General features: G+C 35.0%; 1 protein-coding gene and 1 long non-coding RNA gene across 2 annotated transcripts; one reads left to right on the top strand and one right to left on the bottom strand.

Moving 5' to 3' along the window:
- Positions 1-126,442: 126,442 nt before the first annotated feature.
- Positions 126,443-521,155, bottom strand: BRINP3 (BMP/retinoic acid inducible neural specific 3). Its single transcript, XM_087424242.1, has 8 exons — positions 520,832-521,155; positions 500,614-500,899; positions 321,591-321,781; positions 306,762-306,952; positions 258,599-258,704; positions 251,987-252,223; positions 201,343-201,565; positions 126,443-127,891 (listed from the first exon to the last, which is right to left on the bottom strand). Exons 2-8 carry the CDS (start codon positions 500,847-500,849, stop codon positions 126,775-126,777), a joined length of 2,301 nt encoding a protein of 766 aa, XP_087280368.1. The 5' UTR covers positions 500,850-500,899; positions 520,832-521,155; the 3' UTR covers positions 126,443-126,774.
- Positions 521,156-524,741: 3,586 nt separating this feature from the next.
- Positions 524,742-527,086, top strand: LOC147912346 (uncharacterized). The gene is made up of 3 exons (XR_015550002.1): positions 524,742-525,029; positions 525,428-525,525; positions 526,732-527,086. It is a non-coding gene; the product is annotated as an uncharacterized LOC147912346 (long non-coding RNA).
- Positions 527,087-576,716: the final 49,630 nt, after the last annotated feature.

The raw sequence follows: 576,716 nt of genomic DNA, 5'->3' as shown, positions 1-576,716 counted from the left end.
GCTTTGGGGAAAAAAAGCAGGAGGATTGGCAATAGATGTTAGCTCAGAGCCGGTCTTCCTCAGCAAAAAGAGGAGGATTAGCATGGATGTTAGCTCAGGGCTGATCTTCCTCACACACACAAAAAAAATCATATAATTTAAAAACAAAATTAGATGTGTTAGTATGCATTCGTAACATGTCGTTTTCTTTTTAAAAAATATGTTTTCTTTGTCTCTATCCTCCAAAAACAAGGACCACCTCAGAATCCATGGATAACTATACCATCAAAACTGTGATCTTTAAATACTATTTCCCATTAAAAGGAACTGGAGCTCTTTAAGGAATATGGCTTGTTCCAGGTCTGGGAACACATGGGTAAGATGAGACTGACAAATCTGGACATAGCAGAAAGAAAGAAAGTTATCAAGGACTATGGACATGTCGATGAACTCAGGAGCTAACTTGAAGAGACTCTCACTAAAAAAAAAAAGACTTTGAGCATTAATAAGATTAGTAATTGTGATGAATCAAAAAAGCACATATGATTAAATCCACAGGATTATAATGACACTTAAAAACAGGAACAACCTCTTGGTCGCCTTTGTGATGTTGTAGGAAGCTACGTTAGTTTTCTATTACTGCAGTTACCACAAACTTAGTGGCTTCAAACAACACACATTATTATCCTACAGTTTCTGTGAGTCAGGAGTCTGAACCCAGCTTAGATGGGTCCTCTGCTCAGGGAACAGTTGTACAAATCTCTAATGAAACTCTCTGCTAGGTGGTGTTCCCATCTGGTGGTTCAATTGGGGAAGAATTTTTTTCCAAACTCATTTAGATTGTTTGCAGAATTCAATGTGACTACAGAACTTCATTCCTGCGGCTATGGGACTCAGGTCCCTTGCTTTTTGCTGGCTATGAGCTGGAGGCCACCTTCAGATTCTAGAAGTTGCCCACAGTTCCTCGCCATGTGGACTTCTCCAATGTGGCTGCTTACTTCATCAAGCTTGCAAGGAGAATCTAGTTCCTGTCTGCTCAGATGAAGTCTTACATGACATAACATGAGCTCAGCAGTGACATCTCTCTCCTTTGCCACATTCTTTCCACTGGAAGCAAATCACAGGTCTAACTCTCACTCTAGGTGAAAGGATAATCCAAAGGAATGAAAACCAGGAGAGGAGGAATCGTTGGGTGTGGTCATCTTAGATTCTGTTTGCCATAGAAACCAACTCAATATTTTGAAAATTGATAAATAAAGGGAAAAAAGCATTTATCTCACCTTTGTCATATGAACAATAGCCCAGAGTAGAAAAATAGTTGATGAATGAAAAACTTATCTTTATAAAGACCATAATAAAGAAGAAATATTGGATTTAGAATAGTACCATTTTGCAATCGCTCATAAACTAATAATCAAGGCAATGAGCACCTATGGCTGCTAATGTTAGGACATTATTTGCCTTTTGATGAAATATACACCACACATAGGAAGTCTTTTTTTCCTAGAACAGCATGTAAATGTGATGAAATTTTTATGTTTAACTACAAATTTATTGGAAAAACAAAGGATAGTTCCAGACAGTGAAATTCTCCAAAGAAAAGTATATATTTTTAAACAAATAACAGAGAGAAAATAAAGAGGAAAGAAATATATAAATAAAGAGACAACAGATACGTAAACAATTTTTAATGCATGGATTTTATTTGATTCCTCATTAAAACACAATAACTAAAAAAAAAATATGAGACAATCATGAAAATTTGATCACTTTTTGATTATATAATGATATTAAGGAATTATTAAGTATTTTTAGTTGTGAAAATGTTATTGCTGTTAATTTTTAGCAAATTTTCTCTTTAAAGAAACATACTAAATATTTATTAATTAAATAGCATATCCTTAAATTTGCATCAAAATAGTTGGATTAAGGTATAGATAAATAATAATATGTCATTGGTTAACAATTGGTAAATAATTGTTGAGAAGCATATGATGATTTATTTTGCTATTTTCTCTACTTTCATATATGTTTAAAATTTTCCATAATAAAGTATTTTGAAATGAATCAAGAGACTAAACATCATAGTAATGTAATACTCACCATTATCCATGTGCAAAATGAACAAAAGAAAAATTGACTTGCAAAAATATTTGATGCCCAGCCATTGGAGTTATTCATTTTCCTGAGGTATGGAAAGTTTGCTAAATACATTTTATCTAGATTTATAAAATGACTGTTAATTATATCCTTTATAACTTAGAGTCACCTTATTTAAAATGATATATTTAGAAAAAGTTGGAAAATTTAAGTACTTTTTAATTACATTTCATCCTTTTATTATACTATATATTTTTTTTTTCCAGGAAGATCAGCTAACTGATCTGATGAACTAACATCTGATGCCAATCCTCCTCTTTTTTGCTGAGGAAGATTGGCCCTGGGCTAACATCCATGCCCATCTTCCTCTACTTTATATGGGACACCACCACAGCATGGCTTGACAGGCAGTGCGCTGGTGCCCGCCCTGGATCCCAACCTGCGATCCCCAGGCCGCCGAAACAGAGCTCGCGCAATTAACCGATGTGCCGCCAGGCTGGCCTCAATTCTACTATATTTTTACTGAAGTATATTTTGCATATGAGATGCACAAATCATAACCATACAGCTCTATAAATTTTGACAAGAGAATACAACCATGTCACCTGTACCAATATCACGATTTAGAACATTTTCATCACCTGAACAAGCTTGTTTGCACACACTCCTAGTTAACCCCCTCCCTACTTCCCAAATTAACTACTTCCTCTCAAATTCTGCTCTCATGGATATCTTTGGAGAATCTAAACTAAGACAACAGTGACCTTTACTAGACTAGAGATAACAGCAAAGCCTATCTCCAAAAATAGTTAATTTGAGAAGTAAACTAAATTATATGCCTAGCAGGAATAAAAAACAATCCATAGAAAAATTGAAAGTTTGAATTTACAGTCAGTTGGCTCAGAAAAAAAAATTCAAATTGTCTTTGAAAATATAGAAAATATGTGGTTATGTTGAATAATTAGAAAAATACATATTTTCCAAAAAATATTTCTTATGTGTATTTAATTATTAGATTTAGTATTTCACCTGTAAGTGAATATACCTGGTTCTAAGTAACTGCAATACTGTATTGTTATTTCATGTCATAGAGAGACAATGTTATTGGTATTTTATCCAATCTTCCAATGTGCTAAAATTCAAAGTAATATAGATTCACTAGTTCAGAAACCTCTATTATTAAATCAATGCCTCCATGTCAAAATGCATAGGATCTATTTTATAGTCAATTGTAAATAAAATAATTCAATTTGAAGTGAAATTCTTTGAAAGAGATCATTGTTGTTCTATAGATAATAAACATATAGAGAAAAATGTCTTGTAAAAATTTTCCAAACCAACCCATAGTGTTGGAAACGTTTTTAGAAGCAGAGCAGATATGGTGTTAAAATTGATTTATTAAAAGGATAATGAAGTAAACTGAGAGAGAGACAGAGGCAACATTTTCCCACTTCAAAGTTTGCCACACACATACTACATTTTATTTATTTTTTTAATTGTACTCTACCCTATATTTGACGGATACTTTCTAAAATAGTCAAGTGTGAAAGGGAAAATACAGAATGTCCCAATTTTGCATTTTTTTCCCGAAAGAGCCCCAAGCAAGGCTATCTTGAAGTCACCCCTGGATATTGTGTTCTTTGGATTTCCAGCTATATCTGACTCTAGCCTTCACTTTTTTTCCGCTAAGTTTACCGCTTAACTAGAACCATGGCTCAATTAATTCCTAACAGGCTGATCCAGATGCTAAAATATCTACAGTTATATATTTTTAAATGTAGTTATCAGAAATGGACTTTCAGGAGAAAACTGGAAAGAGGTATGCCTCACCATTCGTGTTTGCTTGGATTCCATACACATGCAAACTCTCTGACACAGCCAGCTAATGTGGGCAGGGATTACAGTCCTCTGAGTTTCTAAGGTGCCAGCACCTCAGTCAGTACAATCCATATGCAAGTCACGTATAATATTTTCAGAAACAATCTTACTCTGTTACTGAGCCCTAAGGGACCAGTACCTGCAAGTCGGTTGTTTTGCTCAGAGCCACTCATGCCAATAAATGAGACAGGGCTCGGAAAAGCAAAGCAGAAACTTTATTCCTTGATTGATTAAAGGAGGATGCAGAACTCGTGCTCTAAAACACCTTCTCCTGGAAGGGAAGGTGAGCACGGTTCTTATGGGATGTAAAGGGAGAGGGGTCTCTGCATCATCGCTCGAGGCCGGGGCATTTGAGGTATGTGCAGATCTTCCGTTCTTGCACAGGGCACCTTTTGCACACGTTTCCTTTTGCTCAGGGCACCCCATTGCCATCTTGGACCTTTCTGGTTTGGACCGGTTCTGCAGTTTGGCCATCTGGCGGTGTTCTGCCTTGGTTCCTATAAGCAAGTACAACTTAAAAACAAAGCATTAGAGGGGTCGGCCCAGTGGCTGTAGTGGTTAAGTTCACGTGCTCAGCTTCAGCAGCCCGAGGTCGCATGTTCAGATCCTGGGCACAGACCGACGCACCACTTATCAAACCATGCTGTGGCAGGCGTCTCACATATAAAGTGGAGGAAGATGGGCACACATGTTAGCCCAGGGCCACTCTTCCTCTGCAAAAAGAGGAGGATTGGCAATGGATGTTAGCTCAGGGCCAATCTTCTCTCACACACTCAGAAAGCATTAGACGTGGAAAATGTTTTAGAGACTTCCCTGGGTGACAACCCCACCTATGCTTGTAACTTCAACCCATATATGTAGCTTTCTTTTCAGTTTTCTAAAAACAATATTCTCTTTCTACATTTGCAACCTTGGTCATTCATTTTGGTATAATAAGTAGGAAATACAATTAAGATTTTTTCTCCTCTCAATTTTTTTTCTAATAATACAAAAACATCCTTATTTATTGGATCTGTTGCCTTAAAGACTTTTTTAATCATGAAATTTTGATATAACAAAATGGTATGTAAATTATAAAACAAAATGTTAAAAAAAAAATGAACCCACCATCCTTAAGACTGCCCAAATTATGAAGTATTTTGTAACCCCTATGTCCCACTCAAAAGTAAGCACCCTGCCATAAACCTACCTCTACCACTCCAGTGGCTTTATCTGGAATATTGTATTTACAGTTTCTTGAATATATTTATAATTTTATCATTAAACCACATATTATAAAGTTTTGCTTGTTTTTGAATTTTGCCCCTTCAGGTTCACATATCTGAGATTAAAAATATTGATCATTCATTTTAGTATAAGTAGGGAATAGAATTGAGATTTTTTTCCTTCTGTCTGATGATTAAAAATATTGCATGCAGTGGTAGATGATTTATTTTTTCTGCTATACATTAATACATAAATATACCACTGTTTATTTTCCATTCATCTCTCCATGAATATTTGGAGAATCTTCATTTTTTCTATAATAAATTATATTACTATAAACACTCTTGAAAATATCTGTTGGAGTACATGTCTATATAGTATAATACCATTTATATAAATTTCAAACCAAGTAACATTAGATATCTTTACTGTATAATGCCAAATTAATTTCTAAAATATTCTGCTAATGTAAACTCTGACTTGGTAGTGTAAAGGAGGGAGAACTATTCCTCTACTCTCTAGGTCCTTCTGGCTGGTCTAAGAATTAAGTTGACTTGAGACAGAATAACAGGAGAAAATCAGACAAAGTTTAACAGGTATACATGGGAGAAACCTAGGAAAACTGAGTAACTCACCAAAATGACCAAAGCCACCATCTTAAATACTATTTTCAGCTAAAAATAAAGGAGGATGTTGGGGGTAGTAGTTTGGGACTTCAAAGAAGAGGAAGGCAATTCACATGGAGATGGAAAAGCAAATGTTTGATAAACAAATGTTTGCTGGGCCATCTGTAGACAATGTGACTTGAGGGAGAGAACTTTGATAAAAATGGGCTTAGCGAGGATCCTCCCAGTCTACCCATACCCAGAGTTATATATGATGATGGCCTGCCCTGGGGACAGGTCTTCTATCTTAAATTCTTTTAGACAGTTAGGAGGAGGTCAAAGGTTCTTTCAGAGTCTTTTGTTCTTAAAAATACTCAAGCCAAAGAGACACATTTTGAGGTGGCCAATTCTGATCCCCCACAGTAGTTTCCAATTTAATTTTTTAATCTGATGTGTGGAAAATGTATAGCATATTGGTTTTAGTTTATATTTCCCTGATTCTCTACTTCTGTGAGTAACAGATATTATTTTAAAATCCAGTTTAATATTCTTCGTTAACTGCTTAACTAGACTTTGCTCATCACATTGATCATCATTGAACTTTTTTACCTGGTGTAAGCAAACTGCAACTAACTTACCTGAGTGATTCATAGCACAGTTGTCCTCTGCCTTACACTTGCTCCTGCTTTCAGTTAATAATGGCTTTTCCTTCTGTTTGTGGGTCAGGGAAACTTAAAGCATCATTTCCCTTTATCTTCCCCACTGAACAGTTTCCTGCCGTGCCTTACCCCTGTGTCTGTAATACGAAAAACATCCGTCCTACCTAAATTACCATTCAAGTGTAGTACCTTTTTTACTTAACCCTGAGTGCATGACTGCTCCCTTTAATCCTACTCAATCTACCCTGAACAGGGAAATACCTAAAGGAGAATTTATGGTCCCAAGCTTCAAATGTTATTTCTCGGTGTACTCGGAAATGGTTTCAAATTGATGTTCACTGAAGTTTTAGATCAAAAATTGAGCATAGATAAAGCCAAGGTCATGATTAGTCAGCTCACAATTATTTCTATAAAAGCTTACCTAGGGAGAGTAACCCTGCTGTGCTTTGTATCTCAAATGATGAATTAACATGAGAAGCCAAATTAAAGCATTACTGAATATGGGCCCATGATCTGGCCAAAAAAGTATTCAGGCACGACCTCACTAATTAAGTCACTGAAGTGATATGACAGACAGGTCAGACAGGTTTAAAGAGTGTCTAGAACTCAAATAGTAACTGGGCTCAGGGGAGCAGGCACAGAGCAAAGTGACAGATTAGAGCAATCATTTAGGTATTTTCAAATAAAAAGTCAAAACTGTTTGCAGGGGTTCTCTAGAAAGTTCTCAGCAATTATGCTCCCTAACACTAGAATATTTTCTTTTTTTATAGACATTTGATAAGCTTTTAATACTCATTTGCCTCCCACCTCCACGATTTCCAGTGCTTGCAAAGCAGATGCAGTAATATATTAATTTATATTATCTGTGGTTGGAGAGGGGCTGTTATTTGCTGACCCCTTGTCTAATATGTAAAAAAACCAACAATCACGAGACCTTACGTTTTCTGTATATAGTATATTTCTTGAGTTTTAACAAACTTACATTGATGTCTATATAAACACACATGCAAAGCCCAAATTTATCCCAAAATTCTAATGAGATGACAAAGAATCGTATGTCCCAAGATTTCAAATAAATATAATCTGTGGAAATAGGAAAGGGAAATTAAGATACCAGTATACAATTACTTTTTAATTATGACATTATTTCATATTCAACATCACTACTACAGAGAACAAAATCATTTATTTTTTAAAAATATCACATCCTCTTTGTTTTTTTAATTCTGCACCATATTTTTTCCTCAGAGCATATCTGACAGCTTCCTAAGATGTGTGTTCTTTGACTCATCGTGAAAACTTATCCAGCACGTATTTGTCTGACCCATGAACTGTGAAAAATCATTTTTGACTTTTTTAACCCAGGTTTAAGATATGGATCAAGCAGGGACAAGACATGGGGAAGCACATAAATATAGCAGTGCAGAGCACGGGGAACAGAACCAAAATGAGAAAATGATCAAATCAAAGCTGTCTAACTCTCATTTTGTTCTCCTACATCAAATGTACTCACTTGAAAGTGAGGGAAAATATGAATGTAAGACACTAACAGGGCCAGTGTAAGGATGATGTTATTGAAGTTAAGTTAATTACCTAGCAGGATGTACTAATCATGTTCTGGACTGTTGAAAAAATAATATCACTTTGCAATTTTTTTTATAAACCCACCCTTTTCCTCATTCAGTAGAAATAAATATGTTAGAAAGGCTGATTCTAGCCCTCACATTACATGAGTCTATAAATGAGGTGGTAAGCATAGAGCCACTTTTAACAGTGTAAAATGACTACAAAATATTTACCAGTTTTCAGTTGTTTCTTCCACGGCAGAATAAATACATTAGCCGATATAACAACACTTTAATGAGTTAACCATGACTTTTCTGAAAATGTGAATGTAATCAAGGTCTTTTCCACTCCAGAATGCCTCCACTCAGAGACCCCCACTGCTTGTAGAATGCCTGCTAGACTCTCCAGCACGTTGACCAATATCCTTGATGAATGATCCTGGTGCATCTTTTCAGCCTCATGGCTTACCACCCTGCAACTGTTTTAGACTGTATCTCCTACCCTTTTGAGCTATTTATATTGCTAGAAGATGCTCGAATATCTCAGTGCCTTTGAGAAATGTCTCTAGTCATATCATGAGTATGCTCAGCTCCCACACTTCCTCCTTGATGAAACTTTCCTAATCACGCAGACAGCATTTACTTTTTCCTCACTTTTTCCCTCCATACATATTATTGCATTAAAAATATGATATTTTAGCCTGGAATTATTGCTATATTTGCTTTCCACTAGGCTAAGCCCTTAAGAAGAGAATGTTTCAGAAGGTTTTCTATTCCCAATCTCCATGGCAGCCCCTGACCGAAAAATGTTTATGGAGTGGACTGAATGTATATCACCATAAGTAGTGCTCTTTCCTTACATAAAATAACATTATGCCTACTCTTCGATGTAGTATATAGAAGAGAAAGTCACTATGTAAATAAAACTTACTTGAAAAATAAATAAAAATGCTCTGTTGGAATAAAATGAAAATTTAGAGCGCCTGATACCTACAAGAAACTTTGCTAAAGAATAAAGTGATGTTCACGTACACTGTGACGTCAATGGGCTTAAAATCTAGCAAATTAGATAACTATGCAATTCTCTATAAACCAAAACAAAATAATCCATCATGCATGAAGCTCATTGGAAGTGAATGATAATGAGAATATTATCAGTTTAGAGGCTTCAGATTAAAATTATTTTCCTCCTTGACATTCAAGATGAAATTTAAGGACTAAACTGATTTTTGGTGCATACAATACATTTAATGGGATATATTGGGAATGTAGCTTGGACCATCTCCTATAAGATTTCAAATGCCATAGTAGTTTTTTGTACTTATTTTACTAGGTAGTGTCAAAATAGTGAAATTTTAGAACTAGAAGAATCAGATGATTCAGAATACATATTTTAGAACAATTAAAACAGGTTGCTACAGAGGATTGAAAACAATGTCAGGAGGCAAGGTGAGGATAAATACACAAAGACAACAATACTGAACTATGACTAGAAACAAAGTAGCGAATATATTGGGAAATGAGAAAGATACCACAGTTAACGTGGATGGATGTAGATTTAAAAGATTTGTCAGCCAACTCATTCATCAAGAGCTAGGGAGGAATTAAAAATGAATCTGAGAATTTGAGCCTGGATAACTGGAAGAATTTTGGGCAAATAACAGACATAAGAAATTAGTGAGAAAGATGATTTGAAAGAAAATGATGTGAACATAGTAACTAGTCAAAGAATTATTATTGCATCAAGTATGCTACGGTAAGAACAACAACCATAGAGCTTCTCTTTACACTATGTAATTTTTATTGTAATACTGGAATAAAAAGTATTACTCAGTTGAAGCTCAAAGATCTATGTAATATTAAAAGTCACACCACCGTTATACGGCAGTCAGAATTCAAATCCATGAACTTATAAACTTTCTATAAACTTTTTTTTTTAATCCGCACATGTCCTGTTAATTTACTTATTTAACTGGCGGCAAACTTACAAAAGTGTTGGGCAGGTGCCATTTGCAATAGACCAATAATTAAAACACTAATTCTCCTCAAACTGTAAGCTTGCTTTTAAATTACATAACAAACAAACCCATTATTACAGCATTTTTTGGTCAGAGGACCAATTGAAACAAACAAAAAGGAGAATGTTTGTCTTTCTGTTCACTTTCACAGACATAAATAGGAATAAGATTTTCACTAGATTTGATGGGTAGCATAGAGCCACTTTCATGAGAAATAAAAGTATTAAAACTAGAAAATTTGTCATCCCACTCACTACTTTATTTTGTCTATAGAACATCAACCAACTTAATAGAATTTTTGCACGAAATTGACTGAGTTGATTATTATCCTGTAACTGAAAAGATTACTCAAATGATTACTTCTGTTAAAGTTTTATCCCTGCTTTGATGTTGCTTGACGTCAGACAGGTAAGGAATAAGTAGAAATAGAAAACTGGTCTGCATATATTTCTTGCTTATTTTCTATTTAAGAAAAAAAATCGATGATGGAATACTGGATATGTTAGAGAAGAAAAGAAATTTGTTTTGGAAAAAATATCACTGTGTCTGAGAGAGTTCCTAAAAGTAATTTTTCTTTCATGAGAAAAACATTTTTCTAGGTGATTCATTTAATAACCTAAATAATGATTCTTTCAGTCAAGACATAGCTAATACAGATCTAAATTGTCATTTCACCTATGTGTTTAGGTGACTTGGTAAAAAGATTCATGGTGTCACAAAGTCTTCATTGAATAATAATAAAAATTTAATTTTTGATTATCATAATTTCTGATTATTTTCTCTGGATGATGCTAATGTTAAACCAAACAAATATACTTGGCATTCATTTATACTATACAAAATTACATGACTCATAAATGTTTTTACGCATGTATTTGGTAGTTTAGAATACATGAATAGTTTTATAATGCTAAATTGTAGACACAAAAATGGTAAATATTCATTATATCAAACATGTATTTGTGGCCTTTTGGCCTATGTTATAATGCACTATTCTGCACAATGGGACTATTTTGACTGACAACATTTATCGTTAGCAATTTCACAACTGCACTTGTGTCGAGACCTTCTGGATCTGCAGCCTAAAAACACTTCCTCCCCTTCCTTTACTTAGCCATTCAACATTAAGCATGTATTTATTGAATATTTATTCAATGTCAAATGCTATTCTTGGAAGAGATATATACAGCCATGAATAAAACAATAAAAATCTCTGCCTTTACCATGCCTGACCTCACTTGTCATCAAACACCTATTTTAGCTACACTCAAGGCCCTAGAATTATAAGTGGCATCATCCAGAGAAACTTAAAGAACTCTAACATGGGCCCACTCTCTGACATTTAGTAGTAACCCACCAGTATTAACCCACATTTAGTATTCTTGTCTGAATCTAAACGTGTACAATAATTCCACTAGCTGAGCTCTTGCCATAAGGCTATTATTGCCTTATACCTGGATCAAATCCCTAACAGGTAGCCAACTTTTCATAACTAGCTCACACTAGTAGCCTCTGCTTCTGAATCCTGGTTGGGGCAAAATATCAGCTGCTCAAATACTAAAGTTGTTCTTTTCCATCATCTTCTTAGAAATGGATATCCTTTCTCTAATCACGCAGTAGAGATTAGGGTTAAGCTACCTACAGATAGACACAGCCAACATCTGCCTACTTGCCTTAATAGAGCAGCAGATTTTACCTGCCACTAGATTATCTTCTGTGTAATCCCCTGTAGGAACACCTATTACTTCCTGACGTAACTGCTTTTTACTTTTGCCAAGTCCAATGAATGCCTACAAGCCTTCATGTCATACTGCTCCTGGCCATGCTCCAACTTAAAAGTCAATACTCCTTCCAGAGTATTATCCTTCTCATTCAACCCTTTATGCAGTGAACTAAGTCGTCCATATCTCTGTCCCAATCTGTAACAGTTTAGCACAGACTATGGAAGACATCAACCAAGACACTATGTTAGGCAAGGGAAAAGCTGCTAGAACAAACACAGAAATTTAAGCACAACTTTCCCGTTTGTTGACAACGTTGCAAAACTATGAGTTCAGAAATTAGACCTAAGATTTGATATCAGTTGAATAGGAGTAGAATAGATGAGATGTAATTAGCTACTCAAGTTTTATAAAGAGTTTCAAAATTTAAGGCATTTTCTCTAAGCAGATTTGGCGAGTTATTACAGGGTCAATCAGGCAAACATACACATCAAAGATGCCCAGTTGCAGCTTTTTCTGATGTTGAGTTTGTAGAAGCCCAACTGGATCTGAAGTATAGCTAAGCTGAGTGTGAAAACCTAGCCTCAAATTACTGGAATCAATGTGAAAGGAACCTAGGAGCAAGATATAATCAGTATAGAACTGATAACTTCCTAGCATCCATCCAGCAGGCCGCTTATGTGTGATAGGCATGCGCTAATAGACACAGGGCTTGGGGGGTTATGGGGACACTCAGATATATCATTATAAGCACAATGGCATTTTTGTGGGTGGAAATTTTTAGAAAACCCAGAGATTATCCAGTCCTACAATAAAATAAATATTTAAAGTAAATTGTTAGTAAAAATAAAACTTGAACATATACATGCATGGATACCACAGGAAAGAAATTATGCCTGGGTAAAGTGCTATTGACATGTTTTATTAAAAATCAAGCTTTCACACTTTTTTTTTTTTAGGAATATTAGCCCTGAGCTAACATCTGTTGCCAATCCTCCTCTTTTTTGCTGAGGAAGATTGGCCCTGGGCTAACATCCAGGCCCATCTTCCTCTACTTTATATGGGACGCCGCCACAGCATGGCTTGATAGGCGGTGTGTAGGTCCTCCCCAGGATCCGAACTCCCGAACCCTGGGCCGCCAAAGCAGAGAGCACAAACTTAACTGCTATGCCACCAGGCTGGCCCCAAGCTTTTACACTTTTTAATGAGTTTCATATTTTCTTTTGCATCTAGTTATTTCTATTAATGTTCACATCTGTGTAGAAATAAGGAAAGCTCTTTTGCCTCTCTAATAAGTACCCATTTATCCAAGCTACATCTGGACAAATAAAGCTATATATTTAACTGATTTTGAGGTGTCACTCATTAGACTGTCCATATCTTCTAAGAGCACGCTGTGCCTTTGAGACAACCACGCAAGGGTAACAGGTAAGGCCACAGAGAGATCACAGTGACATGACCAAGAATACATTAATCACATCAAAACTTGTGTAATTTGGTGATATCCTTCTAAAAAGCAGAGCAAGCAAGCAAGCTCAAATTCTTATAGTGATACATTTCAAAACAATCTAATATTTCTCCTGCAATTTCTCATACCAGCGAGAATTTCTCAATTGGCAGGTAAAGAAATTAGTTCCATATTCCCAAGATCACTGTATCTCATATGACAAATGCAGAAAATTTGAAGTACAGCTACTCGAGCTGGAGATGAAGAATTTCTATCTTTAGACAAATTCTGGAAACTTCTTTTAAAGAAGGGAGGTATACAGGTTTGTTTTCTTCTTTCTTCCGTCCGTCTCTTTCTCTCTTACTTCTTCCCTCCAGTTCTTCTGGCCTCCTCCCCATTATTCTTTCTTTTTTGACTTCAGGAATGTTTAAGAGAGTTCATCTTGCTTCTCAGTGCAAGGCACATCATCGTCAACAGTTTTGCAAAGTCTTTGTTTCATTTAAATCAATTTTGTTTTTTACAATCATCCTTACTCCTCATTTACAGTCGCTAGCTCCCCTCATGGTTATATATATATATGTATGTATCTAAATTAAGGAATGTTTTTGTTTTTGTGGTCATACCTGTTTTTTTACGTTAAATGGCATTGTGTTGTAAGGCTTACACTCTTTAACACTTTAAAAAATTTTCCAGAGCCAGCCCCATGGCCTAGTGGTTAAGTGTGGTACACTCCACTTTGGCTACCAGGGTTCACTGGTTTGAATCCCAGGCATGGACTTACACCACTCATCAGCCATGCTGTGGCAATGACCCACATACAAAGTAGAGCAAGACTGGCACAGATGTTAGCTCAGGGTAAATCTTCCTCAGCAAAAAAAAAAAAAGTTTTCAGATGTGAGGGCAATCTGGCTGTGACTTCTGTCACCCCATTGATTGCCAGGGTTGGTTTGGCTGATCTGGCTTTCTAGGAAGGTTTCCCCTTTCTCCCTCACCATTACATGAGTGTCCCTTGGGAAGCTGTGTGGTTCAGTTGAAGAGGATGACCTTTCCCAATAAAGGAGAAGCATTCTTCCATCAACGATATATGAATAGCTGGGATCCTTTGCCAGAACCTCCAAACAAGCTCTCATAGGAACTTGGAAGCTTGGAGTCAAGCTTCCAAGACTCCAGACACATCCAAATGAGGCACTCCATGTGGCAATCTGCCTTTCTTTAAAAAAAAATCAGTTGTGTATGAACATGTATTTTTCTGTTTCAGGATGTTCTATAATATTGCATTGCAGGATTCCTCCACATTTTATTGCACATTTCCTACAGATAGACATCTAAATTGCCTTCATGTAAGTGCTAGCAAAAATGTTGCTGCAAAGAACATTTCTGTACATGTTCCTCCTGGAACTGTACAGCCTTTCTGGGGCATATTCAGGATTTGGATTGCAGGTCACAAGGTATACTCATGTTTAATGTCACTAAGTACTTCCAGATTTATCTGAGGAGTGCCTGTACTGATTATACTACCTCCAGCGCTGAATAAGTGTTTTCATTTCCCTACATTCTACCAAAGAATTCATACAACCCAACTTATAAATTTTGCCAATCATATAAGTATAAAATGATGTACTGTTTAAATTTCTATTTTTACCTCTACTAGTGAAATTGCCATCACTCACACGTCCCCTGTGTAAGCTGCATATTTATACCATTTGCCCATTTTTTTTCTATTGGATTTTGTGTCCTTCATTTTACAGAGTTGCAGGAACTTTTTTCCCATGGATTAATCTCATATTTGTTTAAATTATTTTGACTATGTTCTCACAGTCAATCACCTAGTAACTTATTTGTAGATATCCTGTGTTGACAATAATTGCTATTTTAATGTAATCAAGTAAAAGGTGTTTTTTTTCTTTCTAATTTTTTGTTCTTTTGGATACTGGTTTCAGAAAACATTTCAGGGATCAACTTTCTATTCTTTGTGTTTTTTACTTAGCATACATCTGACTTTACTTTGTATATACTGTGAGTCAGCTATTCTTTCTAGTTCTCCATTTAATGAACTTATTTATCAACAGCATCTACTAAACAATCCAGCTTTTCCCCATTGATATCTGGTTTCATCTATACAATACCAATACTGGTCTGTTTCATTTCTCTGAGGATGGAGCAACACAGTGTTTATTACTATAATGTAGTTGCATTTCTTAAAATCTGGCATGATGAGCCCTCCTTTATTTAAAATAAATTTACTTAGATATTTGACCTATCTTCCATAAAATTTTTATTCTTTGAATAACCTTCCTGAAATTTGCATTGTTAATGTAAATCTGTGCAGTGATTTTATAGATCATTTGGGTAGAATGATATTTTAACATGGACAAATTTCATCTGCACATTTGTTCTTCTTTTGTTTATTTTAGTTTAGATTTTTATTCGTTTGCGCTTTGGATAGGTAATTTCCTTGATACATTATGGTTTGTGTTGCTTTCAGTCTTATTTCCTATTATGGTTTTTAATTGATAAATGCTGTTATAGAGAGACATTGTTAATTGCATAAGTATATATCATACTTGATCACACCGTCCTGAATTCTTATATTAGTTCTAATGTTGCCTAAGAGTTTTCCCTCTCGGTTTTCTAATAGATGTGCTATAGCTACATCAGTCCTAAATTCCTACACTGAATTGACCCTCTGGAATATTGAATCGAATCTTTTTTTTTTTTTGGTGAGGAAATCAGCCCTGTGCTAACATCTGCCAATCCTCCTCTTTTTTTTTTTTTTTTTTTTTGCTGAGGAAGACTGGCCCTGGGCTAACATCCATGCCCACCTTCCTCCACTTTATATGGGACACCACCACAGCATGGCCCGCCAAGCAGTGCGTCTTTGTGCGCCCAGGATCCGAAGCGGCGAACCCCGGGCCACCTCATTGGAGCATGCACACTTAACTGCTTGTGCCACCGGGCCAGCCCCTGAATCAAATTTTTAGTGAAGACCATGAAAAAGAATTGGTAGCTTACATGAGCAACACAAACTCAGCAAATGCTAACTTCCTCTTGTGTCTTCCAATTGCATTCCAAATTTTCCCCTGTCATATTGTATTTAACATAGGCCTAATTTTCTATGCTTCAAGATGGGATCCTTAGGACGTGGTAAAGTGAAATTAAACATCATAGTTTCACTACTTCAGGGCTGGAATTTCCCCCAGCTCGCCGTCCTGTGCCCATCATTGAGCCTCTCTCTGTCTACATTTATCCAATGGACAGCTCTTCACCCTGGTCCGTGACTCATTGACTTGTTAGCTCTGAGAAAATGACGATCTTTAATTAATCAAGATCTACAACCTACCTTTTCCTTTGATTATGATTAAAAAACACAAACATTTTTGAATTCTTACTATGTACCATGCATTTTGCTCAGTATACTAAAAGCACTGTTTCAATTTACCTTATAAAATGCTTAAAACTTGCTGATTCCTGCTTAAAAAGCAAATAATCAAACTACATTTTTAGCCTTTAATAGGCTTGAAGTGGTACCCTTCTATTTCCCTACTTCAGAGAATTTGTATCCATCACCAAATTGAAGTTTTTTATTCTCTCTTTCTAGCTTGCTTTACTCTAATTGAGATATTTTTCTCAGAAAGTCTTCTTTTAGTATCAATGGTCAGAAGTTTTCCTTGTATGGTAATAAACACACAATTATTTTCAAATTATTCAGCTTTTAGAAATGCACTGGGTTGTTCAGCCATGCATTGGGCATATCAAATGAATGAACTCATTAAGATTAAGAGGAAAGAAATCTCACTCACTGAATAGTCTTTAGAGCAGAATGTTACCATTTGATTAAATTTCAAGATATGAGTTTGCTTATTATTTTATTTTATCCGCACTCTTAAATCTAGTTGGAACATGAAAAAATGAATCAATTCATTAAGTTGGAAAGAGAAAGTGCACAAATATTCCTGAGGAAGCTTATGCTTGCAAGGCATTCCTAAGCTTTCTGATGGGAAAGGACGTAAGGCTATAGCTACAGGAGGAAAGGAAAGGTAAAGTGTCAAAAAAAAGACTAGCATTACCAACTAAATACCAACATGAATTATGATATGGCTATCTAGATTACTGATTCATTGTACAGCTATAGTCTTACAATAAATCAGTCATATTGTGATCAAGTTGATATTTTTTGAAGGAAGATAAATAATAAACTTGAATGGTATAACCAAAAAAATTTATGTAATTTTCCTTCGGGTTTTCATTACTACTGTCCTAGTACCTTATTCACAATATTCATTTTTAATGAAGAGATCAGTGATTTAAGTATTGTATAGATCCAGTCTCTATCAAAACTGTTGGTTAGATTCTTGATGTTTAAGAGTCTTGTGAGCATGGAGAGGGATATTTACTATTAATTACACATTCTGTTTCTTTCTTATAAATCTGTTAATGAACAGCTTTTTATATATTTAAACACTATTTATGCAACATTGGATTAAAAATTGATAAAATTAAATATAATTTTTAAAAAATAATCATTATTGACTAAAAATAATCAAAAGCCATCCAAAGTTTTGATCTATCATTATCAATTTAACATGGCTGTTTTTTAGAACATTTCAAATATCTTAAATAGCAGATGAAGCTAAAAAAATAAAGTATGGGGCCAGCCTGGTGGTGTAGTGGTTAAGTTCGCACACTCCGCTTTGGCAGCCAGGGGTTCAAGGGTTCGGATCCTGGGCACAGACCTACACACCACTCATCAAGCCGTGCTGTGGCAGGCGTCCTGCATATAAAGTAGAGGAAGATGGACACGGATGTTAGCCCAGGACCAATCTTCCTCAGCAAAAAGAGGAGGATTGGCAACAGATGTTAGCTCAGAGCTAATCTTCCTCATATACACACACACACAAAAAGTACCAGAATACTCATTAAACACATTTATATGAAAATAGTATCAAGAATTTAATTTCTTCATTATCTCCATATGTTCAAATAGCCTCTCAGAATTAGGTACATCAACACATACTTGTTTCCATATTTTCTGGGTTATGTTAACCTTATCAGACTTGAGTAAAAAAGACTACTATTTCATCTAAGCCAAGGGTTTAAGTTATCGGTTACTAAATAATTGATTCTTGGAGAAGACATGGAACTTACTAGCAAACCTTGCTATAGTCAAACTCTGTGTTTATGCCAATGGGTTTTTTCAAGCTCATAGATTTTACAAAAGTGTAATTCTCTTGAAAGCTTGTTCTTTTTCCTCGTCTCTTTTTAGCTTTGCTTTTAAGACATTACCTGGTCAATTGGCCTGTCATTTTTTCATATTGACCTGGTAATTAGTCCTATTGAAAAACTGTGCCTGTTTTCTTAAGTAGCTCATTCTAATTAACAGCATAATTGTGAAGTTTTAGCTCCTACATCACAACGTATTATGTCTAGAGACAGCTTTCCTATTTAGAACATTTTGTTAATCCATAATCTTTGGAAAACACAGTTTGATACTTTTTCTTGCCACCCGATTGATAATGCACAAATTTTAAAAATATGTCCACAGTTTACTACCTTCCTCTTTAACAAGTGGACCCTAATTCTCCTCCTCTTAATGTAGCAGGACTTAATGACTTGCCTCTAACAATTAGAATAAAGTGGAAGTGATGGTGTGCAAATTCAGAGACTGGGTTATAAATAGGCACTGTAGCGTCCATCTTGATGAGCTATCTCTTGCCCTTTGTTGGAGAAATTTTACTTTGGGGAAAGCCAAGAACTGGAAGCAACTGAGAAGGCCTTCAGTCTGACAATTCTCGGGAACTATGGACTGCCTACAACCATGTGAGTGAGCTTAGTAGCAGACTTTGAACTATAGTCCAGCCTTGAGATGACTACAGCCCGACCATGAACCAGAACTACTCTGATAAGTTCTGAGTTCACTCCTAGATTCCTGCTCCTTTGAAACTGAAATAATAAATGTCCATTGTTTTGAGCTACTAAGTTTTGGGATAATTTTTACACAGCAATAGATAATTAATACAATGACATTGGTGTTCATGAACACTTGAAGTGATTTTTATGACTACTGATATAGTTACTAATTCCCCCCCGTTTTGGGTCTATTTCCTACTTTTGCCAGAATTCACTTTTGGGTTTTTTTTGTTTGTTTTCTTGTGAAGAAGATCAGCTCTGAGCTAACATCTGATGCCAATCCTCCTCTTTTTTTTCTTCCTGAGGAAGATTGGCCCTGTGCTAACATCCATGCCTATCTTCCTCTGCTTTGCACGGGATGCTGCCACAGCATGGCTTGACAAGCAGTGTGTCCATGTGCGCCCGGGATCCGAACCTGCAAACCCTGGGCCCCTGAAGCAGAGCATGTGCACTTAACCACTATGCCACCAGGCTGACCCCCCAGAATTCACTTTTAAAAGAAAATATACAGTATATTATATATCACATACTTTAGTTCATTTATGTGATAATACATAATTATTATATATTATATACTTTTAATATATTATATATTACATTTTATATATTATAAATTATATTGACTTTTTTTTTTTTTTTTTATAATTTTATTTATTTATTTTTTCCCCCAAAGCCCCAGTAGATAGTTGTAGGTCATAGCTGCACATCCTTCTAGTTGCTGTATGTGGGACGCGGCCTCAGCATGGCTGGAGAAGCGGTGCGTTGGTGCGCGCCCGGGATCCGAACCCGGGCCGCCAGCAGTGGAGCACGCACACTTAACCGCTAAGCCACAGGGCCGGCCCTATATTGACTTTTTCATGTATTTGTATTATGAGGTATTTATGCCTTTTGATAGACTCCACATATTCTATAACCTAAAATTATAGTTTTCTTTTTGATGCCCAAATTGTCACAACTTGGCCAAGAAGAAGCTGTCACTTTTGGCCTTTTAGCAATAACCAGGTATCTGTAACAGTTTCATTCCTCTGACTTGAAATCACTAAAACTTTCTAGCAACAGAATGCTTCCAACACATCCTTTTTTTTTTTTTCTTTTTTTAGGAGAGGCATATGTATGATGATATATAAGCCTCAAAGCTGTATTGCTTATTTCTTCTCAGCTCTTAGTTCAGATATCTACCTGTCTCCCTTCTCTGCAGTCAAGTCTGCATAATTCGGCCTCTGCAGAAAAATTCCCTGGCTCTCTCATCTAGAAGGGACCCCTCCACCAGCACTTTCTATTTTCTTACGGTGTCTATCCATATGTGAGATTATATTGTATAAATTACTTGTAACTTTTTGTATTTTGGATTATGAGCATATATCTTTTTAAAATTTTGATCTATGGGAGTGTATTAGCTTTTTTTCCCCAAAATAAGAAAATAAATTTAAACTGTGAAGTGATTGTTTCCTACTCTCTCTCTAAAGTTGTCCAACAACAAAGTAGATGATTATTCCACACCTGACAATAGGTGTAATTTTAACTTTTATGATTTAAAAAGTCAAGACAATTCCCTAAATCATTTCCTAACTCCCTAGCCTAAGTTGAAAATGACAATAGCTAAGATTTATTGAAAACCAATGATTTGCCCTGCTCATTGCTATGCACTTTATGTGTCATCTCATTTAATCCTTGAGATGACTCTATGCTGTTGCTACCAGCATTATCCTTATATTAGACTGAAGAAACTAAGTCAGAGGGAGATTTAGCAACTGGCCCCAGGTCACAGAGTCAGGACAGAGTCAGAACTTGAAGTCAAACAGTTTGAATTCTCCAACCCATAACTTTGACCATAATGTTATATTAGTAGACTACCACTAAAGCCAGGTGCCTGATGGCTACTATAAATATTTAATAAGAACATGATTACCCTTTGACCTTGTTCCCAACAGACACATATGAAAGAAGTTAATCTTGTTAATTTGCTGTTTTCTTGTTTAACCTGAGAGATGACTCATGGGTAACAAGGATTTATGAACTTTTTTTTTGCAGAAGGAAAAGAATGCCTCCAAGGAAGTTATGATCACCAGATAACAAGCCCCAAGTTACCTTTGACACTCAGATGTCAGATTGCCCAAGGGCCTATCTGGAGTGAAAAGAACACAGATTTCTCCTTTATTTCTCTGAAACTCCTCCACCCAAGCCCCTTAGCTCTATAAAACCCCCTGCTTCCTTCTTTTTTTAAGGCAGATTTGAGAGAACCTATCCTCTGCCTTCTCGTTTTGACCTATTCAAATAAACTTTTCTCCATCTCCAGGCACCGGTGTCTCAGTGATTATTGTGATTATTGCACATGGGGCACACAAACTTTAGATTAAGAGGTTTGGTATCACCACCAGATTTTCTGGAAAAATCTATTTCACAAATGCAACATAAAATTTGCAGACACATTTTAAATTTATTATTTGTACAGAAAGCTAATTCATCTAAAAATAAAGCACTTACAGAAATTTCAAGTAAAGAGAAAGTTTTTGCATTCAACTGTGCAGGAAAAAACCTCAAACTTGGACTATTTTTAGAAATACCTAAATGCTGACAATGGAAAAATTAATATTTTTCCCAGTAGTAGAATAATGCTGGGGGAGAGGTTCCAATCAGCTGGCTACTTTTTATTACATTTTTCTTGTATTAACACGAAAAAAATGGGAGATTTTTATTTTTATTTCTATTCATAGTTTCTTAAAAGTAAACTTATCTGTTTTCCTTGCTCATTTTTCATGTTTTATGAAAATCAGCAACTGCAGGATATAAAGTGTATGTGTGTGATATATGTAATACGTTCCAAATTGTAATTATCAATATTACAGCCCAAAAAATACAAATTAGCTTAATGGAAAGATCACAGGTGATTTGAATATAGGCTTGTAAAAAGCACATTGTAGCCATAGGCCCTCTGTGGGCCTCTGGCTACAGGTCCTCTGTAGCCACAGGACCAGTTTAACTGACCTCATCTTATCAAGAGAGTAATTAAGAATGGTTTTTCAGGAACCAAGACCCCTTGTTCAATTCAGGCCGGTTGTGACCACCAACCCATCAAGTGGGCCTGTGAAAATGCCCAGTAAGTGCCTTTTTTTTTTTTTTTTTTGTAATATTTGGTTCTAATTTTATTAAATTTTTCTCAAATATCCTAGTAAGTGACTTTTTATACATCAAAGGGCTAAAGCCTCCACTCTCAGATCATGCTAACACCACCATTTTATGAACATTCATCCTATGAAGAGCCATGAAGCTTGACTATGCTGCCACAAATCATCAATTACTTCACTTCTCCTTACCTCCAGTCATCTATGTCCACACTTCACACTGCCCTGCCCTTCATCCCATAAGTTTTGCTCCAAGCCCTGGATCCAGGAGACAGATCTGAGAGTATATACTCCTGTCTTGCAAATTGATCTAGCAATAAAGCTGATTTCTTTTCCCAAAAGCTGATGGTGTAATAATTGGCTTTCTTATGTGCATTGGGCAAGAGAGCCTCAATTTTGTGCAGTAACACAATCTTGATTCAAATTTTGGAATTACCTATTTCTTGGCTGATACTTTTTTTACCCACATGAAAAGATTACACTAACCTTGAAAGCACAAGAGATTTTGTTCTCACACAAGATCATTCTAAATTTGATACAGTTTATAAACTGTTTTCCTTTCCATTTTATTAATTTTAAGATTTGACAAAGCTGGATTACAACTGTTAAAGTAGATTTTTCCTTTTTAATTAACCTCTTTGTTTATCTTATCTTTCTGTCTTTTTACTTTTTCTTGAACTAAAAAGAGCATTTATTGGGAGTTTGATAGCAAGAATATAGGATTCAATATATTTAAATTTTACCTGTGAAATGCAAAACATAAAGATAAAAATGCATAATTCAGTGAATCATCTACATGCCTTGAAGACATCTAGTTGTTTACATTTTCTTGGCCTTAGTTTACTCATTCACTAGCAACTTTCAGAAAAGAAGCACAAAAAAGGAAAAAACAATTTCTTTCTTTTCTCTCTCGCTCCCACTCTTCCCTCCTTCCATATACTTTCTCTCTCTCTTACTGTCATTTCCTTTTTCTCCCTCCTTTAGTTTGGTAAAGAGGTTGCCTTCAACAAATGTAAGAAGCTGATAATGTCTTTTTGACTACTTGAATCAAAAGGGACTTGTTTAACAGGGAAATAAAAGAACTGTTGGACAAAGTCCCACTTTATTTGCATATTTTTTAAGTTTTATTATAAACTGTTTGAAATATTATGTTAGATTTTCAAAACCTACAATTCTTTCATCTTGAAAAACCAGTCAAAGAATCCAGAGACAAAGGCCTCTTGGATATTGACTATTTTCTAAATTGTGTTGTTCATGGACATCGTATCGTGTTTTAATAAATTGAAACAAATTTTGGATTGATCCCAAAGTTATATTAGAAATGATTAATCAGGACTTTTTTAGTTTGAATTTATAAAAACCACACAAGGCAAAGAGAACTCATCATCTACAGGCTCAGCACAGCAAGAGGAAGTGCTTAAAAACACTTCATTGCAAATCTGCTACATCCCACCCCTGCCACAAATCTCAGCTCGCCTGTGCTGTGCTGAATTAATTCTCAGTCAGGTCTATCTGCATGAGATGTTCTGATGATACCTGTGGTTTGAGAAAGCTCCATCCTCCTGGTGGATGTGGCTGGGTTTTCCCCCAACACCTACCCACCTTCACGTTGAGAATTCCTTAGAGGTATCTATCTTACATTTTTCTCATTCTTCATCAATCCTAGTGTAATGTGATTTGAAAGTTTCTTCTATCAAAATAAGCCAAAACTTATTAATATGCAAAAAAGTGTATCAGCTGATTTTTAAATAAAAATGTGAATTATTTTATGTATTATATCCATATCTATGACAACTTAGTCATTAGAAATAAATATTTTAACAAAGACAATTATTTCTAGAATCTGGTCCCCTACTGTTCATTTCTGTTGTAAACTCCTAGTTCAGATTTGTTTTTTCTTGCCTGAATTATCATAAAAAACTCTTTAGCTGTTTTCCATATTGCCTATACTTCCTTAGTGCAATGCCTAGTAAACTTCTTGAAACTCAACTCAAATAACAGCATTGTTCTACTATACTCTAGAAGGAGATAAAACTCTGGCGCAATAACTGGTTCCTAATATTTGCCCACAGCTGATATAATTAGATCCTTGCTAGTTATATCAGGCCAAACTAAGTTGCCTGATAGTCTCTCGTTATGCTCCATGATTGCTTTTGCCAACATGCCTTTACTTATGCTTTTCTCCAAAGCATTCGTTGGTCCCACATTTATCCATCTGCCCAACTCCACTTTTTCAAATCCAACATACCCTAAAACCGAAATGACACATCTCCTCTATGATTTTTCTCACTAACTAACCAGAATTACTGTCTTCATCTATGCTCTGACGGCACTTAATTTATAGCTCCCTAAAGGCTGTAATCACTTTCTACTATCCTTGAGTTTTTGTGTTTGTGTTTTACTTCTCTCAATAGACCATACTTGAGAGCCAGAATCACTTCTTATCTGTGATTGAATCACCCACAGAGCAGAGTGCAATATCTTGCACAGAGTAGGAACTCCATAATCTTTTTTTGGAAGGAGGAGGTGGAATTAATAAATTATGCTAAATATGTAGCCCAAGCTAAGAGAATTAGAGACCCAATATATTTTGAAAACCCATAAAAACAGTTGCAAAGCAAGTGCATATGTTTCACCATCTAATCTCTTACAGGCAGTAAAAATATCTGATTCATAGATTCCTTGATTTCAGAATTTTGAAGTAATTTTGAGCTTTGAAAAACAACTCTAGGATAAAGTTCATGGAATAGTTTAATAAGTGTATATAAGTATTTGGAGAGAACATTTTTTTTTTCCATTTTAATTTTTATTTATCACTACTCTCACCCCTCAAAGTCAAAAGAACCAAAATTAATAGAATATGCAAAGTTTTCTTTTTCATATGAATTTAATGAATTGTTCTTTCATTGTCAAAATAAACTTATACTTAGCAACTATTATGTACGAGGCAATGTAAATTAATTTTGTCTCTAAATCTAATTAAACATAGAGAAGAAATTCTAAGTTTCAGTCAAGTTGTTAAGAGGTTTAGGAGACTAAATTTAATGTTGTTTTGTGCAATTAAGCTCTTTCAACTTAAGTATGTATTTTTTTCCTAAACCCATTAGAAACTGGGAGTAGGAATATAGATTAAAATCCATTCTTACAAAATTCCCAAATATACTTCTTAGTATAATACCAGTCCCTTGCTTGAAGAACCATTTTACGTTCTCCTTCAATTACTTCACATTATCAGAGTACTTAATTAATGATCATTGATTAATAAAAAATATTTTCATGTCTCAGTTTTCAAAGTAAAGTGAAGAAACTCTAGGACTAAAAATTTCAACTTTTTTTTTTATTATTTGTGTGTGTGTGTGTGTGTGTGAGGAAGATCAGCCCTGAGCTAACATCAGATGCCAATCATCCTCCTTTTTCCCCCTGAGGAAGACTGGCCCTGGGCCAACATCTGTGCCCATCTTCCTCTACATTATATGGGATGCCACCACAGCATGGCTTGACAAGTGGTGCCGTTAGTGCCCGCCCGGGACCCGAACCTGGGAACCCCAGGCCACTGAAGCAGAGTATGCGCACTTAACTGCTGCACCACCAGGCAGCCCCTCAACTTTTTTTGGTTAAATTCAAAAGCAGATTTTTACCTGAATTATATAGTTTGTAAATATCTAGTCTAAATCATAAGGACAAACATAAAACAGGAAAAAACAAATCTTCTGGTCTATTTTTCTTTTTCTTCTACTTTCATGGATTTATTTAAGAGCAAACTTTTTCTGCCATTGTATTAGCTATCTAAAATGCAACAAGTCATGGAGGCCCGGCCCGGTGGCGCAAGTGGTGACGTGTGCGCGCTCCGTTGTGTTGGCCCCGGGTTCGCAGGTTCGGATGCCGGCGCACACCAACGCACAACTTGGCAAGCCGTGCTGTGGTGGCGTCCCATATAAAGTGGAGGAAGATGGGCATAGATTAGCCCAGGGCCAATCTTCCTCAGCAAAAAGAGGAGGATTGGCAGATGTTAGCTCAGGGCAGATCTTCCTCACAAAATTAAAATAAAATAAAATAATAAAATAAAATAAAATAAAATAAAATAAAATAAAATAAAATAAAATAAAATATAAAATGCAACAAGTCACTCCAAAATCTAAGTGTCTTAAAAAAAATCTTTCATATCTTTTACAATTTTTCCTCCACCATAATCTGTTGTTCACAGAGGCCAGCCCTGATTCAATGTGGAAGGAGTCTACACAACAGCAAGAATGCCAGGAGGTGAGACTCATTCAGAGCCATCTTGGAGATTGGTACTATCAACTTTAATAAGTTTAATTAACATATCCAAACTTCAGTTTCCTTTTCTGTAAACTGAGTTGCATGAACTAGATTAGGAATTGGTAAACCTTTTCTGTAAAAGGCTAGATAGTAAATATTTTAAGATTAGCGGGCCATATGGTACCCGTTGCAACCACTCAACTCTATTGTAGCACAAAAGCGGTTGTAAAGACACCCCAAAAAATGGGCATGCTGTGTTGCAATAAAAATTTATTTACCAAATAAACTTGGATTTGGGTCACATGGACCCTGGACTAGATGATTGCTGATATTTCTTTCCTTTTAGAGATTCTAACTCTATATTATTTATATAGGATATAGGATTTCCATTCCATATACAGTCATGTGCTGCATAATGACATTTTGATCAACAACAGACTGCATATACGACAGTGGTCCTAGAAGATCAGCACTATGTAGCCTAGGTGTGTAGTAGGCTGCACCATCTAGTTTTGTATAAGTACACTCTATGATGTTTTCACAACAACACAATTCCCTAATGATGCATTTCTCAGAACATCTCTGTTGTTAAGCAGCACGTGACTGTAATTTTAAGAGAGATAACACATTGTATAACAAAAGAATCTTGAAAAATATCAACAATGTACCCTTGTCATGGACTGAATTGATCCCCCCCAAATTCATTTGTTGAAGCCCTAACCCCTACTCTGACTGTATTTGGAGATAGGGCCTTTAAGGAAGTAATTAAGGTTAAATAAGATATTAGGATGAAAACTCAATCCAGTACAACTGGTGTCCTTATAAGAAGAGGTAGAGACAACAGAGGCCTCTCTCTCCATGTGTACACAAAGAAAACGCCATGTGAGGACACAGCAAGGAGGCATCCACCTGCAAGTCAGGAAGAAGGGTCTTACCAAAAACCAACCCTGACCCCACCTTGATCTTGGACTTCCAGACTCCAGAACTGTGAGAAAATAAATTTCTATTGTTTAAGCCACCCAATCTGTGTTATTCTGTTACAGCAGCCTGAGAAGACTAATACAACCTCCAATATTTTTTTATGTAAAATAACATACGATCTTTTTACGCTATCCCCTTTCGTAAAATCATCCCTTCTCTTGATCTTACATTATTTTAGCCTCCATCCTTTTTCGTTGCTCCTCTTTATAGCAAGAACAACCCCAAAAGTTGTCTTTATTCATTGTCTCCACCTCCTAAGATGACCTTCCAATCATGCTTTCTTCCCCATCCCTGCACTGGAACAACCCTTATCAAAGTCATCATATCCATGGTCAATTCTTAGTACTCATATTACAGTCTTCTCATTTTTTGTTTGATGCAGTTGCTCACTTCCTCCTTTTAAGACACTTTGTTTGCTCATCTTCCTGCTGGTATTCCTCTTTCCTCAATCACTATTCCTTCCCAGTCATCTTTAAAGGATGTTCCTCCTCCTTCTAGTGGAGTACTCCAGAATTTAGACCATGGGCCTCTTTTCACCTCTATAATCTTTTTATTTGTGATTTTATCTGCACTGATGGTTCTAAATACCAGCTACCTGCTGATTTATCCCAAATTTATCTCTAGTCCAGATCTCCTGCTGAATTCCAAATTCATACAGCTAATTGTAAATGAGAAGCAACGTCTAATAGACAATTGTAACCAAAATGTCCTAAATAAATTCTTGATACCACTGCCACTTCACCATCTTAAGAAATGATGCCACCGTATGTGGAGTTGCTCAAGTCAGGATGTGATGGACATGACCAGTACAGATTCACGAGAAATTATTTTGGAGGGAATTTTGTGAGCCAAGTTTCAAAAGAAGATATTATTAAATAATGTAGAATCAAACCATGTTCCAATATCAGCAACTATACAAGAAGCTGTAATGACAGCATGATTGCAATCAGTACTGCAGCTGATAGACGTTTCAGCTTAATGACTATAAGTAGTTTGTGGGTGAGAAATTAACAGTAGATCACATTTCAGATTTAATGACAATTCATTTATTAGAAAAAGAGTGAATTGTGATGCAACTCCATTTGTCAAAGCATGGTTGAATTGCAATCATAGGTTGCCTACAGATACAAGGTTATGGAAAGAAAAATCAACCCAAGCATCCTGGTTGATTAATTGATTATATGAAATTTACAATAAAAAGTATTTTATATCTTATTATTATTTGGAAATTACATACTACAAATACTTTGTGTCACAAAATTTATGACAAATTTACACATATGTATTTATATATATACATTTATGCGTACACACACATATATTTTTGGAGAACAATTACACGTTTATTTATGCATACTGTTGCTTAGATTCATCTTTGACTCCTCTCCTTGTCTTATACTCTGTATCCAATTCATCAACAAATCCTGTTAGTTCTATGATCAAAATAGATCTTAAATCCATACATTTATAACCACCTTGACTGCTACTATTTTAGTTGAAGCTGTAATCAACTTTTTCCTAGGATACTGCAGTAATTTCTTAACCAAGCACTCTGTGAGTTTCTCTTCCTTAGTTATATTCTATTTTCAGCATAGGAATCTGGGTGATCCTTTTAAAGCATCTATCCAATCCCATCTTTACCCTGCTCAAAATTCTCCAATGACCTTTCAACACAACTAGGATAAAAAGTCTTTAATGTGGTCTTCCTGGAATTACCTACTCCTACATCATCTTTGTCCCTATCTCCTCTTTTATTCCCTTTAGCCTCTTGAACTTCTTGCTGTTCTCCAAAAATACCAAATTTGTTTCTCTTCAGCTGTCTAATTAGTTAATTAGCTGATTAGGAAGGTTTTCCTTAATCATGCTCACCTTCCTTTCATTCAAGTCTTCATATAAACATTTGATCTTCAGTGAGATCTTCGCTGACCAGCCTAATTAAAACGATATTCCTAATGTCCCTCACCACGCTTTCTTTTGTTTTCAATTACTTATGTATTAACATATATTATTTGTCTTCTCTAGAAGAAGATAAGCTCCATTAGGTCAGGAGGGTTTTTTTTGGTTTGTTGTTTGCTTGTTTGCTGCCATATCTCCAGGTTCTAGAATTGTATCTAAATAGTAGATAATCTAAAAATTAGCTCATTTGTTCACTTTCTATTCTAATAAAAATGTAAGTTCCTTTAGACATTGGAAACTTTGTATTTTGTTTATCCCTATTCCCACAGCACCCAAAACAATCACTGGAACTTAACAGGTAAGCCATAAATACTTGTTGAGTGAATATATTATTTTTTTGTCCATAGTCACATGGAAAATGTCATGTGCCAACAGACTCTATTTACCTACTGTATGAGGCTTATTATTAAACATAATATTAATTATTAAATATTCCTCCATATAGTAAGGAATTTAACCTTATTCAAAAAGAGGTCTGGCCTTTGGCTTTGGCTTATGGGACTTGAATTCTAAGCCTTTGGAATCTCATGCCTGATAAGAGTAACCTTGTTTGTCTGGGATCTTTGGCCAACCAGACAATAATAATGTGATTTGGGGGGGACCTTGGGCCATACCAACAGTGTGATTTAGGTTGGAGGTTTGGGTCATGTAGCATCAGTTCGACCTCCTGAGAGGCCGGAGACTGAGATTGTCCGTGTGGACAGTCAATCATGCCTGCATGATGGAGCCCCAGTAAAGATTCAAGGTTTGTGTAAGCTTCCCTAGTTGGCAATACTCCCTGTGTATTGTCACACATCAACTATAGGAAGGTAACATTGTTCACAACTCCACGGGGAAAGGACAACAGAAGCTCCATGGTTGGTGCATTTCCTGGACTCTGATCTTTGTGCTCCTTCCCCTGGCAGGTTTAACCACTAACCTTTTCCTGCAATAAACTATAACCATGGATATAAGAGATTTCAGTGAGTTCTGTGAGTCCTTCTAGGAAATTATCAAATCTGAGGGGGATTGGAGAAGTCTCCAAACTTGAAAATGGTGCCAGAAGTGATGGTCTTGTGTGTATTGTGTGCCCTCTAACTTTTCATCCCACCTTTAGTAGATATACATGTTATTCTTTAACAATTACTTATAAGATATGAAGATTCTACAGTAGACATGTTTTTCTCTCTCTTATTTAATCTCCAGTGGATTCTGTGGTGCACCATCCAGATTCCACTTCATAAACAAGGCATTTTTTTTTCTTCCCAGCTGTCAGGAGTGTGGCCAGTTGAATCCATTACAATTAGAAAGCTAGAAAACGAGCAACATTTAATGAAACATATACACGACGTGCACATTGGAACTCCACAACATTGTTGAAAGAAATTAAGACTTAAATAAATGGAGTGATATAACAAATTCATAAATTGGAAGACATTATTTTTTAAGATATCAGTCCTCCCCAAATTGATTTATAGATTCAACACATTCATAACCAGATCTCAGTCAGCTTTTTATAGAAACTTAAAAGTTTATTTTAAAATTTACATGGAAATGCAAATAACTTAGAACAGGAATGGCAAAGCATGGCCCATGAGTAAAGTCTAGATGATTATCTGCTATTTAAATAAAGTTTTTTTGGAACATAATCATATCTGTGAATTTATATCTTGCACTACTTCCGCAGAGTTGAGTAGTCACAACAGAAATCATATGTCCCACAAACATTAACTCTCTGGCCTTTTACAGAAGTTTTCCAAAGTCTGATCCAAATAACAAATGCAAATTGGAAATGATAGAAGATGGAAGACATATATTGTCTGATTCCAAGATTTATTATAAAGCAGAGATTAGGAAGTTTGAGGCCAGAAAATTCTTTGTTGTGAGGGACTGACCTGTGCATTTTAGGATGGTTTGCAGCATCCCTGGCCTCTACCCACTAGACTCCCTACCCCAACCCACCCCTGAATTGTGACAACCAAAAACGTCTCCAAACCTTGCCAAAAGATCCCCAGTGAGAAAATTTGCTCTCAGTTGAGAAACAATACTATTAGTCTACAGTAAGAAAGACAACGTTGGGCCGTCCCCATGGCGTAGCGGTTAAGTGCACATGCTCCGCTACTGGTGGCCTGGGTTCAGATCCAGGGCGCGCACCAATGCACCACTTCTCCGGCCATGCTGAGGCCGCGTCCCACATACAGCAACTAGAAGGATGTGCAACTATGACATACAGCTATCTACTGGGGCTTTAGGGGAAAAAAAGGAAGAAGATTGGCAATAGATGTTAGCTCAGAGCTGGTCTTCCTCAGAAAAAGAGAAGGATTAGCACGCATGTTAGCTCAGGTCTGATCTTCCTCACAAACAAAACAAAACAAAACAAACAAAACGAAAAAAAAGACAATGTTGTATTGGTCTAATGATAGACATATAGATAAAGGGAACACTCTTCAGTGACCCACTTTTCTATGGTCAATTGATCTTTGACAAAAATACAAAGGTAATTCAATGGAGGAAATGATAGTTTTGTAAAAAATGTGGCTGGAACTATTGGCTATTCATATGGTGCAAATAAACCTCAATCCTCAGTTCAAGCCATACAAGTTAACAAAAGTTAACTTGAAATGTAAGAGATAAAACCACTACACTTCTGTAATCAAAGATACAAAAAAAATTTTTTGTGACCCTATGATAGGCAAAGATTTCCTACACAGGACAAAAAGCATGACCCTAAAGGAAGAAGAAATGATAAAGAAAACATCATCAACATTTAAACATCTGGTTGTTTGAAGGAAACCATTATGCAAATGAAAAAGTGAAATATAGCACACAAGAAAATTTTGCAAACATGTATCTGACAAAGTACCAAATACAAAATTTATAATTATAAAGCTCAGTAATAAGAAGACAAATGAGCCAATACAAATGAGAGAGTTTTGATTAAACAAATTCAAAACATTAATTGGCAATAAACACATTAAATGTTTCTCACTAAGAATAGTCACCAGGAATTCAAAATTAATACACATTCAGATACCACTCACATCTGTGAAAATGGCTACAATTTTAAATGATTGATGATACAAAGTGATATTAAGGTTGTGGAATAATTGAAACTGTTGCAACTACGTGTGAAAATAGCTTGATAGTTTCTTACAAATTAAACATACACTTTCCATATGACCCAGCTATTCTACTCCTAGGTAATTATTGATAAAAAGTTGAAACATACGTCCACAAGAGAAATTGTATGCAAATGATCACAGTTGCCTTAGTCATAATTGCCAAAAATTTGAAATAATTCATCGTTTGTTAAATATAGAAAACTAAATGAAGTCTATCAAAGGAAACATAGTCAGCTATAATCACGCTAAATGAAAGAAACCAGACACAAAACACTACCTACTACATAACTCCATTTACACAAAATTCTAGAAAGATCAAAAGTACAGTGACAGCAGATCAACGACTACCTGGTACCAGGACTACAGAGAGGGTATTAAAAGCAAAGGATCACAAAGAAACCTTCTTTTGGAGTGATGGAAATGTTCTATATCTCGTGTGTTGTGGTGGTTATATGACTTCATGTACTTATTGAAGCTCATCGAACTATACACTTTAAAGTGGGTGATTATATTATGTGTAAATTGTCTTACTAATGCTGTTTATAATGAATGAAATTAAAGAATTAGAAGAAAAGAGACATTAATATTAAATGCTAATGATATGATCATATTCATGTAAAATCTAATATAAACAACAAAAAATTGATATAATTCAACAAGGTAGCAGAATACAAAATTAACTTACAAAATTACCAGCATTTTTTTCACTAGAATAATCAACTTAAATGTTAACAAAATAAGATAATATTTACCATGTAAGAGATAAAGAAAAAGTTGAAAATGAAGAAAGATGCCTTTGTGGACTTGGACTAGAGAAAGTGTTCTCAAACCAACATTTAGGTGTATAGAAGCAACGGTGAAAAGGTGATGGATTTGACATCAGAGTTAAAGATTTTTGTTCAAAAAAGATTTCATAAATCATAAGATAGGACATAGCCTACAAAAAAATTTTGCATGATCTCCTACTGCCATAAAATAGAATATATAAGATAATTTGCAAACCAATGAGAAAAAGAAAAAAAAGATAAAATGTGCAAAAGATTCACAGAATGTGAGAACTGAATGGCTAATGTGTGAAAATACTTATAAACTTATTTATATAAAAATTTTGTCTGGATGACGCAATCAAGCATACTTGCATCTTAAGTTACATTAAAGACTATGGACTTTATCCTAAAAATATTGGAAATCTTTTGTAGTATTTTAAGCTTAGTTAACCCTGATTTACACATAAAATTGTGCTCTGGTTATATTGCTATAACATGGGGAAAAGGGTAAAAACATTTGGAGCAGGAAGACCAACTCTTCTACAACAATCAAGATGAGAACTGGCAGAGACCATGCTTAGACTTGGTCATGGACATGGAGAAAAGTTTATGGATACAAAAGATATTTGAGAAATAATGTCAAGAGAGAAAGGTAATTTATTGGATTTGGGTAGACAGAAGGAAGTAAATGATGAGTCCAAGTTTTCTGGCTTGAGCAATCTATCATATAATACTGCCTTTTTTCCCAGAAGAAAAGCACAGAAAGAAATTCCTGGCTGAAGATAGAGATGACTCACTCATTTCTGGACTTAAACTGAGTAGTGATCCAAACTTAGAGATCAAGTAGGCAGACAGATACATGGATCTAAAGTTCAGAGAACTAATCTGGGCTCTAGATATGGATTTGGGAATCTTCAGCATACAGACCATGACAACTAAGCCAGAAGAAATATGAAGAATGAGAAAAAGACAGAGAACTGAACCGTTAGAGATATATACATTTAAATAAACCACAAAACCCCCAAAATATAGGAGCCTGTAACAGAGGCTAAAAAGATGTGGTAAGAGGTGGAGGAAAACCAGGAGAGAGTGATCTTATGAAAGCCAAGGAGAAAATGTGCTTTAAGAAAGTGTTTGAAAGCCAGCCCTGATGGCGTAGTGGTTAAAGGTCAGTGCACTCCACTTCTGCAGCCCAGGTTCGGTTCCCAGGCACAGAATCACACCACTCGTCTGTCAGTAGCTCTGTTGTAGCAGTAGCTCACATAAAAGAACCCTCAACTATACACAACTGTCTACTGGGGTTTTGGGAGGGGGCAGAAAAAAGGAGGAAGATTGGCTCAGATGTTAGCATAAGGCTAATTTTCCCCTGCAAAAAAAAAAGAAAAATAAGTGTTCCGCATTATCAAGAATAGCTGAAGCGCCATGTAAGACAACAACTGATGAATATTCCTTTCATTTAGCAATTTTTGATTGTGTGATTAAGCTGGGAGCCTGATTACAGTGGATTGAACATAAGAAGGGCTAACATTTATTGAGAACTTACTGTACATCATAAACTTTCCTGAACTTTAATTAGATTAACATTAATTAGATTAATAATTCTCAATATGAGAATGTGAGATTGAGATGATTATTTTTACCCCATTTTTTTGATGAATAAAGTGAGTCACAGTGAAGTAGAATAATTCACCCAAGCTTATATAACTATTATGAGGAGGAGTCAAATCCAAGCATATTTTCAGGGTCCAGAGCCTGCCCTTATAGGTAATGCAGTCAATGCCTGCCTGAGAGAAAAAGATCTTATCCCACAACAACTGTACATGATAAAGATAACAGTTAAGTTGTACTGAGAAATTATAACAATAACTGTTCATAATATCACATAAAATCAAATTTTAAGTAAAGTTGCAGGAAAATATAAAAACTAAAAATTCATAAATAAAGCAATAACATAGACCATGAGCCATATTTGGTGATAAATGAATTAGAGAGGAAAATTTCTAAAAACACATATAAAACAGTTCTTGGAGAATCTATGTGTTTGCTTATGTTGTTGCCTAAAGACAAAAATTGAAACCTAAACAGACTTTTCTCAGTTCACTTCCACACCTGGGAGATAGGTCTCTGTCTTGGGAAAACGGAAAGTGACCTTAATTTCATGATGAGACTGGGTTTGGGCACTCCAAATAGTCAGAAGTAATTTTACTTCATGAGATCAAATTCTTTTACAAAGAAAGTGATTTTTTTACCTCCACACATAAAAAAACAAAACAAAGCAAACAAACAAAAACTTGTGTCTTAGTCCGCTCAGGCTATAACTAAAATATTATAGACTGAGTGGCTTAAACAATCTATTTCTCACAGTTCTGGAGGCTGGGAAGTCCGAGATCCAGGCACCTGCAGATTTGGTGTCTGGTGATGAACTTCTTGGTTCATAGACAGCAGTCTTCTCGATGCATACTTACATGGTGGAATGGGAGAGAGAGCTCTCTGGGGTCTCTTTTATAAGGGCACTAGTCCCATTTATGAGGGCTCCACCCTCATGACCTAATCACCTCCCAAAGGTTACACCTCCTAATACCATCATCTTGGGAGTTAGGATTCAATGAATCCTATGAATTTGGGGGGCACAAAAACATCAGTTCATAACAATTTGCAAAACAAATCTCTGCGTTTATCTGCTATCAACCTCACTGAACATTGATAGATAAAGAAAATAAAGGGAAATACAACCTGTCTCAAGAAAATTCTTGGAACCATTTAAAATATTTCTGAAAATGTATCTACTTAGAGGTATCCATCCAAACTGCTCATTCCCAATGGGTTATTGTTACTATGCGTTCTCTCTGTAGGAAGATATTGAGGTGTGAATGAGTATGTGGTTCTATGATAAACAAATCTACTGAAGATTATATGGGAAGCAATCTGCACTGGGTGTAGGCAATAAGAGGGATGAGACTTTCTGTGTAGAAAATTTTAAAATAATAATAAATTGGCTAAAAATCAGTCTACTTTTTTTTCATCATTACCATGCACTGGAAATAATGTCAATAACACAATATTTCTCTGCAAAAATGTTCTTTTTTGGTTTAAAAGCAAGACTATTCCTGCAGTTAACATTGAATTCTAACGTTATGATAAAAATGCAAACTGCAAATTAGCACATTTTTATTTCTCCCTTTAATAATCTTTGCATTCTACATAGAAGTTAATTCTGAAAACGTTCACTGATTTAGTCAAACTCTACTCAGGCAGGTCAGCTACACAAATTTGTTTCAAGAGTTAAGTTTGTTGTGGTTTAGAATCAATCTAACTAATGTTGGGGTGCCAGTCTTGTCTACAACCACCATATAATCACATTTTCCTATGTTTAACAGTAGGTTTAAAATAAACCATGAGAGCACAGTGATTGTAAATAGGCAGAAACAAAATTTAAGTTACATCTACTGTCACTATGTGTGCAAATTATTCTCTAAACTTGGCAGAATTTCTATTGGGAGCATTTCCTCTGGTGTATTTTCCTTTCTTTCAAAAAATGCATTAATGCAAAAGACACATCTGATAAAGGACTGCTATCCAAAGTATACAAAGAATTCTTAAAACTCAACAAGAAACAAACAACCCAATTAAAAAATGGCCCAAAGACCTTAACAGACAGCTCACCAAAGGAGATATACAGATGGAAAATAAGAATATTAAAAGATATTCCACATCATATGTCATAAGGGAAATGCAAATTAAAACACCAGTGAGATACCACTATACACCCATTAGAATGGCCAAAATCCAGAATACTGACAACACCAAATGCTGGTGAGTATGTATAACAACAGGAATTCTTATTCATTGCTGATGGGAATGCAAAATGGTACAGACACTTTGAAAGACAGTTTGGCAGTTTCTTACAAAACTAAACATACCCTTACCATATGATTCAGCAATCGTGCTCCTTGGTATTTACCCAAAGTAGTTGAAAACTTATGTCAACACAAAAACCCCTACAAGGATGCTTATAACAGCTTTATTCATAATTGCCCAAACTTGGAAGCAACCAAGATGTACTTTAGTAAGTGAATGGACAAAGTGTGGTTCATCAGACAACAGACTATTATTCGGGGCTAAAAAGAAATGAACTATCAAGTCACGAAAAGACCTGGAAGAAAACTAATGCATACACAAAGCGAAAGAAGCCAGTCTGGAAAAGCTACATAGTACATAATTCCAGCTCTATGACATTCTGGAAAAGGCAAAACTGTGGAGACAATAAAAAGATCAGTGGTTACCGAGGATGAGGGGAGGCAGAGAGATAAGTAGGCTAAGCAGAGAAGATTTTTAGGGCAGTGAAAATACTCTGTACGATATTGTGATGATGAACATTGTGTTTTGTGTGGGTGCCAGCAAAACACTCATCAGTAGTGATGCTATTGGCTAGGAATGCTTGAGGTACTCACTGGGGTATACTACTTGTGGTGAACAGACACTTCCCTGTCTGGAGCAAACATTGTGGCTGGACCAGCCCTTGTGGCTCTAGTATGATTGCAAGATGGACCTCAGCAACAACCATCAGGGAACTTGGAAAAGACAAGGTATCTATTATTCACAGGTGCTGGAGGGTACATGGTACCCCTGGAATTGCACTGTGATGTCACAAGAAGAGAGCCTGAGAGGACCTAGAGTTCTACCTTTATTGGGGTAGGGGGTAGGGTGCCTAGGGTTTCTCAGGTTCACTGCTTATTGGTGAATTTAAAACATAAGAGTGAGAATTAAAGCACAGAAAGGGAAAAGCAGAGTCACTCAGTGGTCAGTTATCTAGATCACCCAGGGCTTTCCAAAAGGGGAACTTCATGGGTGGGATGACTTGGCTGTTTATCTAGTTGTGTAGCTGACAGAATGCTTATTTGAGATGGATGTCTTTGAAATGGATGCCTTGGCTCTCAAAAGATTAACGTCAGGCACTTACATTAGAATCAAAAATCTAATTGTCAGGCACCTACACTACAACTTGTCATTATAAATCTGTCCAAACCCACAGAGTGTGCAACACCAAGAGTGAACCCTAAGGTAAAGTATGGACTTTGGGTGATGATGACGATATGTCAATGCAGGTTCATCAGTTGGAACAAATGTATCAGTCCAGTGTGAAACGTTGATAGTCAGGGAGGCTGAGAGTTTTGGAAGCAGGGCATTTGAGATCTCTCTGGACTTTCCGTTCAATTGTGCTGTGAACTTTAAACTGCTCTAAAAAATACACTCTATTTAAAAGGAAAAGTGCAAATACATTCATGTAATTAAAAAAATATTAGCCTATTACTTTTGTGTTTTTTTATTGTAGTGTATTTCAATGATTTGTTTACATATATAAATTTTAATAAAAGAAAATTTTCACTATGTGAATATCTTTTGTAGCCATTATTAATATATTTTTTATTTCATGAATAATAAATTTCAAAATAATCTTGCAGTTTAGCAAAGGGCATACTAAAAAATGATCTGTTCCAGGTGGTAAATTTTATATTAGAATATATAACCATTGGTGTCTTGCCCCAAGCCTTCCTTCTTAAAAGGTATCCTTCCTCTCAAAAGCTAACTCATTGCTTTGAATCAAATGAGTAGGCCTGAAATTAATGTCCATTTAAGATCATTTTTTTTTGCTGTTCCCACTAGTCCTCCAGAAATATCTATGTTACTTTGAAGAAATTTTAGAGGTTGCTTCTTGAATTTCTTTTAAGAAATGGTTTAGGAAGGGCAATCTAGTGAATTTGCACATGAAGACATTTTTCTCTTAGATTTTCAGTTTTTCGGGGCTACTTGAAGGTGTTGATGCAGATTGTAATTGTATAGGTGCTCCCCAAAGCTGTTCTCTGGCATCCTGCTAAAGTTTAAGCTCTTTATCGCAATGTCCCCAAATATTTGGCTTTCTCGCTACAACTAAAAAGAGAAATATATGAAAATAGTTTAGCTCATCACAAGGGTAATAACATAACAGCATTTATTTTTGATAAGGAGCTTTTTGATCCCAATTATTTGTGTAATCTGATTTTATGGTATCAAGACAACTGTATTCTCTTCTAAATGCATAGAACAAAACTGAAATATGCAGCCATCCATCTGCAGAGTTGTGTAGAGGCAATGAGCCCAAAGGTGCATAGGCCATTTATTAATGAATCTGAAAAGGGAATAAGAGAGGTAAGAAATTTAAATAACTTTTATCTGATTTCATGCTCTCTATATTTTATATTTACACTTTTTCACTTCTCATTTTTGATGGTGATTTTGTGTTTATGTATTTCTGCTGATGAGTGTCCATAAAAACAAAACATTTTATTTATCTACAGAAAGGATTCAGTATCCACATCAAGTTTTTGTTACATGTCCCTTACAGGGACTCATTAAGGATTAAAAACTTGGTCCAAGTTGTATTCAATCTTTCCTTTCTTAGGTATGATTTATAGATAAAATTTCAGCTACTATTTATTGTAGACATTTAGCCTTATCCCTAATTTCCATTTTGATTGATGTATAAAATGTCTAAAATTATTTTAATTGATTATAAGAATAAATATGTTTAAATATCAATGAGGAGATAGATATCCCAAAATACTGAATATATTTGCAAATGTACTCTTCTAAATATATTGCTAGATTCCAAGAATAAGACGGAAATATGGATTATATTTACTACTAAAATAAAATCAATATTTTATTTGTTTTTGTTATTGTTAAATTTGGTTAGTTTTTTACTTCCTAATGTTTATAATGGTTTTCTCACCACTGAGACTGTGAATGTATAGACTATTCTACAAGAGGTGTTAATTACTATGTTTATCAAACAGAGAAGAGTGGAATTCTTTCTCACTGGTATTCTTTGCAACTCAACTCAGAATTTAACACCTCTGTTATGTGAGTACAGAATTTTCTCTCTGTCTAATTAAAAATACCTGATTATCATCCACCCACAATAAAAGTATAATTTTCTTAGGCTTTATTTGCCATCATTTTTATTTATATGGTCTGCATTAGTTCTAAACTCACCATTACAAAATAGCTGAAATGGAATGACTTTTTAGAAAACAAAAATGGAAATGAAAATCTTAGAATAATAAATTATGAAAGACAGGATTGGGATATTCTGGATATGAACATAGTAACTTATCTTTGAAACATTGAATTGATATTTAATTACCTTTTGGGAATTGAGAGATACAATGTTACATATTAACATATTGTATAGATTCGGACTTTCACTTAGAACTGTATTAGTTACTTATTAGCATTGAAAGAAGAAAATACTGTAAGGGAGGAAGATAATTCCTCCACCCTCTAGGTCCTTCTGGCTGGGCTAAGAATTAAATTGACATGAGACAGAATAACAGGAGAAAATAAAACAAAGCTTTATAACATGTATACATGGGAGAAACCCAGGAAAACTGAGTAACTCAGCCAGAATGGCCGAAGCTGCCACCTTAAATATCATGTTCAGCTAAAGACAAAGGAGGATGTTGGGGGTAGTGATTTGGGGCTTCAAAGGGGAAGAAGTAAATTCACATGGAAATGGAAAAGCAAATGTTTGGTAGACAGAACTTTGATAAGAATGGGCTTATCAAGTATAAATAACCAACATTAACTAAATTATCCTCACTATAGATAAGATTGCCTTTTGCATATGTAAATAAATAAAAAAATTCTGATCATATTTTCAACAATCAACAATTTCTAACCATTCTTTAGTTAATAGGTTTCTTCCATTTAAACAGCAAATTTTAAATTGTTTTTTATCTTGGTATTATTGTCGGAATAATTGGTACTTTGTCATACTTATTTTATTCGTAATACTTAGAAACACATACCTATTTATAATGTTCTCACGGAAAAGGAGGAAATGTGTTTTCAAATTGCCAATTTAAATTTTTTAATACTTTTCTGAAAAGATTTTTTTTAATAGTACACATGTAGATCTACTTCTGTGAAAAATGGTTTAGAAATACATAGTATGCTTTTTAGATATTGTCTATTTTGAGGATAAAACAAGTTTAGTCCTTTAGAAATAATAACTGTAATATCTAACATTTATAATAATAAAAAAAACTCTAAAATCACTTTCATGTTTAGAATTCAATGTCAGCTTATACTTAATTCACCAATAAGTGTAGAAAAATTCTTTCATACAAGAGTCAATATTCCATAATTACATAAGCACCACCATTGCAGTTTATGCATTCTGCCAGTATTCACCATGTTTTTGACTAACCTTTGGAAAGTTAATTATTCATTTCTGCTCTCAAATGTTTGGAAACACACCTGGAATATTTCACACATTTGAATAATATTTTATGGAGATTTGAGAGTATTGAGAACATTTTAGAGTTCTTCCATCTCCTCACTAAATAGAGTTACAAAAAAATCCAAGTATGCGGCTGGTAGCATTATGAAAATCATGTCTCTATTTCTTAAAATTGTTGAAACTCCATCAAGTTTTCAAGCTGGCCACACATCATAGTTGAATAAACTGATTTTCTACAACATGCAAGTTAGTCATATTCATCTCAACATTTATGAAACACAGGAATATCTCTTTAAATAAAATGGCTGTTAATGTTTTGTGTAGGTATCTTGAAAAATGGCATCAACAGAAGTTCAGTCTATTATTTCAATGAATTTTACATAAATTCACATAATTTTTATAAATAAGTCTTAAAATCAAAAGTAAACTTTGGTTTCTCCTATGTCTTTCACCGCTCTGAATTCTAACTCTCTAAAATATTGCCTTTTTAGATTTTTTAATAATGGCAGGCTGGTTAAAGTATTCATTCAACATAGAGTTTTGGAACACTGACTGTGTGTAGACAGGCATCACAGTACTAGGGTTATAGCAAGAAAAAAAAAAAAACAGACAAGAACCCTACCTTCCTACAGATTAAAATCTACTAAAGTGACAATCAGTTGTAAGATTAACAAGTTAAATTTATAGCAACGGTCTTCACAGTTTTTAGCACATATGTTTGGATATTGATCTAAACATTTCATCATAATTATAAATAATTGCAAGGGGTATAGATTATTATAAATATTCTTGTCAAGAACAAGGGTCTAAAATTTTACCCTACTTGCAAGCTGACAAGTTAGCATGGCAAAGTTTTATAGATGCTGGCAGAGGACATGAGACTCTTGAGTCAGAGACATGTATTTTTATTATTCTTGGCTGAGCAGAAAGCAGAAGCTTCAAGTTTCTAAACTGGGGGCAATGCAGGGGCGGGTTCTGGTGGATGCTATACACACAGCTGAGAAACCATGACCTAGGAAACCCCCAGGGCTATAAGAGTGGGCTTGCCAACTGCCCAACCTTGGCTCTGGAGGGACATATTATATTTGTTATACTGCTCAGGACACCAATGTGAACTCTGTCCCAGAGAGAGATGCTATCTCTATCTTCCAAGGCTATTTGCTAGGCAGATGAATTTGGAAAGAGAGTCTAAGACAAATGTTGTTATAAAAGGTATGGAATTATCTTACTATAATATAGAGAATCATTTTACTATAACATTACTATAAATTGTTGCAATACTTTTGGAATCTAAAAGCTGTTATGATTGTACGGCCATCATCATGTCTCCTTTTTCCGTTGGACTCAAATTTATAATTATGCATTCATCAGTATATTATTCACCTTCTATTATATTTTGTGCAAAAAAGTATCTAAGTTGAAATTTATTTTTTCCATTGTACATAAGACTCCAATTTTTTCTGCATTCAGTTATCTTGTAATTATTAGTAGCATGCAATTGATCAAAATAACAAATTGGTTATAAACAAAATATAAATATATTATGTAATAATAAACATGTTATAAATTTAGATAAATTATTATTTAATAAAAAGTATAATTTGATTAAAATTTTTCTCTTGGTGAGATGGATACTCTCTCCCCCAATATATCCACTAATGGATACTACATATGACAGAATGAATTGAGTTTTAGCAGCAATTAAGTTTCTTTTTAAACAATAATTAATTTTAAGTGTTAAAAATATTATTCCTATAAGTAAATAGATGAGGATATATTAGTTTTGTTATAGAAAAGTCACTGAGTTATTTGGATTTCATTTGAATTGTATGCAAAAGTTATATAGTGATTAATAAATAAGTTTACTTTTATGAGATGTTAGCTGATAGTTAAATAAGATTCTCCTTCCATTTGTTGAAAGCAAAGATTAGAAAATCAACAGATTGGAAAAAAAATATTATTAGTTTTCCAACAGAATCATTCATGCTCCAATTTCTGGGAAGTACACCAAAAATAATCTACCAAGTATTACCAACTGACTATTAATTACATCTGTTATTTTTTTCACCTAGACACATGTTATTTAATCTTAGGTACTCAGAAAGGGTTATGAAAATTGGAATACTTTTCATTCTAATTTACATTTTCTAATGCAATATTTGTTAACAATGATTTGATCCCCTCACATAACCCAATTAAGAAAGCCAGCGTTCATTGTTAAACTAATTAAGCAAATCATGGTTTGTGTCAGAATAATACCTGCCTTCATTGTATAGTTCAAATACATATGTTAACCCAAAGTTCAACATATATTATGAAAACCACTGAGAAAACTAATTGATGAGTAGCAAGAATATCATTGTACTATTTGTTAACAAGAGAGAGAAAATATTGAACAGTTTATAAAATATTATTTACCCTTTGGAATAAACTAAGACTTCCTGTAGAGTCTAATATGAATATACTATGTGTACTTAGAAAGTGTTTGCTCAGTGTGTTGAATGAGTTGCTTGCTTTAGCCAGTCCAGGCTGCTGTAACAGAATACCATAGACTGGGTGCTTTACAACGAACATTTATTTCTCACAGTTCTGGAGGCTAAAAAGTTCAAGATCAAGGCGCTGGAGGATTTGGTGGGAGCCTGGTGACAGCCCTCTTCCTGGTTTCCAGGTCTTCTCTCTGCATCCTCATATGACAGAAAGACAGCAAGAGAACTCTCTGGGGTGTCTTTTATAAAGGTGACAATCCCGTTCATGAGGACTCCACTCTCATGATCTAATTACCTCCTAAAAGCCCCATCTTCTAACACCATCACATTGGGATTAGAATTTCAGTATATGAATTTGGGGAGGACACAAACATTCAGTCCATAAAGGTGGTCCTTCCACATTTGCTGATTGAGTACATTAATTACATTTCTCAGATCTTCAATGGCTCTGTTTATTTATTTATTTATTTTTGGTCTACTTCATTTATAAACCTTTGCATTAAGTATCACATTTTATTACATTGTCCAGCTATTATTGATATTTACCTATTTCTCCTTTTGAGTTTCTCAGTTAATATTTGATAATCACTTTAGTTTGCATTGTTTGGTGGGTACAAGTTTAGGGTAGATATATCATCTTGTTATATTGTTCCATTTACCAGTATATAATCTCCTTCTTGGGCTCTTACTGTACGTTTTTGTCTTATATTTTCATTTTTCATATCTTAATATTGATAATCCAACTTTTTTGTCATTTATATTTAACATATATCTTCCCACTTTTGATTGTTCAAAACTTCTATGTTTTTCTCTCTCTTTTTTAAAAAATTCATTCATCAATTCTGACACCTCAATTTGAATAAGAGTTATAATCGATGTTGTACCCTAGTGTAACTAATAAGCTTATTTTTTTATTTCTTAGTAACACAAAAAACAATAGTTTTAGTTATAGGTTAATGGCATCTTGGAGTCAATGATGTATGTGTGTATATTTAATCTCTGACTTTTAATTAGGGATTTTAACAATTTATGTCAATTTTAATTACTGCTAAATTAAAAATTAGCTTTGCAATTATACCCAATTTTTCCACTTACTTACATGTGTTTCTTCCTTTTTTTCATCCTTTCCTCTTTTCCATTGTAAAGACTGTGATTCTTTGCACTGCTTTAAGTGTTATACATTCTACTTGTACTACTACTCTTTCTTGGCTTACAATTTTTTTATTTCTTTCTCCACTCTTTCTGCTGCCTTCTGGTAGAATTTTCAATCTGTTCTTTTGACTCATATTTTTCAGTTCTATCTATTGTAAGGGCAAAACAAATAAAAGATAAGAAGTTGAATTCTCCCTGTTGAAAATCAGAGAAGAGATTTCTCTCCCTCCCTTTTTCTTAGAGCATTTACCTTAGAAAACTGTTTAGTACTTTCTCCTCTTTTCAAAAATGCATAGAAATTGTTTTGAAAACTAGCGGGATTTTTTGTCAGCTTTATGAGCCAGATATGTCTTCTCTAGGATCTGGAAACCATCTCTTTGAAATTTAAACTTCAAGAGAGTTGGTACCCATATCTCTCATTTTCTGTGGGAGGGTAGGAGCCTAATTTGGGTGGCCTCTTGCTCCAATTTGCAAAACTATCTCCTGTCATAAAGATGTGAGAATGTTGTTTCTCCTTCAGATAAAGCCAATTAGCTAGGACAAATGGTCACTTCAATTACCAGGTAAACTTAGGGTAAAATATGTGTGACAAATGGTGCTGTCAAGTCCTCTTACTCGAGGACTAGCTATTGTTTATCTTGAAAACATGTATGTAATGGGTTCTATCTGCTTGGTTATATCAGGATGAGATTTCTTTCTGTCTTTGCAATCTCTTAGGGGGTTGCCTGTGATGCACATCCTGTTCTGGTTTAATGCTTATTCAATAATAAAAGCATTGTCTTTTTTACTACACTGTGGAGAGGATTTATGGGTTGGGAGAAGTTTTCGTTTTCAGTTATATTTCCCCAACACTATCATACTATTTATCCCATCTGTTGTACTAGTTTTGATGTAAATTTGTATATATATGTACATATATGTGTGTATATATATATGAATTAATATATACGTTGAAATTTCTACTTGGTTCTTTTTTTTAAGACATTTTTTAGAGTAGTTTAAGGTTTACAACAAAATAGAAAGCGAGGTACAGAGATTTCCCATATACTTCCTGCCCCTACACGTGCATAGCCTCCCCCATTATCAACATCACCCACTAAAATGATGGTACAATTTTTACCAAGCAAGAACCTACATTGGTACATAAGAACCATCCAAATTTCACAGTTTACCTTAGGGTTCACTCTTTGTGTTATACTTTCTATGGGTTAGCACAAATGTATGTAGGCATCATTATAATATCATACAAAGAATTTTCACTGCCCTAAAAATCCTCTGTGCTCTGCCTATTTATCTCTCTCCTTACCAAACTCCTGGCAGTTACTAATCTTTTTACTGTCTCCACAATTTTGCCTTTTCCAAAATGTCAGATAGTTGGAATCATATAGTGTATAGCTTTTTCACGTTGGCTTCTTTCACTTAGTAACATGCATTTAAGGTTCCTTCATGTCTTTTCATGGCTTGATAGCTCATTTCTTTTTAGCACTGGATAATATTCCATTGGCTGGATGTACCACAGTTGATTTTTCCGTTCATCTACTGAAGGGCATCTTGCCTGCAAGATGTTTTGCAAGTTTGGGCAATTATGAATAAAGCTGTTATAAGCATCTTTGTGCAGGTTTTTGTATGGATATAAGTTTTCAACTCCTTGTGGTAAAAATGAAGGAGAACGATTGTACAGTACAAGTATGTTTAGTTTTCTAAAGAAACCACCAAACTGTCTTTCAAAGTGGTTACACCATTTTTCACTCCCATCAGCAATGAATGAGAGTTTCTCTTGGTCTACATCCTTCTCAACATTGGATGTTGTCAGTGTTCCGGATTTTGGCCATTCTAATAAGCAGGTAATAGCATCCCATTATTTTAATTTGCATTTCCGGAGGGCGTCTTTTCATATTCTTATTTGACATCTGTATACCTTTTTTGATTAGATGACTAATAATGTTTTTAGACTATTTCTTAATCGGGTTGTCATGTTCAGTTTTACGAGTTCTTTGTGTATCTTGGATGAGTCCTTTATCAGATGATAAGTCCAGATTATCAATTATTTCTTCATGGATCATGTCTTTGATGATATATTTAAAAGGCATCACCATACCAACGTCATCCAGGTTTTCTTCCATGTTAACTTCTAGGAGTTTTATAGCTTTGTGTTTTATATTAAGGCCTGTGATCCATTTTGATTTAATTTTTGTGAAGGGTATAAGGTCTGTGTCTAGATTCATCTTTTTGCATGTGGATGTGCAGTTGTTCCAGTGACATTTGTTGAAGAGACTCTCTTTGCCCCATTATATAGCCTTTGTTTATTTGTCAAAGATGAGTTGACTATATTTATGGGGGTCGATTTCTGGGCTCCCTATTATGTTCCATTAATATATTTGACTATTCTTTCACCAATACCACACTGTCTTGATTATTGTTGCTTTATAGTAAGTCTTGAAGTCAGAGAACACCATTCCTCAGACTTTGTTCACCTTCTTCAATATTGTGTTGGCTGTTCCGTGTCTTTTGCCTCTCCATATAAACTTTAGAATCAGTTTGTCGATAAAAATAAAATAAAAATAACTTGGTGGGATTTTGATTGGGATTGCATTGAGTCTATAGATCAAGCTGGGAATAACTGACATCTTGACATCCATGAACATGGGATATATTTCCATTTGTTTAGTTGTTCTTAGATTTCATTCATCAGAGTTTTGTAGTTTTCCTCATATAGATCTTACACAAATCTCGTTAGATTTATATCTAAGTATTTTATTTTTGTGTGCTAATATAAATAGTATCATTTTTAATTTCAAATTCTACTTGTTCATTATTGGAATATAGGAAAGCAACAGAATATTGTGTGTTAACCTCGTATCCTGAAACCTTGCTGTAATCACTTACAAGTTTCAGGATTTTTTTTGTCAATTTTTTTGGATTTTCTACATAGATGATCAGGTAATCTATGAACAAAGACAGTTTTATGTCTTCCTTCCCAATCTATATACCTTTTATTTCCTTTTCTTGCCTTATTTCATTAGCAAGGATTTCCAGTATGACGCAGAAAAGTATAGATGAGAGAGGACATCGTTGCTTGTACTTGATCTTAATGTAAAGCTTCAATTTTTTCACATTTAAGTATGATGTTAGCTGTAGGTTTTTTGCAAATATTCCTTATCATGTTGAAGAAGTCCCCCTCTATTCTTAGTTTACCGAGATTTTTCATAATGAATGGGAGTTGGGTTTTGTCAAATGCTTTTTTTGTATTTATTGATATGATCGTTTGATTTTTCTTTTCTAGTCTGTTGATGCGGTAGATTACATTAATTGACTTCCAAATGTTGCAGCAGCCTTGCATACCTGGGATAAAGCCCAGTTCATCATCGTGTATAATTCTTTTTATACCTTGTTGATTCAATTTGCTAACATTTTGTTGAAGATTTTTGCTCTATATTCATGAGAGATATTGAACTGTAGCTTTTTTTATTGTAATGTCTGTGTTTGGTTTTGGTATTAGTATAATTCTGGCCTCATAGAATGACTTAGGAAGCATTGTCTCTGCTTCTATCCTCTGAAAGAGAGAGTAGAGATTCTCTTAATTTCTTCCTTAAATGTTTAGTAGCACTCACCAGTAAACCCATCTGGGTCTGGCGTTTTCTGTTTTGGAAGGTTTTTAATTATTGATTTCATTTTTAATAGGTATAGGCCTATTCAGATCATCTTTTTCTTCTTATGTCAGTTTTGAAGATTGTATTTTTCAAGGAATTTGTCTATTTTCTAGGTTATCAAATTTTTGGACATAGATTTGTTCATAATATTCCTTTATGATCCTTTAATTTCCATGGTATCTGTAGTTATGTTCTGGTTTTCCTTTCTGATATTGGTAATTTGTATCTTCTTTCTTTTTTTCTTAGTTAGCCTGGCAAAAGGCTAATCAATTTTACTGATCTTTTCAAAGAACCAGCTTTTGCTACTTACTGATATAGTTGCTCATATAATTTCTTCAGGTTTGATTTCGCATGAGAACACCCACCTTCCATGCTATGTGTCTTCCTGAGAGTAACTAGTAGTCTCATTTCCTGAACTCTCAGTATTTTTTTACTATAACCCAGACTTTTATTAACACAATTTTTTTAAAATGACAATTACTGACAAAGAAATCCTTAGATGTGGCAAAATTAGTAAATGAATGGAATGTAATAAGAAATGCATGTAGTAAAGGAGGCAGGGCTAAACAAGTTTTGAAATGAATAAAGATGTTTTCAAGGCAGAATGCCAGTTTCAGGCAGACAAGACACTGGTAAAGTAGAGAAATCTCAGTGAAGGGTTAAGGCCAAATAAATATCAAAAAAAGTGTTGATAAATGTTCTTTATTGCATTTAACACATTGATTAAAATGTACAACTTTTACTTACCCCAAATAGAAATATGAGTTAAGATTCACGAGTTACAAATTTGATAATCCTTTGCTGTTACCAATATTTATAAGAGAATTTTTAATCTCCTTATCTGAGAAACTATTTTCAAAATACAATTTATCTTTTACTTTGACTGATAGAAAGTTCAGCTTTAAAAACGTTGTGTCTAGAGCTAACCCTGATGGCCTAGTAGTTAAATTTCGGCACTCTCACCGCTTCAGTGTCCTGGGTCTGTTTCCCAGTTGTGGAACCATACCACCCTCTGTCAGTTGCCATGTTGTGGTGGCTCACATAGAAGAACTAGAAGGGCTTACAACTAGGATATACAACCATGCATTGGGGCTTTGGGGGGGAAAGTAAGTAAATAAATAAAAAAGGGAAGATCAGCAACAGATGTTAACTCAGGGTGAATCTTTCCCTGAAAAAAAAAAAATTGTGTCTATTTCCATTTTAATGTTCTATATACAAGCTGATGCATATATTTTTTGAAGCAGGTATACTTTTCTGATAAATAAAACATTCACAAAATGCACATGGTTCTTTTACTGAGCAATACATTCAGTGCTAAATGTGTTCAAGTTCCATTTTGACAGTAAGTTGTTGGATTCCCATAGCAGTTTGCAGGGGTAAAATTAGTTCTATTTTATACTATGGTGAAGCTTTGCCTGTCTACTGATCTGCTTGATAAATTATTTCAGAGAATGGAAAATATTTGTAGTTTTCCTAATGAAAATTCCAGGAATTAAATTTAAATAATAATGCTAAATTGACTTAAAAGTTACAACTCTGAGGTAATTGTGGAAATTGTGTTTTCTCAGCCATCTGCTCTCTTTACAATACCTCAATTGGGCATCTTCCCCAGTCTATACTTCGTCCTCCACATAGCACTTAGCACATACACTGCATCTAAATTGTCACCTAATTGGAGAATTACCCTGAGATTGCTTAGTATGAATCAATTGCTTCTTCCCTTGAAGATGCTGCTGCTCTTGGAACTGAAAGCATAGATCCCGAGGCATGTCCTAGGTTTTTGGCAGTGATTCCAGAGAAACCTATGTGGCTTTCAGTTAGCTATTACAGTTGTAGATCTTTCAGCTTCAAAAGATGCATCAGATTTAATTTATGGAAGGGGTAGTTTGGAGTATAGAAATTTACATGCAATGGAAAAGATCACACTCCAGTTGAGAAAAAATCTATCATACAACATTGACCTCTGAATCACAAGTATGGATTTCTATAATCTTTGTGTATCCAGGGACACCTGTAGCTGATGTGGCTTTACATCCATGTTTTAAATTTCATATAATCATTTCTATAGTTTCTTTAGAAAATTGGCTTTTAAAATATGGATTTTAAAAAATTCTTTGGGAAGCTTTGGATTTTCTTTCCTAAAACTTGTTGAAATTTACAATTGTCCATAACAAAATAAACATGTACTATATAAACTCCAGAAGAACACCCCATATATTGACCTCTTCAATCTTAACCTCTTCAGTCTAATTTGTCTTGTAACATGTAGCACTAACCAACAGTAAAATCTCTCTATGGAAATCCACCTCCTCAAGCTACAGTGGTTGGTTGACTTGTCGCCGAGTCTATGTGGGTTAATTCACAATTGAACCTTACTTTTCTGACTTTTTGTATGTGGCCACCTGGGAAGAATATTTATGGTTTCTACCTCTTACAAAAGAACAACCCAGTAAGAGCAGTAGGTGTAATCTTGAGTTGAACTTTCCCTACTTCCAAGTAGTGGCAGAGCTGTGAGGGACTTGTTGAGGCTGACACTTGGTGGAGAAACTGACCTTGAAATGATGGTGAACTGTGAGGACTTATTGAGGCTCAGGAACAATGAAAATCATTGACACAATTTTATCAGTTCAATGAATATTTAAAAATATTTTTATTATTTTCTGAAAATTCTGCAACTTACTGTTATATGTTAAAATTGTTCAGCAATTCATGAATGCCCACAGAACTTTGGTTTTCTTAAACAAACGTTATAAATTTTGTCTGACTTGCTCTTCTGCAGGCATTCTTTCTGAGATCCCATAGGTGTTTAAATATAATCTGTCATTGTGGTTTCAAAGACAAGTTAGTGTTGGAATATTTAAGCATTGACTAGAGACTTGAAAATATTTTGCCCAGAGATTTAACAATAACTATTGTCTTAGTCAATTTTTGGGCTGTTATAATAAAATACCAAGAACTTGCTGCATTATAAACAGAACCAGGGTTCCAGCACAGTCGGGTTCTGGTGAGAGCCCTCTTCCGGCTTGTAGATGGCCATCTTATTGTACCCTCACATGGTGGAGAGCAGAGCGGAGGAAACAAGCTCTACCATGAATCTTGTAAGGGAAATAATCCCATTCATGAGAGTTCCATCGTTATGAACTTATCTAATTCTAATTACCTCCCAAAGGCCCCACATCCTAATACCATCACATTGGGGGATAAGGTTTCAATACATAATTTGAGGGGACACAAATATTCATTCCATAACAACTGTATGTTAAAACAATGATCTGTTTAGGAAGACTGTGTGTTTAGTTCTTAATATCTATGTTTATTAATATTATCCTGAATGCAAATACATGGTTTCTGGAGCAAAGCAGACTTATTTACGTACATGCTGGTTCTCCAATCCCCAACTTCCCCTTCCACGGCAATATGATGAGAACAAGTTGAGAGATCACCCACATGCACACACAGAGTTTGTGCTGTAGGCAAGAAACCTTGACAATATGAATCTAGTGGATTATTTAAGAGTGGGTCAGCTGTCCCTTCCTCTCTACCTTAAAGTTGGCAGGAAACCTTTTGCTCCTAACATAAACAATTATCTTGGGATTTCAAAAGGGAAGGATCTTGAGTTCTTATCCTTTGGAATATAAATTTATTTTACTAGGAAGAAGATCAAACTAATGCCTCCAAGTTTTAGAACCCCTGAGATATTTCAATGGTCTTTTGTCTTATCCTCCTTGAAATGTAAATTCATATACCTCTAGAGGTAAATCTCTAACTAGAATTCTCTATCTAGTCAGTCATAATTTAATTTTCAAGGCTTATCTTTGAGTCCAGGTCCCAAGTTTCAGCAAACTTTGCACAGAAAGCCCTAACTATGTGGAAAGTTAAAAACACTTTCTCTACAGTTCCATACTGTCTTTAGCTAATACAAATAGCACAATAGTATTGAAGAGACAATGCATGCTTTGTGATTTTCCTCACAAAAGTGGCAAAAATTTGATATAACAAAATGGAAAACCCTTAACAAAATAAAAACATATCAACCCCCCCCACATCCTTAAATTACTGTAAAATGACTTAAAACCCATTGCAGAGAGTTGCACAAATAAAAGATAATCCAATTAGTTGTTTCCTTTTGTTTCATTTATAGAATAGGGAACTCTTCTTCTAATAAAATACAATTACCAAAATTATTTTCAGAATTATGTTAAGTATTTTATGATTTGATGTATAATCTTAAACAGAAATACAGTCTCATAATGGTTAGGGAGGTTTATAGTTTTGTTTTTTAGTATATTCATTAATGGACAAAATATCTTGTGATTCAAAAAGATAATATCCCCAAGGGACAATAGAGTCATCAGGTAATCACTCTTTGGAGATCTTAAGTAGATAAAGGTCACAACATATATATCCTTGCGTTGCAAGGTGGTCTCCATATTCCACATGAATATAGTACAGTTATGTATGGCTTAACAAAGGGGATATGCTCGGAGAAATGCATTGTTAGGCGATTTCATCGATGTGCAAACATCATAGAGTGTACTTACACAAATCTAGATGGTATAGCCTACTCCACACCCAGGCTATATGGTACTAATCTTATGGGACCACCGTCGTATATGTGATCTGTCGCTGACCGAAATGTCATTATGCAGCACATGACTGTACTGACAATCCTCACCAAAGAAAGAGTCTTTGAAAAATAAATTTTCAAAAGTTTAAAAAATATCTTTTTAAAGACAAATTTCAAAAATTTAAATAATACACTGAAGCAAAAAGTGAAAAAAACACTTAGTTTGTATAGCATTAATGCATTTTTTTGTGTTTGTATCTGACATTATCCTAATAATTTAAATATATTGTTGTCCTCAGGCATCTCATTAGATGCTTATTTTGCATAATATCCAACTTTCAGGCAATGGAGCCATCACAATGGGATAAAAGAAAACAATGAATTGCATTTTTATTCTTCCAAGAAAAGTATTAGAATAAATTTCATAAGGAGAGACAATAATTTTTAAAACATTTCTTCTGTAAGTCTAGTAAAGAATTTATATACAAATGTACAAGAGGGAAAAAATGAATTTTATACAGTATTGCTTAGGACAAGTAACCAAACTTCAAATAGCTTTATGTAATTGCATTTATATTAGAGCTGGGATTGATTGACAGTTTTATTTTGCTAAAATAAAAATTACACCAATGGGTAGATACAGATAAACATTACACCCTGTGAACAATGCAGGTAAAATACACTAGAAATGGTGATACATGTGGTTAAGTAGAAAAAACTACCTTTCTTCTGACTATAATTAAAATTCTTTTTATTAATTGTAACAAAGTATGTGCTGTGAGGACCCCAATCTCTACACCTTGCTCTTGTTGAATGTGTGAATTTCAGTATTCACATATTCCTTGTCAGACTGTACATTAGCATACTGAGGAGTCAGCTTCTCACTCTCCTGAATAGAGTGTTGCTGTAAGTGTTAGTAAGCTAACTTGATTGCCTTTTTATGTTTTTAATAGGTTAGCTTGAATAGCTTCATAATGTCAATAGTCATTTAGAAAATGATGTTATTTGGAGAGAATGGCGATCTCTCTTCCCTACTGGTGTTTTGGGCCAGACTTCCACAGCCAAAGCGATGAGGAGCTATGAGGCAATTAAACAATAAACGTGAAGTCAGCCTCCTCACTTTTACTCCGAATTGGACTAACTCCACGAAACAGATTGGGCAAACACTCACTAAAGCCAAAACCAGAGGCAATGATTCTGAAGAAAAGAGCGTTGAAAAATTCTGTGCATGTGCTCTAGGCCACAGGCCGAAGGGAGAATTTTCTAATGGTTTATGTGAAGGTACCACCATCTTTTATGCCTAACACAGAAGTGATTGCCTCAGTTGGCCCCTCGTTTCATCTGTTCACAGAAAGAAAAGGTATACACTTTTCTGCTTTTGTCAACTGGTGATTCAAATCCAAGCTAAATGCAATGTTCCACATAATAAACCAGAAGCATATAGGTAGGGAATGTAAAGATCACTTCCTAATGATCTATGCTTTCTCTAGTCCTATTGTGTATAAATGCTACTATTCTATCTTCAAAAGCTGGAATTTCTGTGCAATCTCTGAGAAATCTCAGTTTCACTGTCTTTAATCCGTCAGAGCTAACCAATATCTTATATATTATCACTCTTACATTTGTAGGCAAAAATTTGTGCTTCAATGGAAATGTGTGCATTGTCTATTGTACATCCTCCCAGGTTACTTGATTCTGATTTTATGGGAACTATTTTATAGCTTTGTAAGTTGTAGATAACTAATAGCAATGCAAAGTAATTTTTTTTCTATGTGCAAATGATTTCTGTCCTGTGGAAGGACACCTGTGGAAAAAAAACTTCACCTTATTATTTTTTTTTTAAATAATAAAAACTATAAAGTGTGTTCCTTTTTATATTTGTATGAGAATCATGATTTTATCCTTTGTTTTAAAAATATATATGTATCTTTCTGTTTATATTGGTTCTATCATGGCTGGATATCTCTCATGGTTGGATAACCTCTGCCCAGTGGTCTTCATGTTATGTAGCTAAGTTCCCCAGTACAGTCACAGGTAGAATGAAAGGACATTTAGTATCCCATCCAAATGTCATTACCCTATGTGGTCTTCAACACTTTTATGTAAGACTGGACATCATTATATAGTTTTGTTACAGCCAGGTTATTGAGGTAGTGAGGGAAAAAAAATAGGCTGATATCCTATAACCCTCAAGATAAAGAGAATGACAGAACAAATCCAAGGTCAGAATGCACAGAGTAACAAAAGGTATGTGAAATTAACAGGAATTCTGACTAAATAACTAAGAGAACCAGGCAAAGCAAAATGTGAGAAAAATCCCAGGAAAATGTTTTGAGGAGGAAGACAGGATCATGTTTTCTAGTTGTACTCAATACTTTGTCTTACAAATTCCCATTATCTTTTTGTACTTTTTTTTAAAGAAAACAATGGTTTTTTTTTTTGTATTTTTTTGGTAGGGAAGGATTTGCCCTGAGCTAACATCTGTTGCCAATCTTCCTCTTTCTTTTTTCTTTCCCTAAAGCCACAGGGCATGCTTGTATATTCTAGTTGTAAGTCCTTCTAGTTCTTCTACGTGAGCCGCTGCCACAGCATGGCAACTGACAGACAGGTGGCGTGGTTCTGCGACTGGGAACTGAGCCTGGGCCACTGAAGCAGTGAGACTGCCAAATCTTAACCACTAGACCATCAGGGCTGGCTCTTACTTTTGTATTGAATGATAGAAATAGTGGGTAACTTTAGTTTCTTTATACTTTTAAAAATACTGTAATTAAATTAATTAGCCAAGGAGCTGATACACTATGTATGCTTTAGGCTTTTCAGATTTTCTATTAGCTGTAGCATTACAACTAAATATATGCATGTTTAATTAATATACAAAATACATTATCCAATAATTTTGAAAATATTTGGTTAGAAGAATCATGCACAAATAGCTAATTATTTCAATGTACATTGAATAATGTATATTTTCTACATTTTTTCTCATTAATTTCTTGAGTAATAATTATTCTCCATGTTATTGTCCTTCAGTAGCATATATTTCTGAATTTTCCTAACTCTGTAATACCTGTAATATATAGTGACTCTACAGTGTGGCACAACAATGTTTGTAAAATTCTGCTCTCAGAAATGACAAATGAAAATACTCACAACAGTATAGACTTCACCATACTGTGGTGAGCACTTTCTCTCTCTCTCTCTTTTTCTTTTTGTCTCTCTATTTAACGGCCTCTGCCCCAGGGATACTGCTCAGAGAAGGAGCAGCCAAAATTGCTTGTTCTTCCTTCGGCTCAAATGTCTTGAAAAAATTGAGACCCCCACAGAGCACAAAGGAAGAGTACCCATAGAGTTGTGCAATTTTCTCATTTTTAGTTTTCTTTTCCTTTGTTATGGACCTTTAAAGACTTTAAAGATTTGTTGTAGGCTTTAAGTTTAAGGAGAAAGAATTTCAAAGAAAAGCAAAACATTCATGAAATTTTAAATGTTATGTTTATATCTTGTTAGTGAGCTTCTTGAAAGTGCTAATGGCTTTGAGGTAGAGTAAAGAATATTGGGTAAATAATATTCCCTGCAGAGTGAAAGTTGTGCATAGAGAGAAATCACGCAGAGAAACTTGGAAAGCCTACATCACAAGAAATGCTTTTCAGCAGGGAAGTCTTCCTCTGAACTTACACACAGGTCAGAATGACATAAAATGCTTTTTTTATTGATAATGACAGAAGTTTAAATAACTTTCAGGTGATGTCTATACAAAAACTATAAATTGAATCATAACTCAAAGTTTCAATTCGATCCAGTAATCCTACTTTCAGAACAGAGAACGCTTCTGATGTGATAAATCAAAATGGAATATAGGATTGAAACAGTTTTCTGGCGAAATATTGGATTTTTCTCAGAGTACTACTGTGTATAAATAGGTAAAAATAAAATCAAACTGAATTTGACAAAAACTATTTATTCAACAGATAAGTGTTACATACCTATTATGTATGGGCATGATTCTAGGTGCTGGAAATACAATAAGAATGAATATAATATCTGGTTTTATTGAGTTTCATTCTATTGGAAAACACAGGTTATAAATATATAAACGATGTATACATAATACATTTTAAAAGAGTGATAAGTGTGATGAAGAAAATGAGATGGGGTAGTTATAGGGAAGGAATGACTAGAAAAATTGACCAGTGGGGGCTACTTTGGATAGGATTTCCAGAATAGTCTGACAGAATGGATGAAATTTGAACAGAGATCTGGATGATGAGAAGGATCTAGGTAGGTATAGATCTTGGGCAGGAGCATTCAAGCACAGGGGATAAGATACACACAGATTTTGAAGTTACAATGAATTTATATATTTTGGAGAGGGAAAAAAGTCCATGGTGGCCTGAACATCATGAATATTAAGATGAATATTAAGGAAGGGAGAAGTAGAAATGAGGCAGAGTTGGCTTTCTCAGGTAAAGGTCTAAACTGCCAAACATCCAAATAAAATTAAGGAAGTAGGTCAAAAATATGGAATTTGGCTAAAAAAAATCTTCCACCTCCTCCAAAAATCATACCTAATCCAAACTAGGAGACAGAGGCCTTCAAAATTTGCTATACCTATATGTGATGGTTAATTTTATGTGTCACTAATGTGAGTAGGCATCATCCAATTGGATGCCTAATGGAGTAGGCATCCAATCCATTGAGGGCCTGAACAAAACAAAAAGGCAGAAGGGCCAATTCTCTCTCTCTCTCTCTCTCTCTCTCTCTCTCTTCTTGAGCTTGGACACCCATCTTCTCCTGCTCTCTGTCATTGGAGTTCCTGGTTCTTGAAACTTTGGACTCTGGGACATACACCAGCAGCTCCCTAGTTCTCAAGTCTTCACACTTGGACTGAGTTATATCACCAGCTTTCCTCATTCTTCAGCTTGCAGAGAGCAGATCATGGTATATCTCAGCCTGCATAATTATAATTATGTGGGCCAGTTCCCATAATAAATCTCTCTCTCTCTCTCTCTCTCTCTCTCTCTATATATATATATATATATTTATGTTATTTGTTCTGTTTCTCTGGAGAACCCTGATTGTTACAATATATGTAAATAATATTTGAAAACAACAGAGCCTGCTCTGAATTCCTCATCACTACATAAAGACAAGTAAAACTTAAGTGAAAATAAGGATAATACAGCAGAATCTTAATGGTGGGTAAACGAGTAGTATCACTTGCAGAAGCAGAAGTTTTGACCCTGAAAGAGGAAATATTGAGAAATGGTCTAAGAACCAGTGGATCAGAGCACTGACCACTGGGGACCCTAAAGGCACAGTCTGGTAAGTGTGTTCACAGTCACAATAGTTCAGAAGACACTAGTTTTGAGGAAGAAGAAACTTGGAAGAAGAAGACACCATTGAGAGGCTTGATGGTGAAGAAAAATAACAAATCAGAGGATGAAAAGTAAGGGTCTAATCACAAAATCAGAAGATTCACCAAAACTTCTCAGTCGAAAAAAGGTGCCATGGGGTCTGGCCCAATGGCATAGTGGTTAAGTTCATGCGTTCCACTTTAGTTGCCTGGGGTTGGGGGGTTCGGATCCGGATCCTGAGTGCCGACCTATGCATCACTTATCAAGCCATGCTGTGGCAGGCATCCCATGTATAAAGTAGAGGCAGATGGGCACAGATGTTAGACCAGTGTGCCATTCTTGCTCAGCTAAAAGAGGAGGATTGGCAACAGATGTTAGCTCAGGGCTAATCTTCCTCACCAAAAAAAAAAAAAGGTGCCATGTATTTAACAAATTGCATTCAACTTCCAACTGGAAATGGCACCTAGAATGTCAAATTCTCTTTAGAAATACTTGTAATTGTTGGCCCAGAAAAAAATTAGCACAAATTAAAATGAATGGGAAAAGGCAGGCACTATCCATAAAAAGAAACAATAAGAGTAAAACAGGAGATAATCAATACTAATTAGCTAATAAAAACACTACCCAAAAATCCAACCACAAAAAGGAGAACATTTATAACACAATATTTCAAAATTAATTAAAATTAAATAAGAAGTGAAAGATAGGACAGGATACCACAAGCCAGAAATTCAAAACTTAGAGTAGAAATACACAAAAAAAACAAGAATTGTGAAATGAGTTGATAGTACTTAGGAAAAAAATTAAATAAGAAAACAAAATTATCTCTACGAGGAAAACTAAATCATGATATACTAAAGGGATCATCTTATTGAGGCGCAGGGAAACATTTTGCGGTGATGGAAATCTCAATTGCAGTGATGGTTCCAGGACTATAAAGAATTGTGAAAACTTTTCCAAGTGTATACTTAAATTGAGTGAATTTTATTACATGTAAATATATTTCAATAAAGAAAAATAAAAACTTTCATTTTCAGGTAGCATGTGGTAGATTGTAAGATTCCAACACCCACAAAAAAATTAATAAGGAAAGTTACATGAACTGCACAATTACGTGTTTCACCATATATGAAATCTGTGGAGGAAAGAGTCCTTCCCAGGTGATAGTTGGTCTTTTTCTCCCCTAAGATGTATTTGCTGATTCTGAGCAGAAGCTGAGATTCCAATTTGCCCACAGCGGAGGGACTGAAACTGTGGGAGAGAGAAACCAGCAGCGCTTCATGGTCACGCAGGACTGTTGGAGTGGATTGAAAACTGAAGAAACCTCAAATGCAACTGTAGTTTTCCTCATATTCTGTCTGATTTCTGGGGCAGACTGGTCTGGTAACTCAGTACAAAATCTCTTTAGTCTCATAGCGCTTGGGAGTCAAATGTACTCAAAGGAGGTGGCTACCTCAAACACGTTACCAGGCAGCCCCTCGAGACATTTGCCAAATTTTTAAGCTGCAGTTGCAAAGGGTAAGAAATTAATTTAGAAATTACTCAAAGATATATCTGTACTTTGCAGTCTCTCAGGGACATGGAGAGTGAGATCTGTCTTGTGCTCAATCAAAAACCCAAGAGGGCCACATTCAAGGAAAGGAAAGAAAACAGATGTGGCGTAAATCCTACCAAAATTGAAGCCCAGCCCTGCCTCAGCTCCATTCCTCATAGATTAAGGCAATCAACCATCCCCCAATGGGGAAAAGGTATCATTTGAAGGAGCCTCTATGATGTTCTAACACAAATGTCAAGCAAACACTAAAAAAGAATGAGAAAAATTATTAGACATGCAAAAAGTCAGGAAAATATGGCCAATATTAAGACAAAAAATAAATAATAGAAACTGGTCGATAGATGATTCAGATTTTTTAGTTAGCAAAGACTTTAAAATACTATATTTTTTTCTAAAAAGACGGAAAATTGATTACAAATGATGGAACCAGAAAGAGAAGCCCCTTCCCCACTGTCTTTTAGTGTCCGCCTCGTGCCATCTACTGGCAAAGTCAACACTGTGCCAGCTTGCAAAGGAGAAACGGTGACAGAGTCTACTTCAAGCACTGCAAAGCAGGGAAAAGAAAAGTGAATTTGGAGCCAAAAGGCAATAAATTGATAACTGGCAGAGTAAGTGATGCTGAACATGACATGCAGTATTGATAATTGTTTTTGTGAAAAGAATAATGAGTCTATGTGCATAGATGTAGGGTAAAAGTTTTCTTTATTTTATTTTATTGCTGTGGTCTAATTGATAATTTTCTAAAAAGGCACAAATATTTCTAATGTACCTGTCTTCAAGCAACAGAAACATAATTTAAAATAGCTCAAGCAAAATGAAAGAATTAATGAATAAATAAAAATTATTTTGTGGACTCACATAACTAAATCTCAGGAAAAACAAGGGTGAAATCTGTCAAAGGGATGATCGTCATAGAAATCTATACGCCTCATCTATTATTCTCTTTTCTTTATATATTTTTTTTATTTTCTCAGATAAACTTTGTCAAATGGCATGAGACCTGGATGCTGGCAGTAACAGGTATGCATATATCCTTAGATCCTCTTCTCTCAAGATGCAACTAAAAATATTCTAAAGATTTTGGTGGGTTGGCCTGGTGGCATAGTGACTAAGTTCTCACGCTCTGCTTCGACAGCCCAGGGTTCACAGGTTCAGCTCCTGGGTGTGGGCCTATGCATCACTCGTCAAGCCATGCTGTGGTGGCTTTCCACATACAAAAATAAAGAAAGATTGGCACAGATGTTAACTCAGGAGCAATCTTCCTCAAGCAAAAAGAGGAAGATTGATGACAGATATTAGCTCAGGGCCAATCTTCCTCACTGGGGGAAAAAAAAAAAGAAGACTCTAGTTTGAAATATGTCAAATTACCTAGTAAGATCTAACACTGTGGCCAAAGGAAGAGAATATTATGACTGACCCAGGTTAGGTCACAGGAATACCTATTTTTTTATTTTGTGAGGAAGATCAGCCCTGAGCTAACATCCATGCCAATCCTCCTCTTTTTGTTGAGGAAGACTGACTCTGAGCTAACATCTATTGCCAATCCTCCTCCTTTTTTTCCCCAAAGCCCCAGCAGATAAGTCTATGTCATAGTTGCACATCCTTCTAGTTGCTGTATGTGGGACACAGCCTCAGCATGGCCGGAGAAGCGGTGCGTTGGTGCGCACCCGGGATCCAAACCTGGGCTGCCAGTATCGGAGTGCTCGCACTTAACCACTAAGCCACGGAGCCGGCCCCAGGAATGCCCTTTTTATCAAATTATAATTGAAGATAATATCACACTTCCTATAGCAATCAAATTAGAAAGTCCTTAAAAATAAACTTGGAAAGATATGTGCAGAATATATATATGTAGGAAATTTTAATCTTTTCTAAGAAATAGAGCAAAACGATGAGTGTAGATTTCTCTTTGATAGTAGACACAATCTATACATTCTTTGGAATGGCAAACACACGCACACATACATACAAAACAAAATATTGTTTTAAATATTGTTTATAACTTGACCAAATGATATCAAGGTATTAAAGTTCATTCAAAGAAATGAAATGTTTGTTTCTATGATAGAGAGCACTACTTGAACAGAAAAACTCCTCTGAGTATTGACACTTCCAATGTTAACTAAAACATTAATTAAAAAATCATTTTTGAGAACCTGGTTGACAGAAAATTTAGAGACCAATAATGATGTGAAGGCTAAATATTATGCAATTGATGAAGTCAGTGTTTACTTCAAGGGAATGTGACAATCTCTAAGGGCCTGTAACCTGAGTTTAGATATACTGTAAGTGGCATAAAGAGGAACAGAGACTGAGAAGTGATTATGAAAGGAGGTTAGAAAAGAGACCTCACATAAATCTAGAATTATTAAAGAGTGATTCTGTCAGTATGTGAATTAGGAAAAAGCCTAACTGATGTTTTTATTTCTCCATCTCCAAGCACAGTTGACTCAGTGATTGGCTTACTGCATGCCGGTGACATGAACCGGAGATTAAGTTCCGTATCAATTATGGCAAGCCAACCAGGAGTCTTGCACTCTTGGCTGGATGGCCCCAGTGAGGGCTTGGATGCTTGGTGATCCCCAGTAGACTGACCGGGTGAATTGCCCAGGGGACTTCCACTGCCACTCCCCACTTCCCCCCAGCATCAGCTGCCCTCAGCGTAACACTCACTTGGAGTGGAGAAATGCATTGGACCTTGGTCTACTTTCTGTTTTGCGTTTGGTGAGAGTTGGATTTTGTCCTTGTATGGATGTGTTTGTTTTGTGTGTGAGTACTTTTGGTCTTGCTTTTGCCAGGTGAGTCACCATGACATGTGCGGTCATGAACTCCCTGTCTCTCCATTTGCATTTTGTGTGATTGAAAGGAGGGACCCTCCTTTGGGAGAGATCTAGGAGACTGTTGGACTTCATCTTTTGTTTTTGTCCTGCAGGAGTTGGATTTTTTCTTTTTGTGGGTGCACTTGTTTTGTGTGTGAGTCAGCTATGGGGAACACTAATTCAATCCCCATGTGTAGCCCTTTAGGCTACAGTCTCCAAAGTGGGTGACTTTTAGCACTAAGCCCGTGAAAAAGGAAAAAGATATTTTTTTATAACACCACGTGGCCACAATATTCTTTAGATGCCAGAGAAAATGGCCAGATGATGGATCCTTAAATTGGAAAATTTTCTAAATTGGAAAAATTTTTAGGAAAAATCTTGTCACAATTGCTTTATTGGTACCTATGAAAAGACCAAATAAAGTAGGAAATATGAAAAAATAATGACCAGCCTTAAGACTCTGACTCAGGCTACAATTAAATTGAAAAAATATAAAAATATCAGTGTTGGTAAGGTTAGAAAGATTGGAATGTTTGAGCTAATTTTATATAAAGAGGTTATATCAACTTTGCATTCGTGTGTTTTGAAAATGGATGTTATGTCTGGCTGGGAATGCTTCCCCTACTCAATATTATAAGACTGAGACTTGCTGATGAAGTCCTAATGAAAGTTACATCAGAGGTATAAGTGTTGATGGAACTAAGTGATTACATCTCTTTTGCATGATTATATTACAAATTTTATTATGGGGATAGACATTGTGTCTCACTGGGGGAAATGTTCCCCCAGTATTGATATTGTAAAACAGTATATAAGTCTGCCCTTCAGACAATGTTAAACATGCTAAAAGAAGTCAATAGGGTTGCCTGAGCTCATACAATGTGAGATATTTTTCTACCTCTAGATGGTAGGACCAAAATTAAGAGCTCTGTTTAATTGGTCTAAAGCGCTTATAAGTTATTTCTAAAGGTAACAGAAACTAACCCAAATGTCTCTCAAGTTAACATGATATGAAATGATCTTTGGTAAATGAAAGCTTGCTTAAGTTTGTTGATTTGATTAAAATAGGCATGTCCTCAGAGTTATCAGAAAGTAAGATGTATGTTTTCAGTATAGAAGGGATAAATAATGGAAATACTTTTGTTTGTTTTGTTAAGAAAGATAAACTTGTCCTAAAGTACTAGGGGAAAAAAGGCATGGAACAAATTCTGAATGTAAAAAAAAAAAGTTATAGAAGGTTTGTGGAAAAGGAACCCCGAGGAAAGAATTTTATGCATGGTCAAGGTGGCTAAGATTAAAATGAATTCACTTAAATAAATGTTTTAATATAAAAAGTAAGCTGGTGCAAAAATTAGCAATTAATTTTTTCCCCTCTCTTAAAAGGATAATTTTCTTAAACTTTTAGTCTGCTCTTGATAAAGAGATTATGAAAAATTTTTCTTTGAGTAGTCTACCAAAAGTGTACAGATTTTATGTTTTATCTAACTATGGCTTAGAGCAGTTTGGTAAACTATACCTTTGTAAGCAGAATTGAAACATTTATCTTTTTCTCCATACTTTATCCCTCCAGAATTTAGAAACTCTTAGTGAGTGAATATTCTTATTTTCGTGGCAATATAGTTGTTTGCATAAGTTCAATAAGAATTTGTACTCCTTATAATGGGACACAATTGGAAACATTGGTTATATTACCAAAGCATTCAGTGGAAGGTCATATTCGAGGGAAATATGCAGACTCAGATATGACCAGATGGCTAAGGAACAAAGATTGACTTTGTGAAATAAAGCCACTTGGAAATATTTCTTGGTACCTTGGTTGCAGGGTTCCCAGCAACCTTAACAGGTGAATAAAAAGGTCACTTCCCCTGGCAGGTGCAAAGAACATCAGGATAGTTTGAAGAACCTCAAGAGAAGAGAGGAATTCACCCAAATCTTTAGGCATTCCAGGTGGATTCTGATGACAAGTCCTCAGCTTGGCCTAGCCTCAAGAGCCCTTTACAGTTCAATCTGAGATTCCTTATAAAATGTTCCAGCAAAGCAGACTTTAAAAAGCCTCTATGATCAATTGCTATTCTTGCTGTACTTATGTAAATAATTGGGCCAAGCCAAGCAATTAGTCTTAATTTGGCTATCTTTGGTAAAAATGAGGATGATTTTAGAGAGAAGAATTATGTTTCAGTAGAAATTATAATACATACCTGTGGATATTAGATTCTAGTTCTGTAAACTGTCTCTGAGGTTTGTGTTTTCTATCTGTAAATTGGCTGTTATGTTTCCTTATTGACTTTGACCCCCAAGCCTGGAAGGACAATTGGATTATTAGAATTTCTCAGACATTGGCAAAGGCAAATAATCTTTCTAGGGGTTGGATATGTCATCCCAAATCTCATTGAGTGCATGACCATGAAGACCCCTTTAATTCTAGTTTATAACATCTAGATTGGCTTGCAGGACTGTTCTCTTGGATTCTGCAAGAGATTAGATCTATTATTCAGGGACTATTAAAACTTGGGTTGTCTATACTTCTTATCCTTTTGGCAGGCTATTTGATGATAAAATGTGCTTTAGATGTTGCACTAAAAATGTTGAACCAGTTGCAAAATTCTAATAATGCAAAATGAAAACTATAAACCCAATAACCAAAAGTATTTTCAATCTCAGATTGAAAAATTTCATTCCTTAGTTTCCCCATATTTGCCCCCTTTCAGCAGGAAATAGCCAGAACAATTGACACCCTGCTTCCTACAAGAATGGGGAAGAGAAGAAAGACAGTGGGGATTGAAGCTGTGTACCTGAGGGTTACTGTAAATATTCAATAAGATTACCTTTTGATCTTGTTCCCAACACAGACATAGATGAAAAGAAATTAATCTTGTCAATTTGCTGTTTTCTTATTTAACCCGAGGGGTGAATAAAGGATGATAAGGATTTATGAGCTTGTTTTACAGAACAAAGAGAATGACTTCAAGGATCACCAGATAACCAGCCCCAGATGCCTTTGATGCCCAGAAGTCAGATTGCCCAAGGGCTTATCTGGAGTGAAAGAAATATGGATTACCCCTTGGTTTCTCTGAAACTCCTCCTGCCAAGCCCCTTAGCTCTATGAAACCCCCTGCTTTCTTCTCTTATTAAGGCAGATTTGAGAGAACCTATCCTCTTGCCTTCTTGTTTTGGCCAATTCAAATAAACCTTACTCCATCTCCAAGCACCAGGTGTCTCAGTGATTGGCTTACTGTGCACCAGGCACATGAACTTGAGATTAAGAGGTTAGGTATCAATATTAGCATGTAACAACAACAATAAAAAAAGACAAACATTAATTTAAAGTAATGGAGACTCCTCTCTGGAGAAAAAAAAACACATGAAATCTGAGGCACAAAGAATTCTTATTAATATGTTCCAAGGATCATAAAGTTACACATCAAATAAAATAAAATAAAAACTAAGGAAAAAATAAACATTGAAAAGAGTCATTAGGAGGGGAAAAAAAAAAACACTGAGCATTCAGACCTGCAAAGGTGAGAGATCTGGAATTAACAGACACAGAATGAAAAATATGTAAGTTAAATATTTTAAAGGAAAAAAGTATATTTAAAGTATAAGAAAAACATTAGAAATCATCACAAATGACTAGGCAGATTTTGAAAAAGAACCAAATAATGATTGTAAAAATGAAAAATACAGGGCCACCCCAGTGACGTAGCAGTTAAGTTTGCACATTTCACTTTGGCGGCCCAGGGTTCACTGGTTCAGATCCTGGGTGTGGACCTACTCACCGCTCCTCAAGCCATGCTGAGGCAGTGTCCCACATAGAAGAGTTACAGCTCTACAACTATGACGCACAACTATGTACTGGGGCTTTGGGGAGGAAAAAAAAAAAGAGGAAGATTGGCAACAGATATTAGAGCAGGGCCAATCTTACTCAAAAAATTAAAATACAGTAATTGATAATAGAAATGTCAGAGGGGCAGATTTAAAGAGAGGAATAGAAAATTAGTGAACTGGAAGATAAAGTTGAAGAGATTATCTGCATAGCAGTATAGAACAATGAGTTGGAGAATATTTTAACAAGGAAACAGTAAGAGCCACAAAATGTATAGGAGACTATCATATATATATACACCCGGAATTCCAGAAGGAGAGTGAATAGATAGAATGGTAGGAGGGCAAGTTTGGAATTGTAATGAGTGCAAAATTTCCAGAATGCAAGAAAGATTTAGCAAACAAATGAATCCCAGGCATCACACATTTAAACAAACAAAAAGTAAACAAAAACAAGAAATCTACACTTAAACAACTTATTGTGAAACTGCAGAACAACAAAGACAAAGAAACACCAGTAGAACAGCCCAAGAGAAAAGACAGATTATCTGCAATGGAATAACGGGTGGTTTAGCTAGTATGGAATTCTGGCCTGGCAGTTATCTTCTTTCAAAATACTTAAGGTGTTATTCACTCACTCTCACTTCTGTTGCAGCTCTTGGGACATCCACTATCAGTCTGTTGGTCATTTTTAAACTTTTCTGCTCTCTTCTGTGGCTATTTGTAAGATTTTCTCTATTGTTTATAAAGCTATAACTTCTCTATAGAAACCGTATATGCATAGGTGTGAATTTCTATTCTATTTTTCTTGCTTGAGATTTATTGAACTCTTCAAATTTGTGGATTGATATCTTTTACCAGTTTTGGAAAAATCACAGCTCTTATTTTTTCCAAATAGTACCTCTGCTGTATTCTGTATCTCCTTTCTTTGGACTCCAACTAAATGTATGTTAGATCTTTCCTGCATCTTTCAAGTTTATTAAATTCTCTTGTGTATTTACAATTCTTTTGTGTCCTGCATTTCATTCTGGATGTTTTCTTCTAACCTATCTTCCAATATAATAATCTTTATTAAATCATATCTAATCTACTCTTAAACCACTGAATTCTAATTTCACTCACTGAAATATTAACATTAAAATTTCTACTAGGGATCTTTAAAAAATCTACCAGGTGACCACTTTCTACAGTTTCCAGGTCCTTGCTGAAGTTTGAAAGTTTAGCTTTTATTTCCATGAACATATCAACTCTATTTGCTTTATAGTCTGTGTATATTAATCTATTGAAGCACAAGTCCACTTCTTCTGCTGTTTGTTATTCATCTTGTCTTTTATCCTCTGTGCCTAAATATCTTTGATCGTGTGGTAGACATTAAGTTTGAAAAATAAAATACTTACCAAATTAAATTGAGGGTAAAACTTATGTAATTTTTTTTCAGACAGCATTTGAATTTATTTTTGAAAGGCACTTGGCAGAACACCATCATCTTAATCCAATTTCAGATCTTGAGATTTTCTAAGCATGGACGATGACCTCAAGCAGGACTGAAATACTTCTCAGGGCAAATTTATGTCTGATTTGCACCTAACTGCTTTCAAGCTCCCTCTGATTCATTCCTTCAGCCCTGTAAGGCTGCCAAAAGGCCTCTTCTATCTCAGCCACCTCTAAGATTCCCAGATGCCTCCTTTGTTAAAAGATGACTCCATTACTGGGTTTACTTCTTGAAAAATTCTGTCATCTTCTCTATTGTGGCCAGTAATTTTTCACTATGTTGTTAGCTATGTGATACTTAAGAAGATTTTTTTAAAATATTTTTGTCTAGCTGTTTTTTCAGTTGTTTTCAGGAGAGCATTTTCCTAAAATTACTAAATTTACACTTCCCAGAAATCAAAGATCTCTCCTGGTACCAGTATTTTTTTAAGTGCATCTAATTATTTGAAGCTTCGTCTTCACTTTTTAGTATGAACTTATCCTTTCACAAGCAAAGAGGTTGAGTTGATTAGCTTAAAAAGCTGGCAAGGGGGGCTGGCCAGGTGTCATAGTGGTTAAGTTCGCACATTCCGCTCCGGTGGCCCAGGGTTCGCAGGTTCGAATTCCAGGCACTGACCGATGCACCACTCATCAAGCCATTCTGTAGAGGCCTCCCATATACAAAATAGAGAAAGACAGGCACAGATGTTAGTTCAAGGCCAATCTTCCTCAGCAAAAGAAGAAGATTGGTAACAGATGTTAGCTCAGGGCTAAGCTTCCTCACCAAAAAAAAGTGAGAAAAAATTGGCAAGGGATGCATGAGTCTTTACTAAACACAGAGTTTAATAATAAGACACAATTAAAGAAAAATGTAGCAATAAAAACTGGTGAATACAAAAGAACACAAAACATCATTTACTGGCATGTAAAACAAAAGCAACGCAAATAATTATTATAAAGTAATAACATTATTACAGTTAAAGTTTAAGTCAAGCAATATACAAATATGATCTTCACAAGATAATGTAAGTTTTGTTTTCATCTTTGAAAAGCGCTTGGAATACTATGAGAGTTCAGGATTTTATTCAATGGATTTTTGGTTTGTTTACCTCTGCTCTGTTATAAATGAACTCAATTAAAGGAGACTATTAATTGCTACACTTGTGCCATTTCATTTACAAGGAATTACCAAAGCCAGTATAACACTGAAGAGAAGACATTTTTTTTTTTCTCAAAGCAGCTGGTCATAGAGAAGGATTGTTCCCTTAAGAACCATAAAACTCTTCCATTGACAGCCCAGCAGAAAAGGTGAGAACAAAATAAACAGCACTGCTAACAGGAGCTGTCACCATGATGAATGCTGATGAGCAGTAATTAATGCGGATTCTTTGAAGCAAAACCCAGAGGTCTTAGCTGATGCCCACTCACTTAGAGATGGGGAGGCAGGAAAAAGGACCAAGAGTGAAGAAACCAGAGGACATATTGCTTTTTTAAAAATGCGAAGGAAGACTATTAGAGCTATGTAAATGTCTGACCCTCCTGCATGTTTTCAGCTCTTGAATACTATTCAGTTCTAGAACCAGTGTTTAATAAATATTACTTATAATATGTATGATTACTGTGCCTATATTCATTTACTTGTTCACTGTTTGTCTTGTTCATACATTGTCTGACTTGATCGTAAAGTGATATACAATTTTAAAAAATTAATATTTTATTGTTCTTTTTTTATACAATATAGTTTATCATGTGAAAGTGCTATTTTCAAGTTTACATTAAACTATTTCAGTAAAATTCTGAAGGAAAAATAGTCACGTTAAAAAAAGAATGGTTATTATTGTTATGTTAGTATGTTAGTATATTGGTATTTCATCAATGTTTTTATCTTCACATCATTCAATGCCAGAGCCTAGAAATAAACTCTAGTTTGCTTCTTGAGACATTATCAAGGCATTTAATTTCTTCAGTAGGTCATTCACTGGTAAAGAAACAAGTTCTATAAATTATCCATCCCTAGGCTTAGATTTAGGTCTTAGATTACTAGCATAATCTTCATTAATCATTACTGTACAGGTATGTGTGATACATGTAACAGTCAGGGTCCACATAAAAAGCAGGATAGCATTTTCCAATATTATTTTCCAGCCATTTTTCATCAGCTCCTTAAGAACAGCAATTTGTGTGCTTTTCTTATAATCTATGAGACACCTGCAAGGAATTCTCAAAAATTATCTTTTTTAGGGGCTGGAAATGTTATAGCAGAAAAACACACTTATGATGAAGTGTTCTTTTCAGCACTGAGGCAACCTCCAGACACCATCATCAGACAATCCTTTTCTGGAAGCGTTAAGTCACGGTTTTCCAAGTTCTGGTTTTCATCAGTGGAATTCATATAATTTATGATTTCAAGCTTAAACTTTTTTTTTTCTTAAATTAATTCTTCTCTAAAACAAGACCGGGTGGTTATTTTAGAAGAATGGTTTGATTCTCCTCCAAAGATTCCTCTTTTGTAAGCTAGTTAGTTACTCTTTATAGTTGTCCTTTGCTAAGACGTTCATTTTCAAAATGGAAGGAAAAAAAGCTTATCTCTGCAAGGAAGAAGAAGGAGAAAGGGATGAGACATCTGAGTCAGCAGTAACAGAGATGCCAATGCCATCGGTCGAGGCACAGCCTCTTCTGGGAACGGCTGAGACAATTCTCTGTGAGCGTTCTCCTGATTCCGTAAATTCCCCTCCCATCTAGCCTTGGCAGAATCCCTGTTGGATCACAGCAAGTCTAAAAAAGAAAGCTGAGCCATAAACCCTTTAAAATAATTGCCTTATCCTCTCTGAGAGCCATTTTCCTAGATCTCTTTTACGTGCATGAGCACACATCTGTGTGTGTGTGTGTGTGTGTGTGCGCGCGCGTAAGCGCGCGCAAAGTGATGCAGAGATTTTTTTTTTCATATGTGTATATGCCTTTTTTATTCTTTTTTCTTCTGAAATGTCTAACATCCTTTGATTAATTTTTTCTCCTTTTGGTGGTGGTTATTTTTCCTGTTATTCATTAAAAAAATATTGTCTTGGGCCGATAATGTGCAAGGCAATATTTTAGGAACGAAGGACGAAAAGAACAAATTTTCTGCTCCTGTGGTATTTCTATTTTTTAGGAATGCTACATTTATTTCTTTTCCAGTTTGACATTTGACATTCAAATATTGTCAACTCTAGTTTTTGAGAAAAAATTTTAATACTTATATAGTCAAATAAAAACTTTTTGGATTGCAAATTCTTGTCATAGGGAAAATTAATTTCTTCACCATGAATAGAATTTATCTATGTATATATTTTTATGTTTTATGTATTTATATGTTCTTTTAAAATATTTAGTTAATTTAAAACATATTTGGATATATGGTAAAAAGAGATCTAATTTTTTTCATTGTTAAGCAGCACTATGTACTTATCATTATCATTTCCATTTCTCAGGTAATTGAAATGAGATAATCAGTAGATCTACATAAACATATGTATTTGTGTTATATACTTTTTCTTTGCCCTTGTATGTTTATATATATGTATACTTTTTTCTTAGTCTTTGGATTCAATTCATTTTTTTTTATTTTAGCGGTTTTTAATGATGTAATGAATACCTGCATGCATTCTCTTTGTACACATGCAAGGTTTACAAATAAAGCAGAAATCCTCCTTGACTACTGTTCCTGGTTTCATTCCCTTGTTATCAGTTCACTTTGTAAACTTTCAGACATTTCTTTCATGCATTTTCTCTCTACATATGTATATAATCATACACAGTGTGGTTTGCTGTGTTTACATTTTTATGTAACTGATATCAGCTCTACATGCTGTATAAATTTCTCTGAAACAATTTGTTTCAATTTGTTTCTCACTCAACAATTTGTCCTAGAGATTTTTCCATAACAGCATACATTGATTTACACAATCATTTTAACTGTTACCGAGTATTCCATAGCATAATATATCTTTTTTTTTCAGCTTTATTGAGGTATAATTGATGAATAAAATTGAAATATATTTAAAGTGCACAACGCGTTGTTTTGATATATATACACATTGTGAAAGGATTCCCTTCATCAAGTTAATTAACACATCCATCACCTCATATATTTAACTATTTTTTTGGGGGGGGGAGAACACTTAAGTTCTACTTTCTTAGCAAATTTCAAGTATACAATACAGTATAATCAAGGAGAGTCACCATGCTGTGCAATAGATCCTCAGACTTTATTCATCTTGTAATTGAAAGTTTGTACACTCTGACCGACATCTCCTCATTTCCCCCACCTCTCAGGCCCTGGCAACCACCACTCTGCTCTCTGTTTCTATGACTTCGATGTTTTTACATTCCATATACAAGTGAGATCATACAATATTTGTCTTTCTCATTCCGTAGGTTGCTTTTTCATTTTGTTTATTGGACAACATCAAACTAAAAAAGTCTGCACAGCAAAATAATCAACAAAATAAAAAGGCAATTTATAGAATGGGAAAAAATATTTTCAAACCACATATCCAATGAGGGGTTAATGTCCAAAATATGCAAGGACCTCATAAAACTCAATAGCAAGAAAACCAAATAACCCAATTAAAATATTGGCAAAGGACATTTAACCAAAGAAGATATTCGAATGGCCAACAGGTACGTGAAAAGGTGCTCAGCATGACTAACCAATGGGCAAAGGAAAATCAAAACCACAATGAGATATCACCTCTTACCTGTTAGAATGGCTATCATCAAAAATATGAGAGATAAGAAATGTTGGCAAGGAAATGGAGAAAAGGGAACCCTTATGCACTGTTGGTGGGAATGTAAATGGGTATAATGACTAAGGAAAATAGCATGGAGGCTTCTCAAAAAATTAAAAATAGAACTACTATATGATTCCACTTCTGGGTATACATCTGAAGGAAATAAATCATTATTTCAAAAAGATATCTGCACTCCCATGTTCATTGCAGCATTATTTACGATGGTCAAAACATGGAAACAACCGAAGTTTCTATCAACGGATGATTGGGTAAAGATGATGTGATACACACTCACACACACACATCTGAATATTATTTAGCTATAAAAACAAGGAAATCCTACCATTTGAGACAGCATGGATAGACTTTGAGGGCATTATGCTAAGTGAAATAAATCAGAAGGGAAAGACAAATACTATATGATCTCACTTATGTGTGGAATCTTAAAAAAGCAAACTCATAGAAACAAGGAACAGATTTGTGGTTGCCAGATTTGTGGTTGTACTTTTGACCAACTTCACTTGTTTGACCAACAAGTGAAGTTGGTCAAAAGTACAAACTTGCAGTTATAAGATAAATAAATGCTAAGAATGTAAAGTACAGCATGATGGTTATAGTTAACAACACTGTATTATATATTTGAAAGTTGTTAAGAGAGTAGATCTTAAAAGTTCTCATCACAAGGAAAAAAAATTGTAACTATGTGAAAGTTAACTAAACTTATTGTGGTGATCATTTCACAATATATCGAAAAATCAAATCATTATGTTATAAACCTTAAAAGTATATAATGTTATATGTCAATTACATCTCAATCAAATTGGAAAAAAATTTAAAAAAGAACATAAGCAAAAAAAATTTTTGAGTAAAAATATTTTAGAGTAAAATAATGTTAGAGTAAAAGTATATTTTCATGATAAAGTTATCAAGTTCAGTGACAGTAAGCTTTCAAAATGAACATAATATAATTGTTATAGAAACTGAAATTGCCAAATTGCAAATATTTGTGGCTGAAACATCACAAAAGTAACAGTGAAGTGGCTTCCAAAATTTCCAAAATGAAAGAAATGAATATCTTAATATAATGAATCAATGTAATGAATCATATCAGATACAGAAAAATCAACTTGTAAGTGATAAATGGCTCCAAACATTGAAATACGTTTGTAAAAAAATTTCCACGGCCAGCCCTGGTGGCCTAGTAGTTAAGTTCAGTGCACTCGCTTTGGTGGCCTCGGTTCACTTTCTGGGATCGGACCTAACACCACTATCTGTCAGTGGCCATGCTGTGGCAGTGGCTCACATACAAAATAGAGGAAGATTGGTAACAGATGTTAGCTCAGGGTGAATCTTCCTCAGCCAAAAAGGGGAAGATTGGCAACAGATGTTAACTCAGTATGAATCTTCCTCAACAACAACAACAAAAAATTTCCAAATCAAGATAATTGTCATATAGCAGGGGTCTAAGTTTAAGTATTATTCATGTTTCCCCTAGACTTCAGAAACGTTCAGAGAGTTCTTGGCGCCAGCCCACTATCACTACATGTAGCACAGAGCAACCTCAGGTGAAAGAGACAGGACAGAGAGATTTAAGGTACACAATTAACTTTTAGGAGTCTGGGAGATTAAAAGTATGGAATAGTGTTCTCTGGATGGTGCTCCTAAGCCTGCAGAGTTTGTGTTCCAGTTGTGGGTGGAAAAATAGCAACAAAAACAAGTAATCACATACACAAACACAAGAAATAGTTAAATATGGGCCAGCCCTGTGGAGTAGTGGTTAAGTTCAGCCTGCTTCACTTCCACAGCCCAGGTTCACCGGTTCAGATCCCGGGCACAGAACTATGCAGCTTGTCAGCCATGTTGTGGCTATGCCTCATATACAAAATAGATGGAGACTGGTGTAGAGTTAGCTCAGGGCCAGTCTTCCTCAGCAAAAAAAAAAAAGAAAGAAAGAAAGAAAGAAAATAAATAGTTAAATATATTGAATTAAAAACTAAGAAATATTAAAAAGAAAGGTCATTAATAATATTGGTGCATGCAGTCTTTAATATCCTTTGTATTCAGGCATAGCAAGCCTGAAGTAAATATTGACAGGAGCAGGATCAATGGCATACGGTAGTTTGGTGGGCAAGGATATCGAGAATTGATAGTTTCACTATAACATGATATCCTGGACATTATATAATAGTCACCTCAACTCACATACCAGCGAGCATTAAAAACAGTAATATCTCAGTTGTATATTCAGTACAGCTATTATTTTTGGCATTGGGAGCAATTGAAACACACACGTACACGAGAAGCAGAGCAACAAAGGAGGAAAACGATAGATACCATGGCAAAGCCAAGACGACCAATTTAAGGAGCACAGAGGAAACATTCCCAGGTACTCTAAAAATGACGAAATCTGAGGAGGATCAGCATGCAGAGCTGGAGAAATAGTGTTTTACCGCTATGGGAAACAGTTTTTTTTTTTGGTGATTCTTGTGAGACTTTTGAAATACGTTTTGTTTCTTAAAAAAAAGGAACATATTGGCAGTCAGCATTCTAAATGGTGCTGGGCAAGATCCTGCCTCAAGGGCTGAACTGCTTTTAGAAGCAAATCCATGTGGTAGAGATATTCATTGGGCTCTAATAGCTCATTGTTATTAAAGCTTAAAGTGTATAACTTATTTTTTCCAATGGTACACTATAATTCTCCTGAAATTCTGTAGTATAATAGCTTATTAATTTGAAACATCTGTGAAAGTAAAGAAATTGTGTATCTTTTTTTAATATTTTATGCCCAGTACATGCCATACAGTGGGTACTGAATAGGTATTTTGAGAATATCTTTTTCAACGAATAAAGTGCTTGCCAACTGACACAAATCCCTTGAAAATTACATTTTTCCTTTTAGATTGGTCTACTGGTTTATCTATAATTCAATCAGTTTAGTTCTAAGTAAATTTTGTTGAGTCTGATCAATCCAAAGCTCTCACAAGATCAATTTTCTAAACCCATGACACTGACTCTAGACTCTAGACAATGCTCAAATCAACAATTCTATTCTGGGATACCTCTTAATAGCCATCTTCGCTTCCCACGGTAATATATTGCTTCTCGAAAAGTCTTCTTTCAAATAGTTTTAAATTTTTAATATCCAATTTTAAGAAAGGATAATTGTGTGTTCGACAAGTGTTCGAAAGTTTTTTATAAGCTATTTCTACTAGCAGCTCCTGGATTGAGTAGTGACCTTGATTAGTATATCATTTTATTCAATCAGTCTATTCATTAAAAGATCTAATCTATCCTTATGGGAAGAAAACAAGAAGATAGAAAATTAAAGTGGTACTAGAACTTATCAAAGGAGTTGGTCATGTACAGAAAATGAATGAAAACTCTCTCCTGATTTTACTTTCCATAAAACAGATTCAATGAGCAATTTAGTCAAGCACACATTTAGTAACAGGTTAATGACTAGCAAATCCCATCAGAACAGTTAAACTGATTTGCATATATAGACGCCATCAATAGTTGAATGTCTTTAGATTTTTAAAATAAATTGAACTAAAGTCATCTGAATAAACAGAGTTGACATTATATGCATTCAACAGGATTTACACAACTATTAAGAGAAAACTCTCATTAGCAGTTTCATTAAGAAACGAAGAAACCAAAAACCACTTTGAAAAGTTTGCTTTAAAGAAGACCTTAAGAGAAACTAGGAAAACTTAACTGGGCAGTTACAACTATTCCATATCAGGTTCAGGAAATAATATTGCAAGGATTTTTTTCTACCCTAATTAAGTAAAGGTGTTGTTACACACACATGAATTTTATATGGCATAGTAAAGAGAGTTGGATATACGAGTAATTTGGCACCAATGATGAACATATAGCATGCTTAGTTTTTGAAACAGAGAATGCCAAATAATACTTCACTCCACTAAGTGATTTTCTTTTTTTTTTGATGAGGAAGATTAGCCCTGGGCTAACATCTGCGCCCATTTTTCTCTACTTTATATGTGGGATACCTGCCACAGCATGCCTTGATGAACGGTGTGTAGGTCCACGCCCAGGATCCGAACCTGTGAACCCCAGGACACCTAAGCAGAGCACATGAACTTAACCACTACGCCACCGGGCCAGCCCCCACCAAGTGATATTTGATTGCTGTTATGTACTCTCTGGAGAACCTCTTCATTTTGCGTGTTTACCTGAATATCTAGATACAACAGTTTTAGCTCTCATACAACAGTTTTAGCTCTCGTACTTTCTATTTACAATTCTCTACAGGTAGCGCTATCCTGAGTTTGTTTCATTTGAAATAATTTTCTGCTTGGAAAAATACGCAGCAGAAAGTAGCTAGAAAAAACTATAACTACCATTGGCGCTACAGTGGTTGCTTTATACAAGCTATAATACAAAGAGGAATAAAAAAAATTAAAGAGTTGGTGTTTCAGGAATTTTTCTTGGGAAATAATTAGGTAAATATCTGAAAGATCTAGGTAGATCTAATACAAATGTTATATATTAAGAACCAAAGTCTTATTAAACATATGTCTCGGTAAATGCCTATGAGGTATTTGATTTTAAATACCACTTAGAAAAGTCGGATTCAACTTTTCCACCTATCACTGACGAAGATGAGTGACATAAATATGATAGATATTTATATATCTATAAATTTGTATAAAATTGATAGATATTGTATATACATATTAAACAAACATTAAATAATTCAGAATCAATTGAGTACCAGTACTGCTCGAATCATTTTACAAATATTAGCTTATGTAACATTCATAGATGTCTTTATAACCTTCATGAGGTAGGTACAATTACTAACCTGATTTTACGGAAAAGGATCTTGTGGTAGAAAGAAGTAAAATAACTTATTCAAGGTCATACTGCTAGAAAGTGGCACAGTTTTTAATGCAAACCAAGGCTATCTGGTTCAAAGTCTACACTGCACCAGTTTGCCAGGGGCTAGTGTATTTACGGGCAGCCTGGGGAAAACAGTAGAACAAGAAAGATGAACTGGACTATAGTAGATTATTTCATTGTGCTCACCCCAATTCCTTTACATCTCTGTATCTTACGGATAGTCAACTTCCTCAACCCTCCTGCGTCCCTCTCCTCCATGATATATACTAAGAGTTATTTATTTAGAGTAGCCGGAACAATTACATACTCTCATTCCCCAGTCAGTAACTTCCTAGGAAATCAATTCCCAGCAATAAAGCCAGAGTTTATGTAGGAAGACAAGTCACTTCCTACGTGGAATGTCACAGGCTGGAACTGAATCAATTTTAGTAACAATATACTCTGGGATTTATAGTTTTCATTTACTTTTTTAAATCAAGAGACACAACACAAAACTGCAGACTGTATTATTCAGAAATGAAATTCAATCCTGAACATTTCTAGTAGAAGAAGAAATAGATCCTTCTTTAGGGGAGCTGATCCATATACTAAACAGACATGTACAAAAATACCAGCGAGTTTGCGGTGTATATTTACCAGCCTACAATATATTGTCAGGAAGGAGGATTCTTAAAGCAGACACATGTTTAGGAAGTGAGAGTAAGATAATCCATAGGCCTATTTCCAGAAAACAGCAGGCCTGAATAGTTCTCTCATCATTCACAGATGGATAAACAGGGAAAATGAAAAAAAAAAAAAATCAGAGTGGGTATTATGCTATGATCCTACAACATAAAAAAAGGAAAATGTAACTTTCACATTTTCAATACACAACTATTGTATTTGAAATAGATTTAATATTGAACACAATAAATATTAGAAAGCATCTGCTTTTCACGTTATTAAATTTGAGACAGAATAGATTGTATGAGACAAGAGAGGAAAAGACATAATTAACAAACAGTTAAATTAGAAGGGAAATTGATTGGGACTCAGGAAAAGAACTAAAAACAAATCAAGTTAAGGACATATTTTTTAAAAAACTAAAAATACTTTCTGAATAAATATTAGTATTAGTAGAAGTTTAGATCAGAAACAATGCAACAGTAAAAATAATTGTGATGTAAAAGAGACAATCAACACCCAGAATTTAGAGAAAAAAGCAAATAGATTAAAAAACAATCAGTGAGAAGATGACAGAAAAATGTGTCAGCAATGGAGATGCAATAAACCATCATTTATATAATTGATTACAAAAAAGAAGACCAAGGAACGTGAAATTGAAGTTTAAATACAATAGAAAAAGAACCCTGAGCTGAAGAAATATCACATTGCGTGAATTTAAATTGTCGTCCATCAAGAAAAATCAAGAAATAGTCCAACACATACACACACACACACACAGAACCAAAGGACTCTGTAGCATAAGCCCTGACAATTGGGTTTCCTTTTTTGTAATGCAAGTGCCTGACTTAAGCTTTGATTGCTGAGCCATCCACTTCAATGATGGCTGTCTCATATAAACACATTGCCAGCCACAGGACTAGCTAGAGAGCAAGCCCCCATCCCCCTAGAGGATGCTCCTTTGTTGATTTGGGTAACTATTTGCACTGCTTATTTTTTTCTCTCCCTCCCCCCCTTTTAATTCCCACTCTTATGTTTTAAATTCACCAATCAAGTGTGAGCCCTTGGAACCCTAGGCCCTCACCCTCAACCCCAATAGAAGCAGAACCCCAGGCTCATGCCCTCTCTCTCTCTCCCTCTCTCCCCATGACCCCACTGTGTGTCCCCAGGTGTGCCACGTAATTTCCAGGACTTGTAAGTAATAAATCTTGTTTCTTTCAAAGTTTCTGATGGTTATGGCTAATGGCATCTTGCAATTATAATAAGAACCACAAGGGCCAGTCCAGCCATAACACTGGTTATCGACAGGCTGAGGCCAGCACAAAACAGACATTTTTATATTTTGTTCATAGCCCTGCCTAGGCCACAAATATCAGATTTACTCTAAAACTAAACATTTGTTCAGTGTGGAACAGCCCAGGATGGCGAAATTTGAGGATCACGTGTTGGCTAGTAAGGATATATGCATAGCTGCAAAATTCATCTTTTATGTCTCTTTTCGCTCCCCCAAGCTAATTTAGTAAAATGGTTAATGATGCCAGGCTCTTATCTAAAAATGACAGTTTTCTCATAGAAGTGGTAGCACATATACTTGTCCCAAATAAATTGGGAAATAAGGAATCAGTTCACATTTGAGAAGAAAGAAAGATACAAAGTCATGCACAATTATGGAAAACAGTGAACTGGGAAGCAGGAGAATTTTAGATCCAAGACACAAAATGTCCTTTAAAATTGGACACTGGTGGAAAGAAACAAATGACTCTGAAACAGAAAACATAGATAAGGCTCTAAAGACAGAGAAAATCCTGTGATTACGCATTAAGGGTCAATGTGAAAGATCATTATTACAATTATTGTGTTGTTTATTCTAAAGTTATATATAAGAAAATAATTATGACATTCATTGAAAGCCAATGGTTTCATTGAAAATTTTCTGGAATTGTCATTAGCAATTATTGATGATCAAAACAAATATCCACTGTACGTATACAGCCCCCTCACATTTTAGGTTATTGATGTTACTTGGTCTCTGTGATCCAGCAGAGTACTTCAGCCTCACCTCTGTGTTCTAGAATTTTCACAATTGTCTCTTCTAATGGACAGTTGCTAGTTGGTCTTCTTGTGAGGGGCACTGAAGTCAGGATCAATCTATGTTGCCATCTTAAAGATGTCACCCTCTAAAAGATAATGTACTCTAAAAATTTATTTTTACTCTAAAGGTATTTTAGTACAGGCAATAAACAACATTGGCCAGAGCAGAGTAAGTGGAAATAATAATACAGGTCCTCAGTAATAAGACGAGGCTTCATGACCAAGTTTACCATTTACTAATGGTGAGGGCCTTGGGAAAGCCATTTAATTCTCTGAGCTCAGTTGTTTTCCTGCGTAAGTGAGGATGATAAGTGCTGGCCTCTCTATAGCCCACTGCTGTTCTGCTGATGGTGACAATAATGGATATCAAAGTAGTCTGAGAGAATATAAAGACTATTCAGTTTTGTAATGATTATATTGACCAATAAAAACATTTGCTGAAACTTGCTTGTATTGCTTTTATATAATCCAAAAATAATATATTAATTAATTGGGGATGGTAAGGTAGGAGAATGAGAGGGATGTAATCTATTTTATTAGCATTGAGAAGGTACACTTTTATGGCCTCCTAAAAAATATGAATAAATAGGTCATTAGGGGGTCAGTCTGTTCAGGTATAAATTTTACCTTTCTTTACTCGAGCCTTTACTGACTTCAGATTAAGTATGCAAATGAAGAACAGACAATAAATAATTAATAAGCATTTATAAATAAGCATTTATTCATTAATGTATTCATAGATGAATAAGCATTTAATGCCTATGTAGAAAACATATAAGATGGTGCTCTCTTCACTATAAAGCGATATTCTAAAGCTAGCTATATTTTATCCATACATTTTTCCATTTGTTCTATGATATATTTATTCAATTATTAAAAAAGAAATATTGAGTGTCTATAAGTTGACAGGCTGTGAGATATGAGAGACACTGTCACCATCTTCCTCACTTTCTAAGTGGGCAAATTTTGCATATGAGACTATCAGAACCAACCCAACACCCACAGAAAAGACTTAACTACACAGAACTCTATCAAAGCTGCTTTTCAGTATCTATCTATATGGATGTTTAAAGAAAAGTATTTTTAGAACCTAACAAACACTCAGTAAGTTTTTGATGAATGAATTTATAAATACATGAATAAGTGAATGAATACATGAATAAAGGAAGAAAGGAAAGAAAAGATTCTATGTAATATTCTTTCATCTTCAGATGGGCATTTTTTTTTTTTTAATTTAAGGCAGTAAATGATACTAGCTAATCTTAAGTACTAAAGTGTTTTATTTACTCATTTCTGCTCTCTTAACAAAACGTGCTTAAATTCTGGTTAGTAACTGACGGATTGGGAATTGACTTAGGGATTTAGACATAGCAATGATGAAATAGTTAAAATAATACATCTATCTTGGAATGGCCATAATCAGTGAGAGCATTTAGTTATTTTTATAAGCAATGCATTAAAAACACCATTATATTTTTTATCTCCAAAATGTAGGCCTTTGAGCACACACACAATGTGCATGTGTTTTACTCAATGGCATTAGCTATAATAGTCATTTATCCTGTGGAGAAATAGCGCTCGTGTTGTGTGCAATATAAAATATGGAGCAGCTGCTTCAACAGATCTCTTACTTGTCAAATATGGCAGTCCCTGTGCAGAAAAGCTATATTCCAACAGAAAGCACAGGCCAAAACATAAGCTGAAAATATAGAATTCAATTAGCTACAAGAAGGACTCTTTAGCTGGGAATGCCAACTACACAACGTACATACTTCTCTCAGTAAATATATGCAGATACACAATATTTTAACTTGTTTCCTTTCAGTATATAACTTCTTTGAAGTCTTTAAGGCTGTTTCTATAATAAGATGCATATGTAATACTATTCTGCATAATTTGTAAATTGCTGTTTAAATTGGTATTCTATATTTAAATGTTGTCTTCCTCATTCTCAAATCTCAGCAAATATATACAGATTGGCAAATCCATTGTATGTGAATTTGAAGCTACAGTTAATCCTGACTCCTGTGTAATTTACTAGTATGTAATATTAGGTGATTAAGCCAGTTTACTTTGGGATTCTCCTTAAACAATGAGTACTTGAAAAGAAAATTATCAGGTTTAGCAAAATTTCACACTGCTTCTTAAGGCTCTAAAAGTAGCTCTTTTACTATATGTATAAAAGATTGATTAATTGCATAGAACTATAACAATTGTGCCTTTTATTTGGTGCAAATGGTAGGCTTAGAAAGTCTAGCATATAGAACAAACCTTTTTCTCTAACTATTGGATCCCAGTCATGTTGTCAAGACTTTGAAGCGTCTAAGATTTTGTTCTTGCAAGCTAACCAGTTAGCCTATCTTCCAAGGCTGATTGCTATATAAACATCCTTGGAAATCTAGTCTGGAACAAAAGCTATGGGTGCATCAGCTCACAAGATGTACAAAAATGTTAGACCCAGGAAGAATTATCTCCCAACACACAGCCTTCAGCTTCTATATGTTAAAGTTTAATTCACTTATGAATTTAAGACATTTGGACTAGTTATTTGTATCCATCAGCTATTGTTGCAGTGATAGGGAATAATAATCATTTTAAAACTTAATGTCTTTAAAAATATCAAGCACTTACTTCTTGCCGCTGTGTCCGCTGCTGCTCTTGGCTGATCTAGGCTGGCTTGGCTGCATGGCTCTGCCTCAGGCTGTGAGTCATCTGAGCTTGCCCCAGGTTTTTGTTGGGTTAAGTTCTGTTCCAGTGTTTCAGTCTGAGTCTCAGATTGAAGTAGCAGCAACTGCCAGAAGGATGTTTGTCTCATAACTAATAGCCAGAACCCCAAAGCTAGCCAAATCACTGAAGTGGACTTTGACTCTTCGCTCATATCACGTTCTCTCTCATTCTATTATCCACAGGAAGTCACATGGCCAAGCCCAGAGTCTCTTGGGCAGGAAAATACACTCTTTCTCCAAAAGAAGAGGAGAAGTTGCGAGGCTATTTGTTGAGGAATGCTCCAATCAATCCTAACGTTTTTAAAAGTTCTTTCTAATTCTCAATGACTATGGTTTGACTTTTCATCTGCTAAATATCCCTGACAAAAATAGAAAGAAATACTGGCCAGCCAGTGGCTTAGTGGTTGGGTTCACGCACTCCGCTTCGGCAGCCTGGAGTTCACAGGCTTGGATTCCTGGCATGGACATACAACACTGCTCATCAAGCCATGCTGTGGTGGCATCCCATATACAAAATTGGCACAGATGTTAGCTCAGGGACAGTCTTCCTCACCAAAAGAAAAAAAAAAAAGAAAGAAAAATATTCAGACAAAGGTTGATAACACTTGCTGACAGCCTGAATTAAGGGCCAATCATGCTCAGAGTAGTTTACAAAAAGACAGTACAGTAATATTTCAGTCTCTTTCTGTTCATAAAGAGACAATATGTTCACAAAACCAATACATAAAACACATTTATAATTGCTCCATAATGTCTTCAAAGGCATCACATATGTTTTGTTACTATCCAGAACCGGGGGAAAAGAATAATAACAAGAATAGTGACTAAATGGCATACATGATTTTGCAGTTTTAAAATATTTTCTGTATATAATTTCAAGGGATGCCCCAAACAACAACGTAGATGGGAAAAATAACATTAACAGTCCTCGTTTTTCTAACAAGGATGCTAAGTGTTGAGAGGTTATTTACTATGACCATACAGTACAAACCTGGGGCTCAACCACTCATCTTCAGAACCATGCTGAGTAATTAACATTAAAAATTTAGCAGCATGTCATTAATTAGAACTTTTGTCTTGGGGCCAGACTGGTGGTGAAGTGATTAAGTTCTCATGCTCCGCTTCGGTGGCCCAGGGTTTTCAGGTTTGGATCCCAGGCACGGACCTACACACTACTCATCAAGCCATGCCATGGCGGCATTCCACATACAAAATAGAGGAGGACTGGCAACAGGTGTTAGTTCAGGGCCAGTCTTCCTCACCAAAAAAAAAAAAAAAAAGAACTTTCGTCTTATATTAAAACAATATATTTAACTCTAAGACATTTTGTTAATCTGATTTGTTGCATTTAGAACTAGCATTCCTTTTTAAAAATCTGTAATGCACAATATATTGTAGTCTTTTACTGACCTTACACTGATTTATTAGTGTTTTATATGAGTCAAATGACTTTAGGGCACATTTTATCTTAATTTAGTTTTCATTGTCACTATTCACTGTATTTATTTTTTTAGTATGGCATTAAATCTCTTTGTAAATTAAATCTAACAGCAATGCTTTCACAAAGAGAGATTGTGTGGAAATGTGAACATCAGAAAAGTTCATGCAATTGGATTTTAAACTCTGTAATAATGTCAATTACTTTTAGCTTAGCCTTGCCTTCTACAATATCCTGGAATTCCTAACATCCCGCCATGCATAAACATCTTAGACTTCAACTCTCTTTTTGGTCCTAACACATTACAAAACAATAATTTATTCAGTGTAGTTTTGTGCAGCAGAGTTTTTAAATGTGCACAGCATTGTAAAATACAACATAAATGCATATTTATTTATCTGTGTACATATAATTCAAATTATATTACAGAATAGCTTTCTCTTAATTAAGAAGGGAAAACACTACATATTTTGTCAAGTGAACTTCAATTTTCTTCTAAATGTTCGTTGTGATAGATTTATGCTCTATCCATATCCTGTATCCCAAGAATTTCTCTTTTTTTGGTCTATAGCTGTGGCCCAATCTTTAATTTCCTTTGTTTTGCATTCTAAAGGGCTTCATTAGGTTTGAAGATTTTTCATTAAGTTTTATTAAACTCATTAAGCTTAGAGAGTAAGTGCCACTTTACACACATACAAAAATACAAGAGACAGAAGCACTTCACTGGGAAACCAAAAACCTATGATCATTGCAGTCCGTGTAATAGTTTTAGATTTTGTTTTATAGTGAAACAGAAATTAAAATCATATATGCAGAGTGTACTAAATAACTTGTTAAAATGTTTTATTTGATCAGTTTGGCCAAGTATATTCATACTGGAATGTTTCCACAGGTGAACAAGTTGGACCCCTTCTGCACATGCCTTTATATATTTTTTTAGGATGTGCCATTGAGACATTTAAAAATAATTTTCAATGTTTTTTTTTTGTGGCTTTGAACATAACAGTTTTCCCAGCTATCAAAAACTTTAGATATTGAAATAGAGTCAATTTTCTAATCTTTGTATAGTAGAGGTGAGAAAGAAATTTACATCCTAGCTTACACAAGTGGTCCTCTTTTGATATGTGTGATTTGGTTCTATGCATCTCTTTGAAGGTTTATATAGATCCTTATGAGCTAAAGTATCATATTATGTAATATAGTATAACTTTTACATTGGAGAACACATACTAGGATTATTTTTAAAAATATAAAAAAAGTGGTTGGCCTCTAACTTTTTATGAATCCACATGTAAACTGCTAAACTGAGATAATATAATTTAAGTTTTACAGGAACACTTTGATAGACAAGATGAAATCCTATATCAGAATGTCTAATTCTCTGGGGGAAGTCACAAAAGAGCATACTCTTGCAGAATTCCTTACACTAAAAGTTTCTTAAAGATATAGGATACTTAATTGATTAAATTTGACAATGGAAATATTGAAGCTACAAGCAAGAACCTATGAGAATGAGGTGCAAATTTTATAAACTGGGGTAGAAAGACGAGAAGCCAGGAATGATCAGGTCAGGCACTCACTTTTATCTATAACTCAAGAGATCAGGCCTCAGTTGGAATTCAATCAGCATTTGGCAATTAATAAATTAATGACACAAATATAGAGAAACTCCAGATGTGTTGATGTTTCTTGGTCTTTGTTTTATTTGACTTAATGCAGTAAAACATGTAAATTCATAAGAAATATATTTTATAATCGTTGAGGTAGTAAGGGCAAGTAAATACTTAACCTCTTCTAAATAACCAACCATTTTTCATGCTATTTGTGACTTAAGTCGAGAGATTACTTGCTGAAATATACGCAATCGCTTGTGGAAAAAAATAGCCTAGCAAGTTGCAAGAAAATATTAATCAAATACTCACTGAGCATTTTTTGTAACTGGAATTCTGCTGTAAGTAATATGAAGGTATGAAATACATGTAAGATGAACTAGTTCCAGTTCTTAGTAAATTTAAAATTTATTTGGGGAAAACAAACATTCGATGATACTTTTTCTTCTGTACTACTGTCATTTTCCTGTACTCATTATGATATTTCTCTAAATTCTCCAGATAATTACAATTGATATGTATGTATGTGTATATATATTCACGGTTGATTCTACTTCTGTTTATCCTAGCCCCTTTCAGTGGAGTCAGTTGTGCTTGGAAGCAGCGAGGTGGAAGTTAATCAAGGCAGAAAGTTCCCAAATTTGTGAAACAACCAGGTTTACTACCAGAAGCCACCACATCAATGAAATGAGATCTGTTGTCTGTCTCCCCAACCTGAATTACCTCCCATTCCACCAGATAGAACAGCTAAGTAACCGAGGAAGCATGTCTTTCTAACACTACACACACACAACACACACACACACACACACACACACACAGACACACACACACACCCCTTAGTTTTATTTATTCAAGATCTTCACTTTGTGATCTTATTCTTTGAACACTATGCAAATACCACCTAGACTCCTCTACAGACGTTTCCCCAACAAGATGTGCTGCATTTTTAACTATTAGTTGGTACATTTGAATGTTTTTTTTTTTAATTATGTTTTGTGGGGTCTGCCCAATGGCGTAGTGGTTAAGTTTGCGTGCTCTGCCTCAGCGGCCCAGGGTTCGCAGGTTCAGATCCCAGGCATGGACCTACACACCACTCATCAAGCCATCCTATGGTGGCATCCCACGTACAAAGTAGAGAAAGATTGGCATAGATGTTGGCTCAGTGACAGATTGTTAATAAAGAATTTATGGACCAGCTAATTGAACAAATGCAGGAAGTCCCACCTCTCTCTCCAAATATATAGAAATGCTAGATACAATCACTAAATATACTGTTGAAAGTTTTAATGCAAGAAAGGAAATTTTCTGGATATCAAAAATGAATAGCTAGGCCACAGAGTGATTATCAATTGTCACAATTTCTCTGCTGGCCACAAAGATCAGATGTGCTCTTTGATGACTGTGGGGAAAATGCCATCATGGAAACTGCAGTCGAGGTCACTGGACTGGAGCTGAGGTCAAGCACTCGGGTAGGAGCCAGAAGGCATCCACTACACCCATGAAAGAGTACCTGAAAACAGCTGCCCGTTGTCTCAGCATCGTTGCTGGAGGTGAGTCTGTACGTAGAGGTTGAATTACCTGTGAGAAATTACCATCCCAGCCTCTGTCTCAAAAAGTTGAGGCACAGGAGAAAGTTAATATGATCACAGACATGCAAAAGGACGAGAAGAATGGACAATCAAAGAAAGAGAGATAATAAGGTGAAATAAAAGATACAAACAATGCTTACATCTAAAATATTTCATCAGGTTAAAAAAAATAGATCACAAAATAAAAAATGAAAATGCAGAATAGATATTGGTGACTGTTTAGATGATCAATATAGAATAGAAGAGAAAATATTATTGAAATTTTGAAAAATATATTGTGAAAACTTAAGGAAAGGTAGGTAAATCAGAGGGTAAAAATTGTGTAAACATTCAAATATTTAGCTTTATTTAAAACTATTATTTGACTTATATTCATTGATGTACTAATTCACCTATCATTCATTTATTCTTCTATATATACAATACGTATATTTACATAATTATGAACAGTTTTGGCTAGCATTAACAAACTATAGTTTTTTCTGATTGAAATATAAAAACCTTAAAATATAAAAACTTAAAAATATAAAAACTAGGCTATGGTATAAAATATAGTACATATTACATGTCTCTTTTAACATTGTTTTCCAAAAATCTATTTTTCCTTATATTTAAATATATTATCAATTTGAATTATGTATTTTCATTTAATGTGAAGAAGTCAAATTTTGTTTTATTCCAAGTGGATAGCTAATTATAACATCACCATTTAAAAAAAAAAAGAAACAAACATAGTTTTCTCATTGAAATATAGAGAAAACTTTTGTTATATATCAAACTCAAAATATACTCAGAAACCTAGGAATGGTGCTGTAAGAACAATAGGAAATTCAGAATATAGAGTAAAATATAGAAATATTTGAATTTATATATTTTTAAACTATGTGGAATGAAAACAATGCAAATAAAAATGATTCAGATACTATTTAGAACATGAATTAAAGATAAAGAGTTCTTCTATAATATATAGAAATTACTTGTACCAATTGTTAAGGAAAGATAATATTGCCAAAAGGAAAGTGGACCAAAGAGATTTGATGAAACAATTAGCAAAAGAAGCATGGCAATACACACGTTTAAAGATGCTGCTTGTCAGGAAATTTCAATATATATTAACAACAGAAGTCATATATAAAAAAGCCAAACAATTTTAATTCTGGAGCTTTATATAAAAAAATAAAATATTCCAGGGCCAGCCCTGATTGTCTAGTGGTTAAAGTTCCATGCTCTCCACCTTGGCAGCCCAGGTTCATTTCCCAGTCATGGAACCACACCACCCATCTGTCAGTTGCCACGCTGTGGCAGGGGTTCACATAGAAGAACCAGAAGGACTTACAACTAGGATACATAACCATGCGCTGAGGCTTTGGGGAGAAGAAAACAAAAAAGAAGATTGACAACAGACGTTAGCTCAGGGCAAATCCTTCCCTGCCAAAAAAAGTAAATAAATAAAAATAAAATAAAACATGCCGCTACCACAATTCGAAGAAGATGTGTAGAAGATTTAGACAAAGAACAATACACCTATTAAAAAGAGTAAGATGGGGGGCCAGCCCGATGGCCGCATGGTTAAAGTTCTGCATGCTCCACTTTGGTGGCCCAGGTTCGCGGGTTCAGATCTCGGGTACAGACATATTCCACTCATCAGCCATGCTATGGAGGCATCCCACATACAAAATAGAGGAAGACTCACACCAGATGTTAGCTCAGGGATAATCTTCCTTAAGAAAAAAAAGATGAAGATTGCCAATGGATGTTAGCTCAGGGGGAATCTTCCTCCCCACCCCCTAAAAAAAAAGAATGAGACAGATCTTTGTCTAGTAAATGGTAAGAATTTTCATGTTACATTGTTTATGGAGAAAAATTAAGTTCTGTATGGGATGATTCAATATTTGTAAAATATAAAAGGAAACAATCCCTTATTTGTGCGTGTGTGCACACATGCATGTGTACGTGTGCTTTTGAGCATGAAGGGTACACTACTTCAGAGTGACAGAAGATGGAAAGGAAGAAAATTGACAAAGGAGAACAAGAAAAAACAGATTGTAGCTAATGTGAGTGAAACTGTATTAATTTAAACTGAAAACAATATCAAAATATTTTTAAGAACATAAATATGTGCATGGCCAGGGATTACAAGCTGAGATGGCTAAAAACATTTGGTAAGATAGATAAAAATGTTTGATTCAGGTCTGGGAGTGTAGAGAAAGCTAGGACTTTCATCATCTTAATATAGTGTCTATGATAAACTATTACTTTTTTAAAGAAAGAGAATCATATTACTTCTTATCTAATGCACACAGCACATATTCAAACATCTCATTAAATAATTACATATGTTAAATATAGTCATAAAAGTTTTCTAACAGGATTTATTAGTCTTTCAAGTACAGCCCAATCCCAACTATTAGTCACTTTGGGAAAAATAGTTCCATTGTTTTCTCAGCTTGATAAAGACATTCATTCAAGTTGTCAGCTAGGATAGATATCATAAGAAATCAATTTTAGCTGAGAAAATGCAGTTACATCGTGGCAGTGGTCTAGGATATCACTTATTTCATTTGTAATTCTAAGATATCTGCAAGATATCACTTGACATTTGAAATGCTATAAAAAATTATATCAAGGAAATACTAGAACTTAGAGTTTATCAGAAAACCTAGATTTCTGATGTGTTTGTTACCTCGGTAACATGTAACTACTCATTTCCATTAACTGGTTTTGAGCCCCATCACCACCTCAACAAAATTAGGTGATCACATTAAATTATTAAGTTAGCTTTTAGCTCTATAAAGTTATGATTGTTATAACATTTATGCTTTTATTGAATTTCAATTTTTCAATTATAAAAGAACAACTAATATTTTAAAAGTTTTTGTATAAATTTCAGTGGGTTAGAAAAATAAACTGATACTGTATTTCCGGAGGCCAATTTTTTCCATATATCTGAAAAGTCATTAATATACTTGTGCCTTTTGATCTAGCAATTTTATTACCAGAAATTTATTTTAAGGAAATAATTAGAAATGCATAGAAAGTTTCCTCAACAGGAATTTTTACCATATGTTATTTGCTGTAATAGAAAAGGAGAGATTAATATAAGGCCTTTAACTGATAGTATAGCATATGCAGCCACTTTACAGGATGTTCTTAAGTCTAGAAACATAGAATAAACATGTTTAAAAACAATGTCAGTTAAAAACAAATGATACACTATTTTCTTTTTCTTTTCAGATGAAATACCTCTAAATTCAAAGCAATGAATCTAATTGATAATTTGAAATTAGTATAATAAATATACTAAGAAAAATGAAAGCAAAAGAAAAATAGGAGAAAAACAAAACGAGAGAAATAAGATAAAATATGAAATATGCTATCTGGGAGGAATAATATTAAAATAGTTACCCCATGAACCATTTAGCAACTGTTTTATCAAATTTATTTTTCAGGGCCGGCCCCGTGGCTTGGCGGTTAAGTGTGCGCACTGTGCTGCCGGCGGCCCGGGTTCGGATCCCGGGCGCGCACCGACGCACCGCGCCTCTGGCCATGCTGGGGCCGCGTCCCACATACAGCAACTAGAAGGATGTGCAGCTATGACATACAACTATCTACTGGGGCTTTGGGGGAAAAATAAATAAATAAAAAAATCTTTAAAAAAAAAAAATTTATTTTTCAACAATGCCTTCCTCATTATGCCACTATTTATTTTCATGACCTAATTCCCAGGTAACATACCACATGTGTTTCTACCTGCTGTCTACACTCATTTGGCCTTTGCAATGCCAACCTCCTAACCTAACAAGCTCCTTTAGATGCTTTCATGCTGGGAAATTCCACAGCATTGCACGTTAGGCACACAGGTTCTGTTATCCACTCAAAGGCTGTTATATATAATGCTCATTATTTTAATGTGAAATTTAAGAAAATCATAGAGACAGAGATTTTAACTGCTATAAACAGTGACTTTACCCCCAGATCCCAGACCCATTCTGTTCCACAAACGTCTATCTTCATTACATTAGAGATATATAAGGGCAATATTGTCAGTAATCAACCCCTTCCCACTTCTACCGCAAATTAATTCCTCCCGGTTACCAGTTAAAGCAATTTACAAATGAAATTGATGAAAGAGAGAGAAAGAAAGAGGAAGAAATCAGAGGGGAAGACATTATCAACTAAAAAAGAAGTAAATTCCCAACGCTGAGTGTCATGCATGTGAATATCTGAATATTGTAAAAGTTTTCCTAGTGCACAGCTCAACAAGGCAGAAAAATTGCTATGAAATTTCAGAACACTGGAGATAAAGACTTACAAGCTTGAGAAAATATTCCTTGGGTTCTAAGCTTATAGGAACCCCATAAAGCCTGCATAATCAAGCGTCATGATAAAAGCATACAATTTGTTGATAGAAATTTCCTCAAAAAAAATTTGAGCTTTGATCAAATATGTGCAGATGTAGAGATAGAATTCTTCACATCTGATATAAACTGACCAGATAGAAGTCATTCCTGATCAAACAGGCATGGAGCACAAAACAGAGGATCAGCAAAACCTACACCTATAAAGCAGAACATCTAGACACAATTACTAGAAAAATATGATTTAAAATGATTAATAGAACTACATGGTGCAGTAACTGAGTTTTGGGGGTATGTGTGGGAGTGTACTTGTGTGTCCATATATACACTTAATTGTTTTCAAACCAATATCATCATTATTTGGAAATATGATTTCATTAATTCTTATTAAATCCTTTAGTGATCTTTACAAAGTCCCATGTTGCACAACTCTTTCAGAGATCATCAAATGTAGAGTAAAACCTGAGAAAATTTACTATTTGGTGTCAAGGTAAGTTTTTAAAAATATTTGTTCTGCATTAATTTATTGGAGGTGGTATCTACTCAAGCAAGCAGCATTTCTGGTTTATTTAAATAATTAATTAGTTTTGAATTCTAGGTGAAGTCTTTGTCTAAGTATGTGAGAGTAAGACTAAATTTGTTTTATTCCGACAATGTAGGAAATACTATGTGGAGGCCTTGGTTATTCTCTACTATGTTTTATATTTAGTTCACTGATGTGTCCGTGCCCTAAATTCATTGCTAACTTAGATAAGTGTAGATCATCTTGACTGGGCTTTGAGTGTTAGGTGGTATAATTGGAGGTCTGTTCTCTTGGGACAAGACATTCACGGTGGTTGCTTAACCATCTTACCTTGCTGATGAGGTTTCCCATCTCAGTTCTAGCTGGTGCTGCTGAACTTCAAAAGCACATCTGAGTTCTCCATCTGCACAACGTCCTCACCTCATGCCACAGAGAACCCTAGCAGGCACGTGAAGTTTACTCCTCAGCTACCACTGCTCTTTCTCAAAGGGTTATTTGAGAGTTAATGTATCTTTTTAAACTGATATATATCATAGCTAACAAGAAGGATACTAGGTTAAATCTTATCTCTGCCTCATACATAACATAGTTGTTTCTAACTTAATCTGGCTAGACCCATATTGACCTAGGGCTTCTCTGAGAAACATGTAACCTCCGAAGTCTATGTTAAAATATGAAAGAATAGGTCTTGTATTATTTTGCTAGGGCTAGCATAAAAAAATACTACAGACTGAGGGGCTTAAAAAACAGAAATTGAATTTTTCACAGTTCTAGAGGCTGAAAGTCCAAAATGAAACTGTCAGCAGGCTTAGTTTCTCCCCAATCATTTGTCTTAGATTGCAAATGGCCACCTTCTTGCTGTGTTCTCAAATGTTCTTTTCTCTGTGAGCATGTATTGTGAGTGCCTTTCCTCTTCTTATAAGGGCACCGTCATATTAGATTACTGCCCTATCCTTATGACCTTATTCAATGGTATTTACCTCTTTAAAGGCCCTATCTCCAAATACAGTCATATTGGGTGTTAGGACTTAAACATGAATTTGGGAAGGGTCATTCTGTCCCAGTGTTCTCAAGTATTCGAACTGATTCAGATAGTTTGAAAACTCAGATCAGTGCAGCCAGCGACCTGTCTCATGCATTCCTTAATGAATAGCCACTTCTGTAAGTCCTCTGAAAACTCCAAATGCTCCAGCTGTCCAATCCCTTCTCCAGAGTTACCTGGCCACTCCATACTTTAGTAAATAAAACTTCAATCTTGACTGCTGGGGGCCTCCTTGACCCTCTTCCAGTTCTATGCTGAGCTTTAGGCATGGTTGGTTAGGATTGATCATATTGTCCCTTTTCTCTGTGTGAGGATTTTAACAATAGATTTATATGGATGATCCATACTACCTAAGATGACAAAATATTTAGAGGCACTAAATTATGAGTAGAATAAATATAAAAGGTGGTGGAAGATAACCAAGGCTTATTGGTCCTCCTATTGCTTATCTAGTCAAAGACTGAAATTAGAATTCAAAATTAAGTAATTAGTTATTTAACACACTAGAAATATATAGAGTGGCTGAATGGATTAAAAACAAGATCTAACAATGTGCTGCTTACAAGAGACTAACTTTAGCTTTAAGAACCCACATAGTCTGAAAGTGAAGTAGTCAAAAAGATATTTCATGCAAATAGTACCCAAAAGAGAGCAGGGGTGGCTATACTAATATCATAGACAATAAACTTTAAGTGAAAACTGTCACAAGGGACTACAGAAGGCTGTTAGATAATGAGAAAGGGTCAATTTATCAAGAGGATATAACAATTATAAATATATATGCACCTAACTTTGAAGCATCTAAATATATAAATCAAATATTAACAGAACTGAAGGAGAAAATAGAACAATACAATAACTGTGGTGACTTGAATATCCCACTCTCAACAATGGATGGATCATCTCAATATCAAATCAATAAGAAAACAGCAGACTTGAATAACACTTTGACCAAGTGGACGTAACAGACGTGTACAGAAAATTTCCTCCAACAACGGCAGAATATACATTCTTCTCAAGTGCACACAGAACATTCTCCAAGATACATGAGATATTAGGCCACAAAACAAGTTGGAACAAGCTTAAGATTGAAATCATCTCAGGTATCTTTTTTGATCACAAGGGTAAGAAACTAGAAATCAATAACAGAAGGAAAATTGGAAAATTCACAAACGTGTTGAAATTAAACAACACACTACTGAACAACCAATGAGTCAAATGGGAAATCAAAAAATATCTTGAGCCAAAAATAAACAAAAAGACAACATACCAAAACTTGTGAGATGCAGGAAAGCAATTAAAAGAGGGAATTTCATGATGATAAACACTTACATTAAGTAAAAGAAATCTCAAGCCAGCCCTCGTGGCCTAGAGGTTAAAGTTCAGCCTGCTCCGCTTCAGCGGCTTGGGTTGAGTTCGGTTCCTGGCTGCAGAACCACACCACTCATCTGTCGGTAGCCATGCAGTAGCAGCGGCTCACACAGAAGAACCAGAAGGACTTATAACTAGAATATACAAGTATGTACTGGGGCTTTGGGGAGGAAAATAAAAGAGAGGAAGATTGGCAACAGATGTTAGCTCAGGGTGACTCTTTCCCAGCCAAAAAAATAAATAAGAAAGAAAAAAGTCTCAAGTAAACAACTTCACTTTATACCTCATGGAACTAGATAAAGAAGAACTATCTTAAGCCCAAAGTTAGCAGAAGGAAGAATACAATAAAGATTAGAGCATAAATAATAAAATAGAGACTAGAAAGAATAAACAAAATTAACTAAACAGAAAAAGAGAGAGCACTCAAATACAATTTTAAATGAAAGAGTATTTGCAACTGATACCACAGAAATACAAAGGATCATAAGAGACAACTATGAAAATTAGATACCAACAAATTGGATAACCTAGAAGAAATGGACAAATTCCTAGAAGCATTCAACTTACCAAACTGAATCATGAAAAAAGAAAAATAGTAACAGACCAATAATGAATAAGGAGATTAAAGCAGTAATCAAAAACCTCCCAACAAAAAAAATGTTGAGTGCCAGATGGCTTCACGGGTGAATTCTACCAAACATTTACAGATGAATTAATGCCAATCCTTCTCAGACTCTTCCAAAAAATTGAAAAGGTGAGAATAGTTCCAAACATATTTTGTGAGTTCATCATTACACTGATACTAAAACTAGAGAAGAATACTACAAGAAAATTACAAGCCAATATCTCTGATGATCATAGAGGCAAAATTCCTCAACAAAATACTAGAATACCAAATTCAACCTCACATTAAAAGAATCATACACTATGATCAGTTGAGTTTTATCCCTGGGATGCGAGGATGTTTTAACATACACAAATAAATAATTGTGATACACCACATTAATAGAATGAAGGATAAAAATCATATAATTATCTCAATAGATGCAGAAAAAGTATAAGACAAAATTCAACATCCTTTCATGGTAAAAAACTCAAATTGTCTCTGATTGCAGATGAAATGATATTATATATAGAAAATCCTAAAGACTCCACCAAAAAACTGTTAGAACTAATAATCAAAGTCAGCAAAGTTGCAGGACACAAAATCAACATACAAAAATCAGTTGCATTTCTATACATTACCAATGAACTGTCCAAAAATAAATCGTAAAACAATTTCACTTACGATAGCATGAAAAAGAATAAAATACTTAGGAACAAATTTAACCAAAGACATGAAAGAAATCTTTACACTAAAAACTATAAGACTTTGTTGAAAGAAATTGAAGAAGACAAGTAAATGGAAAGACATTCCATGTTCATGACTTGGAAGAATCAATACTGTTAAAATATCCATACTATCCAAAGTGATCTACAGATTCAATGCAATTCCTATCAAAATTCCAATGGCATTTTTCACGGACATAAAAAAAAAATCCTAAATTTCATATGAAACCAGAGAAGACCCTGAATAGCCAAAGCAATCTTGAGAAAGAAGAACAAAGAGGCGTAACACTTTATGTTTTCAAAATATATTACAAAGGTATAGTTATCAAATATAGTACTGGCATAAAAACAGACATATAATACAATACAATAAACCAACTGAACAGAATAGAGACCCTAGAAATAAATGTACATATTTATGTTCAACTAAATCTACATATTTATGTTCAACTGGTCTTAAACAAGAGTGCCAAGAACACTAAATGGGGAAGATAGTCTCTTCAATAATGGCGTTGGGAAAACTGGGTATACAGATGCAGAAGAATGAAATTGGACCCTTATCTCACACCATATACAAAAATCAACTCAAAATGGATGAAAGACTTAAACATCAGACCTGAAACTGTCTGAACTACTAGAAGAAACTACTAGAAGAAAACAAAGGGATAAAGCCCCTCGATATTTGTCTTGGAAAGGATTTTTTGGATCTGATACCAAAAGTACAAGCAACAAAAACAAAAATAAACAAGTGAGACTACCTCAAACTAAAAAGCTTCTGCACAGCAAAGGAAACAATCAACATAGTGAAGACACAACGTGTGGAATGGGAGAAAAAATTTGTAAACCATATATCCGATAAGAGGCTAATATCCAAAATATATAAAGAACTCAAACTCAACAGCGAAAAATCAAATAACCCAATTAAAAAATGGGCCAGGGACCTGAACAGAAGTTTCTCAAAAGAAGACGTACATACAAATGGCCAAGAAGTATATGAAAATGAGTTCATCACTAATCATCAGACAAATGTAAATCAAAACCACAATGAAATATCACTTCACACCTGTTGGAATGGTTATTATCAAAAAGACAAAAGTTAACAAATGTTGGCAAAAAGGGAACCCTGGTACACTGTTGATGGGAATGTAAACTGGTACAGTCACTATGGAAAACAGTATGGAGTTTCCTCAAAATATTAAAAATAGAACTACCATGTGATCCAGTAATCCCACTTCAGGGTAATATCCAAAAGAAATGAAATCAACATCTTGAAGAGATATCTGCCCTCTTATGTTCGTTGCAACATTATTCATAATATCCAAGGTATGGAAACAACCTATGTGTCCATTGATGGATGAATAGATAAAGAAAATGTGGTATACATATATATATAAATATATACAATGGAACATTATTCAGCCTTTAAAAAGGAGATCTTGCCATTTGTGACAACATGTATGAATCTGTAGGACATTTAGTTAAGTAAAATAAGCCTGACACAGAAAGGCCAGTACTGCATGATCTCAGTTATATGTGGAATCTAAAAAATTAGGACTCATAAAAGCAGAGTAAAATGGTAGTTGCCAGGGGCTGGGAGGTGGGGTAAAACAACACATGTTGGTCAGAGGGTAAAAAGTTTCAGTTATGCAGAATGAACAAACTCTGGAGATATAATGTACTGCATGGTGATTATTGTTTGTAATACTGGACTGTATACTTGAAATTTGCTGAGCGTAGATCTTAAGTGTTCTTACCACAAAAAAAAGCAACTGAGGTGATGGATATGTTAATTAGCTTGATTGTGGTAATCATTTCACGATGTATGTGTGTATCAAACTTCATGTTCTACACCCTAAATATATACAATTTCCATTTCTCAATTATACCTCAATAAATCTTGGGAAAAAAAGACAGTCCTTAAGTCCACACTAGCACTCTAATTTCTATGTAAGGCAGAAAGTTATTTAAAACAGCTTGTGTTTATTTCTCTGTTACTTGTATCTAAGATGATACTAATAGATGCAGCAGGGCAATATAATTTCCAGGAATTAAAAATGACTTTAATATTTCAAAAATATTATCCCAGTTATAATTATTGAGTTGTATACGAGGGTTAACACAAATAAACCTGGGCACTAAAATAATCTTTCAGGTTTTTGTCAAAACATAATCTTCCAGACCAAAAAGAGTTACATTTAATAGCACGAATTTATGGGACAAGTACCTGGGTTGCAATCCAGGTTCACTTTTTTTTTTCTGTTGGTTCTGTTCTTCTATGGGTATTCTGAGGATTAAATGAAATAATATTTGTAAAGTGCTTAGAACATTACCTGCCATGTAGAATGTACTCAATAAATTTTAGCTATTTTTGTCTTTATTAAGATTGAGAGTATGTTCATTTTTAAGATTATCATTAAAAAGAAAGATAATTATTAAAACCTATTTATATAAAGAAATTATGTATCTTCAAGTATAGTTCCATAAACCCACCATAAATTTGTACAAATCCTAATTTGAGAAACACTAACATAGAAAATTTGTTCCAGAAATAGCTGTCCAGAGAGACCAGTGCTCTCTTTTCTACTGTGTAGAGTTGTTGCTGGGAATAGGCCGTTCAGCCAAGGACTCCACATTCCGACAGCCTTATGTTTAGATGGTATTTTGTGATTAATTCTCAGTAAAGAAACATTAATAGAAGCGATGTTACTATGTAGTAGAGAAATTAACCTTGCTCAGAGAAAGGTCTAGTCTTTACATTTGGTGCCTGGGAGATGATCTTTAAACCTTTGGAATGCCCTGCCTTATAAACATGCCTTTGTTTATGTGGGGCCTTTGGGCCACATCAGATAGTCTAACCATGCAATTTGGGGTTGGGTCTTTGGGTCACACTGTATGAGCTTTGACCTCTGGAGGAGGGAAGTGGGGTAGGGACTGAGGTCAGCCAAGCAGGCAGCCAACCAGGTCTATGTGATAAGCCCCCAAAAAACTCTAGACACTAAGGCTTGGATGAGCTACCCTGGTGGCTAAATACTCCATGCATATCATGACACATCCTTGCTGAGAAAGTTGGCACTGTCCATGACTCCACTGGAAGAGAACAAGAGGAAACCCCACACATAGAACTTTCCTAGACCCTGCTTCATAGTGTCTTCCCTTGACTATTTAATCTGTATCTATCTTTTCTCTGTAATAAGCCATAACTGTGAATATGGAAGCTTTCAGTGAGTTCTATGACTCCTTCTATGGAGCTATTGAAACTACTGGTGATCTGGGGGCCTCCAAACTCTTCAAGTGTTGTCAGAAGTGAGGGTGGTGCAATGGACTATTCCTGAACTATTCCTTAACTTCACAGTTTCTGGCTAAGGAGTTTAAGAAGTGTGTGCCTTCTCCAAGCTTAGAGCCTGTGCACAAACAAGATCCAAAGCATTTCAAGCCCCTTGGGGCTGACGGACCCTCAAAATGGAAAGAGTCTGCTCCACGAACTGGGCTGTGGGCAAATTGTGGGCATGCTATTGTCGGGGGAAGAGGGAGAATCCCTCTCTGCCCTTTTCTTTAAGGTTCTTCTGGCTGGCCAAATAATCAACAAGACAGGTTAGCAGGAGAAAATAATACCAAGTTTAATAACATGTATACATGGGAGAAGCTCAGAAATGAGCAACTCGTCCCTCTGTCTAAGCTGCTTGCTTCAGTATTGCAGCTAAAGGTGAGGAGCGTGTTGGGGGTGGGTAGTGGCCTGGGACTTCAGAGGGCAGGAGGACAATTCTTTTTGGGGTCATCTATAGATAATGTGGTCAAGGAGAGACAGAGTTTTTTGATAAAAGAGGCTTGGTGTCTTTGCTATTGTAACCTCTATCCTACATTATCTTTATAGCCATCATGATAGAAGATCTGTTCCAGGAAGGAGCCACCATGTCAAATTCTTTAGGCAGTTAGTGGGGGAGGTCAAATGTCCTTCAGAGAAAACAATCAAGGTAAAGAGATATATTTCAGGGTGGCCAAATCTTGATCTCCCACACTGTCCACTGACCAGGAACATCCACATGGAATTGTTTCATGAGCAAAAAGTAAACTTCCATTTATTTAAGTAATTGAAATTATTGCCGATATTATAGCAGTGTCACCATAACTAATATATTCCTTATCAAAGTTTTAATCTCTCTTTGATTGAGGTACATTCTTTGAAAAAACGACTTGTAAGTTTAAACAAAAAATAAACATTCCTGTTGCAGATATCAAATAGTGTCTGTCTCTATGATATGTTGAATTTTTAATCCATATTTTCCAGACTCTTTATGTCTGCAGTTTTGATAGATGCTATTGGGTATTTTGAGTTACAAAAATATTTTACTAGCATTGACTATTCTCACTCAAGTAAAAACTATACCCTTCTTATCACTAATTTTTTTCAATTATAAATATGCCTACACATTAAATTATGTGAATGAGCAAAAGTTATCATCTCTACATCCTCTACAAATTATTTTTAAAGAACGTAATATTTTGAAATTTATTTAAAGAAACCAAATCATCCATCTACAATTTAGAATTTAGTTCTACTTAATTGTTTTGTTATTTCAACCAGTATCAATTGCCATTTAATTTACCCTAACTCTATTTTCCTCATATTCCTATTAATTCTAATAGGAAACTTTGAAGTTTCCTGGCCATTGAAATGCAGCCCCAGGTTTTGGAGTCTCTGTAGCCAATAGTGATTTAAAAGTCAATACTACAGGCTGTGAAACATCACAGTTTCATTAGCTTGAAAAAGGTGATTTATTTAGCTTGCTTTCTAGCAACTTGAAACATTCAATACTTCCTAAAAATCCACAAATAAAATAATAGCACTCTCCACGCTGATTCTTTAAATATTTTTTAACTGAATATGGTCAAAAAGTAGCTCCCTTACACATATTTCAAGCTTTTATAGGAAGTATTGGCTATTACAAGATTATAAAAAAGATAACAAGAGGAATTCTTTTTTATCTGTAGTTAGAGTTATGAATATGTTTTGGTCCTATGATTTTATGTAAAAATCAATTTAAAGTTGTCAATAAATGCCCCTCTATTTGATGGTATAACATTTTGCTTGGCTTAAAAAATAATAATCAATATGTATCAAATGAAAATAGGCAGTCTACTGTCTGTCATTCCTTTTTACAGAGTTATTTAGTAGGAATTTAGAAACAGGTAAACTTGGAAACAGAAACTTCCTAAGCAAGCAATATAAAAATATTTTTCATTTCCACGTCTTATTTGAAGATGACATACAATCCTATTGGGGAATTTGGAGTTTTCACTAGATTTTGTGAAGACAGAGACATATGTATAATGCCTCTGGGAAAACAAATTCAATCTTTTTGGCCCCAGATGGAATCCTTTTGAAAATATACTGTCATGAAAATTTTATTCATTTAGAAATTCTTGGATATCCTGATATTGTACCAAATTATTGATGTATATCATATCAAAATTTGACTAGGAACAAATATGATTCAAGCCCTTCTTAATTCTTTTTGTGTCTTTAAAACTTTTCTCTCTTACACGCAGTCTGTTCATTTCAATGGAAAAGAATTTTGTTAGGATGGCCTGAAGCTTGTTACATTCATAACTAAATCAAGAATCACCAAAAATACTTTAGTAATAATAAAATGATTCTCCCAAATCCAACCTGCCTTTTAACAACATTGATTGTGGATCAAAACTTTTGTCCTTCTCAGGATCATTCAGGATATTTCCATATATGTCCACTTATATTTTTAGATGATTTTCTTGAGACTCCTAATTTTATTATTTTTCGTTTCAAAATCTTGTTGCTGTCTGTAATTAAATTGGCAATGTTTATGTTTACAGTCTCACCTCCACCAATCTCTCCAGTTCCTTTTTCTTCTTCATGTACCCTCATTCCTTTTACTAGTTCCTTATTTCAGCGTTAAGTACACGACCGGGGCTTTCCAGGCTAAAGTATAACTTTACAATAGCAATTTTATCCTGATCCCACTTCTGCATATGGGGTCCACCCCACTCCCTCCTAAGGCGTCCTTAAGAGCTAAACTTTCCTCTTTGTACTCTATTTTCAGTGTTTTCCCAAAAGGCTGAGAGGCAGGGAGGCTGCGGCAGGGAAGCCTAAGACCAGGAAAGGCATTAACATTGGCGCAAAGTGGAGATAGCAGTAATATGAGTTGACTTATACTGGAAGACGTGCAGACACTCATAGATGCTTTATTCTATGTCCTGCTCTAGTCTGTACTCCTCAGGAATGTATTTCAAAGCATCTGCAGACTGCATTGGGCATCTCTGACAGCCCATGTGAAGATACTAGAAGGCAATTATAGACAGACTTCTAGCCCAGAGAACATAGCCAAGCTTCTTAGAGAGATATTATGCATTCTAACCTTTACTATCTCATCTTCTATCCTCTCCTTAAATAAGTAAGAGCACCCTTCCATCAGATTATACTATGGAATTTCGATAGCTAAGGTCATTAAGTATGACAATCTTTGTCCTAGCTGCTATCCATGGCCTACGACTCTATGAGTATCTTCTCCTTTTATCTATTAGTTTGTAGGAAGAAACCAGGTTTTTCCATTTTTCAAATTATTTGTTACCACTTCTTTCTTCCCTCTCCCAGCCTCTCTTCTTGTATGCATTTGTTCAGAGGTCCATCTGTGATACATTTCTGATGATGCACACTCATTCTGTAATATTTTGTCCATCCCTTTGGCTCTTTTACTACTCACATAAAGATGACATCGATCACGTATTTCCAACCCAGGCTGAACTAAAGATCTATTCATCAAGATGCCCCCTAGATAATTTCACTTGCAAATTTCCCAGGAATTTTAACTTCAATATGCCTAAAAATAAACTCCTTATCCTTTTGCCAAACTTACTCCTACTGCCATATTTCCTGTACTGTTGATGATATATATCACTTTTGATCAGATAGTCCAATATAGAAACTTAGAATTAAATCTAAAGTCTCTATTCCTCATCATTAACTTAGAATAAATTACCCAATCCCATCAACTCTTATCTTTTTAACCTCTCCTCTGCTTCCCTTCTTGATCTTTCTAAATCTAATATCTTCCCTATTGTCTATTCTTCTTGACTAATAAAAGATGAGTTTAATTATTTTATTTCTCTGCTTAAAACTAGACCACATTTATGTATTCAGACTAATTTCACTACACTTGCCCACATGAATTACTTTTTTAGAATGTCAAATGTAACTTGATGCCTATGTTCCTTTTCATATGCTGTTTCCTGTTCTCTTTACCACTCATACAACTAGAAAATTTCTGAGCATTCAAGACACATGTCAGGTATTTTCTTTTCTATGAGGCCCTTATTATTAAACTCTACATTTTTCATTTATAATGCCACTATTTATCAAATCTATGCATCTGTCATTGCAGGGATTAAACTGTGTTACAGGTTGAGTTTATATCCATTTCTTTTACTAGTTTTTAGGCTACTTGAGGGCTATAATTATGTCACTTCACCCTTGTGTCACCAAATTTAATTACAACCTGATATGTATAGACTTAAAAAAATTGGGGTAATGACATGAGCATGGTGGAATAAGAGCCCCACATCCTCCCTCCCCATGGAGAATACTACTTAACACCCATACGTGGAACAATTGACTTAAGAGAAATCCAGAAACCAGTTAAGAGGTTCTTGCACCCCAAGTGAGGCATAACCGAGATGATTGGCATTGAATTTAGTAGGAAAATTTATGCCATTTACTGGCAAAGCACCTACCCCTTGCACAGTGCAGTGCAATCAGGAGAAAATTCCCAATTCCCAACTTCCTCCTGGGGAAAGAAAGAGAGAAGTGGAATATACATCTAATGTTCTATTTATTTGGGAGGCTGCATGAGAGCTGGTTTCTGTCTTGCCTCAATTTAAATGCTGACAGAAAAGGGCACCAGCTTGGAGGCCACTGAGAACAAAGGACTTCACCACGGTTTAGTCCAGCACCAGAGTGTTTGCAGTACTACAGACAGGACACTCAGGGAAGCTCTAGGACCGTGGCTCCTTACAGTACCAGAGAGGCTGCGTACCATAGACGTACACCTGAGCAGAAAGAGACAAACCTCTTCAACTATGAGATTACATGCACAAGCCCAGAGAAGATGCATCCTCAGAAAAGGCTTGAGAGGTCTCCAGAAATTTTAGCCAGGGTGATTGGTGAAGGTCCACCCTGTACCAAACTAGACCATAAAGACTGCAAGAAGTGGCTGTTTTTTTTTTTTCTTTTAAATTCCCACGTCTCAACAACAGATTACAAAGCATACAAACAAATGGGGAAACATAGCACAATAAAAAGAGCAAATTAAATCTCCAGAAACCAATCCTAAAGAAACAGAGATATATGAATAACTAGACAAAGAATTCAAAATAACCATCATAAGGAAGCTCCATGAACTACAAGCACAGACATACATCTAAAACAAATCAGGAAAACAATGCACGGACAAAATAAAAATACCAACAAAGATAGAAACTATGAAGAAGAATCAACAGAAATTCCAGTGCTGAACAATAAAATAATTGGATTGAAATATTCACTGGAGGGTTCAAGGGCAAAATTGACTGAGCAGAAGAAATAATAAGTGAACTCAAAGACAGGACATGTGAAATTATTGAGTCAGAGGAGTGAAAATCAGGAATGAAGAAAAGTAAAGAACACCGGAGGGACCTATGAGACACCATCAAAGGGAATAGCATACATATTATTAGAGTCTCAGAAGAAGAAAGACACAAAAGGGCAGAGAGCCTATTTAAAGAAATAATGGTCCAAAAGTTCCCAAACCTTAGAAAGGAAATGGACACACAAAGTCAAGAAGCTCAATGAAATCCAACAAGGATAAACTCAAAGAGATCTACACTGAGACACATCATAATCAATCTGTCCAAAGTCACAAAGAGAGAATCTTGAAAACGGCAGGAGGGAAATCATCACCACTAGACCCGCTCTACAGAAACTGCTACAGAGAATCCTTCAAGATGAAACAAAATAAAATATGGCATATACAGGCAATAGAATATTATGCAGCCTTAAAAAAGGAAAGAAATCCCGTTACACGCTACATGAATGAACCTCAAGGACATTATGCTAAGTGAAATGTCAGTTACAGAAGGACAAATACTGCATAATTCCACTCATATGAAGAATCTATAGTAGTTAAAATTATAGAAACAGAAAGGGCTGGAGGTAGCGGGGAAGAGAAATTGGTGTTTAATAGGTATAGAGTTCTACCTTGGCAAGGTGAAAAAGTTCCAGAGATCTGTTGCACAACAATGTGTATACTTAACACTATTGAACTGTACACTTAAAAATAGTTAAGCGGGTAAATTTAATGTTACGTGTTTTTTTACCACAATAAAAAAAAGTTGATTGAATAAATGAATAACTGGATAATTTAGAATTAAATGATTAAAAATAGAAGTCACTCACATTCACATATATATTTTATCTGTCTAGACATTTAAAAATTAGTCTAGCAGCCATAATCCTAACCTTATTTGAATACTGTAATTTTGGATATGTGTAAGAGACGCTTAGGCATTAAACTTATGTTCATAGAACCTCCTTTCAGTTTATGAGAAAACCACGAATTAATTCTCTAGCAACTTCCTCTATGTTATTACAGTAGGTTAAATAAAAGCTTACAAAGATGTCAACTCTCAACTCCTATAAATGTTACTTTACTTTGAAAATGGGATTTTAAAGATGTAATTAAATTAAGAATTTTGAGAGGATGAGATTATCCTAGCTCATCCTGGTGAGAATAAATGGAATCATGTGTGTCCTTCTCAGAGAGGAGCAGAGGGAGATCTGACTGCACACACAGAGGAGAAGACAATGTGAAGTCAGAGTCAGATATTGGAGTGAGGTTTCCAGGAGCTAAAAATGCCAGCAGCCACCAAAACCTGGAAGTGACAAGGAATGAATTCTCTCCAAGAGCTTCTGCAGGGAGTATGGCCCTGCAGGCACCTTGGTTTCAGCCCAGGAATACTGATTACTTACTTCTACCCTCCAGAAATGTGAGAAAATAAATTTAAATTGTTTTAAGCCACTCAGTTTGGGGTAATTTGTTACAACAGCCACAGGAAAATAATGCAGTTACTAACTTCATATGAATATGGGTTGTGCTTTGAATGCAAACAGACAAATAAAAGCCATCGAATGAATGATTCTGACTGAGTAAAAAAGAGCTGGGAGACAAAGAAATTAAGGACCCAAGGGATATGGTTAGTATCTGAGCAAGAAATTTTGTTATGCTATTAAGTATGCAGTAATTTGCATACGGCTAAAGGAAAATTAATTTCCAGGGTTTTCAACTACCATGTATAAATACTCAATTATCATTTTAAAAAACACAACTTCAACAAATGAAGTAATTGAAGTGAATGGATAATTAATACACTTTAAAAATTCACTAAAGAGCCAGCTCTGATGGCCTAGTGGTTAAAGTTCAGTGTGCTCTGATCGGCAGCCTGGGTTCAGTTCCCAGGCATGGAACCACACCACTTCTCTGTCAGTAGCCATGCTGTGGCGGCGGTTCACAGAGAAGAACTAGAAGGACTTACTACTAGAACATATACAACTATATACCAGGGCTTTGGGGAGGAAACACATAAAATAAAATAATAAATTAAAAAAAGAGAGAGAGGAAGACTGACTACAGATATTAGCTCAGGCCAAATCTTTTCCAGCAAAAAAAAAAAATCACTAAAATTATTACAACATGAGGCATTTGTGGTCTCTAAGGTTTTCTTGAAATACGGAGAGACCATGAATGAGGTTACTAAAAAGAATATGTATAAATGCTTATGACAATATCATATTGCAATTTTTTAAAGAAATTAAAAGTATAGTTCTTAAAACCATAGAGTCTGGAACTAAAATGCTTCCATTTAAATCCTGGTTCTATTATTTATCAGTTGTGTAACCTTGGGAAATTATTTCACCTTTCTGTGCCTTGGCATATTCAATCTGTAAAGCAGTGATAAAAATAGACTTCACTGGGTTGCTCTGTGAATTAAATGGGTTGATATTTGTATAATACTTACAACTGTGTCAGGCACTTAGTTCTTTAAAATGTTTGTTAATAAATAAGCAAGAGGCACTAAAGTACTCCATATTCAGGCATAAGCTAAATTTATGATTTTTAAGACACCAGTGATTTTAAGAAGTTTTACCAAGTTTATAAATGTCTTCGTCCGTTCAGATTGTTATAACAAAAATACCACAGACTGGGTGGATTAAACAAGAAACATTTATTTCTTACAGATCTGGAGGCTGGGAAGTCCAAGATCAAGGTGTAGGCAGACTCAGTGTCTAATGAGAGTCTGCACACTAGTGCATAGAAGATTGTCTTCTCCTGTGTCCTCACATGGTACAAGGCATGAGGGTGCTCTCTAGGTCCTCTCTTATAAGGGCATTAATCCCATTCATGAACGTTCCACCCTCATGACCTAATCACCTTCCAAGGGTCACACCTCCAAATACCATCACATTGGATATTAGGTTTCAACATATGAGTTTGGGAGGACATGAACATTCAGTCTATAGCAATAAAAAACTGCTAGTTTTGGAAAACTAAAAGAGAAATAAGTATTACCATGTTAATGCTGCCTATTGAGAGTGACACGCTTCAGAAGTTTTAACATAGAAAACAAATATTTAAAACAGGAAATAGACTGATCAAGGCATGCATGCCTCTGGATAGTATTGGAGAACTATAAATGAATTACTATTCATGGGCTCCCCTTTGTTTAGAATCCATACAGGCAACCTAACTTTGTTGAGACATTCTTCCTTTTGTAAATGGCAATGCAACTGACAAAGTTACAGCCTTCTTTTATAGTTGTGTGCCGCATAACGACGTTTCGGTCAATGACAGAACGCATACAGGACACTGGTCCCTTGAGATTAGTACCATATAACCTAGGTGTGTAGTAGGCCATACCATCCAGGTTTGTGTAAGCACACTCTACGATGTTCACACAACACGAAATCACCTAATGTTGTATTCCTCAGGACATATTTCTGCTGTTAAGCGATGCGTGACTGTACATTGATCTATTTTGATAAACTTTTTTTAAAAGCAAAATTCTGAATAGACAGTTGAATCTGTCATGCGTTGACTTTAATGATTCGTCTTTTTTAAAGATATCTCATCTCTGAATTTTAGATATACTTTGCTGGAATCCCTGTAGTCAACATGACTGACACAAATTTTCAGGCATTTAATTTATTGTACAAAGAGACTTAACCTAATAAATCATTCATTGTGTTTTCTTTCTACTCCATCTCATCCTTCAGTCATCATGGGATAATAGACATCATGGTTTTAACAACTGCTCTGTTGGAATTGTGGCTGTGTTACCGCAAATGCCAAATATATCTGACTGTGTACAGGAATCCTTGCCAATGGAAAGCGGCATTAATTTTTAAATCTCTCTGAACAACTGAGTAAATCGCTGTGTTTAGCAATGTTTAAAAAAATGTTTACTCTTCCAGAATCAAAGTGTTTGGATCAAAAGTGAAAATTAAACTTTCAAGCAATGATAAACACATATATTCCTTGTTACCGGGACATGCATTCGAATTCTCAAATTATACGTCATTTGCTTTACCTGGAATGTCCTCTCATACTCTCTTAATTTATTAAGGTCTTACTCACATTTCAGGTCTCAGCTAACAGCTATCATCCCCGTTGATATTTTCCAATGTCTCTCACCCAAAGAGAGTTCTATTTTGTACATGAAGTCATAGAAATTTTAAAATTGAAAGAGAATTTATAGCACAAGTAGATGTAACTTTATATGTGAGGAACCCAGGTCCCAGAGGAGTTAAGTGAATTTCCCATTGCAACAAAATGCTTGGCACAAAAAAATTAGAGTTCCTGACTTGGATGTATTATTAAAATAATAGTTTTTATGCTGTATGTTTACATTCTTAAGAGTTCACAGAAATCAGTCTGATGCCATCAAAGAGGTCATTGGTGCTGTTGAAGGACCGGGACATAGCTTCCCACATGATATTTCAATCTGATTTCAACCAGAACATAGAGATCAATTTAATTCGTATTCTTTGGATAATTTGTACTTGTATTGTAATTTGTACATAGGTTTCAGTTAGAAGAAAGGATCTTATTCTTAAAAAATATACTACTACATTAAAACTTTGCTCTTTTCCATATATTTTTACACTGTATTGCTATCCATTTATCCACCTATCTATCATCTATATATCCATCCACATATCTATATGAGTAGATAAGAAAGAATGTATGTTCTCTGTCACACAATTTTGATTTTACCATTCTTAAAGGGGATGACAATGCCTTATGTTACCCCCATGCACCTAGTTTATTCACAATTGCCTAGAATAAACTGTGTATTCAGTATAACTTCTGATATTGATGATAATGAGAGTAATGAAGTCAGCTCAAGTGGAAACATTATGTAAATTTTATATGTATCAACAGTTTGACATAACTGACATCAACATTAATTAATAAAATTAATGATTCATTAAATGAAATCAAATATCAAAGAAACATGTCTTTATAAAGCAGGGTACAATGAGCATATGCTCAACTATATTAAAGGCAATTTAGGATGACTTAAATAAATAACTTTCTACCAGTTTACCAATTCAACTTTAATTTATATCTCTAGAAATTTAACATAATGGTAATGAAAATTCAATTGTGTGGGTATTGAAATAACATAGAATCAAATTCACAAGGTTGCCTTTTGAAAATGTGTGTATGTAACTTTGGCATTTGGCATTGTGCTATAGTGAAAAGACTAAAAATTCTAATAGCTTACATAAGATTTCTATTTCGATCTCACATAATAATGAAGAAATAGGTAGTTAGTCCAGGGATAATGGGTAGCTGTTTCAATCTCATCACAGGGCTTTTATCTTGGATCCATGACTCTTCCAGATCCTGACATAATTTTTGTATTTCAGAAGCAAGGAAGGGATAAAAGTACAAGCACTATTCAACCATGTTCCTATTAAGAGCTTGCAGGGTCTGCTTCACAGATGTGCCACCTACGCAGATTCCAAGGACCCGGCACTTAGAAGGGCTCCATGCTTGGTTTAATGCTCTCCTGTGACCACCTTGAAATTCTTAATAATTTTTAACAAAGTCCTTGTTTTTTATTTTGCATTGAACCTTGCAAATTATGCAGCTGGCCCTGAGAGAATAACCACAACACACATTCCTTCTTTTCACCTCTTATTTGCCAGAATTTGGCCATATGATCACAACTTGTCGCAAGAAATGCTAAGGAATATAACATCTTGCTGGTAACCAGTGCCAGCTAAAACACAGGAATCCTAATATTAAAAGAAGGAAACGGGCCGGCCCGGTGGCACAAGTGGTTAAGTGTGCACGCTCCGCTGCGGCGGCCTAGGGTTAGCTGGTTTGGATCCTGGGCGTGCACCGTCACACGGCTTGGCAAGCCATGCTGTAGCAGCGTCCCATATAAAGTAGAGGAAGATGGGCACGCATGTTAGCCCAGGGCCAGTCTTCCTCTGCAAAAAAAGAGGAGGATTGGCAGATGTTAGCACAGGGCTGATCGACTCACCAAAAAAAAAAAAAAAAAAAAAGGAAACAATAGATATTACCTGTATCTAATAACTCAACCACTGTGTCCACATTCTCCATTGTTTTGTTCCCCAGACGTAGCAATACAACAGGCACATGGTCGGTGCTTGGTATCTTTTTTGTTGGATAAATGAATATGTGTTTCAATAACTGAATCAACAGAACAAAAACAAACTTAAATCCTTGAATTTTAGGTAGATGCATGTCGTCATGGCCATTAAGAAAATGAGACTGGCCCAATCTAGAAATATTTAATATTAGTTAAATATTTCCAAAGATTAGAAATTTCTTCCAAAATCCTTGGTTCACAATAGGCAAAAGTAGATTAGTAGTAGTCCTCTGGGGTTCTAATTTCATATGTATAAATCATATCTAATCAAACCACATGTTACAGAGGTACAAAATCTCATGTTTTCTAGTCACTGAGTGCATCGAATTACTCCTGGAAAAAGTACTCTTAATTCAGACACATTTTGGTGTCATAACTTCCTTTCTGTAACCACCTTAACCAAGAGTAACGCATTTTTTAAAAAGAGTGTTAGAACAATTACATGTGATGCTAGGTACCCAGATGATAGGCTGATGCTTGTGAAAGTGACATAAACACAAAAATTATGGCAATACAGAGTCATTTAGTATAGAGCAATACAAGCGTATGTGCCAAAATAATCACTATGTTTTATGTTATTACAACAGCATAAGGTAACTGATGGTCATTTTGAGTACTTAGTATGCTTGTATAAGAAATTTAGAAAAATCTCCATCAAAAGAATTACAGTAAAACAGTTTGAGGCCATAAAGGGGTATAAGTTTTGCATTTCTGGAGAATATTCTTATAAAATACTGTTTAGTTCCTACTAAATTACTGAATAAATGAAGCATTTCTATAGTTTGTAAATTGTAAATTTTGTGCCCATACTATAAAAATATATTAGTGTAGTTAGACATTCAACTGGAGGATGCATTGGAGACAAAGTAATGCAGAGGATACATTACTATATTAGAAAGAAAGCTGAAAAAAATTTTAAAAAGACCTAAAATGGAAAGTCTCAGAAAAGAGATAAATTTACTTCTCTCTTATGTAATGTGTAGGATAGGTATGTAGTATCTGCTCAGAGTATTCATTTCAGAAACAGTTAGGGGCTCTGCCATCCTTGAAATGTGATTTTCTGTGTAGTTCCGTTCATGGCCCTTCACAGGCAGAGAGGAAAGTAAGAGTGAGCCCAGGTCAAGTTTCTTTTAAGCAGGTGAGACGGGAGTTGCTGATATGATTTCCATTCACACTTCATTAATGAGAATTTAGACACAGAGCCACACTTACCTACAAGTGAGGCAAGGAAGTAGTCTACTGGGAAGCTTTGCACCTAGGCAAAAGGAGAAGAGGCATTTGAGGGAATGAACAAGTATTGTAATAATACGTCCCAGGATATGTTATTTAAGAGTTGAGAAATATTTAAGAGTTTGAAACTGATTTGTAATTATGAAATTTCTAGTAATACACTGAATGTCATACAGGATTATGATTTCTAAAACAGCTTTTATTTAGAACATATTTAGATTTACAGAAAAATTATGAAGATAGGACCGTGTTCCCCTATACCCCACTCCCAATTTCCCCTATTATTAACATCTTATATTAGCATGGTACCTTTGTTATAATTAATAAATATTGTAACATTATTATTAACTAAAGTCTATACTTTACTCCTATTTCTTTAGTTTTTACCTAAAGACTTTTTTTTATTGCTGGTACGTAAAAAAGAATTGACTTTTTAATATTAACCATGTATCTTTACTCTGTTAGTTGCTAGGGCCTAGCAGCAATGACAACTCCGTGGCAATGAGCACACCTAGTGCCCGGATTTTGATTTCTTAATACCATTCTCCAATAAGAGGAACAAGATCTCCTTGGAGAAATGGCTGATTCTAGGACTCGATTAAGAAATATGCGTGAGTTGGAAGCATCTGGTAGTGACAGAGAGTAAGGAAGTGATCAAAAAACAAAAACAAAACCACCATGATAGTGATATGTCAAAGGGACTTGGGAGTCAACTTGAGAAGCTTTCATTAGGAAAAGCTGGAAAATTTGAGCACAAAATAAGTAAAGTAGTGTCAGGTAATAACCCGAAGTATAAAATAAATATCCATAATTCCCTACTGATGTAAATAAATGTGGGAGAAAAGTCATATCTCCCATGCAGAAATTGCAATTCATTTTTGTAGCTCTTATGCTTTCAAGGAGGTAGAGTATAATCACCCATTCTTTTAGTGTGGGGTGAACACAGTGACTTTCTTCCAAAGAGTACAATATGGCGAGATGAAAAAATAGTATGTTTACAGTGCAGAACTCTGAGAAACACAATTTAAGCTAGGTCATCAAGGCCAACATCAACAGTGATAACTCATGTGGATAGTATATACCCTTTATATATGATAAATGACACTCTGTGGTCTTTTCCCAAAGACACATAGACCCAATCTAATTATGATAAGAATATGTATTCCACTGTTGTTGGATGGAGTATTCTATAAATGTTGATAGAACAACTTGATTGATAGTTCTGCTCAGGTCAACTATATCTTTACTAATTTTCTGTCTGCTTGATCTATTAATTACTGAAAGAGGGGTGTTGACTTCTCAAACTATAATAGTGGATTGGTCTATTTATTCTTTCAGCTCTATCAATATTTGCCCTGCATATTTTGATGCTCTGTTGTTAAGTGCATACATATTAAGGTTTGCTACATCTTCTTGGAGAACTGACCACTTTTTCATTATGTAGTGCTCATCTTTATCTCTGATAGTTTTCCTTGTTCTGAAACCTGTTTTATCAGCAATTAATATAGGTACTCTAGCTTTCTTTTAATTAGTGTTAGATGGAATATCTTTTTCCATTCCTTTACTTTTAAGCTATCTGAACTTTTATATTTAAAATGGTTTCTTACAGATAAGTTGTCTTTTATTTATCATGACAATCTGACTTTTAATTGGTGTATTTAGACCATTTGCATTTAAATTGATTGTTGATATCCTTGGATTAACATCTACTATATTTCTAATCATTTTATATTCATTGCACTTTTCTTTGTTTCTGTTTTTTTTTCTCCATTTCTGTCTTATCTGGTTTTAATTGAGAATTTTTATTTTGCTCTTTTATCTCCTTTTTTTAAGGTATCAGTTATACCGTTTTCAAAGCATATTTTTTAGAGGTTGTTCTAGAGTTTGTAATATACATTTTTAACTATCTTAATTCCAACTTTAAATAAACTGTACAACATTATGTTAGTTCAGGTACCTTGTAACAGAGTATCCCAATATCTTCCTCTCATCTCTCATGACGTTGTTGTCATTTACTTCATTTATACATATGCTATAATTACCTATCATATTGTTGCTCTTAATACTTTAAAGTTATCTTTTAGATTAATTAACAATAAGAAAAATAAATTATTTTACCTTCATTTATTCCTTTGTCAATGCTCTTCCTTTCTTCGCATAGAGTTTCTGACCCATATAATTTTCCTTCTCTTTGAAGAACTTTTTAAAAAATTTTTTGTAGGGCAAATTTGCTGGTAATGAATTCTCTCTTTTTTGTTTTGTTTTGTTTTGTTTGCTTTTTGTCTGAGAATGATTTTTTCCCTCCTAAACTTTTGAGGGATAGTTTAACTGGATGTAAAATTCTGAGCTGTTTTCTTCTCTTTCAAAACTTTATACAAGTTACTCCTCTTTCTTCTTGCTTGCATGGCTGCAGACTAGAAGTCTGATTAATTCTTATCCTTACTCCTCCTTAATTAAGGTTTTTATCCCATCTGTCTGCATTCAAGATTTTCTCTTTGTCTTTGGTTTTTTGCAGCTCAAATATGATATGTCTAGGTGCAGAATTTTTGATATTTATCTTATTTGGTGTTCTCTGAGATTCCTGGGTCAGTGGTTTGGTGTCTGTCATTGATTTTGATGAGTTCTTTGTCTTTATTACTTCAAATATTTCTTTTGTTCTCTTTTGTGTTTTTGTGATTATCTATATGTCATAGCTTTTCAAATTGTTTGGTACTTATATTAGCTTGATAAGGCTGCCATAATAAAGTATTACAGACTGGGTGCCTTAAAGAACAGAAACTTATTTTCTCATAATTCTGGAGGCTAGAACTCTGAGATCAAGGTAACCGTAGGATTGACTACTTCTGAGGCCTCTCTCCTTGGCTAGTAGATGGCTGTCTTCTCCACATGTCTCCACATAGTCTTTACTCTGTGTCTGTGTCCTAACCTAGACACCAGTTATATTGGGCTAGGCACCACACTAACAATCTTTATAACTTAATTACCTCTTTAAAGACTCTATCTCCAAATACAGTCACATTCTCAGGTACTGGTGGTTAGGATATAAATGTATAAATTTTGGAGGTAAATTTTGGAGGTACACAATTCAGCCCATAACAACAGTTCTTGGATATTCTGTTGCATTTTTATTTCTTTTTTTTTTTCCCCTTTGCTTTTCAGTTTGAAAAATATCTATTGACTTGCCTTTAAGTCCATGGATTCTTTGATTCTTTCCTCAACCAGGTACAATAGACCGATAAACTCATCAATGATGTTTTTCATTTCCATTAAGGTGTTTTTGTTTTCAACCATTTCCCTTTTATATTTTATTAGAATTTCTATCTCTCTGCTTATGTTACCAATACATTCTTGCACGTGGTCTACTTTTTCAATTAGAGCCTTCAACATATTAATCATAGTTATTTCAAATTCCCTGTCAAAAAACTCCAATATCTTTTTTTTTCTTTTTTCTCTTTGGCACGCCTTGTAATTTTTTGTTGAAATGTAGACATGTTGTATTAAATAATAGAAACTGAGGGAAATATGCCTTAGTGAGATTGGCAATGTTAATGTGGCTGGTAGTTGGGCTAAGTTTAATGTTTTCTGTGGCTGTAGATGCCAGAGGCTTCAAATTCCTCTAGTTTCCTTGTTTTTGTCTCCCCTGTTCACTTTGTTACCCTAGTATTCCGTCTCAGAAAGAGTCTGCAAGTTGCAGCTGTTTCAGCTTGATCCACTGTTATTATATTGGAGCCTTGTTGATGTGGTGATAAGGTATGGGGGAAGGAGGGGAAGTATTCTATTCTATAATCTTTTTATTAAAAAATAGTCTTTTAGCAGATCTTCAGCTTTGGCTGTGACCAAGTGTTTATCTCTAGTAGTACAGTTTCCCTGCCACCCCTTCCATAAGACAAGAATGCTAGTGGGGACTAGAATAAGTAGAATCCCCTTCCACCCAGTGGGATAAGCATTGGTAAAGGATTTTCCCCCAGAGAGTAATCCTTTATTATAGAGAAACCTCTAGGCATACTTCACAATGATTCCTCTTCCTCTCCCTCTGTCAGACCTATTGGTCATTCTTTCTGATCTTCCTCATGATAACCTGTTGAGGTTCTTAAAGGTAAAATCCACAAAAGTTGGCGGGGGAGGCTAGAATGCCCCCAGGAGATTCTCAACATTGTGCTGGACCAAACTCAGCATCCAGTATTTCATCAAAATAACCATTTAGTTGTTCCCGTCAGTGTATGGCTCCAGTAGCTTCTGCTCCAGATAAGTATATCTTGGTTTTTATTCTCTAAATTCACCTGTTTCTCCAGATTTTGGGGTTGTGGTTTGATATGCAAACTCAGTTCTATAAGAGCTTCAAAAAAAGTCATCGATTTTCAGTTAGTGCAATTTTTTCTTAATGCATGGAGAGGATGATGACTTTGAAGTCAAATTGTGATGTTTTATTTTGTATATTTAGCACATTATTTCATTGCATATTATTTTCCTATTAATTTGACACACAAAATTTAATTACATCATATTTGATTGAGAGGATATTGCATGATTTTATTTTTAAGGAGTTTAGCAGTTTCCATCAGCTTTCTCCATGAAATTAGATGATTGTTATAGCCAGTGTTGAATTGTGTAAAGTAAAGGATGGAAGCAAAGCATAGAAAATAAATTTTCTAAATTCTGGTTAAATTTTATTAGTATAATTCTACTAACTCTTTCATTACAGATACAACAGTAAAAGAATAAAAGCCTTTTTCTTAATTTTTTTTTACCATACTGAGATCCTTAAGAGCAGTGATCACATTAAAAATCCTTTATATGCTCAGCATCTGGCCCAGTCTCAGACACAAATTAGCAAATTCGTTTATTTGATAAATGAATAAATGATTGACTAAATATTGATAGAAATGGAATGACTTAAATGCAAGAAAAAATAAATAGTAAGCAATTATCTGGAACGTGATACTCATTAGGGCCTTGATGCTCTATATTAAGCTAAATTAATTTTTAAAAAATGAATTAAATTTTGAGTAAAGAAGACATGTTAGAATTTTTTAAATTAAAAGCAAGTGAGTATTTTATAATTTCAAACTAAATTTATGCTATTAAAATTTATAACAGAAACTTCCAGAAAAAAATCACAGATGATACTGAGGCAAACTGAATACTAGAAACTTGTTGTATGTTTATTCCCCTATCTTTCTTTTTTTAAAACCCAATCCAATATAAAATAATAACAACAAAACAATATTTGAATTCATTCAGTGAGGCATCACTCTATAATCCACTTCTCGCTATTCTTCTGCCTCATATATTTTCATTTCCTAGTGAAACTGAATGTATTTGTGATTAGTACACCTGATCTAGGTTTTCGCTATTTCAAAAGAAAATAATGATTACGTACAATGTAAATTAATGAGAACATTTTTATTAGAAAGAAGCATTTATTAAACTGTTTGTAATTTTAGCATAGACGATAACTGACTGGCAAAGTTGTTTGTGTGGATCAGAGAACATAAAAATGAATTTTTATGTAATGCACATGACATAATGTATATGTATTTTATAAATTATCTTATTACTATAAGTTATCTTATTACTTATCAGAATTTTTCTGACCAAATGAAACAAGGCAATATAATACACTAGAGGGTAGAGTTCTTCAAATCAGGAAGATCATATAGACTTTTCATAAGTATAATTGAAACAATACATGTAACACATCCAATACCTCTTCATAAGTAATAAGTAGAACACTTTTTAAGTATTTTAATGTATCTCACATATCTTACAACTATAATCTTCTACATTTAAATGACAAGTATATTTTTTCATTAACGTTTAAAAAGTTTTCTTTTAAAGGAGGATATGTTTTTATATTTGTCGAAGCTATGTATAATTATTATATAAATATTAGAGAGCCTGAAAATCCAGAAAATTATTTGGCATGGCTAAATATTATTTAAAAAAAATACAAAAGTGCTATTATGTTTTTTTTAAGTATTGATGCTATAGCCTGTCTTTTACTTTAGTAGCCTTAAGTGGAGAAGGATTGTCCACCAGGAGAAATGGCAAATACCAAACACCTACTTTAAAAGATCTATAAAATAATACTTAATCATAAAACAACTATTATGGTAATTGTGGTTTTCCACCAAAAATATTTTATTTAAAAAATTAAATGTATTAGATCTGTTGTATGAAATTTAAGGACGTGAATTCCTTGAGAGAGTTACTCATTTTCCATCCTCCTCCCTTTTGTGTTGGGTAGTATAGATGGCTCTTAAAGGAAGGACATCTAAATTTATATTTGGAATAGATGTTCAAATCACCATCTTTTATTAAATATTAAAAGATGAAGTGTCTCAGGTGAATAATACCAAGCTCTTGTGGTAGAATCAGCCATATGTTGCTGATATAATGACCAGTGAATACTATTTAGAGGATTGAATGATGATGTTTAAATTTAGAAGAAGAAAAAGAATATTCCATTTTATAGTGTTGACTCTTAGCTGTGGTGATTTCAAATTTACTATTATATATATATTATATATATTTATTTATAATATACATTATAAATAACAAGGTTAAACTAGTTACAAATAGGAAATATTTTTATAGAATCCACCAGTTATTGGACTTATAAAGTATACTAGGTACTGGAACCCTTGACTTCAGGCTTGTCAATAACTCTATATATTAAAGGTTTAAAAAGAGAATATGGGGCTGGCCTGGTGGTGTAGTGGTTAAGTTTGTGCACGCCACTTCAGCAGCCCAGGGTTCACTGGTTCGGATCCCAGGCGCGGACCTGCATACTGCTCATCAAGCCATGCTGTGGTGGTGTCCCATATACAAAGTAGAGGAAGACTGGTACAGATGTTAGCTCTGGGACAGTCTTCCTCAAGCAAAAAAAAAGAGGAAGATTGGCAACAGATGCTAGCTCAGGGCCAATCTTTCGCACCAAAAAAAAAAAAGTATAAGTATGTATGGTTTCTGCCTTCTAGGAATCTACAATCTAATAGATCTATAAAAAATTAAGTACAGTAAGGGGCCAGCCCCATGGCCTAGTGGTTAAGTTTGGCATGCTCTGCTTCAGCAGCCTGGGTTCAGTTCTCAGGCGCGGACCTACAACATTCATTGGCAGCCATGCTGTGGCGGAGACCCACATAAAAAATAGAGGAAGATTGGCACAGATGTTAGCTCAGGGTGAATCTTTCTCAGAAAAGAAAATTAAGTACAGTAAAATATCATTTTTACCTTGAGGTGATTAGGATGATAAAGGGTATGGTCCATTTTACTAATGAGAAGATGACGAATAAATTCAAACATGAGATAATCTTTCATCTGACTCATGAATGAGAATCACTATTATTTTCTTTTTTAGAAGGCAATCAAGGATGGAGGATGGAAGCATGTTGCAGGTAGAAGGCAGGCTGCTGCATAAGAAAAAGTCTGGAGGCGTGAAAGGGCATGCCACCTTGGCACTGAAAGCACTTTTATGTAGGTAGATTATAGTTTGGTGTGAAATAAAGACTTTAGAAGAGGAGGATAGGGAAATAGCCAAGGGCTGTATTAAGAAAGGAATTACATGCCAACTAAAGAGTTAGATTCCTATTCTGTAGAGAGATGTATAACATTTCCATTTTAAAAGGTTTATAATTTAAAAACTCACTCTGGTGACCGGGTGGAGGATAGATTGGAAAAATATCAAGAAGAATTAGAGGAAGAAGGTAAATCATGGACTTCCATCAATACAGCGGACTCAGCAATTTGAAAGAAAAAAGCTCCCTCAGACACACTTAAAACTGACAAGTTAAACAACTATTCAACTCTCCTTCTAAGCAGAGCTAACAAGTAAGAAAGCAAGAGAAATCATCAGAGCCCCCAAATTAAGCAGAAATTGAAAAGCAGAGGCTGTTATCAACCTTGGGATAATGGAGGAAGTGTGGGTAGGATGATGACGGAGGTGGATGAGCAGTTGGAGTCTTCCTAACCAATTAGTTCAGATCTTAACCACTGCGTAAGAACATCAGGAGAGGCCTTAAAAATATTTAAACAGATAATAAAGATAATGAACATGCATAAACAAAAACTTACAAAATTCAGATAACGCGGTTGAATCAAGATGGCGGGATAGTCTCCCACCTAGAAAAAGTCACTTCATAGGTGAGGCTGCTCAGATGAAACAAGAAGAGTCAAAGAGTCACACTCTAGAGCCACATTGTCAAAACTATCCATTGGCTACGGGTGACGACCGAGCCCTGGCAGTGTGGCTAGTCTAAACCGACATGGGAGTAAATGTAAGGTATATAGTAGATTTCCAAGACTTGGTACCAAAAAATAATATGTTGACATTATATTTAATAATGTTTCATATTCATTGATAATGTTTCATATTCATTACATTTAAATTATAATATCTTAGATATATTGGTTTAATTAAAATATGTTAAAATATATTTCTCCTTTTTTCTTCTACTTTAAAAAAAATATAGCTACAAGAGAATTTGAAATTACATCGTGGACTCACATTCGTGGCTTCAATTATCTTTCTATTGGACAGCTCTGTCCTAGGGAATAACCTTCTAACATGAGGGAGCGAACAACTATATTGTTGTTTGTTGATAGTGTTAACTCCCTAAGCCACTACAATTTAATTTGTTCTTTGCTTTTGCTTTAAGATATAAATTTGATTATTGAATCCCCTATTCCAAATAGAAAGTCAAATACCCCAGTCTGTATGAACGACTTTCCCCTTAACCATTTAAAATGACAATTTTATCATAAATGCCATTTTCACACCTACTACATTATGTTTTTGGATATTACATTTTTTCCACCATTTTATACATTTTAATGTCTGTTGATGGAAGACCACTAATTGGTCTTATTTGCAAACTGATTTGTTTGTTCACAACCATTGTTTCTCCAAACACATTTTTAAATTATCCTTTTATGTTTATAACAACGAAAGATTCCATTAAGATCTTGTTTAATTCGAAGTAAACTTAAAAATTACTTTGGGATAGAGTTTACATCTTCTACATTGTTAAGCTAATCTTCTGAAAGCATTACATGTATTTTCCAAACTATCAGTTTAGTTTTGAATTTTTCTTTGTAATAATTTTATTAAATTTATTTCCTATATTCATCTAGTTAAGCTTCTGCCCTTTATATTACACTTTCTTCTTTTGCATTGAGAATTTCCAACAAATGGTGAGAGAAATATCCAACTCTATTAGAACTAATGATCTAATAGCATATTTTTTGCTGTAAAAATTAAAGGCCTCTCTGCTGCATTACAAACTCATCACTGGTGGTTTATTTAGAAGCATTTTATACATTTATTATTCTTTTATAATAGCTTTTATGTTAATTATCCTAGATGTGTTAAACACTAGATATATAATCTACATAAATGTAGAGTATATTCACTCTATAGAGGAGCTTTTACTTATTTTTTCCATTTTAATGATTTGGAATGGGTACATTTTAAAGAATCTGCCCAAGTTACTATAAAAGGGAAAACAAAACTGTATTTCAAAATCAAGCAGGTAGGAGAAACCTCTTTAAACACTTCTGTGTAAAATGATGGCATTGATTTCAATTTTCTGCAGTATATAATTAATTTTTTAAATGTATTACTGTTGACATTTTGAGTGTTATGTTCTGTATTATTGCTATAAAACTTTTATGGACTCATTTTTTCTTATTTATTCATTCTTGCACTTTTGAAGACCATTTCAGGACTGTTTTATGCCCATAAGAATGCTGGCTGGAGAAGAGATGAGTTAGAAACCTGTGGTAAGGTCATTATCTTACCTTGAAATCCTTGTATTCTATATACCTTCAGAACAGTGCTTTACTCATGGTAAGTACTGTATAGATATTTAATTAATCAAGTAATATGTAGTACAGTTGTTATACTGTAGTTATACTGTAGTTATACTGTATAATCACAGAATGAAATAGTACTTCCCATTAAATGATTAGTCTGATTGCCAGCAAATGAGGTAATTTCAAGTGTGAATTTTTGCTTTGGATTGAATTTGATTTATATGTACTAACTTACCACCCTTGGCTGCATGATCTCGATATCAAGTGATTTGACATGGATATTCGGATTCATCACCCCTTCATAGTTCATTAAAATAGCTAATGTTGCCTTCACGTAAATGAAATGCAGATATTGTAAAAATTTCCAGCTAAGATGAATTTACCAAATATGGTACATTATGGGGTGATTGAATTATAATTTATATTTCTACCTCTAGGAAAGCCTGGAGATAGAAATATAAATCTGATCATGTAGAAGGAAGAGGAAAGTGGAGTGTCAATAGCAGTTAAATAGTACTACAGCTAATGGACATGGCAAAATGTGAACGCTCAGGGTTTAATAATTCAGCTGGTTGCACTATTATTGCCTAAGGATACCACCAGCTTAACATCTGTGACTCTGTGGCTTCAAATTATAAATACCGTACTTAATGACCACAGGGAAAATGCAACTTTGCTAAAGGATTATTATTCTAATTAAATGATCCAGGCACCAAATCAGAATGAGATTCTGATCATAGTTTCTCTAAGCTTGATTTATTTAATATGTTCTTTTCAATTGTCACATTGATTTGGGAGAACTATATGTAGTTTCTTAAAATCTTAAGCCAAGTTTATCATTTAAAAGTTGTATTTTCTACCAGGTTTCTAAAACTTTCAACTTTCCTTCCAGTTAAATTTCTGTTTCCCATTTTAGCCAATATATAGTTTTATTTTGCTCTCAAATTGTTGCAAATGGTTTATTTTCTTCAAATGAATAAATTTTAGGTCCGTTCAAACTGAAGAGATCTTCAATATGCTTCATAACAAAAGAAAGAGGCTCATTTACAAAAAAGGGACACACATGATTAGAGGGTAGTGCATGGTCCTGGTTACTTCCAAAATATTTCTTTATATTTTGACAAGAATCATAAAAAACAGAAAGAGAATTAATAGAGAAGACCATCATCTATTGCAGCAATTTTTTTTTTTTTGAGCTAACAGTGATCATTCGAATGCTGATTTAACTTGTTAAAAATCAACTTGAGATTCCAGGGATAAGAAGGCAGGTTAAAGGAATTAAAATAGCTGAAGTAGTAAGAGATGTTCCTGGAGAGAATGTATTCTCCATAAATTTTTGATTTTCAGAATTTCAAGTTTCATTGAATTTATCAAAATCAATAATTCCTAATTTAGAGACCTGAATTAGGAATATCAAAAAAGAAATCAAAAGCCCTGTCTTTTAAATATGATTTTAAATATGATTTTACATACACATCTCTCAACCTTTTGCTCTAAATAAGATTTGACAGTAATGTTATTTTTATTAAAAATTCTCAAATTCCTAAAGCAATAATGAGCAAAAATGTTTGCATATTGGCCATCTCAGGAAAAATGAAATGTTTATGGGCTACATTTTTTCCCATACATTGGCAAACACATGTTGTATTAAACTAGATTTTATTGTCTATTGCTCATTAGACACTACTTAACAGCTGGTAAAAACGAGGACCAGAAATATAAAATGTGTGCTGATCATTTAGTCTTTAGATCTGTATAGCACTTTAGAAATTGTTTCATATGTTTATTTATATTGGATTATGTTATCTTAGACACAACATTCAGAAAAAGGCATGAACTTCTCCACTTTCAGAGGGAAAGCAAATTCAGAGATGTAAAAGACTCAGACGGTGATAGTAAGACAATTGGAAATAAGATAATTTGATCCTATCCAATGGGGCTTTTATGCCAACATATGCCAGGCACAAGAGGTCCCAGGATAAAAGCCTAGTTATGTACTTCCTTACCTGTGGCTGTAGGATCTTCTCTCTCATAAGCCAGCCAGGACAGAGCCAGCAGAGCAATAAAAGCAGCAACATTGCTGACACCTTCCTTAAGTTCCAGGGAATGACTGGTGTCCAGAGTCCATTGGTCACCATATGTGTTGCTGAGGTCATTTCTGGGCCTCAGAGGCTCTAGACTCCTGGGGCTCCAAGACTCTTCTGGAAAAAGTCCTAGTGGCAATTCTGACTTTTGCAGCAAATGTATTGTCTATATTTGATAAGCTTGGTAATTCTGTGGATGATTGATTTTAGATGATAAATTCTGGTTTTATTTAATTGTGTAGGTATACTATGAAGGTATATGTTTCATAATGATTTAGACCTTAATTTCATAAGTGATTCTGGTTTCACAAGCCTTTGCATGTAATGAGATTAAACACAGAAATAGGATGTTCATTTACAGCTCGGTGTCGTAAAAAGAGGACAGATTCATTTCAGAAAAGTCTGTGTTGGAATCAGTCTTTCAACTTCTTGGTTTATAATCTTAGGGAATTTGAAAAACCACCCTGAGCCTCCTTTTTTTTTTTTTTTACCGAGAAAATGGGAATAATAATCCATAACCTAGTATTGTTGTCAGAATTAAATAAAGTAAACATCTGCTATGATACCAGAAAGATGGTGTTTAATAATTGTATATATTTTCTATTGAATTACTTACAAGAGCAGAAAGGAAAAAAAATATCAGGTGAATAAAAGAAGAAAATCAGCTACTCAGATACTGGGTGGAAAAACAATGCCTTGCTTATGGTAAATTGAATACGTATTTGTTGTCTGAACTGTCTACTTGTTCTTAAAATGCTTTGGAATGGAAAACAAACAGCTCAAGAATCCAGAATGTCTGTGTAATGTTTTTGTCATCAGTCTTATTCTTTACATTTATGTCATGAGTTCCTTTCTCTGTGTCCTGAGAAATGACTTCATGACCTCAACAGGAAACCCGGGCTGGACAATGCATTTGTTTAAACTACAAGAAATGTTTATGAAATATTTAAATAAGAGCTGAGTGATAAATATCATAACCACATTTACAGATGCATCCACTTAAATTCATAGAAAAAAAGGACTAATTATATATCTAGAATTACACCATGGGTAATACGGGAACTCAAATTTCAAACCAAAAATGTGAACTAAAATTAGTTTTATACTGAAACAGTTTGCTCTTCAAAACATGTTTTAGTGATACGAGTTTCTCTGAGAGAAAAAAAATGTCTATTTACATTTGAATTAGTTATTTCATCATTTCTTTTATACCAACACATTACAATTTGTGAATTCTAGAAATGCTATTTTATTGACATTGGTAACGTGCTGGAATAACTAGGTTTTCTGTACTTGAAAAGAAAATGATTGTGCAGAGTATGCTGATTATTGGTTATTAGAATGTAGAAAGAGACTGACAAAGCGAGTTGCTAAGGAAATTAAGGGTTTTCTTTCTCCAAAATGTGCTTATAATCACATTGGCTTTTCTGTATGTTTGCTGAAATGGTCTGGTATTTAGTTGGGAAATAGTTTATCTGTTTATTTTGATAATGATAGTGTCTCTAGGAATGGTTTATAAGTACAGATGATAATAATATACCAATGCCATTTTGCTGTTAACCATAAAAATACAACTGAATACCAAGCATTCAACCTAGTTGAGTTTTCCTTAAAGACTATTGAAAGGGACCTTCAAATGTTTCCATTTAAAACATCTTAGTGAATTTTCCCCAGGTTCTAACAAGCTATATCAAAATAGAACTCATTTCATGGAAAAAAGGAATCCCACAGCACTTCTTTTTAATAACTGTTCAGCTACAAAATTTTATTGGTATCTTCTTATGTTCCCTCTAGAGGATGTAATGCACAAAAGCATTGCCACGGAACATATAAAATTACAAATGAAATTTATTGTAAAAAGTAGAATGTCTTCTAGACTGGTGTCAGTATTTATTTCATTCATAAACCAAAACCGCAGTATAATATATTCATTGTCAGCAAGTTCACGTGTGTAAATTGCCATCCAATGTTATTGACTGATATAAGACAGATATTGAAAAGACAATTTAAATGTACTCTTCCAAACATAGACTGTTCCACAAAAGCACTGTAAAAACTCCTTCAAGATTTTGGGTTGTGCTTGACATTTACGGTTAACTACATAATTTGGTCGTGTCATAATCCACTGTGTTTGGCAATTTGGCATTAAATGCCTGCAGGGCAGACTGGATCCTCACCACCTCACTAGTAGACAGCTTGAGTCTATGACGAAGCAAGCAAGAGAAAAGATCTAGACGACGCTGACCAGGTGGGGAGAGTTTATTTACACGGTCTCTTATCTCTAGAAGTTGCAAAAGTGCTGAGTCCTGGGATCCCTGAGTATAGGGGTAGTCCAGCTGCAAAATCAGGTCCCGAATTGCTTCGGGGTCAAAGTGCATGCTGTAGCCAAACACTTGAATGTTATTGATTTTCATATAGCCCAGGTTCCGGGAAGGGTCAATAAATTCCAGAGGTTCGTAGTAAATGCTCTCATTGCCATTGGGGCCACTGGACTTGATGCGACTCCTCAGGTAGATGTGGACGGTCTCGAAAAACGTCTTCCATTTGTTGCCCAGAGTCAGCGACCAGTTGTAACACTGCAGGGGGAGGTCCAGCTTAGTCCGCTCCCAGTCTGGAAAGCTGTTTTCATTCACAGGCATAAACCAGCTCTCAGAGTGGCTGCCTCCGAAGGGATTGACATAAACAGCCAGCACTGGCTCCAAGGTGCTGTTTTTAGTTAAGCAAATCTGTAAAGAGAGCCCCAAGATCATGTGGACTAGACTTGACTTGTACTTGTTGCTCTTCAAGGTGAGGAGCATGCGCTTCCGCCAGGAGGGGTCAAACCAGCTGTTGAGGCGCATGTCGTTGCTGATAAAAATGGCATGGACTTCGAGTCGTCGGTCTGTTTTCTGCAGCAGGTATTTCATCTCGAGGTCTTGCAGGTCGGTCTCAAAGCCGATGTAGTGATCCGTGGCCTCGGCGACCTCAGGCTTGCAGAGCCCCTGGCTGAGCATGTAGCCGGTGTTGCAGGCGCCGCAGCGGGTGCGGTTGTCCGGGGCGCAGGTCAGGCAGGCCGAGGCGTCGCCCACCGTGCAGGGCAGGAAGGCCGTGCAGACCACCTGGTCGTTGGGGCACGTGCACGAGTGCGTCTCTTCCGAAAAGCTGCCCAGGAGGCCGTTCTCGTTGCAGTAGAGAAAAGACTGGATGCGAGTGAGCCAGTAGGTTGAGGTTCTAGAAATACGAAAGAAAACGAATCTGTGTAAATACAAATTCATTGTGTCCTGCAGTAAAGTTCATCTTAGCTCTGAAAGCCGCACTATCATTTTTTTCAGGTCATCTCCAGCCAGGTATTTAACTGAGATGATCCATGTAGTTCATAATTGAAAAAAATTTATAAATATTTATGTATTTATTATAATAAATATATTTACATTTTTAAATATGAATACATATTTATTTATATAACTATTATAAATATGTATTATGTATTTTAGTGATGTATTTTATGTATGAAATTTATATATTTTATTGATATATTTTATATATAAAATAAATGCTTTATATATTATATAAATATATAAATATTTAAATATATTTATAACATACACATAAATATAATATAACATAAATATATTATTTAAAATATTAAAATATAAAATAGTAAAATTTATATATTAAATATGTAAATATATTTATATAATATTCATATATTTATATTATATGTATTTTGTTCATCACTGCACAAGATTAGATATAGAGAGATATATTTGACTTGAACTGGAATACCGCATGGAATACCTTCTGAAGAAATTGCATGCCATCTGACTAGTATACTTGGAAGCTGATTGTGAATGTAATTGGTTTGGCTATTGTTTTGAAACGATGTCCAACAACAGGAAATAAAAGTGGTTTATCATAAAATATCTAGAGTAGAATTAGAGCGTACAAATGACAATTGTTCATTCATTCACTCTTAGCTTCATAGAGCACTAAAGTTGCAGGCAACTGAAATAGAAAGTAAATAAAAATGAAAGAAAAATAAACAACTCTAAATTGTCAATCAGTATTTAAATCCTAGGGTTTTATCAACATTGAAGAACACGTACCCACTGAGAGGGAAAATATTATTAAAACATGTTTGATTTTATTTTCCCAGGCTGCTCAAGAAAATTGTTGAAAGTATCTCATTAAAACCAACTAGGAGTTCTTTTAATAAGGGTTAAGTGTGTTAGTTTAATGTGTTTGATTTGAGTCATTAACCTTTTTTCTTATTTATACCCAGAAATCAGGCTAATCATGATGCAAATCTAAGATCTTACTTTTCCTGTTTTTGCACATTATTCAAACTCTTTTCGTGTGTTTAAAATCTCAGTAAAATAATGACGGAAAAGTGAGTAGCCGTGTAATCAGATAATTCTTTGATTTTATAGTGCAGCTTTCTCATACTAGCTGTATGATCATGGAAAAGTTGAACAGTTTCTATAACCCACAGTTCTCTCATGTGAAAAATGGGAATAGCAATATCTTCCATAGTGAGTTCTTGGGAGAAATAGGCTCAGACTGTATGCATGTGGTTAAAGTATTGCAAGTGTATGTGTCATAGTAGACACTCAAAAATTGCATCTCTTTTTGGTATTCTTATGCCTTTTAGGTTTTCATTATTTAGTACATATGAGATTTTCTTTAAAATGTGTCTATTGTACTCAATCCTTTAGACTTACTACACTGCTGCCATTTTAAAGAATTCGTATATACTGAATACTGGTAAAATACAGGTATTAATCTGTGTAAATAATCAATAAAAACAATTTATTAAGATCTTCAGAGCAATATTTGAGCTATTTGTATTATACATTCATTTTTGGTCCCTGCCTGTCCTCCTCTTGCAACATAACACTTTTTGTTTTAAGTAAGCTCTTTCCTGTTTTCTCAAATAAATTAACTAACTCCTTTATTCCCTCTCATAATGTTTATTTTTCTTCATAGTGCCTTTTTTCACTTAAAACTTCATATTATTGTGCACTTACTTGTTTATACTCCATTTTTCCCATTAAATATAATATTCGGCTTGCCAGAACCCTGTATGATCAGTTTATAACTATATGTCCAGTGCCTAGTAGAATGCCAGCAGATTACAGCCCTTTAATATTTACTGAAGATTGAATCAAAAGCAACGATGAATTAAAGGAATATTTTCTTAATAAGTATATTTTCAAGTGAAATATACTAAATTGCATATTTAATACAGTTGTGAAGACCTTGCTCTCAAGTGGCAGGAAGTGGAGTTATACAACATACACTTTGACATTTGCACAATTAAATACATAAAAATCGTTTCTTTTCCAGCTTTCCTTAAATCTGTTTTCTATAGATCCAGAAGAAAAAGAAAAGCCAAACCAAACCCAATCAAAACATAAAACATTTTCCTCTTATTTCTCTCATTGAAAAACACTGACTGGAAACCTAAAGCTATTAAACTCATTTCTAACTTTCTCTAGATACTTTAAAAGTTCTCAGAAAAATTCTCCCAGAAGTGTGCCCAAGAGTTGTGAAATAGCAATGATATGAGGCTCTTCAGCACTTCGTGAGCCTTCCATCTATATATGAGTCTCTCTCCTCCTTTCTGGTCCCTTGTTATCTCGTCACAGAATAAATGTGCAAAAAGCTTCCTTTTTTTGGTTTATAGAATAGCTTGATCGATTATTTCAGTATTCAGTTCCAGAATATAGAAATTATTACTGATTCGTTATCTGCAGTTACTGATATATTATTCCATCAGTTCTCTCTTTCTCAGTCTCTCTCCAATTCTTTCTCTCTCTCTTTCTTTCTTTCCTACCTTCCTCTTTCCCTCCCACCCCCCTTTCTCTCTCTTTCTGTAGTTCCATTTATGTCTAATATAAAGAATATAAAATATATTTCTTATCTGGATTGAAAATTATATTTCCTTCTCTGAAACCAAAGCACAAATTCCCTGAGCCAATTCATCTCTCACTGTAAGCTCTAATCATGCTTCCAAATCATAAGGACAAACAAAAAATGAAATAAATAGACCTAAGGCGAAAGGCAGTAAACTAGGGCACTGTAGAAAGAATCATTTGGAAACTTTAGAAAAGCAATGGCTTTTCCAGCTTCCAGTCTTTTCCAATCCTTCTCACATCCCTGCAGATGCATTACTGACGGAATGTGTTTCAGCTTTGTAGGTTTCAGCTTGTCATGTATGAATATTGATAACCCGGCACATTGTCAAAGCTCCCGAGCCCTGGGACAGAGGAGCCGGCATGTGGATTTGCTTTCTTGCTGCTTCTCATCCTTTGTCCCCCATCCCCTACCTTTTGACTATTTTACTGTATTTCACAAGTCGGGAATAGATTTTTAAAGGAAAAAGTTCATCAGTCTTTTCTTTACTCCTTGTAAAATCTTGGTGAAGGCAGCGGTCAAAAATAGAGAACAGAGCCAATTTCAGCATTGTAAATGGATTTTTCACTTACCCAAAAGATCACATAGCTTTCATTTTTTCCAACTAAGTAAAATTGAACTGTTTTTTATTTACTTTAAAACTTAAAATTTTCTTTTGAAGACAAATGTCTTCAAAATCAAAATTAGGCTGTATCAAGTTTTTTTAACTCTATTTCCTTTTATACCTAAATATTAAAACAAAGATAATACCACATTTTTTGTTCTTATATGTAATTTTTATTCACACAAACTATTTAGGGTCTATGAGGGCTAAGGATAGAGGATGTGATGTTGAAAGATGAACTACCAGCAGGCAAATCTTTTCTGCTTTTTATCAAACATGTGGCATTGTTCCTGACATCTACTTAATAGTGCTGCAAATAAATATTTACTAAATAAAAGAAGTTAAAAAGCAAGGGAGAAAGGAGGGAGACAATGAATAAGGAGGGAGAGAGAGAGAAAGAAATTAAAGCAAAGGAACTATGGATTATGAAAGAAAAGAAGAAAGAAACCAGGGAAAGACAGAATATTAAAAAAGCTATTGACGTGATAATTACACTGATATTGAGTAGTTCAAGGAGTATTGGAACTCCTTATCTATCAGGAAGAGAGTTAGCATTTTGAAAATAATTTCTAAAAAAGCTTTTAGGGGATAGTCTTACAAAGAAGAAAATACCTTCCAGAGTTAAGTTAAAATTATTTGGAAAAAATATAATTAGCTAAAAACCCTGTAATATGTTTATATTTGAGAAATCAGGTGGAATACTAATTTGATAAGTTTAGGTGACTATCTAGTCCAGTTGTCTCTGTTCAACCTGTAATATTCCCCATGTAGTTAAGATCTCTTTTCCACAGGACACATGTTATATGAGGATTAAAGAGCACTAGACCTAGAGTATGAATACTTGATTTCTAGGCCAGACTTTACCCTGTGACCTGGACAAGTCACTTAGCCTCTTAACCTGGAACAGAAACTTTTTTTTTTTTTTTGCTCAAAGAAACATTGGTTCAGATTTTGATTCTGCATGACCTTGAGGAATTTATATACCTTTCCAAACCTTCATGTGTGCATCTGTGACTTCATTTGCTGATCTACTGTCAGGATGAAATGATGTAACATATAAATCCCATCATCACAGAGTCTCATGTGGTAGCTGCTCATAGTGAAACAACAGAAATGAAGTGCTTACCTCTAAAATTTCGCTGTTATTAATATCAACTAAGATATGGTCTTATCCCTGTAGTTTTGAATGATGTGAAGTGTAATTGGTGAAACAGACTCTTGGGCCCCACTCCAGACATATTATAAGAATTTCTAGGAGTCGGGTCCAGGAATATCTCTAAAATATGCAGTCCCAGAGGGCTGTTATGTACACAGAGGCTGCAAGGTTCCCATGTATGAAAATTAACAACCAAAATAGCTATTAGGGGCTCTTTAAATAACAGTTAGCTGTCAACATGTAAGAATATGTCCAGAAGAAAGTAGTTAAAATTTCTGTAGAGAAGAGGGCTACGGCAGATGGCTTTGAATTAAAATGCATTTGGGGTTCTGTGACCACCATGTACGTTAAAATTTGTAAACCCTGCACAGAAATTTTTGGCATACACATACACAGAAGAATAAACCAAACATTAAACTCTACTTATTAATAGATGAATTCTTCTATGGTACAGAAATATTAATTAACTATTCAGTGAATAACTCTCATGTCATGGGTCAGCCACTTTGTATTCATTATTTTTAACTCTTCACTGTAGCTTATAAAGGTTAACCCCATTTTAAAATTTGAAAAATACTAAGGCTCATAGTTTTAATGACTTTCTCAGTTATGTATCTATTAAGTGTTACAGTGAAGACAAACTCAGAGAAGTAAATAAAAATATGATTTTTTTAAAATGTGTGTCGAAAGTGTTGTTCCATGGGATAGTGAGGAAAAGTGCATAACAAATGACTTTAGGAAAATATCTGTTTATTGTCATAGCTGGACAACATAGATAAAATAACTCTTAATTATGATATAAAGTTTAGATTCTTGAGTGACTGTTCACTATACTGGCTTCCATCGATTTTTGGGAGCCAAACTATCAACTTAGAATCTTGTTTCACTTACCTCATATGTAAAATGGGAATAAAATATAGGTTGTTGTAAGAATGAACGCACAATTGCAGGGAAAACACTTAAAAGAGTGCCTCTGCACAGAATAAAGGGAAATAAATATAAAAGCTTATTATTATTTTGTTGTTGTTGTTAGGAAGATCAGCCCTGAGCTAACATCTGATGCCAATCTTCCTCTTTTTGCTGAGGAAGATTGGCCCTGGGCTAACATCCGGGCCCATCTTCCTCTACTTTATATGTGGGACGCCTGCCACAGCATGGCTTGACAAGCGGGGCATCAGTCCATGCCAGGGATCCTAACTGGCGAAGGGGCCAGCCTCTGTAAATGCTTATTCTTACTATCACTTACTACTACTGTTATCTTTTAAATAAATATCATTGTATGCTGTTTCTTTATTACAAATGCTTTTTTCCTCCAGAAAATGAAAATTTTCATTTTATCTTCAACAATTCATGCATTACACGCATAATATTGCACTGTATCTCTGCATTTCACCTTTATCAAATAGACGAGGTTATTGATAACACGATCAAGACTATATTTAAAAGTACATGTATTGCCTCTTTGTGATAGTTTTGAAACTCTCAAAAATCTGCAAAAACAATATTGCTCAAATTCAGGACATATATTCTCATGGGTAACAGTTTGCACTGATGTATTAGAACATATGTTGATACAAAAACAATCATGTCCTCTCATGGTTAAATCCTCTCTGAGCACTAATAATCTTATTTCAAAGGTCTCTTATTCCAACCTTCTAATCTTTTGTTTCTATGCAAATATGTGTGATGTGTATCTGAACTTTAAAACCTAAACAATATAACTTCAGCATCTTTTTGAAGTTAAATATTATTCTTTTGGGTAGGGCATTTCATTTCAGCCTTCGTAGATTGCTCTTCTCGGACTCTAATACTTTAAACTTAATATGAATCTGGGATTAAGCAGCCTTAGCCTTTTAAAAAATCATAAACTGATTATTAGCTCAGTCACAGACAAATAATACCAAATAATATTCTGTCACTCACCCTCTCCCAACTCTGCTGCTCTGTCCATCTCAGTCTTGGCAGTGTGGCTGGGGGTCATGTTGACACTCCCAACACACAATAGTCTCACCCCTAAAAATAATTTTACACGCTGAGGGAAAGAATGTCATTGTCAAAGGTCCCTCAGCAATGAGTCTCCCAAGGAAGTGTATATATATCACATATGTATATAGATAGACATCTATAGACCTATAGACATGTATGTAAACATACACACACATTTTAATTTATGAACCAAAATTCAAATATCTACTAATAATTTTGGCTTGCCAGGAGGACAATGAAAAAGTGAGTGAAGCAGTTGAAGATATAGGTTATATTTTAAGGATAATATTAGCTCATGATAACATTCATTGATGTTTTATCAGGTGCACAGTACTTTTACAGACAGTATCCCTTTTAATCCTCACAATTCTCACTACTCCCTAAAGTGAGGCTGCTTGCTACCCCAATTGATAGATAAGGACAAGAGTTGTAAAAGCTTAAATAAATAGAATTTGCCAAAGGTTAAACAGCTAGTAAGTGATAGAACTGAAAGTGTATCCCTGGTCTTTATTACTTCCAACAATTTTTTAGATAGGACACCAAAAGTGCAAGCAACAAAAGCAAAAATTAATAAGTGGGACTACATCAAAGCAAAAAGCTTCAGTCCAATGAATTTGTAGTTCATTTGACTGGTTGAGTGGTGCATGCAGAAAAATCTGCCTACATCTTAGAGAGCTGCTGGAACATTTTGTCCACATCTATGCTGCATTTGATACTATGGTTCAACAAAACAATCGACAGATATGTCTTTCTTCTACTTATGACATGAGATATGAAAAGAAACAGGTCAATATCCAAGGGTGTGAAACTTGAGGCACACAAAGATGAACACAATTACCATAAGTAAAGAAAAGACATTAACAAAACAAAAAAATTCCCAGTTAGAGTCCACATTTAATTTTCCTCCAAAGATTAACAAAAATTGAAATATTTTGCCCATGAAATCACATTAGATATTAAGTTAAAAAGGCTTAAAAAATATTTATTATGTGAAGTTCAAGCTATTAAGTGGTTAGTGTAATTGAGGGATATTGACACAAATGCAATTATTTTGCAAATATAGGTAAATCAGGCCTCTCCTACATGCTTTCATAACATGCTGATGTTCTCCCACCATAATATTCATTACACCAAGTCATTATTACCCAATCATCTGTATCTCTCATTACATGATACACGTTGTGAGGGAAAAAGATGTATTTGTTTACTTCACCATTTTATTTCATAACACACCTAGATCAGTTCGCAGTGTTTATGATTAAATTCCCTTATCACAACCTTTTAAACTTTTATTGATCTTAAAATCTGTACATTATGGTTCCAAATTTGAAAATCTAAACAATATAATTTATGATCTTAAAAAAAAAAGATTTGAGACCATTTCATTTCATCCTTCACAGATCTGTTCATCTCTGACTCTAATATTTCAAACTAAATATAAATTCGACATGAATAAATAAATTAATAAACAAGAAAAGGAAGAAGCTGAAAAAGCAAATTTAAGACCAAATTGGAAATGTCCTTGGTTGTGTTTTCTTTTTAGTATTTCACATGATTTTCTTGATATCCAATGAGTGATAAACTTTTGGAAAAAATTGTCTTATTTTCATACTATCTGTTTTTTAAAGTATGTTTTATGACCAACTTCTCATCAATTTAGAGAAAACCAATAAAATGTTCTTGTTGGACATTGAAAACAAACCAAACTGCAGCATTTAAATATTTTAATCAAATTTTAATGTGTTTCTAAAAGTGATACTATTTATATTTAAAGCACATTTTAATTAAATTAACAAAATTTAATTTGCCCAAATCTGATGTCCATCTATTCGTATAACCATGAGCACAATTATGGTATGAACTGTCTATGATATGCCAGGCACACATGCGATGTCTGCCTCCAACCGGAATGTCTCTGAATTTATCATTTTCCTCCCTCTTCATACAACCAGCATTCTTGTCCACAATGGTGGCTATCAATTCATACCTTTGTGCCTCAACTAAAGCAAGAACATGGTTTCTGGAGGCCCTGCACCTGCTCTTTTTGCATTTTATCACATTTATGTACTGCCAAGCTACTCTTCTTAAAATTGATCTGTTCCTAATTGCATGACACCCCAATATCTTTCATAGAAAATATAAGTTTTGCCTGACTTTTGAAGCCCTTTATAATCTGACAACACCTTGCTTTCAGTACTCAATAAAATATATTCTCCATTTCGGTTGCCCCTGTTCCCTTCCCTAACTGTGTCATGCTCAATTTCAACTACACTGAATTTTCTTGTCACAGAATTGGATGTCCTTTTTCCTCTGCCTAGCCAATTCAAGATGCAAATTGAATCATTTCTACTCTAAACAACCTTTCTCAACAATACAACTTACAACAACTTAATTCTTTGAATGAGTGTATCAGTTATCTCTATTACTATATTTGTATTTAAGCCATGTATAACCATATACTGTTGTTTAATAGATTCTTATCTCTTTATTTCAACTAAAATATATCATTCATGGTAACATCTGTAATTTTCTACATGTTAGTTTTCTTAATTGGAATATAAGCTCCTCAGAAAGAAGAAAATGAGTGTAGTTTCACTGGAATCCCTAGAGATCAGCAAAGTACTTTACCACCCAGACCCTCCAAACAAAATTGCTAAATCAAAATTGAATTATGGATTTATGTTTGTGGAAAACTGTCAGAGGGATTACTCTTAAAAACTATTCAACACAAAATGCCAAATAATTCTGGCAATAAAATTGCTTAAAATGCATTTATGATCTGGAAAAAAAAGATGGAGTAAACTTTGGAGGTTGAAATTGAAGTCAAAGAACAAATATGAAGGAAGATGTCGGTATACCTGATCTAGAGGTTTTGGTGGCCATCTTGGGTATAGGAGACAAAGTCTAGGATACTTGAAAGGCAAAAAGTTGAACTGGGGATCCACTATATAAAGCTGGGCAGACAGACGCTATGTACTTAAAGAGTCAGCTTAAAATCAAAACAAAACAAAACAAACTTCTAACAAAGGAAGAGAGCAAAATGAGTGCCTGTGTCACTGACTGACTGCCCAAAGTAACTCAAAGGAGGTTTCAGAAGCAGTTAACTGTTTCTCAAAGTTGTTTTTTCGTTATGTTAAGAGATGCAATCACCAACCGCCCTGAACCAGTGCCCTGAACCACAAGAGAGACACCTGCACAGACGGGCCCAGAAGTGACCAAAAGTTACATTTGCTTCATTTTAATGTTAAGATCTCCATCCTAGGAGGAGCTTAAGCCTTATTAGCATAACATGCTATAAGCATGTTATAAGCATGTGAAAGCAGGTTTTTAAACTACACCTGTGGGAGCTTATACCCACTTCCACATGTGATGACAAAACGTCCCTTTTGTATATTCATTCCCCATCTGAAATGAAAGACCCCTGCTTTCCCTTGCTTGGGGAGCCATGGTTTGGGAAGTAATTCCGCATGATCTCCTTTATTTGCTGCAAATAAATATTTCTTTGTGTGACAACTACTTCTGGTGAAGGCTTTGATTTCAACGTACCAAGAAGAGAACCCACATTGGTTTGGTAACACCTACCTTGACCTCATAGTTAGTAGAAGGGAAAATACATAATCTATAAATTCAAAAAATACATAATCTAAAAATTCAAAAACACAAATTAAAATAATAATCTATTTTAAAGTGCTCCAAAATTGCTGTATTGTGGCAAAATTAAACATACGTATATATATTCTAGAGGAATACACATTTTGTAAAGAACTTGAAGAGCCAATATAGATAAAATTATTTTGATCATGAGCTCACAATCACAAATTAAAAAACACATAAGGAACCAAGGTACCAAGAGTAAAAATAAACAAAAAGCAGAATCATAAAAGCATAGGCTACAGAAATTGGAACTGATGTTAAAGTTAATTATCAGCAATATGTTTAAATAATTTCAAAGGAATGTAAAATATGAGAAAGGCACCAGGAACTATCAAAACAAATTTGAAAATGAAAGAAATAACATCTATAAGATAATGATGATGATTTCAATTTAAACTTCATTAGAAGGTAAAATAGCAGATTAGCAAAACTGAGCTGAAAATTGGTGAATTAAAGAGAAATTAAAAATGATACTAAGAATATATACCATAGAGAGGAAAAGAGATTGACTATATAAAACATATAGAGAGGATAATATGAGAAAACTAACAAATATCTAATCAGAGTTCCAGAGGCAGAGAGTAGAGAAAATGGGGGAGATTCTATATTAAAATGATAATAAATGAGAATTATCCAAAATTGATGAAATATATGAATCTTGAAATTCCCAAAGCACAAGAAATTCCAAGAAGTATAAGTAAATAAAAATGTACACCTATTCACATCATATTTAACATGCAGTTCATATTATATACAACAAAGTTTTGTTATAAGTAACAAAAAATTATAGGTAACAAAATATAAAAATATAAAAAATTAAAGGACATTAAGGCATAACTAAATCAATACATTTATATGTAATATTCACAGATATAAAGACTCATTCAGAAAGATATCAATTCTCCACAAATGTATTTCTATATTTAATGCAACTCCAATAAAAATTCCTACAATTTTTCTTTTTTTTTTTAATTGAAAATCTGGGGGCTGGCCCCGTGGCTTAGCGGTTAAGTGAGCGCTCTCCAATGCTGGCGACCCGGGTTCGGATCCCAGGCCCGGATCCCGGGCCCGCACCGACACACCGCTTCTCCGGCCATGCTGAGGCCGCGTCCCACATACAGCAACTAGAAGGATGTGCAGCTATGACATACAACTATCTACTGGGGCTTTGGGGGGAAAAAAATAAATAAATAAAATCTTTAAAAAAAAAAAAGAAAATCTGGGTAATACCAGAGTACTTGTCTTGGATCAACCCTCCCAATAATAATAATTATAAAATTTGAACAAAATAGATAGAACAACTAGATGAAGAGCTATAGAAGGCCCAAAAGAGCCAAAAGCTAAATGAGTTTTTAACCTTAAAGAAGGGAACCACACCAATTGAGAGACTGAGATTTGCCCTAAGGGCACTCCCCAATCTGGGCATCAAGGGGAAGATGAATTTAAATCAGAAACTACACTCTTAATGGCTTGATGTGTGAAGGATGGATATGGGGAGCTGCCAGAGAAGCTGTAAATGGAGGGAAAGAATTCTGAAAGAAGAAAACAAAGAAGAGGGAGAACTTGGAATAAATTCCCCTCAAATCCATGACTGACAGACTTTGAGGAGTCAATCAGCATGTGAAAGCTGAAAGACCGGAAACGCTTAATAGAGATTTTATTTCTTGCCTATCACAAAGAAGACAGTGTTTGCAGTTTAGATATCTCCAAGGTAGACTGGCTTGATAAACACCTCTGGCTTTACCTTCAAATCCCAGAAAAGCAATGTCTTTGTAGTAAAGATTGTCACAAGACTAAAGATTAGCCCTAAACTCAGTGTTAAACTGAAACAAATTCACTGTAATAAAATGTTAAACAAAATATCTACAAAGACACTGTGGCCAAGAAATTATCAAGCTATCTGCCAAATTAAAAATCAACTTTATCCCAATAAAAATAACATAATTCAGAGTCAATATATAATATCATCTATAATACCCAACATAAAATACATAATTATGAGAATTGTGAATAAGCAAGTAAATGTCATTCACAGGAAAGAGACAAAGCTATTAATAAAAACAGATTGAAAGACAGGGTATATTACTAATATTTACTTAAAAGCATATTAATGATTTTCAGATTAAAAAAAAACTCAGAGAATTTGTCACAAGAAGACCTAAACTAGAAGAAACAATAAAGAAATTCTGCACACCGAAGAAAAATGGAAATTGGATCAAGACGAAGGAATAAGGAGCACAGAAAATGAAAACTATATAAATAAATAGGAAGAACTATACATATTTTTCTTCTCTTAATTTCTGTAAAAGATAATTTAATGTTTAGTGCAAAAATTAGAAAAATTGTATTCTGAGGTTTAACATACCTAGATACAGAATACATGATAACCATAGAAAAAAACAAGTGGGTGAATGGAATTATATTGATGGAAAGTTCTGTGAAGGATCAGAATTTGCCACCCTGAAATGTGTCTTTTTGGCTTGATTGTTTTTAAGAACAAAAGATTCAGCAAGAGGGGCCAGCCTGAGGTTCACAAGTTAGGATCCCAGGCACGGACCGATGCACTGCTTTTCAAGCCGTGCTGTGGCAGGCGTCCCATATAAAGTAGAGGAAAATGGGCACAGATGTTAGCCCAGGGCCAATCTTCCTCAGCAAAAAGAGGAGGATTGGCAACAGATGTTAGCTCAGGGCTAATCTTCCTTACAAAAAAAAATAAAAATTCTTGGTATATAATCCCAGTTCTCTACTTAGTAATAAGGATACCCATATACTACCAAAAGCAATAACTGACATTAGGATCATTCTCTCTTTATCTTTTTGTCCATCATTCTTCCTGCTCTCATTTTCGGTGACTTCAATATCCAGTCAGAAATTCCATCTAACAACTTGGTCTCTCAGCTCCCTGACATTCTCATATTCAACAATTTTGAATAACTTCAACATCTGCCACTCACTTATGTTTTTATTTTCACCATTCCCTATGTTGGATTCCATGTCCTATAATCATAATAATACTTTTGCACATATTTTCAACTCCCTGCTTTCACTTGGCAAGACCCTAACACTGATTAAACCCAAATCTTGGCTTACTCCGTGGCTACATCACAACAGCTATAGACACAACCATCTTGACTGATCTTACTTTAAATTGATAATCACAAATCTCAAGAGATGCTCTAGGGCTACGTTTTAATCCCAGTCCACTACCCCAGTTGTTTTGGTCTCCCTCCTTACAGGATGAGTATTTTGCACACAATTGTTTGTTTTTACGTGGACTCACTTTCTCACTCCCATAGGTTGGCTTTACTTCTGATTTAACAATCAGAAGAGAATTTCTTTATTGTTCTACCAGTAAAACTACCAATCTACCTGCTTCTAAATCCACATGTATATTCTAACTTCTCACTGATTGCAATGGCACAGTTGCCTATACCCTTCTTGAAATGCTCTCTTCACTTGGCTTCTTGGACACTCTACTCTTGGTATCTCTCCCATCTCCCCATCTCACTGGCAGCTCTTATTTAGTCTCCTTTCTTAGAGTGTCTTCCACTTTCCAATTTCTAAAGGTTTGAGTTCCTGAGGGTCAAGTTCTCTAATATTTCTACTTTGAGCTACATGCATTACCCAAATGATTGGATCCACGCTCATTATTTAGTTATTGAATACTAATACAGGTTGATGATGCTCGAATATGTATCGTCAGAGCAGATCTAGTTCCTACATTCAAAACTAATACATTCTGCTGCCTATTTAGTTTCTCCATTTGGTATTATATGTCTGAAAACGAACCCCTCTTTCTCTCCCACTCACACAAACATGTGCCAATATTCCCCATCTTAGTGGAAGCACTCACAGGCTTCTTCCAGTTGTTGTTGCCCACTGTCTTGATCTCTCTCCTTCTCTCATATTCAACAGTCAATCTGCAGAGAGTAGATTGAAGAGTAGTCTAGAGTAGATGAAGCCAGACCAAAAGGGAGGTTATTACCGTGGTTCTTGTGAGAGATGAGAGTGACTTGGATTAGAGTAGTAGCTTTGAGTTAAAGCCAGACAGAGGTGATGAGAGGGAAAAAATAAGCAATATTATTTATCAATCAGAGTTTATTCTCCCATCTCTATCTTCATTCACAAAACCACTCTGGCCACAAATTTGGAAGAAGCATAATTTCCACTCTCCATCCTAATCCCAAACTGAATATTTGCAAATGTCATTTCATGCAAATGTCAAACAGTACCTCCAAGGATAAAATGTAGATATTGCAGGTATATATTTCACATCTGAATGAACAAAAGTGATCCCATTACTAACACAGACAATTTTCCACTTGCTTCTTTATCTATAGAAAGCAAATTCCTCGTATTTTAGAATAGTTCCTTCCTTTAACTCCTTCGCTTTCCACCACCAATATTCAGAAATATTGAGATTCAGTCTCTGAGCACTTGATTACACTATCAATATAATAGCCGATAAAATATTTTTTTCTAAATTTTCCTATTTTCCCTGGCATAGAGATAAAATACTAGACTCTGTTTCAATATTGGATGAACAGCCACTCTGGGCTGGCTATATGTGTCTAAAAATGTTGTGATGCCAATGAACCTATTTGTTCATGTGTAAAGTCTAGATAATTTTATCTTACCTTTTTCACATTGTTACTGTGAAAATAAAATTACAGAACATATAAAAATTCCAATGAAATCTATTATCAAATAATTTCTGCCTTCCAAATTTTTCAATATCTACTCCATTTATTCCCACTTGAGAAACAGTGGAATGGAACAGAATGGAACTATTTTTAACAGTTCAAATATTTCATCTAGAATTGAAGTTTTAGTTGTTAAGACAGAACTTTTCTGCACTGATACAATAAGTACAATAAAAATGTATGACAATATTTTCATCCTCATCCTTGAGCCATTTCTTCCTATGAGTTCTTATCAGTTTACTTCCTTTACTGGTTATTAATCTAAAGAGTTTTTCTGGATTCAATCCACATCCCTCAACTTTTCCTCCCTTATCACACATTCTCAGCATGATCATATGTATCCCCACAACTTTAATTACCATTTCCTTAGTCATGATTCCCAAATGTATAGGCCTAGCTTAAATGTTGATCTGAGTTTTAAACCCATATATGTAACTACCCTTTAGACATTCCCATTTAGAGTAAGGTCCCATAGCCAATACTAAAATTAAAGCAAGATGCCAAAAAATGAGTGCATCACATCCCCTCCAAACCCTTGCGTCTCACCTACTCCTCCCTAGTAACTCAAACTCGTTCTCATATTTTACATCTTGTTTAAATTAATTACCCCACCAAGCACACCACTGCCCAAGCTAAAAATCTGAGAATCACAAACCGTCCTTGATTCTACACCTCTCTTCAAGAACTCAAAACCTCCCTCAATACCTTCAGCCATTGAAAATCAATTACCAACTACAAGTAGATTAGAATCTTTATCCACATCTTGAAGATGGGCTGTTTGCTCACCAGCCACCATCTTTTTACATTAGCCTCCTAACTTATCTCTCTGGTTTCGCCTTGTTTGCCCCTCCCCCACAACCCAGTCTCCACCTAGCACTCAGAGATAATTTTTTGAATATGATTCTCATCAAGGCATTCTCTTACCTACAATAAGTCAGTGGCCCCATTGTCTCAGGTAACAACCAATACGTACATCTCAGGCATAGAATACAAGGTCCTTTGTGATACGGTCACCATCTACCTCTCCAGTCTACTCTCTCATTACTCTCTAAGTACTCTCTACTCCGTTGTTCATCTTACTTGAATCCTAAGACATTTGGGACATATTCCTGAGGGACCTTTTTGTTGTTTAAAACAGTACATACAATATTCCAGTTTAAGAGACCCCGGTAGTCTCTCAGATAAGACTGAACATGCTCCAGTCCTCTCTGGGACATTTCATTGAAATCTCTCCCCACTATAATTAAAGACCCCTCATCCTTTAGGACTTAACTAGGAAATCATTTCTCAAAAAAGCTTCATATGCATCCTCAAAAATTGATCAAACTTTCCTCCTATGTGCTCCCATAGTACCCTGTACTTACTCTTCCCTCTGAATTTAACATAATTTATTGTAATTCTCTGAATACCTTGTGCTTTCGTTCAGAAAGAGTTGCTTCAAGACAAGATTTGTGCCTGGGACAGTGTTTGGCACAGGGTAGATATCAAAAAAAAATTGTCTTGATAATAAATGACAAGAAACTTGTAAAATCATGCTTTTATATACCACACAAGAAAATCTGCAAATCTGCAAAGCATTATAGTTATAACTTATAAGGCTTCAGTGTTATGTATATTATTTATATCCTTCATATTATTGAACAACTATGGGTAGTGCAGAAATGATGTTTATTCTATAATATGAATACCATTGTTGTACTATAATCACAAAATTGCAAAGGTTTCATTGAACTTTCTGTGGGTTATCCGGGTGATAGTGCACAGGAGCACTTTCAGAGTGCTGATGTAATCACCAGTCTTTACTATATAGATAAAGTAAATGTGAAGTAATGTTGAAAATAATAGAATATCTTCTAATTCAGAAATTGGAACAAAAGAATGTAATTCAGACTGATCAATGGTATTAACATATGTTTAAAACTATTTATCTAAATAAAGGGGATGGAAACATGAGAACAAAGAAAAGTGGGGATTCAGGGTAGTGATATTTGGCAAGGTTTATCTAGCATCATCAGGGCACGGGGTTGCTCTTACAAAGTCATGAAGGGGCTCAGATCTCTTGGCAAGTTAATATTTGTGTCCATGAATGTATCCAGGTATCAAAATGTAATCCTATTAGTAAAAAAAGCCAATCAATTAAAACTCTCTTGCTCTTATTCCATGATCACTAACAAATTTTATGATAATAATTTGGGTTCTTATATAAGTTTCCTACAGGAAAAAATCTAACTGATACACAAGTTTCATAAGTCATGTGACAGCTAGGTCACCAAATAACAATATAGCATTCTAGACTATAAATTATTCTTTAGGAATTTGATTGACTAGATTGTAATCCCTAAATTGGTCATCTTTAAGGTGCTAATGGAGATGGAGATCCTGGACCTTCATAATTGTCAGAAACTGGACCATTGAAAAAAACACCAAGGAAATGTGACCTTCTAGTGATCCTACTTAGGTGACTTTTATCCATCAAAAATGTCTCAAAAGTCAGATGCTCAATGCAATGGATTTAAATGAACATTGCCTAGTGTTGAGGATAAAAGTCCCATACTCTGAATCATAAATGTAGTTAATGATTGAACCACAAAATCACTAGAAAAGAATAGGTGCTCATGGCCCTTAAAAATGTCACCTTTTATGAGAATAAGCAAATTTTGTGGTTTGTGTGTGTATGTGTCAAATGTTGCTAAATTTATACAATGATTAAAGGAATGACAATTCACACTCTACAAGTTGGCCAGGGTGGCATGCTAAAACAGCAATAATCTGTGGCCCTATTCCACACGATTTTGTTCATCAGGAAGAAAAAGTTCATAGGTCTTGCAGTGGACTGAATGTTTGCTTCCACTCAAATTCATATGCCAAAATCCTATTTTCCAATCTGATAGTATTAGGAGTTAGGGCCTTTGGGAGGTAATTAGGTAATGAGGGCAGAGCCATCATATATGGGATTTGTGCCCTTATAAAAGAGACCCTTGAGAACTGTCTCACCCTCTTTCCACCATGTGGGGACACAGTAAGAAGATGACCATCTATGAATCAGGAAGTGAGCCCATACCAGTCCTTAGAACTGTGAGAAATAAATGTTTGTTGTTGAAGCCACACAGTCTGTGGTATTTTTGTTATAGCAGCCTGAGTTGATTAACACAGGTATTAACATCTAATTTTTCTACCAATTTAATATTACATTTAAGTCTGTGGAAATTAAAATCAGAATGTATCAAATGACTATTTAGAAAACAGAAGCAATCCAATATGTCTAGCCTTCTTTGGCTTCATTTTCCAGACAAGACTACAGATAATGATGAATTAGTTTAAATGACCATTCCACATCTCTTCAGAAAACAAATAGCGCAGCAAGCCCTTTAATCACTGGGTTCTCAGACGGACATATAATGTAGAACATCTCTCTTTCCTCAGCGCACAAGTCGTTCCATTAACAAAAATATCATCTGATTGGGAAAAAAATGAGTCATTCTGGATGATATCAGCAGTGATACAAATCAAATGGGTATTCAAAATGGACTGTTCTCTTTTACTTGCAGGGTAAACCAAAACAATACAAATGGGAGCCCCTTATCAATTGGCAGAAAGGTAGAGAGAAACTCATGTCACTTCAAGAGCTTAATCTGTGCTATTGGCAGGAAGGAAAAAATCCATAAGTTTATTCCTTAGTGTTGTCAATTTAGCCTTAATTTAATTTTTGAGCAGTAAATCCACTTACAAATCATTTGAGAATTAAGTACCATTAATTTTTTGGCTTACAAACTTATCTTAAATTATCTTTGTTTTTCTATTCATTTATTATCTTTGTCTTTTGTTGTCTTTTGAGAATAAAATGATTCCTTGGAGAAAAAGAGGAAAAAGATATATTATATGCAAATAACTGCTGAAGCCATGATGTGAAAAGATTAGACGATTCATTTCTTTCACGTGTTTACATATGATACATGGAGTAAGTACCTATTCTAATAAAAATAGTTTGACCTTATAAAATCACATGTAACTTGCAAACCAAAGGATAACAAAGGCCATTCCAGAGAGAGTTCATCAGATCCACGGAATGTATATACTAGAGGTCAAAACCACATTTTCTCCAGTCCACAGAGCCGCCAAAGTAATCACACACTCCTCATGTGCACTGTTAAGTAATAACCATAAATACATAAAGAGCACTTCCTATGTGCCAGAGACTAGTTATTTCACATATATTAACACTTACTTAGTCCTTGCAACAACTAGATGAGGTGAGTACTATCATTATCCACATTGATGAATGAGGGAGCTAAGGTACACAGGGTGCCCCTTAAGGGACAGCACAGATTGTCCATAAAAATGAGCCAGAGCTCATGCTCTTCACCACTCCACTATACTATCTATGATGTTCCTGGCCAAAAAAAGATATAAAGTGAAAAAAAGTTGCGATATGATATTTTTCTAGACAGTTATTAAGGTGATGGTTGTCTGAAATGTTTTGGCAGCCCAGATAAGCTTTGGAAAAACGTGAACGACTATACCCTTTCTGGATTAACCAACAAAGTCAGATGAGGATGTAACTCATACTGGCATCTTAATACCATCATGGTACTTAATAATCTCTCTACAGTTTAGCCAAGGGCACTCTACTAAAACTCATCTTTCATAGATTACACCAAAATCAGGTGACAGTGACAGTCATGTGGTATAAATGAGATTCTGAAGTGACTTGGATCATGATGTTCCAGAGCCATTCTATCTGCTCAAGTGAAGAAAGAGCGGACCCACCTCAGTTTCTCTTCGGAACCGTAATGAATAGATTTTTAGGTCGCACGTATCTTCCATGAAAGAAAAACAGTAATAACAACAATTAAGTGGACATATGGCTAAAACCAACTTGTCTTTGATTCTGGAAGTTAAATTATTGTTATGAAAACACTTAATCATGTTTCCTGATTCTTCTAGCATAGGATAAGCCTGTTGGAAAACAACCATGTCAGAATCATAATCACTTTCTCATTAAATGTTTAACCGAGGGAAGGGAATTAGTTTGGGCTTTATGATAATCGCATCCTTATCTAAATACAGTAGTTTATTCAAGACTTTTTCCCATTCTATTTTTACTTATGACATCATCTTAATATATAGCAGAGTGTTTAGTATCTGGTTGTGTGGGAGGCAAAGGAAAGCTGAGGATGTAAGTGGGAAATAACAATATGATATGTAAATTGAGAATGGGTGTCTCATTTGCTGTTCATTGTCTATCCAATATCCACAGGTCCCTTCTTCCTACACCGAATCTTGATTTTGTTCAACGCAATGTGCAAAAATAAAACTACTTTCCCAGTTTCCTCTGAAGTTAGAGGTGGCTGTGTGACACAGCTCTGATACAAGCAGAAGTCTAATATGGATTGCCAATAGTTACTTTTTACAGAATTCCTGTTACTTGAAAAAGAAAAATTTTTATGTTTTCAGGCTTCAGTTAATAAGTTTTCTGTTACTTGTAGTAGAATATTGATGGCTAGGAACAAGATGAAAAGTTTCCGAGAAGCATTCAAACTTAGAAACTAAATAGTCCCTTGATCCTGCTCCTGAGACATCAAGAAACCTGCCTTGCTTGGAGAATGAGGGACGTCTCAGCGGGGAGCAACTTGAGGGAATTTGCACGCTAACTGGGAAAAGGGTTTAAAAGGAAATACCTCAAAAAGTGACTTGGAATTTTAGCAACTCTAAAATGAAAGCCAAGCAGGCCAAATTCTTGGAACTTTTGTGGAATTAAAATACATAAAGACTGACAATCTGAAACAGAAAATTGAGTCTATTGGCTCAACGAACAGGTGATTTTATGTCACTGAACAAACAGTCAAAACAACCCAACAATCAAGGAAAGTATTAACAATGCGGGAAAGAATGTGTATTCTTCAAGCATTATTGGATATGCCTGAAAGCTTTTCAATGTTTGTTTAAAATAAAACCTGGAGGCATGTAAAAAAAAAAAAAAGCCTTTTAAAAAATTAAGTATGTGTTTTTAGCCTCCATTAGCCATAGCCCTATAATGCAATGTTTTTGAAACAATGTCAAATTAATGGTATACTGACCAACAAATACATACTAAACTTTTTAATCCAGTGTATGTTTTTCCTCTTCCAGTGAATCAAAAGTCTCTTTTTAGTGTCTTCCTAACAGTATTTGGACTCTTATAAAAAATGTTTTATTTCTCATTTCAGTTTACTCCCACGTATATCACTCCTGTAAGTGATCTGAGGTACAACCTCGTCCTAGTCCCCTAAATTGAAAGAAACATGTCACCGTATATCAATGCCTTAAGTTGTTTTGGTGAGAATTGTGCTGAAGCTTTACATTCCCCGGGAAAGAACCTAGGATTAAATCAAACCTACAACTTTCATTTCAGTATTCAAAGCACAGTTTTTCATGTTAAAAGAAAATAACATAATATATTTTCTTCAAAAAAGTATTAAAAACAGTGGTGCCAAATCCTTCAATTTCCTCTCCCCCTCTACTCATCCTTTCATCCCTCCTTCTTCTTTTTCTTAAACTATCTTTGAACACTTGTGCAAAGTGCTTTAGATTATATTATTTTTATCTAGAGAGCATATAGGTTGAAGTGGCACAGACTGTGCCTATAACATAAAGTTCCAAAACAATGATCGATTCTTTTGTCAAAAAGAAATAGACGAGGAAAAGAAGGAACATAAACCAAATCTCTTTCATAGAATTGTGCTAATTAATAAAATCAAATATTTATTTTTAAGGATACATACTTTGTAATACAGTTTTTATACATCAATGCACTATCAGACACTTGGAATTCCAGAAAAACAGAGTTGGGTAAGAATCAATCAGAAATAACATCACCAGTTTCCTACAATCCCCCATCGATTAGTGACAAAACTAAAACCAGGGAGCATATTCTTATTATATTGCCAATACAATAGAACAACAATGGCTGAATTTGAAATGTGGAATGGGACCTACCCAGGCCTGGGTTTGGGGACTTTCAAGCTGTGTGATTTGAGAACATCGTTAACCTCTCTGGGAATCAGTTTTCTCATTTATGACACAAACTAGGTTGTAATAGACTATCTTTAAGTTTCTTTCCAGCTTGAACACTCTAGTTCTCCAGGTTCCACCTGAAGACTCAATAATTCCATGTTTTTTCACTAACAATACTTACATAATATCCCTAAAAAAAAAAATTAGTACATATGAATCAGGTTATAGTAACTATTAAAAGTCTGTTAATGAGGGGCTGGCTCGGTGGCATAATGGTTAAGTTCAGTGCACTTCGCTTCAGCTGCTCAGGGTTTGCAGGTTCGGATCCTGGGTGCAGACCTACACGTCTCATCAAGCCGTGCTGTGGTGGTGATCCACATACAAAAATAGAAGATGAGCAGGGCTCAGGGCCACTCTTCCTCAAGCAAAAAGAGGAAGATTGGCAGCAGATGTTAGCTCAGGGACAATCTTCCTCACCAGAAAAAAAAAAAAAAAAAAAAAAGCCTGTTAATGAGAACTTAATGATGCTATCCAAATGGAAATAACCAACTGTTGTTCTACTCAAATATTTTAGAAACAATTTGTGTGTGTGTGTATGTATTTACACTTACATTAGTCTCTTCTGTATACATTGTGATTCTATTAATACCTAATAGGATCACATCCTCAGATCAAAACCTTCCAATCGCCTCATTTAGCATAAAAGTGGAAATCCTCAGAGCGACCTCTAAGACTCTGCATAACCATGCCCCTCTACTGCTCTCTACTCTCACCAGGATTTCTTTCCCCTCTCTGACTCCACACTAGCTTCGCTGCCCTCCTCACATTTTCCTGAACACCACTCCTTTTCTCCTGCCTCTGAGCGTTTATATTTGTTGTTTCCCATTCCTGGAACTTCCTTGCCCACACATCTGTATTTTATCCTTCTTCATCCCCCTCAGATGTTTAAACTTATATTTTCTCAGTGGAGGCTTTCTGTAGATATCCTATTAAAAATTGTTGGCCACTCCAGCACTCCCTATCGCCCTTCATTTCTTTATTTTTCCTGTAGTACTAATTTTTCCTTTCATTTTAAATTTCTCTCCTCCCAAGTTAGCCACAATGAAGGTAGGAATTTTTATCTCACTTGTTAACGGTTATATTTCCAGCAAGACTATCTGGCTCATAGTATGCACTCAGTAAATTACGTTGAAGAATGGGTGAATTAATTCACTTAGAAACTTTATAAAGTGAGAGACACATTAAGTGGACACAAAAAAGTATAGTCTGTTCAATTTGCTTATGTTTGATTTACAGAAAGTTCTCTTAGATATAGTACAAACACTTCTCAGCAAAGTAAAACACTTTTACTTGAAAATTACTACTCATTTCTTTTTTTTTTTTTTAAGATTTTATTTATTTATTTATTTTCCCCCCCAAAGCCCCAGTAGACAGTTGTATGTCATAGCTGCACATCCTTCTAGTTGCTGTATGTGGGATGCGGCCTCAGCATGGCCGGAGAAGCGGTGCGTCGGTGCACGCCCGGGATCCGAACCCAGGCCGCCAGCGGCGGAGCGCGTGCGCTTAACTGCTAAGCCACGGGGCCGGCCCTACTACTCATTTCTTCGCCCTTTTGCTCCTAACTCTACATTTTTTACTTCAACTATTAAAACTCCACTCCGTTCCATATTCTTTTATCAAGCACTGGGATATTCGGCATAAAAATTCCACTTGGCAGAAGTTTTAGAATAAGGCAAAATTGAAGAGCAAAGAGAAGGGTCAATCCTTGAAGATATTTCTCACCTATGAATTGACAAATATTTCTAGTTTCCAGCTTCTTATAACATGCTCTGGATAGCATCCATCTGCCTTTCCGTTGAAAAGTAAATGTTTCCCCAACCAATACTGAAAAATCTCTTGTTTTGTCATCAATATCTGAGTTTACTATTTTCCAAAGTTTCTTAAAGAAAAGAAGTTGGGAAAAAAACTTTAATGCTTTTACACAATATCAGCAATAGAAATCAAAGCTAAACAATTAAGACAACAAAAACTTAGGAATCCCCACTCCTCATGCCCAGTGCTTTCTAGACAGAGAGATGTGGAGAAGCTCTGAGACTAAGAGAGAGCCTTGAAGGGTCACGGTCAATGAGAGATGCAGAAAAGCGAAGGTGACAGAGAAATTCTTATTGTAGTTTTACTATTTGATTTGAGAATATTTTGTTTAATGGCTCTGATTACACATAAAACGTGGTGAAGTTGATTTTCTGAACACATTCTATGTAGCTTTCTTTTCGGTTTTCTTACACATTAACAGGAAAATGAGATTTGAAGTAAATGTATATGTTTCTCTGAGGAATTCTCTGAGAAAGAAAGCCACTATATTACCTCAAAAAGCTGACAGCCACTGGGGGGAGTTTTGTGGTACATCTTAGCTTGCTAATCCATTCACTCTATTCGTATTTTTTCCACTCCAGACCACTAAGGGTAATCACCATTCATTATCCCTGGATAGAGTAAAATCGGAGGACACATCAAGTTGTTCCCTAAAGCTGTGTACAGTATTGCTTATCCTTGAGAATTTTTATCTACATGATGCTATGTGACAATAGATTCTGGCAGCCTTAAACTTCTCCTCAGAATAAATGTCATGTTGCTCCTGAAAAATACTAATTGGAAGAATCTGCCTTTCACAAATGTAGTTAAAAGCTCCCATTAATAGCTAAAAATTGACTGAAGTAGACAACATCTGCTTTTAGAACCAACAAATAATGTGTTATCCTGGCAAGGGGGAATACACACATTTCAGATATGCTATGGCATGTCACACATACAAGAAAATTAGCTTTCAAAGTGATGTGTCAACATTAATTTTCATAGTTTTGTAATATCGCTAATCATAACCAACAGAGTTAGACAAAAACACCTGCTATCCTTTCTGTTGTTTGTCTGACAAACTAAATTCAAAGTAGCATGACTATCGTATAACTGGATACCCACCCTGGGGTGAGTGTACTCAAGTGTTCTTGCGGTGTCTGTGGTTGGCATAAACATAGCATTCTAAAGGGACTAAACACAATTTCACATGAACACATTTCCATTACCTTTCTTAATAGATTTTCTGATTCAGGAATTGAGTGAGATAATAAGAGTTTTTATTTATGGAGTAGTTACCTGAAGAGAAATTGAAGAGACGAGTTGAAGCTATGACAGTATTTGGCTATTTGCATATGAAATACTTTTGATTCTATCATGTTCTTTTTTTCTTCAATGAATTTGTGTTTCTTGAAATTTCTGTACACAAAAACAGATTCTTGTTTTTCTACATGACTGTAGAAAACAGTGCTTAGGGGAGCCGGCCCCATGGTGTAGTGGTTAAAGTTTGGCACGCTCCACTTCGGCAGCCAGGGTTCACGGGTTCAGATCCCAGGCATGGACCTATGCCACTTGTCAGCCATGCTGTGGCAGTGACCCACATACAAAATAGAGGAAGGCTATCACAGATGTTAGCTCAGGGCTAATCTTCCTCAAGCAAAAAAAGAGGAAGATGGGCAACAGATGTTAGCTCAGGGCCAGTCTTCCTCAGGGAAAAGAAAAAAAACAATGCTTTGGGTGTAGGGACATCATAATCCTCACAGTTATTCTCCAACTTAAAAAGATTATTGCTTCTTTAAATCAAGTTATAGGTGGAGAAAAAGCAGCAATTACCACTACTTTTGGTATTTAAACTCCTACTCTATGCAAAATATACTTGACCTTCTCAACATAATGCCTTTGCAGAATATGGAACCAAAAGGTCTAAATGCTTTCATAATCCAATTGTTCCATGTTAGAGCTAACTGTCTCATTGTTATTTCAGGGTAAATTAATCAAGGAAGAAACATCTTGTTAAAGGTTTTATAGTTGTAGTATCAATGTGTAAACATTTATGTTTAACAAATTTCTACAAAAATCTTGTGTTAGTACAAACCAAAATGTGCACATAATAATACATGTAATTTAATAAAATTTATTAAGTTCCTACTCTATGAATAATTATTTAAAGCCGGAGAAGACATAATAGCTAATCTTAAGAACTTATAGTCAGTTCTTATTAATTTTTGACAACTTTTTAGTATAAAATTTTCAAACTCACAGAGTCAAGATTCCACTTGAGGTTCCAGGTAATCATCAGCCTCAACCACTACCAATATTTTATTTAAATGTTTTATCTACCTCCTCTCCCTTTTTTAAGGGGTTGGAGATGGGTGGTTTAGAAGATTTTAAAGCAAATCTCAGACCTCATGTTATTTCAACTCATAAATATTCTGTGTGCAATTCCATATGCATCTCAAAAATTAAATGTTAGAAGAATATTAACTTACATAATCACAATTGCCATTATCAATAACAAAATTAATCATAATTTATTGACAGTGACTAATATTCAGACCATATTTAAATTTCCCTGGAAGTCTAAAAATAATTCTTTTTAATTCTTGAAAATTAGGATCCAAAGAGGTGCTACTCATTTCATTAATAGTTATGTCCCTTAAGTCTTTTTAAGTCTTTCCTTCTTTTTTTCTCCCCACGCCATTGAGTTTTTTGAGGAAATGAGATCAATTTTGTAAAATATCCCACTCTCTGGATTTGACTGATGGATTCCTTATGGTGCCATTTAATTTTCTCCCCTCTCCCTAATTACCTGTAGACTAGAAGTTGGCATCAAAGGTGTGATTAGATCCAAGTGCATTGTGTTTTAGGGCAGAGGATACAAAGAAATCTCATAAGCAATGCTCAATATCTACTATTTTTTATATTTAAATTAATATTTTGCCTTCAAATCATAAACACACACAAACACACAGTATAAACAACTCAGATTACAAACCAAGCTCTGTGAGTGTCTAAAAAATTTTTATAAAGAAATAGCCTGTGCAGTGTAATTAAGCTAAAAACCAGGTCATTCTGTCTAACCCTAGATTTCTATTATGCAAATAAGAAATAAAATACATGGTGAGAAATACAACTGGAACTAAACCTAGTTCCAATAGGTTTGCTATAGACCCACCTCTTCACAAAGGGCTTTTACATGTGCTCTGAGAGAGAAGAGACAAGTATGTAACATTTTTTAAGCAGCTATTTTGGGCACTTTACCTAACTCCTTCATATAATTCTCACTACTTGGAGGTAAATATTATTAACACGTTTTTTTACAGAGCAGATTACTGAGACTTAGAGAGATTGAGTAATTTTCCTAAGGTCATATAGGTAATGAGTAAGTGGCAAATTAGGGATTTGAGCAAAGGCCTTCATACTCCCTTGCACAACCTTAGAATTAGATTGATGAGTACAATTAAAGGAGGAACCCCTGCCCAAAATAGACTGCTCTACTGCTTGTAATTCTTTCATTATAAATATATGCCCTTGCATCCAGGAAAGAAAGAAAGACAGAAAGAACCTGTAATTCAAATGAAGTAATTATGAAAACATAGTACCAAGACTGTCTATTATAATAGAAAGTACTGGTTATATTCCCAGCTTAACTACAAACTAATGCGAAGTTTCCCTTTAATTTTAGCCTTCAAATAATGACTTTGTGTATCAACAAGAATATTGATTTATTAACTGGTGTTTACAATTTAATTTTATAGTAGATAAGTATTTTGATAAGAATTTAATCTTACCATAGTGGCTAATATTGACTACCCACTATGTTCCAGGTACTTTTCTAAACACCTTACCTTTATTAACTCATTTAAGACTCAACATGAACCTGAGATAGGTACTAATATATTCTCCATTTTGCTGATGAGGAAAGTGAATTACAGTGCAAAGTGAAGTAATTTTGAACATGATCACTGAAATGGCCGAGCTGGGATTTAAACAGGCAATATGATACTCTTATGCAGTACTTAATCCTGCATTTCCATAAAACCAGCTTCTTTTTAAAGGCACAATAAAATGTAATGGTATTTCCTTCAGGTAATTAAAACATCAATCAATTCTAAAGGACCCTTCTATACATGCAAATGGTAAGACTGTGTGCCAGCACAGATGAAGAAGAGATGGAGAGGAAAATTATTTAATAGAGAGATAGAGAAAACCTAAATTATCCATTCACTTGTTTGTTCACTCAAGAAACACTTACTAAGCTAAGGTCTTTTTATTTCTGGCATATTCATCAATTCAAAGCTACTTCCAGTAGGTCATATCATGTCCGTTCTGGTTTGCTTACTGATGAGAAAGGCTATGTTTCTATAATAATAACAGTTAAAATCTGAACTTTTAAAATCTGTTGAAATAGTATTTGAGATAAGAAAAGAAACAAAGGATAATTGCTGTTTACACTTTTCTGATTTTCTCGTTGTAGTTAAACAAACAACAAAAAATTCAATTAGATTCATTTCCGTGCTCCCATTATCAGAATTAATATAAATGTTCATATCTTTTGTGGCCGACTAATTGCCCCAAGGAACTCAAGAGAGGTTTCGGAAGCATTTAACCTTTTCTCCAAATTGTTTTGTTGTTGTTGTTGTTATGTTAAGAGATGCAATCCCCAACCACCCTGAACCAGACTGAGCCCCACAGCAATAGCAGCGCCTATGCAGGTGAGCCCGAGACGACCTAAAGTCGCCCTTTGCTTCTTTTTAACACTAAAATCTCTGCCCCAGGAGGAACCTAAGCCTTATTACCATAACATGCGATGTGTGTGGAAGCATGTTTTCCAACTGAGCCTGTGCAAGTGAATACCCACCTCTCCCTATTGAATAGTCATTCCTCATCAGAAATAAAAGACCCCTGCTATGCAAAGTGAAATAGGTCAGAGGGAGAAGGTCAAATACCATATGATCTCACTCATTAAGTAGTAGATAATAACAACAACAAACAAACACATAGAGACAGAGATTGGGTTGGTGGTTACCACTGGGGACGGGGGGAGGAAATTGGGGGAAAGGGATAATTAGGCACACGTGTGTGGTGATGGATTGTAATTAGTATTTGGGTGGTGAACATGAGAACATGATGTAATCTGTGCAGAAATAGAAGTACAATGATGTACACCTGAAATTTACACAATGTTATAAACCAATGTTACCACAATAAACCAAAAAAAAAAAAAAAAAAAAGACCCCTGCTTTCCTGTGCTTGGGGAGCCACAGCTTTGGGAAATAATTCCCCGTGATCTCCTTATTTGCAGCAAACAAACTTTACTTTGTGTGACAACTACTTCTGGTGAAGGCTCTGATTTCAACTCACCAAGTGGACCCACTTTGGTTCAGTAACACTTTTACCTATCAATACTTCTTGATAGTGTCTAAATTTTTAAGCCATTGCATTAAACATTTTTTATCTTCCCCCTACCTTTTTTTTTTTTTTTTTACCATTTAATATCCACAAAGTTCACTAATACTGAATGCAGATGTCTATATTTCAGGAAACTTTCTTGTGCTTTGTTAAGGCATGTTACTGGGCAAAATTGTGTGAGGGACAAGGAGAGTGGCATTGACAAGATTTAGTTGTAGTTTATTTTGGTTGATTAACGCCTTACCTATACCTTTTTGTGTTATAAAATCTTCTAGATGGAAGCACCGGGATCTGAAATTAGTACCATTCAAGATGGAGAACTGTTGGGCTTCCCAAGTACCATTCAACTGGGGGCTCCCCGTGGGCCACTCCTCAGTATTGGTGTGGTCAGGACCAGAGCCACAATATTTGTCTCTACTGATCCTCAGAGAGCAGCTGTTCGTTTGTTGTACCATTTTGCAATAAACTAATGAGTCCATCAAATCTAGCAAGTAAATAGCTCATTGCTGCATTTCTCTGTCTTTTTCCTTCAAGCTGCTAGATCAGCGTGATTTTTATTTTTTAATTTATTTTATCTTTTGTGGGAGAGGAGGTTAACTGCTTTCTCTGGCCATTATGGAAGGTATATTTGAAAAAACCCAAAGGCTAGTGATCCTAAATTTTAACAATACAGAATTCTGAAAAGCTCAGTTCTTCCTCATCCCTCTTTGGTATTAACTCTCCTCCACTGCAACCTGATGTCATTGTAGTCGACGCACAATGAAATACTTGATACCATAAAAAATGGTATCAGGTATATTTACTTGATACCAAATTTTACCATTCCATGAAAAGGGACTAGAAAATAATTTGTTCTATGGGATATATGTATTAGAAAATACAATATACAAAATAAAAAAACAGTAGATTCTTCAATTAAGACATGTAAATATTGTCATTATAATTAATACTTACTTATAACGGCAAGCGTTTAAATACAATTTTACAAGCTTAGTTTTTATTAAGTGCAGAATTGCCTAAAACTGGTTGTTTACAAAAGATACTACCTTTTAAAAATAACATTTGAATTGAGTACACACAGTGCCCACAAATAACACGTCTCTAGGTCTGCAGGCCCCCCAAAAAAGCATTAAATTAAACTATGACATATCATACAGAATTGCAATTAAACTAGGGAAAATGCAAGCAAGAGACCATGTAGTATAGCACAACATGTTGTCAACCAAGATGAAAATACCACGAAATGAAATTAAATATGGAATGATGAATAGATCATGTGAATTTGCAAATCTGAAAAAAAGTCTTCAAAGATAACCCCCTTCTGAATCTGACGCACGATGTGCTGGGCTGGAACTGTAGTTTGCTTTGTTAATGGCAGACTGTTATTAGTACAACTTCCAAGAACATAATAAAATGTGTTTCATTATTTGGGGATATGAAGATAATGAGAATGGTACATTAATATTAGAGACAGAGCACAAATGTTAAAAATCAAAGCTCGATGAATATCAAATGCTGCTTAAAACCACTTTGCACAGAAAATGCTATTGAAATGGGTCTTTACATACATTTATTTATGAAAGGAAATAATATTTCTATAAATAAATGCTAAAATTTTATTACCTTGTTCCTCTATTTTGAAATATGTTAAAATGCACACAGAATCTGAACTAGTTTACTTATGGAAAACTCGCATAAGCATAAATATGAAAGTTTAGTCAGTAAGTAGTTATTAAGTCCTAATTATATGTCTAGCACCATTTTAGATAATAATATGCGAGGAAAGAAGGAATTAAAAAATAAATAGATTTTTCTTTGTGAATTCCAAGTGCCTATTACACTAGAAATGCATAACCATATGTAATAAATATATATTATAAATAAAAAGCCAATTATAGGGTATGCTAATAAGTATAGGAGGAGTTATAAGAATATAAACCATGTGGATGGAAAAAAACAAGAAAGAGGTAGTACATGAACTGAGGCTTGCAGAATAAATATAATATGGGTAAGTGGAGGGGAACACTAGGGTGATATTGTGGAGAATAAGATGTTACATGTCATAGTAAGCAGTGGACTGACAACATTCATGTTTTCTCCAACCGCCTGTGGGTCCTCTCCACCATGAGTCCCATTATCAACTTAAATTCAGTATGTCTAATATTGAATTCTCCAGTTTTTTATTGTTTTTCTGCCATTGGATCCATTGTTCATCCAATTACATGGTCATTCATTTGTTCATTCAGATAGACACTGAGTACATATACATATAGATGTTATACTAGGTTGAATAGCGGCCCCCCAAAATTCATGTCCATCTGGAACCTCAGAATATGAACTTCTTTGGAAATAGGGTCTTTGCAATGTTATTAGTTAAGCTTAGATGAGTTCATGCCGGATTAGAGTAGGCTCCAAATCCAAATACTGGTGTCACTATAAGAAGAGGCGATGACTCAGAGACACAGACACATAGAGGGAAGAAGGCCATGCGACAATGAAGGCAGAGATTGGAGTGATGCAACTCCAAGCCAACGAATGCCAATAATTGTTGGCAGCCTCCAGAAGCTAGCAAGAGGCAAGGAAGTCTCCTTCCCTAGATTCTTCAGGGGGAGCGTGGCCCTGTCGACACTTTGATTTCAGATTTCTAGCCTACAGAATGTTGAAAGAATAAATGTCTGCTTTTTTCATCCACTCAGTTTATGCTAATTTGTTGCAGCAACCCTAGGAAACTAATACAGATATAGGTATAGATATAGATAGATAAATAAACAGTTCTTAGTCTGTGCCAGCCACTGAGATTTTAAAGATGAGTAAGTCTGAGGCCATGCTCTGCAGAAGCTAAAAGTCTAGTTTAGGAAATCTGGGAATCAATTTTGAATGCTGCTTCTTTCGGAACAGAGTCACCATAGCCCTGAGCTTCGCAGCACATTCTTGCTGAGTGTGCAAGACCGCAAGCCTTACCTGTCTCCCGATACTGCAGTTTCTGTAGCTGGCCACATAGGCAGCTCAGTAGCGCAACGCAACCATGCCTGATGATGACTACTGTATAACTGTTCACCCCCCAGGGGGAGGAGGATTAGCTTGTTTACTGATTACTCTAATGCTTGGTTTTTGCTTAAAATGTGTTGGACCCTTGGTGCTGGGTTTCTCAGCTGTGATGAAATCCCACCACATGTAAAGCATCCATCTGGATCCATCCTGTCATCCTTGTGTGAAATGGAGGCAAGGGGAACAGATGCAAAATGTGCTGGTGATTACACTGCTTTGCTGGGCCACGAGTAATAACATCCTTTGTCTCTGACGAAGGAGTCTTGTGTCTTTTGCCAACATCCATTAACAGTAACAGGTTAACAGATTAGCATGGAAATAGAGTAAAATCTCAGCATCCTTCACATTTCTTGACCCTTCCTTCCTATCCAGTTATTTATTAAATTTTTATTGTTTCATCATTTTCAATGTCTTTTAGCCCTACTCATAATGCCACCAAATCTATGAATTGGATTATTAGAAAAACTTTTTAAAAATTATTTTCTAAATGAACATCCACCTAACTCAGAAGAAAGGGAAAAAAACATATTGAGTTCCCACTGTAAAGCTCCCATTGCAGCATTCCAGCTCCTTACAATCTGATTTCAAGTAGTGCTTGAAACATGTATTTTACTATCCTTAAGCACTCCTTTCAAATTGCTAGCTAAATATGCTCACTCCCACGTCTTTGTTTAAATTATTTCCCTTGTTTAGATAGCTGCATCAAACGTTGCTTAAAGTCCTGCACTCGTATTTATGGACAAACCTGGTAGAGACTCTCCCAGTTGTCTTCAGCTCCCGTACCCCTAGATGATTCTGAAGTCATTTAAAGTTTATCTATACTTAGATATAATATATGCCCTTACTAAGCCCTTAAGTGGTGCTAAGCTTTTGAGGGATGGTGGCAATATCTTACGGTTTTTTTCTTGGAGTCCAGCAAAATGTACCACATGTAGAAGCTGCTCAATAAATACTTATTTACGATGAAAATATCAATATGATACATGATGGTGTTTAAAGACATCATTCCAATTTAAACAGTTTAAAAACTGTTTTAGAAGGCTCATTTGTTTATGCTATATATTTAAGAAATAGTTATAAACACAAAGCATTGCACGTAAAACTGTGGGTATAAAAATTAATTGGACACCATTTCTAGCTTATCAGAAGAGGCAGAGATGTGCAAAATTGATGTAGAAAGAAGAAGAAAGAAGGGAGGGTTGTTGCCCCACGAAATTAGTGTACATTATCATAAATTCAACTCTCTGCCTTTCAGGAAAGCCAAAATTAGTGTTTATATATAACTGAAATCTTTACAGATATACGAAGCAACCTCTTGAACATCATGAGAAAATATATTCCATTGAGTGTCCTGAAGGTGACTAAGAAAATTAATTAGATCAGAATTCACAATGTACCATGAGTCAGAGAATCATGGAAATTAGAGCAGAATAGGACCTTGGAGATCACCTTGTCCAGCACCTTCATTTGGCAGATGAGGAAATTGAAACTAGATTGGTAAGGATAATTTCCCAAGGTCGCACAGATAATTAGTAGCAGAACAAGGCCTCGAACATAAGTATTCAAATTCTTTACTAGGGTCCTTTCAGCTGAATAAAGGTCGTGCCTTTCCAAAGCATTAAAAAATAAAATAGACTAAAGAGTTCTACCATCAAGCACATTCAAAAGAATTAAAAGTGGACATATATATATATATATATACACACACATACACATATATATGTTGTAGAAAGATGTGTAGATTTGCACATATATCTTTGTTCTCTTTTAAAAATTCTTTAAAATATACCTTTGTTTTTCTTAAAGAATACGTTGTACATATCTTTTTAACAATTATTAGCATGAGGCCTTTGTTGATGATGAAGGTATATGCAGTGGGAATGAGATAGCTGTTCAGAATATGCAACTGATTTTCTGCACAGTTCATTTGATGATATCTTAAGGAATTTGCTACATTTCCAGAAATGAATCTAACACTTGAAAATTAAAATCACAATGGGATGGTATTGTGGAGACTACAACTTGTTTCTTAATATTCATTTTTCCTTTCTTTGCATAATAAGAAACGTTTAGCTGGCACATGGCCACTCAGCCAAAGGCCGCCTTTTCTAACCTTTCTTGCAGCTGAAATGAGCTAAGAATAAGTTCTGGTCCCTGGGTCGTAATTTGTGTCATGCTGTCAAAGGAAAGAAGTATGTTCTCTTTTCCATTTGTCCCTCACTGCTGCCAGAATGGAGTCACTGTAGTGATAGTTGAAATAGTCATTTTGTACCTTAAGATTAAAGCTGTGTGTGGAAGATGGCAGAGAAACCACTAGAAGGGACCCAGCTACCTAACATTGTGAAGCCCTCATACCAGCCCTAATGATCTTTCGCAGTTATTTACATAAGAGAGAGATACTTCTAGACTGTGTAAACTATCATGTGAGTCTTTCTCTTCATAGCAGCTTATCAGGTATCTTACCTAATACAAATGGGATTGATTTGACTGGAGAATTTAAAAGTTCACATTAATAGACAATTTTATATGCAGAATATTAGACAAAATTGAACTAAAAACAGGCCTTTGCCTGACTTCATGCTGATAGCAATTCTTCCAAACTAAGAATTTGACAATATAATCATACATTTAATGATTAACTGCATAAAAACATTGATTTTTTAAGACACTAATAATTTTATTAAATTATATTTCTGCACTTTCCATATGTTTGCCTTGAATTTCGAGGACTAGCTGCTACATTGCAGAGAAGTCAATTCCACACTCCTACTTCTACCATAGTCCCCCGTGACTGCCTTTCCCCTATGCTTTTCTGGATATCCCAGAGGTATATCCTGTTGATATACCTCTAGCATAGGATTTATTATCTAGTATTATAATTGTTTGCTTACTTTTCTTTACTTTCCATTCAAGGCAGGAGGCCTCAGTATTAGATCTCTTAATTCCCAGCCTACAGGCAATGCTCAGTATCTTTGCATTTGCTATTTCCTTTTCCCATGTCTACATGGCCAGCTCTTATTCAGCCTTGATGCCTTCGCTCAAATCTTACCTTCAGAGACACTCTCCTTTACCAAATGTCACTCTCTTCTCCAGTCAATCATTATCACATCCACTGTTTATTTCCTTCATAGATTTTAATCTTATGTGAAATTATCTTATTTGTTTTTATTCGTTCATTGTTTATTGCCTGTCATTTCCTTGCAGTCTTCTAGAAGGTACATTACATAAGAGAAGGGGTGCTGGGATTCAGCAAACATGGAAACAGTTTCTACCTTCATTGGATTTAGAGGATGGTGGAGAAAGCAAACATCTAACAAATAATTACTAAGGTAATCATTAAAGGGATGATGTGGCTCTTAGAAAAACAAAGTATTTAATTTGATCAGAAACAGCACTCATTTATGTCTTAAAAGTATGAATTGAGCTCACTGAATCTCAGCATTGCACACAGTACGGAATAAAACCACAAATGTGCATGAATCAGTAACTTGCAGTGTATGAGTCTTTTCTAACAAACTATAATCTAAATTGATACATTTTCTACCTTTTATAGAATTTATTTTTGCTTCTGAACTAAAGGAGTAATAATGTATTTGAATAGCTATTCCAAATTTTGTTTTCGAAACTGAAATAACATTAATTCAGTCTATGTTTACCTGCCTAAGTAAAGAAGACCTAATGAAAATCATATGGTCAATAACTTAATTTGAAATGGTAAAGTATTTCAAAATATTTTTAGTTATTCATGCATATAAAATGCAAAAGAGTAGGCCATTTAAAACATTTTGTAAAATAAAAAATCAGTCTTTTTCTAAGATATATAATCAAATATCAGTTCCACTAACATGCATTTGGTTTCATCCCGTTTTCTTTTCTTTTTACAACTCTAAACACACAGATGCTCTAAAAATTATACAATTTTGTTTTTATTTCTTCCACAGTTGTTTCATTGAATAAGTAGATACTATAGTACTAAAGCCAAGCTGACACATAAAACTAACCATCACAGTGACCAAGGGAATTTTCTTACTAGTGAAATAACAATAAAAGTGATGTATGTCAATTCTGGAAGGAAGACCTAAAAATGAGTGCACAATCCAGTGTTGTATTTCCTGCCTCAGCAATCATGGAAGCATGTGTAAATGAACTATCCATCAACCTGGGTACCTGAGTAACCACAATGAGCAGAGCCACTGCCAACTCTTTTTGTACACGTAGGATGAGTGAGAAACAATTTTTTGTTGTGCTACATCACTGACATTTAGAGTTGTATGTTACAGAGGCATAACCTAGTCCATTGTTTCAACATGAGGCTTCCACTATCAACAGAGTGGGGGAAGAAAAGCTGGAGGGTCCTTCACTGACTTTTAAATTCTGTGGTTGTCCCACATGCCGCAACTAGAAGGGTGCGCAGCTATAACATGCAGCTATCTACTGGGGCTTTGGGGGAAAAAATAAATAAATAAAATTAAAAAAAAAAAAAAAAGAATTTATTAAATTCTGTGGTCTGGAAGTGACATACACCGTTGTTGCTCTCAATCCATTGGTTTAAACTAGTCTCATGGCCCCACGTAACTACAGTGGAGTTAGAAAAATTAGGGAGGGGGTACATGGATACTTAGTGGTCAGGAAATGTATCTATCTCAGGCTTTATACTCAATAGTCATGTGAATTTCCTAAATTACTTCTTTGAATTTTGTTTCTTTTACTAGATAAATGGAGAAATAAATAACCACATCGTGTGGTTGTGGTAAGGATTAGATTAGATGATATATGTAAAAGATAATCATACAGTAAGTCCCCAGAAAGTAATTAGTTGCTTTCCTAGACCTTAAAATGGCTTTTAACCACATTATTTTGTAATTTAATAACTTAATTGGTTTATTCTACAAATATTTATCAAATGACTAGTATGTGTTACATAACTGACAATTCAATTTTATCTGCCACAGACTGTTTTTGGAAGCTTCTAATTGATAAATTGATTTGTCTAGTTTAAATGGACGCGAGTTGGTTAATGGATAAAGGCTATCTTTGTTTATTGATTTCACAGAACTGAAATATCAACTTGGTCCAGATATAAATTTCTTAGAGGAGAAACCTGCCCAATATCTGCCAAAACAGGACACAGTGCCACACTCAACATAGGTTATTTGTTAATAAAATAGGTTCCAAGAATTAACCATCACTTGATATTTGCATTGGCTTATGAGTTTAACAAATGAACATTGGACTGACTTTACCTATGCCTGAAGCAGTAGATAATCAGGAGAAAGGCTGAACTACATAAACCAATTTTCTGACATCTGTGGAGCAGAGGGATATTAATAAAATATTTACATATATCTAGTGTTTGGCAAATCCTTGCTGAATCCATTTATTTATCAAAGCTCGACTTACAGTAGATCAAAGAAGGCCTTTATGTCAATTCCAATTCTACAATAGAAAGCACAAAATGCAAAATAATTTTTGAACCTTTTAAGTGTGTCTGATAATCGTTTCATATGCATTAGCACTTGAAAGTTCTGATTTGATTGGGTAAGTCTATTATGTTTATACAGGGCAGTCAGAATAGAATTTTCCGTAGGCTTCATTTACATATAGCTCAATTTCTGTCAAAACATAAATAAATCAGATTCAATTTTATATGATGATCTCATTTACACAAAACCACTCTATTATTGTCCTTTAGGTAAGGATCAAGATAAGGGACAGAAGTCCGAGAAGGTTAATAACAAACAAACCCTACTCCTTTTTTCTTTTCATTCCTACTGATAGCTTCTTCTATATAAACCAATTCTAAAATTTATCCAGCTCAGCCAATAATTAAAAACAGAAGTATCTTCTTTTTGAAGTGAAACAATAGTAATTTTATTGTCTACTAAATGAAGAGTGCATGGAGAGACATATTTTTGGCCGTCTACATGCAAATAAGCATTGGACTATAATTTTAGTTTGTAGTGCTATATTATTTACCAGTTCTGGGGATACTTGTAATTCATGCAGTAGATAATTACAGCATTATGTTCTTTTAAATAGTGCTAAAAAAGAACAGGTGCTGTTTCTGAACACTGAGGACAATAAGCCAATCTCTGTTCGGAGCGGCATGCCTCATGTGAAGAATGAGGATGCTATTGACATGACGAAGACTTTTAAACTGTGGATGATGTCAGCAAATACAAGGTTGTTTTTAGATGCCTAGTTAGCAGTCTTTCTTATTCCTTTAGGATTTTCTTCCAAAAGTCACAGAGGATTTATAGAGAAATGGTTAAATTAATTCCATATACCTGTAATGAATAACACAGAGAATGCTATTTGCACGTTATACTCTAAAATCAAAATAGAATAAGAGGTAAATAATGCTGTTAAGCATGTAAATAAGAGAGCCTCAGTCCTAATTTTAAAACAATATGGTGCACAAAATTCCATTCTGTAAAGAAAAATCCTTTAAGAATTACATATCTCTTTTGGAGGCATGAATTTATCTTCTGAATTTCTGAATACAAATCTCAATGGGGTGATACTCACAGATAGGAGTTGCCAAGCAAGGAAAAATGGTGCAGTAGGAAAGAATACCTTCAAGAAAGAATTGTGGAAGCATGTCCAGATATCAATTCTGCTTCTGTCATAAAGATTTCTGTCTGATTTTAGGCATGCTACTTTATCTCTCTAGTCTGTACAACTGACTGAGCAAATAAAAGAGTTGACTTAGATCTTGGAGCTGTTTGACTGCCTGTATGACTTTCTCCTTAAAAACAATAAAAAAAAAAAAATTCTGTCTTCAATCTTTCGCAGCCTTGCTGCCTGAGTCTTCCTGCCACACTTTGAGCAAACATCAGTCTACACTGGCCAAACTCTTTGCTCTCTTTTTGGTTTGTTGGTTTGTGCTACTTAACTTAGGTCTTTCATCAAGACATTTTTGACTCCCTCTTGTAAAGTAATTAGTTAATTAACTGGATTTAGTGGCTTCAAACCTTTTTAGCGGCTTTCATTTACCCTAAACATTATTTTAACCATCTCAAGAGAAGAAAAACATGTTAACTAGGAAGGTCACGAGCAAAGCAGGAAAAGGAACCTTGCTGCCCACAGTACTTGCCTTCAACCTAATATTTGTTGAGCACTTACCATATTTGAGACACTATTCTAACGGCACCACATGTATTATCTGAATTTTCTCAACAACTCTCAAGAGTTGGCATGGCTAACGCTTTTGAAGTATCACCAGGTAGTGGCTGTACAGCCAGAGATTATATTTCCCAGTCAACTTTGCATCCAGGTATGGCCATGTGACAAATTCTTCACATGAAGTAGGAATGGAAGAGATAACTACTGATCTGGGCCATTTACAAGCAGATGGTGTTTCTTCACACACTCCTGCCCCTTTGGCTGGCTGGATGTTGATGTCCCAGCTAACCTTGGAAGCCACCCACTGAAATGCAAAGCATCCTTTAATAGAGATCCCTGAATGACTGTGTGGAGCACAGGCACAAATTCGTACACCAGTATAAACCTGCTCCCCATCCCCTATGAACCTGGAATCGTTTTGGGTTCTTTTTTTCTTTTATACAATCCCCCTTATTTTTGCTGAAGAAAATTCTCCCTGAGCTAACATCCGTTGCCAATCTTCCTCTTTTTTTGCTTGAGGAAGATTCGCCCTGAGCTAACATCTGTGTCAATCTTCCTCTTTTTTGCTTGAGGAAGATTTTCCCTGAGCTAACATCTGTGCCAATCTTCCTCTATTTTGTATGTGGGTCACCACCACAGCATGGCTGCTGATGAATGATGTGGTTCCGTTCCCGGGAACCAAACCCAGGCTGCGGAAGTGGAGCATGCTGAACTTAACCACTAGGCCACGTGGCCAGTTCCCATCTTGGGTTCTTTTAGCGAGGAAGAACAAATCCCTATTATGCTTGTTCATTATAAATTATGGGTCTATTTGTTCTATTAGTTAGCCTGCCCTAACTGATATAGATTCAGGGCATTATTGGATTTAATATTCTGTATTGGTCATTTGCAACTGACCTAGGAGATGTATGGTGTGTTAGTCATTTGTAATAGATATAATAGTACCTACAACATAGAGTTGTTGGGATGACTAAGAAAATGTATGCAAAACATTCAGCAGAGGTTCGAACTGCTCATCCTGGCTAAAGTGTAGAAGCAAATTGCTTACCTAAAAGAAAGCCTGTCAACTGTCCATGTCAATTGGTGGTATTCTTTAATGTGAAATTCATGAAGTACTCAGGACCTACATGTCAAATTTGCTAAGGGCTTATACTCATAGATTTCTGAACACACTTGCAATGTTCATGCTTCTATACATTTGCATATGATGCTTTTTCTGCCTAGAACCTACTAAAGATGGGTGATTTATATGGCAAGTGCCTAATCAATCATTCTTTAAATCTTAACACCAATTATAACTTCATTGTGAAACTTGTAGCTTACTATTTAGGTTAATTTCACCTATGTTAACAGTACCCTCATGTTATGACATCAAGTTTTGTAATGTATTATACTGTGTCATGTAGGACAGTGTTACCTAAGATATTTGTATTATATTATATTGGGTTGTAGTGGAATGTGTTTCAATATATCTGCATTGGATTGTATTTGGAGTTGCTTGCAACATATTTTCTTTTATCCAATTATAAATTCCTTCACAGCATAAATCCTGACTGTTCATTTTACTCTTCCCATTAGCAAAATGTTTAGCACAAAGTAGATATTTAATGTTTATTTACTGAATCAGAAGCAGAACATAATAAACGTGTATTTATTCAGAGCTTATGAGATGTAGCATTCCATGGTAACCTGTGGGTTTTGTGGTGATTTTGAAATATATCCACAAGTTCTTTGACATTCTTTTCTTCAAGAAGTGGAACTTAATTCTCTTCTTCTTGAGTATGGGCTGGATTTGTATCTCGCAGAAAATTATGAAAATGACTGTAGCTTCTAAGAAATAAGTCATAAAAAGTTTTGTGCTTCCTTCTATCTCTCTCGGATCACTAACTCTGAGGGAAGCAAGCGAACATATCAGGACTCTCAATGAGCACTTTCACAGGTTCACCATTCAAGGAACTGAGAATTCCTTCCCAAGGTCATGTGAGTGAGCCATCTTGGAAGTACATCCTCCAGCCCCATTCAAGCCTTCAGATGACTGCAGCCTACTCTTCAGTTGACTTAATGAGAGACTCTGAGAAAAAAAAAAAACACCCACCCTATGCTATTCTCAAAATCCTAACTCACGGAAATTATGATATAACAAGTATTTATTATTTTAAGCTTCTAAATTTTAGAGTAACTTGTTATGCAGCCACAGATAACTAATATTTTACGGTTCATAGTAAGACTGAACTTATTCTCCAAGAACTTGTGATATATTGTGTGTATGGGGGGATTTATATTTATCCATATGATAAAAATATAATGTAAGATAATTTATTACATAGTACTAAAATAATTAATTCTACAAATATTTACTAAACAACTACTATGTCTTATTGAAAATATGCATATGAATTATGGCTCAGCAATCCCACTTGTTAGCATACATCACAGAGAAATTCTCCACAGATCAGATACAAAACATGGAGCAGCATGGTCACTGTGGCATAATGCATGGTGAAGGTTAGAGATAGTTTAGGTGCAAATCATTACAGAATGAATGGAAAGTATGGTGGATGCAAATTATTAAATGCTATGCAACAGTTAGAAGCCACAAAATATAGTTACAGAAAAATGCATGGATCTTACAAACATGTTTTATGGGAAAAAAAGTAACAAACAAAATGAATAATACAATAAAGACAAATTAAATATGCATACTTGAAAATCATCACTACCTATTTTACAAAGACATACCTACATTTAAAGACATATCCAAGCCCAATGGAGTGGGTACCCATTAGAATGGAAATGCAGGTAAAGAATAAAGAAAGGTAAAATACGGGGCTGGCCTGGTGGTGCAAGCAGATAAGTGCGCGAGCTCCACTTCAGCGGCCCGGGGTGCACGGGTTCGGATCCCGGGGGCGCACTAATGCACCGCTTGTCAAGCCATGCTGTGGCGGTGTCCCATATAAAGTAGAGGAAGATGGGCACAGATGTTACCTCAGGGCCAGTCTTCCTCAGCAAAAAGAGGAGGATTGGCATCAGATGTAACTCAGGGCTGATCTTCCTCACACACACACACAAAAAGGTAAAATATATACATACATAAAATGAGACAAGGTCTTAGCATAGAGAGAAAATTATAAATATAAACTGTATGTATGATTAACTCAAATCTCTGTACCCAAGTTCCATAAAAACCAAACCAAACAGATAAAACAAAAACAAACAAAACTACCTACTCTGTTTCTTGTATATGGAAGATAAACACATAGATAAGGAGAACAGATTAGTGATTGCCAGAGGGGAAGGGGGTGAGGGGAGGATGAAAGGGGTAAAGGGATACATATGTATGGTGACGGATAAAAACTAGACTATTGGTGGTGAACACGATGTAGTCTATACAGACGCTGAAATATAATAATGCATACCTGAAATTTATACAATGTTGTAAGCCAATATGACATCAATAAAATAAAAAAAGAATGTCATAATAGTGAAAAAGAGACACGGTCCCATTGGTGATTTAATTCTCAATAAATAAGCAAAACAATAAACAAACAGGAAAATATTAAATAAGCAAGGGCAGTATGAAAAGATGGAGTGTAACATGACGGAGAATAATGCACGAGAGCTACCATGGGAAGGAGTCTTAAGAAAGACTGTCTGGAGAGGTGATATTCGAACTGAGAGCTGAATGATTAGAATTCACCATCTTTGCAAAGCCGAGCAAAGGCTATGTATTCCAGGCAGCGTGCAGATGCTTTGGCTTAGCATGAAAGGGAAATAAAGATCAGTGTGGCTGTGGCATCACGAGTTAGTGGAGAATGATAAAACAGGTGCCAGATCAAGCAGGATTATGCTAGTCATAGGGAGCAGATGTGAATTACACCCTTAGAGTGAAATAGAAAGCAAAGAAGAAAAAAACTGTGTTTCACCAAAGTAAAAAGCATCCTGACTGCTGCGTGGAGAATGAATTTCAGGGGAGAGGAGGGCAGAAATGGAATGAGTAGAGAGGGAATGATGCCACAGCTCTAGCTATAATTTCAGGAAGATGTGAAGGTAGCTTAGGCAATGGTGGAGGCACACGGGCAAGAAAGACCTAGGTAAATGGATTCTAGATATTTAGAAGTAAAGCTAACAGGACTTGCTGCTGGATGACATAGGTGCTACAAAGGAGGGAGAGGAAACAAGGATGACTCCTACACTTTCTATTTGAGCACTATTGGATGGGGACATTGCAGTAGGAATAGGTAATATGATGTAAAAATAAGTTTAAAATAATCTTTTGAATATTCAATCACATCTTAAATTAGACACTGAAGCATGGACATAATTGAGAGTTAAGCGTAAAAAAGAAAAAAATGAATATAACTTATAGTTTCTTCTGTTAACTGAATAGAGTTCTGAGTAAATTTATAATAGCTAGGTATCTCCTCAACCCCTTCCCAGAGTTAGAATATGTAGAGTTTGAGATCATAAGCTTGGATGCACAAACAAGTCTTAGTTTCTCATCAGCTCTGCCTCTTACTAGTTCTTGGATATTGAATGACACTTAACCTCTCTTTGATTCAACTTCCTCACCTGTCAATGGAGATAAAAACAGTACATAATCCATGAGGATTACACAAGCTAAGGCATGAAAAGAACTTTGCAAAGTGCTTGGTACATAGAAATCCCTCAATAGTGTGCCTATAAAACCCAAATAAGATTATATTCCCTTTCCCAAAAGGTATAATTTCCTCAGTGAAATTGGTATAATGTGCATCTTCTCTGTTCCAGAAAGCATGCTAAACTTTGGGGCCAAAATATTGGACCAAATAACAAATGGTCCTTGCTATTTAGAGATTACCATCTAACAGTGGATAAAGATGTTAGCCAAATAATGACATAAATCAATATAAAATTATCTTTGTAAAAGGTACAAAAAGTACAGGTAGATTGTGCTATAGGAGTGGGGGTGCAGGGGTTGGATGAATGTACTAGGTCTAAGGAACAGCATGTGCAAAGACTTGGTGTCGTGCAGGCGCATCCAAAGAAGGCTGGGGCTAGTGTGGGGCTGCAACAGTGTGGGCAGGAGTCTCCAGACACAGGTAGGGGTCATAAAAACCAAGTGGGCTAGATGAAGGACTGCAATTTTATCCCAGAACAAATGAGTGGGAATGGAATTATATGATCTGATTTATAAAATCATAGCCTATATTTTAGTCCATGCTTGTTGGGAGGGGTATTTAGTTTGCATAATGCTCACAGATTAAATATGTGAGTAATGATGTAGTGCCGACATTTAGGATAACCATTCCTGGAGAGCTAGAGCATAAGCCTCTAGGGCAAGGCAACAATCCTCTGGAGGATACTGGGAAAAAATCAGACCTGGGTGTGTCCCGGGATCTCTTTACTACAAGTCTGGTGACACAGATCACATGTTTTAATCCACATGGAATTCAAGGAAGATTTGAAATCCAGAGTAGGAAATGTATATACTTCATTTAGCATCAAAAGTGGTTGTCCGGGTCTGGCCGGGTGGCGTAATGGTTAAGTTCGACCGCTCTGCTTTGGCGACCCGGGGTTCACAGGTTCGGATCCCGGGTGCAGACTGACGCACCATGTGTCAAGCCATGCTATGGCAGCGTCCCATATAAAGTAGAAGAAGATGGGCACAGATGTCAGCCCAGGGCCAACTTTCCTCAGCAAAAAGAGGAGGATTGGTAACAGATGTTAGCTCAGGGCGAATCTTCCTCACACACACACACACACACACACACACACACACTCACAAAGTGGTTGTCAACGTCTAGCTTGATAAGACTCTGGTCTTGCTTAAAATTAAATCTTTTTAAGAAGCAGAGATGGGCTCTCTTGAATGGATCTCCACAAGGCATTATAGCATTTGACATTTGACGTTAGAAATGGGAATTAATCCTTTAGAACTGCTGTGAAAAATTCTCAATTTAAACCAAGAATTGGTAATACTGCCATTCTAGAATTTTTAAATAAAATGTTTTTAATGGTATTACATTTTGTTAAAAGCGCTCGTAAAACACTTTTATGGAAACGCTTCTGGGAATGTTCCCTGTTTCAGCTATGCTCTGATGTTTGTTTCATTTGTTGGTATAATTTGGAGTTCACTAGTTTTAGTACTGTGAAGATGACACTTTGTTTCCAAAGTTTTCAGAAATTTGTTTTTTTTAATGTGGTGGTTGTACTTAATTGTAGTGTGTATGCATATGAATGGGCATCAGAAATCACTTTGGGAAATTAAGGTAATATCATAGGAGTAACCAGAAATCATAATTTTGTATACTTCATGTTCCATAGAGCAATTACCATGCCAATTACAAATATGTTTGCATTTAGTAAAATGACTATTGATATTTGCATCTGACACTTTGATTTTAGATTATAGCCCCAGGATAAACAAGGGCATCAATGTATTCATGTCAAATCATGATTTTGGAAAGGTGTAGATTATAAATTATAAATAAATGCATAATTGTTTCTGCCTTAGTTTATATTCTTCATTTGATTGAATATTTTAGAACGTTTACAATATATTATACGTGTGTAGGATACAATGCAGTATATGCCACTATATACTATTTTGTTACAATGTCTGTGTATTTCTCTATTATCTCTACACCAATATGCAAATATATAAAACAATACATACATTACTATAGAAGCTAACTTCTTGCAGAACAAAATTACCATGAAATGTACTAAAAATTTAGTTTAGAAATAATAACACAATTAAGACAAACATGTATGTATGTGTGTGTGTGTATAGTGGAGATTCACTCAATTACATTAAGAGGCGAATGCCAGAGGTTCTTGTCTTTTAATGACGAAAAAATATTCTAAGACAGAGATTCTAGTGTAGTGCAATCATATTAAAATAGTATTATTATCCAAAATCTCCAGACAATTATATTAGTATCATTTTTTTCATTTTTCTTAGGTTTTGTTAAATGAAAAACACTACTCAATTTATTTGACTTAAAGAGAGTTTTGAAAAAGTTCGCTTAATTAGCAATGTTCTCCAAGGTTTGACAAGCGTTGTTTCACAAAATCACCATCTTTTGGATATGTATTCATCCACCACAACTTGTCAACTCAGTTCGTCACATGAATTCCTTCTTTTCTACTCCCATTGCCAACGCATTAGTTGCAGTCTTTAACACTTTACTGGAATACATTTCTAATATTTACCCCTGCCTTCCCTCTTTGAATAATCTCGTTCATCAAAGTATTTAACACCATAAAATAATGCTTAAATCATTATTGTTATCATTAAAATTTTAATTAACATGAACTTACAATTTCAACATGTTCACTCATTTTTCTCTATTCCATCATCTAATTCATTTTCTTTATATGCATAGACATTTTTCATATAATCTGCATGAATCCTATAATTTGGGGAGAATCATTATTATCTCAATTTTTATTGATAAATAAATTTAAAAAAACACTTGTCCAAAGCACTAGTAGGAAGCAAATTTAGGAATAGAAAAATCATGAAAGAAGTGTGTATAGGATAATCATGGTCATCAATTATTGAGAACTTACTATACCTCGGGCATTTATTTGACACTTTAAATTCAGAAAATCATTTCGTTAAATAGACTCCAAATAAATTAAATACATATTTATATAAAAATGCTTATAAAATGGCTGAGATATAAAAATACTCTATAAAATTAATCAATTATAAATCCTCACAATACCTAGATGAGCAGGTATTACTTTTCTCCAATGTATAGATAAATCAACTGAGCTATAGGGTAGCTTTGTCTCATCCACCATGTACAATGAAAAATGACAGACACATGACTTGTACACGGTTCTTTTCTGAACAAAAGCTTCTGTTTTTAATTTCAGACTCCACTGAAGGAGGTTTGGGGAAAAAAGGCAGGAGGGAGATTGTGAAAGCCCATAGCAATATGAGTTTTTTAATAAGCAATGAGGAATTACAGATGAGAAGAGAGTAAATAAGGATGTCACGTAATCAGGTTTTCATTTTGAAAAAAATATTACTCCGATTGTGAAGGACAAGTTGCAGTGATCTGAGGCTGGAGACAGGGAGATATAACTAGACTACTGGATATTCTCTCAGGTGAGAACTCTAGAGTTGGAACCAACGGAAAATGAAGGCCTGAAATGCATCTAGACTGCGAAAAAAAAAAAAAAAAGGAAAGCTATAACGCAAGAATTGTCTAGAATGAAACTAGAGTGATCAAAAAAGCAAGAAGAGGGGCCGGCCCCATGGCTTAGCAGTTGGGTGCGCGCGCTCTGCTACTGGGGGCCCAGGTTCGGATCGACGCACCACTTTTCTGGCCATGCTGAGGCCACGTCCCACATACAGCAACTAGAAGGATGTGCAACTACGACGCACAACTATCTACTGGCGCTTTGGGGAAAAAAAGGACGAGGATTGGCAATAGATGTTAGCTCAGAGCCAGTCTTCCTCAGCAAAAAGAGGAGGATTGGCATGGATGTTATCTCAGGGCTGATCTTCCTCACCAAAAAAAAAAAAAAAAAAAAAAACAAGAAGAATATTAGGGGGATCTGAGATCACAGAAATTGAGCGGAGAGAGTTTCAAAAAAGAACAGAAGCCACCAGTTGTTTAAATGACTATTTCCAGGTTGACAAGGACTGACAAGCCATTTGATCTGGCACTTAGCTGGTCATTAATTAAAGATGAAGAAAGAAGACAGAAATATGGAGTGAAAACCATTTTATAATGTCTCCAAGACTGGATGACAGGTAAGGAAATGAAAACTACTCTAAAGGAGGGGAAAGAAAGGAAGTGAATATTTATTTACTTTATTTATTCTGTATATCCTAATACTGATCTATTACTAGGTACTTTGTATATGCTGTTTCTTACAACCTTCACAATTCTCTTGTCATTTTCCATTCTATAGATGATGCAAATCAGCTTTATAGAAATTATGACTATACTTCACAGTTATTGAATGGTAGATCCTCACCAACCTCAGACTAATTTCTTTATTAGTATTCTGAGATCTCTTCTCTCAGTGAAGACAGTTAACCATAGTAATGAGTAATAAGAAACGAGGAAGTTACTGCATAAGTTAAGAACCAAAACGCTTCATTATTGAATCCTCAGTTCAAAAGTAAATCAAGAAATATCAAGACGTAGGTGTGAGTCAGAAAACAATTTGGTGGCCCATTCCAGAGAAGTGAATTGGAGGGAAACCCAGAGAGCTCAAATGTTGGCCAGTTTTCGTGCTTTGTCCCATGTTGAGACTGAATATAGATGGCATTTGGTGGGGGGCCTGCAATGAAATCCATGTTAAGGTTAGGAATCAGTGCAAAGGGGGCCGTCAGCCTACCTGCACACTTGCAAAAGTCTGGCTCTGTGTAGCCTTGCAGAGATAGCAGCAACAGAGAGAAAGATGGGCCTCCAAAAGACTGGCAAACAGCCAGTTCCTTCCTTGGGTGAAGAGGGTTGAAGGAAAGAGAAAAGATCTGAACAACCTGAATATAAAGACATGGAAGATGCAGAGGGGACTGTGTAGATTGGTCAACCAGAGCCTAACTCTGAATCATATACACATCGAAGGGAGCAAGGGGGACTAGCAAACAAAGCTGGAGTTCCATAAAAAGGCCATTCACATCTAAGTAGGGCTTAGCAAACCCAGGTTAGGTTTAGACTAAACCCCAGGGTGAAGGAGAGAAAAGACTCAAGAGAGGACTTTACAACTAAATGCAATGAAAATACAGACCAGAGTTGACTGATAGATTTAGAAAGAATATACCCCTAACCTGCTTATATTAAATTTATGCATTAGATAAAATAGATGACTCAATGTCAAAAAATTGCATCCTATGGTAACCAGACTTTTGGTGGTGAACACAATGTGGTCTATACAGAAGTCAAAATATGATGTACACCTGAAATTTATATAATGTTATAAACCAATGTGACCTGAATTAAGGAAAAAAAAGATTGCATCATGGAAAATAAATGATACCTTTTTTTTCACATCTGAGGACATGACTACCAAAATCACGCTATGTCTTATTTTATTCATATTTTAAGTGTGAAGCAAATCATACCAAATCGTCTGATAGTAAACAGCGTTAGAAGGAAAGGTGGTTGGGTGACTTGAGGAAGACAGTAAATATTTTCAAGTCTCTGTAGAAACTGAGAGACAATACTACTTGATTGCTGAGTGACATAGAGTTCAGCCAAGCCAGGTTTGCAGCCTATATGGCTGCACATGAAATAAGTCCACACAACTAAGGTTTTCTGCAGGCAACGTGTAATGTTATCTATCTCTTTTATATACTCAATATTATACCTACTGTAAATTTGTATTTGATGTTCATTATGTTCAACAGAAGGACTACACAATGAGCAAAACACAATCTTTGTCTCCAAGGGGTTCACCATCTATTGGAAAAGACAGACACACAAGCAAATAAATGTAACAAAAATGTCATAAGTTTTAACTGAGAAATGTAGAGCACAGAAAGGTAATTCCTAATTTGCTGGAGAGAAAGGTGGTTAAGAATAGTTTTCAGGAATGGAGTTAACATTTCAACTGAGTCTTTAAAGATGTATGGAAATTTATGAAGCCAATAAGGAGAGAAAACAGGGTAAAGATATATTAGCAAAAGAACATTCAAGCTAGGCTAACTTGAGTATTTTTTACTTTGTTCTACATGGCCATAAGCATTTCTCTACTTAAACTTTCTTTCTTTCAAATGTTGTTTGTATTGGTGTAATCCTATATAAACATTTTCCACTAATGTTCAAAACCATATTGGTTTGTACTTGAAAATGTACTTACATTGTATTAATCTAAAATAAAGATTCTTATATAGATAAAAAGATACAAAATCTACTCTTATATGTGATACTGTCATCAATATTATATGCTTATTATTGGCAAATGGGTTCATCTGTCATGGAAAAGTAATTTATCTCGGATGTCTGTTTACTTGATCACATTGTACAAAAATGTGCCAGACACAGGACTGTATTTATGCATATAAACCTATTATTAACTATTGATCTTATCGCAAAAATAATTTTAGATTAAACAAGGGTTAATTTTATCTACTAGAACCAGAAATCTTAAGGCCAGACATAACTTAATTTTGATATTTTCTCAACATTGCAATAAACCTTTAACAAAATAAAATGCTGAAGTTAAAGCTGAAGGATATGTTTTCAAACTTGGTGAGACGAAGCGAACTGTATTTTAAAACAACACTTAAACGTGGAGTTAGTCACACAATTCGAGGATAACTAAATTAGCATTCCATGGATTCATTCATCAGAAAGTACTGGTCGCCTCTTCACCCACATACTGTAAAGCTATTCATACCAGCAGCTTAAGACACTCAAGTTTGCCAAGTTTCCCAGGTGTCTCCTGCAGAGAATGCCCCATAGTCTGCCACTCCTCTCTCGCGAAAGACAAATCTCTATTCACAAGAGAGAAAAACTTACAGAGAGGCTATTTTTCAAAATCTTTGAAGCCAATTCAATTTGGAACTTGAGCAGTTGTACCTCCTCTTAACAACAGGTGCAGAATGATACACTGGCTCTCTTATAAATATTCTTGAAAGGATCCCTTCGCTTTGGCATTTTAATGCCATGTCTCTTTAAATGAGGCCTGCTTTTCATAGGTCTCCTAATTTAAATGCGTGCACTCTCCATATTGTACTTAATTTATTTTACTAATGAAAATATCAAATGTCGATTGGTTTGTGTCTCTTGTGCAAATTTTGCCATGAAGATATTGATATATTTTATAGATTTGATGCTTCTCACATAAAAAAAAGTCCCATTTTTTAACCTGTACTAAATTGCTATATCTGTTGGCTATTTTCCAGTAATGAAGATGATTTTATGCCTGGGATTTAAACCCACACTCTCTAGATTGAGACTCTGGTATTTGGAGATGTTTGTTTGCGGTGTAGAGAAAATTGCACTAGACTAGAGCTCTTCTAGACTAATCACCACCATTTTCTAACTGCATAATCTTTTGAATATCACCTAATATTTTAATCTTCATTTTCCCTATCTGTAAAACAGAATAATAAAGCCTGCCTTGTAGATCTCAAGGAGTTAATCAGAGTTAATCAGAGAATATATCGGTTATGAAAAATATATATATGTAAAAAAAAAGTAAGAAATAAATATAAAAAGCAAAAATCAAATATAAAGACTCTTTTCCCAGAAGAAAACATTGGAGAAAATCTCCATCTTTTGAGTGGCACAGATTTCTCACGACTCAAAAGTGCTAACTACAGAAGAAAATAATAGATAAATTAGATTTCAACACAATTTTAAAAACCTGCTCTTCAAAGGACACCATTAAGAAAATGAAATGGCAAGACACATGCTAGGTCACTATATTTGCAATTCATATATCTGAGAAAACGCTTGTATCAGAATATACAAATAGCTATTACAATTCAATAATAAGAAAACAAACAGTTCAATAAAAACGAACAACATATTTGAACGACATTTCACGAACAGGGTATGTGAAGAGTCAATAAGCATCTGAAGTAGTACTTAACATGATTAGCCATGGGGGAAAAATTCTCAGTAGCATTCTAGTCAGAAAACAGAAAAATAAGAATTTAGATATAGCTGGAGCTAAGAACAGAACTAAGAAATATTTTAATTTTTATTAAATTTTTAATTTATTAAAATAATTAAATAATTTAAATAATTTAAATTAAATAAAAAATAAAATAATTAAATTAAATTAAATTAAATATTAAATTTTATTTGACCTACTTGGCTTTGGGAAAAAATGATAGAATTCATACTATTGTTTTTCTTAGAAACTCTATTTTAACACATACATGTTGATCTTTGTTTACACAGAAGATGCCATCTGAAAAAGTGCAGTGACTTGTATGCTAATTTGAGTGGGTTTTGGTTTTTGTTTTAATAGTGTTTCACAGTTTAATAGTTTCTGAGGGCAGCCTCTCAAAAATATATTTATACTTAGGAAAATATAACTTTCAAATGGAAATTTTAAAACATGGAGTTGAAGTACTCTTGAGACTATTTAATCTAACTATCAAAATGCTCGCTTTTTGTTTCAGGAAAAAATTTTATTAGAAACGAAAAAAGAAAGATCTTGCTTTACTAAAGAGACCTGAGATAAAAGGAAAGACTGGAAATATGCCTGGATAACTGTTATCAAAAAAGCTTTCTTCAAAGGCTGGAAGTAATTTTATTTTTCCTTTTGGGACTTTAGAATTTTGGCTTGAGAGATCCATGGTTTCTGAGCAAAGAATATAAGAGAAGACAGGCTAGGTATCCATTAAGGTGATTTGCAAGAAATTTTCAATAAAAAATTGAAAACATTTTCAAGTCTGTGTAAAATCTCATGGAATTATATGTCAGCATGGAGTGGAAAGAGATACAAGACTGGGATCCTATACGTTAGTCTGGTTATCTTGATAAAGATTTTTGGCTCTTGGAGCACAGCAAGACTCAGCCCCATGTCAGATTACCTCTAGCACCCTGGGATTGCTGTCCTCCCAGACCATATGTCCACTTAGTTCAATTTAATTATGCCACGACAGATAATAAGACAGCGAGAAGGACAGACAAAACCAGATAAAGAAAATATGTTGCTCCTCAACATCTGAACAAAAGGGAAACTGGCTCACCAATAGACTACTCAAAAGTTAAGTCTTTCAGATGCCACTCAAAGATGGGGCCCCCAAATCACCTAGGTCTGAAAGGCAATAGGGCTTGCTTCACGGGTTCCAAAGGATTGTAGCAAAGAAGCAGTTGTTAATGGATGTGCAAGTACTCACTGCAGCTATGCCCCCAGGGCTCAGTGCAGAGGGAGCAGGCAAAAATGCCCATCTCCAGTCTTCTTCCGGAAGGGGCATGACTGCATATTTTACAGCTGCTGCCTGAGGGTCTGGCTTCTAATTTACATGTATCTAAGTTCCGATAGTTATCTTCCTCTTTGGGAGGATATTCCTGTGACGCAAGGATGGTTCAACACACACAAATCCATCAACGTGATATACCACACTAATAAAATGAATGGTAAAAATCACGTGCTCATTCCAATAGGTGCAGAAAAAGCATTTGACAAAATTCAACATCCTTATATGATAAAAACTCTCAATAAATTGGATATAGAAGGAGCTTACCTCAATATGATAAAAACTATATGACAAGCCCATAGCTAGCATCACACTTAATGGTGAAAAGATGACAGCTTTTCCTCTAAGATCAGGAACAAATCAAGAATCTCCACTCTTGCCCCTTTTATTCAACATAGTACTGGAAGTCCTAGCCAGAGCAATTAGGTAAGAAAAAGAAATAAAAGACATTCAAATTGGAAAGGAAGAAGTAAAACGGTGTCTGTTTGCAGATGACATGATATTATATATTGAAAAATTAAAGACTCCACCTAAAAAACTGTTAGAACTAATAAATGAATTCCATACAGCTGCAGATTACAAAATCAATATAGAAAAATCAATTGCATTTCTATACGCTAACAACAAACTATTGGAAAGGGATATTAAGAAAACAATCTCATTTACAATAGTATCAAAAAGAATAAAATACTTAGGACTAAATTTCACTAAGGAGGTGAAAGATCAGTATGCTAAAAATTATAAAACATTGATGAACGAAATTGGAGACACAAATAAATGTAAATATATTCCATGGTCATGGATCAGAAGAATTAATATTGTTAAAATGTCTTTACTACCCAAAGTGATCTAGAAATTCAATGCAGTCCCCATTAAAATTTCAGTGGGGGGCCGGCCCCGTGGTCTAGTGGTTAAGTTCATGCACCCCACTTCGGCAGCCTGAGTTCGCGGGTTCGGATCCCAGGTGCAGACCTACACCACTCGTCAGCCATGCTGTGGTGGTGACCCACATACAAAATAGAGGAAGATTGACACAGATGTTAGCTCAGGGTGAATCTTCCTCAAGCAAAAAGAGGAAGATTGGCAACACATGTTAGTTAGCTCAGGGTGAATCTTCCTCAGCAAAACTAACTAAATAAATAAATTTCAGTGGCATTTTCACAGAAATAGAGGAAAAAAATCCTAAAATTTGTGTGGAACCACAAAAGACTTGAATAGCCAAAACAATCTTGAGAAAGAAGAACAAAGCTGGAGGCATTACACTTCCTGATTTCAAACTATATTACAAAGCTATAGTAATCAAAACAGTGTGATACTGGCATAAAAGCAGACACATAGCCCAATGGAACAGAATAGAAAGCTCAGAAATAAATCTACTCATCTACATTCAACTAATCTTTGACAAGTGTGCCAAGAACACCTAATCGAGAAAGATAGTTTCGTCAATGAATGGTGGTGGGCAAACTGGATATCCACATGCAAAAGAATAAAACCAGACCCCTTCTTATACCACTCACATAAATTAATTCAGGATGGGTTAAAGATTTGATTGTAAGACTTGAAACCATAAAATTCCTAGAAGAAAACACAGGGAGTAAGCTGCTTGACATTGGTCTTGGCAATGATTTTTTGGATTTGACACCAAAAGCAAATGGAATAAAACAAAAATAAATAAGTGTTGACTATATTGAAGGAAAAAGCTTCATCACACTGCACACTTGAAATATATTACAATTTTATTTGTCATTTATACCTCAATAAAAAAGGAAGGAAAGAAGAAATGAAGGAGGGAGAGAAGGAAGGAAGGAAAGAGGAAAGAAAGGAAGAAAGATGTCAAGCCTTCCAGCTGAAAATAAGGAACCAGCTGAACCTTTCCCAAGGTAGCTTGAGGGAGTGTTCTTGACTACTCACCTCTGTAGGACCGGTAGCCCTTTGTGGTATGGAAAGGACAGTAGAATATCCTGAGAGTGGTGTTTCAGCAAGTGACCTCCCTAACACTGAGACAGTTCTCTACCTGACCAATGCACACTTTTATGAATGTACTAGGACTAAATCTGAAATATTTAACAAAGTGCATTGTATGGATAACAACCAATCGGAATGAACACCCAACAAGCAAGAATGGACATCAGTCACTGTGCCACGGTGTTCTGGCTCTAGGTGAATATCAATACTGAGGTATACTTGTGACTATTTTAAGTCTTTGTAGTCAAAAGTCAAGCTGGTAGCTAAGGAATATCCCTTTAACAAGTGGTAACTAGGCTACAAAATTTAGAATTACTAGTCCCTAAACACATAGGTTACCATGAGCAGTTAAATTCCTGAGAATCACATAGGTGTGACCATTTATAACTTTACCAAAGGATATTATGACTGAATCAACAGCTTTATAGCCTCACAAGCTCAGGTAAGAAGAATGATGCCTGGTTGGCCTGTTTGGGTATTAATGTCCGTGAAAATGAATAGGAGAGTTTTGGAGGGAAAAACACCTTCACTATCTGTTGTATGGAATTTTATAAGTGATACCAGGGAAATATTGATTAATTTACCAGGAAAATACATCAAATTTATTCCAGGAAATTTCAATATAAATCAATACCTTTTTGAAACACAAAATCTTTCTTCCCGCTCTGTCGCTCAAGTGGCTCATAGCTAGTGTCTGCTCCCAGTGTTCACATAAAAGAATACAGCGGCATCCATAGCACCCACATTTCAATCTTCACTGTTAATCTACTCTAAAACAAAGTGAGAGTCCTTAGAGACTAGCTGATTCCAAGTTTGTGGCATGAATATTCAGGATAGGCCTGGAATATTGTGAACGGATAATGTCGTCATCAACTATGACGCCATCGGAGACATTGGTGCCCTAAGGAAATTGCAATGCAGCATTACATAGCCTTTCTTCTAAGTGGTCACTTTACTTTCAGTAAGATATTGTATCTTCCGATAATTAAATTAGACATTTAAGTGTAGTCATCTGTAGTTTCCATTTTTGTATTACTTTTTTCAGATTAAAGTTGCATTGGCTTTATAAAATGAATTGCCTTCCATAGTTTCCTATAGCCTGGAAAAACTAAACATAACATTTCTAACCTTTAAAGGTTGGAGAAAACATGCCTGTGAACGTACCTCATCTTGATAGTTGTAAAATTTCCAAAATACTGGATATTTTGTCACCTTTTCCTAATATCTGCCAGCCCACCCCATTACTTGTGACCACATTTCCTTTACTATCTCCTGGCTCACTCCATTCTAGCCGCAGCAGCTCCTTACTTCCTTAAGTGCTACAGGCAGAATTGCGCCTCAGGGTTCTGTGCTCGCCATCACCTCTGCCTATAATTTTCTCCCCCAGATACACATATGGCTTCTTGTTCTCTCACCTTCATCAAGTCTTTGCTGACAACTCCATTTAAAAGTGTACACATGCACACACTTGATTTTTCCAGATAAATTTTGATTAATGTTGCATTAATTGCATAATATGCATTTGAGGGAAAAATAATATCATTATAATTTTTTCCATTCAGAAACATGACTAAGCTCTCCATTTATTTAAAATTTCCCTTAATATCCTAATGGGTTTTGTTTTAGCTTTTCTTAGTTATATATTTTGACATTCTTGTGAATGTAGTCTTTTCTACTATATTTTCTATATTACATTATATTTTCTTTTCTATTATACGTTTGTGCTCATTTATTAACAGGCTCTTGATTTTTTATTTAATTATTTTGTAACTAGCAACTTCACTCATTTGTTTAAATATATTGCTTAGGTTTGGTTTTGTTTTCTACTCGAGCTGATTGTCTGGAAACTTCCCTATAAATAAGCATGCCATCTACAACTAATAATTGTATCTTCTTTTAAATATTAATGTCTCTATAATATATTATATTATAATATATAAAATTTATATTATATTATAATTCCATATTCAAGTTTTATTTTACTAGCAAAAGTTCCTAAGCAAGAGTAACAATAAAAGCTATAGCAGATATTATTTTCTTGGTCCTTAATCTGATAAGAATAATGTTTTATTTTATTTCAGGCAAAAGTTTATATACCTTCTTAAATTGATTATTCTATTAATCTCTTGACTTAATAAGTAATATTTTCAGAAGGAATATTTGGAGATAATAATATCTGAGGTACAGCATATGCAAGAATGTTCTTTTGTTTTCCTCTTTATATAGGAAATCACTTGACTAAGCATAAAATTCTCGAGTCACTATTTTTCCTCTCAGAACACCATTGATTGATTTGTTATACTTTAGCATTTAATGTTGTATATTAAAAAGTTTTTTTGTGTGTTCACTTGGTTACATTTTCAGTGAAGAAAAAAAACAAAAACTCTTTTGCCATCACAGTCTTGGAAAGAAAGACAAACTAGGAGTCGGCTTCTTTCTCGGTTACAGATTGGACTGCCGTATTTGGCTTTACGCTCAGGCACTACACGGTTTCCTGACGAACCGCTCTGTCCTCTGGTTCTGTCTAGGGCGAGAAAGATAGGAATTCAAGAAACCGAAGTGTGACTCAGAGAGAGCCACTAGCTGTGTCTGCCTTCAGTTACCCCCATCCAGAGAGGAAGAAGCCTGCGTCTAGGATAGACAAACGCCATAGTTGTTGACTTTGGAGCCAGGCATATGAGACGAAGATGCTAGAACGCAAACTTTTTGTCTTTTCTTTTGTGTCCATGTACACAATAAATTGCCTTTTAAAACGTGCCAGATCTTTAAACGCCTTGATGAACTGGGAAAAACTGAAATGGACTAGCTAAAAATGATTGACATTAACTCAGAAATCACTACACAACACAATCCTTTATAAGTTTGGCTTGGTACTCTGTCTTTTTTTCATCCGAATTTAAGTCTTGCAAGGAAAGCACTCTCTCTCTCTCTCATTGCTTCTTCTCAAATAGACATCAGTTTTCTTCTTACAGAAATTCTATTATGCATGCTCCATGCCCTTCACACACCTTTCTTTTTTTTTCTCCATAAATTACAAGTCCTCATTCTTTATTTATAGTGCTGGATTAGTTTCTTAAGATTTTGTTCTAATAAGCCAACTCGGTTTTCTGTAACAGTCCACTGCCTTTATTTTAGTTTTAAATTTAATGATCATATTTTTTAATCCTCCAAAACCTTTCTTGTTTTCTGATTATTCCATTTCATGACTTCACGCTTTTGCATGGATTCAATATCCTCTCAAATTCCTTAGCAATGGGGGATTAGCAGGAGCTGGGAGCCCTATTCTAATAAACATGGCAAACCTGGGAAACACGGTGGTGTAGTGATTAAGAACCCAAACTCTGTAGCCAGACTGCCTGAGATTGGATCCTAGCTTTGCCATTACTAGTTGAGTAATCTTGTTGCAACTTGTTTAGATAATCTAAATTTCAGTTTCCTGAATTGTAATTTTAGGATAATAACACTAACTACCTCGTTACATTGTATTAAAAGAGCAAAAATAGGGAACGAACTTAGAAGAGTTTGACTCAGAATTTGTACTTAAAACATGTTAGCTAATAGCTAGCTAATTATGACAGTTCTCATTAGCAAGTCAACCCCAGAATTATCACCTTTAACATGATATGTCTGTGGCTCTGCATTCAAGGACATTGATGGGTTCACTGCGTATCCCCTCTATCTGCTACTTAGGTGGCTATTTCACGTGGACGTGGTTAATTGTAAATGGATCAGCTTTGCCCTCATTCCTGTTTGTTTCCTGCAGTGTATCTTTCAAAAATCTCTCTAAATCCCTACATACAGATTGAATGATTCCATAACTTCAGGAAGTGATATAATTTTGTTCATTTCAATGGGAATTTAGATGAGGTTATGAAACCAAAACCACATATTTAGATCATAAGCATGTATTGTCCTCCTTATGTTTTAAATATACAATTGAGGAAGGTGTGTGTGTGTGTGTGGTTAGGATAATGTTGAGGATAATATGAGGATATATATACACACACATATCCCTTAAGATTTGTAGGCTTTCCTTGTATTCTTAGTATTTTGTGTTTAGATTTGTTTATACCTAACTTTCTTGCTTGTATGAAATAATTTTGTTTCAACTCAATGAAAGGTATTACCTCAGCCTTGATCTTTTTTGTTTCCTTTAAGAAACCTACATGAAGTCTTCCTGCTGGGTTTAATAGAACAACCACAACAAACAGACCTTCTTTTCTCCTGTGTGTTTTGTCACATCAGTGTTCTTTTGTGCTTTTCTATTTGTTGCTGTCTGAGTGCATCTGGATTGTGAGATAGGGGATTTTAATTTCAATTGGCATTGATTTTTGAAATTTATTCACCCACTTCATAACTTCTAGCGGCTGCCTCAAATGAAATGCTTCAAAGTCTGTTTATTTCGTTTTTTTTTCAGTGTTAGGGATTTAAGCTGGTATATATCTTGGCAATATTTAGTTTTCCCCTTCTTGATGCATAAAGCCATTGGCTTTCAGAAAAGAATATCTTATTTTAATGCTCAAGGAAAAGAACTCTGGGTTTTAGTCAAATATTTTAATGACTTGGTATATACGTACATATACACACACACATACATATACATGTGAGGAATACATGTAATGAAATAATAATGATGAAAGGAGGCAAGGAAGGCTATTTTTGTTTTTTTTTTTGTCCTCGCCATGAAGATTATAAAACATATTATGAAGATTAAAAATTGCACACTGCCTCTACAGTGTTACCAAATTAAGCATTGGTTTAATTTATCATTAAAACAACCCAAATGAGATTTCCCCCACTGAACTGATCAAGTTTGATTGGGAAAAGGCAATATTTGTAAGATATACCTGATTTTTATTCTTTAGTTCAACATCAAATTATTTTTTATTAGGGCCATCATTTGGAATGTGACAGAGTTTAGGACAAAGACTCTCTTATCTATATATTTACCAATGACAGTTTTGACACAATAAATTTTATTTTCACACATTGACGCCTCTAATATCATTTGTATGAAAGCTGACATAATAAGCGACTTTCATATAATATGAGAAAACACTTTGAGTTAATCCTCTTTTATGTATATACTATTATATATTTTTTTTATAAATAAGAGATTTGAAAATCTTATCTACTCTGTCAGATTACTCCCACATCATGGTGTTTATCTCTGGTGACAACATTTTAATGGGGGAGTATTCAAGAGCAAAGGTTCATGGATAACATAACAATTGTGATTTATAAGATGAGCGTCTGATTTGAGATAATAAAACCACCACACCATCCCAGTAGTGTATGATATACAGCTTCCTATTTATTCTGGCAAGTAAACATATATCTATTTCTTCTATAATATAAGTGAAACTGTTTAGAAGTGATTCAAATAGAAATGAGACTCATTCTCAGCCCTGATTTAAATACACTTAAAAATTGAAAGTGCATCCATTCTAAGAGTTTTACTGTCAATGACACTACAAGATTTGGAGAAACATAGGTGTCCTGAAATCTATATTGATTCTCACTTTGTGGTCCATATACAAAGCATTGATGCTTAATGTGATAACAAAACATAATCAGTTTATTCTCTTGTACTCCATAACATTTATCTCTCTGAGATATAACTTCATATGCCAATTAACCATCATAGGAAGGGTTGCATTTAATGCAACCTTCCATCTCGTACAAAATCTTGGGATGAAAATCTCAGAGCCCAAGGTTACAAAAAAGAAATGTGACAAATGTGTTTTAGTAAACAAATTAGCATGTAATTTGTAGGACTATATCAAGTAATACATTTACAGAGATGAGGTAGTGTAATTTCCAAGTCTTTCTGAGAAGGTAATTAAAAGAGTTATTTGCCAAAGATTGGTACCTAGCACTCAGAAAGCATTTAAGAAGTTAAGAAAATTTAACTTTTCAGCTTAAGGTAATTATCAAATATTTTATGGAGATTGAGTTGACTATATTCCAACTGAGGACAATTCTAGAATCTATAAAATTGGATTAAAAATGATAGCACAGTGTTTTCCAAGTGTGTACTTTGAGAAGTTAACAGGTGTCTTAGGAAGTAAAAATTTTTGTTCTGGAAAATCCTTGTTTAAACAAATCTATTTTTTTTTTCTAATTTTAGAACATTCTAGAGAATTTGGCATGCATATATACATTGTAGATTTCCAAGTGAAGTTTATAGTGATTACAGTCTCCAAATTTGCTTAACCATGGCTCCTTTAAAAAAATGTACTTATGTATTTATTTTAGAAAATAAACATTAATATCTTACAAGATGTGATTATTTAGTGGAACACAATGAAGGATTATCATCCACTCCAAGGTGAGGAGAAAATGAGGACTGATGCAGAGCCCTCTGGCTACACTCTGTTGCATAAACCTGTGATCAGCGTCAAATAAGCAACTGATTCTGATTGTTTAAACAAAGTGGTATTCCGAACAGTGCTGGGAAAGGGGGGTTCTTAGCCTTGAATATTATACACTTTATTTCCAAGATTTTATGAAGAGGACTTTTGTTTTTCTTTCCAATTAATTAGCTTAAGTGTTAAGGTAGTTCTCGGGAGCTCTCTGTATTGTTATTGTTCTCATATCTGATTATTTCAGCCAGCAACTCCATTGAATTGCTGGTGGAAAAAAGTGTTTGGGAGTGAACTCTGGATCTTTCTTAGAAGACTGTTTAAATGTCATGGAGATGTAGCAGGAGGCACTGAAATGACATTTGCATAGTTAATCACATGAAAAAAAAGGAACAAATCCCTCTTATTTGGAATATGGGTTATACTCAAACCTATTCCCCTTGGCTCTTGGCTGCCTTTTGCTCAGAAAAGAAAATAAACAAATTTAAAGGAAAGATAAGACAACACAATAAGACTTTTACTTAAAACATAAAATGAACTGATGACCTGTCATTTTGCACTATTCTCACACACATACAAATACATACATACAAATAAACATACAAGTCCACAGAATTTCCAGAAGGAGCAAGGCTCTTTGGTTCTATTAACATTATCAAAAGCAGCTATCTAAAAACAGTGTCTCTATAGTTTGAATTTGGACCTCTTTCCCATATAGACTGTGGGCTGTAGGCAGAGTTCTCTTAACAAAATTTCAAGGTGGCAAGCTCTTTGATTGTTCCACGTGATCTTTTATCCATGACGGAAAAACAAAGAAAAGCAAGCATAACACAATATCCTGTAGATTTTTATTTTAACATCATTTTTTTTTTACTCTGCCTAAAATGCCTCAAATTGAAGACCACTGTGGCTAGCAAATAATTTAAAAAGCACAAATAACTTTTTATCTGTAAGTACAAATATGTTTTAAAAGAATTATTTTCATTTAACAAGTATGAAAATCTAAAAAATTGTTGGGGGCTGGCCCCATGGCGTAGTAGTTAAGTTTGGCATGCTCTGCTTTGGCGGCCCTGGTTCACAGGTTCAGATCCTGAGCAGGACTTACACCACTCATCAGCCATGCTATGGCAGCGACCTGCACACAAAACAGAGGAAGACTGGCACAGCTGGTAGCTCAGGGCGAATTTTCCTCAAGCAAAAAGAGGAGGATTGGCAACAGATTTCACTCAGGGCCAATCTTTCTCACCAAAAAAAAAAAAAAAAGGATGTAACAAATTGAAAGATCATGAAATGATTTCTGAGCTGAGTGAAAGTCAAAGTAGGAATGTTATAAAGAAAAGATAAGGACATTTTAGAGCCATGAGCACGGACACATAGGCTACTCCAAGAGTTAGGTGAAAGGAAGTGGCATGAGGGAAAGGAAAACTTTGCCTACTTTGAAATTTGTTTAGAAGTAGTCCTGTACCAAGAAGGGTACGACACACTCACTATTTTTTTTCTTTTTCTTCTCTCCTTGAAAACTTATCTCCCTGGTTCCCTTGAAGCAGAATCTAGTCTACTATGAGTTACTTTATACAAGCAACAATATGTTTCTTATAGCATTTATGCCATTATGTTTACGACCAATTTTATTTTGACTATGAGACACATGAAAGCACATTTTTCAGAAAATTCATTAATATATTAGAAATGACCTATACATAAGAAATGGTGTTTTCTGTTTTGGAAATGTTAAATAATAATTATTTCAGTACCTTGTGATGGTGCTCAGGGCAAGCTACCCCAGGAGGCACCACTCTGGTATGCGGATTATTTCGAGCTGAAGACAATAAGGACTCAGAGAACTCAAGGAGAATATTTGAGTTTCCCCTCCCAAACTGCCTAAAGAATTTAAAACAAAAGATCTGTTTCAGGAAGGAGTTATTATCATGACGGCTATAAAGATAATGTAAGATAGAGGTTACAATAGAAAAGGCACCAACAAGCCCATCTTATCGGAAGTTCTGTCTCTCCGGCCACATTCTCTAGATGGCCCTGCGAGGAGTTGCCAGACAATCATTTACAAGGGAAGTCTCCATTTGTAAAGGTATCTCCCTCTCTGTATTGGGAAGAGGGGGGATGACCTCATTTCTAGAAACTTATCAATGTGGAAGGTGAGGCCTTAAAACTGCATAATAAACCTTACTCTTGTTTACAGTGCTTTAGTGATAATCTCCTGTAACTGACACCCCCACCCTCAACATCCTCCTTGTCTTTGGTTAAACATGGTATTTAAGACGAGAATTTCTGCTATTGTGTTGAGAAACACAGTGTCCCTGCTTTCTCCCATGTATACATGTTATTAAACTTAGCATTATTTTCTCCTGTTATCCTGTCTTGTTAAAATAATTAACAAATTATTTGGCCAGCCATAAAAACCTTAAGGAAAAGGGCAGAGGGAGATTCCCCCTCTTCCCCCGACACTTGCATGGGCTATATCTTTTACGCTTCTCAATAACACATGGAAGATATCTAAATATTAAACGCTTTAAATTTACTGCTGCATTATTACTTAGCATGTGCTTGTGAGTCATCACCAAGTGGCTGATACACAAAAAATAATAAAAAGTTCTTTCGTCACATAGAAATGTAAGGAAAATTAATATCCTGACTGTTCCCAACTGTTTCATATAAAATTGCTCTCAGCAAAAGTCCCTTGTATTAATATATAAATGTCATTTTTAATTAAATCGCAGATTCTGCAATATTAAAGGATTTGGAGGCCATTCAGTAAGGTCCTTTTACTAGTTGGGATGCAAGTTTGGCTGCAGTAACATAAGCCAAATAATATTGGCTTAGAAAAAAATGCAATTTATTCTTCTCTCAAATAACAGTACAAACAGGAACAATCCAGGACTGATTTAGTAGCTTCAAAGAGATCAGGCTTTACCACTCTTAACAAGTTTCTTCATGTTATGAATTTTAGTTCTAGCCATCATGTTTGCATTTTAGCCAGGGGGAAGAAGAGAAGGTAGATGGCATATATTTCTCTTCCTTTAAGGACCCAATTCAGAAGTTTCATGCATTTCTTCCACTTACATGCATTTGGCCAGAATTAGTCATGTATCCATCCTGGGTTCAAGGGAAGCTGAGAGGTGTGGTGCAGCATAAACCAGGGGTTGCATTAGTAAAGACAGAGAAGTAAAGGAGAAGGTATGTAACCTCTTATTATAGCCCTCAATTTGTCTTCTAGGTTTATTACATCCTTGTGAGGAGCTGAAATTATCCTAGAGCAAAGTTCTCAAAGAGTCGTCCACATAACTCTTGGCGTGGGTGAATGGGCAGTGGGGAAGGGGAGCAACATCCTACCAGGGGGTGCACAGAGTAAAAACTATTTCATAGAAATATCAAGACATTATTTTTCTTTTGCATCATGTTGACTTTTGCATCGACGTTGCCAAAAACAATGGTGGGTAAACTATTGCTGGAAACTTAGCACAAATCTAGGCAGTGGAACCAAGCTGCTGTACTAGTAAATACATATTATTTTCTGGCACATACTTGTAGAACAAAAAGAATGTATGTTTTATTTAAAAATGCTCTTGGTGATGCAGTAAAAAAAAAAGTTTATTGTGTCTCAATTTTCAGTACAAATCCATATGTCAGAACAAAATGGGCACGTGAATAAGGCACTTGTGCTGCACACTGAAATATAGTGGTTGCTTTGAGGCAAAGCACTTATGCAATTGCTTTGGTTGCAAGCTGAAGTCAGCACTTTTTTCATGACAAACCCTCTTTACCTGAAAGAATGATTGACAGACAAACTGGTTATTCTGACTTGGATATTTGGAAGGGCTGTTATCAAAACTGAAAGAAATCAACCTATCACCTCAAGACAAACAACTGACATATTTATTATCAATGTTAAAATTCTAGCTTTCAAGGGAAAATTAGAAATTTGGAAAACTTGTATCTGTCATTATGAGATTGACAGCTTCCCAATATGTAAAGGCTTTTCTCGTGAATCCAATGGTGATATTAAGGAACGAGATTTTTTGTTATTACATAATGATACGCATCAACATTTGGGAGATCTTCATAACTAAGTGAATGAATATTTTCCAAATGACCAGCACATGATTTTGTATGCATGGGTAGAAGATTCATTTAAAGTTCAAGATAGACCAAAGAATTTAATGTAACAGATTTTAAAATGTTAATCATATGGTTTCAGATTCCATATTACAACTGACTTTTAAGAATTTACCACTTATTGAATTTTGGTATAGTATCAATGAATAATATCCACAATTATCTGACAAGGCTATTACAATATTCACTCCTCCCATAAATCTGTGTCAGGCTACAGAACTATAATTTGCAAAAGACTGCACACAGAGGCAGCTATGAGAATTTAACTATCTTCCCTTAAGGCAAATATTAAGAAAATCTGCAAAAATCATTGAAGTTTAAATGTTATATATGTTAATATGTAATGAACTTACTCGTTCTTTTTAATTGTATTAATAAATACATATAAGTTCTAAGTTTTAATTTTTACTGAGGTAAATATAGATATCCATATATATACATACATACATAGATTTATATCTCCCATACACAAAAGCTCTTTGGATCTTTGTATTTCTCAATAATTTTTGAGTATAAAGGGGTCCTGAGACCAAAAAGTTTGGTATCTGCTGGTCACAGTCATTATAGAAGATTTGTCACTATAGGGGACCAGAATTTGTGTCTCTTTGGCTTGATTATTTTTAAGAACAAAAGATTCAGGAAGAAACTTTGACCTTCCCTCTAACTACCTGAAAGAATTTAAAATAGAAGTTCCTCCAGAAGGAGCTATCACCATACATAACTATGGTATAATATGAACTAGGTGTGGTAGACAGGGAGGAGCCTAACAAGGCCCATTCAATCAAAGTCCCCATGTCCCACTGTCTTTGCAAGGCATGGCAAGCATTTGTTTACCAAACATTTGCTTTTCCATCTCTATGTGAATTGCCATCCTCCCCTTTGAAGTCCCAAACCACTACCCCCAGCATCCTCTTTTGTCCTTAACTGAAGATGGCATCTAAGGTGGTGGCTTCAGCCATTTTGGTGAGTTACTCAGTTTTCTTGGGTTTCTCCCATGTTATTAAATTTGTTTGATTTTCTCCTGTTATTCTGTCTCATGTCAATTTAATTCTTAGACCAGCCAGAAGAACCTAGAAAGGTAGAGGAATATTTCTTCCTTCCCTTTACCACTAAGATAACAGAAAAACTACACTGATGACATATAAAGCAGCAGAATGTTTTGTGCACAGGTCATCTGAATCTCATACCTGGCACTAGGAAGTAGGAACATTTTGTCACAAAGTTTTGCTTTTCTTCTGTTGAGGTTACAGGGGGAACAATGACAGGATAAAACATGTAAATAAAAGTGAAAGTTGCCCTAGGAAAATTGTAAAGTTCTTTTAATTCTGATTTTTCCCCTATTTTAAGCATTGTTGATTAATATACTGTGAATAATGTCATTAAAATGATGAATTTGGACAAAATGTGTTTTTCCCCTATTTTAAGCATTCTTAATTAATATACCATGAATAATGTCAATAAAATGATGAATTTGGTCAAAATGTGTTTTTTATATCATTGTTGCTCTCTTTCTCCAAAGGCCAATGCAAAGATAGAAAGCACCTGGGACATTTCTCCTGACATACTAGCCATAAATCATGATCTCAGGAAGCAGTGTGTGGCTAAAGTTGGTATCTTTTAATTTTTGCAAAGATATGGTTCATGTTCATATTGCCACAATTTTGTAGATAGTCAAAAATGAACTACAAGAAATTGACCAACTTGAGTATTTACATTACAGATCCATTACTTAAATATTGCAAAATTCATTGATCCTTTGACACCAAATAATTCTTTAAATTCCACAGCACCATTACCAATGCTTAATTTAAAATCATAGTTTTCATTATATAGTTGAGGCCACCAAGATAACCCTTAAATCTATACATTTACAAGAACTTTGTTCAAATTGATTATGGTATATGATAACAAAATAGCCAAAGAGTTATTGGTTACGACATAGATTTTAAAATAAATGTTATCCAGAACAGTAATTATTGGATTAAATAAAATTATTTTAAAATAGAATTATTAGTCTACTATAAAGTAATTAAATCTTAATTTTCTGTAAAAATAGACTTTGGGGAATAAATGTTCAAACTGTTGTGTTTATGGCACGAGTAAAACAAACCACATATCGGGTTATCAGCTAGGGAGTGGGGACTGAGGATAGGGAGTAAGTGTATGGCTGGAATTTGAGCTCAAACAGCCACAGAAGTGGAGTGAGTCAGGGAAGGTAAATGGGAAAGTCTTGAATTGTCAATTCTGCCTCTCCCAAACAACAGAGAGGATTTCCTTAACTCACTGTGCAGTGTGACTCTTAAAAACTGAAACTGAAGATCTTTAAAACGGGCTAATTGAAATACACCCCCACCCCAAACATTCCTTTTTTGGTCAGGCTATAGTACATATAATCCTATAATTATTCTTGCCCGAGCTGGTAGTAGTCTAAAAGATGCTTCTTATGTATAAATACATGTTTAATCTATACTTTCTAGGAATAAATACTGTAATATCATCTATGAATTATTTTATTTAACCAAAGTTTGTTCATTATTAAAGAAGCTACAAAAATAAATTTTTTGCTTGCCAAGATTATATATTTTATTAATACAAGATAAGAATTATAATCCCTGATTGCTTTTACTGAATACATGAAAAGTACTTATAAAAATGTCCTGATAATAACTTAAAATTCTATTCATTTCTATATTTCTATTGTTTATAAATTAGAAAACTACAGTTCATATTCACAGATTTCCATTTTGTTAATGTGTCAAGCAAAATGTAATTTTTTCCCAATGTTTAATAGCTATATTTACCTTATATTGTAGCTTTTAATGTTGTGCATTCACATTTCTTGATTAGTTTATATAATGCACCATTAAGGCTTGGCAACAACTTTTGCCTTTTCATTGTCCCCATCCCCAGGCCAATAGTCTCCCAAACGGCCTTTCTCAACACTGTACAATAATGGTGCATTGGATCATTATCTGTACTCGAATAATACACAGGTTTTGTCAAAATAAACTATTGAAACAAACAAACAAGGGGCTGGCCTAGTGGTTAAGGGGTTAAACCTAGTGGTTAAATTTGGCATGCTCTGATTCAGTGGCACTGGTTTGGTTCCCAGACTCGGACCTACACCATTCGTCGGTGGCCATGTTGTGGCAGCAACCCACATACAGAATAGAGGAAGACTGGCACAGATGTTACCTCAGGGCAAATCTTCCTCAGCAAAAAACACCAAACCAAACCAAACAAAACAAAACAACACACAAAACAGCAAACATATTTATTGTATTAGACTCTGAGGGTCCTCCTCTACCTCAAATAAGCTTTATGCCAGATAGAGGATATTTATTACCACAGGCAAATCACATATTTATACTTCATTTTTACTGCTTCCAGGATATACTCAAAATGGATCTAGATTTTTACTAAATTTTATATCTACTAATGTTTTTAAAAACAGAGTGCATATTATATTAGAGTAAGGGTTGGCAAAATTTTTCTGTGAGAAGCCAGATAGCAAATTTTGTAGAGTTTCAGGACCACACAGTCTCTCTCTGTGGCAACTATCTAGCTTTTCATTATTGTGTGAAGTAGCCATAGACAATATGTAAACATATGGGCATGGCTTCTTTATTTGTGGACATTGAAATGGGAATTTCACACAAGTTTCACCAATCAAAAAATATTATTCTCCTTTTGATTTTTATCAACAATTTAAAATGTAAAAACCAGTCTTACCTCACAAGCTGATACAAAAACGGATGGAGGGCCAATTTGTCCCATGCACCAGTTTGCTAACCCCTCTTGTAGAGTACATATAGGATGTGCACGACACAGCTCTTAGGTAAAGAATAGCATAGACCTCAACTCATACTTCTCTGTGACTTTAGAGAAGTGATCTCATCATATCTCACTTCCCACTTGTTAAGGAAGAAGAGATAACTTCATAAAAATATTTTAGTCAATTTTTAGTGGTTTGCTACAGCCTGCTTGTACTGGTGAAGAAGAGCCAATTGTGCACATGTATTCACAACTCCATGTTCAGTGACACCACATTGGTAATATGAAATTGACCCCGGGGGAAATATTTATACCACAAAAATTGGCAAATGCTATAAATCAGAGGGTTTTTCCTCCTAGGAGTTGGTTATTAAACTGTCACCAACACATCATTAAGTGTAATTTTTCTATGGACCCTTGGCTACTCTGTGAATAAGACATGACAGCACAACATAGTTTAGTTGAGTTATTTTTTAGGAATTATACGTGAATACTTATTCCCATAATTATCCTCCATTAATGAAATGACCATGTCATTGTTATTTATCTCAAAAGTTTTAGAATAGCAGCAAAAGTTGACTACCCCAAGAAAACTAGATTACCACAGGCTTCAGAATTTATTCAAGTTAAGAAAGAGGATTTTGAGGCCATGTGAATTTGTGAGAGGAGTAGTGGCAGCAGTGCAAACTTGATGAGACTAATCTGAGTGTCATGCTTTATCAAGGAAGAAATTACCCTCTACATTATAGAGAAAAACGACAACCGACCTGCTATTATATAGAAAGTGTCAAGAAATCATCTTATTAGTGGAGGTACATTTTGTGGGTCTCTGTTCTTTTTTGTTTATTTTTTCATATTTTAGAATAACAGATATTAAAAGCAATTCTTAGGGTGGGATGAATTCAAGAACACAATGGATAAAAATTCCATAAACACAGGACAAAAAATAGAATTTCTAATGGAGGTGAGTCACGGGCATTACTTTTCCACTTCCTCTTTCAAAAGTTTCTGAAAAAATACCCCACAAATATCCTACCACTTTTCTTCCCACTATATCCCACTAACAGACAATAGCACGTATATTGTTTTCTAATGTCATTTTATATTATTCTGTTAAAATGCGAAAAATAAAAGCAAAACAGAAACAAAATATTACATCCCTAGGAAAAGAAAAATGGTGATGAGAAAAAATTCAAATTCAGTAAAATCTTTCATCTAGCAAGTAGTCTGCAGTGTGTGTGTGTGTGTGTGTGTCTGTGTGTCTGTGTGTGTGTGTGTGTGTGTGTGTGTGTATGAGTAATAGCCAACGTAGGAATTAAGCTAAATTCAAAAAGAAAGTCGAGAAAAGCCTCTGACAATCTTTGATTTATTTAGTTTAGAAGTTTTGGAAAACAAATATTTATTTCTACAGTTTATCCAATTTTGTTCCAAGTAATACATCTTTATTTTATCCTGCTTACCTACTTATTCTGCACACATCCAACTTGAATTGTTTCATATTTTTATATTTTCCTTACAAATCTTATACTTTTATGGCATATTTGTATGTTTAACTTTTATTTATTTTTACTAGAAATTAATATGACTCTTATGACATATTTTACCCCGCTGTCTGTTCATTTGCGGTTTCCATTTCTTCACTCATCTCTTAAACATATCTTCAGACTCTGTCCACACATTTTCCATGGTATTATATCCAGACCTGGTGGTTTCATGTGCACTGACTCTATCCCACTTACTCAAATCTCCCCTGAGCTTCAGATGTATATATCCAGCTCTAGCTGTACTTGTTAAGCCCTTGAAGTTGACATGTTTGTAACCAAATTCATCAATTTGCTTCCTAACTCACCTCATCCTCTTGCATTTCCTATTTTGTTTGAGGGTAGAACCTTCTATTTCAGTGGTTTACAAGCTGCACTTAACCCACACACATGAAGCATCAAGTTCATTATAATTAAGCAACAGTGTTTTCCCCCAGCCACAATTCTCTATTAGGGAATATTCCCTAGAAGTATGCAGACAGATAAAAATATCTTACATGTGAAAAGAGTAAGAAAACTTGCGGGATGCATAAAATAACACAACTTATAGCAGTGCTTAGAGAGCAGTTTATAGCTGTGAATGCCTACATAAAAAAAGATGAAAGTTCTCGAATCAATAACCTAACTCTTCTCTCTACAAAACTAGAAGAAAAATCACAGTACATACAAACAAACAGAAGGAAGGAAATAGTAATAATTACAATGGAAAAATCAAATAAAGAGAAGAACAATAAAGAATATTATGAAAAATAAAAGTTAGTTCTTTGAAAATATCAACAAAATGGGCAAACTTCTAGTTAGATTGACCAGAGAGAGAGAGAGAGAAAAGATGGACAAGGAAAGTGAAAAAAAATCTCAGAGTATAGGAGATATTTATATATCATACAGCTGATAAGGGACTGGCATCCAAATATATAACTTACTCTTACAACTCATTATAAAAATAAAAAACAATTTAAAAATGGGTGAAGAATTTGAGTAGGCATTTTTGCAAAGAAGATACACAATGGCCAATAAGCACATGGAAAGATGTTCAACATTATTCGTCACTGGGAAAATGTACATTAAAACCACAAAAAGATACCACTTCACATCCACTAGGATAACTGTAATCTAAAGGACAGATAATAACAAGTGTTGGTTAGGATGTAGAGTAATTGGAGCTGTCCCTCATGGCTGGTGGAAATGAAAAACGGTGCAGCCACTTTGGGACAATTTGGCAGCTCCTCAAAATATTAAATATAGAGTTATCTTATGACTAGTCCATTTCACTCTTGGAAGTCACCCAAGAAAATTGAAAACATTATGTCCATATGTAAAAAAATGTACCTGACTGTTCATAGCAGCATTATTCACAATAGCCAAAAATTGGAAACAACCCAAATGTCCATCAAATAATTAATGGATAAACAAAATGTGACACGCCCATACTACTGATACATGCTACACTGTGGCTGAACATGCAAACACTATGCAAGGGAAAGAAGCCAGACACAAAAGACCACATATTGTATGATTCCGTTTATATGAAATGACCAAAACAGGCAAACGTATAGGGACAAATTGTAGATTAGACAGATTTCTAGAGAAAAAAAGCCAGGACAGAGTATGGGAACATGGAGAGTAACTGTTGGTTGGTACTGGGTTTCTTTTTGAGGCAATGAAACTGTTCTCAACTTAGATTCTGGTGATGGTTGCACCAATTTTGAATATCCTAAAATCCAATGAATTGTAAAAAAAATGCCAATGATTTATTTTGAAATTAAACTTTTAAAAATGTATAGACTTCCAGTTTTTTTTTTCAGTGAAAAAAATCTATAATTATAGTTTTCTCTTAATGGTTTAGGCATCAAGTCAAATTCAAGCATTTTATAACAGAGATACTGGTACAAATGCATATTTTTTGTGATATTGTTCTATATTTTCCCTTAGCTTTTCATTTTGATGTTTTTTAATCTGACTTCAAATAAATAAATACAAATTTTTATTGCACTGACTGATCAATACATTTTAAATAGCAAAGCCCAAAATCGTGCTTTCCAAAATTAGTTCGGAAACAAATATTTTAATAGTCTGTCTTCATCCATATAAATTGCTACAAGCTTTCACAGCAATTTTTAGAGATTCATGTAGAATGAGGCTCGTGGTACTCTGAACACTGATCAAAGAAAATAAACTTTAAAGTCTTTTATTTGAAAATTACTATTGGGAAATTTCACTTTGTGGTCCTGCTTACCTCCTCTGCTTACAATATAACTGTGGGGTTTTGAGTTTTTCTGTTCACTGTAATACTGTTATTAGTTGACTACCATATATAACAAGTTAGAATGATTTTTTGCTTCTGATAAGAAAAGAAAAGGAAAGAAAAAGAAATGTTAGTATATGTGTTCCCCATTGTATTATAACGTTGGGAAATAATACAATTTATTATTTTGAGACTTAAGGGAATATGTTGTCTTCAAATTATCTCTAATAATATAAATGACACTGTGTTATATATTCAGAAAATAGAACTCACTGTCAAAACAAAATGTCCTCAGTTGTCTACATTGCCATAAATTTCTTACCTTTGTCTTGGCAGGCTGATGAGGGGTTGTTTATGACACCTCTTGCTAAGGCTGAAGAGCTTGTGTACAATTTTCTGCGCCTTCAGGAAAAGTTGCTTCATGTTGCTCTCCAGTTGTTCATAGCGGCGCTGGAAATTAGAATCCATTGTCCACAAGTGCATTATGGTAGATGTGTTGAGGAAATAATTCATGGGTAGCCTTTTCATAAAGAACTTGAATTCATCTGAAAAAATGTTAAAATTCAACACTTTAATTACGAAACAATTTCCCCTTTTCCCCAAAATATATTTAATATGTTAATATTAAAAACAAATACAATCTGGGGCCAGCCGGGTGGCATAGCGGTTAAGTTCGCCGGCTCTGCTTTGGTGGCCCAGGGTTCGCCAGTTTGGATCTCGGGTGCGGACATATGCACCACTTGTCAAGCCATGCTGTGGCAGCGTCCCATATAAAGTAGAGGAAGATGGGCACAGATGTTAGCCCAGGGCCAGTCTTCCTCAGCAAAAAGAGGAGGATTGGCATCGGATGTTATCTCAGGGCTAATCTTCCTCACAAAAAAACCCAAGAAAACAAATACAATCTATTATTTCATGCGTAGCAAATTAATAGCAAGCTGAGACTTTTCATTTTGATGCTTTAGGATTGTTTTCTTGTTTGTTCCCCTTAAAATAGAGCCTTTGTGGAAGAAGATAATTAAAATAATTTGTGCTAAAGCAAATAGTTTGTGCAGAAAGTTTAAGTTGAACTTAATTTTTTCTTGTTCTCCTTTTAATGGTGTTTGAATGAGTTTTTTTCCCATAGGTAGGGTCAATAATCTAGCTTTCGTTTTTGACAGTAGTTTTAACAATCCTTTCCAACTGTTGCATACTAAAGAAATATTTTCAGAAATTTTCATTAGCCCAGTTTAGAAAATATACATAATCATGATTAAATGATTATATTAATGCTTAAAGAAAAAGAGAAAACTTCTAAAATAAAAAATTATAATATTCAACTATGTACTCTGGTTAGTTTCTTTAACCATATTTCAATTTGTCAAGACATAATAGTTTAAAACATAAATGTATACTAAAAAGGAAAAATTAAAGAGACTTTAAAGCTTCCAAACTGCCTTTTCTTTTTGTGTCAAAAATTATCGTGTCTGAAATTGTCTTCTTTTCAAATGTCTGATTAACCCATAGCAGAAACAAAAATTGATGCTAAACTAAAATAAATAATCATCTAAAAGGTCTATTAGTCATCTAAATACAAAAGATATTTGGGACAATAGCCAAAAGATGGAAACAACCAAACTGTCCATCAACAGATGAATGGCTGCACCAAGTGTGATATATACACAAAATAGAATATTATCGAGCCATAAAAATGAAGTTCTGATACATGCTTAAACAAAGATGAACCTTGAAAATATATGAAAATAAACCAGACAAAAAGGACAAATATTGTATAATTCTATATATATGAAATCTCTAGAAGAGTCAAGTTCATTGAAACAGAAAATAGATTAGAATTTACCTGATGATGGGGCGGGGCAAATGGAAAGTTACTGCATAATAGCTACAGAATTTCTGTTTGCCGTGATGAAAAATTTTTGAAAAAAAATAGTGGTGATGGTTGTACAACATTGTGAATGCAATTAATGTCACTGAGTTTACAGTTAAAATGGCAAATTTTGTGATATATATTTTTTACCACAATAAAAAATTTTTCCAAAAAAATACAAAGATGGTAGAACTTTTCCCCCCATCTCTCCTTTTCTTTCAAAGTAAATATTATTATGAACAGGGACTCAAAACATAAACTTTTTATTGCTTTTAGTATTTTTTAAAAAGATTTATTTTGTTAATAAATATATTTAATATTTATTTTGTTAATAGATATCGTATTGCACCCATTTCCATGTAGTACATGGCTGGGTTTCCTCCACACATACACACCAACACATCACAAGATTTGGAAAATATTTTCAAGGGCTAAAGAAGTATTATTTGGCAAGTGAGATAAACCACATTTTAGTCACTATTCTACCCGTAAAAAAGTTGTATGGTATGCATTAAACCTCAGCCTCTTTGTGCCTTAATTTCCTCCTTTGTAAATGAGATAGAAAGTTCTAGATGATTATAATCTCCTTTAATTTTAAAATTCTACGATGTTATGAACAGTTGTTTTAAATTACCATTATGTTAGTTTTAAATATCCAATTCAAAAACACTTGCTTTTGAATGTCCAGTTACAGCTATTATTATTTAACTGAATGTGGGCAAGCTGTGTCAATACCTCTTCCTTGCATGTAGGCATTGTCTCTATTGCGGTATTTTAAAACTTCCAAATTGTCGTTAACATTTCTTAAACTAGGCTGTTCACATCACATAGGAAAAACTAAACTACATTAATTACATACATAGAGAGCAATTAATTTATACTTATTTTATGTATTAGGGCAATTTCAACATTCAGATATAAACCATTTTATCAATGCTGGAAAATGCAACATTTTAACAATAATAGAAAATCATATTCATGAATATTGGGGTTGTTATTTCTTCTAAAGCAAATAAATACAGAGCCCTGGCATCTTTTGGACATTAAAGGGAGAGACTTTTACCAGAAGAAGGAAAAATAAAACAAAAGAATAAGGACTTTTTATAGCAAAAATTATGGGGAAAGATTTTTGAGAATATATCCATTTGATATGCTTCAAATCATTTTTTATTTTTTTAGGTAAGCAAAGTATAAATAAAAGATGCATTTTAAAATTCCAATTTCACAGTACCTACATTTTCTTTGGTACCATATGTCTCTTTTGAGAAATTCCCTCTTTTGATGAAAGGAGTTGATGCATGGAAATTGGAAAGCATTCGTTGCATTATTCACAGAGCAGATGCCACTACTTTGAAAACTAATCATTCATTTCACTGTCATCTTTTACTTGAACACATTTGATAAGCCTTTACTGTTTCATGGGTATGCATATTTTAATTATTTTCATTGTTTGTTATAATAGTATTCTGAAAGTTTCTAAATCAGTAAATTTTATTCAAGTTAAAGAATGTTTTAAAATAGAATTTATTTAATTTTACCAAAGTGTATGTAATAGTGTATGTCAACTGAAAACCATCACTATGTAATTTCTAAGAAACATAGTTTTAACATGACACTTGAATAATTACTTCATTATGAAGTGATTAAGAGTCATCACTGATGGTCACCCAAAATATTTATTAGACACCTGTTGTGCACAGAACATACAGATGTTTCAGTCTATGAGAATGAGTATGATAAACCTTTCATCTTATTTTTAAAAGATGACAAATGACATAAAATATTTTCTAATGATAAAATAACAGCTTCTGTATCTACTTAGAAGTCAATTGAATCTCCAGGAATATTCCTGTGGATATTTTTTCTTTCATTTTTGGCAATTGGTAAATTCATATTTATAGAATGTGAAAAAAATTTGAATGATACGTTATAATTACTATATAAATCTAGTGATTCACATAACAAAAAAAGAAAATTAGTGGGTGCCAGATAACATTTTATCCTACAATAATTTCCAAAGCCATGTGTAAGATACATCTACGGCTTTTCAAAAGTCAAGTAAACAGTGTCTTGAGTGGCAGAAAGTAAAGTTACCTAGGGCTGAAATGAAAATCTGACCCTTGAGGGAGTGCAACTAATAGACAAATTTTGACCCAATCCATAATCCTGACTAGACTTGGTCAATTTTTACTTTTATGAAGCTTTTTCTTTTCTTCAAACATTTCTAAAGAACTATTTCAATGATTTGTATTAGTTTAGAATTTTCCCAACTTCAGCACATCACTGATACGACTTTGGCCGCATATCAATGAAAGTCTACTCAAACCATTCTATAAGCCATGGGTCTAGAGTTTCTATTGAAATTGACAAAATACTATAATGCTGCATAAAGTACATGGCCAGCCTGTTCACTAGCTTGTAAACTGGCCAATTTTATGAGGCTACAAATTGATAGCTACACACGGGCATAAATCAAAAACAGATCCTAAATCCTTAGTAGCTGCCTAGAAATAACTTGTGCTTTTCCTGTTTTCTTTTTCTCTGACAGATATATCAAATTTTTATATTAAAATACTTCAATATGGTGAGCCAATTTATCTGTCCTTCATTGGATCTTCCTGTTTATGAACCCCCTTTCAAATATTTGAGAAATTACCCAAACAGAGCTTTAGCTCTATAGAACCTACAAGACCCAGGTTCTCACTTTCCCAGTTGCCCTTGCAGCTACAGAGTGGATGCATCATCTATGCTGCAGGAATCAGGCGTACCCACACAGATTTTGAATCTTAAGCTGTTGATACAACAAAGAGGATGCCCAGAGCAATTCTCTCAGGAGGTAGTAGTTACAGCGGTAACGGTAGTGCTTAGTGCCATCTAGCAGGCATTGCAGTTAACGGTGATGACCTCACTAAAAAAGTCTTGTGAAAGATTTTTGATTTTGCCCTGACTATGTAGCTCAAGAGTATGCTTCTCTAGCTTTCTTGATGATTCTATATGCTATCCAATATCCTTTACTGAATTCCTTATTAGGTTAGGTTAGCTAGAGTCTGTCTTTCTTACAAATAAATCTAGGCTGACAGAAGTACTGGTATCAGAAGTGGTTTGGCAATAGTCTCTGTGGACAATAGAGAGAATATGTACTTGGTTTCCTGGACTGATTGGAACAAAAGGCTTTTTAAATCCTTGCGGTATTAAGGGCAGAACTTTGACTACAGTAATATCACCTGTGCTCATCTAGAATGAAGAGCTTGTTGTAGAAATAGCATTTGAGACTATGTTCCTGCATAGAACTGAAGAGGGAACATGAAAAATTCAAAGACTGAGGGGGAGTTGGTTACTACAAATAGAGATGGCTTGCTTTAAGAGCTCAAATTCCTACCCTTTCTCCTCAAAGCACAGAATGAATGCCAGGAGACTTTCAAAGACTGTGCTAAAGCAATCTTTTATCTCTTGCAGCTGTAGGGCTTCAGAACTAACTTGGATCCCAAGATTGAATTTAAATCCCAGCCAGATCTGTTATGTTAAAATTAGGAAGAACACTGATTAGCAAGGCATAGGAATCTGAGAATTGAAAGGTAGATATGTGGCAGGACTGGAATTAACTCAGAATAATCCAAAGCATTAATGCTTGCTTTCCTTGCCCCCAAGAAACAGCACCTTCTTCCCTGTCTGATGAACTAACCCTGTCTTGCTTTCAGTCTCTGTAATGATCTTAATCAAAGGAGTGATCTTCAATGGGATGCTAATGTTCATCGTGCCCCACTTGCATTACTCATCACGCCCCAGGGAAGTTTACGGTACATATTCTAAGATAAGACTAACTTTCCAATAGGCTATCAAAAATTTGCTAATTTTTACTGGAGAAAGAACATTACACACATTGGTGAAAAGAATGCCAGCATCTCTGATGTACCCTGTATTGGCTGTTTTCTGTGGGCCGGGGACACCAGTCAGTGTGAAAATATGTGAAACCAAGTGAGTTCTTTGATTTCATTGAGGGTACAATTACCCCTCTGTGACCGAGGCCTAGTAACAGCTATTAACCATCAGAGGCACAGTGGACATAGGTGTTGTAATAGACAATAGGTCCAGTGTGCTACTTAGAAAGGTCTACCCTGTAGGAATTTTACAGTTTACTAATCAGATCATGGTCCCTAAGGACTTAACTATAGGACCATTGCCCTGAGGTCCTATTTAATTTGTATAATTGAAAAAAAAAATTGTCTGGCAACAGAGACCTGACTTGAGTCATCATGAGACAGAAGAATGCTATCCTATCAAATTCCCAGTCCTGACTCATTTCAAAGATTCAGAACGCCTGTACTGCAGCTTAAGTAAGGCAAATCTTTCCTTTGCGTTCTGAATTAATTCCTAGGGCTCCTGAACGCCACAATATTCCATGAATCAGAGTGTGGCCTTGTAGAAATAAGTAAGCTGGGTTTTCCCTGAATCACCCTCAAATTAGGCCCAGTGGGACCCTAAGCCACGCCATGTCTAATTTCCCAGTCCCCAACTAAAAAGTTAGAATAGAAGGACACTGGCTCCCTATGCTGTTATGAAATAAGATCTATTAAAGTAAGGATAAAACGAAGCTTCCCGTTCCTACCAAAAGACTAAATTCAAAGTGATATTGCTTGTTTTTTGTGCTTGACACAACTGCAGGAATTAGAGATCTATTCAACACTGAAAATCGTGAGGATAGTATTCACATTAGCCAGCCCTGGTGGTCTACTGGTTAAGATCTGGTGCTCCCACCACCATGGCCCAGGTTCGTCTCCCAGTCAGGGAACCACACCACCCATCTGTCTGTTGTCACACCGTGGTGGCTGCGTGTTGCTGAGATGCTGAAAGCTATGCCACTGGGATTTCAAATACCAGCAGGGTCACCCAGGATGGACGAGTTTCAGCAGAGCTTCCAGACTAGACAGACTAGGAAGAAGGACCTGGCCACTCATTTCTGAAAAAATTGGCCATGAAAACGCTGTGAATAGCAGCAGAGCATTGTCTGATACCGCACTGGAAGGAGAGAGGACGGCGCAAAAAGACTAGGCAGGGTTCTGCTCTGTGTACACAGAGTTGCCGGGAGTCAGAATCACTCGAGGGCACTAACGACAAAGTATTCATATTCCATCTCCAATTAACTCACTATGTTGGCTATATAGCTTAATCACAGAACAACTCTAATTAAACCTACTCTTCCAGCTGTGGTAGCTTCCTGGTGGCATGACTCCTGGTGCTAGGGATAAAGCTTCTTCTCTGGTACAAACTATTTTCTCTATCACTGCAAACAGAGAAGATCAGAAGCAGTTTTCGGGCCGGCCCCGTGGCTTAGCGGTTACGTGCGCGCGCTCCGCTGCTGGCGGCCCGGGTTCGGATCCTGGGCACGCACCAACGCACCGCTTCTCCGGCCATGCTGAGGCCGCGTCCCACATACAGCAACTAGAAGGATGTGCAGCTATGACATACAACTATCTACTGGGGCTTTAGGGGGAAAAATAATAAATAAATAAAATCTTTAAAAAAAAAAAAGAAGCAGTTTTCTTTCATATGTCAGTTATGAGAGTTAAACATTCTCATCTTATTCTGGGGTTAAATCATTTCTCAGCCTCTGTGTTACAATTTACTTCATAGGAACGTAGAGCATCTCATCACGCCACAGGACATATTTTGTTAATGACATCATACCGAATAGACATGAAAAACATGAGGACCAGGTATCCTGGCTCCTGGCCCAAACCTTAGCCGGGCACAGGGACTGCAGATAAATCTTATGAAAACTTAAGCACCTGATTACAAATCTTGGAAGTTGCATTAAATGAATTATCTGGTATCATTACCCAATAATGATGACTTCAGTAATACATATTGGGGTGTCAGATGTGCTAGCTGCAGATTCTTTTGCTCTTTGATGTCCTCAACAAATCGTTCTTGAGATGTGATTTACAGATTGTTCCTGGCAAAGTCTCTGAGCCAGAATCTCCAGTCTTCCTGCTGATTCTGTGAGCTCTCCAATCCAATGTCTTTAAATAAATTCCTTTTCTGCTGCAGTCAGATTCTATGCTTGCAAGAATGCTGACTGATACAGTTAATTGAGGCCTCAAAGGTAATTACAGTCTAGAGTTTAATAAGAGTATAGAAAATATTTATTGATGTCTACTGTGTGCCAATCACTGTGCTAGTTAAGTATTAAAACTATAATAATCATTGTCGCTATAAGAATAGTACTTTTTTCATAGGTTTTCTGTGTAGATTAAATTAGATAATTACCATGAAAACCTAATAAAATATCTTTTACATAGTTAGTGATAAATAAATGCTAGCTATTATTTTTCTTTTTATAATTTATTCAGTGCTTTTACATGAGCTGTGCTGAGCATTTTACATGGATTATCTCATTTAATGCTCACAACAGTCAGAGGTGATGGGTACTATTAAACTTTGCATTTTGCTGATAAGGAAATGTGCCTTAGCAAGGTTTAGCAAATTGTTCAAAGTGACACAATTATTAACTAGCACCCAGAACAAATCAAGTCTGAAAAAAGCATGATTTGTGCGTTAATAAGCATAAACTCTTTTGAGAGTTAACAGGAAAATACAATTATTACTCCCTATATTTAAAGAGTACTTTTGTTTGGTAGACTTTTCACAAACTTTATCACATTCAATCTCATAATAATCATGCATTAAGATGGGCTGGTTTTATTGAGATGAGATGTGAAACTAATTTGAATCATGGGATTATTGTACTATGAGGAAAATAATAGACTAAAGGAAATATAAAGGAAAGATCATTTTATATTTCCCTGAGAGTCAGGACAATATTTTATTTTTCTTTGTACTTTTCCTTTCCAAAAGGCGAAGACAGCATATTACACATAGTATGAATTAAGTATATGTTTCTTAAATGGCTTAATCACTTGACAAGATCCAGAGAGAAATGGTTGAAGCTAAATATAAACATATGCAGAATAATTCATTTGAAAAAGTAGAGTTTGAGTTTAGTCATATAAAATACGAGGCCACAAGTTACCCACGTGGGAAAATAAAGTTGAAAAAAAGATGTGTATTACAGTTCTAAGCCTGTATATTACTATGGAAAAGGGAAATTCAGGTTGAAAGCAACACTGTAAGATAAAAACATAGATAAACTTCTTGATTTATGGATAAGAAACTGACAAATGGGGTTCAGGTGGTGAAATTACAGTGTATATAAATTTCAGAGTATTGAGAAATAATCAATCAGAAGATCCTGCAATGACATAGGATCATTGCTTAAAAGCAAAACTGAAAGTACGTCTTCATGATTGCATGAGGAAAACTTACATTTAGTATCTTTTAAGTATCAAGCACACTTCTACAGAATTCTTCTGCAAGAATTCTCTTAATTCTACACGTTAGTTATTGCTCCGTCCATTGTACAAAAACTGTAGCTATGACTTAGAAACGTTGAGTCAATTTCTCCAGGTGTAAAACTTTGTAAGTAATACCTAGAGAGAAACTGCTGAACACACAAACAATATCTGGCTATGAGATCAAACTCATTTGAAACCATGTATCCACTATCAGACAGAATCCAGGGCTAGGCTGAGGTTGGGGAGAAGTAGGAGACTTTACTTCAAACCCTTTAAATAGCAGGTAATACTCAAAGAATATACCCTTCCCCTTGAAGCAAGAAAAACATGTCTGGCACCACCTTCCCCTTGTAGGCTAATTGTCAATTTTTGCACTAATTTTCATTCATTTTCGACAATGAAAATGGAGGCCAAAGAAGTTTAATGATTTCCCTATGAACATAGGTCCAGAGAAAAGTTGAAATAGTACTTAAACTAAGAACTTTCATCCATAATTTGTTTTTTATACTATGTTGCCATGTTAAGTGAAACATACATGAAAATATATAATAATTATTAAAATAATACTAATTCACCTATTAACTATTAAAAAATATTTCCAAACAGGACAAGTTTTAAAATTATATAAATAAAACCACCATTTTTTAAATGTTGGCAAATTTGGCAAATTTCTAATTAAATTCAAAACAAAGCATAGATATTAAGTTATTCTGATATAGTTTATTCCAAGTAAAGTTCCAAGTATAGACAGGACTCGCAACGCACAATACGGAAATTATCTTAGTCCATTTGACAGAACCTTAATAAATTGTTTTAGAACTTTGGAAAACCAAACTTTAACAAAGAGCAAACACACCTTTCAAATAGTGAAGCTTCTGAGAAAAGAAAGCAACTGAGATGCTATACAGAAACGACAGGGAAACTGTATCAAGACAAGGAGGGTCTCTCCACCAGCCACATAGTGTCTCCATACACAACTAGGCAGGATGGCAAGCCAGGCAAAGGTTATGTGGCTACATGATATTCAATTGAAATCTGCTTTCTTTTTCTTCCTTTTTTACAGAAGTCTTACATATAGTTGAAGTAGCTACTAGAAGAAAAAAAATATGATAAAACATTCAATAAGACAGAGTCAGTGCTTATGGTGACGAATCAATGCCTAAACATATATATATGTTTATATATATATGTATATACTGCCTAAATATAATTTATATATATATACAAATTATATATATAAGAATTCCTGTATATATTAAGTATAGAAATTAAGGATATAGGTTTATCCTTAATTCCTTCCTCAAGTATTTATATATTAGCTTTTATGTAGAATTAAGAGATGTTATAGTCTCTATTTTTATTATGCCATGATTAAAAGTGACTCCTCATATTTCTTAATTTTGGAAGGCTTTTTTCTCTGGATTCAATTAACCAAATATACTTTGTGTCGTGTTCTTCCAATACATTTTTCATAATATTACTTAAGTTTGTCAGGAACTTGGCTTTTTTGAATAAAAACAATATATGATGCTGCTAATTGTTCATGCTTAGTCTATTTGTTTCAAATTAAAACATCTCAGACTGTGGTATTCACTCTTTACACACTGTTGGCAGTTGTGCTCAATTGTTTATTGTGAACTTGGCACCACCATGACCAGTCCAAAGCTGAGAACTCTTTCCGCAAATCGCCTTCCTTGGATGGTTCCAGGTTAGAGTCTGTCAATGAGGGAAACTTGTGGGATGTGGAAGGTGGACGTGAAGTGGAAGCCATTATTTTCAGCAGCTTATGACAATGAATATGTGACGGTCAGACACAGTCCTGCCCAAAATGCAGTGACACAGTGGCTTCTATGGATTTAGCAGTTTCCACAGAAATGACAGCTTGCCCGGAAGCAGCCACTTCCAAATACATCTCCACTGGCTCACACGTCACAGTGGTCAGATGCGTGCAACCTCTTGGACCTGTCCACAGCTCAGGCTTTTCCATCCATTCCAGGGTTTATGAGGATTATGGATGTTTCTCTAATTCTCTGTCTACCCTTTCATTCCCTCACTTTCCAAATTCCTCCCTCATGTAAGCACTATTTCCCATTTCAAGCCCCTTCTTCCCGTAATGCTGCTAGTGGCTTTATTTTCCGAGGCTCGGATGAACTAGGCAGGTGAGGCAGCTGGGGCTCGTTTCCTACCAGATCCGTTCTCCTCTCACAGGACGCTGATGTTATTGCTGACAGCAATGGGTCCAAATATAAAACTACCTGCAGCCTCTGGGGGATGTGCAACAATATTCTGGCCAATGTGACCAAAGCAGCAATCTGTGGGAGTGGGGCGGTGTGGAACTTCTGTGTGGGCAAAGTTGTGTTTTTCAGATTTAGGTATTGCCCTTCTTCCCTCTCAGCCTGTCCTTCATCCTCCTGAATGAACTACAGACCCGCAGCTGGAGCAGCCATGTTGTACCCATGAGAGAAAAGCCATTGGCGACGGGCAGATTTTGATCTTCATCTCTGGAAGCCCTTGGAACAGCGCTGGCCCTGCCACCTCACTTCTGTAATATGCAGATTCTTATAACTGAGGATGGAAAAGGAAGAAGGGGGCATGATGCTTCCTAAACTTATCTCAAGAGCCCCTTACATTCTTAGAAATTATTGAGGCCCTCAAAGAGCTTTTGTTTGTGTGGAGTATTTTATACACATTTACTATATTAAATTAAATATCTATGTTATTAATTAATGTCAAATAACAACAATTAACCCTTTACATAAAAGCAACATATTTTTATAAAAATAACTATCTTTTCTAAACCAAAAAATATTTTGTGAGAAATTGGCATTATTTCATATGTTTGTAAATCTCTTTAATGTGTGGCTTAAGAGAAAATACTTGATTCTCTTATCTGCTTCTGAATTCAATTTATTGCCCTATCACACACCGTGTAGCTTCTAGACATTTCCACTGTACACTCATAAGAGAATGAAAGTGAAATGAAAAGCAGTAACATTTCAATATCATTATAATAAGAAGCTTGATCTCACCAAGTTTCTCCTAAATACACTTTGAGAACTCTTGCTCTAAAGAATAATATACATATAAACTGCAATATTTAAAGTTTACATATTAGGTAGCAAATATATATAATATTTAGTTAATATATAAACTAGCTATATAGTTTTATATGTAATAACAAACATTCATACTATAATAACAACAACAAGCAGGACCAACTTCATAGTAAGAGGCAATATCGTTTTATGTGCTAATCTACAGAAGACGGTATGCCGCTTGTTTGAAGGAAAGAGAATTTGTGATATTCATCCCCCAAGAATTTAACATGCAATGTTTCATTTTTCAAATCATCAAAACATAATAATCAAAGAGAAAAATCATATGTTAGTTGAAATTTAACAGCTGCTGCATGGTTTCAATAATCTTGTCCTTTTCATCATAGATTATCTTGGAATAATGATGTTTCTAGAGAAACAAAACTGAGACAGTTATCGTTTGATTTTTTTTTTCCTGAAATGGGCTGCCAAATTTCAAAATTGGAGCATCATATTTATTTGATCTGCTGCAGTGGTGAGCTGCTATGGTCACGGCTCTGAAAATCACTGTTACTATTCTTACTGCAGAACTCTGAGAGCCAGTCATAAAAGATATAAATGGTACCATATGGTCTGAGAGCCTGATGGTTTTGTAGAGTCCTGCATTGTGTATAAGAAAAGTGGTCTCATAATAAAATCATGGCAATATCACTTCTTTCTCACAACAATATTTTCAATAGTAATCTAAGCAATAAAAGTAATAGCAGGTCTAACACCACTGGCAATATTAAATTGAAATAGCAAATTGCAAAGCTAGTGAAATTGTTATCAGAGGGATTGATCTACACTAGAACAAATATTTCAAGCTCCCAAATAAATGTTCAATAGAGTCATGCTCCACTATTGTGCATTATGATACTGATTTACCAAAGATATATTACTTAAAAATATCTTCCCATCTTTCATATGCTGGGACAAAACACAAAGCGCTGAAATGAAAATACCCTTATTTTTATGTTTCAATAGATTTTAGTTGTTCATAACACATTACTTAACTCACCCTAAAAAAACTAGACTCTCAATTTCAAGGAATGTTTATTTATATTGGAACCCATGGAGACATTAGACCTCAGCCAGAAATGTTGGTGCTTCTCTGTACAAATAAATGCAGTCAATGTAATTGTTCAAGAAAGATTCAGGAACAATTCTTTATATATTACGAACACATTAGAGTTTTCTTTTTTCTATTTTATGTTAAGGAAACATACAAAAAGATTACTATAAAATTTTTACTTTTATGGGACACTAAAAATACAAACAGATCCATCTATTTGTTTATTATCAATATCCATCTATCAATCGATCTGTAGTCTCTTACATGTCTTGTAATTGTCAGGAGAGGCTACATTTTGCTGTTATAACAAACCATTCCCAAAATCCTAAGTGCTTAAAACAACAACAATCTATTTCTCTTTCACATTACATGCCCCCTAGATCAGTGGTGGGCTTGGCTGGATTCCAGGCTCACACAGGCTCTACCCTCTTATAACTGAACACCCTGGAACATAAGGCCTCCCTGGTCTTCACAGTAGGAGAAGAGACAGTGTCATGTATCTATTTATTTATTTATTTTTACTGCCTTAGCCCCTAAATTGCACACTTTACTTGTACTTACCCTTTATCTGTCAGAACTTGTCACACTGCACTATATAACTTCAAGAGGACTGGGAAAAATAAGGGAGCAAATGGAATATTTGGTGAGTATTATCATCTCTGCAATCTGCCCTCCTGATCATCAAATATCCCTTTCCTTTCTTCTTCCCACATATAGAACATACTCTACTGTTCCCCAGAGAAGGTGACCCAAATATCCCATCACTGTATCAAGTGCAAAGGCCAGATTCTCTGAGAGATGTGGACTGGTTTGTTAATTTCAGATACGGCTTCCATTGGTCTACAAGTCAACAAACTAAAAAAGTAACTTATTTGCCTCCCATGCCTAATATAGATGGTGTAGAGGGACAGAATCACTACAATAAACACTACCATTTGTAAAGAATATGAATAGGAGCCACAAAGAAGTCACTATTTGTAGCCATCTTGAAACACTCCATGGCAGAAACCGTAAGGGCTCCTTACCCAGGAGGTGGCGAGTGCTGCTTGATTAGGCTCTGGTTTTACTTTCTGGGAAGTTCTTCCCTTTGATGATTCCCTGTAGATCTGCTACATTTCTTTACATTTTTGCCATTCTGCCTCTCTTACATTTAAGGGGACTGACCATCTTGAAGCTGTCAAGATTTTAAAGAAGGTCACACTCTTATTCTGATCCTTTACTGAATATGTGTCCCTTAGGCTTTCTCTTTTTTCTTTTTTTTCGTGTGAGGAAAATTAGCCCTCAGCTAACATCTGTCGCCAATCCTCCTCTTTTTTTGCTGACCAATATTGGCCCTGGGCTAACATCCGTGCCCATCTTCCTCTGCTTTATATGGAACGCCACCACAGCATGGCTGGATGAGCGGTGCACAGGTCCGCTCCCGGGTTCTGAACCTGCGAAACCCTGGCTGCCGAAGCGGAGTGTGCGCACTTAACTGCTACACCACCAGGCAGGCCCCTTCTTTTTACTTTTTAATTCTTGGAGTCAAGAAGCAGTTCACTCTTTTAAGTTGGGAGGCCTGAAATTTCTGGACTCTTGTCCCTTTCGTTTCCCAGAGAGAACTCGCCCTTTTAATTACATGAGGCAAGTGGGCTCTCTTGCAAGTAATTAAAGACAGAAGCATTGCAAAAATATACCACAGGTTGACCTCTTTCCTTACTACCCATCAATTGACCACTAGGCCAATATCATCTTTTTTTGTTTGTTTGTTTGTTTTTCACGGAAGTATATCACTCCTAATACACAACTTCTGTCGTCTTCAGGAGAGACAAGATTATAGAGTGACAACAAGCCCAAACGCAACACAATCTATGCAGCGTTGTAACTATTTTGGGACTCAATGTCAAACTATTTTTTTGAAAGTAAATAAATCCATAACTCTTTAACGTGTAGTCCTAATGAAAAAATCTAAGATTACTTACCAAATAACTGAGAAACAGGAAAAATAGTAAGTACTGGTAGTAAATTCTATAAGCTCGTATTTACAATACTAAAACCCAAGAAACTCTATGACACAGTCCCAGACAAGCTGGAATGTTATGTAGTATGCAGTATTTTTATCATATTATCATTCTAAAAGCTAAAATATTATAAGTTTTGTAACACATATTCCTCAAAGGTTTTGCATAAGCATAGTACTATGGACTGTAATTCTTAAATCATGTAGAACAGTGGGAGATCACGTGTGACTCTTGTCGTAATACTTTGGCACACATTTTGTCCCCCCATTTTTATATTTAGACATATTACTTTCCCCACATTCAGTATATGTTTATTTTTCTTTCTGAGTACTAGTGTATGTTGTTGTTATAACATATTTGTTAGTGTCAACTATATTTGTTAGTGTCATAGTCATCTGGATTATAAAGACATTTATTCAGTGTAATTGCCTTTTGTATAAGCTAATTATAATATCACACTCTGCAAGTACACATTTTATTGATCAAAAATCCAATATTTTATTATTATTTATGGTATCTAGGAAAAAGAGTAGAGACGATATCTAAGGAATTAGGTAAAAATATTGATGCCAAAATTCTGAACACTGGTCCCGTATCTTCCCTGCTTAGCGATGAAGATTAATCACATCTCAGAACACCTGTGATTGTTCTGCCAGCACAATGATAGAGAGTGAATTTTATCTTTCTTACAGGCCCTACCCATTACTTACACAAGTCTTTCTAAATTGATCAGCAACTGCTATGGACCTGAAAGAAAACAGTCTTGCTAAAAAAGGAATATTAAATTGGGTGAGTTAAATGATAAAACAATATCTGAGTAATAAAAAAGTCAAGAGAAATTGAAGAACTATGATGGAGGTAATATATTTAAATTCAGTAGGTTTTACTTTGTACAAAATTATTTGAAATATTTCCATGTACGAAATATGGTTATCAGCTTTGCAGGAATAACGGTATAGACTAAACTGAGCAGACAGCAGTAGAATTAGATCATGCTTACCTTTCTCCTTTCTTTTATTACAATGTCAGCATAATATTTAAAATGTCTCAGCAAACTGTTCCCTTCATAACTTTAATAAGTAGATTTGCCAGGTGCGGCACTGGCAGGAGGTTCGTAATGTATTTAAGTTCAAAAATGAGGCAATTATATTTCAAAGTTCTGATTGGCTACATTTTAATTTCAGAACTCTGAGATGAACTGATTTAGCTGGTGGCTTTTGGGGTAACCTTGCACATTTGCACCTGTTCATTTTATTAAAACAGAAACACCTTGCCAAGGGTGAGGAGAGGATATTGGTCACAGAAGCCATGACAGCTTGGTCCCTCTGCTCTTACTATTGATTACATTTCTTGACGGTCACATGGGAAGTTAATTACTAGTAGGCAATTAACACCCTTGCAAAATAATAAAGAAAACATAATTATAATGAGAACTCCCAGAGACTGTTTGTAATCTTAAATGTGATATTCCCGGGTGTCTGAATAACTATGGCAACCCAAGTCTTGACATTCCTTTTTGTCTGTACTCTTCGACCCAGTCCCTGTCCCTGCCAAAAAGCAATAATTATTAATACTTTATAGCCTTGTTTTAAGTTATTAAAAAGAATCCTGAATTTTCATCAATCTAATTAAAAATTCCCCAAGGAATTACTCAATAAAAACAAGATAATATTTGCTTTGCATGTAAAGTGAATCATCTTTCTAGTAAAATAGATCTGCTGTGAGAAAGACTCAGAATACCTTATCAAATATTAGTTTGTGATCTTGTTAAATTAAATTTCTGCCTTCTCTATTACAGGATAGCGACTCAATGACTAGACTCTGGAGCCAGGCCATTTAGGCGTTAGTTCCTGCACTGTCCTCCAGAAACGGTATGACCTTGGAGAGGGTTATTTACTGTATCTGTGACACTGTTTCCTGTTCTGTAAAGTGGAGTAGTGTTGGATTTGTATTATTCATTCTTAATAATTTTATCCAGAATGAGCACACAAGGTGTGCCGGTTCAAAGATAGATTTCTTATGAAATACCTCACAGTAAGTAACAATGTGTCAGTCCCTCCTTCCCCTATATCTGGGGTGACATGATGAAAGATGACACAATTTATTTTTTCACCACAAGTAGCCAGACACCTTCCTATACCAGAAGCCAGGAAAAATGATATTTTCTACTTACAAAGGGGAAAGATGCAGCTGTCTTCTTCCCTACCTAAAAGGGTCTCCTTGGAAACTAATGGGTCTGAGTCTGAACTTCAACTCTTTGGTATGTGAATAAACTCTCTCCAGGAACCAGATAGCCTCATGTATTTCAAATTTTACAATATTGTCTCGTAGCCTAGATTCTGGATCTTCATCCCTCCTTGAAACGTAATGTACAGACCTAGGAAGATAGTCGCTGCTATCTTCCTGGCACTTTGGGGCTTAAGGAAGGAACCTACTTACCACTGTAACTATTGGCCCTTTTGGGATGATAAAAGAAGTTTTATTATCCTTTCAGACCACACCAATTAGCTTCTGCATTAGGGAAACACATCCAACCCTCATGATATGTGAATACGTTATTAAGAGACTAAGAACTTTTGCAGGAATGTTAAGAAATCCAGGGAAGCAATATATTCTCGCAAGTAATAATAGCAGCTACCTGAGAGGATTTTTGAGCTTTAAATGAGTTAGTGCACAAAATTGTTTCATAAATTACTTATAATTAGCTGTTCAAAATTACCAAAAAGAGTCTAACTCCAACTGATTTTTCAATGACTTTAGAAATCAAGATGTTAGCTATATTATACAAATATAGGATAAACTTTACTTAGCACAGTTATTTAGTGCTAGGCCCCCTTTCTTCAACTTTTTATTTTAAAATAATGAAAATCCACAGGAAGCTACAAAAATACTACAGAGAGAATCCTGTGTACCTTTCATCCAGTTTCTACTAACAATTAAATTTTACATCAATATAGCACAATAGCAAACCCAGGAAACTGACATTGGTATAAGGCATGTCTATAATTCATCATTTTATCATAAAGATAGATATGTTAATTCCCGCCACAATTTTCTTGGTACTTCCATATCATTCATTCATTCTGTTTCCTTTACAAGCCCTATCCTGAGTGCCTTTCAAAAACAGAAACCATGTTTATTTCATATTTTAATCTTTAGTGCTTCACATTTCCACAAATAAAACAGGTAATTAAAATTGGCTTCTGTGAAAGATGACATGAGTGAAGCCATATTAAAATAGAGTCAGAGCAGCCATTTCAGAGGAATTGCCTTGCACGTCTTGTTTTCTTTATCTTCCAAACTGGACCAAACCACCAATCATCCAAGAATTCAGTAAGGACAAGAATGTCCTGTTTGTAAAGACTAAAAAAACTGGACTTTGCTGGTGAGTGAACTGCTAACCAACCAATGAAATACAAACCTAGCCTTACCATATCTAGCGCCAATGAACTCTTCTGTAATACAACTCACCTCATTCACCCTTTTCCCCATAAAAACCTTAAGCCCCTCTCCTGTAATTAGAACATGTTTTGGGTTTCTAACTGAATTTGTGTCCCCCAAACTGCAATTCTAATTGCCCAAATAAACATCTGCTGTTTAAATTGTAGTGATTTTTCCTTGGTCGACACTTGCTTAATAAAAAATGCATGGGCAGAATTTCACATTATGTTAGTAGTATAATTTCTCTAAATTCATAAACGGTGCTTGACAAAGTTGTATGGTAATAGAAAAAATATATACTTTTTTAAAAATCAAATTCCCCTAATTTTAGGATTCACTGTGTCTAGGGAACCGGGATTCTGTATTTTTGAAGGACTCTTCAGATGAGTCTGGAGTCTGGTCAGGTTTGGCTCTAAAAAAGATCAGTCTCTTTGTTTTACAGATAAGCAACTAGTATTCAATTATGTGCTCAATAACTCACACAGTCAGTGAAAAGCACAGTGCGTGTTAAGACTCAGGTTCCAGCGTTCCTAGGCCAAGGGTTTTTCAAAGTCCTGGGTGAAGTTGTGATAGCAGGAAAAATATCTGCCCCCACGCCATGATTATATATTTCTATGGTAGAGTACACAAATTCTCATCTATCAGAATTCAGAATATGTTTTTTTGCGTGTGTGAGGAAGATTGGCCCTGGGCTAACATCTGTTGCCAATCTTCCTCCTTTTTGCTTGAAGAAGATTGTCTCTGAGCTAACATCTGTGCCCATCTTCCTCTATTTTGTATGTGGGATGCTGCCACAGCATGGCTTGATGAGCAGTGTGTACGTCTGCACCGGGGATCTGAACCTATGAATCCTGGGCTGCCAAAGTGGAGTGTGCGAACTTAACCACCACGTCAATGGGCCGGTCCCCAGGATATCATTTTAATCATGAAATAAAGTGAATTATAAGGAGAATTATGAAACATATGGGGAAAACAGTAATTTTCTGCCAATAAAATAATTATTATATTGAGGTTACTGAGATTTTTTAAAAAATCACTCTACACAATCAACTTTGTGTTCAACAGTATGTGATCTATGTATTAATAAAATAACTTGGTCATCATCTAATTACACCTTAAATATATTTAGCTCTCCACAAAGCTGTTCTCTTCACTAAAAAGAAGTAGAATGGAATGTCATAACTTTTCAAATATTATCTTCAGTGAAAAAGTTTTTAAAGGCGAATAGAAAAAATTTTAAGCATTATAAACTAGTGATGTGTAAGCAACGAAATAGTGGAGGTACTTTTGAGCTCAATTGGATTGAGAATCAAAGCTAAAACATTTAACTGCATATGTAAAGCAGGCATGTTAACTTCTAGGATGCAACCTCCCAGACTTGACAGTGAGAACTTATCAATCATTAATCATTCAGTTCCAACAAGGAAACATATTTCCCTACAGCAGTGGTTCTCATCTCAAACTTTGCTACACATTAGCATCACTTGGAGTCTTATAAAAACCCAGTAGGCAGGTTGGATCCCATAACAATTAAATAAAAATATCTAGGAATAGAAGGCAGGCATCCATGTTTATAATGATCCCCTTGAGTTGTAAATGAAGCAAATTTGGGAACCAGTGTTTCATTACACTCGTCTAAGTGCATCATTGAAGGGGAAATGAAAACCAGATTTAAAGATAGAAGTATATATAACATTTTAGTTAAATCAAATGTTCCCATCAACATTTAACAAATTTCAGAACTTTCTTTTAGGTTTTGTTGCTCAAACTGACTTAATTTTTTACTAATTTAGTTGCAACCAGTTGTTGTTACAAAGATGTTCTGAAGCTGAGTTACAGAAATGTGGGCTCTGAACGCTCTTATCATCGGACCTGCTCTTCAAAGCTTTGCAGGCAATATTTATAAAGCATGCTTTTAGATAACAAAGAAGGATTTTTTTCTCTTTGCTTAAAAAAAGGCTTTAGCATGTTAAAAAACATTTTAAAGTGAATTTTAAATGAAAATAATCCTTAAACCGTTGAGCTTCATGTTTGATTTCAAATAATAGTTTTTCGTTCTTTTAAACAAATCTATATAGTGTTGATTAGTGCACTGAATCACTAAGAAACATTAAGAATGCTGTTACTTAAATAAGAAACATTAAAATGACGTTCCTTAAATAAAATTTATTTGGAAAAAAGTAACAGTTATTCCATTTGGTATGGGTTCTCTGAACCAGCATGTGCCAAAGTGTTCCATTTGATGTAAGCCGGCAGGCAGAAAGGTTTCCTTTGTCAGGAAGGGGTGTTACAGCCCGCTCTTAAAGTTTCAATTAGCATTGGTGTAGTCTTCCAAAAGGAAAGGAAGACTTTCAGCAAGGAGAACTATTAACTCTTCTAGAGGTTTTGTAGCATCCTCAAAAAAACTGCCTTAAGGAGAGAGAAAAGGTGAAATGGCATAAGTAGTGGATTTTACCCAAGAAAAAAATAAAAAATTAAAATAATGACAGAAAAATAAATAAATAAATAAATGCCCATTTCCAGAAGCCAGGCTGAGCAAAAGAGGCTGGGTTTTGGCTCATATGATAATTAGAACAGCCCAAAGCCAAGATTCTAAATGTATTTAGTTTGTCGTCTTGTGTTTTGCTTAAATTTTTATTTTCATTTGGTGAATGATAAAGCAACCTTTGTGACCCCTCAGAAAATGTCTGCTTTGTTCTGAAGTCAATTTTACAAGATTTGCACAGAAAGGAAAGATGAATGAATCCATGATAGACCAAATGCTCTCATTGTGAAGGAAGTAAATTATATTAAAAATTTAAAAGTTAATACCTTAGAGACAGGCACCTCCACACCCTAAGGATTCCTGGTATAAGGGGGAACGTTTATCTATCCTGACTGACTCTATTCATAGAAGACTCGCCCTAAACTGTTCGGGGAAAATTGAGAACAAGAGAGTGCTCCAGAGGGATAAGTTTAGGAGGGTCGGGGTGGAGGGGGTCCAGATGGGGACGCGTGTGTGTAACCTGATAATTGCTTCGCGCCATAGCAATTCGCGCCATAAAATGTAACTGTTTAAATGTTTTAAATTAGCCAATCATGTAAGACCGCGCCAACCTTTTCCCGCTTTATGCTTCCGAATCCTATAAAAGAGCTTGCCCCTTAAGGTTCGGGGTCGACCCCTCTGTCTCCTGCGAGAGATACGTGTCGACCCGGAGCTCCGCTTAATAAAACCTCGTGCATTTGCATCAAGCTCAGTCTCCTGTGTCTGTGGGTCCGCGCCTTCCCGAGACTGGAGTTGGATTTCCTTTTTGAAATCCTACAATTGTTACTGTGCTTTATTTTTAAATTATTTTAAATTTGTGAATCCCTATATGCTTCCTGTAAACTGTGAGTGGGCTGGTTTATGATTAACATGAGATGACTTAATGGGCTTCCTTTGAACAAAATTATTAATATGGTGGAAAAAAGAGAGAGGTTATAATATGAAGTAAATTGGGGAATATAGAAAAGTAATTTGAAAAAGAGTAAAAGGATATTAGAGAAGAGACAAGAGGTAATGTGTGAGGCCCAAGCAGGAATTTCAACATTTTAGTCTTGTGAGCAAGAAAGAAGTTGCTTCAAAGTGTGTTAGCAAAGTTCACCCAATGCTTTTACTCTCCCAAGTATGTGAGTTATGAAGAGTTTTTAAGAGCTCTGACTATAAAGAGAGTTATCAATCTTATTTACTATTTTGGTGATTGTGGTAGACTGAAAAATGGGTGCCCAAAAGATATCGACATACTAATCCCTGGAACCTATAAATGTTATCTTAATTGGAAAAAGCATCTTTGCAGATACGATTAAGTTGAGGATCTTTACATTGAGCAAGATGACCTTAATGTTCCCTGTAGCTTGACTAAATTTTAGACAGATTTTTTCCTAAATATAGGCCCCTGATAAGGCCTGAATGTTTGTGTGTCCCTCAAATTCATATGTTAAAATCCTAATCCCCAAGGTGATGGTACCAGGAGGGGAGTTGTTGATATAACAAATACCTGCAAATGAGGAATCTGCTGGTGCCTTGATGTTGGACTTCTCAGCCTCTAGAACTGTGAGAAATAAACTCCTGCTGTTTCTAAGCCACCCAGTTTATGGTATTTTCGTTATAGCAGCCCAAATGGACTACAACAGCCCCTGGCCTCTCTTTGCTTAGAGTATTTACATTAGAAAATCCGCAATTGTAAATTCTTTCTCTGCCTCTTGGAGATATAAATCTTATCTCAGTTCTGGACAGTTTTACAACACAAGAATGTCTTTCTCAAGGACGTGGGAGCCATCCCTTTGAAATATAATAATCAAGAAAGATAGAGCGCCTATCTCTCATTCTCTATGGGAGGGTAGGAACCCAACCATAAGCATGAATTAGCAAACACAAATGGCCTATTGACACTGAGTAACCCCCTTTCCCAAGTGTTTAAAAATTCTCCCACCTTTTGTTAAAGCAGAAATAGGTCCACCTCTTTCTCCTATTGTAATAGTCTTGAATAAAATCTTCCTTGCCTTTTGAACTTGTCTGGTGCAATTTTTTTCTTTGACAACGTGAGATGATTAACCTGGATTATCTAGGTAGGTTCTAAATGCCATTACAAGTGATCTTTTAATAGAGAGGCAGAGAGAGATTACACACACAGAAGAGGCAGGAGAATGTGACCACAGAGGCAGAGATTGGAGTGATGCAACCATAAGGCAAGAACGGCTGTCAGCAACCAGGAGCTGGAAGAGGCAAGGAAGCATTTTCCCCTAGAGCATCTGGAGGGAGTGTGGTCCTGCTGACACCTTAATTTTGTTCCTCTGGCCCCCAGAACCGTGAGAGAACTAATTTCTGTTGTTTTAAGCCACCAAGTTTCTGGTAATTGGTTACAGCCACCCTAAGATGTTAATAGCGTGATCAAAAAACATTTTTATTTTAATGTATATTTTTAAAATCATAATAATTAAACTACTATAAAAATGTTAATTCCACTTGAAACATTTTAGATTGAGATCACTCTGATTAAGGCAATGCCATAAGAGTACCATATGTTGACAACTGTGCATTGTTTTCATGACAAAAAGTAGTAGTAAATGAAAGCAATCATATTATTTCGTTTTAGCAGAAAATCTGGAGTGTTTTTTTTTCGAAGTACTGTTGTTAAAATGATAGAATTGGGATAAGCCACTTAAGCACCTGTTTTTAAGGAGAATGCTGTTTAAACAGATTAATTCCGCCAGAGCCCTGGAGATACTAATGAAATTCACCAATTTAGGATAAACAGCTTCAGTATGGGTTTTTGATAAGAAAACAGCTGCTCATTTAGAAATGGTAGTAGGTAAAGTCTGAAGGCCATGAGATTTGTCTGTTCTAGAAGATATGATATGCAAGGAACAGGTGGTTAGCATATATAATTCAAAATAGCTCTCCTGTCACTTCTTTGGGCAAAAACAATATGTTGAAGTATGTTTACAAGGTTACTTGGAACTTTAGGCATACAAATTATGTCTGTTTTCCTTTCCATGCTTGCTTTCAACATGTAGTTTAAAAACAAAACAAAGATTTTAATCCTTTAAGTGTTAGTCCTCTAAAATCAATCCTGGCGACAAAATCACATACATCAAATAAAAGCGTTATATGTGCATTATATGTACAACCACAGTTAAATATATCTATGTCTCCAATGTAAATTTTTTGAGGCTAAAATGATGTTCACTTATCTCATATATAGGTTCAATTACACCCAGAACTAATATCAATATTTATAACAATCAAAAATAAACTAACTTTTGCATAGCATTTTACAGTTTACAAATATTTTCCCTATATATTTTATCTCATTTCATTTTATTTTACATATAAATATCTGAAATCATCTCCATTAAGAAAATATAATACTAGTCCTGTGATTTTATAATCCTACTGGATATTTAAATTTTATGGTTAAGTTTTTACATATCCCTTGTTAACTATTCTGATTTTTCTTCCTCTTCTTGAAAAAAAAGATTTAAAAATTGACAAATTTCTTGCCTTTTACTTCAAATTGTCCTATGTATTATGCGTATAAAGAATTCCTTTCTCTTGTCTCATAGGAAGATACCTACATATACCTATGACTGTGTTCATCCATGGCCTCAAGCCCTTATAACATGATTCATAATCCCCCTTTCTCTTGGTTAATTAACATTCTCCTCTTCATTGTCTCATTCCCTTTGGTGTGAAAATAGGCCTTGTGACTTTTCTAATCAAGTAATATTTCCCAGACTCTGTATTTTCCTCAATCCACCACTCTAAGGTTCTTCCTCTTTTCATAATTAAAGCTCTTGGAAAAAAATATATTTGTTGTTTCCACGTTCTTTCCACTCAATTATTCTTAAGCTCGTGTTCAGCTACATATCACTAATAACTTATTTGGCACGTGTTCTCGGTCCAAAACATTTCATGTCACGTAACTATTGCTGAGAGTTGCCAAGAAGATGTAAGGCATGAGCTTTCTGCTCTAGATCCTATGGAGGCTCTCATATCTTCTCTGGCAACTCTTCTGTACCATTGTCTAACCAAGATTTATAAGTGCTACAATTGCTAACCCTAGAAAGCAGACATGCCATCAATCACTAATATATTATCTCAACTCTGGCTTCCAAGTTTCAGTCATGCTTCTTTGAACAGTAGATTCTGTTCCTTCAAGACTCCACTATAATTCCACTCACCTACACAGTCCTGTCCTCTGCTATCAGTGTGCCATCATTAGTCAGGTATGTCACTAGCTGAGGGGTATAGATACAGACTTCTTGTATGCTATAAATCAAATAGTCAAATTGCTTGCCCAACACCAGATAACTGTTCGACCACTATGAGATTTAGTGACTCTCTGGATATTTTATACGAGCTTAGATAGGGCCTTGGAAGTATAATACACATCTTTCCTCCAAAAATATTTAAACATGTATTTGTATTCCAAAGTCAAGTTATAATCACAGTTTTCCGAACCAGAAAGCCAACAGCGAAGCACACATTTAGGTATTGATATTGAGACATTAAAAGGAAGCTATGGAGAAACATAATCAGGAGCTCAGGCACTTCAGTTATTATTGCTTCATGTTCCCACAATGGTTGGCCACACTAAACGATAGTTTTTTTGCTTGCTTCTGTTGTGGAGATGTCTAACCCTTAGGAGAATTTTCAGCAAAAAATCTACACTTTGTGTTTCAGAATCAGTCATTGGATTTTAGCCACCAGTCTTCCTGGAGCCAGACTTGACTCATTGAAAGGAGGCCACCATATGAATGGAATCCAACCAATCACTGGAAAAGAGTTACGGCCGCACTTCACTCTGCAATTTCTCTTCAAGCACACGCAAGCAGGGTTAGGCCTAAAATAGACTCATTGTTATAATAAACGAACTGTAAATTGTATGCTAGCCAACAGGCATCTGGTTGCCCCTAATATATATCCATTTTCTTCTCTCTTATTCCATTACCCCTGGGGGTGTGATGAAGTTGAGAATAACCCTGAAATGTTACCTTATCCACCACGAAGGTTAAGGAAGAGGAGAAACAAATGCCCCAGGCCTGGTAAACCAGAACATTTCACCCCAACCTCAACACTTTGACTGCAGTGATTAGTTCAGAGTTGTGTACATGGCCCAAATCAGAGCTATAAGGCTCCAATCCATTACTTTTTCTGTAACATTTGGGAAAAAAGCGTGCTTTCTCTCTTAGGCTATGCTGGTAGGATTAAATTCTGATGATGCTGGTAGCTACCTTGCTCACAAATTGGGGGAAAACTGGCCGAAGATGAAAGTCAAAACAAAGAAAAGAAGAGACGATTATTAAAGTGACAGATTTCTGATGACTGCAATCTGCTCTTCTGCTCAAAGCACATTCTGCTTAAACTAAAAATGCTTTCTTGAAAATTCTACTTTGTTAAGCACAAATGCCATAGTTTTTTTCTCAATAGTGCAGGTCCTCTGTTTTTTGCATTTTTTTGTTGTTGTTGCTGAGGAAGATTGACCTTAAGCTAACATCTGTTGCCAATCTTCCTCCTTTTTTCCTTTTTTCTCCTCAAAGCCTCAGTAGATAGTTGTATGTCATAATTGTACATCCTCCTAGTTGCTCTTTGTGGGATGTCACCTCAGCATGGCTTGATGAGTGGTGCGTAGGTCAGCGCCCAGGATCCAAACCGGGGAACCTTGGGCCCCCGATGTGGAGCACATGCACTTAACCACTGCGCCACTGGGCCGGCTCAGCAATAGTTTTAATATGCAAAAAGAAAAAAACTTTAACCATGTGACAAATGGCTAAATTGCCAGTCTCATTTTCTACCTTTTTTCTTTCTATTTTATAATCTTGTGGTTCTTGATCATGACAGGAGCTGACTTGGCTAATGCCTACTTACTCTTCTAGATGGAGCTAAAGTGTTCATTTCCCCAGAAGCTTTTCCTCATCACTTCTCATCAACACATCAAGCTTTATTTTGATTCCTTGTACGAATACCACCCAGAGCCCAACTGTGTCCCATTTATATTGGCATCAGCTGTTACAATCTGTCTTCGCAGACAGATTTTGAGCTCTTCAAGGACACAGCCTTCAGCGTTTTATATCTCTTCTGCCTACTCAGTACCTATGGCTCAATAAATAGCTACTGTTTGTGAACCATGCCAAAGTGTCCTGTTGCCTTCTGCCTGGTTCCACATACCATTCACTTCATCTTGAGATAATTTTAGACTTGGAATGAAGTTAGAATTTAACTGGAATAGAATATACAGAATACGAACTCAGACTCATAAGGTCTGAGGGATGCAAATGGGGGACTAGTATTGAATCACCTCCCTAGGCATGTAGACTTTTAGGAAACATTTACTTTTATATATTAGATATGTCTAATTATATATGCATATTAGATATTAGACATGTAAATTAGATATGTCTGCTGAGACACTGACACAGTTCCCAAATCCTAAATACCTACAGATTTTGGATCTACAGATCAATTAGTCTTCTGACAATGGAAGAAAAGGTTAATTAACCGTGAGGGCAATTTGCCCAGCAAACAGTACCACTTATAAAATGCATGAACAGATCCACTATACTTAGATACTGTGATGGTAAACATGGCACAAGCAGCCGCAATTTCTACAGATCATCTTTCTAAGGCCTTAGTGATTCCTGAAAAATGCATTACCATATTGAATTGCATAAGCTCTTCTTCTATTCTGTACCAGAATAATCTCTGTGAAATTCTGTCATTCAAATTTACGTATCAATCTCTCTTAAGATTATTATTAGACATACCTAGACTTTATTGCTGATGTGAGATTAGCCCTAAGCTAACATCCGTGCTCACTTTCCTCTATTTTATATGTGGGATGCCTGCCACAGCATGGCTTGATGAGTGGCATAGGTTCGCACCCAGGATCAGAACCTGCGAACCTCAGGCTGCCAAAGCAGAGCATGTGAACTTAACCACTATACCACCAGGCCGGCCCCAGGATATAATACTTTTAAATTCAGTATAATTCATTAGAGAAAATATATATTTATTCAGGAATTTTTTTACTCTGCGTTTGATTCTCTAAGGGAACACGGGGTGGAGTTAGGATGAAAAGAGAACAAAGAACATTTTTAAAAGACACACATTACAAATGTATTTCTCTTTAAAAAAATCTATTTCTTAGAACTTCAATGAACTAGATTCCTCTACAGCTTTCCACCCTCTTGGGAAGGATTTTCACCCCCTAGAATGTTATCATCAAAGTTGCCTTAGAATTTAAAAATGCTGAGAAGTTCAAGCAATGTTTTAAAGAAAGTTGAACAGATGTAGTTTTTCCTGTGAGATCTTCTCGATAGTAAATACCTTGAATTTCACCTGAGAACTTCAAAATATAAGTGTGCATTTTAACAGAAAGTAAGATATCAGAAAACAAAAAATGATCAAGGCTGGAAACTAAGGACATGTTGGCATTTTATCTGTTGCTGTTCTGATTGCACTGAAACATAGGGGAACATTTTTCACAGAAATAAGAATATCCGATCAGAAGTAGCATAATATATTGTAAATTGACATTTATAATATATACTGGGCTTGAGGGCATTTAAATACAATTACTAATTACATTATATGATAGTAGTCCTTTTTTTAATTAAAATGTGGAAATGCTCAGATATACAGATGCTATTTCAGATTTGGTATTAATTTAAAATAAAATCTGAATTAAGTAAAACAAACTGATATTGAATAAAAGCTAGTAGGATTTTGCCTTGATGAAAGAGATTTCATCAACAGTTAGGAAAAACTTTCTAGATAAGTAAGATTGGAGAGGATTTTTGTCATTCTATGTAAAGTAGGTTATACCTGGAGTGTCTGTAACACAAACTTTAAGAGGAAAATTGAAAATAGATATTGAGCAGGATAATGAAGAAATCTGAAGCCACATAATGGTCAAGTAACAAGGACTATTCAGCCTAAAAAGAAGACTCTACGGTAATAAATTTTTTCACTTCAAATACTTTAAAAACTAAATGGAAGAGATACATTATGTGTACCTCCAGAGGTCAGAACTGACGTGAATGGGTAGAAATCCAGGAGATATATATTTGTAGAATTTAAGGGAAAAAAATTTAATGCTATCTGAAAATGAAAGTGGCTGCTTTCAGAGAGCATAAGGAATCTGACCACCTTAGGAAGCTCACTCGTCAATGCTCAGAGTGTTATATGGGAGGAATTCAAATATTGGGTGAACAGGACATACTGTTTGATCTCTATTATGTTTATCTAACATTGAAATATTGGGATACTGTGAGGAGATTTCAGTCTGTCAGCTAAATAACCCAAAATATTATCGATCTCACAGCCTGAGTTTTTCCTTGCATTAATTTATATAACCTAAAATCTCAATACTTACACATTCATTGAGAATAACAAGTAACCTCTCTTAAAAACGAAAACAATTATGACAGTGTTTAAGAACTATCAATTATTAACCATTAAGCATGGATTGGTTAAGCTAGTTGTTTTCCTTCTTAAACACTGACACCAGCTGAATTAGGTAAATCAAAATTTTTCATAGGAAGTGTGATAGATTTTATGAGCATTCACCCATAGTTGGTCCCTTTGTTGTGATGTCCTTCCCTAGGGATAAATAATCCATTCTCCCGCCATTAAATTCAGGATTGGCCATAAAACTTCGTTGGCCAATAAAACGTGAACCTAAATGATGTATGTCAGTCCTGAGCAGAAGCTTTAGAACAGCGTGTCGTTCATCAAGGTCTCTTTTCTGCCTGCCATAACTTGGGAAATGTTCCCATGTTCAAGTGAGAGACTGTTCTGCCAGCCTGGGTCTCTGATGAGGAAGGAGCAGAGGACAGCTGATTCGCAGTACACTGTAGTGCAAAGGATAAATAAATTAATGGTACTGTAGAGCTCCAAGCTTCTGAGGTCATTTGTTACCTTGCCTATTCTGACTGATACGACCAACTGGAGTTGGGTAAAAGATTATTCTGGGCATTATGCATTTTCAGAAGCAGGCTATGTCCCTGGGTGGAGAGAAAAAATAATGGAGTCAAAGTTGGGGTATTGGTTACATACGAACCTAAGGAAAGTTATTTTTAAAAATGCCAGGTGTCTGCTCACCATACTTCCAAACATGTTTAGGTCCAGGCCTGCAGCCAAGAAAAGGATGCATCATTTCTCTCCAATTTCCATTCATTTTGTTTCATGACCCTTTGCTTCCAAGCTCAGCACAAAGGTTAATACTGTAGTGACAATGTGTACCTCTATTCTGAGTTACACAAGTCTTAAGGACTTATCGGAAGAATAGAAGGCTAAGATAGTATTTTCCTGTAGGGAAATTTTATGTTAAGACAAATTATAATTAGATAATCACCTAGCACAGAACAAGAGGGTAGGGAATAGCATCAGGCTAAAAAGATATCCTAATCTAATTGCACTTAGGTGGATAAGTTTACCCATTGCCTAGAGCAAGACTATCCATAGCCTAAAATAATCTTGCAAGTGAGCAGTTTTTTAATTATGGCTAAATTAGGGCTCATTGCTTTACTCAATATGTTATATGCAGAAATACAGAAATCATGGAAAGTTATTTGAGGTATACCGAGAATGAAGTGTAAAAGAGCAATGTAAATTACTAAAATCAATGTGGAACTCTTCTCAAATTCCATAGAAATCCTAGTGTGGTTTAGGACAGGATTCTGCTATTTGCCCTGTTCTTCTAAAACAAACAAACAAACAAACAAACAGTCGATGATTAATAAGAAACCAAAAAAGACAATTTTAGTTCCTGATGTAATCAGAATCCAAAGAGGGCTCAAGAAGTGCAATAATGGCAGAAATATTAAAACAAAGTGAAGTTCAGCATTTACTTAAAAAAAAAAGTGTGTGTGTGTGTGTGTGTGTGTGTGTGTGTGTGCATGTGATAAAATAAGAAGAGACAGTATCTGACTTACCAGCAGATTATGTGAAAATACTTGGAAAATTTTGCTCACAACTCAACGTGTATAAACAATATGACATAATTGCCAATACATTAACAAATTTTTAGTCTACATTATGACCAGAATAGAGAAGGTAATTATTTGATTTGATTTTACATTAATGAAACCACAATTCATAGCACTGTGCTCTGTTCAGTTCTGAATTCCACTGACTAACTGGGATTATCCAAAGAGGATAACAAGAATGGTTAATGGTTTAGAAATAAAGGGTAATCTAAGAGATGGGGAATATTAAATTTGCAATAACAAATATGCAAGGATGATGTGACACTGTATGCAAATACCTGAAGGAAGAGGCGTGGGTATTTGCACTATTACAGAGAGGAAGACTAAGACTATTGGACAGAGAGTTACATGTATTTTGGCACACAGCAAAATCATGCTATTTTTGCAGAAAAGAGCAGAATAAATAGTAATTTCATTTCAACATAAATGAGTAATCTTATAATTAAAGCCATTCAAACTCATAGTCTTCAGCTTTGTGATACACTGAGCTCCCATCACTGGAAATAGAAGTTAAATAATCAACCTTAAAATATGTGAAGCAGAGGATTTTTCATCAGGTAGAAGGTTTGACAAACTGGCCACTAAAGTGCCCATCGGTTGTGAGAGTTGAGGCATGTCTTTATGTTGCATGGGCGGTTGGGGGAATCTATCTTGTTATTCCATGTGTGTATCTTGCAGAGGGAGTGTGACAAATTTGGTCAACCTTCTGAGGATGATACTTGTCCAGAGTTCACACCACACAGCTACCTGACAACCTGACATAACACCAGGCATTTGTTTTGCTGCCAATTAACTTCAAGATCTTTCCACTAACATTTTGTCAACTCCTTAAATGAAGCGCTGACTTTTGCCAAGAGAAAGGTTATTCCTTTTTCACAACTAGCTGTTAAGATCATACTAGCAAGATAACAGATATTAAATGAGACTTTGGGTGACAGGCCATTTAGCCGCATGGCAGATGCTATGTGCATGCTGTAGGTGTCACTATAAGAGAATGGAGGAGGTGAAGGCCACTGGTTAAACCAAAGGAAAGATGTCTTTTGCAAACAGATTTAATAATTGCTATGAGTCATCACAAACTAGCAATTATCAATGTATATAAAATCTTGAATTATCATAACAATAATGAGCAAATTGGTTTTTTTACAAAAGTCAAAGATGTACAAATACTATTGTTATAATTAGTGTTACAGCCTAGATTACCACCTTTAAAAGTAATTAGAGGGCCGGCCCCGTGGCTTAGCGGTTAGGTGCGTGCTCTCCGCTGCCGGCGGCCCGGGTTCGGATCCCGGGTGCGCACCGAGGCACCGCTCCTCCGGCCATGCTGAGGCCGCGTCCCACATACAGCAACTGGAAGGATGTGCAACTATGACAGACAACTATGTACTGGGGCTTTGGGGGAAAAATAAATAAATAAAATCTTAAAAAAAAAAAAAAAAAAAAAGTAATTAGAGCCTTGCTGAAAAGTAGATAGCAAATATTAAGAGTGACTGAAGGTGGCCTTATGGAGTTCAACTCACTCTAAATAAAACTAGTAGCTTTTTCGGCTCTAGAGCTTTCCATCATTTCACAATGAAATAAGCAAATGATGACACATAAAATTCACTGTCAGCATTTAGGAGAATTTAAAACATACGAAATTAATTATGAACATCACATTCCGTATAAATACACATAACGCAGAATGACAATGTCATTTTATGTCTCGATCGCTGTGCATTGCCTACATGTATTCAGTTTTGATCATGAAGGGCTTATTGCAGCCTCTAGATCATAGCAAGCCACTCTCTAAGTTAATGTGTATAGCGATAATATGAGCTATGACACACAGGGGAGGATTTTCTTTATGAAATTATAGCACTTGCTGATGAAAGGGCTTGGTATAGTGAGCACAAGAATATTTTTCTGTGAGTGTGAATTCTTGCTTTACCACATATTAGATGTATTGGACAAGTGACTTAACGTCTGTTAGCCCTGGCTTTCCTATCTGTAAAATGAAAACAAAATACAATCCTAGTATTAGTAGTTTGTGGGATTACTTTAAAGAGTAAAGGGCATGGGGCCAGCCCGGTGGCACAAGTGGTTAAGTGCGTGCGCTCCGCTGCTGTGGCCCGGGGTTCGCGGTTCAGATCCCAAGTGCGCACCAACGCACCGCTTGTCAGGCCATGCTGTGGCGGCGTCCCATATAAAGTGGAGGAAGATGGGCATGAATGTTAGCCCAGGGCCAGTCTTCCTTAGCAAAAAGAGGAGGATTGGCAGATGTTAGCTCAGGGCCGATCTTCCTCACACACACAAAAAAAGAGTAAAGGGCATAACTTCTAAAGTGTGTCTAAATGGTCCATATGCTTTCTCTTACACTCATTAAATGATAAATTTGGAAAATATAGCAAATATTTACATGATGCCACTTTTTAGATTAGATAATAAATCATAACACCAATCTCTACGTTTCTTTCACTTACTGTGAAATAGAAAGTGTAATCTTCTTATACATAAGTCAGCATAGGCTAAGTTTTTCCAACATAAACATCACCAAAATACTACTAGGTTTCAACAACAAAAATTTATTTCTTGCTCATATTACATACCCACCTCAAGGGGGCTGGGGCTCTGCTGCCCATTGTCCTGTTTCAGTGACACAAGCTGTCAGAGTCCTCACCATCCAGAATATCATCAATTGCTTTGGCTGAGGAAGCAAACCTAACAAATTGTGTCTGGCTCTTAAAGGCTTTCTCTAGAGAATGACAAGCATTGTTTTCTCTCCCATTTCCTTTATCAAAACAAGTCAAGGGACCAGCCCGGTGGTGCAGCGGTTAAGTGGGCACACTCCGCTTCAGCGGCCGGGGGGTTCGCGCAGGTATTGATCCCGGGCACGCACTGATGTACTGCTTGTCAAGCCATGTGGTGGTGGCATCCCATATAAAGTAGAGGAAGACGGGCATGGATGTTTGCCCAGGGCCAATCTTCCTCAGCAAAAAGAGGAGGATTGGCATTGGATGTTAGCTCAGGGCTGATCTTCCTCACACACACACAAAAATAAGTCACATGGCCATATCTAACTTGAAGGGTACTGCAAGGTCAATTTTCTTACCTGCCCATAGGATAAGAACCAGCAGTATTTGCTGGAGAGCATGAATGACAACTTTACATTATATATCAATTTCATTTGGCAATCTGGAACTTTTGCTATATACTTTAAATATCTAATTTTAAAGATTTGATGATGAAATAAAAATTCCATAGGATATATCTTGACTTTGTGTTAATTTCTAATGTTCTACCATCAGATTATCTGCATGTATCCAAAAGTCCAGGTTAAAAGTCCGTATATTGCTGTCTTCATTTATCAGTGAAATAAACAATACAGTCATGTAAAAAACAACAAAATTTACTCTGCACTCCTATAAAAAGTTCACTCATATGCTTCAGCAAAAAGATAAAATTTAAAAATAAATAGGACACTTTCTGAAAATCAATGAATAGAACTACTTGTTAGTTTGCCATAATAAGTGAATACTGCCTAAAAATTAAATTTATACAACAATGGAATAGTTAACACACACAGTCCCGAGTACACTATATTAGAAGATTTTAACAAAGTCTATGTGACCATTACGAGGTAACTGTGGAAGGCGTGAATGCACTGAATGCTGATAGCCTCTGTCATGGCTTATTGGAGTTTATAGTTGACGTGAATAACCATATTTATTAAAATGACCTAAGTGGCATTAAGTGCACACAACCTAGAAAAGTCATCACATATATTCTTATAAAACTGACCGTACAGTAGAAAGTAAAAATTCTCTGAATATAACAGTATTATTTATTAATCTCTCTTCACCATTCTGTGTGTATATGAGAAAACAAACAATAAAACACTTATGAATTCACCATTTATTTTACTTTTATGGTACTGAATCAAAGACTTGAATGATTTGTTTCAGACTAAACTGTATAGTTGACCAAATTATGAGTTCTAATAAATATAGACTATAATAGCTTTTGAACAAACACACACACATATTGAGACAGAATTTTTCATAATAAATAATTTCAAACTTATAGAAAAGAGTATTATATCTTTGTGTTCTGGTGCATCTATATAATCTATCATCTTATTGTGAGAAGAAGTATATAACAGTTGTTTATGCTCTTATTCACATTTGAGTGATAGAAAAGAAGACAAAAAAATCCCTCCAAATATGTAGGTAAAAAAAATACAATATAGCATAGAGGTAAAGTATTTTATATCTTAGAATTGTTTTTTAGAATATGCCTATTGAAAAGATGAATGATGTTGCGGTTATCATGACATTCCAAGAAGCAGTGAATGAGGCAAATTGAATCAAATGCGTGGGCAATGTATGGCCACACATATTTTTTTAAGCTCAGTTATCAATCAAACAATATATATTGTGCTATATAATGTGTCTACTAAATATAGCACACTTTACTAGTTTCCATGTAACAATAAAAAGAAATATGATGTTCTCTGCCCTCAAGAAACATCAAACTCGTTTGAGAGAGTTGGGATGATGGCATGGATCTAGGTAGTTATGGAAATCCATCAGGCAAACTGGAACAGGTAGAAGGCATTTGGCAGAAAGCCTTTGGGATCTAACTCAGGAATCATTACATAAAACACCTGCTTGGCACTCTACAGCCATCTTATTTCAGATGATGTTAAAAAATTAATTGAAGTACAGAATAAAATTTGGTGATGGCAAAGGTGATCTTCCTAATATATTAAATATGATACAGCCAGACATTGATGAATCAGAGCAGAAACACTGACCAATCAGAACAAACAGCAGTGAAAAAAAAATTGGTTTTGCTCTATCAGTCTTGAGCTGAATACTGTCTCTGGTGTTGGGGATATCTGTAAGTTACAGTATAGCCAATGAGCAGATTATCACAATAAATTAAAACATGCATAGATATTGTGAGAATTGAGACTTGATATTATGAAAAGCTTATCTTCTTTCCCTTACCCTTATATTCCACTTACCAATCCCTATAAAACAGTCATGTTATAAATATAAGCATATGATTGCCAAAAAGCCATCCCCACGAGAAGGCATATTATATGTGATAGTTAATTTAGAATGAGAACTTTATATCTAGTTCCTCTAATCTAAATAAAGTAACTGAATGACAAATAAGGTAGCTGAAATTTTAAGAGATTAAATGACTTGCTAACGATCACATAGCTTGTTACTGATGAAGCTTGTGTGTCCGACATTCAGCTATTCATTTTGGAGAAAATGATGGGTGCAGTGGATTGAATGTGTCAAAGTTCACTTAACTACATATACATCTCCTTCCCTGCTAATACAGAAGACTGTAGAACTTCACTTAGCAAGAGCAAAACATATATATCCATCCAAGATTATGTGGTAAGATGATATCGAATATGATGTTTTTAGTTGTTTGTATCTGAAAAGCCAACTCTGGCTGACATTTTGGCTATTCACAGGTATTCTGGATCCTCTTCTCTTTTAGGCATACGGTAAAATGGCATTTCTCTGTTTCCTTTGAAATTCGGCTTGGTCATAAAATGTGATCATAGGCGAGTGAATTGCTTGCCAGCAATTCACATAAAAATCAGTGACAATTTACTGCACTCTTTCCCCTGCCTCCATAACCAAGCCACTCCAGACGATGACACCTCCTTGAGCCTAAATCCAGGAGTGGAGACAATGTAGTACAAAGAATCCAGCCAACCTGTGTTGCCATGTAGAATGAGTGGGAAATGAACTTTGTTTATATTTGAGATCTTAGGGGGGTTTGTTATTGCAGTGCTACCAAGCTGATCTTGACATACACAGAAATGAGAGCCAGACATGGAGGGGAGAGGCTGTGCTGAAGAAAGCAAAACGCTATAGTTGTGACACTGACTTAGTGGATCGTGGCTATGTCAAGGACCTTTATCAGAGGCCGGAAATGTGACAATCTATGTTAAGCAGTAGGGAAATAGCTGGTAAAATTGTTGCCTGTGGCAACTGGGGATGAAGATCATGTACCCAATAAACTCACAGTGCCTGGGAAGATGTCAGAAAATAGAATGTTATTTCTGTTGCTAATGACTGTTCCTGGCAAGGTATGGCAAGGTAGTACCCTCTGTTACAGTGACACATTGCTCCAGATGGAGGTTGCACTATTAGCCCGAGTCCTGGAGTGAGGAGACAGAGAGAAGACTCTATAGCCAATCCACAATGGACAAGTGGCATGAGGAAAAAATAAGCTGTAAGGTCACACTCCAAAGAGAATTTTTGATTGTGCATTTTTGAAGGCTTGTCACCTCAAACTTAGAAGAGAATTGGTGAATTTGAAAGCAGAAATAAAAGGGAATAAATAGAGAAACAATGAATCAGCTAGAATTGAAAGAGGAAACTGCTTCTCAACTCCCAATATTAAAATAATTGATTTAGTTACAATGGCCAATTAAAAGTCAGTCTCGTAGCAAGGATAAAATCTAGTGTCTGGCCTCCATAATTTTTGTCAAGACCACAGAATAGATTAAGTTATCTTAGGGAGTATGCCTGACAAAAGGTGTAGCACCCAGTAAGTACTCCCAGTTGGACAGGGCACAAGTAAAGGAATGCCATGATTCAAATGAAAGAGCGAGGAGGGGAAATAAAGTGAAAAAAAAATAGCAAATATGAAAAACATATCTAGGGAAAACTGCGGGTGTGGCTTTGGCCCAGGAAATTGACTGAACTCAAATGGATAAAAGGCCAGTAAACTTTTGTGTGAGTTGTTCTGCCAGAGAAACCATGACTTCGGACTAAAAAGCATGTGAAGTTTAAGATTTAAAATGACCTTTGATTCCCAAGGTTTGGGCAGAAAGCAGGCTGAGAAAGCTATTCCTCAGGCATATTCTCCAATTCTCACCTCAAATGTGGCAAAGGAAGATAATGGACTAGGAAGATCTCACACAGGTTGGAATTTGGAAACATTAGACAAGAGAGCTGCTCCCAGAGAGGACAAATCAAGGAATATTCTCCACCTCCAGGTTGGGGCCCTCAAAATGTCTTCCCAGTGGAATCTTATAATTGCTACAAACTTAAGTTTGCTTTGTGTCTCCTGTTTTTCTTTTTCTGGCTAGAAGTGCTTACTATAGTTATTCTGATTAATTCTGCCTTAGTGTATGGTATGTCTGAGGTAATTCACTTGCTTTTTGGTTCATCTGTCTCTGTAACAAAAGAAACCATATCTGGATTGGATTAAGAGGCTGCAAGTCTCACTTCATTGAGCTGGACTCAGTAATAGATGGGACTTTTGTTCTGTCTCTCTTGGGGATGGGACGAGCGTATTCTGCATCTGACAAAGAAGAGAAAATTGAGTATCTGGTGTTTCGAATAGTGGAGTGTGGAGTCGTTACAACTTTTCACAAATATTCAAGATTTCTTTTAAGGAAAAAGCCCATTTTGAGGTAGACAAGAATAATCTGTTTTGACCAATGAAATTTTAGCATGTACGCCATGTATCTCTTTCTGGCTAAGCTGTAAGACTTAGTGGACGCACAGCCTGCCATGTTTTTTTTTGTTCTGCCACAGTGATCACTTTTCCACATGGGGGCTGGTCTGTCAGCCTGACTCCTGGAATGAGTAGAGAGCAGAATCCTCAGCACACTTGCAATGGTCAAGTGAGGAAGAAATAGACTTTAATGGTGTAATCCAAAGATATTTGGGGGTTCTTTATTACTGCAGCATTACTAACCTGTACTGAATGACTGATCATCTCAAATTGGCTTAACAGTGAAGGAAATTTATGAAGGAAGGCTTATGTCACTGAAACTCAAAAGGGGATCTTGAACATGAGTAATTCAACAGCTCATGGATGTAACTAAAGAAACATATTTTCCACCTTGCATGGCTCGAGCAACTCCTATGGTTGCAAGATGACTCTCTAAATCTCTTATGACTATGTTCTCTTTCCTCTTTCCAGATACTCCTAGGAAATAAATTTCTAGGTCTCATTGACCCAATTTTTCATGTGTGTTGAACTGATCTCTGTAGCCATGGGAATGGCTTGCAATGTGATTTGCTTGCATCAATCAGAGAGCAATTCTGGATGTCAATATGAGCTCAGTCCTCACCGTGCAATACTAAGAATGCGAATGGAGGTTCCTCAAAGAAAATCTGGGACACTTAGTGACAGGGAAGGAGAATGAACACTGAGCAGCCAACAGTAGGATTTTATGAAAGATTATAACCTATAAAATGGACTCAGTTAAAATTCAAATGTTTTATTCAGATCTACTTATTTTCTGTGGAAAATACCCTTTTTCTATAAATTGATAGTTAAATATCATCTGAGGGAGAAACTGTTCTTGAGAAAGAAAATTAAGAATAATCTACATGAAAATAATAAGAGGAAATAGGTTATTATTTTACAGTTTGTAAATCAAGTTAACCCAACTTTTATAGCACATTTTGCCATTACAGCATTAAAATTTATCCATTTTCAGGTGAAGTGTGAAATGGACAGTGTTCTCTGGAAGTAACACCTAGACAATTTCCATTACATGGTGGCCTTAGGCTGCCATTCTTGGTGCATCAAATGAATATCCTTACATTTCATAGGACATGATCCTGATAAAGATCTATGTTGACAGCATACAATACACCTTAGATTTCCTGCACGTCAAGTGATAACACAATTTTTCCAAAGAGTAAAGATGTCATGCCTTTTATTTTTTCTTAAGATTATTTATTATTTATATTATCATGTTCCATAGATATAGTGTAAATAAGTAAGTTTCTTATTCATCCAAAAAAGAGTTGAGGATAATTTAAAATACCATAAGAGAAAGATACTATATTGCCATCTATTTAGTAGTTCTTTATTTTTATGGTAATTTTGGTAAATGGTTGCATAAACCAAATGAAAATAAAGCGTGGTTTTAATCATTTACATAGATCTGTAAAGCTGTGAGGACTTCCAGTTTTTTCCTTAGGTTATGATCTTTGATCCGGATCTGGCTAGAAGTTGTCTCTAAGTAACTGGCAACAAAATTGTTGTTTTTATCTAATTAAATATAACACATAAACCAGTTTTTGTTTGGTTATTGCCATTGTGAGGGTACATGTGAGTTTCTTTTTTTTTCTGTCTCTATATTTTCCAATATCTCTCTCTATATCTTTATCCCATATTATTTCTTTCACTATAATCCATGTTACATCTATGCGATCATTACTTCTTATTAAACAACATTAATTTGTTTATGAAAACGTAAAGGTAGAGAATGAATAGATATGTTTAAATATAGTTCTTACGACTAAAAATTCTCTCAGGTTGCAACATATGAAAAAAGAAATACATTTTATTTTGAAATTTCCGGACCCTTTTATTTGCAGACTGTAAAAGGTTCATTTTCCAGGACTTGTATATTACAGAACAAAATGAATCTTATATAATCAAATATAAAAATGGCTTATCATTCTATGCTAATCTGATCTGCTGATTACATTTTACACTTGATGATAATAGAAAACACACACAACAGACAAGTCTTTACAAACAAGTTACACTGACTCAATAAAATTTGCAATTTATTTTCTTCCTCTTTATGTGGTGACTGGTATTAGCATTCTATATTGTTACTCTGTGCATTCTAATTCATACATTTCCACAATTCATCTTGTTATTTGTGTTTAAGGAAGAATTTCCTAAGTTCAGATGCATTTTCTATTGTGATAAAAGAACAAATACAAACTGATTTTTTCATGAGCTTCAATAAAAATATCTTTTAGATGTGTTAATTATTTGCATTTTAAAAACATTTTCAAGTTAAGTTGAATCAAATATTTGAAAGTAACCTAAAACTTCACCCCCATTTGTATCATCTATCTGGAGTATAACCGGATTTGAATTTCAGGCATATAGATAAATATACACAAATAACTATCTATTATACCCAAAATTCAAGGAAACATTTAAAGAGTTGTTTGCACACAGTATCACTGCTTTCCCAATCATCAGGAAAATGACATGAGCTGGTACATTTCCTCACCATCAAGGTACTTAGAATAAAGTCTATCAACTTAAAAGAGCCTGTGGGTGGTGAGAACATTGTAGAAATCTTTTTCCAACACAGTACCCGCCTCATTACTTCTTCTATTTTGTTTATCTCTAGGAGGCCAAAAAAATTTTATTTCTCAAAAAAAAGCTCTTCTCAAACCTATCAAATGCATTCTTCCATACATTTCACCAGTTTTGAAAGAAGTCCAGTAAAATAGAATATTTTATCAGTTGTTTATTTCCAAGTGTGGATAAGTCAATGTGATTTTAGTAAAGATACAATTTACGAATGTAAAGTTTGGGTTCATTCTTTAACAATCTATATATTGAAACTGAAAAAAAAACCCATCAATATTGTCTATGTTGGATCATAAAATTTACAGCAAAGTAGGGTCACTCCTCAAATTAAATATGAATCAGCTAAAGATTCATATTTAATGTTCCAATTGGTATATTGGAACATATATTCACGTTCCAATTGGTACAAATTGGAACAAAGAAGTAAATATAAAATTTTCAATATTAGAAACAGTTTCAGAGATATCATGCAAAAAACTAGATTTATCCTCTAAATAATTGTTTTCCCAACATTAGCACAACTGAACCAATATGGTAAGAGTCTGATTTTAAATCTAAAGTGGGCAGCCCAAATATGAGTTAAGATTAAAAAGTCTGACCTTCATTAGCACTAGCTTCTAACTAGTAGTTCAAAATCTCTACCATTGAATATATCTGGTTAATTTTTGACCAACTCACTACAAATGTAGGCAAATAACATGTAGTGAGCTTTAAAAGCATTAATTCATTCAATTATTCTGAGATTATGTTCTTCAGACTATTTATGTGCCAAAATTCTTGTTCTTATTTTTAATTTTTTATTAAATTATGATATAAATACAGTGAAATATACATAATGTAAGTGTACACTCAGAAAATTTCCAGAAATCCAACATATCATTGTAGCCAGCCTCTGGATCAAAAAATTATGAATTTTCAGCACCAAAGAAGCCCCCTAGACCTTCATCCATCAGCCCTTGCCTCAGCAAAAGTACCACAGTCTTGACTTAGAATAGCGTAGATGAATTTTGCCTGTTTTTATACTTAATATAAATGGAATCATGTGGTATATGTACTTTTGAGTCTGGCTTCTTTTGCTTTGTGATATTTGAGAGATTTATTTGTATCATTCCAGGTATATCGTTCATTCCTTTAGCTTTATAGAACTCCATTGTGTAAATATACCATGGTTTTTTACTTTTTCTTTGTGGATGGACATTGTGGTAGTTTCCACTTTCAAAATATTAAGAATAATGTTACTACGAATATTCTTGTACAATTTTGTATATTTGTTGTTGCAAATATGTACATATTTCTTTTGGCTTTCTAGCTGGAAATGAAATTGCTGGGTCATAGGATATGATATATTTGCCTTTGGTAGATACTGCCAAATTTTTTTTCCAAAGAGGAATTAATTACACACTCACCATTATTATGTGAGCGTTCCAGTTGTACTAAGTTCTCACTTCACTTACTATTTTCTTTCTCTCTCTCTCCCTTCCTTCCTTCCCTCTTTATTTTTATTTTTATTTTTAATTTTAGCCATTCTGGTAGGTGTGTAGTCGTCTCATATGGTGGCTTTATGAATTTATTTGCTTTTGTTCTGATGACTAATGCTATTGAACTCTGCGTCATATGATTATTGTCCATTTGGAGTTCCTCTTCTTCAAAGAGTTGAAACATTTTGCCCATTTCTTTATTGCTTTGTGTGTATTTTTCTTATCGATTAGAAAGAGTTCTGTATATATTCTTCATAGGAGTTCTTTGACAAATGTATTGCACATATGTTCTCTCTTCCTATAGATTGCCTTCTTATTTTCTTAATGGTGACTTTTGTTTATAGAAGTTTTAAATTTTATTGTATTCAAATTTATTTTTTGTCTTTTACAGTTAATATTTGATATTCTGTCCATGACATTTTTGCTTATTCAGGAAGACCTCCTATGTTTTCTTCTAAAGCTTTTATATTTCTTTTTAACTTTTTGTATTTAGATCAGCAATCAATCTGGGATGGATTTTTTTGGTGTGATGTGAAGTAAGAGCAAAGATTCATTTTCTTTACGTATAGATAACCAAATGATCCAGCACCATTTATTGAAAATGCTGTTATTTTCCTTTGTGCTATAGAGCCACCTTAGACATAAACCAGGAGACCATATACATGTAGATCTTTTTTTGGACACTCTTCTCTTCCATTAGTCAGTACATCTATTCTTAATTTCCCAATATTTACGAGGTTAAATATATAACATTCTCCCACATTCTATTTAAGATAGTCTTGGCTATACCAGGTCTATTGTATTTCTACATAAATTCTAGAATCGGCTTGCCAATTTCTGGGAGGGTGGAGGGAGAACTATGGGATTTTTTATTAGCAATGTGTTGAATAGATTATTTTGGAAAGATTTGACATCTCCACATTTTGAATCTTTAAATCCATGAACATGATATGGTCCTCTACTTAGGTCTTCATTATTTTTTTCTCAATTACATTTTGTGTTTTACACTGTAGAGATATTTTATATCTCTTTGAAGCACATTTTTTTAGATTTATTTCAAGATACTTGATATTTTTATGTTGCTCTTGTAAATAGTATTACCTTTAAAAAGTTTATTTTCAATTTGTTTCTGGTATATAGCTGTACAAATTACTTTGTATACCGATCTTTTATACTGCAAACTTGCTAAATTCACTTATTATTCCAAATAGTGTATCTTTTGAATTTTCTACATATACAATCATATTATCTCTGAATATGATAGTTTTATTCTTCCTTTCCATTACTTATGCCTTCTCTTTCTTTTTTTCTTGCCTAGCTGTACTAACTAGAAGAACCTGGAGTACATTTTTCAGTAGAAGTAGTGAGAACGGACATCACTGTCTCATTCCCGCTCCTGGGAGGAAAGCTTTTAAATTTTCACCATTGCACTTAAGATTTTTGTAGAAAGTTTTTACTAAATTATGGAAGGTCCTATGTATTCCAAGTTTACTTAAAGATTTTTTAAAAAATCATAAATGAGTTTTTTTTCTGTTTTTATTGAGATGTTCACATGATTTTATTCTATTTCCCATTTGTGATGAAATCTGACATATTTTTAAACTTAAATTTATCTGGGAGTAAATTTCTTTTGGTTATAATATATTATCATTTTTATATATTGCTCTCTGTAAATTAATAGTATTTTGTTAGAATTTTTACATTGCTGATCATAATCAAGATCGTTCATAATTTTTTTATTCTATTTCTGAAAGAAGTTCCTTTGGGGGAAGCATTTTAATAATAGATAACGTCTTTCTCAAACATAATTAATGATTTAGATTTCAATCTCTTTTTCTGTCAAGTTTGGTAAATTTACTTTTGGAAAAATGTGTCTATTTCATCCAAATTGGTAAATTTATTGGTGTAAAGTTCTTCACAATATCCTCATATAATTTTTATGATTTCTGTAGTATCTCTAGTGATGTGTCCTTTCACATTCCTGGGATTTTGTATACTTTTCAATTGTTTTTCTTGATTACTCTAGGTAATTATTAGGTTTATTTGTCTTTTCAGAGAGCCAACATTTTTTTCTCTGTCAAATGCTTTCAATTGTATTGATTTCTGCTGTTGTCTTTGTTCCTCGTCTCTAATTAACGGGAAAGTTATTCCTTTTCAAAATGTTTAAGGTAAAAGCTTAAATAATTGATTCTCAGCCTTTTTTCTTTTTTAAAACATGCCATAAGGCTATAAATTTCCCTCAAAACAATCCTTTACCTGCCCTACGCAATTTTTATTATCCTATTTTCATTATTGTTCAGTTCAACATATTTTCTCTTTTTTATAACTTTTTCCTTGACTTAAATTTTTGACTTAATTTCTTCTTTTGACTTCTTTTTCATAGATTACTTAGAAGCCCAGCATTTAGCTTTCAGGTAGATGAAGTTTCCCCACTTATTTTCTAGTTATTGATTTCATTGTGGTCAGAAAACATATTCTAAATGATCTCAGTCTTTTGGAATTTTTTCAAGTTTACTTTATAATCCAGCACATGGTGAAATTTGGTAAATATTCCACGAGCACTGGGAAAATATGAATTCTGTCATTTTTTTAATTCAGTGTCCCATATATTTTACTTAAGTCTGTTAACTTCCTTTTCAAATTCAACAAATCTTCACTGATTGAATTACAACACTGAATGAATATCAATAACAAATTGATACTCAATTTGTTCGTTCCTTCATCTATTAAAAGAAGTATGTTAAAATCTCTACTATGATTCTGTATGTGTCATTTGTTCCTTTTAGTTCTGTCAAATTTTTCATCATGGTTTTGGGGGCTCTGTTATTGGGTATTGACCAAGAGGGCCCAAACATTCCCCTCAGCTTGACTCTAAACAGGTTTCTTCCTGACCACAGGCCCCTGACCTCCCTTTCCTTCAGAAAGTTTGCGATTGTAAATTCTTTCTCTGTCCCTTTAAGATGTAAATCGTCTACAAACCAGAAAGGTCTTTCTCAAGGATCTAGGAGTCATCTCTTTGAAATGTAATCATCAAAGGAAAAGGAGATAGCACACCTATCTCCCAGTCTCTGTGGAAAAGTAGGAGACTAACCTTAATAAAGGACAATTAGCAATCACAGATGGCCTAATCATGTTGATCACCCTCCCTGCTAACGTCCTCTAGTACTTTTTCATGAGCTAATCCCAGTGTTTTAAAAATCCTCCTGCCTTTTGTTGCAGAGGAGTTGAGCTCAATCTCTTTTCCCCATTGTAAGTCTCTCTCGTTTATTACAATAGTCTTGAATAAAATAGTCTTACTTGCATATTTAACTGGTGTGGTGCAATTTTTATTTTGCAGTTCATATAAATTAATAATTATGATAGATATTCCTGTTGGATTGACTATTTTATTATTATGAAATATTTTTATCTCAATTAATGTATCTTGCTTTAAAATTTACTCTAGCATTTTTGGCTAGTGTTTACATTACATACTTTTTCCACCCTTTAACCTCATCTTATCTATGTCCTTAGTGTGTCTCTAGTAACAGTAAATAGGCTTTTACTATTATTGTTGTTGTTATTTTAACCAGTCCTGCAGTATTAGTCTTTTATTTAGAACATTGAATATAATAAGAAAAATAGAACATTTAATAGAATAACCATTACAGTGTGATTATATCTGACCCAACACGATTTATTGAAAAGACAATTCCAAACCTCTCCTGTTACACTGTATTTATCTTACTGAGATGATTTTCTGCATTTTCTACTTTATTGTCTTATTTCGAAGTAGTCAAATAATTTTTATTTGATTTTCTTCTTCTTATTTTAACAAAACATTTTTCCTTATTTTAGTGGTTGCCTCAGTGATTATAATAAATATCTTTGATTTATATCACTCTAATATAAATGACATCTTAACACATCCTCAACAATGCCAGTACCTTGGAATACTTAGAATATTAACTCTTTCCATTCACCGCCCATTATTACACTAGTGTCATATACTAAAATCCTCTGCATATTTTATTTCCACATCACATTATAATTATTATTTTGTACAGTTTATTATTTTGTTCATTTATATTTTCTCACATATATTTGCTATTTCTCATATTCCTCTTCCCCTCAGCATTTTCATGTTTTCACCCAACATTTCTTGTCTGAACACATCTTTATTTTCACCTTCATTTTTGAAAATATTGTGAAGTAGTATACAATTCTAGATTAATAGTTATTTTCTTTCAGCACTTTAAGGATGTCAAAATCTGTTGTTGTTTTTTTTTGTTTGACAAGTCAGGCTTATGGTTACTCCATTGAAAGTAATGTCTTTTTTGGTTCTCTAGTTATATTGAAGAATTCATTCTGCTTTTTTCCCAATAGCGGTACTATGATGCGCCCATCTGTGGTTATCTTTGTATCTATCTTTCTTTGTGCTCTGTGCTTTTTGAATCTGTAGGTTTTCAGTTTTAAAATATTTGTATCCATAACATCTTTGCACATTGTTTATGCAATTTTCCCCTCCACTCCTCCTGTGATTCAAATTAAAAAATGTTAGACCTTTTATGCATATCTCACATGCCTGTTATGGGTTTATCCAATATTTTGATGTTGCCTTTCTTAGCACTTCCATTTCTGTCTAGTCTATTAACCCCATCTTGGTGTTCACTACTCCTGTCATCCACTCTGCCAAAACTCTTATTAAAACAAAACTTGGGGGGCCGGCCCCATGATGTAGTGGTTAAGTGAACACACTCCGCTGCTGGCAGTGCAGGGTTCGGATCTGGGCGCGCACCAATGCACCGCTTGTCAGGACATGCTGTGCCGGCGTCCCACATAAAGTGGAGGAAGATGGGCACAGATGTTAGTCCAGGGCCAGTCTTCCTCAGCAAAAAGAGGAGGATTGGCATGGATGTTAGCTCAGGGCTGATCTTCATCACAAAAAAAAAACAAAAAACCCCACAAAACTTTGAGTTGCTGATTTCAGATACTGCATTTTTAAGTTTCAGAATATCCTTTAGTCCAGTTTTATAGATGCCAAATTCTGGCGAACTTTTCAATATCTTCATGTACTTTATTCTCCCTTTTGTTTCTTTTTTTTGAACATTTTGATAATAATCATCTGAATATCGTTCCCACTAATTTCGATATGGATCATCTTACATCTACTGTCTGGTTTATTTTTTCTTTGATATTGGCCATAAGGTCTTGTCTGCTCACAATATTGTAAATTAGAGTTTTATATCCATCATATATAAAAAGAACTGCAGAGGTTTTATAAAATGTTTTCATCCTCAAGAGGTCACCTTCTTCATATTTAACAGACACTATAAGGAGTTGATCAACTCCTTAGGATCAGAATTTGAGCTATATCAGTGCTGGGTTATAATTGTATAGGACTCAATCTACCTCGATTCTCCTCTGTTCTTAGGACGTGACTCTTCAGAACTTTCAATTAAGGACCTGGTGAGAATTTGTTATTTCAGGCCTGTAACGCCACAGAAGATTTAATTCTATCATTTAGAGATTTTTAACTTATCTCCCTGGTCATCTGTCACAGGTAGATTCAAAATAAGGCAAATGTCTTAAAGAGGAGACTGGTTGTGCATTTAAAACCCCTTAAGTCTCCAATTTTCTCCTTGTAATCTACTGAGACTGCAAAATTTTCTTCTAGTTTGTCTGTCCTGGAATAGCAGCATTTTCCAGGGGCTAATCCTAGATTCTCAGCTTCTAACTCTACCTTGAATTGATAAATGAGCCCGAGGGAAAAGCTGTCCTAGAAACTCCGTGTTGATAACATCATTCTCTTTAGGGTTTTCCATCCTTGCTTATTTTATTTTCAAGCCCCTCCCTCTAGACAGTTTTATTTCTTAAGCACTTGAAAGTCTGTGCTAAACTTCCTTCTGCTTTCACAGAATTTTGCATAGTTCTATAGCATCCAGCACTATCTAACTTAAGCAAATATCTTGTGGTAAAACTAAACTTCTTTAGGCCCATGGAGTCTAGAATTTTGTCAATCCAGTCTCCACAACCACTAAAAGCTTTGCTGGATTTTCTGTCTCCCATCAGCCACTCTCTGCCTAGGAGAATGCAGAATCCTCAGCTTTTACACTAAACCAAGAATTGGCAAATGTTCACAGAATTAAATAAATTAATGAATAAAATGAAAGGAAGGAAGGAAGGAAAGGAGGGAGGGAGGGAGGAAGGAAGGAAAGAAGGAAGGAAGGAAGGAAGGAGAAAGGAAAAGAAAGAAAGCTGTGAATGCCCAGCTTATATCTCCTGCTAGGAATTTTAGTCCATTTAGTTTTCATTGCTTTCATGAGCTATTATGTCTTTAAAATATAATTAAAAAATTATTCACCTTTCCAGTTACTACCAATGGAAGCATTGGCCTCCTTCAATCTATTACATTCCACCTGAAAACAAAAGGCCAAGTGCTCATTTGGTAATTTTTTTTTTTCAATATCCTTTTCAAGGCAAAATAAAAGGGGTAACATTCCTGTGTGAGTTACACAAATATGGGAGTTAAGCGGATTCCCTGGTCTAACTTATCATACACTGTGATATGCAGATGGAAGTGGGGTTTTTTTGTTTTTTTTTTAAACCCTGGAGAGATTACCAATATTGTGATTTATCTAAAAGTGCTTCATTCCAAAGTATTTCTAAACATCAGATGGTTCTACATGAATAGAACATGTTAGATGTCTAAAACATGATTTTCAAGTATTCTATTGGGAAAACTGGAAAGAATAATTTGAGATTAGAAATTCATTAGGTTTTCCAACAATGTCAAGGGAATAAGGATCTTTGATTCTAGACAATTTCTCCTTTATAGAAGTAGAAATATTTGTAAAATTGAGGGGGATTATTTATATGCACTATTTTGATCAAAATCCATCTTAAGTAAAGCTAAACCTAGTAACTCTTCCTAAATTTATTTACCTACCCTTTTATTCTATAATTTGGTGTTTCTACTCCACAAAAAGGTAATGCTTTGTTGAAACCATCAATTGTGTTTTCTCTTATCTGATGTTAGCTCTGGGCTTGTAATATATGGTCTTTATTATGTTGAGATACAGTCTTTTTACATCTAATTTGTTACATGTTTTTGTCATGAATAGATGTTGAATCTTGTTGTCACTTTTTAAGTGTGTTTGGTTACACGAATCACTGAAAGAATTATAACATTCAAGCATATAAGTCCGACCTCTTGGCAGTTAAAACCTCCTTTGCCCATCTGAAAGTTAGTCACGTCCAATACTTTTCACTAAATGCTACATAATTATACTTACTACACTCTGGGGATTTTTATTATTCTTTTATCATGAATTATTATATATGCTTTTCTCGATATTTTTAATTTTATGTTGAGGCATCTTTAATCTTTTATTAAGTTCAATGCTTTATGAAATGTAGATAAGTTATATAGTTGATAAAAAACAATATTGAAAACACATATATGCACTTGTAAAAATTCAGAAATAACGAAAAAGCAAAATCCACAAACACTATTAACTCAAAATTAATCTAAATTTCATTATAAAAATAAGTGAAGGGAAGGCGCACACACATGAGATTCACGTTAACGTAAAGAAGGGACAGGACAATCGCTGTCCGCATTTTGCCTCACAAGTGAAACTCAGACGCCACTAGAAAATTCCAGAGAGGTGTCACAGGTATCAGATAATAAATTCTGGTATTGAGAAAGGCAAGGACTTTCTTTACTAAATGACTAATACATCAGCTCAAGAGCAGGCTAGGTTCTAGCGAGAATAGTACGTAGAAATACACAAAGCACCATATAGATTTAGCAAAACACTGAATAACCAGTAATAAAAGCGACATAATGTCCATTTGAAAGAATAATAATAAAAAATTAAATAAAAGCCCTTGCAAGTACGTAATAGTTTCTTCCTATTACTATATTGTAAATAGTCTTTTCCACATAGTAATTTTTTTGGCAAAGTTTAAAAGCGTTACTATAACTTTGCCAAAAATATATATATATTTTATATATATAAATAAATAAACTATATAAAATAAAAAATATATATGTTTAATATATATATTAAAATATATATCTTACCTGATTCCTCGAAGTCGCTGTTGTAGGCTTTCCAGGTTTCAGTTATTCGAAGAAGCTTCTCTTCCATGGCTTGAATGTCCATGGAGGGGCAGTTGCATTCTGGAAATCTGGGACCACAGTGACACCAGCAGTCATTGTCCTTGCAGATAAACTCTCCCTCTGAGTTGCAAGCAATGTAGCTCAAAGCTGCTTGTACGAAACGCTCCTGAAGATAGTCGGGAAGCAGCACTTGCAGCCCTGAAAGAACAAAGGAAATAAATTTACTCTGATAAAGAAAAAAAGTGCAATACATATTTGTGATATTCAAAAAAGGTCAAAAATTTAGTATATTAAGTTATGGATTTACATATGCATATTTTAAAACTATCATTAGAAAATTATCTGTCTACAAAATTGCAAATATTTATAATTCTTTTCAACATATGCTGACACCATGCATTGTTCAAGAATCCCCAAAATTATAGAGTGTCTAATCCCTCAGACTATCTGATTTTGTTTTTTAAGCTTATTTGATTGGCTCTTTGACTTGATTGATCAGAATATTTGGTTATTTTTCCATAACGTAGATGGAGCCTATCTTCCTATATCTTTGAAAAGAGATGTGTACATTTATTTTCCACCACTTGATTACAAACTGTTTTCATATTTTCATTTTACTTTCAGGCTATCAGCCCACTTCTACATAGATTATAGATATTATAATGCAGTGGGTAGCATTGATAAAAGAGTTCTGGAAGGTTGCCGGTATTGCTTATCTCATGCCATTAACAACACATAACCTACATGACTCTGTTGTTCAGGATTGATCACTGAGGCTGACTACAGGGAAGCAGATGCTCTGATTTAGTTGTTTCACAGTTCATTTCCTTGCCATGATTTAAGACAGCCCTACTGTTACAGTTCATTACTTTTCTACGTGCAAGATTAGTGAAGTTGCAGTCTCTTAAGAAAAATATCAAAAATGAAAATAAGGCGATAAGATTAATATTTGGGGATCTCTACTGGTTTTACATTTATTATGATATTAAAAAAATACAGTTGCACATTCAGCATTTCTTGCTATGTAAGGAAAATTTAATAATAAGGCTAAAGATTCAAATAAATTAGTAGATAAAAATAAACATAAAGGGGAAAAATTGGCCAATACCTAATTGCTATTTACTATAAAATTGGATTTTTACAATTTTTACATGTTTCTTTTCTAACCAAAACAAAAAAAATCAATTTTTTGACCCTTGATCATTATCTCTAAGGTTGATTTAATAAAAATCATGGATTGGCATTTAGGAAAAAACTCTACCTTGCAAATACCTTGACAATTATACCTGCCTCATTCTTTCAGATTAATTCTTCCCTATTTTGGTCAGGAAAAGTACTCTTAGCACTTATGTATTCACTTCGTTATTCATTTTTATTTCATCTTAAATAAATAACATTTACTGAATGCCTCCCATTTGGAAGAGAATTGCTAGGTAAAGTACAAATATGCAGATTACCTATACACATCCTTGCCCTAAAGATACTTGCAATATATTTAGGAAAAATAGAATAAGTAATTATATGGTAATATTATACAATAGTATTTGATAACTACTAGAGTTGGGATACATATAATTCACTAGGTATAGTTAATTGACTAAGCAATTATATTAGGTTCATATGATCAATGAAAATTTTCATCAAAAAGACAGACTGTAACACTATTTAACACATGGATTTTTTCAACATTAAGAGATAGCTTTTTTGTAGCAACGGATTATGCATTAACAACATCACACACAAATGAACTGTGGAATATATTTTTAAAATAGCAAGTGGTAGTATTGTTTCAGTGCACATGAACATGAGTTGCTTAAAAAATAAATTTAGAGTAATGTTATTGGGGTTTCTATATCAGAGTGAAGTGTATGGAATTAATTCTTCTATATTTAAATAACTTCTAACCATATAGGATACTCTGAGTGGTACTTATTTGGAAGTAGAAGATATAAAGAAAAATGATTAGTTTAGACAGAAGATTAAAAACGTCTAAACCAGAGAATTGGTGATGGAAAGGCAATTTAGGTGATAGGAGAAGAGGAAACAGAATCTTCTAGACAGCACATTATTTGATGTAAGGCAGGTAAAATGTGTCAAATGAGTTAGAGAAGTAAAATGACAAAGAAAGAAATATTCTTAAACATCTAGCCCTGCAGGTCACCAAATTACTGCACACTTCAGAAATATCTAGTGACTTCTTCTAAAAACACCCCTATTTAGTGTTAAAAACAGGCTAAGTCAGAGTCTCTGCTAATGAGACTCAGGAATCAGCACATATCTGTTAAAACATCTTAGGTAACTGTAAGTGTGTGGACGAGATATATGGAAACTGCTGATCTGTCTCAATCTTAACTTTACAAAAAAAAAAAAAGAAATCCAGAGAATACATGCAACATTAAAAATGCCATAAACCAAGTAATTGCATTATAACTTTCAATCTGTAAAGATGATAGTGCTGTTGCAGAAACAGAGAAGTGATTTGGGGAGGAATGATTGGTGGCAAGAAATGATGAGTTTAGTTTTAGAAATACAAGCATTTACACCATAATTATCTATATCTATCTGTCTATCGATCTATCGATCTATCTATCTATAAAAAAGAAAACTGACATTCTGTAATACCACACTGAATATAATAAAGATATTTGGGAAAAGAGGTCTAGGGACAGACCATTCAAAACTTTGTAATTTTATAATTAGACCACTAAGATAAACCATAATCAATATCTAGAGATAATTTGAACTGCCTTGGTAGACAACTCAGAGTGACTTGGGGCTGTCCTAGGGAATTTTGCTTTTTTTGATGTACAGAGACAACAGAAGAGGCATACTGGTAAGGCTGTACTTAGAGAGGGTCTACTTGGTGCTGAGACAATGTTTAAGAAGCTAGTTCTGAGCGGTGGGTGTACTGAGAAAGCGCACATGGGAGGCAGGGTCGGTGCTACAAGCTGAGAACTACAGAGTAAAACATGGAGTGTCCAGTATTGGAAGACTAGATTTTTTTTTAACCAACTTTCTTACTAGGAACAACTAGCAAATCTGGAGAAAACATTAAAAATAATCTATTTGAGGGGATCTGAAGGCCAATAAAGCAGTGAGGATTTCTGGGGCTAACCTGGCAAGAAGAGAATCATTGGGGAGTGAGTCAAACACTGGGCATAGCTTTTTTCTTAGAGTTTTGCTCAGTTAGCAAAGCAAAAATTGAGGTTTTGAACCAGCCATTATAAAGAGACGAAAGTCCTCAGGATTTGTTGGAATCCAGAAGGGCTATATATCCAAGAAGTAATTTAAAAAATATAAAAATACACTAGCCTTCACCAGGTCTAAAGTATATTATCAAATGGCTCAGGTAAAAATGAATTAAAGTACTACTTGGAAACAAAAGTAAATCTTCTCTGGAGAAAGAAAACATTTTCAATAATTTTAAATTATTTGTACAAATTTTCATGCACAGCATAAGAATGCAATAAAAAATATAATGAGCATATAAAAAAACAAGAAAAAATATAGAGTCTATCAAACATGAACTATAAATTCATTTCAATCACCTGATCAAAAATTAAATGACAAAACAGACAATTTTGACAAACTGGAAAGGATAAATGGGAATTCTGCAAATAAAAATACATAAATTGGAGTTAAGAAGTAATTGATGGATTTAATAGCAGACAAGACACAGCTGAAGATATAATTAGCAAACTGGACTATGTCAGAAAAAATATTGAACACAGAATAACAAAAAGGCAAGAGAATATAAAATATAGAACAGTATAAAAGATATACAGGTCATAACTTAAATGTCTGAAAATACTTTTAATTGGAACCCCAGAATGAGAAGAAAGAAATAGAGAAGCAATATTTGGTGAAATATATATAAAAAATTTACAAAATTGGGTCAGCCCAGTGGCATAGTGGTTAAGTTTGCGCACTCCGCCTCGGTGGCCCAGGATTCACAGGTTTGGATCCCGGGCGCAGACCAACACACCACTTGGCAAGCCATGCTATGGCAGCGTCCCATATAAAGTAGAGGAAGACAGGCATGGATGTTAGCCCAGGGCCAGTCTTCCTCAGCAAAAAAAGAGGAGGATTGGCAACCGATGTTAGCTCAGGGCTAATCTTCCTCACAGAAAAACAAAAAATTTGTAAAATTGATGAGAGACATCAAGAAAATTGTAATTTGTGTCACACAAATATAAGTTCTAGCAAGAAAAACAACTAAGTGAAAATGACCAGCTGACTAGTGCTCTTCAATTCTAGCCTCCTCTCAATAATATATCTGAATTCAGAAGATCCCCAAGCAGGCCAAGCACTGATTCTAATACTTCACCTTGTGCTGAAAAACAAAACACACAAAAAAACTATCACCTGTCTGTCTGTCTGTCTGTCTGTCTCTCTCTCTCTCTCTCTCTCTATATATATATATATATATCATCTATATCTATATCCATCCATTCATCCATCAAATCAACCAACTATCTAACTAATTATGAAAGACACAAAGACCTATGGTGATACCTTAATAAGAGATTCTTCAGAGACACCAGTTTTTCCAATTGTGACATATAGTGACCTGGAATTTTTTGTAATCTTCAAAGAAATGTATTATGGTAACATTGATCCAGAATCATTGAATGCTTTGCATTCTTTTTTAAAGTAGAGAAGGGCTATTATTAAAGGTGAGGTTGAAAAGGTAAATCAACATGATGATACTTGGACTATGAGTAGAGATGAAATTTAAGAAAGAGTACATGGGAAGTTGAGAGTCTTGATGCTGATTTCCTAAGATTATCTTTGGAAAGGTCTTTGTATTGCATAAGTACAATAAAGTTGCGATAGACAATTGAAAACATAGGCCTAGAAAAGAAAAAGGTGAAAGACAGAGATGCAGCTTTCTGTGTTACTCACAAAAATTGAAAAGAGTAGAAATAATAGTTATACAAAAGGAAAGTGTTGCTTCATTTATTCTGTGTTAATTTTTTTGATATATATAGGAGGCTTAAGTTTTGTTTTTATAATATAGTATTCTGAAAACTGAACACAGGGATTCACAAGGAAAAATCAATAAATCGTGTTAATAAATAAACTTTAATAATAAATCAATTGAAACAAACATATATTTGATATAAACATTCTTTGCCCTTTTTGATGAAAGTTAATACTCTGATGGAAAGTTAATCCATACATTTAAGGAGTATGCCATAGAGAATTACGAGTAACATTAGTAGATTGCATTTCTATTTCAATTATAGAAAATATTTCAATAACTGTAAATCTAAAACTGATAATGATAAATTGGATAGCATTTAAAGTTTAAAACTTTTAAGTATTTTCTTTGTAATTTTTATACAATTCAAAATGAATGACATTCATTTATTATTTAGGGTAAATTTAAATAACTCAATGCTGTTACATTTTTCAAAATTGAAAAGTTGAGCAAAAGTGGCAGAATTTCGGAAACTTGTAAGCATTCTTATCTAAAACTGAAAAATGCAAATACAGCTCTTACTTATGCAATTAAAAAAGATAAGCTAGAGAAGAACAATTCAAAATTACCCCTTTGATCAGTCAACTTAATTTAGACAGTGTGTCATCACAAAGACCTTTCTGCACTTGTTCAACTAGTACATGTTTAAACATGTATATTCATCACCTTTTCCTGCCTGTTTGAATAAGTACACATACCCACAACCATTTTCAGAATGGTATATATATATATATATTTTTTTTTTGTAAGGCGGACCATCCCTGAGCTAACATCCATGCCAATCTCCCTCTTTTTTTTTTTTGGCTGAGGAAGACAGGCCCTGGGCTAACCTCCATGCCCATCTTCCTCTACTTTATATGGGACACTGCCACACCATGGTTTAACAAGCGGTGCGTCGGTACGCACCCGGGATCCAAACTGGCGAACCCCGGGCCGCCGCAGTGGAGCACGTGCACTTAACTGCTTGCGCCACCGGGCCGGCCCCTGGAATGGTATATATTTATTAAAAGTTATTATTTAAACAATCCTCTATTGAACTATCTCATGGAATATAGTATTAGAAAAAAGATGGTAAATTACTATCTTTATCACATAATCTATCTTTACAATGGAAATAATGCAAATATAAATAGTTTGTAAATATATTCTCAAGTACATTTCTATTTGTCAGGAGACAAATGCAGCCTTAACTACCATATTTAAAATGTCAACAGTTCATGTTACACTATACATAAATATGGTTACAACTTTTACCAGAATCTATAAGAAAGAAGTCAAAGTTCAGGCAGACCTATGGAAAAACTGGTACTTATTGAGATAATGATTACTGTATGGAAGTAAAATATTACCGTGATAAACTTTCAATTGCTATAGATTACTAAATTGAAGAAGTAAAGTGAATTTTAACATTTTCTTTATCTGGTCTAGAATGTTTATATCAGTTAAAAATTAGGAAATTAGCCTTTTATGAGAATTTTAACAGCCTAATTCTACACATACGGATTACTTAATAAAAAAGAAAGAAAGAAATCACAACTGGGTAATTGTCATCCAGGCTTGTAGAGAATTATGAAATTTTACTGACATACCTTGCAACTGAATCTTATTCTCAGGACTCTGAACCAGAACTGAACTGACAGAATCTAGGTTGTCATAGTTACTGCAGCCAAGCGGACCCGTCCGTGTTTCTGTTACCTGACAAACAAAACACAAACTTTATTATATACATCAGACTTTACAATGTTCTTTCCGTTCAATGCAGTTGTCACACACTAACTTTATACATTTGACAGTAAACATCATTGAAAAGTCTAGGATCTGATACACACCAGCAACACACACACCTAAGCAAAGAGGAGAAAAATAACTCCCTTTGTCTTCAATTCCATTTTCTTCCCTTTGGCCAGGCATAAATCTCCTGGGAAAATAATGGAAACCCTCTTTGGTCAAAAGCATCATTCATCTAAGGTCACTGATTTTCCCCAAGCTGTGACAAGGGCATGCTCCTTTAGGTAGATGGCAAGTGTTGACTTATATAAGAATTGGTTTTTGTTTGTTCGTTTTCCTTCTATAAATCAGAACCATCTGCCAGGCTACTGTCTAAAGTGATTTTATTTCTTTATCCTTCTCCTCAAAAAGTCTACAATTTTCCCCTCTTCTGTTTGCCTTCCATCCGCCCCACTTCTCCCCAAAAGGCAGGCTATTTCACTGTCCCACCGGACATTCTTGATTTTATGTCTTTGCTGATACAACCTCCTCTACTTACACTCCTTTGACTAATTCCTTTTATTTATCCTCAAGATCAAGCTCGTGTTCAAACACCCAAACAAACTGTTCCATAATGATTTGCACTTGTATAATTTTACCATTTCTATAAAGTTTGAGTTTACGTCACACAGCCTCAGCACCTAATTATGGAATCATATATTGTGGCCTGATTTTTCCATGAGTGTCTTGGGATGAATAGTATCAGGAGATGAGGAGGAGTTTCATCAATTATGTGAGACTAGAAATTTCTCCTGAGGATAATTTTCTTAAAAACCAAACATATTTTAAAGCAGAAGTGTATAGTAATCTTTGTGTTTTAAAAAGATATTCTTTTCTCAACAACTAGAATGGTTTGTAAAACATAATACAGATCATTTCATTCCACCACTCGCAACTCCACAATGGCTTCCCATCTTATTCAGTAAAAGCCAGAGCCCTTTCTAGGGCTAAAAAGATGCCACATTCTCCAGCCCCCTCTCACCTCTCTGAACTCATCTCACTTTTTCCTCATTTCCTCCACCTCAACCACACCGGCTTCAATCCACCCCTTGAACATGTAGATATCCTCCTGCCTCAGAACTTTTTACTTTCTATTCCTACACCTTGAATGCTCTTCCTTAAATATTTCTAAGTTCACTCCCTCACATCCTTCAAGTTTTTGTTCGAATGTCCCTCTCTTAGGACTACTTGGACTAATCTATTTTAAATGAATACATCTTTCCACACTTCCCTCTTCCAATCATTATTTCCTGTCCTGCTTAACATGTTCTCGTTTTCCAAAGTAGTTATCAGCTTTTAACATGCTGTATAATTTACTCATTTATCGTGATTACGGTTGACATCTCTCCTTGGAATGCAAGCTCCACAAGGGCAGGGGATGCTGCCTACTTGTTCACTGACGTATCTGTATCCACAGCCCATACTAGTTCTTGTGTAAGCCCATGTTCTTAAGAGAAAGAGAGGGGACAGTGTGAGGGAAAAACGAAACCAAGGAAGACATTAAGGCCATTAGTGAGATGATAAAGACCTGAGCTAAGCAGTGGCAACGATTTATCTGAAGAAGATGGATTATGAAAAACAATTAGAACTGGCAAGATTATGAAACACTGAAAATGTACACGATTGAGGCAGGGAAAGGCAACTGAGGTTTGTAGCATAAGTGATAGCATTAATATATGGAGCTAAGAAGCTCCCCTGTGGAGAGCATGTAAGGGAGCTTGGTTTTGGGCATTTTGACTCTGAGTTGAATAACACTCAGTTGGAAACATCCAGTAGAAAGAGTGACAACGCAGATATATTTCTTAAAAGTTATGTCAAAAATAGGATTACTAATTTGGGAGTCAAAAACTTGTAGGTGATAATCAAGGACAGAGGGATAGACGTGTCAGTTCAGATGCAGTGAGTGAATACATGATTTGTACCATGACATCTCTATCGTATTTTCTAAATAAGTCCTTTAGAGTATCCAAGATTGACTATGAGTACACAGCAACAATAGAGAATGCAGTTTATTATGGGTAAGGCATAACTTTTTCCCTAACCCCACACCACCTTTGTATACACCCCTACCACAGTGCTCCAGTGGTGATACTGACTATCCCTTATTTGGGTCAGGGAAATAATTTCTAGTGTTGATATGCATAACATATCTGTATATGTGTGTGTGTATATAATTAATATTTAAATACAAATGATTAATAACAAAAAGGTGAAAGGAGGATTTGAGGCATCAAAGGAAACAGGATTTAAGGTAATTTAACTTCATCTTGTCATATCATGTAGTTTATGATACAACACACACACAAACACAGACACACCAAAATAATATAAACAAAATCCAATATTTGTCATTTTAAGGAAGTTTTCTAAATAAAATTGGCTTACAGCACACACTCATTGACATATGAGATCTTAGAAACTGGAAGGCAATATCCTAACACCTAACCCTTGAAAGAGGATAAATAATATTTTATCTCATTACAGAAAGTCCATTATATTTCATTACTGTGTTCTTGAGAACAAATGCAGGAAATTTAAATAATAGGCCTTTGAATTTAGAGAGTTTGAATCTCTCTATCTACAGATTGCTTTAATCTCTCACCTTCCACAATATAAAAAAATAAAAATCTAGCATATCCTATTTATAATTTTATTTTGTTCTTTATTCACAACTGAATTTACTGCTCATTGTCTGATTTAATATAAAAATTCACAAACTCTGGCACATTCAACGATGCAAATCTATTTTTCCAATTGTATTGTATTTAAGGGAACTACATGTCTTACTAGCGGCAGCACTAACAAATGTGTCCATACTTATTTTATCAATAGTAATGAAAGGAATAAAAATGAAAATAAAATAATAAAAGCTGATTTATTGTACAAACATTCCTATAGAGATGTTAACTCCATCAAAAATGAGTTATGTAGTTGTCCCACAAATGGCTTGATCTTCTGTTCATCAGCTGATAATGACTATCTGATTTAGAGGTCTCCATATATAATGTAACAAAGGAAGAGTTATTCAATAGCTAAACATAAAAATGATTAAGACTGACAATAATCCAGTACTGATAGCATTCAGTGTTTTGAGAAATGACATATAGAATGAGAAAAAAACTTTTATTTATTTATTTTATTTATCTCTTGGAGGGAGGACGTAGGAAGCAAGGGAACACAGTCCTTAAGATACAAAAATGATGTTCTCTCTGAGGTGTCACATTGGTTGTGGTTATATCTGAACACCAGGAGGAGACTTATATGTACTCGAGGGGCTGGGAAGCTGAAGGAGGGGTGTGGAGTGCACAGGCATGGAGGATCTGGCTTAACCAGCTGTGGAATGTGAAGTCAAAGCTTTTCAAAATTTATTTCAGACAAATTCATCTTCAAAATATAACAAATGTGCTCTTGACTTCTATAATTGACAACTTATATGAATTGTGTTTTAAATATGTTGTTATAAATCAGAGAGGATACAAAAGTAGAGTAAACTGAAAAAAATGCATTTTTTCATTTCAACTTTTCCTATATTGTTTCATTAAACTACTGCCTATTATTTTCACAGTTGGAGAATTTTACAGAGAGTACAGGAAAAATAAATGACCCTCTTAATTCAAAGAGATGCCTTGAAAGTAATTATGTAAACAAGTGGTATAGATCCAAGTTTATTTATAATACGATAAAATGGGTATAGATAATTTACTTGGAAATAAACAATCTTTGTTATTATTTTTTATGTTTCCCTATAGTCTTACACATTCTAAAGATGATATCATGCCACAGCGATGCATTGGAGTTATCAAATTAATTCAACAAGAACTAGTTGAAGGAAAACTATCTGAGGAAGAAAAAGGAAAAAATTAAAACAATGAAAAAAAGTGGGAGAAAAGAAGAGTAAACACACACAGAAACATACCACATTCCTTAATGAAAATTGTACTATTAAAGAGTTCACAATCTTCAAATTAGGACGCTATATATTTAAAATATTTCTGGTCAAAGTCATAATAATGTCATATAATTTGAAGAAAATAAGACTCAAATGAGCATGCTCAGGTCACTATCCTAACTCCATCACTTACTAGTGGAATCTATCTAAGCTTCAAATTTCTTTTGCATGAAATGGTTAAACTTTTCCTACAGCATAGAGTGGTTGTAAAGGAAAAAAGGAGATAATCCATGAAAAATTGTTTACCATGGCCCTGGCCCACAGTAGTTATTTCAAAGTAAGTGTAGAGTATGATTATATGTTTACTGTTACAAAGTAAAGGAACAATAACAACTCTGTGTGAACCTATTGAAATTATCCACACCCCAACTCTCAATCAAGGTTGTGAGATTATAATACATTTTTCTTTGTAATCAGAGAAAGGATGCCTGAATTTTAAATCATCCTAAATCAAACTCACCCTTGAACCAGACTATGCACAAATTTTGTACAAGGTCACATCGATGTGTAAATAGAGCACATTATAGTAAAAATAATCTAAAACAAGACTAAACCAGAAATATTGGTACTGGAAAAAACAGGCTGTTCAATCACAAAGAATAGAAAAAAAACCATTAACAACAACAAAAACAGGAAATGTTTTCTCACCTCTGGTATAGAAGACAAAAGAGTCTATCAAAAAAGTATGATTGTATGAGAAAATCTTTACCCATGTTGAGTGAAAAAAGTAAAAGAATGTAAAATCATGCATACACGTACATTATACAGAGCTCTGTGAAACTATTGCTCTACGCTTTTTTCAAAATGAAACAAAATATTAGTTCCACATTTTGACTGAACTGATGATTGTTTATCAACAATTCAATAAAACACGTGACCACGTGAATAGTCTATCTCTTATTGCAAATTTGTAAATGCACATTTTTTAAAAGCTTGTAATGTTCCTAGAAACTTTGACATCAAGAGGAGGAAATTTTTTTACCTCTTAAATTCCAAAAAGGGACATGGATGTGTCTATTCCCCATTACAATAATTTGTCATCTGTGGACTATTTATTGATCGTATGATAATAAAAAATATGAAATGGCAGTATTCTTGTTTGTTCCAATCTGACATTTTTAATGACAAAAATAGTAAATATTCATGTTGGAAATTCAAGCAATGAAATAAATTACTCGCCCAGAGGAACACTGCTTTTTTATCCCCTCTATTTTTATATATTTTCCCTCAGCCTTTTTTCAGACATAAAATTGTTTGAGAGTAGGAACAACTGCTGTTTAGGACCATCCTTTATTCATAGCACCAAAATGTCATGTGCTTTACATGTTTACAGCTCTTTCCTCCTTAAAACATTTATTGTATTTCATTTGCAGAGTTATATGAGGTTATATAGAAGTCGCTTTTGAATAATTTTATATCATCATTGATTATGTATACGAAAGAACCGAATATTGGTAAGTACAATGTAGCTCGTTTACAGAGAGTTATGCTCAGAAAGACAGCCTGGGGCCTTCCTTCTTGGTTCAATTATCTCTTCTAGAGACCTAATCTTCCCTAGATAATGAGAAGATAATGGAAAAAGAAATGTTAACATTTAAGAGTAGATTTTGCCTACTCCCTACTGTAGCAAGAGAAATGTGTCTACACTGGGGATTGGAGCGGAGAAAGTAGTGCAATTCGTTGCTGGTACCTACACCGGGATAAACTTCAACCAGTCATTGCATATATTCTTCAACTTGGCCCACATTTTGCCCATATTTCCCTCAGAAATGTCCTACCATATAGTCCAGTTCAAACAACTCTTCTTCCTGAAATAATCTTTCTATTATTTAATCACCTAGCAGGCTTAAAAAAAAACCTTTTTTTTTTTGGTTTGTTAAGAATAACACTAAATTAGAGGACATCAACCTTATTTGGCTTATATTGCATTTCTGATATCTTAACAAGTTTCCTCATGTAATATAATGACAGATCATTATTTTTCAAACAAAATAAAGATGTATGATCATATAAATTTTTCCTCAAAAGTCACTTATTTTACTATCTCTTTCTTTTTTAAAAATATCAGTTAAAACAATTGCAATCCATATATCCAATGAATGGCTCATATCCAGAGTATATAAAGAAATCCTAACAGACTTCTGGTTTCTGGTTGCGCATGTAAGGAGCTTGGAAGTCACCACTCCGCCCTAATGAGTAAAAACCTGAACAGACTGAAAAATCAACAACTCTTCCTGAATCTATCAGAGAAGAGAGGACACAGGGCAAACTGCTGCCTCCAAGATTGGGGAGACAGACAGGCAAATACAGGGAGTCATGACTTCCCAGAGCAGAGACTCAAGAGAAGAAACAACCGTGGGAACCAGTGCTGGGGTAGGAAAACCTGAACTGCTATTGACAAATTGCTAGAGGATCAGTGTGGACAAGTCTGGGAGTTAAAAACTACAGGGGGACGCAGTCATAGGGGGGCTCCTCACAATATTTTGATATTCACCACCAGGAGCTCAACCAGGTTCCCACAGTAAATATTGAAGAAAAATCCCCTCTTGCTTCCCACAGTGGGAGGGGAAAAGAAACTAATTTGAAATACTCCAGAGCTCTCTGTTCTTCTTAAGAAGGTCCGCCCTCAGGGAAAACTAGTTAACCAGAGACTAACTTTCTGGGGTATATCAGAGCCTAACTGACCTGGGGGAAAGGAAATACCGAATTTCAGCCCTCTCTAGCCATCCTGTCCCAACTTAGTTGTATGTAGAGGGGAGAAAAAAAAACTGAGAAGCTCTTGCAAAGTTCACAATCCAGAGGCATAGATTCAATAAAAGACAGACCTAATCACAGGACCATAGAAGCTTCTCACCCCACACCTCACCATCACATGACTAAAGGCCTAGTTACAGTAGTTCCTTTTACCCAAGTACATCATGTCCAGGTATCAAGAAAAAATTACAAGGTATATCAAAAGGCAAACCCCACAATTTTAGGAGACAGAACAAGCATCAGAAGCAGGCATGGCAGGGATGTTGGAATTATCAGACCAGAAATTTAAAACAACTAGGACAAATATGCTAAGGGCTCTGATGGATAAAGTAGACAGCATGCAAGAACAGGTAGGTGGGTGATGTCGGCAGAGAGATGGGAATCCTAAGAAAGAATCAAAAAGAAATGCAAGAGATCAAAACACTGTAACAGAAATGAAGGCTGTCTCTGATGGGTTCATTAGTAGGCTGGACATGGCTGAGGACAGAATCTCTGAGCTACAGAATATACCAACAGAACTCTCAAAAACCAAAAGCAAAGACAACAAAGACTGAAAAAAAAGCAGAACAGAATATCCAAGGACTGTGGGACAACCACAAAAGGTATAACATATGCATACTTGGAATACCAGACAAAGAAGAAAGCAAGGAACAGAAGAAATATTTGAAACCATAATGAATGAGAATTTCCCCAAAATTAGTGTCAGAGATCAAACCATGATCCAGGAAGCTCAGAAAACACCAAGCAGCATAAATGCCAAAAATAGGCTTATAATTTTTAAACTACAGAAAATCGAAAAGAAAGAAAAAACCCTGAAAGAAGCCAGAAGAAAAAAAATACCTTATCTATATAGGAAGAAGGATAAAAATTACTTCTCCTCGGAAACCATTCAACTAAGAAGAGAGTGGAGTGAAATATTTAAAATGTTGAGAGAAAAAAAATCTATCTAGAATTCGGTACCCTACAAAATTACCTTTCAAAGATGAAGAAAAATAAAGGCTTTCTCAGAAAAACAAAAACTGGGGGAATTTGTTGCCAGTAGACTTGCCTTGCAACATGTTAAAAGAAGTTCTTTATGGAGAAGAAGATAACATAGGTCAGAAAATAAGATTGATAGAAAGTAAGGAAGAGCATTGAAGAGGAATAAATGAAAGTAAAATAAAACTTATTTTTCTTATTCTTAATTGAGCTAACAGATAACAATTTGTTCAAAATAATAATACTAACAATGTATCAATTATGTATGCTTATGTATATATCTTATGTGTGTATACATGTTAATGTGTGTGTGTATATATATATGCATATGTGTGCTTGTATATAAGTGAAATGAATGACAAGAATGATACAAGGGACAAAGGGAGGAATTAGGATTATTTTGTTATTATAAGGTAATCACGCTACCCATAAAGTGGTAGAGTGTTATTTGAAGATGGACTTGGATTAGCTATAAATGTATACTGTACACTTCAGGGCAACAACTAGCAAAAATAAAAAAAAGGAAAAGTATTATAACCAATATACTAAGGAGAGAAAATGCAATCACGTAAAATGCTTGATTAAAACCACAAAAGGCAGAAAAAGAGTGGAAGACAAAAATAGGAACAAAGAACAAGGGCAGCAAATAGAAAACAATAATGAATCTGGTAAATATTAATCCAACTATATCAATAATCACTTTGAACATCAATGGTCTAAATGCACTAATTAAAAGACAGAGATTTTCAGAGGGAATCAAAAAACAACTATATTTTATCTGTGAGAAATCCACTTTAAATGTAAATATACAGATAAATTAAAAGTAAATGAACAGAGAAAAATATACCATGCTAACGCCAATCAAAAGAAAGCAAAAGCAGTTATATTAATTTCAGACAGAGCAGACTTCAAAGCAAGCAAAGTTAACAGGGATACAGAAGGGTATTACATAATAAAAAGGGGGTCAATTCTCCAAGAAGACATAATAATCCTTAATATGTACACGCCTAACAACAGAGCATCAAACTATGTGAGGCAAAACCTAATACAATTGCAGAGAGAAATAAATAAATCCACTACTACAATTGGAGACTTCAGCACACATCTATTAGAAATGGTCAGATCCAACAGGTAGAAATCTACAAACCAATAATAAAATGGCAAGAGTAATACTTAAAAAAACACTTGACAAAAGGGGATAGCTAAGTATCTAATAATCATGAAACAGTGTACAATTTCCTTATCAAGGAACTTAAAAGAACAACGAGATACCACCACTCATTCACCAAAAGGCTTAAAATAGTATAAAGCTAGAAAATGCCAAGTGTTGGAAATAATGTGGAAAGACTGGAATTCTCATATATTGCATCTGGGAGTGTACATTGGTACAACCACTTTGGAAAATTCTTTGAAAGTATCTCCATAAGTAGACATAGCCAGTCCTATGAGCCAGATATACAGACAACAAAAATGTGCGCACATGTGTACCAAAAAACACGTGCAAAGGGGTTCACAGCAACACCATTCTTAATAACCCCAAATAGAAAAAATTAAAAATGTTAATCAATAATACAATGTATAAGTAAGTTGAGGATTTGACTACTGTACCACAATAAGAATAAATTAAAGGCAATGGCATAGAATAACTTGAATTAATCTCACAAATATAATGTTGAGTGAAGTAAGTCACATACATTATGATTCTGTTAATATGAGGTTCAAAGTCAGACAAAAACAATTTATAGCGTTAGAAGATGGTGATTACCCTTTGTGTGTGGGAGTGATGGTAAGCAGGTAAAAGAGGGCTTCTCGGGTTCTGGTAATGTTCTACTTTTTTATGTAGATGATGGTGGTTCAAATGTTTTCAAGTCTGAACACTATGTGTAATTTTCTGTATATATGTTATATATCAGTAAAACATTTATCAATAAAAGTTGGTTAATATTTATTCTCCTTGTGAATTATATCCCACTGTTACCATGCCATCTATGTCTACATCTATATGCATATCTAGTTATCCATCTACTTATCTATCTATCATCTATCTATCTATCTATCTTCTTTCCATCAATCTTCTATCTACACTACAATACTAGCTTGGATCTTTGCACTTATATCCTTTCAAACTGATTATAATTCTAATATGATTTGGGAAAAAGAAAGCACAAAAATCTGACACTGAAAGATTATGAAACACAAATGACTTACTTTTAGGTTATTAACATAAGAGTTTAAAAACCAAATCAAATCCATTTTAATCACCTTACAATGTCACATTTTTTGTCTTCTTTCAAAATCACAATTATGACTTTTCTATAATTACAGAAATACACATGATAAATCCATCTTCCATTAGGAATTAACTTATAGATTGATCATCCTTATTTCATTTTTATTTTGTAGGTATCCATAATTCTGAAAAATACACTTATCTCTGATTAAAAAAAAGTAGTCTTTTCCTAATAAACTCATCTTTAAGTAGTAATTTTAAAAAGTGTGATTATATAAGCAGGCTATTTTAAATATTCTATTTTTCTTAATGATAATTACTTTTCAGTTTTACCTTGGTTAAAAGGTTTGGAAATTTTTGCAAATAAATCATATATTTGATGTTAATGAGACAAGAGTTAGCAAATTTACATAATTAATATTCAAAACACAAATCCTAACGATGACAAGGGTATCGGAAAAAGACCCCATAGGTCTACTTGGAAAGATTTTTGAAAGAAATGACGTTTTAAACAAAATTAAAAGCACTGTTTCCCAAGTGTAGAAAATTATTTGAAGGAGTAAATACACTAAGAATTAGGAGATTAAAACCCTCATGATGTTTTAATTTCTTTCTCCTTTATCTTATGACAAAGTTTTGTTATGGCAATTATAAATTTACTTTACAATCCTCTGTTTACATTATCTTCTTTACTCATTTAACTATAAACTATTTATAATTACACACGGTACCTGTCACATGGTAGGAATTCAAAAACTGTGAACTAAATTGGTGTATAAATATTTTATTTTAGTTAGAAATCTTTACTACAAAAGAATACTTAAGTTAATTTATGAAACTTTTTTGAGAACCTCTTGAAGAAAATGCAGCAGTCCCAGCATATATAAATTTTTAGAGCTATCAGGAGTCTTGGAAATCATCTAGCCTCACCATCTCATTATACAAATGAGGTGTCTGGAGCCCAGGGAGCTTATCGAGCTGCCTGGGAATTGTGTAAGTGAAACGAGAGCTGGAACTGGACTTGAACCTCCTGACTCATAAATCGAATGCCCATTCCAAACAGCCTACTGGCTTTCTCAGCTCTGTACTTACAATTTGAAACTTCACTCGGCTTGATCAATCTAATTCATTCTCTCTCTCTCTCTGTAGTAATAAAGTTATAATAAAGCACAATTTAATTGGTCTAGATTGATGTACAGGTCAATTAGAATGGTAGTGTATCTTGTGTCGTTCTCATGAACAATAAATATCGCTCTGAATGCGCTTGTTAATATAACTTTGATTGAAGGCCAAATGAATTGGCTTTTACTCTAAGTATTAATTTATTCTATGCTATTCTTGCAAGATATTCTTATATTACTCTACACTAGACTTCTAAAAAGTAAAATACAAGTGTTGATTAGTTTCTATTATGCTCTAAAATAATATGCTACTTTCTGTACCTACACATATAGGATCTTTTACAATTGCACATGGTTAAAGCTATCAAACTAACCAAAAGCATTAGAAGATGATGCTGCTAAAATATATATATATAAATTTTTAATATAACTACATACATATTTGTATATTATATATGTTATAATTATACATAATAATTATATCATATGATATACCAAAACGTATAATTATATACAACTATAAATTTTTAGATATTATGTAAGTTATAATTAAGTATATATAATTATATCATATGACATCAGTTATATAGGATATTATATTATTATATACAATAATTAATTATACGTTATATATAATAATTTGAAATTATATAAATGTATAATTTCTCTTTCTTTCCAATGTGAATATTGAGTTTAAGCATGTTTTACCATTTACTTCTTTTCCTCTGCCAGTCATTAATTCTTATTTCAACATTTCACTAAGCACTTAATGTCAGACTGCAATTCAGTGTAGTCCTAGTTCTTTATCCTGCTGCAATATTTCTGGAGTTAATATTTAATTAAGAAATGAATTTTTAAACCTATTGTTAATTACAAGCAGCATATAAAAACAAAATGCTCATCTTGGAATAAACATATTTCAGTAGCCAAGACTTCCTTAATTTTTAAAATTGTTTCATTACTTATAGTAAGTTTTGTGGGAAAAGTGCAAATTCACATATAAAATGCTGCATGTCCTCTAGCGAAAAATACGACAGTGTATCAACGCTAACTTTTTTTGCACCTCCACACAATAATAAACATTACACTTACTGCATTATACACAATTAATATCATGATTTAAAATATATTTAACATTGTCAATGTTTTCTAGAACCTGCTCCAACCATTTAATGAAAGTACATGATATATAATCAATGCCCAGATGACTCATATCTTCACATGAAAAACACAAAGATGAATCAAATACAAATTCAATGTAAAGGAGCATATATCATTGTTGAATTATTTATCTATGCAAATGACTCTATGCTGAAAAGTATCTCCCCTAATTCCATTCCCCATAATCTCAATAATAACATACTTGTAACTATTAGAATCATTTATTTGTAGGATTGCATTTTTCTTTTTTTGGTGAGGAAGAGTGGCCCTGCGCTAATGTCTGTGGCAATCGTCCTCTATTTTGTATGTGGGTTGTCACCACAGCATGGCTTGATGAGTGGTGTAGGTCGGCGCTGGGATCTGAACCTATGAACCCAGGCTGCCGAAGCGGAGCGCACCGAACTTAACCACTATGCCACCAGGCCGCCCCAGATTGCGTTTTTAAAAGCTATCTAGAGGTTCTTCTACAGGAGGAGCAGTGATAATTGAAATATGAGGATAAACAATATGATTATGAACAATGTTAAGTTATGTATATCCATAAAACACATACAATATAACTGACAATATAAAGAATAAGAAACAATGTAGATCAAAATATAGTATGTAAAATAAACTATTAAGGTTTAAAGAGAATAACACAAAAGACAGAGCATACATTTTATTTAGGGACAGAACAGAGTATGTCTTCTTGGAAAGCAATTGCTTCAGAGCAGTTTTCATTTGTACTTGCCACCATGAGTCCAGGCACGGCCAAAAAGATTGACCTATTTTTGTAAACCCCATAAATTATCCTCCATCAAAATAATACACATGTACACCAGCCACACACACCCACATGTAAACTTATTGAGAGAGACTGTGAATGCCCTTTGAGTACACATTAAAATATAAAATCATACAAGAGGCTAGAAAAGAGAAGTTTCCTCAGGTTCTTAAAGTGTCTATTCAGTGTGATATGGAATAAGATAAACTGGGCTTAATTTAGTCAGAACCGGTTGCCTAATAAACATCAGGACCCCTTTGTGCTTAAACCATGGTTACCACGGAATTTAAATGTGTCTCATTTGATTGGTCTTGGAGAGGCCAAATCTGTAAGCTCACACCTATAGATGCTATTTTGATTTATTTTTTAAATAACACAGAGTTTAAAATCACAGCAATTGCAAGAAACTCTATAGCAAAAAAAAGCTTTCATTAGGTTCCTAACTATATGTGTGTGTATATATATATATATATATATATATATATATATATATACCAGAAAACTGATATTTTTCTAAAAGCTACATTTGTGGGAGCTATAATTGATGAGGTTACATAAATGGTAACCTTGTACTTCATTATAAGAAGTCTAAAGGGATATTGTTATTACACTACAGTTGGCTAAGAGTTTTCTGATGTATTCAACATTAATAATGCAAAAAGTAAAGCTTCATTGCCACAGGGCAGTTACAAACAACAAACAGATTGCAACCCGGTTCAGGGCTGTGGCATTCCATCTGCATTCTGGCAAGAATTATTAGGCAGCCACTGTAGTTGTTACTGCCACCGAGGGCCTGAATGCCACTTCCCCTGGACCAGAGAAATTACATTTCAAGGAACTCAGGAGCCAGAGGTTCTTTTCTGTTGTTTCACATAAAAAATAAATATAACCAAGGCAGCACTGGTTACATTTATTTTAGAAATGAAGCAAACAGAAGTAAAACATTTAAGAACGATTTTATTTTCTTTACTCCATGAATTGCAATCTCATTGCCTTTTAGTTATTGAATAGGCTTAAAATGACCACAAACTTTAAAATATAATGGCAAAACATATTTCTAAATCCCAATTCAGAATACCAATACTATTTTTTTGGAGCTTCTGAAAATCATCATATAAAACTAATGATGTTTTATAATCATTTTCGACAATGATATTGTCAGCTATCCCATATAAAGGAAAACACAAAATTAGGAATTATATGAAGGGCTAAATTTAATATCACAAAGTCATTGAAGAAATGGGATTAGGAGAGCCCATATTGCCTCTCCCTTGGAGAGAGTAATCTCTAATTACAAAAGAACATGCGTGGGCTGTTTCCTATGGCTTTTCTTATTCCTCTCCCAAACTGTTTCTGTACTTCTAGATCCAACCACTCCAAGCCACTTCTCTACCTTGATGGTTTCTCTCTCTCCTTTGATGGAATAGCACGGAAGCACGTAGACTGAACATACCAACGATGCTACACTCTAACCTACAATTGAGCAAATGCCTTTAACTTCAGAAACAAGATCTGTTGCCAGGATAGTGAGAAAAGGGTTACACTAAGCAGAGCCCTCCCTTTGTTAACTCTTGCATAATTTATTTTATCAGCGTATTTCTAAATCTACCCAATCTGCCCAATTGGCACTCACCTGGAGTCTTAGTCAAGCAGTTAACTGTGAGCTGATGCTCCAGATGATATAAAAACATATCAATTGAATTATCTATTTTGCTTCCTTTTGACAAAATAACTAAAAATGTGCAGGTGCAAATGTTAAGTGCTGGAAGAAGAGCACCTATCACCCTCTTAAAGGACAATGGCAGCAGAATCAAGGGCACTGCCAATCCATCATGGCTAGTAGCGCACATAAACGACACCCCGGGACAATCTGTCACTGTCAAAATGCCAACCACCAAATGCTCTACCATGCTAGGATACTAAAGCAGGGCACCTGGTTAGACATGGGCTTCTTTTGTGTTTAAAATTTAATAAAACTACTTCGTTATTATTATTTTAATTTTCTCCTTTAGAGTCAGTATAGTGTATGACAGCATTTCCCACAGCTCCCATTTGATTTCAAAAAATACTACCAAAATTTTGTATTACTCTTCTGAAATTCCGTATGTAATATTGCCATTCTGAACTACTTATTAAAACCTTTCTTATTGCTTATGATTAAAAATATAAAACTTTTTATTGTAGCATTTTGAAGTTTCACCAGTATTGAATATATCTGAATTCCTTAAGCATATCAAGAACTTCTGACTTCAGTTATCTTTTTATGATAGGACAACGAATGCGTGTGCACAGACTAGCTAAACTTTCATACTGAGACTGTCATATTCTTCCATTTGTCACCCAATGAAACAAGTGCCCGAGAGAACTGATAAGCGCACCACACTAAAACTCAACAGACTCGGGCGTAATTAGAAAGATAGAAGTGGATTTCTTGTTTCAACTGGCCAATACACTAACAGTCCTGCTGTCATTTCTTTTTTTTAAAAAAAAATAAATAAATTAGCTTTGCTCATAAAAATAAGCTGGGATAAATCCATATTCTTTAGCAACTGATTATCACTAAAAGTCAGCACTAACGTGACTTCAAAAGAACAAACAAAATTATCTAAGAGAAAGAAGAATCTATGGCCCACATGAATTACGTATGGATTATTAAAATTCTAAAAGACAGGAAAAAAGCAATAAATTAATCAAATCTCTCAGCAATATTGAAATCGCCATCTACAGCACTGCTCTCTCCTCACATTTTTTAATTGAGACATAGCCTGAGGATTATAATTAAGTTAGTTCTTTATCATAAAAAATTAATGGAGGTGTAACAAAAATGGAAAGGACAAAAAGTTTAGTCATTTTTAAACTATGTATTTGTATATTTCTTGGAATACATTTAGAAATAAAATAATAAAAATCCAATGTGAACTCTCACTGCAATTCTTGTCTTCCTCTTCTATCATGTTTCTCCAAAATCCTGATCTCCGTTATGTGATTTCTTCCTGACAATTTATTTCCTCCAGAGATCAGGTGCCTAAGGGATTTCTGTATCTCCATGGGACCTCTGGGACTTCAGGGAGCTTTACCGGCAACAAGCGTTTCTCAAAGTACAGTCCAAATACCACATGCATTGGAGTCACCCGCGGTCATAAAGCCTCAGGTCTATTAACTTTGAATCTCTGGCAATCTCCTTAACTGGGTGACTTTTAGCCACAGTAAATATTAAAACTCACCAAGTTAGCAAAAAAAAAATCTTGAAGGAGAAAATGACTCCTCAGTGGGTATATAATTTTGATTCACGTTTTACCTTTCTCTATGAAAGATTACAAAGAAAACACCATTCATATCTCATTCATTTAACATTGTTAGGGAAAAAAATTTAAAGTGATTTATTCTAAACAACTCAATCTTGACTCCCTTCCTTTTTTGTAAAAAAGCCTTTGTGTTAATTATTCTCTATGGAAGACTTTTGAAATTAGAAAATAAATTTTTAAAAGAAATTATAATTTCATCTTTTCTTGGCTCAGTTTTCAAAAAAATAGTCTTTATTTGATAATAAACTGAGTGCATAGGTGTTTGCCCATGTATTACATGGGAGCTGATGAAAAATATCTGAGCTGTGATTTCAGCCGTATTATGTTGCAGTGTTATTTCAGCTGTTTAGGTTGGTTGCCCTCTCTCCCTACTTCACAATTAAATAAACTTCATTTCATTTATTGATGTAACTACTGTGTCTCCCACTGGTAGACCTTTTTTGTCTCTCTGAAAGTCTATTACTAATCTATTATCAGTGAGGTAGTCAGAGAAGCAAACTGGGTAGATTCGTTCCTGAGTAGCTTCTAAGTGAAAATATGGAGGACTCCCCATATTTAAAAGATGTGGGCCTTACAAATGGAAACTGTGAAATCTCTGTCGATTACTCAGGCATCTTTTCTACTTGCCTTTAAGTTTTCTGATGTATTACAGTTTAGGATATTGAAAAATGACATTCAAATTTTTTAAAGTGATATATTTCAAATTACAAATATCCATATTCTGCTTAATCCTAGTGTTACGCTAAATTTACAAGCATAGAGGATGAAGCAATTAGGTTACCAGAAAGGGAACCAAACTACAGATATGACATTTGTTTCTGTTTCCAGCTTTGCCACTTGCTAGCTGTGTAACCACAAGTATGAAGTTGCTGAACTGCCACAGCATCTTCCCTATAGTAAAAGATAAAAATACATATTATGTATAATATATATCATTAAATAAATAAGCTCTATACAGATATAGATTTGCTATAGAAAAAGAAACCAAAAACTCCAAAATCTAATTCTCATATTAGTGAAGTTTCGGTTAACAATGTGGCAAAGCTCCTAGCTACCAGAAATGAGATATTTTGTCCACGCTGATAGATCTGATAACCGTGAAGAACTGCACATAAGAATTGCATTTGATACACGTGAGTACTTAATATATAAGATTTTCTAAGAAAGATATTCCAAAGATATATACATACATAATTGTGCAGCTTATGAAAGTGTAGATCAATGAATTGACAGCATTTTTTAATAAAATTATACATTTTGAATTTAAAATAATCAAACAATAAAAAGATGAGACACAAAGAAATATCTGAGTCATTTCTTAACGGTGTAGTTTTAAGACCTAATAATGTCAACCTAAAGATGCTAGAGTTATTCTACAGGTCACACCTCTTTAATAGTGTAGAACTAAAGTGATTAGTTTCTGGTACTGTGCATTATACAAAATGACATACTATCAAATCATGTTATACCCCATCAATATTTCTTGAACTTTGCAATCTGAATAAAACAAACCTCGGTTCTAGTAGGAAATCTAGTGCTTCCTTTTCCTAGAAGAAATCATTCAAAATCAATTGTCCTTAACTTTCTCACATATAAAAGGAGATAATTTAAGAAAATGATCTCTAAATTCCTTTGATTGACTCCTAATCCTGTTTCAAAGAATGGTGAGAGGGGGAGAATTGCCCCTTGTTCCTTCTCTCTTTAGCTTTCCGTTTTTTCTTACCATAGCCCATTTTTTTTTGCCTCCCACTGATTCCCTCTACACAACATTAATTAAAATGTAAATATATGTATACATTTTTGAGAGAATTAACACATATATGTTAACATCTTTATATTAAAAAAAGTTTCCATTAGTTCAACCATCCTTCATCAAGTTACTCCATATAGTTACTATTGGGTACATTAATGTTTTTTGTATATTTATCTTCATCTAGCCACTTTACTAAATTTTTATATATTTTATCCTCTCTCTCTACCTGAATCAACAAAAATTTAAGATATGTGCCCCCGTGTGGCTACCAATTTAATTAAATTAGCTTTTGTCTTTGATTATTTAGAATACTGGTTTTCAACCTCGACTGCACATTTGAATCACCTGAGATGCCTTAAAAAATCACTATCCTTAGAAGATTTCGCACAATCTATCTGCTGTTGAGCCTAGGGACTTGTAGAAGGCTACTCAGAGAATTTTAGTGTGCTGCTGGTGTTGAGAATCACTGGTTTCAAAATATACTTGCTGTCATTATTAGGCAAATGAGTTTAATCAAATCTAATTGATTTTTTTTCTATTGTTGCATTACTTACAAGTTTTGTAGTATAGGCTGCTAAACTTTATCATATGTCTTTTCAGCATATATTGATATGATTTGGTGGGTTTTTCTTGATAAATCACCTACTTAGGTTTCCAATAAATCTTTTCAGTTTATTTCAAGGTCACAGACTAAAAGTATGTGGACCTTTGGGGTCTTAAATTTATGGATGTATTCCTTCTGGATTCCCCATCTCAGACAGAATTTGGACTTCGTAATTTGTACCTTGTGCCTGATGAGACTAAAATAGAGAGAGCTCAAATCCATCCAATTCAGCAAGTGCTATCAAGGCAAAAGCCAATTTCAGTGTCCCATCTCTGCACGGTTTCTTTTTTCACTCTTGTTTCAGATTTCCTTTCTTGTCAACTTATGGAAGAATGTGTTTTTAAACAAAAGATTTTATCTGCCCTTCTTAGTTATTTCCAGTGGGAAATCGGTGTCGCTTCTTGCTATGTGAGAAGAAGGCTTTGACATTCTTTATCACATAGTTGTATTAATTTTTTCTTTCTTTTTAACAATCTCAGTTGTTTTGCTTGTTTGTGTTAATGGGAAAATCCAACCCATTCACATTTTGCTTTATACTGATATTCTTGATTTTTATGCCTTTTTGTGTTAGAATTGTTTTTTATTTTCCTTTGTTTTTTCTTTCAATTTTTTTGCCTCATTTTATTGATTTAGTCAAATTGTTATTTATCTCTTTTATCCTCTCGTAATTCAGGGTATCCTGTTGCGTCTCTGTCTTCCATTAATATTTAGCTTCCGTTTGTCAATACTCATAATTAAAATTCTTCTGTTATAATACAAAAATTATATTCCACCAAAAAACTATTCCACAATGCGTCCTCTATCCATTAGGATGATATCTTTTAAATATTTTCATTCTCCCACCCTCTATTCTCCACCTTTCCCCCACTGCATAATACTTTTGAAATCCTTCTACTTCCTTTCTCTCCCCACTTCAATACAAGATCCTTATATATTTTTCCCCTTGAGTTTTTATAGTTCTAAACTAGCATAAGAATTTCTTTTGCATTATGTGACTTGTGTTCAAAAAATCCTGATTTAGAACTTAAATTTCATGTTTTCAAAGAGTATATCAGTTTACATTTAGATTGAACTCTATAATTACATACACACACACACACCACTATATATTTCGAGGTTCTTTGCTCACCACTACTTCTTCAACTCTTCATCTTTCTTATTCCGAGATCTCTGGCTTTAACATTTATTATTTTCTTGGAATAATTTTTAAAAAAATATAACCTTCAGATGGAGTGCATAAATGATAAGTCTTCTCAATTTTTGCATATTCACAAAATCTTTCTTTTACCTTTACAAATGAATCCTATTTTCATACCTATATAATATCTGAGTTGAAACTGTTTTATTTCTGTAGGTTATAAATTTTATTCCACTATTTTTTTTTATTGTGTGCTTTTTTCTTTTTATAAAATTTCTATATTTTCAAACATTGTATCTCCTGGGTATATCATCTATATTCCATCCTAATTTCAGTTTTTTGTATTTTTCTTTCTTTTCATTCTTATAGTTTTGAGATACAATTTCTGTTAAATTTTCTATTTGTAACAATTCTCCATTAATTGATATTCTCATCCACAAGGTATTTTAGGCCATATTTTCTAAGTCTTCAATAATGTTCTCTATCATCTATATTTCTTTAGAGGCTTAGAGGGACTGTTGTCTGTGCTCTTGCTTTTTCTGGTCTGGCTCCCTGAATATGGGTCGATATGTTTCCTTTGTTTACTCACTGGGACTCCAGTTCAATTGTTAGAATATTAGGATACTTCATTGGCAGCAATCCTGAGAATACTGGAAGACTGTGACATGCAGTTGTGGGCTCAGATAGAACAGCAGTAGCCTATTAGTTCTCTGCTACACTCTTAAGATTTAGCTTCTTCACCCTGAGGAGCTTTCCATGCCTTGGATAGGAAAATTCTGCCTGTTTATTCTACTACTCTTCAGGTCCTGAGGGTGAGGGAAACAAAGCTAACCTCATATGAGGTCAGCCATCTTTGTGTGCTAAGTTCTCCCTGGGAACAACTGCATTCTAATCCTCAAAATTAAGACTTTCAGAAGCTGCTCCCCAGGCTTACAGTCATCTCAGATGGAAGAAAATGCTTCAAATTCAGGGCCTGTTTTCCTGTGAGTACTTAAACCTACTTGGTTCAGGAGAGATAGATGAGTGGGAATGGAAAAAAGTCAATCCTCTTTAACTGCCATCTTCCCAGAATGCTTTTCTTCTCTTTTGGGCCAATAAGCTCTTTGTGATTGATCTAATTCACGCCCATCTCTTCACTTGTTATCTATATACTGGTGAGTCTCATGTATTTCCTTCTTATTAGATTCTCTCTTGAACTTCATGACCCATAATTGCAACTATCTTCTAGATGTTAGTATTTGAATTTTCACTAATACCTCATAAATTTTGTGCTACAAACTGAACTTACTATCTCTGTGTATACAAAACCAGTCTTCTCTAATGCCATAGCAAATTAGTGGAAGCATCATATCCACCATATCTCTCAAGCTTGAATCTACTTTCATCTTCTCTAGTTTCTTCCCTTATACCTTACACTGTTTGGTATGCAATACATAATGTAAATTCTATCTTGCCAAACTCATGTTTCTCTATTGCTGTTGCAGTAGTTAAGGCCTTTATCTATTCTCCATTATTTACTGCAATACTATCCTAACTTATTTTTATGCCATTAGACTTTTCTAATCCAATAAACCTTCTGTTATGTTTCTGAGTTATGTTGATAAATTTCTCATTCTAACAACAATGACAACGTTATTGACATGTCAAAAGATTGCTACAGACCTTCAATTGGCTTCTTGCTTTTGTTGACATATTTTTGAAACTACCTTCAAGTAGTTCCATAATAAATTAGCTGGTGCTAAAAATTGCTTTATTTTTGATTTATTCTTAGTGGTTTGTGTGTCTGTTGCAACTGCCTGGATAGACTAGCATTGAGCTCAGGCTCCAGGCTGTGCAGAGGGCTCAGCTCTGCTCCACAAGTGTTTATTCTGGGACCCAGGCTAAAGAGAGAGTGGCTTTCTAGAAAAACTTTCTCACATGACAGTGACAGAAGCATAAGAACAGAAACTCAACCACAAAAGTACATTGCAAGCCTATGTGTCACGTCCACTTACATGCCATTGACTAAAGTCACATGACCAAAGCCAACATTAAAGGGACGGAAAAATGTTCCCCATATATCATCAGAGAAACTATAAACTCATTTGATAAAGGGTGTGCTAAAGGCACAGGTAAAAAATTGGGAAACATAACTCAATTTGTGTCATTACAGTCACGTGTTGCTTAATGATGGAGATAACGTTCTAAGAAATGCTTCATTAGGCAATTTCCTCATTGTGTGAACATTACAGAGTGTACTTACACAAACCTAGACAGTATAGTCTACTACACACTTAGGCTATATGGTACTAATCTTATGTGACCATCATTGAATATGCGGTCCCTTGTAGACAGAAACGTGGTTATGTGGCGCGTGACTGTATAACCTCAGTAAACACTGTTCTTCATAGATCAGTCACAGAGTTCCTCAGACAGCCTGAAATTCTCCACATTCTTTAGCATGTCATGCTCTTTCACAGTCCAAAGTCTTTTTCTTCTGTCTGGATTTTTCTTCCCATGCTACCAACCTACTATTTATCCTTCAACACCCAGATCAGATATTTCTGAGCATTCTTATCAACTTCCTCAGACAAGAATCAATGAGTGTCCTTGCAGTAAATTTATTTTTGGCATATTGCCTTTCTCTGTCTAGATATCTGCCTCACCAGACTAAATGCCTCAAGGCTAAAAATCACGTCGTTTTCATTTGTATAGGCCTAAACCCAGCAGTGCTGAGTATATCACAGATACTAAACATTTACCAAAGAAGCAAATTAATTGAGTAATTTGTAAATATCCAGACAACTTTACACTGACATATGGTAGTAAACATTTGATTATATCTAGCAATTACAGGATCACATACTGTGTATACATTTTGCTTTAATTTCTATTTTTATTAATTCCACTAAGAGTAATTAAATGTTTCTACTAATCTTATTAAAATAAAAAATTTAATTTAACTATTAGACACTTCAAACTTAAAAGCTGGCAACTGATTTCTAGGATCAAGAAAGGTAAAATGTTTCAAATGAAGTAAAAATTGTATGTATTAAGTAAAAAAAATGATTTTTAAAATTTTATCTGCTTTTCAGGTCATAATTTTCTCTGGACAGGATTCCATTTGGATGAGATTTTTCGAACTTTAACTTGGACCAAAGGTGAACTTGTTTGAGAGTTTGAACTAAATTGCTTTGGCCATTTTTGAGTTATGTGAAGGTGAGAGTACATTTTTCATGCTCCTAACTAAAGCAGGCTCCAACCTTTCCTACTTACGTAAGTCACAAATGACTAATGCTATATATTTTAAACCTGACAGGATATTATATTTCTCAGAGAAACCGCTAAATTTAAAAGAAAATATATAATCATTTTCAAGATGACAAAATTTTCCATTTATGATTCTAAAAATTGCTAATAGAGGACTATAGTTTAAAAGTAAAGAAAATACAATTAAGGTCAACTCAGATTTCCGTCTAGATGAAATAGAAAAGGATATAGGAGAAATATCAAATTAGTGTAGCATTTCAGGGCAGAAATGTTAGGAAGTTAATGCACTTTAAAGTGCACTTTAAAATGTAAAAGTAATTTAACCTCAACCTTTTACAATTCCGCTAGAGGGAAAAGCAGCAGTATGAAATATAAATTCTATGCCCAGCACATCCTCTACTGAGTTTTGATCACTTAAACTTTGAGCTTCTCTTAAGCACTCTGATGAGAAAAGTATCTGTTATCAAGTGGCATAAAATAAATTTGGCGTTATATAATCACATCACAAATTACTTTTTAAACCTAGCTGTCTTCTTTAATTCCCTGGGCAAAACCAGTTCAGATTTTAAGATGCAGGAATAATGTATTAAATGTTTAGAAAGTTAAAGAAGAAAAATATAATATCTTTTTTTCACTTTATGTTTATATCAGTGACATATCATAGTTTTTAATTCATTTATACTCTAGTTTACTGAGATGTTTTCAGATCTCTATGCACTTCCTTTCTGGTTTCCACCAATTTGATAAGTCTGTGCTTTATATCATTACTCAAGTCAGTGATGAAATGGCTGAATATGAAAAGATCAGAAGCATTGCATCATATAATTCTAGAGACCATTATCTGTGGAACATTAGAGGTAATAGGAAGTAAGAACCCCTCCAAGTGTTGAGCAATTCTGTAGTATGGTTCAAGAAACTGTTGTAGAGGATTTCTATGAGACAGTATGTAGGCTGCATTGCAAAGTTAATATAATGAAGTCAGGAAAACAGCTAGGAAGCTTTGCGATGGGAAGTGCCTCAGCTAGAAAGTTCCTGTCAGGAATGGAAAAAAAGGGATGGAAACCAGAGAAATCTGCAGAACCCATTGACTGATTAAGTATAGTGGAGAAATTAAAAACATGGCCTACAAAGAGTTTATTAGTAACCATTTTGAGTTTGATAAAAATGTGATAAATAGAGAAAAACATTTTATGTTATTGGAAAAATTAGAGAGGAACTTGGATTTGGGGATGGGAATGGAAATACATATTTAGGAGTTGTCAACATAGTGTTGAAGTTGATAAAACATGAAATACTTCTTTGATGTAATTTCTTTTTTTGTGTGTGAGGAAGATCAGCTCTGAGCTAACATCCATGCCAATCCTCCTCTTTTTGCTGAGGAAGACTGTCCCTGAGCTAACATTTGATGTAATTTCTTATATGTCAATACTTCTATTAATAAAATTGTATCTCAAATGTATAATTATTTATTAGCAATTCCCTCCCTATATTGGGTTAAAATGACAGTAACTGGTATACAGGTCATTTATTCCCTTATATCATACTTCATGCCTTATACTTTTCTGCAAAACTACAAGTACTTAAGTCAATAAAAGGTTTATTTTGAAGATGACTTTTCCTATGGTTTTCCTCACTTTTCCAACCAGTTAAAAATTGGTATAATTTAAGAGAAGGGAATCAAACTTTCTCACCTCCTTTAGTGATGAAACACAAGTGCTTTGTTAAAAAGATAAAAGGCAAGTAAAGAACACCTAGACCTAATCATCAGTATCCATAATTAGTGATAATAATCTAGGCAAAAACTGAACCTGACCCCTCACAAAAAGAAGGTTGTTTAAGTTTGGGGTCCCTAAAATTTGGAAAGGAGAATTTTTGGAATGTTCTATAAACCACTTTTCCCAACAGCCTTCCAGGTGATTATGGGTGGAAATACATCAATTCACCAGAAAGCGTAGGCTCCATCTCAGATTCCACGAATTTTCATAATTCCAATGAATGGATTACTGTATTGCAGCTTAGTTCTAATAAGTAATCTGCCCTTTCCTGCCCCTTGATATGGTTCTGTCCTTATTAACCAACGTCTTTTGGAAAGGATAAGGGGATCTTGACTTATTTCACCTCTCTTTGAAATTGTTTTTCTGTACTAGAGCTTGTTCCTGAGTCCTCTGTTTGTCTGCCTCATCTTGTACTTGTAATCGTGGGTACAATTACTAAAGATAACATTTAGGGGCCAACCCATGGCATGGTGGTTAAGCTCAGCATGCTCCACTTGGTGGCCGGGTTTGTGGGTTTGCAGCCCGGGTGCAGACCTACACCACTCATTGGCGGCCATGCTGAGGCAGCAACCCATGTACAACATAGAGGAAGACTGGCACAGATGTTAGCGCAGGGCTAATCTTTTCCAAGCACAAAGAAAAAAAGAGGAAAATTGGCAACAGATGTTGGCTCAGGGTGAATCTTCCTCACCAAATAAATAAATAAATAAATAAAGGTAACATTTATATAGCACTTAATATGTGTTAGGCACTGTCCTAAGCACCTTAACTATATTAACCCTCTCAATCTTTATGACTGCCATATAACATAAGTGCTATTATTACCTTCCTTTTACAAATAGTTAAATAGAAAAATAGAAAAAATTATTTGTAAGTATTTGTAAAACATTTAGAAAAAATATTAGTAAGAAACTATTTTAGAAACAGTTCAACAGAAAAAATAGTTAACTTGAGCAGATCATGCAATCAGTAGGTAGCGAACTGAGACACCAACCCAGGGGCATGTGACTCCAGAATCAGAGCTCTTCACTGCCCTGTTCTCCTGGATCTTTCTGACATGAAGTGACATGCTGAAACAGGGGGTATGTACAAATACGTAGAGAAAAGGGAAATACGAGACTATTTCTTTCTCAAGTATTTAACTTTATCACCAGGGATGCAAGAGAAGAAACTGAGAAAAACACAAAATGTCTAACAATGGCCGTTTATCATCTGTTGACAGGCAGATGAACCAATTTCAAAACAACAGGGAAGAGCTAGAATGTCAAACTCTTTTTCTTTCATTTAACTTAATATGATATTTAATAGGATCCCTTTTTAAAAACAATTGTGGAGGCAGTAAAAAAGATCAGTGGTTGCCAGTGGTTGTGGAGGGAGGATGGGAGGGATGAATGAGTGGGGCACAGAGAATTTTTAGGGCAGTAAAAACACTCTCTATGATATTATAATGATGGAGATTATACACTTGTCCAAACCCATAGAATGTAAAATACCATGAGTGAACCATAATGAAAACTATGGACTTTGGGTGACAATGGTGTGTCAATGTAGGTTCATCAGTTACAACAAATGCACCACTCTGGTGGGGGATGTTGATAATGGGGGAGGCTACGCATGTATGAAGGCAGGGGATATAAGGGAAATCTCTGTATTTTCTCCTCGATTTTATTATAAACCTAAAACTGCCCCCCAAAAAAATGCTTAATTAAAAAAAAAACAAGCAAAAAAATCCAGATAGCTCATAAACCATGCACATACAGTCCAATCCCAACTAACAGTTTCTTACTTTGCCTCCCAGAGCTGTTATCTAATATAAGTAAACCAATCCAGTTTTTCTTTGTACTCAGACACTGATAATTAATAAAAAGATAATTTTGAAAGAATCAAATTCCTATTCACTCAATACGTGAGAGAAAACAACTCTTCCTACAGACGGATTGTCAGATATACTATAAAAGGGAATCAACAGTTAGTCAGTCAATCTGTACATAGTTCAGGAAGACACTTTGCATTTGTAAGCACCTTTATTACTGGCAGCTGGTATTTCACAAATTCAACAAAATGCATTCAACAAATATGTCTTGAGTGTCACCATGCACAATACTGCGTGCATTCCATGCTCAGCACTGCAGGTATTTCAAAGACGAGGAGATCCCGCCAAAGCTTTACATGTTAGTTACACTGATGGGATTTTCTAGTTTAGCTGCGTTGTGTTCTTAATGCTTTGGAGAATGGGAAGTGGAATATACAGAATTATCATAAAAGAAAAGAGCAACTGTGCATTCTTATTAAGAATAAGCTATTTCCATAAGAAGGTTTTGAATTTTCCTTCTGCTTATTAGAAGAACTGTTTCTCTGCTACTCAGAGGCAGAAGAAATAGGATGTTGAATGATAAAAGCCTACTGGGAATTCCTATGAAAGTTTTCAAAGCTGTTTCAGCATCCACGTTATAGTTGCAACTGCTTACCTAATTTTAGCAATCTGAAACTCTGGGACTGCTGCAGTTTCTGATTGCTACAACATCATCAATTCTGCTCATGCTGAGTTAGGTTCATTTAATTTCAATTAGCATTTGTTGAGCTCCTATCTTGTACTGAGCTCTGGGTGGAGAGATCAGAAGATAAATAAGCTACTTCTTGGAATGTAAGTGCTCAATAACTATATGTTAAATAATTATAGCTAACACTTTAGAGCACTTTCACATGCTAGGCATTGTTCTAAGAGCTTCCCAAATATTAACTCATTTGATCCTTGCAACAGATTTATATGATCTCCATTCTAGAGATGATGAACCTAAAGCAAGGAGAAAAGAAGTGTTTTAATTTGTCCAGATGTCATGACTAATAATAAGCAGAGCTGGAATTTATACTCAGATATTCTGGCTCTAGAATTAATAATGTTAAGTATTCAAATAAAAGAGTGAGTAACTTAATGAATATAAGTTTTTTAAATGAATAAATGAAAGATACCGAATAGGAAGACCTTCGAGACATGAATAAAATGTAATCATTTTATGATAGTATGGGAGGGAAGTCTAGTAAGAAAAAAAAATATGAGCGTGAAAATGGTTCTGTAAATCTAAGAATTCACTAATGGAAATCTCGGTGGGTCATGAAAGAAAGAAACAGACAAACCAACAAAAAAATTCCTGATCAGATTTTGTGCATACTTTCCAAGACCAATATTGTTTCTGAAGAGACCTGTAACCACATGCATTTAAGTCTTGAATTGGGGGTTGCTAAAATCAGAAAAGTTTCTGATGGTTCATTAGCTAAATTCTTCCACATATTATGATCCTCATTCACTCCACTATCCCATTCTGACTGCATAAAATTTTAACCTTTATGCTTGGCATTTACTCTTATGTGACTATTACAAACAGAGCATACAATTCAGTTAAATTAAAATTGGGTAATAACTTGAAAAAATCCTACTTTTTTTCTGATTTTTCTCAAATTATGAATGAAATTGAAATTTCAATTAACATATAGTGCAAATTGTCATTTTCACATTACTGCCTAACAAAAGGCATTTTCTATATTCACAATGGGAACGCTTCGTATAGGCATCAATACATTTTTTTTTGTTCTTTCATTCCTTCTCTTCTTTCTTTCCTAAAGATTGTTTTACTGTTGTTGCTCAAAAAGTTTCTAGACTTTGCTCTAGTATCTAAACCTAAAAAAGTATTTTTTTTCTTCCTAGCATTTGGTTGAATGTCTTTATGACTGCAACGATTTTAAGATTATTGGAAATATTTGACACTCTGAAGATAATGGTTTTCCTAGGCCAATCAGCAATGATTCTTTTTGATCTTCATAGACTCCCTCTGAGCAGAATATCTCTTTGTGTGGAATCCAAGAACCATAATTATGAAGGGGATAAATGCTATCCAAGTTCTTTCCTCTGTGGCTGACCTACATATCTGGCATATTTGTTTTGTACCTGGTTTTTAGCAAATCTGTTTCATAGGAAATTGTGTGAACATCATGGAATTAGAAAGCAGCATTCTGCAGTGGAGACTATTTTTTTAAGTTATCTAGCAATTTTCTGAAAATCTATTTTTCCCTCAATCTATGTCTTAAATCCCCTCACTTTTATACTACTGGAAGTTGGAATTAGGTATCATATGTTGAGGTGTGATCTTGGGATGGTAAGAGAAGATCTTGAAAGAGTCTGTTTTTATATAGTATAAAATAAAGACCTAAATATATATATTTTTATGTTCTTATAGCAATTATTCAATAATTTTATATTGGTTATTAACTATTAAATTGATTATTTTTTAAGATGTTTAGATTACTGGGGAACAGTACCCAGAGTTGCTACATATATTACCTAAAACGTCCGATTGCCAACAAAAATTTATAAGGTATGCAAAGAAATAAGACAGTATGACTCATACACTGGAAAAGAAGCAGGAACACAAATTGCTTGTGAGGGCAACAACATGTTGGATTTAACAGAAAAAGATTTCAAAACAGCCATTATAAATATCTTCACAGAACTAAAAGAAAGCAGGTAAAGAAAAGACTTTCTTTACTAAAGAAGTAAAGAAAAGACGACGTCAACAATATCAGGAAAGAGGTAGAAATTTTAAAAACAATCAAATAGAAATGCTGGAGTTGAAAAGTACAATAACTGAAATCTTTAAAAATCTGCAGAGGGGCTCAACAGCAGATTTGAATCAGAAGAAGTAAGAAATAGTAAACTTGAGGATAGATCACTAGAGATTATGCAAGGTGGAGAATACACAGAACAAAGAATAATTAAATAAAAAAATAAAAACAGAGCCACAGAGAAATGTGGGACGTTCTCAGTGTATCAACATGTGCATACTGGGGATACCAGAGGGAGAGGAGAGGAGAGAAAGGAGAAGAAAAATGTATTTGAAGAAATAATGTCAATAAGTTCTCAAATTTATTGAAAAAACAATAACCTACAACTCCAGGAAGCTCACCAAAATCTAAGTAAGATAAACACAAAGAGATCCATGAGCTGACACATCATAATAAAAACACTGACAGTAAAAGACAAGGAGAAATCTATAGTTGTAAATGCCTATATTAAGAGAGAAAACACTGAAACAAAGAAGAACAAACTAAACCTAAAGCAAGCAGAAGGAAGGAAATAATAAAGATTGGAGTTAAGATTAATGAAATGGAGAACAAAAAAATCAATGGAGAATCAATGGAATCAAAAGCTGGTCCTTTGAAAAAAATCAACAAAATCAAAATTGACAAACATTTAGTTAGGTTGACCAAGATAAAAAGAGAGAAGAATCAAATAACTAGAATCAGGAATACACAAAGGGACATTGCTATTGATCTTACAGAAATAAAACGATTTTAAAGTAACACTATGAAAAATTGTGTACCAACAAATTAGATAATTTAGAGGAAATGGAAACATTCTTAGAAAAACACAAACTACCAAAACTGACATAAGAAGAAACAGACAATCTGAATAGATCTATAACAAATGAAGACATTGAAGTAATCCAAAACTGCCCACAAAGTAAAACCCAGGCCCAAATGGCTTCACCGCTGAATAGTACCAAATGTTTAAAAAATAAATAATGCCAATTCTTCACAAACTCTTCCACAAAATAAAAGACGAAAGAACACGTCCCAACTCCTTTTATAAAGTTGGAATTACCCTGATACCAAAATCAAAGACATCACAAGAAAACTACAGACCAATAACTCCTATCAATATGGGTGTAAAAATCCTTGCCAAAACATTAGCAATCCAAATCCATCAATATATAGAAAGAAATCAACACCACGACTAAGTGGGATTTATTCCAAGAATGCAAGGTTGGTTCAAACCTGAAAATCCATTAATGTAATACATCATGTCAGAATTAAAAAAATAAAAAGCACATGCTATCGCAATAGACACAGAAAACACACTTGACAAAATCAACACCCTTTCATCATAAAAACACTCATCAAGCTATGACTTGAAAGGAACTCCTCCACGTGTGAAAGAGCACCTATGAAAAACCCACAATTAACATCATCCTTAATGATGAAAGAAAGGATGCTTTCTTCCTTATGTCAGGAACAACATCAGGATACTTATTCTCACCACCTCTATCCGTTGCTATATGAGAGGTTCTAGCCAGGGCAATTAGGCAAGAAAAAGAAATAAAAAGCATATCAATTGGACAGGAAGAAGTAAAATTATTTCTATTTGCAGCTGACATGATCTTATATATAAAAAATTCCATAGAATCCACTAAAAAAATGAAATAAATTCAGCAATGTTTCAGGATACAAAATCAATTTAAAACTCCATTGTATTTCTATATACTGGCTGTGATGGTTAATTTTATGTGTCACCTTGATTGGGATACAGGGTACACAGATATTTGCCTGAACATTATTTCTGGGTGTGTCTCTGAGGGTGTTTCTGGATGAGATTAGCATTTGAGTGGGTAGATTGAGTAAAATAGATTGGCCTTCCCAGTGTGGGTAGGCATTATCCAATCCACTGAGGGCCTTAACAGAAAAAAAGGCAAAAGAAGCAAGAATTTGCTCTCTGCTTGAATGTTGAGCTAGGACATAAATTTTCTCCTGCACTCAGACTAGGACTTACATCATCAGCTTTCTTAGTTCACAGGCATTTGAACTTAGACTGGGGCTTACACCATTGGCTTCCCCAGTTCTCAGGCCTTTGAATTTGGCGTGGAACTATACCAGAAGAGGTCAGATTGTGAGACTTAGCCTCCATAATCATGTGAGCTAATTCCTTATAACAAATCTATTTCTTTCTCTCTCTCTCTCTCTCTCTCTCTCAACATATATATATACACACATATATTCTCTCTCTATATATACACCATATATATGTATATGTATGTATATATATGTATATGTAATCTCCTGTTGGTTCTGTTTCTCTGGAGAACCCTGACTAAAAAAATCTTAGGAATAAATTTAACAAAAAAAGTTCAAAAATTTTACTCTGAAAACTACAATATGTTGTTGAAAGAAATTAACAATCTAAATAAATGGAAAAACATTCTATGTTGCGAATTGGAAGACTTAACATTGGTAAGATGGCAATAGTATCCGGAGTCAAAGAAATCCCTATCAGAATCCCAGTTTACCCCTATGTAGAAATTGACAAGCTTACTTTAAGATTCATATGGAATTGTAAGGGACCCAAAATAGCCAAATCAATCCTGAAGAAAGAAAACTAAGTAGGGGAAGTCACGCTTCCTTACATCAAAAATTACCACAAAAGCAATGGTAATCAAGATATTGTGGTATTGGCACAAGAATGAACATATAGATCAATGAAATAGAATTGAGAGTCCTGAAATAAATCTATACATCTATGATCAACTAATTGTTGACAAGGATGCCAAGACTATTCAATGGGAAAAGAATACTCTTTTCAAACAATGGTTCTGGGACAACTGGATAGCCACATGCAAAAGAATGAAATTGGACTCACACCTTGGAAAATATAGGAGTAAATTTTTAAGACCTTGAGTTTGGTGAAGGATTTTTAGATATAATACCAAAAGCACAAGCAACAAAAGAAAAAAGTAGATAAATTGGACTTCCTCAAAATTAAAATCTTTTGTGCTTCAAAGGACATCACTAAGAAAGTAAAAAGGCCACCCTCAGAATGGGAGAAAATATTCCCAAATTACATATCTAATAAGGGAATCGTATCTAGCATACACGGAGAACCGTTACAGCTCAATGATAAGGAAGATAAAAACCCAATTAGTAAATGAGCAAAGGTTCTGAAGAGATATTTCTATAAGGAAGATATATAAATGATCAACAGACATATGAAAGATGCTCAACTATGTCATCAGGGAAATGCAAATCAAAACAACAGTGAGACACCACTTCACACCCACTAGCATGGCTAGAATCAAAGAGTTAGATAATAACAAGTATTGGCAAGGTAGTGGAGAAATCAGAATCCTCATACATTATAGTGGGAATGTAAAATGGTGCAGTAGCTTTGAAAACAGTCTGGAAGTTCCTCAAACAGTTAAACAGAGTTGCCACATGACCCGACAATTCGACTCCTAGGTATATATCCAAGAGAAATGCAAACATATGTCCACACAAAAACTTGTACCCAAATGTGTATAGCAGGATTATCATAGTAGCCAAAAAGTGGAAACAACCCAAATGTCCATCAACAGCTGAATGGATAAACTATGTGTTATAGCCATACAATGGAATATTATTAATTCAATAATTAATAATATTATTAATCAGTAAAAAGTACTGATTCATACAACAACTTGGATGAACCTTGAAAACATTATGCCATGTGGAAGAGGGCAGTCACAAAAGTAGGCGTATTGTATGATACTATTGATATGAAAATCCAGAATAGGGATCTATAGAGACAGAAAGTAGATTAGTGGTTACTTAGGGCTGAGTGGGGGTGGCTGGGGATAGCAGAATTATAGCTAAAGGGTCTTGGGTTTTTTTGTAAGGTGATGAAAACGTTTTAATTTCACTGTGGTGATGATTGCACATATCTATGAATATACTAAAAAATATTGAATTGGACACTTTAAATGTTTTGAAAATGAACATTAAATGTCAGTTTACATAAGATCACACCACATGGTAGTATAATGTAGTTGTATCTTTTCAGTGTAACACACTAAACTGGGAAGAAGGTCAAGGAACAGTTATAGCCTCTATTTCCTGAATATGACCATATTTGTAATATCATTCATGTACTCCTTTAAAAACAAAAACATATAAGAAACGAATCAAAGTTCTTTTTATGCAATCAATAAAATATTTGAACTAGCCTTGTGAAAAATTTTCTATTTTTTTTTAAACTGTGTCTTTAAAATGTATATTAATTTTTTGTGGTAATATTCATATATGTATATTGATTTTTACTTCACTATTCGTGGGCAGTTTGAGTTTTGTAGGTCAGATTGGCTTGACTGGTTGTGGGGAAACTGGAATCTGGGAGAGTCTCAGTTAAGATTTCAGAGCTCTCTTAATAAATACTGCAAGTTAATACACACACACTCAGACACACACACACACACAACAATATAGTGTTAGGGCAGGAGACAGAGCATGGAGGAAGCTCAAATATGTGCATCCTCTAGTTGGTTTTAGACCTATCTAGTTTTTCTGCTGATGTCTGCCAGAATGACCAGTCTAAGCAAGACTGGTGGGCAGCCATCATGGGCTTAGTGAAACAGGAGAACCCTTTACTGGTGGTATCACTTGACATTTGCTCCTTCTATGCTCCTTTGGAAACTGCAAGGTTAATTGATTTATGTGGGAGGGAACAGAGTTCAAGAGTTTATTGACTTAAAGCATTGCTCATGAGAGTCTTTGTTCCAGATCATTGTCTCTAATAAACCAGCTCAGAGTTGTCGTAGAAAGACCTGACTCCTGACACAGTACTATTGACTTTTGCTTCCAATCTCTAAATAAAGGTTAAATGACAAACAAAGATTTGCATTAATTTAGTGATCTAATATTGGTAGCTCTATTGAAACAAAACAAAACAAAATCGAAACAGCTTTGTTTTCCTTGTTGAAGGCAGGGAGATTGTGATCTGCAGTTATTATGTTTTTAAAAATGTCATCTAATTGATTTTCATGGGGGAGATAACGTATTAGGCAATAAAATAGACTTATTTAGATAACAATATAATAAGAATGACGGTGGTCACAATATATAGAGGGTTACTTTGAAAATCTTGAGGCACTGGTCATATTCAATCTAAGGAAAAGGTCTTTGATGTTATTAGAGTAGAAATAGTATTTTACTTTGCCTAATGTTTCCTTGACAAGAAATTTTGCTAGGGGAACTCTGATGCCCCCTCTTAGGCCAACTCCTTTGCACATTCATTATCTTCCATCAAAGATAAAAGAACACCTGATTAGTGATATTGAAGGATGAGATTATGTATGCTGAACTCTGCTCCTACTGAAATACCACTTGGATAGATCCATCACAGAAGGTATAATCTTGTCTATTTTTTCATGGGTTGTGCTTAAGGGAGCAGGCTCAGTCCTGAGAAAGAGTGTTAGTCATTTAAGTTTAATTGGAGAGAACTGTTTTGAAGCCTGTTGTGACCACACTTTTACATAATGCCTTGAAATAGGGCTTATATTTTAACTTCGTTCTTGGTGATTTCTACAAGTAGTTCTTAATTGGTAAAGTCTCTGAGGGGAAAGAAAAATGTATAATATTGGAGCCCATACACTTCAACAGGAAGTAATGCCAGAAATGTAATGCAGTATAAAATAAAAATCTGAAGTGTCTTCATATCTCCAGGAAGTCTCTATGATCTTATATGAGAAAAGAAGCTAAAATAATTCAATACAGTGTTCTAAACAAATGTATATAGTTATCATGGGATAGAGAGAAATAGGAATGAAACAGCAGAGGCTAAAAGCAAGGACTTCCAATTCTGTTTAGGACGTAGAATATCACAAGAGACCATCATTCTCACCCTAACAATGAAAGTAAGTTAGATTAACTCAAATTCAAAGATTTGTTTCACTATAAGAGAACAGTGGATGCTGTAAATGAACTAAAATCCAGAAAATGATTAGCTCTTTCTGGGAGGAAAGGGACACAAGGCTGCTTTCATCCCTGGCAGAGAGGGAGGAGGATAAATCTACCATTGATCGGGCAAAGGGAAACTGGAAAGAATGTTTAATGGGTGTATTTGTGCTGATATGATGGATTAAAATACCAGGAAGCCCCAAAATGAGTATACAGCCATATAGTGAATTGCTGCCACGACCCTTCGCTGAGTACACAGGGGTAGTACATGGGAGGCTAGGTGCAAAGCAACAGAGCTGAGAGCAATACTCTCTGAAGCACGTGAGCTTTCCCCAAGTACAAGGCTGTGGCAACCCAAAGGTTCAGCCATGGAAGAGTACTGAGAGAAACTCTCCAAGGTACTGTCAGCTTTCATCAAGTACAGGGCACAAAATGGGAAGAAGAGCTGGGAAAGTCACCTCTGAGACATTGAAGGCTTTCACCAAGTACCAGGCCTTGACCTTCCAAATTCAAGGGACAAGGCAGCAAGGAGGAAAGTGATCACCCAATGGGTAAAAAGCCAGGACAAGACTGGAAAGCAAAGACCATTCTACAGGATCCCAAGAGATTGGTAGCCAAACCTTAAAGCAGAAAGAGATTTCCATGATTCAGAAAGCTGGAGGTTGGGTTCTAAAGAATGTGGTGATGTGAATCTCACTCATGGCCAGATCCTAAGCCCTTCGAAAAGAAAAGTACTGATGCTGCCTTCAAACTAGTTTAAGCCAGAAGTCAATAAATCGAGTTCAATTTTCAAAAAAGCACAGGTCTACCAAAATTTCACATTAGATTGACTCAGCCACACACAACAGAAGCCTAAAAGAGGAAGGAGTATGTTTATTTTCAGAGGAAATATTATTTACTTCAGTGACTTCTGTTTTTTTTGGCTTTGTTTTGGGGATTTTTTTTATGCACAATGTTTGGCAACAACAATAATATGTGAAAGGACAAGAAAATGTGAACCCAATGAGCAAGACAGGAAATAGTCAATGGAAGCAGACTCAGATGTGAATAAGAGGTTGAAATCTCCAGACAGGAATTTTAATATAATGATAATGACTGTGTTAATTAAAATATCTAGTAGAAAAGTTAGACAGTATACATAAACAAACAGGAAATTTCAGAAAAGAGAAACTATAAAAAATTTTAAAAATATAAACAATAGAAATGAAAAATATTATGTCATAAGTGAAGAATTTATTTGATTATCTTTACATCTGACTGGACAAATAAGGAAAAAAAATGAATGAACTAAAGACAAGTCATTAAAAATTAATCAAACTGAAAAGCATATAGAAAAAGAATGGCAATATGAAACAGATAGTACAAGATTTTAAGGACAATATCAAAGAGTCTGGCATCAGAGCCCCAGAAAAGTTCCACAAATATACATAGGCAGAAAACCACACCAAGGCATATTGCAGTCAATCTTCTGAAAGTCCAAAATAAAGAGACAATCTTAAAATCAGGCAGGGAAAGTGAAGCATTACATTAAAGAGAAAAATTACAATAATGATGGTGAACTACTCATCATAAAAAAATGGAGGTCAGAAGACAATAGCATGACAGAGAAAGAGATGAAGAGAGAGGACAGACCGATGGATGGGTATATACATATATGGATGGGTACACACATTTATTTTGTGTGTGTGTATCTAAAGTAATGAAAATGTTAAAATGATCAATCACTAATTTTAATTTAAGTAATTTTTGTAGTTTTCAGTATACAGGGCTTTTGTCAAATTTATCCCTATTCAATATTTTAAATATTAAATACTTAGTGGTAAATGGTATCAACTTTAATTTCAACTTCTGATTATCTATTGCTAGTATATAGAAATACATCTGGTTTCATAAATTAATCTTATATCCTGCAACTGATAAACTCCCTTTTTATTTTTTGCACCTTTTAAAAAGATTCCATTGGAAGCTGGCCCCACGGCCTAGTGGTTAAGTTCGGCATGCTACACTTTGGCAGCCTGGGTTGGGTTCCCGGGTGTGGACCTATGCCACTCGTTGGCAGCCATGCTGTGGTGGCAACCCACATACAAAATAGAGGAAGATCGGCATAGATGGTAGCTCAGGGATAATCGTCCTCAAGCAAAAGGAGGAAGATTGACAATAGATATTAGCTCAGGGTGAATCTTCCTCAACAACAACAACAACAAGATTCCATTGGATTTTCTACAGACACTCATGTCTTCTGTGAATAAAGGGAGTTCTACTTCTTTCCTTCAAATCTGAACACTTGATTTCTTTTACTGCTTGATTGCACCAGCTAGAATGTATAGTACAATGTTTACTACTAGAATGTTTCGTACCGTTCTACTACAATAAAAGTAGTGATAGCAGAAATCCTTGTCTTGTTCCTGAAATTAAGGATAAAGCATTTACTACTTCACCAGTGAGTATGATATTAGCTATCGGTTTTACAAATACACTCTTTATCAAGTTGAGGAAGTTTCTTTCTCCTTCTAGTTTGCTAAAAGTTTTTTTTTTTATTAGACACATATTCAGATTTTTTCATAGAGAATTTTCTGCATCTCTTGAGAAGATTTTGTCTATCTATCTATCTATCTATCTATCTATCTATCTATCTATCTATCTATCATCTATCTATCTAGCTATCTATCATCTATATCTCTATTTACTTTGTTGATATAATAAATTACATTGGTTGATTTTTTAATGTCACTCAGCTTGAATTTCTGGGATAAATCCCAAGTAGTCATGATGTGTAATCCTTTTGATATACTGTTGGGTTCAAATTGCTTAAAATTTGTTAAGAATATTTGCATCTATACTAACGAGAGATATGGGTAGTTTTATTTCTATTCCATTTTTGTCTGGTTTTGATATCAGAGTAATGCTGGATTTAAGGAATGATGTGGTTATTTTTCAACTCTCTTGAATGTTCTAAAGAGTTTGTGTAGATTCTTATTTGTACCTTAAAATGTTTGTTAGAATTCAATAGTAAAGCCATCTTGGCCAGGAGTTTTCTTTGCAGGAAACATTTTTTTGAACATTAATTTGGCTAAAGATTCACCCTTAGCTAACATATGTGGGCAATCTTCCTCTATTTTGTATGTGGGACGCCTCCACAGCATGGCTGATGAGTGGAGTAGGTCCACACCCAGGATCCAAACGTGCAAACCCGGGCCGCAGAAGCGGAGTGCATGGAATTTTAACCACTCAGCCATGGGCCAGCCCCTCAGGTTATTTATTCTTGAGTGAGCTTTGGAAATTTGTGTCTTTCAAGGAATGTGTTCACTAGTTTCCAAATTTATAGTCACAAAGTTGTTCATAATATAGCTTTATCAGCATTTAGATATCTGTGTAATTTATAGTGATGTTGTCTCTCTCATTCCTGATATTGGTAATTTTTCTATTGGCTATTCTGTTTCCTGATAATTCTGGCTAAATATTTATCAGTTTTACTGATACATGAAAAGAATCCACAAAAACAAATCAGCTTTTGGTTTCATTTTTTTCCTCTATTGTTTTCCTGTTTTCTATTTTTTTGATGTCCATTTTGATTTTTTTTATTTCTTCTGATTACTTTGGGTTTAATTGCTCATCTTTAGCTCTAGTTTTTTAAGGAGCAATCTTTAGTTATTGTTTTATCACTTTTTTCCTAATGAAAACATTGTTTGCTGCAAATTTTCCCCTAGTACTGCTTTACCAATATGTGACAGATTTTGATATGTTGTATTTTCATTATTTCATTCAGTTCAAAATAATTTATCATACCCTTTTTGATGAGTCATGGGTTATTTAGAAGTGTGTTATTTAGTATTTAAATATGTGAGGATTTTCCAGATACCGATCCATGATTAATACATACTTTGCAATGCTTGAATGATAGTGTGGCTTCAATCTACTATACCCTTGCTGATTTTCTGTCTGCTCGTTCTGTCAAAGAATGAGAGAAGGCTGTTAAAATCTCCAACTAGAATTATGGATTTCTGTACTACTTTTTTCCCTCCTATAATTTTTTGTTTCATGTTATTTTGAAGTTCTGCTACTGGGGACATAAACGTTTAGGATTATTATTTCCTGTGGATTAACTGACTATTTTATCATTATGAAATGACTGTCCCTGGTAATATTCTTTTCTGAAACATATTTTTTATATTGAAATAGCCACTCTAGAAGTACAGTAGCACAGCATATCTACTCCTATTCTTTTACTTTCAACTTATTTTTTAAAGTTCAAGTGTTTTTCTTGAGGCAAGATCTATAGATCTTGCTATAAATCTAACTATAAGCAATATATAGTTAGATCTTGCTTTTTTAAGTGCAATGTGACAATGTGCCTTTTAGACTATTTATAGTTAATGTGATTATTGATATGGTTAGATTTAAGTCTATCTACTTGATATTTGTTTTCTATTTTCCTATCTGTTCTTTCTTACCTTTTTCTTATTTTCCTGACTTCTTTTGGATTAATTTTTAAAATATTTCTATTCTGTCGCCTTTTTTGTCATATCAACTATCTCTTTATTTTGTTATTTTAGTGGTTGCTTTAAGATTTATAGTATACATCTTTATCTTATCCATCTACCTTCAAATGACATTGTACCATTTCATCGATAATACAAGAGCTTTTCAAGTATATCCTTCCATTTCTCTTCTTCTGAGATTTATGCTGTTTTGGCATACTGTTTCTTTCTACATATGCTATAACCCTCACAATACATTGATTGTGGTTTTGCTTAAAGAATTGAATCTCTTTAATGAGACTTAAATAATAATAGTAAAAGAAATAATTACCCGTGTTGGTACCTTTTCTACTTTTCATTGCTTTGTGTGGATCTGTATTTCTAAGTGGCATAATTTTCCTTCTTGCCTGCAAGACTTCTTATATTATTTCTTTAGTTCAGGTCTGCTGGTGAGATTCTTGCAGGTTTTATACATTTGCAAATAATATGTTTTCCTTTGTTTTTGAGACATTTTTGCTAGAAAATGAACTTTAGGCTGACGGAATTTCTTAATACTTAAAAAATCTCACCTCCATTATTTTCTCACTAGCATTGTTTCCAAGAAATCTGCTGTCATCTTTAGCTCTGTTCCTCTGTACCTAATGTGTCTCTTTTTTTCCCTCCCTGACCCCCATACCTCATTAACTTATGTCTAAGCACTTACAGACTTACTTAGTCTTATAACTGATTAGAGATGCTGTTTATCCATCCAGGTAGTTCTGTGATAACTAATGAAAATTAAGATATTCTCTTTAATATAGTTTTTAAGCAGTTCAGTTATGAAATGTCTTGGTGTAATTTTGTTGACATTTCTCATGTCAGGCATTTGTTGAGTTTCTTGGATCTGTGGGTTTTAAATTCTCATCAATTTCAGAAATGGTTTGGCCATTACCTCTTCAAATATTTTTTATTTTGTCTGTGGTAGACATATTCTAAGGTGGCCCCATGACCCCTTCCTCATGGTATGCACATTCTTTTGTAATCCTCTCCCACTGAGTGTAGGTGGGACCTATAAGTTGTTTCTAACCAGAGAGTATGTCAAAAGTGATTGAATGTATGTGGTTATGTGATTTCATGTCCATAATTACATTATGTAAGATTGTGATGTCTTGTAATGACTCTTTTCCTTGCTGAACTTGAAGAAACAAATTAATGTGTTGTGAGCTGCCATATGGAGCAGGTCACTTGGCAAAGAATTGAAGGTCACCTTCCACCAACAGCCAACGAGAAACTGGTACTGTTGCACTGGCAAGGAATTGAATGCTACCAACAACCATGTAAGCTTGGAAATGGATCCTTCTTAAGTTGAGTCAAGTGAAAATCTAGCTCTTGGGGATACCTTGGTTGGAGAAACTATCTAGGCCATGCCTGGACTGCTGATCCCCCTCAAAAAACCCAAATCATGATAATGTTTTACTTTAAGCCTCTAAATTCATGACCATATCGTTACAGGGAAATAGTTATCTAATACATCTCTCCCTACCTGTGTCCTGCTTTGGGGACTCTAATTACACATATTTACGGCTGCATAAAGTTGTCCCATAGCTCACTGTTCATTGTTTTTTGCACTCTTCTTTTTCTCTGTGTTTCATTTTAGATAATTTCTTATCTATGTCTCAATTTCACTGATCTTTTCCTGTGTCATGTTGTAGGGCTTGAATCTTATCTAGTATATTTTTTATGTCAAACATTATAGTCTTCATCTCAGTAAGTTTGATTTGGTCCTTTTTTATACCTTCATGTCTCTACTTATATTTTAGAAAATATGGAAAACAGTTATAATAACCATTTTAGTCTGCTAATTCTAATGTCTGTTTTCATTCTGTGTCAGTTTTAATTGGCTGAATGTTCTCCTCCTTATGGTTTAAGTTTTCTAGCTCACTCAGTGCCTGGTAATATTGACTGTTTACCATTGTGTCTCTTACTTTGTGGGATGTTGGATGTATTTTTTTGTATTCTTGTAAATATTCTTCAACTTTGTCTGAGATGCAGTTCTTGGAAACAGTTTGATTCTTTTTGGTCTTGCTTTTATAATTTGTTAGGTGGGTCCAGAGAACTCAATCTAGGGCTAATTATTCTACACAACTGAGGCATGACCTTTGTAAGTATTCTATCCATGAATTATTAGCGTTTCCATTCTGGCTTATGGGAACACTTGTCTGGGCCCTGTGTGAGTGCCAGATACTGTTCTCTACTTCTATCATATGGTTTCTTCCCTGATGCTAGGTAATTTCCTTATATATATGCACTGAACAGGATTCTGTTAAACACCATGGGCAACTCTCTGTAGTTCTCTGGGGTTCTCTCTCCACATAGCTTTCTCCTCTTTGGTATTCCATCCAACAAACTAGAAACACCTAAGTCTCATTAAACTCTGAGCTCTCTCCTCAACTAAACTCTGAGCTCTCTTCTCAAATTTTCGAAAATGCATATGCCACATCAGGTGATGTGGGAATCTTCTGGTCTCTGTCTGGATTTTCTCTCCCTGTACCACATCCTGGAAACCCTTTCAAGACAATAACCTGGAGCAATCATAGTGCTTACCTTGGTTGTTTCCCATCTCTCAACCATCATTGTCCTTCATTGCCTATTATTCAGTGAAAACCATTGTTCTTATATTTTTTATCTTTTTTTTTGTCAGGTGGGAAGATGAATCCAGTCCGTTACTCCATCTTGGTTAGAAGCAGATGTCTGTCTATTTAGAGATTTTAAATTTTATTTAATATTATTTACTTTGCTTGGTTTTACTTTTTTCAGGCTTTTTCGCTTCAAATATTCTTTGTAAAGCAAAAAGATAATAATTTACTCAGTACTCAGTTATGCCACAGAAAATATAATTATATACAATTTATCTCAAGAAACATAAATGCAAGATGCATTTTGATTGAAGATAGAATGACAATTGAGATCTGAGGGAGCAGAAAACAAAAAAATATGATGGGCTCAAAGACTATATGTTCTGACACAGGAAACAACACCTTACACCAAGAACAGAGCTGGGAAAAGGAGAGTAGAATGAAACAGATGCTGAAAAATATCACAAATTGATGTTTTTAATTTTTTCCTGATTTGTATAGTTAAGATTTAATCTAAATAGTAAAGTTTAACTTTATTTTACTAATTTGCCATTTGGTAGCCACTATATATGAGCTATTTTGATTAAAAACAAAACCAAAGTAACAATATTTTGCTTTTGCCCTCCAGCAAATTAGGACTGTTTGTTAAAAGTAGAGAAGGCACAGCACAAGGAAATAAATATCTATAACACAAACTAAAAAATTATTAACAAGATTATGAAAGTTCAGAATATTAAAAAATATGATTCTTAATTATTCTGAAAACTTTTGTTTTTATGAATTTAATCATGACGCTAAATGATGCTAAATGTTCATACATTAATTGCTCTGGAATGATAAATTATTCCTTTATGCTAAAAAAAATTGGGGGCAGGTAAACATGTATACACAAAAAAAGTTCAGGTGAATTTTTGGTCAGTTTGACTAAAATTGTCCAACTTATTAAATGTACTGAGTTAAAATGTACAACTTGTACTAAGTAATTAGACATTTAAATTTGTGCATGAGTAAAAAAATATTCTTTCAAAACCCTAAGACAGTTGGCTGTTTAAAAGAGAATCCTTCCTGAAAATGGAAATAATCTATGAAATCAAACCTCTAATTATTATGAATGGTTTACACGTAAATTTTCTTATCTTGGGTCTTCTTTTAAAGTAAGTTTTTTTTTTTTTTTTTAAACCGTTTTTTATTTATTTTTATTTTATTTTATTTTATTTATTTTTTTTTTTTTTTAAGGTTTTTATTTATTCATTTTTTTTCCCCCCAAAGCCCCAGTAGATAGTTGTATGTCATAGGTTCACATCCTTCTAGTTGCTGTACGTGGGACTCGGCCTCGGGTTGGACGGAGAAGTGGTGCCTTGGGGCGTGCCCGGGATCCGAACCCGGGCCGCCAGCATCAGAGCGCGTGCACTTAACCGCTAAGCCACGGAGCCGGCCCTAAAGTAAGTTTTTTTAACATATAGAAAAAAAATAATTGTGAGGCTTTACGGATTTTATTCTCAAACAGCAAATAATTTACATATAAAAAATGTTTCTTAGAAAATTTTTATCAGGCCTAATTTTACAAATAGCTTTTAATTTTTTTTTTCTTTTTTTGCTGAGGAAGATTCACTCTGAGCTAATATCTGTTGCCAATTTTCCTCTCTCTCTTTTTTTTTATTTTATGTAAGTTTCGGCTACAGCATGGCCACTGACAGACAAGTGGGGTCTGCACCCGGGAACCAAACCCAGGCTGCCAACATGGAGCACGCCGAACTTAACCACTAGGCCACCGGGGCTGGCCCTTAAATTTTTAATGTAATGTGTTTTTATAATTTCATAAATGTAGATCTAAAGTTGTGAAGCCTCTTCTCCCCATCACCTGCAATACTCTTAAATGCAGCCCTAAAAGATTATAGATTTTTTAGCTGGACTATTGACCTTTAAGTTAATTTTAATGTATTTTTTGTACTTTTTCCTAAATTTGTTGGGAAAAAAATTCTAAACATTATAATTTTAAAAATCTATCTGATATTTTTTCTATATTAGAAAAATGCCAGAAATACAATAAATACATCAGGATTCATTTTAGGAAAATAATAATAACTTAGCTCTTCAATTTTTTAACAGCATTCAATAAAAAAATTTAATTTTACTCACTGCCTGTAATTTGATTTTAAAACAAGGTGTTAAGGAAATTTTCAAAAATGCATATGCAACATCAGGTGATAGATTAAATTCTCCCTACAATGTGTAATATATTTTGATTTTCTCATCATTGTCAATCACATAATATTAAAGTTTATTAGACTATTTCAAAATAAACCTAAAGAATATATTAGTGTGATCTTTTAGATAACTAGAGTCAATTGAATTGAATCTTCTGAAAATAATGGCCAATTCTAGACATTATACTTGACATGTTATTGCACTAAAAATATTATTGAGAAATAATATTTGATCTAAATACCATTAATTGGAATAGCATAGCAGTTAATTAAGCTACATGGGCATTTGAGCAGTTCTTTTTTTTTATTTACAGATGTGTTAATGAACTGCAGTCTACATTTACATTCATAATTATAAGAGATAAAAACAACAAATTGTTCTCTTCCATTTTCTAGAAACTGGCTCACAATTAACATTACTTGTCCAACTCTCTTGTGTTTTTGCAAGAATTAGCATAATAAAAAGCACGCATGATTTTACAGATTTAATTATATTTTTGCTGTTATCTGATAATGATATTATTTGACTTTATTTTTTAACAAGACTCTGCCTCCTAAATTTTGTATATCAATGGACAACTTCATACAAAATATGTTCAAGAAATTAAATGCCTGCTGCATGGCCCTTAAAACGCAAGGTATATTACCTAATCAAAGAAATTGTGGATCTTTCTACCCTCAGTGTGGTTCTTTAAAATATAAAAGCAACTCATTGAACATTGAAGGATTTAGTAAAGGAGTTAAGCTCTTGATCTCAAATATACTATAAAAGCACTTTGCATTGAATTATTTATTCAAGTATAAACGATTTCACAAGTTGAATGCCCTTGATTCTGCCTACACACCTCCACCCCCACCACCTCAGTCCATCTTACCCTGTTAACTTACATCTAAGCAATTATTATCTTATAATCGAAGAGAGACACCTTTTCTCTGTGTAGGGACACATTTGATAATGAAATAAAAGGATACACATTTGATAACGAAAATAAAGGATACTCCCCCAGAAAATGCACAGGCACGTAAAAGCCTGCATGTAATGCAAGGAGCCTGTAGACCTGCTCAAGTGCACGTGGACACCACACACTCAGCACAGAACATTTCCCTGGAGCTTTCACACTAATCCAGGCTGCAGCCGACCCTGGACTAGAGAATCACCAGTCACTTAAAATCACAACCGCCTCAGAAGAGAGCTCCATTCAGTCCTAAATGAAATCCTGAAGGTCTGATTGCCCTCCCCTCCTCTCCATTCCTCACTACCTCACTCTTGCACTCCCTATGTACTTCTGTGACTATATTCTTAGCCACGTTGTTGCCAGTGGTGCATACCTCATTTCCTTTCCTCAGTTACAGCACAATTTTTACAATCCATCACTGTATCATTCCCATACTGCTCTCTGTTGTCTCTCCCTAATCTAAAGCCCCACGTTTCCTTTCCATCCCCAGCCACTCTGTGCACTCTACACTCTACACTTTAAAACATTCCCATTATGTGTTCAGGAACACCTTTCCATGGTTCATGGATCATGAGCATTTCCTGGAACCTCTCAAGGTGAGGTTGTTCACTCTCCCACATTCCAGGTTACTCTTTCCTCTTCCCCAGAGCTGTTCTTAGACTGCTCACTTACAAAGGCCACTTCTTTGGGGCTCATTTCTACCGCACAGCTAGATGATAAGCTTCACGAAGCTTTATCATTCTCGGTTGTACCACCAGGGTCTAAGAACAATGCCTGTATACAAAAGTCTGCAGCATTAAAACATGCGCCTTTTGTGATACATACTTCTCTTGTGGGAGAAGAGAGTGGGTACAAATATCCATTAAGTTTTCACATGAACTGTGAATGAATATTTCTTACTTACTATGAGTACGAAAGTATAATTCTACTTAGCACTGAGCAAAAAAATCAATAGCCATATGATAAACACACTTACAGCAATGATGTCTTCTATTAGAAAATACACTTTAAGTTGCTGTTTATATCATTGAAATTGATTTCTGAAAAAGTCTATTTTTCCTCAGCAACCTCAAGCTAAATATCTCTAACATTATCCCACCTTACAATATTTTTAAATTAACTAAAACATCTGCACTCATGCTGGCTACATTTTTATCTATACAGCATAAATACTATTTATACACTTGATTGCTCAATATAACGCAAGGCCTACAGTCAGAGGTAGACTAACTATAATTGTGTGATTTACATCTACAGAATCTTTTTCCCAATGCCATCTGTTAGCAATATTGAAGATGGGTAGTATTGTCTGTGTAAACCTAAAGCTAAAGATATTTCTATATCACTTTTACTCTCTCCTGTACATCTTGCACAAAAGACATATATTAGGGTAATTTTTCCTAGCATTCCCAAAATATTGAAGTACTAACTTGTCAAGTAAGAGACAAAAAAAATACACATGTTAATTTTAATCTTATAAAGCAATAAAATAGTATATTTTATGACTGCTTTTTACAATAACTATAAAATGTTACAGTTGAAACACAGAGAAATGTTGTCTGTATTTTATTTTGCTCTGTTTAACTTAGTCCAGATCACACTATCACACTGTGTCAACTCTTTGGTCTGTTGGTTTTGCAATGGCCGTTGGCCAAAAACAATACATGTTGACCCAAACTGCCACAAAAATATGTCACAAAATCTATTGTTTTGGAAACCACAGCCTCTCTCTCTATATCTCACCGTCTCTCTCTTGTTCTTTTTCTTTCCTTTGAAAATTAAACGTGCCTTATTCCCTCTTTCTTTCAGTTTTGGTAAAGTCAACCTCAGCACAGTCAGAGGCAAAGGATTTTAGTGAACACGTGGAGTTTATCCACTAATTCTAGGTTATAGTGTACTTTGACTTCTAGAAACTTATAACCAAATACTTGGACTTCTTAACTTAAAAACATTGGGGGGAAACATTCCTTAAACCAGAACTTTTTAACGATTTTTGCGTCATTGACTACTTTGAGCCTATGAAGCCTCTTCTCAGGATAATGTTTTTAAATGCATACAATAAAATATAAAGATTTACCAAAAAAGTCAATGTTATTAAAACTTTGTTAAAAGTTTTACCCACGTACACTTTGTGAGGGAGTCTGTGTATCCCAGGATAAACCTACACGATTCAAGTGTATTTCAATTAGCACTTGGACATGAAAAATCTCGACCTAATTATCAAGTTAAAAAATTACGTCAAAATACATACAATTTTACCTTAAATATACTACAAAACTCAAAACAAAAGGAAACGTTAGAATATTTTTTAGAACACGATGGTGTAAATCAGTGAGACATGCAAATATATGGAAATAGATTTTAGAGACAGGAAACATGGTAGGGCAGAATTTTGGAGTCGGCTCGTTCATACCTTGATGGCAGTGGATGCGATTTGAATGTGGTGGAGCCTCCGAAGGGTGCTGTCCCTGTCGATGAAATAGGAAGCGGCCAGTTGATGGAGCGTCTCCAGGCTGACGGAAGAGCTGTTGGTGCTGGAATCACTTCCTTCCGCTCGTTTGCTCAGCTTTCGCTTGTCCACAAAAATTGTGAGCGACTCCTCTCCTGCGTTAATAATATTTCACGTTATTCCATTTTCCACTTAAAATCAATTTTTCAATTATCTGCAGGTGAGGAAGCCTCGATTACAGACACAAGGAAACGAAAGAGTGCTAAACAACAAAAGGGCAAGGAGTTTTACTTTTCTGTTGTAAACGTTTCCCACGTGCCCAGAAAGGTACCCAGGATATGGAGAGCTGTAAATACGTATTTAGTAAGTGGTGAATAGCTAGCTGTTGTGGAACAATTTCTCTAGATTTTATTGACTTTCTCATATATTTTAGCTTACCTAACACTCAGGTGGCCCAAAAGCAAATTGAGATAAGAAAATATGTAAATGTACTTACGTGGGGTGCGTAATATAAAATTGTACTTACTCAGAAATGTTTACCACAGATCAGCCTGGCAAATGGAAACATGACCAAGCATATTACTGAACATTAGCAGGTTAATTTTACCTTTAAAATGCAGATAAAACATATATATGTGTATATAGTTATGTGAATATACATGTATTAAATTCAGAGGTTTCCTACAGATAGTACTATGTTAAAATATTGTGTGTTAATAAGCTCTATGGAAATCACTTAGTTTTAGATACTGACCATGGATTCTCAAAGGTGAAATTTAAAGTATGTTATAATTAAGTTGCAGTTTTCAATGTTCAAATGATGACCAAAAAATCAATGTCATTTAAGTTTAACATTAAGAACTTGCCGTCCTCAGACGTCCGTATTCTTGGATATCCATCTAGCACATAATTGTCAGACTTGATGCTTGTTCTCCTCTCAGGAACCCATCTGTTCGAGTGGCATTATGCCCACTTACAAAATGACAAGCCAGTTTTATAAAATACCAAATAAGATTTTCTAGTAGATGAATAGTTTGCATTTCTTCCCCAAATTAAAATAATACCAGTTTTACAATGACGGAGCCTAGCTGACTATCCAATCCTAAGTAACAGCTCATACTTCTCTGCAAGAGATCAGGTCAATTGATATCAGAAATGTGATGTCAACAATGTTATTTCTGAAAGGTCATATTCTCAGTTTGTATTTGGGCCCAAACATGCATACTGGAAATCAAGCAGACTAACTAGAACAGCTGAAGAAAAAGAAAATGTCCCTCAGAAATATGAATGAGTAGGTCACATTATCAAAAGCATTAGATCGTGTGCATGATAAACAGCTTTTGGGTGGAAACATCTGAAATTGACAAGGGAATATATATGTAAACTACTATAGAAACAAACAAACAAAAAATCCCTAGGCCTGCTGCCGTGACCGTGGCCCAGTGGTTAAATTTCCGTGCGCCCCGGCTTGGCAGCCCAGGTCCGCGGGTTTGATCCCAAGCGTGGACCTATTCCACTCACCAGCCACACTATGGAGGTGTCCCACATACAAAAAAAAAATAGAATAGGATTGACACAGATGTTAGCTCAGGGCTGACCCTCCTCAAGCAAAAAAAGAGAGGACTGGCAGTGGATGTTAGCTTAGGGTGAATATTCCTCAGCAAAAAAAAAAAAAATCCCCAACAATTATTTACCCCCAGAAAGAGAGGATCAAGTAGTATGGAAATTGGAGTGAATGTATCTCAGAAAACCAATGAATCTGAGAAAAATTCACCTACGTGCCAGGTTGTGAGAGAGTACCCAAACAAACAAATATCCTATACATACACATAGAAAGAACAACAGTGCTATGACAGTCTAAGACTCATAATGCAGCTCTACGACATATGCAAGTACCAAGGTCTGAATTCATGTGTTGAATTCCTAACCTTCCAAAAATGATAACATTAGGAGGTAAGGCCTTTGGGAGGCACCTGGTCATGAGAGCAGAACTCTCATCAATGGAATTAGTGCCTTTATAGAAGAGGCTCCAGAGAGACTCCTTGCCCCTTCCGCAATGTGAAATACAAGAAGTCTGCAACTCAGCAGAGGGTCCTCATCCAACTGTGCTGGCACCCTGATCTCGGACTTCCGACCTCCAGAATGAAGCAATAAATTTCTGCTGTTTATAAGCTACCCAGTCTGTGGTATTTTGTTAGCAGCCCAAATGGACTAAGACAGCAAGAGGCATATCTTACTAAGTAAGGTTAAAAACAAAATGACAAAGATATCTTGGTAAATGTAAATAAAAAGAAAGCAAAGTTAACAATCTTGATATCAGGTATTGTAGAATTATTCAGGCCAAAAATTACTAAGCGAGAAAAAGAAAAAAACTATATAGTGCTAAAGACTAAAATTTGTAAAGTTGCTTTAATGGCAACAGTTTTCATAAAGCAGAAAATATAGGAGATACAGATTAAAATGTATGAGAAATGCAAATTAAAAAATATACCGATATATCACTTTGAAATTAAGGACTTTGCCAAAATCCAGAAGTTTGATGACTTTGGCAAAGCTGTTGACAAACTGGAAGAAAACAAGCCTTCTGATATATCGCTGGTGATAATGCAAAATGATATAACTATAGAAAGAAATCTGGCAATAGTTAGCAATAATTGACTCAGCAATCCTCCTTTTAAGAACCTATCCCAAAACAACACTGGATAAAATATGCAAAAGATTTCTGTGTGTGGCTTTATTTGTAATATTTGTAACAAAACAAATGCCTAATCAGTAGGAATAAACTATGTCACATCCATACAGTTGACTACTGTGTAGTTGTAAGAAAGAAGTGGGGGTGCCTTCTACTCACCAATACAAAGCAAAAGGGACAAAAGTGTGTTTCACAAGTGGCACTTTTTTTTATAAGAACGGGGAAGACAAAAATATGTATTTATTTTTATTTGAAAACAAACAAATAAAACACTAGAAGGATTAACCAAAAATTTATATTAATATTCAGCTAAAAGAAAAGGGAGGGAGCAAGATGGAGGAAATATCTTTCAAAGACTTCTCCAAATATACCTTGTGATAGTGTTTAAACACTGGATTTTGTGTGTGTGTATGTGTGAGGAAGACTAGCGCTGAGCTAACATCTGTTGCCAATTCTCCCCTTTTTGCTGAAGAAGACTGGCTTTGGGCTAAAATCCGTGCCCATCTTCCTCTACTTTATATGGATGCTGCCACAGCATGGCTTGACAAGTGGTGCGTCAGTCTGTGCCTGGGATCCGAACCTGCGAACCTCCAGCTGCCAAAGTGGAGAGCGGGAGTTTAACCACTATGCCACTGGGCTGGCCCCTGGAAATATTTTTTAAAAAGTTTTACTTATTTATAAAAATAAAATTAAGTCAAATACAAAGAAAAGCAATCTCTAAAAATTGAAAACAGAGGCCATTATTAATTGTATATTATTTGCAAAAATAATTAAGTGACCTAAGAACACAGTGTTACGAATGTAAATCTATTTTTGGAATATATTCTGAGGACAAATAAAATTTGTCCTTTGTCTGGGGACAAAGAATCAGCAAACTTCATTCTGTAGCCTAATTATAAGTAGGAATATTGGTAGTAGTCACATAATTTTATATAATATATATGGTTACATATGGGTATATGGGAACTCACTGTCCAAATCTCTCTACTCTGAGATGTTGGAAAATTTTCACTTAAGAAAAAAATATAATGGCATTAGTGATTACAACTCTCATTCTATGTTTGGCCCATGTTTAAAATATACTTATTCATAATAAAATTTTCTTAGGTAGTTAGTAAGTTCATGACTTTAATATTATGACTAAAATGAAATTCTAGATGATTTGGCCGTTCTCAGATGATTCCATTTAGAAAAATCATCTAAATATCCAAGTTCAGCCTCACTGCATTCACAATGTTTTCTATAGTTTCCTGTATATAGAAGAAACCTTAACTGCCTATTTTTAAAAATAATATCTAATCTTTTCTTCAATTCGATAATATATTAAATTCAAAATATCATATCAACTGATTTATCAAACATTAGTTTTGCCTTCTGGAGATGCAAGAAAGCTACTTAAAGGGCCGGCCCGGTGGCTTGGTGGTGGGGTGCATGCGCTCTGCTGCTGGCAGCCTGGGTTCGGGTCCCGGGCGCGCACCAACGCGCCGCCTCTCCGGCTGTGCCGGGGCCACGTCCCACGAGCAGCAGCTAGAAGGATGTGCAGCTGTGACGTGCAACTATCTACTGGGGCTTTGGGGGAGGAAGTGGAGGAGGATTGGCAATGGATGTTAGCTCATGGCTGGTCTTCCTCACACACACAAAAAAAAACAACAACAAAAAAAGAAAGCTACTTAAATATGTGAAGTGTCATCTTCACCATGTGTCTCTTTGTATAGTAGTGAATTTTCCCATTTCTGGAGGTGTTCAACATTAATTGAAAAGCTATACATCAGTGAGCAGAAGAGATAATCAGGCCATTAGAACGGATTCTTTCACTGGATTATGAGGTGCTAGAAGAAAGAAAAATGTAAAATTAATTATTATAGTTTAGATGTAACTGTACCAACTACTAGTGCCAAATAGATTAGGGTTCTAATGCTGGCTTCTATTCGGTAACTGAATGATCTCGAACTGGATAACTTGACTCAGTTTCCTCTTATGTAACATGAGCATAGTATTCCTTCCTCAAAGAGCAGCTACAAGCATGAAACAGATAATACCTATAAAAGGTTTAGAATATGACTAGAATACAGTAAGACTTCAAAAGTTATTAGCATGCTATTATTCTCTTTCACTCAGCACCGTTCCTTAGAACTGCATAAAGCAACTCACTCCATATCTGAACATTTCTAGTAATTTTAGCTATTTTGTCTTATTTGTGATGAACAGAAAGCTGTCTTTCTATTTCTTTACAAATTCATTAACCCTAGTCCTACAGTTTTCATCCACATACAGAGAGTAAACATCTCCCAAAATAGTCCTCTAAGTACTATAGCCCTCTATATGCATTCACTCTTCAGGTGAAATATTCCACATCATTAATTTCTTAATAGGACCTCAATTGTGTCATACCTCACCCAAAAAGGGAGGAGTAGCATATTCTTATTTTAAAAAGAAAATTAAAACTAATTTAAGAATATTTTGTAAATGTTAGACTGTTCCATGATACAACCAGAAAATGACACATAACAAGGGATTACTATCTCAGAGCGGTCCTTTGTAACAAGATGAAAAATAAAACAAACATTAATATATGTTTAAGCAATCAAAGATGAACATAGGGAAATGATGGCTCATAATCACCATCATGAACAAGAGGAGCTTTCGTTCTTTAGCTACTGGAGATTTAAAAAATATTTCCTTTGTTTTACAGAGTACACATGTGTTTGTAAGGTAAATGGTTTGTAAGGAGGTAAATGTATTTCTTTCTTCTACTCGGAGAATAAATATATGTTATAAACAACAAGGAAAATCAAATGAAAAAATTTTGTAAATCTTAATACACCTTTACTATTAATTTTACTGTTTCTTCTTCTTTTTTTTTAATTTGAAGGAAATATGATATCAAGAAGGAGAGGAAAATGTGAGTTTTGGAGTCAGGTGTATGTGAGGGCAGATCCTGACAGCCCATAGTCCCTCTGCTTGATGACTGTGGCCTTTGGTCAAGTTACACACATCCTCAGCATTCCCATCTCTAAAACGGAGGCAACATCCTACTCTCAACTGTTTGAGAAGATTAAACAATAAAATTTCTCTATAGAGCCTGGCAGAACACATATTATATAGTACAATACATGTTGGTTCTCTCTCTTTTCTTTTTTTACTAGGGCCCAACAGTAAATGAGGAGGTTTTAAATTTTCATAAGTTAGCATTTCATAGATATTAAATTTCACCACAGGAACCTGGACTTAGTCAAAATTGTTTTCTAGTGGATCTTGTAATCAAGATATATGGGGTTATTAAAGATAGTAGTTGGTTATCCTTTCCAATAATCGGTAGAGAGAATCCATTCATTAATTGCTCATGGTTCTTCTCTCTGAGGGCATATTAATCCATGTATGCAAATGCTTTCCCTACAATGAAGCATGTAAGGCAGTTTAAATCTGCAGTTTAAGTCACCATCATTGTTCTTTCATTTTGTTTTAAACTCTTACTTACAACAGACCAGACAACTATGTGATGGAAGCTGCCCAGCTTATGCTAAATTTCAAGCTTTGTAAATCATGGCTCATTAAATATCTAAGATCTAACTCAATCTACATGGAAAGTAAGCTTATTTCTTTCTTCTAAAGGACGTATTTTTTAACATTATACACAGCTACCATGCTTTTGTGATGTTTATGGTCTTTACTTTTTTTGAGACTTTTACAGTCAGTCTTAAGAAAGAAAAATGCCTTCTCAACTTCGATGGCAAATCTCTCTCAAGTATTCCATTATGAGTTCATCAGAATTCTACATAAATAACACCCAATATTCAGATTTGAAAACTGAAATATTATTCAATCAACTAAAAAATTTGTGTTCAAATGTCACTTTTATTCATATTTTTTAAGCCAGCTGCAGTTTATAAGCATGACATGAGTTCTAAAGGACATCTAAACATTTTGTAAAAACTAAATGTGATTTTGAAAACGAGTCAACATTCTGAGTCTGTTACAAAAAGTTAAAAAGGATTAATGACTGTGGGTATAAAAAGACGTGATTATTTGCCATAGATATCATGCAGCTGTGTCTTTTACAATGAAAATACTATGGTAGTTTATGGACAGTAAAAGCACATATTGAAGGATGCTTTCATAGAGAATGAGAAACAGAGGACAATAAAACAAACAAACAAAATCATGACTTCAGTGTTATCCTAGGATTGGTTCATAGGAAGGGATTAGGTTCATTTGATATGCCGTGGACCTCACAATTATGTGTTTTCCTGTCCTGATTTTCAAATCATCTATGTTGTATCTATAAAGAATAGAAGTTAAAAAACTTTCATGCTATTACCTTTTCACTTGGATTTTCTCATTTTGCATTCTCATGTAGGTACACAGTTATCGAGGATACAGGTAATGCTCTCAAAAAGTAAGAACAAAAACAATGGATAAGAGAATGAATAAAAGAAAGAATCCTAGGGATAAATCAATAGTGATGATGTGGCAGATTGTATTATTTTTTGTAATTATTCGCTGCACCATCATGGGTGCAAACATGCATACATGGATTAACTGTACACTGTAGAGAAGAAGTATGAGCAGGTCGTGAATGATCCCCTTTAACCTGGTATTAGAAAAGAAAGTGCTTAGATCAGGGGAATACATGTGAGCCAGATACACCATTATCTCATACAGGTTTTGAGAGGCACCACAAAAGTACACCTGTTTTTTGCTTTTTCTCTCTGCAGAGAAGACAGCATGTTCCAAAGAGAGCTTTCTTCAGCTCGATTCCTAGGAATGAGGAGACACCCAGAGCAGAATCATAGGGAATCCACAGTTAAAACATATAATAATGGGGATACACAACCATTATAGTGATAACCCACTGAGATTTTTTTTCTTACTGCAATGACGCTAACTCTTACAGGTTAGCTGTTTTTTATTTTATTTCATCACTGCTACTGCCCTTGGGTTAGTCTAGGGACCTATAATGTACACCATTCCACCCAGAAAAAATGTGCATTGATGGCAGATGTCTTCCTAGTCATTTAACTTCCTTACCCTTGATGATTTTATTGTGAATGCCTGTCTTGCTTTTGTGTAACTTTTACTTAGAAAGAGCTGCTGTTTGTGTAGAAATCCTTCTCACAGGAAGAACCATTGCAAACACAGCTTAAATGTAATTGTTTGTAGGTTTTACTTTTGATGTATCCTTTTGCTCAAAAATGTTATCCTATTTTGGGTAGTGAGAGATCACATTATTCCTTGTGCTAAAGTCTTACAATGTCTTGGTCGTTGCTCTCCTTTGAAATGATATTTCAGTTTTCATAGTGTTTATTTTGCTCTCCCTACTGATGGTCATCCTTCCTTAGTTTAACATGTTAAAAAGTGCACATCCTGATGATATCTGTCTTTCCACTAATATGGTGTTGTAGAAAAAAGACTATGTTTTAGAAACAAATGGACATAAGGGAAAAAAAAAATCTTAGAAAAATAGGCTTCTGACAAGAAGCAGAGCCAAAAAACAGACATGTTGGTTTAACACCGATTGGCATCTGAAAGATATTATGGGAAGGAAATAGCTAGCATTACACGACTTTGACAAAGAAACGTAAAATGTTTTGCAAAATACTCCAAAGAGAAGCAGCTGACCTTATGGTTATTACTCCCCCAAAAAGTCTGAAAAATTTCTAAACAAAATTGCCAGATACCATAACAGTCTCTATAGAACAATGACGTGAAATGACAGAGGAACTGGAAATAAATCGTTCCAAGGTGAGATGGAACGGAATCTACCCTGAGTGAAACACAATTCAGTCACTTCTAATTTGGAGCTGTTTACAGACAATGCTGTAATGAATATATCTTTTATGTATGGTTACATACTCCTGCTATTACTTTGGTAAGATTAATTCTCAGAAGTGAGATTTCAGGAATAGTTAAGAGCACTCTAAATTTATATAGATACTCTAAACAGTGCTGTGAAAACTTAATGTACATATAAATCAGCTGGAGATCTTGTTAACATGTAGATTCTAATTCATTAATCTGATATGGAATCTGAGATTCTGCATTTCTAGCAAGCTCCAAGGTGATACTGATGCTGTCTGACCATGGACCATACTCGAGTAATGAGGCTTTAAACCATAGTAAAATTTATTACCAATTAAAACGTCTGTCTTTATCAGTGACCTGTGTCTTCCTTTAAGGAAGGTCTTAGGTCTTTGCACTGTTATAGGTAACTCAGTACATATTTGTCAAACAAATGGACAGGTGATGTATCTACCTTATCAATGTGCTATTCAAAAAAATAAGAAAAAAATCTAATCAAATTTATAAAATTCAAAAACTTAACATTTATCTTTTGACTTCATTGCCAGGAATGTCATTATTAAGATCAGCTGACATAGCAATTTTATTCTCATTTTCTTCTTTGTTATCTTTATTATTATTTACATAAATGGTTGAAAATCATTTTGGTAGATAATTGCTTCATAAACCATTAAAAGTTAATTAACAACATTGTTTTAATTTCAAATTTTTCATTTTTTTTACCAGAGAAACATGAGAGCTAGAGACAGAGATGAGAGAGTGAAAGAGAAAGAGAGACAGAGAGACAGAGAGAGAAGAACCGATATAATTAATCTTAAGTAGTATGAGTAAATATTTAGTTTTAAATACCAGTAGCGCAGTCTTTTTTTCCCCTTCAGTGTCATTATTTTAATGATTCCCTAGGAGACGAAGCTTCAGAAAATCTCTCTTTTCCTTTTTTTCAGTTATTTTTCTTAAAACAGAATATGCAATCTACTAGAAGAAATAGTTCCATGCATTTTCAATAAGTATTCATATTTGCTTAGGAAATAAATTACTTCTTTTTTGGCAGATGTGCCTCTTTAATTATGTTACAGTTAAACTAAAATAAAAGGAACTTACACTTCCTAAGAAGAGACCAAGTGAAAATGAGAAAGACAGCTGCTAATCGATTTTGAAAGAAGGTGGTATATGACAAAATTAAAAACTCTCTGTGGATACTTCATACAGAATGTAATTCACATAGAGGCAAGTGAGAATTGAGTATTTCTGAAATTAAATGAGGATATTTGGATTTCTTATACTTACGGGGATGCAAGAAAAAGAAAAAAATCTAATTGATATTCTATTAATATTGTATCTTACTGCTTGACTTCTGACCTCTGTTCTTTCTTTGAAAGAGATACACACACAAACAATATATGGTGAAACTTTCAAGCTCAATAAAAAACTTTGCAGGCATGGTTACTTATACACAGTGTGGTCATTGAGGTAGTATTCATTATTGTAAATAACTATTCCAGTAAGTTAATACTATGCTGGACATCATTCTACCAATGAAGAAAATATTTTCTATATTTAAACAAAATTAAATATCTGATGAAATACTTAAGTTGAGCAATATGGTAACCACAAGATATATTCTCATAAGAAGCACTTTCAGAAAAAAATTTCGAACAGGGCCCACAAATAAAAAAAATTGTAACTATTTCTGCTAAAAATTTATTTATGGCTTTGAAAACTCTGTGCATTCAAAACCAGTAGTCCAACTGGACTTGTTTTTATGTTACTCAGAATGAAAAATATTTTTTAAAGTTGTAAATTAACAAATTTTAATGTATTATCTATTTGCTCCTAGAATAAATTTTGGCCCAATTTTTAAAAATATCTCTACCAGAAAAAAATACTTTTTCCTGCAGTCTTCTTCACAGGAAGGTATTTTTGCCTAAACAATCCTCACTGTCTCTGCTTTCCTGACTCTGCCCACAGAGGTGCAGTGAGTTAATAGACAGGCAGGTGTAGGAAAGAGAAGGCCTGAGTAACCCCGCCTCCTCCTCTTCTGGTTTAGGATGTGCTTGTCAGGACAGAGCACACACTTTGGTCAACTCTTCACTGCCTTAGGGTTTAGAGAGCCAAGCTTCACACAGGAGCCACACAAAGGAAGGATCCTGTGACTGTGGGTGGCTCGGGGATATGACTATGACCGGTTGGACAAGTCTGTGCAATTCTGAAGATAAGGATCAGGTCATATCTAAAATTACTATGCATATTGTCTTATAACATTTTTATAAATTTTTAAATGAATTTTTTGGTCTCCATCTGTCTTGGTCCTTTTCAACTGATCCAGAACCCAGATCTGGTGCTTTGCAGTGGACATCCTCCCTCTCTGCAGTAAGCCCAACAATTTTAATAAGGTCTTTTTCTTTTTTTCCTATTCCCTTAGTTTTTTGTATTTCTATATGCAGTACACAGATACACTTTTATTTCAGTATTTGTCATATATTGTATTATAATGAAATATATTATAAAAACTGTCATGAAATATATTCCATAGCTAGAAATCAATATATCCCAGGAGTATAATCTTTTTCAAGACTGATTCTTTAAAGTGAGTAGCTTATTTTAGATATTTAAATGATGATGGAGTTTAGATATCATTATCCAAAATAGAAGCAAGCTAAATTACTATATTGATAAATAGTCTGGAGGCTATAAGATGAAATAAATGGAGAAAATGATATAGATTGAAGAAGGTTTTTTATAATTTATTTTTCCCTATAGGAAGATAACTCAATCACTGGCTTTATCTATCATAAAATATTCCATCAAGGGCTTCAAATATGCCATCCAAAGTTTCATGCCTAACTCAATACTATGATGTACTAAATAACTCTTGGGAAAAAAAGACATTTTTCATTTATTTCATTTTCATCACTTTTTTACTGGTAGTGAGTATTTTATACTCAACTTTTTAAAAAATGCTTAAATTTAGTTGAATATTCAGTTACTTAGGAAGCATCTAGTTATAAAATAACTGTTTTTTGTTTTTAAAATGTTTGCTTATATACATGACATCCTTAGTGTGTAGGTATTAGTGTTGTTCCTTAGTCTTGGTCAATTAAGGAGACAGAAAACTAGCTTGAGTTAAAAACTCCCAGTCTCAGTTTTTTAAAAACTAAATATAATTTCATGTTCAATCAGGTAAAACATATGAAGCTAAAATGTACTTACAGCAACAAAAAAGGTTTAGTGTAGTTACAATAGTAATAATTTAAAAATTGCCTGATATCAACCTGCTAGACATTTTAATTGCAAATAGGTTATGTCCTTAAGCTACTTAAACAATTTCATGCATTTTAGCTAAATTATTAACGTCACCCACAAAGATTCCTGAAGAAAAATATAAGTAACATTTAGAAAAGAAAAAGAATTTCAATAGAAAATACCAGAAACACGAAATCCAAGGAATACTCAGAGATTAGAAGGCAAGTGAGGATGGAGATTCCACTTCCTCCTCCATTTAAGAAAATGCTTGAACAAGACTTTTAAATAACTGAAGTAAAGAAATTTTGAGAGAGCGTATTGCCATCACTGAATAATCAACCTGGAGAAGTTCTTTAATTCCACAAACATGGTTTATAAAAACACACACAACACAAACAAAACAAATACTAATCTTCAGGCCAAAGTGTGGCATCCGTAATGCCAAAACAACGAAACAAATCAAGAAGTCATTATAATTGTGCTACTAAGGAACAAAAATGTCCATGAGAGTCATCTGTACTTTTCGATCTCTTCTGCCTTCTCTTGTCCCTTCCTTTCTTATTTGGAGAATATATTTTATGTTCTGAAATTCTTCTGGGTACTCCACATTGATGACACAATGGTAATGAAGCCTAATATGTGTTCAAAGCCACTGAACTTTTTTTGAAGTTATAGAAATAATTTAATTTTCACTTTTACTTCAGATTTATTGCATTAATAATCATTGCCATAACCAAGCCCAATAGACACTGCTTTCACAAAATCAGCTTTCACAATTATTGGGATATTTTGTAATTCTTTTGCTATCCACACTACTGTAATAACAATAGCAGTAACACAAATGCATCGCATGTTTAAATTACACCATATACTGTGCCGAGAATGTTTTCCCACATTCACACTAATTTTGCCATTACTCTGTCACACAGGTGTGACTCTCCCCCTTTCTACAAAAAAACCCCCTGAAAATCAGAGAAGTTACTTTCAGTTTTAAAGTCTAAGTTTTTAAAGTTAGTAAAAAAAAAGGGGATGGGGGAAGTCAGGATTCAACACCAGGTTTTCTCAACTCTTCATCTTATTATTTTAGTATTATTCATTTATGGAGGAAGGTAATGGAGAGAGAGTGTGTATTCATGGCTAGTCTTTTCTGTCTGCCCGAACCACCTGCATCTCCCACCTGTAATTTCTTAGGGTTACATGGTCGACTTGTGCTTCCTCAGTGAGCCCGAGAATCTACTACTTTTCAGCCTCTCCGTGTCTTGCTCACCTGCTCTTGCTGGTGTCCTGATTCCCTCCAATTTTGAATCTTTATTTGTTTAATTGGCCCATTTTCCCTCTCGGGATTTGCTTCTTTCATTGTCTTCTTCCTGAATTGGATCTCAATTTTCTTCGGTATATATCATAATCTTGACATTTATTTAGTGAACTGGAGAACCTCAGCCTCCTAGCAAAGTGTAGTTATACTTATTCATTTAACAGATATTTAATGAGAACCTATTATGTGCCCTGTGCTATTATAACTAAGGGAGTAGAGTGGTGACAAATACAGGCAAGTTCCCTGTTTTCAAGAAAATATGAAAGAATGACAGATAATAAACCAGGAAACAAGTAAATAAATTATTTTCACCCAATAATAAATACTATGAAGAATGCAAAGGAAGATCATGAAATAGTAGAGAATATTGGTGGCCAACTGGGCATTATTGCCGGTAGAATGGTCAGGAAAGGACTCTCTGAGAAAGTAATATTTGAGCAGAAAAATGTGAATGTCATTTGGCTGAAAAACAGAGCATGACGGAGAGAGAGAAAAGATGAGGTCTGAGATAAAAGCCAGTGTCATATCATTCATGCAGTGCCTTATAAACCACAGCAAGACATTTGGATTTTATTTTAAGCGTCTACTTACAGGTTTTAATTAAAAAAGGGGATGATTTGACCTGATCTAAGTTTTAAAAAGATCTGTGTGGAGGATGGACTTGAGGAGTATTCTAGGAGAAAGACGATGGTGACTTTGTCTAGGGAAGTCAGGAAAGAATTTGATATGGGATATATTCTGGAGGAATAAGAACTGACATAACTTGCTGACAGATCAGACTGGCAGTTAAAGGAAAGAAAAGATTCATCTTCTAAGACTGGGAAAATGCAGAGCAGGTGGTCTTGCACACTAGCTCACCATTGGTGTGAATCAACCTGCCTGTCTTCAGTAAACCCATTGAGAAACTGACAAGGGAGCAGGGACTCAATGTTTTTATGACCTTCCTATCCAATTTTATTCAATGCTCTTCATTATAGCAAAGAGTGACATCTATTTTTAAATGAAATGGGTGGACATTATTTAAAGTCCTACACAAAATTAAATATATGGAATTCTGGGATATTTTTAAATTTTAGAAAAATGTCATATATTTTCTATTATACATTATCTCCCAAAATATCATTTAAGTGTCAAATTGCTGAATATACATCACCATGATAAAATACATATTTAATGATGTTCTACCATAGCTTTCATAATTTTTACAAATTAAAAATTGATTAAGAAGTCAAATTATTTTTAATCTCTACTTTCACATTATGTGTCATGATTAATATCTATCACTCTTTCCATATCATATATCAATCACAATCAGAAATAACTAAAATAGTGCTAAAAAATGTAATTTTAAGATCTGCAATATTTACTCCAGGAAACCTTTCCTGCTCTCTATAACCAGAAGTGATGACTCTCACCTGTGACTTGACTGTTTATTAATCATTTTTTTAAACAAAATTTGGCACATCACCATGCATTATACAATAATAAGTATGCCTATATTTAACATATGCTATTAGATTGTAAATTGCTTTCAGGTAGAAACTAAGTGATACTCATCTACTTCAACATTGTAAACACCATCCTAGGCATTTGGTAATAACTCAATAAACATGTTGAATAAGTTAATGAATGAATTCTAGAATTATTCATACTTCAGCTATCTGGATTAATTGACACATTTCATTGATTTATACATTTTTATGCACAAGCTGACACAGGCACAAATATTTTCAAAGAGTCGTACCTCCCAGAGTAGCAGATAGCAAGAAATGAGTCCCATATTTCTTGATAAGGTTTTCTGTGATTTGCTGAAGGGTAGGTCGACGTCCCAAAAGTCTTATGTTGCGGAAGAATTCCGGGGCAAGCGGAAGAGGGGAGCCAAGGAAATTTCTTCTCTCAACTGCCAGGTTATTTACCTTCCAGCGGCCAAATTCCCTGAAAAGCAAATTTATTTTTATTCATAAATACATAATCTACCTGAATGTTTTCATTTGAGAAGTTCAATAGCTGGGGTCACTACATTACAAGAGCTCTTGCTTGTAATAATATGTCATGTGCTATGAATAGAAGAAGCAATATTTATAATTGATTTAACTGGAGTGAATATTCTAAAACCAAGTCATGTAGGGGAAAAATAAGCCACTTCAAGTAGAGAGCTTCACTAATTTTTTTTCCCAAGGAAAGATTTACTCATAAAAAATGATTTCATTATGCATAGAATATGAATGTAGAGTTATGTAAAAAAAGAAAACCTAAAGTAATATTTTGTCATTTTCTAAGGGAAATTGAAAAAAAGAGAACAAGTTTATTTTCATCAGTCTAATGATTCCTTTCTCTATTCACTTTCAAGTGGAAACTTGTAAAACCTCAAGGATATTATGAACGTGTAGAGGAATTTAAAAAACATGATCAAAAGAGAAACTGTTATTTTTGCAATAATTATTGTTTACAACATATTTTGAAACTCAAATTCAACTAGATTAGCAATTTCTTAAGATGCAAAATGACTTTTAAGGTAGATTTGGCCAAATTAGAGAAATGACAGATATGGTTATAAAAGATTTATATATTTAAAAAAAGATTTGTACCTTTATATTGAGTTAAAATCAACCTAATAAAGCCTTAGAAAAGAACTATAGTGAACTCGATCAACTGATATCAAGTACACAGATATTTTTGTGGCGTGGTCTGAAAAAAATCTCAAATATTTTACACAGGGAAAAATTCCCTCCAGGCTTAATACTCCTAGATGTGTTATTTAACTCAATCACTATTTAGCAAATAAAATGGTTAAATATTATATAAATATATGCCATATTTATTTGTATTTTTGCCTCAGAAAATCGCCTACTGTGCACCACAAACAGTACTTGAGAAGGATACATCTGTGAGCCATGCCCATATTGTCCATGTCCAAATGGAGTTCACATTCTAGAGAAAGTTTAAAAAATAAATAAAGTTTAAAAAATAAATAAAACAACTAGAGTCATTAAACTAAATTAAAAAAATTTCAAGGGATAATTAGGCACATGTGTGTGGTGATGGATTGTAATTAGTATTTGGGTGGTGAACATGAGAACATGATGTAATCCACGCAGAAATAGAAGTATAATGATGTACACCTGAAATTTATACAATATTGTAGACCAATGTTACCACAATAAAAAATAAAAAATAAAAAAAAACATTTCAGACTGTATTGGGGTGGGCCTCTGGTGTAGTGGTTAAATTCAGCATGCTGCACTTCAGCAGCCCGAGGTTCATGGGTTCGGATCCCAGGCGAGGACCTATACCACTTGCCAGCCACGCTGTGGCAGTGACCCACCTACAAAATAGAGGAAGATCGGCACAGATGTTAGCTCAAGGCTAATCTTCCTTGGAAACAAAAAAACAAGAAAGAAAAAAAAATTTCAGACTGTGATAAGTGGCGAGGGCTACCTCAGACAGCCTGCTGCAAGTGCCCATAGTGCTGTGGGCAGTGTGGCCCTATTTTATTTTAAGTGACCAGAGAGGATAATTCTGGAGAGGCAATATTTGCTATTTTGGCAATCTCGGAAGGGAAAAAATGTTGCTAGATGCAGGGAAGCAGAGAAAAGATTTACACAGAATAATAAAGAATAGTAAATACTTTCAGGACAAAGAGGCATGTACCTGAAAAAGAATCTCTAACTATGAATAGTTTGCTTGTAGGACAGACATTTGGCAGCCAAACAATCCATGCAGTCTTCTGGAAGCTAATTATAAGATAAGATTCGCTAAGGAATCTAGGGAGGACTTTGACCTGAAAATAAGTCAACCCATGGTTTCCTTCTTGAGAAACTCTTGCTATCTCCTTTATAAATCAGCTGATCTAAACGGTTTTAAATAGTATTGTTCTACCAATGGGTCTCAAACTTCAGCACCTTTTAGAATAGGTGGGGAAACTCCACCCCAGAGTTTCTGATTTGTCAGGTCTCGGGTGGGGTCAAGGGTTTGCATTTTTAACAAGCAATGCTAATGATGCTATTCTGGGGATCACACTTTGAAGAAAACCACTGATTAGATTATGTGGTATATTGCCTTTAAAATTTACTCCAAGCGTTCTCTTTTCAGTAAGTTAGGGCTTTTAGAGGGATTATACTGTATTTATTAATACATGTTTCCTCAGAAGAGTGTAAGAATGTCTTTGTTATCTTTCCAAACCTGGATTGATATCAACAATTTTTTGTCACATCTTTTCCTTCTATAAGAAACTTACCTGAATTTATTTGTGCATGTGTGTGTCCTATATATATATTTACATATATGTAATAAATATACAATATATGTAAATATATATTGAAAATTGTGAAGGAGAGCATTTAAAATAAAATATTTTAGTATTTTGTAATATATCACAAGGCATATAATAATATAATGCTTCTAAGAAGTTATTTATTAAACCATGATCTAAATAATATTTGTTCATTAATTCCAAAACTTACAGGCTTACCCTCAAACATTTACTTTTATTTGCTGAAAAAAGTTTATAATTTTATCGAGGGAGAGTAACATAACTTGAACCTAAAGTTGTGGTGTATCTTGCTCAATGGTTTAAAGTGCTAAATTTATAAACTTTAAGTATATATTCATAGATTAAGATTTAAACTGCTGGGGCCAGCCCAGTGGCATAGGGGTTAAGTTCAGTGCGCTCTGCTTCCGCAGCCTGTGTTTTCGGGTTTGGATCCTGGGTGTGGACCTACACTACTCGTCAGCCATGCTGTGGCAGTGACCCACACACAAAATAGAAGATTGGCATGGATGTTAGCTCAGGGCCAATCTTCCTTACCAAAAACAAAAAAACCAAAAAAAAACAAAGAAAGATGTGAACTGCTAAGTGAATTAATTAGACTTTAAATAACCAAGAAGATTGATTCAACGGTGATATTTTACATCCCATATAAACTGTTTCTAAATTGTTGAGTATTTCTTGCTAGATGACTGAGGGTAAATACATATTAGAAGAGTGCAACTCAAGCCTTCTTTATCTTTTTTAACAACTAGTAAATATACAAATACAAACCTATGATCTATTCTGACCTGAAGCATTTACAACTTTCTTTAATTGGTTTCTCTTAATATGAAAGAGCTATGACAAATTTATGTTATTTTCTGCAATCAGCTTATAACACTAATTCAACAAGAAAATGTATTAATGCTTTAGTATTTATTGTCTATTATTAGCGGAAATCTTGCTAGCAATATAGATGAATGTAAGAAAACCTCTAACCTCAAGGGCTCAAAGATTATACTATGAGATAAAATGTGAATGAATAAATTGCAACTCAAAGGCTTTAAAATATTTTATTTTTACAAAAATACAAGCATGCAGTAGTACCTTATTTAGCACAACTCTGCTGCTCAAATTTATCACTACCTTTGATATAAATGTTATTAACCTAACTCGCTTTGAATACGTTTTCTCTTCCCTTAGACTCACACACCTTGTAAGGCTCTGAAGAGCCTGAGACTCTGGACAACCTTCCGGAGAGCGCGCTTCAGCCATCAGGTGCTTTTTATTACCTGTCTGTTAACCTCGATTAAGTTTATGGCCTCAATTCACCTTCTAACATTTCAGTTGAACAAAACACTTTGCCATCCCATCTGATTAACTTATTCTCTCTGTCACGCAACAACCAAAGTAAAGGACAAACTCTTTGGGAGTATCACCAAACTAAGACTAAAACTAAAACTAATTAACCAATCAACTAACTAACCAAATTAATTAACTAATTAAAAAACTCAGTATTGTCAGTAACTACAGCAAATTGTTTTCTTGATTTCAAGAACTTTATCTACAATTCTTCTCCTAGCTTTTGTTTTCGTATTTTCAAGTAAGGAATGATGTAAAATATTATACTTTCTATTGTGTGTATCCCAAAAGTGTAATTTGTGTAGAAAACATCAATGTTGATCTGAGATCTGAAATCTCTCATTTCCACTCACCTCGTTTGGTTTGTATTGTAATGATACATGTTATGATCTCTATAAATTTCTGGTGAAAACCTGGATCCTAGAAAGTACTGAAATCATCCTGAGAAGTGGTGATAAGGTCACTTGAAGTCAAGGAAGTCGTTTCTGGACAGTTAAGTAGCTCGCTGTGAGTAGTAGACATCAGATAGGAACACATATACTCTGTGCCTCTTTTTCCTGAGCACAGGATAAGATTGCGTTTATTGGTGTCCCTTAAAGTCAATGTGGCTGTGTGGCTTTCTTTGACCAATAAAGTGTGCGTGTGTATGGTTAGCCTGGTCTATCAGCCTCAGACCTTGACCAACATCGATGATTAGAATCCCCATCCCCCAACCCTACCCCTGCAGCTTACTGGGATGAACAAGTGCATGAACTAAAAATAAATGTTGTCATATAAAGCTACCAAGATTATGGGGTTATTAGTGGTTTATTTGCCTACTTTCTAACAACATAATCTAGTAAATCATGACTGATGTAGAATATTTTGACTTTGGGGTAACTTGAGAGGGAATAAGGAACTAATGCTTGTACATAAATTAGAAACTTATGGATGCAGTGTTTTGCTTCCTGAAGATAAGATTCACCTCAGTTGCAACTAGACCATCATTCATTACATTTTGGAAAAACAAAGAAAGGAGTCTGAATTGAAAACATGCTGTCGGGTATGATTATCATAATGAGAGCATTTTACCTAAAGGCATCTAAGGATTCCATCCAGATGCATCATGTTATATTAAATAAGAACATTGTTGTGTCCAACTAAATGCTGCATTCTACCTGAGGCCTTCACAGCAGGTAAATATCTTCCCGTCATAACCTTTGAAGTCTTTAAGTGAAATAGGCACAATACTTACAGCTGAATGTAACTCAGCCTCTTTAGAAGCACCACTATTCTGTAGAACACACAAATGGACTATAATCAGTTCAGCGAGAACATTACTTTGAAAATATTTTTGTTGGCTCCAAGGAGCCTCTATTAGTTGATTAGAGTTGTATGTTTGCCTGCTAAAAATTCTGACTTGCACGTATCTACTATTATGTGTGTCCATGTAATGTTTACTTTTCTACATCAATATTTATGATAATTTTAACCCTACCCATCTCATAAAAAGGTTGGAAAACAAGAATGACATCAACAAATTCCATTTAAATAATGGTTACATCATTGCTACATTGCCATTGACCTTTCTTATTAGTATTTTAATTCTATGTAAATACATAAATGTACTCAGTGTATTTAAAATATATTAGCTACCATGATTTCTTTAAAATTACACATGTACATTTGGTTTCTCAAAAATATAGAATCTGCCACAGTTGATATTAGATATTTTGGACTCAATACGAAAAGAAAAGCGGCATAAAAAATATTGACAAAATCCGATCATGCCCTTGCTGAAAAGACTTATCTTTGCTAATTTACACTAAATAAAGTTGCTTGTCTAAGCCCTGAAGGCTATTACTACATTACTTTTCACAATACTACATTTGTTGGCTTATAATTTTAATTCTATCAATATTCATTAAGATTTACAGACACAACAGAATATTAAAACAAAATATATTACCCAAGCATTCATCTACTGCGAACAAATCTAGCATAAGAATCATAAATTGACTTGCCAATCGTTAGCAGCAATAACCTTCTAATTACATCTGTAAAATCATACTAATCTTAAGAAATGCCGCTAATAATCAATATGAGTTGCCAGTAATTCTATTATGTGTAGCTGTTACATATACAATTGGCTCTTTTAACGTTCTTTCCATATAGCTTCCACATCTCACAAATGATGATCTTTTCCATTTGGCCAGTAAAAGGGAAATGTTCCTAATGGCCTGGATGACTGTGGCTCTGAAGCTAGTGTTTTTAAAACAGCTGAATGCTAAGCAGTTGGCAGAATAGAGAATCCACTCTCCTTTGCCCTCCTGCCCTTTGATACACCAATACAGTTTTTTTTAATTTAACAGTAGTGGGATTTTTAAAGCTTGGGAGGTAGTTTTGGATGAAGTTAGGAATTTAGCAGAGTGAATCTATACAAATAAAATACTGGAAGCAAACCACAATCATAAATATGACTTATGTAAAATGTTTACCTGCAGGATTTTTGAGAAGCACCATTAACAACGGTTGTATTTTGAATGAGCTGTCAAACTCCGAATAGATTAGAGAAGACAAATTAGCATGATTGCAACAAAACATTGCCCCTCCCAGTAGAGCCACAAGAATTCATTGCACCTGAAACCTCTTCACTGTATCATTGGATCAAACAAGATGGAGGTGGCGTTACAGAGAATTCTTTAAAGAATGGTCTGGTTTGTGGCTAGTAATGTATATTTCTAATGATTAAAATATGTTAAGTTTTTAGGGAAATGAAATGACTGCAAATTATTTAATTTTATCTTATATAGCTTTAAATCATTTTCTGTAGTTTAATAGATAGAATTTTATTTAAATTTTAAGGGAAATACTGCAGAATTCAATTATCATAGTCATTGCTATTATTCCCCAAAGTAATTCATTTAACAGGAATATAACGGTACCACATGTTTGTATCCACGCAGACATATACAATAGAATAATTTATTATCCATGTTCAAATTAAACCACTCCTTTGAACATATGTTAGCCAACAGTTTTGATGTGAAAAATATACATATGTGTTGTCAATAAATGACTTTATAAGTTGAAGAGAGAGAGAATTCTGTAACAAGTAAAAGCTTTTCTTTCTAAATTTTGGAAGTATAGTTTAACATCTGTTATAACTTATCACAATTATTCATCAATCACATTTACATAATTATACAGATTTGTTAAGTATTGTTCAGTATAGACAACTGAACTAAATGAGCTAAAATAAAATATCTACTCTGATTCTCTTTGAAAAAAGAAATAAACAAACATGAATGTCTCTTTTTTACATGTATAACTTAAAAAGTAATTATTCATCTTGGTTAATAAGTGGAAAATATTTGCACTTCATATATGAATTTAAATATTTTAGGGAGGCAGTGTTAGTTTTTCGAAAGAAAATGGATTTAGGAGTCATCTGAAGTTTTAAATTCCATCCTCACCAGTTTAATTCACAAAATTCAAAGCTCTATGAATTTTTGCAAGTTCTTAACCTCACTGATATAAAGTCATTTCATCTATGAACATACGTCTAATAATACTGACTCTGTAGAGTTTTTGAAGAAGTAAAATTTGTTAACATGACTAAAATGGTGCAGGAAACGTTTATCTCTTCATAAATATTGATATGGTACCTTTGTGATGTTACAGATTTTTGTCCCAGGATATCAATTTTTTAAATATACAAATGTTGATCAAGGTAATAAACTTTAATGGAATTAATAAGTAAAACTAACAAAATGATTTATAAATAAAACCAAACTCAAAGAATCTGCAAATTGCCCCTATGGGTCCAGGTGCAGACTAATAAGTTAAATGCTTATGAATAAGGATAAATGTGAAAAGAATAGTTATGCTAATGAAAAATTAACATGCTTTTTGATAATTTCTTTAAATGTTTAAGCAATAATTTCATTGAAATGTCTTTATGATGGTACAACCTCTACCTTAAACATTGGATCAAACATTCATAAATTATAGATTAGGGCAATGTAGCTAACCAATTAAATATCTGAACTTGCAATAAATTACAACTTCATATATTACTTCATTTCAAGTATCATGAGGTAAAAAGAAAAGAGCAAGGATCTTTTTTTTAGAACAATTACATTTTTAGAGACAGTTACATGTTGTCAATCTTTTTATGAAAATTTTTCATAATAAAAATTAGTTTTAAATAGTAACTCAATTTAGTAGAATATGTTTTTCCCAAAATAAGCTTTAAAACGTCTTAAAGAAAAGTCTCCTTAAAGTGTTATGATTTTTCCCACACAGTTAAGGGAAATAAAAACATATTGTTGTAGGTCACAGGTTTAAAGATGCACATAATTTATTTCAACTTGCTAGTAATTTTATGTCTTTCTCATGTACTTGTGGTAGGAAGCCTTGATATGGTGTTTTATGACAAAATAAATTTTCAGAAAAATGTATAATCTTAATTTTGCAAGGTATAAATTACTCACTCCCCAAATTATAACCTTTCAGTTTGAATCAGCTTAAGTTGTCAGAATGCCATTTTACACACAAAAAGCTTGTGAAACGTAAACTAATGTCACCTTTCTCTGGATATTACCATCAGAATCTACAGATTACAAGTTGAAACATATCTAACAGGCACTTAGTCTTACGGTCTTCTATGTTTGAGATTTATATAAAATAAACCTGTTAACTATCACCCACTGTATATCAATTTCAAAGATACCAATAACACACAGGGAAACTGCTCTCTTATCTGCCCCATCAACCCTGTCTCCAACTAATTCAAGTCCTCTTGTTATGTGTACTCATGACAGAGTATTCTTTCCCTTCCCAGCACTTAATATATTTAATAGTGTAATTATTTGATTAATGTCTGCCACTTCCATTGTACAATAGTCTCCACATAGACATGTAATATGTCTTCTTTTTATGACCATGTATTCTTAAGTCTCAGATACATGACCCATAGGAGTCACTCAATAAATACATACTGAATCAAAAGATGAGTAAATGTTAGCCACAGGGGATGAAGAAATATTCCTCTACCCTTCTGCATTCTTCTGGCTGGCCTATGAATTAAACTGACATGAGACAGAATAACAGAAGAAAATCAAACAAATTTAATAACATGTATACATGGGAGAAACCCAGGAAAACTGAGTAACTTTCCAAAATGGTGGAAGCCACCACCTTAAATACCATCTTCAGCTAAAGACAAAGTAGGATGTTGGGGGTAGTGGTTTGGGACTTCAAAGGGGAGGAAGGCAATTCACATGAAGATGGAAAAGAAAATGTCTGGTAAACAAATGTTGGCCATGCCTTGCAGAGACAATGGGACATGGGGAGGACTTTGATGAAATGGGCCTTGTTAGGTTCCTCCCTGTCTACCACACCTAGTTCATATTATACTATAGTTATCTATGGTGATAGCTCCTTCCCAGAATAGGCCTCCTATCTTAAATTATTTTAGGCAGTTAGAGGGAAGGTCAACGTTTCTTCCTGAGTCTTTTGTTCTTAAAAATAATCAAGCCAAAGAGACACATTTTGGGGTGGCAAATTCTGACCCCCCACAGTTCTCATGTTAGCTAAAATAACCATCTATGTAAGACAAGCAATAAGGTTTCTGACTTGTGAGCATATCCTCTGGCTAAAGTTCACGGAAAACCAAGCTCAGTGGAAGAATGCATTTCTCAATTATGCTCTTCGAGTGTTCAAGTGACTGGGGGAAGTTAGATGTTGAGTACTTGCTTTAAACTGAGAATCACTAATGACTAGGTAACAACCTACTCTCACTAATACCTAAAACATATATATATATGTTCAAATATAAATATATTTGAATGTTGAGAAAAATGCTACTTTGTGAGTGCAGTGAAATATATGGTAGTGGTGCTGATAACCCGTTAGTTAATACACTTTGGGGAGAGAAGTCCTGCTATTTCAGTTATAAGAGGATCTTCAATCTTTCATATCTGTGTCAGCCATAAGGCAAGGGAAGGACAGTGATTTATACAAACTCAATTCCCATCTTGCCAGGGGAGAAATAAATGCATAATATATACCTTCACTAGTTTTCCTTTAAAAACATTAAAATGTAATTTTTTTACCCATTAACAGGCACTAAGTTACAAGTTTGACAGGCAAAAAGCAAAATTTTCATTTTAATGATAATTCAAAATTTTGACTGGCAAATAACTTTACCTCAATGAGAAATTTGAAATGATAGTCTAATTAGACTTGTTTTTAAAGTGATTATGGGGTTTAAACTATTGCACAGTGAGGTCTATGCTCTTCTTACCTCCTTTTGGTAAACGAGAACTTTGGTCAAATTATTTCTCCAAGTCTGTATACCTAACAAGAGTTTGAATCCAGGGAGTTTGACACCAAAACTAGTGCCCTTAACTTCTTTGTAGATTAAAAGCCATTTTGGTTGAAAGATGCACTTTGATAGCGATATATGACATTTGTGTGTGTGTGTGTGTGGGTGTGGGTGTGTGTGAGAGAGAGAGAGACTGTGTGTGGGGGGTGGGGGGACCATAGGGAGTGTATGATAAGGGAAAGAGATAGAGATAAAAATGTAGAGAGAGAGGGGGAGGGAAAGGTTAGGAGGAGTTTAGCAATCAAATGGGGAGGAATGTGAGAAATGTTAATATAAATTAAAATAAATATAATAGAAGCAAAGTGCTGACTACAGATTAATCCTTTATTGTCCTAACTACACAATCATCCAAGAAACAGAGAATGTAAATATCCACTTGGTAGAAGAAGCTAAAGCACGTTTAGGACTAACTCACATTTCTTAGACGAGGGTGGTAGAATTGTAGGAACTGAATGGTTAAAGAGGTTTATGATCAATTGATTTTACAGTGGATATAGTCTAGTCAACTCCAGGCTCCGAGTACAGAGAATAAAAGCTTCAGAGGGAGAAACACAAATGATGAGAAAGGAAATAGATTCTTAGCGGGGATCATCCAGCAGTGTTGAGGGAGGTGAAGGATGAAATTGGGAAGCTGATGGGAAAATCTGTTCTATTAAACAACGACTAAGCTGAAGGTTGCCGATATAACGCTAATGCATAAGAAGGATTCCAGAGAGGGATAAGGTCCTGTAAATCCACAAGGGAGCTTAGATTCCAGAATAAAAGGTTAACATCACTGAATACAAAAGGAAATATCCCATCGCAAGAAAAAGATTATGATTTCTGCAAGGGAATATTACGTCTGATCACTTTACTGGAACTGCTTATAATGAAAAATAGGCATGTAGAAAAAATAAATTCATGAATATAATCTGATTCTTTAAAAAAAATGATGTGTCCTCCTCAAAACTTGGTTTAAAGAAAACAGGTTGCTAGAGTACCTGCTAATTCAGAACACTTACATTTGAAAAAAATCTATCCAAATAATGGAAATATCTGGAAAGAAAGATTAATTGCAACAAAAAGAACAAATCAGATGTGCTACTTAATTAATATGTAAAGTAAATAGACGACCTATATTTAATCAAAAAGTTTTAACATACCTACTAGAGGAAGAACAATTGAGTCGGATCCAGGGAAGAAAACTACTAAAAGATAGAAAATTGAAACATCCAGAACTACAAGAAGTTAAAACTGAGCAAATGTTGTATTTGGTTAAAAGAGAAGAAAGGGGATAATAAAGTATGTATCTGTGATGATAAAGAAAGATAGTACATTGGTAAATATAAGAATAGCTAAAAACATCTTTAGAGGCTTTCATTATTACATCATTATTGACACTGAAAAGGAAATGGATCAAGCAGCACAAATATCGATGAACCTGAAAAACTTATCACAGAGTCACTCTGTGTGACAAAAGAAAAGGGAAAATAAAAAGGTGAAACAAAAACCAAGGACGTGTCTAAAGAAAAATTACCAGAAAAAAGGGAGATGAGGGAAGAGTGCAGATGGGGTCAACTTGAGGACACTATAGGGAAAAAAGAGAAGAAACAAAAAAAAAATAAAAGGAAAAGATTTATATCATTTTGGAAGGAGAAGACAAAAGTATTTTTTTTAATTCTACCTCAACATTAGAGGATTGAGGGAAACAAATGAAAATGGACAATAAAACGAACAGTTTTTAATTTCCACTGTTTGCCCAGTCACTGCCATCAGTTTGAGTTTTCTTTTTAAATACAGATCATTTCAAGGTATCAATGAGTTTAAAACACAGTCAATATTCTCAATCCCCAAGATTATTATAAGTACAATGAAAATATGAAAAGAATAAATTACTAATGAAAATTATGAATAAAGACCAGACTATAGTTACCAACAAAAATTAATTGATATATTAATAATATTTCAATATGTAGTTAGTATTAAATTAATAATTTATATTCATGGACATTATTAAGCCCAATAGTTATGTCTATGATAAAAGGTAAAATGAAAAATAATAACTGACATTTATTGAGCAATTATTATGTAACAAACATTATATGTTTTCTTTACCTCTATTATATTCATACATAACCTTAGGAAATAAGTGTCAAATAAGAAAATCAAAGGTTATATTGACATGTAAAATTTGGGGTAGGAAGACTTAGGGAAAAACACCAACATGGACATGAAATCCTAATTTTCAATTGATTTGTTTATCAACAAATTAATCTCTGATTACAGAGGTTCTCAGCCTCCTGCAGAGGAAATTCAGTTATGCTAAATCTGATTTTGAGTAGTTGATGGTTTGAAACAGGCAACAGCTTCAGTTCCAGAGTTGAAGCTTCCTCAGAGCTCTTTCTTTCCCATATTGTCATATGTGAAGTGAGGTTTATCATAGATAAGCTACGTTTGGATTATATTTTTCGAACCGTTCAGCCAATCTGTCTTTTAATTGGAGTACTTACACAATTTACATTTAATGCAATTATTGATATTTCAGGGCTTAAGTTTGTCTTTTTGTTGTTTAATTTCTATTTTGTTTCTCTGTTTTTCTCTTTTCCTGTCTTCCTGTAGGTTACTTGAATAATTTCTAGAATTCCGTTTTGACATATCTATAGTTATTTTGAGTATAAGTTTTGTGTAGTATTTTTTATTGGTTGCTTTGTGTATTACTTTTTTTTTTTGTCTTTGATTTCATTCACTAGCATTTTGAAGTTTTCCTCATATAGATCTTATACATATTTCATTAGATTTATACATAAGTATTTCATTTTTGAGGGTGCTATGTAAGTGGTGTTGTGTCTTTAATTTCAAATTTCACTTTTTCATTGCTGGTATACAGGAAAACAATAGATTTTGTGTATTAACCTTACATCCTTCCAACTTGCTGTAATCATTTGAGTTCCTGGACTTATTTTTGTTGTTGATTCTTTCAGATTTTAGACATAGACATAGATTTCCGTGTCATCTGTGTACAAAGACAGTTTTATTTCTTCTTTCCCAATCTGTATAACTTTTATTTCCTTTTCTTATCTTATTGCATTAGCTAGAACTTCCCATGGGATATTAAAAGGAGTGGTGAGAGGGGACATCCTTGCCTTATTCCTTATCTTAGGCAGAAAGCTTCTAGTTTCTCACCATTAAGTGTGATGTTTACTGCAGGTTTTGTGTAGATATTCTTTATTAAGTTGAGCAGTTCCCCACTATTCTTAATTTACTGAGAGTTTTTATCATGAATGGGTGCTGGATATTGTCAAATGCTCTTTCTGCATCTATTGATATGATTATGTGATTTTTCTTTTTTTTAGCCTGTTGATGTGATGGATTACATTAATTAATTTTCAAATGTTGAATCAGCTTTGCATGCCCGGGCTAATTACCACTTGGTCATGGTGTATAGTTCTTTTCATAACTGTTGGATTCAACTTGCTAATACTTTCTTGAGGAGTTTTACACCCATGTATGTGAGAGATATTGTTCTATAATTTTCTTTACTTGTAATATCTGTGTCTGGTATTGGTGTTAGACTAATGCTAGCCTCTTAGAATGAGTTAGGAGGTATTTCTTCTGCTTCTATCCTCTTAACAAGATTGTGGGGAATGGATATCATTTCTTCCTTAAATGTTTGGTATAATTCACCAGTGAACCCATCTAGGCGTGGTGCTTTCTGTTTTGGAAGGTTATTAATTATTGATTCAATTTACTTAGTTACAATTTATTGATTACAATTTACTTAGGCCTATTCAGATTGTGTATTTCTTCTTGTTGAAGAAATTTCTTCTTGTTGATTTTTCTTCCAGTTGATCTGACCATTTCTGATTAGAAGAATGTTAAAGTCTTCCATTGAGTTTCTTAAATCAATTTTTGCATTTTTCCATTCTGAAATTTCCATTTGGTTCATTTTTATAATTTTCTCTTTTTGAGACTTTCTATTGCTTTGCTGAGGGCACCTTTTTTTTCCTTTTGTTTAAGCATGTTCATAATTGTGCAATGACACAATTTTATGATGTCTGCTTTTAAATCTTTCTCAAATGTCTCTGACATCTCTGTGCTTTCATCTATTCATAATTTTTTCATTCCAGTTGAGATTTTCCTGGTTCTTGGTATCACAGTTGACTTTTAACTAAAACTTAGATTTTTGGATGTTATGTTATAAGGCACTGAGTCTTACTTAAATCATTTCTTTTAGGAGGCTTCCCCTGATACCACTTATGTAGAATGGGAGAGCACTGCTGTATTATTGACAGGTACAAGTAGACATCCAGTTTCCCTACTCAATCTCAACCCCTAAAGGAAGGAGGGGTTCCTGGAGAGTAGGACTTCCGGCTCTGCACTAGACTTCTGCTGATACCACCCTTGCTGTGATTAGTAGTAGTATTAGTAATTACAAGTAGTAGTATTAGTAATTACAAGTAGTACTACTGCTCCCCACCTGGCTTCTAGTGATTCCATGGTAGGGGGGCTAGCTTTATTTCTGCTGGATGGTAGTAAACATCTTGTTATCCATCTGGCTTCCTCTGACACCACACCAATGGATAGAGGAAGGAGCATCTGGTTAATGCTTGGTAAGGAGTAAAGTTTAGATGTAGATTCCATTGAGGAATGAAGAGAGGTCTCATTACCACCCAGCAGGGATGAAATTTCAGGTTTCCACTCAGGTCTTCCCTGAAACTACCTCAATCTGGAGGTTGGGTCCCTCATTACAGCCTGGCAAGGGTGGAAGTCTAGAGTCTCATTTGCCCTTTGCTGGCATGGGAAGGATGAAGACAGTGGTTTTCCAAAGCGTCTGGCTGGGGTAGAGAGATTATTATCTGAAATTTTTCTGTCTTGCTAGGCACCCTCTTTCCTAGTCCTTTGGCTAAAGAGCAGGCTCTTATTGAGGCTTATTTTGTCTGTATCCATTGGTGTTTCTGGTTTGCTGGCTTCTTTAGCTCTAAGTCTAGGCTACATAGGCAAAAAAGCAAACCCAGGAACTCATCACCTGGATTGTTTGGGTTTCAACATCCCTAGCCAGCCCACCTTCTTCTCTACAACTTTTAAAGTCTTCTTAAGTGTGTTTTACACATAATATTCCAGTCTTTTAGTTTTACTTAGTGGGAAAAATCCAGAAAACCACATCTAATTCATTTTGCTTGAAGCAGAACTGCTATAGCAATGCTAATATTTTAAAATTACTTTCATTTATTTTATAATGGATAATAAAAATGTAATTGCATTTTTAAATACAAAACACTGCTAAGAGGCTAATAATCCTGTTAAATGGTAAGGAGGAGTTACTAAACTTTTAATATAGGTGTCTGTGAAAATGATGAGTTAAAAATCCTTTCTACCAATTTTACAAATCTCTCTGGAGATCTGTGGAAAGAAAATAAAGAGAAAAGTATTTAAAAATCTTTTAGAGTTTTTGGAATATATAAAAATATAAAAGAGGTTGATTAGAAAACAAAGTCAGGTGGAAAAACTATCCCTTTGTAATTACACAGACAATTTAATTTAGTAAAAGTACAATTGGAATAATCTGAGGGAGAGTTATGTGTTCATTGAAGGGTACGGGGATTTTGTAAGAATCTGTAGAAGGGTCCCATATCTGTATAGAAAATGCTATGTGTTGAGATTAAAACTGGAGCACAAAATCAAGCATTTTCTAATAAAATGTAGAATTTAATTATATATAATATAGATACAAAACCACATTTTTCTCCATATGTGTATATAAGAATTGTTCGTATATTTATATTTCTCTTTAGAAAGTGTTTTTGGTGACATCTTTGTATAGACAGAAGTTGGTTTTGTTTCTTATCATGGAAAGTTGTGGTAGAGATGATCAAACACACTTCATCAAAAAAAATCACATTGTGAATAAAAAAATAAAGTCAGTAACAAAGAAACAAACCCAAACCAATTATGATAGCAACAGCAAGAACAAAAAAAATTTGTAGAATATATGACGTCATGGCTCAGTGACTTACTTCTCATACTTCAAATATTCCTCATGCCTGTCAGAGATGGCATTGCTCTTACTGATTGCTCAGTCCATAAATGTGAAAAATAGGCAAGAATCACACGACTACAGAGTTCCTCTATGTAAGAATACTTTTTAACAGTTAAATGCTGTAAATATTCAAATATAATGCAAATATTCTCTCGGAATGCAGAAAATATTCAGCTCCTACCTGCTGAATATTATTTTAAGTGCTTGTTGGAAAACAAAATTAATGATGGCCATAAAATATTTTTGAATGTATAGACTTCTAACAATTCTTTTTTTAATGCACCAAATTCAAAGAAATATAAATTTAAAATTTTAACATCTAAAATAAATGTCATATTACCATCAAGATGAGATGGGGGATTCCAAGGCATTATTTTGTACAGGTGGAGGACATAATGATAACTCTAATAATTAGATAACATTTTAATTTTCCAAGTTTAAACATTAGCAGCAGGTGGAAATTAAGTTTTTGTTAAATTCAATAGGAAGATCATGTCAAGAAGATCTCCAGAGAATAATTAAAGTTAAATTTGGTAGAAACGTTAATGTTTTGATGCTCATATAAGCATAAGTTAAATGGTACAATGACTCTTCTGATAATAATTTAACTAAGATGTTTCATAGGAAAGGAATAATTCAGATGGGGTTAGGGCGACTGTGAAGGTGAAGGTGACCATGCTTTTTGTCAAGCTGATATATCCTAATCAGAAGGCCACAACTAGGTGATGCAGAAATTATAGTCAATAAAGGCTGAAAAGGGAGGGGGTAAGAAAATAAAAGTTAAATGTTAAGAAATCAGGCTAAATTGTTATGTAATTATTAAATTGACATTGAAAAGAAATGAATTTTTAACACCCGTAATCAGTCATTTATTTCATTTATTCAATTTAGAATAAAATTGCAATTAAGTATTATAACAACGGGCCTTACTTATTCTGAGTTGAGCTTGAACAACTATTTTATAAATTAGGTATTAGGACTCTTCAGAAAGAACTAGGTCAATTAAAAGTTACTAAAGCCAGAAGTCCAGATGGCACTGAATTCACCCAACTAAAATTAACTACTCTGGATTTGGCTCATTTTCATCATTCAATTATTCATGTGATATATGTGAAAATCTGGTAAATTGGAAAAATTTGCCCTGTCAATGGGAAATGACTCAGTTCTCCTAATTACAGACTTAGACACAATAAGTATCATCCCTTTCCCCATAGGTATTTTAAAAAGCAACTGACTCTGTAATAAAAAAAATTAGCAATCAAAAGAAAATCACAGATAATTTAATTTTTTTCCTCATGAGTTTGTAATTCAAGTAACCATTCACATGAAAGTTAGCAAGTAATCATCTAACAGAGAAGGAACACGGTGTATTAAATAAAATGACAAAGAAAAAGTTTAAAAACTGGAAACCTGCAGAGAGGAAGAATTCTAGATGCATATATTTTTGCACTAAATTGTTTTATGACCTTAAATAAACCACTTTATCACTTAGATTCTTAATGTTCTATGCTATAAAATCAAACACGTGGACTTAAAAAATTCAAGTATCTTTTTTCCAGATTTCTGGTTTCCTGCTTTAAATTTATGTAATTCTGTGGAAGAAAATTTATACACAAACTTTTTAAGATTAAGCTTTCTAGATCTCTAGATAGATAGTATGCAATTCATATGTTTTTACAAGGAATTACATGTTGAAAATTCTCCTATGCTATCACATCATACATATATATAAACAATAAAATGTTACTTGTTTGCTTGGTTTTTCTTTTTCCTTTTTTTTTTTTGTTAGGAAGATTAGCCTTAAGCTAAGATCTGTTGCCAATCCTCTTCTTTTTAGCTGAGGAAGATTGGCCATGGACTATATCTGTGCCCATCTTCCTCTACTTTATTTGGGACACCGCCACAGCCTGGCTTGATGAGCGGTGCGCAGGTCTGTGCCCGGGATCTGAACCTGCAAACTCCAGGCCACCGAAGCAGAGTGTGTGAACTTAACCACTATACCACTGGGCTGGCCCTCCTTCTTTTTTTTGACACTATTCAACTCTGTGAAAACTATGATAACTACAATCAACCAGAACTTTATATCTATTTTCTCACTGAAGACTCACAATAACCCTGTAAGGCATGCATAATTATTTTCAATATTTTATAGATGATGAAAATAAGGCATAGACAAGTTGAGATTCTTGCCCTATCTGAAACAGTTTATAAATCAGCACTGCCCAATAGAAATACTATGTGAACCACAAATGCTATTGATAGTGTCCAAGCAGGAGGGTGACATACTCATAAGGGAAGTGAAGAGAAGATTGTTGGAGTGGTACTGAGGCTAGAAAGGGATATTGAATTTAAAGAAGCCATTTTGGAGGCCACTGGAACGTTCTGGTTGTAAGAAAAGTGTGGCCAAGGGTCATAACGACAGAAATGGATAAAAAAAAAATTTCCTTCATTAAGAAGTAGATAATAACAACAATAAACAAACACATAGGGACAGAGAGTGGATTGGTGGTTACCAGAGGGGAAGGGGGGAGGGAGGAGGGTGAAAGGGATAATTCGGTACATGTGTGTGGTGATGGGTTGTAATTAGTATTTTGGTGGTAAACATGATGTAATCTATGCAGAAATAGAAGTACAATGATGTACACCTGAAATGTTTACAATGTTATAAACCAATGTTACTGCAATAAACAAAAAATTAAAAAAAAAAAAAAAGAGTTTGAAAGGAAACAAAAAGATATGATTTTAATATGACCAAGTGAAAAGCATATTAACTCTTCAAGATACAGAATTCTTTTTGGATTAAAGCCAAAGCTGGGGATGGAGGAGGCTGTACTATTTTAGGGAAAATGGCCATGAACTTGACCTGGTTGATCAAGTTTGCAACATAACAAACTTCTCTGCAGGCTCTCTGGGTAGATCAGTGTTTTGTTTTTTGTGCTAGAGCTCCCATATCTTAGCACAGATAATCAACATTCACTGTGCAGAAGTTACAGTTACCCTTAGACACAAGAATGAGGTAAAGAGACCAGGTCAGGACAAATGGTTTACATAAATGTTGCATCTCAAAGGTAGATGGGGTAATTCCTATGCATAAAATACATAAAATATTTTTAGGATATTTAAATAAAAGATGCTATTATAAAATAATATATTACCTTGATCTTTATCATTGCTAACATTTTATAGCCTGGCTTAGCAGTTAAAATTACAATTGACGGTACTAATTTCCCAAACAATAAATTATTTCCATGAAAATTGTATGATACTGAGAAACACGCATTCTTTGCATCCTTGAGTCTCTACTGAGTGCAAAATACTCTGTGTCTTGTTTAGTGCATTTTGCCACATTACAGATTTGGAAACCCAGCCCTAATTAGGCTTGATTAAATGACATAGCTAAAATCAAAGAGCAATAGTTCACAACATGAATTATAAATTAAAACCTATAATTGGTATTAAAACATTTTTAGTTTTTTTTTAAAGATTTTATTTATTCAGTTTTTTCCCCCCAAAGCCCCAGTAGATAGTTGTACGTCATAGGTTCACATCCTTCTAGTTGCTGTACGTGGGACTCGGCCTCGCGTTGGACGGAGAAGTGGTGCCTCGGGTCGCTCCCGGGATCCGAACCCGGGCCGCCAGCATCAGAGCGCGCGCACTTAACCGCTAAGCCACGGGGCCGGCCCTAGTTTTTTTTTAAATTGAATACACTGTGATGAACTGAACCTCCTATTAAAAGTATTTTTAAATAGTCCTTAAAAATGAGAATAATGTTATTAGTCAAATTTAAGAGGAGAAGTCTGGGTTGTCCTAAAATGTCCCAAATGTTATGTTCCCATCTCCCTCTGTAAACACAAGTAGCCTTATATATAGCTGCATTTAATATGTTAATGGGTAGAAAGAAATGTCATATATTCATTTAAAGCAGTGTTTTTTGTGGTATGATAATATTTACTTTTACAATCTAAAATCTAATTTTTCTTTTTGTAATTAAAATGTTTTCAAGTGTAGATTTTACTCATCAATAATGCTAAGCATGGCTCATCTCAAAAAAAAAAAAAAACTTAGAAATAGCTTCCTTTTTTTTCCTTTTCTTTACATCTGCACTTTGAAATAGTAACAACAAAAGACAATTAAAATTAATGAACAAAGTTTCCATTTACAATAGGATGGTAGATTGTCTCTACCATGAAAATAATTAAATATGCCAGACTAAAATAAATCTTTTGAAATATGTTGAACTGGCAGGAAAATTAGCATTCTTCAGAAGCAAAAATCTGAAAAAGCTAAAACACAGAAATGTGAAAAAATGGAAATACGAAAATATTTAGAACTGAACAATGCTATGTATCAGCAACTGTTGGATACAGTTAAAGTAGTTCTAAGCATGGAATTTATAACCTCAAATGCTTATATTGGAAACCCCAAAAAGACTGAAAAATAGATATGCACCTGTAATAGAAAAAAAAGGACAACAAAAGACAGCAAGAAGAAAGAAGGAGAGAAAGGTAGAGAAGAAAGTAATAACATAGAAAAATACAACAGAGAGGATCAATAAAGACACAAGTTGGTTCTTTGATATAGGCAACAAAAGCAAAAATAGATAAATTGGAGTACATCAAAATTAAAAACTTTTGTTCATAAAAGGATACAATCAACAGAGTGAAAAGGCAACATATGGATTGGGAGATAATATTTGCAAATTGTGTATCCAATAAGGGGTCAATATCTAGCATACATGAAGAACTCCTACAACTCAACAAAAACAAAAAGAACAAACAACACAATTATAAAATGGGCAAGGATTCTGGAGATGGATAGTGGTGATGGTTGCACAACAATATGAATGTACTTAATGCCAGTGAACTGTGCACTTAAAAATGGTCAAGATGATAAACTTGATGCTATGTGTATTTTGCAACTATTTAGAATAAATTAAATTTCCTTTTTTAAAGAAAGTATGATCCGGACACGTATTTTCAGAGAAGAGTGATATATTTTTCTTACAGTTACAACAAACAATAATTTTGAGAGAAAGTTTCAAATGACTGGTATTAAACTCACCGTTTAAGATTTTTAATTTACAAATCTTATTCTATGTTTTAGTCTACATTGTACCATACGATTGTAAACATGAAGTAGGAACATTTCACTTAAAATGAGATCTTGTTACCAAATAATTTGAAGGGAAATTATTTCATTTTCCAGTTCTTTAATAATTCCTAGATTACTTCTATAAAGGGAAGTTACCCCATGTTTTGTGAAAATTAATAAACAGAAACCTCATTCAGTTGCAGTCTGAAGGCCAAAAGGGGGAGTACTCATGCTCTAAGTCAGAGCAGAGCGCAACAGGAAGGAGAAAGACTTCCTCTTATTGATTGGCAAGAATCTCGGCCAATGAGAGACTGTCACAACTCAGCCAATGAAAAGCCACTACGCCTCTGAACTCCTTGTACAATAGCCTTCCCAAATTCCTCTTCACCTCTATAGAAAGGTTTCCCTTGTCTTGCTGCTGGGGGACTTGCACTTGGCTTGCCATGGTTGCAGAACCCAAATTGCATTTATTTGGGATCCCAAATAAACCCATTTTTGCTGGAGAAATAACTGGCTATTTGTTTAAGGTCAACGGTTCCTTAAAAAATAATTATGCCTATTATGGGCTATTTCACTCTCTTTAATTTATAATTTACCAATCTGCAATTACTGTTAGTTAATCCCAGTTATGAAAATAAAATTTAAATCTCAAAATAAATCTTCAGAAGAAAAATGAAATATAGACTTGAAATTAACCTAAAGCATTGTATTTTAATCTTCTAGTGTAGTGGTTGTGAAACTTTGCCCAGTTTTGCAGAAGTCTCTCAAGGGACTGAAACTAGAGGACATGGAGTCGGCACTGGGGCCAATCTCTAGTTACCTGTATATACCCCCTTATTTGTTACTTTTGGTTTTTCGTATATTGGGACTAAACTGGCGTTTTAAGAAAACTGCTGTTCTGACTGTACTAGTTCCCTATTTATAATAACACAAGTAAAAAGCCCATAATAAGAAGGATTAATAAGAAAGAGAATGTTATACTGAATGCAAAGCCTTTACAGTTGATTGCATGGGAAATATGTGATTCTCTCTTGACTTTTGGTTTACTAGGGAAAACTTGGACAGTTCCTATTCATGTTTATAGAAGCGTGCAGGCTTTCTGAGAACATTAATTTGTAATCAAGACAGTAATTCAACCAAAAGTCAACTGACTTGAGTAGTCAACTAAAATGATAACTACATTTTTTGTGGCGTTTTCAACGCTAGTAGATTTTTACACATGCCTAAAAAATGATAACAATACCATTCTGACATGTTTTATCAGCCAAAATTCCTTTTTTGAAGGAATATGATAGGAGATGTAAAATGCCTGGCATTTAATTATTTACTAAATGGGCTTCGCTAAAAGCCAAAACTATCCATCGTGGCCAGTTTAAAGCAATATCATAAGCTTGTCATTGAATCCTCTTTACTCTCTCCCTTCGTTGCTGTTTCTTCAGCTTTCTTTCCTTCCTGTAGCTTCTCGAACTCATTAATTGTATAATCATAGAACAGCCCTCTTTGAAAATTCCTAAAGCCTCCACCTTCTCACCCAAGGCTCCTTATTGCTCATCTTCTCCCAAAATCAACATTACTTATCCTATGCTTTTGCCTCTCTCTAAATCATCCAAAATACCCAAACTGAGAATAAACAAAATTAACAGAGTAGCCCATGATGCACTGCTTAATTTGCAACACAAAGGACAGAATTCAAGTCAATAAACATTGAATGAATACCAGTTAATGTATGTTAATTCCGTCACCTGCAGGGGGGGGGGGGATTCCAGAGTTTAAAGCAAGAATGAGGCAGGAACTAACCACTCTCCATTTCCCTCACATCTCCTTCTTCATTCAGTAAATCCATTCTTAATGCTAGAGCCTGATCTAAACCCTTATATCTTTCACTTCAAAAGCCAAGTATTTTCTATTATCCTGCCCTTTCCTCTTGATTCTAGGTTGGAATCAGAATTCCAGTAAGAGTGCCAACTAAATCAGTCAGCACCCAGTCTCTTGTGTTGGTATTGAATATAATAAATTTTTGTGGTTTGCAAAGGTAGGACATTTATTTTGATCTCGATTATTAGGGAAGGCTTGGCATTTAAACTTTGCCTTGAAAACTGACACGGATTTTCATATGTGAGAAATGTGAGAAAAGCATTCAAGGCTAACACCTGAGCCCCGATATGGATAAATGAAAGTGCACTGAATGTTGATGGAACAAAGATTAACCCTAGGTGACTAAAAGGAGGTACATAATAAAATTTGAAATAAAAACAGTGGTTAGCAGCAGAGCATAATGATTAAGAGTGTGAGGTTTAGAACCAAAAAGAACAGGAATAATATAGAAATAATAATGATACTCATTTTGAGGATTTCAAGAATAATATTAATAATGAGTTAATCACAGAATCTAGAAAATAATGTTAACCAAATGTCACTATTTTTTACCATTATCTTGATAATATACAATTTTACTGTTATCTTGAGTAGATGTAGAATAAAGATTGCTTTATCCTGTGAGAAAGTTTAAATCCTCAAAGTTTTATTAAAAAAACAAAACAAAATCCTTCCGTATATAAAAAGAAGTTGATTTGCTCTTTTAGGTAAAATAAAAATACGAAAAGCTGGTGACACTAAATATAGAGACAGAGATAGAGATGGAAAGAGAAGTTGGGTCAACAGACAGAGAGTAGAAGAATAAAACAAATATAAAGTCTCTGTTCACAGATCAAAAAGAGTTTATAAAGACTGAAAACAACAAAACTTATAAATATGGTGCCAGTAGAATAAATGCTCACATGCCTCGAGACATGTTGATCATATTTCCTGAATATAAATTCAAAGCATATGGCCTCTTAGTTGGACAGAATATTTAAAATCAAGACTGTCCAGAAAAATCCAGGATATATGGTAACTATTTCTGAGGTCACCTTGTAGATGAAAACACTTAATAATGACAGCATTTTTATGTTTAAGTAACTAAGCACATTGGGATTGATGCCAAGACTTAATAAGAAAATTATGATCTTTTATAAACTGTGTTATTGCAAAGTTGAATACAATAATAGTCCAAAGAATTCCTACATAGTTGAAAATGAGGTATAATTTAGAAATATAAAAGGGAACACACATGTATTTCAAAGAGCTGAAATAAATCTTGGAATGGCATCAAAACAAGAAAAGAAGTCAAAATATAGTCAAAGCATTTATATATTCCCAGAGGTATTTGAAAAAAATTATTATATGTTTCTCAGTAATCTCTTAAATATATCTACTCTACCCTAGAGTGTTGAATAGAGCAGCCTTTCCCAAGTCTTCAAAACACCCTAGTTGTGACTCCAGTTATATCATAAATTGTCGTTATATTTCCAGATAGGAAATGAAATAGACCTTAAGATGTGTTTTCAATATTCTCGGGTTTTCTTTTTTTTTTTTTTTTTTTTTTATTTATTTTTTATAATTCTTTCCTTGTTTATTGCAGAAACATTGGTTTATAACATTGCAAAAATTTCAGGTGTACATCATTGTACTTCTATTTCTGCATGGACTACATCATGTTCACCACCGAAATACTAATTACAACCCATCACCACACACATGTACCGAATTATCCCTTTCACCCTCCTCCCTCCCCCCTTCCCCTCTGGTAACCACCAATCCAATCTCTGTCCCTATGTGTTTGTTTATTGTTGTTATTATCTACTACTTAATGAAGGAAATCATACGGTATTTGGCCTTCTCCCTCTGACTTATTTCACTTTGCATTATACCCTCAATGTCCATCCATGTTGTCACAAATGGCTGGATTTCGTGGTTTCTTATGGCTGAGTAGTATTCCATTGTGTATATATACCACAGCTTCTTTATCCATTCGTCCCTTGATGGGCACTTAGGTTGCTTCCAAGTCTTAGCTATCGTGAATAAGGCTGCAATGAACACAGGGGTGCATGTACCTTTGCAAATTGGTGTTTTCAAGTTCTTTGGATAAATACCCAACAGTGGAATAGCTGGATCATATGGTAGTTCTATCGTTGATTTTTGAGGAATCTCCATACTGTTTTCCATAGTGGCTGCACCAGTTTGCACTCCCACCAGCAGTGTATGAGAGTTCCCTTCTCTCCACATCCTCTCCAACACATGTTGTTTCCTGTCTTGTTAATTATAGCCATTCTGACGGGCGTGAGGTGATATCTCATTGTAGTTTTGATTTGCATTTCGCTGATAGTTAGTGATTTTGAACGTCTTTTCATGTGTCTGTTGGCCATCTGTATATCTTCTTTGGAGAAATGTCTGTTCAGGTCTTTTGCCCATTTTTTAATTGGGTTGGTAGTTTTTTTGTTGTTGAGATGCATGAGTTCTTTATATATTTTGGAGATTAATCCCTTATCAGATGTATGGTTTGTAATATCTTCTCCCAATTGTTAGGTTGTCTTTTCGTTTTGTTGATGGTTTCCTTTGCTGTGCAGAAGCTTTTTAGTTTGATGTAGTCCCATTTGTTTATTTTTTCTATTGTTTCTCTTGCCCGGTCAGATGTGGTGTTTGAAAAGATGTTGCTAAGACCGATGTGGAAGAGTGTACTGCCTATGTTTTCTTCTAGAACTTTCACAGTTTCAGGTCTTACATTCAATTCTTTAATCCATTTGGAGTTAATTTTTGTGTATGGTGTAAGGTAAGGATCTACTTTCATTTTTGCATATGGCTATCCAGTTTTCCCAACACCATTTGTTGAAGAGACTTTCTTTTCCCCATTGTATGTTCTTGGCTCCTTTGTCAAAGATTAGCTGTCCATAGATGTGTGGGTTTATTTCTGGGCTTTGATTCTATTCCATTGATCTGTGTGTCTGTTTTTGTGCCAGTACCATGCTGTTTTGGTTACTATAGCTTTGTAGTATATTTTGAAATCAGGGAGTGTGATACCTCCAGCTTTGTTCTTTTTTCTCAGGATTCCTTTAGCTATTCGGGGTCTTTTGTTGTTCCATATGAATTTTAGGATTCTTTGTTCTATTTCTGTGAAAAATGTTGTTGGAACTTTGATAGGGATTGCATTGAATCTATAGATGGCTTTAGGAAGTATGGACATCTTAACTATGTTAATTCTTCCAATCCAAGAGCATGGAATATCTTTCCATTTCTTTGTGTCTTCTTCAATTTCTTTCAGCAATGTTTTATAGTTTTCGGTGTACAGATCTTTCACCTCTTTGGTTAAGTTTATTCCTAGGTATTTTATTCTTTTTGTTGCAATTGTAAATGGGATGGTATTCTTAATTTCTCTTTCTGCTACTTCGTTGTTAGTGTACAGAAATGCAACTGATTTTTGTATGTTGATTTTGCATCCTGCAACTTTATCGGGTTTTCTTTTGAAAAGATTTTTCTCAAAGTTACTGAGAACTTTCAAATGTGAAAGGTATAAAGGTTTTGAAAAGTAAATCAAGATAAAATTTCTTAAATTAAAGCTCTGAAATACTGACTCCAAATCTTAAATTAAATCTCATTTTGTATCATCAGATAATAAGAGATAGCTAAGGATATGGGTGATATTTTTGGGGAACTGTCGTTTCATATGTGAAGGGTTATTTCTTTCATAGTCTCTAACACTTAATTGGAAATCTTTGCCAACTTCTGGATATAACAACCTATTCTGGGAATATCTGGCTTACTGCTTGAGCAAGATTGTCACTCTATTCAATTTGAGTTTAAAACATTCATTTCAAATTCACCAATATATCTTTGCAATAATTGCTATTGTTATCAATCACAAACTTTAGATTGCATAGGATTTTTAATTTACAAATTACTTATAGCATATGTGTATATTGTCACGTTAAAATGGAACTGCAGATTACAAGTAATTTACAACAATTTGAAAATAAAAAGAAGGAAAAGTATAATTGGCCAGACCTATTTAAATGCAGTGTAATTAAATATGATGGATAACATTAACTGTCTAGTTAATTAAGTACAGGGAATTGATACTTCCAGGGTTTTTTTGAGTCCCTCAAGAGAAGCTCATGAGATGCTTAGTAAATCAGACCAATAAAATTTGGTAGTGTCTTATTCCAATGCATTTATATCAAGCCAATAGGTAAGATGAAAATCAGAGGCAGCATAGATGAAGCAGGAGCATGAAAGAAAAGGAAGGAGGGTGTTGTGAGAGTGGTAAAAGTGATAGAAAAGGATGCACCAAAACAAAAATGGGAATTTAATAATTTTTATTAAGTAGAGAACGCTCTCTAAGTAAAGCCAACTGCAAAGGAAAACTCTACAAACTATGTAATATACACGTATTTGAACAGAAATCAATATAAAGTATATCTATTCAGTTTTACATGTGCAACTTTCTTATTCTTATAATAACATCATTAACAATAATCTTATTGAGATCTAAGTATGTTCCAGGCATTCTGATAAGTGATTTCTATGTTTTTTCTTATTTTATCCTCATAACAACCCTGCTTGGACTCTCCCTATATGACAAATGAGAAAACTGAGATTTAAAGAAGTAAATTACACAGACACACGCTAAGAAAGCTGAGATTCTAGTCCAGATGCGCGTGACGTTGATGGCCTCTTATTACTTGAGCTTCATGCTTCTGTTATGTGGATACCTCGTGAACTAAATAAACAAAATACTTTTCCAGTTATAGTATCAAATTCAGAAAAACTACAGCTAAGAACTTGAATGTCTTGGCTGACCTTTCTTCTGTCAAATGCAATTTTATAAACTAAAATATAGCTGAAAGAGATGTTAAGAGCCACTTAGCCCACTTACAGACCTTGTGTTTGTCACCTAAATTATCTAATTTATTTTCAAGCTATAATGGGTGACTTGTATATACAGAGGACTGTACTTGACAGTTTGATATTTTAAAAGACAATTTTAAAACGGTGATCTCCATCAGGGATAAAACTCTATCAAAAAGTTACTTTCAATGGAGAATAAAATATCTGGGAAATACACAAATAATAACGCTGTGCAAATGTAGAGAAAGGTATAGTTAATGGTAACCAAGGAGACTGAATCTTAAGAAAGTAGGTTACAGTTGAAGGTGTTACAGGATTGTTAATATTTCACTAAATGAAAAATGAAAGAAGAGAATTCTGGGAAGGAGGGGACAGTATAGACCTTGGAAATCTCATTGTACCAATTTTCTCACTTTCATAATGGAAATAAAACTCAGGAGATCAGACTGAAGATCACGAAAGGTAATGGATATAAAGCTCATGTAATATTTGAAATAACATAAATATTTTCAATACCATTAATATTATTGTTGTTATGTTAGAGAAGACAGTGGGCAGTTGCCATGAGTATTCTAGTATACTTGGAAAATATATTTTACAGTGAAATTTAATAATATGTCATTTTATAAAGAATGATTGAATACAATATGGCTTAGGAATATATTAGAATCTAAATTGACTGAAAAAAAGAGATATGGCTATGGGATAGGATCTGAGACAGTTTTAGAAAGAAACATTTAGGCTAGATGATAAAGAATCTTACTAAAATGCTATAGAATTTGAAATTTATTTTCTGGACTAATTGTTATGACAAAGCCTTTGAGAAAGGAAGCAAAAAGATTCAATTTATGTTTTAATAACATACCATTTTATATTTATGTTAATATGCTGGCCAATAAACAACATGGCTTTGTATATTTTGAGTCATGTTATTAATTTGACAATGTTGGGAGGTAGGACACATAATATTTTGTATAATTTGTGGATAATGAAATGGAGATTTGAGATATTAACTGGTTTCCATATCATTGCCTTGTAGGTGATGGAGCCAGGATTTAACCCAGTCCTCTTAACTTCAAATCTAGGTCTCTGCACCATGTATTCATTCATTCATTTAATTTATTTCTTGAGGAGCTACTGTGTATAGGAGTATTATAATAGTGAGTAATACAGACACAGCCCCCGCCATAATGCAGTTTACAGCCTAGCAGTAGAGACAAATAAATATTTAAGCTTTGGCCTTTAGTGTAATGTGATATTTCAATTTTAGAAGTAGAAGCATCTTCGGGAACACAAATGAGCAATAATAATCTAGACTGGGGAGTAAAGGAAGGTTTCCTGGAGAAACAAATGCTGAGGTAGGCAGAATAATGGCCTCTCCCACCCAAAGGTCCACATTCTACTCCCTAGAACCTGTGAATATCTTAAGTTATATAGCAAAGGGGAAATAAGATTGTTAATCAGCTGACTTGAAGACAGGGAGATTATTCTGGATTAACCAGGTGGCCCCAATGTAATCAAAAGGGTCATTAAAAGTGGAGGATATGGGGCCGACCCGGTGGTGTAGTGGTTAAGTTCATGCACTCTGCTTCAGCGGCCCAGGGTTCGCAGGTTCAGATCCCCACATACAAAAAAATAGAGAAATATTGGCACAGATGTTAGCTCAGGGCCAGTCTTCCTCACCAAAACAAAACAAAACAAAATGTGGAGGAAATAATCAGAGAGAAGGCAGCATAAGGAGAACTTGGCCTGACAATACTGGCCTGAAGATGGAGGAATGTGGCTACAAACCAAGGGATATTGGTGATGTCTAGAAGCTGGAAAAGGCAAGGAAATGAATTTTTTTCTTGAGCCTCCAAAAGGAAAGCAACATTACTGACATTTTGATTATACTATGAGACCTATGTTGGACTTCTGGCCCCCAGAACTATAAGATAATAAATTTGTACTGTGTTTGTAAGCCACCAAGTTGTGGTAATTTGTTACAGCAGCAGTAGAAAACTAATAAAAATTCCTAAACTGAAACCTTCAATGTACTAATAAGAATCATGCATTTCTATGATGAATCAAACTAGCTGACTATGACTTACACAATGAAAACATGTGGGGCCAGCCTGGTGACATAGTGGTTTAGTTCACACTCTCCACTTCAGCTGCCTGAGGTCCGCAGGTTCAGATCCTGGGCATGGACTTACATGCCGCTCATCAGGCCATGCTGTGTTGGTGTCCTACGTGCAGAATGGAGGCAGATTGGCACAGATGTTAGCTCGGGGACAATCTTCCTCAAGCAAAAAGAGGAAGATTGGCAGCAGATATTAGCTCAGGGCCAATCTTTTAGCCAATCTTCCTCACCAAAAAAACCAAACAACAAAAAACATGTGAACACTTGAGAAACTGGAGAATACAGGAGTGGGGGATACCACGTGCTAGGAACTTTCATCACCCACAGCTTTGTCTTTCCCTAGATTCTGTTACCAGTGACCTGCTTGTTGGCTCAAAGGTCCAGCACCTTGTCTGGAGCCCAAGAATGATTTGAGAAAAACTGTAGGCCATACTTCTGATCAACTCCATTCTGAAGAAAGAACAAGGTGCATATAATTGAATAAAAATCTTGGAGCATGTCAAAAAGAGAATTTCAAGTCATTTCTTATACAACCTACCTGTTCAAATTAGTGTACAATCATTTCAGCCCCTTTAAATAAAGTTCTTTTTTTTTTTTTGTGAGGAAGATCGGCCCTGAGATAACATCTGCCAATCCTCCTCTTTTTGCTGAGGAAGACTGGCCCTGGGCCAACATCCATGCCCATCTTCTTCCACTTTACATGGGACACCACGATAGCATGGCCTGACAAGCGGTGCATGGGTGCATGCCCGGGATCCGAACCGGTGAACCCCGGGTTGCCACAGTAGAGCGCGTGCACCCAACTGCTTGCGCCACCAGGCCGGCCTCCAGATAAAGTTTTTTTTAACCTTAAAAAAAAGAATTGTGAAAAATTGAGACAAATTGTTACTGGTAGAAAGAAATGCATGTGCAAGACCCAGAGATGAGAGTATGTTAATTATTGTTGTTGTTTTTATTAATACTGGAAGTGAAAAGAGGAAAGTAAAATATATTTGGTAAAATAGAATGTAAAAATGCAAGAAGTAAAACAGAAAAGATAAGAGGGTGTTCCTGCAGGGACTGGTTAGTCATGGCCAGGTTGATGGACTTTGACTCAATCACAATGGAAAGACATTTAGAAGTTAGAAGCAGGGAAGTGACAAAAGAATGTATTTAAGAAGGTAACCCTAGGGCCAGCCTCCGTGGCCTAGTGGTTAAGTTTGGTGCACTCTGCTTTGGCGGCCCGAGACCCTGGGCACAGGCCTACACAACTCATCTGTCAGTGGTCATGCTGTGGCCCCGGCTCACATAAAAAAGATAGAGGAAGATTGGCAACAGATGTTAGCCTCAGGGCACATCTTCCTCAGCAAAAAAAAAAAAAAAGAAGAAGGTAACACTAGCGTTAAGACAAAGATTTAGGAATTGAGAGTAAACAAAGAGGGTAAGAAAGACTGAAGGAAGTATTAACTTAATAGTGAGTTGACTATGAATAATGGTGCTAAAGATTTTGATGAAATGAAAAACAGTGTCCCTCTTCACAGCCCAATAGCTATTCTAGTGCTAAAAACGGTCACATACCATTATAATAACATTTGAAGAGAGTTTAATAAAGGAAGCACCACCATGAAAAAACCAGAGGGAGAATTGAATTTAAGGTAAGATGCCAGAAAGACTGTAAGGAAGGTCTTGAGAAAAAGTGATATTTCAGCTGAAAGCAGAGTAAGATGAGTCAAGATTCTTCAGGAGAAGTGTAAATGGGAAGAAGAAATAGTCTAGTAGAGAAGAACACGGGCATTCAGCTTAATACAAGGTCAGTGTGTTGACAAACAAGTAGATGGCTTAATTTAATATTTCCAACATACAGCAGCTCTAGGTTATGACAGAGTCAGGAATGTCACCAAGAAAATGGTTGTTCAAGTAAACCAGAGGTGGAAGTCACTAAATATGAAAATGTAGAGGAACTGAGAGACTAATATATGATGTATGTGGTCCAAATAGACGTTTAAAATAGCTGTAGATGTTAGGGCAAGATTTGGCTGATGAGGAATGTATGGAGCCAAGTGACAAAGTCTTCAAGAAATGTCATGAAATGACTTAGAGGTCAATGGATTATAGCAGTGAGGAGGGGGCAGAGGGTAGAATGCTCTGACGGTTTAAGCTTTAAAACAGCAGATGATTTTATTCAAAGGTAGAGAAGATATGGACAGCTAGGGAGCAATAATATGGCAGCAGTATAAGAGACTGAATTTAAGGTAAGGAAGGGTGTATGAGAATAAGCTTCCTCACCTTGATTTGGCTGCAGGGGAAATAGCTTTAGTGGAGTGCTAGGTGTCAATTATAACACTAGGAGGTAAAGATTATTGGAAGGAGAGGCTTACTATGTGGGATGTTTATTTACCATGAAATCAGATGTTTCAGAAGCCATGGAGAAAATGCCAGGGAGGGAGGAGAGTAAAGGGAAGTTGCTTTAGGAAAGAAATCGCACAAAACATCTGAGAGAATAGCAGAGAACAAATAACGAGTAGCTTATATCTGGCAACACCAGGCCACAATGGCTCTGTGACAATATGAAGGATGAATGCAAAGTCTCGAAGTCGTAGCATGGAAAACCTGCTAGGGCCTATTTTAATAGACCAAAAGATAATAAGTAAAATATAGCAACAGAAGGAATTTTAAAAAGCAATAAGAGAATCATTAAGCATTTGAATCTATAAAATTTAGCAACTATACCCTGAAGGTAAGAAAGGGAAAGGTGAAGGAGAAAATTCTGATGTTGCTATTCTAAGAAATTAGGAAGAGGATGGTGCTAATATAGGGACATACAAGACAAAGAGTAAGTTTTGCAATATAGTGTATTCATTTCTTTCATATACTAAGCCTGAAGTACTAGGGACATTTCAGAGCAGATATCTTCCAAATAATATGGAATTTTGTTATGGAGTTCAGATGAAAGATCAGGGATTAATCTATAGTCTTCAAAATCATCAACATAGAACTACAGTTAACATTATAAGAAATATATGATCACCCACAGAGAGATAAGTCTAACAGGAAAAACATGACTAAGAATAAAACACTAAGAGAAATTTTCACTTAGGGTGTGGACAGAGTAAAAAAACAGAAAAGAAAGCTATGAGACAGTCTGAGGGTTAGGAAGAGAACTAGAAATGATATAGACTTTGGAAGATAATTATTAGCCATGGTAATATACAATAAAATAACAATAATAATTGGAAATGTTAAAGTATTTTGTTCCAAATACTTTTCCAAGTATGACATGTATTTTAATTCACTAAGTGTTTGTTGCAATGAGTACTAGCCGATCACCAAAATCATCCCTCTTAATTCCTGAGCACACAAATTGGCACCATTTCCCCTTCCCCTATGCAGTGGATGTAGCTACATAATTGAATTCTAGTTAATGAAATACGAGTGGAAGTGATGTCTACCGCATCCATTCCTGGCCAGCCAAACCTCCAACACAATCCACTATATACTTTTCCTATCTACTTTTGTAAAGGCAGCCTCAAGGGAGCTCCGTTAAATTGAAAGAAAGAAAGTCATGGGGCAAGAAGCCAAATAAATAGAGCAGATCTTAAGAACTATGGATAAGGGATTACATGGCACTGGAAACAGATTAAAAGAAGACTAGGGTTTTTTAGACCCAATATTGATAAGGAAATCATAAACCCAGATCAAACAAAACAACAACAAGAAAACGTTTAACTGTTTAAACCTTGAAAACCTTTAACAATTTGAGCCTTAAAACTGCCTTCAGAAGCCAAAGTAGAATAAGCAAAAAGTGGCCTGCAGAAGCAGTGGTGTCCCCAAGGAAGAAACTCTACCTAATAGCCATTGCAGATGTGGCCATGAAGAGCAATGAATAAGAAAGAATCTTCAACAGGGAAGAGTTAGGACCATAGGGAACACCAGACAACTAATTTCCTCCCAGGAGCAGAGCCTAAGTCTCATCAATGTACCCTCTCCCCAAGGTAGGAGTCTTCAGCATGTTTACCAGCAGGACTGCATAATACGTACTGGTCAATAATTACTGTATGTCTTCTATTCTTCTCTCTTCTGAATGAGAGGTTTTATTACGGTTATCCTGTCTCCAAGCCACAGAACCTGTCTCTTTGGTTGTTCATTGGTTGTCAGACTGTGAAGAACCAATCCAGGCTTAATGGAAAGAACTCTGCTGCATCTAGAGATCTTGGATACAAGGGTTTGATGAAGCTTTGATTTTTGTCATCCTTGGGGTGGGTGTAAGTCTATTTTGTATATAAAAAGAAGGTTGAATAGATATTTGATGTCCAGAAGGGTGGAATTTTACAGAGATTGCTAGCTGATCACCAATCTTAATTCCTCTTCTTCTGAACACAAAGCCAAACCACATTTTCCAGCCTCCCATATTGTTAAACATAGCTGCATGACTGAGTTCTAGCAAAAAGAAGGCACATGGAAACGATGAGAACCATTTTTCAGCCTGGTGCATGAAAACATCTCATGATAGATCCTCCACAATCAATCCCAACCAACAATGGCATACCAGTGCAGGTGAAGATGGGAGAGCTGTCAGTAACTTGGGGCCCTGAATGATTGAGTGGTTAGTCCCCTCACTCCCACCTCTGCAGGCCAGGAATACGAACATTGGTATGCTGTGTGAGGGCCAAAAAAGGTTTGCTTGATTTAGTCACTGAAACTTGAGGGTTTATTTGTTACAGTAGCTAACGGAACCTTAACACAGACATCTTTATAACTTTATTAGGTAGATTCAATTATTAACATCATTTTAGAGATGAAAAAACTGAGACACTGAGAAATTAGGTTACTTGCCCAAGATTACACTAGTTAGTATGTGGCAGAGTCAGAATCGAACCCAGGCAGTCTGGCTACTGTCCTGGGCTCTTAACCCAGAGGCTGTCCTCTTAACATGTCTTACAGATGTTATTCCATGAAACAAGTCATTCAGTTTGAATAAGAATAAGCACTGATGTGGCCGGCCCAGTGGCATAGTGGTTAAGTTCAGTGCACTCTGCTTCAGTGGCCTGGATTCGTGGGTTTAGATCTCAGGCATGGACCTACACCACTCGTCAGCCGTGCTATGGTGGCAACCACACACAAAATAGAGGAAGACTGGCACAGACCTTAGCTCAGGGCTAATCTTCCTCAAGCAAAAAAAAGAGGAAGATTGGCAGCAGGTGTTAGTTCAGGGCAAATCTTCCTCAGCAAAAAAAAAAAAAAAAAAAAAAAAAAAGAATAAGCACTGATGACCCTGGGAAAAATTATTTCAAAGTAGTAGTGAGGATAAGGTGTGATTATATACAGAATATACAAGCATAGTGAATACAAACTATTTTACTGAATCTCTCACCTTAAATCAATTATTTTCATAAATCCTGACAACCTCAACATTATAAAGCTTAAGAGTTACAGACACCTGTGGGACCTCTAAAATATGAAATCCATTGTACTTCTAGGCAAAAACATCTCAACGATAATATTCACCCTGAATGTAAGTTCTGAAAGAATTGCTGGGCTCACTCTAAATACATTTTGAATTCATCAATTTAAGCCTTCTTTTGTATTCAAGGTAAGCAAATAAAAGAGTCATTATGGAAAAATTGCTAATTTTTGTAATGATTTGATTGCCTTTTATTATGCTAAAATTTCTTGCCTTTCAAAATGAAACTGATCTCAGCAGCAGCCTATCTAAGGATCCTTACAAGAAGTAGGACACATAACTTGCTAAGTTTTAGGCTTAAAAATGGATGAGGCTGACATTACATCTATCCCAGACTCAAACATTCCCTGGATCAGCTATTCCAAATTTTTATCACTCACCTGGAACCTCCACAGATCACCTATGTTGTGTACAAATTGCCTTGCCCCCAGTTTTATGGTAGAAATTGAGGCTATTAGGGAGAAAGTCCTTCAAATTCCTTATTTCCATTTCTCCAATTGTCTGCAAAAGCTCGCAGGTGTCCCTTCTGCCCACCCGTCTCAGGGAAAGCAATGATGCCGTTTTACTCTCTAAACACTATGTATGAGATCTAACTCCTTAAATTCTCTTTCTCCTGAATTTTCAGTTGTGCTCTCTCTGTCATGCATTAGTTTTCCAGTTCTTTAGACAGTCACTTTGAAAACACATTGGACTATTGTCTTTTTCCAAATATAGTACATATTTTTTCATATATCCATGCCTTTACCTATGTTGCCTCCCCTGCCTGAAATCCCTCTTTCTTGCTTTTGCCTCTTTAACTCAACACTTATCCTGTAATATTTTGACCTTAACTCCTCCTTCTCAGTAACATCTTTACTGATTTCAATGCGCAGAATCATTCATTCCTGTTATGTTCTTGTTACAGTTGATGGATATCTCTATTTATGTCACTTGTGTTAAAAAATAGTTTATCTGTTATGTTTTGGTCTCCCTCCTAGACTGAAGGCAGAGTTCATGTGTAAGCTAATCAGTCCTGAGTACAAAGACTGGCGTTTAAATTCTCAATAAGCATTTGAATGAATGAATGAAAATACTATTCAAAGAAAGGAAGTAAAGTAGATACACCTTTCCTCTTTCTTTCTTCTTCTTCTTCTTCTTTTTTTTTTTTTTTGCTGAGGAAGATTCACCCTGAGCTAACATGTGTGTCAATCCTTCTCTATTTTGTATTTGGGTTACTGCCACTGCGTGGCCGATGAGCGGTGTAGGTCTGCACCCAGAATCCGAACCCACAAACCCAGGCTACCAAAGCAGAGTGCATAGAACTTAACCACTACACCATGGGGCTGGCCTCTCCTCTTTCTTTATATCAATAAAAAATTGGACAAGGGAAAGTATACTCAAACTGACTGCTTTGTGTTAGACCTTAAAGCTAGCCCAAACTATTCTCACCTCTTGGGTTATAAAATCAATATAGTAATACCTGTCTTTGCATCTCTTCCTAAGAATGTCCTTCCTTCATTTCTAACTGAGCTCTCATTTCCATTCTAATTTTCTTTAATTTTATCTAATATTTTCAGTACTTTTTTGGATACATAAGGAGAATGCTAATCCCATGGTTTGATGATTTCATTTCTATAAAGACCTTACCTCAAATTCAGTATTTTCACTTGTTCCAATTTTCCCTTGACTCGTTTAGAGGAATTAGGCTAGCGAAAACAATTTATCTCAAGTCTTCTTTCTCCCGTCAAGTTTTTAAAAAATAAGTGCTGACATATTGACACCAACACCCAACCCAATCTCCCAACCTGCTTCTCAGGGTAATACACCCATGGACTAAAGGTTCTCCTTGTGTCTGGTGATAGGTGTGGGCTAGGGAGAATTTTTATTATTTTAATGCCCTCCCACCCACTTTTATTCTCTCATGTAAAAGAATAAAGATACAGAGTGGATCAGGATTAAATCTTTTGCAAAGATGCTTTGCCCAAATTGATCCTTGAATTATGAAACTGCACCTTGTTCCTCACTGGTGTCTCTTCCCTAAAATGATGACATCAGTCATAGAGTCTCCTATCTTTCACTCATTTGAGTAAGGGAAGAGTTTTAATTATTTTGTCTTATTGAGTGAAAACTTATTATAAAACATTCTTTTGGTGAGTATGTAATGATGAAAAAAAGATGATTAATTTTGCTCTCTTTTATGTCCCTGTTCTCATTTGTCCCTCTTAGTCTTTCTGGCTGGCTAATTACAAACAGAACTTTAGGACATTCCTTGCATGTGGCTGGCTCAAATATGACACCTCCATCTAAATCCGCCCTTTAGGACCTACACCCGTCCATCAGGCTTCACACCCTCTTCCTGAAGCTAGGAGCACCGTATCCTCCCTTATCATTCTTTTTCATTCTCTCCTGGCTATGTCCCTCTCTGGCACATATTTTTCCCTCCACTGCCCTCATCTCGGGTTTTAATACTACTTTACTCTATGCATTCCCCTGTCATAGCTCCTATCCCAAGGCTGCTTTTTTATTTTTATTTTTAACTTCTCTCCTTTCTCTACTAGAGAATTAACTATCTCCTTAATAGGTTCTATGTTACATTATATTCTATTGTATTCTATTGTATTCTATTCTATTTCTCTTTGTGTGCCTGACACTTAGCACTGAGCCTAGGGCTTAGCAGATGCCATGAAAATGAATTAATAAATGAAACAGTTAAGACGTTTAGAAAAGAGAATAAATAATAGAAATTCCATAGATCATTATTTAAATCTTGTTCTTTGTGATATTCTTGCATATATATGTCTTTATTACCAGATTAAAGTTGAGTTTATAACAAATGGTCCTTTAAAATAAAAGATAAATGTTTAGGAACATAATGAATTCCCTAAGTTTTTCCATGCTGTTTTTGGGAGCGAGGCTGGATGACTTAGTTAGACAACATGACCCTACCATTTTGTGGGTCAAAATATTGAAGAATGGAGTTAGGTCAGCAGACATGGAAGAATAAATCAAAGCTAATCTCTGCCATAAACTCAATACTCAATGACAAGCATCAGAGGTGGAAGGTAGTCATTACTATTATATTTATTCCCTTCAACTTGAATAAAACATAATCATGTTTTCAGGTAAGCTGAAAAAAATACCTCTGAAAATAACTTTCTCTTATGTTTCCAACACTCTTTGGTTAACTATTTATATATTATATATAAAATAACAATCCAAGGGGGAAATATTTAAAAAATAAAGTATAAATCACAAGAATCTGATACACCTAAATAGAAATGAGACTTCTGTATATTTCAAAAAAATCTTGGTTAAGTGGTGTAATAAATGCTATCTTAAATATTAAAATTAGGCAAAGGATCTCTTGATTAGGAAACAATAAAAGCTTTTCAGTTCCTCTATTTTTTTATTTTGACTGACTAAATGAATTAGGATATTACTTACTCATCATAATTTTTCATGGATTTATCTTTCATTATCTTTGCCTTGGAAACATTATGATGTCAAAAAATGTCATTAATGCTTTCTTACTTGAAAATAATTATGCTGCATATTTTCACCTGAAGTTGCTAGAACTAGTAATATTTAAATACAGTTGATTTTTCCATGGTGGTATGAAACCTTCACATCTTTGGAAAAATGGTTGCTTTCCATATCAATAAGTAGATTTTGTTTGAAAAAATCTATGTTGTTTTTCATGTTACATGCAGAAAAAATTTAAGGCTTGCAACGATTAGGTGGATTTCCTCTGAAATTAATGAAAAGATGTTTTTAAAAACTATTTAAATATATATAATATATAGTTTTTATATACATATTATAAAATTGTTATATTGTGGAGGGAAGTTGAGGGGTAGAGGGAGAAAGAGAGAGAATGAGAATAATATGACTAAGTTTCACAGAAGTCAAATACTCTTTAAATCAAAGATACCAAGAGATTTCATATAATGGATCTAGGAACTGGAGAATTTGGGATTTCAAGGAAATATGGTAGTTGATTGTGAAAATTTGTCCTGTACTTTACCCAGTTCTGGGGATGGTGGGAGGTGAACAAGGAAAGTCCTGATAGGTTTGGGCATCTGAGAAGAGGATTGATCCTCTGTCCCTAAATACGGTCCAGGAAAAATGGCTAGGCTCGTTTATAGTAACAGTGCCTGGGAACAAAATAATAGTCTGTACTCTATGTTAAAGAAGATAGGCCTAAGAGTGTTCCACATGGATTAGAATGTTCTCATTCATGCTAGAACAACATGGATGTGACTGAGTTAGCAGACCTGAAGAAAAGAGAATGACTTTCTCATTGCTGAGAAAAGGGAATATCATAGAGTGAACCTGATCAACTAAGACAGGGTGGTGGTAAAGACATCTCAGTGGATGCTAGTCTGAAAAAACGATGATCCCAACAACCAGAGATAGTCCTCCCCACTATTTGCCACTAGGTGCCATGTCAATCTTCTCAACCCATTTCAAAGAAAAGAAAGAGGAGCCCTAAATTGATCGAGGTTGAATTTCTGCCATCCAGCCAAATGGAAACATATTAAAATGTAAATCTTCTGATAAAAATAAAGTTACATTCCTCTGACTTCCGCAATTGTGTGATTGTTAGCTGTATAATCATTGTCATCGCCATCATCATTGTCACCGTGTCCTGAGTGGTCATTATGTTTCAAGCAGTAATAAATTGCTTCACATTAATCATCTCATTCGTCTGATCAACTCCTTAAAGAGTAGGTGATGTAACTCACATCTTTTTACATATACAAAGATCAGAAGGATTAAGTACCTTGACCAAATCATACTTTGAGGACCCAAGATCTTCACTAGGATGGTATTAATTGAAAGCATTAGTAATTTCATATTTAAAATATATATTAGTTCTAAGTATCTGGATCAGCTACCAATTGAAGTACATAGATACGTAGATAGACTGCCATATGAAAATGACATCTCTTTTCTATGTCTGTCCCAGTGAGTGAGAATTTAATGAGCGAGAGCAAGGAGAAAATCTATTTTCTACCACAAATTTCTATCTTAAGTTGGATTTTTTTATTATTATTATCATTTTTCTGGTTAACAGAACAACTGGATAGACAATAGAAAGGATATTATTCACAATCTCAAAGAATGTTGGGTATCAAAATGATGACTTTATCTTAAAATGTAGTTGATATATTTAGTGCTCAGTGGGAGCAATGGAGATACTCGTTAAGAACCATAACATTTACAAAAGGAGAAAAAACAAACGCTCTAACTATTGCAAGTCTTCTCTTGAGAAATGGAATGTGTTGTACTAGTTTAATTTTTTTTTAATCTGATGAGATTTACCCAACTGAGTGAATAAAATGGTAATAAATTATTTAATATTTTACAGATAACAAAATTGTGTATATTTCAGATATGCTTAAAGAAATACGGGAAGTTTACACCGAATTTTTTTCTCCTCTGCATTAAGACTGGTTATTTACCTGTTCTGTGTGTTTGCATATTACAACTCATGTCACTGAGATTACACGAGAAAGCATGACAGCGTGACGGAATCATGAGACAGCTGCATAATTACTGCAAATGAAAAGTCTTCAGTTACATGTAGGAAATTGTAAGAGAAAATCCCTTTGCAGCTTCACAGCTTGAATGCATAAAAATGTTGAGTGGCAAATTCTTAGTCTTTTTGAAAGAAATATCTACAGTTATACAACCTGAATTGCAAATAAGAAAATAAATAAAGTGTTGTTAAAGGAAGGCAAATATACTGTGAAAGATGAGATGAGTGGAACCATATTAAAATAGAGCTGGAGCAGCCATTTCAGAGGAATTGCCTTGGAAATCTTGTCTTTATCTTCCAAACTGGACCAAACCACCAACATTCCAAGAAGTCAGTAAGGACAAGAAAATCCTGTTTGTAAGGGCTGGTGGAACTGGACGTTGCTCATGACCAAATTGCTAACCAATCAATGAAGTACAAAGTGAGCCTTACCTCATCTAACATCCATGAACTCTTCCTTAATACAATTTACCTCATCTTCCTCCCTTTTTCCCATAGAAATCCCTCTGTGCCCCTCTCCTATCATTGGAACACTGCTTGTGTTTCTGCCTGAATCTATGCTCCCCGAATTGTAATTCTTTGATCCCAAATAAATGTTTTACCTCTTAAACTAGTTTCTGTTTTTGTAAGTTGACACTACTCTTGGGACAGCATGCCTCTGGCATTCAAGCTAGGGACTCTAGAAAACAACAAATAAATACAAATGACTATTTCATGGCCATTCACAGGTTAAGAGCAATTGAAATTGTTTTCAGCCTGTTTCACAATGCAAGAAGTGGAAGGAACGTGTGGAGGAAATTGCTAGATCTGGTCAAACCATGTTTTTCATTATAACACAAGCTGCTAACTTGGTGAGGTAAAAGCAAGCAAGAAAGATTATTTTCTAAGATCTATAGTTATAGAATTTGTGTGATGTTTCAAAACTAGGAGGCAGAATGAGACAGGGGACTTAAAAAGAGAGGTTAAACATGAATAGAGTAAAAAGAAATATGACAGTTTCCAAAATAATGGAAATTGGAAGTTTCAAGTATGGAAATATGGAAATTCCAAAATTATGGAAGTTTTGGAAATTGATCACACATACCTTCTCTAATACATAATGAAGCTATATTCCAGAGTCAAGAACTTCATGACAAGCCACTGAACACAAACATTTATTTTTCCCTAAAAAACACCTGAATGTTATCAGCAATAAGCAGGGAGTTATTTGGGGGGAAAACTTAGCTTTGATAAATCACTGAAAAGTGTAGTAAGTTATTCTGTTTCCAGAATATGATGACAAATATTGATTTTGAAACATTTGCTGAAGTTTGGTAAACCTTCCTCTTAATTCATTTTGGGGAAAAAAAATTTGTTTAAATTGCTTCATCAATAATGTTTACTGCTACTAATTATCAAATATTTCTAAAATATCATTTGTAATATTTTAAATAATAGATACCAATGTTTAGATAATTAGCTACATAAAAATACTTTATAACTACAAAGCAATTATTATCTTGATGATATTTTTTGTCATAAGTTTAGTGAAATAAATTACCCTTAGCTAATTGGGGCTAGAAGAGCATCAAGGAAGTAGAAAAAACATGGCAATATTGATGGCTTTTTAAAAACTGCAGTATATTGTAATCATTAGGTTTTCTAGAAGGAATAAGATTCAAAAACATGTGGAGCTCAATAGACAAAAATTTGATAAACTTTTTTTAGAGGATGAAAATGAAAGCTTATAATAGTAATAAATTTATGTTTTTTTCAGTGTGCTTAAATTTTGAAATAAAATCATTAAAAATTAAATAATTTTTCACCTCAGTAGGACAAATACAAGAAAGCCACAAACATCTAGCATTGATGTGTGAAAGACTGATACCCAGAAAGAAGCTTACATAAAATGTCAAAGGGAACAAAAATAAATTTTAAAGTTATTCTGAGTAATAAAGGGAGGGATATTGCTTCAGACAGCAAAGTTTCTGATTTGCTTACAATATCCTTAAAAAAATAATATTTAAATAAATGATTTTTTGGTTTTAGAGGGAAGGAAGTTCACAAAGGTAAAATGATAGTAAGCAAATTTAGCTACTTTAAATTCCAAATCTGGAATGTTACTGCCCATACTGCTGAGAAACTGACAGACAGAATGATAAAACCATCATCAGTGAACATTGAGAAATAATCTTCCAGAAAGTGTTAAGAAGAAACTTACCCTGACTTTTATAGACACGGGAAGTGGTATGAAGTAGATATGGAAATTTCATACTAAGGGGTTTGATATCAAGCCCAGGCACAGTTGTAAATCAGAACTGTAAACTAATAGTTTAGGTGTAAGAAAGGAGCATTCATCAGGAGCTGACATAAAGGCGAGAGAGCGCTCAAGAAAGTTATCCTGAGTAGCTTCATAACACTCATATAATTAGGCACATAGTTGTTTAGGAGCCAGTTATATAGCATGCCTGTGTAACTGGCAGACTCAAAAAGGTTAGTCCTTTTATTAATCTAACACTGTGTTGTTACTTCTCCCGCCCATGTGCCAAATTATTATTTTTTGTGTGTGTGAGGAAGATCGTCCCTGAGCTAACATCTGCCAATCCTCCTCTTTTTGCTGAGGAAGACTGGCCCTGGGCTAACATCCATGCCCATCTTCCTCCAGTTTATATGGGACACCGCCACAGCATGGCTTGTCAAGCGGTGCATCGGTGCGCACCTGGGATCCGAACCGGCGAACCCCAGGCCGCCGCAGCGGAGCGTGTGCACTTAACCGCTTGCACCATCGGGCTGGCCCCCAAAATTATTTTTATCATTTATGCATATGCATAAAAATTTATGATTTGTCATTTCCACATGTTCAGAGATATCTAGTTTGTACTACTAAAATGGATCCTATTATTCAAAAGTTTAAAAAAATATATAAACTAAACTGTTTTGTAAAACTCGACCCTGTGTGAGTTCCCTGAGGTCAAAGAACTCATTAAAAATAATGACCTCTTCTTCAACATCACTAATCATTAGGGAAATGTAAATAAAACCACAATGAGCTATCACCTCACACCTGTTAGAATGGCTTTTATCAAAAATACAAGAGATAACAAATCTTGGTGAGGACGGAGAGAAAAGGGAACCCTTCTACACTGTTGATGGGAATGTAAATTGGTACGGCCATTATGGAAACAGTTTCCTGGTTCCTCTAAAAATTAAAAATTAGACAACTATACGATCCAGCAATCTCATTCCTGGATGTATATCTGAAGGAATTAAAAACAGTATCTCTTAGCGATATCTGCATATCCATGTTCACTGCAGCATTATTTACAGTAACCAAGATATGGAAGCAACCTAAGTGTCTGTCAACAGATGAACAGATAAAGTTGTGGTATATATAAACAATGGAATAGTATTCAGCCATGAGAAAGAAGGAAATCCCCCCATTTGTGACAACATGGATGGACCTTGAAGGCATTATGCTAAGTGAGATTATTCAGACAGATAAAGACAAATACTGTGTGATCTCTCTTATATGTGGAATATAAAAAAACTGAACTTGCAAAAACAGAGAGTAGAATGGTGGTTACCGGGAGCTGGTGGATGTGGAAATTGAGGAATGTTGTTTAAGGGCTTTTACTTAGTTACTTTTTACTTAGTTACTTTTACTTAGTTTGTAAGTTGTTTAAATTTACAACTAGCAGATAAATAAGTTCTGGAGGTCTAATGCACAACATAGTGATTATAGTCAACAATACTGTATTATAAACTTCAAAGTTGCTGAGGGACTAGATCTTAACTCTTCTCAACACAAAAAGAAGTGATAAATATGTGACATGATAAAGGTGTTAGGGAACACTACTGTGGTAATCATATTGCAATATATGAATGAATTAAACCAACACACTGTACACCTTAAACTTTCACAATGTTATATGTCAATTATATCTCAATAAAAGAATGAAAAAAATAATGAACTCTTCATGATTGAGTGCTGTACAGTCTCATGGACTTTTCTTACCTATACATTGTAATCACCTGAAAGCATCTTAATTTAGCTATGTGTGAAAGAAACTGGGATCCCTCTCTCTGATCTAACAGGCCAATCTAGCAAGCGAGCTGCATAGGCTTAAAGTCAGTACCATGAAAACCACGCTGTCCTGTGAAGCAGCCATGCAGGCCTCATAAGCCTGTGTCTAAGTGACCTTGGAACCCCTCCTCTCATAACTGAAGATGCCAGCTGGACAGATCCACAACAGGAAGAGATAAAGTGTACCTTGCTCTCATATTTCCCAGCTGCATTTCTTAGAGATTGAGGGAAAAAGTGACTGCCTGGTCCTTGCCTCCTTCCACACATAGGTAATAAAAGCATTACAAGCCTTGTTTGATGACTAACCAAAATGCTCTTGTTCATGTTATCCTTGAAGTATATGACCATTAGATGAGTGAGCCCTTATACTGCCACTGCTTATTTATTTATTTTAATTTTATTTATTTATTTTCCCCCAAAGCCCCAGTAGATAGTTGTATGTCATAGCTGCACATCCTTCTAGTTGCTGTATGTGGGACGCGGCCACAGCATGGCCGGAGAAGTGGTGTGTCGGTGCACGCCCGGGATCCGAACCCAGGCCGCCAGCAGCGGAGCATGTGCACTCAACCGCCAAGCCACCGGGCCGGCCCATGCCATTGCTTTTTTAAAAAGATGTATAAACTGCGCTCAAATCCGTAGACCTTGGAGCAGTTTCTCAGAATACTCTGTTGGATTGCTTCCTGGGATTTGAATTCCTCACTTTGATTATCAAATAAACTCCTTCATTTAACCTTCACCCAGACTCTTTATTTCAGTTGACATGCGAAAACATACTTTATCTAGATTTCATAAACTAAAGTTAGTTAGGACAATAGTTTACCGAGGACTCTTTATTATGCTTTTAAGTCTGATTACTATGCAGTGTGTGGTGGAGTCTGTTAAATACTCACAAAAAACTATGTTCTGTTTCTCCTGGGAATACCCATAGACTATTTGGCAGCCAGAGGTGGCCAATTTCTGGCATCAATTCTAAGCAGATGTCATGTGTGGTCCCTTTCAGGCCTGGCCTGTGAAAATCTACCATCGGACTTCTGTACGCTTTTCCTCTTCCTGCAGTTGAAATGGGGTTGACCCCCAGGGCCAACGTGGAAGTCACATATTGAAGACAGCAGATTACCCACACAATTCTATTATATGAGCAAGAAATAAACCCTATTTATATTTGAATCATGAATTTTGGGGTCTATTTGTTGAAGCAGTGAGCTTACCATAACTAACACACAAAGCTTAGCCATGTCGCCAAGCTGCTTCCTTTATGTAGACATGTTGATGGCTTAAATTCCCATAATTTTAAGGAAAATTCTTTTGTTATCAGTGCCTCATTAGTATTTTATTGATTTGGCTGTGATTATTAATTGTCTGTTCTTGCTTTTCGCTAATAAATTTCTTCTAATTATGAGTGTATTTTGTCATAACTTATTTGGTTAACTTGGCCATTTATAATAACACGTATTTACATCAACCCTATTTTGAACTGTGATTTTTCCAATAACTAGATTTTAAAATGCATACACATTTCTGTTCACATATTAAATTTTGATAAAGTGAACATATATGTCGAAAAAGAAATACATGAATGTGTATATGTGTGTGTCCCTGTGTGAATTTCCCAAAAGAATCTGCATGCATAATGTCATCAATTCCGTACCTCTTAGTTCTTTTATACTGTGAGATGGGAGTAGGGATGGTCAATGGGTGCCAAAGGCCAAATTGCCCCAACTACAGATGCCCCATCATCAAGAAAACTCAAGGGCCATTGCCAAAGAACTCATATTTGGCTGAACTGGCGTATTGTATGGTACCCAAATCCTGATTATTCTTATTTCTTATTGATCACTTCATCTGTCCATTCTGACCACCTTCCTCAGTATGCTCCAAGTGTGGATTTAAATCTACCTGTTCTCCTTTGCCAGTGTGCTCTCATCAGTGGTAAGCGTGGCCAAGCTTGAACTTGTGGCTATCAACACTCAGTGATGTTTTCTGGAAGAATGCCAACAGGAAGACAGTCCTTCTGGGAACAGTAGACCCCTTCGGTTTGTTTTATCCTATTTACATCCTTCACATTTCCTTTTTGGCAATGCCTGACTGACTGGAAATAAAGTCACATTTCTACACATAGCAGAGGCAAGGCATGCTTTCACTGTGATTTAGCTGACCCCTTTTTAAAATACTTTCTCTGAATAAAAACATAAGAGAAACATGGTAGAATATATGCTTCTTGATTTAGCAAGACATTTAATTAAGGCTATCGCCCATCTGGGTGCGTTTCCTTGTGAGAGGTCCTCCACCTGTTTGCTCCACTTCCTTTTCCATCTATCCATGTACCCGTGTAACCCATTATTTTTAAACAAAATTTATTTCACACCTTTTTTGCACATAGAACTGTGTAGAAATTTGGAATACAATGATGAAAAAACCTGTTCTTATCCTTAAGCACCTTGTAAACATATTTACTAATAATTATAATGTCAATTATTACCACATAGCTGTTACCAAAATGTTATTTACCAACATTTTTGGATCTTTATTATAAGGCTGACACTATGCTAATTGATTTGCACAAACTATCTCATTTAATTCTTACAAGAACTAAGGTAGATTTTGTTTCCCATAATTTATAGATGAGAAACCAAAGTACAAAAAATTTAAAAACTATCTCCAAGTACACAGCTATTATGTGGTGAATCTATGATTCAAGGACACGTAGTTTTCTGAAGCCTTTCTCCTAAAGTAAATGCATGGACGGTATAGGTATGGTAATCACACTTGTTAAAGACCTTAAGCTCAAAAGAGTGAAAGAACCAAAATACAGATAAAATTAATAGGATGCATGCAGCATATGCACATTTCAATAGATAGAGCTGAACCAAATATACATTTCTAATGATCAAATTATGACATCACATCTTAAAAGCAAAATTTTTTACTATTTTTACTACTCTGTTTATGAAATGCTTGTAGGGTTGAAAATGGATTTAAAGTTCTATCTTCAAAATTATTTTCTAATGTAGGAATTACCTTAACAATATCCATAGCAATTGATCATCAATATCTACTTAAACATTTCCTGGGAAAAGGAGATCAATTCCTCATAACAGAGCCTAATCTGTATTGTGTGATCTTTCTGAAATCTATCTCACTTCTTTCTAACTTCAACTCATTGATCCTAGTTCTGTCCTCTGAGAAACACATAATTAGTTTACTTACTGATTCGACTTGGCAGCCTTCAAATATTTATAGGTCTCCATAATGACCCCAATGAGTTTCTCATTTCCAGAATAACTCCTTAGTTTAGGTGCATTGTATCATAATTAGCACAATATTATAAGGGAACATCCTTCCTCTCTCCCTACCCACCAGGGCCCTCCCCCAGCCACATGCACACATAAGGACACTTAGGTCTTTAATTAACAAATAATAAAAATAGGAATTAAAAAAATAAAGTATAAAAGTTCTAGAAACTTCAGGTTAGGTTCATATAAGATCACTCTACAAATGGGATGGAGTGGCTAATATAGTAACTTGATTTTGTCCTCAGGTTTCACTTTTCCTTTGATTTTCCTTGTTTTCAAAGGCTTCTGCTCAAGCTGTTCTCAAGAGTGAACTCTTCTCCATGGTCAAAAATATATAAAAGATTATTTTTTTTAGTCTCTCTTATCACCATTGAGAGAAAATCTGAATCTTTCAAGTGTTTGCTAAAAGAGATGCCACTATGAAAGTTTCTAATCCCATCATACTTTGCAGGTTTTATTGTATTTTAGGGGGAGAAATAGAGCTAGGGTGTATTTCCTCTTGTTTGCTGGAGATGCGTGACTCTTCTACCCTTGAATGAGGTGAGATTCTACCCAGTACATATGTTATAGAAAGGAAAAAGCTCTGAAAATCGACCATTGCCCTTTCTGTGTTTTATTTTTGAGCAAAACTGATCTCTAAGGTAAACTGTATTTTATTTAGGTGGTGATACTTCTGGGTCTTTATTTATTTTTTTAATTTTTTTAAAATTTTATTTATTTATTTTTTTCCCCCAAAGCCCCAGTAGATAGTTGTAGGTCATAGTTGCACATCCTTCTAGTTGCTGTATGTGGGACGCGGCCTCAGCATGGCCGGAGAAACCATGTGTCAGTGCGCACCTGGGATCTGAACCCAGGCTGCCAGCGGCGGAGCGCGGCACTTAACTGCTAAGCCACGGGGCCGGCCCTCTGGGTCTTTATTTTTTTTTTATTTTTTTTTTTTTTAAAGATTTTATTTATTCATTTTTTTCCCCCCAAAGCCCCAGTAGATAGTTGCATGTCATAGGTTCACATCCTTCTAGTTGCTGTACGTGGGACTCGGCCTCGCGTTGGACGGAGAAGTGGTGCCTCGGGGCGCGCCCGGGATCCGAACCCGGGCCGCCAGCATCAGAGCACGCGCACTTAACTGCTAAGCCACGGAGCCGGCCCCCTCTGGGTCTTTAAATGACATATAATTAGGTATCCTACACCAACTCTAAAATGGGGAGTATGAAATAAAAGTCTCTAAATTGCTATGACTGTTGAAAACAATATTAAAATGCTGGTATTAGTAGCCCTTAAATATGAACTGCTATTTGAATTCATATGGATGGGCCTAGACAGGAAATTTCTTAAGGTCAATAATATGTGAAAAAAAAGAAACAGCAGTCTCTGTAGAAAGAGGGAAACATCAGAAACAAGAGAGAAATGGACTCTTGAAAGATACTTGCTATGTTGGGTGTGGCCAATGGGCTTGATGAATTTTGAGATTTTATATCCAGTTGAAGATATTTCCTCTTTTATATTCTAATTCCTCCCTATTATTTCTTTCGACTTCTGTAAGTTTCCAGGAAAATTTAGTTGACCATAATAATCATTTGGTAATAGGGAAAGAAGGAAGGATTAGATGAAACATTTGTGCAAAGTGGAGAACAAAGATCTGTATCAAGATTGGCAGGCTGTGATAAAATAGCTAGAAGAGAAACCAAGAGCAAAAATTAAGAGAATGTGCCGAACATTCACAACTAGCACTGCTAAACAATTCCCAGGCATATCTTAGGATATTTCATCAGTCACATAAAAGACGGATGCTCAAGTTACACTGTTTTACTACTCCCCTCAAAGGATGAGTTACTCCAGAAGAAGAGGATTTTAGGTCCTGAAGTTACAAATAATAGGATAGTATCTTTATCTTATAAGGAATTTATATACTAAAAAAAATGAATTCATTAAAAAATTACCTAACATGATAGCTTTTTACTAGCATATAGATGTTTAAAGTAAATGGTTATATAATTGAATGGTTTGAACCTCAGATTGTTAAAGAAGATGTTTTAGGTTGGATGAATATTTAGTATGAGATGATTTAAGTGTGCTTCTCATGTTCTAAACCTTGTATGAAATCTTATTTCCAAATAAATATTTGGAAATTTCAAAGAATATGTGACTGATTTACACTTATTCTGTATCTGAATTGAAATTACCAAATATTTTCAAAGTAAAATATTCTCAGGAAAATAATTTCAACAGATGAAAAATATAACATTAAGGGAATTTTTCATTATAGTGGAACCAGTGTCCTTAAACTTGTCTAGTTCATCTTTATCAAGTACTTTGACAACTAAGAGTTTTCCCCTTTGATATTTCAGTAGATACACTCTAGGAATAGTGAGAGCTGGAACCTTCTCTTCCTCTCAGATGTGATATCTGGTAAGTAACAGAACGACTTGATGATCCCCAGGAGTACGAGGACTATATAATAATGTAGCAAGCCTATCACTGTGGGAAGTCTGGCGTTTTAGAATCCAGCTGTGAGATACATATTAAGGCCAGTGGCTTAATTTCTTTGTTTCCCAACATTACAACAAAATGGTAACTATTAAGATTCCTCCAAGCTACAATATCACTGATTCAATAATTACTTTCCCCTGTTCTTTAAATTGAAAGTTCTTCCACTCCAGTAGTATACATATGCATACCAGTTATACTGAACACTATACCTGCACATGTAACCATGGGTTACTTTGTTGATCCATCTACGTTGTACTGAGATCTTTTTGGTGCTATCGAGGGGCTCCAAGCAAGGATTCTACATCTACCTTTTTCAGCAATGAAGTTAAAATAGTTATCCAGTTTTTGTTTACTCATTTTTAATAAGCTATGTTATGGATTGAATACAGCATGGATTCTGGAAGAAAGCCAAATAGATCTACATTAACATCAAGGGAATTAAAATATCACAAGGAAAAATTCAAAGCTTAAACTACTACATTGGTATGGAAATGACTGTTCGCCACTCAAGAAAATGTAAATCTTATCTAGGCCCGTGCATATTTAATGAGATTGTTAGCTCAAGACAAATATCACTGGATATGTTATTCACAAGAAAACTTAGCTTGTGGGAAGAGGGGTCTCTGACAATATGAGTGTAAATTAAAGTTGGTGTAGACAAAATCACATGTAACAAGCTCTAACAATATGTGCTTTTCTTATTGCACATTCATAAAGTGAATAATGAATAATATTTCAGTAAATTGAATAATAATTCACATAGTCTCCTTTCTTCCTCTTCCTTCCTTCCCTCCTTCCTTCCTTCCTTCCCTCCCTCCCTCCTTCCTTTCTTCCTTCCTTCTTTTCTTCCTTCCTTCTTTCCTTCCCTCCTTCCTTCCTTCCTCTCTCTCTCTTTCTCACTTTCTCTTTCTTTCATTTTTTTGTAAATGGCTTTATTTAGAAAAATATCCACAAAAAGCACAAGAAATATTTGATGAAATAACTTTAGAATTTCAGAATGTTAGCAAAAAGTAAGAGGTACATATACTATTAAATTATACTAATAATAACAGCAGACATCTTGGAAGGAGAGAAAGATCTGAGTGAAAAATTAGTCTCTGTGGACCATATGTTTAATATTAAAGATTATATAGCTATGTGGTAGATTTCTAGATAATCAAAGGAAGCCAAGATTCCCCCTGTCCCTGCTCCTTCTCAAGAAAAAGGAATTAAACCAACATGAGTAGTAGCCTCCAATTTCCTGTGCCTGTCAACTTGTTAGCTTTTGTTGCCTTCTGTTGACTTTGGATTTGGACACAGACATGGACACTATCAAAGGCCATGCTCAGATTTTTTTATTATGTATTTTTAATTATAATAGTATCTACTTTGGGTCACACTTCCACATGAAATAGGTTCTGCCACATGAAAAAGTTTTTTGCCTGATTTTGACATCATTTCTTCAGTTCTGTATTTTTAGTTCCAAGCGGAGACACTCCATTTTGTCAATATAATAAACCCTTGGTCCAAGAATTCAAAGATAAACTGTGAGAAACTTGATCTGATGTCCATGAAAACTATTGTAAATTTAAGTTTGACATATTAGTGATTTAAGCAATTAAGGCAGCATCCAAGGTGCCAATACAAACTTCAGAGTACAATAGGAACAACTTCTCTTCTTTTGCTGTAGTATCTGGGGCTGGTAGGAGACTAAGAAGAGTAGACTGAGGCTAGCTCTAGAGGTAAGGTGTTGTTTTGGTTAGTTTTCAAAATTGTAAAACTAACTAGAGAAAGTTAAGGATTTTATATCTTGGATATTGAGAGAAATGTAAATTACCTGTACGTTGACTACATGACTGAAGAGGCAAACTTGAAGTATATAGAAAGCTAAGGCCTACTTATCCTTTCAATTCTCAATGTCCAGGAGAGAGAATAACGTATTTATACCAGCACTGCAACTGGTTGTGATGTTATGCACATGTATCATATTAACACATATTTTCAGGACCAGAATATGTGGAGAAAACAAAAGATGCATATCAAAACATAAGAGATGCATAACTAAAACAAGCTGAACAAATTTTAAACACATACTTGTTTTATCTATCAGTTTACAGTACATTTGCAGTGGTATTATTTCTTCCTGGTGAGCTGTGTCCTGCTTACCTGTATCATGTTATCGACGTTATCCAAGAACTGTGTCAATAATGACAGTTCGTCAATTTTTAATGCAAGGTAATGTAATTTCAGATTTAGAAATGGTTAATAAGGAGCTTTAACTAAGAAGAATGACATGTATAGCAACCTTCATTTCACAAAGGCCTAAACCATACTTAACGATATATTCTCGCCCATAAAAGGGAATAGTTCTTGTGCAGTTTCAAAGTGTGATAGTTGATTAAAGTAAGCAAATTATTTGTGTAAGCAAGGATACACTAGGAGGCGTGTTATTTTTTTCCATCTATTTTCATTTTTTGAGGCAGAGTACAGCTGATCTTGAATGAAAAAAAAGGAAGATTTTTCTTCATCTTTTATATTTTTCTTCATTTTTTTCAGCTTTCAGAAACTAGGCAGCATGCCTATAATCTGGAACGAATGCTCAGCCACAAACCAATTTGCCTCACCCTCCTTGGGACAGTGGCCTTTCAAATCTTCACAAAAATGGTTAATCTGCTTTGTCCATGTAGCTCTTGAAGCTTCAGAGGGCACTTTGTGCAGCAGCAGCTGCACTGCAGATAACCCTACAGCTTCATTAAAATTGAGAATATCTTGGGAAAAGAATTGTAATCCTAGACTGAAAAAAACAAAATCGAATTCTTCCCTTTATGTCTGGTAGAAACCCCGCCAACACTGAGGACTCGCACATCTTTCGATATTTGTACAAGTTGCACCAAAATCATGTATTGTGCTAGTGACCTCTGAAAAAATAAGAAGGTAGCTTGGGAATCAACTCTTAAATGTAAAAAAAAAGGTCAGGCACCGAAATGGATAAAGTTAAGAGTAAATGAAAATCTGTGAGGAGTAACTCCTTTTTTTCCATCCAAACAGCAACAGGGATGGAAATGTTCCTTGTGTAATGATTTCATTCGGAGCAGTTCATCCAGTGTTAGGTATTCATGTTGATACTGTCTCCTTGCCTGTCTGCCAACATCCTCCTCATACTTTTGGCAAAATATGAAAATCAACCAGACCCTTTCTCTAATAATATATTTCAGTTGGGTTTGTTCTGTCAGCCTATAGGTATACTTGAGTTCTTCATTTCTTATCTCCAAAAGTGAGTATTTTTTACCTAGTGGAGGCATATTTTAGATCAATACTTGTAGACATTGTCCTGATTTTCTGTGTGTGAATTATAATTTAAGATAGCAAAAAATATTGAATTATTCTTCTTTGGAAAGACATATCTTTCAAACTAGACTTTTATATCCATTGGTCCAATTTCTTAGTTGGGTGTTTATGACAAAAATCTAGAGAAATATGACTGACTATACTTACTATCCATTACTAAGTATCAAAAAGAGAGAAGTAGGGGCCGGCCCTGTGGCTTAGCGGTTAAGTGCACGTGCTCCACTACTGGTGGCCCGGGTTCTGATCCCGGGTGCGCACCAACGCACTGCTTGTCCAGCCATGCTGAGGCGGCATCCCACATACAGCAACTAGAAGGATGTGCAACTGTGACATACAACTATCTACTGGGACTTTGGGGAGAAAAAGGGGGAATAAAAAAGGAGGAAGATTGGCAATAGATGTTAGCTCAGGGCTTATCTTCCTCACACAAAAAAAAAGAAAACAAGAGAAAGAGAGAAGTAAAAATGGCTATGTATATAACCACATTTAAAAGTGACTCATTAATTTATATGGTGATTCATTATATATAATGTGGGGAAATCAAAGATAAATAGAATTCTTAGATAAGGAGAGCTTTCAATTCAATCTATTATGGAAGTCCTGACTGACCTCTGAGTTAAGCTATATGCTGATAGTAGTGAGGTAGAGGATTTATTGAGTTGAAAAGCAATAAAGCATTGGGGAAGTGGCAGGCACTCCCCAAAGGACATTTGGCAAACCACATGAAGCTTCCAAAAGTCTTTCTCTGTGTTCTCCACCCAAGAGCCAAAATTCTCCATTCCGTAATCAAATATTTGAGGATTCTGCCCCCAAACAAATTCTTTGAAGACATTCCTTTTTGCTCCAGCTCAAAGTATATTCTGCCTTTATATTCACTGGGTTATCTAACCATAGACTTATTACTGGTCCCTAGACGTCAATGGGAAATAGTCTCATAGCTTTAGAAGTATGAGCAATTTATCCTAATCTTTGTAATGTACCAGATGGGCCAATCGAGACTAAGTATTCCTGACACGCATGTTCCAAAAAAATAGAAGCCTATTTTCTTGAGATTCAGTGGTTATACTGGGTAACATCATGCAAGTTCTTATTCCCTTTTCCACTCATAGATCCAGAATACAATCCTCCTTGTGGATGAGATGACAAAATCTTGTGGACTCTCTCCAAAAGATTAATGTGGAAAGCACTAGCAGATGCTCTTCTCAATGCCAGATACTTGACCCTCAGCACAGTCCCTAAAATTATTCTCTAAGAAAAGGCTAAGAACAGACTAAATTCTGACTTTGAGACTCCAAATGAGTAGATATGGACAATGTATGCTTCTGATACTCATTTGTTAGTTCAAAAATTATTTTTGAGTACCTAGCTTTGGAGATACGTCAGTTAACAAGAAAGACGAATATCCCTACGCTCATACAATTTATACTCTATTGAGTAGACATTCCGTTTATGATGTTAGGAACAGAGGGGTAAAATTAGCACTTATTATCTGCTTGAGCAAAACGCTGGGCTCCAGTAGCACAAGGTACAATCTATGGTCCAGGCATCCAGAAATTACAAGATCAATTGCCGTCACAGTCCACAGGGAAGCAACCAGCCACTGGTTAGTTATTTTTGTTCTTCACATTGTTTAATTGAACAGACACTGCATCCTTTTTCATGTTAACTCATGGAGGACACTTGCATAACATTATGCAGACAACTTACACACAAACTAATACTCAGCAGCAGAAATGTCATCTTTTAAAATATTTGTCATATTTGATTACCACAAAATCTCTGATGGCAACAACAACAACAAAGTAATCTATGAATAAAGAGCATACATATATTCACAGAAGGGAATTATCACTCTAGATTTCAAAGATGTATTTTTTGACCTAGTCTTACAAGATAACATTATTCTGAGATGGCGATGGAGGTGGAAAAAAGAGGCAGACATAGAAAAGATACTGAGTTGGGGAAAAAAAAAAACACATGCAAATACATACATAAATACACAGATATGAACAAAATACACAGATACAGACACAGACCTTGTGGGCCATTGTCAGGAAGTAATACTAACGTTTTCATGTTTCTGCATTGTATTAATTTGTTATTTATGCTGTAATAAATTACCACAAACTTAGTGGCTTAAAACAATATAAATTTATTTTCCTTAATTTTGCAGGTCAGCAGTCCAAAATAGGTTTCCCTGGGCCAAAACCATATTGGATGATCCATTTCTGTGCCTTTTGCAGTTTCTCAAGGCAGCCCACATTTCCTGGCTTGTGGCTCCATTCCTATAACTTCAAAGTCAGCCAATTCAGGCCTAGTCCTTTTCAATCTGCCATTTCTCTGGTTCGCTGTCTTCTGCCTCCCTCTTTTGCTTATAAGGACCCTTGTGATTACACTGAGGTCACCTGGATAGTCCAGGTGTGTCTCCCCATCTCAAGGTCAGTGGATTGGTAACCTCAATTCCATCTGCGTCCTTAATACCCCTTTACCTTGTAACCTAACGTATTCATAGCTTCCAAGGAGTAGGATGTGGACATTTTGGGGGCCATTATTCTGCCTACTTCATACATAGTTAGGGCTTTCTGTGCAAGGGAAATTAATGTGCTATAAAGATACTGAAATTCTTTTTTCCTAGACCCATTTCCTCTTCACATCTCAAGGGTATTATACCTGGAGCCATCTGCTCCCATTCAAAGGGTATTAAACCTTATGTGGTCCCTGGAGTCAAATGTTTGTATTCCAGTTAGGCACTTTCCCCTTTCTCTTCCTGAGAGACTTTCTTTTTTCCCATTCCTACGGATTTGTTCATATTAGAGAAGCAAGCTTTCTCTCTTTCTCTCAGGCGGGGTAGAAGTAGCAACTGAGAAGCATGTAGCCCATATAAACTTCTAGATTCATAATTTTGGAATCCTTCTCCTGTTCAGACCCCTGTATGTGCATCTGACATCTCCCTTATGGTATCACCTGGGGGTTGAGGTAAAGGGAATCAATGTGGTTATTGATATAAGTAATAATAACTCTGATCTCCTCCAGCAACCATGTTTGTTTTTAGGATAAAAATGAATAAATATAAAGATGAAAAACTTATGAAGAATGTCCACAATGACAAATAGTTATATTTGGCTGGAGCATAGAATAAATATAGAAGTCTAATATGGACTGAAAACAGAAAATTATGTTAGGATCAAGTGATGAAAGGCTTTGAATACAAGTTTAAGATTGTGGACTTTAGTCTGTAGGGATTGAAGAGCCATTGTAAGTCTTTGATCAGAACTGTGCTCCTTAATTGTATTTTAGGAAAAAAATCTATCATCAATCAAAGAATGGCTTGTTAAGAAGAACAGGCAGATGTGTCAATCATTGACTGGCTGAACTAAAAGAGGAAACTGGTGGACGCATGATGAGGAAGAAGGGCAGGGTTAGATTTCAGGAGCAGAGGAGTCATTGCGAATAAAGATGTTGACAGAAAATGAGGATAACTTGGATTTGGTGATGTAAACATTTAGGTGTCTGTGGCAGATATAGATAGAAAGAAGTTGGATATCTAGGGCTAGAATTTGAGAGAAAATAAGGAGAGAGATGAATGAAAGTAGAAACTTTTCACAGTAAACTGAAAAAAAGTGTTTTTATAAACCAAATTAACCTGGTTTTGAATCTTAATTCTTACTTAACGATGGTATAATGGGGAAGTCACTTAACCTCTTCAAGCCCCGGCTTTCTCAATTACCAAATGGGAAAATAATACGCATTATGCAAAGTGCACTTTGTATAGCTATTGTAAAATATGACATATAATGTAAGTAAAGTGATTTCTGAGTGCCTAGTGTATAGTATTTGTTCAACAATGATTTTTATTTTCATTGTTATCATTATAAGAAGAAAAGAAGAGGGTCACTATTATTATTGTTGTTGTTGTTATTGTTGTTATATTTGTTATTCAGTTTGTTACAAGTGACGAAGTTAAAGAGATAGATATAATTGCCAAGGGAGAGAGTTTCTACTCTCCATCAATAAACTGCCTCTATTTCTCCTTATGTAGCCAAAGGATAACAGAATGAAATCATTTTCGCTCAAAAATGAAATGGGAAGCATAACACTCAGAAATCATATAAAGAGCAGATTTCTCCTTATAAATACCCATAGACATAAGCTTCTTCCCCTAGACTTGCTCATAAGTCCATATTGCCTAGAGGACTGTCTCCCTAAGCATTTTACTGCAATAACTTAATCAAAATATAAGGACAAAGCACAATGTAGCATGATATACCTTCTCATGAGTAGTCCTTGTGCTCATGAGCAAATACACAAATAATAAATATCAGTGGAGAACTATATACCAAATATATGTTAAAACACACTATGTTCACCCAGATAAAATGTGGTCCCCTTCAATCTCAATTGTCAAGACTCTTCAGCCATTACTGAATAAAAAGAGAGCTCTTTTTGAAAATACAATTAGAGAGTAACTATTTTATTTGAGAATTTTCTATATTAGGCATTGTGCCAATTGTTTTACGTGCATTAATTTATTTCTCCTATGAGTTTCTTACCTTAATATTCCCAGTTTTGAGCTGAATAAACTGAGATCTAGAGAAGACGAATAAATTCTCTAAGTCACGTGGTTAGAAGATGCTAAACTTGATTATTACCCAGGCAGCCTGACACTAAATAGGTGATACCTCAACTACTCTTGCTAAATTGACCATCAACAGTGCCATCTCAACACCTTTGAGTGCAAATATAAGTAGCAAAGATTTGATTGTCTACCCTTGCTATGGTCTGAATATTTGTTTCCCCCCAAAATTCACATGTTGAAACCAAATGCCCAATGTGATGGTATTGGGAGGTGGTGCCTTTTAGGAGGTGATTAGGTCATAAAGACTGAACCCTTATGAATGAGATCAATGCACCTATAAAAGAGGACCCAGAGAAATCCTTCATCCCTTTACCAATGTGACATACAAGAAATCTGCAACCCAGAGGGCCCTCATCAAACCATCCTGGCACCCTGATCTCAGACTTCCAGCCTCTAGAATTATGAGAAATAAATTTCTGTTTTTTGTAAGCCTCCCAGTCTGTAGTCTTTTGTTATAGCAGCTCAAACAGACTAAGACAACTAGTATCTTTAGTTCATGTATTTTTTACTCAGAAGTTTTTTTACCCATTAGTAAAAAATGACATTCAGCAATCACACTTCTTCCTACGTGACCAAAGTTGAAAATGTATGTAACACAAAAACCTGCATGCAAATGTTTACAGAAGCTTTATTCTTTGTGTTAAAACTTGGAAGCAACCAAGACGCCCTTCAGTAGGTGAATGGATAAATAAACTGTGGTATATCCAGACGATGGAATATTATTCAGCACTAAAAAGAAATGAGCTACCAAGCCATGAAAAAACATGGAGGAAACGTAAATGTTTATTACTAAGTGAAAGAAGCCAATCTGAAAAGTCTACATATTGTATGATTCCAACTATATCAGATTCTGGAAAAAACAAAACCATAGAGACAATAAAAAGATCAGTGGTTTCCAGGAATAGGAGTGGGAAGAGATGAATAGGCAGAGCACAGAGGATCTTAGGGTACTGACAATACTCTGTATGATATTATAATGATGAATATATGTTGTTATACGTTTATCCAGACCCATAGAACAGACAACACCAATAGTGAATCCAAAGGTAAACTATGGACTTTGGGTGATCATAATGTTTCAATGTAGGTTCATCCTTGGTTAAAAAAATGTGCCATTCTGGTGAGTGATGTTGATAATGGGGAAGGCTATGCATGTGTGGGGGCAGGGGGTATATGGGACATCGTTGTACCTCCTCCTCAATTTTGTTGAAACCTAAAACTGCTCTAAAAATAGTCTTAAAAAATGAATGTTGTCCTCATGACATTTTTAAAGAATACTTTTCCTGATAATCCTGATTTCCTCTCCCATTCATCTTGAGAAAGCTGATGAGAATGAGACCACAAAAGAAAGAACGTGTCTAATATCAAATGTTCACTGATGATCAATCATATGTGAACCTCTTAGCTATGAAGTAGTTGAAAAGTTTAACATCATAAATAATCTAGCTCAATAATGATAGTAATAGGTATAGTGTTAAATTATTACTCACCATAAGATAAAGTTCAATATTTGAACAATTTAGCATTATTTTATCCTATATGCCATTGATGACCTTATGGGAGTAAAAATTCAAAAGAAACTATTATGACAGGGTGATGAAGAACACTAATTTAAAATGGAAGCAGTGAGCACTGTGAGAGTTATATAATTGACTTTAATATAATTGTACTGAATATACATTTACATACATGGTCATAAAAATTGTCACAAATGATTAATGATTTTCTAAATCATGGTATGAATTTCCGATCATTTTATTAAGTCCATTAACCCACACAATATTTTATTCATGATCTTTATTCATTTATATGAACATTCAATGCCAGATTCACTTTAAAAGTTATAAAGATTTGGACTCAGAAATCTGGAAGGACCCTCAGTAAGTCTGCCCGTCTCTCCACGACTTACTAACCAGTTGTGCATTTTACTCATTCCAGAAAAAGATACTTAGATTTTCGCTGGAGAAGGGATTCAAGAATTTCAAAGCCAGACTATCTAAACTTTAAAAATTCTGAAAATGCCAATTCACCCATAAAAGGAAGCAATAGCCCACAGCTCTATAGGAGTAGAACTTAAGAACTGGAATCAAGAAGATGGATTAGGAAATCTTAAGTTATTTCTTCCTTCCTCCTCCCTTCCTTCCTTTTAGTCTTTTAATCTATTTTTGTTTGGAAATACAATATTATTAGTTCCGTTAGTTACATATATATATATATATATATATGATTTATATAGATTAAAATAGAAAGTGTTAATTTAGAACTAGAAAATATGAAAAAAATTATGCAAAAGTTGCAAGTCAAATGGTTTAGAAGATTATTGATAAAATGTGGTAGCCTAACTTGGAAAATCTATCATGAAAGGAATTAAATTACTAAATCAAGCACAGAATATCCATTTACCCTCAGAAAAACAAGAATCTTTAGAATATGTGGGCCTCTTTTTATCATCTCAAAATAGTAAACAGTGAAAGGATAATCTACTAATTTAAATGAAGTAATTTTTTCTCTTTAAAACATTCATTGGAAATCATTTCCAAGTATCTTCAGCTTCTAAAATTAATTCTAAATACGGAAATATGTATCTTCTCTGGAAATGATTAATGTCAACAATAGCAGAAATAGCCAGTTTACTTTAAAGAATGTAATAACCATAACCCACATAAGAGAAAGATTAGGTAAAATGGAAAATGATGATATTTCAGAGTATCAGATATTAGAACAATAAAATAGTTAAGAAAATGTGGCGTTTCTAGCAGGTTTATTATCTTAATATGCTTTTAAAGGCAAGTAGAGATATTCACATGTTAACTTGTACTAAAAGGATTAGACATAAAACAATTTTTGTATAGGCCACCTAAGGGAAGATCCTAGGAAAAAATCACAAAGGCAATATTTTGATCAAGGTAGGAGAATATTGCCAAAATATCTCATAAGAAAAATGTGTGTATTTATTCATCTGTATAGTACAAGTACTATAGGAAAATACTGGGAGCACCCCAAAGCTATGGCTATAGACGGCTAATCTAATCGATGTCAGGGGCTCTGTTAAGATGTAGTTGGTTACAGGCAACAGATCCTAAAACTTTTTTTCTCTTTAGATAATAACATATTTCTTTTCATCTTTGATATTTTTGTATTACCTTCTATGATCCCCAAGTAACTTTCCACTGTTTGAAATCCTTATCTCACAGGTGTTGCTATGCCTATTCGCAGCCAAAGAACACTCATTGCTTGTCAAATATCTATGTACTAGAACTTGTTCATTTGAATCTAAAAATTCTACGCAATCTCTCTTAATCTGGACATTTTTGCACGCTGCCTAATTTCCCTAGAAGGTCCCTTTTAATATCTCCCCCATGTTCTGCCTGACAAACTCCTCCTCACTGTTGAGAACTCAGTTTAGAGTTCATGCTTCCTAGGAGCAATCTCTGAAATACAAGACTAGGTTATTACCTCTCCTTGGTTAACCAAAGACTTTGTGCAGACTGCCTTAGCATTGATAGATTTATCCCCCAGTATTGTTATTGACTTGGATATCTTCCCCAAAAGAAAGTAAGTAGCTTGAGAATAGAAACTGTCTTACATGCTTATTGTTGTCTTCTCAGTAACTAACACTCAGAGGGCTCTCAATAAATAAATATGATTCATTAAATGATTTTTACAATCAATCATTAATAAGAATAGTATATCAAAGGCAGGGAAACACTTACTTATACCCAATACCACCAACCCTCACACACAAAGTAAGTAATAATTATCATCATAATAGCTATCATTTGAGTGATTGCTATGTGTCGAAGCTTTATAGACATCATAGTTTTTGATCTTCATGAAGATTATGAAAATTGGAATTCTATATCTGAAGAGACTGGGCTTTAAGGGATGAAGCAAATTGGGAAAATCTTGAATCTAGCTGCCTGACTCCACCTGTTAGCCACTATGCTATACTTCCTTGGCTTCCTATGTAAGTGATATATCCATTTTGTTCATTTATTTAAAAGCAATGACTGAGTACCCATGATGGGTATACAACATAAATTAAAATTACAAGTTTTCCCATGCCATGCAAGCATGGGAGGGGGAAATCATCAAACAAGGGTGGAGAGATGACATGATAGTGGAAACAGAGGCCAAAATTGAACGCATCTATTTCATAATTTTGAAGTGGCTGAGATGAATGCTGTATTTTCAGAAAATAACAAATTGCTGGAAATTAGCTTTCCAAAGGTGGAGAAAAAATTAACTTTCCAACTTGTCTGATTCACCCCCAATCAGGGTTTTCTTAATTCACATATTTGTTAGAAATTCATATCCTCTTCCAGCTCATTGAGAAAATTCTAACAAAAGCAAAGATTTAAATTCAATATTTTGAAAGGCATGGGAATCTGCATATAGAACTATATTAAAGTAGCCTTCTCTTTACTGCATTAGCAGATATTTTAGTTATGATGCAATTAACAAAAAGAAGGGGCACTTTCTATTTAGGCAACTTAAGACTGTGCTTTATATAATTTTAAGCTGTTTAACCCTGTGTGTGTGTGTGTGTGTGTGTGTGTGTGTGTGTGTTTCTAACCACAAATTCACCCCTCCTCTCCAAATAATGAAGAAACTAATCAAAATCAACAAAACAGTTTTTAAAAAAAGATTATGGAAATGCCTCAAGATAAGACTGGTTGATAACTTAGCATTACCATTAATTATTATTAACTTACCATTAATAATAAGAATAAAAAATGTTCATGCCTATTATCTCCTACTTATCTTGTACATCTTCCACTTCTAGTGTCCATGTCTTAGCACATAATAGGCATTCAATATGTATTTGCTTAAAAACAAATGCATAACTACTTATTTTTCCCCAAATTCACAATTTCCAGAAACTGGACAGAGAAGGCTGAATGTCTCATTCTATTTGAAAATGCTAGAAGTTTTATTCTTGTGTTTTTCCCCAGTAACCTTAGGATCATTGAAGTCTTGTGTTTATGACCCGTAAGATGGCCACTAGATGCCTGAAATAGAGCTTGCTTAATTTCCTTTCCTTCGCTTAGAGCTTTTCAGTTACCAGTGCAGGAACTACATTAATGAGGAAAAATGTTCCCTTTGCTTTTTACAGTACGTGGCCAAGTAACTAGAACACAAAGAAAGCGTAGAATGAGGTCATGAATTGAAGGTTTTCTATAGAAGAGAGAAATGCAATATAACTAGGAGGATGAGTTGAAACAGTAATATTTTTAATAAAGAAAATGGAGTGGATCCCATTGAAGATTTAACCTAGGAAGCATACCCAAAATATTACTGTTGCCACTCTGCTTTTTATAGAGCCTTCAATAAAATTCAAATAGGGAAGACAAGCTTATATATAACAGATAAATAAAATATAAGTAGCCGTTCAGAAAGATTGAACTCAGAGAGGAAGGAAATGGCCTCTCATGGACCTAGAATTTAGAAAGTAGAAGAAAATTCAGGCTTTTACTTTGAATTGAGATATTATTGCCTTAGACCTTTTTGACCTCAAGATCTTATAAATGTTTGGGTCATATGCTTCCAGCTCTATAAATTGAGCAGAGTGCTCTCTCTATGTGACTTCACTCAATAAATGCTATTCGATCAATCTCAAAACCTTCTGCCACAACCTAAGAAACTGGAGAGAAAGCCAGTCATCTCCAAATAATTCAGCTCTGTGGTCAGAATCCTTTACACGAAATAAGTAAAAACCTCACAAGTCCTTAAATCCAGCCTATCGGTGTCAATGACTATTATGTCCAAAATTATCCTGACACATTCTGAATGGTTGTATAAGGAATCCTGGGAGCTGCCTTCCTAATTTATCCACAGATAATTGCTCTATTAACAGCATCTCATTTATTGCTCCATATTTTTATGACTTAAATGACCCTGACAATATACTAAGCATTTATGTATCTCTACTATTTGGACTTGCACACACAGGTGTACTATCAGATGGCAGGTCCACGTTTAGCTTCTGTCTTCAAATTCTCCAGGTTAGGCTATTTGTGTGTGTCCGAGAATAGTAGACCCACCCCTTTGGAGTTCATTGTCACCTTCTCTAACATCTACCTAGGATGAACCATGCTTCCATCCAGACTTAGTGTTCATTCACTCCCTACTTCAAAAGAAGATTATTTTACAACGTCACAGCTTGTCCTTCAAGAGATATCACTTTATGTTATTTTATTGTTTATTCCTATTGTAAGGTAAGGCACATTAAACAAATAATGAGGAACTTATAGGTTCGATCCATAAAATGTAATTGCTGGGCTTCTATAGGTACAATTTTCCCAAGAAGTGGCACGCTGATAGGCCAGTGCAAGGGTAATCATATATTCAACGCTTAAGGTGTCGGCTAAGAGATAGGTTTGGTATTTGAAGAACAAATGACTCCAGCAAACGATTGCCATCTTAGTCAAAGTTTTGAGTTTATTTAAATTCCTCCTTTTTTAAAAAGCAAACCAAAATAAGATTTTCCCTTATTATTCTCATGAGCCACTGAATTTCACCTATTTTTAATTTCCTATTTGTAGAATAGCTTGCAGAGGTTGTAGATAGGAGCAAGTGTAGGGTGTAGGTCAGCATGGAAGTGAGGAATGGGAAACAAGAGGGTTAAGAAAGATAGTTTTCTAGAATGTCTTCAAGTGAAGAGCTCCAAACTCATATGATAGAAAGAGAGTTCTAGAGAGAGGAGGAGTTAAATTTCAGGATATAAAGCTATTTCTGCTCTGGTTGAGAATGGAATTTCTATTAGTGTCCTTTAGGAGATATCAGAGGCTCTCGGGGAATCTAGTCCCATAGAAACTAATGTCCATTTCATATTAGGTTCATTGTCATTAGAATATATGAGTGTGGTTCTGAAGGGGATTAACAGTGGATTTGGGTCTTTGTATTCTTCACATACACAATTCACAGGAGTATGTGAAGCCTTTTCCCCATCCATCAGGAAAGACATTTCTTAATTTGAAATGTAAGGACTTCATGTTTTAGAAATGTGTATATTCCATTCTACATAATGGGGGAACAGGGAAAGAAATGGTCTTTCACTAGGTATACCTCAACTGAAGTTGACTTTTTCCTGTATAGTATCATCATCGTGGAAGCCAAAATTGTGTTTTCCTCATGTGCAGCCACCAGAAAAGCTTCTTTACTGCAGCTCTTTTTCTGCCATGGCTTAGAGTAGGGGTAAGGTAGGGTCAGATAGTCTTCCAGGAAAAAAAGAAAAGGGAGAATACAAGGAAAAAACAGAGGCCAGAATTAACATCAGAATTGACTTGGAAACCATGAGATTTCCAGATGAAATGGGAAGGGGAAAAATAATGGAATCATGCCCTTAATTAGAGGAGTTGTGTTCATCAATCATTAGAGCTTACAAGGTCATCGGAATACAAGACCAAAGCAGAGGAAGAGGTGGAATAACATTATTAGTTTTATTTAACACTCTGCAAACCTCCTTAGATATGGAACCGCTGCTATCTTCTGGTGGCAAAATGTCCAACAAAAACACATATTTCTTAGGTAGGGGTCCCTGGTGGACTAGATATTGGTGAGTTGGACTCCCAGAACAAACTGCTGGCAGTGTCATTTCTGTCCTCCTGGCTTCCTTCATCCTGATGCCTGGAATAATATGATGCAGCCAGAGCTCCAGTAGCACAGAGAACAATAAGATGACCTTGAAAGATGGACACCAAGTACTAAGATGGTAGAGTCAAAAGACAAAAGGAATCAAGTCACTAATGGCCATGTCCACCCCTGGATCGCCTGGCTTTACCAAGAGAGAAAAATGAACTTCTGGTTTTTCAAACCACTGTGAAGTTAGATTTTCTTTCAAACGTAGCTATGCTAAATCTAAATGAATTGCTTGTCTCTTTCGACAGTTTGGAAGATATGGCAACATTTGGATCCATATTAGCAGATGACATAGGGGACAGGCGCCTGGTGACCACTTGCTAGCATTCATCATGTTCCCCACCACCACTGAAAGGGCTTCCCTAGCCAAAATCAATCAAGTTCAAGATCTGCCTCTTTTGTTATTTGAGTTTGTACTACAGCTTCAAAGTAGACAAAGAAGGAAGTTAGAGAATAAAACCTTTTTCTCATTTTAGAGAGAGAGAGCAAGTGTGTGTTTTATATTTCCATTACTCATAAATTTCAGATATTCAGTCCAAGCAATTGGACACACCAGGCAAAGCAATTTATACTGGAAACATTGCCAATATATACCAAACCATTATGACAGATATTTTGCTTAAAACTTGAAAATACCTATAATTTAGGCAATAGTTTATCTATTTTACCAATGGATATTATCAATAATTTATGAATACTCACGAATTCATAAGAATGAAATTCTGACAAAGAAGTATTTGGAAGAGAAGTACCTTATAATAAAAGTATTTGTGACATTTGCAAAACATGCACATATTAGACACTACTAAAATATATTACTATCTGGTTGAAAAAATGCATATTTTGGAGAAAAATATGCTTTTGGCTTTATTGAAGATGGCACTGTCATGCCAGGCTTTCAACCTGTTAAGCATCTATTCCTAAAAAATCACGAAAACACATTCTGTATTAGTTTCCAGCTATTTGTGTGCTAGTACAGATTCACATAGCTTGGGTGAAGAGTTTTAAAATGGAATTATGACATGGATATGAACTTAACAAAAATATTCTTTAAAATGTGCGCTTTTGGAGCTGATCCAATTTCACCATTTCTCAGATGAACATATCAGTGTAAGTAAATTATTTGGTAAAAAATGAAACTAAATTATCTTAAATATATTAATATGGCTGAAAGTTCTCTAGAGAGAGTGATTTGAATATCCTTTTAATAAGCTAGATGTAAAGGTTTCCAAACATTTTAAATTTTTCATAGGAAAATTCCTTTCTTTTTACATGTTAAATATAAATTTTTACTCTTCTGCAATCAACCAGTAGAATATGCTCGAAAATAAAAATCATTGCATCTTGCTGCAAATTTCAGGGTTTTTTTTTTTTTATCATACTGAAAACATAGAAAGTGAAGAGAAAATTTTTATGTAGAAAAAAATGTATCCTCTGTGAAAACATTAATGTTTAGATCATCAGAGCATTTATATAATATGGTTCATATATCATTTTGGCTAAAGACGATTTGATTTAGACCTTTAAAAATGTAGTTAAACACCATTCTCAGGGTTCAGTAAACCTTAATTGGTTTGGGTGATCCTGCACCACTGGGGGAAGCTTAGAAGTTTATGGGCATATTTTTCTCTTTGAGTGTCAAACGTGGAAGAGTGAATACTTGAGGTCTGTTGATGCTAAATATTTTGCAATGAGAAGGACAGTATCAAACAAAGAAATGTTTTCTCATAAAATATCTACAAGGTCCTGGCTGAGAAGTTGTGATCTTGGTGTTACATATAAGGAGAATGGTTCAATTCAATGATTAAAAATATATAGAGATTGAAGCTTTTACTCAAAGAAAATCCACTATATCTCCCCCTCTTCTAGTGAAAGGGACAGTGGTAACAAATTTTTTAAAATGCCAAAATATGTTTTTATGCAATGTCTCAAAGCTTGTTAACCTAATTTATACTCTGTATCCCATTTAACATATTAATTCTTTTATCCTGTCTTATTCTGAAATCTTTGTGCACCACCCCCCACCACCCTGCAACAAAACCTAGTACTTTATGACATTCATGCTGAGATATAAACATTATTATGATTTTCTCTCTAGGGTAATTACACCGTGATGGATATTCTAATCTTTCTCTCTCTCTCTCTCTCACAATTTGAAACTAGGAAAGTTAAAACTCTTTATATAAAACATTTTCTGTGACATCCAGGCCTTAGAGCAGACACATGGGTGATTGTTACTCAGGAAAGATGCATTATCTTTGCTGTCCATGAATCAATAAACTAAAAAAAAATTCATTTACTACACAGTTTAACTAACTGTTTAACTAAAATGTTTAACTAACTGTTTGCTAAACAGTTTAACTAAAATGGTATATGCAGACTCTCACCAGAGAACATGCTTTAAGTCTGTTCCACATTTTACATATTGCTGGACTTTTTATAATAAGGTACATAGCTTATCAGGCTAGAAAAGAAGTACAGCAACGTAAGAATAAAAATTGCCTGTAATTAGTAATACAAAACTCACAAAATGCAGAAGCAAAAAGTTAGTATCTTTTAGTATTCTTCAGCATGAGGTAAAATGTGGCCATAATAATGTTGTATGCCAAAAATTCATCCCTAATGCCACCCTGATTAATGGCTAAGTAAAACTACAGTTTTTGAAAGTGAGATGATGCTGGAAGTACGTCAGCAGCATCACTCCACATTAAATGATACAATTTGGTTTGATTAAAATTTGACTATTACCGGTATAGAGAATGATCATGGGGACAGACTCAACATTAAACTCTGATTTTAAGCAGCAATAACTGAAACACGAATATTAAAAAAATAATGCAAGTGAAACTGGCTATCACTATTTTTTTATTCCCCTTGTTTGATGCTTATATACTTATAAATATGTGTGTGGCTGTACATCATTATATTTCCCTCCCTTTAAAGAAAAAGTGCATTACACACCACCAACCAATCAACTTATCCAGAAACCTCAATTTTTTTCTGAGTACCCCAACCATGTCTAATTTATCACAACATCCTCTATATTCCACCAACAGGACTCTCTCTCAAATTTGCCTCTGTTTCTCCATCCCCACTGATGCTATCTTAGTTTAATGGGGTCAGATCTCTCCATCTGAACATCCTCTAAGTTACCGTGTCTTAATGTGCTTATCAGTTTCCCCTTTTGCTCTTAGTTGTGTTTTATTTTTTTGCTGAAGAAGAGTCACCCCAAGCTAACATCTGTTGCCAATCTTCCTCATTTTTTGCTTGAGGAAGCAAGCCCTTCCTCAAGGGCTTGCTTGAGGAAGCAAGCAAGAGGAAGATTAGCCCTGAGCTAACATCTGTTCCAATCTATCTCTACTTTATATGTGGGTTGCTGCCACAGCATGGCTGACAAGTGGTGTGGGTTTGCATCAGGGATCCAAACCCATGAACGCAGGCCACTGAAGCGGAACATGTCGAACTTAACCACTATGCCAATGGGCCGGCCCCTTCGTTGTGTTTTTTAGAGCACAAATCTGAGCATATCACTCCCTTTCTTGGAATCCTTCAATGGTTTCTCACTACCTTCACAACAAAATCCAAATTTCTTAACATGCAAGCCTATTAAAGACTTGATCTTGACCTACAGATCCAGTCTCATTTCTCTATCCCCATGTCCCCTCCTCTCACCAGAAGCCCAGGTCCTCTGTGATCCCTGCTCCCACTTTGGCTAAGTTGCACTTCCATTCTCTCATAGTAGATGTTGTAAGTTTCTATCACTAAGTTATAGTTTCTATTTATTTGTCTCTCCTAATGGGCTTCTAAAGGTGTGGTTCTCAACTGGGGGTGATTTTGCCCCCAGAGGACATTTACAAAGGCCAGTGTTTGATTATTACAACTGGAAAGGGAGTAGCTTCCGTGGGTAGAGGCCAGGGGTGCTGCTAAACATCCTACAATGTGCAAGACAGCCCCCATAACAAAGAGTTATCCAGCCCAAAATGTCATGGCGAGGAGGTTGCTTTAGGGCAAGAATAGCATCTTTTATGTTGAAATTGTTAGCACCCAGCGGAGGCCCTCACTCTTAAAAGGTGTTTCATAAATGCATGCTAAATGAATGTACATAAAGTATAGTCTTTGCACTATGAAAATTAAATACTGGGATGGACTCTTTGGTTAAGGCTTTAAAAATTAGTTTTCCATAATTTGTTCCCTCCTCACTCCCTCAGAGAGCACAATATTTCCTTTGCTTGGAAAGGAAATGCAACCCTTTGCACATTTCTGATATTCCACTAAATATGTTTTTGTTCTGCCTCTAAAATATATCTCCAATATGCAGATTTCTCTGTTTCCACTGCCACCATCCTCCTTCATGTCCAAGGCTTTTCTCATTCTAAATAGTCTTCTAAGTATGTATTTTTGTTTATGCATCCTTCCACCCATTTGTCTACAGAAGCCAGTGATCATTTAAAAAAATAATCTTGATCATGTTACTCCTCCACTCAAACTTTGGCAGATTTTCCCATTTCCCTTAAAATAATAATAATAAAAAAATCCTGACGTGATAGTCAAAACACCATGTATTTTGGTTTCTGCTTATTTCTGCCTTGCTAATTTAGCTGCATCAATACTAGCCTTTCCAGAGGCTGGCCCCGTGGCCTGGCAGTTAAGTGCTCGCGCTCCGCTACTGGCGGCCCGGGTTCGGATCCCGGGCGTGCACCGACGCACCGCTTCTCTGGCCATGCTGAGGCTGCGTCCCACATACAGCAACTAGAAGGATGTGCAACTATGACATACAACTATCTACTGGGGCTTTGGGGGGAACAACAAAAAGGAGGAGGATTGGCAATAGAGGTTAGCTCAGAGCCACTCTTCCTCAGCAAAAAGAGGAGAATTAGCATGGATGTTAGCTCAGGGCTGATCTTCCTCACAAAAAAAAAAAAAAATACTAGCCTTTCCAAATTCTTCAGATTTTGTGAACAAGAAATCAGAACTTCTGCAAATACTCAGCCTTACATGAAATCATAATTATCTGATATTCTTTATATTCTCTATTCATTATTATGAAGACATAAAATATTTACTTATTAAAAAGGAAACATTAAGTTTAGTAATATTTACAAAGAACTCTAGACTATAGTAAATATTCAAATACTGGAAAACACCAATAAACAGTACCAGGTAGCATTTGAATAACATAACATTCAGATCTCCTGGTAAAGTTAACAGCAGTGTACAGAATCACTTGCAAAATTGCCAAATTAAGGATTTATTTTTCTTCCAAAACTTGGCATTTCTTAGAACACTCATAGGATTTGTACATAGTAGGTACATAAAACTTCTTAATATGTATTTTACTTGCAAGAATGACTCATCTTTAGCAGTAGAACAAGCAACAAACACATGTTATAATGTGGCAACAAGTACAACCAAGACTGACAATAGATTGGGACCACTTCTTTTCTTCCTGCTATGGTGCTGGCTCCCCAAAATGTTGACCTAACCTTCCACTCTGCATGTTGGAATTTCCTGCTCATTCATATGATTTTTCTGACTTCCCAGCTGATTGTTCTCAGGAGCAAGATTCAGAAAAAATATTTTAATTTCCCAAGAATACTAGGAAGGAATTCTTATATTGGAATACTACAACAATACACAGTTATTCTTTCTGCAATTCATGGACACCAAATTTTTCCCATAATTTTATGCGCTGTTCTCTCTTCCTGTGATGCCCTTCCCTCAGTCTTCATCAAACACACTTGACTCATTCTTCAGGTCATAGATGGGATGTCCTTTCTTCAAAAAGGGCATGCAGAACTGCCTTTCTATGCCAGGTCTCTAGTCATAATCATTCATTATCTATCTATCTATCTATCATCTATCTATCTATCTTTGTATCCATCCGTTTGTGTGTGTCTTATCAAAATACAAAGGTATATAATGTATTTACCTATGTGTTTATTCATTCAATATCTGTTCGAGAGGTGACAGCCACCCAACATATTAGCCAGCAAGAATAATCCCCATTCAACCTTTGAGTTCCATGAAAAAAAACATAATCTTCTGTTTTCTGAACCATTTGAAGTTTTAACTGAGATGATGTGTGCTCCATGAGGGGCACATGATGTTATTATTTTGTTTAATTCTATCTTTAGGTTTGAGCACAGTTCCTGGAACTTCAGACGCAGTGTAAAAGTATTTTTTTTTTCAAGCGAATGAATGGTGAATGCCTACTCATCCTCTTTTGCAATCTGGCTATAATAAAAGGTAGAAAATCGAATACTGTCATTTGCAGCCTACAGCCTGATAAGGAGTTCAGGGTTTATCAGACTTTAAATGATAGTTTTTCCATTCAGGCTCTGTGGAAAGGTATTAGAAAGGGAGATGAACAGCAGCAGATCTCAAGTGTATTAGTTTTCTATTGCTGCTGTAACAAATCACCAGAAATTTATTGGCTTACAACAACACAAATGTATTATCTTAGAGTGCTGGAGGTCAAAAATCTAAAATGGGTTGGCATGGCTGTGTTCCTTCTGGAGGCTCATTGTGGACAATCTGTTAAATTTCTTTCCATTTCCAGCCTCTAAAGGCTGACATGGTTCCTTGGCTCATGGCCCCATCCTCCATTTTCAAAGCCAGGAGTGTAGCATTTTCAAGTCTCTATCTCTCTCTTACCTCTAATGCTATGGTCACATCTTGTTCTCTGATTCTGACCTCCTACCTTTTTCATAAAGATACTTGTAGCTAGATTGGGTCTGTCCAGATAATTCAGGAAAATCTCTCTATCACAAAGTCCTTCACTCGATTACATCTGCAATGTCCCTCTTGCCGTATTAAGGTAAGATATTCCCAGGTTTAGGGGTTTAGGACATGAACATCCTCGGTGAGCCATTATCCTGATGACCATATCAAATAATCCAGTTCTTCCATTTGAGTGGGAAATAATCACTCATTCATTTATTCACTCATTTAATAAACATGCAGTTCACTCCAGGAACTGCAAGAGGAAAGATTCCCTCAAGGAGTTGGAAGGAGAAGGATGATTATAGGTCAAACAACGAGATTAACAGTTACCATACAAAATGACAGAGTGATAAATGCCTTCAGGGAGGCGTAGACAGGGCTTTGCAGATGATCAGCACTGCTTCTAACAGTGTGTATGGAGACTGTGTCCTAGCTCTTTCTCTCATTTTTTAGGCTTAAGAATCATAATTTACTTCAATCATCAAACTTTTATTTTATATCCATCAGGTCAGTGCTGATAATTAGGATAACTATAAGTTTTATCAGAACAATTAGTTAGGTAGTGGCAAAAAAGAGTCCTGTGCATCTTTTTTTTTAAAGACATTTTGCAACTGACCTCATTGAGTCAGCTTCTTAACCTAGATTTTAATTGACTGACGTCTGTGGTTATAAAGGTTTGATTTTTAAATAAATGGGTTTTTAAACCTAATTTCTAGAGGAAGTTTTATTGTAGTATTGTTTCACTAACATTTCATTTTAACCCTCTATGTTTAATAGAGTATTCTTAGTCCCATTAGTTTAAAATCCACTGTTGGGATGCTGAATTTATGGCCTTAGGGTACTGCTGAATCTGTACTCAATGTAGTGTCTTTTAATAGCATGAGAACGTAAGAATTCTGGGTTTGGTAAGAACTTAACCTTGCCCTAAAAGAGGTTTAGCCTTTGCCCTTGGCTCCTGGGAGGTGATCTTTGTTTGTTTTGGGCTAGCCAGACCTTAACAATGTGATTTAGAGTGGAGACTGGCCACGTCATAAAGACCAACAATGTGATTTAGGGTGGAGGCCTCAGGCCGTGAAGTATCAGTACACACGGAGACTGAGATGAGTACACATGTGGGCAATCAATCAATCATGTCTACATAATGGGACACGAATAAAAACTCTGAACACCAGTGTTTGCGTGAGCTTGGCAATACGCTACGCATGTTGTCACGCATTGATCTGGGAAAGCAGCACGATCCAACTGTGTAGAGAGACAATGGAAGCTCCACATTGTTACTTCCTCAGATTCTTCCCTATGCAGTGCTTCCCTTGGCTGATTTTAATCTATCTTTTCCCTTTAATTAAGCATAAAGTGAGTATAATATCTTTCAGTCAGTTCTTTGAGTTCTTTTAGTGAATTTCAAACCTGACGGTAGTTTTGGGAACCCCCTGCACTTGCAATTGGTGTCAGAAGTGGGAGTAGTCTTGTGGAGGACTGTGCTCCCTCTGACTGTATAGTTGGCTAAACTCTTCACACTCCCCGATATGTTAGTGTGAGTGATATGCAAATCTATTTGGGTTAAGATATTAATAAGATTTTCATCACAGAGAAAGGAAGACTTAACTTAAGGTCATAAAGCATTAAATTAAAAAATGGTGGTAACATGGTTGTCATCATTTCCACAATGCAAGTGGAAACTAAATAGCAAATTTGCTTGATGTTATTATTCAAACTCTTTTTAGAGGCAGTTTACATCTTTAACAAATCTGAAATATTTGTGGTATTTATTCAACCCTTCTAAAGTGTTGCCTTTCAAAGGTCTGTGTGACACTTCAGTTAAACCACTAATGTTCCCTGTAATTAGGGCAACTGTATAATTATTGCCCAAACCAGAATACTTTTGACATATTAATCATTTATACCAGTAAAACAGGCATAAAGCAGGACTATCCCAACAAATGGTGATATATGGTCACTGTACTTCTGTCTTGCTCTGGAGGCAGATCAGCCTGAGAAACTATATTTGCACAAAATGAAAATAAAATAAGACTGAGGGACATCATAAGTAAGATTTACAAAGCATATCTAATACTGAACTTTAAAATTTATGAGTGAGTTACATATGGATTCTTTCATTGTTTCTGGATTATGGAAAGTGCCTTTTTAAAAATATGAATTTCTCAAAGAATTTATTTTTCACATGTAACAAGAATACATTATCCATATCTTAAATGGGGAAAAGTCAAAAGGCGATGACGTTTTTTTTTTTTTCCAGGCTCCATACTGCCTTGGTTGGAAACATGTGACTTGGGTTTCAGTCTATTCCTAGCTGTGTTTTTCCTGTTTTCTAAAACAACCAGGCAGTGTGTTAAGCACTGCAGTTAGAAAGAAAAATAATCTGTGGTTTACTCAGGGAACTTGCAATCTAGAGGAAAAGACAGAGAAGTAAACAAATCATTATAATTTAATGTGGCAAATGTTGTATATCTACACAATATTAAAGGAGCATAAAGTACGGCATAACTAACTCTGGTAGCATAGACAGGGAAAGTAACACCAAACACGTGAAATGTATTTGTTCAGTAGGTGGGAAGAGATGTAGAATATTTTAAGGGAGGGAAAAATGTGTGAAAATCTCTAAAAGTATGGGGGAAAAAGTCCTTACTCAGAGACTAATGAGCAGCTGCACTTGAGTCAAGCACAGATGCCATTTGGAAATGAGAGGGACAAGAAGGCAATGGAAGAATAAAGGGCTATCAGAAGAACTGAGGTCAGCTTATGGGGGATGGAGGCTTAGAGGAGCCATCAAAGACTTTGCAGTCAGGAGATGATATTAACCAAGTAGTATATTACTGAAATAACTCTGATGTAATTGCAAAAGACTTGCGATATTGTGGGCCAGGGCACCACTAGTGCATGTCCTACGGGCAAAACAGAATGGATACATGAACTAGGAAAAGGTAAGACCAGATTTAAGAAATTCTCAGATATAGAATCTACAGGGCGCTGCAGGCCTCTGCTTATGCATGTTATATACAAGGATGCTACATCTAAAGGCTGCCATTCACAGTGTAGACACTGTAGAATTTTTAAATTTCTTATAACATGTTCATGAAACATGGTAGTTAAATATTTTGTTTTAATTAAAACATTAACAAAATTGTGACTACATTCTATAAAATGAAAGTCAAGAGTCCCTAGTAATAGGTACCATTTTCTACTTCTCTCATACGTGCCACTTGGGCCTAACTAGACCTAAAAGCTGTGACAGAGGAGGGGTCAACAGTGACTCCCGATTTCTGGCTTGTGAGACTGGGCGCATAAATAGATAATCAGGAGGGAGGTAAATAAGCTGACTCAGATTTGAATACGTTCAGTTTGATATGTCTTGAGTTGCAGACTATGATGCCTGATAGTTAGAAATAAAAGAATTTAGGAATTTAGGAAAAAGGAGGAGGTTGGAAACAGATTATTTTAAGTAGCAATTTCAGTCTTATGAATGAGTAAGGCAAGAAATGCTTTGGAAATGAAGACAGATGAGTCCAAGGGCACAATCTTTAAAATGACCCATATTTAAAGGAATGGAAGATGAGAAAGGAAATAAAAGTGAGAGGTCTCGATCAGATAGCAAGTAATATATTCAATAAAATGTGCTGTGAAAGACAAGACAGTTTCATAGGAGGAGTGATCAACATTATTAAAAATGCAGAAGAGCATTCAAGTATGTTGAAAGCCAAAATGACACAATTGCGTTTAGAAATTAGGTCAATTTTGACCTTAAGTAAAGCAGTATCAGGAGAGAGGAAAATGCAGAAACTAGGAGCAATGGGAGGGTAGGAAGAAGGAAGAAGGAAACTTCTTCTCTTTCAATGAATGTGACTGTGAATTACTATCAACATCTATGGAAGACCTCTGTCGCTACTGTTTAAAAGTAATCATCTGTTATGCTCAATTCGTCTATGCAACATTCACCAAATGTTTAATGACGACCAATAGATGCTGAGCACCCTTCCATGTGAAGAGGAAAAGCAATGCACACAACTTGCTTTCGTGGAGTGCACATTCCAATCTTTGCAGGGTTCAAGAAAGGAGCCAATGAAAAAGGAAAACGTTGAGAATATAAGAAAGGACAAATTTAATGGACATAGCTCTTGAGGAATTAAGATCAAAATGGATAGAGGAGTTTGTCTTGAGGAGGAGCAAAAACACCCCACTCTGAGGCAACAAGAAGAAATATGCATGAGGGTAGCGTACAGACAAATTAAGAATAAGCTTTGGAGGAAAGAAAAGGTCAAACTCATAGAAACATAGAGAAGAAAAGTGATTGCCAGTGGCTGGGGGGATGGGCAAAATAGGGGGAGGTCGGTCAAAGGGTACAAACTTTCAGTTATAATATGAATTAGGCGTGGGGATCTAATGCATAATATGGTGACTATAGTCGGCAACACTGTATTGTATAAATGAAATTTGCTAAGAGAGTAGCACTTAAATATTCTCACCACCTCCCCACCCCCCCAAAAAAAACTCAAACAAAAAGAATAAGCCTTGGAGAACAGAGGATATGTCTTTCTTGCTCACCATTTTAAACTCACTTCCTAGCACAATATGATATATACAGTGAGCACTCAACAAATATTTGTTAAATGGATAAATGAATATTCATGCCTGATAGTTTCTATTTTGATCTCAAAATAAAGCAAGATGCTGTCCCTGTGTTTGTTCAGCTGATAAAAATTACTAGTGTCTAGTAAATACAAACATATACACATATATAATCACATGCAGACACATACACACATATTTAACCTTGGGAAAAAATAAGTAAATCCACATAAAATCACTTATTATGTCTGTTCTTGTTGCAGGTCCTGCTGAGATAATTTAAGTAAGAAGTTATTCTTCATGTCAAAAGATAGTGATTTAAATCAATCCACGGGGCCCAAAGCAAGAAAATAAGTAGCCTCTTTAGTTGGGAAAAAGGAAAAACATACAGATGATACAATCCACAACCGAACAATAAACAATCTCAGGGCTGTAACAGTTCATTCATACTAACTGAACTGTTTCTCTGGCTACTTCTGACTGTTAAAGCTTCAGGCTTTTAAAGGATTGTTCACCTGCAGATATGCATAGAGATCTATTAGAATACACTTAGGTTCTATAAAATCTATATAAATCATGAATAAAGAAAATAGTCAAAGAATTTTACAAAGCAGCAAATTTGACCCATTTAATAAAATTGGGACAATATTCAAACCACACCAGGTTAAGAACTATTTTAAAATGAGAAAAGTTCCTATACTTAGGAGGAGCACAGGAAATAGTTGAATTCCTTCTGTTTCCAAAAGTGGATTTCTTTTTATAATTCTATTAGTAGTTTTAATCTTGCTTAAAAATTTATGTAGGATATTTGACATTTAATACTACACCCAAATGTATGGCAACATGTGTGTATCTTTGTGTTACTAAAAGTATTTTTGTGTTTTATAGCTCTCCCATTTAGTTTCAGCCAATTCAGTTAAGGCAATAAACATTTTTCAGTGTTTACTGACTGTCAACAATCTGCTAAGTTCCAGGGACACGATGATGAGTAAAACCCAGGCTGTCTCCTCAAAGGTCATACTGTTTATGTGAGGGGTCGAGGGTTATAAAGGAAAGCAAATAATACAATGAAAATATATTATTTCTTTAAATCAATTTTTTACTTAATATTCCAGCATGATTATTATTGATGCTATTATTTTCTACAATATCATTTCAATGGATATATTATTTCCCATTGTTAATATATAATTAGCATGACCAATCTCCTATAATAGATCATTTATGTCTTCCTATTTTGGATTGTTATTCTATAATGTTGTAATTAAAAGAAAGATATTTATCTCAGTATTTCTGTGTGTCTCTGGGCTCTGGAACCAGATCAGGTTAATGATCTTTATTTTTATATAATAATTAGGTAGTGAAGTGATATAATCATAGCTAATGCTGAGGAATTAATTTACTTCCAAGGGCATAATGCAATATTAGAGCATAAGAAGTGGTACCTGATTGAATAGTAGAGGTCACAAGGGAAAGACATCAAATACTATGAGTTCTGGCCTGTAAGAGTAGTTCAGTTAAAAATATTATTGAAAGGCTAGCATGTGTCAAATGCTCCTAGGCATTGATTGGCATTACAAAGAGGAAGAAGTCATCTACCTGTTATGGACTAAATGTTTGTGTCCCCAAAATTCATATGTTGAAGGCCTGACTTCCAATGTGACTGTATTTGGAGATAGGGCCTTTACGGAAGTAATTAGGTTTAGAAGAGATCATGAGGGTTGGTGCCCTTGTGATGGGATTAGCGCCCTTATAAGAAGAAACACCAGAGAGCTTTCTTTCTTTTTTTTTCTCTCTCCCCTCACTCACATAGAAGAGGTCATGTGAGACACAGCAATACGGCAGCAACCTACCAGCCAAGGAGACCTCATCAGAAACTGACTATTCTGGTATCCTGATCTTAGACTTCCAGTTTCCAGAATTGTTAGAAAATAAATGTCTGCCATTTAAACCACCCAGTCTATGGTATTTTGTTATGGTGGTGTGAGCTGACTAATACTCTACCCTTAGGAAAGAAACTAACAAACACAGTCTTAAGTTAATAGGACTCATGCTAGGAGAAATGCATACTCAGCACACTATAATAGCATATCAGAAGAAAACATGGCTGATCCCATGAAGTCAGGGAAAGCATATATTCTATAGAATATTATACCTAAGCAAAATATCAAATGGTGAGTAAGAATCAACCAGGAGCAAAAAGTTAGGAAGGGATTTCTCATCAGAAGAAATAGAATAAGAAGAAACATGAATATTCACAGTAAATCCAAACTGGCTGGCCCTTGTGATAGGCAGAATTCTAAGATAGCCTCTAAGATTTCTGCTTTCTTCTCTGGATTCCAAAAAGAACTGTGAACATGATATCACTATGAGTAGATTATTAATCAATCGACTTTGAGTTCACCAAAAGTGAGATTATCTGAGTATACCAACTTAACCAGGGAAGCCCTTAGCAGGGCCTGGAGCCTTCCTGAAGAAAGGGAGATTGAAGTGTGTGAGGGCCTATGGAGGGGGTCACATGGTGGGGAACTGAGAGGGGCCTGAAGGAGCTGAGAGCGGCCCCTGGCCAAGAGCCAGCAAAAGAATGGAGACCTCAGTCTTACAACTGCAAGAAACTGAATACCGTCAGCAACCACGTGAGCTTGAAAAAGGACCCGGAGCTCTAGAAAGGAATGCGTAGCCCAACCAACACCTTGATTTTGGCCTTGTGATAAGCTGAGCAGAGGACCCAGTTCACCCAAGTCCAGGTTCCTGACTCATAGAAATAGTAAGTTTTTGTTGTTTTAAGTGATTAACTTTGTGGTAACTTGTTAGACAGCAACAGAAGCATTTATTATTAGAGACCATAAGATACGAAATTAAAAGAGGTAAGATACAGAAGAGATAGGACTGATTTCATGAATCTTCTGAAGCCTGTAAAGGAGCATGGGCTTCATTATGTGGACTGCAGAGAGACGTCTGAGTGATATTAGAGAATAGATATAAGGGGATTACTGCTGATCATGTACAAGGCTACTGTGATCCCCTGGCAGAGAGATGAGGAGAGCCTGACGAGAGCAGTAGAAGTGAGAATGGAGAAAAGTGAATGCATTAAACAAAATTAACAGGTGAAATGACAGGCGTGGAGGTTACTTGAATGTTGAGGATGAAGGAAAGAAAATTGTCTAGAATGACTCTCAGATTTCTACCATGAAAGTCCCGGTGACTTGTGGGCTACAACCTTGAATGAGAACACAGGAGAAAATGCAAACTTGGCTTGGCAGATTGGAGGAAATGATGAATTATATTTTAGAAATACAGTGTTTAGGGTGTCTATAGAAGAAAATGTGAAGAATAGATGATGTCCTAAATCTGTTGTACGTTTTTGTGAGAAATGTAATGCATAACCTCCTTCTCGGAAGAAAATTAGCATTTCTGATAAAATGTTCAAGCAATTTCAAGATAAACTTTTAATGGTATTCAGACTGATTCTGGGAAACTAATCCCCCTCCCACTCAACTGTCAATCAAAGAGGCTAATGAACTAAGTTGTTTTTTTTCTGTTTTAATTTTGTATGGGTATTTTATGGCTTTTTTCTATGTAGATGTCTCTAGCAAGTATCTGAATGGCCTGTTTCAAGAATCTGCCTTTGTATCAGATTGAAATAATACTTGCATATACGGTCCTATCTAAATGTTCTGAACATTTTATTTTAGATGATACTAAAGAATCTGTCTTATAAGAAGTTAGTTATATTAGTCTCGATATTGTGAAAAAGATCCAACTATGAGATTGAGAGAGTGAAGCCCAGGAAGGAGACAGAAATGTGACAATCAAAAAGCTAAGAATTGGGCCAGCCCCGGTAGCCTAATGGTTAAGTTCAGCATGTTCCACTTCAGTGGTCTGGGTTTGGTTCCCAGGCACAGACCTACACAACTCGTCTACCAGTGGCCATGAAGTTGCAGCGGCTCACCTACAAAACAGAGGAAGATTGGCAACAGATGTTAGCTCAGGGCAAATCTTCCTCAGCAAAAACAAAGCTAACAACAAGAAAAACAGAGTAGTCTTGCTCTGTAAAAACAGGGATCAAAATGTAACTGTTATATTTTCTGACAGTTATAATGGTAAATTATGACATATTAAATATATCACATTTTTAACAAAAATTATAATTTTAATAATACTAACAAAACAGCCTTTGCAAATATCTTTTATAGTAAAGCTTAAAAAGTAGAATTGAGCTACCAATCCAGCCAAATGTAACGAAATAAATTGAAAGGAGAGAGAAAGGAAGGAAAGACTGAGTTACAAAGAGACCCTCTAGAGTAACTAGAGTAACTCTAGAGAATTAATTTGCCTGTGTATAGAATGGCCCAAAAAGGAACTGACTGAAGACTCTATGGGCTGATAAGAATTGAACTTGGCCTGGAATCAGTTGGCCACCAGTACTTTCACCTCAACTAAAATCAAAGATGACATGGAAGGATGGGTTGTTTATTTCATCAAAATCAAAGCTGCTCTGTGAGACATTAAATCACTAAAAGATCCTAATCACAAAATCCAAGCATTTCTGATTTTGTTAGTTATCAACTTTAGTGAATATTAATTTACTAAGAAAGTCTGAAACAGGGGCCGGCCTGTTTCAGTGGTGTAGTGGTTAAGTTTGGCGTGCTCACTTTGGCGGCCCGGGCCTCGCAGTTTTGGATCCCAGGGGCAGACCTACACTGCTCATCAAGCCATGCTGTAGTGGCGACACACATACAAAATAGAGGAAGATTGGCAAAGATATTAGCTCAGGAACAATCTTCCACAGGCAAAAAGAGGAAGATTGGCAACAGATGTTATCTCAGGGCCAATCTTCCTCACCAGAAAAAAAAAAGAAGAAGAAAGTCTTAGACACATCCGACTCCTGCCTAATTCCCAACAATGAAGTAGCCTCACAAGAGAAGCTGAGGCTTCCTCCTCCTTCATAAAATGAGAGATGACCACTCTGAATGAAGTGTTGGAAATTGTGTGAAAAAGGCTTTATGTTCACTCATCCACCTATTCATTTACATGTCTATTCATGTGTGCATTGTGCATTAATATGATTGCCTTCTACACCTTCACTTCACTACATGGTGAGGAGGCAGTGGTGAGCTAACCAGACAGAATCCCTGCCCTCATGAAGCTTACATTTTTTCAGAGGAGATGGGTATTAAATAAAGATTATAGAATTAATAGTTCTAGTAAAAATATAAATTCCACAAAGAGGACTATAAGACAGAGAAAGAGAGGGGAAAAAAATATGTATATACCCTGTCAATATTTGAGAGATGAAAGAAGCCTTCCTTGAAGAAATTTGGGTTGACCTGTGAAGAGCGGAAGAACAATAACTAGGAAAAGAGAGATAAAGCCTTTCCGATGAATGAAACATGGAGGATCATGGTCAGTGTATCTTGAAACCCCTACCCACTAAAATAGCTTGTCCAGAGAACCTGGGGTATGATGGGAAAGAACCAGAAAAAATAATCGGAAATTTTTTGTTAGCCGGTACTTCGTCCCAAATCAGCTTTCTCATTTACAGAAATATTTACATTACTGATAAATAAGAGATGTACAGTTGAGTTCAGGGTTGAATATGCTGAGATTGAAAACATTTGTTGTTATGTTATGGCAGTGGGGACTCCAGGATCATAGTTCAGTGTCATAGGGTAATCGCTAAAGAATTGTGATAGAATTAATGATAATATATTATTATCGTGATAGTAATATTAACTTTTATGAACTATGGAACAACAGTGAAAACATGATTTAAAATGTCTACTTAATGTCCAAAATTCCACTTTTTAAACGAGAATTAAAATAATTATGAAGTTTTAAATATAATTATAGAAAATGTTTCATAAGTCAATGTTAAAATTTTTAGATTATCTAAAATTTTTCCAAATTAATATTAAATATACATTTTCTGAGTGTCTGACAAAACACCTTGATAAAAAGACAATTTGTTTTCTAAGATACTTTTAAATCAGCCGCACTAGCTTGCTTCCTTTTTTTTCAAGCGTGTACTTGGGTTTTGAGGTATTTATACACTTTCTGTAATTAGCCTGCTCAAAAAATTTTTAGTCCAGGACAAGTTTTACACGAACTATGAACTTACTGACTAGAATATTGGTAAAATTTGCAGATGTCAATTTCAATGTAATGCTTGATATTATTAGATATGTTATGGTTTTATGACAGTGTTTGAATTAATATTTAAGAGTCAGTAATCATTACTAAAAAGGAATCTGAGTAAATATACATTTGTACTTTGTGTATAATCTGATGTATTAAATATTTTTAAGTCATCCTGGAGTTTGTCACCAAGGATTCCTTGGCTTAAGTCATTTCGAGTATCGTACTCCTCATCCTGCCAATATGATATGGCCTTCCTATGACCATCTTAGTGAAGAGATTGGCAAAGAATAAGAGGAGAAGAAAGGAAGATACTGCAAGAATGATTTCAAGCCATTCCCATTCCCTTAACATTTTCACAGCAATACGATTAATATATTCACGCACGCACACACACACACACACTTTCCTAAGGTGATTCTTTGAAAATAAATAAATAAATTAGATAAACCACCAGTTAATCTAATCAGGAAAAAGGAAGAAAGCATAAACAAGAAAATAACCAAAAACACAGGGGATATTTTTTAAAATAATAGAAGACCACTTTACACCACTCTTAAAACCTAAATAAAACGGGTAATTTTCCAGAAAAATCTAATTTACCAAAACTGCCTCTAAATGGTGATATAATTCTAAACAAGTTAAAGAGAAAGCAGAAAAATTGGGGAGTGGGGGGCACTACCCTGAAAAAACATATACAACAGTGGGTTCAGAGGGAATTAGTATCAAATACAGATCTTATTCTACATTTGCCTTTTTTATAAAGCCCACACAAAACAAAACTGTTGAAAAGTAACTGGGCTTGTAGGGAAAATAAGTTAGAGGATGCTTGGAAGTGAGAGCTACAGTGAGAGCTGGCCTGGCGGAGGCAGGGCGGGACCCTCGTTGGTGAGGCCTGTCTGCTGGCACAGAGCTGGGCCAGCCACTGATCTTTACAGCAACATCGACCTTGAGAGCAGCAATCAAGCCCAGGCGGAATGGGCATCAGGGCCCAGCTCCTGGAGGCTTCCAGATCACTTTGGAATAATGGCTGTGCACCCCTGGTACCTCACGTCAGGCATCTGCAGCGACATAAGCTTCAGTGCCTTCCTTCCTCAAGACCCCATCCGGAAGGATGAACATGCCACATATTGAACACTTGGCTGCTGCTCTGTTCGCTGCTGTTTCTTCACAGGTCTGTGACTAGGGCTGTATAAGAGCAGTCTGTAGCGTCAGAAGCCACCTGTCTGAGACACAGAGGGGAAAGGTGAATGATTGAAGTCCTGGGAGGCTAAAAGAGGGTACCTCAGAGTCTAGACTCCGAATACATTCAGAAACCACTGAACTTGAGAGGCTGAAGGGACTCAGACACCATTCAGCCTGGTGTCTTGCGGTCTGCCCACACTGCCTCTGCAGCGTCTCTGACCAAGTCCAAGACAGTGACCATTTTCACTCTGGGGAACTCCACTGCATCCTGCAGTGAACCTCTCTGTCAGAAAGTCCTGCTTTACTTTCCCAAGCTGTTCACTGGGATAGGACACATCAGCTGGCTGGTTAGAGACAGAAAGGGCAGCTTTTTGATGCTCAAGCCATAGCCCCAAATACTTCTGGAAGGGTTCTGGCTGTCACAAGATCAAGACCTGTACCAGCCAGAAGACAAACAAGAAAGTTCCTCTGGAACAAGAGGTGAATGCAGGCATCTGTGTTAATGCATTTTCCTTTCAGCTGTTGCTATTTAGAGTTGTATACGCTAGATGTGCAAAAAATATTTGTACATAAACCAATGTGACTATCACACTATACCGTCATAATCTCCCTATTTTCTAATTGTTTATGAGGTCATTTCAATTTCTGAAACATGAATTACACTAAACCAGACTGCTGTAAAGAGCAGATACTTCTACACACAATTTAAACTACTCCTGAGAATAGATTTCCATCCAAATAACGTTTTTACAAAACAAGCATAAATCAATAGAAAAAACTAATATTGCACAAATATTTCACAGACCAAGCGTTGTAGTAATATCAATTAAAAATCTAAATAAAATATTAGAAAATAAATTTCAGCACTCCATTTAAAGAATATTATATAATAAGTAAGAGGTGTATTTCTAAGAAGCCAGGGAGGTATATAGAATATTAGGAAGTTTATTAATAATAACATATCTGAGAAGAAAATTCAAGTAATCTCCTCCTTGGACACTGAAAAGGAATTTGTCAAAACTCAATGCTAATTACTGGTTAAAAAAACCCACAGTGAATAAAATAGAAATTGACAGGTAATTCCTTAACATGACTTACAAATGTTATACCAGTGATCCTCATTATTTGCCAATTCTGTGTTTGCAATTTTGCTTACTGGCTAAAATTTATTTGTAACTCGAAAATCAATACTTGGGGCCCTTTCGCAGTCATTCCGGGAATGCACATGCGCAGAGCAATGAAATTTGGAGTCTTCCAAGGGCACACGTTCCCCACGGAGGTCCGACAAGGTGCTGCTCTGCGTTCTTGTTTCTGCTCTCCTGCAGGGAGGATCACAGGATGGAAATGGCAGGGGGCAGCCAGTGTAGACCAAGAAACGCCAGCTCTGCGGCCAGTTGTGCAAGGTTTGAATGCCAACTCTGGTACTGTTGGCAACAGTTCTGAACCTTCTTTTCTCTTTGGTAAAATAAAGCAAATACAATCTAACAGGATGAATTGTTTTAGATTTAAGATTATAATCTGTGGGCGATATGTCTATCCCTACACAAAAAACACACACACATGCACATATTATCCCTAGAAGCAATGGTTCAGTATTTGCTAATTCAGTGTTTGTGGTGGTTTTGTAGAACATAACTATCATGAAGAACAAGAATCAAGTGTGTGTGTGTATATATATTACATATCATATATAAAATACATATATAATATATAAAATACATATGTATGTGTATATACGTACACCTATATACATATATATTATATATTTGCATGTGTACATTATATATATGTGACAAGTTAGCATTACGTGCATGGGCTGATTCTGGAAGCTTTAGTGCTAAGTCAAGAACACAGAAGTACTATAATCAACTTTACTGTCTAATACAGTACTAGATGTTCTCACCAATGTAACTGGTCAAAAGAGAGAAATTAAAAGTATGAACACTGAAAAGGGAGCACTAAAAATACCAATATTTGCAGATGATATGATTTAAACTCAGCAACTCCACAGGACTCAACTGAAAAACTTCTACAAACAATAAAATAATTCAGTTAGTAGGATGTGCAATTAAATACAGAAATCAATAGCCTTCTTGTATACACACAATGACCAATTGAAGATATAAGGTCAAAGAAGACTTTATATTAGAAACAAAAATAAAATAAAAAGCTTAGGAAAAACAATGAAAAATGAGAAAAATCTACTTGAGAAAAATTTTGAAACATTCTTAACAATCACAAAAGTAGAATGAAACAAGTGGAAATATATATCGTAGAAAGACTCAACCTCATAAAGGTGTCATGTACAGGATATATGGAAAAATAAATAGGGATACATATCCAGGAAAACTTTGGAAAGAAGAGTGACAAGGGGAGACTAGGCCTATCAGAAAACAAAAAATAAAATTAAAAATTGAGTTAGTGATTTCTGAATAAACGGACCAACAAAATAAGCTAACGTTTCAGAGATAGATCCACATATATACACAAATTTACTATACCATATAGGCAGTGTTTCAAATAAACCAGATAGGATTGGAATTTTACATCAACGGTATTGTGACAGATTGGGTAGTTATTTGGGAAATAACGGAGTGGAATTGATACCACATCACATACTAAAATAAAGCCAAATTGATTAAAGGTATATACATACATATAATTTTTATATATATATATATTTGACTACAGTGTAGAAGACATGGCTAATCCATTTACAATCATGGAATGGGAAAGGCTGTTCTAACTATGCTTCAAAATCTGGAAGTCATAAGAGAATTTTTAATTTCCCTTCATGGCATTCTTAGTTTTAAATAAAATATACTCTTCATCATACTAAAAACAAGAGTTTCATCAGGCACAATGTCTATCATAGACTTTTCTGATGACAAAAATATCTTTGTAGTTTAACCAAAAAAGCACCCTTTTGATGACTGTGAGCATCTTTAAATACGAAGGAACTCATAACTTTCCTGGCCAAAAAGAAGTGTAATCACACTATTTTTTTTCATTCTCCTAAAAATTCGAGTAGTCAAAAATATCATATCCCCATTGTATCTGTGAAGAAACAGAAGATTACAAATCCTCTTCCTGTAGTGTTTAATATATATAATAATTTATGAACGTCATTTCTTTTAATATAGTAGCAGCTCACTGAGACACAAGACCTAAATAGACTAAGTGACTGCTTACATTTGGGTGTTCTGAGGCTTCTCCATTCAGTTACTGTTTTGATTAAATGATATGTAGAAATAGCACCAAATCTAGAATGTTCAGTATACTCAAAGGAATGCACATTAATAAATTCCATATTAAATCTGTGAACATTACTCAGAATATGGAGCAGGTATAACTAAATTAGAGCTGTGTAATGAAATCACATTATCGTCTATCTGCCCATCTATTTGTAACTTATTTTCATAGATATATCTTTGTGATTCAGTAAGCATTTTAAACGTGCTAGAAATTGTGCTATAAGATTTATTTTTTTCATTCTCATAACAATACAAGTAGTCAAAAATATCATATCCCCATAAAATCTATGGAAGAAACAGAGGATTACAAATATTCATTAATGTGTTTTGAGGTAGAAAAGAAATCAGCAGTCTGACATCATAGCATAATTTTTTAAACATTAGGCAATACTGTCTCCCCAAAATACTATCATGAATATTCATTTACAATGAATCAATTTTGTTAAACCTTTGACATAAACTAATGCATCTAACTTGCATTGATGTTAATTGATTTAAGTATGTGACAGTAGTAAAATTGTTTTATCTCCTTAAAGGTTAATGTTTATGTTTGGTTTTCTTTTTAACCTCATTTTCTCTCTCTAAGTCATGAGAAGGGAAGAAAGGCAGAGATTAATACACAGGCAGGATTTAGGGAAGTCATGTCCAGTAGAATTTTCTGCAATTGTGGAATTGTTCTTTTTTTTTTTTTTTTTTTTATTTTTTATTTTTTTTCATTTTAATTTTTTGGTTTATTGCAGTAACATTGGTTTATAACATTGCAAAAATTTCAGGTGTACATCATTGTACTTCTATTTCTGCATGGACTACATCATGTTCACCACCAAAATACTAATTACAACCCATCATTGCTGTTCTCTGATATGGTAGCCACTAGCCACATGCGGAGAATGGGGGAAAGCAGTCAGTACAAACTTTCAGTTGTAAAACGGATAAGTTCTGGGGATGTAATCTAGAGCATGGTGACTGTAGTTAACCATAATGTATCGTAAACTTGAAAGTTGCTAAGAGAATAGATCTTAAATGTTCTCACCACAAAAAAAGAAAAGAAAAGATAACTATAAGAAGTGATGGATGTGTAACTAACCTTTATTGTAGTAATCATTTCACAATATATGTGTATATGAAATCATCACGTTGTACACTTTAAACTTACACAGTGTTATTTATCAATCGTGTCTCAAGCTGGAAGAAAATGTTAGATTTCTGTCATAGATGAAAAAAGTCACTAATACAAGTGAAGAACTGAATTTTTAATTTAATTTAATTTAAATTAATTTCAATTTTCAATAGCTACATGTGACTAATGGATGATGTATTGCACAGTGTACCTCTAAAGTCTATGCCAGACCACCACCCTGTGCATGCTAGAAGTCCTGTCATTCTACATCCAAACATAATCGTAATCTGCCCACTTTTTCTTTATCACTCAAACCGCCATAGCAACGAACAATGCAATTTCTTTCTAATTAGTACACTTGCTTCTACTCCCTGCAGTTCATTCTCCAGACAGCAATTAAAGTAGTCTTTAAAAAAAATCAAATTAACATAACATAATACTCAATGGTGAAAGACCGAAAGCTTTTTTCCCTAAGATCAGGTACAAGACAAGGATGCCCGCACGCACCACTTCTATTCAACATAGTACTGGAAGTTCCAGCCAGAGCATTTATTCTTGAAAAAGCAGTAAATGGCATCCAAATTGGAAAGGAAAAAGTAAAACTATCACAATTGGCAGAGGAAATGATCTTATAGAGAGAGAAGCCTAATGAATACACACACACACACACACACACACACACACAAACTGTAAAGCAAAGTACAGGACTCTGAATCAATGCACAGAGATCAGTTGTATTTCTATACACTAGCAATGAACAATCTAAAAATAATATTAAGAAAACAGTTCTATTTACAATAGCATCAAAAAGAATAAAATACTTAAAAATAAATTGAAGTTTAAAGAGTTTAAAAAGAGGCACTGAAAAGTACAAAATATTGCTGAAAGAAATTAAAGAAGAGCTAAATAAATGGAATGACATCCCATGTTCATAAATTGGAAGACTTAATATTGTTAAGATGAGACTACAACCCAGGGCCATATACAGATTTGGTACATCCCTATCAAAATCCTATCAAACAGCATATTTGCAGAAATGTAAAAACCCACTCTAAAATTCATATGGAATTTCAAGGGAGTTGAATAGCCAAAACAATCTTAAAAAAGAGCAACAAAGTTGGAGGTCTCATACTTCCCGGGGCTTTGGGGAGATAAAAAGAAAAAGAGGAAGATTGACAACAGATGTTAGTGTAGGGCAAATCTTCCTACAAAAAAAACAATAGAATTGGGAACAGGGACTCAGATGACTGGACATCAATGTTTATTGCAGCATTATTCACAGTAGCCAAAAAGTGGAAACAACCCAAGTGTCCATCAACATACGAACAGATAAACAAAATGTGGTATATACACATAGTGGGTATTATTCAGCCACAAAAAGAATGAGGTTCTGACACATGCTACAACAGGGATGAACCTTAAAAATATTATGCCAAGTGAAATAAGCCAGACACAAAAAGAAAAATATTGTATGATTCATATAGAAATATTTACAGGAAATATCTAAAATATTTAGATATTTTGCCTACAAATAGGCAAATTTGTAGAGACAGAAAGTATATTAGAAGTTACCAGGGCCTGGGAAGAGAATGGAATTGGAAGTTACTGCTTAATAGATACAGAGTTGCTGTTTGGGATAACATTTTTCAAAACAGATAGTAGTGGTGATGGTTGCACAGCATTGTGAATTAAATAATGCTACTGAATTTTATACTTAAACATTGTTAAAAACGGCAAATTTTGTTATGCATATATATTTACCACAATTATAAAAAGGATAAAATAACAACAAAAAAACCTCAAGGTATATTAAAAAAAACCTCTCAAATCATATCATTCTATCACAAAAAGTATCCTCCAATAGGTGCTCATCATTTAAAAAATAAAATCCAAATTCCTTCTCTGGGTTTTCACGCTCCCATGTATTTTGGCTCCTGTCTACATCATCCTCTAGCCATGAACTGCTCCTATATCTGTTGCTTGAACATGTTAAGCTTGTTTCCACTGTAGGACCTTTATACAAGCTTTCTTGTCTGTCTTCAAAACCCAGTGTATATATATGCGATGCACAGATGTTGGCTCTCTCTATAAATTCAATTTTATAGCAGTTGAGAAGGTAGTTGCCTAGTATCATAGTTAAAACCATGAACTCTGGAACCAGATGATTAATGTTTAAATCCAAGCCTCACCAAATACTACCTGCATGACTTTGGAAGTTAGTGTGTCTCAATTTCCTCAAATAGAGAATGAGAATAATGAAACCTACCTCATGAGATTGTTATGGGAATAACATAACATATGCTGTGGGTATAGCACTACTTAATTAATATGATATGAGTCCTTGGACTAATGTCTGGCTCATGGCAAATGTTATTGTGTGTTCCATTTATTATTATTACTTAAGAATTATCTTACCCTCTTCCTCCCACCTCCTGCTCCTTCCTTACCAAGAGAAGACAGTTGATGTACTTAGCAGGCAACAATCTTCTCAGTGGAGATAGGCCCCATCCCTTTTTAAAGGATGCATCTCAACTGAGCTAAATCAGACATGGGAATTCCCCTTCTGCTTGGCAGTTTTTGGTCTAAAGGTAAATATGCGATCCAGTTCTGGCCAAGGCGTTTTAGAAAGTCTCCCGTCATCTCTCCAAGAAACACTTTCATCACTAACAGAAAAAAATGTTGTTGGACAAAAAAGGCTCTTTTTACATTGCTCTATTCTTTCTGCCTTGAACAGAATTGTGTGAAGATGTCATTGTGGAGCTACAGCAGCCCTCTTGCAACACCAGCCCTCTCGCAACACAATTCTCCATTGTGTTTCTACTCCTATGGTGACAGCTTTTGTTTTGGATTACCTTTTCAAAGATGTTTGCTTGACAAATAATCTTGAAACCTAGGAATAATATTTCCCTTGGGAAAGAGGGCATTTGTTTTCCGACGAGGATAGTAAATATAATGCCTCCTGTCGGTGCAAAGGTTGGGCAGGTTTGTTAGCAGTCCTTTATAAGATTTGGGATTTCCTACCTTGGGATTCCTCAGCTGTGGAACAACCTGAGTGTGTGTGCAGCATCCATGTGAGCTGCTCCAGAGGGGCCCCGAGGGCCTTGCAGGGCAAAGAGAACCAATGTGAACGTGAAGCTCACACTGCCGTGAGTAATAAAATCCTCTGTCTCTGACCCAGGAGTTTCATGTCTTCTGTCAGCATCTATGAAACTGTGGCAGGTTAACTACGTATTTTGCAAGCAAGATCAAGTCTCAGACCCTTCACAGTTCCTGACGAAGACAAAAGCCAGCTTACTGAAAATAATAGAGCAAAAGATAAGAACTTCCTATTGAGCCACTGCACCAAACTTGGAATATCTACCTCCAGACTTATTACATGATTAAAACAACAACAACACAAATAAAATACTGTTATTCAAATATTCAGCTGAGGAACACATTCTATGTAAAAAAATATGAATTTTTTTTATGAGATTCACTCATATACATGATGAAAGCAATGTCATCATTTGCTGATTTGAGTACCAAGAAAAATAGGCCGAAATACCTATTTGAAGAGATGATACTCTTTTTACTCAGCCTTCCCATATCTCCTGTAAAATCTATTATAGCTTAGGTTCAACTCTTAGGCAAACAGTAAAAATTAAAAAAACCACCCTGGTCAAATATATTTGGTTGTAGATATATCTAAAGAGGTTATTCTGCCTGAGAATATTTTTGGTTCTCAAGAAGAAACTTCCTCATCTTCTCACCAAGTCCTGTGATGCTAGCCACATTGGGCTTCTTGAAGGTTCCACAACATACTGGATGCTTCCCCACTTTTATAAATATGAAAACTCTATCTTCTATTACTCCGATATTCTTACTCCATCTTGCTATCCTGGAGAAGTTCTCTCTATTTTTTTAAGTCTCAGGTAAATTTATTCTCTTTGTTTTCTCAAATTATTCCCAGTCAGAATTATCTGCTCCTTCTCCTATTTTCCCGTGTTATTTTATACATACCAGTGTTTTCATCCTCTTTGTGTCACATTATAACTTGTATATATGCCTCTCTCCTCCATCACAGTTTGTCTTACTTTAGAATTTTGTCTGTGTCATATATTTGTGGTCTCCTATTCATCTCTTCATTAAACAGATATTTATTGAGGACCTACTATGTGCTAGCCACACTGTTGGCAGTGGGAATACAGCTGTACAAAAGTCAGATTGAGACACTTCCTTGGTGGAACTTACATTCTAGTGAGAGAGGCAAGGTAAAAAACGGTAAGTGGAGAAACACAATAACAAAATAAGTACAGCTTGAGATTCATGCTCTGAAGGGGAAAAACAGCAAAACAATTTAAAATTAAAAGTAAATGGGGAATCCAACTTGGATAGGGCAGCCAAGAAATGCTTTTCTGAGAAGGTGGCATTTAAGTGCTGACTTGAAAGGTGAGACTGAGACAGCCATGAGAAAAGCCAGGGAAGCACATTCTCGATGACGTAAACAACGAAAAGGCTCGGCAAGGGCACTTAGAGACCAAGGTAGCTAGATGACAGTAAGGAGGTGAAAGGTGACATAAAAACTGAGAGAGATGGAAAGAGCCAGTTCATGAAGACATTTGTGGGTTATAGAAAGGGATTTAGAATTTGTTCCAAGAGCAACAGAAAAAAATCACTGAATATTTTTATTCAAAGGATTGACATGAACTAATTTACATGCCTGAGAAGTTACTCTGGCTACTCTGAGGTGAATAAACTTAGCCCTGTTGGATGCCTGTGACAATAATCCAGGTGAAATATCCTGGTATCTTGGACTAAGGCTGAGATATGGGATGGAACAAAATGGATGGATTGGAGTTTTAGAAGTGTTTGTTATTGGATTGAATGTGGTTAATGATAGAAAAGGGGGTATTGGGAATAATTGATAGGTTTTAAAATTGAGCAAGTTGCTGAGTGATGGCAAGGGAATGAGAAGAGGCAGAACTTTTGGAAGAATATCAAAAGCTCCATTTTCAACATATTAATTTTGAGATGGCCATTTAATACCCAAAAGAAGACGTCAAAAAAGTAGATGGATATTAGAATCAGGATGGACTTCTGAAGAGAGATCTGGACTGAAGAAACAAATTTTATATACCTATATCAGTAAATACTTGTATATAACACTATGTGGGACTGAATGAGATCCCTCAGAAAGATATTTCAGTTTCAGAGGAAAAGATGTACCAGGACAGAGATTAGAGGACAGGAAACACTTAAATGAAGAGTATTAGGTCAGTTATGATCAATAAAAAACATCTCCAACTCAAACTGAATTAAGAAGGAAATTTGTTAAGTAACATACAGGAAAATCTAGAGATAGGGTGGTCTTCAGAGTTTGTGGATTCACCAATTCCATGATATTGACAACCCTTAAAGGTAGTTGTTATGGTTTACCTACTTTACAGATAACAAGCTTAGCATCCTAGAGAAAAAACAATTTGCTCAAGGTGACGTAATTAGTAAATATTAGAGGAGCCAGGCATTAAAGTCTAGGCTCATTCTATCAACCACTCCATCCTTCATAAAAAATATATGTTTAATGTTCCTCATGATGATATTACAAACCTACGAAGTTAAGATGTTAAGTCCATTTATCCTCATTTTTCATTTTTTTACCAATAAGAAATATGAGCCTCAAAAATATTTGATAATTTGTTCCGGTTCACGTTGACCAGTGGTGGAGTCATGGCCAGCGCTCAGGTCTGGACTCCTACACGAACGCTCTCTTCCCCCTACCCCACGATATCAGGTTGCCTGTCTAGCCATGCTCCCATTATAAAAGAAGTAAGACATTTCTTCCTTTGTCTGTTTTCTTAAATTTATTATTTAAAAAACTTTAAATGTGTGGGTCCAAGTTTCTCATTTTGGTAATACTTTGCTTCCTTGACCTTTTCCTCCACCAACAAAGCATTGGTGATATGCACAAAGTTCTCACTGTCTCTGGAAGCACGGTCTTTCAGCGGCCACACACGACTGGCACGGCTACTTACAATAATGTGCCAAGCCAGCCCTGAGCTTCGGAGTAGTACTCAGATTATTTTTATTATGGGATATGACTCTCATTTACTGTTTTGTTTTTTTTTTTTTTTTAAGATTTTATTTATTTATTTTTTTCCCCCCAAAGCCCCAGTAGAGAATTGTGTGTCATAGCTGCACATCCTTCTACTTGCTGTAAGTGGACGCCTCAGCATGGCCGGAGAAGCAGCGCGTCGGTGCGAGCCCGGGATCCGAACTCGGGTCGCCAGCAGTGGAGCGCGCTCACTCAACCACCAAGCCACGGGGCCGGCCCCCCATTTACTGTTTTTTTAAAGGGAAATAAAGGTAAAGGAAATAGAGGCATGTATTTGTCTTCTGTTTTTATACATTAATATCTCTAACTTTACTGGATCTTTAAAATTCTAATTGGTCACATGCATGTGTACCAATGACCTTGAGTTTTCCTTTTAGCCATCTTTCCTCTTAGCCTAAATCATATAAAACTACTCATGTACCTCTATCAGAGACTCATCAAATATCAAAAAATAATAATGTGAATGAATGGCAGAAAATAGCACATTTTTCATTAAATCCATCAGCTAATTCTCATTCATGTTCCAGCCCAATTTCATTCAACACATGCTGATACAGTGTAGGTCCTAGGTACACGGACCAGTACTTATTTCCAAGATTATTTCAGTATTTTTCTCTTTTTCATACAGATAATTTGTGGAAATTCTTCAGATTTTATATGGCAATTTTCATGTTAGAGAGTTTTGTATTAAGCTTAAGTCCTCTGAATAAAACTTAAGATGTGTAAATTTTAAAGTACAAAGACACAAATAGTCAGTAGTGGCAGAAAATTATATGTACATATGCAGAATATAGATAGACATATTGCATAAGACCATTTATTCCTTGCAGAGAACATGTGTGACAATTCATTTTGTCTTTTAATATTAACTGTTTTGTTTTAAAATATAATATTTTTCTACTTCAGGAAGTCTAAAAATTTGCATTACAATGAAACTTTCGGTTCTGTTTGCCCTTTTCATTGATGGGAAATATAAAATCAGAAAGAAAAAAACTCCAAGATGCGTGTACATACTTCTAAAGAATCTTGAGTTGTTTTTAATCTTCCCAACTTTTCCTAATTACTTCATACTTGGAAATCCTGTCACATCTTTCCTTGTCAACACAACTGGGATTTACATTCTCCCTCCTAATACACCATCACAAATGAAAACATTGTTTTGAGTTCCAACTGCATATTCAATAGCTGCCGAGAAAATAGAAATGTAGACTCACTTAATGAGCCCTAACAAACTCATACTTCAACTTAGTAAGCATAATAAATTTTTAAAAATCCCAAACTATAAATTTCTGCAAAAGATCACAATGAGCCAAGATTTAATTTTTTTAAAGAGGAGGGGAGTGGGGCACTAATTCCTTATCCTTCTCGAGAAAAGGACAGCCTATCTTTAGCAAATGCTGGAGCAAAGTACGTATTTATTAAACTTTTTATCCTTTCAGAGCATGCCATTCTAAGTTGTCCTTTATCTGAGAATTCAAATGCCCTTCTAATGAATTGCACCTGCTTTCAAATATTAAAAATGTCCTATCGTTATATATTTCCTTGCAAAAAATTAGCGGCCACTGAATTGGCCAAAGCACAGTTCCAAGAGGTCTGTCTAGGTTGTGAGATTCAAAGGAATGTGCCTAGTTAGGCACCCTGAGGTTCCAGCCGTGTGAATGAGTTACACCAATCCAATCCAGGAGCAGCAAATGCTGCGGCCATTTCAATTCACTGCAGTCATGTAGATCCAGCCTCGCTCTAAACTTCCTCAAGTGCTTTCCCACTTTGGTTTGGCACATTGACAACTCAGAATAGATACTGTATTGATTTGTGTCTTCCCAGTGGTGCAGGTGGTACAGGGATGTGAAAGGAAGCCCTTGAAATCAGTGCATTGGCACTCATCCATTCCTGGGCGTATTTTTTTCCTCTCCATTCATCTCATGTTGACGAGGAAAATATTTAACTGGGTGCTTTGTATGAGATCATTCACAAAGTAATTCCCTTGTGTTTTAATTTTTTAGTGGGCCATTAGATTCAAGAGAACCTAAATTTCTTGTTCTTGTATTAAAATAACAATAAAACCTGGCTTCTGATTCATTGAAGATATTATTTGCTGCCTTTAGATTGCAATGACATGGCGTTTGGTAATTAGGAACACAGACAGAAGCAGGAAAGCATCATGATTAAGTTTCAACATTACGTTTTCCTTATAAAAACATAGTGGTCAGTGTAACTATCTCCCACCTAACAAGAACTGTTGTCTGAGTTCTAGACATCTTGTCCTGACTCCCTAAAAATTTCCAGAAAATAATGAACTATGTATCAGTGATATAAGATTCATGTCTGTTAGCACTTTTAGCATGCATTTGGTAGTATTAGAGAGTAAATCATCTTTTTGTATGTGAGCAAAATAAAACATGAATAGCAAAATAAATTTAAATCACAAGCCCTGAGAATGAGTCCTAGTTCTGCCACTTTACAAGCTATTTCACCTGGAAAAGTTATTCAACATTTCCAAAGTTTATTTTTCTTGATTTATGTAGTGAGAATAAGAACACTGACTGCAAAGGATTATGTGACATACTAATACTTGTGAAAAGAATTTCTTAATTAAGTATTAAACAGATGTGAACTATTATCGATCCTTGTAGGCAAGTGTTTTCACATTCTCCCAAATTATATAGACTCATAAAATAATAAATGCTCTGGATTATTAGGTGCTAGTTGTTGTTATAAGCACTTTACATGTATTAACTCATTTAACCACTACAATGACCTCGTGAGGTAGTTATTATAATTATCCCAGTTTTACAGATGAGGAAATTGAGGCACAGAGCAGTTACGTATCGTCACACCTCTAGCAAATAGTGGGGCCAAAATTCAAATCTCAGGCAATCTACATCTAGGGTCTTTGTTATTAATGTAATCGTTACCCTTGAATGCCTTTCCATTTTGTAGTAATTTGCAAAACAAAATTACGTTTCCTAAAATGAAAAATTTCTTCACATTACTTCTCTTCTATATTTTGTAGGATAAAAACAAAACAAAACCTAGTTACTTTGTAACTCCAAGGCCCCAGGCAGTATTGAATTATAATTGGAGTTTCCAACATAGAATCATTGTTATTATGAAGAATAAGACATTCATTTTTTAAATTATGCTTGTGATGTATGGAGCAAAAAGTAAACACTCCACATAGCAAATGCTAAAAATATTCGTGTACTGATAATTAAACAATGTTTATAGGGAGGAAGGATGTAAATCATCTACATCATTGGAAACATCAATATCAATCTATTTTTCTTTTGTCGGTTTTGATAAATATATAATCTCCGGATAATGAAAAACATTTGCACACAACTACTCCTTTCCATGTGTGGGCAAACAAAGATGATTTTAACATAAGATTATGAGGGCATCAATTTCTTTTAGGTTAATAGTGGAATGTTAGCTTGTGGGCAACATCACACCTGCCCTTCGCCGTAAACTGGTACGTTGTGCATCAGTATTGGTTTTCTGGCCTCTAATTTTCTGGTTCTCTTGGTTCTCATATAATCAATCACAGAACTTTCCTTGTGCAAGGACCCAGGAATACTGGTATCTTTAACCAGTTTATGAGTATATAGGGACCCTCTTTGAACACATGTAGCCATTTTAACACTAAAATGGTCACACCATTATCATGTAAAAAGATGCAATATGACATCATTCCACATTCTTTTAATGATGGGAAACTCTGCGTCAAGTTCCTTTTGCATCACTTTACCATTAATTTCTTTTTTTCTTGAACTTTTATGTTTGAGAATTTCAGTAGTACAAGGTCATGCGTACGTAGCCATCAAAATTGGATCTTAAAACAAGTATTATTTTAAGTTTTATACAAAATAGGAGGAAGAAAACTTCATTTTTGCAAAAGGAAACCTTAGGGCACAAATGAGTTACATATCTCTTCTAGGAAAATCAAAGTTAAATGCCATTTCTAATTTTAAGTAATGAAAACTGAAAACTCTGATCTGTATCAATGGAATTAAATGTGTTTTGCTTTTGTAAAGTTTAATGAACTCTAGTAAAATATTTCTGAAGAGAAATTTTGCATATATATCAAAATGTAGAAAACTATAAATATTTTATGTTCCCTGAAACTTACTTTCAGGAGCTTAGTCTATAGAAATAATGGGATAATTTGCACAAATGTTAAGTGTAAAAATAACAGCTCTTAGTTTTCCAAGCACTATTCTAAGCTTTTTCTGGCACTCTTAATTTATCCATACCTCAACTCTATGAAGCTGATACTGCTATTATATCCTTTAAACAAAAGCAACTTGAAGCTTACAGAATCTCAGTAATTCACACATGATCATACCACTACTTCATAGAGCACCATGGATTAAAATTTAAATGATGTGATTCCAAATCACTAGATCATAATGACTAAAATTTTATAATGGATTTTCTTTTGTTCATTTGTTTATTGCAGTGGCATTAGTTTACAACATTGTGTAAATTTCAGGTGTACATCATTATACTTCTATTTCTGCATGGATTACATCATCTTCTCATGTTCACCACCAGAATACTAATTACGATCCATCAGCACATATAATGGATATTTTTAACAGCTTTGTTTAAAATATAAAAAAAAGAAACAAAGTTAGGTGATGAGAGATTGATGAAATAAGGGCTCATCCTTTAAGTAGACGCTATGTGACCCCTAAAATTAATGCTGCAGGTCTTTACTCTTTGACATGGAAAGGTTTTCAAGGAATGTTTTTAAGTAAAGAAGAAAGTCAGCTTTTAAAGTTATTTATATACTAAGAATTAAGTTTTTTAATGCCTAAATAAAGATATATATTAAAAATTTTTGAAAATATACAGTTGAAAATACATGTAGTAGTTATATCTGGTGTTGAGAGTTCTTACGGTTTTAATTTTACACTAATCTCCTTAGAGATACTGATTTTGTAAGGAGGCAATAGAGCTTACCGGAAAAGTGCAGGAGCTCCGGAGACGGATGCCTGGGGTGAGACATCAGCTCCATCTTTTGACTTCTGATGACTAGCTCAAAAAGTTCTATACCAACTTCTCTAAGCTTCAGTTTCCATTCTTGTAAAACGGAGATGTTAATAGTATCTAGCTTATAGAGTTTCAGCCAGGATTAAGTGACTATCCAAGTAAGGAGCTTACAACTCATAGCTATTTCTTAACTATGCTATAGGGAGAGAATGATTTTATTACGTCTTTATTCTCTACTTATATTAAACATTCTTATTCTTTTAAAGTAAGAATAAAATCAGGACTTATAATTTTGATTTTAAAAATGCTTTGCAAATATCAGCACTATGAACAAGAAATATCATCTCTTAGCAATGGCATGAAGCATCAGTATTATTCTGTGTATAGGTTTCCAATCGACAGCTACAGGCCACATCTCTTCTGATCATCGTTGTTGATGAATTGGAGAAGGCGATTAATGTACGCTTATCAACTTTGGATATGCCTTCTAGTTCAAACCATAACTCTTTTATTTGATTGCTGAATCAAGAATCAGAATAAATATGAAAGGCAGAATCAGCTGAAACCAAATGATGACATTTAATAAGGATAAATGCAAATTTCTAGATATAATTTCTAAAAATCAATAGTTGAAGTTAAAGCATGAGGACCCTTGGCTTGAAAACAGGTCATGTGCCAAAGATCTGAGGATTTTCAGTTCATCAAAGCAAATAATATGACAAGCTAGCAGAAGCTAATTTAATCCTAGACAGCAGTAATAGAGTTATAGTGTGCTTATCACGGGAATTGATAAGCCTACTATACTCTGCACTGTCAAAATGAATTTGGAACACTGTTTAATTTTGGATATTAAAATTTAGGAAGGGTAATGAAAACAAGAGACCATCAAAGAAGGTTAAAGATGAGAACAGGTTTGTAATTTGAGCTGTATGAGAATTCTTGAAGGGACCACGCAAGTTTAGAGTGAGCTTGGGTTGCAGGACACCATATTCTAATTAGCCTATTTCACTGGCTGCTTTTTCTCCGTCTCCTTTCTTTGCTTGTCCTCATCTCACAGTCTCTAAGCATTGGAGTGCTTCAAGGTTTTGTCTTGACTTCTTTTTCTATTGACATTAACCTCCTTGATCACGTCATCCAACTTAATGGCTTTAAATGCCATCTTTATGATGATGACTCACATTGTATCTTCAGCCTGGACTTCTTCACTGAACTCTATGCTGCGATAGCTAACTATCTTCTGGATGTCTCTACTTGGAAGCCTAATAAATCTCAGCGAATCCAAAATTAAACTCTTGATGTTTCCCCCAAAACAAAATTCTTCTACATTCCTCCTCTTCTATAATAATAAATGACAATTTCATCATTGCTATTCCTTAAACAAGGCATCTGGTGTCATCCCTGACAATTCTCTCTTTCTCCCTTTACCTCCAATTCATCACCATCTTCAATTGTGGGTATGAACTGGCCCCTTCTCACCATCTCCAGCACTATTACCTTGGTCCAAATCACCTTCATCTCTCACCTGGATAAAGGCAACAGACTGGACTCCTTGCTTTGGCCTTTGCCTCATGTCAGTCAATTCTCAACACAATGGTCAGAGTAGTACTTAAAAAAAAAAGTCTGCTTACACATATATGTATGTACATTAATATATGCACATATATAATTATGTATATAATTATTATATTAAGAGCTGACCCACTAGTAAAAATAAACTATTCTCAAAGTAATAAATTTTCTTTCACCATAAATGTGCAAATAGAGGCTGAATAAATATATCTTATCATAAATCATGAAGGTATTCCCTCTCTGAGTGAGTTTCCATTAAAAATGAATAGTAAATCATCTTCCATTTATGAAATTCTAATATTTCAGGTTATACAGAAAGTTACTATATACTTCAGCATTCAGAAGTCACTCAATCTGTCAGTCAACAATATTTTCTGAGTTCCTACTATGTTTCAGACACTATAAGGTACTGGGTTGAATTATGCCCCCTAAAAATATATGTCCAAGTCTTAACCCCCAGTATCTGTGAATGCGATCTTATTTGGAAATAGAGTCTTTGAAAATGAGGTCATACTAGAGTATGATTCCAGTGAATGATATCCTTATAAGAAGAGAGAAATATGGACACAAAGAAATACAGAGAAAATGCCATGTGATTACAGAGGCAGAGATTGGAGTAATGCATCTACAAGTCAAGGAACACCAAGGAAGCCAGCAACCACCAGAAGCTATGAAGAGATAAGGACCCTCCCCTAGATCATTCAGAAAGAGCATGGCCCTACTCATAGTTTGATCTTGGAGTTCTAGCCTCCAGAACTGCGAGTCAATAAATTTCTATTGTCTTATGCCACCCAGTTTGTGAGAATTTGCTACAACAGCCCTAGGAAACTAATACAACTGGGTACTGATGATAGAGTGGTAAGAAGTCATAATCACTATGCTCAGGGTCTAGTGGAAAATCCATCAAAGATGAATAATCACAATCACGCAACTGTTCTGTGAAGATATACAGGATGCTACGAGATTATATGGCAGGAGATAGCAGGAAAGGCTTCCCTGGAGTGAAGCTGGGCAGGTTCTAGCTTATTTATTGAGCTTAGCAGGATACGAGGCACAGAAGTAGCCAGTCCTGGTGGTCTAGTGGTTAAGATTCAGCACTATCAGCCATGGCCCACGTTTGTTTCCCAGTAAGGGAGCCACACAACTATCTGTCAGTTGTCATACTGTGGTGGCTTCTTGTTGCTGTGATGCTGAAAGCTCTGCCACTGGTATTTCAAATAGCAGCAGGGTCACTCATGGTGGACAAGTTTCAGTGGAGCTTCCAGACTAGACTAGACAGACTAGGAAGAAGGACCTGGCCACCCACTTCTGAAAAAATTGACCAGGAAAGCCAATTTTTTCTACAGAAGTAGATGCTTAATGATTGCTTGAATGAATGATTTAAGGTGTGGAGTAGGAATACGGTGTGGGGTAGAAGAATATTCTAGACAGAAAGAACATTGTGTACCAGGCAAAATTCTGTTTGGCACAAAATAGAGGAAATAATTGAACTAATATAATAAATATTGCAATAAGTATTTCATTATACTTTTATTAGCTATAAATTTGTGGGCCCAGCCCCGTGGCTGAGTGGTTAAAATTCTGTGTGCTCCGCTTCGGTGGTGTGGGTTGGCAGGTTAGGATCCTGGGTGTGGACCTATTCCACTCACCAGCCATGCTATGGAGGCATCCCACATACAAAAAAATAGAGGAGGATTGGCATGGATGTTAGCTCAGGGCGAATCTTCCCCAGCAAAAAAAAAAAATTGTATGACTGGCCAAGATGTGACATGCTTGTACATGATACAATCCTGACTAAAAAAGGGAAAATCAATCTGAAACTACTTGTGGTGATCACTCCCTATTATCCAGTCCCTCTATTCCCTCGTTTCTTCTTCCTAACAGAATCCTAAATTTGATCAAATATCCAACCATACACTGTATGGCTCATAAATCTACAAAAAACAAAAATGACTCTTTTCCTACTTCTAAGAATAGATTTTAAAAAATCGACACTGTTATATTCCCTTGCAAATAACTGGTTTCGGAACCAAGGCTTAGGTTAACTAACTGGTGGACAACATGTCCAATCAACTATTATCAAGGGAAATTACACAGAACCTAACATGACCCAATCATATTGATGTGAAGGGCTCTATTTCATGAAGTGAGAGAGATATTTTCTTCTCTTCAGGGAAAATAAAATCATAAGTCATACTATTTGGCACATTTGGTTATTCCCTTTCCTTTGAAGCACTAATAAGACCTCAACAAATGGATATAGATATTATTACAACTGAAATGAATCAATTGACCATTGATTTTAGGAACATGAGACTTCTTGGCAAGCTTGATAAGATCAGGCTTAGTGGCGTGGGTATGTGGAATCAAACCCTAACTGGGGTGGACACAAGAAAAAATGGAAGGAGGAGACTTGGAAATAAAATGTGTATAAATTTATTTTGGTGAGTTTTACTGTCCAGAAATGCAGAGAAATGGGCAGTCGTGGGTCAAGAGAGTCTTTTGTTATTCTTGTTAATTGATAAGAGCAGTAACAGCATGTCTATACACTGATGAAAATATTCCTGCAGAGTTGGAAAAAAACTTCATGAACCAGCTTTTGGAAGGAAGCAAATATGGATTATTCATTTCTAAAACTTTATAGTGCCTCAGAGTAGGGCCTCATAGTAGATACCCAATAAAATATACACTGGATTCCATTTGCTGATATATAATTGCTAGTCTATACTCAGTAAGACTAACATTTGAATTTGAATTAGAAAGAGCATTCACATTATGTCAACAGTACTACAATACTAACTTGTCACCATGATAGATACCTAATCTTAGATTAACTATTAGAAACCAAACAAAAATTATATTTCATATAGAACAATAGATTCTATAACAGCTCTTTTTAAATAGAAGTTTGGAAAGATCAAATTGATGTTTTTAAAAACTTATAGGTTACTCACGGAGTGTAAGATATAGAAAGGTTCTCTTCAGTCACTTTTTCTCCAGGAACTGAATCTCCTGTGGTGATTTACAGGTAGGAAATGATTGAGTTGTAACCACACTGTAAGTTAAATTGAATCTACAGATGTCACAGAACACGGTTTGCCAGATTATTAGGGTCAATGGTAGAGACAAAAACATGCCTGTTTTCATCACTCCTTTAAGCATTAAAGACAGTTAACTTCATCACTTTACAGTCAATAACTGAACTAGGACAGACACTGCTAATTAGTTTTCAGAAGCCATCCTCTTCGGTTCTACAATATTTTACTGGATATGGTGAAGTGCACATACCCTAATCTTCAATGCACTGCCGTTTTACTTGGTTAGCACAGCAGACGGTATGAAGTTAAAAATGGAACAGGGGATTAGCTTGGTCAAACACCTAAATTTTGTAATTAAAAAGACTCTTCTGGAGATTAGCTTCAATAATGTTTTGGTGCCAGATGATTAATAATGCTCTTAAAATGGGCTTTAAAATTATATTGTGATGTGAATACTCTAAACATGAGATTTAAGTAATAAAAATCTTAATAAATAACACTACACTGGACTACCACAGCCCTAATAATGGCAATAATATGGATAATAATAATTACATCATCTAAAATGTTCGATTCCCTTACTACAGATCAAGAACTAAGTGGTATATACAGAGTGTATGTTATTTAATTCTCACAATAATTCTTTGAAGTCGATACTATTTTTATTCCCAATTTACTGATGGATAAAAACTGAAATTAAAAACAGTAACTTGACTAAAGTTACCCAGGTCAAATGTGGTGTAACTGGAACTCCGGAGCAATCTGCCTCTTACCCGTGAGACATTACATTACAGTGTAGATCGGGGCATCACATGTTTAAAAGGATTTTTCTAGAGAGGTCACTTTTCATTCTTCCCAATATTAAAGTTTCTTAAAAGAAAAAGTAAGATACCCCCAACTCATAATGATTCACGTTTCCTTTCCATTTTCACATTCTCTGTATTTTGTCAGTCAGGGTAAGAATGAAAAGTTTAAAACCTTCATCCCCAGTAGATCCCTACTTGGTTCTATTGCCATCCTTTAAATACCTGGGTACTTTGTACCAAAAAAAAATCTCAATTCTCAATGAAAAAAAAAGAAGAAATGAAAATAATTTGGGGATCAGAAAAACAAAATAAGATTGCCTTTAACCTAAATTTTGTGATTCTTAAAATTGTTTGTATAGTCTTTGAGATGCTATTAATGTCATGAAATGTTTGTTAGATTTAATTACTTTGAGTTTCTTGCTATATTCTTACTTACTGTACTTTCTTTGTAGTTATGACCAGGCTTATGTCTCAATTGGGAATGGAATATGTCTGAATAAAAAACTATCTATACAAATAGTATTTTGTCAAGGATCTAAGTAACTTTTCAATCCTGAAACCTCTTTAATTAAAATATTAGGAGAATATTATATCTAGTACATGATTCCCATTTTGTTTTATTTGTAATTTTTACTTGAATGTTAACTGAGGGACTCTAGCAAACATTATAAATTTATTAAATATGTTAAACATATTTATATGTATGCATATGTGTGTATGCCTTTATATGCATATTCATATGTATAGTGTGTGCAAAGGACCAATAACTGTGGTTAGGATGATTACAAAATTTTCTTTTTTTGTGAGGCAGATCAGCCCTGAGCTAACATCCATGCCATCCTCCTCTTTTTGCTGAGGAAGACCGGCCCTGAGCTAACATCTATTGCCAATCCTCCTCCTTTTTTTCCTTTTTTCTCCCCAAAGTTCCAGTGGATAGTTGAATGTCATAGTTGCACATTCTTCTAGTTGCTGTATGTGGGACGTGGCCTCAGCATGGCTGGAGAAGCGGTGCGTTGGTGTGTGCCCGGGATCCGAACCAGGGCGGCCAGTAGTGGAGCGTGTACCCTTAACCACTAAGCCACGGGGCCGACCACACAAAATTCTCTTAAGATCAGGATAGGAACAGGTATTACTTATGCCAACTCAACTTATTGATCCATAATGGCCTTCTGACTTTGGGGCAATTCTAAGAGGGATGCCACAGTGAGACCAGGTCTGATGGGAAAGAAAGTCCTCCATAGGGAGAGCAGGGAACATAGTAGCATGAAATTTTTATTCTTTTAGACTTCAGCACAATACCTTGCTGATATATCAATACGCTTTTTTCATCAAGCACACAAACAGAATCTGTGTTATAAAGTATGTACGGAATCCATTTCTACAATTCATATAAGGACAATACATGGAAAGCAGCAGGTTCTTAATATACATATACATTTCTTTTTTTTTTTTTTCCCAAAGCCCCAGTAGATAGTTGTACGTCATAGTTGCACATCCTTCTAGTCACTGTATGTGGGACACAGCCTCAGCATGGCCGGAGAAGCGGTGCGTTGGTGCGTGCCCAGGATCTGAACCCAGACCACCAGTAGCAGAGCGCACGCACCCAACCGCCAAGCCATGGGGCCAGCCCTGTATACATATATATTTCTTAGTAAAGCAATAGACTTTAGAAAACTTTAGACATATAAAATCACATCCCTCTCTACTCCCTTCTAGTTATTTAGCAAAATCATGTACTTAAAGGATGAATTCAAAATATACTTTAGATTAATTTTCTTACACATAGCTCACATCTCAGAACTATTAAATCTAAAAGCATGTTGAAAAACCTTGAGTGCATGTATTACTCTGAAAATGATTGCTAAAATTTGCATTTGATTATACTAAAATGGATATTATGGCTAGTTTTGTGCACTCACTGCAGAATTCCAGTTTTAAGGAGTGTTTTAATGTATCCACATGCCCTAAAGCAAAGCCAAGGGGATAAGGAGAGGAAAGATAGTTTAAGTATTTTATTTTAAAATTTCCCTCTGCAATAAAACTACTATTTTGCTTGAGAAATTACTAAATAGCAAGCATTTCATTCTTTTAAACTCAGCTTTAATCCGTACAAAATATTTAATGTCAATTCTGTTGTAGTTTGAATTTCTTATCGGTTAGGTAAGTGAAGTATTGTAGGTAAATTGCTCATCATAATTAGTTTGGAGCTTGAGTCAAAGAAACAAGTTAAACCAAGGAATATGTACATGATTTTAAAAAGTGTCAAGCCTTTCACTTCTGTAACATTGTATAATACTTTAAAATATTTCCCTCTCTCTTTACTTACAATTATTTAGTCTCATTATTATGGAGTATTTAATGAGTTCCTTTTTTAATAAAAATGGAATTATTAAACAGTAACACAATTAAAATGTCATTATTTCCAATAACACTGATTTCAGCTGGCAATGGGTTCCTTGTACTCTTTTTCACATCACTAATTCTCTTTGCTATAGAGAATATGCACATGCATATGCCCAAAAAAGAGCAAAATCTCTAAATTTATATTATTGCAAACTATGCCGGTTTCTTTAATCAGCATATTTCAAATAGTAAATCTCAGGAGCTCTATTCTTCTCTTAAATTAGGTAGTTAAAATATTATAGGTCTCTTACTATAGAGAGAGATATTAAAATATAGCAAAGAAGATTAGAAAACAATTTAATTAAAGGTAAGAAGAAGGTATATTTTGCTATCTATATTTCTTTTTTCAAATACTATATTCTGTGCTCACTATTAATGTTTACCATTTCCATATAAACTACGTTTACTTAAATATTTCTTTTATATAAATATTCATATATTTAGAAAATATACTCTATGAACATTCACCTAAATTATAGGATTAAATGACAGGGTAATACACAGCCTGGCCCCGAAAAATCCTTTGCCTTCTGGAAAGGGAAAGACTCCTGAACGCAAACAGAATTGCACCATTTAAAAAAGATGTCTTTGGAGCATGTTTAGAATGTATTATTTTTTAAAGTGGAGATTTAGTAAAACCACTAAGGAAGTCTTGTACATAATACTTTTAATGAACAAGATCTTGTAAAATCAAAACATATTGTGATGTTTGTAGTAATCTTGTATATCAGTGGCTTGCATTCAGGCATTTATTTATTTTTCCCATCATTGTGCCAGAAATTGTTATCTGCTACCATGAGTAAAAATTAATCAAAATTATATTTTAAATACCTTCTCTCAATACATGATTTTACTAGACAATAACTGAGAATAGAGTAAGAGTAGATGTGACTCTATCTATGTGTAATTTTTTCTAAACCAATTGCTTAATTTAAAGAAAAACATGTATTGGAAGTCTGTTATTTGTCATACATCATGGGTCGAAAATAGCAAAGTTTCCATAATCATGGCTAACAGAAGGAAAAACAATAATTTTAACAGAGGAAAAAATAACTTCCATTTAACTGTGATATTGACACAATTCAATTCTTCATCAAAACTGTTATTAAACAGCTTGTTCAGCTTTTCTGTTATATTTCAATTAAATACTCTATGGCTTTCATCCTTAGTGCTTTGTCTTTGCATCTAGTAAGCATTTAACAAATACCTGTCAAATTAAACTTAAGAAACATATATTAGTTTATAATATACAATTTGTTACATATAATATATAATTAAATTAAGAAATAGAAATCCTTGTATTCAATTTTATCTCTCCAGCACTTTTGATAACTGTACATTTGGTTACAAAGCCTATGTTCATTCAAATTCAGTCTTCACCTTTAAGGGAAGATGCCGCCTGGACTCTTCAAATCAATTTGTCATAAATGGTTCTTCCACAAGCTTTATTCAGTTATAGGAAATTCCTCTCTAGAACATCTGAAGAGTCTCTTGATTCTCTTTAGATTGTTGGTAATAATGAAAGAAACATCATTCCTTTTCCTTCCTAATACTTTTTCAAAGCCACAGTACATCCCTTGTAAAATCTTTACAGATTCTCTTTCATTAAAGTACAAGAGAAATGGTAAAAAGAAGAGGGATTTTTGGAGTGCTAGTAATGTACCAGGTAAGATGTAGGGTTTCTTAATGTCATTATGTCTTCCTTCTAACAAACTTAGAAGGCAGGTAATATCCTTGCCATTTTACGGATGAAGAAGCCAGAGGATAACCAAGTTAAATGAATTGTTCAGTGTCACACAGCTAGTAAACTGGTAATGCTAGGATTGAAAACTACAGTCACCTTTACATCTAAAGAAAGTAATGTCTCCACCAATTAATAATTACCAGCTTTAAGTTTTTTTAAATTGAACTATAATATTTTAATAAGAAAGTTATACAATTTACACTACATATGTATACCACATAAAGCAAAACATTGTCATCCTCAAACTCTCTGGCCAAGGGTGTAAGTTCCTGGCACAATTCCTCATCCTATTCCCTTTATGGACCAGCCAATATAAATTTGAATACCTTACTAAGCCTTCAATGACTAGGTATCTATTTACTTACTGAAAAACAATGACCTTACCAGTCATCAATTATAGAAACCCCTCCAACTACTTCTAATGTGATTGGTAATTTTTGCTAAACAACTTGCATTCTTTTCGTAGGTGAGAATTTCAAGAATATTAGAATATAATTTTTGAAAACACAGTGGCAAACAGAAGTAGATATATATAAATATGTATAAATATATATATATATTTAAGTAACTAATTAATTTCTACATTACTTTCTAACTGATCATGTCTTCTTGAATGTCCCCATCTGCTAAGCTGGGTATGGAGAGGGGTTGTGAGTGGAGAGGGAAAGAACTAAACTGATACGAAGTCAGGTAAACATGGTCCTTTTCACTACGTAAACATTTCCCTTTAGGTATATCTCTTGACTCTATAGGCACAAAGCTTTCACATTTCTCCATTTTCTTTAACTCTTCTTCAAGACAAAGAGGATATGAGACTTTTGTAACCATGTGGAGGTGGAGGAGAGATGAAGGTCCAATACGCAGGTGGCTGTTGTGTTGGCCACTGTGAACTAAGGTTCAGTTGGTCCTGTGACTCCTTGTTGGAGAACATAGTCTTTACCTTCTACCTCTGGACTCAAAGTTTGGATCCATTTTGGCCTTTCCATATGATTCTGAGCCTCTACCAGTCCTCCTCTTAACCCTCTGCAGCCCCTTAACATGACACGTGGATCTTTGTGGTCCCTCCTATACCACTTGCAAGCCATGGGGAACCAAAAACGATGCCCCAGTTTCATCTCTCTACCATCAGTTCTACCATCACCAAGCCATCAATGTCATGTTGGAATTGTTCATGTATGGTGTTCTTTGACAGGCTTGGAGCCTCCCCCAATAACCAGTGAAGGGCATCTCTATGGCTGTTGTTTTCTCACATTCCATAACTATCTCGATATTTCTAGCCCTCTCCCTCCTCACTTCCCGATATATGTGGACTCAGGCATTTGACTTAATGTACTTCACCCTTAATTATCCCCTACCTCCTAGACTAGAAACAATGAGTTTTGGAATTTTCACTTCCTTCGTGCCATATCCTAATTCTCCCTACACTGAGAATACACTGAAATTCTCTGATCTAATTACAATCTTAATTTTGTATTCTCTGAGTCAGCAAGTTTGGAACACAACTGAATATCCTTTTGGAGTTTGAACAGAGGGATTGAATTAAGGCTATAATTAATTATCCATGTGAGTAACTTAATCAAGTGAATTTAATTATTAAGAATCTCCCTGCAATTTACTAAGAAAATTATCTCATGAAAAAGTAGAGGTAAATAATATTTTAATATCTGAATAATAATATGTTAAAAATAATTGACTATATTTTCTGAATGATTCTTTTTATGTATGATATGATTTCTACAATCTTTTTTCGAGAAAAGAAAACGAATATATGCATCTATCAAATTTTGCTGAAATGATACTATATTACAGAATTAATATCCTGTTTAGTGCAGATTTTATTTTTGTTAAGGAAATTTACTTGGAACATAAGTTAAAGCAAGTTTTTTTAAGTCACAAAAAACAGACCTTGACTTAATTTTGAAATATCCCTATTAATCAAGCTGCAGTTTGAAAAATGCCACAAAAATTCAAACGACCCAAAAGTCATGTATTTTTTATTTGCGACACACAATATAATTTTAGATAGACAAGTTATCCTATAGGTAATGCTCCATGTAAGTTGACACTAATATTAGTTCATGTCCTTGAGCACTCAGAGGCTGTGCAATTTCCTTTAGAGATGAAGAGTGTGAAGGGTGACCTGCATGTTTATAAAGAGGATAAACTATTAGTTTTAAAACCTTCACTGATAATTCATATCTGATTAACAGGGAGTAGGTAGTTTATTTAAGTAAAGTCTACTTTGAACATCTGAATTAATAGAAGTGGTGACACAAAGTTATGGGTGGCAGAAAAGATAACCTAATTTTACAGAGGGTTACTTGTTACAGATGACTCTCTCTCTTGTTCTAGAGATGCTGAAAAAAAAAATAATGGATGCACATTCTATAAGTCTGGATCAGGTGAAACTAGAGTCGAGTTTGTAGCCTGTTATCACATTGAATGTCATCCATGAAACACTCCATGCTGGACGTATAATGTTCCACTTCCAGATTGATGCAGTACTTTGGGCTAAAAATGAGACGAAATCCATTCAGTGGATGTATTTCTCTAAGTATTGCCCACTGAACACCTGCACCAGCATCTCCTGGAATTCTTAACAAAAATCCACATTCCTAGGTGTGGATGAGGCCTGCAAAATCAGACTCTTCAGGGCCCTGGAATCTACACTATCATAATCACAAGCAATTCCTATGCAAACTGGAGTTTGAGAATTTCTTTCTCATATAAACCTTTTCATGTGAGAGAATAATTTAGTAGTTGATTCATCCATTCTTTGAGTTAAGGATTTGACTCTTTTAAGTATAGTCTTCTCTTTGAAGAGATCCAATTTATGTTAACAAAAAGGCTAACTAAGCAGCATAGTTTTACTTAAACACTCCTTCCACTAATTCCCTGAAATATAGTGAGTATGGGCAGAAACGTAGTTCACATTTATTGAGTACCTACTATATGCTAAGCATAGTGTTTTTGTTTATATTTTATTTTAATCTCACAACTCATGTGGGGTACTCATTATTAATATTGTAATAACAGGTGAGGAAATTAAGACCATCACATAGATAAAATGTCTCTTTCTTCCTGATGTGTCTCTGCTACAAAATGCTCCACATTCTCACTTAGCTAAGAACTTACCTCATTCAAAACTAAACTCTTAAGAAGTCTTCATGATCTCACTCTGCCCAGTGTCTCTCCTCAGATATGTGTCTTACTTGACTTGACATCAAAAGCAGCCATATGCTATCACTGGGCAGGTTGCTGTGTTAAGGTCTGTTTTCCTGTCTGTTTCCTCAGGAGATTATGAATTCTTTGTGAATAGGGATTTATCTTAATTTATCTCATTGATACCTTTTGAGCCTAACAGAGGGAACACTTCAGCTATAAGCCAAATTCTGAAACTTTCTTAAGACATACTAGATATATGTGTATTAAGATGATTCACTTAATATTTTTATTTAAAAATACATGCACTCACATAAAAAAAAAATATCCACTCCTCAAAACAGTTAATAAATAAAAAACACCAGTAGTGCACTTAGAAGGGAAAGATAGAAAATATTTCCAAAACATTATGATAGTTCTTTTTTCTTTTTTTGAGTTACCAAAGTCCTTGACAAAAAAATAGAAAATCTTCCCAGGGGAGCTAATTTGTGATCCTGTGTGTCTCTTCATCAAGTTACAATGGCTTCAAGCTAAAAATGAAAGTGACACTACTTGGGCATGAAATTTAAGTATATCTTTATAAAGTACAAAAAATAGTTCTCATTTAGAATTTCCCAGGGGTTTTATAGACAGAAAAATTTAAATAGGTATATCATGCTGTTCTGTTCATAAGCAGTGTCTTGGTGTATATAGGTAAAGTGGAACAGAAAAAGAAGCACATATCACATGGAATTTCCATATGTTGAGTATCATGTACTGAAACTAGCATAAAGACTGTCTTCTACCTAGATATAAGATTATTAAAGATCCCCTGACTATAAAAAACCCTCCCCTCCTGATCTGTCTACTAATCCGAAATTCACTCTCTTAGATTCTCTGGGATCAAGACCAAAAGCCACAATTAGGGTCATTCACTTTTAGAACTGTAAAGCACATCAGAGGTCATCTATATTCAGCTGCTCCCTGTCTTATGGATAAATATACTGAGTTTCAAATTCATTTAAGTAGAGAGCATAAATACATACATCCTAATGACAGTACTCGGCTCACTTTCAGTCCATGGCTCCTTATATCACACCACTCTTTCTTCATCTTTCTTCACTATCTATTCATTGATTCAGATAACAAGCATTTATTGACTTCCCAGCACTGTTGACATCTAAATCCTGAAAGGTTGAGAAGTAAGATACAACTGAATAAGATATCTCAAATCCGTGTAAGAATTTGACTAAAAACATCTGATGTGACATAGAAAAGAGAGCCAAAAAGAATATTTTGTCTATCTGAATTTATAACAGACCTCCAACTTATCGTGCATTGGACATTCCTAGAATTTCAAATCTGAAAGGGATCCTAAAGATTATCAGAGAGATTAAATAATTATAACTCATGTAGGTAAAATGAGATATATAAATGTAATGTAATTTAATTTTGAAAGAACACTGGACAACCTCAAAATACCAATACCCAACCTCAAAAACTATTACAACTGATAGATGAATTCAGTAAAGTTGCAGAATACAAAATCAACACACAGAAATCAGTTGCATTTCTATACACTAATAACAAACTATCAGAAACAGAAATTAAGAAAACAATCCCATCTACAATTTCCTCAAAAAGAATATAATACCTAGGAATAAATTTAAACAAGGAAGTAAAAGACCTGTACACTGAAAACTATAAGACATTAATGAAAGAAAACCCAAATAAATGGAAAGATATTCTATCCTCATGGATTGGAAGAACTAATATTGTTAAAATGTCCGTGCTATCCAAAGCAATCTACAGATTCAATACAATCCCTATCAAAATTCCAATGACATTTTTCACAGAAATAGAAAAAACAACCCTAAAATTTGTATGGAACCACAAAAGACTCCGAATAGCCAAAGCAATCTTGAGAAAGAAAAACAAAGCTGGCGGCATCATGCTCCCTGATTTCAAAGTATACTATAAAGCTATAGTAATCAAAACAGCATGGTATTGGCAAAAAAAACCAGACATGTAGATCAATGGAAGAGACTAGTGAGCCCAGAAATAAACCTATTGATATATGGTCAAGTAATTTATGACAAAGGAGCCAAGCATACAAAATGAGGAATAGACAGTCTCTTCAATAAATGATATCGGGAAAACTGGACAGCCAAATGCAAAAGAATGAAACTGGACCACTATCCTACACTATATACAAAAATGAACTCAAAATGGATTAAGGACTTGAATGTAAGACTTGAAACCGTCAAACTCCTAGAAAAAAACATAGACGGTAAGCTCCTTGATGTTGGTTTTGGCAATGATTTTTTGGATTTGACACCAAAAATAAAGGCAACAAAAGTAAAAATAAACAAGTGGTACCTACATCAAATTAAAAAGCTTCTGCACAACAAAGGAAACCATCAACAAAATAAAAAGCCAACCTACAGAATGGAAGAAAATATTTGCAAATCATATATCTGATAAGGGGCTAATATCCAAAATATATATAGAACTCATACAACTCAATAGCAAAAAAGCAAACAATCAAATAAAAAAATGGACAGAGGATCTGAATAGCCATTTTTCCAAAGAAACCTACAGATGGCCAACAGGCACATGAAAAGATGCTCAACATCTCTAATCATAAGGGAAATGCAAATCAAAACCACAATGAGATATCACCTCACACCTGTTACAATGGCTATTATCAAAAAGACAGCAAACAACAAGTGTTGGTGAAGATGTGGAGAAAAGGAAACCCTCCTGCACTGTTGGTGGGAATGTAAATTGGTGCAGCCACTGTGGAAAACATTATGGAGGTTCCTGAAAACACTAAAAATAGAACTATCATTTCCACTTCGGGACATTTATCCAAGGAAAAAAAAATGCTAACTCAAAAAGATATATGCACCCCCATGTTCATTGCAGCATTATTTACAATAGTCAAGACATGGAAACAGCCTAAGTGTCTGCTGATGGATGAACGGATTTAAAAAAATGAGGTATGTGTTATACATGTACATATATATACTGATTATATATATTATGGAATATATTTCATCCACAAAAAAATGAAATCTTGCCATTTGTGACAACTTGAGGGCATTATGCTAAGTGAAATAAGTCAGACAGAGAAAGACAAATACTGTATGATCTCATGGAAACTTAAAAGAAAAAAAATTGAGCTCATAGATACAGAGAACAGATTGGTGGTTGCCAGAGGTGGGGGGGGGAGTGGGTGAAATGGGTGAAACTGGTCAGAAGCTACAAATTTCCAGTTATCAAAAAAATAAGTCCTAAAGATGTAATGTACAGCATGGTGACTATAGTTAATGATACTGTATTGTATACTTGAAAGTTGCTAAGAGAGTAGGTCTTCAAAGTTCTCATCATAAGAAAAAATTTTGTAACTATGTGTGGTGGTGGATGTTAACTAGACTTCATGTGGTGATCATTTCACAATATATACAAATATGGAATCGTTATGTTGTGAATATAATGTTATATGCTGATTATACCTCAATTTTAAAAAAAGGAATATAAATGTCATATAATTTAATTTTGAAAATTTAATTTTGAAAGAACACAGGACAACCTCAAAATATTTTAGGTTTTCAGAAATGGTTAAGAGTTATGCAAAATCAATTCTACTAATTGGTTAACGCAGCAAATAAAAAATATTACTGGGTGCTGTGCAACAGCTGTGAAAAAGAGAAAAAGTTTAATTCACTGAAAATTCTAGATATTTTAAAAAATACCCAATATATCCAGTCAAAGAGTTACTACACCAATCACTTAGATGTGATTGGTCACATCTGTTTTCTTCCATTTTTATGCATCACTTTGTGAGTAAACATATCTTGGTCAATATTTGAAGGCGGTAGTAATGTTTGCTACTGGTTGCCAACCAGCACCGTCCACTTCCTTCCACCATCATAACAGAACACTGATTTTGTTCAGTTGTCTGTCCCATTCAGTGCAGCCCATATGACTCAGAAAAGCAGATCTTATCCATAGCTCCCTAATTGAATCCTGATTAGTATAAGCCAATCAAGGTAAGCCTAACTCCCTTGCCAGTAATATTGGTGCAGAGACACTGGCGTAAGCCAAGCAGATCATGCAATTCCCTGGCAACTATTATTTGTTCAGAGTTAGGTGCATGACCTATGTTGGCCCAATTGATCTAACAAAAGACCTTACACTTCATGATTCAGGGGAAGCTTTCTTTCTCTTTTGCTGAATGTGAACAAGGAAGCTTTCTGCCTCAGTTGCTGCCTGCAGTTACATTGTGGCCCTGCAGGAAGCCTGCCAGAAAACAAATCCAACGCGTGTTGGTGCAGCACAGAGCAGAGAAATACAAGGATAAAACAAGCAAACCAACCTGGGGGTCATGTGTGTCTTGGAGAGTGCCCAACATTCAGACTGTTTAATTTTTTTGTTTGTTTGTTTAAGTCAGAGGTTTTTTGGTGTGATCCATGGGCTAGCAAGATCAGTATCACTTGGGAGATTGACAAAAACATAAATTCTAGGCCCCATTCCAGACCAACTGAATCAGAAACTTGGAGTGTTTCCTAAGGATGTGTGTGGGCTGAACAAGGTCTCCATGACATTCTCAAGCACGTGGAAGTTTGAGAAACATTAGTGTGAACCCCTTTGGAGTCAAGATTTCTATTAATTATAGCCAAATGTACCCAAACTAATAAAAAGTAAAGCAATCATTTCTATCAAACAAAGTGTGCCAGCTATATATACATATATATATATATAATTGCCAAAATGATGTTATATTTTTCAAATAAAATTTTACTTTTTAAATTTTTATTAATTTTAATGCAAACCTCTTTAAAATCACAATTTAAAGTTACGATATTCATCTATATTTTCAAACCATAAGCATTCCTTTTCTTCACTGGACAAAAGAAATATACATACAGTCCCAGAGGATGGTTCAACTTGCAAGTTTTTGACTTTACGGTGGTGTGAAAGCGATACATATTCAATAGAAACCAAACCTCGAATTTTGAATTTTGATCTTTTCCCGGGCTAGCATTATACAGTCTGATCCTCTCTCATGATTCTGGGCAGCGGCAGCAGCCATAGCTCCCAGTCAGCCATGTGACCAATGAGGACAAACAACAGATATCCTTACAACCATTCTGTACACATCCAACTATTTTGTTCTTCACTTTCAGTACAGTATTCAATAAGTTACATGAGATATGCAACACTTTATTATAAAATACCCCTTATGTTAGATGATTTTGCCCAATTAGGCTAATGTAAGTGTTCTGAGCACTTTTAAGGTAGGCCTGGTTAAGCTATGATGTTCAGTAGGTTAGGTGTATTCAATGTATCTTTGACTTAGGATATTTTCAACTTAGGATGGGTTTCTCAGGATGTAACCCCATTGTAAATTGAGGAAGATTTGTATATATATTTACCATATATACTTCACTAAATTATTGTAGGTTAGAAATATATATTTGTCTCTGCCCCTGGTACCTAACACAGAGCTCCTAAAAGCCTTGTAATCTCCCAAGTGGTAGGGGTGCTAGGAGTGTCTTTTGTTCTAACATTTGTCCTTTGTCCTATTCCTGACACAGAGCTCCTAATTCCCTGAGCAATGGGTGTGATAGGGGTATCTTTTATTCCAATGAAGTGAGTAGGTGTGCTCCTGGAAGGGGGTTGGTCACCAGCAAGATCAAGCCATGATTAGAAGCTTGGAATCTGATCAAGCCTACATGATGAAGCGTCTATAAAAATCCATAAACAATGGGGTTCAGAGAGTTTCTTGGCTGGTGAACATATCGACATGTGGGCAGGATGGTGCACCCCAGCTCCACAAGACAGTAGCTCCTGGGCTTGGGACACTTCTGGACCTTGCCCTGTTCTGGCTGTTCATCTGTATCCTTCATCATAGGCTTTATAATTATCTGGTAAACAGAACTAACTGTTTCCCTGAGTACTGTGAGCCATTGTAGCAAACAAGTCAACACAAGTATGGGTAACCTGGGGATCTCCTACTTGTGACTGGCATCTGAAATGGGAAACAGTTGTGGGACTGAGCCCTTAACCTATGGGGTCTGTGCTAACTCCAGGTAGTTAGTAACATAATTGAATCATAGGACCCCAGTTAGTGTCCAGAAGAGTTGGAGAATTGGTTGGTATGGGAAAAAACACGAGATATTTGGTGTCAGAAATGCTGTGGTGTGAGCACAGGAAAGAGAAACAATAGTTTACTTTTAGTAGACATGTCTGTTTCTTGCTGGTCTAATATGCACAATCTAAATCTAGCAGTTAATAGTAAAAATACATTATCACAATCATCGTTAGAAGAATAACAGTCTTGAGAATAAATCCACATGAAAAATTCTTAAAGGGACACTGATGTCATGTATGTAGGTATGTATATTTGTATGTGTAACCTTAAAGCTCCATTTCTGTGGTATATTTTTTCCTCAAAAGAGAGTTTAATTTAAAGAAATTGAAGTAATACATTTTTATATTTAAAAAATTACATGGTTGATTATAGTTTCATTTGTGAAAATATAAGACATTTTAAAAATTATAGAAATATATGCAATTAATATATTCATATATTCATCAACTGGAAGACTTTTATACACATGAACATTCAAATGTTAATGGTCTATAACAGCTCCTTCTTATTGTAAATTAAAATAAGTTACATCATCTTTATACTTAATAGCAACTATCAATTTTAGAAACCCAATTTACTTAAAAATATCCTTTCAGACTCGCAGTTAAAATCTCTTTGAAGATGTCTCCAGAGAAGGATGCTTGCTATTAAAATCACTCAGTCTATCCACAGAGCAGATGAAAAAGTCTTAGGTTCATATACTGATGCTGAACTTATTAGAAAATCAAAATCAAGTTTTATGCTCATCAAAACATATGTAAAGTTTAATGCTCAAGTTTGATCATTCTATAAATCAGGCCAAATGAAAAAAATTGAAGCCCTTACATAAGAAAAAGCGGCACTATAGTCACAAAGTGATAAGGTGAACTTTTCTGTCATGACGTCTTTGCAAGTGTGCTTACCTTTAACTGTTTTAAAAGATGAGATTTTTTCTCTCTTATTAAAACATTTCTCATACCATCCTGAAAACATAATCCTCTGAAACAACAAATTGTACATTCAAATTATTTGAAACTACTTCAGTATTGGATTGGCCTAGGGAAATATGAGCATGAAGAAATGAAGTGAACAGCCTGTAATCTAACTTGATATAAGTCAAATTATGATATTCCGGCTAAATGGAAAAAATTTATGAAATTTGTATTCAGTTAACCCATTAATTTCTGCTGAGTGATTCACTTGAATTCTAAGGGCAAAACTATTGCAGCTGTACAGTCGCAGGTCTGGTTCCAATTTTCTAACAGAGTGAGTCCAATCAAGATGCCTGACAAAACTGCGTGGAGAGATGAGAAGCCAACATCGTGTTACGTGAGATGAAATAAAGATGTTGGAGCCAAATGACTTCCTTCTATCTTCTCTGCCTGGCCCAGAACAAGGCATGTAGAGACTACCACTGAATATCATCTGAGCACATGAATGATTTAGTAATTGCAGGAGGAATGAATCAAATATCAATGGATCAGAGTATGAATAAGAAATGTACAGTACTTTCTAAAGGAAACAGAATGAAAGTGTGATTCTGTAGGTAAATTGAACTGTATTAAGCTTCTTCCATGTTTTGGAGCTCTCTTTCTTTAAATTCTCTGGATATTTGATACTAATTTTCTTTAATGTAACTCTTCTCACCACTACATATACTGATTTCGAGTCAATGTTTCCATCCCCGTAGGTAATTTGATAACTATTTCCATGCCAAAGCGAAAACTGAGGGAGAAGTCATTGGTTCAGAGAGCAATGTGTATTTTACCACATCTTCTTAGGAGAATGCATGAAATGTATCTGAATTAACTTGTAATCTACAATGTGCCAGAGAATGTACCTACCTTACCCCATTTAATCCTCCACAGAGCCCTAAGAGATAGTTATAATTATTCCATGTAATTTTACAAATGGCCAAGTCTGAGCAGAAGAAAATATACATGAATTATAATTGAACCCTGACTCTCAATTCTGTAATCTATGCTCTTTAAATCAAATAACTGGTTATTTTGCAGTCTCTTTATGTTTTTGATGTTTGCAAATAATAATTCTAATGGAAAAAAATTCAGTCCATAGCAAACCAAAATTAATAGCAGTATTGTGCCGTGGCACAATCTGACACATTTGAAAAGTTATTACTGAAGAGAAGAAAATGAATCCACTGAATATGTTCTATGGCCCAGGGCTGAAATTCAACAAAAAGTTTTATTACTTCCAGAATAATTTTGTTAGATGGACAAATGGAACCATGTTAAAAAGATATGGCTGCCTTTTCTTAACATACTTACAAATACAACTTCATAAAACATGTTGTATTTATTAATGTATTTACTTCCTTTCCTTGGAGAAGAATGAGAGTCACTAAAAATGTTTTCATATTGGCAGAGCAACAAAGACAGAACGTAATCAACGAGGACAACATAATCTTTATTAAAAAACAATTAATAATATTACCTTAAATTTATTAAGCACCTGATAGTTTTCAAGGCTCTTTCATACACATTATGTCATTTAGCCCTTTGAAGGCCTTGTGAGATTGCCGTGGAAGATAAATTATTAACCAATTTTATGAGTGAGCAAATTAAGGCTCAAAAAGATTAAGTGTCTTACTAATAATACACACAGTTTTTATGGTGACATTTATATATTGTTAAAATCAAGTTTCTTTCTGGTGTCTCTCTCTCAAAAGCAATGATCTTACTATTTGGGAGAGAATTTCACAAATTTTTCCCCGGTTTTCAAAATGATTTTCATCTAAAAATTACTGAATGGTTGCCATGAAAAAATAACCATAAGACCCCATAAGTCTTTAAAAATGTCCTGAACAGAAATTAGTTAGTATTTTTCTAATACAGAAAACCAAATATGTACACGAACCAAAAAGGAAGCAAATGTTCTTCAATTTGTGGAAGTGGTTAAAAAGAGCATCCATGCCCTGCATCAACAGTTCCTGAATTTTAGGATTAATAATACTACATTTTCTTAATTTGTAGTAATAAGAAGTATTTTCAAAGAATCGTCCGCATGTCACATCCTTTTTTAGCATGAATAATGATGAGCAGTTTTGAGCTCTAATGATGCTGCAGGATCACAGAGAATGCAGCTTGGAGGCTTACCAAATAAATTAGTACAGTATCACATTAGCAAGCAAGACACACTCAGAGAAATGAATTCAAACTGAAGGAAGGGAATTGCCAGATACAATATTCTGAAATAAAGCAAAAACGTGCAATAATCTTGATTTACTTTTCAATTTAAGCTTTCTGAATTCCGAAGGTGGATTTGGGGATTTCATTTGCAATCATCCATTAACCATGCCAGATATGCTGCAGTAACTGTATAAGAAGGACACACAAGTAACAAAATTAATCCAGATATATACAGGGAATAAGACTGAAGACTAGTCAGCCAGATCAATGTGTCCTTTTCATCATGTTAATTACGCGATACAGGGCAAACAGTAACATTCAACAAATACCTGATGATTTGTGGTGGTGACGCAGGCTCTTTTTGCCCATTTCTTCATTTGTATATTTTATATTTGGCTTCCAAGTTATTGTCTGCTTTAGAAAGAGCCAACAATTTCTTCAGACTAACAATATTAGATTTCACTGGGATTTTGTAAAGTATAAACTCATCTGTACTGTAAAATTGTTAGTTGTTAATACTAGGTACAGTTGCAGAAGTGAAAATGTAGAAATGGTTACAGGATATTGGTATGAAACTCAATTCTGCCACTAATTCTCTGTGCTACCAGATCTTAGACACAACTGCTCCACTGGCTACTTTCTTACTTCTTACTGAGAAATCATCAACAATAATACAAAAGGTTTCACCATAATCATCTTTCCATCATTGTTCTTTAATATGCTCTGGATCATGTTTTATAAGCTTTACACAAATCACATTATAGTCCTCTTTCTGCTAAGCCTGTATTTTCATACCACTGCAAGAGTCACAGCTGTCTGGATGAGTCTCTTGACAGATCAGATTTGAATCTCAAGTGATATAAAATAGAATACTTTTTAGTTGGGCTTTTCCCTGACTTATTTTGCAAGAACTTGATACAGCTTTGAGATGAAATGGGATACAGGCTGTCTTGCTGTGATACATATCCAGTCAATTTAAAATAGGCCAGCATCCTGTATGCTGAAAACACAGTTTTATCACCATGAACCAGGAGTTTCCTCAAAAAAGCTTTTGATTGTCTTGTCTAATTTCTGTTCGTAAAAAAAAAGAAAAAGAAAAAAAAGTGTTCCTTGAAAACTCTACCGAAACTAAAATAATTGACCCTGGCAGATGTTTCTAAAGTTCAGATGAAAATTACCAAACAGTTCCATCTAGTAGTTAATTTATTTACCTTTTATAGCTAATTGACTTTAATTAAAGCATTGAAAGTGAAGGAAGATCAGTACACAATTAAAGGTTTCACATGAACATTGTTGAGGCTCTTCTTTGGTCAAGTTAGATGCTAGATTACAAACAGTCTGAAAATATTTCAGTCAAAGGTATTAGCCCTGTTCCTTGATCAGAATCTCTTTGATCTTTATAGAAGAAGTTTTGTAGCAGCTGCAAAGCAATTTATTAAGGAAAAAATTACCCATTGCTTAAATTTTGCCAGCAGCTCTGAGGGCCACACCCACAGAAAATGGGGGCCTTCCAATTAGAGATCAACACAATTCTGGTTTACCACCTTACATAATAGATTATCAAACCCACCTACAGTATACCTAGAATCTAAAAAATATGAATCCCCCTACAGTCAATAAATGATATTGGCATGTCACACTCTCTTCAGACATTTTAAACTTGAAGGCACTGCTGTTTTCCAGTTCTTTGGTAAATCCTGGCAGAAAGAAGTGATATTCTAGAAAAAGCTTTATGCGCCATGTAGTTTATTCATCCAAAGCATTTAAACTCTAATTTATATAAGGTTTGATACATGGAAACAGGAACAGATTAACATCATTAGTTTAACTTTTTAACAAAACAGGCAATGCTTTAAATGTTATGCCTTTGGTTTTCATTCAGATAAAATGTGCATAAAAAATGAAAAATATTTAATACATGTAACAAATTTCTCTTAGAATCGATTAATAAAAAACAAAAAGTCAATATCACTTGAAAAACTCATGTCCTTTCATTAGATGAGAATTTATTACTCTAGCTGAGAGGAATTTCTAAACTAAATTAAAAGTTTAATCACAACATTTATGTTAGTCTTTGATATATTTCCATCATCCTCACTGGATTGTCTGTTCTTTTCCATGTTTATCTATTTTTTTTTTACATTTTTACTATTTTTTTACAGTTATTTATTTTTCTTCTGAGGAAGATTAGCCCTGAGCTAACATCTGTTGCCAATCCTCCTCTTTTTGCTGAGGAAGACTGGCCCTGGGCTAACATCTGTGCCCATCTTCCTCTACTTTATGTGTGACGCCTGCCACAGCATGGCTTGACAAGTGGATGTGTAGATCTGCGCCCAGGATCCTAACCTGCAAACCCCAGGCCACCAGAAGCAGAGCGTGAGAACTTAACCACTACACCGCTGGGCTGGCCCTGCATTTTTACTATTCTTTATAAATAAAATTGTCTTCTTTCGATTATACTGGATATAAATTATTTTTAAAAATAGTTTTCCATGTGAATTTGGATAAAGTATATATATCTTATTGTTGTTGTTTCAATTTCTTAACCTATAAAATGAGAATTGAACTACACTATCCTTGGGGTCCCCTTCAGCTCTGAAAAGCTCTAATTTAAAAAGCCAAAAATGTTAACAAATAGAAAAGATCAATATTACTGATGAATTCAGAGCTCATGGGTCAGTGAAGTTTATTTACTGGTACTTTTTTCATTTTATTTGTAAAAACAATGTACTTAAACTCTTTTACTATCACATATACTAGATCACTGGTTCTCAAGTGAAGGTGACTTTGCCCTCCAGAGGATATTCATCAGTGTCTGGAGACATTTTTGGTTGTCAAAATAGCATCAAGTAGTTTTGTGTGTGTGTGTGTGAGGAAGATTGGCCATGAGATAACATCTGTTGCCAACCTTTCTCTTTTTGTTTGAGGAAGATCGGCCTTGAGCTAACATCTGTTGCCAATCTTCATCTTTTTGCTTGAGGAAGATTGGCCCTGAGCTAACACCTGTGCCAATCTTCCTCTACTTTATATGGGATTCAGCCACAGCATGGCTTGATGAGCAGTGTGTAGGTCCGCGCCTGGGATCTGAACCCAGCGAACCCTGGGCCACCAAAGTGGAGTGTGCAAATGTAACCACTAAGCTATCAACCTTCAAGGGTTAACCATATGGATTAGAATGGTGCAATATCGCTGCTGGAGGAGGCCTGAAGAAATTATTTAAATTAAACCAGTGGTTCTGGGGAGTAGGGAGATTTCATCCCCAGGGGACATTTGGGAGTGTCAGAAGAAATTTTTGGTTGTAACAACTTGGGGTGGGGGAGTTGCTCCTGGCGTCTAGTGGGTAAAGGCCAGCGATAGTGCTAAGCATCTGACAGTGCAGAGGACAGCCACCCACAACAAGGAATTACCCAGCCCAAAGTATCAACAATAGAGTGCTGAGGTTAAGAAACCCTGTACTAGACGGAAAAAGCCTTCCTGTCTGTAGTCTACTCTCCTTTAAGAAAAATATAAATGTCTATAGATTAAATAACGTTACTATGAACAAATCATACTTTAGGTGAACATGATGTAATCTATGCAGAAATAGAAGTATAATGATGTACACCTAAATTTATACAATGTTATAAACCAATGTTACTGCAATAAACAAACAAACAAAAAAAAGAAATAAAAGAAAAAAGTAAAAAGAAAGTCAGTCTTTGTATTTCTAGATCTTCATCTCTTTCAAAATTACCATCTAATATTTCAGCTCCTTTTTTCCTAACCCAGTAGTCAAACATATTTTGCACATCTTACACAGTAAAAAAAAAAAACAAAACCTAGAGTAAAATATTTATTTCCAAGAAAAGTGAAACTGAATCTGTTTTACAAACTGATAATTCTTTGGCAGAAGAAGTTTCAAGTAATTTCCCTTTAACTAGGCATTTTCTAAAGAAAATTGATGTGAATGTCTCACTTTGGAAAATAGAAACTGAGAATTACACTGAACACATTTATGTAACACACATTAATTGAGCACCTGCTGCATGCCAGAATGATGTGAAGGAGCAGACCATACGAAGAACTGGAGAAATAAAGAGGGAAATGCTTCTATAAAAGTCCAAAGAAGAATAAATTGGACATATCCATGGAAAAATCTAGGCTTTTAGGGGTGGAGAGTAATGAGCGAGAGAGAACAATAGAGTATGAGTCCAGAGACATAGGCAGGAGAAAAATCACATGAGGCATGGAGGGCCTTGTAATGGAAACCATTAGAATATTTTAAGAGAAGAAAGGCAAGAATTAGTTTCTTTTCTTTTCTCTCCTTCCTTCCTTCTTTCGTTCTTTCACTTTTCCTTCCAGAGTTCTCTGGCTGCTGAGAAGAGAATAGACTGAAGAAATGAGAAATGATGATGGCCTGGACTAGATTAGGAGTGTTGGAAGTTGAAAAAAAAAAAAAGATTGGGTGCTGGATATAGTATAAAGGTTAAACTCATAAGATCTGCTAGTGGATCAGATATGAGGGTTGAGAGAGAGTATGCCTCCAGGATTCTGGCTTGAACAACTGGATACATGGTCTTGATTGTCACTGAGATATGGAGGCTGAGGAGCAAGTTTTGTTTGGTTGAGCAATTTTTGGCTTGCTTGTTTTGGTGGGGAAAAAATCAAACATTCTGTTTTGAACATGTTAAGTTCAGGGTGCCCACTACACATACCAATAGAGATATAAGAAAATATTTGAGACTCATGGGAAGATTCGAGGTTGGGTTATAAATTTGATGTCATCAGCACATAGCAACATATAGGAAGTATTTAAATTGGATGAAATCACCTATACAGAATATAAAGATATGGAAGAAAAGAAGAAATAGGAGAGAATGCTAGAGCATTCGAAGACTTAGAGGTCAGGAAGGGGATAAGGAATCCCAAAAGGAGAAGGAGGGGCTGGCCCCAGGGCGTAGTGGGTAAGTTCTGCGTGCTCTGCTTTGGCAGCCTCGGTTTGCTTCCTGGGCACGGACCTACACCACTCATCAGCAGCCATGCTATGGCGGCTAACATACAAAATAGGGGAAGATTGGCACAGATGTTAGCTCAGGGCGAATCTTCCTCAAGCACAAAAAGAAAAAGAGAAGGAGAAGGAGAGGACCTGCCAGTTTTAGAAGGGAAACCAGTAGAAAATATTGTCCTTAAAGGCACACGAAGCAATGTTTCAATAAGAGAGTCTGACAATAGAGTCTAATGCTGCTGAAGGTAAAGTACGGAGAGGACAGAGAATCAACCATTGGATATAGTGAGAGAGCATTTTCTGATAATTTTAACAAGAGCTATTTCAGTGAAATGCCTGAGGCAAAAGTCTGATGGGATTGGTTAAAAAAATGGAAACTTTTGGAAATATGATCTATTGAACAAGTGTCTATTTTTCTCCCTACTGCAGTTTTGCTAAAATGACAGTAAGAATTTTTAAAAGGTATAAATTTACAAGATGGAAGACCAAAGACAGAGAGTAAAATAACAGCAGACCCAATATTAAAACACATTTTAGAATTTGGAAACAGATCGATTGAAAACCAGTTTAGAAGTGGGAAGAAGCTAAAATCTAAGTGCTTGAGGGGATAAATGTAAGAAAAGCAAATCAGTTGGCTCACAGAATCACCAGATACGTGGAAATGGAGCTAGAAAAAGGCATACAGTTACCAGGCTGTTTATAACTCAGATTCTTTCTCTCCCATCACATAGCCCCAGGCCATTAAGTACCCTTCCTGGTACCCCGCATACTCCCCTCATGTCCCTATCTGTCGAGGAAATCTGGGATTGATTCTTGGATGAAATGGCACTGACAAAGTTCCTAACTTTATGATACCTAAAACAGCAGAATTCAACAAAAAAGCAACAAACAGAGAACAAGAAAAAGTTAATAAAGATTGGGGAAGAAATGAGAGATGTGATGAGGTTTGTTTCTTACATTACTTGGTAATAAAAAAAAAACTAAATATGTGACATATTTTAATTGTCATATGAAATATAGATGATTATTTCTATAATCTTATGGTAAAAGAAATGAAAAACCATCTACTGTAAATAAAAACACAATTAACAATGTTCAATAACAAACTAGGAAAAGATATTTAGGATATACATATATACACAAAAGAGGGTTAATATCCCTATTACAAGTGGTCTTGCAACTAAGTTAAAAGAAGTTGAACAACTCCATAGTAAAATGAGCAAAGAATGTATATAAGTAATTTACATAAAGTAAGAACTATATTCACCTTTACTGATAAAAAAAATTAAATGAAATATTTTGCTCCAGCAGATTAATAAAAATTTGAAAGATTAATTCTACCCACTGTTGAATGTGTAGTGGTAACTTTTTTCAAGGGTTTTGATAATGTATTTTGGCATTTCAATGTTTAAATCTTTGGTAAGCCAATGTTCAGATCCTTTGATTTAGCAAAAAGATGTATGTGGACGTTTGTGTGTGTGTGTGTGTGTGTGTGTATGTGTGTGTGAGCGTTGCCCTTGTTGTTTATATTAATTCAAAAATCAAAGTGACTTAAATGCCTATCCTAGGGAATTGATGAAATTAGGCATCATATATACACATGCAATATTATGCAACTACTTAAAAAGATAATGCTGCATATAGTTGGCTACTCAAAGATATCAGACCCTAATCCCTGGAACCTGTAAATGTTACCTTATAAGGAAAAAGTGTCTCTGCACATATGATTAAATTAAGGATCTTGACATGGATAGATATTGCTGGATTGTCCAGATGAGCTGTAAATCTAATTACTCTCTCCTTACAAGAGAGAGGCAGACAGAAGAGGAGAAGGCAATGTTACCACCAAGGCAAAGACTGGAGTGATATGGCTACAAACCAAGGGATGCTGACAGCTACCAGAAACTGTAAGAATCAAGGAACAGACTCTTCCCTAGAACCTCCAGAGGTAGTATAACTCTGATGACACCTTGATTTTGGTCTAGTGACACTGGAATTTGGAGATCTGGCCTCTAGTACTCTGAGAGAAATAATTTCTATTATTTTAAGCCACCAAGATCATGGTTATATGTTTCAACAGGAACTAATTTCAATTAGGAAACTAATACACTACTTATACTCATCAACAAGGAAAAATGTCTGTGTTGTACTGTTAATTGAGAATGTCAGTTTATAAATAATGCATATCCAAAACTACATGAAAAAATGCCTGAAAAATATATTAACAGGAGTTACACATGAATATTAAGATTATTGGTAGTTTATAAATTTTTTAAAAATTTTGAATCTTTACAATGACCATATATTATTTATAATTATTATTTATAATATTATTTATAATATAATAATATATATTATTTTTCTGGTAAAAATAATGTTACTTTCATTTTTAAACAAAAACTAATAATATTTGTTTATTTGTCTATACTACAAAATATCCTGTGTCTAGCCAACTAGGCTTGAGCAGCATAGTCGAAGTTTTCCGTATCTGAGGGTATTGAGCCCAATAAAGTGGCATGCTGCCTGGTGCACTTTTCTTATTTATGTAATTAATAATGGTTTGAGGCTGAATGAATCTGTGCTTTTTCCTGTGAATCAGTTAAGAATTACATTCTCCTGCTTATATCAGATACTCTAACTCAGTGACTTCAATTCACTCACGTAAAATTAACCTGAAGATAGGATATTGAGGGATGGCGTATCAGCTCTAGAAGTCACCAGGGGCACAGTGTCTTCTGTCTTTTTATTTTGCCATTCTTAGTGCATGGCTTCCCTCCCAAGGGCATTAGATTATTATAAGGTAGCTGCTGGACCAACGTTTTAGGAGAATGGAAAGGGGCAAGGAGGAAGACACTCCCAGCTAACCTCTGATCTTTTAGGAGCTATTATCTATTAATATCCACTTATATCTAAGTGACCATCCCAATTTGTAGTGAGTCAGCAAAATGTAGTCTTACAGATGGGCACAATGTTACTAAGGCCAAAGGGAGGATGGACATTGGTTTGACAAATGGCAGTATCTTCCATACCCATGGAACTAGCAACTAGAGATGTCACTGAGAAGCATTCAAATCAAGATCCAAGAGGAGTCACTCCTGTGATGTTTGATGCTAGTCATATCTCTCCAGGAAGAACAACTACATGGTGAGATTGTTCTGCCTGGAAACTAAAGACAGACTATGTCTCTTTCTCTTCTTTGCCCACTTTAGAGTATAAACAGACTAATTTCTTATTTTAAACGCGTGGTTCAAAAAGTATTCAATTTGTTTGACTTATATAGGTAAATCGGGGAGGATCAGATCTATACTATTCAAATTCTAAATTCATCTTAACTTTGTGATAAAGGGACATCTGCTTGCCAAGAAGCAATATATGACCCTCCATCTTTCTTTTGCATCAACTGGCTGAGAAGTTCTCTAACACAGCATCTGCTAGAATGTAAGTTTGTAAACTGAATAAATCTGCTTGGTGAAGCACCTGCCTCCCTGAATTACTACCAAACAGGATATGAATTCAAAACATAATCTCAAAACAAGTGACCACATGTTCGAGAAGCATGACAAAGCCCGGATAACTTTTGTGTGGTGGAATGCTACCAATTTGCAAGTCTTCAATTTGTAAATTATATAGATTAAAATGGTTAATATTTAATCACTTCAATTCTAGTGAATCATGAATAGCAAGAAAAAGCAAAACGAAACAAAACAAAGTGCAAATAAATGTTAAACAAGCCCCCTAGTGAACATTTTTGATCTAAATAGAATTGTTACTTTTTAAATTAAAAGATTACTCAACAGACGAATGTGAGCATAATACAAATGAGAATCTAAATATAATATGATTCAGTACCAAAAAAAGAGCTTCAAACAATGTTCCCTTTCGTATACATCATCTGTGTTTATTTTACATGTTTTATTCTGCTGTGTCTCAGCCACATTCAATAAGTTCCTCAAGTTAAACCCAATTTTGATCTGCTTTGAATGTCTTTTCAATTGGCTTTTATGGTATACAATATAAAATCTTGATTAAATAATGATCAACTCAATACACAAATCTATTAGGTTGTCTCAAGAACTACGAACGTCTTCAAAGATTTTTGTCTCTCTCTATGTAGACATGTTTGCTTTATATATATATATTTATACATTTATATATATTTATAAATATATATTTATGTATTTGCTATATATATTTCCTCCATATCTGTGGTAAGTAAATATCTATATAAACATACAAAGCTAAGATATAGCTCTTAGCTCTGACGTGAAAATGCACAAATTGCTTTCTCTATATTTTTAAGTTGTGCAGTTTTCAATCTGTTACCTAATTAATAAACAACCACTGGAAGCTAATAGTGCTTATGTGCCCCTAGCCACCCCTTGCCCAGAGCCATGAGAGAAGGAACTTTGATTTATTCCAGGCATGACTGCTACACCAATAAGAGTACCCGTCACATGGTGTGTAGTTTTGAAACAACCTGAAGTTATTTTGAACTAAATTTCAAAAACAGAAGTAGAACATAGACACATGAGCACAATATTTGAAAGACTTTTTTAGCAGTGTAGGTGTCCACAGATGTTCGTGACAACCTGTTCCTATTAGAAGTCTCTGATATGAATCTGAGATAGGTAATAATGATGCAAACATTAATTCAGCACTAAATATACTGCAGTCACTATGAAGTTCTTTACATTCATTATTGCATGGAATCCAAACATTATTATTATTATTACAATCCATCATTCGCCAATGAGGAAACTAAGGTTTAGAGAATATAAATTCCTTTTGTCCAAGATTTCACAGCTATTGATAGGCAGTCTTACTCCAGAACTGGAGTCTCCAGCCCCAGGTTCACGACCTGTACTTATGAACATAAAACACCTCAGTAAGTAGAGACACCTGTAGGGTTTTCTTCCAGATCAAAAGCATTTTGGGTAAGCTTTTTCTCTAGATTCATAGTTGTACCTAAACTAGAGGCAGTTATATGTAGGAGATTAAATACAAAGTTTATTTGATATCCTTATTTCAGAAACTAAAATTAGTTTCATGATACTCCCCATTTTTCCTGTTGCTAAGAAACTGACACTTCAGAATTGTGTAAAATGCCCCAAAAATCAAGTGAATAAAAACAATTTTCTGAAGTACACTGAAAAATCTATTAAAATGGAATCACAAATTAAGGTAAATAAAACTCACTTGAGAGGTGTTTTTTTAAAATGTTAGATATACTTATTTGTTGACTTTTAAAAAAAGATGATTTGCAGGGTCTGGCCCCGTGGGATAGTGGTTAAGTGCACGCGCTCCATTGCTGGCAGCCCGGGTTAGGATCCTGGGCATGCACCAACGCACCGCTTGTCAGGCCATGCTGTGGTGGCATCCCATAGTGGAGGAAGTGGAGAAAGATGGGCACAGACGTTATCCCAGGGCCAATCTTATTCAGCAAAAAGAGGAGGATTGGCATGGATGTTAGCTCAGGGCTGATCTTCCTCACCAAAAAAAAAAAAAAAGGATAATTTGCTATAGACTGAGGTTGTAAAACAAAACTACATCATTGAGTTTCATTCCCCTTAAAAAAATCAAGTATAGACTTACACATTTTGTTCACTTGTTTTACTCAGAGCATATATTAAGGACTTTTAACAGAACTCTTCTTTGCTCTTAGTATATTTGATCAACGTAATATGCCTATTGCCTTTTAACATTTATTTCAAAACCCTATTCAGCAACATATAGATCTTTAAATATTAATGCTACTCATGCAGATTCAATACTTGAGTGATTGTTGTAGTATTGCCCAGGAAGTTATCTGTCAAAAATTTAAATATGTCTTAGTTATTTTTTCATATAAGCAAATTAGGCCCTTCCTGTAGCATATTATTTTTTTTTTTGTGCTACATAATTAACTCTTCTCTAAAGTTAAAGCAGAAGGATTTGAATAGCAAACAACATAAAAATACAGAATATTAAAAAAAAAACTTGTTCCCATTTTAAAAGCAAAAGTTATTTCAATATAAGATAAGGCACCTTATATTACTAGACTATAAAAAATATGTAAAATATTTGATGATGCAGGGGGAAGAAATTGAGAAGTGTGGATGGGCCATTCTTTAGAATAGCTCACGAAAATAACTGTCTCCTTGGGGCCAGCCTGGTGGCACAGCAGTTAAGTTCCCGAGTTCTGCTTCGGCGGCCCGGGGTTCGCTGGTTTGGATCCTGGGCGCGGACCTACTCACCGCTCATCAAGCCATGCTGAGTTGGCGCCCTGCATAGAAGAGCTACAACTCTACAACTATGACATACAACTAGGTACTGTGGCTTTAGGGAGAAAAAAGAAAAAAAGAGGAAGATTGGCAACAGACGTTTGCTCAGAGCGAACCTTTCTCACCAAAAAAAAAAAAAAATTGTCTCCTTTTAGATAGCATGATGATAGCTGTTATTCAATTTGATTCTGACCCATTGAAAGACAGCCAGATAAAAAGTGTGGAAACAGAGGTTTCCTGTCTGAATTTAGAGAATTAATTATTAAGTGTATCAGCTTTGGAATAAAACAGAACTGCGATCAGTCCTTCCACTGGGCATCTAGTTCCTAGGTTAAGTGTACCTTATTCTTGAATGATTTCTGCACGGTGATTCAACATATTAGTTCTCATGTTTCTTGATCTCTCAATGCTTTCCACACTGTTGACATCACCCTATCTAAAAGTCTCAGTGCTGTGGTTTCTCCCTTCTTTCTCACTAGAAAATTCCTTACTCTTCGTTCCTATTATCTCCACTGCAATCCCCCCTAATAGAGATTCTCATGACCCTGTGCTTGAACTATAATCTATCTCCCTTCAGGATATCACCATTTACAGACTCCTTGATTTTCAATCCTTCGTATGCATTGCACAAGCCTAAAACATCATATTAGCCATATTGAAGTCTGCAAAGTATTCAATCCCCTCCTCAACACTCATTGCTATGGACTGTGTGTGTGTGTGTACATATGCATGTATGTATGTATATATAAAAGTATAATATCCTTAATATTCTTAATGAGATTGCAAATTTCTTGAAGCAAGCCTTGACTAGGAACTGCAATAATCAAATCTTGTCAATAATGAAATTTTTAAATGTAAATTTACATGTCTTTTAAATATTCTAGCTATTTACCAGGAAAAAAAGAATCTCTAAATAAAACCTAGGTGATGATGATAAAAAATAAATAGGTTACAATATTTTTTTATCTTTTCTCTTATTCATAATTATTTTCTCATTCTGTTTAAAAATTAAAATACCACTCAGCATCACATTGCATTTGTGACCCAGTATAACACACACATTTTTTACCCAATTTGTTTAAAATTCTCCATTCCATATTTTATATTTTTTCAATTTGCTCTTCTTTCTTAAGCAAATTTTTTTTCCCTTCTCCTTGTGCATTTATCTGAACACATCTTAAATATTCTACTCTGATCTTCATGATAAAAACAACCCAGAAATGCTCTATTTGTCCGTCTGTGACTGGTTTATTTCATGTAATATAATGTCCTCCAGGTTCATCCATGTTGTCATAGATGGCAGAATTTTCTTCTTCCTTAAGGCTGAATAATTTTCCATTGTATGTATTTATCACATTTTCTTTATCCATTCATTTGTTGATGGACACTTGGGCTGTTTCCATATCTTGGCTATTGTGAATAATGCTGCAATAACATGGGAGTGCAGATATCTCTTTGAGATTTTGATTTCGTTTCCTTTGGGTATATACCCAGAAGAGGGATTGCTGGATCTAATGGCAGTTCCATTTTTAATTTTTTTGAGGACTCTTCATGCTGTTTTCTATAACTGCTGCACTATTTTGCATTTCCACCAATGATGTACAAGGCTTCCAATTTCTCCACATCCTCACCAACATTTGTTATCTTTTTTTTGATGAGTCATCCTAACAGGTGTGAGGTGACATCTCATTGTGGTTTTGAATTGCATTTCCCTGATAATTAATGATGTGGAGCATCTTCTGATATACCCCCTTTGAATGAAACTAGCAAATTTTAAAACTTTGAAAAATAAATCCTTTTAGGTGTAATTCATCCTCAAATTAAATATATCTCTGCCATTTTTACACAAAAATCTGCAAAATAGAAAAAAATATAGCAAAGAAACTGAGTGTGTTTTTGGTTACAGAATGCTATGTACATCTTTGTCTGGAATCAGTTTCAGAGGAGTTGTGGAAGGAAAAACAGTCAAAGCTAACTGAATAGACACTGTCAATAGTAGTCAAGACCCAAGGTAGGCCCCCAGGAGGCTCTATCTACCTTCTATCCACCTAGCCTTGTGCTACTTTAACTTGTGGGCCTCTAACCCAATACAAGGTCAGCCTCCTGTGATCCTCCACATCCTGTGGCTTCACAACCCAGCTCTGATTAGGAAAAAAAAAAACAAAAAAAACTAGTGCCCTTTACATACTCATTATATTGCTGTCAAGCCCAAACCAATGCTTGGATCCTTATTGACAGTGTACCTCTGAGAGTTTAGTTTTTCTAAGGAAAATTAAATCACATGAATTGCCATACAAATCATTCTTTCTAAAGTATTTGTGCCCCTGATTTTAAATAATTTTCATGGAGAGTTAGAATTATTCTGTATTTTTCATGTAAGAGAAGCTAGAGGCTGTCTAGCTTGTCTAAGACAGAAAGCAAATCTTAAAATCAATATTCATCCTTTAGTTAAACTTCAAATATTAGAAAACTCTAATTACATGAGTTTCTTTATGAGCAAAAGAGAAAATGACGGGGCTGGCCTGGTGGCATAGTGGTTAAGTTCGAGCACTCTGTGTGGGCGGCCCGGGGTTCACCGGTTCAGACTCCAGGCGCAGACCGACACACTGCTCGTCAAGCCATGTTGTGGCAGCATCCCATATAAAGTAGGGGAAGATGGGCATGGATATTAGCCCAGGGCCAATCTTCCTCAGCAAAAAAGAGGAGGATTGGCAACAGATGTTAGTTCAGGGCTAATCTTCCTCCAAAAAACAAAAAAAAACAAAACAAAACCAAAAAAAAGGAAAATGAAAAAACTGAATGTTTTGACAGCATTACATTTAGAAAAGTTAAAATTAATCTCAAAACTCTGAAACCAGTTTTCAAAAATAAAAATTCAGTCATCGCATGCTCACCAATTTCTAATTGAATAGAATTAAGAAAATTAAATCCAGCATATTTTTTTGATTATTTTTGTTCATTGGAGACAAAACCAAAATTTATCTGAATTTTAAGTTTAAATCACTGGTCATACTTATAAAAAAAAATCTGTTCAGTAATATTTTTGGTTGAGTTTGAAGATAAATAATACAGGTACCCATCCCATAAGTATTCCATCTAAATTCAGTTCTAAAAATATTTTATTATAATGAATGGATATATGAAATAAAACTATATGCAGAAGTAGCTTATACCATGTTTTGAGATCTGATGTTAAGTGAACAAAGATGGCAAACCCTACTTCTCCCTCTAGTTTTTCATATATTTCCTCTGTATAGTTCCTAGTCTTAAAGATTATGTGTATGCATACATTTGTACACACAGACACACATTTAGGTTCCTGAGAAACTAGAAAGAGAACAATCGTCACAAGAAAAAGAAAGTTAATGCAAAATATTGGTGTAAAGGCCAATGCTAACTACAAGAAAAAGAATTCCCTTCTTAGAAAAAAATATTTCCAGGTCAATATGCAAATGTCACTTAAAAGCATTCTGTCTTTTAAAATAAGTTGCTTCTCTTGAGAGGTTTTACATATATCAGCTGTGTTGGTATAATATGTTTGCAAGCAAACCAAATCTGGGGTCCAAAGTAGATTTTTATAATGACTCTATATATGAATCTTAAATAAGATTCCATAAGCACACAGATGGTCTTGCAGGTGGTAATGTCTTAACAACTGAAGCTATTCAAGAAGGAGCATGTGTTAGTGTCTTGAAGTAATGACGGACACACACAGCTGCTCTAAGAATTCTCCAGTCCATCGAGTTAACATCTTCTGTCAATCATTTGGCCACCATTATGTCTCCAATTATATCAACATGTCACACTAACTCACCAGTTTTTGTGTTACCATCACCAAATGTACATCCTGAACAGGTTGTGTGTAAAAGGTTGGAGATTGTCAGAGCTTGGAAGGATGCAATAACTCACTACCCAAAGGGAAAAAGGAAAGCTTTGGTAGTAAATGCAGTTAGATGAGACTTCTCTCTTCTCTAAGAGCAGGCTAAAATCAAATGTTTAACAATCATTCCACTGTAACCCTGGATTAACCACTCTGAGCAATTCTTTTATCTCTAAAAATTTCACATTTTGTAGATATGGTCATAGTCTCAGCACTAGACTATTTATAATTAATAAGAATTGTCCACATAACTTCAGTAAAGTGGTTAGATTTTGACAAATTTCTGTTTAGAAAAATGGCAACTTTAACCCTGCAATTGTAGAAAATGTCATCAAACCATCATCCTTTGTGAAAATCTTAGTATTCTTTAAAAGTGAAACGTCACAAATCCTGTCCCTTATTCAGGCAATATCAGCTACCTCATTCAAAGATGCAGTGAAGATAGCTGAGATTTTGTAGATTGCCATATCTGAATGAGGATGTTAGGAAAAGACTGTGCTTCCAGTGGGATTTCAGCCCTTCCGCCATCTAAAGGTTTCTATTTTAGTTACCAGAAAGAGGTCAAAACAATCTTGTTCGGTGAAAACTCTTGAGTGCAGAAGTGTTCGTTTCCTGCCCTTATGACTTTAGCAAATATAATAGTTTCATGATTCAAACTTAGTATGAACAGAACGACACAAAAATCATCTTGGTACTAGCTATTCTAGTGACAACTGCATAAACCTTTAACCTAACACCAATTGTAATTAGAAATAAAATTATTCATACTGCAATCCAATAAGTTGCTAATCACTAGATTTTTCACAAATGCCTTCTTTTATGTACCAGATGCATTTGAAATGTTACAATAATGAGTATCCTATTCATGAAAAATAGTAGAGGATACTTAACCAAGATTTTTTTTTTTTCTTATTGCTATTTGAAGTGGTATAAAGGGCAAGTAGGCTTTTAGGAAAATCCCGGCTTTTAGCAGATTCCCTGGTCCATTTATGACTAATGAACTGTTGAAGATGTAATTTTTTTAAAAAATGATACTGAAAATGAATCTCTACATTATTTTAGTCAATCTTATGTAGAAATGTATAACTATATATATGTCAGACTAAAGGAGATTGTGTGACCATGGTAACAAGAGATGTTTTATGAAAAGTAATTGATTTTCTATAATATAAACCTTAGTTCCATTTCTTGAAATTAGTTACATATGTGATCATGTAAATAAATATCATTTTGTTCTGTTTAGACCCCATATAACATAAAGGGCATGTCCTAATTATTAGGATTTCATGATGCCTGAAATCACTGTGCCCATATTCTGCAATCTCTAAAATTTTTCATCTTCAAAGCTTTAATACTCTCAACTGATCCTCACATAAAACTTTCTGCCTCCCTTTTATGATTTTCATAGCCTGTTCTGCACCATTTGATGTTTCTCTACATCGTGACTATCACAGCTGCATGCAGTGTTTTCATGATTTTTAATATACAGTTGCATAATTTTTAAATTTTATTTTCAAAATTCTTATGAGAAATCACTAGAATTTTAATGTTTTCTTGATGTTGTTCATATGAAAATAATAGGTCACAATCAGTGGAAAACAATCTATAATCATGCAGTCGGGTGAAGAAATGTCTGAGCAGAACCTTGACATTTAGAATGAGCATGAGACATTCGAGAGTCAAGCTTGGCTGGACCCACAGGATGGGCTTTATAATAGTAAACAGAAAAATAATCCCACATTATCCCCACAGATTAAAATGAACCACTCTTAACATTTTAGTGCATGGATCTATCTATTCAAGCTTTTAAAAATAATTTTGAAAATATAGTTGCAACCCAACAGCATTAACAACATTATTATAGTTATTTTTCCTTAATATTACATCATTACCATTTCAAAGGTCATTAAAAATTCAGCATTTCTATTTAATCATATTCTTTATATTGTCAAAAAAATATTATTTTTTTTAATGTTGGTAAATTTCAAGGTTTTCAAAGTTTCTTAAAGTTACTAATACTAAAGTCAATGTTTCGGAAAATATTTTTTGAAATCATACTATGTGTCAGATACTCTGCTGAAGTTATAAAACTAAACCAAAACAGCCTGGGCTTTGCACACAAGGAGCATGTTTTCTTATGAAAAGGGAGCAGACATTAAACATTACACAATGAAAGAACAGATTATAATTATTTCTATAAAGGGCAGAGAGAGGCCATGAGATCATAACTGGGGGACTATATTGTGTCATTGTAAATACAGATTTCATAATAAGGGTAAAGAAAGAAGCTTCCAATATACATTTATATTTATTTATAGCTGTCTATATATTTTATCTATTTTATTGTTTGCTATTTAAGAACTTAAGAAAGCATGAAAATGTGGTTATGTGGACATTGGCACTTCAAGACAATTAATAATGTGCGTTAAAATATTAGATCTAGTAATGTTAGGAATAATGGGAATTCATGATAAGCATCATGAAAATACTTTTTAAACATGAGTATTATGAAAAATATTTTCTGCTTTGATAAGAATTTTCTTAATGTGTAATTTGTTTATCATTTTATACACACACCATTTGCTTGTCAAAGGTAACACTTTTTAGAATATTCACATAAAATTTCTGAATGTGAGGATTCTAAGCCTTATTTTTCAAAATGTACACATTTTTATCATGTGTTCAAGTATATCACCTCCACAACAACTTTTGTTCTTCATTTAAATTACAGAATATACACATTACTGCACGTAGGGAAAATATATATTGCTTATGACAGCATTTATCTCAAATGTTGTTGGTTTTTATGTCCTTGTTTATATGATTTAAGAACACGTGAAGACTCTGAACACAAGTTTGTGTATGAGAGTGTGTGTGTGTGTGTGTGTGTGTGTGTGTAAATATGGTGAACATACATTTTTCTGAATACATGCCTGATAGAGTTAATTCCTGTATTGGGACCCAGAAAGTGGAGGCCACCACAGTGGCCCTGCCCACATCACACATCTACACCTAAGTCAGCCTGAATTTACAAGGAACACCGCATTGACAAGGAAACCCAACACAGACCAATCACAGTCCTCCAACTCAGCTTTAGCTGGCTTACTTTACCCTATAAAATAGGAGGCTAGCCTTGTAAGGAAATCCCAGACCTCCTGGCCAATCACACCCTGTTTCCACTTTGCCTCTCTAACATTCCACAAAACTAGCTCTTGCCCAAAATCCCTTGGGAAGAGCACTCCACTACTTGTAAGGCACTGTATTTCCCTGATATGGACTACTTTCCCTTGAATAAAGGACATCAAACTCATTACTAAGTTATTTCAGTTTTGTCATTTGATGTGCCCAATTTGTCTCCTTGTTTTGGTTTGTATGTTCAAAATAATCCAGATAATTTTTAATTTTCGTATTTGGAGAAAGAAACAACCTAAACATGTATTTTTCTCATTTATTCAATGTTACCTTGATTTTTAAGTTTGATCCGTATAAAGTATAGAAGAAAGTAGAATCTCTTATGGGGCTAATAATAAATATGCTTAATTGTTTCTTTTTAGTTAATGTCTGCTTTGGTGTATTAAGTACTGCATGATTTACTTACAGTAATAGAGAAAATTCAGTTCTCCAATAATCAAAACAAGAATATAGCATAACCACATAATAGATGTGTCTAATTTGCTTAAATGTAATAAAATATGAAATTCCATTGGAAGGTGTGACATTGTGATTTATAATAAATGTGTATTTGTTCTTTGTCTTGAATTTGGCACTGACTTCCTAAAACCCTTGGAATTTCCTAAGTGATGAATGTGATAAAGGCATCTTTTTTTATGTTAATGAGGTGACTTTTGGAAAGCCCCTCGATAACCAAAGGATGGGCTAGTTGCAGGGGGACCCACCCATGTGATTAGAGAGCTGGAATTTTCAGTCTTAACCTCTCCCCAACCTCTGGGGAGGAGAGAAGGGCTGAAAGTTGGATCAATGGCCAATGGCCAATGATTTAATCAATCATGGCTATGCAATGAAGCTGCCATAAAAACCCATTAAGATGGAGTCCGGAGAACTTCTAGTTGGTGAACACATGGAGATAAAGGGAGAGTGGTACCCTCAGGGAGAGCAGGGAAGCTCTGTGCCCTTTCCCCATACTCTGCGCTATGCATCTCTTCCATCTGGCTGTTCCTGAACCATATTCTTTCATAATAAACCAGTAACCTAGTAAGTAAAATGTTTCTCTGAGTTCTGTGAACCAAGAGAACCCAAGGAGAACCCAAGGAAAGGAACGTGGGAACCTCTGGTCTATTGCCAGTTGTTAAGAAGAGCAGGTGACAACCTGTGATGGTGACTGGCATCTGAAGGGAGGTGGGACAGTCTCATAGGACTGAGCCCTTAACCTGTGGGATCTGACGCTATCTCCTGTAGATAGTGTCAGAATTGAGTTGAAACGTAGGACATCATACTGGTGTCTGAGAAAGTCTTGGTGGATGTGTAGAGAAACCCCACAGCCCCCAACACATTGAAATTGGTTCCAGAACCACCTAGAAGGCAAATGCCTGATTCATTAAGGAAAATATAGTTCTTTAAAGGACAAAAGATTTAACAATTTTTAAAAGTTGTTTCTAAAACTTTACCAAACATTTAGATGTCACTTATGTGCATAAAGTTCCAGATTAATTCAAAATTCAACACAATTGTAATTAAATTGAATCTATAAAACACGCACAGAATTAATTAGTTTCAAGAGAAAAAGTAGTGTCGCTACAATTATAATCATGAAGCCTGGGTCCAAAGTCACAAAGTTTTTAAAAAGTAGGAGTCAATTGTAAGACATCTTACTCTAAGGCTTGCAAACAATAGTTGTACTCTGTTTAAAAAAAAAAAATCATTATAATTGTCTGAGAACTTATATATGGTGGCTAACATGGTATGTAGGTTTAATCCAGGCACAACTACTCAACTGTTCGGTGTCCCTGGACAAATTATTTAATTTCACTGAGCTGCAGTTTCCTCATCGGAAATTTTACTAGCTACAGTTTGTGAGAGAATCAAATGTAGTCATGAGTATGAAGCGCTGAACATAGTCCACGACGTTGAACTCCCAATTACTGCTTTTACTACTCATTTGTATCTTTCTCATGGATGTTTCTTACTTTCTTTTCTTATTCTTTGCTATTTTTAAACCATTTCACCCTTTATTTTTCTCTGGCTACTCAGTGAATTGTCCATCTAGCACCCATTTCTAGCAAGTGCCCCTTTCCTGTCCATGGTTCCCAAGGTGGCCCTGACATTCTCATCAGTTGATTGGAGTTATGTCCCAGCTCTGCCACTTAATAGTTGTACAGCCTGGGGTGAATGACTTAACCTTTTTATATCTTGACCTTCTAATCTGTAGAGTGGAAATCACAGTGGTTCTTAACTCATGGTGTAATTTGAGGGTTAAATAAGACAATGTATGAAGTGTTTAGAACTATGCCTACAACCCTTAACTGTGACCAATGTGATATAAAGGAATGTGTGCTCTTGCTCTCCTTAGAATCTGGTTGACAAGTCATTTTCAATATAGCGATGGGTGACACATTAAGTAATCTAGAACTAGGAGGATCATATTGCTCAGAGTCTCTATGAACCTCAGAAAAGACACCAGAAAATTAGATCCTACATTATTAAATTATTTAAACCTTCAAAAATCATAAAAGTAACTATCAAAAATGACACCTGTCTTAGGGGAAGCCAACATGAGAAAAGACACATTCAGGATACATACTGCAAATTAATTGTAAATATTCTGTGAAGTGATAGGAAACTAGAAACATACTGATAACCAGAGCAGCTGCAGGATTTCTAGAATTTATACGTGATTTATTCCTCCCATAAAGATCACATATTCTAAGCTTAGTTTCTAGAAATAAAAGCTGAAGTCCAGTTTTAAGGGAGTGGGATGAGAGGAAGGAGTGAATTAAAAATCTTGAACCTCATTCAAAAACTAAAGAGGATGTTGAGAATTTTTAGTGCTAAGCATTTATTTTAGGTTTATAATTTTTGGCTGAATTAAAATAGCTTTTCCATAGTAAAAAATCTTCTTTTGACATATATCATTTGTAAAAACTAACAACTTTTACAGAACTTAAAATGCTGGGGTATAATTATTCCTTTTCAACTCATGATTTTGTATATTGAAAACAATCTGCAATACTAAGAGTTTTTTCATCTGATTTTTGAAGGGTGACCAGTTTTCATTTATAGGCCAGGCAGGCAGCAAGCTTCCACTGATCTTTCATTTGAAGGAAAGGGAGGATTTTTCTAGACTCCCAACCTTTCATACTGCTTTTTTAGATAAGCCCTTCTTTATGCTTAGCTCAGTTTCAGCTCTCTGTAGGAGAGGGTCTGAGGTATGTATTTCCTTTCCTGGGGTGTCATTATAGCTCCAAATCTCGTCATGAAGGGTTAAATATTGTTCCATACTGTCGCATGGGGGTTTACCTACTCATTTCTGAAAGCTGAACATTTCCCTTTCACAACTATATGTTTCATTTCATCAACAACAAAAAATTCTCCCACGTTTCTGTACTTCAGGAGTGGACTACAGTATTTCTAAGGCACCCCAATCCACCATATTGACTTGAATTCTCTATTTATTTAGCAAAAAGTCAGAGAGAGGGTATTGACCAAACATTATAAATATTTAAAATATATTCACATCATAGTGTAAAATTTTCCCTCCATAAATATTATGAACTGGCAGCAGATAGATCAATTACTCTTACCATGCAAAAAGTTACTCTACCTTTACAGATTTGGCAATTTAACAAGAAAAATATTGCCAATCCTTTTCAGTTTTACTTGTACTTTATACTATGTTTAAGCATCCAACAGAGCAGAATTTAAAATATTTTAAAGATGAACTCATCACAAAGGAATGAAATATTGTCTCGAGATATTCCTACTCAGAAACGAATTCGTCAAACTTTTGACTTCACACATTTCTCTCAATCCTTCCACCGCCAAAACAAAGCATGGGCACACACACCTCCTGTCGTTGGTGCTAGACATAAGGGTTTTATTTTTGATTATGATTACAGCAGCTTTAATTTTTCTCTCAAAGGGATTTTATAATTTTATATCACTGTAACCCAATTGTAAACAATGTGAAGTAAGTTTATGTTAACCTAGTTTCAGTGTTGCACATAGCCTGTTCTTTTCTAGACTTTGCATCCTGAATATTAAATTATATTTAATTTCTTAGTTGGTGAGATTCCACACACAGGATTTCTTTTTTTAAGCAAGTATATGTGCAATCTGTTTTTGAATTTGTTCCAACTTATTAAAGATTTAAAAATATGTTTCTACTATCTCTTTCCATGAAAGATAACTTGTGTATGTATAAAATTCTTGAGTCCTAACCTTTATCCTAAATTCTTCAGTAGATGTTACTCACTATCTTCTGGAATGCATTGTTACACAGCAAAAGTATTGAGGCTAGCGTAGAATATATTAATGATTATCGCTTTCTAGTCACTCAGAATCATAAATACTGCCCCTTCCCAGTCTTTCTACATCCATTCAGAGACATCGTTTCAGAAAACAATCTGATGTTGGTAGAGGGGCATTTTGAAATAGGAGGGACAGTCTTTGTACAAGGAACCATAAAGTCAGGGAGAGTGAGGGATTAATTTTGTTAGAAATACATTATTATAGGAACTTTAGGGATTCATTCATACTTTTAATTCAGATTTCCAAGGAACCATACAATGGCTTAGTATAACATCCCAACTCTGCACATCTAAGAAATGCCTGATAGAAATTTTGGTCTAGCAACTCTGCCCAACAGACTACCTTCCTGCTGTACATATGAGAAAGGAATGGCAAAAGCAAATACAATAGAAATGTCTGTAAGCACAGAGTCTTTTTAGAGCCTAAAGTTTGGTCACATGGAAACAATAATAGAGGAGATATAAAAAATACCACATATCTAAGAAAACTACCTCTAGAAGTCTCGAGGATATTAGCTTTAGAAATTCACCTTTAGAAAAGATGTTCATTTCTAACACCAGAAGGAAATTTCAGTACTGTGCCAGCAGTATACAAAGAAATGTGTAAGATGACAAGACCTCTTTAGAAGAGGACACACGTGGGTGAGGAAGCCAGAGAGAGAAAACAGATGTGATTAAAGGGAAGATAGATGAGAGGAGGGAAGACTTCAAGGGAACTAGAATTTGATTAATAAAATAAAAATCAGATTGAAGACAAACACAAACAGAACTGACACTTCAAATAACTGTAGCTAGACGTGGAGGAAAATATTGAGAAGGGTATCTTAGACTAGAAAAGAAAAGAGAAGAAAAAAAGTTTAAAATAATGAGAAGCAAAGTGACAGTTTGAAGGACAGGAAAAGAATATGAAACCTATGGATTAGAGGTAGTGTAGAACAATTTGCATACACGGAAGATAATTAAAAACTTAGGTAGAAAAAAGTCTTAGATGAGTTGAAAAGAGATCAATGTCTGTAAACTGAAATGATTGAATAATTTTGAGGCAATACAAATGACTTAAAAACCTAATAGAAAATGCTGGCAAACATAGATATTGTCTCAAAATAAGCCCTGTGGCCTAGTGGTTAAGTTTGGTGCACTCCGCTTTGGCAGACTGGGTTGGGTTTCTGGGCTGGACCTATACCACTCACCAGTGGCCATGCTGTGGTGGTGCCCCACATACAAAATAGAGGAAGATGGCATGGAGGTTAGCTCAGGGAGAGTCTTCCTCAAGCAAAAAGAGGAAGATGGGCAAGAGATGTTACCTCAGGGCAAATCTTCCTCAGCAAAAAAAAAAAAAAAAAAGCACAACAAAGCTCCTAAAAATAAATGAATAATGCTTTCACATCTTCAATCAATCTCCAGTGACCAATTTATTTCAACTATGGAGAAAGCTGACAGTATTCCAGAAGTGAGAAAGTAAGTGCCAAATTGCTTGTTTCAAAGAAGTTTGAATTCTTTTTTTGTGAGGAAGATCAGCCTTGAGCTAACATCTGATGCTAATCCTCCTCTTTTTGCCGAGGAAGATTGGCCCTAGGCTAACATCCGTGACCATCTTCCTCCACGTTATATGGGACACCGCACAGCATGGCTTGACAAGTGGTGCCTCAGTGGGTGCCCGGGATCCGAACCTACAAACCCCAGGCCTCCGCAGCGGAGTGCACGCACATAATTTTAACTTGCAAATAATGGCAATTCCTGCTATTATGAGTCAGTATCAACATACTTAATAAGGCAGTAGTGCCTATTATGAAAAAGGCTAACATTTCACCCTTCATACTGGAAATATGAACTGTAAGCTAAATAAAGTAAAATGGATCCTATGAAAATAGGCTTAGGCAATGTGTAATGTGGTACAACAGCTAAGTTGGCAAAACCTTTGCTTGACCTTAAAAACTATACTTGTTAGAATTATTTCCAAATCAATAACCATTAGACCCAAACAATGTTGATTTGTGCCTTTCTGAAAGGTAAATGGCTCAAACAAAATCATTGCAATAAAATCTTCCTCTCTAACAGTATTCACTTCAACAGGAAGCCAATAAATCCAACTTTCATGAAAAGCCAATAAATAATGAAAAGCCCAGCATTTTATCTTTAATCAGCAAAAATTTAATGCATTGGTGTAGGCAAGGTCAATATTGCAAAAAAGTTCTACAATTATATATTGATATGTGTAATGTGTGGCTTCAAAAATGAACAGGCATACATCCCTTCAATATTACAATATAATCTGAGGATTGTAAAAGTTTAAATGTACCCTTTAGTTTGGAAAAACATAATGGAAATACATACCTAAATCTATAGGATAATTTTCAGAATTATTTCCGGGGGAAGAAATAAAATATACCCACTCTCATCTTTATCCTATATCCCCCTCATAAAATTTTAAAAAATAGATGTGTTACTATGACAACATTAAATGTATAATATAATTTGTGTGATTTTATGTCATATAATATAGAGTTTTTTTCATTCTACCGTCTATACCTTATGAGAGAGCATGTGACCTAATTAAATTGAATGCATTTTTTAAATATAATGGTTATAAAGAATGTAAAAATAACAGTGTTTATATAATAAAATTTAGGAAAAAGTAAGATTTTTGAAAATATGTAATCTCAATTGTGTGAAGTATGCCCAGAAAAAATACCAAAAGGAAATATACCAAAAGTTAAAATTGGTTGTCTCTGGGTGGTAGGCTTATAGAATTATCATAATTTATACCAAACCCTGTTCCAGACAATCAAATCTTTTAGGTTTCTTCATAGTTTTCATTAGTTTACAATTATCTATGTAATACCAATTAATTTACTAATTAAAGTATAGAAAATTGTGCTATAGGAAATAAAATGTTGAATTCTGGGTTAGAACTTAGAGAACTATGTTGTAAGCAAGGTACTTAATTTTCTCGTATACGTTTTTTGGAGGTCAAAATAAAAGTTATTTCAGGGATTACTGTGACAATTAAAAGAGATAATGAATATAAACTATCCAGTACACCACTTGGAACCTAAAAGGATACGTGATAAATGTTGAATTTCCTGCCATTTTGTTCTCTTTTCTTCACATTTGATCCATGTATTTGTTTATTCTTTCCATCTTGAAAATGTTAGACTCTTGAAATCAAAGATTTTTTGTTCATTTCATAAAATAAAATTTTCAGGTGGAGAACGAGATGTGCTTCTAATTAGTGGTAGCCAAAGTAACATTGTGTTATCTACTGTTTAGACAGTGGGCTTTTGTCTTCTAACTTTATATGAAAAAAAAAAAAAGACAAGGAATTACATCTCATTATAAGAAAATAAGTTCTCCTAAATTTCAAGCTATTTAAAATACTTTGTGTGTGTGTGTACCCACTTAGTATTAACACAGAACAATATAAGACTGAAGTCTTATATGTACAAGGGAAGAAATGTCAGACAGGCAAAATCAGTTTGGAAGCTTCCTTTGAACAAGAATCACTCTCAATGATGTGTATAAAATAGTTGAATTTATATCACACTTATTTAAAAGATTTAATTATTTTTAAATGTACAGAGAAGTTTGGTTTTTAAAAAATTCCACTTGTGAATTATTATTAAAGCTAATTATCATTCTCGAATTAATGTGGGCAACAAAATAGTGTGTACTTATAATTATAAAAAGGAGAATTAAAGAAACAGATTCTCCCTTAGAGTCTCAAGAAGGAATGCACCCTTCTAATCCATTTTAGAGGTCTGACCTCCAGAACTGTAAGATCATAAATTGTGTTGTTTTAAGCCACTAAGTTTGTGGTGATTTGTTACAGCAACAATAGAAAGCCAGTACGTCTATTGATACCAAAATACATTATGAATGGAAATTTTTGTAGTTTTAGTTCAGGAAAAGGATGCCTCTAGTTCAATCTCTTCCTCTTCATTGTTAATGCCTCAAAACCAAAAGATATACTCATGCTTTCTCCTACTAAAACAAAAGTCTCTGCTCAACCTTGTCTCACTCTCTCTTTTCATCTTGACACTGCAGAGTTTTTTGCAAATGTTGTCTGAAATCTCTCTCTTCTTTCCATTCTTTTCTCTTTTTTTTTGCTGAGGAAGATTAGCCCTGAGCTAATATCTGTTGCCAATCCTCCTTTTTGCTGAGTAAGATTGGCCCTGGGCTAACATCTGTGCCCATCTTACTCTACTTTATATGTGGGACACCTGCCACAGCATGGCTTGATAAGCAGTGCATGAGTCTGCCCCTGGGATCCAAACCTGTGAACCCACCGGCCACCAAAGCGGAGCACACAAACTTAACTACTACACCACTGGGCTGGCCCCCCATTCATTTTTTAAAACTGTTTTATTGAAGTATAATTGATATGCAAAGAATTGTTTAATGTTTACAATTGACGAGTTTGGACATATGCATATACCTGTGACGTCATCACGACAATCAAGTTAACAGACATATCTAACACCTCCCGGAGTCCATTCTGCCCTTTGCTTTCGTTTTTGTTTCTGTCTATTGTAGTAAGAACACTTAACACGAAATCTACCCTCTTAGATTTTGAAGTGCCGTTACTGTGTTGTTAAGTATAGGCACTATGTTGTAGAGCAGATCTCTAGAACTTATTCATCTTGCATAACCAAAACTTTACACCCGTTGAATAGTAACTCATCATTTTCTCTATCCCGCTAGCCCCTAGCAACCACTACTGTATTCTCTGCTTCTGTGAGTTTGACTATTTTAGATACCTCATCTAAGTGATATCATGCAGTATTTGTCCTTCTGTAACTGACTTCTTTTACTTAGCATTAACAGCCTCCACGCTGTTACAAATGCCAGGATTTTCTTCTATCTTAAGGATGAATAATATTCCAGTGTGTATATTTCTTTATCCATTCATTTGTCAATAGACACTTGGGTTGTTTCCATATCTTGTAAGCTATCGTGAATAGTGCTGCAATGAACATGGGAGTACAGATGCCTCTTTGAGACCCTGATTTCAATTTTTTTGGGTACGTACCCAGACGTGGGATTGCTGGATCATATAGTAGTTCTATTTTTAATTTTTTGAGGAATCTCCTACTGTTTTTCATAGCTGCTATACTATTTTGCATTCCCACCAATAGTGTACAAGGGTTCTGATTTCTCCACAACCTCCTCAATACTTATCTTTCTTAAAAAATTATTAGCTAGCAGTCTACCTGATGTCTTTTTATATCAAATTCATTTCACCAAAAATCAAATGATTCAAAGTATTAAATACACTCTCTATTTTCATTCTCTATTTCTTTTAATAACATCATCATCATCATAATGGTTTTGGTTGAATTGTCAACTCCTTCCTTTCCTTACTCTAAAAATATGCTAAGATATATATTCTACCTCTAAAAGATATCATCCCTGATTCTATTCTTTCTCTCCTTTATTTTTGCCACTACCTCACAGCTGCAGATCTTAATATTTTCCCATATATTGTGATAATAATTTGATCTCTCTGAATATATGCACTCCTTTCTAAACCTCAATCTTTTCCAAACAAATCTATTTGAAGCACAGCTTAAAGCATTTCATTAGATTCCCCAACAAATATTTGTTAAAATAAAAACTCATAGACCTTAGATTCAAGACCACAAAATCTACTCAAAATCAACTTTTTAACTTATAGTAAAAATAATAAGAGAAAACACATTGAATACTTGCTCTAAGTTAGACATTACTTTAGCTACTTTACATATATTCATTCATTCAACATACATTAAGAGCCTACTACGTGACACATAGTCCACTAAGATTTTGACATATAATAGCAGTGAAAAACTAGAAAAGAATCCTGCCATTCATAGAGATTTCATTCAAATGAGGGAACTTGCATTACAGTGAGAAAGACAGACATAAAACGAGTAGTAAGCTATGGAGAAAATGAGCCAGGGAAAGGCAGTGTAGAGGTTTGAATTGGTACCAAATTCAAGTAAACTGATCAGGAAGACTTTGCCAAAAAGGGGAAAATACTGCGGTGAAAAGGCTTCACAGGAGGAGATAAAGGAGCCAGATGAGTGTCTGGTCAAAGAGTATTTCAGGGAAAGGGAACAGAATGTGCAAAGGCCCTGGAGTAGTGTGCTTGGTATAGTCCTAGAAATAGCAAGAAGGGGGAGAGGGCTGGAGCTCAGTGAGTGAGGGGGTGAAGAGTAGGAAAGGTGATCAGTGACTAGTCCATTTAATACACATACATCAATGAGCTGCTTTTAATTTCTATTTTGAGGGAGACGGGAAAATTTGGGAGACATTGGAGCAAATGAATGATTTGCTAATTTTCCTTATATGTTAGCAGAATCTTTCGGGATGCTAAGTCAAGAATATTGAAAAGAGGCAAGAGTAGAAACAGAAATACATGGTGCCATTGAGAATCATCCAAGTGTTTAATCACTGCACAGTAGAGATAGTGAAAAATAGTACCACTGCATGGATTTATTGATTATGGGCATCCTGAACTCATCAATTATTGCATATTTTAATATTATAGCTCCTATTTTATTTCTTTTCATCTTTTTGTTTTATTTTCTCTAGATATTATCAAATATAGATCAATTATCAGTATTACATGGCATCAAAACAATTGTCAATATGAACACACAGTTACAAGGAGGTAATTTATATACACGTTTATATGGATTTCTTCAAATTATCATCAAAATGACAATAGAAAAGTAAAAGCATCCTGGAGACTTAGATGACCCTTATTATATATTTGTAGAGTTCTATTTGAATGACTTGATCTGTTCCAACTTCCTCTCTGCTATCTAGAGAGATAAACTAGCCTCTAAATAATCCACATGTGTTTTAATTGCCATAATTCAAACCTAGGTCTCTCAATTCTAAATTTGATTTTCTCTTTGGCACACTAGATCCCTAGATTTTAACTTTGGGATAGTTCACAGAAGGGTTTTAAAATCAGTTTACTGGTAATGAAGTACTGTTGAAGATTTTAATCAGAGTGAAAATATGATCAGAACTGTGATTCATCTCATATTTGACGTGATAGCCTCCAAAAATAGGAACATTCATTAATAAGATAAGAGACACAAGGAAAGAAGCTATAACAGTTATCAGAGTAGTAAGAGGAGAGTTAAATATGTACAACCACAGACTAAAGGAGAAATGAGTTTAGACTTTAATGTGAGGTCAAGAGTAGCCTACGATACATTGACAAGATGCCAATAATAATCATAATTATAGCAACATGACTTCCTTTATGTCAGGCACTAGACTAAGTGCTTCCTTGACATGCATTATTTAGTTGAATCCTCACATTAAACCTGTAAAGTAAATACTATCATTATCTTCACTTTACGGATGATGATACAGATAATTAGAGAGTTTAAGTGACTTGTTCAAGGTTATGAGTTGTTGAGATGGCAAGACCATAATTCAAACAAGGCTGTGCTGTTTAATTATTACCCTATTTAGCTACTCCCATACTGTCAAAAAATTGAGAAGGGTTCATTGGATTTGGTAATTAGGAGACCAATTTTGAATTAAAGACAGTAGAGTGTGTCAAGAGTGAGAGGATAAAATACCAAGTCTATTTTCCTTTGTAGGCATTTTCATTAAAATATTTCTTTTCACAATTTTTATCTTATATATAATTTTTGGAAAGATTACCTTCAGTTTCATAATATCACTTTCACTTCTTTAAATATGAAAGTTGCCCAAACATAGGGAAAAGCATCAAAGGCATGAAAATTTCCAGTAAAAGAAAATATAAGATTTGTAAGCTCACTCATAATAAAGACAAATTTAAATGCCAAGGTATCATTTTAACCTATAAGGCCACTGGAAGCAATATCAAAATTTTAAATGCATATAACTTTTCATCTAAAAATGCCACCTATAAGCATTTATTCTACAGACATGTTGATGCATGTAGACAAAGACATATATACAATGGTATATTTCATTTCAGTATAGACTGTAGAGAATTTGAACATCAAGGTGCTGGCCCGGTGGTGTAATGGGTAAGTTTGCGTGCTCTGCTTCAGGGGCCTGGGTTCAGATCCCAGGCATGGACCTATGCACTGCACATCAAGCCATGCTGTGGCAGCATCCCTCATACAAAATGGAGGAAGATGGGCACAGTTGTTAGCTCAGGGCTAATCTTCCTCAGCAAAAAGAGGAAGATTGGCAATGAATGTTAGCTCAGGAGCCAATCTTCCTCACCAAAAAAAAAAAAAAAAGAATTTGAACATCAACACCAGAGGAATGGTTTAATAAATTGTGATTTTTACATATAGCAGGAGCTAAGCAACCACTACAAAAAATTTGGTAGGTATATATATACTGAAATTATGGTTGCCTCTAATAAAGAAATCAGAAGCAGTGTACTGAGGTTCAAAAGTAGGATGGAGACTTATTTTTCACCACATATTTTTTTGCACTGTTTGATTTTGTACTAAATATGTTCATTTATTCTTGTATATATTTTTAATTGTAACAATTTATCTAAAGATCTTGTAATTAGTTTTAATTATATCTACCTGTTTTTTAAAGGGCTATGTTCGTAGTATATATTTTCATAATTTTAAAGATGTACTTAAGGAACATAACAATGACAATAGAACCCTCGATACATAAGATTCTAGAAATCTTTTATGTCTATAGGTGCTTTCTTATAGTTTGGAAGATTTAGGAACATTTCTAATAAAACCTGCCTTCACTTTAGCCTGATCTCTTCTGTTTTTCCTTATAGTGATGTCAGCATTGATCACCAAACACGGATGTCTACTTCAAATCTTTTATCAGAGATGAGGTGAATAATAGCAGGGAGAGATTTTCAAACATCTCAAGTCAGTCAGTTTTTCTCTTTGTTAGCCGCTTTGCCAGCAGCTGGATTTAAGAATGAGAGAGAGAGAATTAATGCTGAAATTTTCTAAAACAGAAAACCATGGCAGAAAGCTGAGTGCCAATACTGCTGTACAGGCTATTATTTACTCTTAGAAACAAGGTAGAATCCCAGTTACCAGAACTAAATATATGTAGTTCAAGTTGAACTAGCAAAATACAGGGGGAACAAGGCTCAATCCTATAATGTAGGGCTGTCGCCATCTACATTTCTTTCAATTAAGCTAAGATTTATACAAGGGGCTGAGTGTGCCTATCCCAGATGATAAAGGTCAACGGGTCCTGATTCTGGGGAAAGGAGGAATGTAGGCACAGGGAATAGGTCAGAACCTTAGCTAAATTGTATAGTTAAAATATATTTTAGTATTATGTGTGAATTTCTCTTTTCTAGACTTTACAACTTCAACCACTATAAAGCATAATTTCCAATTCTCAATGACGTTTAAAGATCATCAGATACAATAGCAGTGAAGGCATAGCACATTTTCTTCTTAGTGTGGAATGTTGAAGTATTGACAAAAAGCCATAAATTAGCTTTATGAAGCAAGGAATTCAATTGCTGTGGTTCTCGCTGTTGGAGCCAATCTATAAAATGAAACAGTTCAACCCACTGTATAATTTATAAGTAATCAAATCAATGGTGCTCTAAACTACTCAAATATGTTTATCCTCTTCAAATGATAACCTTTACAAGATTTTTTTCTCAGAAAACTTATTCCTGAGTAATACGTCTGGCAGAATTACAGGACAATGTGGTAACTACCAGAAGATCTCAGGAAATAGATCATTTATGACATATTATATATTATCCTTACAGCTAGAATGCTAGTTTGAGTAGCCATGTCTAACAGTACAGTAGATTCCTGAATTCTCACATTATTAAATTTAAATAAAAATATTTCCAGAATTTTAAAGGAAATTTTGTTTGAATAATATATTTAGTGTGGCTATTGCTTAATTAAATGATTGTAAATGCATTTGATGTTCTATGTGCATAGGTTGCACTCAAATATTTAAATGCAAATTTAAGAGATTATTTTATACAAAGATTTTATTTTGGAAATTGTATTACTTCTTACTTAGAAATAATTATTTTAATAAAGTATTAAAGTGAAAAGGATGAGGATTTCATTTTCAATGAAAAAAATCTCACAGGAAAAAAAATACACTCATACACACTTTGCAAGTAAACCACAGTTTCTTTCAAGAATTTCCTATTGCATGACTATGTTTGTTTTTTTGTTAGATGATGAAAATTAAAAGAATATGATACAATATTAATACTACAATATTACGTTATACATAAAATATTATATTAATACATAATCTACAATATTATGTATTTTCTTCTGAAATGTCATTCAAAAGTTTATCTGCATTGCTGAAAGAATTGAAAAAATAATAATTTGCACATATACCCATGAGCCCTACAGGGCATTCATTTTTACTAGAAAATAAGAACCAAATAATGCCATAAAGAGGAGTGCCCTGAAGGTAATAGAAGAATACAGTGAAAAAGTATGTTCATTCATACGCAAATATATGTACAAATGGGAAGAGCGATGTGCTGGAAATAACAAAAAAATAAAAACAATATGTAAATTCCAACAATTTTCTATAAAACAGAACCCTCCTATCCACATCTTATTACTCTACTCTCATTCACACACAAGTCAAATTATGCCCCATTAAACATAGCCTTCATACTTAAAGTCCAGAAATCACATGTCTTAAACACAATATTAAAGTGATGGAATTTTACTGCAATTGGAAACAAGGGACTATCCAGTTGCCATTTAGAGATATATTTCTTCTATTTCCAAAATAAGATACTTTAAGAACCATAGCATGCAGCTGACAAATTATGAATAAAAAATAATCTGCTCACCCTTCTGGGCCATTCAAAACTGGGGACGTTCAGCATCCACATCACACACAAAAAGTGAAAACCATGATTTTGATTAATTATACTTTGACCAATTATCTTTCAGTAACACCCACCTTCCAGGGCTCCATGTGTGTTTTAGTGTCCGTGATTTTACAACGAAGGAGCACGGGGATTCAGGGCAGACACATTTTAAATGAGATAAGATCTATCTGCTTTTGCTTGCAATTCTACTGCCTGTTGTAAAAGGTGGGACTGAAGCGGTTATTAATGCTTCTGTCTCTACAGGACGAAATTATTGTGCTTTAATAATAAGCCTAATAAGCCAAAGCCTACTTTAATATATCTGTGGAAATTCCTGCATTTGCCATGAGAATAAGAAAAAGAATGGACCTGCTACAGCTTAGCATTAACCTTCCAGAAGCTGAAACTTACCAACGATTCACCGATAATGGTCACATCTGGTATTTGGGACTGTAGCAAAAGATGACTTATTTGTGTTAACCAATTTAGGAACACAGTTTATAATGTTTGCCTTTAATTTTCTTGAAAAATACAGAACACATAATCCATTTAATAAACATGCATCAATAATCAAATCAAATTTATTAAAAATAAGAGATACAGGCTAACAAACTTTTTAGAATATCCTGTTTTGTTAACAGGATCATTCCTAATGGAGTGGGAAGTTAGGATATATTGTTCCAAATTAGAACTCAAGAAAGAGGAGAAATTTAATTTTATTTTATCACTGCCTGGATCCACATCTTCATCTGTTCTTCATTAGCCTACTATATATCTCACAGTTGCTATCCCTGTTTCTACTGTTACTTGCTCTCTAATCCATTATCTTCACAGTGCCAAATAATCTTTTTTTTTTTTTTTTGGTGAGGAAGATTAGCCCTAGCTAACATCTGGGCCCATCTTCCTCTATTTTGTATGTAGGACGCCACCACAGCACGGCTTGATAAGCGGTGCACAGCTCCATGCCCGGGGTTCGGAATCCTCGAACCACGGGCCGCCAAAGTGGAGCACGGGAACTTAACCACTACGCCACTGGGCCAGCCCCGCAAGTAATCTTTTAAAAAGTAAATCAGATCAACCCACTATCCTCCGATTATAACTTTCAACAATCTCTCCTTGCATTTAGAATAATATCTGAACTCAACTGTGGCGTTCAAAGCCCCCAAGATCCAGCTTCTAGGTCCCTCTCTAACCTCATCTACCACCACGAACCCGGTCTTCCAAGGTCTTCCAAGGCCTTTCTCTGATGAGTGACTGTGCAATTTTCTCTGCCTGGGATACTCTTTTTCCCTTGCAGTTTTGTATGGTCCATGCTCATTTTTCAGATCTCAGTTCAAATACCACATCCTAGACATATCACACCTTACTATTATTATTACTAATCCCTCCCTTCCCAGATTTCCTCTTTCAGTTCTCCATGTCTATTTCCCTTACAGCAATGGTCACACTCTGAAATTATTTTATTCTATCTATTTATCTACCTACCTCACCCATTGTCTTCTGACCTCCAATTTTCTCGTGAGTAGTTAGACATCATTCTTGTAATTATTCCCTCATATACTTTTGCTTCTTATTTATATTTACTACATAGAGGCTGTATCTTTTGGTCATGTTGATGGACATGTTAATTCCCATCACTTTAAAAAAATGAAAAAGAGATGTATGTGTGTGCTGTAAGAAGTAGAATTATGTGTACTCATAAGCTTTGTTAGTTTGCTCAAATGCTTGTGTGTGACAGAAATTCTCAATTATCCATGCTCCAGATTTCTGTGAAACAGAAGCTAGTTACTTTCGTCAAAAGTCATAATTCATATGAGTGGTAGAGACCACACAAGGAGCAATAGTGACAGAGAAATACAATTGTATTATGTTTCTGTTTTTCAAGGAAAAATTAGTTTTGCCCTAGAGTGGTGGTTTGTGTGTGTCTGAGTGTCCTTTATTTGTTTTGGCATGAGACTCCTTCACACTTTTGGGACTTTTTGAGGATCCTAAAGAGCTTTTGTCTATGTGGGTTATACTGATCGATAATTCCTATACTAGAGATTAAAACTGGGAAACTTTTAAAACAAATTTATTTATTCATTTAAACATAGAAAGATGAATGCATTTCATGTTAACGTAAATAACATTTTAGTGTTATTATGTAATTAGCTTTGACCTCTGGCAGCCCTGAGATGTATCCTAAAGGAAAGTGTTAGTTCCAAATACGAACAAGCATGATGAACGACAAAACTTAGAAAGTGAATTTTATTTGCCTTAGTTCATGATACCCAAGACCAAAAAGTTGTGAAATGTGTTAAATATTTGCAAAATTTGTTCAATTTGCTAGGCCTCCTTCCTTAGTTTACTGAATAATGTCTTTGTTGATAATGTAAAGGATATTCTATAACTTTGTGTGATCTGCATAGATAGCAGAGGTATAATGTTTTACCAGAATACTTTTCTGTGCTTTATATAGACTTTGTTATACTCTTGATTATTTCCAATGAAGAAAATAGCAAAGACAATGTTGTTTTATTTTTTTGGAATGGTTTTTTTATTTGCCTGATACAAAAATAAATTTCCTTGCCAGCTGAATTTTTCTTATTATGGAAATTTATCATACCTTTCACTTTTGAAAGTTAATAGTAATGAATTAACATCATTTTAAATCTCTATCATCTACAGACAGATTTTGATTTACTCTGATGTTCATCTAAAGAAAGCACTACACTTTCTTACACTACAAACCAAAGTTTGTATCTTTAACAAAAAGGAACAGTCTCAGAGATTTGTGGAACAGCTCTGAACCAGATACTTCAAACTTTTGACACTTAAAAAAAGTAAACATTTGAGTAAGGTTTTTGAATAGACATCACTCAGACAACTTTTGGATCATATCAGTGGGCTGTGTTAGGATTTTCAGAATTCTTTTTTAGTTGAGAAGCATATCTTCTTGAGACTGCTAACCCCAAGATCCAGCAGACCAAGAAATAATTACATAGGAATAAATGAAAAGATGAAGGAAATTTTATTATAGTTACTTGCTTAGAATTATTGTTGATTTTGTTTTAACATTCAACCTTCTGGATATAGAAGGAAGTCATCTCTCTATCTTATTAAACTATTTAACTCCCAACAATACCGTAATCTATGCTTTTGCAAACTAAGAGAAAACTTTGTAAAATGACAGCTGATTCTCACTGACCCTTCAGTATTTAGAATCTCTTGCTATCTCCTGACTTTTCACAGCAATGTATTTATTTGCATAGGTCAGGAAAAATCTGTCCTCCTTCTCACTGAGATTTAATTCAACAAATCAATTGTATAACAAAAACTTGACCTGGAGTGTCATACTTGTAGTATGACAAAGTTTCTTGTTTAAGAAACTTATGGTGGCTATACTTGTGGAACCAATTCTCACAAACCTTTCCTAAGAAAATTGACCTATTACTTGGCTTCCAAAGTTCAAGCCTCATAGGTGGTAAGGCAGGTCTCTTCTTGTCAGGCTAAGAACTGCAGATGAAATCTGGTAGAGAGAGTTTCTTTGAGTTGGTGTCCTAGTTTGGGGATAGCAAATAATAGAGGCTTTAAAAAGTCCAATCCAAGATTTCTTAAAATCTTCAGCCAGAAATTAAGTTTGTGGCCTTAATGATTGCTCAATATTGCATAGCTCTATTATTGAAAAGCAAATTTAAAAAGGTCTATTTGGAAAATTAACATTCTTGCTACATCTATGTAAATAGGCCAAACCTAACAATGTCAGTCTTTTTTGTAATCAAGAATCTCTCACTGAGATTTTTATGACTACAAAGTGAGAGAGGGGAGAGTGTAGGAACAAAATACAAATGACTTTGACATAAAACCAAAACTTCACTGGGTGTCTTCAGTGGAAAACACTGCATTGCCAAGCATACCTTTCAGGGTTATTTTATTCTATGCGGACTCTGCACTTTACACAGCCCTTGAGCTTTTCACAACTCTGCAAGTTTTAGATAACTGATGGCAATGAGAATGATTCTCATCCATAGACAAGCAAATCATTTTTGTGAGGTAGAGGGAAAATTAATTATCCTCCCCACCATGGAATAATGGAATAAACTAGTCTTGTATCTATTTGTAAATTCATTTCAGTATTCTTTTTTTTCCTTTTTTTTTTTTTGCTGGGAAAGATTTGCCCTGAGCTAACATCTGTTGCCAATCTTCCTCTCTCTCCGTCTTCTTTTTTTTCTCCCCAAAGCCCTAGTGCATAGTTGTATATCCTAGTTGTAAGTCCTTCTAGTTCTGTGTGAACTGCCACCACAGTATGGCTACTGACAGACGAGTAGTGTGGTTCTGCGACTGGGAACTGAACTCAGGCTGCCAAAGCAGAGTGCACTGAACTTGAACCACTAGGCCATCAGGTTTGGCTCTCATTTCAGTATTCTTGACTGAATTCTCCTTTGAACCAGTTATAATTTCTTACTGCTTCCCCATTAATTAATGAGTTAAATAAAATTTTTGCACCTATTTTATATTTATATGAAAGTCATGGTTATACTCTTTAGAAAATGATCCTTTAACACAAGCATGGATTTGGGGAAATAATTTGCCCAATTAGACATAGACAAATGAGAATTAAAGCATTATTGAATCTGGAGAAGCACGAATTTTTTGTTCTTGTTTTGTTCTGGTGTACTTGCACCAATCCTTGGGTGGACAATTCCAGAGCTAAGGATCTTCAAGTTTATATGGCCAACAATCTTTCCTAGAAGGCCAATAAATCCTGTGAACCTCTTAGATGAAAATTATCAATGCCTTATGGGATAAACTTACTGAAACTAAATTATCACACCCCCAAATAAGAGCAAAAAGGAGATCCAAATTGTATCTCTTAGCATCTATGAATTATAAATGGCAAATATGAGACACATAATAGAACTTAATAATTTGTTTAAATATATTATGTTCTCAGATAAAATTCTCTTCCCAAATAAAATTATCTGAATGATTCATCCCATGCAATATAACAAAAATTAAATATAGAAACATACGTTTGATTGAGAATCATACGAAGCAAACAGAATCACGAGACTGGGTTGGCTCAATTGCCTGTGACCGAAAGCAGACAAACGACTTGGTGTGAACTACTGACACTCAGTGCCATCTGGTGGAAGGCTTTATTGTATTATTATTATATTTATTGTGCATGTATTATGTGCAAGACTTGATGCTACATGCTGGAACTATGCTAATAAACAAGGTATTATATTTGCTCTCAGGAAGCTGATCCTCTCAGGTAATTCTGTCAGATAATTAAACAATTATAAGATATATAAGTCTTACAGATTTTACTCTTGTAATGAAGACCAGTCTTCGCCTAAGTGAGAACTGCTCAAAGCATTCTGTATAGTCAGTATTGTCTAAAGCGGCTGTTTGTTTTTATAGCATTTTTCATATTATTAATTTTTTACAAAAATTTAGATGACCTCACTGAGTTTCTTCAACAAATGCCAGGATGTCACATTATCTGTGAAAATGCCTGGGCTCTAGTCCTGTTGCCCACCAAACTGATACAAGACTTTGGGTAATATAACTTTTCTGGGCTTCCTTTTGTCAGTCTCCAATAAAAGCCCAGAGTTCTGAGACAGAACCATCTCTATGCAAACAGTTTACTGTCCACATTAACATCTTCCTCAACAGAACTTTATTATTCCAGGAAATTCTTACCCAGGAAAGTAAGTTTCAAATAACTTTATTGTTCACCCCAGGATCTTACTGATAGACTCTTCAATAAAAAGCATCAAACCAGAGTTTATTGCCAATACTCTTTGAACCCCTGGCCTCAAAATCCTTCCTTTGCTCTGTCCAGCAGTCCTAAACTATTATGACCAGGGTCTTTATCCATCCTAATGAAGCCTCACATTATGCACATTGATAGACCCAGTTAAACCAAATGGTAAAATCTCAATAATATTCCAACTCTACCTTCTCCTCTCTGAGACACTATTAAGTCTCTGTTGTGGAAATACTCATTTATGGTGGTGAGAATAAAGTCAGCTTTGTCTTATCATCGGTTATTTTGATAACACCTTGGGAAGCCAGCATTCAACAATTTTATTATTTGTTTAAGCAATTTTTATGATTATATTTGAAAATGTTTAACGACTTCCTGGTATACAATTTGTTTAAAAATTTTGTTTTTAATTTTATTTTTGTTTTTAATTTTGTTTTTATTTTATTTTAATTTTATATTTAATAGAATTGTAGACAATAAAATATCTTGAGGAGAAGTGAATATTTTAAAAAATAATATTCCACAGGATTTCATTATAAATTTATAGATATATAAACGAAGCACAGAAGTAATGCTAAACAAATATTCGGGGGTCACATTTATATAGAAGTAATTTTGCAAAAGTATATCCATCACTCCTCAAGATTTCGCAGTAAAATCAAAACTATAAAATGAGGAGATTCCAAATCAATAACCCCTAAGATCTCTTCCAAGTCCAAGAGTTATTTTAGAATCACTCTTTGGTCATTTTATGATATTAAACACCACCTTTAGATGTTTTGACAAAAATTATAAAAATAACCAAAATATTATAGTTTTATTGTAAAACAATAGAGAATAGAACTCTAAATATAATTTTTGAGCCATATATTCATTTGTTAGACCCCAGATAACCCCTTTGACTGTTCTCTCTCTTTCTCTTCTTCTCTTGCTCTCTCTTATCATCTCTCTCTCTATGTAAACTGTGCTAAAATCAAGGCCACACAAGTGTTTATTCTGTATTAAGAATATTTTCAGAATCATCTTGTCAGAAAGACATATTTCCTGACTTTGGGAATGTTTACATTTCACCAGTGGAACTCCACTGTTGGGTTAAACTGGTAGCCTATGCTGAGGTTGAGGCCTTTTTACATGAAATCTCATACACACCTTAAAATTTAAAGCCACTAGGATGATTTTCACAAAGGTTCCACATTTAGAAAATGCTGGTATATACTAAATCCAATTTCATGAATGGTTTGTGAATAGCCATGTTGTCTGACATTGTGCTGGGTGGGGCAAAGATACAAATAGGTTGTTAACCCCGCCATTCACAAGAGAGTGCTAACCAAGGACGGTAAATGCTCCCACTCAAGACATCCTCACAGTGATGCACTCTCAGCATCAATGCAAGTTAAGTGCTAGCGTAGATGCCTGCTCTGTTGTGGGAGTTGCTTGCTTCTCTTCACAGGATCCACCAATCTCAGCTTCCAGAGAGCAATTCCACTGGTATTTTCAGGTTTGTCTATATTCATTTTTGCCCCTTGGTTGCCTATGGCAGAGTAGGAATTGACCGACCAGGTCTTTCCTGATTTGAATTTACTCCTTCTATCTCCACTGTTTAATGGCACCATTTTCAGAGTTGTGTGTCTGTGTGGTAGATGGCACAGAAGGGGAGGGGAGTGTAAGCGAGTACTTTTCTTCCTTTTTGACTGAAATAATCCAGGGCAACAGACATAAGAGTGAAAGTGACTTACTCCACTCTCTACTTTCCACTCTTCCTGGGAGAGAAAAAGGTGTTGTGCATAAGTAGGCTTAATGCTCACATGAATATTATAATAAAGAGGAAATGAAGAAATGAAATTGGATATATTAACATATAGTGTTTTTATATAACCCCGGTAACCTAATGTGGTTTGAGTTTCCAGTTTTAATTTATTTTAAAGTTTAAAATAGCACAAGCGCGGCATAAGACTCTTTTATATTTAACTAAATAAAGCAGGTGTTGAAAACCAGATCAAGAGTAATGTCCAGCATGATGACTATAGTTAACAATACTGTATCGCTTATTTGGAGGTTGCTGAGAGGGTGGATCTTGAGAGTCTTCACCACAAGAAAAAAAGAATTGTGACTACCTATGGTGAGGGATGTAGACTGGACTTACTGTGGTGATCACTTTGCAATGTATACAAATATTAAATCATTATGCTGTACACCTGAAACTAATATAATGTTTATGTCAATTATACCTCAATAAAAAAAAAGAGTTTATTCCAAGGTAGGAGAAATACCAGTTCATTATTACTTTTTATAATAAGGTCTGTGTGTGTGTGTTGAATGAATTAATGGTAGAAAGATGTTGAACTGTGTGATGATCTAATTTAGGGGTATTACTGAGGCCAGAAAGGAGATAACTTGATAAACCTAAGGACCAAACAGTTAAGCTCAAAATGTGATCAATGCCAAGGAAGGGACTCACTGTGAGCCTAAACTGGTGGTGAAGATGCCAGAAATAGAGGTAGAGAATCTCAGTCTTTATGAAATATAATATTAACCTCATATCATATCAACATTAAGTCCTGTTTCCTCTAATAAAGCAACTGGAGGCCATAAACAGGGGCAAAATCTCGAGATGCTAACTTCCTGTGACATGAGCAAATTTTTTTATTCTCATTTTGAATTTTTTTCCATTAGTGAAAGGAAAGGAATACTCACTCTGCCTCATTTTTTTCAGAAAAATACTTTGAATAACTGCTTTAATCTGAAATATGCTAATATAACAACATTCAAGAATCTTACTAGACTGTATATCTTCAGGCTGATATCAAAAGTCATACTTTTTTTTTGCTGAGGAAGATTAGCCCTGAGCTAACATCTGTGCCAATCATCCTCTCTTTATATGTGGGTCACTGCCACAGAGTGGCTGATGAGTGGTGTAGGGCTGCACCCAGGATCCGAACCAGTGAACCTGGGCCACAGAAGTGGAATGTGCTGAACTTAACCACCACACCACGGGGCCAGCCACCCCAAAAATCATACCCTTGAAAGCTATAACGTAAAATACATTCATTGAATGTTTACAGTTTGATTACAGGAAGCAGCTACATGGAATTTTTATGAAATAAAAAGAAATCTATTCACATAATTTCCTAAACCTAATAACTAAATTATCACGGAAGCACCAACAATGAAAATTTCTTTACCATCCAATAGATTTAATTTTTTCATTCATATATATTATGTTATTTAAATATCATTCTCCTTTGAGAAGCAACTAAGATTGCTTAGTTTAGAAATTACTTTCCAGAAAAATCTGAGATCTTTACATTCAGACATGGTGTTCACTATGTAGAATTCTTTAAATCACAAAACTATATTCAAAACAAATTCAAATATTGATCCTAAAGAAAAAAATATGCAGTCAGTTCTATGGCATACTTACAAACATTTTATTTCTATACGCAGTGATAATATCCTACATAATTATTAACACTATGAAATAGCTTTTGTCAGAAAGATGACTGGTGAGAACTTTGCTTTAATGGAATCTCATAGTGAGAAATAAACTTATAGAATTTCCTGTCATCTTCATTTACTGGATGAGGACTCAGAAGCACAGAGTGGTGATATAATTTTATATGTTTACACAAAAAGTAAATGACAGATACAGGCCTGAAACCTCATACTACTATAATGCCAATTCATCTTCTCTCTATCCTACTACCAGCTGCCTTTACTTTTCCATTCTATACGAGCGGGATTAAATTAATATAACGCCAAAAATAAGTAATTTAACTCTTTAAGGTCAACTGAAAGAAAACATTGAAATACTTTTCAATAGAGCAGAAGGATCAGGTAGGTTGTGACCTAAAAATAAGGATTTACAAATGTAATTTCAATGTTTAAAATGGAAAAGGAGTGTCCTAGATGGTATTTTTTACATGTTTAAAAGGTTAGAAAAGAAAGCTAAGAATAGGAAATTCATTTAATTGCCTCCTTAGATGGGATTGCTAACCCAGCAGATCAACAAATCAGTCCGTATTTTGTAAAATATCTGAGTGTTATCAGGAGAGGTGTAGAGGGGGATTGTTGTTTCCTTGATAACTGGTGTGAGCAAGACTCTCTACCACGGGTCTGGGACCAGGGACCTCTGGCACCTGGGGCACCCAGCTGTCTCTCATCCCAGGACTCCTCTGCCCGCCCAGTACAATACCCAAAATCCCGCGAGATCAGGCTCCCTTCTGGGAAGAGTGGTTTTGGCAGCAGTGCCTCCGCCTGGTTCTGCTGCCCTGTGAGCCGCCCCTGACGCTCAGAGTATCCCAGCCCATCCTCTCCCTGCCCTTCCGTCTGGACCTGCGCTGACTCCTCCAACACACTCGAAGTCACAAGCACGTCCTGCAGGCTCCACCTGCCTCGTGTTTGTATTCAACGCGGTCAAAAATAATATCCTAACAGGGAAGCCAGAGGAAAGCCTAGAAGTTAATACAGATCCTCAGCGCTTTATCTGAAGCCCTTGAGGGCAAATGCATCGAAGTTCAGTTTTCCAGATTTTAGAGGGAAAATAAGGTATATGCAGTATAGGTTATGTAATATCCTCAGGGGAGTCTGAGGCATCAACCCATAATCAAATCCATCAGTATCTCTGCAATGAAACACACAAATATTTGCATTAAGTCCAAAAATAAAAGCTATAAATAGTCTCACATCTGCCCAGGTCAGGGCAGGTTTTGAAGCCAAACATGCTAAGAGAAAACGGTTTATGTTCAGAGCTTTGGGATTTTGAAATTGTTGTTAAAGGGCTTTGAACATGTAGAAAAAGTTTAAAGGTATCTAGTTTTTGGAGAGTTTCTCGTGATGTGATTGAGAGATCTATTTTTACTCTTATTGGACTAAAATTTTTATTAGTAATGCAAATTAAGATCTAGGAGACATTCTTTTCAGATACGCAGATTTGAAGTAAAACAGTACGTCGGAGTACAATGTTCAAGAACAGAAAATTCTTGACGGATTGTCAAATGGGCCAAATATGATTTTATGTTACAATAAATGAGATAGGGACACAGGCAGTGCTCTCAGAGGTAGGAGAATCAAAAGATGCTATACAAAGAGTGTGCAATAGAACCAAAATATTATTTCTATAAAATAGGACATAATGGAAGGACTGAGCACTAGCACATGAATAAATAATGAAGAATGAGAATTGGTATAGTGGTCAGAGGATACGAGCTCACAGATGCTGGCTCTGCACAAGGAAGGCATTCCTAACAGTCATATGTGTTCATATGAGGGCTCAGTTATCCTGGGATGGGGTGAGTTCTCAATCATTGGAAACATTTTAAGAACAGAGGGATGATCACTTGACAGTTATATTATAGATGGGAATTAGTTAGCTTGAGTGAAATATCATTAGTTTGAGTGGATAAATTTTAACAGGTCCTTTTCAATCCTTAGATCTTTGATACTATGTTAAAAAAAAGTCTCACTCTTGAAAATTTAATTGCAAACAAATCACCCTTTGTTTTTTATAATAAACATAGAAAAGTATTCTTATGTGTGATAAATATAGTGAGGAATGTAAAAAAATCACTTTTCATATAATGGTTAATCTTTGAAAGATTACATTGTGAAGAAATCCTTTATAAATTTTAATTGGGTGTATTTGTTTACATCTGATTTTCTGTTATGTTTTGGGATAATGGCTGTGTGTGTCTTTAAGATAAGACAGCACACAAGGCCACAGCAAAACAGAGCCTTTGCTAATTTCAGGCTGACAGGAGAGGTAGTTTAATTAGTTAGCTGCTAACATCTATTTAAGTGAGCAGCCAGGGAAGTGTCTGCTAGAAAAAGGACATGCAAATGCATGGCGAGGCCATTCTCTTTGCCTCTTTTTAACGGTGAAGAAGGAAGAGAACAGAGAGCCAGCACATATGAGGGAAAGAAAGGGAGATTACTAAAAAGAGGTGAAGAGAAGGAGATATATATATATATATACACACACACATATATACTCATATACCTTGAGGTTTTGAGGTATTGGTGCCCTAACTTGTACATAAGTGAACTACTTTCAAATATTGTGGAAACTTCTATTTCTTGACTATCAATAAAACATTCAGAGATCTTTTAATAATTCTTTAATAGTAACTGAAGAGCATAAAAATTTCTCCTTTGCCTATAATCAGGGTTATTAGCTTTTACACTTAAACTAAAAAGGCTTATTAACATTTTCCTCAGTTTGTTGATATAATAAAGAGTATACTTTTTAATTGCCTTGTTTACTAGAATACTTAGAGAAATAGGTAAAAGAGAAATTAAGAATATATGAACCCCCTTTGTGTAATTTTTTCAACCAACATTTGTTGGACATCTATGTGTTATATCACTTCAGTATGAGAGGAAAATTCCATGGATAAATATTACTAATTAATTGATGTAAGGCTCTTCTCTAGGTCAAATGAATTTTACTAGATAATTCTTACATCATAAGGCAGATTATGGAATTATGATTCCAATCGAAAATAATTGGAAAATAAGCAATTTATAGCAAAAGTAATCTCAAAAAAATTTAAAACTTGCTACTTTCTATAAAAGACTGGTCTAATTGTAGATATTAGATAAAATCTATTACAAACCATGAATACTCAGTATAAAATTTCAGCTTTAACTTTCGAAAGTAAAATTTGAAGATGAGGATCTAATCTTTTACGTTATTCACATTACATGCTTATTAAAATAAAAGATAATATCCTAATCTTATGACTAATATTTTAAAAGTTGGAATTTTTTAAAAAAATATTGTAATTAAGTAACACTGTTACTTTAATTATTTTTCATATAAAGGCAGAAAAGACATAGTAAATGTCATTTTAGGATCTTTTTTTACTTACAATGAGAAATATACTGCAAATGATCTTTTTTCATAACATTCCATTTAAATATACACACATATACACACACAGTGAAGAAGAAAGCCAAGAAAACCCCTGAGAAAGTATTATTACTCAATTTTTTTTCCCTCTAATTTTAAACTTTGCATTTTTGGAATAGTGCCCAATAAAAAAATACGTATTAGCAATTCAAAAGCCCAGGACAGTGATAACAAAAGAAAACAGTAGTGACAATTTTGGCAATTATATTTGGAAGAAGACCACAGAGATAATGACAGTGAAGAATTAGAATGTTTGGTAAAATGGAACCAGAGAGAGAAAAATAATCAAATAAATTATTTGTTTGAATGCCAAAAACTCATAATTATTATTTTCTCTTCTTTAAATAATTGTGTGAACTAGCAGTCCTATTCATTTTCTTACTTTAATAGAAACAAACATAAATGCACAATTAAACTAAAAATTATTACTTATAAATTCTATTAATTGTTACAAAACATGTCTTTTATTTATAATCGTGAGATTATATACAATCCCCATTACAAACTGCATTTTCTGAAAGTAGGTTATAATTCCTAAATCCTTGAATTAATATTTCTATTTTATTACTGACTGAAATTTTCCAATGTCAACTAAAGGACATTTAAAGTATGAATTTATATGTATATTTGATTGTGAATTAAATAAAATTTAAAATTTATATGGTTTATACTGAAAATTAGAGATATAACTAAATAGAGTTGTTGAATAAATGTATTCAATTAATTTAGGCTATTTATGTGTAAAATCACTACCTAGAATACTCTCCCTAATTTATCACTGCACTGTAAAATGAGCTAACAGACTAATGGAATTATTTGTAGAAAATCAATCAACTAGGAACAATAGCTTCTTTCCCACTATAGACTCTTTAACATAACAAGAAATAGAAAATAATTGGAGTGGTGGGGAGAAGAAAATTATTACAAAATTTATGTTTAGATAGGCATGAACACAGAGCAACAGATGAGATTTTAGATATTATTTTAAAAGAAGTATTTATAAGTGACTTTTGCGAAAGACAGAAGCATGCAGGTAGAAGAATTAACTACAATTGGTTTTTGTGTTAATGCTTATCTATCTGTTCTGATATTTTCCCATTTCGCTTTTGAAATTACAAGCATTGGACTTCATAACTCAAAGTATCTGTAGAGATCTACTGTATCCTTAATTTTACAAATGAGGATACTGAGATCTGAGAAATTGTCATAAATCTGAGGTAACAAAGTTGCTTGTGACAGAGACAGAAAACAATTCATGTCTCCTTGCTTATAGCCAAGGGGGGATATTTTCAGTGAGATGAGTGTTGGCTTTGAAACCAAGCAGCCCCAGCTGTAAAGCCAATGTCTTCGATGGGTGAGCAACTGGCTTGCTCTAGGAATATAAAGGTGGATAGAAGATAGAAATAAAATCAAATAAGGTGTATCAAATAAAAAATAAAATAGGAAGACTGAAAGGTGATTCTTTCAAGGCATTCATAGTTCAGAGGAGTCAACAGGTGATTTTACTGCAATATCATCACGCAATGCAGAGATATTCAGGGAGGGTAGGAGAAAACAAAAGGGAAATAGGTTTCTGTTTTTATTCGTTAATCTGTGAAACTGGAATTATTTTATTAGGGTTGTTTGGAGGATTAAATGACATAATGTGTGAAAGCACAATCACATAATGATAATACAATATTTAGTTCCATGTCTTTCTCTTCCCTAGTCTACGCTATATATATATTCCATAAAACACTTCTGACTTATTTTATAGTTCTTCTTTGTGGTATAAACTTATTTTATTATAATTATTTTAAAAATAGGTGCTATGGCTCAAAGAGAGAATAGACTTCAGTTTTTTAACTTTATTTTTAACTTTTATTTAAATAATCCTGGTAAATCGTCATAATTTCACTGTTATTTATTTGGAAGTGCTTTTCAAGTAACTTATGTTTCATCTTAATATTTTTAATGGCATTTAGTATTTTGCCCGATCATAAGAATTACACATACTTGGGCCAGCCCCGTGGCTTAGCGGTTAAGTGCCCGCGCTCCGCTACTGGCGGCCTGGGTTCAGATCCTGGGTGCGCACCGACGCACCGCTTCTCTGGCTATGCTGAGGCCACGTCCCACATACAGCAACTAGAAGGATGTGCAACTATGACATACAACTATCTACTGGGGCTTTGGGGGAAAAAAAGGAGGAGGATTGGCAATAGATGTTAGCTCAGAGCCGGTCTTCCTCAGCAAAAAGAGGAGGATTGGCATGGATGTTAGCTCAGGGCTGATCTTCCTCACACACACACACACAAAAAAAGAATTACACATACTCAAAATGTGAGGAAAAATCTATAAAACTTTCCAAGCAGAGATGAACAAATATTTAGATGCATTTACGTATAGTCTTTTCCCTGTGCATGTTTGTACTTTAAAAAAATAAGATCATAGAAAAGTCATGTAAGCCCTATTTGATGTTTTTGAGTTTTGTAGTTTTTTTGTTTGTTTTATTTAACTTTATATTTGAAAGAGTAGGAAAGAATTTCTCATAGTATTAAATATCTTTGAAAATAAAATCATATTTAATGCCATTAAATCTCTTTGAATTTTCAATTTTTTGAGCAAATATTTGAATCAATTTCTTTAAATTTATATTTGGAATAACTAGTTTTAAGGCTGTGTGGTAAGATTTCAAGAACTCTAAAATGTAGGGATATATTGTGTTTAAATTTTTTTTTGTAGGTTAGAATAAAATCAAATTTTATAAATAGCCCATGTATGTTTTTAAGAAGTATATTACATGTTTAGTGCAAAATTATATATATTGGTACAATTGTACTAAATTCAATACTCAAATTATTTTCCTTTTCCCACTTCTACATTACTCTTTTTGTGGTCTATTTCATCCATAAAGAATAAGAATGATAGATGAAAATTTCATGTAACAGTTATGTTTTTTTCAATTTCTTTTAGAAGATCTAATATAATAAACTACTCATTAGATAGTATTATATGGATTTTTAGAGAATTGATCATCTTTTTACCTTTTATGACCTTTTATGTTAGGTATAATTTTGTTTTAGTTAACTTGGCTACAAGCAGCATATTCAAATGAATCCATTACAGTGATCATTTTTAGAGCTTGAAATATTCACATTTATTACATTAACTATATTTTTGGGTTTTCTGTAGTCACCATGTTTGAAATGATTTTTTATCCTTTTCATTTAATTTTTAGACCTTGATATGTTTGTTTTTACATGTAGCAGGAAATTTTAAGATATATATAACACTTTTTATATCCACCAGTTGTTACCCTTAAGATTTGCAGTAACACTTAAACTTATTTTTTCCAGTTCCTTTTTTAAGAATTTAAATCAACATGAATTTTGACTCTCTACTTAATTTTTTTAAAGGTTTTACTCAATCTTTAACCTGGCCCTTCTTCCAGGTGTTTATTTATATCATCTGAACTTATACACCCAGGTGATTTAAACTTAATCACTATCTTTCACATTAAATATTGTCTCTTCCAAGAATTACATTTTAATGTTTCTGTGCAATTTCATAACCATATTTGCGATTTTTGCACTTACCTCTGTATGTGATGGTTTTTAATGTGGATTTTATTCCTGTTGCTGCATTTTATTTGTGTTACTACCTTATCTTACCCAATTCCTTTTTCTTTTAAAATATTCTTTCCTTACCATCTCTTCTGCTTTGCAGAAGTCACAATTTCTTGCTACCTACTGAGAAGACCAAGTGTGCGTGTGTGCATATGCTTGTGTATGTGTATGTTGGGGGGAAGAGATCATAAAGAAGTGATCTCTTTCACTGAATCTTTATGCCAATTCTTTATTTCTTCTGTTCTGCCTTTTTTTCATTTGTTCCTTTCTTCCTTCGGTAAGCATGGTCTCCCTACAATGTGACAGACACATTGTCATACACTGCAAGCCCCAAGGTGGTATTGCTGTTTTATTTTATTTTTATCTTATGGAATAAAGAGAGCTCTATCAGTACCTAGATTTTGCTAAGAAACCGAGTGTGTGGTTCACTTTTTCTCTTTCACTGTTTGGTTTGCTGGAGAATGTGCTGATATGTAGAGGTTTGGGCTCAAGTCTCAGTGTGCTGCTGTCTTCATGTGAGGCAAGATTTACCCCGACATTCAGTTCTCTGACAATCTGTACAATAAGGTCCATGAGAAACTTTATTGACTGCATTCAGGGCTCTCCCTCTTCCTGTTCCTAATTTAATTCTGAGAGTCCTTGTCATTGATACATAATCATCAATGTTGGAAATCACTTATTTCCTCCTAGAGTTGCCAGATTTAGCAAATAAAATGCATGACAACCAGTAAAATTGGAATTTAAATGAACAATGAATGATTTTTTAGATTTTTTTATGTCCCAAATATCACATGGGATATACTTATCTGGCAACTATCCACCTGCCATATTATTCTTGGGAACTACCATCTCCAAAAGTGGTGGGAAAGAGAGAAATCGATTATTTACACTCTGGTTACATCACAAAGCAGGATCCTGCAGCAGAGAGATGGTTGCTTTATTAGGCGTCAACTGGGTTTCTGAATGGGTAGCTGATAGTAGTGATATAGCTCCCAACTGTATTTAAGATAAGTGTCACCTTTGTCAAGACTATTAGGCTTGCTCTATCTTAAGCATTAAAATATGTTTGCTAATCACTGATTCTTAGAACTGTTGAAATGCCTTTCATATTCTGGCAGCAAGTTGTGTATTACAAATAGTTATTGTGTTGTTATGAGTTTTCATCTCCCCCTCCCCCATGGATCCATGGTATTTTAGTAGGAAATTTGGAGTGACTGTGTCAGGAATTGCTATTTAGAAGACATTTCCAGAATCCCCTTAGTTTTTGTTTTAAAAACATATATATTCTTTAAAAAGAAGCTCTTTATAAATGATATCATCCTTACCCATTTCATATTAAGATATCATTAATAAATACCTGTCTAATTTATATTCCTATTGAAGAATACTAGTATCAATTATATGTGGTAAGTAGAAAACCTTTCCAAAACTTAGAAGCTTAAAAGATTTTTGTTGTGGTTGTTAATGATTTGTGAGAGAATGAGCAGTCTCAGCTGTGCTCAGCTGGTTGGTTCTTCTGGTATGCCTAGGCTCACTCAAGTGGTTTTGGTTTTCTACCAGTTCAGCAGGGACTGAAGATTCTAAGATGGCCTCGCTTACTTGTCTGGTGATTGTTACTGCCTGGTGGCTAGCAGGTCCAGAGAACATCAACAGGCCTGGTTCTTCTCTGCTCCATGTGGCCTCACCTCCTTCATTAGTCTAGACTGAACTTCTTCACAGGGTGGTTTCAGATCAGATTTAGGGTAAGCCCAGTGCACAAGCACTTCATAAGATTCTATTTGCATCATATTTGCTGATGCCACTTTGACTGAGGCAAGGCCAATGGCCAAGCCCAAAGTCAATGAGGGAAGAAATACATGAAGTCATTGAGATGGGGAGGCCTGATTCACTGGGATCCTTGACTGTAACAGTGTAACTCAATTTTATTAGGTCTCTGACAACAGAGAATGTATATTAGGTAGGATATATTTACTGAGCAAAACTGAGTAATACATGCAAACATAGAAAGAAACAAGAGTGGTACAATGGATTTGGTTTTCAAATATCAGAATATTTAATACCAAAGATATAGTCAATTATCTATGGGGCTTTTGTTTTTGTTTTTGTTTTTTTAATTGTAGTAAAATGGTCATTGAATTTAAATTTAGATATACAAGTTTTAATTATTTTTTTAATGTTTGCCATTTGTAGATATACTATTTAAAATCTCTGAATGTTAGATTTTTAAAATTGATATAATAATACCATCAATGGAAACCTATAGTAAAAGTCACATATAAAAAATGTAGGTCTTTGTAAACAACAAGTACCAAGCAAAAATTTTATTTTTGTACATGAATGCATGTATATATACTAAAATATAATGGTGCATATATTGCTCATATAATTGAATATTTATATGGAATTTAAGAGAGTATAATAAACTTTAATAGTAAATATTGAATTTTGGAATAATTCAAAGGGAAGAATTAATCTACTTAATTTGATAACTCCAGTCTTTCAATTCAAAGCTGACACAATATTTATTTACTTTTTAAATTTTTTATATTGTGAAATATAAAACCCACATGAATAATTGTCTGAAATATATATTTAGAGCCTAAAGAACACCAGTGTAACAACCACCCAGTTTAAGAAATTGAGTATTATGGTTACCTTAGAAATCCCTGATATTCTCCCCTAAAAGTCCCATCCTTCTCCCCTCCTTATAAAGATAACCATTATCTTGACTTTTATTATAGTCATTTCTTGCTTTTCTTTAGGTTTTACAAACCATCTTTAGTTGTGCATCTCTAAACAATATAATTTATTTTGCCTGTTTTGTGAACTTCTTATAATAGAATCACACTGTGTGCAAATTTTTCCTGTGTTGTGTTTCTTTCACTTCATTCATCTACACTACTACTGGTGGCTATATTCCTGTTAATGTTAATATATCCAAATTGATCAGTGTATTTTTGATGTTTAATGCCTTATGTTTTAAGAAATCCTTACATATCCCAGTATCAAGAAAGCATTTTCCTGTGTTTTCTTCCAAAAATTTAGTATTTTTGCCTTTGCTACTTAAATCCTTATTCTATATAAAGTAGATTTGTGTATATGGTGTGAGGAAGGGATCCAATTTCTGATTTTCTCATATAGATACACAAATTGCAGAACCATTTATTCAAAAGTTCACCCTCTTCCATACACTATTTCATTATACCTCTGTCATGTATGAAGTGCCCTTATATTTGCTTATGTTTTTCTAGGTTATCTTGTCCTTTACGAGTGATTTTTTAAATATAATTTTTTCAGGGAACGTGACTACAAAGACCAGTGAGGCACAGTGTTTATCTCAATTGTCTCCTATTCTTATTCAAATTTTACTTTGAAAAATTGTTCTGAGGAAGCAAGCTAAGTTGTAGTAATATGGCATATCTTTATATTATTTTGAAAGATTATAAGATATAAGAAAGAGATTTGAGAGATTATAAGAAAAATATCATTTTCCCCATGATTCACTTGCATATGTGGATAAGCAAAGAATGGTAGAAGCTGGGCAAAAAAAAAAAAAAAAGAGATTTTTATTTTGTATCACTGTGTCTGAAGATTTATATGTGAAGTATCTTTTTTATGGGCATAAAAATCACCACGCTATGACTTTAGAATTCATATCTGTGGTTCCAGATAACTGTGTCTAAGTTTGACTTACTAAAAATGAGTCCCTTGTCCAGAGCTCCTGCAATTTATTAAAAGAATGAGGATTTCCATGGCCTGGAAGAAATTATGCATTTGCTGGTGGGCCTACAGCCTGAGGGTGTTTCTGGAATATCATGACTGCAATCGAAGGCTCAAACTTATTAAGGGGCCAAGTGTGCTCCTATTCTATGCTTCAGAAAGGAACAAAATTCCTCCAGGTGTAGCCCATTTTCTAAAAGTGAGAACACTTACTTAAAATGCCTATGCTTACATTCTATTATTAATCTTTAGCTGAGGGAAAGATGGCTAAAAATCCAACTTTTAATCTTTAACCAAGTAACAAGTTAAGTGTTAGCAAGCTCCTTCTAGATCCTCCAATTCAATGATCTACTCAGAAAATAACCACCTCTTAAGTTATAATGTAGAAAAAAACCTAAAAATATTTATAATACACTTTACTTTAAAAATACAAATATAAGTCTCTTTAGTTGACAAAAATGTACCCTGTCAAAAACAAATGGCACTTCTTTTTTCTTTAAGCCCTGGCAATGATCCTAGTAATGTACCATTGTTATGATCTTGCTGTTCTATATTTGAGGTGAAAAGAAAAATATGTTGCTGGAGAGGAGATAAAATGAAGAGACAACTGAAAGAGATTTGACCTAATTATTTTAACAGGCTGAATATGTTCTACATTCATAACTAATGCCTTTCAGAAACTATGTCAATGCAATACTCTGCATGAAGATTATGATAGTAATAAAAAGCACTAGTAGAATCAACTGATCACTTTTCAAAATGATGTGATCATTTTGAAATGATAATGATTTAAAATGATAAATCTAGTGATTAATATGGAAAAATATTGATTTTTCCATCTATGTGTCTTAAAAATTCACAAATTCTGTATTTTGGGGCAAATATTTGTGAAAAATAAAGTCTCTAATAATTATATTTTTAAGACAAATACTAAAATAAAAGTAAAAACAAAAAACAGAAAGCCGTTCTAATCCTTGGATATGAAATACTCTAATATCTCAAAAATGAGGTTAACCTCACCAGGAAAAACTCAGATCCATTACACCAAATGGACAGGATAGCGTTCTCCGAAATTTAGGGAAATACTAGTTGGACAAATGAAATATCTCACTGTGTCAAGACAAAAGGAATCCTCCTGAATATATTATATTGTTCATTTTATAGCAACCGTCAATGATCATAGCGTCATTAGACAGGGTTTCAAAGGTGACGTAAGAAGTTACAGCCTGGTCTAGGCAGGGGTACAGGGACACTTTATTTCATTGTTTATAAATAGACAATTTCCATACATCTTTATTCAAGCCACAAAGGTAAAGACATAGGAAGGATGAGGAGTATGGGGCTAACGAAGGTCTTTAGGAGTAGAGTCCCATGTGGACTAAAAGGAATCCATGAGCCTTGCAAACAATTCTGAAGGCATTGGTTTTCATTACCTTTCACTATGGTGATCCAAATAATGCCTCTTTCATTCAGACTAGAACCACTAAAAACATGTCAAGCCATGTTTGCAACTCACAGCTGATCAACTGATAAGCCAAACCACAACAATCACACACAAGACAGCACCTCAGATCTCCCAGTAGAGACGCCATAAGTCCTGGAGACATGCTCTGGCATCAGTTTGCCTGACAGACTGTTAGAAATCTTCTTGCAAAATGCTGAAATATAAGACGTTCTCATAATCTTAAGTTTGAGTGGCTTCACACAATTTGTGAAGGAAAGCTGGCTAAACCAACAAACACGTGGAAAAGGAATACAGCCAGAACCATAATATATTGACTATTTCCTGCTGCATTTCAGAAAGAAAATCTTTAATATTTGTCATTTCATTTTTTTAAAAATTAGAATAAGTCTTTTTGTAGCTCCGGCTGCCTGGACTAAGAAATTTCTATAAAACAACAACAATAACACAGCAATAATTGTGTGATGCTTCATGGAACTTGTTCAGTACCCTTAGTCTCTTCTGTAAATACGCATTGCTGATAGGATTTATAAATTTCTCACAATGCTGTATAAAAGACTACATATAGACCAGAAGCACAGTGCCCTCTGGTGCACACACAACATAAAATAAAATATTTATATAACAGGATCTACATAGATACAGACACAAAAATACAAAACTAAGTTGTGCTTCTGCATAAATGCGAAACCAATCACTGGGAATTGTAAACTCCAATCACGAAGAAACAAACCAAACTGATAACTTTACATAAAACATTCTTTATGGCATAGATCAATACAATCTAATCCATTCAGGCAACCACTTGTACATTTCCCTAGTTAATGGATTCCCTGGGCTTGGGAGGGGCTGGTAATCTCTTGGATTTAATATACGACTCCTTTCATGTGACTGACTTAGTTTCAAATATAGAAAAGCAGTAAAAGTTCAAGGCCACATATCTCAATCTCCTCCTTTTCCTTGGCCTTCGCTATCATGTCCTATTTATCTGCTATTTCTTTTTATTACACTGCCATTTCCTCCAGCTTCTGAATGTACAATTACCTTTTAGGTCAAAAAGGATGAGGTGACTCAACTTCTCCGTGACTAGTAGAAGATACCATTTCCATTTAAGCCAAAAAAGGTAACATAGCTCGTATAAGGCAGAAATGCCATTCAAGAAAATTCATTTAAAAATGTTGGCTATTTAAAATGATAAACTCAGTCTCCAAGTTAATTGGTATTTGCTTTAAGGCAATGTAGCATTCTAGAATTTGGGAGTGATGCACAAGTGGTCACCATAATCTAGTTTTTCTGTAATTTGTTACATCTACAAGAAATACTTTCAAATAACAAGAAAACATTACTATGGTGAATAGTAAATAATAACCCTTCTGAGGATAACCCTTTCCCATCTGAAACTTTCCCTTAGAGAAACTTATTTATACACAGCCTTCAAGGAAGATATCTCTGTAATTGCTTTCCCTTTGCTTCATACCTGTATATCTTGTATCTTGTGCTAAATCCCTGTCGGCTTCTGTCCACAAAATCTGTGTATTCCTGTGAGCGATGGAAGGGTCCCTTATCAGAGAGGAGCCAGTCGAAGGGGCTTGTAGCATGCTGATCCGAAACAGCAGCAACCGCTAAAACCCAGCAATGAAGACTCAGGGCTATCCACTCCCATAGAGCCATCAGAGAGAACAATTCAGCACCAGCTCTGCTCCGCCATATCATGCTTCCACTGGGGACTTAGAGCCTTCATTCTCTTAGCTTTCCCTCAACACCTAGACAAAATACACAGGCAATTAGTTAGCCCTAGAAGATTCTCTGCTAGTAATTCAGGGGCTGAGGTGGCTAGTCCCTTTTTTTTTAATCTAACATCATGGTTTTACATTAGAAGATAACAAAAGTGAATAATAAGTAAACAAAAATAATATCTTTTTTTCAATGCTGTATATCTTTCAAACTTTGTGTCTTTTCGTATTTATTGGAAAATAAGTCACTGAGTCATAAGAGTCCTTGTCATGACAGTGTCATACAGAGCATCATTAAAGCCTTATGGAGCAACAATCAGAAGACTCGACTAATAATTCTTTTTTTGTTTTTCATAACATTGAACACTTTCAAAATAAATATTGAATATGTTTAATTATTTCATAAATTGTGTTATAAATTGTAATACTAGGTGTATTTTATTGTGGACTTCAGTTATTTTGAAAAATGCTTTAAAAATGAATTAAAAATATACAAGTAGTTATTTCCATATTATACATAAAACTTGGATGGAATAAAACTGTGGATTTAAGAATACAAAAGTAAATAAAAAATTGTGTTTATGTCTGTGTGTGTGTGTGTATCTATCTATCTATCTCTATATATAAATAGATGGATGGATGGATGTGTGTAGGGGTGGATGGGAGTGGAGGTGTGTGTATTTGCTCAGATATATTTTCCCATTATTCCTCTAGGGACAAACTTCTCTGAGTATTTAAACAGAATCATAATTAAATTATTTCTAGGAACTTCAAAAGATTTAAATGTGCATCTCTGTCTTACTCATGAGATAAATAGGCATACCTACAAAAATCATATACACACACAAACTAAGACAATGCAGATTACACATAAACTCTGAAACCACATACATTAATTTATAAGCATTTGAAATTAACAAGAGGTGTAATCCCAATGTAGTATAGTATAAATAACTTTACACAAAGCAGCCAATGCAATGTCTATATGCTACGCAAAATATTCTACAAATATTTAAATTCAATTTTATTTTCCATCCTCACCAATCTTTTCTAATATTATTATTTATAGCACATAGAACTGTGCAGAACTGGCTAATCAGAAAGTTGGGGTTGTGAGAGTTTTTAGTCAGCAAAATCTTTTTAGAAAGCAATCAAAATGCACAGTATTAAGTAAAATATTTTAATTATAGTAGTTGCTAAATTTATCTGGTGTTTGGATAAGGCAAATGATAGTTTTAGTTTGCTTTCTAGTTATAACCCTATAATTCATAATTTAATCCTAAACTATTTATGTATGAGAGGTATACAAAAATAACTTTGTAGCTATGAAGTATCTCAAAACAGCAGGTCAGACAACATGACAGACCTAGGTCACCAGATTCAGTCTTACCCACTACACAATTAACAAGATCAATACCCACATACTATGTGTTCTCCCAATGTTGTTCCACTGTGGTGAGTAAAGAAAGCCCTCTTTTGTAAACAACATAAGTCTTACAATTGAAGACATTTTAATTTATCATAAGAAAGGATCACATAATATAATAGGAAGATTTTGGAATAGAAGTTGGGAGATTCTGGATCCCCATCAATTATTTGTATAAATGTAGCATTGTCAGATGATTCAACTCATAGCTTCCAAATCTGATGCAGAAAATAGATATTTTTCACATATTGTTTTTCTTATATGGGAAATTATACCATTTACTATATGAAAATTAATGTATTTCATTTATATTCATAAACTAAGAACTATTATTATGTGTAATGGTATGGTATAATCCCCCTATGACTAGTAAATATCTCTTATCTTTGTTAAACACTTTTTTATTCTGCTGATCAAATATATTCAAGCTAGCAACATTTAATCATTGTTACAAAAAAGTTGTCATATGTAAAGCACCTAGGATAGTGCCTAGTAGGTGGTAAGGACATTAGGAGTGTTTCAAAACATATTCCATATTGGTGTGAAATCATGTAATTCTATACCACAAAATTGAACCGAACTGTGTGCTCAAGTACATATCTTTATAAGACACACGTGTTATAAAAACAGGATACGATTGACCTAGATGGCATTTACAGTCCTATTCTAGGGCCTGCCCCGTGGCTTAGCAGTTAAGTGCGCACGCTCCACTGCTGGCGGCCCAGGTTCAGATCCTGGGTGCCCACCGATGCACCGCTTCTCTGGCCATGCTGAGTCCGCGTCCCACATACAGCAACTAGAAGGATGTGAAGCTATGACATACAACTATCTACTGGGGCTTTGGGGGAAGAAAAATAAAAAAATTATTAAAAAAAAAAAAAACTAAACTTTAAAAAAAAAAATAAAGTCCTGTTCTAAAATTTTGTAATTTTTCAATATATAATTACCCAGAACCATTGTTTTTATTCTTTTCTTTACTAAACGTGTTGAAGATGTTTCATGGTCTTCATACTCCCTGATCTAACACATAGGAAGACAGAAAGGTTTTCTTAAATTGTATGTAGACGATGTACCTAAAAATGTTAGTATTAGGTTTTGTTTCTGTTTTTTCTACTTCTAATTTGGGTACATGTTCCCACCTCTGTTCAGAAATGAGTTTTTCTGAAAGAATAGTTTATTAGCATATCGAAATATTTAAGTTAATTTTGGGGATCTCTTGAAATCATTATATTTACAAGATCTTTTTAAAGAGATGTACAACAACCAAAGTATGACACCTAACGGTTCCACTGAAGGTGTCTTTGAGAAATTGCCTTGAAGAGTTACAAAACAGAAAGAAAAGCAGTGTTAGATTACATTAAGGCAAGGATGTACGATTCCACAGATCCTTAGAACAGTGGCCATTAGTCTCGATATTCATTAAACAAAAGGAATTCATTCACCTAGTTTGTCACAAAAGCAGGTAAATGCACATTTGAATCACCCTTGCATATGAGTACTAATTTTTTAATTATTACTAAATGGCCCGAATTAGTTCCTTTATTTGGTTTGGATTAATAACCATTTCTACCCTTGTGTGAGAAATAACTTTATAATACAGATTGTCAATGACAAAAGTAGTGAATAGAATGCCTTTCAGGACATTTGGAGGTCACTACTGAAATAAACAGCTAAACTTTCTGGTATTGCCAAGGAAGCGAAATCAGGAGGTCCAACGAAAGAAAGTAAAAATTATTAAACTAATAAGAGAATTCATCAATTTCACTCCCTGGAGTGTGGGGAAAGTGCAAAATGATCTTGAAACTACTATTCCTGAATAAGTGCCTAAGAGACCAACTAAGGAAATGTCAATGTCAATGCAGAGTATTTTCCAGAACATGTGAGGGTGTATTTTGTGAAGAATAAAAGAGATTGAAGGAAAAAAAATGACAAAACATTAAAAACAAAACAAAAAGCATGAGTTCATGTTAAAAAAAAAGTGGTATTTCATTAAAGTGGTGCTAATGAAAGTGGTACTGGTTAATAAAAATTGGTATTCAATTATTAAGTTTTTCTTTTCAAAAAACAAAAGGAAGCAGTAAATATTGAAATATCACACTGTTTAAAAAATAGATATTTAGTACATGGCCAACCTTTATAACAAATTCTTTCTCACAAAATAAAACTCAGTGAGAACATTATCAACTCATGCAACTTTATTGTTTGCAAATACCCAACAGTTTGGTAATCTGTGCAGAATAAAACACACCAAAAGGATGTTACATATATAGTAATATATGCTAATGCATATAATATATAATAAATACATAGGATATTATGTAATATATGTATATGTGTGTATATATATTCTAGTATATAACTGTTCCTCTTCACTAGCTCTCTGTAATCCTATTCCAGGGTGGCAGTGCATTACTTTTACATAAAATATTGACATATCATATGTATTTAAAATTCATAAAATATTGAAATTTACAAAATAAAGTATTTCCTATAATATTAAAATGAATTTCTACTATAGCTGAAACTACAAAGATAGAAAGATTATGAATCATTGACTTAGAATTAATATCCTTTAGATTGGTGGATCATATAAAGGCTCATCTTTTGGACAACATTATTTCATTATCCAATATCTAGTTGGTTGTTAAATACTAATGATTACTATTTGTTAAACAATTAACATCGCATGCTATATAATTTCTTCTATGTCTGCTTTTGGACTGAGTTTTGCTGCTAATATGTCCAAAATATTTTCTCAGGGAATAAAACACACTTATGATCTTGCATATGCAAAAATGTTTCATAAATAATTGTGTCAAAGATTTTTTTTATTTGGAAATACATAAAACCCACAAAATAGTTGAGAGACTAGTACAGTAAACACAGATATTCTTCAGCTAGATTCACCAACTGTTTATATTTTACCACATATTCTATTCTCTGTCACTCAATCTCATAAATTTTTTTTTTTTTTAATTTTTTATTTATTTATTTTCCCCCCAAAGCCCCAGTAGCTAGTTGTATGTCATAGTTGCACATCCTTCTAGTTGCTGTATGTGGGACGCGGCCTCAGCATGGCTGGAGAAGTGGTGCGTCGGTGCGCGCCCGGGATCCGAACCCGGGCCGCCAGCATCGGAGCGAGAGCACTTAACCGCTAAGCCACGGGGCCGGCCCCCATAAATTTTTTTGTATGGAACAAGGGTCTAAAGAAAACTGAATGATTTGTTCAAGGCCATACACCTATTCTCCAAATTCCTCATCTTGAACAACTACTACATTGCTCTATGAAATAGCTCCTTAACATACACAATCACTAATATCAAACTTTGTAAATATAAAAAGTTAAATCTTCAAAATAAAGTCTCCAATTCCCAAAGCGATTGTTTTTATATAAAAGCCACATTTTTCCAAATGATTTAGCAGACTATATATTATTGTATTACAGAATAAATATTAGAATCATTATATTATTGTAAAATAAGTATATTTATATATAATAGTCCCAGAATCTATTAAAACATATAGCATATTATATTATCATATAGTGTATAATATATGGTAATTACCGTATTATATGTTGGAATAAATGATAGTCCTTAAGTAAATCCATTAAATATAACATTATACAAGCAAAAAAATGATGGAAGAATTAAAATATATTTTTAACTGTAAATTTTCAAAAGTTTTTCCACATAGTTACTCATTGTTTATATTCCTATTTGGTTGAATCACTAATAAAGAAAACCAGAATAAAAGAGTAAATCTTATTCATCACCGATAATGTGCAAAATACTCTGATATGTTTTGAGGTGGAAGTGGACCATAGGTATCACTAAACATACTGCTTCTGTCCTCAGAAACTTAGAATCAAGTGAGGAAGGCCATATGTAAGGCAGGATATACTGCCTCTGTTGGAAACCGATACCTCTGTCAACTAAAAATCAACATTCTCCAAATTTTTTCTTTCTGGTTTCCTTATCTCATAAAGGATACTTCCATTCACTCAAATATTTAAACCCAAATCCTACTTTCCCCTACCTTCTCACTCATCGCACATATCAACCAATTTCCAAGTTCTATGCATTCTTCCCCCTAAGAATCAAATCTATCACTTTCTCTCCACACCCGCTTTACTTGACTGGGTCATTCTGTACCCCAACACTACCATCATCGCCTCTATTCTGGATCACTACAATAATTTCATAATTGATCTTTCTAACATCCATGTGGTTCTTTCCAGTCTGTTCTTTTCACTACAGAATTATCTTGCTAAACAGTTAAATCTGAACATACAACTCCTTTACCTCCATGTATGTAATTGTGCCTTTTGCCCTCTGGATAACATTCAAACCCTTTAAAATAATTTATAAAATTATGCTCCCTTCCTTAACTCTTCATCCACCTCTCCCCCCTGTGTGTGTACCACCACCATTATCAACCAAACTTCAACTATGCTTCAGTCATAATTTTACTCCTTGAATTCTCCTCACTTTCTCCCTCTCCTCAGGATCTTCGCTTCTGCAGTTTACTCTCACCTGAACCACGATTTCCACTTGGATCCCTTCACCTGCCCAACCCTAACCTCTCCTTGAACTTCAGACTAGATTGTCACTTCCTCCACAAAGCTTTCTGTGACTCTTCGAGGTTGGTTGGTCATACTTTCTGATCCCATTACATCATCTATTATAGCACATTTACACTGCATATTTGTTTGTATATTTTGTCTGTTTGCCCGTATATCTCCCATCCCCAGTTAGACTTAGTTTTAGGAGCACAATACTTTTTCCTATTTTAATGACAACTGAGTACAATTAGTAAAGTGCCTGAAATAAAGTTGCTTAATAAGTATTGGTTTGAACAGACAAAATGGGTCTCAAGGGCCGGCCCTGTGGCTTGGTGGTTAAGTGCGGGCGCTGCAATGCTGGTGGCCCGGGTTCGGATCCCGGGTGCGCATCGAGGCACCACTTCTCCGTCCATCCTGAGGCCGAGTCCCACATACAGCAACTAGAAGGATGTGCAGCTATGACATACAACTATCTACTGGGGCTTTGGGGGGAAAAAATAAAATAAATAAAATCTTTAAAAAAAAAAAACAAAAAAAAAAACAAAATGGGTCTCAACAGTTGAATGACTAAACAAACTGGTCCATCCATACTATAGAATACTGCTCAGAAATACAAAGGAATAAGTTATTGATATATGCAACTATGTTGGTGGATCCCAAGGACATTATGCTGAGTGCAAAAAGGTCAATCTCAAAAGGTTACATTTAACATATTCTTGGATTTACCAAAAAAAAAATAATAAAGTATTGATTGAGTGAATGAATAAGTGGTAATTAAATAAGAATTAAATTGAGGTAATTAAAGTGATATGGATGGCAAGATTAAGAGAACTCTTTCTACATGGAAAGAAAAAAAGAAAGATTTACATATGAGTTTGCATCTGAGCTATACCTTAGGATGACAGTAGCTTTGATAGTTGAAAAAGGGGGAAAATGGAGATCTAAGATAATGATTTGGTGTCCAAATCATAAACATGGATGACACCTTCAAGTAGTATCAAAGCAAAGCATTCTTAATATTCAAAAATTGTTATGAACAAGGATATAAAAGCATTTTTATTAATTCTTAGCTTTAGGTACAATTATAAGGAATTACCATGATCAGGTATGTAACGTTGCAAACTCAGAAGCTTTTCATTTATGTTCTATTATTCATAGTTTCTAAAGGGAGACCAAATGAACCAGAGTTCACAGGTAAAGACAAACATAAATCCTCTTCTCACTAATGAGCATAGTGAATGTTACACTGTGTTGTCACTCTTGAATTTAAAGAATAATAACATAGAAATAGCAGTTGAATAGCTTGATCCTCCCCCTTTGAAAGGGGGGGGATAAATTAGAGATAAATTTACCTGAAGGCCCTCCAAACTCCATAAGGAAGAAAAAAGACACAGATGATGAAAATGATATGCTATTTTTATTTTCTTCACAGCAAAAATAACGTTTATGGAGCTCTTTTGATATGCCAAGCATTGTACCAATATTTCCTTATTTCACATCCCAGCAACACAATGTGGTATATACTATCATCATCATTTCCTTGTTTAATCACTGAGGTTCAATGAATAAATGAGGATCAGGTGAATAAACATGCAGCAGAGCAAGGATTCAATGGCAGTGATCTTGAACCCAAATTGAAAACCATGCTCTCCCTGTTACATGACACTACAACCTAATTAGAACTGATTGTAGATTGAAAGTTATTTGTTAGGATTTTTGTTGTCACTTAATGAAATGCTTTTGAACAAAATAAAATTTTTAAATGGAAAACATAAATAACAGAAACAGAAAATAAAGTTAAAATTAAAATGGGAAATTTTTATCTCAGGCTATTCTATGTAAGTGATCTGAGTAACTACATATTATGGGTTTTTATAATATAGTTTTTCATATTATGGGTTTTCAAAGCATATCTGCTTCGTATAATTTAATGTTTTCAATGAAGATTATAGTTTAATCAACTAAATGTGATTCAGTTTAATATCTTTTAAGACACTATAAACTAAAAAATCAGAAAACTAACTTTTTCAGATTATGTGTTATTTATCAGGTTAAAAAGTATAATCATAATCAAATTGATTTAATTTACCTATCTTCCCATCAGAGAAATTGCAAGATTAATCCAATAAGCCTCATTACTCAATCTTATTGTAAATTGCTTTATAATATTACTAAAAGAAAAAAAAACTATCCACCATACATAAAATAGAGTTGGTGGCTCACAATGGGAGATATAATAAAATTTCTGTGGAATGAGATGACTTTAATATTTTGCTGAAATACAGTAATACATTTTTAATTAAGGTCAGTTTTCTTGTGTTCTCAAACATGCCAGATAATAACAAGAATATGAGGATCATTTCTAACAAGTATTATTTTAAGGAACAATACTGTGAAAACTCAGAACCACAGCTAAAACATATATACATATTTTATAGTACTGTATTTCAGGAAAGATCCCTGGATATAAGAAAAATAGTTTTAAAGGCATTAGTTTTCTAGAACAGCAGTTAAAATCAAGCATTAAGTTTGATGAACATATTCAAACATATATGGATAATGTAATGCATCATTTTCCAAATGAATATACGTATGGATTTTCATCTTTGAATGTTCATGACCTATATATAGTATATAGTCAAATTAATAAAAGAGTGAGAGCTCCATTATTCAATAATTTACATCATTACTAAAGTATAGTATATTCAGTATACATTACTAAAGTATATTATCATTACTAAAGTAATTATGTATTAATTTACAGCTTTAGTTAAATACCAGTTATGATCTATACTTTTTACACTTTGAATGTCTTAAAATTGTTCTTACTTAATGTAGACATTGTTTATTTAGAGGTAATGAATTTTTTTTTTTATGGATGGCATCCTGGAATTTTTTTTTTTGAGGAAGATTGGCCCTGAGCTAACATCTGTTACCAATCTTCCTTTTTTTTTTTTAATCTCCTAAGCCCAAGTACATAGTTGTATATCCTAGTTGTACGTCTTTCTAGTTCTTCTACATGGGATGCTGCCTCAGCATGGCCTGATGAGAGTTGTGTAGTTCCGTGAACCCCTGGCCGCCGAAGCAGAGTGCATGAACTTAACTGCTACTCCACTGGGCTGAATCCTAGAGGTAATGAATTTTTAAATAGAGTAGAATTCCTAATGGAGTAGAATTTTGCATTTTATTACATAAAGATGTCAAGAAATTTATCAAGATACAAAATCTTGCATACGTTACATAATGTGTGCCATTTTCCATATGAATAGGTAGGATTTTGCCACTTTTTTTTCTGTACTCCACCAAAAGTTTAAGAAATGGCTGCTTTACCTCTGTGTGTGCATCTGTTGAAACAAACAGTAATGTGTAGAAATGGGAATAAAGTCATTCTGACTTTTAGTTATACAATTTATCACCGGATATATCTAGGAATTATACCAAATATTGGTTGTCTTTTCCTTATGCATTGATAATTCTTTCAATTATTTCCCTCAAAAAAGTAAAACAAATTTATAAAAAGCTAAAAAGTAATAATAATCCCTAATGCAAAAAAATACCATTCATCTCCAGGCATCACAGAAACCTGAGGTTATCCAATCAGGGATTATAAAAAAAAGGGGATTCACTCTTATTTGAATTAGCAATGCCTTTTGAATTTTAAAGACAATGTCCTGGCTGGTTAATAATGACTTTAAATCTTTTTGAATATGGCAGTTTGCAAATTATTAAAATAACTGTAGACTGGGTGGATTTCTACTCATAAATCTTCTAAAATTTCACTTAGATAGTATGCTACTATCTTCTTTAACACCTTTGTTCATAGGACCAGATTATGAAGGCCTTGCTGGCAGGGATTATGTTCTAGTAATTCCTGTGGCCCCTAATGCTTCACACCGTCGTGCACATAGAAAGTTTTTGGAATTTTCTCTGAATTGAATTCCTTTTTTTTTTTTTAACTTTGTGGGCTATTTGGGCTGTTACGGGCTGTACGCTGTGAAAGAGACTGCCATTATATTAATATGTTAATAATGCACGACTATTGTATTTTTTCACTTTTCTTCTTAAAAAAAAAAAAAACAACTCAGCTTCCTTGTTCTAAATCACATTGTGTAGGTTAAGACTGGCCTTAGAAGTGAATTTTTCTAGTCATTTAACTCTGTTAAGCCTGTATTCCAGAGGGTCCTTTTCGTTATTTATTTTAGCTGATCAGGCAATACAGTGCCTCTGAATTACAGCTTTAAGTGTTTTCCATCTTAATGAGGGTTAGTATTCCTCTGAGGAGTATATACTGCAGAGGGAACTAATCTCCTGCTTGACCCTGTCAATACAATCTTGTCCTACCAATAAAGAGGAAGTTAAATGCTACTACCTAATGGTAGAACGGATTAGAAAAAATGAAGAGAAGTGAGCCTCATTCCTTAATTCTGTTCAGCACCTAGCAGAAATTATTTTTAAAAGCCCAAAGTTCAAGAGTCCACAGTGTTATCTTTATATTTTAAATGTAAAATATCTCAGTGCTTCAACAAAAGTGATCATATAACAAAATACTTGGGTAAGATTCCAGTTGAGCTTAATTTTAATTTATAAAGAAAGTGGTCAGAGACTGAAGTTCAGATGCAACATGTTTAGAATAGTATATTTAGACTGCAACATCTAATTTTAAAGTAATATGAGGAATGCTTCAGAAAATTTATTATAATTAATACCTTTGACTGTGAAAACAGTGCAACAGAAGACATTTTAAAATAAAGATTAAAATAATCTACATAGAGGAATGAAGTAAGAATAATGGTTACCGGGCCGGCCCCGTGGCTTAGTGGTTAAGTGCGTGCGCTCTGCTGCTGGTGGCCTGGGTTCGGATCCCGGGCGCGCACCATGCACTGCTTCTCCGGCCATGCTGAGGCCGCATCCCACATGCAGCAACTAGAAGGATGTGCAACTATGACATGCAACTATCTACTGGGGCTTTGTGGGAAAAAACAAAAGGAGGAGGATTGGTGATAGATGTTAGCTCAGAGCTGGTCTTCCTCAGCAAAAAGAGGAGGATTAGCATGGATGTTAGCTCAGGGCTGATTTTCCTCACAAAAAATAAAAATAAAAAATAAATAATTAAAAAAATAAATAAACCATTCCTTTAAAAAAAAAAGAATAATGGTTAAAGGCATCTGGATGTAAAATGGTTACTATAACTGGCAATTTGATTCTGCTTTTTCTGGCGTAGTCTGATAAAAAAAAGCACTGTAGTTTGTGAGGAGAAGAAAACATTTCTTGTCAGTAAAAGAATTTTGTCACATAAATGCCAATTTAAAGGGAATTTAAGGAAATAATTAAAAAAACATACTGTGTGAAAATCTATGCAAGTACAAAGATAATAAACATTTTGCCCCTGACTTGATGAACAATGTCCTTAGTTACAAAAGCTTTAGAAATGCTTTTTAAAATTTTTTTTAATGATCCTAGGTAAAAACTGAAAGTATTATTACTAACTTGTTTAGCAAAAGCATTTATACCGCTGTACACAAAGGCTTACTAATATATTCTAAGAACAAGATATAATACTGGAATGAAGTTGAAAAATCTTGGAGTTTGGTAAGTAAATTGGCAATAAATCTCTTGATTCATAATAGGACCAAAACTCACCTTGGAGTTACCCAGGCATACAAGGTGAAATGAACTATTTTTTTCAGTTTTTGAGGAAGATTGGCCCTGTGCTAACATCTGTTGCCAATCTTCCTCTTTTTCTTTTTTCTCCCCAAACTCCCAGTACATAGTTGTATATCCTAGTTGTAGAGTTGTAGCTCTTATAGTGGGACGCTGCCTCAGCACGGCTTCATGAGTTGTGACTAAGTCCGAGCCCAGGATCCGAATTGGTGAACCCTCGGCCACTGATGTGGAATTCACGAACTTAACTGCTATGCCACTGGGCCGGCCCCCATGAAATGAACTATTTAATTAGAAGTTATTGTATTAAGAAATATAAATAGGAGTGTATCTTCTGAAGTCACACACAAAGGAAATATTACATTTAAGGAACTTTCAAAGAAAGTTCAGTAAAATTATTAAAAAGTTTTTTAAAAAGGTCCTGATTAATTAGGCCGTAGGAAAAACTTTTAAAATTTCAAAATAATAATCTTCAGGTTCTTTGTGTCTATTTGTAAGGGAACAGAAATGTTCAAACTTTTTTAACCTCACAGAGTGTGGTTATAAATGTTGTCAGTGGACTGCTAAACTTATCTTCTAATCCTGGTTATAGATATCATTCAATTCACAGGATAACAATTCTTGTAATTATTCAATATTCCTTTAATTCTAGTATATGCAACATGAGGCAGAGATCTGTGTGTTTTATTCATTAATGCATCTGAAAAAAAGAACCTGGCACAGAGAAGGCCTTCAATAAATATGTAATGGAATAAGAAAATTAAATTGTAAAGTAAATTGTTGTAATGTTAATCTGATTTTTTTTGTTAATTCTAATTAATAAAAGTTGAAAGGTATAACCCATTGGAAATGTTTCCATTAAAAAGAAGCTAACATTTTTTGGAAAAAAAAAAAAAAAACACGATAAGATGTCAACTAAATCATCACTCTGAGAATTGTTCTGACTTTATTTTCAGGACTGTCTTGGTTCCTACATTTCTTTTTAATAGTTATCCTTTAATACTCTGGATAGAAAATACATTCTTTATTGACCTATCTCTATACTGAGGAATTTAACAACCCTCTTCTCTCAAAGAGAATTATATTTACAATATCAAAGTTGGACATGTGTGAAAATAAAATGAGTGGTCAAGCATTAAATTTGCTTTAGTGGATTAATTAAAACAAAGCATACTTCAAATAACAAAAACACTGTAAGCCCCTTAGGAGCAATTGTTATATCTTTTCATTGTTATAGTCCCCAGGTTTACCCCAGTGCACACCATTGATCAGAAATCCAATAAACTTTTTTTAAAAGAACCAAAAATACAGTAACAACCAAGAGAGTTGATCTACAACAGGCAAACCAATCCAGCATGACGCAGTTAAATCTTTATCCGCTGGTCTCCAATGCCTTCTGAACCACCATCTAAAAAAGCATGTCAGAACTCTGGGTGTTTCTAATTAAAAAATGCCTCTTTAGCAATAACCTTTGCACATCTTCCCAGCAGCCAGAGATGCTGGGATGGCCCATATTTTCACATGGCAGTTAGCCTTACAATGCCTGGTATTGGTAATATATTCTAGCTTATCTACGTAAGCTTTTTTCCTAACAATAAGTACCTGCTCTCCCCATTATTTCCCAGCATACAATTTAGAGAACATTTGATATTTTCAAGGACCACACTTGTCAATATATTACTTTAACTTCTAAAATAGCTCAAACTTTCAGAAAGTTATAAAGAACTTGAGACTAAATTTTAAAAGAAAAGCAAAGTAAATGTATATGAAAAAACAATCTATATTCTTGAAGAGAGTTTTTATATTAAAAGAACCAGATTTTGAAGGATATTATAAGAAAGAATAAATAGGACATTACCATGTCTGATATATAGAGACAATTGAATATTAGCTATACCCAGCATATTGTGTACATGCTAGTGGTAATTTTTAAAGTCATTTTGTCTGAACTTGTCAGGAATAACCTTCTGAATAAAAATCATAGGAATCAATATTACAGGATTTATTGAGACCAAAATTTGGTAATAAATAAATTTTTAATGAACGGTTAATAATTATCTGATTTAAAATCCTCAGCAAATAAATTTTCATCTTCAGTTTAGACCTCAGCAAATCCATGTCTAAAAGATAGTAAAGCATGTCAATTTTTTATCACTTTTATGATGAAAGAATCACGTGAAGCTAGATTAAACTTTTGTTTACCTTAGTGACTCAATATTATTGATGAGAAAGAAATATTTTTAATAGTTAATCACAGCAGTTTATATTGGATTACTGATTCTTACTGTAAATCAGAATTGATTTCCTTAAATAGTAGCTGTCAAGGATAGTTTTAAAAAGTAATAATGACATGAGTAATCTTTCATATTCATTCTGGCCTATCTTAGGATGATTGTAGTTTATTGTTTTGTCTTTCAAATTGGTTAAACAAGAAATGTGTTAAAATGTCTGCATTTCATGGATGGATGAAAGACACAAATAAAACCTCCTAGTGTTCACTCTATGAAAAAAACATGGATGCTCAAAGTTATTTTTCCCCACAGTTTTGTTACTATTCAGACATAACCAGTGTTACATTTTTAGCCAAACTATAAAGATAGCTATACATTTAAAATGTCAATAATCTGTCCTTGATCTGAAAGTTCTCAAATCAGGAGAGCTATAGTGCAAAAATGTGTGTGGGGGGGGAGAAGGAGGCTTGTAAATCCATATGCTATGTTTCCACTCAAAGGTGAGAAAGATGCTAAAACAAGTACTTTAGTCAAAAAGGTTTTAAGAATGGTTTTAAAAAATATGTAGAGTGCTCCTTAAGAAATTACTCAAGATTCCCTTTTTCTTAGTTATGATCAAGTTTCAATTCACAGAGAAGACTGGATTCACTTCTCTTAGTTCACATTTAAAAATGAAAGTGCTGTTTTTGAGCGATTGTCAATGACAGATTGAAACTTTCAATAAATAGAAAAGAGTATCTTACAAATCCAGAAAACACGCATTCCATCATAATTACTTACTCAAGAAAATTTTGAATTAAAATTAACAAGTTGTTTAAAAACTCCATTTGGAGTGAAATTACTAATAAGGAACAAAAAATATACTTTCTAGTTGTTGCTGTTGCTAACTGATAATTGGAAATTCCTCTTTTTCTAGATTATTCAATTTTGAAAACTTTAGTCTTCTTCCACATTATTCCATAGTATAATCATGAAAATATTACTTATCACATTTATAAAATGTACTGTGACTTTGTCTTTGTATATTAGTGATAGGTCTGAATGAATAATCAGAAATTCTATTATTGTAAATTCAAGTAGAGCCATTCAATTTACATGTTTTGAGTAAGCTAAAGTTGCTTTATATATTAATATGTTTGGTGTTACATAAGAAAATGTTGAGAAAAGCATTAGGTTAATTATCTTAAAGGAGCATTTTTTAAAACTTTGTTGCATTTATTCAACTTTTAATCATTTTCTTCTAAAAATTTAGATTGTGTTTACTATTATTAAGGAGGTGTTCATGTCTGAGAAAGACTGTTCTACCTTCTCTATATATACATTTACAGGGCTGATTTTCAAACCATCAGAAATGTTACCCCACTAAAGACATGAAAGCCACTTAAATATATTGTCTACCCCAGAAACTTCCTGATTGAGTTAACTTTTGTTCTATATTTACTTTAGCTACAAAAGAAGGAGCTTCTGCACACAGTATTAAATTGCATATCTAAAAGCAGTTACACATACTTATATCTTAAAAGTATATTCATATCAAAGATATTACAAATGACAAAGAACACATTATACACAACCTGCATACACATATGTGATTTTGTAATACAATATTTGAGTGAATCCATGCTTCAATTTTTTAATTTATTCTTTGATTTGATTTAATCACTTTTTTTCCAAACTGGCTTATATTTGTGGACATCATCTGAAATGTTTTAAAGATTATATTTTGTGAGAGTGAATGTTTAATGAATCTATACAGTAACAGTGTGTTTATAGACCGGCCACTATCCGACATTAAAAACCTAAAATGCACGCTTACTCAATTCCGGTCTTCCCAAGGCTAGATTGTTTTTTAATAGTGCAATGTGCTAGAGATAGCTTTTAAAATTAACAAAATGCAAGACTCCAGAAAAGTTAATAAAAAACAGCTCAATCCTGATGAGGTTGGCTGATATTCACAGAAATCAGGGAGAATAAGTCTATCTATGAGTATTCTTTTACAATAAATCTATAATGGAATTTAAATGAAACACACCATTATGAGACAATAATTCTTATATAGCAGAGAGTTACAATACATTCAAATGTAATGTTAACATATTTATTAACTTAATCAATGAAAGTGTATTTTATAGATTTAATTTGCTGGAACTATAACATGGTAGCTTCTTTATTAGCTATTAATGGAAATTTGTTATGCTTTGGGTTCTTTTAAAGGCATCCACATTTGAGTAAATTAGGGTCTAAGCATTAAAACAAACACCTCTAAAAAAATAATTATAAGTAAAAATAGGTCACACTGAGGATAAATACCATTTTTAACTCTAATCTTAATAAAAATTTTGAGAAATTATGAATTATCTTTAAGAAATAACAAATATAGAAAAATAAGAATCTATAAGATTCATAATTTATTAGATTGTATGTCATTTTTTTACATCTGAGTCTACACTTTCTTGGTTAAAAATAAACACATAAAACATCAACACAACTATTTATTTCATGATAAAATACCTAGTAATCCAATTGCCTCATTAAAAATATATTAGTTATATCTTTCGATCTTGGGGAGAAAGAAATTGGTTAGAGAATCATAATTGTGTCTACTTCAATTATTAGAGCATCTACTAATTATTCATGATTTGTTACTTTGAATATGAAATTGAGAAATATCCCAGAACTATTTGCATGAATACTTTATTTCAAACATTAAGTATAAAAGAGTACATTCATAGCTTATGAAATAATTCTTTATGGAGACTTTGTAACTGGATAGGTCTGCAAATGAGTAATTGGATATAAATATTCTTAATAACTCATCAAATATGCTTGAAATGATAGTGATAAAAGCCTCAAAATGTTATTGATGGGGATATTTGATGACCAGCATAAAATGGTTAGAGTGGCTATTTGATATCACTAAAAAGAAAAAAAAAGCTGGACCAGAACTTCCAGGTATATTTTCAGTAGAAAGGCCATTAGTGTTCACGATTAAATGTCATCTTCAGAGAATTTTTTCCTCTTTTCTAGAATAGAATAAACATTATTACACTATCCCCTTCTTTTAAGACCCAAGATCATTCATTAGCAATCAGTAATATTCAAACACAAATTATTTTTTTCTTTTGCTCTCCTTTAGAACTTTTGAATTGTAAACATTAAAATCATAAAACCATATAGCAGTGCATGGAGAAATTGGTCAGAGTTACACTACTAAATGTCTAAATGAAATTCTCCACCTAGTTGCTAAATTAAAACATCAATAATGCCAGATGTCACCTAATTAATTCTGATAAGCTAAGTAAGACTATATAAAAGATATTAGAAATTAAAAGTCTGAAATTTTTTTTCAAGTTTCTTCATTTTGAAAGTTGTTACATGAGAATATTTTGATCTTGTTTTCAATGAAACTGACAGAAATTATCACGTTAATAATATAAATCTGCTAAGAAATCAGACTTTCCTTTCACTAGATGACACTGAGAAGTCAATCAAGAGCAATTATTTTTGTAAAAGTGACTATTCTGGCAGAACTTCACTAAAGCCAAGGTAAATATAATGTAAATAAGAACTAATGTGCCCTCAGGAGTGTATTCTTTAAGTGTTGGTTTATTTTTTAGCTACATAATAGCAAAACAAAAGATACATTATTTAAACTCATTAGGCACCATGACACTGTAGACCAAGAATATTTGATACTAATATTTAACAAAAAAAAGGAGTTGGGTCAACATTACTTTTTCCATGGAAAGAGAACTTTATCCAAAAAGACAAAAAAAATCAAACATAAATGGTATGTTTTCAAAACAAACATTTTGTTTTCATAACATGTTTGTTTTCTTAAAGCATCCTCATCTCTTATGTCATTTATCTACAACCACACTATGAAGTACATACTGTATTCCCCAGGTGAGAGATGTGGAAAATAAATGGAGTGGTCAAGAAATCTCACTAGGGTCACATTGAGGTAGAACTAGAACTGAAATTCAGGAAGGAATCCAAGATCTATCTCACTCCACTTTTCACAATAACCCACCACTAGGAGGAAAAGAGAAAAATGTTAAGAATCTTAGAAGAGTACTTCACGAATCATAGGTCATAATCATAATATCCAAATACCTTTGAGACATTTTTAAATAAAAGATCACTTTGTGCTAACCTTGCCACAGATTGGTGTTACATTTCTGTTCCTGTCTGAACTTTTACTACTAATATCCAATATTCAGAATTACTAAAATTTTAGACATCAATTCTAGTCAATAACTGCTCATTTTAGAGATAATATAAAAAAAATCAAAATAACAGGAAAAAAAGGAAATTGAAGCATAGGTTGATAACATAGCATCAAAGTTTTGAAGTCCTACCAGTTGAGTTCTTAGCACTTGTAGAGAGAAACACACAAAAGCACTATTCTGAAAAGAAATTCCACTTTTATTCAAAGAACACACAAATCTAGGAGTAAAGCTAATTTTATATATGCATATGTGTATATAATACACAAACACACACTCTTTTAGAGTCCCAAAGGTTTCTTCCTACTTAGAGTTGATTTACTTAACTGTAATATACCAATGATTTTGCATGAATAAAATCAAGATGTACTGTATTTTACAAAAATGTACATTGCCATCATAATGTTGAATTTATTTAAAAAAAATCTCATGAGAAGCAGGAATCATATATTATCTGATTAAATGATAAATGAAACCAATCATATATGGTATCATGTCTATTTCATTTGAAAAAATATTAAAGCAATGTAGATTCAAAATAAATACCTTCTCCACTCACTCAAGAATGGATATATACACGTATGTATGTGTGTATACACACACACACACACACACACTGAGCATATTCAGTACAATACAACTCCAGAGTGTAAAATGCAAAAGAACCGAGGAATTGGAATTCATTGACAAATTACCTTCTCCAGTAGAGTAAAAACTACCTTTTGCATCAAACTAAGAAAAGCACTATAACTTTGCAATTTTATGCCCCAAAGTTGCAATTATCTTTCTTATTTCTTCAAGATGTTATCAGTGAGCTTTACAAGCAGAAAAATTATTGATCAGGGATCCACGTCAATAAACGTGTACTAAAAATATTTCCAGAGAAAATCTTAAGGAATACAATTTCTTAGAGAAGAGAAAGTGTTAGAAATAAATGGAATAGTTTTAGGATTGTGTCTTAATATTTTTTGTCTTACTATGTAGAAACTCCAGATTCCTCTAACATGTAAGCAAAATATAACAAAATATCAGTAACAATAGCAAAATTTATTACAGCATTCAAAATTAGTTTTGTCATTTTAATTGAGTTTTTTCTTAAGTCTTTTAGTGGAAGAAATCTACTGGCTGCTAAAATTATACATCTACAAATCTTGGAATTTAAAAAGGCTTTATTTATGGGAGGTTTCCCATAATTTTCTAAATTTGTTTAGATTTTATTTTTTAGTTTCCAAGTGGTTTCCCAAGCCCAAAGATTTCTAGACTGAGGTCATAAATAACATTGCCTTAGGGCAAGCTCTGTTCTTATTTTATTTGACACCTACCACACCCCCACCGCATGGATTTTTTTGTTTGTTTGTTTGAAATTGAGAATATAACATGAAAATACACACAAAACATTTCTCTCAAGTAATCGGAATTTAATTGCTAGATGAAGATGCCCTTAATAGTTCTCCAGCCATCCTTTATATATTAAGGTCTGTGACCTTAACAAGAAGAAATGTTTTAAGGCATTTCTGTAACTCTTATCTTACATACTTCATTAGGTTTATGCATCCCTTCCTCTAACTCTCTATCCTCCCCATTTTTTCCTCTCACCTCAGCCCAGTTGACGATTTTTGTAATACTAGTAAACATTTAAATGAATGCACGTTGAACATTTAAATGAATGCATGTTAAATACTGAAATAGATTTAAACCATTCATGAATGGGAATATTAAGAAGTTACGCATCGTAGCAGAACCATCTGAAAATACGTGTAATCTATCACTTGAAACAGGGAAAAAATATTGTGGGATGAGTTAAACACAGGTTATATGATTGTCAATAAAATACAGACATTCAGTCCTTACCTGCTTAACTGCATGATGACAAATCTAAATAACACGCAAAAGAAGTCCCCCAAATCTGAATCATCTGTCTTCGAAGCTGCTGTGACAGTTTTATACCCTGGTGCTGTCTTCTTTGCTTACATACATCTGACTGGCTAGAGTATTTGTAAGCAACAGTAGGGTTCTTTCGCAACCCTAGTCACCTCTTCCTCTTTTCAAGCCTCCGGTTGGCATCTCACAGAGCTGGAAACATGCATCTTATCCCGGGAGATAGTCTTCCCCAGCGTGCCCTAGCCGGATTCCCATTAGAAGGAGGTCCCTCCTCTAAATGGCTGATCACGTTCTCGACCTGGTGCAAAGTAAAACGCTCTCCGGTTCAACTCTTGGGGACTAGGAGAACAGCCATCAGAGACCTAAACTCTCTGCCACTGCTTGGCTGCAGAACCAGCAGTCCCCAGCGGCCAAGAGGCACCACCCGCTCTCGGGCGGACGCCAGAGGAGAGCGCTCCGGTCCCAGATCCTCCTACCTCCCACCCCGCCCCCAGAGGAAGGGCAACAGCAAAATAAAAGCCCAACTTGAAAGTGGGAATAACATCAGCTAAATGGCTCCCAGCCCGCACTCTTTGCTTTGAACTTCAACCTTATATTCCAAGCTCCAGCTCCAAGTTGAAATTCAACTCTCGCCCCCACTCCAACGCCCTCCAGATTCTTGCGAGTTGGTGAAGGAAGGGAGGGAGTGATGGTCAGCTATACTTGAACACAGAGCCTGAGAAGTCAGTTAGCCATTCTAAGCCCAACCAAGCAGTGGGATGAAGACGGCGATTAGGGCTTTATAAAGCAGGCATGCTGAAGAGCGTCATTTATTGGACTTAGGCAGAGCTCATTCTAAATAAATAATAAATCAAATAATGCAAACGCAGAAGGGCGTTGATAAGAGATCCCAGAGCTCCCAAGTCTGTACTCTAGCCCAGAAAAGAGGTTTTGCTCAAGTTCCTCCGGAGGAAGGCTGGAAATGGAGCACTAAACAAGGATGAAAGCCCCCTGGCGCGCCCCACGCTCCAGGGCTGCAAATGCCCACCAAGCACACGTTCGCTGCAGGGGCTGAGTGCGGAGCCTGCGCTCGCGGGTCAGAGTGCTGGACACAGTCCTACCGGCGCGGGTCATCCCCACACCCAAGTCTAGGGCCAGCTGGTCGACCAGGCACTCCACGCTCCCTGCGCCCAGGTGACTTAGGCGTTGCCACGAGCTGCGGAGAAATCTCCGGGCAGAGTCGCCTGTTGATAGCCCTCTGGTTAAAGCGTCCTTGCCGAGCGAGCCTCTCTGATGTAAATTTCCCCATCACAAGCTTGAGTTTCAGGTTATAATACAGCAAAACGCACTTACCTAAATACCGTTCGTCTCTGTCTTTCTGGAGTAGACTAGGTGAAGAAGAAAAGATCTGACTGCACTGAAAGTTGGGGTTTTTTCCCTTCTTTCTTTTTTTTTTTTTTCCCTCCCTCCACCCCTGCGCAACAGCAGCAGTCCTCCAAAGAGATTATTTGAATTGGTGAATTATGCTAAACCCTCGTTTCTTCCACTGAAGTCACGGACGCTGACGGCACATGTCAGGCAGGACCACCAGTCTGGGAAGACCAGGTAGAAACTAGGGACGGGTGAGGGGCGCCGAGCGGTGCAGACCACAGTCCCAGCCCTGTTCTCTTGGTGGGAGCCAAGGGGGAAAAGCCCTTGAATCCTGAGACTGGGGGATGGGGCGACGCTGCAGCTGGAGTACTTTTATGTCTGGAAGCTAAAAGGGCTTTTGAATTTATAAAAGCATTACTTAGGTTGTCGCGTCAGCCATCAATAACGGCAAAAATAGTTTTTTCCGAGAAATTTAAAAAAAAAAAAAAGGAAAAAGAAGAAAAGAGAGAAAGAAAAGCTTGAACAATAGGTTCTCACCTCCATCCATCCCAATAAAGGGAAATGTTGTAGAAACCAGGAACTTGTTCTTATGGGGGGTGGGGGGGGGCATAGAGATAACCCCCAAACCTCAATATGCATTAGAGTTTACTGATATATGCAGGTTTGGCATTTAAGGAATAGTGTGTCCTTGTCATTATGTGAAGTAAAAGCAAAGATTTAAATGTTTCTCAATGCAACTATACTTAAAGGGGAAGTGATAATCATAACTGTCAGTTAAGCCCATAAAAATGTTCATAAAAGCCAAAAACACTGACCATATTAACATACTTATTAAAAATTGAGTCTGGGGGTTGGACAAGTCTGAAGAGGGAGGCAATTAAATTTTTCATGTGAAGTCTGTCCTGAATTTCAATGTATTAGAACCAAGATAATCAGTGCCTTCTTCTGATGGCTCTCTTCCTCTGAAATGAGCACTCTGTGTCCAATTAACTGTTCACCAGATAAATTCACAAAATCAGAAATGTGCTCCCAAGTCTGATGCCTGCATTGAAATACAATGCCCAAAATAATGTGGTCATGTGTGATTCGGGATGTTGTCATAAAAAATGTTGCACTCAAAACTCACACTCCCGTCCTTACCATACAGTGGCTTTTAGTGCTTAGTATGCTGCTAAACCCATAAAAAATAGACTTCACAAAACTCCTTCTCTGGTCATGTAATTGCTTATAATGAACAAATTCTGACCTGAACAACCTCCTGAAGATCAGAGACTAGTGAACTTTCCCAGACCCTGATATTGTCAGAAGGTCTCCTTTAAGCTCACTCTTAGATAAACATATAAAATTTGACCTTTCAAATGGCACAGGAATGTGTGCCAAGAAGCATTAATGGGAGGGGAGAGGGATGGTTACTGTTTCCTATAACCTGTAATATAAATGAGGACAGAAATAAATAAAGAATGTAAAAGGTGATGGAGTAATTCATTACTTAGTAGCACAATTGCAACTAACATACTAATTAATACAAAGGGTCACATAGATCTTTGAGTTCTGAAAGTAACAAAATGTAAAAAACATGACTTCTTTTTTAACAAACCTTATTAAAAATTACACTAGCAATAAGTTTCTAATGACATATAAAGAGAATAACTTACCAGAGGAAATTTCAGGAAGCAAGATGACTGTGAGAAAAATACATCCAAGATTCATACAGATATTCCATGATCTTCCAAATCAAGGTAAAGTGATAACTGCAGGGTGGTGGAACTTTGAAATAATCAGCAGTTCCTGGTGGCATGTAACCAAGTAAAAACCCGTTGCAGGGAGAGCCACGAACCCCCAAGGGAGGGAAACAAAATGTGAAAGAGGTGCCTTTTATTATGGGGGGATGTGGGAAGGGGCTTATTTGTGGTGATCCTTAGGCAGACAAAGTGAAAATTTACAGATTGTACATCCCCAAACAGTGGGGAAAAATAGAAGCATGTAACCCCCAGAGAACAGGAGGTGGGATACAGATAAATCTGCAAAGAGAAGTCAAAGGATGTGTTGAAGACAAGGAGATAAAGAGAGAACTAGTGAGCAAGGCTGTAGTCATCCTGAGAGATACAGCAGCCAGAATGATTTAGGCTTCTGGGAAGGATCCAATGAGAATTCAAGAGGGCACTGCTTCGGAAATCCTGCTCTGATCTTCCCACTCTCAGTTCTTTAAGAGTTACCTGCGTTGGGAACATTATTATTAGGATTAATAGTATTCCATCAGTGCATTTCACTAGGATTTCCCTTGAACCCTCTCACTTGCAGAAACAGAGGGAGGCGTAGTAAGGAAGCCCCACACAACCAGCCCCCCCAAATAAACCACTAGGGTCACTTTAGGATGACCAAATCATCAGCGATTTATCTTGAGGGGGGAAATCGGAGGGCTGAAGACGCGGAGGAGGCCGCGTCGCCGGGCGCTTTCGGGGCGCTGTGCCCCGAGGCTCAGGCAGGGGGACCGGGAACCCCGGTTAGAAGCGGCAGCGGCGGCGGCAGGAGCCCTCCCGGGTCCTGCTTTCTCGGCGGATCCTGCTGCCCGCGACTCAAGGCAATTGACTTCCATCGGAAACCTCAGCTCCAAATGCCTTGCTTTAGAAGCTAGAGATTTTGGAGGTTCTGAGGACCGTGCCTGGGGGAGCAGATGGCAGGCTGTAGGATCCCGCGCCCCCTCCGATTCCTGCACAGTGACCGAGGGAGAGTGTGCTAGAAATGGCTTTGCTGCTGAATGCATTATCTTGCCATTTTCGTATCCTGATACCGCACAAACGATCGCCTGATCGATCGGGTAAGATTAGCTTTATTTCTTCTCCCCTTTCCTCTCCACGGCCCCATCCCTTCTCCAAGTCCACATCCGAAACCCCAAAACCCAAATCCCAGTCTCTCTCTCTCTCTCATTCAATTCAGGAACTTCCTTTTCCTCTTTGAAACCTACTTCCCCTGGGGAATTGCTTGTGTGACAGAGGGGCTGGTAATTCTCTTTGTAGATGATTTATATTTTGGTTGTGAAATGAATTCCCCCTCGCAACCCCCGGTACCCTCCTTAGAGGAGATCCCTGCCTCCCCATGGGTTCACTCTCAGAGCTAGGATCTGGATAAAGAGCGCTGTGGGAGTCTTTTGCCCTCTACTCTATCTTCCTCTAGACCCTGAAGCTTAAGCATTATCCGCCTCTCTCTCTTTTTTAGAAATAGGAGGGAAAGGTAGAGTGGAAATTGATTTCTTGCAGACTGAGGCGCCGAATGATAGAGAGAATAAACATTTGCCCTGGATAAAAATGTTCTTGGTAAGTAATCTTATTTTCTGCGGTTGAAAAGGAAACACATTGCTTCTCACGGCCCCATCCCCCACTCCATTCATTTATTTGCTCTCTGTATGTAAATCACGAGCTAGGTCAGTGGGAATTTTCTTTTCCTCCTTCCTAGGAGAGTAGTAGCTTGTAAGGGTGAATTTGAAATAGGGGCTTTAAGGAGGCAATATGAGGCTGCAAGGTCCTTCATTTCCCACAATCAAAACTCAAACACAGGTAAAGTAGATTCCTGCCTGCTTGCTAAAGGGGTATTTAAATATCTCCCCTATTTCCTACTAACTCTCTTTTCTTTCTGCAAATAAAGAAAGTAGTTTCAGGTAGTAGCCCCACGTCTATGCTTTTCGTATACCTTGGCCATGTTCTAAAATATTATATTCTTTCAGTTGCAGATATGACAATGTGCATTTTTCACATTTTGCCAGTTTAAGTTAAAGCTATAGAAACCTTTTTGCTAATGTGTGCATCTTTGTTCCAATCCTTGTACCAGATACAGATTACTAGCATCCAAAATAGTTATTTGCGTGTTGTGGTGCTACCTATAAATTCACAAAGCTCTCTGGTATTCATGAGGCTATAGCACCCCCAGCCTGTACCTGCTCATTATGGGAAGAGGGGTAGGTGTAGGAGAGGAAGAAGCCAAACAGCTCTTGATTGGGCTTACATCATGCCACTAAGTGTGCAGAATAACAAACCTTGCAAACGATGTGAACTTGGTTTTTCAAGTGTAAGCTGACCATTTCAGATGCGAAAAATTAAAGGAGACTTGCTCTGAGAGAAATCATTGCAGTTTGGGTTAGAGAATATATTTTACTGGTGAAATATTCATATTAGATTTTTCCGTCCATTGTTGTAAACTCTTTATCCCCAAATTTTAATGATAAAGAATGTTAATTGGCACAAAATTTATTGCTGATGCAAACAAGATGTTCTTAACCTTATCTGAAATATCTGTACTAAAATTTCATTGATAAGAATAGACTTCATTTCAGAGAATCAATTCTATAGAAATCACAGTATAAAATCTCAGAAGAGAGATAGCCAAGTGGCATATTACAGCAGCAAGGCAGGCTCTGCATGTGCACAAATATCTATAGCCTTTATTACTATCAAAATTGGAAGGGAAAAAAATTTCAGTATGGACATGTTTGCATAACTTTCATAGCTTTTTTTTTCTCTCCTTAGGCTGTATTCCAGCCCTAATGATGTCCTAGAGCAGAAGTTTTTCTTCAGTCATCTCATTTTACCAAAAGGATGGTTTCTGTGTATATCTCTGTGTTTTACGGAGGCTGACAAATGTTGCTAGGGGGATCTGAGGTCCATCCATCCATAAGGAGGATGAATATCCTGAATTACATTCATTACAAATACAACCTTAGCAGTTGTGATATGCAGAGGGCATACTTTTCATATAAGATCTCAACATGCTGCCTAAACCTACTTACCTAATTTGCTATTCAAAGAAATACAATTGTTTGCTCAGCGCCCAACTTTACTTGAACTAGAATATGTAACATTAAAATTTTTATTTTATATGTGAAATAAATGTGAGGTTGCTGTTCTTTTAAATATTTGGAGAAAAAAAGTACAGGCTAAAACATATTAATTTGGTGACCCATGGTAACTTAACTTTAAAATAGTTTATAGCATTTAAAGTTTATTAAATAATTTAAGTATTTGAGCATTATATTAAATCATATGATTACATTTGATCAACCTGAAAACAGAGCCATAGGCTTTGTATTTCCTACCTAGCTTTTTCCGTAAGTACAAATCTGGTTTGTACTTAGACTTCTCTCAAAAGTGATACACTTTGGGGGTCGGTCCAGCAGCCTAGTGGTTGAGTTTGCTCCCTCCGCTTCGGCAGCCGGGGTTCACCGGTTCGGATCCCAGGCGTGGATGGACGCACCGCTCATCAAACCATGCTGTGGCAGCGTCCCATATACAAAATAGAGGAAGATGAGCACAGATGTTAGCTCAGGGCCAGTCTTCCTCAAACACACACAAAAAAAGAAACACTTTAATTTTATGTTGAGAGGTCCTTTCCTGGATAATCTCAATGCACATCTGTAGTTGGTATTTTAGCACATTTTGTGTCTCCTTCTTTTAAGTATACTGGTACCACCTAATATAGTTCTTACCTATTTATCCACTAAGGTCTCTAATCTAAAAGCAACATTCAAGGTATATTGGAGAAATTGTGAAGCAGTTTGCTTGTGAAGCAAAATGTCAATATGCTTCAAATTATTTTAACATTAAATCAAATTTATGACAAAAATGGGTTATAGTAAAGTAAATTCAAACTGTTCCTTGCATAGAAAAGAAAGTCATACAGAACACATACACTTATGCATGTATAATTGCACTCATTACAATATTTAAATTTATTCATTTTAGTCTCTTTGCTAAGTGTTTATTTTGGTTTTAGAGGTTTCTCTTTGAAAGTGTCTAAAGTTTCTTAAATACCAAAGTGTGCAAGCATCTTCACATCTTACTCCGTAAGATCAATATGCTGCTAAATAAACTGAGCCAATATATTTGAATCTCAAAAATGTGTGTTGTTGGGCTGGCCTGGTAGCCAGGTGGTTAAGTTTGGCATGCTCCACTTCGATGGCCCAGGTTCAGTTCCTGTGCACAGATCTATACCACTCGTTGGCAGCCGTGCTGTGGTGGTGAGAAAGACTGGCACAGATGTTAGCTCAGGACCAATCTTCCTCAGCAAAAAAGAAAAAAAATATGTTGGAACTTGAAGGGACTTAAAAGATCATTTAGTCTAACTCCTTCGTTCTGATGAAGAAATTGAGAACCAGAGAGGTTATGTGATTAGTGTAATCATACACTAACTAGTAACCCAAGGAACTTTAAATATAGTTTTCCTAACAGCTAGTATTCATTCTAAATCAATTAAATCTACTACTACCTGCTAAAATGAGTATTGCTGAGATTGGAATAAGGAATAAATGAAAGAAAGAGAAAATAGTGCAAAGATGAATAAATTGCAGCCTTCTTGGAGTTTGTGTTGATAACTAATACTCTTTATTGTAGAAAGTTTTTATTTCCCTTCTTTGTTGTATTTTCCCCCTTCCCCCCAGCCCCACCTCAATGATTGAGGAACATTTCATGATGCAATTTTACTTTCTGAGGAAAGATTCTGTGTTCTTTTTGTATGTGCATTGGGTTGTTCCCTAGATATTTTCCTCCACATAATATAACCTTAAACTATAGGTAATTCCAACCACCTGCAGTATCATACTCCATCATGTCACCTCTATGTTTTACTTTGTAGATTCCCTACTAATATAAAAAAATAGGATATATCAAGAGGAAAGCCATTATCTCAAAATAAAATGTTTATTTAGATCCTGACGTACATCTGAAACCATACACACAGACACATACAGTATGAAATAAATGCAGAGACTAAGACAATGCACTGCGATGGAAACATTATGCAAAAAAAAAATCCATATTCTATTAAAAACGGGCTTTATTAATTAGGAGAAAAGCTACAAGACCTCAACCACTTAGGAGTGTTCAATTTTCTGGAATGGCTGAAGCCATATCGGTTTTCTTCATTCTTTCGTATACATCAATAGTAGAGTATTACATGCAAGCTACTTTTTTTTTGGAAATGGCAAACTTGTAACACAAATATCAACACTAAAATTCGTTGGCAGTTATCATTACTTCAAAGGGGTTATTATTCCTTAATTAAGCAAGACAAAAATAGAATCAAATCTAAACATATTTTTAAATGCCTATAATGTGCTCTTATAAAATTAAAATTTTGCACTAATCTGAAATATTACAAAAGATGGAACACATACAAGGAAGAATTTATATTGGTTACTTTACGTTTTAAGTGTTGAAAACAAATCCTTACCTTACTGTCTCCTATACTAATTTAACCCTCTCATCATGCTGTGAATTAAAGCATTTTGTTTATTTGAAAATGAGAGAAATAATGTTTGAGGAAATGGAAGCACCATTATTCATTACTAAAAGAAATAATTGAGTTCTTTTTATTCACTGTAATATATTTCCTAATTTGTTGCAGGGAAGAAGAAATATAACGGAAATATCAATTTATTTGTTAATTTTATCAACAAATTATTTATATGAGTGTAAATGCTTCATCTGTCAACTTTTGTAAGTAAAATATATTCACAGAATAGTGAAATGTTTCTAATATTATGAGCTGAATTATAAAACTATCAGTTTATGTAAAATTTTGCTATTCAGAGTTCTCAGCATCAAGATTTTTGACATTAACAAAAACGATTATTTTCTAAATTATTTGTACTACCAAAATCTTGAGTATAGTGACCAAAATATGTTCATTGGCATAATGGTTATATGTACTAATGCATTGTCAATTGATATGTATAAAGTTCCACAATTTTTGAAGTAACTTACAAAAATAATTTTGAAAACACTTGAAGAAATGATCAGATACATCTTTCTTGTAATCCTTCCCTGTATCTGGATTTCAATGATTATTCAGTGTGGTAGAAAGAATAATAGTTCTCAGAATGTCCACATTCTAATTTCCAGAGTCTGTGACTAGGTTACCTTGTATGGCAAAAGGAACTTTGCAAATTTTATAAGGTTAAGAACCTTAAGATACAGAGAGTAGCCTAGATTAGCTATGTCTGCCTAATGTAATCACAAGCATCCTTAGGAGAGGAAGGCAGAAGAATAGTCACAGAAAGACATGTGGTGACAGAAGCAGATGAAGTGACGGGGGACCATTAGCCAAGGAATGCAGGCAGGACACCCTCTAGAAGCTGGAAAAGACAAGGAAACAGATTCTCCTCTAGAGCTTCCAGAAGAAATGAAGCCCTGCTGACCTATTTTAGACTTCTGACCTCCAGAACTATAAGTTAATAACTGTGTGTTGTTTTAAGACACTATATATTTGTGGTAATTTATAACAGCAGGAGGGAAACTAATCAAGTCAGTCATTTAAAGAATTCAAAAATAAGTAGTACCCTCTTTCTTCTCAAGGAACTTAATGATTTAACAGCAAACTCTTGCTTCATGGCTGTTCTCTTCCTCCATCTACTGAACAAACCACCATCTTTCATCAAGATTAAACTTGATTTCATCAAGAACCATGTTGATTCTTCCAGCTTGGTTATATAGGGAATGGATAGGAACCAGGGTGGAGAGGACTAGACATAGCACTAGTTTCCAGAAATAAACTAATGATTCAAGGACTTATAGTATTATATAGTTTTATTCATTTAGAATGTACTACTTAGCATAGAGTCTTACACATATTAGCCCCCAGTAATGCTGATTTGGTTACAACAAATATTGATATAGCTGTAAGAAAGTGAATAATGATCATGAAATTTGAAGATTATATGAAAAGTATATGGTATGAAGAAAAGACACTAAGTACAATAAGATTAAGTGCAGAAGCCAGTGGAAATTAGCAAATACTAAAAGAAATTTGAGATCTAAAATGAGACCACAAGAGAGTGACTGACAGGGAGTGGGAAGATTTTTATTTCCATGAGAAGATTGGTATGAAGCAATTTGATCGCTTTCTCCTTGTATTTTGTACAATATTGCAATCAAGAAAAGAAGCTTAACACTTACTTAATTAGGATGCATCATTAATTTCAGTGTCTCATGGCTTCTTAAGGCCTTTCACCCCTTTAATGAAAATAAAAAGAAACTAAGCTACTTGATTGCTGATTCTCTTGGTATCTCTAAATCTCTCTAATGCTTGTACTTTCTGTTCTGAAGAAATACATACCTTGTAGGAAGATGAAAAATAATCCTTCACATTGATCATGGAGTTTTGCCTCTGAGGAGAAAATATGAATTTACAGACAAAAGCAATTTTAAGAGACTATATAAAATGAATTCATTTCATATTTATGGGAGGAAACCAAGCCTAAAAGTCAATTCAACAAATATTTATTGAGCATTTATTCAACAATCATTTACTGATAGTATTATATATAAGAAGCAAGGTTCTAAATGTTATAAGGATATAAAAATAAGTGAGTTACAGTCTTTATGTTCTAGTAGGAGGATAAGGGGAGGATAAGGAGAACTATAACAGTCTTTTTTACTCCATCCTACACTCTATTCACATCATCAATCATCCTTTTATTAGAAAGAAAAATGAATTTATTGATTGTCATCTACGGGCCAAGCACTTCTTAGGAAAATGTGCTAAATAAAATAACCAAAGTCACAGACCTCAAGTATCTTCCAAGTGTTGACACAGCCATCATAACAGCAACAACAAAAGAAAATAATAAACCTAGAGTTGAATAATTGCTGGTGTCTTTAGCCTAGGCAAAAGTCTCTCCAACAGTACATCCAGTGTGCTTCACTTATTTACATTGCCTTCTAGCTTCTGGAAGCATGCAATTTTTTACCTTTTGCCTGCACTTGTTGGCAGGAGGAGTTTGCTTAGAGTTTAAGAGGTAACAGTTTCAGTAGAATGAATGGTTTTTTCAGTAGAAGTTTAAAGTTATAATTAACAACTCCAAAGTTCTGTTTTTCAACCAAAATTTTGTGCTCACTCCCAGTTCAGTTGAGTCAGCAGGATGGGTATGGTGATCTGATACACAGTGACTCAGGGACCCGGAGGCCTTCCATCTCATGACCCAGAGTTCCACTAAGTCCTTAGATGTTCTCTATGAATTTGGTAACTGTGGGAAAGAGAAGATGTGGAGGATCACTTAGGAGAATTTTATGGTCCAGATTTGGAAGTGACTCACATAACTTCCATTCACACTCTGTTGACCAGAATATTCTTATGACTGCAACTAACTGCAAAGGAAGCTGTAAAATGAAGTCAAGCTTTGTGTCTAAGCAGAAGAGAACATGGATAGCAATCTGATGCACTGATATTTTCAAATAAAAGCATTCTTATACATGACTAAAGCCTCAGACTGAACATTCAGTGCAGGGCAGAGACTTTAACTTTGCTTGTGGGAAGGAATTAGATGAAAGAGTTTGTTGGGTGGTACGTTGTTAGGTAATAGGAGGAATTCCATCCTTGCCAGCATCTGGAATGGGCTCTGCATATGATTGGTGCTTAATAAATGTTTGTTAATGAATGAATATTTATGGCTTTGGGTGTTCCCATAAAATATCCCTGAGCTCAAATTTGGCATCCGACTGTATATCCACATAAAAAAACGGAATCTAAACACAGACCTTACACTTTTCACAAAAATGAACTTAAAATAGATCACAGACCTAAATGTAAAATGCAAAACTATAAAGTTCCTAGAAGATAACATAGGAGAAAATCTAGGTGACCTTCAGTTTGGAAATGACTTTTTAGATACAACCTCAAAAGCACAATGCATAAAAGAAAAAAATTGATAAGTTGGACTTCATTAAAATTAAAAAATTTTGCTCTACAAAAGATCCTGTTAAGAGAATTAAAAGACAGGCCACAGACTGGGAAAAATTATTTGCAAAACACTTATCTGATAAAGGATTGGTACCCAAAGTATACAAAATCTTAAAACTTAACAATAAGAAAAAGAAATTTTAAATGAGCAAAAGATCTGAACAGAGGCCTCACCAAAGAAGATATAGAGATGGCAAATAAATGTATGAAAAGATGCTCAACATCATGTATCACTAGGGAGTTGCAAATTAAAAGAACAATGAAACACCACTGCACACATACTAGAATGGCTAAAATCCGAAAATACTGACAATAGCAAATTGTCAGAGGATGCGGAACAATAGGAACCCTCATTCATTGCTGGTGGGAATGCAAAATGGTGAAGCCATTTTGAAAGAAAGTTTGGCAGGTTCTTACAAAGCTAAGCATAGTCTTATCATATGATTCATCAACTGCACTCCTTGTTATTTACCCAAATGAGTTGAAAACAGATGTCCACAGAAATACCTGCAGATTTATGCTTAATTGCCCCAAGTTGTCCTTCAAAAGGTGAATGGATAAACAAACCATGGTACAATACAATATTATTCAGTGATTAAAATAAGTGTACTCCTAAGCCACAAAAAGACATGGAGGAAACTTAAATGCATATTGCTAAGTGAAAGTAGCCAATCTGAAAAGGCTACATACTGTGTAATTTGAACTATATGACATTCTGGAAAAGATAAAACTATAGAGACAGTAAAAAGATTAGTGATTGATCAGTGGTTGGGTTTTGTTGGTGGGGGTGGTGGGGAGAGGGCGGGATGAATAGATGAAACACAGAGTATGTCAAATCTAAACCAATGGTCAATTCTTGGTCTGCATCTTCTTTGACTAATCAATAGTATTTTTCACAATACCCTTCCTTAAAATGGTTTCTATATTTGCTTTCAGAACAAACTAATAATTGACATTCCTTCTACATCTCTGGTTGCTGCCCCTCCGTTACTTTCTCTAGTTTATTCTCATTGTCTTAGACTTTTAAAGTTGAACTTCCCTAAGGTACAGTCCTTGAACTTCTTCACATTTGTGTCTACACTCAGTCTCTTGGAGAACTCATTCATTTCCACGGCATCCAATATCATCTGTCTACTGATTACTCCCAAATTCATATTTTCAGGCTAATCCTTTCCCCTAGTCTATCTATACAAATTAGAGTCTATACAAATTACTATTGTACAATTTCACTTGGAAGTATAACAACCATCCTAACTTCAACACATCCAAAATTCAGCTGCTGTACCCCAGCCCCTTCTCAAACCTGTTTCACTTACATTCTTCCCCAACTCAATTAATGACAATTCATCCTGGCAGATAGGGAAAAAAAACTGAAGGGATCTCTGACTCCTCTTTTTCTCTCAGAGCTCATACCCCAATAACCTACAAATCATCTTGGCCCTACCAACTAAATACATCCAGCATCTGACTACTTTTCATCTCATTCATTGCTAACATTCTAATTCAAGCCACCGTAATTTCTAGCCTGGTTTATTACAACAATATCTCCTTTGCTCTGCATTGCCCATTATCATTTCTTTCTATCCTTAACCCAGCAAATATTGTAATCCTGTTAAAATAAAAATTGATCATGTTACTTCTCTAAAAAAATGTGCAATGGGTTCCCATTTATCTAGAATAAACACCAAAATTATTACCATGGCTCTCAAGACCCTAAAACATTTAATCCTTCTTTATCCCCTAGTCCCTTACTACTGTACTCTTCTTCACTCTTTTCCAGCCACCTTGGATTCTTTTCAGAAATTGCCAGTCATTCTCCTTCATTAGGTCATCATATTGAGAGGAATTCTCATTTTATACTTGTCTGATCCTAATCCCAGACCTCATTGGGTCCAAACTGGAAGATTTGGATTTTTTTCCATGACACACATAGCCTATGAGAAACAAGGTGGTACTATTTCTGGCCCTTTATCTTTCTAAAATGCCACAGTGTAATCTTAACTGTACTGTGATCATCACCCGTTGAAAGTTGTTTTCTTCCAAAATTCCAGGAGAAAGTGGAGCAGCAATCTCTCTCCTCTAAGATTTCTAATTATCTCTATTCACTCTCATCCTCCATCTTGCTCTCTTCTTCCTCTCTTTCTTTGTCCTAGTCAAGAGGACTTTTGTTGAACTTTCTATAAGAAAACTGCCCTTAGGTCTAACGCTCTAAACATTAGAGTAAAAATTCTCTGGATTAAAAATTCTCTACTAGAGTAAAAAGATTCTGTTGTGAATCCACTGACATCTGAATCTCAAAGGGAAATCTTTAAAATTCATTTTCTTTAATGTTTAGCTGGTACAAACAAAAAGCGCCTTGGTTTCATACCATATAGCCGGTTGAGACTGAAGTAGCACATTCAGCACATTAAAGTGCTGAATCGTTAAAGAATCGTTTTCTCCTTGCCGGAGGAAATAGCAAACAACTCCTGAATTAATATATCCGAATACTGGGGCTGGCCCTGTGGCGTAGAGGGTGGGTCGGGGGTGGGGGTTCAGTTAGCCTAGGGCCAGTCTTCCTCAGCAAAAAGAGGAGGATTGACAACAGGTGTTAGCTCAGGGCTAATCTTCCACACACACACACACACACACACACACACACACAAATCCAAATATTATCCATTGCATCAGACCAAAAATGGACTTATGAAAGACATTTACAAGAAAGAGTTACATGGAGAGGTGAGTTTGAATCCATCTACATGCAAGAATGTGCTTTTATTTTAGTACAAATATTCCTTCTGGTCTCTCTATGATACTTTCCAGTATGCTATCTAAAATGTCATAGTAGATGCTGAATATTTGACTCTGGACAATCAAAAGTGGAATGCCTCCTTTCACCCTCAGGTCAGAATATTGATTCTACCAAGTGTCTGCTTCCTTAATTCATTATTTTAAAAATCAAAAATAAAATTGGGTCTGATTTGTGGGACCTAGGTTACCTGCCTACACTGCACTACAAGAAAAGGCAAAAGGGGAAAATAAGTTTGAGGCTGAAATTCTCCTAAAAGGATGTAGAAAAGATGCAAGGAAACCAAAATCATTGCAAATATCTGCCAATTTGTTTATAGCTTCTGCTGTTACAAGGTATTGACCTTCATAGTCAATAAGGGAAGAATAAAGGAAAATAATCAGTATCTAAAATTAAATTTTAATTGGCAAATTATTGTAAATTTCTAATAGAATCATACAATATTATTAATTGATTAAAATTATCATGCAAATACATTTGAAATAGGTTGAAATGTAATCATCTTATTTTTTCTTTCTCACACAAATTTTATCTTTTCAGCCTCCTTTTAACTCCCAAACTGAATATTCACTTAAGAAAAATCCATGAACATTGTCCAGTCAAATCATTCCTTTTTGATATGTTCTCTTTGAGTTCTAGGAAAAATTATAATTGAACCAATGCAACGGTTTATGCTTTTACACATTCTATTGCCTAATACATATTAATACATACGATTAAACATTTGACATTATTAATCATAAAAAAAAATTCTTTCAATCTACATTGCAAAAGAAAATAATTTTTTAAATTATAAAATAAGGGAATTAATTTTCCTAAATATCATAAAATAAATGTACATTAATAATATTTAAAATATTATGTTTTTTAAAATATTTGTATATATGTGCTATAGTCTTTTCAGATTATTTGCCATTCTCTAATGAATCAATTGATATTCCTTAGGGACAAGACACAAAGTATTTTAAAGTAAATATTGTTTATAGAGGCAACATTACAGATTCTTAGTTAAAGATTTCTTAGTTAAAAATAATATATCCTCTCAATTTCTTCCAGATTTTATGATGTTTTCCTTATATGAGATAAAGGAAAAAGCAATACAACCAATTAAAAGCTAAGAGAAGACATTGGGAATGAAGAACAGAAATTTTGATCACAGATAATATAACCAAATATTTCCAGTAAAATAAAATTTCTTTTAGCAATTATTGCTAAATTCCTCTGATAAGACCTTAATTTGGGAGTCCCATGAAAAAATCTCATTTGCTCATAGAAAATAATAAAGTATTTGCTGTTAAGAATAAATATTTAATAGTAGATTTTTTAAAGTAATGATTTTCTTGAACAAGTATAAAAAAATGCATAACTTTTCAAATGGCAAATATATGTCTGCAAATTAATGTAAGTGTAATATAAAAGAATGTAAACTCTTAATATATTCATCATACTGCATGCACCACACATGAATACTGGCAGGATTTAATATATTTTAATGATTTTATTATTAACATGATATTTATATAAACAAGTTCTTACTAAATGTTCTCAGTAATAAATTCTAATATATAAGTAGTTGGTTTATAACATTAGTGTATACAATTCTTTGTTGCATTAGAATTCAGAGAAGTGTATTATATATAAGTAAATATTCCTATGTTTTGTTTAATAAAGGTCATTTTTATTCTATGCATTCACAGAAAATTCTTGAAATGCTTTCAAGATACTATTACATGAATAGCTACTTATCTTGGTAGTTCTCCATTATTCAATGAGTTGGAATACAACACAGTCTTCTTATATCTTCCTAAAACTACAGGGAGTACAAAATCAGTAAAAGACAGATAGTGTATTAGTCTACACAGGATGTCATAACAAAATACCATAGACTGGGCCACTTAAGCAACAGAAATTTTCTCATAGTTCTGAGACTGAGAAGTCCAAGATCAAGGTGTCAACATGGTTGGATTCTGGCTAAGAGCTCTCTTCTTGGCTTGTAGATGGCTACCTTCTTGCTGTGTTCTCATATGATGGAGGGAAAGCTTTGGAGTCTCTTCCTCTTCTTATAAGGGCGCCAGTTCTATTGGATCAGGGTGCCACCCATATGACCTCACTTAACTTTAATCACCTCCTTAAAGGCCCCATCCAATGCAGTCACATGGTAGGGGTTAGGGCTTCAACATCTGAATTTTAGGGGGACCGAATTAAGTCCATAGCAAATAGACTGTGCCAAAAAATGATAATTCACCTTAATACTAGTTCACCTTTAAAGTCAGTCTTTGATTCTTTTTAACCACAGACTGGACCAGTAGTAGTTCACCACTTTCTGTCTTATCATAAATGATAATGCTCATATGTAGAGTATCCTCCAAAGAGAGTGCTCATGAGATAAACTGTATGTTATGCATAATTCCTTACTATACTCCAGTACGAAAGCAATCATGAAAGGGAAGACCCAGGATATTAAATCAATCAATCAAACAAATCCCCAGGGATGTAGAGGGGTGAAAATGAAGGAGTCACAACTGAACCTTTCTGAGACATTTTCTGCCCTATAAGAGTAATTAAATAGATTAACTTCTAAATAGAAGTATTTTCATTTTCTTAATCTATACTCTCTCGCTAAGCCATTTCTTCAAGTCCATTATATACTTAGTATAATGACAGTGGACTAGACATTTGCCACAATATTGGTTGCTCATTTTTTGAAACCCATTCTTACAAGAGAGGAATTCTCCACTGAATGAGACCAGTTGGGACTTAGAGAAGCTATAAAGATGCACTTTTCCAGCACAAGCTTATGTTTTAGGTTGGATAATCAGAGTCACATGCCTAACAATTTATTTATTTATTTATTTAATAATTTTATTTATTTATTTTTTTCCCCCTAAGCCCCAGTAGATAGTTGTATGTCATAGCTGTACATCCTTCTAGTTGCTGTATGTGGGACATGGCCTCAGCATGGCCGGGGAAGTAGTGCGTCGGTGCGCGCCCGGGATCTGAACCTGGGCTGCCAGCAGCGGAGCGTGCACACTTAACCGCTAAGCCACAGGGCCGGCTCCATGCCTAACAATTTAAATCTCCAACCAGGAAGACAGATCATCACAAACAGGAAAGGATTCATTTTCATACCAGCAGGAGGCACAGCAGCAACATCTCCTTTGCAGTTCCAATAGCAGCAGAAGCACCACGTGCCACACCCTCAGCAGTATCCAATATCCTGTGGCACGGAGGGGTAGGAGGTTTACGAGGTTAGGCGGTATCAATGTCCTTGCCAGATGGCTCTACAGTATGATTTTTGCTTTGATTTGGCCGGCTTGCATTCTTTGCTCTTGACTGTTTTTGAGCCTGGTTCTGTGACCATAGGAGAGAATCCTTGAGCCAACAAAAATCTTTCCAATATACTCACACTTCTGCTTAAATGATCCACTATTGTTTCTATTGCCTGTTTACAAGAAACCTGCTTGCAAATAACTGGAACATGTATATTACCAGTCCAGACCTCCCTTCTAGGTTCCTAATTGCAACTGTATGTATGGTCAGTATGCAACTGACCACGCAATATCTCCTATTAGAAAACTGTCACAGAACACTCCAAATCAGTAAACTCAACACTGAACTCCCCATCTTTTTGCTCAAACCCTAATCGCTTTTAGTATCCCAACCTCAGTGAATGGTACCTCCATCCATCCAACTCTGTAAGTCATTCTTGAATTAATTTCTTACTCTTCCTCCATATTCAATCATCAGCAAGTACATACAAGACCATAAATAACTCTATTCTGATCAATTCTCTCTGACTGTACCACGATAACCCTTGCCCAAGCCATCATCATTTCTCATTTGAACTGCTGAAAGCTCCTCCTAACTGCATCTAATCTGAATTTTCTACAACACAGTCAGCGGTATCTTTTCAAAACTCATATAACTGTGTCATCCCCCCAGTTATGATTCTTTGCTTTTAGAATGGTTTCCATTGTTTTTAGGATCAATTCACAATGCCCCAATTTGTCTTATAGGACACGTGGCCTGGGCCCAACCAAATTCTCCAGATTCAGGTTGTATAAAACTCTTCTTTACCCTCTTCGATCAAGACATTACTGTATTCCCTTCTCTTCTATCTGCCACGCTCCCACATGCTTCATGTTATTTACAATTGCTATTTGTCTGCCGGGAATATGATACGTTTTCATCTACACTTACTCAATTTCTACTCAACTCTTATATCACAGATCAGGTGCCATTCTCTGGTGGGCCTTTGACATCTCCAACTAAGCAAAATTCCAACTATAGGCCTAACATTTTTAGGCATGTAGTCATGTTGCTTGTAGTAATCACTCACTAATTATTATACAAGAAAATAAATTAGGTTTTCAACTCAATGTAAACCTGTAATTGAGTTAGCTACCCTTAGATATTGATACTCTAAGATTAAAGACCAGCGTATCCATGGTAAAGCATAATATCATCAGAAAATCTTATCAACTTCCCTTATCTTTTTTTTTAATAAAAATAGCTTTTTAAGAAATAACAGTTAAATGCCCTTCAAATATCTATAAAAATTAGAAGAAAAGGAATACTAAGATACAATATAATATTGCTGTTTTGGCAATTCTAAGCAACAAAATTACTTAAAAAAATATCCCAAAACTCTTGCTTTTTCAAAGAACATGATTTAGCTGATTCTTAAACTTGACTGTGGAGCTGACTGTCCCACAATCAAGAACAAATGGTCAAGTGCGCAAACACCAGGGCTGTTGAAAGAGTGGCTGGTGGGAAAACTCACAGACATAAGAGCAGTGGCAGGTGTGTGGATCCCCGATTGCCAAGTACATACAGAGAAGTCGAGCAGGGCGTGATGTCACACTGCAGGAGAGAGATGCTGGGCATTGGGCTGCATGAGCCTTAAGCTGCATGAGTGATAAAGTGTCCGGTCTTAGTGGGATCGGGGTCAAGACACCATAACAATATAACAGGGCAGAATCTTGGCTCTGGTCCTATCCCACCCGTCCAGTACTTGTGGATGGACAAGCACCAGCCTCTCATTGGCAGGATCAGAGGCCCAGGATCAGGCCCCTCGACCAGAAGGGATTGCCGGGGCACTAGACTGTGACTGCTTTCTATGGGGCTCTGCCGAGCCAACTTCTTTTCTGGGAGGTCAGCTTCTAGGAGATCAGTTTTGGTCAAGCAAACACCGACTTTTCACTGAAGTAATTAAAATGATAAAGTTTGAAGTAATTCTAATTACTGTAGTAATCCTTAAGTATTTTCAATATTATGTATAATGTTAATGGGTCTGATGTAGTAATATTTTCTCTCAGTCTCCTTAGATTTCCCTCTCCACCATCCTAGTATTTTCCCGTATTTCCTTTCCTATTAATATATATCCTTTTGTAAAAGATCTGAGGTAGAATACAGTCTAAATTCCTCATCAATCATTTTTTCAAAGGGACTTTGCCCTTATTTGTTTTTTTCAGAATCAGACATTTTGAATATAGTGTCTTCACCTCTTCCCTGGGGATGTGAAGATCACATTATCATTTGTCTACAGAAAAATTTGCATTGCCCTCTGGATTTCACAATTTTGGAATTATATAAAGATCTTGATATTATTAATGCACTAACTTTTAAAAGCAAATTCTTACTCCAGTTGTAGATATTTATATTTCATATGTATTCAATACTGTATTATGCACATTTTTCTCCCAAATATTATAACTGGAGTTATAATCCTTAAATACATAAATTTCAACCTTTTGGTGCATAATACTATATTCCCATTGTCACAAGTAGAAAATATCATAAAAAACTTAAAATTCTCAATTGTACATGATCAATTTTGGAAGCAATTTTAATTAAAGATTTCCATCATGGTTTTGAATTCAAATTTTCAATTATTATTATTCAAATTTTCATTAGAAACCAGCTGTAATTTTTAATTGAAAAAGAAGCAAATGAAAGTCATTTTTTGTACAGATTCTGAATAAATTATCTTTTAAAAAGATTTTAAGTGGGAAAAATAAAAATATCAAATCTTTCTTATATTTATTCACCATAATGACTTAATGATCAAGAATAATGTAATTCGTAATAGAGAAAGCAAAGCTGAAAATGTTATATAAACTGAGAATACTATATTATATATAAAGTCACATATATTTGTAGATAAATATTATATATAATCATATATAACTATATGAAACACTACATTATATATAATGTTTCTACCAAATTGAAAATTACCTTTTGTAATTATTTATACAAAATTAGTAGTGTGCTTCAAGATAGGTTGAACAATATACAAATATATGAAAACAAAGAAGCTAGAGACCATATGTGTGATGATTAAAATCTGAATAGGGATTGGCCCGATGGCGTAGCAGTTAAGTTCACACGTGTGGTTCCACTTCGGCGGCCCAGGGTTCACCAGTTCGGATCCTGGGCACAGACATGCTCACTGCTCATCAAGCCATGCTGAGGTGGCATCCCATATAGAAGAGCTACAACTCTACAACTATGATATACAACTATGTACCAGGGCTTTGGGGAGAAAAAAGAAAAAGAGAAAGATTGGCAACAGATGTTAGTGCAGGGCCAATCTTCCTCAAAAAAAAGCCCAAATTGCATAAGATTAAAAAAAAACTGAATAAACATCATCTTGATAACTGTCAGTTTGATTGAACATTAAAAATGAATAAAAATTTGTTTCAAATAAAGATATTATTCATTTATTAATTTTATGGATATTAAGTTTTTTTGCATTTAAAATTTATATTGCCTCATCTCAAATATTTTAATGTGATGCTGACATTTTGAACAAATTTTAATGGAAAACAAAAAGAATTTCAAAAGTACAGGTATAAGATATATAGTCAAAATCTGCAGGGATAATTTGTGATACAATTTATAAAAGAGTGGCAATAATGCCTGGAACTCTGTGTATTTTATTATTAACCTTCTTAAATCACAAGTTCCAAAAACTATTCCTATAGAGTCCAAAGGAAGGAGCGGTGGATACTGCCTTGAGATGGAGGAAAATATGATATATCAAAGCTCCTGAACACATAAGAGGAAGGAAAAAACCCAAACTTTGGAATAAGAAAATGATTAAAATAGAAAAAACAAGCAGTGAGAGATAAGGTTACTCAAGATCACCAAACTCTGGGCCATAGTCCTTGAGGAGGGAAATCTGTTTGATATGTTGACAGGAAGCTGAGAACAAATAGGCTTTTCTTCCTCCCTCTCTCCCTTTTTTCCTTCCTACTCTCCCTCCCTTCCTTCTCCCCTCCCTCCCTCCCTCTTTCTTTCTCACTTTTTCTCTTTCTTTCTTTTCTTTCAGATTTTAGACTCAGAGAGGAGGCTAGCCTTCAAGATGCATCATCACTAACATTGCAGTACACCAAAACAAAATTGGTGTTCAGGCATGGTTCCCAAGATAGGAGTCCCAAGGTTCCAGAATGCCATTCGAAGTGATAGGTTACATAGTTATTGAAGCCAGTTAGCGAACACATCACATGGTTCATTGCAGTGGGGAAAAGCACACTTGTATAAAACTACTGAAGGACTGAATTACCAGGTAAGGAATTGAATAAGAGTCATAGGCAGTCTTCAAGGGGAAACAACAATGAGAGTTGAGATAGAGTCAAATCAGCTCTCATGAGAGAGGAGACCATCTCATAAGCAAATTGAAACAAAATATCTTGAGTTCTGTCAACAGAAGCCCACAACACATGTATTGAATAGTCAGACAAGGGATGTTATAGTCATACAGACTAATGTGGATTCAGAGGGTGCTACATAAATCTAAGACCTTTTCCCCTGCTACAAGGGCACAGTAAACTCTCCCATATACTAGGACACAATATTGGGAGTAGAATGAGAAGGAGAGAAAATCTGAACTATCAACGATTTATCACAAAAGAAATAACCAAAGGATCTGGGTGACTATAGTAATATCAGACAAAATAGTCTTTAAGATAAAATTGACAATTTTGAAAATTGTTAATTTTGAGATAAAAGAAAGTTCATTGTATTATGAGAAAATACTCAGGAAAACATAATAATTATGTCTGTACCTAAGATGAGAGTTTCAAGTTATATTTTTAAAAATTACAGAACTGCAGGGAGCAAGGCTTGCTTTGTGGCCTAATGCATATGGTCTACACTGGAGAATGTATTCAGTAGTAATAGCTGGAGACTTCAATACCCCACTTTCAATACTAGAGAAAAATTAGGCATGAGATCAACAAGTAAATAGAAAAACACTGTAAAACAACCAGACCTCTATAAAAGAGACATCTACAAAACACTCCCCCTAACAGGACCGGAACAACACATTCTTCCTGAGGACACATGGAACATTCTTAAGTGTAGACCACATGTGTTAGTCCACCAAAAAAACCTTGATAAATTTAAAAGACTTGAAATCATACAAAGAATGTTCTCCAACTCAGTGAAATTAAATTTTCCAAAAATTAAATGAGCAAATTTAGGATATTCACAAATATATGAAAATTAACATATTCCTAAATAACAGATAAGATGAAGAAATAATGGAAATTAGAAAACACCCTGAGATAAATGGAAACAAAAACACAACATTTTAACACAGGCTGCAGCCAAAGCAGTTTTTGGAAAGAAATTAATGGCTGTAAATGCCTATATTAAAAAAAAAGAAAAGATCGTAAATCAGTAATGTTAATATACATCATGAGAAACTAGAAAAAGAAAAAGAGCAACCTAAATTCAAAGCAAGCAGGGAGAAAATAATAAGGATTAGAATGAAAATCAAAGAAATAGAGAATAAACAAAGAAAGAAAATCATACTGACAAAATTGAAAAAACCTTAAGTATATTGACAAAGAAAAAAGTCAAATTATTAAAATCACAAATGAAAGAGAGAATTTCACTACTGAACTTACAAATATGAAAATATTTATAAGAGAATACTATGAGCAACTGTATGCTAAGATACATTAAATAATCTTTATGAAATGACCAACTTCCTGGAAAGACACAAATTACCAAGTCAAACTCACTCAGAAATAAAAAATTTGAATAGACTTAAAATAAGTGAAAAGATAGAATAGTAGAATCCCCAAAAGATAGCCCCATTCCAGACCCAGATACTGTCACTGGAAAACTCTACTAAACATTTCAAGAAGAATTAATCTCTATCCTTCAAAACTCTTTCAAAAATAGAAAAGGAAAGAACATTTCCTGTACTAATCAGATTTATCCAAAGAAACAGAATCAATAACATATAAAGAGCACATGGAGATTTATTATGAGGCATTGGCTCACCCAATTATGAGGGTTGAGAGGTCTCGCAATCTGCTCTCTGCAAGCTGGAGACCTAGGAAAACATGGTAAAATTCAGGCCGAGTCTGAAGGCCGGAGAACCAGAGTAGCTGATGGTGTAAATTCCAGTCTGAAGTCAGGAGAAGATGAGATGAGATGTCCCACTTCAAGTAACGAGGCTGGGTAAGAAAAGGGGCAAATTCTTCCTTCCTCCATCTTTTGTACTATTCTGGCCCTCAATGGATTAGATGATGCTCACCCACACTGGGGAGAGCAATCTACTTGACTGAGTCCACCTATTCAAATGCTAATCTCATCTGGAAATACTCTCATGGCCACATCTAGAAATAATATTTATGTGGGCACCCTGTAGCCAGTCAACTTGACAAATAAAATTAGCCATCACAAGTCCACCCTTGTCAACCTAACACCCGTACACATCTCCCTAAACTATGCTTAATCTCCAAATAAAGAAAATAGTAATAAGGTCATAATTCTGCCTATCATGATACAACTATCCTCCAAAAATGCACTAACCCCTTTCTCAGAAAATGAGGTAAAGTCCTTGTGTGATATTTACTCTTCTTGATATCCTGTAACCTAAATACTATGATGTTAAATTAACAATATGTAAATATGATATAAAATTAATACATCTTATGATACATGACCAGGGGATAAGAGGAAATAAAGTGAAGACATTTGCTTAATGCGCACACACACACACACACACAAATGTTTCATAACATACTAAGGGGGAAATACTCTTGACAATTATAGTTCTCATTTCTGTAACTGGTCACATGGTCATCGCTTATATTTATTACAACCTTCTTCCACTGCCCATTCTAATTAACCTTTGCCTTCACCAAGCACCTGAGCTGGTCATGCTTCTTTACCTGGTAGAGTGACCCAAATCTTCATTCCTGAAGGGTCTGGGTCATTAGTAGCTCTGCCTGGATTGGATTGCTGTAGTTTTCCATTGACCATAATCACAGAGTGTGGTAACACTAAGAGACACCCTAAGAGATCTCCTGTATTCCAGACACTCTTCTTTACCTCCATTGTGGAGTACAAGTCCAATTTCCCCTTAGTAGTCAGGATCATTCCCCACAGCCATCACTTTACCTCCCTTCTTTGCCTGTTGATGCAGAGGTATGAGGAGCCTAAAGTGACTAGGTGGCAGTCCTAACTTCCAGTTCAATGGGATCATTGTGTCTTCTGGTGGAAGTATTCCTTTCTTTGGAATTATGACCTGTAGGCCAGCAGACCATACAGCCATAGAAACAGAAAACAAAAATTTTGCTAGTGGGTCACTGGGAATAACAGTGAATGATGTCACTCTTATTTCTACCCTGTGATTCCTGGATCCATGAATCCTGACTATGGAAGAAACAGTCCCATATATTGGAAACTGATTCAGAGCATATAAAGCCTTCTGGAGAACCTGGTCCCAGACCTGAAAACTATTGCTACATGACTAGTGCTAAAACTGAGTCTTCTAAAGGCCGTTCCACCATTCTAGCCGACCATCTGCTTAAAGATGGTGGAGAACTTGGTAAGACCTTTGAATTCCATGAGCATGAGCCCATTGCTGTGCTTTGTTTCCTGAGAAATGAGTTTCTCGATCAGAACAAATGCTGTGCGGAATACCATGATGGTGGATAAAGAGTTCTGTAAGCCCTTGGATGGTGTTTTTGGCAGAAACATTGGGTACAAGGAAGCTAAATCCATATCCAGACTAAGATGTCTAGTGAGATCAAAACACTGCCCCTTCCAATATGGAAGCAGGCCAATGTAATCAACATGCTACCAGGTGGCTGGCTGATCAACCTGGGGAATGGTACCATATAGAAGACTCTTGTTGGTGTCTGTTGCTTGCAGATTGGGCATTCAGTGGTGGCCATAGCCAGATTGGCCTTGGTGAGTGGAAGTCCGTATTGCTGAGTCCATGCATAACCTTCACCATGGCCACTTCTTATATAAGCCCATTGGGCGACAACAGTAGGTAGATGGGGAAAGAGGCTGACTGATATCCACAAAACAGGTCATCATCCTGTCTCTCTGATTATTGAAATCCTCCTCTGTTGAGGTCACCCTTTGGTGACCATTCACACAGGACACAAATAACTTCACATTTTTTGCCCATTCAGAGAGATCTATACACAAAACTCTTTCACAAAGTTCCTTGCCACCAATTTTCTAATCATGTTCCTTCTATGTCCCTGACCATCTAGCCAAACCATTGGCAAAAGCCCACGAATTGGTATATAATTGCATAGCTGATCATCTTTCTTTCCAAGCAACATGAATGACCAGGACCATGCTCAAAATTTTGCCCACTGGGAGGATTTCTCTTCATCACTGTCCTTCAGAGATGTCCCAGAGAGAAGCTGTAGTGCCCCAGAAATCCACTTTCAGGTAGTGCCAGCATCTTGTAGAACTATCTGAAAACTAGGCCTGAGTCCTCTCTTCCTCTGTCAACCTATAATAGGGAACTCCACATGATCCCATGGCTGCAGGCTTGGAGAGAGATGGCAGTGTGGCAGGAATGGAGATCAGGAGTATTTGGACCACTGCTCCACAGAACTTACTTGTGTCTTCAGGGTCTGCTTGGGCCCAGTCGCATATATGCCACTTCCATTTGATGATGGGGAGATGCTCTGCATGCCACACTTTATGCCTTCGTGGGTCAGATGATACCCAGTTCATTATGGGCAACTCAGGTCACATGGCAACTTGGTGGCCCATGGATAAGTGTTCCATCTCTACTGAAGCCCAGTAGCAGGCCAAGAACTGTTTTCCAACAGGAGAGTAGTTATCTGGGGAAAATTGTATTGCCTTGCTCAAAAATCCTAAAGGCCAGAGCTTCTATTCACCTAATACGGCTTACCAAAGGCTCTAAACATTATCCCTATCTGCCACTGTTCTGCAAGCATCATTGAATCTGTTGGACCACATGGTCCAAGCAGCAGAACATTTTACACAGTAGCCTGGACCTGTTGCAGAGTCTTCTCTTCTTCTGGGCCCCACTCAAAACTAGCAGCTTTTCAGGTCCCTCAGTAAGTAGGCCAGAGTTACACACTCAAATGAGGAATATGTTGTCTCCAAAATGCAAAGAGGTTTACTAAGTGTTGTGCCTCATTCTTGGTTGTAGGAGGGGCCAGATGCAACAATTTATCTTTTACGTTGGAAGGAACATCTCAACATGTCCCACACCACTGGATCTCTAGAAATTTCACTGAGATAGAGGCTCCTGAATTTACTTGGATTTATTTCCCACCTTCTGGCACAAAATTCTTACCAATAGTCTAGAATAGTTGCTACTTCTTGCTTATTAGGTCCAATCAGCATAATATCATCGATGTAACGGACCAATGTGATATGTTTTAGAAGGGAAATTTGATCAAGATTCCTGCAAACTAAATTATGACATAGTGCCGGAGTGTTGATATAACCACATGGTAAGACAGTGAAATTGGATTGCTGGCCTTTCGCTGAAAGTAAACAGCATCTGGTAGGCCTATGGACAGAGATGGAGAAAAAGGCATTTGCCACATGGATAGCCACATCTCAGCTATCAGAGGATGTGTTAATTTGTTCTATCAATGAAAGCATATCTGGTACAGCAGCTGCAATTGAGAAAGACAGAGCGAGATTTATTATGAGAGAGGGAGATTTATTATGATGAATTGGCTCATGCAGTTATGGAGGCTGTGAAGTCCCATGATTGGCAAGTCTTCAAGCTGGAATCCAGGAAAACATCTGTAATTCAGTGTGAGTGCAAAGGCCTGAGAACCAGGGGAGCCAATGATGTAAATCCCGGTTTGAGGGCCAGAGAAGGTGAGATGTCCCAGGTCAAACATTGATGCCAAGAAAAAGGGATGGATTCCTCCTTTCTCCTCCTTCTGTTTTCTTCAGGACCTCAGTGGATTGGATGATGTCCACTTACATAGAAAAGCTCAATCTACTTTACTGAATCCACTGGTTCAAATGCTAATCCCATCCAGAAACACCCTCACAGACACTTCCAGCATAATGCTTAATCTGGGTACTTCATAACCAGACAATTTCACACATAAAATTAACCCTCACACTTCCCAACTCATTCTATGAGACCAGTACTTCACTGATAAGAAAAAGCCCAAGACATTGTAAGAAAACTATCCCTTATGTGGATACATGCAAAAATCCTCAAGAAAATACTGGTAAACTAAGTCTAGCAACCAATAAAATGGATATACGTAATGACCAATTAGGACTTATCTTGAAAAGCAAGCATGATTTAACATCCAAAAATCAATCAATGTTACATACTGTATTAATAGATATTAATAGAACAAGAACTAATGCCATATGGTCATCTCAGTATATGCAGAATAAGCATACAACCAATCTAGTACCTTTTTTTTTAATTGAGGTCACATTGGTTTATAATACTATATAAATTTCAGGTTTACACTCTTATATTTTGTTTTCTGTGTAGATTACATCATGTTCACCACCCAAAGACTAATTACCATCTGTCACCATACACATGTGCCCTATCACTCCTTTCTCACTCATTCCTCCCCCGTTCCCCTCTGGTAACTACCAATATAATCTCTGTATCCATGTGTTTGTTGTTGTTGTTTTTATCTTCCACTTATGAGTGAAATGATAAAGTATTTGACTTTCTCCATCTGACATATTTTGCTTAGCATAATACCCTCAAGTTCCATCCATATTGTTGCAAATGGCAAGATGTCAAAATCCTTTTTTGTGGCTGAGTAGTATTCCATTGCGTGTATATACCACGTCTTCTTTACCCATTCATCCATTAATGGGCACCTGGGTTGTTTCCAAGTCTTGGCTATTGTGAATAATGCTGCAATGAACATACAGGTGCAAATATCTTTCCACATTTATGTTTTCATGTTCTTTGGATAAATACCCAGGAGTGGAATAGCTGGGTCATAGGGTAGTTCTATTCTTAATTTTTTGAGGAATCTCTATACTATTTTCCATAGTGTTTGCACCAATTTACTTTCCCACCAGCAGTATATGAGGGTTCCTTTTACTCCACATCCTCTCCAACATTTATTTCTTGTCTTGTCAATGTCAAATGCCAAATGACCAAGTGTCATATGGTATCTCAATATATGCAGAATAAGCATGTGACCAATCTCGTACCTTTTCATGACAAAAATGCTCAATAAACTAGGACTAAAAGAGAACTTCCTCAACTTGGTAGAGATTATCTGTGAAAAACCCAGAGGTAACGTCATAATTAAAGATGAAAGTACTTTCCAACCATGATTAGCAACATATCAAGGATGCCTGCTCTTGCTACCTTGATTTAATATTGTACTGCAAGATCTAGCCAGGGCAATAAAGCAAGATAGAGAAATACAAGACATCCAGATTGGAAAGGAAGAGATAAACTATTTCTCTTCAAAGATGACATGATCATGTGTATAATAAACCCAAAGGAATACACAAAAGAACTATTGAAACTAATAAACTAGCAAGTTTGCAAGACACAACTTCTATATTCTGGATACAGAAAATGAATTGTATTATATATACTAAATAGTAAAAGATATAACAAATACTCTGAAAATAAAACTAAGGAAAATAGTTAAATTCTAATAACATCAAAAAGAATAAAATATTTAGGAATAAATTTAACAAAAGAAGTGAAAGACTCGTACAAGGCAAACTTCAAAACAATGTTGAAAAAAACTAAAGTTCTAAATAAATGGAAAAATAACACATCTTCATAGATTGGGAAACTTAATTTGTTAAGAAAGCAATACTCTCATAATTGATCTATATATTCAGCACAATTACTACCAAAATCCAAGCTGGCCTTTTTTTTTTTTTTACAGAAATTAACAAGCTGATTCTAAAATTCAAATATAAATGCAAGAGATCCAGAATCACCAAAACAATCTTGAAAAAGAACAAAGTTGGAGGACTTCTTTATTTCAAAACTACCACAAAGCTATGGTAATCAAGACAGTGTGGTACAGCAGAGGGTACGACATCTAGATTAATGACATAGAATGGAAAGTTCAGGAATAAACTCTTATATTTATGGTCAATTGCTTTTTGTGGGCTGACAAAACAATCGAATTGAGGAAAATACTCTTTTCAGCGAATAGTGCTGAGACAAGTAGATATCTATATGCAAAAGCTGGATGCCCACACCACACTATGTACAAAAATTAACCCCAAATTGATTGTAAATTTAAATATCAAAGTTAGAATTAGAAAATTCTTACAAGAAAACACAGGAATAAATCTATGTGACTTTGGGTTGGGTGATAGTTTCTTAGATATGACACCAAAGCATAAACAACAAAAGAAAAAAAATGATAAATTGAATTGTATAAAAATTTAAAAAATATTTGTGCTACAGAGGACGTAACCAAGAAAATGAAAGGATAACCCCCAGAGTGGGATAAAATACTTGCCAATGAAATATTTGATAAGGAACTTGTTCCTAGAATATTTAGAGGGCTGTTACAACTGAACAGTAAAAAGACAACCCAATTAAAAACGGCCAAAGGAAACTGGCATTTCTCCAAAGATATACAAGTGAACAACAAGCACATGAAAAGATGCTTAACATCATTAATCATTAGGAAAATGCAAATCAAAATCACGATGAGACACCACTCCACATCCTTTAGTCTGGCTACAGTAAAAAAGACAATAGCAAGTGTTGACTAAAGTTTTGTGAAATTATAGCTCTCATTTATTTCTGTTGGAACTGTAAAGTGATGCAGCTATTTTGAAAAAAAAAAATGGTTTGGCAGTTCCTCAAAATGTAAACATAGAGTTATATGACTCAACAATTTTACTCCGAGGTATGTATCTACAGTCATGCTTCGCTTAGCAACAGGGAAAGGTTCTGAGAAACGTGTCCTCAGGCGCTTGATCATGCAAACATTATATAGTGCCCTTACACAAGCCTAGACAGTATAGCCTACTACACACGTAGGCTATTTGGTACTAATCCTATGGGACCACAGTCGTATATGCTGTCCATTGTTGACTGAAATATCATTATGTAGCACATGACTGTACTTAAGAGAAGTGAAAACATGTACCTACACAAAATCTTGTACATGAATATTCATAGCAGTGCTATTCATAATAGCCAAAAACTGAAACCATATAAATGTCCATTAACTGATAATAAACAAAATGTGGTATACCCACTCAATGGGATATTATTTGGCAGTAAAAATGAGTGGAAAAAGCTTGAAAACACAATGCTATGTGAAATGAAGCCCATCACACAAAATATACACTGTTTGAGTCCATTTATATGAAATGTCTAGAATTGGCAAATTCAGAGATGGAAAATAGACTGGTGTTTGCCAGATGTTTGGAGGGAAAGGGAAATGAGTGTAACTACTAATGGGTCAGAGGTTTTTTTTTTTTTTTTGGTGAGGAAGATTAGCCCCGAGCTAACATCTGTTGCCAATCCTCCTCTTTTTGCTGAGGAAGATTGTCCCTGATCTAACATCTGTGCCCATCTTCCTCTATTTTATGTGGGATGCCTGCCACAGCATGGCTTGATAATCGGTGTATATGTCCACACCCGGGATCCAAACCTGCAAACCCCGGGCTGACAAAGCAGAGCACATGAATCTAACCACTATGCCACTGGGCTGGCCCCTGAGTTTTCTTTTCGAGGTGATAAATATTTTAAAATTAGATAGTGGCCATGTTTGCACAACTCTGTAAATATACTTAAAACACTGAATTGTAGACTTTTAAAGGATTAATTTTATGGTATTTGAATTAAATAAATTCAACAAAACCATTATATATATTTTTTAAAAATGGAAGAACATGGAAAAGGAAGAAATATCTGTCACGATTTTTTTAAAGGTGTGTAGGGTGGGGTAGGGGGAGAAAAGGAAGAGTGGTGGTGTGAGTAACAAGAAAAGAGCTGGTGGAATTCAGCCTCCGTTCATTTCCTCCTTGGCTCTTCTATGGTGAGTCAATTACCTTGAACTTTTTTTTTTTATAATTTTATTTATTTATTTTTCCCCCAAAGCCCCAGTAGATAGTTGTATGTCATAGTTGCACATCCTTCTAGTTGCTGTATGTGGGACGCAGCCTCAGCATGGCCAGAGAAGCGGTGCGTCGGTGCACGCCCGGGATCCGAACCCAGGCCGCCAGCATCGGAGCGCGAGCACTCAACTGCCAAGCCACAGGGCCGGCCCTACCTTGAACTTTTAATCTCAACTGTTGTAACGCCCTGAGTCCAGGGTGGGGCACTGCAGGGTGGAATTGCTTCCACCACTCTCTAGCTGTGGGACTTGGGCAAGTTTCTTGGATCTTTTTAGTTTCTATTTCATCATATGTAAAATGAAACAATACCACCCACTTCAGGGCTATTATGGGGAATAAAGGAGATTGCATTCTTAATGATTCAATAACAAATACTTCAATGCTGTAGGTGAGTCAGCTACAGCTTACAATGATTCCTCTTATAAATTAGAAAATATATTTTTTGTAGTATTGAACAATCATTTCTGATTTTTCTCCATTTCGTAAATTCATATTTTCATCTAGTTTAATGTGTATATTTGCATAGAATCTTGTTACTAGACTTCCAGGTCTGGCTATCCTGTTCTGAGTTCCTCTTTTATTGCTGCGCTGTCCAGCCAATGGTTTTTAAAAATACATGATTTTATGTCTTCTTAGTTTGTGACTTTCTCATAACACTCAAGACTTAAACTACTGCCATAATAAACAGTGTCAGTTTTCATTATGATTTGGCAAAATTGAACAGCCATCTCTTTTGGTAACCCTGCAATTCTGGGATATTAAATTTACAAATACAATGAATAAATACAGATTAAGAATAGAGACTTAAAATGTACTTTTCTGAAAGTTAATTAAATATAAATATATAGAAAAATATCTTTTTCATTCTGTGTATCCAAACCCCAGTACAGTGCCTTGCACGTGGCACAGCACAGAATAAATGATTTGTTGAATTAATGCGTCTGACTCTGTTTACATTCTGTTTCTTTCTCTCCCTCTTTTTCATACCTTGTGGATTTAAAAATGTTCGTTCTAATATTTTATCCTGCTTATTTGATGTAACACTACATTGAATGTGTCTTTTCAAGCTTTAAAATATTCTTTGTAATAATTAATTTATTACCACAGCAGAGAATTCATTGTATTATTTTAAAATATTGTTAGATGTTAGCTCTAGGATTTTCGTAATGACATAGATCAAATTGAAGAAGTTTTCTTCCATTCCTAGAGAACTAGGAGATTATATCGTGATTGGATGCTGAATTTATTCAAGTTTTTTTCTGCATCTATTTATATGTTCATGTGGTTTTCTTCTGTATTCTGTTTATATGGTGACTGTACTGATTGATTTTCAAATATTAAACTAACTTTGCCTTCCACAAATAAGCCTTGATGGATGGTGCCTTATCAATTTTGTGTATTGCTGGATTCAGATTTCTAAAACTCTGTTGACAGTTTTGCATCTATATTCAGAAAGGATATTAGTCTATAGAGCTTTTTTTTTTTTTTTTTGGTGAGGAAGATTGTCCCTGAGCTAACTTCTGTGCCAGTCTTCCTCCATTTTGTATGTGGGATGCTGTCACAGCATGGCTTGATGAGTGGTGTGTAGGTCCATGCCTGGGATCCAAACCCACGAACCCCAGGCCCCCAAAGTGGAGTGTGTGAACTTAACCACTATGCCACTGGGCTGGCCCCTAGTCTGTAGTGCACAGGGTAATGTCATCTGGTTACTTACTATTCAGTACTTTGCATTCCATTAACAGCAAGTCCCTTGTGGTCCCCTGAACATGATATGCTGTTTCTAAATCTTGTTGCTTACCTCATGGTATTCTTTCTGCTGAAATGGTCTTGCTCATGTTCCCTTGGCACCCTTCTACATATGTTAAAACTTCTATAAATCCTTTCCAGACTAGGTCACCCAACGACATGTATTTGTTCTTATGCTTAATCTCTCTTTTTCTAGTGTTGTCCAGGTTACTATTTATGTCCCTCTCTCATTCACCAGAATCTGAGATCCTTGAGAATATGGAACAGGGCCTATTCACTGTTGCACAAGCAGTGGATCAAGAAGATAGTATTATGAATGAACGAGTGAATGAATGACTTGGAGATGCTATTGTTTGGGAAGTGGAAGGAGACTTAAAGTTCATGTAAGCCTAAAAAGTTTTTAAAAATAGTTTCATTTAAGAGGAATACCTAAATTTGTCTGGCAGGTGAATACACAATTCACACTAATATGGATTCAGGACATTAAATGATAATAATATAAATTATTTATGTATTTCACATAAATGTAAAATGATACTTGAAATTTATTTGATCCAAACATCTGTGAAATGTTTGTTGGAACAAAAAGATTTCTATAGAGATTTCAGAGTCTAAAATAATTTTTTATTATTACAAACTATAGGAGTCCACGTCTGGAAATTTTTCTATAAAACTCTTTAGAATCACAATATTTTTAAAGGTACGCTTGTGATTTATTATTGCCTTTAGTCTACTTTCTTGTCTCTCTTTAAAATCTTAATTATTAATTCTATTTTTAAAGTCTGGTACTAACTTCATTATTCAAAAACTGAGTTGAAGATTCAGATTTATTTCCATACCTCATATAATGTTATCTGAGGATATTGATCTTTGTATTTTCGGTTACAATCATAAAAACTTTCTTGTTACTAACATAACATATTTTCCATTTATCTTCTTAAAGCTATAGGAAGCTTAACGCTAAAATACTTCTAAAATATTTTTCTTTCATCCCCACAGTGCATCTCAATTTTTTCACTATTTTTTTTTTTTGCTATATGTTTCATAAAATATATTCTTATGCTTGTGCATGTAACAAAATGTGACTTACTGATTGCCAACCGCAGAGTTTTCTGTCAGTCTTGATTCTGCTCAATTTAACAGTGGCCCTGCACACAGTCAATCACAATGTTCTTCTCACTTGACTGCACGGGGTAGCAGTGATTTCTCATCCTGCATCTTATCTCTCCAATCATCCTTTTTTGCCTGTGTAGCAAAGACACTTTCTAAGATTTCTAATATGCCACTTAGAGTATATAATTAATGGCGAGAGTTGGTTGAAACACCATGGGGCTCCTCGCTCTCTTCTGGGTCTCCTGAACTCACAGTCTATACAGGGCATAGTAGTAATAGATACACAGGGAACATTATATAGAGAAAGAATGTGTCATTTAATAGTAATATGTTTCTCCATAAATATTCCATGTCCAGAATTCTGGCTTTTTGTTCCTGAAGCAGACAGAAGTTTCCATCGAAGAATACTTTTTACATTTTAAAAGGAAAAGAACTAGTCTTTCCTTCAATTGGCAAAGCTTTTAGCATAAATATATATCAGATATTAACAAATCTAATATAATTATAATTAGTACATTGATTCCATATATGACAAGGCAATGCATTATTATACACTCAGGATAGGTATAGAAAAATGCCCATAGAGAGACTCAAAGCATGCTGGACCAGAAAAAAAGTCAGTTGTAAGATTTTGTATATTTGCTTCTTTAATAAAATATACTATATATTTAAGTGCACTGCCCTATTTGCAAGATGGCCTTTCAACTGAAAGATACTATGCAAGCCAACATCAGTAGTTCAGTTTATTCATCCAATTTCTTGGGGTTTGCCTAGACAATTTATATCTATTATGTGATTCAAACGTTGCAATGGAAATAATTTTTTAACCCATCAATAAAATAATTAAAAGCCCTGAGATATTTGGATTTACCAAGGTTGCAAAGTCATTGAGGAATGAAATAGGGTGATATTGAAATTTCCTCTTTTCTGCTTGCTAACTTTCCTTATCAGTTCAATCAGCAATTCTAAAGCATTGAGTTTATTGACCTCTCCCGTAGAGCTTACTTTTAAAAATTATATTTGAGAAACTGAACACGTGAGAATTATTTTGGCACCACAGCACTTATGAAGTCGAAAGGACGAGTACAGGCATCGGGAGAACCAGGTTTGAAAAATAACTCTTCCATTTGCTAGCTGTGTGACCCAGTCCCAAGCCTGTAACTCTGTGCTCGGTGTTGAGAAATGAACAACGGGTGTAATAATAATTTATATGTATATAATAACGGATCTTTGTGAGGATTATGTGTGATTAATCGGAAAAGATCTTTGGAGTGTCATGATAGAATAGAAAGTCTAAGGAATTCTCTCACTTCACAACAACCAGGCCCATATTGGACATCATTTTTGGGTCATAATCAAAGTGGGAAAGATCTTTAAGGACTCCCCACAAACAAACAAACAGAGACATGAGCTATGCCCTCCGGGGTCAGAGTCAGGCCTTCCTGATCAAGGGATAAGGTTTTAGTGGCTGGAGGCAGAGGCAGGAGCAAGCTGGGGAGGGTGCCTAAATACTTGGAAGTCTAAGCTTAAGAAACTGGGAAAGGAGACCTAAGTGATGAGGAGTTGGAGCAGCAGAGGACCAGGGTAAAGGGGAACATTCCGGAACTGTAAGAATCTAAAGGTGCTGATTTTCCCCGAGACGTGGAACATTGCTCTGAGATTTTAAATTTTGTACATTGGTGTGGACAACCAAGCTGAAACTCCCATTTGAGGCCTGCAATGGCTCTTGGTTGGGAGCACATTTTGGTTACAAGAAGTAGGGGAAGCAAACCCTTTCTGGAGGAAAGAATAGCACAGGCTCCCACAGAGTAAGCTTTACATACAAAAACAATTCTTGCCCCCAAACCAGTAGACATCCACAAATATATTTAGAGTAAAACTCTTTGTAATAGAAAATCTTTTTTTTTTAAAGCCAGTTGCCAGGACAATTAAAAAATAAATAGTGGAAAACTATACACAGTGAAAATTAATGGGCCCCATCCACATTCAGCAAGATGGCTGAATCTTACCAACCTAATATTGCAGGTGGCAAAGGACTTCTTTCAACAGGGGCAGACTAGCTGATTCAGACTGATGCTTCCACTAAGAACAACTAGAGAAGCTGTATATAAAGTAATAATCATCTGCTTGAGGACATCTGAGAGCTAATACGGCAGTAAAAATAGCAGAGACAACATCCACAAAAGTACAGAAACAAAGAAGGGAGGTCAGTCTTGCATTTGGGGCCTCTTGCTATAAGAGCATCTGCCAATTCTGGAACAGCAAGCTAGAGAATGAAACTACCCCGAAATTTTACATCCTTTATATTCTTGGAGGACAAAACATGGAATCTAGAATCTGCCAAAAAAGGAGTGAGAGGGAGGAAGAAGTTGAGTGAGGGAAAGAGAGAGACAGTGTCAGAGACAGACACAGAGAGATGTAGAGAGAAAGAGAATCTGGTAAAATCCTTGAACCAGAATACATAGATGGTCCCTCACAACATATGAAACGTCACCCAACGAGAAGAGGCCAGGCTGTAATGAAAATTAAGCAGTTTATTGGAAGCCTTAGAATTGCAATTCAGGGAACAGGTTGTAGTAAAGCCCAGAAAGTGTCCCGCTGAGGAATAAAAGTCAGAGGTTTTTATTGGCAAAAAAGGAAGCTTTAGAACAATTGCCTCAGTTGTTTGTCAAGAATTATGACTGGAGGATATATTTACAGTTTACATATCATTGGATCCTTGGCAGATTACATAGGTTACCAGGAAATCTATTGTGCAGAGTGTACGTTTCCATAAAAAAAGTGGATACAGCAGTCGTGCCGTCAGTCATACACCCTTGCCCAGGTCAATAGTTCAAATTCAGTTCTTGCTGACAAAGCAGGATGCAGTTTTCAGTCCCACAATGGAGTCAGTTCAGTTTGACATTGATCTCTTCTTTTCCCAGAACATATGCCAACTTAGAAATATACACCTACTTGAAAACATCCTTAAAACAAAAATCAAATGAAGGTTTGACCAGCAGAGACACTCTGAAGTGTCTTCTATAGGCAGAAGGAAAATGACAACAGGTGGAAGCTTGAAAATGTAGATAGAAATGAAGAGGAATGGAAAATACAAATATGTAGATGAATCTAAATAAACGAGTGTGTAAAACAATATATGATGTCTTATTCTGAATATCGGTATGTGTGTAACAAAATAACAAGATCATTTAAACTCTGAGAGACAGAAATAGTTTATACATTCTAAGATATTTGCATTAGCTAAGAAAAAGTAAAAGTGTCAATTTTTCATAAATCAAGTATGCAATTGTAATTTCTAGGATAACCACTAAGGAGAGAGCGGAAGAGTGAGAGCCATCATAACTCTTTCTAAAAAGTAGCATATACATAAATCGTCAAAAGAAGGGACTCTCAAATACAAGCTGCTTACAAGATACAGCTGAAATATACAGTTTCAAAAGTTGAAAATAATAATAAAAAGATATATGATACAATATACGAACCAAAGGACAGCTAGCATAAGTATTCTAATATCTAACAAATTAGAATTTAAATCAATTAAAAAAACATTCTTAAAAATAAAAGGACAATTTGTACAGATATAATTTAATTAATTGGTAGTATATAACAATTGTAAATTTGTATGTGCTACACAATGAAGAAGTAGGAATGACCAGGAATTGTTAAAATTATGTCAACTCGAAGTAGTAATAGATAAGCAAATGGTCAAAAAAATGGAATTTCCAAAATATCAAATATGAGGGAATAATTATAGTGCTTAATTACAAACATTAAAAAGTCCTCATTTAAGACCTCGATTCAAATGGTACATTGTTATAATAATTAAAATTAGCTTTTAGTCATATTTTGCCTTACAAAATAACTATTCATAAATATATAGAAAAGGATAAAAGTCACAAGAACGTTATTTATAGTGATAATTATCATTATTTGTCATAGATATACATTATCAATATCTATAGAGTACAGTATCTGTAGAGAATTAAGAAAACATTATCCATAGAGAATTATCTCTCATCTCTCTAGATCTGTTCTGTTTACCTCATTAGTAGCTAGTGTAATGCCAAATATAATTCAGTACAACATTTTTTGGGGATTTTAAAAATCTTTTAAAGAATAGACTAGCTCTTGTCAAAGTTAGCAAAGTGTCAACTTTACAGCTTAAAATTACTTTGGTATTTTATTTTTTATTCAAAATATGATAAAGAAAAAGATAAAAATGTGGAATAAATTAAAATAATTCTACCACAGAAAATGGTTTAATTATTGTATATTACCTTTGCATTTTTTCTAAATGCATAACAACACTATTTATCATACCATCTGATATACTGCTTTTCCCCCTTGATATTATTTCAAAAAATATTTAGTATTTCAGTATATTATTAATAATTATTTTAAAAAGCAAATATTTTGCTAACTTAATATATAGTAACTTGCTAAACATTTTCATTATTATTGCATATTTGAATAAATTTATACATATTTCAATTTATATATTTTACATACCATTTTTTCATCTTTCTTCTACATACAATTATATCTTACATACAACTTTTTTTTCTAAGAAAATTCATAGGAATAGGATCATTGGGTTAAGCACCGAGTATAAATATGATTATCGTATAACTTTCAGAAAAAGGTAATAAATACTTTTATAATAAGTAAACTGAAACTTGATTTAACAACAGTAAGTGCCTGTTGAGTACTTAACATACAGAATGAGAAAAATATCCAGAGACAGGAAAGACAGAAAACTTATGGTTACTGCCATTGAAGAATTTATAATTGACTTAGCAGGCTAGAACATTACAGTTCAAAGAAAGAACAACTTTTCTATTTTGTCTAATTTCTAGAATTCATGACAATTTCTGCTATTATCTGCTTGCTATTAAACTTTTTAGTTTTGCCAGTAGTAAACTTTTCAATTTTGTTTAATGTGTTTCTTGGAATACTTATCTTTTGACATTGTAGGCATTTTTTGACATTTCATTTTATCCTCTTCTATTAGTAATTTAAGACATATGACAATCATAAGATGGTACGGGAGTTTCTGCTATATATGTGTTCCTGAAACCTTTTGCAAAAATCATACACTAAAAGTAATAGGGCTATGAGAATAATACAGTTGATGCCAATCACTCAAAACCCAAGCACCCTGTAATGACAGTTTTAATAAAAATAATAAAATCCTAATAAAAATATTAGTATAGTTGAATCTCTGCTGGACTTTTGCACCTGAATCTGCATCTTTTGTAGCTTTAAATCATGAGACTTGTGTTTTCTGTGAAATGTGGATTCCAGAAGACTTTATTTTCCAAATAGAGAAGAGTTTCATCAAAGTTCATAGATACAAAAGTAGCTATTTTTATTAAACATTATTTTAAAATAAAGGGTGATATGCCCTGAAGCTTCCCTTCTACATGTGAACATTCTCAAGATAGCTTAATACATTGGAGAGTTTAGTAGTTCAAAGCCTGTCAACTCTCCACTTCTTACACCAAAGGAAGGTGCTTCTGTGGGATTTTCAGTGTTTTTAAGCATGGCTTCCATACATTAATCTGCTGGGAAAAATTGCATATAAACAAGCATAGACTCGATGATATCATTTTCCTATTTACCTAAGTATATAAGCTAATTCATATTAAAAAACAAATATGTTTTCCAAAATTCCTTTTCCAAAATTTGTTTTCTTTTTTTGTATACTTTTACAAAGCTCCTTGTATTTGCAAATTTTAAGCTAATAAACTCTCTTATTTTAAGTCTTTTAAGCCTCTTTCTAACATGCCTTCATTGTTAATAATCAAAATTAATGTTTGCTTATATTGTATCATATGCTTACTTTCATTGTTCACTTTTTAAACCCTGTCATTAATAAGGACCTTATAATTAATTAATACCTTCACTTTCCATGTGTATAGCTGTATAGTTAAGTCTTCTAACCCATATTATACTGTTTTCCATTATGTGGAATAAATAAATATATCAATTTTGACATGTAGATTTTATTTCCCCTTGAATGACTATATATAATGGTTTCCATTTATTTTTGTGTAGCAAACAATATACTTTATTAAACAAACTATTTTATTTAAAAATATAATATTCTGTAAGCCTTGCAGGTTATAATTCCAATATCCTAGTTAATCAACATGCACAGATTATTTCACATCCACAGATCATTTCTATTTTTTTAATTCTGTAAATAAAATTCTAATATTCAAGATGTAATGATAGTGTTAGATGAAGTAGATAATAGTAAATGTGGTACCTGCTCTAAGTACGTGCATAATCACATAGTTTATCACATATTTCAAGAGCAGAATGTTAGTTTTCAGATTATAAAATGATTCTAACTCTGAACTAATCACAAAAATGACTTTTGGTATCTCTCCCTTGTTTTTCAATTCCTAGCTCTCCACTTTGCTTTTTTCTGTTATCCAGTCTCTTTTTCACTGCACTGTAAATTAAATAAGACAGAATCCAGATAGATGATGCTTGGAAACCAATGGCTTTATTTAATCAGAATAATAGGAACCTTAATAATACAGTGATGTTGAGAGAATTCAAACCATTTCAGACTGCTGTATAATCAAGTTTCTAGAACAAAGCTGAGAAAGTATTGTTGAGAAAAATCTCTTCTAGCCTACATTTGTCTCTACACCTTTAATTTTGAGGATTGAATTTTAATATTAGAATTGTTAATTGCTGGTGTTTGAAACACCTATTTAAAAACTTCAAATGTAACTGTAAATATGCTAAAATCATTTTCCACAAAAGCTAATTTTTCAATTCATTTGTTCAGTAATCATGCATTGAGTTTCTATTCTGTGCCAGTAATGTAAGGAGAAAAAAACGAACAAAGATGTATACTGAAGAAATCCTGACATTTGAGGGGTAAATAAAGGAAGAGAAGCTTAGAAAAGGATTGAGAAGGAAACACTGAAAAAGAGAAGCAATGTCTTAGAATCTAAGGAAAGGATCAAAATGAGGAAATTGTCAAGAGTATTGAATATCACATAAACATCAGTTAGATACGGATTGAATAGTATCTGTCCATTGCATCAGTCCCTGCCTGGCGAAGGTAGGGATGACCTTCTCTTGAGGAATTAATTGCTTGTAAGAATAGATGTCAGATTGCTATTGTGTTAAAAGTAAATGCATAAAATGAATGCATGTAAAAACTGATGGAATTTGAAAAAGGCCCATGGTCTAGTTGATAGCATTTCACCAGTGCTATTAAGTAATGCTATGTAAGATATTACTAGTTGTGTAAGATATTACTTTGGGGAGAAGCTGTGTGAAGAGCATACAGGCATCTGTGTACTATTTTTGCAACTTCCTGGGAGTCTATAATTATTTCAAAATAAAAAATATAAAAAAAAAGAATGCTTAATCCAAGGAAGTTTGAATCCAATACTGTGGTTCTATATTCTCAGTGGAAAGAGAAAAATAATGGTAAACAATCTTGAATTCTATTTAATAGTTTGTCTTTCATGGTGTTTTGGGTGTGGAAATTTGGTAACCATTTGGACAGTATTGCAGAATTGAGCAAGTGAGTAAATATATTGACGTCATTGGGAGCCAGAGTTCTCACTACACAACAAGACAGTAAAAATCTCATTCTCATTATGGAATGAGAAAGGCAAGAATGGATTGTGTGTGTTAGATTACAATCAGAAATATCAGTGTAGGAGGCGGAGTCAAGATGGCTGCGTAAGCAGACTCTGAACTCACCTCCTCCCGTGGACACAGCCAATTTACAACTACTCGTGGAAAAATTACCCCTGAGACAGAACTGAAAACTGGATGAGAGGAACTCCTGCAACAACGGACAATCCTAACTGAGGTGGAAGAGGCAGAGACTCCCTTCTAGAGAGGAAAAACGCCACCTTCACAAGCCGCCAGCTTCACGGCCGCCGGGAGCAGCTCACAGGTACGCAGCCTCCATGGAGGCGCGGGGCCCTGAGCCGGGGAGCGCCCCCGCTGCGGGCATTTTGTGGACCCAGCACAATCGAGACCAGTGGCATAATATCTCACTGTGCCTGCTACAAAAACACTGGGGAGCACCCCCAGAAAACCCGGTTCACAAAGAAACTAAAACTGGCTCTTAAATGGCACGCGCGCAAACTCAGCCGTTTCAGAAAGCATCCCAAAATCACCAGAAAGGTGCACAGTGCTTTGGTGACAAGAGACTCACCTAATAGGCCCTGAGTGCATCTCGGTGAGGGGTGAGACCTCTCCAGGGACTCGGACATTGGCGGCGGCCATTGTTGTGGCCCGGTGTGGGTGTGCTGACACAGACGCCATTGGAGTTCTCCCTGAGGCCTGCTAGCCCAGGGTCTGCCCCACCCACTAGAGCTCCGATTTAATCCAGCTCAGCCAGGGCAGGCAGCCCACCCTAGAGACTGGCCCCACCCAACAACAAGCCCTCAGGCAACTTGTGGGCCTGCATAGATTGGTGACTGGATTCTCTGCAGCCTGGCAACTGAGCCAACTTGAGCGGGGCAGGGTGTGCACAAGGAGAGGGTGGAGAGTGTGGGGCAGTGGCGGAGTGTGTGGGGCTCCCGCCGTGGAGAGACTGGGTCCGCTTGGGGAGGTCGGGGCGCTCACACGGGGCAGGACTGTGTTGACTGTGTGTGTGGACCTGTGGGCGGCAGAGTTGGTCAGCTGCAGAAGACTTGTGCTTCTCAAAGACCCACATAGGAGGTTTGCCCCACCTTCCAAAGCCTGAAACCATTGGGTGCTCCTGTGCCTGAGGCCAGCCCCACCCAGCTGCAATCCTCAGAGAGCTGACAAGAGACCTAATAGGCTAGAGGCTTACAGCAATTGTAAGGCCCTGAGCCTAACAACCTGCCACACTGGGGACCTACTCACTTAAAAGAAATATTGCGACAGAAATGTGGTATTAGAACTTGCAGCAAACTGTGCTGGGGCTCCCCACATGTGATAAAGAGACTGAAGGGCCCACAACAACTACAAGCAGCTGAGCATTACAACAGCTGGCCAGGAGCATAACTCAGCCTCCCTGGGCGCCTACAGGGAGAGCAAACAGGCCACAACAGAAGGACACACGTAGCCCACATAGGGGTCACCCCTGGAACATTGAGAACTGAGGGAAGCACACTGGAAGCCTCCTAAGGCATCACTTACATAAGGTCACCTATCCAAGAGCAGGAGACGTAGCTGACCTACCTAATACACAGACACAAGCACAGGGAAAGAGGCAAAATGAGGAGGCAAAGGAATACATTCCAAGTAAGGGAACAGGACAAAACCCCAGAAAAGGAACTAAGTGAAACAGAAATGAGCAACCTACCCGACAGAGAGTTCATACTAAGAGTGTTAAGGATGCTCACTGATCTGGGGAGAAGAATAGATGAACTCAGTGAGAATGTCAACAAACAAATGGAAGATATAAAAAAAAAACAATCAGAAATGAAGAATACAATACCGGAAATGAAAAATTCATTAGAGGGACTCAAAAGCAGAGTAGAGGATACAGAAGAACGGATCTGTGAGCTGGACGAAAGACTAGAAGAAATTACCCAAGGTGAACAGGTAAAAGAGAAAAGAATTAAAAAGAGTGAGGACAGTCTAAGGGACCTTTGGGAAAACATCAAACGCACTAACATCCGTGTTATAGGTGTCCCAGAAGGAGAAGAGCGAGACAAGTGGGCAGAGAATCTATTTCAAGAAATAATAGATGAAAACTTCCCTAACCTAAGGAAGGAAACAGACATCCAGGTACAGGAAGCACAGAGAGCCCCAAACAAGATAAACCCAAAGAGGCCCACACCAAGACACATCATAATCAAAATGTCCAGAATTAAAGATAAAGAGAGAATCCTAAAAGCCGCAAGAGAATGTCAAGTTACATACAAAGGAAACCCCATAAGGCTATCAGCTGACTTCTCAGCAGAAACCTTACAGGCTAGAAGAGAATGGCATGATATATTTAAAGTGCTAAAAGGAAAAAACTTACAGGCAAGAATACTCTACCCAGCAAGGTTATCATTCAAAATGGAAGGAGAGATAAAAATTTTCCCAGATAAGGAAAAATTAAAGGAGTTTGTCACCAAGAAACCAGTGCTACAAGAAATGGTAAGGGACTGATTTAAGGGGAAAAGAGAAGACCACAAATAGGAAAAATTATCTATTTCCATGATTAGAACATAATGGATACAAATACACAAAAAAGAAGTTAGATATGATATCAAAAACATAAAAGGAGGGAGGAGGGGAGTTAAGAGTACAGCTTTCAGACAGAGGTCAAACTAAAGTGACCATCAATTCTGTATAGAAGAAGAAAGGAACAGAGAAGGACTACTAAAACACTGAGAAAAAAAAAAAAGTTAAAAAATGGCAGTAAGTACATACTTATCAATAGCTACTTTAAATGTCAATGGACTAAATGCTCCAATTAAAAGGCATAGGGTGGCTGACTGGATAAAAAAACAAGACCCATATATATACTGCATACAAGAGACACACTTCAGACCTAAAGACACTCACAAACTGAAAGTGAAGGGATGGAAAAAGATACTCCACGCAAATGGCAATGAAAAGAAAGCTGGGGTAGCAGTACTCATATCAGACAAAATAGACTTTAAAACAAAAACTGTAAAAAGAGACAAAGAAGGGCATTACATAATGATCAAGGGACCAATCCAACAAGAGGATATAACACTTGTAAATATCTACGCACCCAATGTAGGTGCACCTAAATATATAAAGCAATTATTAACAGACATAAAAACAGAAATAGACAGTAACACAATAATAGTAGGGAACTTTAACACTCCACTTACACCAACGGATAGATCATCCAAACAGAAGATCAATAAGGAAACATTGGCCTTAAACGACACACTAGAACAGATGGACCTAGTAGATATATACAGAGCATTCTGTATAAAAAACCAGAGAATACATGTTCTTTTCAAATGCACATGGAACATTCTCCAGGATTGATCACATGTTAGGCCACAAAACACGTCTCCATAAATTTAAGAAGATTGAAATAATACCAAGCATCTTTTCTGACCACAACGGTATGAAACTAGAAATCAACTATAGGAAGAAAATCAGAAAAGCCACAAATAAGTGGAGATTAAACAAAATGCTACTGAACAACGACTGGGTTAATGAAGAAATCAAAGAAGAAATCAAAAAATACCTGGAGACAAATGAAAATGAAAATACGACATGCCAGAATTTATGGGATACAGCAAAAGCAGTTCTAAGAGGGAAGTTTATAGCGATACAGGCCTATCTCAACAAACAAGAAAAATCTCAAATAAACAATCTAACAATGCACCTAAAGGAACTGGAAAAAGAAGAACAAACCAAGCCCAAAATCAGTAGAAGAAGGGAAATAATAAAAATCAGAGCAGAAATAAATGAAATAGAGACCAAAAAAACAATAGAAAAAATTAATAAAACCAAGAGCTGGTTCTTTGAAAAGATCAACAAAATTGACAAATCTTTAGCTAGACTCACCAAGAAAAAAAAGAGAGAAGGCACAAATAAGTAAAATCAGAAATGAAAGAGGAGAGGTTACAACAGACACCTCAGAAATACAAAAGATTATAAGAGAATAATATGAAAAGCTATATGCCAACCAATTCGACAATCTGGAAGAAATGGATAAATTCTTAGAATCATACAACCTTCCAAAACTGGATCAAGAAGAAGTAGAGAATTTGAATAGACCAATCACCAGTAAGGAGATCGAACAGTAATCACAAACCTCCCCAAAAATAAAAGTCCAGGACCAGACGACTTCCCTGGTGAATTCTACCAAACATTCAAAGAAAACTTAATACCTATCCTTCTCAAACTCTTCCAAAAAATTGAGGAGGGGGGGAAGCTCCCTAACTCATTCTGCGAAGCTGACATTACCCTGATACCAAAACCAGACAAGGACAACACAAAAAAAGAAAATTACAGGCCAATATCACTGATGAACATTGATGCAAAAATCCTCAACAAAATACTAGCAAATCGCATACAACAATACATTAAAAGGATTATACACCATGATCAAGTGGGATTTACTCCAGGGATGCAGGGATGGTTTAACATTCGCAAATCAATCAACGTAATACACCACATTAATAAAATGAAGAATAAAAATCACATGATCATCTCAATAGATGCAGAGAAAGCATTTGACAAGATACAGCATCCATTTATGATAAAAACTCTGAATAAAATGGGTATAGAAGGAAAGTATCTCAACATAATAAAGACTATATATGAGAAACCCACAGCTAATATCATCCTCAATGATGAAAAACTGAAAGCCATCCCTCTAAGAACAGGAACCAGACAAGGATGCCCACTGTCACCACTCCTATTTAACATACTACTGGAAGTCCTAGCCAGAGCAACCAGGCAAGAGAAAGAAGTAAAAGGGATCCAAATTGGAAAGGAAGAAGTGAAACTGTCACTATTTGCAGATGACATGATTTTATATATAGAAAACCCTAAAGAATCCACCAGAAAACTTTTAGAAGTAATAAACGAACATGGTAAAGTTGCAGGATACAAAATCAACATACAAAAATCAGTTGCATTTCTGTACACTAACAACGAAGTAGCAGAAAGAGAAATTAAGAATACCATCCCATTTACAATTGCAACAAAAAGAATAAAATACCTAGGAATAAACTTAACCAAAGAGGTGAAAGATCTGTATATTGAAAACTATAAAACATTTCTGAAAGAAATTGAAGAAGACACAAAGAAATGGAAAGATATTCCATGCTCTTGGATTGGAAGAATTAACATAGTTAAGATGTCCATACTTCCTAAAGCCATCTATAGATTCAATGCAATCCCTATCAAAGTTCCAACAACATTTTTCACAGAAATAGAACAAAGAATCCTAAAATTTATATGGAACAACAAAAGACCCCGAATAGCTAAAAGAATCCTGAGAAAAAAGAACAAAGCTGGAGGTATCACACTCCCTGATTTCAAAATATACTACAAAGCTATAGTAACAAAAACAGCATGGTACTGGCACAAAAACAGACACACAGATCAATGGAATAGAATCGAAAGCGCAGAAATAAACCCACACATCTATGGACAGCTAATCTTTGACAAAGGAGCCAAGAACATACAATGGGGAAAAGAAAGTCTCTTCAACAAATGGTGTTGGGAAACTGGATAGCCATATGCAAAAAAATGAAAGTAGACCCTTACCTTACACCATACACAAAAATTAACTCCAAATGGGTTAAAGACTTGAATGTAAGACCTGAAACTGTGAAACTTCTAGAAGAAAACATAGGCAGTACGCTCTTCGACATTGGTCTTAGCAACATCTTTTCAAACACCACGTCTGACCGGGCAAGAGAAACAATAGAAAAAATAAACAAATGGGACTACATCAAACTAAAAAGCTTCTGCACAGCAAAAGAAACCATCAACAAAACGAAAAGACAACCTAACAATTGGGAGAAGATATTTGCAAACCATACTTCTGATAAGGGCTTAATCTCCAAAATATATAAAGGACTCATGCATCTCACCAACAACAAAACTATCAACCCAATTAAAAAATGGGCAAAAGACCTGAATAGACATTTCTCCAAAGAAGATATACAGATGGCCAACAGACACATGAAAAGATGTTCAAAATCACTAACTATCAGGGAAATGCAAATCAAAACTACAATGAGATATCACCTCACGCCCGTCAGAATGGCTATAATTAACAAGACAGGAAACAACATGTGTTGGAGAGGATGTGGAGAGAAGGGAACTCTCATACACTGCTGGTGGGAGTGCAAACTGGTGCAGCCACTATGGAAAACAGTATGGAGATTCCTCAAAAAATCAAGGATAGAACTACCATATGATCCAGCTATTCCACTGTTGGGTATTTATCCAAAGAACTTGAAAACACCAATTTGTAAAGGTACATGCACCCCTGTGTTCATTGCAGTGTTATTCACAATAGCCAAGACTTGGAAGCAACCTAAGTGCCCATCAAGGGACGAATGGATAAAGAAGCTGTGGTATATATACACAATGGAATACTACTCAGCCATAAGAAATGATGAACTCCAGCCATTTGTGACAACATGGATGGACATTGAGGGTATAATGCAAAGTGAAATCAGTCAGAGGGAGAAGGTCAAATACCGTATGATTTCCTTCATTAAGCAGTAGATAATAACAACAATAAACAAACACATAAGGGCAGAGATTGGATTGGTGGTTACCAGAGGGGAAGGGGGGAGGGAGAAGAGTGAAAGGGATAATTTGGTACGTGTGTGTGGTGATGGGTTGTAATTAGTATTTTGGTGGTGATCATGATGTAATCTATGCAGAAATAGAAGTATAATGATGTACACCTGAAATTGTTACAGTGTCATAAACCAATGTTACTGCAATAAACAAAAAATTAAAAAAAAAAGAAATATCAGTGTACATTCATGATTTCAATATATATCAATATATTATAGTAATATGTATCTATACATAGTTCAATGTATAGCTTACTTATATAGTTAATATATGTGTGCGTTATGTGGAAAAAGGAAGATAAAAATATGGAAGGAGGTAAAGCATGGGCGATTCTTGAATTTATGATTTTGTAAAGGACTGGATGTGCTCCTTACTACTGGGGAATCCTTATTTCAAGGCTCTTTCAGTGGAAAAAACCAGAAATGAAAAAGGCAGTTTTGTCCTATTGAACCCAAATAGAACCAGAGAGTGTGTGATCGTGGAAAAGTTGGCAAGGGCCAGCCCAGTGGCATAGTGGTTAAGTTCGTGCACTCTGCTTCAGTCGCCCAGGGTTCGCGGGTTCAGATCCCAGGCGTGTACCTACACACCTCTTGTCCAGCCATGCTGTGGCAGTGTCCCACACACAAAATAGTAGAAGATTGGCACAGATGTTAGCTCAGGGACAATCTTCCTCAGCAAGAAAAATAAAATGATAAAAAATGTTCAGGGATGTGTGTGTGTGTATGTGGGTGAGTGTGTCAGAAAGAGAGTGAGAATGAGTGTTAAAGTAAATGTGGCAAAATGTCAGCAACTGGTAAATCTGAATGAAGGCTGCATGAATTTTCTTAGTAATATTCTTACCACTCTTATCTAAGTTTGAAATTATTATAAAATAAAAATTAAGAAAGATCAAATGTAAGACAAATAAGTAGAGATAATGTGAATAATAATTTTAAAAACGTACTTTTGAATGGAAGGAGAGAAAAATAATGATAATTAAATGAAAGAACGGTGGAGATAATCATTTTAAACTAGTAATAATGACATTCAATCAGTTTTTGAATATTTACCACCTGTCATGCATTTTTTAAATGCATTTTATGTATTCATTCACTTAATCCACAAAATCCTGTGGTGGTAGGCTGTTTTCCCAGTTTTACAGAGGGGGAGACTGAGGCATAGGAGCTCTTAATTAACCTAGCCAAAGTGACACAGATGATAGCTGGCAAACATTCAAGCAGAGGTAGTCCAATTCTAGAGCCATCGAGCTCAACCATCATAGTTGGTGTAATAAACACTTTCACGTGGTAATGAGAAGAACCCAATGTCTAACAAGACATTGAAGCCACAAACGACAGTCCCCTACTGCAGGAGAGATTGGGCTTCAAATTGCACCTGGAAAGATTGGTCTCAAATAGGATAAGGGATACTTCTCTCACAGTGCCTGAGATTTACTGTGGCAATTGAATAGGATCATTGGGATGATAATTGAGATAATTTATGTAAAATTTAGTATTTATAAATTTATTTTTTATTTTTTTGTGTGAGGAAGATCAGCCCTGAGCTAACATCCATGCCAATCCTCCTCTTTTTGCTGAGGAAGACTGGTCCTGGGCTAACATCTGTGCCCATCTTCCTCCACTTTATATGGGACGCCACCACAGCATGGCTTGACAAGCGGTGCATCGGTGTGCACCCGGGATCCAGACCTGGGCCCCAGCAGCAGAGCACACGCACTTAGCGCTATGCCACGGGGTGGCCCCAGTATTTATAAATTTAAATGGAATAATATTATGTATCAACTTGAAAGTCTTATTATCGTTGGTGATGACTAGAAATTTTAACCTACTTATGAGGCATGGACCAAAATTGGAGATCCTTTTATTAATAGCTGGCTGTTTTTCATATATACTGTAATAATATTTTGTGTGTGTGCTGAGGAAGATTGGCCCTGAGCTAACATCTGTGCCAATCTTCCTCTGTTTCGCATGTGGGTCACTGCCACAGCATGGCTGGTGAGTGGAGTAGGTGCCTGCCCAGGGTCCAAACCGCAAACCCGGGCCATCAAAGCCCAGTGCGTGGAACCTGTAACCACTCAGCCATGGAGCCTGGGACCACAAGGCTCTTTTTATACTCTTATGCCTTCAAACAGGATTTCACGGATGAGTGGTGTAGGTCCGTGCCTGGGAACCAAACCTGGGCCACCAAAGATGAACACTCTGAACTTAACCATTAGACTGTGGAACCAGCCCCTGTAATAATTTCTTGAGCAGAGCACCTAGCATAAAATGATCTGACCTGAAGTATGATATTAGTGTAACGAATATATGGCATTTCATTGTTCTCAAATTGACAGTAGAAACAGTTTGGTACAAGTAGAATAACACAAATACGTGGATGATCCAGTTTTATTAGTTATGCATATTTTGGATAATTACTGAGAAGCAGCACTATCAATCTTTTGAAAGAATACTATGAGATCACATTGGTATGTGTTCCTAGTGAGTACACGTGAGATAATCGGATAATTTGTTTATATTAAAATATATATCTATCTATCTAAATATGTGTGATAGAGACTATGAACCATTGTTAGCAAAGCTCAGTGAACAAATTATTCCACCAAGTGGTGGAATTCAAATTATTTCCACCAAGTGCCGATTTCCACGCCTACTAACATTGTGACATACTTTTGATTATTATTCCAGCTCTTATTCTCTTTTCCTCCACATTTCCAAGCCAGGTTCAGAAAAACACTTGGGATTTTTTTTTTGAGCCACTTATGTAGCAACACAATCATAACATCTCTGCTTGAATCTTTTTAATCATCCTACTTTACCTATAGAACGTTACATCAAGTCCTTAAACATGCTCACAGTGATATTTTTGATCTACACTTTCCCTTCACAGCACACCATCATACATCCAGTCAGCACTAGAACTCATTTTTGCATCCTCTGTGTTTTATACAAGCCCTAAAGTAGAATATATAAATCACGCGTATGATACTGCAGTAATTGCTAATAATGGCCTTCCCTGCGTTGTGTGATACGAGAGGCCCTGCATATTTTACAAAACCTGTGGGCCCTAGTATTTTTCTGTAGTTTTCAATGGTATCTAGAGATAAGTAGAATTTCTTTTAAAAATATTAAATATTTATTTTCCTAATATATCGTAAGTTTTCTTACAAGAATGGATACATGGAATGCTTTGAAAAAATACAGTAGTGTGGAAGACTTTGGTCATTTCTTATTCAAATCTACAGCAGGACCAAGAACCAACAGAGATAAGGCTTGTGGGGGTGGAAAAGAGGGAAGGAGGAGGAAAGATGTTGAGAGGAGCTTTAGCAGTGAAGCCTTGGCAGGTGACTCAGGGCTGCACAAACCACTGTGCAAATGGTGAGTATCCAAGAGGATGCAGTGTAGCCACTTGGTCTGAAAGTTCAAGGACTGAAAGAGGGAAAGTCTCAAAGACAAGATTTGTCTTTGAGGGCATAGGGAATTCTCCACAGGTTGCAAATCATTCAGATTTGAATTTCATAACTTCCCATTCCAAGTCTTCAAATTGCAAATCCAAATGCAATCCATTCTCAACTGCTAAGTGCTTGTTTTTGAACAGAACTGATCACAGAGTCTGTGGATTCCTAAATCCTTTTGCCTCCTTCTTTCCCTATCTAATTTTTAGGATGGCTCCCTCATAGCACTGTGATGGGACATAAATTTTAGTTTATGTTATAATTAGAGAATAAATAGCTTCTTGTCACTGCAGGAATAAATTTAAGTTCTTACATTGGTGTTGGTGTTTGGACCCCTCCTACCAAAAAAGAAAAAAGAAGGAAAAATTCAGGGTCTAACTACCACCAGACATATTTACAAATAAAACACATGGACACATTTTGTTGTAAAATACAGTATTTGTAGCTCAATATCAACAAGCTTTTTTTTTTTTTTTTTTGGTGAGGAAGATTAGCCCTGAGCTCACATCTGTTGCTAATCCTCCTCTTTTTGCTGAGGAAGATTGGCCCTGGGCTAACATCCATGCCCATCTTCCTCTACTTTACATGTGCAATGCCTGCCACAGCATGGCTTGATAAGCGGTGCCTAGATCTGTGCCTGAGATCTGAACCTTTGAACCCCAGGCCACCAAAGTGGAGCATGCGAGCTTAACCACTATGCCACCGGGCCGGCCCATCAACAAAAATATTTTAAGTGACATCTTTCAGATCCACAATGTAACTCTCATGTCATTAATGGCTATTGAAATTGGACCACAGCCACTGCCTTCAGCCCAGTGGCAACAGCAATAACAGGGCTAGTCTCAGAGTGCCCAATTGCTCGCTTTTTGACATGTGACTGAGGAAGCAAGTTGTTAGAATTCACAGATTCCTTCCCATAAACCCCTTTTGTCATTGCCTTTGTTTGCACTGTTGGAGCACAGTGGTTTCTAGACTTTGGTGTCTATGCTTCTGAGGTGTAACAGATTCGTGCCACTATTTAGAGGAACAAACACCTCGAGGGTGCTGAATGTGGTGAGAGTGTGTGAATGTATTAGCTGATGACGTTTCCTGGAAATTTACTTTCTCCAAGCACAAGGGAATCTCATTGCTCCTCAGCACTTTCTTCAAGACATTTAAACACAGAACTATAGGGATCCTTGGTGTTGTTAAAAAAAAAAAGAATACAGAAACACAAACAAAAACAACCTCTGTTTCCTCTGCTCTCTGAAATATGATAAATGTCTGAACAAGATGAACAGGTACAGGGACTTGATTTAAACCAGAGTTTCAAACATGAATTCTAGAAGTACAGACAAGACTGTCTAAATGTAGTGGCTTTTCCGACTTCCCATTCTTCTTTGATAATCTGCGTGACTATCTGGCTAAGGACCATTCAGAAAAATTGACCCAACAATTTTGGTCACTTATAGTTCAAAATCTATGAAAATAATGAGGGTTTGAACTAGTGTTAAAAAAAATAGCACGAATTGTGAGCTATCTGATAAGCTAGCTCACATGCTACGTCTAAGTGGTTAGTTTTGCATTCCTCTGGGAAAAATAAAGGAAAATAACCCAATTTTATTTCCTCTACTCATAAATCTTAGGGTTATTTTGATACTTAAGAAATCGGAGAGTAAATAAATGGATTATTGCAAATGTCATAGTAGTACTTCTGTGCCTGGTAGGGGCTTAAATTTTAGAGTAATACATATTTGATAACAGCACACAACTAGGGAGATCATAGGAAATTTGAAGTACAAGTGAGTTTAGATTAATATAAGTAGATCTTTGTTAGAGTAAAATGCAACCATCAGGTTACATTTTAAATAACAGAGATGGAAAATGACGACAACTGTGCACTGTATAACATAGAGCAGAACAAAATATACAAAAGTAAGGGACCTAGGGAAACGTGAGAAGCACTTCTAAAATGACTGGCTGCAGTAAAACATAAAGCCTTACTCTGTGCCCAAGTGGGACACACAAAGGAAAGGTAAAAGCCAAAAGAAGCTGTTCATATATTACTATAGCTTCTAGAGGGCTCGATTAAGACCTCAGGGACTCCGTTTCTTTGTTATTATTGGTGAATCAAAAATGGATGATTATACCTAGTTATAAATTTGTTTTACATACTTATGAAGAACCTTAACGCAAAGCTTTGTGTTGTTGTACTGGTTGGGATTGCTAAGTGTTGTGTGGCCTTGGTGTTGCCACATCACAACCGCTGTTCTCCATCAGGTAATTTTTTTTTTTTTTGAGGTAACATTGGTTTATAACATTGTATAAATTTCAGGTGTACATCGTTATACTTCTATTTCTGCATAGATTACATCATGTTCTCATGTTCACCACCCAAATACTAATTACAATCCACCGCCACACACATGTGCCTTATCATGCCTTTGGCCCTCCTCCCTCCCCCCTTCCCCTCTGGTAACCACCAATCCAATCTCTGTCTCTATGTGTTTGTTTGTTGTTGTTTTTATCTTCTACATCTGAGTGAGATCATATAGTATTTGACCTTCTCCCTCTGACTTATTTCATTTTGCATAATACCCTCAATGTCCATCCATGTTGTCACAAATGGCTGGATTTCATCGTTTCTTATGGCTGAGTAGTATTCCATTGTGTATATATACCATAGCTTCTTTATCCATTGGTCCCTTGATGGGCACTTAGGTTGCTTCCAAGTCCTGGCTATTGTGAATAATGCTGCAGTGAACACAGGGGTGCAAGTATCTTTACACATTGGTGTTTTTTGTTACCAGGATTAGCTATCACTAATGGTAAATACAATTGGGTATGAGTTGAGATTGTCTTGTGACCAAAATTGAAACTCCAAGGTGCTTTTCTTTCTAAGTTCTGAAATAAAGCTGCTGTGCCATATCTAGTTCTAATTGACCTTTCCTCCAAATTCTTTACCAATTTTGTGAATGTTTCCTTTCTGTAAGAATTTTGGTGGAATTGTGGAATAAAGGTTTTGCAATTAGCAACTCAGATGTATTAGAAAAGATAAC

This window comes from Ceratotherium simum, chromosome 36, assembly GCF_057802395.1.
Source record: "Ceratotherium simum simum isolate JZ-2026a chromosome 36, ASM5780239v1, whole genome shotgun sequence".
NCBI lineage: Eukaryota > Metazoa > Chordata > Mammalia > Perissodactyla > Rhinocerotidae > Ceratotherium > Ceratotherium simum.
This window is presented reverse-complemented; position numbering and strand designations above follow the sequence as displayed.

What these genes read in the sequence shown, in the direction of transcription:
- BRINP3 (XM_087424242.1), bottom strand. Translation starts at nt 500,849, where the DNA reads ATGATATGGCGGAGCAGAGCTGGTGCTGAATTGTTCTCTCTGATGGCT. An exon ending in TCGCATCCACTGCCATCAAG is followed by an intron (nt 258,705 to 306,761) that starts GTATGAACGAGC and finishes TTTGTTTGTCAG; the next exon opens with GTAACAGAAACACGGACGGG. An exon ending in ATCAGCCTGCCAAGACAAAG is followed by an intron (nt 127,892 to 201,342) that starts GTAAGAAATTTA and finishes TCGTATTTCTAG; the next exon opens with AACCTCAACCTACTGGCTCA.